This window comes from Coturnix japonica, chromosome Z (genome assembly GCF_054131305.1).
Source record: "Coturnix japonica strain WE chromosome Z, WE-NBRP24, whole genome shotgun sequence".
NCBI classification, from domain to species: Eukaryota; Metazoa; Chordata; class Aves; order Galliformes; family Phasianidae; genus Coturnix; species Coturnix japonica.
The window spans coordinates 10,316,247-10,871,606 of NC_140702.1; the positions used below are offsets into that span (position 1 = coordinate 10,316,247).

The 555,360-nt window shown below is 38.6% G+C and overlaps 3 protein-coding genes and 2 long non-coding RNA genes across 12 annotated transcripts; 2 read left to right on the plus strand and 3 right to left on the minus strand.

The window, feature by feature from the left end:
- Window positions 1–1,490: 1,490 nt before the first annotated feature.
- Window positions 1,491–4,072, minus strand: LOC146753718 (uncharacterized). Its single transcript, XR_014939362.1, has 2 exons — window positions 4,003–4,072; window positions 1,491–2,479 (listed from the first exon to the last, which is right to left on the minus strand). It is a non-coding gene; the product is annotated as an uncharacterized LOC146753718 (long non-coding RNA).
- A 2,934-nt stretch (window positions 4,073–7,006) lies between these two features.
- LINGO2 (leucine rich repeat and Ig domain containing 2) lies at window positions 7,007–461,445 on the plus strand. 8 transcript variants are annotated; one of them, XM_015849935.3, is made up of 7 exons: window positions 7,101–7,536; window positions 175,770–175,851; window positions 228,696–228,782; window positions 251,937–252,019; window positions 313,400–313,442; window positions 318,544–318,699; window positions 455,028–461,445. In XM_015849935.3, the coding sequence occupies exons 6-7, from the start codon at window positions 318,658–318,660 to the stop codon at window positions 456,882–456,884; spliced, it is 1,899 nt and encodes a 632-aa protein (XP_015705421.1). In that variant the 5' UTR covers window positions 7,101–7,536; window positions 175,770–175,851; window positions 228,696–228,782; window positions 251,937–252,019; window positions 313,400–313,442; window positions 318,544–318,657; the 3' UTR covers window positions 456,885–461,445. The 8 variants fall into 8 exon arrangements, with proteins under 8 accessions (XP_085384915.1, XP_085384917.1, XP_015705421.1 ...); XM_015849936.3 differs by lacking the exon at window positions 7,101–7,536 and adding an exon at window positions 170,066–170,218; XM_085528791.1 differs by lacking the exon at window positions 318,544–318,699 and having other exon boundaries at window positions 7,088–7,536.
- On the minus strand, window positions 155,710–161,282 carry LOC146753719 (uncharacterized). Its single transcript, XM_085528786.1, has 2 exons — window positions 159,470–161,282; window positions 155,710–158,671 (listed from the first exon to the last, which is right to left on the minus strand). Exons 1-2 carry the CDS (start codon window positions 161,226–161,228, stop codon window positions 156,273–156,275), a joined length of 4,158 nt encoding a protein of 1,385 aa, XP_085384912.1. The 5' UTR covers window positions 161,229–161,282; the 3' UTR covers window positions 155,710–156,272.
- Window positions 296,395–330,896, minus strand: LOC146753720 (uncharacterized). The gene is made up of 3 exons (XR_014939363.1): window positions 330,781–330,896; window positions 297,251–297,351; window positions 296,395–296,672 (listed from the first exon to the last, which is right to left on the minus strand). It is a non-coding gene; the product is annotated as an uncharacterized LOC146753720 (long non-coding RNA).
- Window positions 461,446–479,854: 18,409 nt separating the features above from the next.
- LOC146753721 (maestro heat-like repeat-containing protein family member 7) lies at window positions 479,855–482,855 on the plus strand. Its single transcript, XM_085528355.1, has 6 exons — window positions 479,855–480,075; window positions 480,481–480,669; window positions 481,259–481,414; window positions 481,566–481,667; window positions 481,782–481,884; window positions 482,432–482,855. The coding sequence occupies exons 1-6, from the start codon at window positions 479,941–479,943 to the stop codon at window positions 482,563–482,565; spliced, it is 819 nt and encodes a 272-aa protein (XP_085384481.1). The 5' UTR covers window positions 479,855–479,940; the 3' UTR covers window positions 482,566–482,855.
- Window positions 482,856–555,360: the final 72,505 nt, after the last annotated feature.

Below are 555,360 nucleotides of genomic sequence, written 5' to 3' on the forward strand. Positions count from 1 at the left end.
CATGTTTTTGTTTCTTCTGCATCTCTGATTCCCTGCCAACTTCAACTTTTGTTTAATGTTTGAAACCACTGTATTACTTTGATATTCTCACAGTGATGAGCAAAACTTTCTTATGCAAAAGAAACAAAACCAGTAAACTCAGCTATTTTTTTTTTAAATAAAGATTTGACAAATTTGAAACAGCAGACTAGCCATTTTTCTAGACCTACTTACAGATAAAAGTTCAGGTTTCAATACAGCAAATGTGAAGCCGTATTCCTCCTATGGGACTAGATCCCTATCACATTAGTTCAGTTTAATCAGTTAATGCTGAAGGTTTGTTTCTCTAAGTAAAATGCACTATTAGGGTTGCAGAGTTTAACTATTCTCATTTTCTGCCAGAAATGTATTTGAAATTGCAGTTTTAATATTATTCAGATGTGCTTTGAAACTTATAAAAGTTTGCAAGTGCTTGCACCTGTTGCTTTTTCAGAAACTCGTGTCCGAATAGCTGCATGATACAGTGAGTAATATCTGAACAGATGGATTTTTGGCTCGGCAGCAATAGCTGGAAATCTGAAGCAGAGTAGGGCAGGGATATATTATTGTTTTCCCTTTATCAGCCTTAGTAACACCATCTGGCTTTCAATTACGGAACTGCAACAAAGCCTATTTTGTCTTTATCACCATCTGGTACCTTAAACTCAAGCAACTGCGTCACATGACAAATTTAACCGAGGGTTTTAAGAATTTCATCCATTGCATCTTGTAAGAGAAACAGAAGCTGAAGGACTGCATATGAAGTACTAAATTAAGTGTGAGCATACAGTAGCTGGAACATGATCATCTATACTCTCATGGAGGAAAGGCTGGGAAATGTCTTGGTATGGTCTGGCACAACCAACGATCTCCCAGATGACCTCTGGGACCACTCAACATATGGACGTAGCCACTCCTGTTTGGAAGCTCAGAGAGTTTGATAGTGAGGCCAATCCATTTTCATTGTCATCCAGGCTGCACAATAGTCCCAAGGACTATTTAATATACCAGCAGAGGAGTCCTAATGCTTGGGAAGAGCAGTGCTATTGTTCCTACCCATCCAAAACATATGGAGAAGACAGCAGATTGTGACTTTGATTAACCAGTGACATAAGCCTTCCACTTTCTGCTCTCTGCTTCTGCTGTGCATGGAATTATTTTGCAACACTTTTTATGTATTTCTGTCCTCTACGTGTCTTGATGCCAGCAGAAATGGTTCCACGTTAAAGTGTTCTGAGTGCATAACGTTCTCACAATTAGCAGCTCCAATAACAATTGGTGAAATGCAGTTTAAAATAAATAAATAAATAGAAATAGTTGGATTTAAGTTAGTTCCAGGTATCACTGAGAATAAATTGTGCTTATTCATTTTATTACAGCATGTGTAGAACCTTGTGAAAAGCCTTTGTTTCTACCGTATGTTAAATCCACGCTCAGGCACTTACCAGCTGCCATCATACTTGAGACTTGCATACAGTTCTTAATGCATGTTTTATTAGTTTATGTTCACAACATACTTTCTTACACGTAGTTTATAGTCTTCACAGTGCATATGTCCATTTTAATCAAAGGTGCAAAGGTGCTGGTAGGATAACTGAAGAGGTATCAAGATAAAAACGTCAACAGAAGGTGTCAAATGAATGTTGGAAGTAATGGTACATAGTACTGTGCTTACAGTGTCAACCTACAAACTTAGCCATCTACTTCAACACTTCAGGACTTCATAGTTTATTCCTTGTCTGCCCATAAGATTATTCTTCCTGCTTTGCAGGTATGAAACAGTATGCTGTTTGTATAAAGCATACAAAGTACATATATGAGAAGCACTGGGAGTTAAGTAAAATCAGACGTTATGAATAATCTTTTATTATTCAGAGCAGCTTTTGGACAGCAGTGATAACAAGAGCCCGTCCCTTAGAAACATGAGTGTTCTGTGGATGGCCTCTGAAATCACGGAGAGAAAATACTAATTTTGAAAATGAGTGTTGGGTTCACCTGTGAGGTACTCCTATTTCACACTGGTAAATTACATTCTCTTAATTCCTTTGGCACTGTATGTTTTATTGAAGTAAAGCAGCAGCATAGGAGATCCAGAAAACAGCATATTCAGAAAATGATAAGCTTCTTTTCAGTTAGATTTTGTATGATTTTAAGAACAGTTCTTCAGTGCTTTCCTCAGTCTTTCTAACTTCAACTTACATGTAAGCCTCAACTAAACCGGAGGTGCATTGTGCCCCTTTAAGCTCATTGTGCATCATATAAACAGCTTGACAGGGAGACACCACAGCTTTTATCTTCTGTGAGTTTGCACCTGGTACGTGCCTGCTCCTAGGCAAATAAAGAAAGTGTGAGTACTTAAAGATAGGAAGCTTTTAGGAGCTGGATATTTAGTAAATGAGCACTACTTTTAGTTCACAGGTACTGAAGAAGAACTGCTTCTCCTCTGGAATTATTTGGTCTCCTGTAAAAATAAAAATAAAATTTCCAATTCATCATTTTGAAATACATTATTCATGGTTGCTGAACATTGTTTAATAAAACTGGGACACCTCATAGCTGATTAAAACCATAGTGAAATGCTCAGCTCTGAGACAAAAATAGCCAAGCAGAGTATTTATTGGGTCTGAATTTATCGACAGAAATTATTAATATATGCAAAACCATTTTAGGAATTTTTTTCTTCACTGAGTGAAGGGTTGTGGCAAGGGGTTTGACAATACTGAAAATGGCACGGGTAGAAAGAGCCCTAGGATTTCCTTTGGGGAACTACTATGAAATGCAGAACTCATGGCCAGGGAAGGCTGCCTGGAGAAGCTGTGGGTGCCCCATCCATGAAGGCATTCAAGGCCAGGTTTGTGGGGCCCTTTTCTAAGCTGATGGCAGACCTCATGCCCATGGGGGGATTTAGAACTTGATGGGCATTAAGGTCCCTTCCAACCCAATCCATGTTCTGATTCTATAATTCTATGCAGAGCGATATTACTTGGGAAACATCATGATCTGAACCCATGGATATGTGCCAGAGCTCATTCTCATATAGTTCAACACTAAATTCTAGTTTTCATCTTACCAAAAAACACAAGTCCTTTTCATGCAGCCACTGTACCTTCTGCATGAGCCCTTTTCTCATTCTATGGACAAAGAATTGCACATCTAGTATGGACGGCAACATGCTCAGTGCCTCCCATTAACAAGAAAGTGAGCCACACTGCATCACTGCACTCACTCTTGGGTTGAGGGGATTTGACTATTGTATATTCCATGTTCCACACACACAGGATGAAGCAGGGACTCACTTAAATCCAGACTGACTTGTAATTAACACAATGTTTGTGTAATTCCAACTCCATTGGAATTGATTCTCGAATGGAGAGGGAGTACACACAAAAGCAGACAAACCAGGAAGTTATTAACTGTGGACTAGAAGTGCAAAAGGAGAATAAATAGAGAGAGTTAACCTTTGATTTCCAACACATCCTGCTGAATCCTCTTTCAATTTAGAAATATGTCATAAAAGTAAAATTAACTTTTTGAAACAGTATTGCTTTTCACAAGAGACTGTAGAATGGCCTGGGTTGAAAAGGACCACAATAGCCATCTAGTTTCAACCCACCTGCTATGTGCAGGGTAATGTGTCATGTGCAGGTAGAAGATTATATAAATTCCATTGTTTCAAATTACATTTTCCAAAGGTTTAAAACTTGAAGTTTATTTGCTTTAGTGTAAATGTACTTCTTGGAAACTTTAGACCATATGCTGACATGCGTATGTGGGTGCTAAACAGTTGTTTTCTTTTTGTTTATAGATAGAGACTCATTTAATGGTGGGCTCCAAATTGTGATTCAGCCCATGATTTCATTCAACCTTTATGCCAGATCCTTGCTAGCAAATGGGGCAAAGGAACATGAGAATAACATGCTCAGCCCGACTCATCAGAGATTTATATAGAGAAGTGTTTCTATATGCAAATATGAAAATGCTTACTGTAGATGTCCAAAACAAAAGGAAATACATCTGAAAGTCTGAATTCTTCCCACAGGAAACATCAAGAGTGCTAGAACAGAAGACATGTTAACAAGCCAGTTACATATAGCAAATGTATTTTGGATACGACTAATCTCTCTTGCTAATGAATGGTGATTTTAAGATTATTTCTTAATTTCCTTTGTTTTGAAGAGGCACTATAATCTTCACTTATGATACAGCTGAAGGTGAATGCACAATTATTTTTGTTTCTATAGGAACGTTTTCAGAGTTAATTTCAAAGTAAACAGAGTTGTGATCTACCTTTACAAGGGATTTTTTTCCTTTTCCAGAACTTGGAGCGAAAAGGAAGTACAATGCCCTTTCTGAAGCCCTTTTCAATTAAAGAGCTAATGGAATCTTTTAAAAATGCTTTTAGTGTGCGTTATGTACATAATCCCCCTGAGCAAAAGGAGAGTCTCATCGGCTTCGATTTTTATATGGATCCCTGACTGAATGGCCAGCAGCACTGAAACATTTGGCTTCTCTTTGTGAACTGCTGTTCCAGCTCAAAAAGCCTAACACCTACAGCTGAAAGGAAATGGCAAGCTTTGCAGGCTGCAGTGTGGCTCGGTATCTCACTGCAGAAGCTTCCTTTGTGATTCACAGAGTATGTATAATGCATTGAACTGGTCATCACAGCTGGGATTTGGCTGATGAGATGCAGGAGAATTCTTAAGGTTTTCTTCTACTTTATATTTTGATAAAGTTTCCTTTGGTGAGCCACTCTCCTTGAGTTTTGGTCTCTAACGCAAAGTTTAAGAGACATTTATTTTTCAGATTTCACTTGAAGGATTCTTCTTATTTCACAAGCCACCCCGACCAGTGAAGCAACAACAGCCTTCGTTATTTTATTGTTTCTATTTTTAGTCTGTAGTAACTCAGCACCTATACAGCCATGCTGCTTTATCTCCCACTTAGAGGAACGCTCATGAGGTGGCAGTATCTGGGAGAGACTCCCATTTATCTTGTTGTCACTACACTTCTTGGAGTAGATGGAGTACTTTATCCTGCTTTTTATAAACCTTCAGAAAAATTACACTTATCTGGCAAGTTTTACTTATACCTCTACATGCAGCACAGCATTTCTACCACGCACGAAAACACCGCTGTTCCTCTTAACATTGATCTTTTTGTATTACTTGATGGAAACCACAGAAATATCTGCTTAAAATTACTTTTGTTTAATTAACTCAACAGCTGTGTCCACAAGGACATGGTAACTAGTAGCTCTGGATACTTGTGTGCCAAAGCTTATAAGAACTTTCTGCTATTTGGGTGCATAGTGCTTAATAAAAACGGATTCTGCTCAAAGAAGCCAATGAGCCCTTTTGAAATCTAAGGCTCACAACTGGGTGTTATTATATGAAAACAGTTTTAACAGATATTTGAAGAATCACGGAATGGATTGGGTTGGAAGGAATCATCTAGTTCCATTCCCCTGCCATTGGCTGGTTGCCACCCACTAGATTAGACTGCCCAAGGCCCCAGTCAGTCTGGCCTTGAATGTCTTAAATGTGTATTGCTCACTGATAGCTATTCTCCAGGCTCTGCAAGAATCTTCGGTCATCTTGTGTTTTGTCCTTCATTTTGTTGCTCTCATGTTCAAAAATATTGCAGAGAACACACTGCCACTCACCATGGATAACCTTATGGCACGGGATACTAGAGAACTGTGCTTCCTTTCATTGATACATGCATTACACGCTACAGCATCACAAGGCATGGAGCAAAGCTCATGATCCTGCTTGTGGCTCCTTTTTTTATTAGCACCCAAAGGTGGAGCTGCTTCTTTTGGTACTACTGGCATTGCTTTTGGGGCAGCTTATGCCAGAGGTGGAAAAACAGGAAGTAGCTAAACCTTGGTAACAGTGAATTTAATCATGGAATTATTATGATTGAGTTCAACCATCAACCCATCAGCACCATGACCACTAACCATGCCCCACATCTACACATTTTAGAGAAGATGAAGGTAAAAGCTTGTGCTGAAAGAAAAATATTTCTGGTCTCTGAGTCTTGACCACTGGACCTACTGCTCAGGGCCCTCTATAAAAGGTCTTCCTTTGGCCTCCCTGGAAAACGTGGTGGGTTTGGAAGAGCACAGGTCTATTCTCATTTGCCTCCTAATCTGCTGTTTGAGGAAGCCACGCACTGTGCTCACACGCACGCCCATGCACGTGCAAGAGGCAGAGTGGCAGAAACAGCCAGCTCACCGTTATCCATCAGTTACTGTATCTTTCCTATCAGTGCTGCTGCTGCTGCTGCTGAGAGGAACTCTGTGCATGTGCCCATTTTTCATCACTTCTATAACCTGTGCGCTTCGAAGGACTGCAGCCCCTGGGCCAGGTTGGTACATACAGAGATGTGATTTATCAGCGGTTAAAAACGAAATCATTTGGGAATTGGCACTGCTGCTCCCGAATTACCCGGCAGGAAGCTGCCTCTCCACGTACTCCCGCTAAAGGCAACCACCGCCACACGTGCAGAGAAGGGCAGAAAGCGGCGATGCGCGCTCCACCAACCCCGCATCTTTCCTTCCCCCAGAGCAGGCAGGCACCCCAGCGGCACCAGCGGAGTGCGAGCAGAGCCAAGAGCACCGCGGCCCCTCCCAGCACCGACGGTGCCTCCGCACTCTGCACGGCGCGATGCCGGCGACCCGGGGCACAGCCGCCTGCGGGGCACACGGCGGAGGGCGTCGAGGCACCCGCCCCCAAACCCGCCCTGCCAGTGGCCGCTCCAGCGGGATGCGCTCCCTTAAATCTGCCTCACCCCACCGTGGGGAAGAGTGTGGGGGGGTCCGACCTCCGCGGAGCTGAGAGTTGAGGGGGGGGGGCGGGAATGGGCCACGCGCAGGAGGGCGAGCATCCTTCCAGGCGCACCGCTCCGGGTCCGCCCGTCCATCCGCACCCGCCGCCGGCCGCGGAGGGGGCGCGGACACCGCCCCGAGGCGCCACCGCCGCCGTCTCGGCGGGTGCAGCCGCGCGGATGGAGCCGCTCCGCCTCTGACAGCGCCGCCCCCCCCCTCCGCCCGCCCTCACCTCGAGCTGGCGCTGCCTCCCCGCGCTGCCGGCGCTGCCGCCTCGCCTCGCCCGCCGCTCGCCCGCCCGTCCCCGTGGTGCCGGGCCCCGCCGAGTGGCAGGCGGACAGCCCTCGCCCTCATCCCCCGACGCGGAGAAGCGGACAGCGGGAGGAGAGCATCGCTCCGCGCGCCGCGGCTGGAGGTCTCCGGGGATGGACCGCGCTTCGCCCCCCGCCTCCGCCTGCCCGCCGAGAGGAGGGCGGTGACCGAGCGGCGAGGAGGAGAAGCACCCGCCCGCGCCGCGGGCTCGGCGCGACCCTTCAGCCGCCCGGTTAAATGTCACGGCTCTCCCCGGCTGCTCCCCGCCGCCGCCGCCCCGCGTGTCGCTCACCTCGGGAGGGAGCAGAAGAGGGGGCGGCAGAACCCGCCCCGGCTGCGGCGCGCCGAGAGGGAGCGCCCTGCTCCGCCGCCAGGTAAGCGGCGGGGGCAGCCTCGCTGCCGTCGGGGGTGGTCCCCGTTTGGGATGGGGAACTTTGCGGGGGGGGGTGAGGGGGGGGAGAGGCGGGAGAGAGGAGAGGAGGCGGCAGCGGGACGGGGGCGGCCCCACCGCCCTGCCGGGTCCCCCCCTCCCCCCAAGCTGCGGGACGGGGCTGCGGGGGTCGGGGCTGAGGACGCAGTGATGACCGCGGTGTTCTCCCCCCCCCCCCCACCACCACTGTGGGGTGGGAGCCCTGCGGGGTGTCGCGAACACCGCCGTCCTTTGTCGCGGGGATGCTCCTGCACCTGTGTCCGCGGTGGATGTGCGCTGGATGGAGGACGTGCGTCCCCGGAGCGGAGGTTCGGGGGACAGTGGAGAAGATGCTCCGCGTTCTGCAGAGCGGATTTTGAGCGCCTGCTGTTGTAAGGGGCAGCTCCGAGTGCGGTACTTCCAAACACACACCTGGGGGAATAGCAGGTACGGCCAAGGCAGCAGAGCCGCCCGCCTCTACGCTGCCTCCCCGTATGGGGTTCTGCACGCCCTGTCCCACAGCTGCTGCGATGAACACCCAATGCTTGTGAGCGTTTCCCCCGTAGGTTTCCCTCACAAGCAGAGAGGAACTGCAGTGCTCTCTCTTTATGTGCTGTTATTTCAGAATGCTGTTCTTTCAGAAGTAAGTCCTTTTCATCTAGAAAGGAAAACGTCAGAATGGTTCAAAATAAATCAGATTTAACTTGGATGGCTTGCTAAGTGTTTGTGTGTGTGGGGGGGGACACAACTGCTTTTTTTTAGTGGCTTTGTCACAAAATGAGCCATGCAGCCTTTATTTCAGTCAAAACTACAGCAGTGAGGGAAGGAAGTGAAAATGAGTTCTTGTGATGCTGAGAGAGGGAGGTAAAAGGCGACCCGTGAAACCTGTGCCCAGGGGTGCTCACACCTGGTCTTGCATCCTTTATCCAGCACTGAGGGGTTTGCGTTGCAAAGAAGACTGCACCTGGAACTGCTGTGTGCACCTTGGGAGAATATTAGAGTGTTTTATCCATCATTCAGCAGCAGTGCTCTTATGCAAAAAAAAAAAAAAAAAAAAAAAAAAAAAAAAAAAAAAGTGAAAATTCAGTGGGAGGAGGAAGAGAAGGGTCTGTTTTGCAGTGAAAGCCGTGTGGGTGGGAGCCGTCTCCCCACTGCACATCAGCAGTGCTGCACCCTGTGCAAGAGGTGCTGTCCTGTGCATGCACAGCTGCGGTGCAGTCGGTGTGCAGTGGGCCGTGGGTTGCAGTGCTCCTTTGCATGGCTGTAGAAACCCCCTCCAAAGATGATTTGGGGTTTTTCCCCCATATCGGCACTTTTATTTATTCCCCTGCTACTGTGCCACCTTCTCACCTTTCTGTCCTGAAAAGTAGTGATTTTGACAGTGTGCTGCAGAACAGCAGTATCTTCTCCTTTTGGTAAACAGAAGATCTCTGAGAACTGTTTTAAGTGCTCTGAATTCCCCCTTGAGGAAGTAGGAATAACACCTCCATAGGATGGAGAGAACACGGTGCGCTCAGCTCGGTGTGAGCAGTGTGGCTCGGTGGTGCAGCCCACAGCCGGGATTTTCTCTTCTAGGATGGAGGCATTCTGTGGAAGGGCTCTAGGTGGAAATGTTTTCCTGCACAGCAGCAAGAGGTGAAGGAATATGAAGTGTTAGAGAAGCTTGTCATACAGACAGCTGTCCACCCGTACTGCCATCAGTGCTGCGTGGGCTGGTACTGTGGGTTGCAGTACCTCGCAGTTAGGGAGAAAGACCAAAGTAACTTGCCATTCGTGGTCTGAAGCCATGTCGTTTCCTTCCATATAGAAAGGTAAGGAGGTCCGGAGGATGGATTGTGACTGTGCCAAGTTTAAAATGCCCCTTCATCTCAGGGGGTTTTAGGTCTTATGTCAGACTTTCTGAATAACATCAGCCTTGTGTGGGTGTGGTTATTGGTGAGGGTATCGATGAGGATTCCGGTGCTTTAAATCATTCATGCTGCTGTGGCTGTTGCCTTTGTTTCCCTGGGTTTGGGTTTTTTTTTGTTCTTTTTGTTGCTGGGGAGGGGATTTTATTTCTTTTTATTTTTTTAATGCCTTTTGGCTGACAAAAGGTCAGGGAATGTAGTGAGAAAGCAGTGCAGGAGCTCAGAGTGCTGGGTGGGTGTGCAGCCTGTTGGCTCATTGGCTCACCCTTTGTGTGAAGGTACATTTCCTCCTCGCTGTTGCTGATAATTAAAAACACAGCTGAGGGACCATTAAGTGGATCAGTTTCACTGGATTTATACAAAACCAAGCACCGTGCTCCTTGTACTCAGAGTTTGTGCAGCCACAAGTTTTTTTGTTTTGGTTTTTTTAACACATTATGTTAAATACAGTCTTACTCTGCGTAATTTCTCCTTGTATTCTCTATGGATATTCAGGACATTGAAGAAAATTCTGTTTCTTACTACTCATTGATTGGCATTCCTTGGTCATTATAAGCCTGATTAGTCAAAGCTGTGTCTAATTATGAATTCTTCCAAACTACTGCTCATTTCTGATCGGTACAGTGACTAGTTTTGCTGTTTGTTTTCTGAAATATTTTTAGCTCATGCTTTTTTTCAGCCAGTCTCAGGGAGCTTTCTTCCCTGATTTGAAAGCATAGGGAGAAGCTTTTACTTCTTTTTCTGGAAAGAATAACTTCTTTCTTATCTTGAAAAAAAATATAAAAATGATTGAGGTAACTCTGTTAAGAATGAAATGGAAGTATTTGAAATTTATAAGCATTGCCACTCGAGACTGATGTTCATGCGGCATAGCAATCGATGATTTCTGTGCTGTCAGTATTATTCTCATGAGATCCTCTGAGTAGAACTCTTGTTTGGGTTCCTTGCCATCTCATAAGCCTTTGGATTCCCAGGGAACAACTCCATTCCTTAATGATGAGAATCTTTAGAGAGTGGAAACACAGAAGATAAACTGTCATCAGTGTTGTATAATGGCATTTCAGTGACCCATTTTCTGTTGATAAAATGCAAATCTTCTGTGCTGTTTTGTTTTTTTTTTTCCCTCTTCCTTTCAGCAACTATCCTGTGAAGCAGTAGTTGATGAGCTTATTTATAATCATACTGATCAGAGCTGTTATTTGATTAAAGTCTGATCTCTCATTCCCTTTGAAACTTGAAGTAGATATCTATATCAATAGGTTGTAGGCGAGTGTTTTTGTATATTGGTACACTGTGTTTTCAGCCTGATGGTTATGATGGCACCCCTATTAGGCCAATGTGGATACTTGGTGAACAGTATTCTATGAGGTGGACATAGTGAGCACTTGAACTCATCTTCCAAAAATACTGCTAATTACACTGGAATAGGAAGAAAGTTGCATTGAAACAAATATTCTTTCTTAAGTGTAAATATTTTAAGCTGCTTTTTACTGCAAGTAACACTTCAGCTAATCTTTGTGTCATTGTAACAGACAGGAAAGTCCCATTTGGTTTTTGGTTGCAATTACAATCCAAATACCACCATTTAAATGACTCAGTGAAAGTAGGATGATCTTCATTTTTTTAGAAAACCAGTTGTGTCTGAAGGAAATGAGTGCATGCATTTTCACCTGATGGAGCAATTACACAGACTGTTTAGAAGATTGTTTATTAGTTACACAGATAAAGCAACATAACTTATTAGCTGTCAATGCCAAAATTAAAGTTACGGTGCAAGAGAAAAAGGCAAAGTGCTTTCAAAATTATATCATCCTTGTTAGTAAAACTATAATTTATTTTGGTAGAACAGGATTAAATTTAGCAGAATGATTTGTCTGTGCAAAATCTTACTTTATTATGGAGCTTGTTTGATTAACTGCAAAATGTCAGTCGTTTGGTCACGATGAGTAGGAGTAATTACCCAAAGTCTTGTTGCTTTTTGTTTAGCAAGGATTTATACAACAGTAACTTGTGATTAATATTTTATTACCTGTAATAAATTTATGTTCTATTTTATGTTTTTTTTTGTTTTTTTTAAGTCATATATCTTCTCAAAAAAATTAATCAACTGAAGACAACTTCATTTGAATACGAGCAAAATCACATAAATAAAATTGAAAAAAAAAAACAAACTGTAGGTACAGTGTCTTAATGGATATGGAATGGCAATATTCATTTTATGTTTGAAATTGCAGCTTTTGAAGTTATGTTTCTTCTTACAACCAACTCTGATGACAGAGCAACCAGTGGGAGCAGGAGATCAGATTACAGGGATTTAATGGGGAGACAAATATCAGTCGTTCTAACCGTGTCTGCCTTCTGTGTTGAAAACATATTGCAGCTACAGGGGTAACAGGCATTGAGGTGAGGCAGAGGCCTTCCAGGGTGAATGAAAAGCTAACTCCCTAACCCCTGACTGCACAGAAAATAGGATTTCATGGAAGATCCTTCTGTGTATGTTCCTTTCTCCAGTAGATTTGTTTCAACTGAGTGAAATAGGGTGAATCATGCAACTGGAGAAATTAAATGGGCTGATCTGAGAACTGGACTTGTCCTCAGTCCTCTTCCCAACATCTAATTGGTCTTTCCTCCTGTTATGTTCTTCAGTTTGTATATGAGGAAACAGCATTAATTTCTTAGCTCCAGTTTTTGTCTCTTGGTCACCGTGCTCATAAGCTGCACAAGAACTCAGGGTTTGGTGAAGGCCTTATGGATCAGCAGGCAGGCCATGAGTGAGAGCTTCTGCAAGAGATGATCTTCTGAGGAGAAGCTCCATTTTGCTGCTGCAGAGTTCTTTTCTGCAAAGCAAAAAAAATTCTGTTTCCTTTAATTAGTTGCCAGGCATGGTGCATGTGAGCCTTGGAGGTGCAGACCTCCTGTGCTGGCTTGGCCCTAGCAGCCTACAAGTTTAGTGCTGTTCCTGCCATCTCTGCTGCAGCAGCAGGCTGCCAAGGAGTTTGATCGTGCTGTCATGGAGGGTCTTCCTGAGATTTAAGTTCTGGAACGTCTAGCCAGAATGACCTAGTTATAAAGCACAAATCGTTGTGATTATAGAATAATGATGTTTCATCTTATTGTATCATTTTTATTGGCGGTTCTTGGTTGGACTTTGTGAGCTGGGCCTGCTTTGGGTTCTGATGAAGGCTCCCCTTTAGTTTGGACTTAGATATGGTTAATGGGTTATGTTAGTGGCTCTCCCTGAATGTAGTAAAAAAGTGAAATTTCTTTAGCTGAATCATTTAGTGAAGCTCTTTAAAGTCAATTACATTGAATACAGTAATTTATTAGAGCAGTGGATAAGAAAGTTTCAAATGTCGTTGGTGGGCCATGCATTTAAAGCAGTTTCTTCAGGAAGGCTGCTTATTTTTTTTTTGTGGATGTTTGCTGTTACAGCTGTCTGATGTGAAATACTAGTGAATGCCTTTTAATTCCAGTAACTCTAGTTTCAGTTTATTAGAGCAGTAGTTCACTCTGTTGATAGACCAAGGGAAATATGAATGTCTGCAAACCTATAATTATGTCAGGAACTAATTTATAGCCTGATTTATTTATTTATTTATTTATTTTGTGCTGAAATCATACAGTACAGAGATGAAGAGAAATTATATGGGTACGGCTCAGATCTTTGAAAGAGATAAGAACACTGAGATTTTAAAAATCATTTCTAAGAAGAAGCTCTCAAGAATTATCTGAGTGTTTAGGTAATTCTCAGCCTAACGTGGGTTGAATGAACACCCCTGTCTCACAGATGTGTAAATATTTGTTTGTATCACTGAGACTTCTAGCTAAGTTGTCAGAGGCATCAGACATGAAGCTGTTGGAAGGATTTGCAGCCACCGTGGGAAGCAGTGGTTGGGAACTCTGGTTTCCTAGGTGGGCTGACTCTTAACTTCAGGAGAGAGATGCAAGAGAGAAGCTCTTTGGGAAGAAAAACTTCTGCTGCTTCTTAGGTTCTGGAGGAGAGTGGAGATTTCAAGTTGGTGAAGGCTTTACTGCTCAGCCATCTGCTGATCTTACCTGGTACATAGTACATCTGACAACCCCATTGGAGGAGAGTTTGTTTAGTGCTTGTGACAAAATCCCACATTTCTGAAAGGGAAATAAGGGAAATTGAAGCAGGAATTGGAATGTCAGACAGTGTGTCTGTGAATGAGAGAGGCATCTGATCTATGATTGCCCATCATCTCCATGGCTGGCCATCACCAGAAGAAATGAACTGCATTTAACTTTCAAAATGGTGATGCTGTTTTCTAGGACTGACAGTAATTGTCCTGATGGGAGAGAGTGTGACCCTATTCTGCCAAGGGTTTGCAGAAGAGTAAACATTCATCTTTAAGGACCATGTCATGTTACAAAACCTGCACGAGAGGTTCTTCTGTATGCTTCCACTGCTAGATGTAGCTGTCCAGCCTAGGGCTATCGTATAGAAGAAAAGACAGCAGTTATGATTTTGAGTAGAAATTATAGCATTCACATTTAGGAACTTGAATAGTTGTTGTTTTTTATTTGCAGTATGAACAAATAAATAAATGCTAATACAATATGTATGGAGGAACTGATGAGAAATCAGTTGTGTTCAGATAAATATATGAGATAATCTAGAAGAATAAGCATGATTCCATGTTTGGTTATTGTTGTGCGTATGGCTGTAGAGTCCTTTTAATTGACGTCTCATGTTTGGAATGCTGAGTGTGATCAAGGAAAGGAGAAAATACCTGTCCCATGCCAGCTTTTGACTGCTTCTCCACATGAACTGGCACACTTTGCTTTGTGAATGAAACGCTCAGGCTAGAGACAAGTTTGAATGCTGAAGATGTTAATAAAATCCAGTTTGGAATACAGAATCACAGAATCACAGAATTGTAGGGGTTGGAAAAGACCTCTAGAGATCATCGAGTCCAACCCCCCTGCCAAAGCAGGCTCCCTACACCACGTCACACAGGTAGGCGTCCAGGCGGGTCTTAAATATCTCCAGAGAAGGAGACTCCACCACCTCCCTGGGCAGCCTGTTCCAGTGCTCCGTCACCCTCACTGTAAAGAAGTTCTTCCGCACATTTGTACGGAACTTCCTATGCTGGAGTTTCATCCCATTACTCCTAGTCCTATCCCCATGCACTACTGAAAAGAGACGAGCCTCACCACTATGGCTCCCACACCTCAGGTATTTATAAACCTGGATCAAGTCCCCTCTCAGCCTTCTTTTCTCAAGGCTAAACAGACCCAGTTCCCTAAGTCTCTCCTCATAGGGGAGATGCTCCAGGCCCTTCACCATCTTAGTGGCCCTCCGCTGGACTCTTTGGACTCTTTCCAAGAGATCCCTGTCTTTTTTGTACTGGGGAGCCCAGAACTGGACACAGTAAGCCCAGAACTGGACACAGTAAACCCAGAACTGGACACAGTAGCCCAGAACTGGACACAGAAGCCCTCAAAGAGCAAGCCGGCCAGTTTTACTTGCAAAAAAAAAGTTTTTCCACGCTCCTGGTGTATGTATACCCTAGTACGAATAACAACTGATTCCTATTGAGAATTGTGTTTGCTAAACTAGATAGAAGGTATATAAATAATTTCAGAAAAGTTTAAATAGCTGGAAGTCTTGCTTTAGTTGCCCCCACAGCTGTGAGAAGGAAGCAGTCACTTTGGAGTTCCAGTGAGGCAGTAGGAGGGGACATTCCAAGTTATATAGCAGTCAAGCATTTGGAAAAATAAACTGCAAGGGTATGCCTTGTTTCCAGGGATTCTGAAGGAAATATGTAACTTAAGTGACTTCTAAATTGGTCATTTATTTTTGAACACTATGTATGACCTGGAGGATAACCAACTATGAGGAAAAAGAATGATGAGGAATTAATAGGAAGTTGAAACTCCTCTAGATATTTGAGGGAAATAAGTTGTCAGCAACATCTAGGAGAGTGTATCAAGAAGTTGTAATACACTTCTGATCACTTTAAGGAGGCACGTGGTTCTGTGGTTGAAATAGTTCTGTACAACCTCCTCCTCACACTTATGGCTTAACGTGAGTGTATAGTTTCAGTCTGACTATTGAACATTTCTCCTATTGAGAACATATTCCTTCAAAATGTTCTCGATGAAGCTGTTCGTGTGTTGTTTTCATCAACATTCCATTGGTGGATGTGAAAAGGGTCAAAGTTATAAGTGTGTTAGGGATTTTGGAAGATCTAGCTCTTGTGAAGAAACAGACATAATTTCTACTTTGATTTTGAGGTAATTAAGTACTAAGCAATGTAATGCACTGGGGACTGCAAAACAAGTCATCAGATATCTCCTGTAAAGCAATTGCAAATACTGTGAAAAGACAAGCAAAAGTAGTTTGTCGTTTTTATAGCTGAGGATAAAAAGAATTGACCTAGATCTCTTTGGTAATTGTTTTGGACTTCCGCTAATGTAAACCATTTTTATGTTGAGATACACTTGCAAAAGCTTTGGAATGGAAAGGTGGGTACATGGTGAGGCTATTTAATATTACATATTCCAGTTTTATTTTTACCATTAGATAAACAGAAAGTTATCTGATGGGAAAAGAAATCTGAATTACAAAATACTTGAAAATTAATAATACATTAACCAAACATTATTGAAGAAAGAGTTTCAGTCTTATAAAACTTGTGAGCTAGTTCATCTAGAAGTGCCTTTTTTTTCCCCCTACAAAAAAAAGGCAAAACAAACCAAAAAAATGGTATTCAGTGTATCCTCTGAATACCAACCAAAGTCTTCTGCATTATGCCACATTACACAATTGCTTGTATGCACAGTGGTTTATTTGTCTTTCTTGGGCTTCAGCTGGCCTTCTGAAGAAATGTATATTGCTCACTGGGAGGAGTATCAAGCTATAAGGGCCGCCAGCAAGAGTTCACTACTTGTTCATTTTAGGATAGCATTGCTAAGTATTTCATGCATATGAAGATATGAAGATAAAGTTTTGTGTTTGTTTTTTTGTTTCCCCCACTGTTACTTCTTAGTAAATGAAACTATTGCCATAGGTTGCAGTTGAGAGACACTTCTGTTGATGTGAGAGATGTTCCGTATAGAATATTCAAGCTTCTTCATCACTGTGGAGGTTCTCTAACAGAATAAGAAATCTGCATCACGTCCAACTGGATTTTACACTTAAATGTTTAATCTGTATTACGGATTTTTTTGTGTGCTAACTAGGTATTAACGACACATGTAGGGGCACTCTGTAAGTGTGTGTAACATATCAAGATCTTACATGGGTATATCTTCTTCAGCAGAAAAAAAAAAAAGCGTGCATTTTTGTACAATTTTGCAATCTGACATAGAACATTATGTCAGCAAATAGCAGCTGTTACGTAGATACTCTGAAAGATCAGAGTAAAAGTATGTTAAAAGCAGGCACAGATCATAACGTATGTGATAAATAAAAAAATACTAAGATGTCTGCTTTATGAACTGTGTTTGGAAAATAATGTTTATGCAAGGAAACAGAAATTTAATCGTATTTACAGCTGGGGTTCTTAGCTTAAAGTACCACCAGGGCCATTTTCTGCAACTGTCAAGAAAACAATTCAGACCTGTGTCTGAGCTGTGTAGCTTCTCTTTCTCCTGTAGTTTCATTACAGTTCAGAATTCATCAATATATCCTGCCTAGGTACCTACAGCGATATTGCTGGGTGTTTTAATTTCTGTGCTGTTCTTTAGAGTACTGAAATATTTAGCTCTTATCCCAATGCTTTGTAGTTAGGGTTTGCTGAGTAGGTTTTTCTTGTGGGCCTGCTACCTACAGCATTTTTTTTTTACCTTGAAATACAAGTGCTGAGTGACAAATGGCTGAACTCTGATATGACTGATTATTCTCTTACGGTTTGTTACACAGAAGTTTTGCCTTAGAATGTAAGACAGAAATGAATCTCGATTATCAATAATATTAATTCTGTTTGCAGCTTGAATTAGTGCAAACTTTTATATTTATGGTCACAATCACTAGATGGCAGTGCTCTATGGTCTTTGTAAATTGTTGTATTTTGCTTTTCTTTGTGAAGAAAGCACTGCTGTGCATTAAACATATTTCCATGAGTGGACGGCTCTGACAGCTCCATCCTTGTTCAGAAGGTGTTCTGAGGTGTCATCACTGCAGTGACACTGCTAGGGAACAAGGTGAAAAAAAGTTGGGGAGACTTAAAACCAATAGCATTGATAAGCTGCCAGAATAAGGAAGCAGAAGCTGATTTTGTTTGCATTGATTTCACATGGTGTCTTGTCAAAGCGTGAGATGCTGAGTCCAGCACTGGGGTTAAATATGCTATGGTAAGGAAAGGAAGTTTTGAAGGAGTTATGTAAAGCCCGGTGCCTTAAAGGTCCCTAAAATGTTGGTCCCTTCCTGATGTTGTTTGGTTGGTATCACACACTGGCACAGTGGAGCTCCAGGCCTGCTTCCTGGCTCATTTGAACAAGGATGTGAGACAGTACACTTGTCCAGTGGCTGCACATAAATGGGAATGCCATTTTTCCCCAGTAAAGCTTTGTTCATAGTTTCATCAGCTCTTCTAGCTGGAACTGCTGTCAGACCTGCTCTCACTAGAAGCTCTCCTGATGCCAGGCCTGTTTTGGAGTTCTCTCAAGGGCAGGTGGTTACACAGTCAGCAATGGCAGCCAGTGAGCATTTGCTGTTCTCAGATTTTGAGCAGAGCAAGAGCTGGACACTGGTTTGTAAGCTTGACTTCTGAAAGTATTTTTAATGATAACTGTGCCAGATTCTGTGTGACAGATCTACCTGTTGACATTAAAACTGTGGCTGAAATTGTGTATGTTATATCAACTTTGTTGCAGAATAGGGATGTGTCAGTCTAGCTTTGGAGAAAATTAAGTTTCACTTCCATACATTCATGCTGTGTAGTATAAAGACTGAGAAGCATTAAATGAAAGCCTTTATTCCAGCATGTCAATTAAAATGGCACTTAAAAGTGTTTATTGTAGCACCAGATTTAGTGGCTGTGCTCTCAGTTTGCTAAAGCTTGTTGTTATCTATTCATTTTTCTTTCCAGCTTCTAAGATGCAATTACAAAAAGCCTACAGTGTTCAGTTTAAGTCATTCAGAAAATAATTTTGGAAGATGAAACAAGAAATGCATTGAAAACAGTATCAAAGATTTTGCATTAATTAATTTTCGACACAGGCTTTGTATTTTATAATGAAAATACTTTTGAGCATGAAACAATGCATTTCATTATGTTTTTACCTAATTTGTTGATTGTTATTTGAAATAATCTCTAAATCTGATTCTGGTGATAATGACATGCTTTATAGAGAGCTAGGTGAAAATTCTTAATGCAGAAGACAATAATTTTGGAAGCTCTCAAGGGGTTGTTAAATAAATCCATAAAATCTAGTTTGTCTCATAATCCATCGTTTCTGAAGTCAGAGTTCTGGAGGCTGGAGGGTGGTGTTGCCTGTTAATGACCTGTTGAAAAGGATGTCAATTTACCTAGGCTTTTAATAAGCAGCTTGAAAGTAAAGTTGAATGCAAGATGAGACAGCAGCTGTGGTAGCTTCACATTGAAACAATCTGGATTGGAACAGTTTTTTACCTGGATTTTGAGACTGTTGCTCAGGTCTTCATTCAGAACCACATAAGTGACAGAGGCACATCGGGATAGGAATTCCTGTTTTTTATCACTTGGCTCTCTGTAAGGTTGTGTTGCATCTGAGAATTGTGCATATGTTGTAGTGAGGAAGCCATTCATTCACCAGCACCTGAGCTAGCAGCCTTGTTACTAGTGTCTCACCACCACTTTGAATCGGAGCCTCATTCTGTATTCATTTCTGGGTATAGTTCATTGAATTGGTGAGTATCTTAAGAGAGACTGCATGAACAGCAACCAAATACCAGAAACTGTCACACAGGCTGCACTGTAATAACAAAAAAGGTCTTAAAATGACTCATTTTCTTTTAGTGCTAGGAAAGTGATTTTACTAACACAAGAAAACATTGTTATGCCTAAGGCTGTTCTGCATTTGCTTGACTTGAGTCAGACTAAGACTCCTTCCCAGACTTCCCTTGTTGCCCTGCTATCAGTTGTAGCTGTAAAAGAGAGCAAGCACATATTTCATACTGTGCTTTGGCAGGAGAATGGGGCTGCAGCATTTCTGATTTCAGTTCCTTACAGAAAACTTCATCAACTGAGGAGCCTCTTTTTGAGTAAAAAACAAAAACAAAAACAAAACCAGCAATCTGAAAGGATAAGTCAGTTGTTTTGCAAACTATCCTCTGGTTTGCTCTTTCATGAAGTAGTAATCTGATTATTCTACTAAAGCATTTCTTACTGTTTTACTTGAAAACTTCAAAGGTCTTAGTGGATTGTTTGTGTTTTGAGGTATTAACTAGTTTCTACTTCAGAATGAAAGCTGGCCTTTTTTGTTCTTAGTATTAGAATTGATGAATGGAGAGTGACGGAGTGCAATTCTGAACATACACGTGACAGAGCACTGAAACAAGTTGCCCAGAGAGATTGTGGAGTCTCTTTTTATGGTGATATTCAAGAACTGTCTGGACACCCACCTGTGTGACCTCTTGTAGGGAATTTGGTTTAGTGGGAGCTGGACTCAGTGGTCTCCTGAGGTCCCTTCCAATCCCTACCATTCTGTGGTTCTGTGTGATAGACGTGCAACACTCAAGTGTTACAGTCATCACAACAGTAATCTGAGGCCATCTTTGTATGATGGTAGATTAGTACATAAAATACCAATTTTATTCATGAGTATCATAAGCTCTTCTGTAGGCACTCAAATGGGAAGTATTTTTACAGTTTTGTAGGCATGGTGACAGTGGCTAAATATCTTTCCAAAACCATTTTGCAAATCTTTAAAGCTGCTATGGTTGCTACAGTCTTATGGACTGTATAATATATGTATTACACAGCACATGTATAGTATTCATGGGCTGTAGAAAATCCTGTAAAAAAGCCTTGTTAACTAAGCTAAGCAGAAATATTTTTAATTATGAGCTATATAAGGATGGAAAATAGCTTGACAGAACTACAGAAGAATGCTTTCAGTTATCCTAGAAATATCTAATCACCTGCTCATCCTCTATATTTAACGGAGATTGCACAATAATCTAGAATTTCAAACTTGATGAATGTATACTTATTGTAAAACTGGTCCATTTATGAAGTTGTGCTTCATGTACGTCTCAAAGGCTTAAATGCACTGTCTGAGGTGAGTATGCTGAATTGCAGAGAACAAGCATAATTCTGTTGCGTTGCACTGCTTTTCTTTATTGGTAGTAGTGTACTAATAATGTGCTGAACTTGTCTCTGTAAGGATGCATTGTTACAGCTGAATCTCTGATATCTGCTAAAAGCCTTGACAGCGAACGTCATATAAGGGTTTACTTCTTGTACATGTTTCTGGAAAGGCCTGTGCCAGAGTATGTGCAGCCTTGTGTTGATTTTCGGAGTATTTTTGAAATCGTAGGAGGAAGCCACTCGTTGCATTGGCAGATCCTAACATGTGGGTCTCAAAAATGCTGAATGGTGTACAGCTAAGAATCAAGATGATCTTTTTACAGATACTTTAGGAAAAACAGACTCACCCAGAGGGACAGCTAGGTTTCCACAGAACTTGTCTATTGACCTCTTATGTCCAAACCGACCGCAGAATAGCAGGTCTGTAAACTCTGCACTTGCAGATCATCCAACAAGAAAGGTGTTTCTTGTTTCTGAAATAAGGCCACTCCATCCTAACCAATAGGGAATAACCTATCCCTTCTTTAAGCACCATTTTCTTGAATCCCATACAGCAGAAGCTGGATTTCAGCTGGCAACGCTATGCATATTCATACAGAACATTCTCTTACTTTTGTCAAGAAATGCAGCATTTCTTGGAGAGGTTCGTTTTTATTTTAGGAACGCGGGGAATTTTTTGGACTTACTGCTGCCATAACATGTTCTTCACAGCTTCTGCCACCAGGAAGAAAAAAAATGGAAACACAAGGTTTGATCGAAAAATATCTATAGCTGTGGGTTTCTTTTACTTCCAAATGCTTCTTAACTGTTGCAGTGTTTCCCAAATTGTATTGTGATTACAGGCTTTTCTTGAGTTGATTTTGATACGTTGTTTTCAACTTACAAGAAGAAATACATAAGTGTATCTTTTCGCCAGTATGAAGTGTGCCTGTCCAGCAATCTGTTTCAATGGATTTTCACCAAGATGTTGTTTGAAATGCTTCTATTTTTATTTTCCAACACAGTTACTCCACAGCAGGATTAAATCCTGCTGTTACCTTAAAAATGCAGATTTTGAAAGACATGTCTTTCCATTCCATAGATTCCTGCAAGGAAAACTGGTTTTGAAGCTGTCATGACAGTAGAATTACATTCTTTCTTCAGCACAGTATCTGATTCACTGAAGCATGCTATCTGGTGAAAATGACTGAACCACTGAGATTTCTGCCCAGGGAAGCAAAATTGTGTTAGAGGTAAAATGAATAAATAAATAGATTAAATAGGACTGGGTCTTATTTGATGCGGAACGGTTTGTCGTTGTTTAGATCCAGTGCAGTCAGTGATGCTGGTGTGATTTCTATGAGCCAAAAACTGACATTTAACTTTGAAACTTCACGTGGTACTGTGAATGTTTGATCAATTTTTGGTCTATCGGGATTGCTTAACAACTAATGGACAAAACCAAACAAGACACAGTAATGCTGTATTTTATGGCTGAAAGTAGATTTCTGTGTTGCAGCTGAGGAAAGCCACAAAGATGTGAAGGATCCTGGAGCATCTCCCACATGAGGAAATGCTGAGTTACCTGGGTCTGTTCTGACTAGGGAATAGAGGACTGAGAGGGGATCTGATAAATGTTTATAGGTATTTAAAGGAAGATGGGAGGCAAATGGATGAGGTCAGGCTCTGCTTGGTGCTGTGTAGCAATAATACTAGGAGTACTCTGTGAATCTTCGGAAGAGTCATATGGAATCATTACCTTTTGAAGTCTGGAAAAAAAGAAAAAATAAAATAAAAATAAAAAACCACCATGAAAAATGCAGTAAAGTTCTGAATTTTCTTTTAAAAGTTGTCAAGAGCTGAGGTTTGCATTGAAGTCAAGCTTTTGGTTGTGTCAGAATAGGAGCGATCAGAAATTTATATTGGAAATGAAAAGGGGAAAAAAAAGAAAGGATCAAGGTGTGGTTTCAGCAGAACATCCAGTTGAAGTATTTACCTGTCATCTTTGCCACTGAAGCACTGTCTGTGTGAAACCTGCTGATTACTGATACATTTTAAGAGGTACTCTGTAATGGTGTTGCCGTATTCAGGGTACTGAGGAAGATGTGAGGCTGCCAGTTGACTGCAGCTGAAATCAATGATGAATGTATGAAAAGCCAAGAGTGGAAATATTTATTGAAACTAGTCTACTCAAGATGCATATCAGTTATTGGTATTACTGTGTGCTGACTGTTTTCCTCTTAAGATGACAAAAACTAATTGCATGATGCAACAATCTCATGTCATGATGATGTATGTTTGAGGGTACGTTTCTGTTTTTTTCCGCTGGTATGGCCTAAACCATCTTTCTGTCATCTTCCTTGCTTCTGTTTGTCTCTCTTCAGGGAGGTTGTTCTCTCATTAGCATTGTTTTCTCTGCTTCTGATTGTTGTTGTGTAATTAGGTAAAAGTACTCAGCCACACAAGACTGTGAGCAGTTGCTTGAAAAGGTTTCTGAGTCACAAGTCAGCAACCTGAATTATATGAGACACAGATAAACACCTTGTTGATAGGAACTTGGAGCTTAAAGACTTCTGCAAGGCATCCCAGGAATGGACTATGTAAATCCTGTTCTCAGAGATTGAACACAGAAGTTAAGAACAGTGTATTATTTTGATACAGTGTTACTATAACAGATACTGCAGAGTTCTGACCGGTAATTTGTCTTCTGTTGGGAAAAAAAAACCCACAAAAACAAACAAACACACACACGCACACGAATGTTTGCCTCTTCTTAGGATGAAGCTTTTAAAGTACTGTTCTTTGTCTGACTCTTGATTCTTGAAACTTCCTGCCTGTCGCTCAACACTGCACCTGCCTGCCTGTCTTTGTTTTGTCGTTTGTGTGCTGTGCAGTTGCAGTGATCAAACTCTCTGTTTCAGAGGCTGCAAAAGAAGTCAACACTGAGACTCTTAACAAGTTTCGTTATAAGGAGATATCCTTGGGGACTTAGTACCAGTCCCACAGCATTTCTAAGGTTTCACTTGGCATTCACATATGTAACAAGCATCTGTTTCCCAAGGGATACCTTGCATTACATACAACTAAGGGAAAGATTTATTTAAAAAAAAAAATAAAAAAAATTATAGGAAGAAGTTGAAAAGTGAGATATAAATGCATTCTGATCTATTTCACCCTGGGTGATTGAGCTAGTATGAGCTAAACATTATTCTCATTCACTTGCCCTGCAAATAGTCCTCAGGGAGTAGTTTTCTGTCAGTCCAGGCTGACTGAATTTATCAGAAGTAAGGTCTCATATTCAGTGACAACCCCTTTCTCAGTTTTCTAGCAGTCTTTAGTTACATAGGTAGTAACAAGGATCTCATCCAGATGAAGAAGACAGTTGCATTGTTTTTTAGAATGGACTTGGTGTTGGGTCGTCATTTTGAGCATTTTTGTAGGTAGAAAAATGTCATTTGGGTAATATTACAAAATTAATCCAGTGACAGAACTGGGACTGAAGCCACATCTTGAAGCCAGGCAGGGATTTAGCTGATGTGGTGGCCTGTGTGCCTAGAGCTACATGCTAGTCCTTTGTAAAGCTTCCATGATGGCAGTTGCTTTTTTTTCCTACATAGGCTATTTTTACTGCCCAGAATTTGAGCCCTCTGAGGCTTTCTTTACAACAACCTTATTGAAAAGGCTTAAGTGCTTGGAGAGGCTGATAGAGATGAAGGTAGTGCTATATTTCCAACATGAGAACACCTCTGAGCTGACTCAGTCTTGCCCTAACTGTTTGTCCTGTGATAACAATGCTCCTCCAGCTTCTAGTGATGCCAATTTAATCTGCTGGAGCAGGACACTGAAGGTGTAATACAGGTCTCTGTGTTAGATAAATCAAGTAGTTCTCCTTTATAAGGTCACTTCCTAAAGAGCATTGTTTTAATAAGTGGATGTTCTTTTAATATATTGAAGAGTAGATCAAAACAATTGCTCTAATATGGACATATTTAGTAATTCTTTAAAAGCAGGCATAAAGCAGATTTTTGCTTTATGGCTGCTTTTCCAGGTGTTTTTGCTTCAGCTAAGTGGGGAAAAAATGGGGAAAAAACAAACACAGTAGTTTTTTAAAATATTTACAGTGTTCTTTACTGTAGAGCTTTGATAACTTCTGGATAGTATTGCAAAATCTAGAGGGTCAGCAGTAGTTTGGTCTGTGGACATAGGAGGTGTCTTTGGAGATTACAGGCTGATGAGTACGAATGCTTTGTTGTTTATATACATATGAACTGAAGGTGTAAACTGTGCTTCGTTGTCACTTGAAATAAAGTGATAACCGTTTATTTAGAGTAATTACGAGTGGTACCATGGAAAAATAGACAGTCATTCACTATTGCAATTAATGTGTAACTCATATTGAGGACGTGATGTTGAAAGTGGTACTCTGCTGTGTAATCTCCAGTAAGGTGTATGCTGTGGAAGAGGGAGGTCTTTCTATTTGTTTTTAAGGCTTGAAGCAGAAATGCTTCATGGCTTCTTAATAAATGGGCATCTAAATAAAAATTCTAATCTTCAAATCTTTGCTTTCATGGAGACTCAACAAGGAAGTTCTTTTGCTTCTTTTTGCTAGACTGGGTTTCTTTAATCAAAGATGAGGAACATGGTCCACTGTGACATTATCCACTGCTTTGATTTTTGGGTTCAGTTTTGCTGTCCAGTAAGGCTGTAAAGTGGTGCGTTCATGTCATGGCATACTTAGAGATTTGGTTTAATTTGAGATAATACCAAATTTTCTTGAATTGTTTTTCAGGGGAAAGCTAAAAATGAATTAATAGCGGTTGGACCAAAACATTTTGAGTGGTGTTTGGTTTCCATTTCATCTTCATGTTTTCATGTGTGCCATCATAACATAATATAAACAGAATTTGAAAGGGGAAGTCATTTGGAAGCAGAACATTTTTGACATTGTCAGAACATATTTTCCTTTTTGTCTCCAAAGTAAACCTCCATTTGAAAACAACTGGATTTTGTGCGTAGTTACTGTCTAACATGTATCTTGTGATGGGGTGTAACTCAAGCACACCAGCTTGCTCTACTTTCTGTTTCAGGTCTGTTACCATTGACTTCAGGGATATTAAAAGATGACCAGAGATTAGGGCAATTAAAAACAAGATTGATGAAATAGAATTAGAGGGTGGTGCAGGGAGGGGTGTATTGAAAACGATCTGATAGCAAATAGGTGAAAAGACAAAAAATCACTGAACATCATTATGTACCAGATTGCCAGCTGCACAGACGAGACTTCAGTGATCCTTTATCTTTTATTTGAATTGAAAGTTCAGTGCTTGAGTACAGAAATTCACGCAAAGAGATTTTGGACTGCATTAGAAATGTGCCTCTGAAATAATACCACATAGGAATGATGCTTCCTGAGCACATTTTCTTTATATAGCGTTTATTTATTTAGTCAAGGAATATCTGTGCATGTATATCCTTCCTTTAAGGATACTAGCTTTCTGTCTTCCTCTTGAAGATTTTCAGATTGCTGTAATTGTGCTCCATTGGTTAGGTGGGAAATAAAATTGCTACTTTCAAACTGTTTCTTTAGCTAGTTGTGAATTGTTTATGTAAGCAGGTTCAGGCTTCAAGTCTTACATGTAAGAAAAGCTGCAGTGAATTCTTTGGGGAGTTAAAGATTTCAACAACTTGAAAATTTCACTATCCATTCCTCTTCTAGTCTCTCCCTCCTCTGTCAAGAAGTGAAAGCCCAGAAACTGCTTACTGATGCTGATGTTAAGTTTAATATATGCCATTTGCTGCATTTGAGTGACAGGCTGTGCTAACTGTGCCGACAAGCCTTATCAATAGTGAACACAGTGTTTACTTAGCACCTGGGCAGCTGTCCAGAATAAGTTTGTAGTGAAAATCATTGGCCTATCCCTTTTCCTAGTGAAGAGTCAGAACTTACTAAGAATAAGCTGTTACTTCTTTAATGACGCTAAATTTATGTGGTCACGTAGTCTCTTGGATGCCTGTTTAAGGACTATTCCTTTGTTACTGAATCTCATGTGGGTAATCTGAGCCACTCAAAAATAGGTAAGTCGAGCAAGTGCTGTGTGACTGCGCATGGGCTGATTTTGCAGGATAAATCTTAAGTGGAGATGTGGTGATGTTTTTCATGAAAAGATTAGTGTTCCTTATGTTTCTGCAGATAAATACGGTTTGTGATATGTGTGGAAAGTACATATCTCAGGCAGCTGATAAAGGGCATCTTAAAATGAATATTTCCTCTTCTTTCATATTACATCCACACCTGTGAACATGATTCTTATAGTGGGTGGAGGATATTACTTCAGCTGCTGTAATAAGTTCTGAGCTGAGTTTAAAAGATCAAGTTCTCCTGTTGGTGTGGGCATGCATTTGAGAAGACGTAAGAACTTAATATGATAATCAAACCAATAGAGTGAAAAAGCTGGGATAAAAATGAAACAGTTCTGAGGGAATGTTTTGTGTTAGCTGCTATGTTATTTCATTTGGGCTTTAAATATAAATGAGATTAGGGTGTGCGTGCAGACTATGCAGCCCTGATTTTCAGTTGATATGTGGTTTTCTGTAAGGTATGTTGTTACGGGTTTAATCACATTGTTTTGTGATTATTATTAGTTCTAATAGAGTTGTGAAATTACATGTATGTGTATTTTAGGAACTTTGTAGTCACTGTTCTGAGTTACACCACTTTTTTATCATTAAAATAAAATATTTTGGATTCTTAATTAGGACTAGTTGCCTTAGAGCTATCATGAAGAAAAAATTCTGAAGCTGACTGTACTTCCTCCTGACGTTCATCCAGGACTTGATAGCAGACCAACAAAACCTTGTCCTTTCCCACTGTTGAAACTATCCACTCATTTTCAGGCAGAGCCTTTTCAAAAGTGTACTGAGGCACTTATTCCTCTACCTGACTCAGCCAACTTCTCTGGTAAGAATACAGAAGGTGACATTTTGAAATAGTGTTCTTTCATTGTTTGGGGTGGCATTGTAGCTGCTGATGTTAGTTAACACAGTTCCATGAATGTACCATCAGAGTCTAGCTACTATAGATGATTTTTTTTGTATAGGTCTAGTTTCATTGCCATTTCTGAATAATAATACCAATTTAATACTGGGAATATATTGCATTACCTCTATTTAAACATTTACTTTGCTTTCTATATTGGCTTTGACTGGTGGTGTACTTGATCATAAAATCTTTGTGAGAAGGTCAGTTTTAAATGTAGATTACTAGTCTTAATATACAACCAGTCCAGGCCAACTCTCATCCATGGATCTACAATCCAGTACCATTTCTCCCTCAGAGATTTATGCATCCATTAGTTTGCCCTAGGTATCATACTGAACTGGTACTCAATACTGAAGATATGGATGGTTGGTCCTATCATAAATCATAAAATAATTCAGTTTGGAAGAAGCCTTTGTTTGTCCGGTCTCTTTCTTGGCCTGTCTCCATCTCCAGGTTTCCTTATGAAAGAGTTACATTTACTTGGAAGCTTGTGATGAAGCTTCCATGTGTGCTTCAGTCTCTGTAGCATCCTTAAACTGTTCTCACTGTTCATTAAAGGTGGTAGACTACAGAATACACTGTGGTGCAGATTTGTATATCCTGTCTATCAGTAGCATCGTAGAATCACAGAATTACAGATTTGTAGATGTTGGAAGGGACCTCTGGAGATCACTGAGTCTCTCCTAAAGCAGGCTGCTACAGCATGTCTCACAAATAGGCATCCAGATAGGTCTCGAATACCTCCATAGATGGAGACTTCAAAACCTCTCAGAACAGCCTGTTCCAGTGCTCTGTCATTCAGACAGTGAAGTTCTTCCTTGCATTAGCATGGAGATTCCTCTGTCCCAGCTTCTGTCCATTGTCCTTTGTTCTACTGTTGCTTGCCATCAAAAAGAATCCATCCCCATTGACTTGACTCCTGCACTGTAGGTGTTTATTGATAACGGTAAGATGCAACAACTCAGTTTCAAATAGAATTAGAATAGCATAGCGTAGCATAGCGTAGCATAGCATAGCATAGCATAGCATAGCATAGAATAGAATAGCTCTGTTGGAAGGGGCCTTCAAAGATATCTGGCCAATTGCCTGCCCACTTAAGGGCTAACCAAAAATTACATCATGAGGATATTATCCAAAAGATTATCGAACACTGATGGCATGTAACATGGCTGCTTTGAAGTTCACTTTGTCTTCTTTTGCTTCTTCAGCCTATAATTCTTCACTAAAGCAGTTAGAGTTTTTCCTTTGTTGTTAGGACACTTCGCCGTGAATGAAGTGAACAAGCACTTAGTTATCTTCTCTTCCTTCTGAGGAAAAGGTAAATTAGATAACTAAAAGTAACCTTTTGGAGGAAAGAATAAGTAAATCTTATATCATAAAATGCATCAGATGAAAAAAAGCAAACCAAAACAACAACAACAAAAAAAAAAAAAAAATCAAATTGTTTCAATAAAGCCCAAATTTCAAACATGTTAGCTATAAACAGTGGATCAAAATATAAAAAGTGGTGAAGTGAAAGTGTCAGCACTTGTTGTCCCTTGTTGTATTTGGGTCATTGCTTGGCTAAGCTCAAAGGTGTTTGCTGCATTTACTGATTGAAACAACAAGTACCTGCTTTCCTGAGAGCAATGCTACTACCAGTAGGAAAGTGTAGAAGTAATTTATCAACATGTATGGGCTTGACTGAAATGATACTTGGTAGCAGTCTTAGAATTGCTGCCCTGTGCAGTAGAGCAGCTGTCCCTTAGATAATAGAGTACTTACAGTTGTCATATGAAATGAATGCCCAATAATGAGTAGCCTGCTGGTTAAGCACGTACCAAGGCTTTCATCAGGTGCTCAGTCTGGTAGGTCTCTTTATTTCAAAGTGCTTTATCTAATAATAAGGAAAAGAATCACAGATACATACAAGAGTATTCATTTGGTACTTCTGAAAGAGATAGTCCGAGATAAAAGGCAATAATTAATAATTAAATTAGCATTCAAAGTGAAATGTCATGAGCCATGGGATAGTGTTATAGGTAACATGTGATTTCCAAGGTGTGTAATCTCAGACATTTAGGGAAACTTAATTAATGCTTCGCTTGAATGAAACCAAAATTCACAGCTTTCAAATCATCTAATCATAAACAAAGTAATTAAAAAAAAAAAGTAGAATATGCCCATTTATGATGAAATTCTCTATGAGTTTTCTGTTAAAAAGTAATTGTAATTTTTAACTTAGTTTAAATTCATAAGTCATGTAACAAAGCATAATATTGGAAAAATATTCCTCTATTGCTGAGCTAGATATGAACATCTGATATTCTCAGCTAAAAATCAAGCCAATTCATGAATCTTAGAATCATAGAATGGCTTGGGTTTGAAGGGACTGCAAGTTCCAATCCCCCTGCCACAGATAGGGCTGCCAACCTTCCAGTCTGCTACTAGGTTTAGACTGCAATGTGAAATCTGAATTCATATACTGTAAGTTGGGGCTCTAAAACCGAATAGTGAGCAACTGGCCATAACATTTAAAAGGTTATGAAGTGTAACCGTAAACCATGAAGACCATGATTTCCTTCCAGATTCTCTATATATTAATAATTCATATATTCTCAGTCTTGCACAATTGTAAGCTATTTTTCACTTCAATAACTGACCGAGAATTTTTAAAATATATATATTTTAAGATATTTAGTAGACATAAAATACTGCATGCAAGACAAGAATACAGTCGACAGTTATCTTACTAAAAATATGAGGAATGTCCATGTGTGGACCTGAATATTCAGGAATTTTTGCATTCTAAATTGAGTGAAGATGAAGATTGTTGACTTTAATTTCAGTAAGTCCACCAAAGTAAATCAAAAGGAGGGTTACAGTATTAGGACACATCCCCCTTACTTTGCTAGTGGTAAATTAGCCTTCTTTATAACTTTAAGAGGGAATAACTAACGATCTGTACAATACATCACAGAGAAAATAAATCCAGAATTGCCTTTGATTTTTAAATCCTCATTTCTATTCTGCCAGGCTTCTATGGAATTAGTTCAATTATATTTCTTCATCTTCGTGTACATCTCTTTCCCAGAAGAGCAAACCTCCCCCTGTATGTGGCAGTGAGGAATTACATTTCGCAGAGAGAAGACTGGTTTTAATGAAATTATACAAATAAATAACAACCTGGGAGACACTAGGATCTTACATAGCCATTTTCAGACTGTCTCCAGGGGTTTTCAAAATATGTAAGAACCCTGGAGACATTACCACAATCAAAAGATTGATGATGTCTGGGTTGCCTACTCTAGTGCTCATTCCATTTTCCTCCCCTCTAGGAAGCTGAACTTCCAGGGAAATCTTCAAAAATGGAAACCAACTAGAAACAAGTAAGGATACCAGTGGCTAACGTGCTGCAGTTACGTTTTGGCAGCTAGATAGAAGGAAATAACTTCCAGATCACTCACCTCACAGCTTCAGTAAGTTTAGCAAATAATAAGAAAATAAATAATGAAAGCACTTGTTGCAAAATGGAGAAAGACAGTAAATAGCTTTTGTTTCTTAATAAGAACAAATTCTTCTGTCACAAATGACCCCTTTTTTACCTTTCAGGAAGGTGAAATCCACTGGGGAATACAAAAAGCTAAAACCGCAGCACTTTGCTTGTGGAAATTAATTTCTGTGCCTCCTGTGCTGAGATGTATTCCCATAAAACATTCATAAGCCCAGTCAGATGGTGAATATGCAGGCTTCATACAAACGAATACAAAATATGCATTTGAAAATATAAATGTATAGCCAGGCAGAAAATTGCCAGTCTAGAATGTGTACACCCGACCAACGCTTAAAAAAATAAATAAAACCACTAATGGTTTCTGTATACTGAAAAATACTGTAGTGTGAGATGATAATACATTGTCCATTCTGCAGTGTTTGAACTGAGAAATGCTTCTTAATTTGTTATGTGGATATACAAAGTATAAGGATAAACATTCCCCATGCGGAGGACATCAGTTAAAAAAGAGCCTGTGTAGGGATGTGAATTCCACTTTTTTTTCCATTCCCTACACATAATTAGGGAAAAAAAGGATATTGACTGATTTGTTTGTAGGTTTGCAAGTTCTTTAGCAACAAGAAATTCAAGGTGGAGTAGTGATGGTTACACAACTGCCTATATGTTTGCGCATCTATGTTTTTATGGTTAGAGAGTGTGGTTCAGCATTGTCATTCAGTATTTTCACTTTTCACTGCTGGAGAAAAATCCAAGAGAAATAAATATGCTACTGACCTATGAGGCTCCTTTAAAAGGAGTTAACCATGATGATGGTTTTAAAAGTGTGAGTCATTAAAATGTGGGTGTTGAAGAAAGGTGATGAACATTTAGGTGTGATTGTTGTGTCCTGGTTTCACCTTTCTCTAGAACATGCCTCTTCAGGGCGCAAATTACACACTGCTTTGTGTGGTCTCAGGGATTCCTCTGCCTCACGCATGGTCTTTGAATGTGTGATTGACAAGAGATGCTTGTTTTCTCTGTGATGACCTGAAATTTTCCACATTAAATTGAGACTATGCAGCAAAGTAGGGTGTTAACTCTTAGTATGCCCTTGTTTCAATATTTGTTCAGTGTTTGTTTCTTTCTTCCCTCAGTAAAAATAATGGGTTTGCTAACTGCCCTAATGTTCTCTGTTTAAAGTAATAGTACTTTCAAATGTCTGAAGGACATTTTAAATGCAATAGCAGAACTTCAAAGGTATTACAGAGGTGAGGCCAAACCTTGCTGAGCAGTTTCTTCCTTGATGTAATACTCCATCTCTGACTGACAGTTTTGGACACAGCATGTAAAAGTAGAAACTTTTCCCTTTATTGTTGGAATAATATATTGTTGAAAGAGTTTTGCAACAAAATATTTACAGTTAGTACAATTGTATAAATATGAATTAGAGTGAGATGTTTTACTTCCATGTTACATACGTCAAAGGGAAAGCATACTTAACCAAATTAGTAAATATTTTTCAGGGATTGATAATGTGTGATCTTTAAGAAAAGCTCGGTATGAATTTTATTTGATCTATATTTTAATTTTCTCCTAGGGAAAGATAATGTGTTGGGATGATACAAGCATAACTTAGTGTTAAAAGATGATTTTAGTAGTTTTGGCCTAAAAGTAACTTAGAGAACTACTTCAATTTATGCAGTTACCTGCTGTGTTTTAGGTCATTAGTCAGTATCATTGTATTTTGAGCTGAATTGGAAATGAGAGATAAATCAGAGAACAAAGTAAAGTACATGATTTCTGGAAGTCTTGCTATGATAATTCATTGTTTTTCCTTTTTCTTTTCTTTTCTTTTTTTTTTACAGTGAGACAATAGTCATTTTACTGCATATTTTATACAAGGTGATTATTTATTTATTTATTTTCCTCAGTCACGTAAGATGGACTAATCTAGTGATTTTTTGTCTGTAAGCTTGATTTGCAGGAGATGAGATTTGGCTCTAGCCTGTCTTTTTGCCTTAGTCAGGCCCTTCTGTGCCGATTTTCAGTGCTAATATTAATATACTGCTCTTAATTGCCCGTGCTTGGCAGCTTGAAGCCAGAATATTGTCAGTGCACTTAGTTTTCTTCGTTTCTTTGTCATTAACATAGAGAGATAGCCTCATTTTAACTTTCTGGTAAAATACTTGCTTAGCTTCGATTTGGCATGAAATTATGTTCTATTTGGTTGCTCCCAATTTATGTAAGTTTTTCTGTTTTCATTAGATCAAAATTGCAGATAATGGAAGCAATCTTTTCTAAACCAATTTTTCAAAAAAAAAAAAAAAAAGAAAAAAAAAAAGATAATGCAGATGCCTTGAAAACTATCAATGCTATTTAACTTCCTATTATATGTAATCACAGGGCCTGTTAGCAGGATCAAGATCAAGTGTTCCACGTGCTGCTCAGGCATACATGTGCATGTTTAATCGAAACAAAATTTAAAGCCAGAGTAATTTTTTCCTGCTATCAAGTTGAGAGCCCTTACACAATGCAGATTCCCTGTAAACTTCAAGAAGGTTAATCGGATCTGTTTTTGCTATTCTGAACTTTCAGCATGGTATAAAAATAAAAATATGTAGAAACGGAGTAGAGAAATATAATTAAGTAGAATTGAAATGTGCTGTTTCATAATTAAGTGCATATTGATTTAAGCTGCCTCTAATCAGTCTTTTGTAAAAAAAAAAAACATTTATTATAGAATTCATGTTGAAATGGTCTATTGAAAAAGAATGTCAATGCTTCTGTTATAAATGATGCTCTGTTTCGCGTAGACCTTGATAGTAATGTATATATGGGAAAACAGTAAATCCTCTTTTCACGCTGAATGACAGAAGCCATATGAGCACACGCTGCTTGTAGTTTATATGGAAGCATAGTGCTCGTCCTTTCTTAGGGTGTGAGCAATGTTTCTTCTACAAATCATTAAAAAGTTCTAGAAAGGGAGTCTATGTTTCATGAGCGTGAAGTGGAGCACCCTCATTGTTGTAGATGATATGGAGACTGTATGGGGTTCTTGGCAGGCTTCCTCTTATCTATAAGCCAGTTCACTGTTTGGGAGAAGTTTTACCAGGTACTTAAGATTGTGCTTCCATTTTTCATATGCTCTGCATAAATTTGGCTATGTAATAGCATGTCATGAAGAGCAGAGCAGTGTATTTTTCAATAACATGTTTGTTGCCTATTTTTAAAAATCATTTGACCCTTCATAAATCTGTGTATTTAAGATACGAGTCTGTAGATCGTACATCCTCATTATAGCAAAATGTTTGACAGTGAAATAAATTGACTTACAGTGAAGTTTTTATTTGGACTAGAGTCACTAATTAGTTCTGCCTTCTGCCATCCTCAGGTGTGTACGCACATGTCCTTGTCATGAAGAGAGGTGTGATTTTTGTTCTGTTTTTTCGAACCAGATTTCACAGCTGTCTCCATCTGATGTTGCTTGCTTCAGCCCAGCTGTTCACAGCAGTGTCGAGGTGGATGACCTTGTTGAAATGAGTTACATCCACCTCTGGACATTTGGGTGGTTGGGCCAGATAAGGCCTAGGCTGAGGTGTTATTTATTTCCCTGAGTTATGAAGGTCTGAATTCATTGCTGTACTGGTTAAAGTAGCATAGCTAATATATATCTAGCTTATACTTCATGGTGCTGAAGTCAGTAGAACCTTATTAGTTCCTAGGATTTCTGTGATTTCAGAAGATTTACATCACCACCACTGTTTCATTCAGAAGGTACATGGTACATTTACCACGACCAGAACTACCAAGTTTCATTGTGTTTTGGGCATGTGTGTCTAACCTGCAAAACTCCTTTGCTCTGCCTCCAAATAGTTAATTGTTCTTTAACTACCTAATTTTTAAAAATTTTCTTGGTCTTTTGTTGGTTTGGTAAACTTCTTTAATATCTTTAATGTAATCTTTAAAGGCTATTTTTGTTGAAACAGTAGCATGTTAAATTTTTAGTGCTGATGCTAACAGAAGTCTTGATGAACAGGAAGATGCTGGCATTATTTTTCTGCCTTCTTCTCTCTCCTGTTCCTTTCTCTTTGTGTATAATACTAAAGAGTTCGAAATGTTTGTAGTATGGAAACAAGAACACTGCGTGGCTGAAGTAACACTACCTTTATTAAGGCTGTTTTGCTGGGCTTTGCCTACCTTCAGCTGGGAGTTGTGATTCATCTTACAGCAGCAAAGATCATCCTACGCAGAAGTGCATAAATATAAAAAGTAATTATTTAGGACTACATGATTCAGCATTCTGTTATCTGAGAAATAGTTATCAACAGTAATAAGCTCATGGAAGTGAATGATAATGTGTTCATAATAGAAGGCAAAACAAAATCTGTAAATTCATTAATACTGTCCAGGAATTTTGTTACTTGCTTGGCCCTTGACACAAGGCATACATTTTAAACTCCTTTCACGTGGCTAAACTGACTTGGCTAATCATGCAAGTAAAATAAAGGATGTGTGAAAATACTTTGAGGATTTATACTCACCCTAGGGCCTTGGACTATGTAACTAATGACTGGTGAAACAGAAAACAGTACTACTAAAACAGCCATTTGGTTTATATGCCCTTATAATCCAACAGCTGTTGCATTTTCCCTTTTAAAATTATTATTGATAACTTGCCAACAAACTGAAGAATTAGGATGGTTCTTAATCAACTGCCAGATTGCTATGGATGTGTTTCTTGACCAGGGATATAAATAAGTATACAGAGGCCTAGAGTTGAGTGTTAACAAGGAGATACTCAGTGAAATTAAATGGCATGTTGGTCTGCTGTCTTATTTAGGGCTTCCTAATGTGCATGCACAAAAGAGATGTTATCTCAGTCCTAGCAACATTTTACGTCTTGCTTCAGACTGAGAAAGCTGCAAGCTTAAGTGAAAGCCATTTGTTTTATCTCCTTTTTGCCTAAAGCTTCTTACGATTGACAGTTGTATAATGAAAGAAATTTTTAAAAGTATCAAACATTTACTGTGTGCTATGGAGTGCCTCTTGTCACTTACAAATATCTGTGTAAAAAGTTCTTTCTCTCTTACCAGTTCAAGAGGGGCAACTGGCTAATTCTTAAATCTCTTGGGATGCTTTCATAATTAGCTTGTCATGGTAAGAACAAGCATTGTATTTTGAGATAGGCCCATGACATAATGTCATTACAGAGTGTGTTTACAAAAGCAGTGTGCAGAGACATTATACTGGTGGAATGGCACTTAAATAAAAGGCTGTTGAATACTGTGATTTCTAAGTGGTGACATCTGTTTTTGAGAAGATTCTAAGATAGGTAACAGATAAACTAATTTTTAATATTATATCTTATACCTCACTGTTTGCTTAGTGTATTTATTAACTAGGCATTGGCTATGTATTTTGAAAGAATTAACTGCAATAAATGATACAAAACTTGTGCTACTTTTTGTCTTTAAGATGGCAGTACAGGCAACATGGGATTCCTTTCTAAGTAGAGGTTCATACTTGCATTTTCTCCTTTTCCGGGGGGAGAACTGTAAGGAGACATTTAACTAGGAATATTCCAGAGCATACATGCTGAGAGTTCTGTCTCCATTAGACAAGGGCTTTTAAGAATGACCTGTGACTTGCTAATAGTTTTTCCCAGTTACATAATCAATGCATTTACTGGCAAGTATAAAATGCTTCTGAAAGTTGTGCTGCTGATGCATTCTTCTCTATTATGAAAAATGTTAGATTTTTCAGTTTTCCAGGGGTCAGATTGAACAGGGGAAGCCAGCATATTTTATTATTATTATTATTATTACTTTTAAAACTTTAACAGCATTGCCTCTCATGGCATTCTCCTGACCAAAATGTCCAGTGCAAGTATATAGTATGATGGCTGAACAACTGGCATCTGGATTAGGCTTGAAATATTATAGTACATGGACTTTCATCAGAGTGACCACATGTCATTACTGGGGTTCCAGAGGGCTCCATTTTAGGGTCAGTTCTTTTTATAAAAGATCTGGATGCAGAAATTGAGTGTACTGTATGTAAGTTTACAAATGATACTAAATTAGGCAGAGCTGTTGACTTCCACAAGGATGGAGAGGCCTTTCAAAGAGATCTTGATTAATGAGAGGGCTGGGCAGCCACCAACCACATGATGTTTAACAAGAGCAAGTGATTGATTGTAAATGTGGGACATGGCAGCCCAGGATGAGGGAAAAGTTCTTCACCAGAGAGCTGTAGGCATGGAATGGCTCCCTAGGGCAATGGGCATGGCCCTGAGTTGTCAGAGCTCAAGGAGTGTTTGGACACCGCTCCCATGAATAACGTTTGGATTTTGGGTGCTTCTGTGTGGAGCCAAGGGTTAGGACTCAGTGATCCCTATGGGTCCCTTGCAATTTGGTATGTTCTGTGCTTTTATGCTACTGTGGTTCTTGGTATACATTTATGCTACATTTATGTCCTGTTCAAGGAAGCAGTGTAAATAATTGTCTCATTTGCTGCTCTTTGGGAGAATCTTGTTGTTGGCTTAAGAGTGTTAACAGCCTCTTAAAAATGGGATTTAAGAAGAAAACAAATATTTTTCATTTTATTATGCAATACGTAAGATTATTTTTGTTTCGATGTCACTGTTTAGTGGCACAGATGGAAACAGAAAACATAAATGAGAATTATATTAGGCTAGGAATTAAGGCGTAATTTTTGTTCTGCTCTTTTATTACCATAATGATGGAGTCTAGAAACAAAACATTGGAGAAGGACATTTGTTTTCAGCCAAATATGTGGTCTGTACATGAAACATGGGAGTGAAGTTTCCATTGTTATGAACATTTCAGCATTTTCTTAGGAATACTGCATTCATTATCTTGTCTTTCTGTAATGTAAGAACAGAATAAAAGCATTCCAAAATGGCTGAGACTGGAGTAAGGCTCTGGGTCCATCTGGTCCAACCACAGTGTTTGATGAAGGGAAGTTACCCAGGACTTTGTCACAGCCCTAAGGTGGGAAACTCCAAAGAACTTGCTGTCATCTCAAGATGAACAGTAGAGGAAGTAAAATTCATGATGTGGTTTTTAGCTATAGTCAGTTTAGCTATAGTGGGGAACTGTTGAACTATAGATATATGAGCGAAGTGTAACAGTGCTGAAAAAGCATTTGGGGCTTTGAAAGTTGCAGGAAACTGGTACTTTTTGGTCGTTTCTTGTGGTAGTTGTGGAGATATTTGAAATCAGTAATTGAAAGGGAAGCCATTTTTCCTTTTGTCTTTTTTCTTTCATTAACCGATACTGAAAATAAAAAGATGTAATTTCAGTCAAACCTATAAATGTGGTTTTCCATTTGAATCTGCTTTTTGTTACTGATTATTCTTTGTCATTCTTTCTTCTAAGTTTGGGAGATGTTTTTTATATTCTTGAAGCATTTTACTGTAGAACTACAAGACTAGTCTATATACTTTTTATAACCCCATTAATGCAAACCACTGATGAGAAAAATGCCAATTTAGAAATATGAACAAATCCTTAAAGTAATGTGTTACACTGATTTGTGTTGTAAAATTATAGTGCTGTCAGATAGCTTAGATTTGCTTTGAAACATTTCTGATACAAGTCAAGAGTGGAAAGAAGCATGTTCATTAAGAACATAAATTGGCGAAATGGACCATCTGGTTTTATACCGGGGACACTGCCATATAGGACTTGAATAGTTGCAGTACAAGAATGAGAGATGGGTAATGGTGGGCCAAATTGGAGCTAAAATTACACGTAGGTGCTTCATGGAATTACTTATTGAATTGAGCTGCAGCTGCTAGAAATTCAGTTTTTCTTCTTGTATACTGTATGAAAGCATAATTGAAATTAGAAAACATGTACAGATGAACCAGTTTCACAAGGGAGAAGCACAGTAATGCAATACCAGATGATTTTGTTTTGTTTTTCCTCTCTGCTTTTCTTTTTCTTTTTTATTTTTCCTCTGCCCACAGCTTGCTACTAGTGATCCACACAGTAAAAATCTGATAAGCTGAAACTGCATTAAATAGTGTTTCATTCTGTGGGATTAATCATAACTACATGGACTGTTTCCCCAGATTTTTGTGTATGCTTAAATTATTTGACGTTATGTATCTCTTTTGCTCATCACCATCTTCTGAAGGTCTCTGAAAATTGATGGAATTGAAGAGGCACAAATAAAATCCAAATGCTTACAGTGGTTAACCTATGTGATGAGGGAGGATAAGGGAGAGTGTGGAGGACTCAATGCAGGCGTTCAGAGTAAGCACAAGATTAAGTGTTTCCTGATTTAAATCTTCCATGGACAAGTATCTGAATTAAATTTAGAAATAATGCTGAAAAAGTGAAATAAATTACGTGAAGAAGTTTGAAGCCATAGAGTTGGATTCACTTTATATCCCCACTAGCGGAATGAAGGATTGAGGTGGTTTAATGCCAAAACCAAACCAGGAGAGTTAAAATAAATACATAAATCTCAAAGCCTTGCCTTCAGTTCAAGGTCTGTCTCATAAAATCATTACTTGGCAGGGCAGTGGATCTTTAAACATCCTTTCTAACCCAAGGTGTCCTATGGTTTTCTGGTTCTGTGATTTTGTACTCCGTTTCAATGTCTTCCTACTTGCTAGAGGGATAAGTTACTGTTGTTTACTTTTGTAGAGATATTAGAATCATTCCTCTAATATTTATTCACAGGGAAGTAAAGCAGATTTTTTTAAATTTTTTTATTTTTTGGCTTTCTATGCAGGAATAATGAGGGACTGTACACTTATAGTTAGAAAGTTTATGTCCTGTTGACTAACTGGAAGGAAATGCTATCTGTAGTTTTCTGTTTGAAAAAGTGAGTATGGCAGGTATACATATTGAACATAAGTTAATGATGAAGGCAAATATGCCTTTTTAGAAATTTATTCAGAGGCTGTGAACAGAATTACCTAATTCCTAGTAAAAGATTTCTAGCTGCTTTAAATTTTGCTTTATTTTAGTCCTGGAGTCATAGCTAAGTGTATGTATGATATGATGTCTGTACCTTGAGAGGGTAAGATGGTCTCAGTCTTAAAGAACTTTTATCCTTCAGGTCTACAAGGTGATTAGCTCTGATTTTGTACATCACCAGAGGCAGTTCTTTTTTGGTCTGCTGTCTCAGGTAGTATATATGCTGCATAATCAACTCTTGTAGGTTGAGATGGCACCTAGAGAGATGTTAAAGCAGAATAGAAGCATGTAATTAGCAGAATTAAAAAAGAAAAATGAAAAAAAATAAATTTTGTGTATTACAATAATATAGATACAGTACAACACAAATGAGTCTTCAGTGTTTCAGTTTGAGGAGCTAGTTAGCTGTGAAGAAATCTTTAAAAACATTTTACTTTTTACCCCTGAAATGCTTAAAAACTAATTCTCCAACACTACAGCCTTTCTGTGTTCAGGCAAAAAAAAAAAAAAAAGTTCTGTGTTGAAAGGAAATTCTCCTGTTTTTTTTATGAGGCAATGTCATTAAGTTCAGAGTGACTGAAGAGGTCTGGGAGATGGCCCTTTTGAGTTGTTGAAGTTTACAGCTCCCAACAGTTGTAGTTCTTACTGAAAAACTCTTTGTCTCAAAACAATTTTGCAAAAAATGCAGCTCCACACAAAAATTGTCTTTCCCTTAATGCACATACAAAAGTTTGAGCTTTCTCCAATATACAATTCAATTTTCCATAGCCTAAGCATTCTGTATTTCATTTTATGGCAAGTGATATCCAGGAGGTATTTTATTATGCAGTGTAGCAAGTGATCAGTTTTTTGGCATATTTTTAGTATTTCTGTTTTCTGATACATCTTAACCAAATATTACGAGCAATTTATTAAAACTTCAGGGTGTATCACTGAGCACACTATAAAAGTAACCATCTTTGATTTTACCCTGGATTTTGTGCCCCACCTCCCTCACCCCCCTCCCCCTTCTTTTTTTTTTTTTTTTTTTTTTTAACCTTTTTAAATTTTGGATACTTATGCTGAATCCCATAGAATTCTAAAAGATTTAAAAGTTTTCCTTCATTTTTATTTGTTCTGTCTCTTACATGTTCCTGGGCTAGGATAAGGTAAGCAGAGAATCTTTGTTTGAAAGGACAGCTTATTGCCACTGCAGAATATCCAGCCATTTGTGAAACCTTGCAGTCTTTTCAGCCTTTTGTGATATTTCTTCTTTTTCTCCAAGAGGTGTAACATTTGAAGTATTGATTCAAACCATGAGTTGAGACGAGTATTATAGTTTCATTCTTACTTATAATATCAAGTAGATGTCAACGTTAATACATATTGGCTTGTCAAAACCAACAGCATAAAGTTCAAGAAAAGTTATTTGTTCTTTTCTGCTTCAAGTCACTATTGAGTAGAAATATCAGGAGACAGTGCTGTTGAAAATACCAAGATTTATTAAAAATAGGTATGGATTTGAAGAAAATAAGCTTGTGGTTTGTTATAACAGCAATCAACTCCTTTAAATAAAACATCTAAGAAACCAGTGGGGCTCAGAGGAAAAAAAAAAAAAAAAAGTTTGTGTTGTCTTGAAATATGGTTTTTGTCAGTAAATATTTCAAACATTATTTATCAGTGTGGTTTTTTATGAGATCTGCTTTCTAGATTTGCTGTTGACTCATATCTTTGTTTCTTAATGATACAGTATTGACAGAAGTGATTAACTTGTGAAGCTGTCAGACATTAGTAATGTTATGTGATAAATCCTTGGAGTTCTGTTCAGTGTTAGTTTTATTGGAACAACGATGCTTAATTATTTTCAGGTTGTACGTATTACATGAACTTTTCAGAATTCAAGGAAACGAGTAATGGGAAGTATGGGCATTTTGAGGTCAAAATGTAGTGCTGGTACTAGGTTCCTTTTGAGGTACTCAAGGATCTCTGCCCTTGATCTGAATGTATTTCACCTAAGAGAAGCTTTCTACAGACATGTAAAAGAAGTGGGTAATTGGATCTCTGTATGATTTAGTCTCGGAATGGTATTAAAGTGACTGAAACAGACTGGCAGTTCAATTGTGTGTCTTGTCAGGACCAAGACTCAAAATTTATATGGCCATGTGAGTTCTATTTATATTGTACAAATTAGAGCCCAACTCCAGCAATGAAGGAAATACATGTGATGGAGAAAAGAGCCGCATCTGCAATGGAAAGAGTAAGTAGGAAAGCTTTTCGTTGTTTGCTTTGCTGGGTTTGTTTCTTTTTTCACAGTAGATACATTTTCTCAAGAAAACTGAAAAATCATAAAGGGATTAACATGGCAGTCTAGGTCTTTGAACTCTAGGATAGATGATACTGAGTTGATCTAGGATAAGTGACAATGAGTGAACACCGAATGTTGATTATATTTAACTTATTTAACTCTCATTTAAAATTAAGACAGCAGTATCACAGCCTTGATCAACTAGTTTGTGAGCTCATAGTGTGAATTCTGACTTTGATGCCCATTGCAGGGACTGTGGAGCAAATCTATCAAAGGAGAAGAGGTCATAGCTTATGAAAAGTGCATATTGGTAACCTAAACATGTGTTTAGGAAACAGCAGGAATCAGTAGCCATACATGGTGATAAATTGCAACCGTGTAAAGCAAGAGGCTGACAGGTAATAGTGGGGAGTCAGGGGTAACTCAAAGAGCCTGAGTGCAGACCTCTGGAAATGGATTTTTGCATCTGACCAAGGTGGTGTCAAGGTGTGACATGCTGACCCACAAGTAAGTGAGGAGAGAGAGATTGCTTGGGCTCTGATCTCGTTCCTTTTATTTTTAGTGCTTTGAATAATACCATGAATCATGGAACAGAAAGTATATTTTCCAAATCTGTAGGTGACAAGGAGTTGGGAAATATTTCAGGTATTCTGGGACTAGATTTCCAACTGTTCTAAAATAAAAGAAATTTCTTGAAAGAAATCCAGGGCAATTCAACAGAGACAATTGCAAGGTACTGCACTTAGTCATGAACAGTCAACTATACAAACATAAATAGCTGTCAGTTCTTCAGAAAAAGAGCCATTATGGATCATAAGCTCAAACACAATTCATGAATGAAATACTGTTTTTTTGATAAATAAGCAAGAGTATAAGCAGCTAGGTGTGTTAGAGAAAGCAGGGTTATTTGCATACTTAATGCTTTGGGTGGGATGTGATGTGCTGCTTTCAGAAATCAATGAACAGAGCGTTAAGGAAGCACTTCGGCAGTTCACCAGAGGAGGTGGTAGTGTTTTTACCTTTGGGTGTGAGCCTAACTGACCTTGCTTTGAGGAAGAGCTGTCCTGGCTCTCATTGTCTGAATGTGTCCGTATCAATTGTCTTACTCTATGTGTATTCCTAAATACACTTTTGATAGCATGGCTTCTTCATGGCTAAGTAATGATAAAACTAAATGCTGTATTGCTTTACCTTCTTGGAGTAACCTGTATTTTGACAGTAAGAAAATACTGGATTGGTTTTTTTTTTTCAAAGTCTTAGTGGATATCTTTGGATTCATATTTCATTTTCAAGTCTGGCAATATTAAGCTCTTCCGAGCCCCTTTCATACCTGGATTTACGGGCCATGCCTCAGCATTGTGCTATTGTTTCCATAATAATGTTGCTTTACACACAAGGGCTGGCTCTGCTTTACCTCATGGACTGTGATTTAGTTTATCCTAACGTTTCTGTTACTTTGTTTCCTTTTTTTTCCCCATTCCTCTTTGAGTTACTGCCTCTTCTGTTTTTGCCGCCTACTCTATTGCATCTGGAAACTATAATAAAATAATTACCAGGAGGCTCTCTGTATATTGCTGTTGTACAAGGGAGTTCCTTGTTTACATTTATTAAGCAAACAAAACAAAAATATATTTTTAAATAAAATGCAGATCCACTTAGTGTGTCAGAGTGTATTCAGTTCTGACTTAAAACGTTGTAGAGGAAATCTGTAAATAGGACATAACTGCCATAAACAAATTGCTCATCAGAGAAGTGTTATACCAGATGTAGTTTGACAAAACGAGTTTCATTTGGGAATTAGATCCGCTTTTATTGAGACATCAAGAATACCTTGTTACTATATTGTTTTAATAATGAAGTTAAAAGTGCTATCATTTTCCAGTTTAATTGTCAGATGTCAGCTTAGTATTCCAAAACAAAAAGCAACATGAGAAAACAACAATATTCTTACTAAGAAAGGAAAAAAACTGTTTTCAACAAAATATATTAATTCACTTACTGGAAATTGGCTTTAATGTTCTGTGTGAGATGGACTCAGATTCTGTCCCTATTTAAGCCTGCTAAGCATTGTCCTTCATAAATGTAACTAGTACATGCATTCTAGAGAAACCTAATTCATCGTAAAACAGTTTGTATTCTGTAATTAGTTTTTTGAAAGGCCTAAATCCAGTTCTCATTCTTAATAAATGGTGTAAATCAAACTTTGGATTTCATCTGTTCCCATTACATGTGCTAAGAATCTCCACACTTAGAGCTTGGGTGTAAGAAAACTTTTGAGAAAGATCTGTTCACCAAAGTGCTGTATTTGTATTTATTTTTATTTTATTTTATTACAGCATCATTAGAAATTTAGTTTCCAGCTATGGTTATAAATCTTCCCTCCTGAAGTTTATGATTAGAATCAGTTGGATGCCCTTTGGTATAAGCTGAGAGTGAGCTAAAGTACAGCCAGCAGAATACTGGTATTGATAAACAGTTTTGGGAGCAAAAACCCCCAAAATATTGTATGTAATCGAACCCTCAGCTAGCTGTTACACTTGACAAAAGTGATTAATTTGAAATAAAGAAATAAACATAAATTCATTAATTAACAGTATTGACTGAGATCTTAACAGAATAATTCACAAACACAAAGAACAAAGAAAGAAAAGCCCAACAAAACACATAAGAGACTTAAACGGTGTACAAAAGAGACTTAAACAATGTACATCTCTCTTAAACATACATGCTGGAAAATAAGCATTACGTATACTAAATCCCACCATGTTTGTCTTTATTTCCATCAGACTAAACCACCTCTTTATTCTGGTAATTGCCCTGAACACTGGGTCCATTTCATAAGACTTTTCTCCTTGATCAGTCGTTCTTCAGGACTCACTGCATCCAAAGGAAATTTTTTCTTTTCTTTTTTTTTTGGTAACAGCAGAGCTAAGCATGTTTGTGACCTGTACTCCTGCTCAGGAGTCACAGCGTGGATTTTCTTTCTTGGGCAAAAGCTCAATGCTACTGAATCTTTGTGGTCAGCCCAGTTACTCGGATCTGTGCCCTATACTGAGTTTGTTTTCCATGTGCATACTTGATTGTTTATCCTTGTTTGTACAGTTGAGTGTCCCTTCTAAATCTGGGTGTTTGTTTTTATTTATTTGTTTTTGAGGGGCCTTCAGGATAGATCCAAAGGAAAATTAACTGTAGGGAAGTGCTGAAGTTCTGCATTGGCTATGATCAGTGCAACATTATTCTGAAAAGAACTTTAAGATACGAAGGACGCAGGAAGAGGAAAAAATACTACTTTAACTTTCACATGCTTAATTCTGACTGTTGCCCAGATCTAAGAAGTTGTACATACAGTGCAGCATCTGAACAGTATAGATGCCTATTTAATCATAAGTGCCTCTACTGTTCTAAGTGGGAGAAAAGGCTGGCAGAAATTGATGAAACTTATTTACAAGACCTTTTAAAGTTTAAACTTGATAACCTTTATTTGCCTCTGGAAGAGATGTGGATGAGGACGTGTGAAGACATGAACATTTAGTTTAGCTGAGAGTGTTTTTCTAGAACTCTGAAAACAAATTGCCTGTTAAGATAGCTGAGCATAATATGGAAAACAGCTGCATAGTGGATCACTAAGACCAGGCATACCAGCAGAAAACTATAATGAATTATAAGTGTTGGTAATTGACTGATAGGTGCAGTGCAAGCTCTTTTAAAGGCACTGGAATTCACAGTGCAACTCTCACATGGACTTGAAGTAATGCATCTTTCATGGCAATAGTGTTAAGTATAAACCTTGAATTCCAGCTGTCCTCTTTGTATTCAGGGACAAATTATCACCATCCTCATGAGAAACTGCACCGAGAAATAGTTCCCTTTTTGTTTCTTGTGATTACTTGCCCTCCTGCTGCAATAATAGCATGGGACATAACACGTAATCATCGGGGAAAGGTAGATGGTTTCATGAGAAATAGTTATGGCACCCCAGTCAATCAGTCTGTGACAGTATCTGGAAGAGGAAGAGCTGCTTCCTGCAGCACTGAATTTCTGCCACCTCCTGGGAGAAGGAAATCTAGTTTTAGTGAAAAGCTGTCCTTATAAGCCTGGATATGGAAGTCCTTTACTTTTCTCAGAATAGGCAGCATATTTCTTGGAAAGGGCTTGGAACACTGTCACCAGTAAGCTTAGTCATCAGCTGCGGTGATTCTGTCAAGTACAGATTTTTATTTTTTTTTTGTCTTCTAGTTTATTTTATTAGCCTTTTTAAACCCTGATACATATTTCATTATCATGACACTTTTTAACTTCCTGTTTCAGGAATAAATAAAATTTGGAAGCTGCCTTATATAGGTCATGTTACTTCATCTCCTGACTGAACGTGTGTGAGCCCATCTTTTAATCTAATTCAGCTTTTAACATTCTCTGTTATCGTCATTTCCCCTTTTGCTTTCATTTTTAGTGTGCATTGAATCCTGTTAGGATATCTTCAGCGTTTTTATTTGGGTATATTTTTTAATATGGGTAGAAGTATTCTTCTTCAACATCTTCATCAGTGACCTTGATTGAGGGGATAGCGGCCTCCCTCAGCAAGTTTGCTGATGACACAAAGTTGGAAGGATTGGCTGACACATCTGAAGGCTGTGCTGCCATTCAGAGAGACCTGGACAGGCTGGAGAGCTGGGCAGTAAAAAACTGGATGAGGTTTAACAAAAGCAAGTGTAGAGTCTTGCACCTAGGGAGGAGTAATTGCATGCACCAGTACAGGCTGGGGGATGACCTGCTGGAGAGGAGCTCTGCTGAGAGGGACCTGGGCATCCTGGTGGATGACAGATTGACCATGAGCCAGCAGTGTGCCCTTGTAGCCAAAAAAGCCAATGGCATACTGGGGTGCATTAAAAAGATCGTGTCCAGCAGGTTGAAGGAGGTGATCCTCCCCCTCTACTCTGCCCTGGTGAGGCTTCATTTGGAATATTGTGTCCAGTTCTGGGCTCCCTAGTACAAAAAAGACAGAGATCTCTTGGAAAGAGTCCAGCGGAGGGCCACAAAAATGGTGAAGGGCCTGGAGCATCTCCCCTATGAAGAAAAGCTGAGTGAACTGGGTCTGTTTAGCCTTGAGAAAAGAAGCCTGAGAGGGTATTTGATCCAGGTCTATAAATATCCAAGATGTGGGGGGCAAAGTGGCGAGGCTGGTCTCTTTTCAGCAGTGTGTGGAGACAGGACAAGGGATAGTGGCCACAAACTGGAGCATAGTTAGTTCCACATGAATGTGCGCAAGAACTTTTTTATGGTGAAAGTGACGGAGCACTGGAACAGGCTGCCCAGGGAGGTGGTAGAGTCTCCTTGTCTGGAGATATTCAAGACCTGACTGGACGCCTACCTGTGCGACGTGGTGTAGGGAACCTGCTTTGGCAGGGGGGTTGGACTTGATGATCTCTGGAGGTCCCTTCCAACCCCTATGATTCTGTGATTCTAGTAGGACAGGACTTCCCCTACACTTACCAGTCTGATCATTATGGTTGTACAGCAAAGTCATGTGTTTTATTTCCTGTATTTTTCTTAAATTTACTGTTCAAATCATCCTAGAAAGATGAAGACACTTATCAACAAATTCCTTCTCCAGTTTATATCAGAAGGTATTAATGAAATAATAAATAGATTAAATTGCTGGAATTAGCTACAACTGTGTTATCAAACAGGTATATCCAGTCATCTATTTAAAAGTCTCTAAGCCACGTTTCAGTTGTAGAGGCCTTTATATTGAGAATCCATCTCATGTAGTCTGGTGGCCATCTGAATTTGGTTGTGTGCCTCCTTTTAGCTTTCAGATACTGGAAATTCTCTTTCTTCTAGACCTTGGAAGACACTTTATCCTGCTCTGACTCTCCTGATACTAGTTATTGAGCTTCCTGTGGATCTGCTGGTGCCCAGGTGTGTTCTGTTGTCATGTTGATAAAATCCTAGGAGTAAGAGAACTACCCAGAATGTCCCACAGGGCTGAAGATACCTTGTTGTTATCTGATTCCACAAGCATTTTATTTCATTTCATCCATTGTGAGTAACATGTAGTGCTTACTGAAAGCTTTTGAAATAGAATATCTGGAAAGATTTCTAAATTACATATATATAATTTATATATTATATATATATTAAAAAAAAAAAAATATATATATATTTTCTTAAACTGAGCAACCAAAAGAAAAGCTGCAGCTGCACTCACTTGAGCATTGAATTTTAGCTGGAAAATCTCTCTTTTTGCATCACTCCCCCTTACTTGTGATGGTCTCACAGTTCAAGAGTCTTAACCTTGATGCAATTGTAGGCTCCCTGGTGTCAGAGAAGACTCATACTGTGTGGTATATTCGTAGTTATATTTTACAATACTACCTTTGAGGTGTTTAAGAAGTTCTGGATGGTATCTTCTTTGAAGCTAATTTATTTTTCTGATCTTGCTGACAGTCTGACCAATCACCATAATAAGCGTTACTGCACCTCCCTGGAAGTGTGAAATTCACTTTATTCGACCAGATCTCATGTCTTGTGCTTATCAGTTGACTCATTCATTCTTTTCCAGGAAATCGTCCTCCCACATTCAGAGCAATTCAGAGGATAGCTACCCCCCAGAGCTTTACCTCTGTCTATGAGCAGATTCAAAGCAAGTGAGCTGGGAAGAGATTGACTGCCCCATAGTTTCTGAAAATTGCTTTTTGTGAGTACAGGTGTTAGTGGTGGTGAAGCAGGATGCTGCCAGGATAGAATGAGCAGAAATGGCAAAGGCAGAAAACTCAGATCCCATAGCAGCAGGTACAATCTATGTCAATTTCTCTCTTCTTATTTAAAGCATATGCTCAGTATGTTTATTTCATTGTGTTTCTTAAGACCAAATCTCATACTTAGTATTAGTAGTCATACAAAAAAATGGAATGAGACAAGCATATTCAGTGCATTACCTGTTCTCAAGCAGAAAATCAGAATGGTGTCTTTTTAGAGACGACTGTGGGGAAAATTGTTTTCTTTCAAAGAAACAGTACTTCAAATTATCGATGAAAAGTATTGATGAAACTTTACAAGTTTGTAAAACTTTACTGTTGTTCTTTCACTGTTTAGGCAACATTCTACCCAGTATTTTACACCAATCTTAACTTTCTGTTGCTGAAAGAATGGTAAAATATTTGTAGTTATGAGACATCTTCTGCAGTGGAATACAATGTTACAGTAGTAATTTACATCCTCTCTAGAATAGTAATCAGTGCCATTATCTGAGTGTAAAAAGCCAACATTTGTGTGACTATAGTGCACATCATGGATTTCAGAGTTTAAATGATGCCTGTCCTGGGCTATCTAAGCAGTCATTTCAACTTGAGACAAATTAATTTTGATGTACTCATTTCAAAACATCCCTGCATCAATGTATTGAGTGGGAAGATTATTATCCAAAAGACTCATACTTTTATTTACAATGGTTTATCATTTCTCTCACTAATCAATACATTCTACAGGCAAATTATGTGCTTAATGGGCTATTGATGATTGAATTAACAAAAAAAAAAGAATTAAGAAAAAGGTGGTGTAAATGCTGAGGCAGTATCAAAACAAGCCCAACTGGTTGTTGCCTGTTTAAAAGCTTGCTTTCTCAATCATTGCACCTCTTCTATTATATTTCATTGCTTGAAGGAATATTTGGAAAAGCTGGGCATCCTTCTTTCCCTCTTTAGCAAAACTTCAAATAGAGGGAAACTCTCTTTTTGAATTTGTTTGGATCCCCCTACATTTTTGACGCCACCCATAATGGTTGAGGGAGCTGGGTCCTTTGAGATGAGTCTGTAGTCTGTCCAAGTTGCACATGTAGCAGATGACCAACCTCTTCCTGTCATGGCAGATTTATTGTACCCAAAGAATATACAAAATCAGTTCATGATTTTGGAAAAATGTCTCAAAAGGAATTTTTTCTTCAGAAACTGGCTTAACTTTCTTCATAGTTTGTGCTAAGGATCTTTTTTTTTTTTTTTTTTGCCAGTGCAAAATTAATTTAAATCATTATGGTTCTAGTATGACTGCACATGGTTTTGTACAGGCATAGACTGCTACACAAGGGAATGGCAATTGTGACTGGAAGTGTTCTATTTCCTTTCATACAAACTCAGCAAAATGCTGGTTTCTTCTTGAGCTTTGAATACATTTGTTGAATTTACTTACAGATGCAAGACTTTCCACTGGATTCCACAGCAACTCCAGCCCCAGGCATTGGGCACCTCTGTGGGGATGGAGACAGGCTGCCCTCATCCCCAGCAGCCAAATCCCACTGCCCAGAGTCCGTGTATTAGTTTCCTTCTCACACCTGGAAGGAAAGAAGGATTTATATTTAAAGTGCACAGGAGATTTTGATTATCACTGAAATACTGTAGACCATAATAACAAAGGTAGTGCCTCCTCTGAACTCTCATATTTTTGTTTTGACAGATGACAAAGGACTTGAATAAGAAGAGAGTCATGAATCCCTATTATCTCTAAATTTAGTTATTCAGTTTTACATGCTGGCATGTCACGGAACCAGTGATTGCTGAATCACATTTCTAAACGTGAGACTTGATGGCAGAGAACAGTACTAACAAGATCCCAAGGTAGAGGAGAAAGCTTTTAATGTAGTATGATCTTTACAATACATGTTTGTGAGCAAGAGTGAAAAACACACATATTTTGTTCCTTAAGAAGCTGTGATGTTGAAGTGACTTTTTATAGGTAAGCAAAAGTGTCTGAGAACTCATCAGTTCTTTTTTATTTATAACCAAGTTAGCCTATTAGCTTTCAGCCAAGCTAGGTCTTTTCCAGCATTTTCTGTCCAGTCACTAGTGTTTCGAAGGGAGAAAATTAGGTCTCCAGCTCCTCCTTTAGTGAGACCTTAGAATAATTCAGTCCACCAGACCTAGTGGCTGTGTATTTTCACAAGGCCTTTGGGAACTGTAGGTTTGAAATCTCATGCTTCTATCCACAGACTGAGGAGATACTGATAGTATGGAGTGGCATACATACCTGTGCCAAACATGGCAGCAAATGCTTTATTTGTGCTGGAATCCCAACTAATAACAAGAGTATGAAGGTGTAATTTAATAGCATCTTTTTTCGTGGTTATCAGAAGATGATCCAGTATTAATTGCCATATGATTTTGATGCACATGTGCATACACAGACCAGAGTAGAAATATAGATAAAGTGGAATTACAGAATCAGAGAATGGCTTGGGCTTCTAGGGACCTAAATGATCATCATGGTGGTGAAATGTATTTCCTTCTAAGGGTACTAGTACTGAGATAACATTCATAATGGCAAAGTTTATATGCCTATCAGGAAATAATCTGTATCATGCAGCACTGTGAAACTAACAGACACACCGAGCTCTACAATCCCTAGCATATTGTCCAGGTGGGCCCACATGGAGGTCTCTTAAAGGAAAACACCAAGGAATACAGCTTCAAGAATAAAAGGTCTCCTGAAAGACTTTGAGTTGTGTGAAACCGTCATCTCACAAGGATGAAGCTGTGAAAAGTCTGCCGACATGTGAATGTCACTTGTTGCCTAATTTGTCCTAATTATAAGTTTGATTAAATATTGATATTACAACTTCATAGTGAGATTAGTAATTCAGAAACATTATGAAATGACTTTTCTTACCATGAGAGCCCTTTTTTGAAGTATTTCTAAAGCCTGCATATGAAAAATGAAAGTATGATCTTCTAATGAAACTTTCATTCATTACCCAGTGCTTCATCTTGCACCTCCATTTGTCAGAGATTTCTTGTAATGCGATTTCTGTCTGCAGGAAACTCTTTGTAGATATTTGCCTCGATTTCTAATTAGCATAGTTAGTTAGTTATTTGCACCTTGGCACAATCATGTGCTTAAAAGCAGTGGTGTATTTTAGTTGTCTGTATTTTACTGAGTTAAATTGACACTAATTTCTAATAAATCCATGTAAAAATATGTAATTACTGTTTTTTATCCTGAGCTGAGAAAATGAAGGCTCTGAAGCATTTCTTTCTTTTTTTTTTTTTTTTTTTTCTTCCTTTTTTTCCTGCCAGCCTTAGTAGAAAATACATATGTGTACTTCTTAGCTAAAATATATGTCATCTTTTCCTCCAAGTGGCTGCCATGTCAGGATATTTTTACATTTTAGTTAAGTGTTAAATTTGTTTTCAAGTGTGCTGTGTTTCTTACTCCCTCCACTGAAATTTACCGCTTGAAAACAGATCTTGAGGAGCAATAAGACTTCAAGTGTTGGAAATAATTTGAGTAACATGATCTTTCCTATTTTGACTTTCAGTTGTGATTTGTGTATACATAAAACTTCTCAGTAATCACATCTTCCTGTTTTGCAGTATGTACAGCCTGATGCAAAAAAGAGTATTAACAAGTCAGTCATGTACTATAGCCCTAGTTCTTGAACACAAAAGTGTTGACCTTAAGATCTGTGATTCAGTCCTCGGAACAATTGACTGTGTCTGTCTGTGTTACTACTCATGAATTTGTTCGCACTGTACATATTAACTTCATAGTGTTTCTCTTTGGTTTAGCTTTCATTAGCAATGATACTAAGTAGTCATTTTTCCTGTCATCTGTTGCCTCTTTCATTTGGAAAATGCTTAACCTTTTGCCAGGCAGATTAATTCAAATAAGAAGTCTTGGTGCCCGCTCTGCAAAGGCCAAATATATACAGAGGTGTAAGAATGAATCTCCAATTCAGTGGATGAACCTCTTGTAATGTCAGTGATACTCACTGAAATGGTTTCCTTTCTTAAGTGTGTATTTTACTTAGAATACCTGACAATTTGCTTTACCAAATGGTATTATTGTGCTCTTGGAAATTTATATGGACATAAATAGGAGGCATTACTTCTAGGGCAATGTATGGCTTTGCAGAGAGTATCTGAGTTGTTTATGTTCAAATGAAAAAGAAGGCTCTGCAAAACTGAATGGATATAACAAAGTACTTTTAAATGAAAATTTTGATTCTTGCTCACCTAATTAACAGAATTGGAGACAGTAAACAAATGACCATATCATAAAACTTAATAGGAAATCAAAGTTTGAAAAGTTATGCTTGTAGACTTAGTGCATGCACAGCTGAGCCAGTAAAGTCAGAAATAAGGAAAAAAAAAAAACCTCTTTGTAAGTTTGTTATTACATATGGGCACTGAAAAGAGTAGAACTTAAAGTGAAAAATGAAGAAAGTAGATATATTTAGCATTGGATACTATGCATTTGGAAGCATTGTGTTTTATGTTGTATTGAGAAGCATAAGCTGCAGTTACTCACTGGCAGTATTTGACATTCAAAGAAGGTGTTAGATCAGTGTGAGAAAGGGATCATTGATTTTGATGACAAAGCTTGCATCACTTCTGATAGTGCTAGTCATGGACCGAGTGTAGAGGCTGAAGTATATTTATTTTTTTTCCTCTTGTTAAAGCAGGTATGCAGAATAAAGGCACTGTACCCGTGTAGTAGCTAAGAGAATTTTGGGGATGTTTCCCAAGACCACACTTCCAAAACAGCCAAATCCTGAACTGCAGCATCTCCCATGGTTACACCTGCCCTGCCTCTTGCATTTACCCAGTACATGAACCCGTTGCTACTTGAAATATGGATGCTGTCTAACCCAAAATCAAATTTTCAGTGGCAGTCAGAACTGTTGTAGGGGGACTGCATTTTTTTTTCTTTCTTTCCCTTCGAGATACTGCCATTTCTGTCATGGCTTATTTATGAAATAAGAAAGGTGGCAGATGAAAGCATAATGGCTTCCATTCATGTATTTGTAGACGTTAAAAGATTATGGTGCTCACTTCTGCAAAATTTATAAATACAGTTCTGCTCTCTGAAAAGGGATGATTGTTTTGACCTTTGCTTTGGTTTGCTTTGCTTGTGCACATGTCTTTTGCTTTATCTACTGGACTGTCTTTATCTCAACCCAAGAGTTCCTGCAATTCACCTTGCTTATTCTCTCCCCATCCTGCTGGGAGAGAGGCAGGCAGGGAGTGACTGCATCAGGCTGAGTTGCCTGCTGGGATTAACATACAACCGTGGGTCCTATTTTGCCCTTTCTTAACTATATTCTCCCAGCAGCATCACTGGCTTGACTGATGTGCTCAGCTGTAGCTGGTGGATCTGTCTTGGAGTCCTCCCACTGATGACATCTTGTCATTTACACCAGCACTATTGGAAAGAGCAGTACTACAGAGATTTGTTTGAAGTTAAGTCAGAGCTCAGAACTTGGCAAAACTTTTCCATCTCTCTGCACTTAAACACATTTCTTTGAAATAACGGAGTGTTCACCTTTAATTGTTCTTGGTACTGGCATTGCACTGGTGGATAATCTAGAGGATATCAATATTTAGATGTGCTTTAATGAACTTTTTGACCTTTTTTAAGTAACTGGAGAAATGGATGTTAACTAAAAATACCTTTGCTGGTCCAGATAGCTGTTTCAAATATGTAGTGCAGTGCTGACCAGATAAGAAAATAACCATGAAATATTGTGAAATGTTGAGCTGTAATTATGGAATCACATTCTCAGATGGGATAAGTTCACATTTCTGAGCTGACAAGATTGCTTGTATAGTTAATATCTGTTCTTTAGCTGATGTTTTTACATACAGAGTGATGCTGTGGAATTAACTGGAGCTGCAAGAGTGAAAATGAAAAAATGTTTTTCTGAAGACTGACAGAGTAAATCCCCTGCCTCTCTGCTACTGTTAGATGAAAAATGTGACATCTCCTATGATTTCTCAGCACTCTAGTTCTCCTCTGTGGCAATTTACTGCTCTCCATTCTGTTTTGAGAGGCCTGAACATTCCTGCTTGTCCCTCTTAAAGAACATGTTGAATCATGATCGTATTTAACTCTATAGTGGTAAAAAATGCAGTTTTTCTTCAGCTTAAAAAGGCAATGATGTATGCTACTCCAGGCCTTTTTACTTGATTATCCTTGACACTTGCGCAGTTGAGAAAAACAGTTACAGAAGAAACAGATGGAAAAGGCAGTCAGATCTACATTTTAATCCGCTTTCACTGGTACTTCTTCATACTTTGTTTTTTTTTTTTGTTTTTTTTTTTTTTTTTATCCTGTCCAAAAAGCAGATAAGTTGCACTAATCTGGGAGATGAATCAGTTATGATTCTTTGCCAGTATTATAGAGAGAATTCCCCCAGGGCATGCGAAATTTTCTCTAATCATCATCATCTGTAATAATCATAACTTTAGTTCTAAGCGTATGCTATCTGGCAGAATATCCTTATATATACATATGCATTATATACATATCCTTTATCTATATAATATCCCTTATATAATAGAGAGCTATTATATTTCAAAATGTTTTGAAGAAATATTACCTTTTAGTTTCTGTATGAGGTTATAAGTCAGTATTTATTTTGAGCTGCCTCTTAACAGCTGTTAGTGACCAGACTTTAAAAGGGAAAGGATGTACACTCTTTGTGTAGAGCTTGTTTTATCCTTTTAGAATTTTAGAGACCTGTCTCCTGATACACCATTTGAATCCAATATGCATGCCTTAGTAGTAGTAAATAGAGATGGTGAAAATTTTTGTTCATAATGGCAACCTGAAATTTTCATTTAATGCTAAAGCCATCCTAAAATGACCCTGAACAGCATCGTATGGATCACAGCATTGACTTTAGATGAAAATGTAGCATCTCAAAACTGTGAAGTCGAAACATTATGGCATAATAAGAAAAAAACTAAATAAAAATTGAAAATTCCCGTGTGTTGAAATTCTGATGTTCACTTTCTTAAGTGAATGAGCTTTGGCCAGTGAGTCAGTTGGAGAGGGTCCAATGCATGTGCAGCAGACCTAAGGTACTGACACTGCTGAGTGAAATATTCCAAGTGCAAGATTTATCTTGCATTGAAAAAGGAAGACTTAGCTTTTTCTTTTTCTTCTTCTTCTTTATTCAAGTGAAAAAGTAGCTTAGAATTTGCAGTGTCCACTTGCATTGGAATACATTTAACTGTTGGGAGCTTTAGGATTAGAATTTCTGGCTAAGGATGACTGAACATTGCTTACAGAGGTTGTGATTGGTCCTTCTTTGTGGTTTTCAAAAACAGCCTGAACAAATAACTTTCTGAAATCGTATTACATATTGCTGATTTTGCTTTGAGCTAGAGGGAAGGGCACAATATCTTCCTGAAATCCTTTCTAAGCTGCTCTGATTAAAGAATGTTCATAAGGTACTTCAGCATTTCAACAATAAGTTGGGATGGAGAGGGGAAGATCTGGGGGAATGGGGTACCTGAACTATAATACAGGCAAAACAGAAGATGGGGCGTGTCTTCTGATGGCATTGATTTTTGTCAGCATTCCCTTTTCCCCTCCAAAGAAAAGCAAACAGAACCTGCACGTTTAAAATATTTTGCTTCTATGAGGGCATAATGTGTTGTGCATTTTCTAATTCACTGTAGCAACTGGGGGGGGGAGGGGGGGGAGGGAAATGAAAAGAACATTTCCGTGAATTCAGACTGTTGATTCCCAAGTTGAAAAATGCTGGTTAAGCTGTTACTAAAAATCAAAGCTCTAACTGGAAGAAGAAGCCAAAATACTCACTTACGGGTATCACTCAGTATCGTCCAAATGCTAAGAGCATTTGTGTGCACAAAAAAAGGGCAGACTGGGGGCAGGCAGAGCATTGCAGTATTGCACTGTCCTTATCTCCACACTTAGCAGCTGACATTTCAGATCAGATGGAACATGAACACTATCATCATCAATTAGAGTGAAATTACTAACACTCAGGCACAAATGATGGCAAATATATTCAGAAGGAAATACATTACTACCAAAGTTATTTTATATTTTTTTTATTTTATTTTGTATTTAACGACAATACAATCCATAAAATCTTTGTTTCCTCCTGGCATTCAAACTTACTGGTATGATTTGAGTGACACTGTGTGTAACTCATGATCAATCTTAGAAAAGTCATTGACTATAAAAGATCAGAGATAGTTTTATGCATAATGAATAACTTTTTCTTATTAAGCAAGGACAGAATGTGTTTTGCATCCAGTACAGAGTCCCGTCTTTGCCAGGTAGAACTGCACCAGGAGGAATGCAGCATGAGAGTCCATGAAACTGAAGCTATGTATGTTACAGCAGTTTGGGACAGTTGTACCGCTTTCGACATACAAGTGTTTTTCTGCAGGTATGCTCAAGAAATTGTGGACATCTCAAGAGGTTACACAGAGTTGTGTTTTTTTTTTTTTTCCTATGGCTATTAATTTTTGCAGTGTACTGATATCTACAGCCCTAAAAGAGTAAAGCATACTCTGAAGTTTGAACTTGTGAGTAAGCCTTTCATTTTGTAATCAGTCTGTGTGTGGGATGGAAGCGTAGAGGTAAAATGTGTTTGCAGATCACGTTACTGATACTCATAGTTTTGAGAACAAGGTGTCATAAGTGCTGCACTGAATTGGAATAAGATGCATAAGAAAGGGAAATACTAGCAATTTCTCTGTGCTAACCCTCGATGAAATACAGCATACACTCCATACACATTTACACAGATACTGTGTAGGCGTGATGCTGTCCTATTATTCAGTAAACCTTTTTTTTTCCTGTTCTTTGTGGAAAATGTTCTTCGTTGGGTAATGTTTTTCCTTACTCAAGTTTAGTAGAATTCTCTCCACTAACGTAGGTGTCCTAGTAAGAAATCATACAGAAGAGTTTTCAACCTCAAAGGCTTAGCTAAATGAGGGAAGTATAAATAATTTCTCAGTGTTTAGCCTTAGTTTGTGATGAAATCTTTATAGTTTTTTGGTATGGTTTCTAACAGCTGCATACTTGTGGCAACTTGTACAACTCTAACTTGCATTCTGCTTGTGGTTATGCATGAGAGAAACTGTTAATTAATTGGCCTTCTATTTTTTTTGACAGCAATTACATTCTGTTTTCTGGATAGCTGTACCCATGATTTTATCATATTGACTAGGTGTCTTCTAAGGTGATTGACTACAGCAGCTGAAAGAAAACATCAGAAATACTTATTTGTTGAACATATGGGCAGAAGATAGTGTTTTTCTTCTTTGGAGAGTTTCTACGGAAGAATTTCAAGAACTCTGATGTTCTTCAAGTGCTGTTTTCTGCAAATTATATAGATTCAGTACACAGCACTTATTTTTAAAGGAGGTAATGGAAATGTTTTTTTCGAGCTATGATACTGCCAACATAATATGCCTATAGTGACTAATGTTTCTTGGTGTAGGATGTCTATCTGTGAAAGGCAAAAACAATCTTTCTCCTATCCCTAGAGGTTTATCCATTCTCCCGGGAAGCAGAGTGAGCTTAGTAACAAACAGAACAAACACGCACTTTTCTGACAAATGTCTTCAAGTGTTTTCAAATTATGATGTCTGAACAAACTTTATTAACTTCTTTATTGTAGTCTCCTATTATCTGGTAGGTCAAGGACTGCTGTTTGAGATTCTGGTATTCTAGATATGAAGAAAGCTGTTCAGCACATCTTGAACACAATTACAACTTCCTTAGCAAGTGAAAGCAGTGGATCTCTTGCTACAGTTTTCAAGCAAATAAATTATTGACATAGAGATGCCTTTCATTCCACTGTGTTTCATGCAAGATACTCTGACTATTCGTGTTTGATAAAATGCCTTTTGGTGATCAGTAAGACTTTAGTGAAGACCAGTTAACATAGGTGGGGGCTAATCATCTAATTATATGAATGACTCCTTTAATGTTTCCAGAAATACTTCACATATAATTCTTAAAGTTCAAGAAATGTTTTAATGAAAGTGAGTTGGTTGTGTTAATGGTAGAGATGACATTTGTTTTAACAATTTAATAGGAGTGAAGAATTAGTTATAGAAGCTTATTCATATAGCTCATAGAATCACAGCATCATACAGTAGCTTGGGTTGGAAGAGACCTTAAATGCCACATAGTTCCAATCCCCCCTCCTCTGGGCAGGGATGCCTTTCAGTAGACAGTAGATGAGGCTATCTATGGCCCCATCTCATCTGGCCTTCAACACCTCCAGACAGGGGTTCAACCACCTTTTAGTCATCAGTAAACTTGCACTCTGCCTTGTCATCCAGCATGCGCTCGTGGGGTTCTCCATTAGTCTACCTCCAGGTAGACTTCCTGCCACTGGTTACTTTTGGCATTTTTTGTCACTTCGGGAATTACTGTGAGATAAGTTACAGGTTGTTTTATTTACATCTTGGTTTCACTGAACATACACAACTGTACTTAGGATATTAACAAAATGGCTCATACTTCCAACTATGCTTCACATCGAGAAAAAAGGAATCCAATAGAAAATTGGTAGTGGCAAAAATAGGTAAAATGGGATAAGATTACCATATGCAAGGAGATAGTGCTTGGCTTTAGATTAGGCCACTTCACGGTAGCAAGACTGATTTCTTTTGCTTGTTTGAGTCATATCAGCTTTGACACGTAGTTCAGAGAAGGTTAAAACACTTTTTTCATTCCATTAAATTTTTGTACAGCAGCTGTTCTAGGTGAGCTTTTCAAACTGTGCTGTTACTTTCTCTGAGACAGTTGATCTGGCCACACAAAACAGAAGTTTTAAGGGACTATAATTACTGACTGTTTAGAGTTCAAAAGGTTTATTGATATATCTGCCCCAAATTATAAGCACTACATCTCTTTATGATGGAATCCCTTTGATGAATAAGCCTACTTCAAATCTGCTTTGCTTCCTAAAATACAAGGATACTGAAAACTATTACTGTTAACAGTGTATTAGAATATCATTTCATTCTGTTCTAAAATTGAAATTGTTGTATAAGGCAACTAAAACAAACAAAAATCACTACATTTCTGCACACTGGTCAAGTCTTCAACATTCAAGCTTAATAAACAGATGTGGAACATTCCTCATTTTCTATAAAGAAGAACTCTACTGGCTATTTTCATAAGTAAATTTAGGCTTTTCTGATGTCCTTAATATGTAAGCTATAAATGAAAAGTGGAACTTGCTTCCCTGCAGCTCCGTTTCTGACCATGGATTATTGAAATCTACACTGTAAAAAGATTACTTTATACTACTTCTTTCTACAGAAAGAGAATAATTTATTTTCTCCTTCTATAATTAAAAAAAGATTATGATCTTTATGATAAATGGTATTTATTATAATAAAGTCAAGATTAACAGTGTGCACAGGCCATGCATAGGATTTGTTTTTAATGCAATATTTTAAACATCACAACAAAGCCTTATTCTTTTTTGTGATCTCTGAGCAGAACACCTTTAGGCTTACAGGCAGAAATGAAGGTGATCTCTTACAGTACAAACAGGCTGAAACAGCATTTTTGGGGATCAGTGCCAAAGTACTGTTGGAATCTTCAAACATTAAGTACTATTTAATTAACTTCTGTGACCTTATATTTTTTTCTTTTACTAACCTATTTTGGTATTCATGTGCCTGTTTCTTTCTGACAGATGCTTTGTATTCTACCAACAGATAGATGGTGGCAGACAAAGGAAGGAAAATGGTAAAATCTTTTTCGTCACATAATCTTGAAAATAATTCATTATGCTTTTAGAAATTTCTTTCAATACTGCTTGTATTAGCAAAATTCTCTAATACTGGCAGTTTTTTTCATTCAGCTAAAGCTTAAGTTCACCCAGGAAAGAAGTATTAAAATTTTTATTGGCATTAAAGCCTTCTTCCTAATCTGTGTGTAAAAGACACCAAATCTGATTCCAGTTCTTCACTGGAACGTGATTTTCTTGCTGGATTTTCTTTGTTTATTTTTGCAAAGAAGGAAGTTTGCCTTTAATCATGAAACAAAAAGCATTGAAAAAAGGTTTAAGGGTAAGCTTGGGTGTATTTTTCTTAACTTACACATTTCAATATTGGTGATTTTGTGCATTATTTTTTTCCTATGAACGTGTAAATGTAAGCCTTAAAATATGCACAAATATTTAATTTTTTTATTTATGTATTTTAATTCAGTATTGCTTCTGCTGTATTCTTCAGTACTCAAATTTTCTATTATTTGTTTATCACAGAGGCTCTATCAGAATGAATTTCCCTCCCATGATGCTATTATGAACTTGTAATTATGATATCACAGATTAGACTTTCCAGTTCCTTCCAGAAAAGGAATCTGCCAGGAACCAGTGCTAATTGAAAGCTGAAATTCTGTAATGCATTAAATTTGTGCAGAATTCTCATTCAGGAATAGTTACATACAGCTCCACTCACTCCTTTCACCATCTCCAGACTACAGTAAAAACGAAACTGCAATGACATCCACTCAGTGAGTGTTCTTGGTCTGGTTGATGCTGAAGAGTCTTAAGGTCTTAAGGATAAGAACACAACTAGAAGCAATGGACTGCTGCTTCTGTACAGTCAGAAGTGCTGTGCAGTCGAGTCCACTGGCCAGAACACTGCCAGAAGGAACACTGAGATGATGAAAGAAACTTGCTGGTAACACAAGCTTCCAATTTCTGTGCCAGTTTTATTGTTCCATGAAGACTGCCTTCTACAACTGAGAAAATTCTGTTAGCATAAAAGATCAGGCTCCTGTTATACTGCTTTTTCAAATAAATGTAACTAGTGCTTTGAAGAACAAAAATTAGACAGTGAAGTTGGGTTTTGAAGACAGATATGTGGGTAGATTGTTTCAGATAAGCTGTTATTCACAGAGATTGGAACAGTGTATTCTTGGGTATATGTGTATGCAAAAATAGCTGTAAACTTGTGGGGCAGTTTCCCATTCTGTCAGTTCCACTAGATGTAATAGAAGAGGATAAAAATTTGATTGATTAAATAACTGGAAACAGAGAGGGTGACTCAGCACTTCCAACAATTGAGCACTAAGCTTGAGATGCCAGCTACAAGTCATGGGCCAGCTCTGTTCAGAGGTTCTACATTCAGCCAAAAACTGGCAACAGGAGTGTATTTAGAGTGAGCACATAAGTTTCTGGTAGGTCATCTTGAAGCAGAATGTCCCAGTCTAGTATAGACTGGGTTGGTGTCTCTGTGTTGTGACTGGGTAATTAATAGATTTATCAATATTCAGGGCCAAGGTTGTTAGATAAAAGTCCTGAAATTCTGGAAAAAGTAATTTTTTCCTGTTTTTGTGTAAATGCAGAATTGACAACTGTCTTGCAAGTATCCTCTGGTATTCACTGTGGGTTGGATCCAGGCTGCCATCTGGCTGTGCTCTGGTACTCATTTACCTTTTATTATTATTATATTTATTTATTTATTTATTTTTATGTCAAACTATTTGAAAAATTGTATGCAGTGAATCACTCATGTGCTGAGTTGGGAGAGTTTTTTAGGAGTAATTTAGGAATTGTGTGGAAGTTCAGCTTAATTTCAGATTCTTGTTTTCAGTGTGAAGGCCAAAATAGCTGCGTAGGATCCATATAAGTATAGTTAAATCCATTGAGTCTGCTGACATAGACCCCTTTATGTAGGAAACAGATGTGATGTCATGTATTGAGTGATGACTCACACTTCAGTTCTGACTAAAACAAGGGTACTATAGGCTGAGAAGGGTCTGTACATTACACCTGCTACACACTCTGAAATTCATTTTCATTGAAGTAGAGAGAAGGGCTAGTGGTTGGTGGAATCTAAAAATATAAAAAAAAAAAATAATATTTTTTCAGTGCTGTCTTTCCCTCAGAATTCTTTCAGTGTATTTTTTCTTTTCCTGTATCTGTAACCCTTATTATATTAAGCCTATGAAGTGTAATAATTGTTTTGATCATGTTACAAGGCACATTTTAAAATAAGAACAGAATCTAATGTATTTTTTATTCAAAAATGAAGTAGGTAAATGGAAGATCCTAATCAAGACACGCAAAGGTTTTTTTCAGTTTAGATGTTAACACAGCGTAGGCCACTAGCAGTAGAAGTTTACTACCCTCCCCCCCACACACACCTTGTTCCTTGGTTTTAATTACAAAATAAACAAAACAGGGCATACAAACCCTCATTCAAACCTTGTGTTCCTCTAGAGCACCTTCACACCAAAAAGCATGTCACCATGCACCATGCACCTTCACACGAAAGAGCATAGGGGATCGCCTGCAACCTCTGACTAATTTGTTTCAGTTTTTTATCTTTATATATACATATATATTTATTTTTATCTTTATATATATATATGCATATATATATATATATATATGTTTATATTCCTGTTTAATAGTACATAACTTTATGTTTTTCAGTCTTTCTTATCAAGTAATGTTTTGTGAATGCATGTCAGTGTTACCAAATCTTGTCTACTGAATACCCATAAAATTTATAAAGCTTTTAAATCTGTATCATTGCTTAGGTTCTGATCTGGTTACATATTTAGGTTATCACAAGGTTTTGTTGAGGAAAGAAGGATTTCTAATGTGGATCAGAAGTATGCTAGCTATATAGAAGTGAATCATTTGTGTACTGAGTTAGGTATGCGATGGAACAGCCATGCCTTCAGGTTTAATTTATCACTTCTTTTTGGTTTCATTTATATTCTGTTAGTTTTAGTTTCCATTGTTTTGTAGAAGAGCTTAGAGCATTTACAATTAATGTGAAGACTTGTTTTATAATTGGTGGATTTGATGCAACTTCTTGATTATAACCTTCTGTGAAAAGCTTTCTCTTCTGAATTCCAATTTCAACAAACAAATGGTCTAATGAAATAAAAGGAAATGGCTAATTTTTTATTTTTATTTTTTTATACATTTGATTTTCTAATTGTTTTCCTCTAGCAACTATCTAGTTGTTTCATTTTCAATTATACTTTTCATTAAGTAGTAACTGTGGTGAGGCATGTTGCTTTCATTACATCATGGCGAGATTGTATTTCCTAGTCATAGTATGAAGTTCATCCTCCTTGATGAAACCCAGGCTGTTTTTAAAGTACTTCTGAAATAAACAAGAAAACTGGTTACTGATTTGTCACAACACTGAATAGTTACAAATGTTTTAAGAATAATGGCATGGACCACAATTTTTTTTAATTTTTTTTTTATTATTATGCTTTTTTTCTCTTAAACGGAGTCCAACTCCTACCTCCACACCAGCAACTCAAATACTGTGTCTCAGAGCATTGTTCATTGAATTTTGGCTGCATTTTCCTCTTGCCACCAGAGATTTAAAAGTGGTCTGCTTTCTGGTCACTGCGGCCAAGACAGGCTCAATTTGTCTCTTCACCCAGAAGATCCTCTTTGTTTGCAAGTAGGCAATCTAGGGGATTATTTTCCTTTTCAGTTCCATTGGTACATGTACCAAGAAGTTATCATCAAGATGTTATAGGAATCTCCTGAGGCTGTTTGTATCAGCTGTGTGAGCTCCAGTGTATGGCTACAATCAGCCACTAGGTTCTTATTTTTCTGATAGTAAAGATACATAATACAGATGTGAGTAAAAATGAAAGGATACTACAAAAATGTACTGTAATTTCTTTCCCTTCTTTTTGAAGATTTACCTTTTTCATCATGGTGACAACAATATTATCACTGTTGTCAAGAAGCTATTTTCCTTTCTAACTTTGTTAAACAACATCCAAAGAAGGAATCTAAATGGATATTAATTATTGGTCAATATATATAATGTCTAAGATGGATACAGTAAGAAAAATGTTGATCAGTAACTATTGACAACACATTTACAGAGTTTTGCCTTTCGTATAAAGACCTACAAAGTTCTTCGCAGAAAACATTTGTCATAGAGGTGCAGTCTGTGTCTTTCCTTTTACGTTCCTGTATGAAAGAAGGAATGTGTTATCCAATTTTTGTTTGATTTTGGTATTTCTAGAAGTCTTAGTGCATAGTTGGCATAAACTGAATGTTGTAGGTTATGACTGATGTGAATATCTCTGTCTGTTTTACCCATTTAGGTCGGAGTTACAGGCATTATACACTTCAGGGAAGCTTTCAAAACATTGTGGCATTAGAGTGTAGAATATCTTGCTATTTTACACTTGAATGAAATTCCTGCCTCGTTCTTGGCTTGGTTCTAAGAAATCCTTGCTTTGACAGACAGTTAAAAATGTAATTTTTTTGAAAGGTGGGGTTTACACTTTCTTTAGCATCTGTTAAATGCGGTGTATGTACTGTCAGGTGCATCATCAAGTACATAATGCATTAGCTTTTTAATTGTCTAATGGTACTCGTTAATTTGTGCCACTTTTGTTTTTACAATTACAGGTATGATGATTTTTCTTGAATGGCAGTCCAAGACTACTGAGTAGCAGGAGGAACAAGTTAATATAAAATCCTGTGAGAGGGACTGGTCTGCAGAACTCAGATTTGTATTCCAGTTCAGTATGCTGGTAGCAGAACTGTTTGCATCTGCAGAACAAGAACTGTTTAAGGTTCATTTAGCAAAATCTCCTTTGCTCTGTATGTGTATGTGAAAAGGGTTAATAAAATTAAAGCCCTGTGCATTTATATGCTCTGCTAGATTTGAGAGTCTAACCAGAGGTGATTAAACAACCTTTTCATAAGCATCGTTAACCGAACAAATGGAAGGCATCAAATTAAATGAGATCCAAGGCCTTGCACTACCTTTTTTGTTGTGTGACTAACAACAAAATGCACTGAGCTCTGAGTGTTGCTTTTTAACTTATATATTCTTACATTGATTTGTTTCGCTGTATATGTTTTGTTTCAGTGAGTTTTTTCTAAAGTAGTTAACCAGGAAAAGAGTAATCACCATCAGCTCTGATTATCAGCTGAAAACACATTCTCACTTCAAGGCAAAAAAGTAATCTCATGGGGAAGCTTTTGCTTGTAAAAGGCCCAGTACTGACTTCCTTGGTAATCAGTAAAAGATTGTGATGGTATGTGTTTTGAAGGGAGTAATAAACATTTTAAGTAAGCAAGTAACATTTCTTCTTTCATCTACACTTACATGCTTCTGTACTTGAAGGGTTTAGGTATGTTATTTACAGCATGTGCAATATGCGAGTATTGTTCTGTCTCGGTCTGAATAGGTTTGAAGCCTGTCTGCCTTTATGGTCTTTCAAAGACAGAGAGAGGAAGAGGCAGAGGCAAAGGTGCTGTGGGTTGTAACATACTGTTAAAGCTGTCCCGGAGAATACATTCAATACAGTTCTCTGAAGCTGCAACAGCTAATGATCTTCCTTCCTGTATTTCCTTCTTCCTCTGATTAGCAGGAGAAATGGCATAGCCTTTGTGGTGGAAGGAAAAAGAACAGCAGATGTTTATTAAAAGTTGCACCTCTGAAAATGCAGCTGTGATCTTCTGAAAGAGACTTCAAATCCTTTATTGAATCGTCTGCAGAACAAAGATCTAAAATTCAAATGAGAATTTGAAATGAGAGGACTAATTTTCTTCACTGCAGTGGTTACAAGCTGAACGTTCTGCCTGGGGTCTGACTGCATAACCATAAGATGTTTTGAGCTGCATAAGCAAAAGGTGCCCTAGTACAAGCAAGTTGCTTTAGCTGCTGCTACAAGCTGTTGAGTTCAGCTTTCTGCTTTACTGCTGTGAAGTTGGAGTGTGCTATCACTGAGTGCTAATCAGCATGCAGGTGATCTCTTAACCTGACCTTGCAGTAATCAAGCTGGGAAAGTATTTGTTCCCCAGCCCAACTCGCTATCTGAGTGCAAAACTCTGAAGCTTAATTGGGGCAGTTTAAATGCAAGAACGTTTAAAGGTGTCAGTAAGGTCATATATTGTAGGGTTTTTTTTTTCCCTTTGCCTTTTAAAGAGAGAGAAAAGTGTTTACTCTGGGGAAGCGGGCTAATATATGATTAGACATCTAAATGAACGGACTTAAAGGAATTTAAATTAGCACTTCAATGAAAATGAAATCTGAGAAAATGAAAAACTTTGCATTAAAGTTAAAAAGACTGCAAAAAAATAGTGATGGAAAGACAACAATGAGAAGAAATACATGTTATTAATTTATAGCTCTAAAATCAGACCTTTTTCCAGATCTGAATTCAAATGGTAATTAGAACATTTATTCCAATAAGGAAAACACATAAAATGAAGTTAAGAAAAATGTATCACAAAATATATGCTCATAAATTGGTAATATTATAGGCAAGTTTATTAAAATATATTGAATGTGCTTCATGTCTGGAAAATGATCAGTTTGTTATGTTTTCGTATGGGGCATACATCTCTTACCCATACTTTTGTGTGTGTGTTCTTGTGAATAATCCTGCCAAGGATGTATTTTGTGGTGGTCCTGAAAGCAGTGCTTCTCAAATTGCCAGTTTTATAACTTAATCTGTAGGTGTTAATTTCTGGTCTTCTGAGGAAATTAACAGACCTTATTGGTGCTGCGTGTCAAAATGCAGGTCAGCTCACGCAATTCTCAGCAGTCTTGGAGCATTAGCGGCTTAATTTTAGATCAACTGTTAATCCTTCACTCTTCAGTGGAAGAGGATCTTCCTCAACAGAGTGCGACTCCAGTGCAGAACTTGCTGAAGGATCTTGATCCTACAAATTTCATTTTTCATTTTAAATTGCTTAAAAAACCCCACTTTGCTACTGAATTACATTTGAGTATTTCTGGAATTTGGTAGCAGTACGCAACTCAAAAACAGCTGTGCTTTAGTTATACTGATGACTAAAATGCATTTCCCTTTTCTTTGGCAAAAAATTCCCCCTTATCTTACATGACAGGACCCTTTCAGTGGTTCTCATGTGTGGCTGTCCTTATATCTAACACTGACACTGCAGGAAACAGTTCATAAGGATAATGATTATATTTGATTGCAAAAAAAAGAAGTACCTGGCAGCAACATATGTGGGAATATTACCAGAATTTTTGCATTATTTTACAGAAAAAAGAAATCAATGTAAAAACTTCTCAGTTCAAATGGTCATTGGAGTGGCTCTGCCACTGGCTGAATAGATGACATGGCATGGCATGAATGAATGATGTCTTTGTCAAGCTTTAATGTCACTGTCAGTGAATTTAGAGTGAAGTAAACGTTCAGTACATTTAGTGCAAACATATGGTAAACTGACATAGAGTGCTGACTTTGGTTGGGGAAAGCAGAGTAATATTTATGACAGCAGTTTGGGTGGTCCATATCTTTAAATTATTATTATTTTTTTACATTGCAAAACTGAATTGTTTATTACAAAGTGCACGTTCTCTGGCATATTCAGTGTACCTGGAAACAGGTGGGGTTTCAAAGAACTTGCTGTCAGTGCTACTCAATTTGCAGAAAATTAGTGGATGTTAAACCTAAGTCAATGCTGATGCAGTATGCAGTGGATACAGATTAGGACAATTCAGAAAATGTGTGAGAAGCATGGGGGGTGTAAAGCATCAGCTTTTAAAAATGGCAATGAATGCAGGCATGTTTGAGGTTTTATTTAGGGTCTAGTCTGATTTGGGGGCATCAAGACAGCATAACAAAAATTGAACTTGATTAAAATAAAACAGAGTGATCTCTTTTCTTCACTTTGACCTGTACTCTTCTGCCGTGTTTTACTAAGGTTCATGAGAGAACTGAACTTTATCAATCTGTTACGAGGGATCTAGCTTTTCAGGCCAATTCCTGTGACGGTTACAGTGATAAATTGGCAGCTCTGTTGTCCGGAGACAATGCTCTGAAATTTTTTGTGTGTTTTCTTTCCCCAGCAGTGACATCTGGGTTCTCATCTGGCTTTCTGGCAGATCTCACTTTGGTTGTGCTGGTGTAACTGCACTGTTGGCTGATCAGCTCACTGTAAAGCTGTCTTGGAAGCTGGAGCATATTCAGCCTGTTTCTAGCAATGCTTGCATGCTCGGATGCCATTTTTCTTTGGCTTCCCTGCAATAGAGGGAAAGTCTGCCAAACTGCAGTGCATCATCTGATGCTAGGAGAGCATTTCAGCTACAGCAGTTTGAACAAAGACAATACAAACTCCTAAAGATGTTCCATTTTGTTGGCTCTAGTATGGGAAACGATGTCAGCTGCTAGTAGCAGAATGGCAGCGCTGGGCTGAGAGGCAGAAGCTTCCAGTAGATTAAGAGCAGAAAAATTCCAGAGTGAAAGAAACAAAGTCAGAGCATCTAAAAATCATTAAGTAAATATGGGCAGTAATGCTGGGGCACAGTTGACCCTTGGAATGGACTGAATCTGAAGCTGTTAGCCTACACTTGTCCATTAAAGGGACTTTGAAATAAAAGGTGGTTTTGTTAAGCCCAGAGATGAGAGAAAAAAGCTCAGAGGTCCTAATGATGTGTTAAACAAAACAGATTTGGTTTTAAGGTTTTGTTGTTTTTTTATCATTATTATTATAGGAAAAAGTACTATATTAGAATATCAGCTAATGGGCTTGCTCAGATCAGTTCTCAGCCTTCCCTTTCTCTTGCAATGAGATGTACATCTGCTCCACTAGAGTCCTGTAATAAAATGAGCTGTCACTAGCATGCATTCTGCCAAGAAACAATTCATTTTTATGGATCATGGAAATGTTATGCCTTTGTACTTTTCTCAGGTAAAAAGCAATTTGGTTATAAATAAATCTTAGCAAAAATGTTTTTCATTTTCTTCTGCTGGTAGCTTCCCACACAACTTGTGAAATATCTTTTCTGCTCACCATATGAGAATTTCACAGAATTTACAAGTATACCTTATTATACTAATTTTTTTTCAGTTACTAGAGATAAAGTGTTGGAATAAGTAATTCGCCCATTTACAATACAAGTGCCAACAAATTCCCCAAAGTAACTCAAATCTTAATGCAATAAATTATGTGCTAACAAGATCCTCTAGCTGCTGATGATAATGCCGGAAAATCAAATTTAGTTCTAGTAATATTTGATTTCAGGTGATGCTTTGTCCTCCCTGCAAGTAGTCTTCAGAATAAATCTTGTCTGTTGGAGATGTACAGTATTCTGTGAGATAATACAAGAATGCATTTTCCCCTTTCTTGGTGAGCTCAATTTCAGAATCATTCTAAGTCTTGCAAGGCCAGTCAGTTCTGAGATAGTTCCTGATAGTGATATCTTCCTATAGTGCCATCTTCCTATTTGAATCATAGAATCATAGAATCACAAGGTTGGAAGGGACCTACGAGATCATCTAGTCCAACCGTCCTCCCTTTACCATACTTACAGAAAACCAATAAACCATATTTCCTAGATCCTTTTCCAGATGCTTCTTGAAGGAGCTAGGAGATATAGTTTAGTGGTTTTCTGTAGGTATGGTAATGGCAGGATGGTTGAACTAGATGATCTTGTATTTGTCAAAAGGGAAGGCCAAATCTAACACAATGCCACACTTGTCTACACACCAGGTGTTAGTGGGCATTATGGATGGGGGAAAAAAATGTACTTTTTCCTTTTATAACAATATTGCAATATGTAATATAACTTATTATTTCTGGCTACGTAACTAAATGTTGACAGTTAACTGAAGTACTAACTTGTGAAGTTAGCAAGTTAGAATTCCTCTTCAGGATGTTCTTGTTTTACTTTTTTTCAACTAGTACTGGCTAATACATTGTTTGTGCCAGTAAGTCTAGTTCTCAGAGAGACTGACTGTGAGCAGGAGTGAGTTCACGCAGACTTTTCATTTCTTGGCTATTGTCACTTCTTACAAAGAATGTGGTTTGTTGCTCTTACTGACTAAGAGCACGCGGTATTGCTCAGGTAATGAAAACAGCCTCTTCTGCTTCTTTCAACCAGGTTTCTGTAAAAAACTGTGATACAATTTCCAGATATGATCTCTTCAAGAAAGTTTTGGCAAAACAAAAAGGACAAGAGAAGAAAAGAACAATCATAGACTTGAACTGAATGGCTGGGGCAAAAGAAAGGTGTTTAAATTGAATATGAGCAAAAGATGCTTCAGACTAATATAAAGCACCTTTCCTTCCCGGAAAATTTGAGAATTAATGATGAAACAGCTTTCACAGTCAAGCAAAAAACGTGGTGCACCATGTACCATCATGTAGCATGGCCAAGACATACAGATGGGACTGCATTTCCAGACCTACTGGAAAATGTCTGGTGCACAAAGAAACAGAATATTGCCTGAATATGTCCAAGCCCTTAAATTGTATGAATCATCAAAGTAAGAAAAAAGTGGAAAGTATTCCCCTTCTTCTTACTCAGGTGCATGAATTTCTCAATGCATTTCTAAGAGCCTGGGCACACAAAGTCAAATGAGGCACAGTTCATTGACTGGAGATGATATACTTGTGACATTTCAGATTACTTTTCTATGTGGAAGTAGGGCTCAAAGTACGGGTCATTTACTACTTTTACAAATATGGTTGAGTTTACATAATGATGCATTATGTCAATAACTGAGAATTGAGAGCTTGCTTTTTTAAGAAAGGATTGACCTGTGCTAGCAGTGCAAGGTCATGCAACACGTGTCTGAATGGTTTTCTTGGAATGATAAGCAACAAGAGCTGTGTTTTACTCTGTCTGGGGAATGTGTCTTGCCTTAAACTCAGGACTGTGTTTGTGGGTAAGACAGTTAACCTTGCCAAGTAGACATAAATGTTTGGAGGGGCAAGTTGAGAGCGAATAGTAGTACAGCCATGCAGAATGATTTAATGATGAGTGTTCATTCCTGGCAAAATGGGCTAAATTCTGATCTATGTAGTGACAAAATACGTAAATCATTCCTGTCAAAATAATGCTTCTGGATTACTGCCTCAGTAGTGACGGTGGTGCCATTCTCTTCCAATTACACAGATTTTTTTTCTTGTGGCACCAGGAAAATGTGTGGTGCTCACTGTAAGTTCAACTGCACTGAAATCCATGGGCTGGAAAGAAAGGCCTCTGAGAAGAAAGAAAAGCTAATACTGAAAGTCATTGTTCAGTTTGGAAGGAACTTTTTTTACATATCAAGAGCCCATGGAAGACTTTTTGGGGTTCATTGAAGAGACAGAGACGCAGAAAAGCAATATCACCTGTTGTCTCCATGCTGTTTTGTTATAACAGCCAAGTTGGCAGAAGGACAAGTTAAAAGTAAATATTCTGCTGAAAACAGTGTTCAGATTCCTGTGCTTTCAGACCTGCTTTTTGAGCATCATTTCTAAGCACAGGAGTGGTGGGGAAGGCATTGCTGATTTTTTGTGCTTGATTTTTTTCCCTTTAGTGGCACAAACACTTGTTAATTTTATTAATAAGCTTAACATTAACACTTAATATCTCAATAAATTAATAATTTGATATTAATAATAAAATTGTTAGCATCAGTGTAATAGAGACATACCTAAGTGATAGTGTAAAATTCAAGTAAAAATGGACAAAAAGCAGCCATCAGGCATTTCTGAAGAAGTTAGCAGGGATAAGCACCACACCGCTGTCTTGTACTTGCCAAAAGCATGACAATGTGGTACTTGCCTCCCAGCTAAAATACTGTCATGTTACAGCATTACTTTCTGTTGTTGTGCTTTTTTCCTTTAAGACATAGCAAAGTAAATTTTAAATCTTGAGATAATCCAGACATTTATGAGGAAGGGAGGGACTTAAGAATTTTCAAAGTTTCCTGTATATTTTTGGAACTTAAAATACCAGGTTTTTATTTCTTTTTCTGTGACCGATGAATTCAGTCTCTGATTCGCCAATTGGAATATATTCTGGGCATTCATTATACAGCAATAAATCGTCACCAGATTGCTGCTATCACACCTAGCATGAGCTGTTGCGTTATTTAGCTTTTTTTCCCCCTATCTTTGGAGCCCCTCTTCCTCAGTTTTCACAGTGGACAGCTGGTGCAGTTGCACAGCTTGCACGCTGGCATTCTGTTCAGAGGGATTGCTTTCTTTTCTTGAGGGGGAAGTTTCGTCTTAAATTAAACAGCTTTCAGATGTTGACGCTGCACAGACCAGCATCTTGAGTTCTGTGTCAGAAATGCAGTGGTGCCCCAACTCCAGCACTGAGGACTCTACAAGCTTCTTGTGTCAAGTGAACTGGCTAACCTGTGCAAAAATGTGTATAAAGTTCAGCTCTTCTGAGGGTGAGTGGATCTCTTCTAAGCACTCCACATTTCTTAAAGGTGTATACACACAGCTGTATCTCAGAGGCTGGCAGCATCCTTTCCATAACTGTTTTCATTTTTTCTTATCTCTTCCCATTCTTTGCTTATGTTTGGTAATGTTTCCTGTTCTTTTGTTTGCTTTGTTCTGTTTAGCATATTTGTGTTGTCTCATCTTGGATTTTGATTTTGATTGTAATTTTTTTCGTGTAAAGAATTTCTCTTTGGTCTGTTGGGACTACCATGTGCATCTCAGGCCCAGGTTCACAGTGTGAGGATGAAGTCAAAGGGGGAACGTGGGACATTCTGCCCTGATCAATATAAACACGTTTACAGAGTTTCCCCAAAAAGTGAAACAGGTACATAGACACATTGATTGCATCCAGGGATGGAGATCCCAACTTGTCTAATTCTCTGAGCTCAAACTGGGCCCACCTTTGTGGGAGCTGGACTAATTGAATAGTGCATTTCCAGCCTGTGTGATTGTGTATCACTGTGATGGAAACCTCTGCTGCTTGGTTATCCACCTCTAGTAATGCAGTCCAGAAATAAAAGGAAGGATCCATCACTTCAGTGAAATATCAAAGGGCAGAAAAGTTTCTGAAGGAAAACTGGTGGAGAGAGTAAGTAGATAAAGCAGATAAATGTGTACGTAGGTTGCTCTGAAAGTAATGCCTCCTATTTATTTCCAGGGAAACTACAACGGCTAGAAAGTGCACAGTAACACTGTTTGACAGAGCAAATTCTCAGCTACAAAACAGTGTTTTTCAACATAGTCACCGCTGTTATCTTTGCCCTATTGCCAAAAGAATGCATGCTACATTCATCAAAATCTGTACCAGCAGGAGAGACCACTGTTGCTCTTCCCACTTCTGAAGCACACTGTCTCACTGTGCTCACATCCACTGTTTGGTCTTCATAAATGTTCAGCAAGTGTCAATGAATGTCAGTGGGTGCTGCTTTTTCCTTTGCTTCATCTGTGCTTCTGTGCCAGACGCTGTTCTGCCAGGGTGCCCTTCTGCTGCTGTCTGTCACATGGCAACAGAATTGAATGGAATATTGGTGGGAAGGTTCAACCCCTACTGCTGTACCACCAGCATCTGCCTCTGATGTCATGGGCCAACATCATAAAATAGGAAGCAGTGCTTTCAGAACATCCCTTGAAGACAGAAAGATAACATATGAAAGAAAATTATGAAAGAAAGGAAGAAAAAGCTGAATGAAAGGAAGAAAGCTAGTAGATAAAGATGTGTAGTCCAGAAATATGAGAGACAGAGAAAAAGTAGTTCTGAAAAGGTTGATAGTGACCTACTTCTTTGTAATAAAATGAATGGCATGAGTTTAGGGGCTTTAGATGAAATGATCAGTATTAAGTTTTAAGCAGACATAAAGCACTGCTTGTTTAAATTACATCTTAAAATGAAATTGTCAAACTGATGCCATGGGATGTTTCAGAGACAATAACTAGATGTGTTTGCAGTATTTCATATGTGTGCCTGTGTGTATCCTTGTCATAAGTGGCATTTTCTATTCCCTCTTCTCATCTGACTACCAGCTCCCCTGTGGACTGCTCAGCAAGAGCACAGTGTTTGCCCTGATGATTACACAGTTACTGTTTGAACAGCTTATTGCACTATCATACAACGCGTTCCCTCTTATATGACAGCACAAATCAATTAAAGGTTTAAAATGACTTCACCTTTTGGTTTATTTTGCATGAATTGTTGTCTGTCGCCGTTATCTTCATTTTTGCACATGAAATAAATAGGAAGTCTAAAGCTACTTACTCATCCACGATCTAAACCTGATAGAAAGTTTTCAAACTTCTATCTAGTGTAGTTGTTCTGGTAGATGTAGTATTTTATCTCCTTTATAAAAAGAACAGCAACCATGCATACTGTATCAGAGAATTTCCAAACTATGAATGGAAGAAAGATGAAAAGAGGACAGGCAGCACTGGCATGTGACATGCAATGAAGTTATGAATAATTGGAAGCATTGGGACATACTTACATGAGAAATGCTTTCTGCCCTTGCAGGAAGAGAAGCAGATGACTGAAGAATGCTTACTTTGTCCATCTGTAGTTTCATTTAGCCCTGTAATATCACACATTCCAATTTTATTTCTAGTATTTAACACAGTCACTCTTCCTTTGCAGTGCCAGTTTAAATCACTGTTTTCTGGTTCATTCTAGTGTAATTTTTATAGTGTTTAAGGAATCATGAACAATTGCCTTGGACCTTCGGTGTTAAACTCCCTTTGTCTGCTTAGGATCTGTTCACCACCAGGTATTGGAACGCATCCCAAAGTTTCCAGGTAATTGTCATTGTGTGGCCACTGTCATCATTAAGGGAGCATTTTCCATAAATTGTTTCTTGTAAGCCTGGAATTCTTTGACAGTTCATACCCCCACCCCCTTGTTTTCCTGCACAAAGGAAGTGAGTGTAGAGACCCACAAAGAAGAGAGAGAAAAAAGTGTCTCCTCACATTGTGGTCATTGTATGTAACCAGGGTATGTTCTCAAAGTGTACAGATGTTCTGTTTGTGCACTTGTGTTCTAATAGCTGTGTACTGCTTTTTAGTGAGGAGACAGTGGTATCATTTTTACTTAGTGAAAAACTATTTCCTGCATGCATTGATTAGGCTATGCTTAAGTCTCTTGCATGATTCTGGGGGTGAGGCTGATGATGTGAAAAGGCTGATCTCTCTTAAAACATCATAACTATATAACTAATATATATATGTATATTATATATTATAAAATTTATATACATCTATGTGTATACTTCCTTTCCCCCCTCTTGTTGGACAAAACATGTAAAAATTGGAAGTTGAAAAGTCATACTTCTCTGCTGTGTACTTTTCAGCCCAGAGAACTCTGTGATCTGTCTTGTCAGATGCACTGAGTTCCCTGTCTTCAGTATCTCTAACAAGAATCTATTCCAGTACATAAGATAATACTCTTATGATTATACAGGCTGCTGCCTTGTATACATCATTAAAATTTCTACTTGAAGAAAAGGTATGTGAAGGAGATTGATCTGTTCAGATCTGTCCACAATTGAAAATAATTGTGACTTCTTTTTTTCCAGTAGAATTACATGACTTACATCTTGCAGTTGTTTTATCATCTAGTTTAAAAACTGGGGGAAGAGGAGGACTGAGCTATAACACGCAGGGCACTTCATTAATGGAGTGCTTATGTTATCATATGGAATCTGTAGAGGGGCACAGTTTGGAGGTCATTCCAGACTAGACTGACACCAGTTAAACAGTACAACTTCTGTTGCGTATTTACACAAAAAAAGAAGAAATGTTAAGAGAATCTTCTGGGAAATTCAGAAGCACTGACATTTGTGGATGGAAGATGATTGCTTGAATATATATGTATTGCAGCTTTTTTTAATGTGACAATTGCCATGGAGAGCTCATTTGTGCCATATATCACATCATTATGCGAAAGCAGAGTAACCTGCTTTGTATTTCCTTGCTGGTCATGAAACCAAGATGTGTATATACACTTGAGTATCAGTGCAGTGACACTGCTTTCTGCACTTCTTTGAGGCATGAGCTGCAGAATAATGAAAGAAACAGTAAAATAAAGTATAAGTGGTTAGTACATTTTGGGCTTTTTTTTTTCTTCTTTTTTGTGTGTGCGCATGTTATAGTGTTTGAACCAATAATGTGTAAGGCATAGACCTTTAAGCTGCTTAGCATATGTAGCAGGGCTGAAAGTGAGATATTTATTGGACTGTTAAATTTAGCTTGCCCTAAGATTTTGAGGACTTTTAAATATATGTACAGTGGAAAAAGAAGTTCTGTTGCTTTGCCTTTTCAGGAAAGCTACAATCATTGAGCTGTTACAGTATGTTCTATTACAATTTGTAGAACTCAAGAATAGTGATCTCTGAGAACTACAGCATACATAGGGATGATGTTATGTTTTTCCAGTTAGGCAGTGTGTTTTGTAAATAAGGCCAGCTGATGCAGATAAACTGGTGAATGCAATGGCTTCATACATTCGTGGAAAGTTCGTTGCTTTGGTAATATCGTTAAATATCTTGGAATGACGGGAATAGCTCCATCAGTGGTAATTTAACTTAATTCCTTGTAGTTTAAAATGCAGTGATTGATCTTTTTTGTACTAGAAAGGTATAGATTTTCAGTGTTTCTCAGGGAGTTCTTCTATCACTTGGTTTAGCAGTAACTTTAAAATAAGCCTTTGGTCTTTCTGAATATTTATGAAGTTAAATTGTGCTGATTTTGATTTACCAGCTATTTAGTCAGTAGGTCATTGATTTCAGTCAATCAATTTCAGTCAATATGTTAATGACTGCATAAAGATTCAAGATGTCTTGTTTAACTAGATGTCTCCATTGTGCTGCCAGGGGTACTGAAGAATAAGGCTGACCTCTAGCCCTGCTGAAGTTTACAGAAAGATTGGTTATTGTGGGTTAAATCTTGGATTGAGTTTAGTCAGTAAACCTCTGTTATAAAAAAATGCATTAATTTATTTATTTGCACAGGATTTCATTTATATGTGCTTGTAAAAATCACCAGCAGCATAAAAGGAAAAAAAGAAAAGTAGAACTGAATCTGGGTAAAAATACAGATTTTTCCCATGATAGCAACATAGACAGACAACTACTGTGTTAGTTTATACCTAAAAATATATAAACTACTTTTTAATTACTTACATCATGCATAATGGAACAAATGCAAGTCTCGTTTCTATAGCAGTTGTTTGAAGAAGTATCCTGGGGAACTCAAGTCTTTATTAAGTGGAAAAGAAGGTAAGTTCTGAAATGAAAATCTAGGTAAGTTTATCAAATATAAATAACTGAAAAAAACATCAAACATTATAATATAACATAAAGACAGTTGCTATAATTGAAGTTTTTTTTCCCAGAGTACCATTAATAAAAGGAATACACAGACACATATAGACCCACATATATAACCTATATATACATAAATGTATATATATACATTTGAACCGCTATTCACATCCCGCCATACTGAGATAGAAGAAGCATTAACAGTGATATCAACAAGCATTAGCAATCCTACCAAAAAGTTTACTCTGTCAGAAGACTGGCTTCTCATAGGAATGAAATCATTTGAGTAAAACAAACGCAGAATGACCTTTTTTTGATGCTACCTGCTGTAAAGACTTTTTCAAAGTTCTGTAACATGTTTATTTAATATAATGAGCAAACATTTTTCCATACATCTGTCATTTTTGTCACTTTCTTCTCGAGCCATGTGAATTTGTCTTCTGTCTGCCTTGTGAACAGGAAAACAAAATGCTTATATTCATAAGTCACTGTGCGTCTGTAGTTTTGAAGGCATCACATGCGCTAACATATTGCAGGTCCTGCAGATTTTTGACTCTTTTAGTACTGTTTGTGATATGGATAGATGCCATGTGGGAACTTAGGGTGGCTGCAAGTATAGAACCACACCATTTAGTGACATTAAAATCTGAATATCTTCTAAGCAGGAAGGGCGTTTGGTTAGATAGCAGTTCCTGTTGTTAAAGTTGCTGAAGTTTTTGTATTACAGTGCTCCCATAGGATGCACCCACACAAAGCAGACCCCCAGCACCAGCAGGAGATGTTCAGTGTGACCATTCAGGGTGCCTGTTCCCTTGCCTTGGCCATTGCTGTAGCCCCTACATCTGTCAGAAGGCTCAGTATGGAGGTTCTCTATGGGGCTACCATTTTCCATCCTGTTGTTTTTCAAGATTAGATAGACATTATCAACTTCCAGAGAATTGTACATCATATTGCAGCAGGCCACTGTGTTTTCCATCATATATAAATCCATTCACTACCTTTACATTGTGTGGCAGTCTAAATTCTTCGCCCAAGTGTGCTGTAAGGATGTAGAGCTGACCACAGTTAGCAAACTCCATGTGTGTTGTATTGTTTTTTTCCAGTGCACACCTGAGCAATTATGGAAGGGCAGATGTACTCAAGGTCTCACGTAGATAAGTGGAGCTTTCAGATAAACCTCACTCTGTAACAGCAGCCCTCAACAGTTTTTCTGTTGTATCACTCCAACAGGCGATAATACAACTTGGAGAGCAAATCACACAGTTGTGTTTGTTGTAGTGCTAAAGGCAGTCAGGAAATTTTTCAGTCTGTATTTGAAAACATGGAGTGGTTAAAGGAGTAGTCAACACCTGACACTTCTACATGCACTCTTGTTTGCTGCACTGTTCTTAATGCACAGTGACTGCATTAAGAGTCTTTTAATTTCATAACCTAGTAAGGTATCCCATATATATGCATTTGTGTACTAACTTGAGAAGGGTGACCATGGACTGTTTTTGAGAGGTAAGATGCAATCCTTGAAAGCTTTCCTTGAAAACTACAATATGTTTTGATGAACAAGTAGTCCATACCAACCAGTTCTACAAGGTGGTGAATGCTGTTGTGTAAAAGCAAGCTGAAAGTGCACTTTTTTACCTTCCTGTTCTACCAGACTGAGTCCTGTAGTCACATCATTCCTCTCAACTGTTGATCTTCCCAACAATGAAGCATCATTGTTCAGCATCAATGAAACCAGCATGTTCTGAAGGAGAGAAAAGGGATAGGAAACAGAGCAGATACATTGCATAAGACATATTGCACAAGATCCCAGGCCATTCTATGATTCTGTGATTATATGAAAAGTAGGAAGATTATCTTATTTTCATTCTTAGGTTAAGCATTACTTTATTAATAAAACACAGATTTTTGCATTTATTCTTTACCACATGGGACAAGTTCTGGGTTCTGGCTTTTTAGACTGGAACTGTGAATGTTTCATTTCCTTTGCATGTGCACTGATCTTCAGCAACTGACAGAGCAGCAGGTGTTGTGGTTTAACCCAGCAGGCAGCTCAGCACAAGTAGTGTTGTCATATCTGTGTTTCCTTATTGCAGTCATTTATGGAAAACTGGAAATGAGTGACCTGTGCAAAATATCTCAGTCTTTATGTATGTGGTATTAAATGCTTACTCTCCCGGTAAACTTTTTTTTTAGTTCACAGCATTGCTTCTTACTATCTTTACACTATGCTGTGGTTGCTTTCAAGGCAAAACAACAGGCAGGGTAAACACCAATGTCATCTATTGAAGGTGCTCTTGAAATAGCTATATTCAGTTTCACAGTGCTACTTAAATATGACATAATTCCATACTTAGAATCAACAACGTGTTGCATCAGGAGTAAATAAAATCTTGTCCTTATTTATATCATGTTCTGAGCTTAATTTCAAACATACTTTCTGGTTAATCTTTCTCTAAGGTGTTTTGCAGCTGTGGAGGTCTTTTTTTGTAGATGTGTAGTTAGCCAGTGTCAGAGCTGAGATTGCCTGTGAACTCTTTAAATGTGGTCTGACACGTGCCTACTTTGTCATCAGTGGCATGACATTTCAAATGCAGGCCAGTAGAACTTGCTAAATACTGAGATGTTTTGACAAGGCAGCCCTTGCTCTCAGGGAGGACACATAGTAATGTCGTCTTTATGCCACTTTAGGAAAGGTGATGGAGTGGCATGCATATGTATCACTCGTAGTCATGGGAACTGTAATGTCAAGTTCTGCATGCCAGTCAGTTCAGTGGTCCGAGATGAATTTGGAAGTGTAATGTCAGCTATTTGTAGAACATGTGGCTGTATCACTGTCACCTTTTAGGAAAGAGTTTGTCATGCGCTGAAGTAAGGATTCAAGAGTTTTAGGGGATTTTGCATTGTGTTGGAGTATGTAAATGCAGGAAAGGTGTTTGGGGCAATTCCGTATTTGCATCATCTTTGCCATATAACAGGTGAAGTGATAAGTTCCTCTTACAGGCAGAAAAACACAGACAGGAAGAAAACCCTAAACTCTTAACGGAATACAGAATACTGCATTTCTGTGTTGAGTAAATAAGTGGAGCTAATTGCAGAAAGAAACCTGTGCTTGAAACAGGACTTACAGAAACAGAATAGGAAGCAGAAATACCTAGGTTCTTAAAGTATTATTCCTGCATTTTCCTTGACAGTACTGTATTAGACTTACTCATATTAGCAGACATAGCTCATGCGAATAGCATATTTCACGATGAGAGAACCATGGTAAGTTAATACCATGTTAAAGGTAGATAATACAAAGGACATTTTTACACTGAATGTTTGTGCATATCAAAATTGTGACTTCAGTTAATTGCTGCGTGATGTAGAGTATGAAGTTTCATGGGAACATACTTAAATGCAATTCATCAGAACCACTGATTATTAATTATTGCTTAGCAAACATAAATACTAATTTTATAAAATATTCAAGTTAAACACAAAAAATTACATATAATGCATTAGAATTTTGTAAAGCATTAGAATATGCAGGTACTGTTAATAAAGCTAACAGCTCCTTGGATAACAGCAGTGTTTGAAGTCAGTTCTACTTTGCATTTCTGGTGATACTGTCCCAGAATCTGGGTATGCAAAACCTGGAAAGAAGATTCTCTAACTACATTGTGGTGTTAGGAAGAAATATTAATTTATTCTTCATATTATGTACCAGGTGACTCGATAAATCAAGCACATGCTCTCAGAGTTCAGGTTTGACCTTTAAACAGTTAAGATATACATTTGCAATATGTTGGTACACATACTCATTCTTTTCTCATGAATGAAGTCCTTTTGGGCATGCATGTTTGCATCTAATGCAGTCATACAACCACTTGTTTCCTCCCCTTTATTTCTCCTTCCTCACAATGACTTCTTGGCTGACCTTTTATAGATAAAAGTAGTCTGTTGTGACTTCAGTGCTCTTGTGAAGCTGGATCATTGAGAAAAACAAGGCTGTTCACATACCAAGCAAAATTAAACTGGAAAGTTTTAGAAGTAGCACACATTGATTCCTTTTACTAAATTGATGCATTGGTCTTTAAGCTAATATATTGATTCCTATTGCTGAACCAGCCTATAACACACAGAGAGATGAGATAAATACTTGGCTTATTTCATTTCTGCATAGAAATGGGTGCTAGGTGGTAACTATCCACCTTCATGATACAGGGCTTATTTTGTAGATGAACAATGCAGAATCACCCTGTCTCTAAGTGTAGTGGTAACATTTTAACTTCATCAGTGGTTAACTAATTTTCTTTTCCATTTGAAGTCATAGTGTTTTCTGCTCTCAGTCCTGCTCCTTGTGATTGATACTCGAGTTTAGTGCCATTTGAAGCTAGTACATCCTATTCAACTCTTTTTCATACCAAGACAAGCTCAATACACATCTTTCAGTGGTCTGTCTGACTTGTTTCCATTAACAATGACAAATGATAGAGATGGGATATTATTGTAAGCAGCAGTGCTTGAACTTGAACTTTCATCTTTTGTGATGAAAAGGACAAGAATGGTTAGAGATGGCCTTTTAAAAATTCCATTCTGGTAGTCAACAAGCCTGATTATTGCTTCTATTAATGCAGGCAAACCTTCTGTCCATATTGCTGCATACTTTCTCTGAACCATCACTGAATCTCGAGGAGGCAGAATTTTGTGACCATGAACAGGATGTTTTCTCTTTTCATAGGGTATGTGCATCTGCTGTCTGCGTTTTTGCACCTTTAGCCAGAACTGTGCTGCAGAAATAAGACCCTAGAACCATTCAGGTTGGAAAACATCTTTAGATTAACAAGTGCAACTGTCAGCCCATCCCCACAGTGCTCATTGACCGTGTGCCACATCCCCACATTCCTTGAGCACCTCCAGGGACTCCACTTGCTCTCTGTCAGTTTGTGCCAATACCTCACAACCCTCTCTGAGAAGAAATTTTTCCTAATGTCCAACCTGAACCTCCTTTGGTGCAGTTTGAGGCTGTTACTTGAGGCTTTGTGCTGAGTGACCCAGAATTGCCTTCCTCCATCAAAATGAGCCTGTTGGCCTCACTTCCTCAAGAGTGGTATTACTCTCATGAAGAGGCATCTGTATATTTCATGTCAGACAGGAAGAATCATGTTGTATTCAAAAAGTCTGGTATCTGACATTTAATTTCTTCCTGCCCTTCAATGCAGTGAAATTCAGGAGTCCTGAGAAGCAGCTTTTGCATTAATCTTCTGTAGAGGAGCAGTTCTTTTGTAACCATGTAGGACTAGTGTATTGCTTTAAGAGTCCAGCTGGAGAAGCCTGAGGTTGTACTGCTGTTCTAACAATGAAATTCAGGTTTGCAAAAAAAAACCCACAAAAGCACAAACAGAAAAACATAGCACCCTAAGTGCTGTGGTTTATATGTAGAGAAGGTGAGTGGCAGCAAATAAGCAGACTTGCTGGGTTTGAGTTGATTAGAAACAAGTATAAAATTACATTGAAAAAGTGTTGTGCAGAACATTAGAAGTAAAAGAATCATGCATTTTAGATGTTCTCTTTCAATTTACAGATCCACTCCTTGTAAGCTGTAAACACCTATTCTTATTTACTTATCTGTCTGGTTAGCAATGGATCCTGTGTGTCAATGCGTTTGTAGATGAAAGGCTACAATAATATATCATAATGGTGCTCATTTGCCTTAGGAGTGCAGAATGATAAAAAGGGTCTGAAACACAAAAGAAGGACCTCTCATTCGCAGCAGGTAGCTGAGGAGCAGGCAGCAGCTGCTTTTGTGTGAGGACTGTGGATGCGGGGAAAAGCTGCCAAAGCAACAGATTCAGTACCCGCTTTTACTACATACAGGATATTCTTTTCTAATTGCCCAGCATAAGAGTGATATGTCTTGAGATAAGTGTTTTGTCTCCTTCTCACAACCATGTTCTTCTTCCTCACTGTCGCTGTTTATAGGGAGATGATCCCAGTACCTGGATGGTGCAATTAGCTCTGGGCTTCTGTTCTCTTTAACAAATGGCAGCAGAAAGAATGCACTCAGAAGTAAATTCAAAAAGAGTTCTGAATTTCTTCTTGAATTGTAATAGCTAGAAAGCAAAGAAGCTTTGCTTGGTTGTAAATTAATCTCAGGAGGAGAAGCAGCTGAACTGCGATTTTTAATTATTAGCAACTTACGATGCTAGCAGCAGGAGGAAGACAGGGAAAAGCCGCTGTATATCTGTTGTTTTGGTAGGTTTAGTGTTTTTTCTGTCATTTGTTTGGTTAAGATTTTGGCTTGGTTAGATTTGGTTTTGGTTTCCATTAAAATTAAGTTAAATTTTCATTTTAGATTAAAAATAGAACAAAAAATAACAGTATCTATGTGGAAGGCAGCAAGTATAAGGAATGTAAGAAACAGCGAGGTAATGCTTTCAGCATTGTGATGGAGATTAAGGAAGAAAATGGAACTTTTCTTGCTAGTCTGCATTAGGAAGTGTCTGGAATAATCAGCAATTCCACGTGTTATTTTCACAGTCAGTAAGAAATTGGAGGAGAGGCAGAAGAGTAGATGGAAACAGTGAATTGGAAGGAAAATCAATCTGCGGGCATTGTGGAAAATATCTAGCAATTACATTCAAGTTTCTGCCTTTCATGCCATTGATTTTTGGAGCTCTTTTAATTGTGATGGTTCTTGTTCTTTAAGTTTGTCTCTCCTTTTTTGACACGTGCCCTCAATGAGTTTCTAGTCCAGTGTTGTTCCGGCTGTCCTATCGTCACACAATCCTGAATGTTTCTCTTGTAAGAAAGTCTTCTCATTCTAGTAGTCGTCTCATGATGAGGATGGGAAAAATAGAAACATCCTTTCAATAAGGAAGTGCACAAAGGCACACAGCAAGTAGTTTTGTAGGCATATGGTGTCTCAAAGTAACATCAGAAGTTTCTGCTTAGTTGTGTAGATAACTGCAAGTAGGGCAGCACAAGTTCTAAGCTATGGAGCCATGTGCAGATTTCCTGATGCTGGGTAAGCTACAATAGCCATGAGTTACTCATTTCTGGTGAAGGAAATTTTCTAAGGCAACCTAGCATAAATAGGACCCTAAATCCAGTCTGTATTGTTTAAAAACTTTTGCACTGTCACCCTTTGGTTTTTAAGTTAGATGAGTTGCCATCCTTGATTTCATTTTGTAGTTCATTCTGTAAAGTGGTCACATGGTGAGATTTGCAATTATCTGCTGTATCTTTCAGCTCTATCTCCTCATAGACAATCCTTTGAAGTTATCCCTGCTGAATATTGTTATTTCCTTATGCTCTGTGATTAAATGTACTTTCGTCTGTCCCAGAATTAGCTTAGCTTTTGATACTCCTTATAAAATAGGTAAACTTTGTCTAGCAGCTTGACAGCAGGGAACTGAAATCTGATGTCATATTCCTCCTAAATACGTGGTCCAACAGAGGAAAAACACAAGGCTGCAAAAGTTGTCTGTGAAGAAGACATGTTGTAGCAGAGTGCACAAGAGGTGAGCTTCGTGACAGGGCTGGCGTGCAGCACCTGGATTGTGCATTGCTGTCCTTGTCATTCTAATAGCATTCTGCTGCTGAGAAGATCTGACTGCCTTCAGGAAGGAAATCAGTCCTCATGAATAGAAGTGTTTTGTAGGTAAGTGTGCTGCAGCAGACACTGGGTCAGGCGATACCCCTGAGTCCAGTTTCTTAATGTGAAGTGAAGCTGGATTGAGCCACCTTTCTGCTGCGGCTATAACAGGAACTCTGAACCCTTTGCACAGGTGATGCCAGAGGCGTTGCCTTGGCTGAACTTTAGACAACTGCACAGGACTTACGTTCTTTTATTTTTGGTCTGCTGCATCCTCCAGTCCAATCCTGCGTGTTTCTGACGTTTTTACTGAGGCATATATTTTTCTCTAGGCTTTATGGAGTCTTTGGAATGCCAGAGAAAAAAGAGTAATTAATTACAGCAATGGCCTTAAATGCAGTTCACAGTTCTTTGGTGATAAATTTTAAAGAATTCTTTCTGTAGTGCAGAATCACTTAGGAAAATTAATGTGCCCCCAAGGGATATTACTTACACTTTTTTTTCTTTTGGAAGATAATAAAATGAGGGACTTCTTTTTTTTTGGTCATACACTCAAAACAGTTAGGCTGAAAGAGGTATAACTGTTGTCTTTGCTATCTCTTTCATGGTAATATTTTCTTAAAGAGCTAACAGATTTAGTGCAGGTATTAAAATATTTATTTCTGAAGACTTGTGTGCTGTCCAATCACCTTGTTCTAAAACTGCCATCCCCATGCCTTTGGTCCCATGCCTACCTAATTCTCAAAATGTCTGAGGTCTCAGGATGCCTGCATTTGTTAGGGTGTAGTTTCCATAGGGACTCAGCTTTTGTGGATGTCTGTAGGTGTTTGAGGCTCACTGCAGAGTGAAAAAAAAAGAAAAAAGGAAAAAAAGAATACAAACCAGAATGTGCCAATTTTCTATGGAACTACAGCTGCAACCATTCTTCTTTCTCCTTTCATTCAGAGTGTAGGCAAGGATATACAGCCTACTTCTGCATATGCCTATTTCCCAGGCAAGTTCCTTACCCATTACTATTTCTGTCTGTGAAAGTGAGGGGCTGAAAAACTGAAAAAAGATTTGGAGCAATGGGAGAAGTGTCAGGGATGTGAAGCTTATTTGTATGCTTTGCAGAGATGATAACCCAATCTTTGAAGCACAGATAGATAGGAAAGTAAGATTCCCTCTTCACTTTCCATCTTGGCCTGCACTGTTTCTTTTTCCATTTTGTTTTATTTTCCTGTGGGTGACTAAAATGCACACAGTGTTTCCCTTTTCTGCTGAATGAAAGAGGTCTTAATGAAAGCCTGTGAAAATACAGGTTTTATTTTTGAGATTATACAGCCTTGATGTAGAACAAATTAACAGACATCTGCATGTAAACATGATGATAGATTGTTTTATGCTTTTTTTTTTTTTTTTTTTTTTTTGCAATTCCATGAATCCTATATCCTAATGAATGTCTCTTTTTAATTGCGGTCCTTGTGAGAAGGAATTCATACGTGGACGTCTCCTATATAAAATAAACAAACATTTTCTTCTTTTAAACATTCACAAAATATGCAGTTACTATAGATCCTCCTTTTCTCTCTTCATTATGAGACGATATAGGATAAGGTTCTTCCTCTTCTGTGTGAACAGGAAGACAATTCTTGTGAAGAAAACAATTCCTCCCCAGCTAAAACTATGACAATCTTGTTTATTTTCAGATGTCCTTAAGACACACATTAATCTATTAATTGCCTATTTACTTTAATTTCATTTAAATCACAGTATAGCATTTCAGCCTTTAAGTATTTAGTTACGTATGTTTCTAAAGCTTTGCAGCCTCTTTGTCCTGTTCTGGGCTCAGATGCTGAAGGCAAAGTAATCCAGTCCCTTTCACCCATCATTCCATGCATGGTGACAATTCAGACATAACTTGAGAAGCCCGTGTTTTAAAATACCTCTCTTGGTTCCTGATTCATTACATGAAGATTGCTACAGGATTTTGTGGGCCACTGTAGCCTTAAAGTGTTGTATGACTCAGAACATTCTGCACAAAGGCCTTCTGCTGTCTAGAGAAAAAGTCCACGCTGTGCTGTTCATCCCATCAAGTTTCTGTAAGCATTAAATTGAAATGCCAGTTAGCCTAATCATAGAATCACTAAGGTTGGAAAAGACTTCTAAGATCAGCAGGTTCAACCAGTAACCCATTGCCACTGTGCTCAGTAAAACATGTCCCTTAGTGCCACATTTACACATTTCTTGAACACCTCCATGGATGATGACTACACCACTTTCCTGGGCAGAGTGCTCTGAGCCCATCCAGCCTGACCCTGAATGTTTTCAATGACAGGTTATCAATCGGCCTGCTCTCACTGATAGCCTGTTCCAGTGCTTCACCTCTGTTACTGTAAAAAAGTTCTTCATTGTGTCCAACCTAAATCTCCCCTCTTTTAGTCTGAAATTGTTTCCTCTTGTCTTAGCACAAAAGATCCTGCTAAAAAGTCTTCTCACTTTAGATACTGAATTGCTGCCATCAGCCTTCTCCATTCAGAACTGCTCATGCTAGCTCTCTCAGCCTGTTCTCACAGGGAAAGTGCCATCCCTTGGATCATTTTGTGGCCCTCCTCTGGATACACCTCAACAGGTTCATGTCTCTCCTGCACTGAGAACTCCACATCTGGATACTGCTTCAGGTGAGATCTCACCTACATAGAGGGACAGGATCTCCTCCCTCACCCTGCTGGCCATGCTCCTTTTGATGCAGCCCAGGATTGGCTTTCTGGGCTGCAGGGGCTCGTGTCCTGTTTCCCATCTACCAGTACCCCCAAGTCCTTTTCAGCAGATCATCAATGAAGTTAATAAACAGGACTGAGAAATGAAGAAAACAAAGACACTTATTTTTCTTCTCCGATACCTGTGAATCCATACTCAGAACAGGCTGTGATAATGGTTTTTGGTATGTCAGTTTCATTCATATTCAGGGGAAAATAAAATCTTAGGAGTATCTTGATACTGACTTGAAAATATTTTCAAGGGAAAACATACACCAAAGCCATCAGGCTTGTAATGTAATAAGCTGAATATAATATAAAAACAATGAGAAAATGAAGTGTAATTTGGCTTACTGTAGCCAAATATTTTTCTCTGTTCTCCTACCTTCAATGCTTTTCTTGGCCCATATATTAAACAAACATGTTCATTTATTGTTTAATAAGAAAAGCATGGCACAGTTCACTAGACACAGATACCTGATTTCACTTAATAATTGAACAGCTTGTGTTTTCTTCATTATATGAATTATTCCTAACCCTGTATAGCAAGTAACTAGTAACCAATTAACTCATTTCCAAAAAATATTGTGCCATGCACATGAGCATTGAGATCACAGAGTATTCAAGAGGTGAGATGTACATGTAGCAAGTATTTGACTTTAGAGGACATCATCAGAAAGCAAAATGAGGATATGAGATCCTCATTTCAACCTTGGTAGATTTGCTGTCAAAAGCAAGATGGACTAGAGTGGATGTGGGCAGACAGCAGTGCTGAACAGAAGGAGATGAGACAGGGGTGTGAAAACAAACTATCCTCCACAACAGAATTATTTCTTTATTTGTGCAGTTTGTGTCTGTATTCATGCTTCCTCATTACTACTTTGATTTGTTTTTATAATGTGGAGGTTGTTGGGTTTATTTGTTTTTTTGTGGTTAAAGCTGGCCCTGCAGCCTTTCCTCCACATAAGAAGCTTAAAAAAGTGTACTTTGGGGATTTAGATTAATCCATTTTCACATCTCAGATTGTTGCCTCTTAGCTATGGTTGAAAGATGTACATTTACTTCAATCTTTTACTTATACAAGCCTGCTGAGTCTATCAAGTACATACCTTTGGAGTTAAAGTAGAATTTGCTCCCTGGAGTTTGATAGTACTGCTGCAAACCTCAACTTCCCCACCTTCCCCCCCGCCCCACCTCAGAATATGCTTTTAATGGTTAATTGGTTGTAATGGAAAATCAAGCATCTCATTTTGAGGAGACTTATGCTGTGGTTTCTGCTCTCTTCTTTCAATTTTCCTTATTGATATGGCATAGGAAACAAGAGGAATTCAGGAAAATATTTTGGGAGAGAATTACACGTTTTGCTTTTTTTCTTCTTTTTTTTTAAAAAAGCAGGTTACACGCAAGAGTTGTAAGGATAAAATGTTTGAATGTATGCCATTGTTTTGTTCAGGTTTCCCTGCACTTGAAAATTTCTCTAATTTCAGCAGACACTTAGAAACATTATAAGATTGTCCAATCTGGACACGTTTTGCTGCTCACTGATTACTGTAAAACAGACACGTAGGAGAATTAGTTCAGACTTTGAAGAAACTATGGTGGAGGAGAGATGACCATGGGCTGCAGGGAGCCTTGGATCTGATGTCTATAGCAGAGCTGACTGAAGCCCAGTATACAAATATATTCCTTAAGTACTGATGGGTGGAAATGTAATCATGTGAGAATACCAACTCTTCGTGATTAGATGTGCTGTTCGACCAGGGTGTTTGGCAGAAGTGGGTAGAGATTGTGCTGAATCTGCTTAATGCCTCCTTGTCACTCATTGGGTGTAATTATGAACAAACTGGGAAAAAAATTTAGATTTTTTCTTGTAAAAGTACGAGTTGATGTGGATGTCTGGCAAAAAAATAAAGGTTTATTGAAATGCACTGGCTGTTAGGAATGCCCTTACTTTGAAGAAGCATTATATATGCTCTTTTTCTGAAGGGAGATTGCAAAAAGATGTGTTTAATAGAATGTGGAGAAATTCCATCCCAAAAGACAATTGATCCAGGAATTTAGAGGAGTAAATGGAAATGCAGAATTAGAATAGCAGGTCCTTTACAATCTTATCTGTGGAAGTCTGTATGTTGTGACTGCTAGAAAGGATAGTGAGATCTAATTAATTGTTTTTTCATTTCTGTAAGTTGGTTTGCATCTTTTTTAATGATTACTTAACAATTACAGTTTTGTCCCATGCTGTATATTGTCTTGTGAGTGAATTTTTGGCATCGTTCCTTCATCCAGTGTATAACTGCATGATGTTTCTCATAGTAGGATACTCTGTTTCAGCAACTGTCATGTCTTTACAGTATGGAGAAAGGTAAACATTCTGCATTTCATTAAAAACAACAACTACAGCAGCAACAACAAAACCTTTTACTTTTGTATATCAGAAGTCCAATAAAAGATAACTGTAATTTAAGTTAGATTGTATATAATTGTCATGCTTTTAACTAACAGCATGTCTATTTATGTAGAAATGCTATATGAAATAAAGTATATGAATTTGATATTTTTAAGTAGATTCTGCATGCAAACAACATCTAGGAAAACTGTCTTTAAAATTCTTTCATATTGTGTTAGATCTTCTCACTTAAGAAATGCTAACAAAGAAGTAATTACTTTCTTTGTAGTCTCAAGGAAAATATTTTGTGGATATAGTGAGGGTTTCTATAGAGCTGTGTGAAATTCAAAAGGAAGTACTGTGTGCATCGCATCATTTAAAGCACATATTTTTTTTAGTGTTTTTTTTTTTTTTAGCATCACTTGTGTGTGTGTGTTGCAATGAAAAATGTCCATTCCTTTTTCTACAGGCGTTTAATCTTGCAATTAAAACAATAATTATTTCCCTAGATGCTTAACTGCGACCTTTTGTTCATGTGGTTACATTACCTGTGTTGTAATCCTTTGTTTGCACTACCTGATTTTTGGAGTGAAAAGCTGGCTAGTTACAGAAGCAATATCTCAATGTGTGTTTCCAGCTAGCTACACAACTTTATGGGATATGTATCATATTCTTAACCATCCTATTTTGAGTGGAATTTGCCCTCTGTCTCTTTCTAGTGTGGAGGAAAGATATGATTTTTCTAGAGTGTTACTGATTAATGATCCATTGATTTCACTGGGCAATGGAGGACTCCTCAAACCTTCTAGAGACAATTGGCTTTACACTGGCTATAATTTCTCTCTCCAGAGCATTGATTATATTTACAAACCTTCTTCGTGACTGTGCACACAGTAGATAAGTAGCACTGCTTTAGCAAACCATAACTAAAAATTAACTTTACAAGCATGTGGCTTTCAGTTTTAGGGTCTTTTTGCTTGATTAACATGTCCTTCCTTCTCAGCCCTCAACCCAGTTGCCTATTTCTGTACTTCTACTGTTCTTGTTTGATGAGCGTCTTTGTACCCAGATCATGTTTCTATCTTCAGTTCTCAAACCTTCTTGAAGTCCAAGCATGCTGTTACCCATGTGCTATTCTCATGTAAGAATCTTATGACTTGTTATGAGCATTATTATGAATGCCTAGAATCTTTTCCATTGCTTTCCTGGTCTGTTTGGTGGTTATACTTCTGTTATTGTTTTACTTGTGTGTTTGTTGCTTTTGAGCCCCACTGTCAGCCATCCCTCTTTCACCTCCATGCAAATGTTTCGCAGTCTGACTCCTGTCACTCAGTTTAGCAAAGTCCCACTTTCAGTTTTCTAATATTCTGAGTGATCCTTTCAGTTATATTGTCTTACCTTGTTCCCTTTTCACCATTTTCCCACTTATCTCTCCAGTCTTTTCTGTGAATCATCAACCCCAACACTTCTGCTGCTTCCTTCCATTGATTTAGTCGTGTTTTTGTGATTCATGGCACATGTGTTTATCTCAGGGCTTACTGCTCTCACCTCCTTCAGCTTTATCCTTAGTTCCTTTGAGCAGCCTTGAGCAGTAAGTTTGTTAACATTTCAGCACTAATGACTCACTCCCTGAACATTACTATTATCCTACCTCTTTTAGAAGCATAGGCCAGCAGCTGCTGCTTAGAACATGGTTATCCATTCTCTCACCAATGTGCATGTGCAATGCCTGCTCTCACACAAGAACTTATGAACTTCATGAGCATGGTCTGCGTTGAAATAATGTGACAGCAGTTGGCATTTTCATATCAACTGTAGTGCTTTAATTGCTTTTTGGGCCATGTTTTCTCTCTGTTCTCCTTCCTGCAGTGATCTTCCTCTTTTACTCCTTGATTCACAGTCTTTAGCATTGTCTCTACCTCATATTTTGCTTATTTTTTTTCCAATTTCCCTTTACTCTTTTCAGCTTCAAATTCTGCCCTGTGCCACCAATGAATATTACCACTGTCCTGTGTATCAGATAACCACTTCATAGTAAGTTTGCAGGATGTATTTTTTATCTCTCTTCTCCTTGACTTCTTTTTTCCTTCTCAAAGACATCTTTAAAAATTCAGTGGTCTTGTTCTCAGTAGTTCCAGTTATGGTACACTTGGTATGTTCTTTCGTTTCCCTCCGTTTGTGGTGTGTTCTCATTGCCACATCCATTTTTGGAAATGAAAACTGGACACAGAAAAATAAAACATCTGCGTAAAGGTAGCTGTGCTTATGTTTTAGGTGCCAATCTGCAGATCTTTTGGAAATAAAATGGAAAATAAAGACCAAAATCTAACTCAGTGTTTTCATCTTTTGTCAGGTGATTTGAGAGTCAGAAGTACAAGGTTGTAACTCATGGACATTCCTGTTTGACTGAAAGTAATTACCAAAATATTTAATCCTTGGTTGCCCTGCTGTCTAAGCCATCTGCCAAAGAATCTAGCAGGTGCATTCATTTTGCACTAATTAGGATTTACTTCTTTTTAATCCCCTTTTGCTAATAAATATGTTTAGAAATAAGCATGCTGGAGATAGAGAACTTGTAAAAATGTGTCATTTCTGCACTGAGATATACAGAACTGAACTTTTTTTGTTTCATCAGATTTTTAATATTTTTAAATACTCAAAGCTTGTAGTGAATGCTGATTAGAAAGCCTTATGTAAGTGTGAAACATGATATGGATAGATCAGAATACACTTTTGCTGCTAGGTGCGCTTCAAGTCTGGCTTTGATTTTGATTTTTTATCTATCAAAAAAAGTTTAGTGGCGATTATCAAGGAAAAAGTTTATCTTTTTATTACCAAAACGTATTTTGATAAATCGATAGCTGATTGAAGGGATCAATCAATCCTACTTGTGTCCTTCTCATCTGTGTAAAAATTCCAACTTCATTTCATACTCAGAGACGAATCATTTCATCTGCATCAAAAGTCAGTCAGCAGTTGTCCATAAGTTCACACCAGAAGCTGGAAGCAAAGGGAATTTCTACCTTATTGAAGAACAGGTATCTTAAACAAAAGGGTGCTGAAATATAGTAAAAAGCATGTTAGATTTTTAATTCATTTTTTTTAAGTCAACACAAGTGCTTATGAAGATTGAAATCACTTGTCCCCAGGATGGGAGTATAATTCTGACCTTCTATAATAACTTAGTATTCCTGTTACTAAAGCAAAGACCTCCAACTCTCCTTAAAGGTATAATTTTTCTTACCAGTCAGGCTACTGGAAATTGCACATAGAAGGGTATAAAGAACTCATAGATGTGCTTATTATTGTTGTTCCAGGAATTATCTGCAGAGCTGAAAAGACAAAACAATTTCAAGATTGACTTTCAGCCACAGCATCTCTCATTCACGTTGTTATTTCACAATGGAAAACTGTTGATGTGCTACTACCAGCCTTGTTTCACCCATGAGCTGTTTGTATTCAGACATGTTCTGTATGCATGAACTACATTTCTTCATAGCATGATACCCCTTAGCTATACATCTGCTTTCCTTAATAGGACTTTCCTTAATAGGAGAGTTACCTCATCATTCCTAAAAGCTATTTTCCTTAATGATTTTTTGGAAATTGATAAGTATAGAAAATACCTATGATTTACATTAAAAACAAAGCTTCCTTTCACGCGCGGAAGTGTGAGGCATTCCTTTTTCCATCCTTTTATCTAATGATTGGGTTGACTGCCTTACACAGTGTCTATTAATGTTGCACTGTGACCAAGACAGTCAGCCATGAGTGATTTATTAACAGATGCATGTCTGAGGAGGAGCTGGTTCTACTGTCTGCGGCGTGATCCTGTCCTTTATGTCATTATCATTTACAATATCAGGGCTGTGTAACTGCTGCAGACATGGGGCTCGATTAGATTTTTCCTGCTGTTGAATTGAGCACTGCAAAAACTTCTTAGCTCAGCTTACTCTAGTGTTAATTGTTCTTTGCAGGGTGCTGCCAGACTCCAAAACACGCACACGCTTCTCGGTCTGATAGGAATGTCTCAAGCACTTGAGGTGGCAGAGCTTTCTAATGAGCCTTATTCAGGCTGATTCATGTTGTGTAATGACCTGCATCTCAGGTGTTCTCGCTGTTAATTCTGTCCAGTCCCTTATCACTATATTATGGGGAGTGGATTAAATCCTCTAAGGAGGTCCATAGCAACCAATGTCATGATTATTTGTTGGTGCAGTAACTTCTTAACAGAGAACATAGGGGTTGATGCAGTAGAAGGTAGGGTCTGCCCTCATCTGATGTTTCAGCCTTTCATATGTATGAATGTACATGTGTGTAACTGAGACTGCTAAGGGCCAGATCCCAGAACTCTTTATTAGGTAGAAAAAAAACACATCCAAAATGCTGGAGCCAATCCTCTGTATTCAGATCTTCTGCTCTCTTTATGACATTGTGTTAGTTATTTGTTTTTTTTTTCCCCTCTATTTCCTGCTAAACTTCCTTCCTTTCTTCCAGAAAGAACATTTAACTGGACAGCATACTCCTCTTTACTGCCAGCTTAATTTGATTTACAAGATGAGGGATACCGCTGTCAGAGTAAGAACGCTTTGCCTTGCTGAGTACTTCAAATACAAGTAAATACGAGAAACAATTGCACAGTTCAGTCCCAGAAATGTTAGAACATCATTTAGTTGCTCTGACTAGAAATGTGGAATATTTTTGTGCCAAATTTCAACAGACACTGTATTTCAGCATTCCATCAATTTCATGTCAACCCATGGAAGTATGGGTGATCCTTGAAAAAGGTGATCATTTTTTAACTGTTATCTTATTTCAGGGGGAAAAAAAAGACTGTTAGACCAAGTGGTAGTTTTTGTAATGATTTCTGCTTTCATTAAGGCTTTTTTATCTTTTATTCTTTTTTTAAATATAATGTGTATCTTGTTAAAATATTGATATCTACCATGCTTCTTAGGAGCGTGCAGTGCACTCTTGAAACAGTGATAAATAAAATCACAGATTTACTGGTACTCTGGCTTAGACGTTCTGTGTTTTATCTTTAATAATGAACAGTTTTATGTCACATTTTTAGTCAATCTATTTGCTAATCTGTACTCGTGTCCAGCCTAAGTAACTCATAGGTTTTAAAAAGACACCTTACACTCTAGAAAGTCCCACATAGTTGTCATAGATAAAGGAGACTTTTAACAAATTTTGGGCCATTTATGGTGGGAGTATTTTTTAGCCTGCATGGTAATTTCACCAGGGTATCAAGGACAACTTGGTCTTACTGTCAACGTTATCTCCTAGGAGGATTTTGAGAAATTGAAAGTAGATGCAGTAGGTGTGTAGAATACAGAATCCTGGGTGTAATAGCTTGACTGGTCCCAGTGATATTTCTTCTTTAGGTGAAAGTAAAACTGAAAGGAAATGCAGAAGAACATTCTGTCAGAAAGCGTTTGGTTTCATTGTTTTCATGGCTACTCCAGGCAATGAAATGAGGTTTCTTTCTCTCTTGCTGCAATTTTCTCAATCCCGTTAGACTCAGTTGTGCTGAGTCCTAGTCTGATGGAATAATAACTACTAATCTTGCTCTCCTCCATGAATCTGTCTTTATAGATCTATACTTGTGGAGTTGCAGGCTGACCTACAGCAATAAAGAGCCCAGACCAGCTTCTCTGCCACTGCAGAGTTTTTGTTATAACAGGCAGTTGCAAAGAAAATACATAACCTGAGCAAAGGCACGCAGTCCCAGTTTATGCTATTTATTTCCCTGTGAGTTCTCTATTCTCTGATCATTGACTCAGAAGAGGGTAATGTGCAGACCAACATATCTGGAAGAGTGCAGTTCTCTTTAGAAGGTATGCATTATTTATCTTTGCTTATCCTCCTGTGGGCTAACCCAGAAGGTTAAACTCACATTTTGAACCACAAGTTCTTTATTTCTGTTCTAGTCTTAATGCTGTTGCTTTTGTTTTTTTATTACCTCAGAATTCCCACTGTCTTCAGCTCGAAGTTGTGGTAAAATATCATTTCATGGACTAGAGGACTGAATATCCTCTAGTGTATGAATGAGGTTTTAACCGTACACTTCTAAATATTGATTTTATTTATTCATAATGTAAGGTAACAGGTAAAGTACTTTAAAAACTATATATTAATTTAAATAAGGAGAATTTACAATCACTTTCTCATTCATCCATAGGCTGCTTCAATGCTTTTGTATCAGACATCAGACAAGAGCCCTTCCTTGATTCTGTTGATCTGTACCTTATAAGTGAGGTATACACTTCTCCCAGTAGTTACAACTTTTCTTTATCCTAGATGAAAAATTTGCCATTTCTAATCACAGAAGTCATTCTTTTTCTTCTTAATTACTGCTCATAGCAAATATATATATATAAATATATATATTTATATTCATATATATCTCGTATTTATATAATATAAATATATTTAATATATTTATATATATATGTATATTTGCTATGAGCAGTAATTAAGAAGAATATATATATATAATTGGCAGTAGAGAAGAAGTAGGATTTTAAATATGTGGCTTGCTAATATTCAAACTGATTATATAGAATATCCATCTTTGTGATTACACTGTGAGGTAATGACTGACTTTCAGACCTGTATTTTTAGCCTTGTTCGTATTTTACGCTGAAACTTTTTTATTATTAATGATTAAATTGTATTCAACAATTATCAAAAAGCGTATCTGAAAAATAAATAAATAAATAAATAAATAAATAAATAATCAGATCTTGCTTTCTTTCTAGTCAGAATGAAAGCCTCCAAATACCAATAATATTTCATGGGTTAACTAATTTAAAATAATCAGCTTAGAATTATTCTTTTTTCCTTTGGTTTTATTTGAAACAGAATAGTGTTAATCCTTGGGTTTGGCTTTGCTACTCTTTCTTTACTGGGTAAGGGTTCTTGGTTTCATTACTGGAGTGTTACACGTCTTAGAAACCCTGACTGTTCAACTGCAATTTAATTAAGATGTTCAATTTTTGGAAGTATGTTGTTCAAGGGTAAAGAAGATGAGAGGAGCAAAAGCATCTGAACCAAAGCACCTTTAAGCCCCTGTGGTAGATCTGGTAGACAGAAGTTAGGTCTGAAATGAATTAATGTCCAGTTACATATTACCAGTACTCCAATTAGGATGATTTCTAAAACCTGAATATGAGACAGCAGAGTGAATCTTTCTAATGTATTTGAATAAATTACTCCATGAAAAGGATGCATGTCTACGCGTGCCAGCATCTTCCATATCTACAGTGGCTGTTTAGTCTGGTAAAAGAATTTGATGAAGTCTCAGCGTCAGGAATGAGAAGTGCTTAGTTTAGGTGTTATTTGCAGACATTCATTTGAGATGGGGTTTGGAAAGGAAGTAATGGGATCGCAGGGTAACTTCTGCTTCACAAATTGTGCTCACTCAGCAGCAGCAATACAGTTTAGTGGACTACCTAATTAGCTGTAATCAACTGATGAGCATATTACTCAGTTTGCATTTATTGAGGACTGGTAAGTAATCCTTCTCATGCCTACACTGACCATAAGCTCATGGTAATTATAGGTTACTTCATATGTCACTTTTATTGCATTTATAAGGCTCCCGTGTGCCGTTTTAAATACACACATTCTCTATATGAGATGGAGAATACCTACCTTGGGCTTTGGTAGTGCCCTCAGCACTTAATGCCAGTGCAAAAACCAAGTACACAGATGCCACTAATGCTAATGATGATGATTATTATTTAATTTAGTGAGATCCTTCAAAAAGTCTACTATCCAAATTCACAGTTTAAAGAAAATAGTGTTTAACTGAGTATTAACTTGAGCAGGACCAGTCTGCTGCAGCAATTTAGTTATGGCTCTGACCTTTCTTTATAACTGCAACTCCCTAAAAATGTGTTATAACTGAGCTATTGAGAGAGTGTTTTTATGCTGGCAGAATATGTGTTATAAGGAAAAGTGATAAAAAAAACATTCTTTTTCCTGTCCAATGGAGGGGCTAGAATTAGGTCATCTTTAAGGTCCCTTCCAACCTAAGCCATTCTGTAATTCTATGATTCGTAATTCAGTCAGCTGTCACAATGTGGTAAATTATCAAAGGTAAACAAGATGGATTTGGAGGGGTGGGACACAGAAGGTTCTTACCAAAAGCAGCAGTGAACAGCTTGGAATTGTGTGACAGGTACTGTCTTTGGCTTGCGGGTTCTAGTTTTTGTTGGCAGTACTCCTTGGCATTGCTAGCATCATTTAGCATCATTTATCTCAGTGGGAGATGTGTCTGAGGTAAGCCAAAGCTGTACTCAGTTATTATGTCAGAACTGGCAGCTGTGTACTGAGTCAATCTTTGCAGCTCAGCACTCTTAAAAACATTTTAATATCCCTGCAGGTTCCAGTCTTCCCATTTCTGTTCGGTGTAGGCATTCTGCTTGGTAGAGTGATGCAAATCTTGGGACTTTATCTCTGATGCTGTTGCCTTTCTGGACAGATTCCATTGCATATTTCTGCAGCATCAGCATAATTCACACTGGAGTACAACAGGAAAAAAAACTCATTATATTTTGTATTTTGAGCAACACTCTGAAACACCATTAGAACCCTCAGACTTACTGATATGAATAAAAGAATTTATTAAAAGAATGTTTTAGATGGGCAGAGAATGGTTTTATGACATCTTCCAGTTGTCATACACCTTTAAAGTCAAGTTCATTTGGCAGTTCTATTTCCCTAGATCATATTTAGACAAACATACTGCATAACTGCATTCCAGGAGTGTCTTCGATGAAGAGGAACATACACTAGGCTGAGTTCAGACCTTTTAGTAATAGAGGCACTCTGAACATATTAGGAAGAAGCATCACTGGTTTAATGGTCTGAATAACAGTGGAGCGTCTTTAGAGTCTCTAGGGAATAGATAATCCTAGTCCTTTTTGGGAAGAAAAATAAATAAATAAATAAAACATAAATGTACTTTCCCAGCACTTCCAAGCCGTTACAGAGAAAGTGGGCTTGGATACAGGAGAGAATATGTATTAAAAGTGGCAGATCAGATCAGAGCTGCCCCTGTGACATAAAACAGCCTCAGTGTCTTTCCTGAATGTAGCTAGTGCTGCTTTCCTGTGAAATAATTCAGAGTAAAGTGACACAAATAGTTTGTGTCTGGGCTACCATAATGTGAATTTGCCATTGTATGTTGGGAATAAGCTCCATGAAAATTCTTAGTCTTTCATAGTCTGGAGTTGTATGTTCTGTAAGTCTTAATTCTTTCAGTAGAGACTTAAACTCCAAGCATGAGTCTGTCCTGTCTTACTTCCAGTTGTACCTGATGCCCAGCACTTCTCAGCAGTCACAAGTGGTTGTATGACCACTAGCAAGACAGCTTCATCAGTAGGGAGTGCAGGGTAACACCCTGTCACTGTAACATCTTTTAGTGGTTTTGATCTTAAAAATTAATGGGTGGTCTTGTCCTTCTTCTTTTTATTGTCACAAGCCAATTAGTTGAAAGAGAAAAGAAACTTTGATTTGCCTGGACACCAAGAAACAAGTCTGTTGTAAAACTCTTCAAAATAAAAGTTTAAGCAATGTATTTTCCCCAAATATGGTTTTTAAAGTCTCTCTACTTTCTAGAAAGCAAATCAGCATGAAGTTCCATGTTTCTGTTTAAATAGGTTGCTTTCCTTAGTGGCTTCTCTGTTTTTGATTTCTTTCTTTCTTTATTTTTTCACAGACACAACCTGGTACAATGATTAATCCCTAGAGCAGTACAAGAAAATTGAAATTGATTTTCATCACAGCAGTCAACAGCAGTCAGTATTCCTTGTAGGATGTGTTTGTAAGATGACTCCTAAGATTGTAAGCGATCAGCAAAACCATCATGGAGTGGACTCTTGAGCCCTTGATGTTCTTAATTATGGGAGTTCTGTTTTATTTATATAGCAGTGTGACTAAATGATTTTGTAGGCAAGTACAACTCAGCTGAACTACGTTGTCCTACGTAGGCACTGAGCAGCTACAATCTCCTGGCTGAGTGATGGTGTTTCTGAAGACCTGCCAGAAATGTTCAATGTAGTTTCTTATGGAAGTATCAGTGGGATCACAAGTCTACTTGCATTTTAAAGAGAAAATCAGGGAGCACTATTGCTAGAAAGGATTAAACATTAGTAATTCCTTTGAGAAACCATCATTTGAATATGCATGCTATAGAGAATAATTCAGCTTTGACATTTGATTTCTGGCTTCGTATACATTGTTGTGCTGAGGGCATAAAGTATTTCCAACCTTGCCAATGATTACTTTGGCTTCTTGGAAAAGGAAAGTATATTGTGATTATCATAAACAAATGTTAAATGTAATTTGATTTCTTTTAAAGAAATGTCAGTTGCATTACTAGCTAATTAGCTCAATGGAAAATTTAATTACAGAAGCCAACCAGAGCTACGTCCAGCTTCAGTATTTTGTTCTTGATCAGACCATAGGATATTTTATAAAACTATGTGTTCAATCACCATTAGCAAATGGAATTATTACTCCATTTTACTTGTAGTTCTTTAGTCAGCTGTACACATTCTTGAGAAAAACATTCTCACAGAGTGTTGTTTAGGAAAAACAGTTAACTATTCCGACTTTATGCTGCTTTTTACTTCTTTTTGCCATACATTAGGTACAAGCAGATACAGAAGATGGAGTATGGAAGGAGTGATGTTATATGTCGTTTCATGTTACATTACATTCTATCTGATCTTGGACTGAGATGTGTGAACAATATGGGGACTCAGTGTGCCCAGTCAGCAGTCTCAGCCAACCCAGGGACTTGTGCTGCTCTGGCTCTGTAACAGCCCCAGATGGAATCCCAAAAAGGTTTTGTTGGAGCAAAACTTGACTTGTGGCATCACAGTTTTCAGGCAGTGCTGCATGTGTCATCTCATCAACCAGATGCCAAAGATAGCTCTCGGGGCCTGAGCACTATGAGGTGGCATGTGGTTTCCTGCACTCCAGGGGCCTTGCTCAGTGACAGCTACTGGATTTTTCATTGCTTGACAAGAACATGATTAATTCAGGCAGTGCATTTATTGCTGGCAAATTGAGGAGGAGTAAAATCCTGCTGTATTCATCAACATATTTTGTTGGAATTCTGAAGATGGTCACGTGTAACTTGTGGGGTGAGAGGCAGTGATGGTTCATATGTGCTGCTCTGTCACATAATTCTTTACTCATAAATAGTAAATTCAGCTTTAGGATCTGGGACATGAGGCTTCAGGGGAAGATTTCTACTACATAACAGCCTCTGCAACTGTTGAGTAATACAGGGCATTTTTTGCTTATTGCTTTGAGTGCTACCTCAATAATTGCCTGTGATAATCGTTTGATATCTGGGGTGTGCTGGGGTCTTTCTGTGTTTCTCATTTTCCATTTGATGTGGTTTGTTTCCATTGTCCTTATTATACACATCAGAGACTGTGTGCCTACTGGAGATCAAGCTGTGTGGGTGTTCCTGCTCTAATCTCTTTGCCATAATGTACCCACATTTGCTGATATTACAGGGTATGATGAAAAAGTCTGGAAAGAGCTGACCAGGAGAATAGCTCTTGATATTCTCTGCCATCATAGAAACCTTTTCAGAATCATGACCTTGAAGTACAGGAAAGTAGATAAGGTGCTTGCAGATGAAATTTTCTACTCAGTTTTATATTTGGAGCATGAAGTGAATAAAAAGAACGCATATGGTGCATAAGTTCTTAATGAGGACTTTTCTCTCTCTGTGAGAGCAGTTAACAACAGCATGTCTTTTCCTCTGCTGCCACTGAAGCTGCTGTCCTCAATCTCTCACCCTTTATTAGAGCATCAGCATCTTGGCTGCGGTGCTGCTGGGGAAACATGTGGCCATCAGAGCAGGAGGGTGGCGGGCAGACTGCAGGGCTGAGCCCTGTCCTGGCCATGAACACGACAGCATGCTGGGCTGGTGTGAGGGTTTGCTGCTGTTTTTCCAGATAAGCTGGCTTCAGTGAGCTGGAAGGGGATACTGTACAAGGGTTTCTCCCTTATAAATAATGCTTTAAAAAAGCATTACTGCACCTTAGTGTCTTTTCTACTCTGAGAGGGACCGTGACAACAAAAATGCCTGAGTAAAAAGAAGTGACAGTCCAGTTTTCTTTTTCAAGTCTATCAAATGCATTATTTCTCCCTCAAAATTCATTTTGAAACTTTTTGATTCATCCTTTCCCCTTTTCTTGCCTCACCTCTCTTTGCCTTGCCTCCAGCAAAGGGAGCAATGAATGTTCCCTCCATTTTCAGTTCAGTTTCTTGTGTTTTTCATGAAAACTACCAGCTACTGGTAAAGAAAGAAAATGTTTCCCAATACAAGAAGGACTGCTCCATCAGGAGGAAGCAAGGTTTTTCATAAGGTCATCACGAGGAAGAAGATACAGCATATAACCACCATCCTGATTCTTACAATACTCTTTTTGCCACTTCTCTGTCCGGAAACAAGCTGCCAAAATAATAGCAGCAAAAAGCACAAAAAAATAAAATAGATGAACAACCATCTTAAGTCATGCCTGCAGTGTCTCTTTAAGGACATACACGGGGTAAAATTTCTCACTGTGCATGTTGCATAGACCTAGCAAATGGCCAGGTTGCTTGGCCAGGTTGCATGGCACTGGCAGAATCAGGGAGTAACTGCATGGGCACATGCATTCATGCTTCAGAGTGGTGTAACAAATACTAGATCAGTGCTAGATTTAGGTCATTAGGACTGTTTTGGTGGTGATTGAGTGTGCATGCATGCAATATATATGTATGTAAAACCAACACGTGGTTTTATTGACGGATTGAATGGGATAAGTTTTATATGACCCTTAAGCTAGACTTGATAAGAAGCTGTACTACCATGCAGAAGCAGGAAATCTTGATGTGCTGAAGTACCTGATGGTAACTTAGAGCAGTAGCAAGTATGATGTGTGTACTTACTAGGTTAAAAAAAAAAAAAAAAAAAAAAAAAAAAAGCTGAAAAATTAGAAACCCTTTACATAAAGAGAAATGCTGAATTCTGTGAAGAAGTCTGTGGGTGTTGGGTCCCATCAGTGGGACAAGATAGAGAGGAAATGCAAAAGAACGACTGAAAATTGGTAATGAGATAAACAATTGCTGTCTGTGGAGATGCATAAAGTAGTCCACGCTGCCATAACTGTATACAAGCAATCTTCTTCACTGTGAAAGGGTTGTCTTTAAAAAGCAATTTGTATAAATTGGATTTCCACACAGCTACATCTGTGGTTTGCTAGTTATTTACAAAAGCAGTTTGGCTTCTTCCTTCTTTATAAGTTTGATACGTGTTTTGTAGAATTGAAAAAAAAAAAAAATAAAAAAAAATTGAAAAATCATCCTTAAAAAGTAATGTTCTCCCTTTTTTTTTGGCCTTAATGTAAGTGTATATTGATTCAGTAACGTGCATTGCAGCAGGGAGACTCCTGTAAGTATGTTCAAAATAATCAGCTAATTAATATTGCTATTTGTTTTATTATGGTCTTCCTGTGCGTTGGCATGCTTCAGGCACTTTCTTTGTAATGAACAGGGTTGCTGTAAGTACTCAGCAGCATAAATTCTGGAAAACTGACAAGGAAGAAGTTTTGTGTACAAAACTACTGGAGGTGCAGCTGCAGCAGTACTGTTGTGTTTGGGTGGTGGACAGTCTGCAAGGCGCTGTGCAGTGTGCTCAGGTAACGTAGCTGCTCTTCTCAGCCTTAGCTTCTTAAGACATAACACATATTTTGAGGACTTCCTCTGAAACAGTGGGGAAATGCCTAAGAGGAAAGGAGATCTATGCAGTTGCAATCCTAATGCAGATCTGCAGAGACAAAGACTGTGCGCATGCATTCACACGTGTGATCAGCAAATTCGTTTTGCTCCACTCGTCAACATGAGACCTTGACCAAGGGTTTGTGTGACAGGCTGATAAGTGCAAGTTGTAAGTAGCTGATAACAAGATATTGCCCTGGAAATATTTATGCATCTTCAACTGAGGTGTCATGCCTGCTATTGTATACACTATATATTGAATTATGCATCAAATATAAATCTGCCAAAGCTAATATAAATGAAAGTGCAAAGGCTAGTGAGTTGTCAGGAGCTATCAGTGCATATCCCTAACTTGGAGGAGAGACAGAGGAGATCCAGGTTAGCAATGATGTGTCAGAAGTTAGGCGGATATTAATTACTGTCAGTTCTCAAAGCAATACTAATAATTGTTCCTTAATTTATTATTATTATTATTGTTATTGAGATGATTTTGAGAGATTAAATTCTTTACTTGGACAGTACGCACGCATCTAATTGAATGAGGATAATGACAACAAAATTCACTTTGTTGTATTATAAGATTAAGAAGATTTTCTTCAGTTTTACATCAATGGTGTCAATCAAACACGTGAAAATATTTGTATTAAGACTCTGCACATAGCATTTCTGTTGTACAAGGTTTATTTAGTCAAGCAGCAATGGAATTTAGAGCAGCTTGATCTCCTCCAGCCAGTTCTGATGGCAGTCATTTGTTTGCACATGCAGTAATTTCTATCCATCTGAATAATGAAACACCTCTGAAAATAATTAAAGTTCTTCATACAAGTTCTGAGAAGCTGTATGTATTTCTCCCTAGATGGCTCTGGAAGACAGTACATAAGCTGTTTTTGTGGCAACATGCATCTTGTCAGTCCTTTACTGTAGGTCCCATTTTTACCTGTCTAAATGAAGGCTATCTGGCTTTACTGCTAAACAGAGGAAAAACAATAAATTCATACAGCAATGGGTTGAAGTTTATGAATAGGTGTTTTTGTGCTGTAAATCAGCCAACTAGAAAATTTCCATATTGTACTCAGATTATCTTCTGCTTCCAGTGCCACAAGAAACAGGGAGAGTGATTCTATGTATGTTACTCTGAAAGTAATGCCTCCTATTTATTTACAGGGAAACTATAACTGATACAAAGAACACAATGACATGATTTGAGAGTGCAAGTTCTCAGTGGCAAAACAGTATTTTTCAATGCGGTCACCATTAGCTTTGCATTTTTCCCTCAGTGGAAGTGGAGCATGTTTGTAATAATCTACATGGCCATCCAGAATGTGGCTTATCTTTTATGTTGCTGCTGTCACAGCTGAAACGCACCACTCAGTGCTCTTACTGTGAGCACATCTTACTGTGCTCACATCCTCCAGGTTACATTTTCCCTTCTTTCTCGTCTTTCCCTTGTGACCCTCAAAAACATTAAAACTATGTAAATAAATAAGATTTCAGAAAAACTAGGTAGCCAGGAGATTTGTGGCATCCTGTAAAAAATATGGGCACTATGCCTGTGTCTTTAGGGTGCATTTTTCTGTAACTTAATGATGATTAGGGTATCTCTAAACCTAATGTGAAATATTACTGAAGAATAATTAAATTTTCTTGCTCAAATGCACAGCCATTTATAACAGTTATTATGGTTTCTGAATGTGTTTATTACAGAGAAATTGCCAAGGAAAAAAGAAAAAGTAATTACTTGGCTCCATGGTGTTTCTGATTCAAGAAAAGCAGCAACAACCTACTGTTGGGTTTATTGTACTTTTCATTAAAGCAGCTGGCATTGGCCATTCTCAAAGTAACGATATAAACCATTGTTCAGATAGAATGCAATAATTTCTGCTTTCCTGTGAAGCCATCTGGTTCTACCTCTCTGTTCTCGGTATTTTTAGCATTGATGTGAAACAATGTTAATACTTAGGAATATTCACAAAACTCTGAATATTGCTGTTAGTTTAGAGTAATTAAGTGCATTTATTTTAGTTAAATGAATTTACTGCAGGAGACCAACTTAACTTTTAGCTTCATCTCCACAAAAAAAAAAAAAAAAAAAAAAAAAAAAAGATGGAAATCTTTTAATGCCTGGCCCTGAAGAGGATGGGATAGTCTAGCAGAAAGTTATTCAAATTGCTTTTAGCTCTGTTTAGTTTTACTTTTAACAGAAGCATTATGTAAACATTTGACCTTGGAAGGACACTTCATGGTTTCTCCAGTGCTTTGCATTAGGTAATCATGAATTGCTTTTTTGCAGCTGCACAAGGAAGAAGTATGGAGTATAAGCAGGTGAATGGGTATCCTCTTTAAGCTGGACTCATGCATGTTTTATAATGAAACCAAAAGAGATTGAAATGTAACCCATCTCCTCACAGCTTGACAGAGTGGTAACAAACTGTTGATTACAAGATACCTGTAATAATTAAATTCCTTGCTCAGAATGCAAATGCAGCCCAGAATCTCAGAGACTCAGAGGAGTGTGTCAAGGCTTTTCATGATTTCAATTACTGGTCACAAATCTCTGGAATCGCTGTAGTTAAAATTCTGCTAATGACTGGCTATATTACTTTCAAAATAGTTTTGCTTTTTCACGGTTTAAGACGGCCCAAATGAGTTCCTCTTTCTTACTTGTACTCTTAATGATTTTCCATCTGCACAGATACAGTAAGGAACATGTTTCAAGGGCATTCCTTTTGCAAAGTATGTAATAATATTAATTGGAAATCTCTCCAGGTACTTGTCAGAGTCTTGAAGAGATCAGCCTGTGCTGGCACGGTGTATTCTGATAAAGCTCTGCAAGCAGCGGGATCCTTGGATTTACTGCTGCAGCCAATAAAACAGGGACAGTCTGTTGTTAAAGGTAGCTGCTGGTCACTTCATGTTACATCTTACATAGGGTTCTAGGGCCTGTCCTCATGCCTTCTGACTTAATACATGGTAGTGGAAAGGAAGGACATAAACAGCCCGCTGACCGTTAAGATGACTAAAACTGTTAGGACCTTAAAATAGCATTGGTAGGACCGTATGTGCTGAGGATTTTATACAGTAAGATATTTTGGGGTGAGATTTTAAGTGTTGCACACATGAAAAATACACTGGTCTGTTATGCAAGTTACTGAATACTCCTCTTTAAATGGTAATTTAGATACAGGCTATCACTGAAGCTGAGGAGGGTTTTATACTGCATTAATTGACCCACAGTTTCTGTTTTGAAGAAGGAAAACTGAGACCTGTCTGGATGTTGACTGTTCTAAAAATGCTCACCCTACAAGCTCATTTGTCACCTCCTTTTGATGTGTGAAAGAATGCAGTTAAAGAAATGGGACAGAGGGCTTTTACAGGTTTCTTGTCCCAGAATGGTCCCTCAAGGCACTCTATAAGGTTACGGTGCTATTTTTACCTGTTCCTGCAGCTGACTAGGACAAATTTTGTGTTAGAATTCAATATTTAATTTCAACTGAGCTTCATCTCTTGGAGCATTTCCATGAGTCAGGACAGATGTTGTCAGACAAAAGGAGCTGAATGATACCAATGGTACCAGTGGTGTTCAGCTGCCAACTCTTGGAAATTTCATTCTCTCATAATGGGTTGTAATGAAGAACATGAAACTCAGAATTATCTTCTGTATTTGAGAATCTCATCAGAAGTTGTTTGGTGTAATAACAGATTCCTCTGATTAATTTCGGATTAAAATGTTAAGTCTGGTATGCCTTGGTATATCTTTGAGAATAAAAGAACCAGAATAAGGATACTTCTATGTATTTTACAGCATCTACCATAAACTCTAGAGTAATACTGATGATTTCCAACACCTGTATCATTTATTATGTCAAATACCTGCTTTCTGGTCTTTTTCTAGTTGGTTTCAGATTACTGGAAATCGCTGTTCTCATTCTAATTTTCTTCTTATTTCCCCACACTTATTCAAAAATAAATACGAGTCTCCTAAAACTGCTGTCTAAATGTGTTCAGCCCTCTGAACTGACACTTGTCATTTCATTTGCATGTTTCTTACATAAGATTTAGCTGCTGAAAAAAATCCTGTGGCAGACATAATGTATGGCTTTCTATATTGAACATACAATAACTTCTCAAATTCTTTCAGATTGACTTAACATTTACCATACATATTTTACTTTATTCTAAGAAGAGCTCCCCAGTTTCAAACAAGATCCTTGTAAGTACTAAAATCAAGACTGTACAAAAAGGCAAACTTTTCCCGTGGATAAATTGTCATTTAGGAAAGTGCTTGTTTTGAAAACAGGAACTTACAAGAAGTTTGTTTAAGACAAACAGAATACTGAAGTGGAGGTTATTGAAGGTTCTGTTCAAATCAGTCTTGCTCTTGTTTTGATCAACATTCATTGCACAAAATACAAATGCAGTTATTAAAACAAACAAACAAGTACTTGCACTGAATTTTAAAAATACACAATGCAAATCGTGTACATTCTTCAATGCAGTTATTCTCCTTTCTTATGTGATGGTGGTATTGCATGGACATCTTAGGCCAGTTATTTGGGTGATAGTTAGCAAGGAAAAACACCTTATCATTTACTGCATTAATGTTGCAACTAATTGCCAATGCCTCTTTTATCTTAGGATATAGCCAGTGCTGCACTGCTCTCTTAGAAAATGGAAGTAATATTGCAATTGATGTCAAAATTATTGCTTATGGAGTGCACAGAGATTTAATGGGTTTACTGAATTGCTCTGTGACAAAGAAGCCTAAGACGCCATTAGGGACCTTTCAGTTTTGTTTTGTGCAAGTACTAAGAGGCAGTCCATCCAAATCCAAACTAAATCATCAATAAACATTAAATGTCACCGAAAATTAATTGTTTAGCCCACAGCTTTTTCATAGGTTGGAGACACAAAGAGGAGTGAGGTGCTTTGGTCCAAATATTGTTGCCTTTTGCTCTGCACATTTGGTTCTTTCCCTAAAACAATTGTTGCATAATGGCTTGAAGAATGGTTCATGTTTTAGAATGTTCTTTACAGAGACTCTGTATAAACATTTCTGTCTGCTCATTAGGGTGAAATTGCAACATGTTGCAGTAGCAAAAGCAAATCCAGTATAATTTCTCAATCACTTATATATAATACTGTGATTTATTACTTTTTTTAAAATGAAAGTGGTCTATAAAAGGAAACTTTACCACACCAAAAATGTATTACTAATAATGTCTATATTTATATTGAATCCTTCTTTGTCTGAACACTCCAGGAACCAGAACAGCTCTGGATTACAAATTAATAAATACGTAAAAAAATAAAGAATATAGTAAAATTTCAACCTTAAATAAGCCGGACACTTTTACTATTATTGGCTATCTCAGTCTTTCCATATGGTATAGTATATTAATTTGAGATCATGGTGTAGAGAATAATGTCTTTTCAGTCAAGACTATCATTTTGGTATCATTTGGAAAGGAGAATTAAAGGCTCTTTAGAAATGAAAAAAGTACATGTCTTAGTTTTATTTAAGCAGACTACTTAGACAAATTAATGAATATTATGCATGTCATATTCATTTTTCCATGAGGAAAAAAACAAAACAAAACAAAACAAAAAAACTTGTGGCTAGCAATAGTAGAAATAGTAGAAATACTGCTTCCTGTGCAGTACATGAATATACTGGTCACAAAAGAGATATAAAATAATGAGTTGTCCATCAGGGCATTTTTAGGATTGTGTAAATAGACAGCTGCAGATTATTCTAATTTACATGGGTTTGCTTGTAGATGGAGCAATAGCCATTTTTCATATGGAATGCAAGTGTTTAAATATACCTGCTTTATGTATTTACTACTTATTCCTTGTATGTCCAATAAATGTATTAACACATGCTGTGAAGATAATGAGGAGAAGGTGGGACTTCTGGTCAAGCCAGAAATGACACTCTTGATAAGACAAGAGCCTTGAGAGTGCTTAAACTCATCTACAACACAGTCATTTTTCATGTTAGTGGCAGAGGTTGGCGTTTAGTGAACATTTCTTGTTCTTTGGAGTACACGATATTGGAATTGTATGGAAAAATGTTTCACAGTAGATCTGTAGGACCTAAATCCAGTACAGCTGTTGGTAAGACTTCATTTGTGCTGCAGAAACACCTGCAGTCTGTAGTTCCAGATGGACTCTCTGATGTAGTTACTGTAGTATGTATCCTTCTCTGAGAAAAATAAATGCTGCTTGGCACTGGGAAGAAGCATCAGTTTGATTCAGCAACTCTTTGTGCAGATACTTGATTTTGGTTACAAGGCTCTGAAGTATAGTCAGTCTTAGGTCTTCTTATACCTGATACTGAGATGTCAGTATTTTCCCTCCCAGGTCTCATAAATGTAAGTTGTTGCAGCAGTGACACTTCTGCCATTTATGCCTAAGTGTTCCAGCCTTCTTAGTTGCTATCCAGGTTAAAGGATTGTGATCTGTCAATTAAATGAATTACATATACAACCAGTGCTACAAAGCTTCCTAATGGGCCAGGTCTTGTAAAACATGTCATCATTATCTTTGCATATTCATGATGTCTGGATAGTAATGCTTTTTGTATACTACCGGCATTTCTTTTAACTGACATCTTCAGTTAATACAGAGTCAGGGCGCTGCGGTCCTCTGTTTGCATAAGAAACAGATCACAATTTCCAGGCAGAATCCTATACTCTGTCAGTAGGGGGTAAATTGCATTTCATTGTCATGTGAAGCTGAAAATGGTGCGTATCCTTTCTGTAGGAAAAATGCATAATAACATGCACTGATATATATATATTTTTATTTCTGTAAGTAGGCATCTTGAGACATTTTTGCATTTCCAGTAGAATTCATGGATGTGTATACAAAACAAACAGATCCATGTAGATGAAATCAGTAGTCAAGAGTGAACAGTCCTCAACATTATTTATGGGAATACTGGATAACTTAAGTAAATTATTTTACAAGATATTAATGAGTTTCAACACAGACTTGATGTACTGGATAACTGTTAACAGTACTACAAACCAGAAACAATTGTTTCCTTTCAGGTACAACACTTGAAAGCTTTCTTGGAACTTCTCAGATAATTCTAATCTGCGGCATGATTTGTTATTTGATGTCACTGCAGTAGACTGCCATCATGAAAAGATCTGTCAAAGTGACATTCATGCAGGTGCGAAAGTACTCAGTGATGAATGTGGAATCATTGTAACTTCTAGACTTCACCATACTTAACTCATATGAGGAAAGCGTAGTAACTGGGATTGGTAGATGATACTGAAATCATTCTCCAATGCAGTAGAATTTATTTCATTTACCGCTGTTTTTTTAAATTAAGACATTAAATGTGCATATAGATGTCCGTTGTTCTTTTGAAATCTGAGGATGTGATGGTGAAGGTACAGTGCTGAGGTACAAGACAGAGCTCTACACACGAATGGAGTTCTTATCAACTTTGCAAAGAGTGAGTTATTTATTTTCATGGCTGAAGAGGAAGTTGTTCTTTCAGCATGACGGTGCTAAAAGAGGAAATACTGAGGAAAAGAATATAATCTTTGGTCCTTACAAGATGGACACTGAAATAGCAGTATGGCCTTGGAAGCACCTATGCAAAAAAAACCACAACAAGAGTATATCAGGTGTAATACTCTCTTCCCTACTCTGTGTAATTCTGTGGTTGTTCAGATCTCTGATTAAAGCTTTTTGATTGCCAGTACACTTCACAAAGGCAGAATTGCAACCATTCTAGTTAGAATAAAGTAGTGTTTTTAGAACTTTTTAGATTTTCAGGAGACCTGGGTATGTATCACTGAAGGAAAACTTAATTATTAAAGACATTTATCTGGAAGGTTTATTTTCTATTAATGAGTGGAGACAGTGAAGTAAGCCCAACAGCCTGTGGTGTCGTACACTGTTTTTTTTTTCATTTGGACAGCATTAAGCTTCTTCCATTTCTTCTCTATATTGTATTTTTGGAAAGAGAGCTGATTGTATTGTCTTGTGGTTAAAGGATGTTCCTAATTATTGGAACTAAATTGAATTTCCAGTTTTAACTTTCTCTATAATTTTTTTTTTATTATTATTGTTTTTATTTTTTTCTTATGAAGGCAAGAAAATGCCCTGATCTGTCTTGTTTATTTACATGAGCTTTCCCACGTAACATTTAACACCATTGTTTTTTTCAGGCACCAAGTAGATTGAATAATGTTACTAGAGTGAGAAACAAAAATGATGTTAAGCTTCAAACAAAAGAAAATTTATTTTTAAAAGGCTTAAATGAAGGAAAAAATATTTGTACAGGTGCTTTATAAGATACTTCAGTAAAACAACAATATAAAGTAGAATTGAAAATTTATGTTATAATTAACAGAGGAAGAAGGTTTAAGAAGGTGGTGGGGATTGTTTTGCTAATAGTTTGTTCAGGTAGCATGACAAGATGGATAGCTAAATACACCATTTTCCATCATATTCAAAATGCCAGCAGCTGGGCAAAATTTATTGACCTCTGGATCTGTGACTCTTGTATGTACTGTGAAAATAGCACAGACATGAAACACAGAGACAAGCAGTGTTGTTTTTCTTTTTTAACTCTGAGAGTTAAAGAAACAAATAAATGATGTGCCTCTTTTTATTTAAGTGACTGAGAAACAGTTTTGTGTAATGAATTCACACCAATTTTATAAAATAATTTGAATTTAGAAAAAACAAAAACAAAAACCCAACATATACTTGTGTTCCAGAAATATCCATGGGACTTAATACATTTTTTTCATAGTTTTTAGTAATTTAAGACGAATAAAATATTGCTTTCTTTCTTCTTCTTCTTTCTTTAAAAGTTATGATTTTCTGTGTGTGTTTTGCATTGATATTTTATTGTGGTTTTTTTGTTGTTTTCATGCATACAATGATTAAGAAATACAGATTATAGGACTTCAATAGATAGAACTTTACGTCTTTAGCTATCAGTAGATATCTAATACTCCATCTGTGTAATTTTCTTGCTCAGGATAAATTCTTTGGTTGGCATGTGTAAGAATTCAGCTTAGTCACTTCTGCTGTGTTTCTTCTGTCATTTGCTCATGTGTTATAGGAAGAAAACACCAAACACTGAGTGTTGAGCAGTTAGTTCACTTGCACTGAAACGAGACCCAAGAGATGTCAGTAACCTTTGCAGTAAAGATAGGAAAGGGCAAGATGTTGACATTAACTCTCAGGTTAGCAGGCCTCTTATCAGGAGCTGCAGTAATGCCTTGGTTTAAACACTCCATTTGCTCTCATTGAAAATGCAGACTCCAGGCATATCACATACTTAACATTCAGCAACAGTGGAATCACCGCGTCTTACACAAAGTTACTCTGTCTTACAAGGAAATGCCTGTTAACAGTGTGTTAAGCAGAATTCAGGAGGAGAAAAGGACATCTGAATTATGAAAATCTAGTCTTTCCATAATATTATAACAATAATACTCATAAGCGAGTCAGACTTATAACTAAACAGGGCTTACTTCTTGTTTGTACATAAACCAAATACATCCTTACCTGGCTTATGGTGATAACTATATGAAGTTTTTCTTTATAGTTAAACACTCCATCTTTACCTTTTCCTCTTAAAATATTACAGTACTTGTAGAAGTTGAGCAAGGAGAGCAGCAGCCCCCCCATCTCTCTGCACTACTATATTCATAACTTTAAATTCCTTCAGGACCTAATATCAAAGAAAGCAAACTCATTAGTAACACCAATCTGACCGTAATGAGGGAAATCTTTGGTTAATAATTAATTACGTATTTTAGGCAGTGTTGTGGCCTAACCTTGTTGTGGCTTGTTTTCTTAATGCAGAGTACCGTGGTGAAGAGCTGATAGTATTGTGCTGCTTGGGAAGTATAATTATGTGAGCTGCTTAATTCACAGACTGAACTTTGTCATTAGCCTCATCTTCCTCCGTAGAGTGGTCAGTGATTGAAGTGGGATGAGTTTCTGCATTACTGAAATGCACTGTATAGTTTAATGATTTTTTAAAATTTTTTCCATCTCTGCTTCCTGAAGCATCTGTGACTGCATTAAGTATTGCAGCTATTATGTTCCTGTAAGTTCTACTGCATTTATGGGAAGCCAGGATGTTTCATCCTGCCTCCTTTTGTTTCCTTATTGCCTGCAAGTGTGAGATTGCAGTAGTCATTTCTGTTATCCAGAGGTAAATTTTAATTTTAGTTTTCCAAACGTCTGTTTTTCTCCCTTTGTACAATCATAGACACCTTCTTTCAATAGAATAAGCTCGGTCCCAGTGGTGCCTTGCAAATACTTTTTACAGGCGGGTGATGTTGAGATGAGTGTACAGAGAGAGCTGCAGATCGTATCTCCTGGACTTTCCATTTCTGTTACATCAGCATTCCCACAGATAAGCTAATTTGGTGTGAAAAATGATGACTCTGCGTGCTTTGAACGTAGTAAAGTTGGATTAATAGAGTCTAAGAAACATGTTTCTTTTCCATTGATGATGTAGTCAGTAAAATGCAGATAACGGTGTTGTATTTTGTGGACTTAATATAAATGCAATTATGAAACAGCTGGGAATTTTTTTTTTCATCTGAATGGAAAAGGTTTTAGAGTTAATCTTCTACTGCATAATACCAATAAGAAAGTCGGAATAGGAAGGTTGTCCCCGCTAGATAAACCTGAGTCTTTTCAGGACACCAACTTCAAAATCTGTGGAATTGGTATTCTTCTCATGCCAGTTCATTTTAAGAAATCCTGAATTATCAAATGCAGAAGTCATATATACGGTTTATTCTACCTCATAATCACTTATCTACTGAAAAGTTTTCACATTTGCATAAAATGTTGAAAGATTTTGTAGTTCAACGTCTTCATATTTTTTCTTAAGCAAGGAAATGGCAATCATTTTAGTAAGTATTTGTGTCAATTGTATGACAACATTTAAGGTCATGCTATAATGTGTTCTGGCTTTTCACTAATTTAAATGGGGTTGAATGTCATGTTCTCCATTTACTACAGGGTGCAAATCCTATTGGTGATTTAAGTAGAGTAGGAGACACTGTGATAGACAACACTAGGAACTGGAACCACTGCAGGTGAGCTCTTTTCATTAGTCTTCACTAGTCTGGACGGTTCCTACCATAGTGAATGTCTGTACTGAATAATGTTTCCCAAAGTGAAATTAAATTAAATAGCAATCATATATGATGAAATGAATGCACTTGGGAAAGAAAAGGCAATCCTGCTCGTTAATACTTACACAAAAAGAATAAAATGTAGCAAATACAGGAGAAGATATGTGCATTTTAATTGAACTTTAGAAATCCACAAAGATGTGGTTAATGCTGCTTGATGGATGTATCGGGAATGTAGTAAAGCACTGGGAATTGTTTCCCAGAGTGGATGGGTGGATGCTCCATCCCTGGAGACTCTCAATGTCAGGCTGGACCCAGCTCTAAGCACCCTGATGTCCCTGTACGTCCCCTGATGACCCTGATGTCCCCTGTTCGTTGCAGGGGAGCTGAATTAGATGGCCGTTAGGGGTGCCTTCCAACCCAACCAAGTCTATGATTGTACGATTCTATGATATTTGTGGGAATATTTAAGTGTGTATGCTGTATTTTTATTTGCCATTTGTATTTTATGAAATGCAATTAGATGGCACAAACATAAAATGTATTTTATTTAAAATTATTTTGCACTATTCTCTGCTTACAGGAAAAAAAAAAACAAACAAAAAAAAACCAAAAAAACAACAAACAAACATAGAAACAAACCAAACAATTTTCTTTCAAATTTTCAAGAGAAAGACTTCTCCTTAGGAGACAATATCTCAAGGATTTCCAGTGCTGAAAATTGAGACATGAATGATTTCTTTAAACTAATACATGTTTTTGTAGTAAATTTTCATTCATAAATGGCTCAGTGTGGGATCCATACTGCATTATGTGGATTGATTCCCTAATAATGAACAGCTGCACTTGTTTAGACTATTCTAGAGGTGCAGCTACAGAAGGCAAGGAAAGAGTGCTGTTAGGAACACTTAGTACATATGATCTATGTGTAAATGATCTACCTCAGTACGTTACCATTGCTAAAAGTAAGTCTCTCTCTGTACTCATACAGGGTATGGATTCTCCTGACTTAAGGCTGTATTCCAGATTTATTAATTAATTGTCTCATTATATATTGTTCATTCTTGGCTCAAGACTTGATTCTTGTTTCAAATGTAGAATTTTATTTCAGTCTCAAAAGTTTGAAGATAGTTGATAATCTATAGTCAAGACTATTCTAATAGCGTAAATATATTTAACATCACCAGTTGCCTGTATGTGGAAAAACTGGAGCACTTTCTATGAAGTTGAAACATTTATTACTTGAATAGGATACTCACCTGTCTGAAAAATCCTGGTCAGGTGCTCAAGTCACTGTTGTGCTGCTGTGTCTGTTAAAGAATGTGAAGAGAGCCATGGTGTATCTCTAAAGAAATGCATAACTATGTGAAAAATCATTTAGGTAATCATGATGGAGATGTTTCTCCCCTTTTTGCTTTGTTTTCTTCCACCTTCCCTCCCCCCCCGCCCCCCCAGTATATGTTCTATCTCACTTTCTTTCAGGTGCTACATAATTTTGTTGAAATTGCTGTTTTAACATCATACTTTCCATAGTGTGTGTTCTCACATCTTTATTTTTCTTTTTCCATTCATCAGTCTTATCATAAAGTTGTCTTTCCAACAGTGATAACAACTTCTCTCTTCAGGGCAAAAAGGAGTTAGAGCCAGTGGGAAAAGGTAGATCCAGTGAGACTTACAGGTACACTTTCTGTGGAGGACAGACATTGTGACTGTTAATGGTATTAAACTGGTAATACTGTGCTGTAACCTCTTTAAGATGAGCCGAACGCTTTCCTGATCTCTAACAGGACACATGGTGTCCATTTCTACTTTCTTAGTGTCAAATCAGTATATCTGAATAGGCTTATTGTTACGGTGGAGTGAAACATTAAACTGTATGATTTCACAATAAAGTAATGATGGTTGCAGGAAAAGATATGAGAGACCAGTGGCTCATTTATCATTATAAGCTTTTCCATTTTTCTCTGAGGTACAAGTTGGACAATCTGCAGTCCTATAAAAACTACTGCCAAAAATCCAGAGTTCTTCATCTGGAAAGTAGAATGCCTGAATCTGGATCCCCAGAAGGCTGTGAAATGTGATTTTTTGAATACAGCTTTAAGCACAAGCAAATGCATATATTGAATTAACAAAATAAAGAGGATAGCAAATGACTCAGGGAGCATAATGAGGAGCTGTGGTGGGCACTAAAACCATGATTGTCTGCCACAGATCAAAATATGATCTTGGAAAAATTGCTTAGTTTTGTGGGCGTTTAACTGCAGAAATTAAGCCCACTCTGGTATAGTTCAGGGGTTATGTCATCCAGAATGGGTGTCTTTTCTGTACACTACCAGAAACTTCTAAAGTGTACCGTGATTCTGTGTAAGCTTCTGGTCTTCTATAATATTAACTTCAAAAATTGTATATAGTATAATTTGGAAAATGTCAGTGTTTTGCATAGGAGTTGCAATTCCATTTGAGTAAGAAAGCAAATGACTACGTGCGTATCAGCCTACATTTTCTTATTTGCTTTCATAAGCAAAATGGAAAATAAAGCAACTTTTCACTCTGATTTATTCCCATTTAGCTATTTTATAAGAGTACTAGACAAATGTGTTTCATATTAGATAGTGGTTGTATGGAATTGACTTAATAAAACGCTTGCTATGCTTAGATATTAAATGTGGGAAAATTGAAAAATACCACTTGATATTTGCTTTATAATAGAAGGGAGTATGAATTTTACTGCTGCATTCATCCTCTTTGCACCAAACTGTAGATAAATTAATAACATACCTTTAACAATTTTCTTTTTATGATAAATCACAGTTTTCGATGTTGACCTGTGCACTTCCTAGGCTAATTCTTTGCCTTGTAAAATTAATAATAAAAACAGTTTTCAACTCCTTATAGCTTAAAAAAAACCAAAAAACAAAACAAACAAAAAAAAAAAAACCCAACAACTTATAAGTTTGCTTCCTGTAGCTTCTTACCAATCAAAAACCAAGATCATTTTGCACAAGATACCTGGTGAGCATAATTAAATCTATATTGTGCTTTGAGGTGTTAAATTCTTGAATTTATGGGAGCTCAGTGATCATATGCAGTCTCTGCAGACACAACATTTCCCTGTGCTGACAAGGCACACTGGGCAATGATCAGATTGTCCCGTATATTTTTATAAGTACCTTTTCCTGATTTGTAAGTCTTACCTGTTCTGATTATAAAACACGGTTATGTTTTACAGATGGTTTTGCGGTGAGATCACAATGATTGTAAGTTAAGCTTCTTACACCGTTCTTTTCATTTCCACAAGCCTTGCAATTTTCTACTCTCTGTTCATGTCACCTGCAGTTTTTCAAGCAGGCTGTTCTCTAGCAAATCAGCCATATTCAAAACACCTGCAGTATATATGGTGGTAAGACAGACTCCTCACTGAAAGATGAAAGTCTATCAATACCAGAAGATTAGGATAAGATTGTAGAATCTCCTGCATACACAGCAATTAACTGATTGACTTGATTTACTTGAGGAGTACTTGCATTATTTGCTATGCATTCTAAACTTGGTATCAACAGCACTTTGCTGAACATGATGAAAATAATCTCGACTCTTTAATTTAATAAGATTGTGTTGAGGTTATTAAACTTTTCTCTTGACTTTACTGCTGTCTCAGGTGTATTGCCTAGGTTTATTTACCTCAGCGCAGGAAGGGAAATACAGTCTGCAATTGCTAGCACCCAGTTTTTCTCTGTGTAGTCATACTAAGTCTTTTTATTTCTAGACCATATTTATGTGGCAGGGGGAACTGTTCCAAGACAGAATATATCAACCTTCAATTTTAGAAGAAGTTGATAATATTCTGTCATTTTAGGTTTTCTTCTCTTAGCTTTGAAGTGTGTCTTATATGCACTCCTTGTCTATTCTCTGACGTCAACCGATCTGTCTTGACACTTAGCAGCATATATTGTGTAACAAAGGACCATCCTGTAGCTAAGAATAATTCTGAACCCACATTGTGAAAAGGGAATTTGATTGTTCCAGACCTCTGTTATGAAAGAAATGTCTGGGGAAAAACAAAACAAAGCAAAAAGACCCACCATCAATAAAAATCTATTAAAAGAAAAAGAAAAGAAAAAAGAAAAAGGTGAGTTTTGCACAAAAAAACACTGTATGCAAAATCTAAGTGTATGCTTAGTCTGATCAAGTCTGCTTTAAAAAAACAGAGTATTTACCAAGGCACTATGGAATACTCTTCCATTGCTGCAGTTAGCTTATTTAGGTTCAGATCTCCTGAATTCTCCAATTACATTTGGAATATTGAAAAAAACATGAGCATGGAGATAAGGATCCATAGTGAGCTGGGGTTTATGACTTCCCTGCCCATTCAGAGCCAGACTTTTATAGCCCAGAATGGATTTTGCCTAAGTCTGAAACTTTAAAAGGCAAGCTCAGGCTCTTTTCATCTACATACTTTTTGCATTATAGCTAAGAGCAGGGTGACTATGTTTTGCGTATCTTTCTAGTAAACAGAAGACAGTGTAGACTTTTCCCCATCCAGAAGTTTAACCAAGTTTCCATTGATTTAGCCTGTTTTTTGTGTTAAGCTTAGTCTCCTGTATGTTCCTAATAACTGTAAGGGGGAACTTGATATATTATTAATATTTTCACACTACTGTAGAGTCAGTTATTTTGTTCTCAAAGGAATGAATGTTAGAAAACATACTGAGATACTCAGTGCTAATAGTTTGATCCCTGTTACTCAAGATCACTGTTACTCAAAAGCATCTACACTTGATCCTGATTGTTCTTCTTTAGATTGCTGGTTGACTGTACTGTCCACTAGCAAAGAAGGATGTTTTCTCAGATATCTATCTTGAGAGCACTATGATAACTGATTCTGTACCATGATTTAAATCTGATAATCATTTGTAAACTTGAACTCTGCCTTACAATTTCATCTTTGTCTTACCATTACATTCAACTGTAGGCATGAAATTCATTATTAGTAAAATGCAAGTGTATTGATGTAATAAAGTGTAGTATGAATGGTTTGATTTTTATTCAGACTTGTTTCTGATGTGTTGCTAACAGATCTGATCAGCAGGTGAAAAAATCTTGGAAGAAAGCTGATGTGAAATTAGAAGAGATACAGTAGACCATGGAGGATATACCAAATGCACCAAATGCATGTACCAAATAATCTTATAGAGTAGATAAATCTACGTGGAGTGGGCTTAAACATATAACATACGGATTTAAGAGAAACTTTAAAAAGCATGCAAACAAAAAGAAACACTTACTGTTGAGCTCAGAAGCACTTTTATGTCACAAGATTCACCATTTTTGTACAAGAAGTGCCAGAGGCATTATCTCATTGTGGGAGCATTGACTCATACTTTGCGGTAGCTGTTCCACAGTGATAGACATCACATTTTCGCAGTCTGTTTAGAGTGGAAAGGTGTTATGTGTCAGTTTGGGAATCTAATCAGGAGTCTTAGTATCCATCAATTGCAGTAAATAGTATTATGGCATATCCTGTCATTTACGTAAAGTTTGAGAGTTGGTAGCTTCAAAAAGCTGACATTCAGAAGCAAAGAACATTGTGTTTTAAGTTTCTTTCCCAAATGACTGTTCTAGTAATGTCATCTGAAATTTGTAATTTGCTTAGCATGGTTTCATTTGCTACTGAACTGCTGGAAGACATGTGTAGAAGTGTACACATAGATTTCTTGGAAGTGCGACAGATGAATGATCTGGAAGCTGAGGGAAATATATGAAAATAATTCCTCAAATTTATCCTTAAATTGTAAGTACATATAGGAGCTGGCAGGTTCTACAAATGCCGCAATCAGACAGGCAAAGTTCTAGCATAAATTTATAAAGTAAACTGGTTTTTTGTTTGTTTGTTTGGTTGGTTTTTTTGGTTTTTTTTTTTTTGTTTTTTGTTTTTGTTTTTGTTAGACATTAGAATTAATCATGAGTTGCATGAAATGAATGTTTTTGTTGGAGCAAAGGGAGAGTTTGCCATGGTTGTATTAGGATTTTTTAATTCTAGTGCTACAGAGATATTTTTTGTTTTATGAAACAGCTGTACTAAAACACAAATGAATATATAGTTTGGGACTCTATGTTGAACTTGAAAAGCAGTGCAGATTTGAACTGTGATTTGGTGTCCAGGCCCAGATGTTGGGGAGATTATTAAAGTGAGATCTGCTCAGAGTTGAAAAACACTGCTGTATCTCCCTAGGGAAAGAGACAGTATTTCAACCCTTTCATTCTAGGCACGAGGCCTAGAAAAGCATCAAAATTAATAGAATCTGTGGAAAGCCACAGTCATTTGTAGTGAGGAAATGATATTTAAATTGTATTTTTCTGATGATGATGTAGAATTCCACATACAAAGTACCTTAAAACACCATTGTCTAACTTCAGAAGAGCTCTAATGTACCAACAGTGATTTAACCCTTATGTATTAACCTAAAAAGGCCTCTTTCTCATACTTTTTTTCTCCTGCAGGAAGTAAATCCACATGTGAATAAACACTTAATTTATCGTGATCATATGAAAATATTTCCTTATTTCTGGTCTCTAAAACTTCTTGTGATTTAATTCCTCTTAGTTTCAAATCCTATTGAATTTACATATATTCAGACTATTGTCAGCTTCCTTAATCCTTTTAGTTTACAAACTAAAGTGAGATAAATGTACATACAGTTCATTCAAGTGGAAAAGAATGGGTAAAAAAAGTTCATAGTTTTTAGGAAACAAGGCTTTTAGATGAACATTTGGAGTATATATTTTTGACACAGCAGAAGTCTTTGCAATGTAAAGCTGTATCTTGTAAAGCTGTAATTACATAGCAGTCAACCAGGAATTATTTAATTGTATGTGTTAATATTCTGACATTTTCAAGAATATTAAATTGACCTGCATTAACACTAGTATGCAACTCTCCAAGTCCTGACAGTAATTTGAAATGGTAAGACTAATACGTTGTTGCTTAAAATGTGACCAATGTCATAAAATCAGTTTTTTACAAAAAAAAAAAGGGGGGGGGGGGGGGGTGAGGGGGGGGAATAATTTGGATTTTTATGTAACCATAAAATGAAAATTCTTCCCATATATAACTGGAACAAAATCCTCAAAATTTATTTTCTTACTAATTCTTGTGATTTATCAAATATGTCAAGTTAATGTATACACTGTATATATACATTCAAATATGTGCTCATAGCTGCTCTACATCTATTTTTCAGCAATGCACTGGAGTGCATGGCAAAACATAGCAGAAAATATCTCCACACAATCAAACAGACGGTTAGATATGTTCTGGCTAGGTTGCAAATTCTTGATATAATTCATGATATGTGAACTTTTATCCCCAGATACACTCGAGTTTCTGCTCAAAGAGGTGATGATGGATTGACGGTTGGACTAGATGATCTTAGAGGTCTTTTCAGTCTTAATGATTCTGTAAGTCTAACTAAGACCCTAGTAAGTAAACAATTGGTATAGCGTATAATCATAGAATCATAGAATCACTGAGGTTGGAAAAGACCACTAAGATCATCTAGTCCAGCAATGAGAAGCTGCATGTATGGTGCTTGGCAAAACTTCTGCTTCAGTGTTTGTGTTCAAGAAAATGTTCAGAATGTTTAATAAAGACTGGATGAAAAACAACATTTAGACAAGTTATGTTACACTTTTTAGTAAAAATTATAGATTGTTTGATAGATGTCAACTAGGAAATTGATACAGAAATGACTGTCCCCTTCATATCTGATATTTTTCATCTTACATATACGTATATATGTATATTTATGTGTGTGTGGATATGTGTGTAAATGGATGTCTATGTTTTAAATAATCCAACATATCGTATAATAGCTTCTGAAAAATATCTCTTACGTGTGTCATTTTTGGTAGTGTGTGTTATACAGGCAGTGTTCAAAGCTGCAGTTCATGCAGTACACTTAATACATATATATAATGAAATGTTTTTAAGGGAAGATGACTTCTGGGGCCACAGTTTTCTTCCTGGGAAATAAGGATATTCTCTTATTCATGGCCTTCACTTATACAGTGTTAGATTTCAGTTCAGGTAAATTCAAGCAAAGGAAAAAGGCAAATGTCATTGAAGTTAAGATGACCAGTACAACAATGTCTGTAGTCACTGTCAATATATTTACTGCGAATAACTGTAAATTTACAATAAATACAAGATGCAGGTTGTTTTCTGCAGCCTTTAACTTTTGGTGTTCTAAAAATAGATTCTAAGCAATTGGAGAAATTTCAACCATGCTGGCATTTAAAATTAACCCAAAATTCTGCTTCCTTTTTCTTTGCCTGGACCAAACATTTAACTTGTCATGAGAGAAAAAAATGTGAAAGTGTTTATGTTTAAAATGTACAAAATCTTAATCTCTTTTCATAGCTTGAATATATTGGCTTCACAACCATTTTTAAAAATATTTAATTAGGCTCAAAGAATAGGATAGTGAATCTTTAAATGCTCCAGTTAACTAGAAAATGGCATCGTCTTCCTTTCACTCCTCCACACTGCCTTTAATTATTCCCCTTGAATTAAAACTGTTGGCTGTAATTAATTTTTCCCTTGCAGAGGTGCTGCTGCATAAAGTAGGGGAAAAGGCATGACTGTTACACATAAAGTCAGTTCATCTGATAACTAATTTCTGAAGACATATGACTGAATAAAAGATTTTGCTTAAAATAGAACAGTTTTAACTCGAAATGTGGAGAGGATTACTGAAGTTCATGGCACGTTAATTTTGAGAGGTAAAAAAGGCCTTAAACCTTCATTTTCCTCATCACTCCCACGTCTCCAAAACCCACAATTTTCTGTAGTAGCCTTAAAAAAATGTAGCTCATAAAGTATACATAAGCTGCTACGCTTATCTCCACACAAGTTAGTATAGTTCTTAGTTTGCTGTTTGAATTAATTATTGTTTGTTATGTTTATTCAGTGCTTATGGTTTAGCCTCTACCCTTGGAGTGCAGATTCCCAGGCAAAGTGGGTAATCAAAAATAAACTGAAGATACTACACTGAGGTTGTTGAATAAATTCAATGCTTAAATTTGCAGGAAAAACTTTTGTGCTTCTGATACTGTTTTAAAGTTCGTAAGAAAAAAGTATGGGATGGGTAGCATCATATACCAAATGTGCATCAACCAAAGACTTGTCAGTTATTGAATAGCATTGCATAGCATAGCATTTACTTATGCCTCAATAACTGCAGTCACTAAAGTGTATTTATGGAAGGAGTTACGAACCTAAACTCACGGAATTTGCACTTGCAACTCTTCAGGTCCTTCTTTTCCCAAAGCAGTCGTGTTCAGTGTAATGAACCTTAAGGTCATTATGACATTATCAAACCCGACAACATCTGTAGGTTGTAACATTTCTGTTAAAGAAAGGACTTAATAAAGAATTAATAGATCTCGGGAAGAATCCATCATTTCCATTCACATTTTTGCTGAGGCTCTGAAATGTTCCAGCATTTTGGAGGAGAAAAAGTTGGACAAATTTCATTTTTAATCCCAAAATCCTACCGTACTAACATTTTCAAAACTTGGAAAAACAAAGTTGTAGCTTGAAATATTGTGCTTTCAAAAATACTACTGATTACTGGTAAAAGTTGAGCGTTATGTTGCTGCCGTGTCTGCCCATTAAATATTCCCCTGTTAACATCAGAAATCTAATCCAAGTATTTTTGCCAGCTCAGCTTTTTAGCTTTCTACTTATAAAAAAACCAACAACCCAGATGTTACCTAAAACTTTGATGATCACAGTCTGATGTGCTTTCGTTCAAACCATAGAAGCTAATGGCCGCAATCTAATAATACATGAAAATATAATTTATAATGTTGTGCTGATTAACCATATTTTTTGTGCTAATTGCCATGTTCTTTTTTTTTTTTTTTTTTTCCTCTGAGAAAGCAAGTGATAGCCCCAGGTGTAAGGGTAATGAATATTTCTTGTAAGAATAGATTATGAATCTCTTCAGTGTTGGTAGATGACTTACTGGAAAGCCAATACTAAGAATTTCAGGGGGGAAAAAAAAAGTTCCCTTTTTGTTCAATATCCTATTTTGAACTCAGATTAAAGTTTTTCTTTTCCACTCTCCATTTATTACACATACTTTCCAGTACAATTTGGTGTTTTTCTTAAGTTGTATGCACACTGTTTTTTTCTTAAGCAATTTAGACTCCACCATGCAGTCAGACTACAGACTAAACTGTATTATTTGTTGCTTTTAGTATCAAACAGCCTAAAAAAAACCCTACCTCATTTAATTATTTATTTTTATTGTGAAATCTGTATCACATTAATTCTGTGTACCTGCTGTGACTCACTGTATGATTGCATAAGCTCTTTTTTATCCCATGTTCACCTAACATGCCCGTAGAGTAATAAATGATCTTAATCTCCTTATCTGGAAATAAGGAGTGAAGTAGTATCAAGATTTAAATTATAGAATTGCTCAGGTTTGAAAAGGCCTTAAAGATCATTGAGTGCAACCACAACCCAACCATACTACCCTAACCCTAATAACTCTCTGCTAAATCATGTCCCTGAGCACCACATCCAAATGGTTTTTAAGCACATCCAGGATAGTTGACTCAACCACCTCCCTGGGGAGCCTATTCCAGTGCTTATCTACCTTTTCTGTAAAGAAGTGTTTCCTGATATCCAACTAAACTTACCCAGGCCCACCTTGAGGCCATTACCCCTTGTCCTGTCACCTGTCACCAGCCCCACTCTCTCTGTAAGCACCTTTCAGGTGTTGGAAGAGGGCAGTAAGGTGTCCCCTCAGCCTCCTTTTCCCCAGACTAAAAGGCCCCCGTTCCTTCAGTAGCTAATATATGGCATCTGATTACTACAAATGTCTGGCATTCCAAGAGGAAGTGTAGAAATGGTAAAAACTGAATACTTATTTTCTGAAAGACAAATCTGTTCTCTAGAGTAAAAAAGATTAATTTAAAGGGCAATACAAGCCTAACTGAACTACTCAATAAATGAAAGTCTTGTAATTACTATTAATAATGATGGATTTGTCCCCAGAAGCAAAATGAAATTAAAATAAAGATTTAGTAATGAATGGACATCAATGAAAAATGATGGCCCCATGAGATCTCTGAAATATTTCACTACTGGTGGTAGCTGTGATGATCTCAAAATTGCTTTTTGATTTTGTGTGCACGTTGGATTCTAGAGACCAATGTTGCGAGCTCTTTAAATACTCCTATGTATAAGCAGTATAACTAATAAGTGCAATTGTACAAGCATTAGAAGCATAAGCTATGCCTTATATAAGTTGCATTTTCTGTTATTTTTTGAAATGTTTTTGCAGTGATGTTAAAATGAAATATGTCAGATAGTTCTAGGTCATCAATACTTACCATGCATGGTTGACTGTAAGGGGAGATTTTCTCCCTTGGAGGTATATGACCAGAAGGAATGGTTTCAAGCTACAGCAGGGGAGTTTTAAGCTGGACATTAGGAAGTATTACTTCTCAGAAAGGGTGGTGAGGCACTGGAATGGACTGGTCAGGGAGGTGGTGGAGTCACTGACCCTGGGGGTGTTCAAGGAACCATTGGATGTTGTGTTGAGGGACATGGTTTAGTGGGAGCTATTGGTAATAGGTGAACGGTTGGACTGGATGATCTTTCAGGTTTTTTCCAACCTTGGTGATTCTATGATTCTGTGATGTAGAATAGTATTTTGGCTGTGGTAATATAAAATAATTCAGTTAAATTTGTAAGATAAAGGTCAGTTTGGCTTTGAAACAGTAACTGCTGACACAAACACACACAGACACACACACACACACACAGGCACCTTAATGATTTAGTAAATGGAGAATTAAAAATTAAGGAATTTTTTTAGATAGATCTTGTGGCTTTTTTATTTTATTTTATAACAGTACTTGGGTGATGTTACTGTGGAGAAGGGGCAGAGACGTGGTTGTACTTCAAGCAATGATTATAATTGAAGCTGTGCGGGGACTTAGCTTTTGGCTATACAGATCTACTGGGAGGTGACACAGAAGTACAAGATTCTTGCTGATAACTTAATTAATCTTAACTTTTGGATGCTAGAAGATAATGCTGCTACTGAGTTCAAGATGGCTTTACATGTTGTAATTGCTCATCTTTACTTTCTCTTTTGAAGTGGTATCGATCACGTGTCCGTATTTTGGAAGGGCATAATAATGAGTAATGTTCTAATGTGAAATTTTAGATTGTGATTTTTTTAATGTTGCATCTGTGTTTTCCCTGTATTTTAATTATCGTATGTATCATCTCGTAGGTATCAAAACAACATAGATAATGATTTCTTAGAGAAAGGCTTCATCACGGATTCACAGAATTGCAGGGGCTGGAAGGCAGAAAAAAAGCCCTGCTAAGTGTGTTCCCTACAATAGGTCACACAAGTAGGTGTCCATCCAGGTCTTGAGTTATCTCCAGAGAGGGAATCTCCACAGACTCTCCATTTAACCTTTTCCAGTGCTATGTCACCCTTACTGTAAATTAGTTCTTCTACATGTTAATTCAGAATCTTCTGTGTTCAAGTTTTAGGCCATTACTCTTTGTTCCATCACAACACACCACTGAGAAGAGCCTGGCCTCATCCATTTGCCTTCCACCTCCCTTCAGTTACTCATAAACATTAATCAGATTCCCTCTCAGTCTTCTTTCCCCCAGGCTGAACAGACCCAGGTTACTCAGCCTTTCCTCATTTAGGAGATGCCCCAGGACCTCTATTATCTTTGTAGCCCTCCTCTGGAATCTTTATCCATTCATTACTTCATTTTTAACAAATCTCATTGATTGTTACTGTTGTTTGCTTTCTTCATCATTGGCCAGGGTATCACCTCTTTCAGGATTTTTCTTACTTTTGATCATTTCAGAAGAATTACAAGAATGGGAAAGTGAGAGAAGAAAAAAAAAATAGAAGTTGCTGCAGGAAAATGTCTAAGTAGTGTTATTTAACTACCTGAGGAACAGAAGAATGGCAAACAGTCTATGTATCAAAAGGTCTTTTTTGCTTTCACTGCTCCAAATCCTATAGTGATGACAGATTTCAGAATAGAGTGGAAGTGCTTATTTCAGCAGTAAAAGAGTTATTATTGGTATTTTGTTCCCTGTGGAAGTACAATAAAAATAATAGGTAGTGACATAAAAAATGTGCCAAGACAAAAAATGTGCATAAGGGAAAGTAATTTCTGCCCATCTCATGTTTTTGTCTATGGCATTTGAAATATTTTGATAATTGTAATGAAAAAGAAAAAGAGCTTCAAGCTGTTAGAATTTGTTCTTCATAGTTTTGGATCCTTTAAAAAAACAACAATAACAACAGTGAGACAATATCTTATAGTGAATTTTCTGGCATGCTTTATTGTCTTTTGCATCGACGTACCACAAATAGAGGCCTCCGGATAATATTTTTCTATTATTTTCTTATCTGTTCTGCTTCAAACAGAGGTTCTACAGTCTTTCCATAAATGACAACAGTCTCTCTGTGTTTTATAGTCATTTTCCTCAGATTACTGTTGAGTTCATTTCATTGTCATTGTTATCACAGCGCAGCAGAGTAAAGTAGCACACAGAGGTCTGGACTGGAAACAGAATGGTTCTTCTTCCAGTTGGCTGTATCAATTTTAGATATTTTGCTGCCTGTGTTCAGATTTTTTGTCTAATTTACATCAAGAAATCCTTAACAATTAGGAAGGTTATTTCACCTTCTAAAAAGTCACTGTCAGAATTTTCACAAAGTTTGCTATGCGTCTGAGATAATTAGTAGGTTTCCACTTGTCTATACTTAGACCACTATATCACCATTGTGAGATTGTGGCAAGGTGATATAATCAACCTGCTACACCTCCCCATGTTTTTACTTTTGTCATTGCATTATACCTAGGAATTGAATCTCCTGGGCAGGTCCATTCAGTTTGCTTTGCTTAACAGAGAAACCAGCTCGCAGAAGGATCTTGCTGTATTGCCCCACACAATAATGTCATCAGTGTACTGTAAGTGCTCAGGAACACCACCCTGTTCCAGTGCAGCTTGGACCAACCCGTGGCAAATGGTTGGGTTGTGTTTCCTCCCCTGAGGCAAATGGTTCCAGGTATACTGAATGCCTTCTGGGTGAAAGCAAGTGTTGGCCTATGTTCTGTGGCCAAAGGAATGGTGGAAAAGAAAGTGTTAGCAGTGTTAGTGGTAGCATACCATTTGGCTGCTTTTGACTCCAGTTTAGGACTTTCTCTTCTCTCTTGAATTTTCTTTCTTTCTTTTTTTTTTTTTTTTTAAAACAATCTCTTAGATTTCTGCATTCCCCAGAGTCAGCTATTTCAGCTGCAGTTGTTGGCAGTGCAAGTGAGAAGATAGAAGTATTAGGATGCAGCAATAGAAGTTGTTCTGTTTTTGGGTTTGTACTTAGGTTCATCGTTCTGTACACCAACTTTCTGCTTCTGATTTGTATCTCACAATTAGCTCTGGTAATGCTCTCTCTGTCTTCTTTTATGGGCAGCTGTGGTTCAGTTGCATATTGTTCTGTGCCTGGGATTTATACAAGTCTCTATACCAAAAGAGAATTGCAATTATCAAGTGAGTTAATAGTAGAACTAGAACAATGGTATATATATATTTTTTTCCTTTGGCTCTAATCTTCAAGGTAAGTGCTAGAGAAGCTTCTTTTAAACCTTTTCTAATCACTTTTAATCTAGTCTGGGTTGAATTCATTGAGATTCACCATGACATAAAATAGTTTAAATAAATCCAGAGGAGAGTATTTCAAAGTTGCTCCAATATCAGTTATTTTGAACCCTTTAATTGCTTGCATGTTCTCTGTTATGTAATTATATTGCATTAGATAATTTGTGATTTCCTTATTTTGCCTAAATACATCAAAAGATGAATTGCTGGAGAATGCTGTCTGTGAGTATAATGAATTCATGAGCACTGTGAGTGGTTAATAGCTTTACAAATCACAATGAGAAAACCCAGAATTTATTTCAACACCTCATTGGTTATCCTTGCTAAGCCAGCAGTTCCCATCGTTCTGAGGCTATTTTTTTTTTCTTCTGTCAGCTAAACCAGTACCAGAACTACTTTATTAATAAATACAACTTTGCATGAGTGTATTTATTATCTAGACAAAAATAGATGCTTGGTGCATATGTGTTTCAGGATTGCATCCTGTGTGCTTATGTATTATATCATCCTTTCTTGTTTGCAAAACTACTCGAAATGTTAGAGAAACTTGTAAGTGCTTCTTCAGCAAAATGACATGCAGAAAGATGCAGGTACTCTCACTTCTTGAGAAGAAAATATTATGATGGATGACACAGTGACTTAACAGATTTAATGAACAAAAAGAAAGCAAGCTAATGGACTTTTTGACAAGCATCTGCACATACGATTAATTTATCTGGAGCCCTTCATTTGGCTGCTGATGAGGAGAAATCCACTTCCACTGAGAGATAAAATGCGTAAATAGAGAAGCTGCCATGTTTCTGGTGTGCAACAAGAGTGGAGTTGTAAAATGCTTTTTTAACTCAGGATGCTTACATGCAGAATTCGTGTCACTCACCCTGAGCAGTAGTTATCTCATGACATCCAAGGGTGGGGAATTTCACTAAGGAGGTCTTCCACCCAGTATGGGGTGTTTCCCCTATGCTACTCTCAAGTGGACTTCCCAGACAGTTGCAGCTGGGATCAAAGAGGAGTTAATCTGTGTTACTGTAAATCCCCTGGCTTTCTCCCATGCCAGATTCTGTGCAAAAGTGCAGGCAGGCAGTGCTGCTCCATTTTATTCTCATTTATGCATAGCATGAGGCATGATGTTTGTAGCACACAGAAATCTAGTGGGGAGAGCTGATCAAACAGAAAGTGGTGCTGCAATGAGGAGAAGGAGAATTTAAATGTATTCTTCTGAAACATCTTTGCATATGGCTGCATCAAGATTCATTTGAGAGTTCAGTAGTCTCTAAGGCACCGTGATCTGTGATTGTTGATCATTTCAGACTTATATTCTGGGTGTCAAGAAGCAAATTTGAGTACTAGTTTTAGTAATTTTTTAGTTTTAGTAATTTTATTTAAAAAAGGAAAAAAAAAAAGAAACAAAACCAAAAAGAAAACCTGATTTTGTATGTTAATTCTGTATCTTCAATGGGCAGAAGTGGAGTTGTGGGGAAATAACAGTGTTTTTGTTAGCTGCAGTGCTGAAGGACAGAAACATGAAGAAATGCAGTCCATCATTAAGAAGCTGGTAAATCTCCATGATGATGTGTTTTCATCCCGATTTCCTAATAGACGGGGAAACTCTTCTTGCCTCTTCACTGATATGGATTTTTTTTTTTATGACTTTGGCAGGAAAAGTTAACTTTCTCACATGCAAGTACTAAATTAGATTCTGTATTCATAGAACACATGAGAAAATGCTTAATATTTTTTAGTCATATAATTTAAATGCAAATGACTCCTGGGCTTTGAATGAATCATGTGCTTTACTAAATAAGTACCAAAGCAGAGAGCAGGGCATGAGAACTGGGGGGAAGCTCTTCTGCTAGAATCATATGTTAGTACTGTCTTCTTGTCATGGTCTTAGCACTGGCTAATATGGAGTACTACATTGTGAAATAATAAATTTTAATTGCCTTCTTCACAGTATGGCAAAATTGTGAATTAAGCATAATTCATGTAAAACATTTCTATGAGGCAAGAGGCTGTGGACAGTAGGTAGACTAGGTGGACTGTGTTACTAAACGTAGAAAACAGCATTCAAATAGGTGAAAATTAAATTTTCAAGAAATACGATGATTGTTTATGAAAATGTGATTAACTCTTTCATTTTAATACCTTGTACTGGGGGAAAAAAAAAGAAACAACACAACATAATTATTGCAAATGAAACTAAATTATTTTGTACTTAAGGGTTTTTTTAATGCATTGTGAGACCTCATTAATGGACAGGTTTGTGGTTATTTTTAAATTATGCTCACATCTAACCTGTTTTAAAAGGATAAAAATTAAAACACATTTTTACACTGAAAATACTTGTTCTTAACATATATTTTAAAATATATATATTAGGAAAATGGTACGACAGTTTTTGTGTGTGTAAGGAAAAGTATTTCTCAAAAGCTAAATGATTATTAGATCCTTTAATACATATTTTGATGTATATTTTCATATTGAAACCAGTGGTTGGCTCAGATGAAGAGTGGAAATTCAGCAACCTCAAATCACAGGGTTTAAATGATCATAAAAATTGTATTTATTTGTTCACTGTCTACCACTTTACCATAGGACTATGTTGCACATTACTGGTCTCAGTCTAAATTCACAATGCAGGCCTGTATTCAAGTGCCACAGTGAACCATTCCATCTGATGTTTATAACAAGGGCTACTTCTAAAATTCCCCATTGGTAGCCACTGAAACAATTTCATACTCAGATAGTCCAATAAATAGCCCTGCCTAGATTTCTAATGGAGAAGTGTTGTTCTGATTTCCCCTGAAAGGTAGGAAGTCATGGTGGCCATTAGCAACTTAGTGCTGCAATCCAGTAATAATGGGGAAGATAGACCTGTGCAAGTCTTTATGAGGGATGCTGAGTCTTGGGGATGAGCCAGAAAATAATTGAGGTGTTTAAGAGATTCTGCCACGTAAAAGTGGTGGTTTAAGGTCTGCCATGCCACTAATTCGGGGAATGAAATGGAGGCTTTGAGACATGAAGGATATATGAGACTGTTGAGAGCTGGACGTCATACATAAAAAGGATTTGGAGAACAGAAAGTGCCCCAGAATGTATATGTGGGGAGAGGGCCCCAGGTGGGAAGCGTTGGTGAGAAAGAATGAGACAGGATAGGTAATTTCAGGATTATCTTTCACTAGTAGGAAAGTAAGAGAGGAACTAGAAAAGGGTGCCTTTCGTAGTGAAAAGGATACCTTTCAGGATGCAGAAGTAACCTTTCCAGCATTTTAGGAAACTCAGTTTTTGCACAGCTTCCTCTGAGAATTAAAAGAAAATCTCTAACAGATGGTTTGGCGTTAGTTAAGGCATACAGCTTTACCACCAACTAAGAAAGAGTAACTCCATCCTAGTGTTGGTGAAGGCATCAGAGCCAGCTGCTAATTAGTATTTTCATTTCAACTGAAGCTTCTCTGGACATGGCTGATTTCCGAACTGGTGGACTAAAACCCTTCCTCACCTTCCTTGCTCCTGACTGTATTGTATCCTTCTTTTGGCTGCAACTTCTATTCTCATCTGATAGCACTGTTGTACAAATGTTATGCAGTAACCAAATAAATAGTTTCTTAATTATTTATTTATATTCATCCCTTAACGTGTTAATTTTCTTCTGTCACACTGAGATGAACTGGCTTTTTGCTTGATAGAAATCCTCCAGATCTCTCTTTCAGAAGCTGGAGACTGAGAGAAAGTAAGAGATCAGTTGGATTTTTTTCCCTTTCACTGGCCGGGAGCCATTTGTTCTGATTCCATCTTACGGGCCTGTATCCATAGGCAAATGGAACAGGTTCTGTATGTATCAGGGATCTATCTGAATGCCAGATAAACCCCTTTGTGCTTGTTACTAGCTGCAAAGAAGGGAGTGTGTTAGCTGTTTGCTGCATGGATCATTTACTCTTGACCTTGGCAGCAGAATTTTTTTACCAGTTTTCAGCTATAGCCATTGAACAAATGTATCTGCTTCATTGCTTCTCCCTCCTTAATAATACACAAATCTCAAGGGTATGATGGATGTCTTTAGTTTTTCCAGCAGTTGTCTACTTCTTTCTATTCCAATATGACAGACTCTTTTATTTTGCAAATTTACCTCCACTTGAGTTCCGCAGGTGTTTTTGCTGTGTGCCCTATTATGTATGTGGATCAGAGATAATACAATTGCTCTCGATGGTCAAAAAGATAGCTTAGTGCATGTGATGTGGTCAATTTGCTACTGCTGTAGGCACTCAATCACAGCTGTGTGATGGCTGTGCTTTTATGTCTGAATAGATGGGATGGTATATATCATTTTACTGCTTATTATTTTCTGTGACAAATAGCATGAAGGTTTACTTAATTTAATTTCCATTAAAGAGGGACACTGTCAAGGTTGCATAGTCTTGAAATGATCCCATTTTGAATGTTGTCTTGCACTGTACACATTTGCTTTTTTCCACAGGTGATCTCAAAAAGAACTCTGCCTTAAGAATCTCATTTCTACCTTTATTACAGGTTCTCCTGAAAGCCTCCAAGATTACTGTTATCCTAAATGCATCTTTTTTATTGCAGTGGCAGCACTTATAAGTGCACAAAACATCTTACATGCACCCGTAGTGGCATGGCAGTGCAACTCTTTATCGTTTCTATTTCTTTTTCTCTTTTTGTATGATTGGTTTACGCTACCATCCAATCCTTTTTATAGCTAAAGGGAGTGTTTTGCTATTCAAGTCTTTTTTGTTTTTGTACGTTTTTGGTTGTTTTGTTGTGGTTTTTTTTTCCCCTCTCTCTATTTAAAATTGCCTAAAAGAGAAACTTTGCAACTACGTGTTTATGGTTGGAGACAGATAATGGGTCAAGAGCTGTAGGAAAATCATAACTTCGCTGCAACACAGAGATCTCAATGATAGTTTAACTTCTGGGAATGATGTGGGTGTATAAAATACTGTCATCAGGACAGGTACTTCTGAATGCTACCTTCAGCTTATGGCTGAGGGTACAAGCTTAAAACCAAGCGCTTCCCACAGAAAGCTCTAAAGATTGACCCTCAGGTGTGTGTGAGTGGAGAATGGCAGCCAGGCTGGGGCTTTCTGGGGTGTGTGACTGGGAGGGATTGAACTGCTCTGAAAAGTGTCTCTAGATGACTGCAACACCAGGGCAGGTGAGGAGGAGTCATTTAACACTGTAAGGAATAAAGGAGGTAAAAGAGGAGCTTCTGGGCTGTGAGTCTATGTAAGAAAACTCATGCACTGTGTAGGATTCAGAGCAAGGGGTGCTTTTCACATGTGGCCTTATGCATATAATGACTGTGTAACATGGTACAAAAAAGCACTCTTAGGCTTTCCAGAAGGTCGAGAAATTAGATGTACAGTGTCTGTGTCAGAAAGATGGAGGATCCTCACGCTAGAAGCAAAGTGCACTGCATTATGTAAAATCCTGCTGTTATGGTTGGCTTCTGTCCTGAAATGTCCTGCAGGCTGGACATAAAGAGGAACTTGCTTTTTATTCTCATAGCTATGAGGGTTTTGTTGTTGTTGTCTTTTTTTTTTTTGTTTGTTTGCTCGTTTTTGTTTTGGCTGTTATGTCTTAAGAGGTTTGGACTTTGAAGAAGCAGTAGAAAGGAACAGAAGTTAAAGGAAAAAGTAAGCAGGATATCAGTGCTTTTGTTGTCCTGTGTTCCAGATTCTATCGTAACATTGACTTAAGCCTTTTGTTTTTACATCTGGAATAAAAGATCTGGTTTTAGAACTGTATGCATTCGTCTTGCAGAAGTACAATACTTCTTACTTCAGGATGTGTAAAATTGTGAGGTGACCAATGGAAAAATGAAAAGATACACCCCTCTCTTTCTGTTTTTCCTGTCCTAATTAATGGTGAAGCTTCACAAAGTGACAGAGCCGATTAAGAAATCATGCTGTCAAAGGTCTCCACTTTCTCTTTCATGTCCACTACCAAGTGCCTTTTAACACCACGCTCCATACTGTTGTTTTTCCCCTTGCTGTGATTTTGGTGCTCATTTGACTGCACAGTTGATTGATTTATCTTGCTAAACTGTTGGGCAGTTAGCCTGACAAAGAGGCAAAAGGCTTCACATGAGGCTCAGAACTCCATTTGGCTCATCCAAGTGATAAGAGCTGGTTCTTGTGGCATCACTAGGCTGTAATGCCCTTGTGAGCATTAGGAAGCTCTGCAATACATGGAATGCAATTATCTCAGGAAAACATCTGCATATGTATTTTTTTTCCCTTGGTTTCTTTTATCCTGCTGAAAGTCTCAGAGAATTCCAGCTTTTTTTTTTTTTTTTTTTTTTTTTTTTCTTTTCTGCAAAAAAAGAAAAAATAAAAAGTTTTCTATCCAGTAAATCACACACTGTGTGCCTAACTACCTGTTTCGAATGGTTTCTATTTAGCAAAGCAGGCAAGAATGTACTATGAAAATAGCAACATGCATTTAATGCTTGGCAAGACAGCAATTGAATTAGTAAAGCAGGCAAATAGTCTGTTTGGTGAGACATCAAGTAAGAAAGAATAAATAGGCATTAGCTTACAGATAAATAGAAAACCTGCATTTTTTTTATTCACCTGTTAATACAGTAAGTCAGTGCTAGGTCCCTTTAATCATACTGCTGTATTAATTGCTTAATAGCATTTTGCATGGCATAGCTTTATAAAGCGATTTGGCTGCAGTGACCATTTTCTGTTTGGTACCTGTTTAACTCTGTACTGTACTGTGCTGTTGTACCGTCAGATTTTCAAGGTAAAGAATTCTTGTTTGAACACCTTTTTCCCACTACTCAGTGCTGTGCAAGCTAAGATTATTCTGGATGTATAAGATGCAGTTGGCTCTGTATGTACTTGTTCACGAGACAGAAAGAAGGGGAGAAGGAGAGTGGGAAGAAGAGAGAAGAAATGTTGCCCTCAGACAGTAGGTGAAAAACAGCAGGGTTCCCAAAAATAGTGTGCTGAAAGTTCTGCTACCTGGATTGGCAATATGGAAATTGGGTACATTATTTGTCATAGTCTGCTGGTGGTTAAGTTTTCATTTGGAAAAGAGACTGCAGGTTTGGAGCTGCATAAAAGCTGAATGTTTTATAACACTGTGTGCAGAAAAGGAATAGGGAGAAATTTAAATATAAAAAATTCATAAACAACACGGCTGTGCCTACCAAACTGGACAATTTTTTAGTCCAATGGAGAAAGAATATTTAAACCTACATGCTGCCTTTAGTTAGTCCTGAAGTCTTTGCCCCCAAACCTGTGAATCAGATTAAGTGCCAACTAAATGAATGCCATCACACAACTGCTGATTAAAGGCTACTCTCATTTTGCACTGCGCATTTTGCAGACGTTTTGAGAGTCCTTTTCTCTAGGGGCAGAATATGAAGCGTTAGTTGTTCATTGCAGGTTTGTGTTGTGGTTTAACCCAGCAGGTGGCTGAGCACCACACACACATTTTTCTCACCCCCCTCCCTTTTCCCAGTGGGATGGGGTGGGAATTAAAAAACAAAACAAAACAAACCCTCAAAGTAGAATGTGTGTGTTGAGATAAAACTGTTTACTAAGATAAATAAAAGAGTAATAGTTACATTAAACATATGTATATTTTATTTACATAGAGAGCACCTTGTACACTGGCATGAATGAAGTGCTTGTTAGTGATGTAACTGTTTACTTGAATACGTCACAGATGGTATAAGGGAAATAGTGTTACATTGACTGAAAAGCACATGAGTTCTCTGGCATTCTAGTATTGACATATCTGAGGGACAGGCTTAAGAAAGCACTAACAGGGAAGGGCAGAATGAAAATTCACATAACATTATCGTACATGGAAGTAGCTGCCATTAATCAAGATCTTCCCTGTATGTAGGACTTTCACTGCAGCTTTCAGTTTTGCAGTTTTATATCTCCTTGTGAATACCACCCACCAAGAGGTCAGTACTGCATTTTTCTACAGCCCTGTTGTTACAATGGAGTCACGCAGGGTCTTTCACAAGCACAACCACTTCTCAGAGCAGTCTGTAGGCAGGTCAAGGTGGATGAGCTGTTTGTTACGTCTCACTGCTCTTCCACCTGCAGAGGACACAATAATTAAGTCCGTTTAAGTGAAAAAGAAGTGAGGTGAGTGAAGCACATGGGAACATGTAGAGACTGCCAGCCCTCCTTCATATCCTAACCTGCGGGCTCAGAGATGAAGTTAACAAGAGGTCCAGGGTGTGCAAGCTGCCCATTCTGCAGCTGACAGAGCCAATGTTCTTGTCCTTGAAATAAATATCACAAAGCACTGGCAGCTGTTTTTCTACTGCCAGTCAGCTCCCAAAGCCCTCCCTGACTTGCCACCCCCAGGGGAATTTACATTGTCTTTCCAAATATCTTTTCTGCTGGCTTCCCCTTCTGTATTCCTTCTTGGATTTTTGCCATTGCCTCAACCGTACCCTGTGGAACGCACTGAGGATACTTTAATGTGATGGTGAGTCATCACATTAGAATACTTGTCATGTTTTTCTGTTGCTGTGAATGAAAAAATAAATAAATAAAATGATTTAGAAAGTATTTTCTTGTTGTTCATTTCTGTCAAGGTGATCCTGAGCTAAGAGTGCATTTAGCAGCAATTCAGTAGAGTTACCAGGATCTTTTAACGGACAGATAGTTTCACTGGTCATAACAACATGATTGTTTTGTTTCTATAATATTTCAGCTAGAACTGGGTTATAATAAAGGAAGCAGAACTGATCTACATGGCTAGAACAGATATCAAAAAGATATTATTAAAATGTAAATGAGAAAACTATTAGGTGTATTTTCTTTTAGTCTGTGTCTCTAGAAGAACGATGACACTGCAAACACAGAAGGACTCAACTCTATAAATGTCAGACATAAGTACAACAGTAATCCAAGTTCTCCTTTCCCTCCCTTTCTTTTCTGCCTTTATGAGTCCTAGCATGGAACAGAAGTTGAATTATTTTGCTGTGATAATAAATGTCTAACAAGGAACCTCCTGACCCGTGTGTTTTTCTAACCTGTAAGTGGATGAGTAATCTCTTCCAGCGGCCACCTCCTCCTCAGGAGAACTTCAGCCCCAGCTTATGGAGGAAGAACTGAAATGTGTTAATGTCAGTTCTGACTCTCCCAGAGCAAGTGAAGTTGACAGGAGACATTCTCATTTGATGGCCTTCCCCACAAATGCTTTGCAAACTGCTTGTTTTCTCATATATATATAGTTACATAGATTTTTAGGAAGCTAACTGCTAGGTCAACTTTGCTATGTGGAGAAGTGCTTCTTTGCCATCTGCAGTTATTTCACTTCTCATCGTGCTGTATGTGGTACTTCTTTGTGTATAATAAACTCAACAGGAAATATTTCAGTACAGAAATGAATAAAATGCCTTCACTTTTCCATTAATTATGGGCATGTAACTTTAACACACTTCTCTAAGAACAGATGGGTGTCACATTACTCACAATTTGCTGTCATTTACAAATAGAGAAGTCATGCCACTCAACTGTAGCTTTGATACTTCAAAACATGTATTTCCACTAATTGATTTTCTGTTTATATGGCAATAGCTTCTGAAAAAGGAATGAAGTATGTGACAGTGTGTTGATCTTAGTGGACCGGCTGAAGTTGTTTGCATGCTTAAATCAATTTTATGACCACTCCTTCTGATGCAGACTGTTACCAGTGAGTCACACAGGCTCTTGCTCATTGCTGGTAAAAAATACATAACTAATAGTGGTGGTTGTGCTGGAAAAAGTGTTTGGAGTGTTTGGTAGCTTAGAATTTACTCTTATCAAATACTGTTGTTCTGGTCTTTGTATCTCGTACTGTTCAGAAATGGATAGTGTGCATTACTGTTGGAGAGACCAGCATAAATACTGTTCTTCAGTGGAGCTGCAGCAATGGAAGTGCTGGAGCCTACAGTTTTAGCAGGGTTAAAGGTCCTGGTTTATTGATTTCTTGAGGAGAAGTTCATTTTAGCACATTCATCAAGGTGTCTGTGCAACTGTGCATCATGGAAGTCCTCAGAACATCCTAGGAAGATGCAGGTTGACATCCACCTTGCACAGCCTGACATCAGGCAGATTTAGAATCCTCCTCTTGCCTCACGGCGCTCGTTCCTGCTTCACCTCCATGTAAGTTCCATCCATCTCTGCACGCAAAGCACCTGCTGGCTGCTTGCACAGAGCTAACACGGGAGCTGCTCACTTGCCTTAGGGTCCATCCCCACCAGAACTTGATAAAAATTGCTAAAAATCATCATTTGTCCTTACTTCTCACTGGTGATCAGTAAGACAATTCTGTGAAGGCTTGAGAGTACAGGACCATACAAAAACAAGAATAATAGAGACTTTTTTTGCTTTTTTTTTGGGGGGGGGGGGAGGGGGAGGGGGAAAGAAAAAGAAAAGGAAAAGGAAGAAGAAAAAAGAAACAGATAAAATGTAGCTTTTTCCTTTAGCATAAACGGAGAAAGTCTTTGCCTTATGTCTTTCTCTCCTGCACTCCATTTTGTTCTCTCTAATGCCTGTATCTGTGAGCTCAGCTGTAGTCAGTAAGATCTCCACTGAGCAAATATATGATGATGTAAGAACTTTACAGTGTGCTGAAGTGTAAATGAAAATGTATGTAACTGTGGCAACTTGTTAAGACAATGTACAAGAGCTTGTTACAAGATGGGAAGTAAGAGATACCCCTTTAGGCAATAGCCCACATTTGGATTGGCTTGGGTATTGGATCACACTGTACCCAAAGCAGCACCATTTTGGTGCATTTCTTTTTTCTGTATAATTGTGTTTGTCTAGTAAGGGAAGATCTTTGTTTCAGTCCTGTACAACAGAATAACTTAGGATTTCTTGCCTGATTTCATTTTTCTCTGTCAAATTAGATTGCCCGAGGGCCATAAAAGCTGCAGGGTTATGGATGTGGGGCCTGCCTGTTACTAGGAGATAATGGAGTTATGTCAATTAATGCACCCCACAACTCGTATTCCCATGTGACTCCCCTTTTATAACTTCCTTCCAGTGATGAAATCACAAAAAATGAGACTTCAATGCAGTGAACACTGAACCATATTCCTCTCTTTCAGCATATACTAAATGGGAACAACATGTGCATTCTCTAACCCTGGATTTTTTACTTTTTTAAACTTTAAGTCATCTCCCCTGTTTAGGTAGTGAGTTGGCTCAAGTTTTATTATGGCCAGCGTTGCAGATGGATTCTGTGGAAATATGCGGCCATAAAATTAGAGTAACCACTGGAGTAGCTACAGCACACCATGAAGTTTGCAGGATTTAATCAGGTTCTGCAGTCAAGGTCCATTTAGGTTCACTTCCTCCTAATTACCTCTCAGGGTTTCTTTTTTTTTTTTTTTTTTTTTTTTTTTTAATCCCATATTAAAAACAATTGCTTATACACAATAGTGTCTGTGAATCTGGTTACTAACATACTCTGTGAGCTTCAATAGATCTGTAATACCCCTTTTCTTTGGTAAACCTTTGCCTGTGTTGATTGCTAACCTTTTTATAGCCTAAGTTGTATATTGAATATTATATGCTAAAAAATCCATATTGCAACGTTTGGGCTTATTTTGCCGAATGAGGTAATCCTTTACTTGACAATGAGATAAGGACTGAACTTTGCTGTCTTCAGTAGAGATTCAGATTTACTGCTTCTTTTGTGAGAGTACTGAAGGGTCGGTATTATCAGCACGGCCTGTTCTGATAAAGCACAGTTTGCAACCTTTCAGTGAGATTTATTAGCTTTCCATCTGCTTGTTTATGTAATAGTTGTTTATCCAGGCTTTTTGAGGTCATCTGTATTACAGTACATTTAATATCCTACCAATAGCTTGGATGTGACTTTTGTCAGTCCTCTGTTGTTATTTACAGCTGATTAGGATGGACTTATCAAACTGTTCATGCAAAATTTAAGAAGAGATTGTCACAGTGTTGGCTTATTCTCCTCCTTCATTTGATAAATGTTACTGTCATGGCTCAATAAGGTATGAACGGCAGTCTGTTAGTTTTGTCAGTTTGTATTTGTTGAGAATGCTTGGCTTACCCTCCCAAATGTCCGCCTAACTTCACTTAGTTTATTTATGTCCATTAATCTTTTGCATGATTCTTTGATCAGCTGTGAGGCCATTACTAGCACTGATTGGACACTTAGTTGAATGCAATATCTTTTATTGTGTTGAGGAGGGAAAAATATCTAAGTTGTGTTTCATCTTTCTATTAACTTGTCAGATTCAAAGATTGCTATAGATGGGTAGATTCAGTGGGAATAAGTGAATGTTGGCATGATCATACTGTCATTATTTTATGACATTTACTCCTGATGAATGTTTTATATATACAAAGATCTAAATGCTCTCAATTTGATGAAGAGATATTTACATGCTAATTTTCACTTTAAAAACTACATGAATTAAACTGAGATGAAAAATGCAGTGACTTTTCAATACATTTCAATTAACTCCATTGTTAATAGTAATTCATATAAAAATGTTGGTTTTGGGACTGCCTAAGCTGCATATGTAAATATCAATATTTGTATAATACTCTCACAAAATATGTTAATTTGAAGAGCTTTGCAGCTCATATGGAGAAAATATTTTCATTTTCAAAAATTAGTGACACAGTTGTTTTCTATCAGATGAAAAAATAATGTTTCCTTATATTTTCCCCAGACCACTTAGGATTTCTTTTCGATAAAAGAAGTTTCAATCCTCTTCATCTTTTCTCTAATGAGAGGTCCCGTCTCTTTGCTTAGAGTCCTTTTCATTCATCACGTATTTTTGTGAGATAGGAAAATGTCTTATCAGTACCACTGTCTCTTCAGTCTTGTACATTCAGTTTTCTCCTGCACCTCGTTATGTTTGCTGCAGAGCCCACAGAAGCTTGTGCTTTCCATAGTCTCTTAACTGTAACCATTAACTTTTAAGTCTTTTTTTTTTTTTTGTCAAATAATCATTTCATTTTTCATATCATTCTTAAACTGTCTTTTTGTTCTCATGCTATTTCAGAAATCCAAGACCAAATATTGATTATGGAAGTATAAATTTGTGGTTGGTAGCAATAGTTTGTTTTCTGAAATGGCATTCCACACTGCTTAATCTGTTGAGAAACCAGATGCAGTGCATTCCAGGGTAGACATATAGAAAATGGGGCAGAATACAATGGTAGGCATGAAGCAAAGGGAAATAAGGACTCGAATCCAATAAAAAACACTTTGGCATGTTAATAATGTTCCTTATAATCTTTTGTGTGTGTGTGTGTGTGTGTGTGTGTGTAGTTGTATGGGGAAAATAACAGAATTTGACTGACTCACTGATGTCTCACCTTCAGTGGCCATATTAAATTTTTTGACCCATCCACTAGTGGGTTTGGAACTCAATAACAGGAGCTGTTTACCAAATTTCTGCAACTAAAACTGAGCATATTCAGTGAAAGGAATGGACTGCTTAAAAAAGGTAACATCCTCTATTCCTAAGATGATGATAAGCTTATTCCATTCAGAAAATAAAGGTTTCATCTTTAAGGTCAATGTCTTTAAAGTGCTGGGTAAAACTAGAAGTATAGCAGCCAAACAATTGCAGAGTTCTGTTTAGGCAGACTTCTCAAAATTATTCTGAAGATTACCAATTTCAGTGTACTGAAACATAATAGTCGAATTGAAGCTATGCTTGCCTGACAAACTTCCAGTGATCATGAACTAGATACAAAACAAAGCACAAGAAGAGAGAACTGCTTAGTCTGATGGGGATCAAATATTCTACTCTCTAGGCTGCCCTCATCAAAAACACAAGGGAAAGTTTCTTCGGGCCTCAGAAGTGACTGTGTTGATATAGGAATAATATAAAAATTATTATTATTACTTTTTTTTTTTTTTTTTTTTTTTTTTAAGTCTTGAAATTCTGTCTAGAAGAAATTTGTAGAGTAGCCTTTGAGAACAAGAAAAAATTCTTGTACTGAAGTAGAGAATAACATATATCCATAGTCAATCACAGAATATGTAATGAAATTTGACCATAGTACAATTCAAGGAAGTATTCTGAAAAATCAAATGTAGGGTTAAAGAAGTTCTTGAATTGATTTTCTTGGTGAGTAGTTTAATGAGGTAAATAAGCTGTTAGTAAAACTGATTTGCATTAAAGTGGTGGGGTTGACTGGATGACTCGGAGGTCACTTACAACTGAAGTTTTCTATTGAGTTATGCTCAAGTTAAAAGTTTTTATCCCTGTCAAGAGGAAGTTCTCAACTACAGTAATCCTGGAAAAAGCTATGAAATTGAGTAACCTTTTTTAATTGGAGAAGTTTATTTGCTTTACTTTTCTTATAAAGATGAAGGTGAAAATTACAATATTTTTAAGAGTTAAACATACAGAAGTTGATTCTGCTTATGTGTATGTGGAAATAATTATGGAAAGGTAGATAAAGAAACATTTCAGATGTAGCCAGCAGACTTCGGATCATCTGTTTTTGTCTGCTGAAGTTCACAAATACAGCATCCAGTTTGAAACCCCCTGTGGTGTTAAGTTCATAAAGCTCATGGACATAATTACTGAAAGCATAATATAAAGAAAGACTATATAATTATTCTCTGAAACAGAATTGATGGTAGTAAGAGAATAAGTTACTTACTTCTTTGTTTTAGCTCTAATCTGTCTTTGTTTCAGAACATTATCTCTAGAGAAGATTATGTTATGATAATGTTGAGGCTGCTTGAGAGGTTTTAGTAGAGTTCTTTGTTGTTGTATTTTCTGAAATTCACTGTAGATTGAATTTTCTTATGATTTGTCTGCTCTATCTAGTATACGCCAATCTAAATCAAGACAAGATAGCATCTGCCCTTGTAACAGGCACACCAGTGTTTTCACTGACTTAATGAGATTAGTGTGAACAGGAAAAAAAATTGGTTTTCTGGGTTTCCTGGTGACTTCCAAGCTACATGCGCTTATAATACCTTCCCTCTCAAAACTACTCCATCAATATCAAAATAAGCTTCATAATTCACTGGTGAAATAAGCTGCAAGTATTTTATGTGTTTTGTAGTTGGAAAATAGAGAAATTGTGTACTTGGAGATATATAAATTAGATTTTCTGAGTTATTCTTTTTTGTTTTGTCATTAGAGATTTCCTTCTGCATTCAAACTGCTTATTCAATATAGTGTTTATTGGCCAAAAGAAAAAAAAAAGAAGAAAAGGAAAGGAAGGGAAAGGAAAGGAAAGGAAAGGAAAGGAAAGGAAAGGAAAGGAAAGGAAAGGAAAGGAAAGGAAAGGAAAGGAAAGGAAAGGAAAGGAAAGGAAAGGAAAGGAAAGGAAAGGAAAGGAAAGGAAAGGAAAGGAAAGGAAAGGAAAGGAAAGGAAAGGAAAGGAAAGGAAAGAAAAGAAAAGAAAAGAAAAGAAAAGAAAAGAAAAGAAAAGAAAAGAAAAGAAAAGAAAAGAAAAGAAAAGAAAAGAAAAGAAAAAAAGAAACCAGTTTCATGCTGTTCCTTTCAGAACTGGGAAGTTAGTGAATAGTAGTTGTGTATGAGTTCATTCAGAGCCAGCTGTCCATGTTAGATCTGTCCTTCTTCCCACACTGGTTTATTCTGGAGCTATCAACTTCAAAAGTATCACAAGTTTCAGTATCTTATTATGCAAGCCAGCAAAAAAAAGAATGCCAGTGATTTGATATTTCCACAGTTTGTTACCGTATTATACACAAATATTCTACCAATGTACAGTAAACATTACAGTTATCAAGTAAATGAAGCAGTTGCTGAAAACCACTGAGGAGATAGCTTCACCAAGGAATTCCCACTCTTGTTACTGTATTGTAGTGTGAACCCCTTAAAGGGAAGGCTTGCTCTCCTTTGAAAATGCTTGCTCATCTATATGCGTCATGCATACCCTCACTGGCAAAGGAGAGCTAAAGTAATTTTAGAACAGAGGAGTACTAGATTGTATAATTAGCAATGTCTGCTTTCTTAAAATTTGTTCACATTAGACCTAAATACATTGGCAACAGTTGTGTTTATCCACAAATAGAATATGCATACAACTGAGTCAGCATTAGGAAGTAAAGCATGATTATATTTTAACTCATGTACGTGAGCTGGTAGCATCTGATGGCCTTTGTTTGCACATGAACATCCTCAGTCTGAACAGTACTACTCTTTTCTTCCTTTCCCTTACCAGTAACAAGTGTAGTCCTGTCATATTTCATCTTGGCTTCCTGTTTTCACTCCCTTTGGACAGGCACGAGAAGTTTGCTTTGACTCTTTCAGAAAGAAAATCCAAAGGACAAAGAGCACCACAGAGCTTTGTGCATTAATGCATCCTTGCAGCCAGCCTGGATGTTAGCAATGTGTGTCCTGTGTCGTGCAGGCACGGAAGCAATTAATCTTTGCACAGAGGGTGCCTGTGTGCCAGCACCAGTCACATCAGACCAGGCCTGCTCACCTGCAGCCTGAGAGCACAACCTGGCACCACAGCCAACCCAGCGGTGGTGGTGGTGGGGTTGGGGGAGGGAAGGCAAGGGAGAGATTCAGGGTTGTGTTTCGTGCTGAGTTTTAAAGGCTGGCCTATCTTGTCTTCAAGGACTGGTCAAGGTTAGATAACAGGGAAGTAATCATGCCGAAGGGATAAACCCGTTTTTTGTTTGCTTTTCCAGTGCTCTAAACATAGGGCGTGGAGTGTATGTTTTTAGGGGAAATTGTTTCTGGTTAATGAAAAAGAGCAACTCTGTAAGGCTAAGAATACTGGGAAATAAAGCCCATACTGAAAACTTTTATTTGTAGTTTTACAACTGGTGCTGAACTGCTGTGGTGCTACTGTTTGCTATGGGAACCGCTCCGTCAGACTGTGTATTCTGATAGGTAAGAATTGGTCTGGATTTTATTAGACTAATTTAGACAATCATTGTGGTCTATATGAATCAGTTTTGTGACTCACATGGTGCCAGAACCTCAATGGAGTAGCCAGACATTTTGGGATTTGCACCCGGAATTAACACTTTCTTCAGCCATGAATCTGCCATCAGTCTGCATCTGTCCCTTTGAATAGATTCCAGTTTCCAGGGTGATCCATCCCTCAAATGCTGCTGACTGAACAGTTTATACAAAGCCATCAGCTGCCATAAAAAGTGTTATGAAGTCTATAAGTATAGTTTATTTTTTAGTACATTGCAGCTGTGTTTTGTATCTTTCATCTACACTTGGGACTATTAGGAGTAAAGGGCAAATTCAGTAATAGGTAAAATTTATGTTTAGAAGAAAATTATATATATACTTTACCTTCCTACTGTGAGAAAGTAAGAGTGCCAGCTGAGTATAATCAAGAATTAGGCTCAATTTGCTTTTTTATTGGCCTTGTTTGGGAATTCCATGTAATTTTCAGATATTGACCTGTCTTCACATAGAACAAGTACATTATTAGTATCTGATTTAGCAGGCTAGAGTGGAAAACATGAAGTTATATGTATATTATAATTTATTGATCTTTTTCCTCTAATGATCCACATTCTTGGTCAGAAATAGAAGTTTTGACTCAGTTTGCATGAGGTATTATATCTTCTTATAGTATTTCGGTGTTTTCAGGCTGCAGTTTGATTTTTATTGTTGTTTGTTTGCTTTTGCGACACAACTGCAAGAACAGCAAGTGTATGAAATGCTTTGCCAAGACGCATGCTTATTCCTGGAAAGTGTTTATGGTCTGTTACACACTAATAGTACTTTGTTGTTAAGCAGTCTGGTGTTGGCTGGCCCTCTGCAGAATGTAGCCCTGTAGATATGAAAATCATGTGTACTTCTGCTATTCATTCACCGCTATGCGGGTACCCTCTGAAGCATACTTCAAACTGCCACTCTGTGCCCAGTGTCAGCTCAAACTAACTTGCTTTAACTGCTTAGAGACTGTTAGAGAGTCTGGGTGTTTATTCCTCGATAGGCAAATAAATGCAGGCAAAGCTTCATTGTTGCTTCTTAGTTATACAGTTAAGCACCTTCCCTGCATTGTTTTGCTGAAGCTTAGGTATTCAGTATGTTAATGCATTTCCATAGCATGTCAAAGAATATATAGATTTTACTCATTATTTTCAGTATAATTCATTGCAGAAGACCCAGATGGAAGAAGTAATGTATCAGCATTGAATTAAAGAAGGTTGGAGGGAACTCGGAGCCTGACTGCTGTGTTGTTACTGACGAGTGTCCTTAATTCAGTGTGAAAATATTTCTGGAAGATTATCCTTGAGGTTTTTGTCAGAATTTGGGATTCAGCTTAGTGTTCTCCTTATCATGGGCTTCATCTTCTGCTAGCTACCATTTCTGCTTAAAGATCTTCATGTACTCAGATGACTTGAGCCTTCATGTAATCTACTGTTTAGTTTTTTCCCCATTTATTTAGTCATCAGAAGTTCCTGGCAAAAAAAAAAAAAAAAAAAAAGCATTAATACTTGCTCTGCTATAGCAACACAGGTTTTTACACTCACCTACTGCCAATGCAGTATTTCTTAGACTTCAGGTACAACCTTTATCTTTTTTCAGTCTATTTGTCCTTTCATCTTACATGTGAATGATTTTCCCAACCTTTTCTGTGTATATTCATTTGTAAAGTTTCTGTCATACGGAATTACAGGTTGCCTTCTCTTTGTTTTCACCTTGACTTGGTATATGGATGCCCAAGTAGCAGGATTGGCTCATTCAAATTCATCTTTTCCATGCTCAGATTATAATGTTTTTGCTCTTCCATGGTCCCCTCCAAGATCCCACATGTCTTGTTTTAGAGAACCGTGGTCTCAGGTCTCAATTTCACGCAGTGGTGCAGCAAAGCATGTGCAGAAAAATGAAGGCTCTGCTCCTAAAAACTGCATGGCGCATAGCCTGTCTTTCACATATCTGTTGCCACTGCTGTAATGCATCACCCACCACCTCTCTGTGCCCCCATCACTGGCTGGACTCCATAGACATTTACCAAGTGGAGATGAATGTCAGTGGGTGCCATTGTTTCTGCATGGAGGAATTCAGTGACACACCTCTCTGTTCCATATACACTTCCATGCCAGACGTCATTCTGTCAAACTCTGCCTCTGCTGCCAACTGCCACGTGGAAACAACATGGAATGGAATATCATCAGGAAGGTTCACACTCTGCTACCATACCACCAACATTTGCCACTGATGTCATGAGCCAACATTATAAAATGAGATACATTATTTTTGTACAGCGCTCATAACAATAACTTGGTTTATTGTAAAACTTGAACAGTAAAAATGTAAGTGTGCTTACATTTTTTATGAGAATTAGTGGAGCTATGAATTGCAAGAGGATACACCCTGTTAACTGAATGCATGAAGAAAACCCTGTTACCAATCTTAGTCTTGTTTTCTAATCTACCATTAAATACTGTATTACATCAAGTGTTAGAAATTAATACACAAGTTCATGAGGTTAATATTAAAACTAAACTTTTTCATTCATACAGAAAGTGGTTGTTTTTTTTTTTTCCCAATGCTTTTATGTTGAATAAATATATATATATATATTTAATCTCTTACTGTTTAAATAATAATAATATAATTGCCACTTACAACTTGTTGGAACACTTAGCCAGGATTCAGTTATCACTATGTGCAGTAGACATTAACTAGTTCAATATCAGTTACAGGATAGAGAATAAAAGAAACACGTTATAAATCACAACTGAGAAAGAAAAATATGTTCCAACTTCGTACTAGAAAATATATGTAAAAACAGTCAAAATCGACAAGCCCTTATGTACTTTGATGTGGAGATCTCACTTTGGAGAAGAATAATCAGTGATAAACAAGTACCTCCCATATGGAGGTACTGTATTGCAAATTACAACAGGTCAGACTGAGAATGGGTGAATGTCACTGATCCCTCTGTAAATTCATTTCGGTAGTACTAGACATTTTTTGGCTTTGTCACATGCATGAAGTGTTGAAACAATTTGAGGTTTGCCTTTAGTTGTGATCTATATTACTGCTGCTCCTGCCAGAAAGATGCTAAATCTGCTCCTGTCAGACAATCCTGCTGTTGGAGGCATAACAGTACTGAAGCAGAATTGAAGTTCAGCTCATCACCTCCCTCTCAAAATCCTCTTATATTGCAGGTAGCATGTTTATTCTTCCTCATTTGACTCATTGTCTTTTAAAAAACAAGTGATTCAGTACTGCCATCTTTATTTTCTATTTTAATAACAGATAAGCTGCAATATAGAAAGTTAATTTTAGTTAATTCTTTTGGAGCAAAAATGTGAAGTTCTTGAATTTTAGAGAAGAAATACATAAGGTGAGAAAATGAAAACAACTTACTTTCCTTTCTCTTACATCTTTATGGTATGATTTTCTGGAATAGTAAAGGCAACAACAAGTAGCAGCTTATGTTCTGGTTACTGTGTTCTAGAGGGGAACCTGAGTTAATTTAGTGCCAAATCAGGGCTGGCAACTTCTACTGCCCTCCTTCCAGGTCTGTCTGGAACAGCTGTTTTTCACACTCCAGTATTTCTCCTTTGATTTCAATCAGTGCAGCCTCACAAGTGGATCAGCCAACACTCAGTACAATTGCATTCAGCATGTGGGCTTGTGGGGAGCACAAAAGTGCTTTAAAAAAAAAGTGCCTTACTCAGTCTCTGTTGGCCATTCTCCTTGTTCCTGAACCCAGTCCTTAAGCAGAACCCTAAGACCTTGTTGGTGAAGAGAGGGGTAGAAGGCATCCCCTTTTTTAGCCTTCTCAGCCTGTGTATGGATATAGCTCTTTCTTGCCCTAATCGTAGAACCACAGAATCATAGAATCATTTGAGTTGGAATAACCCATTTGAAGGTCATCTGTTTCTAAACCTCTGCTGTGGTCAGGCATACCTCCCCCTACACCAGGTTCTCTTGAATGCCTGCAGGGATTGGGCATCTACAGTTTCTCTGGGCAACCTGTTCCAGTGTCTCACCACTCTCTCAATAAGGAATCTCTACCTAACATCTGCTCTAAATCTTCCCTCTTTTAGTTTAAAACTATTCCCCCTTGTCCAATCACTACACTCCCAGATTTAAAGAGTCCCTTTCCAGCTTTCCTGTTGGCCCTCTTTAGGTACTGTAAAGTTGCAGTGAGGTCTGCTTTGAGCCTTCACCAGGCTATACACCCTCAGTCTTTCTGGAGAGGTGCTCCATTCTTCTGATTAACTTTGTTGACCTCCACTGGATTTTCCTCAGATAGGTCGATGTCATTCTTCTGCTGGGATTCTCAGAGCTGAATGTAGTACTCCAAAAGGAGTCTCATCAGAACTGAGTAGAGGAAGAGTCACCTCTTTCAACATACATTTCTTCTGACACAGCCTGGGGAATGATTGGCTGTATGGACTGCAACAGTACCCTGCCACCTCAAATTCAGCTTTTTGTCCACCCATGCCCCTGAGGGTTATGCTTTTAAAGCTCAGTCAGCTCCTCCATGCTCCTTGGTCTTTGAGAGTTGCTACCCCTGGGATTCCATCTCTCCACTCCCCGAGTAAGACAAAATCTGCTCGTTATGAAGCAGCAGACCTGCAATCTGCTACTCACCTCCCTCACTCTCTGTGAGATACAGCACTCTTCATTTCAGGACCACTGCAGCATTGCTTATGGCTCCTGAAGTCATGATGCCACCGTCATACTGAGAAACTGATTGTGTATAGCAGCATTACTTAACTTTTAGAGGAGATGTAAACTCTGCAGCAGATATAAAAATATGAATAGTTGTTCATAGCTTATAAAACCTGGCAGTTATTTGCAGTTAACCTTCAGATTCTGTCATTTTTGTGTGGCAACAATCTTGAAGCACTCAACCTATCATTGCGCTGTGAATTTCTAGTAGGTTCTGCAGTAGTTTGTATTTATAATCTCCTGTCTGGTTGGTTGTTTTTATAGTTAAAAGTTGTTTGTTTGTTCGTTTTAAATAGAACATTTATATGTGTATTTATATGTGTAAGTTCTTATGCAGAAATTATATGAGTTTAAGCTCATATGCACTGTCATAAAGGTTCTACAATTCAAACAGTGGTAATTGTAATGACATTCTCTTCTTCTTGCCATATATAAAGTCATGCACAGAGCTTCCCTATATAAAGCCACTCATGAACAGAGTTAATTCTCACTATACAGCCAAGCAGGGGACTAAAGTATTATTGCTAAATCTTTAATCCTGGAGACTTACAGAAGTATGAGTTTGGAGGTTTTAATTTTGAAATGACATTTACAGAAGTCCAGTGTTTGTTCTGTCACTAAAAAAAATTCCAGTTTCTTGAGATGTCAGACAATTTGTTAGCTAAATCCCCTGCCGTATTCAGAGAATGTCAGTAGAAAACAATCTACTCTCCTAGCTGTCCCTGCGAAATTGGCAGCTTCTGTGTTCTTTTGTTTTAGATGAGCCATTTCAGAAAATCATGAACAGTTCAGACTTCAGTCAGGTGGATATTCTCACTAGGTTGTTAGATACAGCTATATCAAAATGACAGTATCAAAATCTGTCCAGTCTTAAGCTTTTGAGGGACAGTAATGGAGTGTGAAATGTCTTCTGATTTGAGAAGAAATTTTAGTTGTTTTGCAGACAGTCCCAAACTTCCACTTACATCTGAATTTGATGTTACAGTTGCAGTTAAGGACTGGGAGGTAAGATTTCTTTCTTCCATTTTAGATCTTACTGGTAATTTCTTTAGTGAATTCAGGAGGGTTCTTCAGTGTTGGATCACAGCACTGCAGACTATAATCAAAAAGATGCTGAAAACAACTTCACAAAGCTGAACAGCTGACACCAATAGTTCTTAAGAAAATAATTCACTTTTATGAGATCACATTTTCCAACTCTGTTTCCATGCAGTCTAAGTGGTTCACAGGAACTTTCACCGATGTTCATGTCCACCCTCTATTCCATTTTTCTGTTTATAACATGTTCATTTTTGACAGTAATATTAAATAAGGGAACTGTGTGTTTCTTGCCCATGTGAACATGGTGAAGACTCAACATTGGAAGAGCAAGATGTTAATGTCTGAACATTCTGCAGAGTCGTATACCCTTTCACTCTGTAAGCAAATTAAGACGTACAAAGTATTTCAAATATACGTATGTCACTCCAAAAGTAATGCCTTTTATTTATTTCCATGGATACTACAAGAGACACTAGGAGAATGCTTCCCATGCAGTCCATCTTTATCAGTCCAAATATGTGAAAGTCATAAGGCGCCAAATCCAGACTATTCAGTGTGATAGGGCAGTCCAGCCCAGATTGGCATTGTGATCTGTGGTCCTCAAACTGGTATGGTGCCTGATATTATTCTGGCAACAGAATGGAATGGAGTATTGATGGAAAGGTTCACCCTCTACTGCCATACCACCAACATTCACCTCTGATGTCGTGGGCCAAAATCATAAAACAGGAGGTATTACTTTCAGAGCAGCACTTGTGTTTGGTTGCTTCACAGATGCAGTAGGTTCTTTTAAGCAGTAAAGTGCTCCCACATTTATTTATTTATTTATTTATGTTATTTTTTTTGCTCTAAGTATTCCACCAGGTATCCTGCATTTGAACATGTTTTTATGGCCCCATAGACAGTATGATATATTTCTGTTTCTTGGCTGCATGAATACGGCAGCTCCTTGAATCATGCTCCCCATGTGAATTATGAATTGAGAAGTTACCTTCTGCAGTATTTGCTGAAAAGGGCAGCCATTCTTTTTGTTAATGATTTCTGTGTGCCGGTAGAAATCTGCAGAAAGTGAACACGGATAGTATGGAAACAATTCAGGATTTTTAAAAAGAACTGACTAATAATTGAATATCTTTAGACTTTGCTTGCAGTTTTCCCCTGTGGAATTAGAGGTTATTTATTTATTTAATCTCAGAAGAATCATAAGAATTTGTGTAATGTCTGCTGGTTCTGTAACTGCTAATGCTATCATTTGTCATTATCATTTTAGATGGGTTAGCCAAGCTCTTGACAATAAATTCTGTTCTTTTCTAACAGCTGTTGTAAACGGTGTTGCAGTCATCTTCATTTTATCCTTTTGCCACAGGCATATCTAGGTGCTCTAGAGCACTTATATGAAAAATTAAGCCCATGTAAAGCATAAAACTTGATGATGTTATCTCCTGTTGGTGCAGTTCCATGAAATGGTGTAAAGAAGGTTTAAAACCTGCAGTTGCATCAAAGGGCAGTCCCCTGGCTTCCCCTACTTCACTCTTATCTATCCTGAGCTACCTACTCAGGTGCTTGCTGTGTGCACCTTCCTGATGTCTGCTTATTTTCTGGCTCTGCTGATGTACAGGCTTCTCTATAAGCTGACTCAATATTGTGACCTGACAGAAAACAAATGTAGCTAGACCAGTGAGCTTTGTCTAAGAGGACTGTCCAGCTGGAATAAGGTCTGTGGTAGGATCACGCAGCCAGGAGCACTGAGGAGCAAGAGAGGAGGAAAGAGGTGGAAGTGGAAACAGAACCTGCCTCATGCAAGTAGCCATGGGCTGGGGACCAGCCACTGGTCAGCTCTGCAAGTTAACAGCTATGTGCCAGGTAACAACCTGCTGCACCAAGGTGGTCACTGCTCCTGCTGAGAGGTCATTGGAAAGCAAATGTAAGCTTTCATAGAAACAGGCAGATCATTATTGTTGTGCCAGGGTCTGAGTGCTTAATGCTTTAACCAAGTAGTATGTCACCCGGACTTCAATGCACAATATCTTCTTAGACACTACTTGTCAAACATCAGGCAGAATTTCCAGTGTTCATTTCATGTGGGAGTGAATTGAAATTATGTATGTTCCTTCAAAATCATGCAGGAAGGACTGAAGCAAAATAATTAAGCTTTGTTGTGGTTTATATCTCAGTCAAGCCATGTTCACTAGAGTGTTGGTGAATTAGCTGGTATGGTGATCAGAAACGGCATGTTTTTCAGGTGCTTATTTAGGGCTGAAAGCATGGTGCCTTTGCTTGTGTCACGGGTTACTTAGATTTACCTATGCCCGTGACAGGGGAAGCCACCCCACGCCCCCCCCCCCGGGGCCCGGAAAGGAGGGGGAAAAGGGGAGTGGGATAAAACAGCGACAATCTAAGGAGGAAAAACTTATTTTACTAAATATGATATCGAAATACAAGATAACACAATATAATATAATTAAGGCTAACAAAATCGAACGAAACAGAGAGAGAGAGTCTCCGAAAACCGAGAGGCCTACTGTGAACTCTAGGCGACACGGCTGGAACGCTTCCCACTCTCCGAGAAGTTCGAGAGAAGAAGGAGGGCACTCCAGCCTGGGAACGAGATTATATAGAGTCCTGGTCCCGTGACTTATTGTTACTCCTGTTGTTCTCTGGGATATGTAGTCTTCTTCTGTGGACTGCACATTCAACAGAAGTATCCATACTTGACATGATGTTATGATGTGGAATACTGATAGCAAAATTACAAAATTACAAAACCATGACATTCCACCCCTTATTCTACATTATTACATCATGGTTAATATATACATATATATACATATATATACACGTATGTAAAATTGTGATAGCTAAATAGTAGAATTGCATGTAACATAACTAAATGTACAACTATAATAACTAAAATACACTACACATGCAAACATATATATATATATATAGATACATAAAATTATTGACTGCATTCCCCCAGCATCAAATTCCCTTGTGGCACACATTGAACATCCCCATCCTTCTGCATTACCCACCAAGTGCACCCAGGTCCCTGGGCAAAGACAGTTCCACGGATAGGTTTGCCCTTTCCAGAAGCTGGAAGGACCCAAACAGCTTTTCCCAACATGTTCTTTACATGTACAACAGGGACCTTATCTCCTTCTACAGTGTGTAGGGGGCTAGATTGACTAGGACCATCACGATTGACAGATCCTCTAGTATTGACCAACCAAGTGGCTTCTGCCAGATTCTTCTCCCAGTGCTTAAATGTTCCACCACCCATTGCTTTCAACATAGTTTTCAACAACCCATTATATCGTTCAATTTTTCCAGAAGCTGGTGCATGGTAGGGAATATGATAAATCCACTCAATGCCATGATCTTTGGCCCAAGTATTTATAAGAGAATTTTTGAAATGTGTCCCATTATCAGATTCAATTCTTTCTGGAGTGCCATGTCGCCACAGGACTTGTTTCTCAAGACCTAATATGGTGTTTCGAGCAGTAGCATGGGGTACTGCGTATGTTTCAAGCCACCCAGTGGTTGCCTCTACCATGGTGAGTACATAACACTTACCACTGCGAGATCGTGGCAAGGTGATATAATCAACCTGCCACGCCTCCCCATATTTATACTTTTGCCATCGCCCTTCCTCCCAGAGAGGTTTCATCCTTCTGGCTTGTTTAATTATGGCACATGTTTCACAATCATGAATAATCTGCGCAATAGCGTCCATGGTTAAGTCCACCCCTCGGTCTCTGGCCCACTTATATGTCGCGTCTCTTCCTTGATGACCTGAGGTCTCATGAGCCCATCGAGCTAGAAATAATTCACCCTTATTCTGCCAGTCCAAGTCAATTTGAGCCACCTCAATTTTGGCAGCTTTATCTACCTGATGGTTGTTTTGTTGTTCTTCAGAAGCCCGACTTTTGGGCACATGTGCATCCACATGACGCACCTTTACAACCATATTCTTTGTTCGGGAAGCAATGTCCTTCCATAGTTCAGCGGCCCAAACAGATTTTCCCCTCCGTTGCCAGTTATTTTGTTCCCACCGCTGTAACCACCCCCATAAGGCATTTGCCACCATCCATGAGTCAGTATAAAGATACAGCATTGGCCACCTCTCCCGTTCAGCAACATCTAAGGCCAGCTGGACAGCTTTTACCTCTGCAAACTGACTTGATTCTCCCTTACCTTCAGTGGCCTCTGCAACCTGTCGTGTGGGGCTCCACACAGCAGCTTTCCATTTGCGATGCTTCCCTACAATGCGACATGATCCGTCAGTGAATAGGGCATATTTCTTTTCATTTTCTGGTAATTCGTTGTATGGTGGGGCCTCTTTAGCACGTGATACCTCTTCTGCTGGTGATGTTCCAAACTTTTTATCTTCAGGCCAGTCCATGATTACCTCTAGGATTCCTGGACGATTGAGGTTTCCCATTCGCGCTCGCTGTGTAATCAGCGTAATCCACTTGCTCCAGGTGACATCGGTAGCATGATGGGTGGAGGGAACCTGTCCTTTGAACATCCAGTTCAGCACTGGCAGTCGAGGTGCCAAAAGGAGCTGTGTTTCAGTCCCGACTACTTCGGAAGCAGCCCGAACCCCCTCATACGCGGCTAAGATCTCCTTCTCAGTTGGAGTGTAGCACTCTTCAGACCCCTTATATGATCGACTCCAGAATCCCAGGGGTCGGCCTCGGGTCTCTCCTGAGGCTCTTTGCCACAAACTCCAAGTGGGGCCTTTCTCTCCAGCAGCAGTATAGAGGATGTTCTTTACATCCTGTCCAGTCCGTACTGGCCCCAGGGCTACAGCACGGGCTATCTCTTGTTTAATCTGTTCGAAAGCCTGCTGCTGCTCAGGGCCCCATGCAAAATCATTCTTCTTCCGCGTTACCTGATAAAGGGGGCTTACAATGAGGCTGTAGTTTGGAATGTGCATCCTCCAAAAGCCCACTGCACCCAGGAAAGATTGTGTCTCTTTCTTGCTAGTTGGTGGAGACATGGCAGTGATTTTGTCGATCACATCTGCTGGGATGTGACGACGTCCATCCTGCCACTTTATACCTAAGAACTGAATTTCCTGGGCAGGTCCTTTTACTTTGCTTCGCTTAATAGCAAAGCCAGCTTGTAGAAGAATCCGGATTATCTGCTCTCCTTTTGTAAAAACTTCTTCTGCTGTATCGCCCCACACAACAATGTCATCAATGTACTGCAGGTGTTCAGGAGCACCACCCTGTTCCAGTACAGTTTGGACCAACCCATGGCAAATGGTTGGGCTGTGTTTCCACCCCTGGGGCAAACGGTTCCACGTATACTGAATGCCCCTCCAGGTGAAGGCAAACTGTGGCTTGCATTCTGCGGCCAAAGGAATAGAGAAGAAGGCATTGGCAATGTCAATGGTGGCATACCATTTGGCTGCTTTTGACTCCAGCTCGTACTGGAGTTCCAACATGTCCGGCACAGCAGCGCTCAATGGGGGTGTGACCTCATTCAGGCCACGGTAGTCTACTGTCAGCCTCCATTCTCCACTGGCTTTACGCACTGGCCATATGGGACTGTTAAAAGGTGAGTGAGTTTTACTGATCACTCCCTGATTCTCCAACTGGCGAATCAAATCATGAATGGGAAGCAAGGAATCCCTGTTGGTGCGATACTGCCGTCTGTGCACTGTCTTTGTAGCAATCGGTACCTGCTGCTCTTTTACTCGTAGCAGCCCCACAACAGACGGGTCCTCTGACAGGCCAGGCAAAACAGACAGCTGCTTAATGTTGTCCATGTCTACAGCAGCTATCCCAAAGGCCCATCGATACCCCTTAGGATCCTTGAAATGCCCCCTCCTGAGGTAATCAATACCCAGTATACATGGAGCCCCTGGGCCAGTCACAATAGGATGTTTTTGCCAGTCTTTGCCAGTGAGGCTTATTTCAGCCTCCAGCACAGTCAATTCTTGAGAGCCCCCAGTCACTCCAGAAATATGGATTGATTCTGTCCCTTCATGACTGGAGGGCATTAGGGTGCACTGTGCACCGGTATCCACCAGTGCCTTATATTTCTGTGGTTCTGATGTGCCAGGCCATCGAATCCACACAGTCCAATAAACTCTATTATCCCTTTCCCTCCCCTGACTGAGGGCAGGGCCCCTCTATTGGTTACCTGTGATGACTGGAGCAACTCCACTGGTGGTTGGTATGTCTAGTAGTTCTTTCACCCGTGCTCGTAGTGCAGACGTGGGCTGATCATGCCACTTCCTCATGTCTTCTCCACGGTCACGTAGGTAGCGCCACATGGAAACACGCGGTGCAATCGTACTGTTGTTCTTTGCTCGAGCTGGGAAGCGTGTGCGTTTAACAGCTGAGACTTTTGATGATGCAGGTGGGGAGTAGGACTGGACTAGTTTGATCAGATCCTTCATTAGACCTGGTGGCCCGTACGAGGATTGACCTTCATCAGTTGTTTCTGATACTGTTACGGGATCATTACAATTAGTTGATGGAAACAATTTCTTGCACATTTCATCTACTCGGTTTTCTAGCCGTGAGATGGCAGAAACTGCGGCATGCAGTTGGGGGAGCTGCTGATCGGTGGTTTGAAGCATTATAATCAGCTCAACAACTCGGGGCCATCTGTCCACGAATCCTTTAGAACCTGTTACCAATGACTGTGCCATTCTCTCTGGTGCTGTACTTGTGATTTTCTGCCACATGTCAGGATCGGCCCTCACTCTCTCTGGGTCAAGTTCGCTTGGATCAGGGCTGTACAACATTTTCGCCATGGCCAATTCCCTCAGGCGCTGAATACCTTTTTGGACGGTATTCCAACTATCAAATTTAGGCTTCAAAGCATCCTTATAGGGGTACCTTTCTCTCACGGCTTCTAACAGCCGCAACCAGAGAGTAGCAGCTCCATCCGAACATCTGCTAATCCCTCTGTCGATACCTGCATCTTGGGCAATGCTTCCTAGTTGGCGAGCTTCATTACCATCTAGAGACAAGCTGTTGGCCCCGTTGTCCCAGCAGCGAAGCAACCAAGCAAGGATACCTTCATCTTGACGCCGTGTGAACTCCTTTCTTGAGCCTTGGATTTCAGTCAGCTTCAGAGGTCGACAATAGGTGATTTCCTCCTCATCATCAGTCTCTTCTTCATGCCTCTTGGTTTTTGCCTTTGCTTTTTTCGGTACTGCTCCATGCCCGGCACCTGGGTCTTCTGCTGGCCCCCCCTGTGCTTCTCCTTCTTTTCGTTCTAGACGCATGGACACCCGTTTCCATTTCTTGCCTTCCACAGGGGCAACTGATATTGCTACTGATGCCTCCTGTGACTGATCAGAATTAACTTGGGCTTGAATCTCAGATCGGAAACTCTCTCTCTCCAGAATAGTATGATACAAAGCACGGTATGCATAAGCCAAACCCCACATAAGGTTTACCTCCTTAGATCTCTGACCCAAATACTCACTTAATTTCTTAGGGTCCCTTAGGTGTTCAAGAGTGAAATCCCATGACACTGCGGGTCCCCATGCTTCTAAGACTTTTCCTAAACCTTTCCATATTCCCTGCCAGTCATCATTCTCTGGTTCTGGAGGAGACTTCCGCATAGAACGAATGCATAGGAACATATATGCATGCATTGATAGTGATAACATGAATGCAAGTATGAACCCTATCTCAGTTATTGAAAAGCGTGTGGAAATCTGAGAGTACAACCTAAATAAAAAGGGTTTATTTAGCCTGTACAATGAATTAAACATGGTGGTGTTTGTAAAATTGCCTGTTCCATCTGGGATGCAAGTATTTGTAAAATTGCCTGTTTCATCTGGGATGCAAGTGTTTGTAAGATTCACAATTCCATCTGGGGTGTAGATGCCAAAATTCTGACCATACCACATCTCGTAAAAGTACCAGGCAGGTGTCTCCATCAGTATCTACCTTACTAGGCTATATATCTGCACAATTCCACAACACCAAATTATGGTGTTAATAGTTGACCAATACTTTAAGAAGATCATAATTGCTTTCAATCCCTTAAACAGAGCAACTGGGATGAAGAGTGGATTCATAGCTGGCAGGCTCTGTAAAAGTCAGAACTAGCTAGCTTTGCTCTAAGGGAGAAAGAAATCCCTTTGTTTTCTACACAAAAGTTAGATAGCAGTGCTGAGAATGTACAGCAGCCCTTAATGTTGACAATTTGTCTGGTATTTCAAGGTCACGTTCTCCGTGAGCAGCTACGGAAAGATAACACTCCCAACACTCCCGTAACGAAGCTCTTTAAGAGCAAAGAGAGAGTTGTTCTAAAAGCTAAAAAGCTCTATGCCCGCATTCTCCACCAAAAAATCTGTCACGGGTTACTTAGATTTACCTATGCCCGTGACAGGGGAAGCCACCCCACGCCCCCCCCCCCGGGGCCCGGAAAGGAGGGGGAAAAGGGGAGTGGGATAAAACAGCGACAATCTAAGGAGGAAAAACTTATTTTACTAAATATGATATCGAAATACAAGATAACACAATATAATATAATTAAGGCTAACAAAATCGAACGAAACAGAGAGAGAGAGTCTCCGAAAACCGAGAGGCCTACTGTGAACTCTAGGCGACACGGCTGGAACGCTTCCCACTCTCCGAGAAGTTCGAGAGAAGAAGGAGGGCACTCCAGCCTGGGAACGAGATTATATAGAGTCCTGGTCCCGTGACTTATTGTTACTCCTGTTGTTCTCTGGGATATGTAGTCTTCTTCTGTGGACTGCACATTCAACAGAAGTATCCATACTTGACATGATGTTATGATGTGGAATACTGATAGCAAAATTACAAAATTACAAAACCATGACAGCTTGTCTTGTAGATAATTTGTTCTGAGGGGAGAACTGAAATTTGAGTTGTCTCAGATTTCATCTTTTTTGCTGGTGATTCTCCTGTGTATTGTTCCCCCTTTCTCTCTGTGACCTTTTTGTTCATGTTGTTCTGAAAAGTGAGGAGACACCATGGTTCTGCTTTGTATTCTGCAGAGAATATAAAGGAACACTATATTTTCTTTCTCTTGTAAACACTCTTTCTTACTTGAAATAACCACTTTTCATTCTCATTATTTATAGTCCATGGGAAATGCGTAAAGCACTTTACAAAACACATAAGGCAAAGTCACTGTATTTGAAAGAGTGCTATTCATTCTCCAGTGAGTTATAGAAAAGAAATGAAAGCATTGTTAGGAGTCCAAGACCCTAATCCTATAGTACTAAAGTTACAGTGAACTTTGTCATTAATTTAAAAAAGCCAAAAATTAGCTTTTAAAATCTCCTCAGGACAGAACTCAGAGGAGAAGTAGTAAAGTAAGTTTTGCTGCTTGTGGTTATCTTAGGAATTGTGTAACAGCATTGCTTGACAGCTAAAATAAATTATGGATGTTAGGGTTTTGACAGACTAGCCTGGACATCACAAATCATATTTCAGGTCCCAACTTGATAAAAGTAATCTGAATGTCTTCAGATGGATTAAAGACTGCTGCCAGACCTTTAAAATGAACCCAATGCCCAGATTCTACTAGGCACAAGTTCTTGATACTTCTCTGCATCTATCCTGAGTGCTGATTTTTATTCACATTTTGCCACCTTTATCATGCTAAAACACCTACCTTGTAAAGTTGCTATGCTTAAAATTAGGTGGAGATTCTAAGAATTCCAAGAGAATAGGGAAGACTTTCAGTGCCACTGCAAATAATGTGGGATATATGGGTATGTGTATATTAAATACAATAAATCTTATTGAACAGATTTTGTACCAGTGTATCTGTACCAAATATAACAGCATGGGAGGTGGTGAAGAGGCCTTGAAGGGTTTCAAGCCCTAACTGGGTGGGGGTGGGAGAGTAGGGGGTAGGGGGTTCATGGAATAAACTGAAACACTGAAGGTAAACAAATAGAGTTCACAAAGAGTGAATCTGCAAGAATAGTTTTACAAATAGCAGTTTCATGATGCTCTCCTATAGAGACATAAAAAATGCTATTCCAGCTAATTTCTTTCCCCTCTTGAGTAATCATTACTCACAGTCTGAGATGATTAAACCTGGCTGGACTTCAAGACCTGGTTTGGGTGCAGCATACCTGACAGTATGAGCACTGCCTGTCAGCTGCTCTCTTCACTAACTAACAAGTTTTTCCCTTGCTCCTCCTTTTAACCATGGTTTGATTTTCTCTGGTGCCACAACTAATCACTAGAGTATTTTTGCCACTCTGTTCTGCACTTCTCATGTCTTCTCACTTCTCACAATTGACAGCCACTCAGGGTATCGTTAGAGCACTGCTTGCAGTTGGTTTTGTTTTGTTTTGTTTTTTTTACCATATTTCTTGTAATAATATATATGATGGTAAAAACAAGACATGGTTTCTGAACTCACATCCAGCTGTTAAGTAAGTTTTCTGATTTTACGCCTTGCAGAAGTCCTTAATGCATGTTCTTTCTCTGCCATTCAAAGGCTTATACCCTGGTGCTGAAGGGTTTTGGGTTATTGTTAATGCCTATCTCAGCCTCACCAAAACAGCTAGCTGGGTTAATTCTGCATATGCAGTTTCATTCTTTTTTCCATTTATTATTTGTTATAAAATCTCTGTTAAACATAGATACCTCTCAAACAGAATAGCACAGCCATGCATCAGGACTAGCAATTGTTCATTTTTCTCTCTTTGCTCTGCTGGAAGTCAGGAGGCTTCCCATCCTTATTTGAGCTTTGATGTCCTTGGGGCAGATGACAAAGGAAGGAAACTGAGAAGGAAAGTATGGGTTGCTTTTTCTTTTGGCATCTGCAACTGCTCTAATCTTAAATCTTCATCAGTGAAACAGCCTCTGGAATGTGTGAACGACACTGATTCCTGGAAAGGAGTTGTGAGTAGAAACTTCATCACTGTGAATCTCATTCTTCATAGGTGAAGAAACATTTTACATTCTTCTTACATTTTTAGATCTCTAAAATCATAGAATCATATGATTAAGTTGTTAGGGACCCTTAAAGGTTATCTGATCCAACTCCACTGCAATGAACAGGGACAGCTACAGGGACATGAACTCCTCAGAGCTTGGTCTTTGAATGTCTCCAGGGACGGGTATCCACCACCTCACTGGGCAAACTGTTCTTCACAATACTTACCATAACATACGTTTTCATATATCCAGTCTACATCTCTTACAGTTTAAGAACATTTCCCCTTGTTCTATCTATCTATCTAGACCTTGCTAAAGAATCCATCCTATTTCTTATAGCCTCCCATTAGATGCTGAAAGGAGGTATAAACAAAGACAACTGAATTCTCTGTGTAAGTAAACTCCAGGATATCTTAAAAATATGTACTTTTTCCATTTATTTACAAATAGTGCAGTTCTGATCCAGAATCTGAGAAGTGCATAGTAATCATTTTCCATAGATCTATATTTCATTGAAAATTACATTTTGATTGTTTCAATCTCTAAAAAGATAATTGAGTCTCTAAGTTCTTTTTGGAAACATGCATTATTTTAACTGTATTTTTCAGGCTTTTTTTTTTTTTTTTTTTTTTTTCCCCTCCATATTAGAATGTTTTCAGTGAGGATTCTTTGTATTGGCATTTTGAGGGTTTTCAAGCATGACTGGAATTCTGCACAGCATCATAATTCTGATTTGCATGTCCTGTTAGAGACACTATTCAACTGTAAATTAATTATGGAAAATAATGGATCTCTATAATTTGGCAAAAGTCAGTAAGTCTCTGTTCCATTGTATTTACTGTATGAATGTGTCTAAAAGGGGTTTTGTGTTTTTTGTGCGAGTGAAAACCCGAGTCATTTTTATGTTACTAAATAAGCTGCTGAAACGCCTGCTTATGTTGTGGTTCCAAAAAGTATAACCTTGAAAGTTAAGTCATTCCTTACAACTGAGAGGAATGAGCAATAGAACAGCAAAAGCATTGCGTGTTAGAGTTTATTAGCGATGGAGAGATATCCTTAACTGCAAAATTGTGTCAGTCAGTGAATCTCAGTTCATTTCTGACTCTCTTGAGCAGGTGGGGAAGACGATTTCAGTTTGCAGACTTGAATTGAAAACAAACCACAAAGGGGATGATTGTGGTTAACCTAAATCATTTGAATTTGATAAAATCACATTTATATGTCGGAGATAAGACAACTTGTTGTGATATTTTGAAAAAGTAATGCTCATTGTGTTTTAAACACACGAAGGCGTCTCATACTAATGGTAATATTAGCTTCTCAGATAGAGTGATGTAAACAACTAGCAGCAATGTGTTTTTACTTACACGAACAAAGCAGAATTTTTGCCTTCTCTGTGATGGATGGTTGCTTCCAGCTCTTGCCACGGTGTGATAATAAAGCGTACTGCCTATATAAGTGTACCATACATTTTCACACTCTACAAGAAGTGAAACTAGTGCATATATTACATTAATAAAATAGTATTCTTATTATAGTACACCTTCTGGATATGCGTTGATCTTTTTTTTCAGAAATAAAAGCTCATTATAGAAAGCCTGCTGTACCTGAGGATGTTTTTGGATGTAAAGCAAACAATAATTCTGGCTATTTAATTCATATACTTTTAAATGAATTACTACTTTTTTTGTATTCGAACATAAATGACTTAATACTTCTTCCCTCCCTCTTCTCCCCCGCAAACACACACACACACACACACACACATTTTAACCTGTTTTTATAATATTTAGTCTCTTTTAAAATGAAAGGCCTGTTTACATAGCCATCCTTGCCCACAGTGGTTTCACCTGTTTTACACACTTCTTTTTATAGGGAAGTATTCAAATGGCTAAATTCAAAGCTAATATTAACTTACTGAAACTATCTGCTGTATCTTACATTGAACTGACTTATTTTGTGCCTAACTATCCATACTCTTATTTTAGATTTTTAGATCAGGAGGGGGTGGGAGGTGGGGATTGGAAATAACAATACTAAGCGTTAAAGTTAGCAGAAGCAAATATTCACATTATTTAAAAACAATCTCAGCGAAGCTGAGTAGCATGAAGAAATTGGTATGTGCAGATCATGGAAATAAAGTCACTTAAAGTGGTAGAGTTCTTAATGTAAGCTTACACAGTAGTTTATAGCCACTACCAAAGGCAGTTATGAAGTCTGAATTCAGACTGTAAATGCTGACAGTTATGGACCTCCATGTAATTTCTTAATGACACCGAGTGATTAATATTCATTTTTTGTATACTTAGTAAAGTTTATTCAATATGTCAGACTGGTTTCTTTCTGCAGTTGTATTTACTTACAGTTTGCTGTTGGCCATAAAATCTGCTATGATGCACGTACAGACATATTTTGAGCTTATAACACTTCTGACTCAATGTACCAGATTGTAAAAGAAATAATTTACACTTTCAGCTGAACACTTACCTTTGCCAATAAACACAGACAAAAATAAAAATAAAACCAAAAAACAAGAAGAATCAAAAAAACCCACAAACATGGTATATAGATATATTTCTTCAAAAGTAACTCAGTAACTGCTGCATTCTTAATCCATCACAATAACGCCATGCGTATCTCTGGGGAAAGGGCGAATGGATCCTGACTTTTTTAGTTTAGAAAGTTTCTTTCAAGATTTCTGTATTAATTACTTTCTGACTGAGAGAAAGGAAGCAGTTTGGAGCTGTACAGCATAGAGTGGCAGAAGACAAGTATTTCAGAGTTTACTTATCCTGGTTGTCAAGCCTGAACTTCACAGTAACTGACTTAAATTCTCCCAGGATCTTATTAACTTCTAGTTCTCAATAAACACAGATATTTACACGTTTGGTTTTTTTCCCCCTTCTTAAGAAAAAAATGTGAAGTTTGTTATATTTCTTAAGTAATAATTGTAATTTATAAACAAAACAAAACCAAAAACAGTGTCAGATGCCACAAAAGTATTCTGAAAAATGTTGCTTCCTTTGCATAGAAAAAAAGAGAGAGAAAAAGTCAAATATTTTCCTGTGTATGTACTGACCAATCATTTTTAGTTATATGGCTCAGAATTTTATCTTTGTTTCACTAGATCAAATACTGCAGTAGGTAGAAAGGCCTTGTTCAGTATAAGATGCAAATAGAAGGGCCATTCGAAGTAATGTTTTCTTTCTTGCTAGCATTACAACAATGCTTTCTAGTAGAGTCAGTATTTTCTATAATATTTATAGATTATTAATAATTAAATATCAGTCACTGTAGTAGAATCACAACATGTTCATTCACTGAGCTGGAATGAAAGGGTTGGGTTGTTTTTATTTGTCGAAGTAGTACTTTATTATTTATCATATTTATTATTTATTATTTATTTGTATTTTCCACTATGAATGCAGTGTCACTGCACTCCAGTTTCAGGATGAAGGAACAGTCAGTGTTTTGGTGTTTGGGAGGAGGGCTTGCCTCTGTTTTGGACATTTTCACTGTAGGAGTTTAATGTCTATGAGAACTAAATGGAAGATGCTTTGCCCATTGTCAAACCTTTGGCCCATTTAAAAGTGTATTGGACAGATCAGTACAACTCTTAAAAGACATTGCTTAAAGGAAAAAAAGTTTTAGTTTTTTATTCAAGATGACCATTCTGATTTCCTGCATTGCCATTTTTCATATTTGGTTAGAAGGAGGAAGAAATCAGACAATTTTGCTAAGTTGAAGTGCATCAAACTTTACATCACAAAAGCCAACTCAGAAACTATAGTAGATCTTTAACTTGCAAACCTTTTCCTGTGTCATGAAAGTCCGACAGATCAGTCTCAACTGGTGAGCTGAACTTTAGAGCCGTTAATGTATTCTTTCCAAGGTCATGGAGAAAAATTGGATTTGGTGTAGTAAATCTGTTTCCTCATTCCCGAAAATGATAGGCTTTTCCAGATCTGTTCCATGATTCTGTTTCATTGTTAAGTTCAAGAGACTGTAATTGTTGAGTCGTTTCTGAAAACAGGATGAAAATATTCTCAGATAGATAATCCCTAATACATCTGGTGTTAGTGTTAAAAGTCACGAGAGGAAGAGTTCTCAGATTACCATGGGGTGGAAAGCTCAGTATCTGGCTATGTTGTCTGCATAAAGAAGAATTAGGGCCGTGCGCATGTTTAAGCATCTTGTGGAATTAGACTGTATCCCTAAATCAAACACTAGAGAAGTTTAAGCTTTCTTCCCAATCTCAATCACATATCAAGATTGTAGAAACTCCTAGGAGTTCATTTGGATTGCTTATGGAGGGTCATTAACAGATAAACTTTGTACCCATGTGGGAAAACAGCAATACGGTTGGTTTTTTCATTCTCTCTTCTCATTTTTTTAATTGTTTTGCAGTATGTCTTTTTCTTCAATCTGAAGACTTCTTAGATCAATACTGTCCTAGATGTGTGAAAGTACTACTGATGATCGTGCTTGCCTTTATGACATGGCACATCTTGCTGTGTGTTGCCTAAAAACACCATTAAAGCACCATTAGAAAAAAAAGAAAGAAACAACTTCCACTAAAAGATTATGACAACTTACACAACTGAAAGAATGCAGCTTCCTTTAATATTAGGAACTAATGTTACTAATGTACTAACTAATATACTCTAGGACTAGATGCCAGTTGAAATATTTTGCCCCTAATTTTCCAATACAGATAGCTGGGATATTTACTGGGATTATAAATTGCAGCAATGTGAGGGTTGATTACATAATAAGCACCAGGGAATTTGCAGGAGCTGTGTTATTGTAAATGCAGTACAGATAGGAATGGGATCTGCGTATTTCCCAGATGGAAGGTGCTTCTCCCAGTACAGAGCCTTAAGCATTTGTAGGTGGCAAGGATTCAAGAGCATTTAGCTCAAGCCCAGTTTACCTGCACCAAATCCGTAATCTCCTAAGCCCGAAACGTTTCTCCCTCCTGCATCACTATTCCAATGACTTGTTTATCTGGCAAGACAGTGGAGAAACACATGCACAGAGAATGCCTTTGCTGGGAGTTTCTCTGTCCACAAAGGACTGGCTATCTCATCTCTGAAATTCAGATCCTTCATTGCTCAGTGTTTTGCTGATGCATTTGTTCTGTGATGCAGACTTCCCTGGGCCAGATTTCAGGCCACACTGCTTTACAAACTTTAGCCTACAATGAAATTTGTTCCTGTGGCAAAAAACATGAAGAGTGAGGTATAAGCCCAGCTAGACTAGATGGAAGATTGTCAGTGGGTCCAAGATTCCATATAGGTATTCAAAGCAGGAAATCTTCAGGATTTTACAAGGGGTGAAGTACATTTGTGTAGAAATTATGGGGGAAGAGTTTATGATCTGTTTTGTATGTATTTACAGTGTGAACCTTTAACCCATACGTAGATAAGAAAAAGATTTTGTAAAGGCCTCCTGGGGAAATGAGTTCAACTTTGGGGGTCAGTTAAGTTCATTCTCAGAAGCAATATGTTTTAAATAGGCTCAGTACATTTTCTGAATATATAAAATGAAGTACAGCGATTGGAAAAATAAATCACTAGACCGGATATTATCAATAGTGTTGGGACAAAGTTCTGTATCTTCTTGGAGTGTTAAACAGTTGAGTTAAAATACGTAAGATTTCATCCAAAACCTCCAATCAAAATCTAATATCTGAGATACCATTCAGGCAGAAAGCACTTGAAATTCATAGTATTTTATCTCTTAAAATAATATTATTCCTATATGTACTAAAACTACAAGCACTGTATTCACAATCACAAACTAATTTAAGTGTGTATTTTATCTTTCTGTTTCATATGCCCAGATGGTAATCTGTTTGCTTTGGGGTGAATTCATGAAATGAAGCATCTGGAGTTCTGAGTGTTTCGATTTGCTTGACTAGCTGCACCAAGCCCTTGACTACTGAACAAAATATTTGCTGCTGGAGCTCTTATCCTGAAACTAATGTTGCCAAAGGGTAAGGAAAGCATAAATGTATTGGTATGCTTTTCCAGACTACAATTCCACTAAGATTACTTGAAACCTTGGGGGCAAGAGCTCAGTTCCCCAATCTGAAGACAAATGTCATGTATTTTATAAACATAGTCTACTAAAATGAATCCGATCTGCACTTGAATCATCCATCATCTTACAAGTGCAAGGTCAAATAACATTTTGCTTTTGTATAAGAACATTCATATAAAGTTGATTTAGTTATAGTGACAGTTCTATATTCTGTTTTATACTACTAAAAGATATCAATTACATTACAGGTAGATTACAGCTATAAAATGCATTACATCTTATGTATGTGTACTGAAGAACTACTGTATTTTATAGGTGTAACTTTTTTAATTCAGGAACTTGCAAATATGACTGTGAATAAGGAGTGTGAATCACGAGTGTGGAAGACAAAGACTAAGTCTCAAGGCAACTCAAATTTGTGTCAGGGTATGCTGGAGAAGTGGTGATCAAAGTAAGCCCTTGATTAGTTCTTCTGTCACTGAAAGTTTCCATGGATTTTAGGAACAGTTCAATTTTGTTAAGCCATACCAATGGTTCTGAAATTGCTCTATGTATTCTTGTCTAAAATAAATAGCATCCATGTATTTTGTACTTTTCTCTGACCTAAAAGAGACGTAGGTCCTCTCTGAGTAAAAAATAAAAGATTAACCATGCTGACCTGGGCTAGCCAACAATCAGCAGCTTAACTGAAGGATTTTTCCTGACTTGACTGTTGCAGTGATGTACAAGGCCTGATTTTAGGTCTCACTGAAACTACACATATTGGTTTTTGTCATGATCTTGTCCTTGAGATCTGAAACTAACTTAGGACCACTTTGGTATAGCAAAAACTAAATATGCATTCTTACATGAGAAACTCACATTAAATCTTTGTGATCAGTGTTGCTATTGGAGATACTAGAGGTGGGCAAATGAAAACATCTGGTGAGCAAAGACTACAGCAGACAACTGCTGTACATTTCAGCACCAAACTATGCTTAGAAGTAGAAACATTTTTCCCCAGAGAAACTTTAATCTCTTTCTGTTATTTAAGCTCAGTAGTTCCAGTTGCAGCCACTGTAATGTCTGTTCTTAATGTTTTGTTTTGGTTTTAATTTTCAGAATTTTCTTGTGCAGGCCCTGAAATTCTAAAACACAATTGCAAGTCTACAGAGCATAGTGTGTCCTGTAACTTTGAATAGGAAACAGCGGGCATTTGAGTGTCATGCCTCCTCTAATGAAGCTACACTTCCATTTCATTAGTGAAACTCCCCTTTGCTAGAAGAAGTATATTACTGGAGAATTAAATACTTGTGGGTTACAGGGATCTGGCACAACTTGTCAACTCTGCTAAGGGCAGAAAAATGGATTCTTGCCACATATTCATAAATCTGATGGTGAAGAGTCCTGTTAATAGTCATGTTTACAGACCAGATTTTTTTAGAAGACTTTCTTCAATACCAAGTCTTTGGGATATGGTTTAATTCTACAGTTGATTGCTCATTTAGTTGTTTGTTGTTGTTTTTTTAAGAGTTTCTAAGCTTAATGTACATTGCAAACAATCTAATACATCTGCTTAAAGAACAATAAACCCACACCAATTGCCCTAGGCTTCTATGGGAGTTTTTATTTGTTCAATTCTGTAATGCCTGACGAGAACTATCCATTTTATGTTTTGAACTATGACAGACTTCCAGAACAAGCAGATGATCTTAATGTATTGTCTGTAAGTGCCCATTGGAAGTCTTCTGAAAAAGTCTGTGATTTTGTTTGAGGGAAAACATCACCACTAGCCTTACAGTATTGTATTGCCAAAAGAATTCATCATTTTATGCCTGAAACCTTTCCCCTAAGTTATACATAAAACTAATTAACTATGCTGTCAAGATACAGCATTCAGCTGTATTGATAGGATTATTAATAGGATGAATAGGATTTTTATTCCTTTTCAACATACAAGATATATAACAGATTAACTCTTAAAGCAGTAAGCTTTTTCAGCTGTGTTGCACCTCCACATTTTAACTCTGTGGCCTTTAATGTTTGCTATATTTTAGATTGTATAGGCCATGTAACTTACTTTCCTGATGCTCATGCTTATTTTGAGCTTTTAGAACAAAACAATCTTCATTCATTTTATATGGCTCTGGTGTATTGCTCTGAAATCTCTGTATTATCTCCAAGCTGTCCCTGCTAGTGTTCTCTGGTGAATCCCTGTTTGATATTGTGATGCTTCCAAAATCATCTCTGTGACAGTTGTCATTTTCCTTCAAGCATCAGCTTGATTGAGATTGCAGTTAAGGCACTGAAATACACAGATTTAGGTAAAATGTTCTAGAGATAACAAAGGGTAATTCCTGTGGATATATATATATATTTTTTTTTTTTTGCCATAAATCTTGTGATTGGTAAAAATGTTCTGAGTTTTCTCTGCACAGTCCAAGAATCAAAGGCATCTTTTTGTTTGTTTTGTACTTTCCTTCTGGCCTCTCCTTTCTCATCTGTGTCTCATAATTGTTTTCCATTTGGGTTTCCTTCTTGGATATTAAGCTGATGGTTTCACAAACATGCTTTCTATATATAATAGAGACAGATATTTTTGCCATTTGGATTTTGATTTTTGAGCTTCTCCCTTTGGTAGATTTTGGTATCAATACTCCACTGTACTACTGCATGTTACATAGGACAGAAATTAGGCTGCTTAAGGTGTCCTTTGAAGCACATTTCAGAGTTAATTTCTCCCTGGCCTCCTAAGTCTAAGATTGATTTTTATTTTAAATCTGTGATTTCTGCAGCAAAAAATGAAGGGAAGTGCCTGCAATATTTAAAATAGTTCCCATTTGCTTTAGCATAAAATAAACGAAACAAACTTCAGGAGATATGGTGGGTTTGCTTATTTGTATGGCTTTGTTTGGTTGTTCTAATTTTGTTCCATATTTAGTCTGAGAAGAATCCAAAGTAACAGAAGGCAGAATTCAAAAATAGTTACAATATCCCCTAGGAAGTGAAGACTTGAAAAAAGTAAAGGCTATGAGTTCAAATACTGCTCCTCCCCTTCTCCATTAAAACCACCAGGTGAGTTAGCTCTGAATCTTTGAAACTTGCTCTTTATTTAGCTTAATAGTACATAATACATTCAGGAATTCAATACATTATAGAACGGTACAGTGGAATATGTATTTAGACTGCAAGACACGCTTCCAGCACAGTGTGAAAGCTCTCCTGCTTCTGTGGGAAAGCTGCATGGAAAGATTGCTATTCTTAACATAGCTGTGTTTTCTTTTGAAGGAAAATACCTTTCATTGAAACAAATAAAGTGGTCCAAAAATAATGAACTCAGACATTGCAGTGGTGGCACAGTTTCTATACTCTTTGCTCCCTAGCTGTGTTTCCAATCAATAATAGAGCGCGTGCACTGAATAGTCAAATATTTGCTCTCACCAAAGCAGTATTGTCCTGTAGTAGCCTTTACCACAGAACAACACTGAAACAGAATATTTTTTTTTACATATCCTCGAAATGATGGCTTAAACTTAGTGGCAGCATCACTCCATAGGAGTGGACACCTCTGTCTGTCTTTCATAATAAAAACATATGGTTTTATGTTTGTGTGGTCCCAGGGGTTTGACTTGATGGTCCTTGTGTGCCCCTTTCAATGCAGGATAGTCTGTCACTCTGTGATTCTGTGAATTGCTAGGAGTGCGTAAGAGAAGCTGTGGTGAATGCGCTGGCAGAGTACCACGGGCCACTGTTTTACTCCTCAGCAGGACATGTATAGAAAGTAAGACAGAAAAAGAGCTAGTGTGTTGAGGTAAGAACAGGGAGATCACTTATCAGTTACAGACTCAGCTTAGCAAAGATTCTCCAAATTTATTGCTAGTTAAAAATGGAGTGGGATGGTGAGGAAAAAAAGTCCACAAACACCTTTCTCCACCCTCTACTTTACAATTTTAGCTTCACCCCTTCATTCCCAGTTCCTCCTCTTCCTACCCCCATGCTGAGCTGCACTGGATGACGCAGAATTTGGCATGCTCACACATTTTGCTCCTTCTTTGCTCTTTTCATCTGCACTGCTGTGGGCCTCTCTTGGGCTGCATGGGCTGCTGTTCCATGCCTGGAGCACCTCCTGCCCTCCCCCTGCAATGACCTTGAATCTTACTTCTCTCACACAGCTCACCAAGCTGCTCTCCAAGCTGCTGTTGTGCAGCAGTTTTCCTCAGTCTGCTATCCCAGAGAACACCCAGCATCACTCATGGCCAGGCTCTGGCAGCAGTGGGTGTTAGGGTGTAGGGATAGACCTCCACTGCCTGCAGCATCCCTGCACCTAAACCTTTCCATGTAAATCCTAGAGGTGGATTTCTATGTTATTTGCTGAGTTATTTCATTTCTTCAAAATAACGATGTCTAGCGTATAATATTTTCAGCTAAATCCCATTGTAGATCAGCATTAAAAGAGACAATGTATGAAGTTTTCATTTTCACACGATTTGACATGCCTTTGTGGAGTAAGATGGCTGAAAATGAGATGCTAAGGAGCTAATGGGGAACTGGAGCAAATCTTGTGCTGAATTTATCTCTGAGGAGGTGCTGGTGAGGTGAATGAGGAACTCAAGTTTTTCTGTCAGGGAAGCAGGTTTGTGCAGTCGAGTTTAAAATGTTAAGAACATTTGTTTTCTTATTTTTTCTTGCTGTTATTTCACTTTTCAAATTAATCTTTGTCAGGCCACGATATGTTTTATGAAGAGGTGCATAGTATTCTTTTTCCGGTATTTGAAAGACATTTTCTTTATGGCAAGATCCAAAGTATTTTGCTATCTTCATTTGCTTTCTGGAAGGCTTACAGGGCCATGTTGATTGAAAGAGCCCATGGCATCTATTTCAGATTAATCTTCAGAAATAACAGTCACTCATAGTCTTTGGTATCAGTGTGGTTTGGATTTTTGTATAGGCTGTGGTTTGTTTTCTTTACAAGGAATCATTCTGGTCCTGACAAACAAAAAGTGAGCATTTTTCTTAACTCCTATATCCTTGCTTTTGAGTAGATTTTTTACTATGTGTTCCATAAAGGCAGATGGGAAATTGTGATTTCAATTCAGTGTGCCATGGCTGAAGAGTTGGAGACATGGATGGAAAAGGCTGTGGAGGAGCCAGCTTCCATCACCAGTGGGAAAAAAGTTAATCCTTCTGGAAAGACTTCTATTTTCTCTGTCTTTTAAGTGTAATATTTGTGTCAGTTTCACCTTCAGATCCCTTAGTCAGCTGCTTTGTAAGCTACTGTGGTTAACAGTTACCTGCTCCCCATGAGCACCAGTGAATACACAGTATTATTTGGTATTATTTGGCTTTCACTTGCCTCTGCTTTTTACTTGAGCAGAGACATTTATGGCTCCAACATCTTTTTTGTTCCTTCTTGGAAAGAATATGACCCCAGACCGTCTCAAGGAATTTCGCTAAGAACATTGCCATTTCTAAAACCTTGGTACAACTTAGAAATCTAAGTGGATTTTCCTCTTCTTGTTTTCTAGTAAGCGAGCAGCAGAGCTGGAAACCGTGGCAGTAAATTATTTGTCTTTCTTGCTTGTATCCATGGATCCTGGATTTTGCAAGGTAAATCTTCTATTTTAATTGATTTTAAATTTATACTGTTATGCAATTTATAATATTATAAGTATGTGACCTTATAATGCCTCTAGTTGTTGAAGAAAGTACCCTTGCTTATTGTCTCACTGGCATTTTCAGCAATGAATTGTATTGAAATACTCCTATGCCTTAAAATGAATACAGTATGATGCTTTAGATTCATTAGCAAGCTTGCTTTTCTCTCAGGAAAAAAGACAATGATGCTGTGATCTGAGTTATTTGTGAGTTCCAAGCTACTGTTCCTATATTTCCATCAGTCTGAATAGATGAAGAGTTCAGCAGAGCCTGAAGATGTAAGGCTGAGTGTAAATGCATGTTTTTTTTCTGTCAGGAGAAACGGTCTGCATTCTGTGTTTCTTGGTGATTTTGTGTTTATGGAAGATTTTATTAGCTGAGAGACAAGAAGTGACTGTTAGATGTACAAGGCTATGCCTGACAGCCCTTATTGCTGTACACTTTTTAAAATGAAAGGGTCTTATTCCTGCTCTTAAGTGTATTTCTTTATAATACTTTAAGATACGATTCTCAATTATACTTCATTTATCTTTCAAAAGTAGTCACATAAAATATGTGGAAAATTTAGTTTTGTAAGTTTGAAAATATTTCCTGGAAAACAGCTTATTTCAGTATAGCTAATTTTGCTACCATGGAAGACAGAGCTGCTTCTGCCAAGATAATTATGTCCCTAAATACCTTCTTAGTTTACGATCTAGACTTAATATTATTCTCTCTCCTTTAAGACTTGATTCACCTGTGACTTTAATCTTTGAAGTTGTTTTAGTTGTGTGTAGGAAAGAACATTCCTCCCTGAATCTTTCTGCTATTGAAACTACCTCTTTTGCACATGGTGAAAAAAGGTTTTCAAAAGTTTTTTATTATTATTATTGTATAGTAAAAAGAGTCAAACCAGAAGCTATGCAAAAGCTGCTGCAAATTTGTGGTTTTAAATGAACTGCTGAGCAGAAGAGTTATTCCTCCTGATAGAAGTGCCACTATGAGCTATATATTCAAGGTGGAAAATATGCCCTTTTGAAAAAGAAAATCAGCAGCCTTCCTAGCACTTAAGAGGGGGAGTGAATATTCTGCTCTTCAGCGTTTATTTAACAAGCTGAACCCCAAGGCTGTGCATTTTAATGTATTGTATTTCTATAGCGGCGGGGGGGGAATGGGTGAATCAGCCTTTGCTGTGAGTGAAATCTGGCTATGAGATGTGGGTGGTGGTTGTAAAAGGAAAAGTAACTGCATTTCCTTCTAGGCACCTTCTCAGGATGGAAGCCATTTGTAAATACTGAAAAAGGCTGCACATTTTTGCTAGTCTCACTTCACCTTCTAGTAGAAGAAATCTTTTAAGGAAGACCCAAAGCTCAATGATTTTCCATGTAGGTTGTTCAGCTGTGAACAACAGGACTTGTTAGAAAACTGTGCGACAGTGCGTTTCAAAGGGGAGCAGGTGCAACATCCAAGACTTTGTGTTATGTCACACAGGTTGTATCTATCTTGAGACTTCAGAAATGGCAAACGTGGGAAGGCATTTTCAATCAAGCAGTTTGATGACCAAAGCCATAATTTTACAAAACCTTGAACACATTTTCTGTGTTCAAGTTGTATCACATTTCATGAAGGCTTAAGGGTATGCATAAACAATTGTTGAACTGGGGTATATTTGGCTCATTGTGAGCTGAAGAGACAACAGTGTAGACAGTGAGTAAGATTTTGAAGCATCTATGCATGACACAGCAGCTTACAAGTACTGGTCTTTCTACATCACGTGCAAGATAAGAGTTGTTGCTTCCCTGTTCCACACACACAAACGTTTTTAAACATAACTCACAAGGAGTGTTTAGTTGTGATCTAAAAACTTTTTTAATCTGAATTGGCCAGTTCTGACTTACTGAGCTTCCTTTGGTCATAGGCATAGTTAAATCTCAAGGTGCCATTGACTCTAGAGAGCCATGTATAATTTTTGCATTGACATTTCAATAGCAAAACATCAATATTCAATTTGGAGTTGGCAATAAGTCACTGTCAGTGAGAATAGACTAATACGTCTTATGATGATGATCCTGTGTGGGCTAATGAGATGGTTTTAATCAGCCAAAAGGCGAGGTTCAGAGTTGCAGTTTGATCATTCTGCTTTTAAAAAGGTTTGGGGAATTATTGTGAACCAAATTGTCTTTCATTCTACGTTTTGTCTTCCTCCTTCTGAGAAGATTCAATACCACCTACTTAACTTGTTTTCCTGGCATTCTTGCTATGAATTTCCAATGGCATAGTACATCACGTTTGTAGATTTGCATAATCTGATGTTGTCAGAGTTTTCTCTGTACTTTTGATTTAGCATTAGAATACTACAAAAACTGTCCTAAGCTCTTGCACAGTTGTTAGGCATCTCAAGTCCTCATTTAGTAATTTAAAAATCATTACTAAGGTAAGGCATAAAAGCGATACTTTCTCTTATGGAAGTTAAGAAAGTAAAGTAATGCTTTTTTTCATTGTCACCATGTAAGTCTAATGCTTTGTAAGATGAAATTGTCTACCCCCAGAAATTATAAATTTGTTATTTAGAGATTCTTAATGAAAAACAAGAAAATTCTGATGAAAAGATACGAATCAGGAAGCTGTCCTTGTGATTGTGTCTTCTAATGTAAGGTCCCAGCAGCTCTTTATTCCAGAAGCTTGATTAAAGATCAGTTTTCTTCCTGGACAAATATGAACTCACATCTGGCTTCTTTGTGTGGGAATTCTCTTTCTCAGTGATTCATATAGTCCATTAACTAATCAGTAAATGCTAATTGGACCAGAAATCCTCCTAAGTATGCTTTGTAAGAGTCTGGCTGATGAGTTGTTTTTCCTTTTTTCTTCAATGAACAGCCATCCCAAAGAGAATGCTTTGATGGTGCCGTAGTGCTATGCTTTAATTCTGGGCATGAGGGAATGGCAGTGAGCTGTATCAGGGAAGGGTCGGGCTGGGTGTAGGAAAAAGTTTTGCCCCCCAGAGTGGTGGTCATGGCTCAGCTTTGCAGGGCAGTGGGCATGGCTCCGAGCTGCCAATGTTCAGGGTGTGTTTGGACACAACTCTCAGACATAGGGTTTGGGTGGTCCTGTGTGAAGCCAGGCTTAATGTTCTTTGTGGGTTCCTTCCAACATTTATGTGATTCTGTGATTCTGTAAACTGAATGAACACCAGCCAAATGAAGGCCATTTGACAGTGGCTGTTGCTGATACTGCGTTCCTGTAGCCAGGCTGACATAGTTTATCTCCCAGATGTTCAACACTGTTGTGTGATCTGATTTTTACCATTTTGATTAGCTCCAGTTTAAGCAATCCAGGGAGAATGGCATTTTTTATATCATCAGATATAGACAAGTTTCATGTCCATGCAGTGCACATCAAGAAGTAATTAACTGGTCTTGCCACTGTCTTACATACTCAAATTTCTTAAGACGACAGTATTTAATATGTAACCTTACAGAATTTGATGGAGTAGCACCTGTATATTGACCAAAAAATAAATAAATAATAAAAAATAAAAACTCTTGAACAATGATAGAGGAGAAAAATCAATTCTGAATGACAGAGTACTTTTCCCTTCTGCTGTTGGTGGTACTCCTTACTCTTTAAAAAACCTCATCCAGGGGTTTGGTAGTATAATTAATTGAGATTTCTCAAATCTCTTACTGTTACCAGATGTACTTGCCTGAATATGAGTAAAAGCTATTGTAATCACTGTTCTTCAGTCTAAAAAGGAAAACTGGAATAGTTGTGATGGAGTGACTAGAATCATATGCAACGTGGTACATAAATACAAAAAGTGGATCCTTCAGAATTTAAAGATTTCTTTGTGTGTGCAAACTTTATGTAGAGCTACTCTGCAGTCATTTCCTACGTTACAGAAGACAAAGACACCTTGAACAAACCTGCATGAGCTGTTGTCTCCTTTTGGTATCAGTGCCAAAAAACTTCCATTTTCTGTCACAAGCAATGTACCATTTTGGATTGTGCATCTTCTTTGCAATAACAGAATCAGCCCTTGACTTTCCTTCATGCTTTACTCACAGCCTCACTTTGCATCCTTAAATCTCTCTCTCTTTTTTTTTTTTTTTTTTTTTTTTTCCCACCCTAATCTTTGGTATGGAATTTTGCAGTGAGAGCTCATCATAGTAAAATACTGTGCTGCATTTCATTAATCAGAAAGTATATGAGCAGGAAACAAAAGGAATAACTTTGTATATTATTACTGTCAATACAAGGGTGACACTTGAGCTACAGTAGTTATAAAAGTTAAAAGGAGGTTTTATCAAGGTAGTGCATGTTACTGTTGAAACTGAATATAGTAGGTTGGTTTATTTTGATATTGGTAGAAGAATTTTCATGTCTGAAAGTATTTTTCAGTTCCTGACTAGCAAAAAATGAACACAGAAAAATCTGTTATGTAGCAGCAAACTGATAGTATGCAGTTTTTTAATAAATACACAGGTGATCACAGCTTAACGCCTTGAATTCTTTGACATAATTTGTATTTTTAATATAGCACTTATTTCTGGAGTAAAATATGTCAGTATCACTAGAAATGATACAGAAGTTTTTGACATGAATGTCGTATTTCATTCCTGAATAACAAGTTTCTGAGCTTGATTACAAGCGTGTTTATTGCCTCACTGTGAATTAAGTCATGTTTAGACAAGAAGATCATTTTCAGGCTTGCTATTCGCTGAGATTTAATCATGCTGACCACTGTGGTCTGTCTCATCCGTGCTGATGGACAGAAGGACCTTCTGCCAGGCAGGGGGGTTTGAAGCAGGTGATAGGTAGACAGGATATTGGGGAGCTATGGTCAAGTGCATCTCCCTGGGAGAGAAAGCCCTGTGTCAGATCCATTAGAAAGCCTTTGAATTTGTGAGGAAGAACAGGTCACCCTTTCGTGTGAAGGAGGACACTTATAGGTCAATTGAACTTTAATGTAATTTGACATGTTTTGAAAAAGCACTCACTTAGGGAGGCACAGAGCTCATCTGCTGCCTGGAATCCTGAATGGGAGCTGTGGGTATTCCAAAGGCAGGAAGGGATTTTTTCCAACAAATGCTTCTTTCAAAGTGGTTTCTGTAAAGGCAAATACTATTAACGGTATCAGAAGAGGAAACACTACTGTTATCACGTTCTTAAAAGCAAAAGCACAAAGGCTGAGGGGTGAATAGAATAATTAGAATATCTCACCTCAATAGAATATGAATATTTCAATGATAAATCTGAAGGTAGAAGAGCAACATGCTCCTCACTTTGCATTCAGATAGCAGGCTGAGACAAAGAATAGTCTTCCAGATTTCCCAGAGAGTCATTGTGACTGCTTTCCTTTTTTGAGGAGAGACCTGTGCTGCTCCTGGTGATCTGTCTCTGAAGAGTACGGCTGCAGCTTCGAAGGCTGTTCTTCAGAATCTCTCAGTAAAGGCAGTAGACAGAATAAATCTGTGCAAAATCCATCATTTTCCACAGATGGCTGTTTTGTCTGTGCCACTCTGAACATATATTTGGACTCTTTCTGGAATCATTCCTCCCCCCCCAACCCACCCCCAACATTTGGCCTTGTAGTGGGGGGAGGCAATTTAGCAACAATTACACAAAAGCAGAGCAGTTTTAATTGGAAGGTTTAAAATAACTTCTAGTCACCTTCATCTGCTAAAATAAATAAATAAATACATAAATAAATAAAAAGCTCTCTAGTACCATCTATTCAAATGTATTCACTCTAAAAATATTCCTATAAATTAAGCAGAAAGCAGACACCATTTCAGTTTCATGATGTCTTGTCAGACAGAAAGATCAGTGCCTCAGTCAGACATAAAGGTTGATTCAGATGAGGGAGGGGATGGAGAGAATGGAATGAACTAAGAATTGTGTGATTTCAGCTTTAGTTTGGACATGAGAAGAACAGCGATGCCTTTCAAAATTAAAACCCCAGCATTCTTGGAGACAGTAGGCTATTTCTGTGGTATTCATGCCATGTGAAACCCTGCCATTCCTAATGCATTTCCCTATGCACAATTTCACCAGTATCTAATTGATGCCATTCGGCACAAAAATTAAAGGCTACATCCTATTCTAATGTAAATCATGGTAACTCTGGAGTTATAGTAGCACACAGGTAGTTACAGTAGCCCTCAGGTCTCTTTTAGAACTTCTAATTCCACGACAGTGAAGCTCATTGGATAAACATTTCAAAATATTTTTGAATAAGAAGTTGATGGAAATTGTTCATTCACTTGAACATTTTCAAGGTAAAAATGTTTATGATTTATTTTCTGTAACAGATGTTCTTGACTTCTGTTCTGTCTAAAAAAATACCAGATACTGAAATTTGGCAGAACTTTGTTGTATGCAGTAAGAGCAAGTAAAGCAGTATGCCTTCAGATGGTATCCAGGAGCCAAAAATCCATCTATTTTAATTTCAATTGTGAAATATTAGGATTGCCTACACTGCCGTAGAAGATCAGTACTTATTTAACAAACATTAGGAAGAGAGAGAAAAAATTAAATGCAAAAGCTGTGTTGTTCCTTCTTAAGGATGGATATTTGCAATATTATTAGACTGCCAAACAGCTACTTAAGCGAAAACAAGCAACAACACACAAAGTGCAAACTGATATTGTTTGTCTTCGTGGAGGAACTTGGCTTGTGTTTACTATTGAATGTAGTAAAGGAAAGCCAGGAAGTGTGCTTTGAAAGTCTGTAAGCACCTCCTGCCTGAATGTTTCCTTAACATCATTCGTCAGTATTGAATGGTATGCGACCAAGTAGTTGCTGATGAAATAAGGTGGGTTAGATGACTTAGATTCCGACAGCACCAGAGTGCCTTGTTTATTCTTAAAATACCAAAATTGATCATGACCAGAGTTAGCTGCCTAATGATTTGTATCTTTTGTTTGCAGAACATTGTTTTCTTTCCCTTTTTTCATGACCTGCCCTTATCACACCTTGTCTTTTCGTAGTTAGATGGCAGCACTTCTGAGAAGCAGGGCTGTTTGTTATAAAAACAGAGTGACAGCATTTGTAGGTTTGATAGGGATTTTTCAAGAAACTTGTGTTGTCTAGAAAAGGGTGTGAACTTACAGCATACATTATAATACACAAAGAAATATAATGCATGCATGCAAAGCAACAGTGGCAGGATGCAGACAAGCAAAAAAGAAAAAAAGTTGTTGAGTGTGAAATTTGCACTTGGAGAACCTACAGAAACAAATGTATGAAGGCTGCTCCAAAAGTAATGCCTCCTGTTTTATGATGTTCACCTGCAACATCAGGATGGATGTTTGTGCAGTGGCAGTATAGGATGAATTTTCCTGCTAATATTCCCCTACATTTTGATGTGATGCGACTGATGTTAGCAGGTGCAGCAATGCAGCAATCTGACATGGTGGCTTCTGACGTGGAAGTGTGGATGAAGCAAAGGTGTGTCACTGAATTCCTTCATGTGAATAAAATGGCACCCACTGACTTTCAATGACTCTTGTGAACACTGATGGAAACAAATTTGTGGATGTGAGCACAGTGTGGAGTCAGTGGTGTGTTACAGAAGTGGCAACAGGGACAGCAGTCAGCTCCACTGGTGCAGGTATCTATGAACATGACATGCAGGCTCTTGTTCATTGCTGGTGAAAATGCAGAGATAATGGTTGTGACTATACAGAAAAAATTGTGTTTTTTAGCTGACACGTTGCCCTACCAAATAGAGTTATTGTGCTCTTTGTATCTGTTGTAGTTTCCATAGAAATAAACAGGAGGCATTACTTTCAGAATGACCTATGTACACATCAGAAAGGCTGAACAGCAGCAGTTGTAGTGCATGACGTCCCAAAATGCAGGGGTCTTGCCAGCAAAGATGAAATTAGTCATCAAAAGCAATGCAGGGAAGATAAGATGCAGAGATTATTATTTTAATACTAATTGTGCCACAGCACAAAAGTATGAATAGGGTTCCAAAGAGTGTTAATTTTGGTAAAGCTGATCATGGTGACAGGTGGATAAACCAGGCACAAAAAATGAGACTGAAAAGGAGTAACTCTCTAAGGAGAAATAAGACTCTAACTTTGAGTAGAAACCATTGTAGTTAATGTGATCAACTAATTCTAGTCAAGATTCTGATCCTGGCAGTTCAACATTTCATGCAGATTTTTGGACTGCAGATGTAATGTCTACTCCGTACTAAAGTATAAGCTTATACTTTTTAAGCTGTAAATGACATAATGTGATAATATTCCAGCATCATTTAACCATATTATGGAGCTCCTCAGCTCTGCTAAGCATTTTAATTACAGGAATTCATTTTACCAAGATGATATTTGATGTGCAGAAATAAAACAGAATTAAGCAGTTGTAGTTGCTGTAGTCAGCAAAAGTGTGTTTCAAGAGTAACAGCAGGTAGGTGGATAATGGTTAGCAGAACTGTGTCCTGTGGAGAATGACACATTTTCTGGGTCACTAAATAGTCAGCTATCTCAGTTCAAGTGCAACAGTAATTGAATGTTGGACGATTTATAGTGATAGCTCATTGGCCTTAAGAGTTCCCCAAATAAAAACAGTGGAGCTTTTTCCTCCGTCCGCCAGTCCCAGCAGTCAGGAGAGCTTTATTCTGTTGGGCACAGGCTTTACTTCATGATGTTCCTCTTCTGCCTGAATTCCAGCTTTTCCTTCCAGTCCATGCCCCGTCTGTGGTGAGCAGAGTGATCAGTGTTTTTGCCAGGCTGACAGATACTCCCCTCCTCACCTTCATTTTGTTCCCTTCAGTTACATAAAGAACAACTCCAGCCCTGTTGCCATAGGTTTGTGTGACCCTTGAATGTAGCTGAGAGTGAGGGTGGTGCTTTGGACACTCCCAGGTGAGTTTTTCAATTGTTTGCTATCATAGGAACATCTTTTACTTTCCAAGCAGATAAGCTTTTTGCTTTCCAGACACTGCTGTACTCTGCAGGTGGCTGCATGAAGATAAAGACCTGAGTGTTTCAAAGGAATACCCAGGTATTTTTTTTCGTGATGCTGGAGTCTCTGCACGTCCTGCATTCGTTGCACTGCGCAGTGCCTCAGTTGATGCACAGTACCTGGCTCACCTGGTGCAATCTGCTACAGATATACAGCACTACAGTAAGGGTGGTGAGGTGTGGGACCAGGTTGCACAGAGAGGTGGCTGATGCGCCATCTATGGAGGTTAAGTAGGGCCAGGCTCTGAGCAACTTGATGTACCTGTTCACTGTAAAGGGGTCAAACTGGATGTCCTTTAAGGGTCCCTTCCAACCTTCCAACAGTTCTGTGATTCCATATTTCTGATGTTGAATGTTGGAGAGCTGGGATTTTTATCTTCACTCTCCTGTGAGCATTCTGATTTAAAAACAGAACATTCAGCACACTGAAGACTGAAAAGAGTAATCAGAAGGAAACTTACATGACTTCTCAAATAAAATAATCTAGCAGAGTGCTGAATTTTGAATAAATATCTGAAGGAAAGTAGCACTTAGGTAATTTTGCCTTTGAAGGTAATGTTTTACTGAGGTATTCTAAAGTAAATATATTATAATGTTTTAATATACTTTATTTTTCAAATAGTTTATGCTTTCGTATTATTATTATTATTTTAAAATAAGTCCAAGTTCTTAAGTGTATACAACAGTAATGTTCAAAATAAAGTCCAGATAGTTTTTGACCAGTGAAGTGTATCTAAGTATGTGATTTAATTCCATGCATGTGAGCTGTATTTCCAGTGGAAATTGAGAATGCTGAGAGGGGAAGGCTTTCCGCCTTCTGTTGTAGCCTTGCTTTACAACACACACAGGACTGGGCAGTACTGGGCTTTTACAGGATCTGTTGGGTAGCACTGAACTGAGGATATTGCATCCTTCAGACATGCCCTCCTCCACTTTTCTTTTAAATCCTGAATAAAGTATGCTTGTTACATTTATGAAAAGTTAATTTCATTTATGGTGTTCTGAAATACTAATCCTCAAGAAAAATGCATTTTTGATACAGTGCCTTTTTTCTGTGGTTAATATTTTACATAAGTTAATTCTCCTTAATAGTGAAACTATTTTTGTTCATTTTCTAGCAGTTTTTACTGCAGTAACATCTTTCTTCCTTCCTTCCTTTCTTTTTGTTTTTGTTTTGATTTTCTGAACGGTAAACAAAAGCATTTCAAAGAGACTTTTTCAAATTAGTGAAAGATTTCTTCTGGAGTGCCCTTAATTAAGTATCACTGATCATTTCTGGCTAATGAGGGACTCCTTGCTGGGCGGCAGAAGACAGCTCTGGAATGGATACAAAGGGAGCTCTCTGTACAGTACTTCTGCATCCCTTTTCTAAGCAGATAATAATAGACAGAATAGATGGTGTTTCTTCTTTGGTTTTCATCCTTTGATAATATGTAATCTAGTTTAGATCTTCAGGAACACTTCTTGGACTTTTTGCTGCCCGGCATCTGAGTGTCTGTAATATAGTGGCAATATATTGTAAGAGTGAAGAGTTAGAATGCCACATGGGGGCCAAAATAAAAGGTCTCTGTTGATGCCAAATTGGCAAAGGTTTAGCCTTTTACCATCCTTTCTGGAAAGCCAGCTGCTGATGCTTATCATCTAGATTGGCTGGCAATTGTTAGCAGCAGAGGCAGTCTGTGCTGCTGCACGCTTCCTTCATACCCTGCCAGCAGTTTCTATTGGAAAGAGTTGTTACAGTGGCATTGACTTTTACCTTAAAATAATAGAGAATTGCATCTGCAAGGACACTTGTTTCCTTTAATCTCTTAATGTATTAACAGTATTGGTAGCTGGTAAACCTTCTGTGGTCCATTTTGTGCTGCCATAGACAACCTTTTCCTGTGCTCACTTCTCTTTTCTGCAATACTGGGATAGTTGTAAGTTAATCACAGAGCATCAGACGTAGTTGCCTTGCTAGTATTTTTTGTTTGAGTTCGCAAGCTAATTTCACTGGCTTCCATTGTAAGGACACAAAAAAAGTATGTTTCCAGATGCTTTCTTGTTCGTTAACTCATAAAATAGAATCATTAATATACCTGGACTTGAAAGCAGGGGAGGATGAAGAGCTTAAGATGGACCATTTTGAAGAGAAACAGAATCTCCTCTAGCAACAGCCACTCATTCTTTTGTTACTGGAAGTCTCTAAGTGGAGGAATAACTGTCTCCACGGAGGTGGTACATTGATAGGTTTTAAAATGGCATAAAGATAAAACTAGGTCAGCAAAAACACTGTGCAAATAGTTGCTTTTTAATTATTTCTGACATTGCCAGAGAAGAATGTTCCAATGGGAAGTTGGAGTAACCTGAAATAAGTAGATAGTAGTTAAATTGTGAATCACTAGAAAAAATGCTTCAGTGGCAAGCATTTTTTTCCTTTCTGTGAATAGAATTCTGGTACACTTTAAGCACAAATCAAAATGTGTAGTTAAAAATAACATTCAATTCTTGTTACAATTCTTTTCCCATTATTTACTATATAGCTAGAAGCATTGGGTGGGGGGGGTGGGGGGGTAGGGGGGTGGGTAGGGGGGGTGGAGTGGAAGGGGGGGAGATTTCTCAGAAGATCAAAATTAAAGAAAAAAGTTGAAAAATACAACCAAAAAGTCAAGTTCTGTTCCTTCTCATGATCCAACTTTGCTGAATTTACGTCACAGTCAAAATAAATCAGCTTCCTCATGTTGGTTTTGTGCTGGGTAATTAACATGTATTAGTTAGCCTAAGGTAAAAATATGTCTTGCCTGCACTCAGAATTTAGCAGAGGGAAAAATTATTATAAGTAATCTTTCTCTGGTTTTCATTACTTCTTTGAATATTTATGAAAAATTAGCAAGAAAATAGAATAATTGTGATGCTTTAAAAATTCATATATACATGAAATTCTGGCTACTTATCTTAAAAGTTTTATAGTTGCTGTAGGTTGCTTTTACACAGAGGCCTCCTGTGTGAAGATTACATTTCCTTCACTTGTAAAAGAGTGTGAAAAAACTCAATACATTATACAGAGAGCATCAATAGGAATAAATGATTATTTGCTCTCCGAAGATGAGAAATGAACAAAGATATATTCGGGAATCAAGTTGAAAGCTCAAAAATGGTTTAGGTGTTGTTTTTTTTTTTGTAAAATGGGAAGTTTATGGAGCCAATTATTCCTGGAATTGCCAGACAATTTATAATTATAGTGAAGAATGTATCGGGAATGTGTAATGGAGCAGAAAATCTTTAATGTCTGTCAAAGTTATGTAACATCAGACCTGGAAAACCCATGAACCTTTGATTGCTGAAAGCGTTTGTAAGGGAATACAGCATGTATCCTGTGCTCACCTGTGGGCTTTTGCTACTGCTCCTCAGCAGTAAAAGAGCATCTCAGTGGTTGGCTGGTTTCACTAGACTGTAAATGTGTTGTGACAACAGGAGGGAGTGTTTTGATTTATGGATTTGGTTTGTTTTTGAGGTTTACACATAGGAATGTCTGCTGTAAAGTATAGACTCAGCCATATTTCAACAACAAATTCCATCAAAAGCCATGTTTGTGGGGAAAAAATATAGTATTGGTGCTAGGAAAATATGCATGTTAAAGTAAACAAAAAACTGCTTTTGCTTTTCTAATTTAGAAGTTCAAAAAACAAGCATGTTTGTCACATAGACAATTATGGTTTTAACTGCACTACAATGCTGGCAAGGTTGTGCTTACAGTAAGATTTTAAAATTAGGAACAAATTAATAAGTTGTTACTTGAGGGTCACTGCCAAAATGGGATTATAAAGTAATTTTAGACAGACTTCCTTCATCCACCTTTTCTCTAATGGGATCAAATTAAGTCAACTGCTGCTTCGGCTTTTAGAATGTCCTGTATTTCTTCTAGGACATAATTTCACAAGTTTCTAAAGCTTTATGAATGCTTTTTACCAACTAGTCCTGTTAGCCTCCCTGGGTTTACATAGCCATTTTTCAAACTTGTGCTTCTACTTATATTTTTGTTTAAAACTCCTATAAATTTAGGAAAAAAAAATAAAAAATTGCTAACTTGATAATAACATCTTGTTACGGAAACAGCAGCGATAGCCTTTTCAACCACAAAGAGGTAAATAATCACTATTTGACCTTGCCCAGTCAAAAACAAGGTGTAGAACTGAATTTTGTAGTTAGGCTTAACTGAATTTGCAATAAAGACAGTGAAGTAACAACACTTGGTGTCCTGGTTTCAGCTATGTCGTTTCTCCTCATGGTATTTGGTGTGATAATAGATACTATGAAGAAGTTCTGGTTTTAGGAGATAAATGATGTTGATAACACGACCAGTGTTTCCTGTTGCTGAGCAGCAGCATAGAATCCAGGATGTTTCAGCTTTCCAGCTTCTACTACCATATTCTTACATTTACTACTATTTATCCCTTCCTTAGTAAATAGTTTTAGTATACTGAGTATTCAGTTCTCCACTGCGGGGAGTGGGGAGTTGTTGGGAGTGAGCAAAAGGTTCTATGGTACTTAGCTGCTTTCCAGGCTAAACTCCTCTTGGTATGGAAATGTACAAAGTTTGGCTTCCTCTGATCTCCCAGTACAAGAGCAGTAAGCTAACAAAGGCTTAAAAACTGTTAGGTTTCACACCTTCTTACTGAAGATTTATTCCAGCACAATGCCACATGGAATTCGAGGTCAGATCTGTGCTTGTTTGCTGCGTCATAACGTTTGCAGGGCTAAATCTCAGCTTTAAAGCAGTAGGAGATGAGCACTCTGAAAGCTGAAGTCCTCCTCTGGCCTGACCTGGAGCTGCCCGGGGCACCTGTTGAGAGGGAAATGGCAGAGTGCATGTGCTGCATTCTGTATTGCACATATGGAACAAAAAATGGACTGGGACATTATCTCACAATCTTAAGCGTGTAAATCACATTACAGGATCTATCTGCAAACAGTACATTTTCTCCAAAATTGAGAATGTCCAGTTGGGAAATCAACATACTTTATTTTTTCAAGTAACCTATTTATTCATTGCTGATTTACTAGTGTGAGTTCAGAGCAGGGAGAGCTGAATAGGTGGCTTGGCTTGGAGTTAGCCAAGGTGGCTGTTCTCTAAGGACACTGAGGTGGAGGGATCTGGGATGTTTCTCATCACCTCAGAAAGCATCACTTCGGACAGTGTTGCTAGCAAGTAAAGTGGGTCAGGTGTAGCTTAAGGCAGTGGGGCTTAGCGTTCAGGAATAATTCACTCTGAAAACCTCAGGGGATCCCAGACCTGATTTTATTCATGTATTCGGGTTTCTGACATGCTTATCTGTATTCAGGGATGGCAGGCCATGAAACAGTTATGGTTGTTACTAAAAATAAACAAAATACATTGATGAGGAGTTTGTAGAACTGACTTTTCCATTCAGGTGCTGTTTTCTTCTTTTTTTCCCCATCAAGAATTCCTTTTAGACAATAGTGATTAAGATACACAGATATATATGTGACGTGAGAGGAAATGAGACAAAGTTTCTATGGTTACTTATCAGGGTGCTAAAAAAAGCACTAAGGACCCCAAAATAATAATCCAGCTCTCTGTTTAAATAGTCTACCAACATAATTGGCTTCTGGGAAAATACCTTCTGCACAGAAAGCTGACTCTTCAGAACTGATTTCCGCTTTTGTTTAATGAGGTTTTGTAGGCTTTGTTTTGTAGTGTTTTGTTTTCCTTTATTTGCTCAGACATTTAAGAAGTCAGTTTCAGAGATGTAATTGCGGTTTCAATAGCCAGGGCAGCAGGTCTGAGTCTGAAGTAATAACTTGTTTCCCATAACCTCATGCAACTAAATGTGAGAAAAGTTAAGGGGAACCTGTGGCGGAGGTCAGAATTTCTAAAGCAATATTCCAGTTACAGATCAAACATCCAGTGAACTTATATAAACTTATATAAATGCATAACATGGCAGTTAATAGTCAGTAATACAAGGTGTTACTGGTGCTAATGGGATCATTTCTGAAGATGCTCCTTCACAGATCCTAACTTCACCGTCCAGATTGGCCCTGTTCTGCTCCTCAGCTGCAGCAGTGAAGACCTGTGGCTGTAGCTTCAAGTTGGAGTCAAGCAGCTGAAGCAGATGGTGTGGCACACGGCAGCAGTTGTGTTGGGCAGTTGGGTACTGCCATGCAAAATGTGTTGCTGAGGGCACAAAACGTTTATTGCTGCTGACTAGTGTCAACAGTGATTTCAGGGTGACTGGTTACTGCTTTAATAACAAGCTAGTGCAAAACCTCTAATTAAAGGAAGGCTTTTACTACTGTTGGTCTGCATGGTAATAATCATTACTAGTAGAAAAAAAATGTTTCAGTCTTTTGAGCATTTCAAGCTTTTTTGATGTTCTTTTTTTTTTTTTTTTTCTTTAAGAGCAAATTTCTGTATAGATTGTGCTTTAAGTTTGTGCCCTGTGCTGTTCTTAATGTAAATTGCAGAGAGAAGGAGATTCCTGTCAGGACTTGCTCATTTTCAACACCTGTATCCACCTCCATAATTTCTTGCAGACAAGGATAGGAGGAATACTTATATTACTCAAATAAATTGAAAATAAAAGCTATTTTATGCATGTTTTGGAACAGTTATTACTAATGTGTTTTATTCTAACAGAACCTGATTATTTTAACAGATAACAACCAATTAGAATGGAGTTGAGGTTAATCAACTTTTTCTTGCTCTTCTTATGATCTCTGGGGCTGATGCTTAACACTGAAGCTGATTATGTCTGTAACTATCCTTTCAAGGATAGGTCCTATGCCTATGACTTCACAGAATCACACAGAATTGTAGGGGTTGGAAGGGACCACTAGAGATCATCAAGTCCAACCCTTCCATGGTGCAAGGAAGACCTGAGGATGTTTGGTCATCTTTCAGTGCTGTTTTTGCTATGAGCTTTGTTCTTGGACTGGTGATTTAATAGGTTTAAAGCACAAAATGCTCATTCCAGGCTTTGTGTGGGAAACGATTTCAATTTTTTCTTTTATTAATACAAGATGTGTGCGTATGATGAAGACATTCCTTCATAGCTGGAACCCTCATCCTATTAGTGGAGGATTTTTTTAGGGCTTTAGGGCTCTTCTGCATATGTTTGTTGGTTTTTTAGTTCGTGTAATTTACCTAACACTGCAGAGCTTCCACATATGCTTCAGTATATTGTGGCAGTGAGTATGATTCTGGAGCAATAAATAATAAAGATGGACTATTTTATGTTCTCAAGACTATTGAATTGGGATTTGGGTACAAAAATGCATGTCATTCAAAGTTGTGTCATTAAATCAATTATTAAATATATCTGTTAATTGGGGTTGTTTTCATTAATGGGAGATCATCACTGAGCATTTTAGCCTTATCTTTCATAGGAGAAACATTTGAACTATTGGAATCTCTTCCCCCTTTAAAAATATCCAGTCAAAGTTAGAAATGGACAAGAAAGAACATACTGCCTTTTTAAGAATCTTTCTCTTTTTTTAAACTTTTTTTGTGGTGATCACCTCACCGAAATCATGATGTTCAAATCAGAAAACTGCAACCATTGCAGAGGTGAAGAACACATTAGCTTTAAAATAAAGAGATCTGAAAATATATATATATAAAACAAACAGTATATATATATCAAAATCATGTCTTAAGTTTCATGGGAAGCACTCTTCTTAGCATTTCCTCCGAAGAAATCAAGGTATTTGAGAAAACAGATTTTTCCTTGCATCTTTTAGTTTATAGATATTTTCTCCTGAAAACATCTGATTATGGGACGGAATCCTGACTTGTATTAGTCCAGACTCACAATATTCTGTTAGACCTATGGGTCATGTAAAACATACGTGCCCTTTGTAATGAGAAAATATAAAATACACCAAAATAAAAAATACACAGACACAGACAAAGTAAAAATAAGTAAAATAAAGTAAAAATAATTGCTATTTATTATAGCAATTTGAATTGGGTTCCCCTTCTTTTCTTTTGCAATTGCCCCAGGATGCATCAATAACTTCAGATTGTGCACTCCAGAAATAAATACTCATAGAAAACAAAGTGAAATCTGCTGCCTCTCAGTAGGCTTCCAGCGGGAAGTAGAGGGAAGGATAACATAATCTGTCATAAGCAGCAATTTCATGTATGAAACATATTATTACTTACAGAAAGGGCATGCTGCTGGCTTAGGAAGGACACATAATGTTAACAGGTGGTGTGCTGCTCATGTGGTCTGGGTTCATCAGTTACCATAAGGTGAAGGAAAACAAATATACCTCTAAGAAAACTCTAAAGTAGTAAATAAAAGATAAATAATAATGATTTCACTAAAAAAAAAAAAAAAAAAAGAATCAAACAAACAAATGCAAAGAAAAATTCAATGTTGGACCTTACAGTTATAAGTTAATGGCTATACACTAGGAAAACAGGTGCTGTATTGGCATACATAAGCCTTGTTGTAGCATTTCTTAAAACAGCTCAGTGCCAAATTAGGCTACCTCAGCAATATTATACATTTTGTTTCTAACCCATTTAAGCCTTTCCCCTAAGAACTTATTCAGGACAAATTAAGGAAAATCTCTGCAGATAAACTGAAATTTCTTATAGCAGTATTTTATATCTATTGTTGGTTAGTAATTTATTTACTTTATTTCTATAAAACAAAAAGGAAGGGTTTATATCATTTTCCTAGTGGGTCATACCCATAAATGAAAGAAGCAGACTTTCACTTGCAACAGAGATTCAGAGAAGCTTTAGGAGATTGAAGACCGACTTATTTTATCTATTTATTTTCTATTTATTGCTGCTCTGTTTCACATTTACAGTAGACAGCTCCTCCCTAACTCACAGTCCAGCTGTGACATCTGCATGATTTTCCACAAGTAGAAAGCACAATTTTATATCAATTGTTTGTATCTGAATAGCCTGTTCCTCCTTTGGAGCAGAATCATCAGTCTAAATTTACCATTTAGGGAAACTATAAACTACTACAATGTGATGAAAGAAAACAGCAATGACAGCTAGACTTTCAGAAGTTAAGTATCTTTAATCATCGTCTCCTTATCTGTTCCATGGTTGTCCTACTTGCCTCTCAGTGTATGAGAAACAAATAACTTTCTCATTCTGCTGTGGGTAAACAAAATCATCTCTTCAAGCCAGCATGAGTACTTTATGAGTAAATACTGAGTCTTCTGCTCTGTCAATGAGAATGCAGTCTATGAAGTTTTTAATGGGCTTTGATGGTATGAAATGTAATATATCCCCCCCCCCCCCCCCCCCCCCCAATACTAATTATTCGTCATTTGAGAACATGTGATGCTTTTGCTTCTCTAAAAGCACGCTTTTTTACTTCTTATATGGTGATTCTGAACATAGAAGTGATGTAGCAAGAATAATAGAATGGCCTGAATTGAAAAGGACCAGAATGGTTCTAGATAGTTTCAACCCCTCTGCCATTGGGAACAGACTAAGCTGTATTATAGTTTTATGCCAAGAAGAATAACTGTATCTGAGCTGATACATTTTAAGTAGTGATGTTTTAACATTATTGTTAACTACAAGTGAACTGTGATGGTTTTTTCTTGTTTCTGTGTGTCTCTGTGCGTGTTTTTTTTTTAACCAAACATGGCCTAGAAATTAATAATTTTCTATTTCTGTTTTTGTTTGTTTGTTTGCTTGTTTTGTTTCCATCTTCATGAAGCCTGAGCTAATATATTGATTCAAGGCAAATGAAAAGGAAAAGCATACTGATGAACTTAAGTAGAAGTCTGAGTAGCAGATGTGCAAACTGGTGTCATACCTCTGGGAAACAAGCTCAGTGGACTTCAGTGTTGTGTCTGGTTGGGAGCCACAGAGTTTCTGAGGAGTTCATCAATAAGCTGTTTGTTTCAGCATTGTCTGAAGGAAGTCAAATGTTACTAATTGGGGAGGGAAACTTACTATTTCTAATTTTGTTTCACAATTTTTAGGCCATATACAATTTAGTCAGAGGGAAAAAAAATAAACTTTCACCTCCACATAAGTAAAGCTGTCCTTCAGTGTTGTAAAGATATCCTTCAGAGTGGCACTTCTGCCAAATCTATTATTGTCTATTACTTCAAATATTGACTGTTTATGTTACAAGTTTAGATCTCCAAGGCAGAAAGGGTACCTCATGCCATGCCCTGAATTATGCTGTTTCACAAGCTGTTGGTACTCTCTGATAGATTTTCTGAGTTTGCACCACTCAATTTTATCCAGATCTTTCATTTTTGTTTCATTCAGGCACGCAGGCGTTTTGTTCTCTCTCAAACACCGATTGCAGATCAAGTGTGTTTACATTTCCAGTGATTTGATTTGCATCTATCTGGTTGGTAATTTCTCAAGAAATCTTTCTTGAAATATGCCAGTGTTGTCAGGCAAAAATGTGAGTCCCTGCAAGAGGTGATGTAAAAGGACAGTGTATAAAGGCTTAGTGGCATTAAAAGAAGAGCTGTGTAAAAAAAATTATAGTGTGTTTTGTTGAGCGTGTACTTTTCTTTTCATGTCTGGACTCCAGTGCTGGCAGATGCTGTGTTTACCCTGCAGTAACACCTAGACACCTGCTCATTTGTACTTCACAGAATTCCTTTGGCGTCCATTTTTTACTTGTTATCAACTGTCATTTGAGTTTTTCAGGACTGTGCAAGCAGTGCATCTGTATTTTCAGGTCTTTCTCCAGCTGATCCCATGCAAAATACTACATTTTAATCAGAAATGTGTGAAGGAAAGAATGTAAAAGCACTCAAAAGCTTCATCATTTCTACTATAAATACACAAAAAATGGTTGAAGTTATGTAGTAAAGATAAAGAAGTTTCAGTATACTTCTCTTTACAAGAAGAACAATTTTTGACATCTCAGCCCATGTATTTATTATGAGGATAACTTACCATCTGTCTTTTCTTTCCCCATTCTTTCTTCTCCTGAGCATTCCTTGGTTCAACAAAAGAAGAATGCACTGCTATTTTATTGTAAGTTACTGTCAGTCATTATCTGAGCTGCATTGTTAGGAATGCATTATGAAAACTTTCTATTTTCCTTCTTACCATATCATTTAGGAGAACAATGAAAATGTACCAGAAAGACTGGGGATACAAACGAAATGTCTGGAGGGACAGTCCTTTGGGAATTACAGTGTGGATATTATTAGAGTGCAGAAATAGCCACTCATGTCAGGACCACCACTTCTCAAAGTCATCCCTTTTGGGAAAAATAATAAAATTGTTCCAAGGTTTGCAAGCTTTTTGAGCTTAACGGGGTCTGTTTTTCTTGAGGAAGATCACAGGGCAGGTATCAGAGTCTTTTAATAAATTACTACCTGACCTGACAGTGAGAAGGGCTCTGTCTGCCACAAGTGGCGATCAGGGCTGAAACTCTTATGAATGTGAAATTGTTTTCTGCTGCGCTCATCCTCTCCATCAGTTCACACTTCTTTGTGACTTTATAAGCAGACATTGGCCAGGTGGCTTGAAAAGCAGGTACATGAGTCCCTGTGGAGCAGGCTGCTTAGTGAACTCCAGCTATTTCTTCTCAGTACAAGAGGGTCATCATCTAGCACCACCATCTCCCCCAGCAAAAACTCAGCCTCCATATCCTCTCTCCTGACTGTTCTGTCAGCCAGGGTGCTGAAAGTCCTGTGAAATCTTAGAGTACCTTTTCTGCCTAGATATAGGAAGCCCCCAGTCTACTGCTTACAGGGAGTTATGGTATTCCGGGAATTTCAGATTACACAGACAGCCTTTGATATCCATAAAGTGGTAAAATCTTTCTTTAGGATCCTGATGGAGAACAGCAGGTATATATGTCTTATATCTAAAATATATATCTTATCAGTTAATACTGCATTTTATAAGCCTGAGTTGGCTTTTTTCATCAAATTTACCACAAAGACATAGGTACAACTAAGTAATCTCATCTGTTTTCAGTAGGGGTATTTAGAGAATTTGTAAACATCATTGTCACAATTAGATATGCATATGCAGACATTTGCAGGTTCTAATGCACAGTATAGTCTTGAGTTATCTAATCTTGATGGGAGTGGGCAGTTCACATTGTTTTCTAGGCTTGGCAGTTTGGACACATCTCTTATTCATATTCTGTGTCTTTACTTGAAGAGCTGTGTGAAGTTCTGCAGCAGTTCCCAGAGGGGTTAATTAAAATATTTGGCCTATTTCGTTTTGTGTAAGTTTCAACCTCTTGAGTTTTAGATGTAAATGAACACAGAAACAGTTTCCTCATGACTTTGATCTGAGGCTATCATTGCCTCTATGAGTTTCTTAAGATTTGGCTAAGGGTCATCTCCAAGTTGACTCAGTCATGCCCAAGGTTAGGAAACACAGGTAAAGCTTTGAGACTGGTGTAGCACTGTTGGCAGATCATAACGAGAATTGCAAGGAGTGTTCATTGTTGTTACTGAATTTAAGAGCGTGATTTCATCACCCTCACACAGATTTACCCCCTTCTTGTTATGGGCTGTGTCCAGTGTCTCCCAGGTGGTGATTCATGTTTCTGCTATTGCAATTTGTACAGCCACTGGAAGCCAGTAGCAAATATCTCTGGACAGTTACTCAGCACCACCAGGATATAGGCAGTTTAATCTGCATGCAGCTGAATTATCTGTGGTATGAAACTGGAAAAGGAAGAAATAGCTACTGGGAACTTTTGTATTACTTAAGTTTGTTCTGTAAAGGTTGTTGACAATGTCAAGCTACTCAGCAATGTTACACAGACACATTAAGTGGCCACCATGCCATGCAGAGAGGCAGTGCTCTGTCACTTGTCGAGAGCTGTTGTAAACAGTTGGTATAAACACACAAGTGAAGTATAGCTAAGGGGGGGGGGGGGGGAGAAGAAAAAAATGGAAGCTACTAATGGCAAATTGCTTTAGATAAAAGGTATACTAAGCATAGGCAGTTCTTAAATTATTAAACATGAAAATGAACTTTAATTCTGACCTATTTTGTCTGAAAGATTTTTCAGTCTATTGCAAATAATTTACCACAGAATAAGACATCACAGAATAAATAAATAAATAAATAAAAATCTTCATAACCTTAGAGTCAGCTTCCTTCCTGTATGGTTTTCACTGATCCAAAAGGCAGAAGCATCTGAAACAGAAAGTTGTGACTTTCAGTTTACAAGAAACACTCCTGAGTTCAGAGTGTCTTCTTTCATATCGCACTAAGGGGATAACAGAGAGCCCTTTTCCTAGATTCCTGTAGTCACTGACAGCATAAGATGTTGTGTTCAGCTTGAGTCAAAGCCAAATTGCCACTGCTTACAAATAGAACCCTACTTGTTCAAACAAGGCTACTTGATCTCAGTAGGTATGTAAAGTCTCCTCCTTCAGTAAAACACAGAAGGTCTGGATCACATACCCAGAAGGTATGTGTGAAAAAAGACATACTGAAGATGCATGTAGGTGAAAAGGCAGATGTGTTTTTCTTCAGTTTTGCCTTTTATTTTTTTGCAAAAAAAAAAAAAAATTATTTATTTTTATGAGCCTTTCTGCTAGCAGTGAAGTCTTGCCCAGCCCCCAGTCTCCTGTTCCTATACCAGCAACAGGACGGTAGGAGTGGTACACCTGGCTCAGTTTCCTTCCCACACCCTGTGCTATAAGTTGCACCATAACACTTGCTGAAGAAATGGAAGAGAAATGGGTTCTGGAGCATCCATGTCAATCAGGTTTCCCTGTTGTTATGGTAGTGCCACAAAAGGAGCCGCTGGCACAATGCTGCTTCACCTGCTCTGCGGGTACTATTGGACTAAAAATCCCTAGAGCTACCCTCCAGAGCAGTTGTCTGCTTTGTGGCCCTACATGCTTAAAAGTATCATAAGAAACCAATTCAGGAGGAATAATGAAAGCATCGGCTCATCAAAAAACATTTCACTTTGCCATCACTACAATGCTGTGGGCAGCATCATGATACTTCCCTACATTGAAGGATGACTCCAGAAACCTAAATGTGTCATTCTTTAATACCTTGAAAAGCAAACAAAACAATTAACAACACATTATTACCAAAACAACTTCAGAAACCAAAAAGGAATCTTCATATTTGCAATATTTTCTTTCCCAATTTCTGTGTGACTCCTACCTTCAGGAGGTAGAGATTATTTGTTTTCTGATTATTACCTTCAAAGTTAAATTACTGTGAAAGGGGTCCAGAGGGTTATTTGTTCATTCTTGTCCTCCAGGCATGTGCCTGGAGTTACAGGAGGGAAGACAGCTGGAGATAAATAAACAAATGTCTGTCCTTTTAGATGGAAGGTCCCAGAGTCAACCACTGTCACTGGCAGTCAGTCCAGGAAATAATGATGTAACCTGAAAATTCTTTTGCATCATTCAAGGAGGAGCACCCTGCATTTGAGTGCACAATTGGAGGAAGGCGGGCAAAAATACATATTAGATGGTGCTGCAATAAAATGTATAAAAATGGCTTAAAGTGTTCGAAGAAGGGGCTGTTGAAATACTATCTGCTGTTATTTGACACACAAAATGATGTTATTATTAAGCCTAACAGTAATGGATCCTTTATGCCATTGACTTTGATTATCCCTTACTAATGGCTGGTTCCTTTTCCGTCTCACTTGCAGTACTTTCATTTTCCTCTCTATGCCTTTTTATTCAGTCATTCAAAAAAAAAGTTAGTCATATTCCAGAGCTGAGAATGGAAATTACTCTGTCTAAAGGACTTGTAAAAGTGTCATATCCTCAGAAGAGGTGCTTGGAAAATCAAGATCAGTTTCTCCCTATCTTTGCATTTACCAAGCAGTTCTGTTCTCACAAACCTCTGTCAGGCACTGCAGTTCCATGTCCAGCTAAATCTCCATCCAGACCAGTATGCCTACACTGACCAAGTCTGGAAACATTCACATAGGAATGACCTAAATGAAGGTAGAAGCAGAGCTATACATGTAAGATTTTCACTCTTCACCATGAGGTGATTAAACTAACCAGAGCCTGAGGTTGTGACAGTATTTAGAAGCACAGTTTGCTGCAATGAGCATGGAACTGTGAAGAAAGATATCTAGGACCTTGTCATTAATATTTGTACTTAAAAAAAAATAAAGTCATTTCTTTCCATGAAATATATATATTGTTGCATCAAATAACTGTCTGTCATTACTTTTTTGTCTCAAACAGTGACTTGTGCCAGGACATCATTTACAGTTTTTCTCTCTAGGATTCCTTCAGCTGCAGACCACTGCAGGAAAATGTACCTTAAATACATGCATCAACAAAATGCTCAGCGTTACTAACTGCAAAGGATATTGAGCCTGCAACTATTTATGGGAGAAACAACAATAACAAATTTATAGATGCTTTTATGCTAGACAAGAGGGGAAGCATTTTCTGTATTACATACTTCCTTGATATTGTGCTGCCAATCTCATAAGCTGTGTTAATAACCCTGTTAAGGGTGGCAAGCATATTCACTAAGGAGGTGAAAAATCCATTGCAGAGATTACTAACCTATGCCCTTTTTCTGCACACTTGAAAAACTATTTCCATTTTGATCCATTTGCTAGGAAATCATATAGAACATTTTGGCAAAGAAAGGGAAAATGATTTGATGGTTTAATATTGAAAGAAATCTAAGAAACATTAAGAAAATAAGTGCAATTGTCATGAGTCATAGAGCAGATCTACTTAGCCTAAAACAGTGCACAATAACAGATAACTAAGTTATGACTCTGGAACAGGTGAATTAAGCTTAGGAGAGAGGCAGCTGAACAGCCCTACCCTTCAGAAATACTTGCAGAGCTGTTCCCGTCATTTTAGGACATTCAGGGTAACAGTGTTCACATCCTCAGTTCAGGAAAGAAGTGCACTCAAACATGGGCAGTGAGAAACATTTAAAAAGTCACCACTGTGAGAGGTTCAAGGGATTCAGAATGAAAGCAACACAAGAAAAGCATGAGGACAAGAAGCAAACCTCTAGACTTTGGCTAGGATGCATACACATTTTACATTCCAAATGGGTTCCCCCAAGAAGGGCATAATATGAGCATGACTGAGTACTAAATCTTTGCAATGCTAAGAAGACTGTCTGGAGTATGGCTTTAGCAGATTTTATTACTCTCAGTGTGCACATAATGCATGGAAAAGCTGTCAGTTATACAACAGCCAAATTTGCCACTGTGTTGTTAAATCAACAACAGTTAAATCACAGTGGGATTAAGAAGGCATCTGTAATTCAGCACTGGCAGTGCTGAGGGGCAGAAGTGGACTGGAGCAATCTGACTTTGTGCTTGTTATGACAAGACCTGCTTATAGGGAAAAGCAAAAACAGTTAAAAACAACAGCAACAACAACAACAACAAAACAACCTCAAGAAACAAAAGGTGACATGACTTAGACTTTATTGCAGTTGACATACAGGTCATTTTTAGAGAGACACACATAATATGAAATGGAAGAGTCCTGACAGGAAAAATTGAAAAACAGGGTTTATCATCTGGTTATTGTAACGTTACTGCATCATGGCGTTATCCTAACCTTGGTCATGGGAGTTATTCTGGGACTATAATATTCCTTTATATTTTCATGAGGGAAAATATAGATATATAATTATATATATTTATATTATTAATAAATATATAATATATATATATGAAAAAGTGGAAAAAACAAAAGAAAAAGGAAAAAAAAAAACCCAAGTTTTATTTTAATTCAAAGAAGAAAAAAAAATAAAGTTTAGAGTTTTAAATTGACACATTCTTTGTCAACGGGCTGTTTTTTAAGAATTTGTGTTAATCCAAAGCTGAAGAGTTGCACCCATAAAAGAGGGCACTACGTTTTACTACCAGTTGAGAGCATAGTGGTTGATTTATGCAGGGAGCTGTAGTAATAGAAAGGCAACAATCATGTACATTTCATAAAAAAAGTCTGTGAAATATTCAGTAAAAAGCGTGAATGTGCAGATAAGGAGCTGCAAGCTGTGCTCTTTGGAATTAGTAATTCCACATACCTGCTTTGTACCTCAGTGAGGTTTGATGCTAAGCTTCAGAGAGCAACATGAAAAAGCCAATGCTGAAAGCATCCAGGTGACTAAAATGTCAGCTATTCAGCTTTAAGAGCCATTAGCTGAAGACGAGGCCTCGCTCACCTAATCAGCAGGACCAAAATAATTTCCTAGTTTCCTATACAGATAAGTTTTCTTATCCAAGAACATGATGTAGAGTCTCAACACAATACATATGAACTGTTCTCCTAAGAGGCTGAATGATTCAAAAAGCACTTAGATGGTATCTAAAGACAGTGCAGATGGAAGATGTATCCTGTGTGTCAGAACTGTTTCAGTATTCCTTGCGAATTGACAGTAACTGAGAACAGACAAGAAAGTTGAGATTCTACTGTATACTAGGTTTATCTGTGGAGGGAATAAGATGACATCTGGAGTAAAGGAATAATATGACTAAAGGGAGTGAAGTGGTGTAGCAACCTGGTACAACAGAGGAACAGAAGCTTTGAAACCATGATAACAGAGAAATTGCTTTCGCTTGCCATCTGAAAACCACACAATATTGCAACCAAACATTCTAAATGCGCTGAAACAGAATATATTCTACAGCCATCTGGATTAAGAACAGTGAAAGTAAGCTATTAAAGGCAACATATGATAGCACAGCCAGACAGCTTCAGCCATTCTAAAAGCCTTCAGTATCTTTTGGACTCTGTTATAAACGTTGGAAGAAACCTAAGCAGTGTAAGGGCCATTCCGGTCATGTTCAGGACATGATATAAGCAAAATAGTTCCAATCAACAGTGGTGACTTAAACAGGAATTCTGTATCTTTTGAAAATCATGCACTGGAGGCCTGTCAGGCCTCACTGACTACAGAAAAAGAATCTGCATGTCCCTAAAATGTATGTGATTTTTTTATTTTTTTTATTTTTATTTTTTTTCAAAAATTAAAAAGTAACACAAAAAAGGGGGAAAAAATATAGTCATCCCTCAGAAATATGGAAATGACATCAATCTGTCAGTTATGTGAGCCAAAAGGATGCAGAAAGCATAATCATTCAGCAGACCTTAACACTGGTTAATTTGACCTGACCTGGATCAAGAGCTCCAACATAGTGTGATATGGGAAACAATCCAGTTGCCAGCTATGCAAAGGAAGTGTTATAGGATACATATAACATTCCAGCATAACCGTGACTAGATTTTAACTTGCAACATGTGGGACAGAAATTAGTTGACCAGAATATTCCTACCATTGTGCTTTTTCCTCTATTGCAGATCTTAACATACTTTATTTTGATAAATGTATCAGAATATCAGATCTGATTGATAATATTATGCCACTCAGGTGATATTTGGAGACAGTTTCTCTGATTTTGTCCTCAAGGTGAACAAGCTTGGAAGTGAAAATGGTCCCAGTAAATGGGCTGTGGCTTTAAGAAATGCAGATGTTCTTCCCCTTGCTGTATGTCTGACTTTACCATGTCTCCTCTTATTTATAGGTAACTGATCTTGAATATAGAAGAAGATAGAAAGAAATGTGTTCTGAAGTATCTCAGGAACAGTGCTTAGTTTTGTATAGAGTAAAAAACAGCTTTGCACTGAGTCATGTTCCCTGTCAATGGAGATGATAAACCGGTTTGGTTTTGGACTTGGGAGTGACTGGACACCAGTATCCCTTCTGGGGAGCAGCAAGTGAGGTGAAGCCTTGCCAAGGCAAACAAATCAGAAAGCAAGGAGGTTGTACAGAGTACAAATATTATAGATACAATTCAGCTTTACAAGGGGATGCATGCAAGGAATTCTGCTGAATCTGTAGCTGTTTTGAGACAAGTAGTAGGAGACAGCTCACCTGCCTAGGTAGATAGAAAGGTATTTTTTGACATCGCTGTTTGTTCAGAAACTGCATCATCTCAGATTATACCACACTAATCTAAATCCTTCAGAGCATTTGTGAGTGCAGCAAGAAATAGGATAAATATATTCCATCCTTTCTCTGTGGCTACAGAAGATCTTGCTAGGAAGGCAAGTACTCATAAATCACCTGAAAAATAATATAGCCACAGGGAAATGCCTAGCAAAAAGCAACCTAAGGCAACAGCTCCTTAAAAATTCTGCTGGGAAGGAGGAAGAAGTTGGGCTACCACACAGCTGGAGAATTCCCGGTGGGTTCACTTGACAGGAGCACTTACACGTTTGATAACAGAAGAACCTATGTAGGATGAAATTCAACAGGGAGCTTAAACTGTGGAGATTCAGCTGATGTTCATTACCACACTGGAGCTTTTCTTCAAAAAGCAACTTGGAGATGTCGTGCTAAAAGCAACAAACATTTGAAAGACATTAGTTTCTGTAACAGCTTAAAATGTTTCATCCAAATGGCTCTCAGGGACAAAACTGACAAGAATATTCTTTTTGTCAATAGAAATGCTACAAATTACTGTTTCTAATTGAGATCCACTAGATTTGCTTATGATGGCTTTGGTATTCAAAAGTACAATGCCTTTTACTGAGTATATAGAAAACCATTTTACAGTAAAATGTTATTATACTTCTAAGCACATGTTAGAACAGAAATTACCTAGGCCTATTGTTTGTTCCAAAACATAGTTAACAAGAGTTAGCATGCAGACAGCTTGTAGACAATTTTTATGTAGTTATAATTATTTTGATGCAGAATTAGAAAGAATAACACAATAAAATTCTGAAAGTAGTATACCCATAGGTTGTCATGCTTTCCTTAATCATAGCTAAAACATAAAAAAGGAAGAATAAAAACAGGAATAAATGAGAAAGGTACACATGACATGTGTGCAAATGCAAATAATGGCAGTGAAATATTAACTCTGTAAAGAAAAACAGTAACCTCTATAGCTAGTTATAATGGATAGAAAATGGGAACACACCCAAATGTAAAGCGTCCTTTATTGGATTATCTGGAAATCTAATGGTTTAAATGTCAAAAATAGTTTATTTCTTCCTCTTGCAGTAAGAAGATAGCATGCATAGAATATGGATTTTTCATTAATATAATATTTGTATTTTTTCCTCAGGTCCAAATTATACCTCAATTATCTGGGAATAAATTGAGAGTAGACTAATAAAATAATTGTAAATTCTGCTGATGCCACATTTGGTGTTCTGTGTCCCATTCTGGAGTTCCTAGTATGAGAGAGACTTGCAGGTACTGAATGGAGTAAGGAGAGCTATCAATTTGATGAAGGGACTGAAGCACCTCTCCTATGAGGTTGAGTCACTGTCCCTTCCGGTGTTCAAGAAATGTTTAGATGCTGTACTGAGTGTCATGGTTCATCAAGGAAATATTGACAATAGGTAAATGACTGGACTGGATGATCTTGGAGGTCTTTTCCAGTCTTAATGGCTGGAGAACAATTCTATGATAGAGCAGATGTTGTTCAGCTGGAAAAGAGAAGGATACAAAATGGACAAAGCCAGGTCCTTTTCAGTCATACCCAGTGCCAGGACAAGAGGCAGTGGGCACAAACTGGAACACAGGAGATTCCCTCTGAACACCAAGCTGCCCTTCTGTGCTTTTTGGATAATGGAGCTCTGGCACAGGTTGCCCTATGAGGCTGTGTAGGTTCCTCTGTGGAGATCTATGTCCAGAAGCTGCCTGGACATAGTCCTGCATGTGGTGTGTGGGGTGTCGTAGCTTAGGAGGGGTCAGACCAGAGGGTTCTGCCAACATCAACGATGCTGTATTTCTCTAATTCCATGATTTTATATGAATTTGCATGCAATAGTTGTAAACATTATAAACCAGCACAGCACTGTAAATATATATACATATATATACAAATCACTATTTGAAATAAAAAAAAAACTGGAAGTTGGTGAGTAAAGTAAGGGTAAAAATAGACAGTGGACTGTAAATGTATAAATTCCAAGAGTGATGTTAATTCACTTCCTAAAAAGGACCTAGTGTTGGGGAGAATCTGAAGTTACTGTGCTTTTCTACCACAACAGATGGTTTAGAAATAATAAATTAGAATGAATAAGTCTATTCTCAAATTTTATGGGACACAACTTGTCACTGCTTATTGGATAAGCATGAATGAAAAATTAAATACAGATGTTTCTGTTCATTTGTGTGACTGACGACTGGATGGCGAGAATGAGCGTTTCCAGTGCAAATCCAGCAGAGAAAGACTAAAACTTCACAAACTGTCAGCTTAGTCTCAATACATGTCCATAAGTTTCTTATCTGTTCAAAAATTTGTAATTTTCAATTATCCAAGCAGCATCTTTGCCTTCCTAGAGAACTATAATATCCCGCCTACAACATAATATTCTTATGGAAGTAAACGTATCAAATTTTCCTTTATATCAGCGAAGTCACTAGGTATGATAGCTAAATTCCTTGAAAGCCAGTGAAATTCCAGTCCACCTTCATCTCAGAAACATTGCTTGCAGCTTTTTATCAAGTCTTTTTTTTTTCTTTTTTTTTTTTCTTCTTTTTTTATCCCCTAATGGGTTTTATTGAATTTGCCTTCCAAATCTCATTTAGTCTGAAAGGCAAATGAAATGTTTCTGTTCTCCACACAAAACAAAACTGTATTGTATTGGTAAATAATTTATCTCAAAACCAATCTGATAAAAGCTCTGCAGACTAATTGTTCACTGTCTGAAAAATTGCCATCTTTTGTTTATTTTACATCTGTCTCAGTCTTTTTATTTATTCCAAATGTCCCCTTGAGTTGTGAGTTCTCTGAGTTCTCTTACAGCATCCTCTGTGTTATTCTCAGTCCTACCTAGAAAATATTTTGGAGGTGAAGTTTAAAATTAGACTCAGACAGCCCCTGTTAACTTCTCAGCAGAACACTTCAGTTATAGATCCTGCAGTATAGCCATACATAGTGTTCACTTTTCTGTCTGATACTGTATTTTTTATTAGCTCTGTAGTTATTCTTGTTCTCCTGACTAACAAATGACCAACCAAGTCCTCACTGAAGTTTTTTATTTTCTTTATTGCTCCTCATTTGGAAATCAAAATGAGGATGAGGAATGAGTGGTGGAGTTAGCTGTGTGCTATCACTGAGCCTCAACTGTAAGACAAAGCAGAAGGACAAAAACACAGATAGCTTTTAATCCAGCTGTGACAGTAAAGCCCAACTCATGCTGAAACCTCTCAAGGTTTTACATCTGATAGCAATAGGGTAAAAAGGAGATTGCTTAAAAGATTTGTTTTTCCACCCTCCTGGAGGCTTTAAAATATTATCTCATCTTCTTAATTTAAAACATAGTAATTACAGGGGGTTTATTCATTTGCATATTCCATTTTTAACAAAGATTTGTTAAAATCTACCTACCCAAACCTATTTTGATTATTGTGTAGGAAAAATGTGCTTCATTGTCTGGTGCACAAGTCTTACAAGAAGTGCATTCGAGATTGTTCAGTCTGGAGAAGAGGTGGCTCAGGAGAGATCTTATCACTCCCTATAGTTCTCTGAAAGGAGGATGTGATGAGGTGGGGTTTCACCTCTTCTCTCAGATAACAGTGATAGAATGAGAGGGAATGGCCTCAAGTTGCACCAGGGGAGGTTGAAATTGGGTATAAGGAAAAAATTCTTCTTGAAGTGTTTTTTGTTTTTTTTTTTTATTTTTGGCTAAAGAGTAACCCAACATGGTATTGGTTCAGCTTTGAAATATACGAGTATATTGTTTGCATACACTCACAATACTTTTTAGTTAATTGGTTTGTTAATTTGATTAAAATGCATTCGGAAATTCATTATTCAAGCAACACCATCTGAAGCTGTTGTTTTTTAATTTCCTTACTGGTGGTCACTGTGAAAAAGAGTTTTCTGTTCCTTTTCAAGAGGAAATTCAAAAATTGAAAACAGTTTTCTTGTCCATTATACAAGCAGCAGTTATTGTGATTATCCAGAGCCAGAGAGTTTTTTGTTGTCTCCCACTTAAGAGAGTCTATCCAACTGTCAAGAGCAGTGCACTGTATGTTGCACTTGTGTTAGTTTTCCTTGACTGCCACCAAGGACTGATCTTTACGCTGATCTGGAATCTGAATAGTTAGTGCTGGTAGCTGGGAAATTGACCTTCTGTCCTCCTCACAGCTCTGACATTTCAAAATAATGTTCTCAAGAATGAGGATTAACCAAAATGCAGATAAAGGTTCCAACTAAACACGATTAAATGCTTTCAGTGACTCCTTCACTAATATATATTAAAAAAAAAAAAAAAAAAAGAAAAGAAAAAAGAAAGGAAAAAAGAGCAAAATGAAGTGACAAGGCTTCCACTGGATATTATGCTTTGTTTGCACTTTATCAACCCCTTCTGGGTTGTTATCAGTAAATTGCAAGCTCAATTGTAACAATGACATTTTTCCATCTTCTCTGCAGTGGTTTCTCATTCTTCCATGTTAATAGTGATTAGCACTTAGAGCAGAACCAAGCAAGTTCTGGCAAAATGGTTGATTAAGGAACTGAGTACATCCAGAGGGCAGATAAGTACTTATGGGAACACCAGAGTTGGGTTACCTGCCTTTAAGTTTAACGACCAGAACCTTTCAGGCAGCACAATTTCTCATTTACAGACAAGCTGCTTTGAATGTTTTGTGAGAAAGGTACCACTGCTTGCGAAGTGTCAGGGGGTGCAGCTGCTGATAAGAAGAATAGCAGAATATTTTGAACAAGTGAGTGAACTTTGAAAGAAAAAGACAGAAGAACATGACGAGTGTTGTATGAAATGGATTTTATATGTGCAAGCTTTGAAAATACATGGAAGGAAAGTATTTTTAAGAGTAAAGATTTAATGAGAAAGGTTAAAAATATGACAGTGGGATGTTCTCTTAGACCTAGTTTGTTTTTTTTATTATTATTATTATTATTCTATCTCCAAATATCCTGAATTTTTCCACTGACATTCTTTTTATAAGGAAATATAAATGATATTTCTGCAGAAATAGAGAAGTTTTAGGGGTACAACCTTTTACACGGTTCACTTGGGAGAGATATTTTGTGTCCAAATTACAGCATTTTCCCCACTCATATATTTTAATCACTGTCTTACCAGGTATGAATAAGCTCATAACACCTGACAAAGTGTTGATGTACCTCTTATCCTCTGCATTCTGCATTTATGCAGAATCTCTATGAAGTCCTTAGCTTCTGAATTTTCTGGCAGTAGGGGAGGCAATGGATGGAATAAATGCAGAAGATAAAAGTGGATATAGAGAATAGTTTTGAGTCTGACAGTTCATCCGGCTTTGCAGGACAAATCTGTTATTTTCCTGATATATTTGCTTTACTTGTTGTTTTTCAAAGTTGCAAGATGCCAGCCAAGGTCATTAAGCAAGAGGAAAATCTGTGGCTTTCTGTTTTCCTGTAGGGCAAATATAGATCACAGTTCAGAATAATATTGCTTCAGGCTAATGGGTTTACTGTTTTGTTTTATAGTTTTGTTTTTGTTTTCCTCTTACTCATTGATACCCCATGTTTAACTCCAGTCTCATAAAAACACTGACATTTTTCAAACTTGAGCAGACAAAGAAAAGAAAACTCTCTGTAGGATTTTCCTTTTAGTTAAGGGCAAAGGTGTGCTGCAGTCTCTTTCCTTTTTGAGTGTCCTTGGGTGCCTCGTTCAATGAGGAAGCTGCTGTTATTTGAATTCCCAGTTTCTTAGGAGTTATTCCCTTAGGCCATACAAAGACATGTCCACATAAGGACAAAACTGTTACCAAGCAAAACAAGTTTATTCAGCCCCACTTCTGCTTGATCTTAGCAACAGCACATTCTCCCCTGCATTTGGGCACTGACCAACATCACCTTTTCTCAAAGGAAATGCACTCTATCAGGGATGAGTAGGATGCTGCCTTCTTGTTGGCAACAGAATGGAAGAATATAACCACAGTAAACTCACATGCAGTTGTAAGCAGAGAAAACAAGGCTTGCTTGGTCACATATGGCCTAAGTGTCTGCAGCCTTTCACAAGGGAATTTAAACTCAAGTAGCAGATAAAACAGAATTTGATCGAATGAAAGGAGAGGATGGAAAAAAAGGAATATTTTATCTGTCCCTGAGGACATGTGGGATTTAGAAGATCCTTTCTTAGAAACCCATATATAGGTTTAAAAAACAACAACAACAAAAACCCTTAATCCCTTCCACAGTCCTGAAAGTGGAATCTTTTATTTTTCTTCAGTTTCCTGTCAATTTAAAACCAAGTAACTACAACTGTCCCAGTTTCAGTTCACCCACTGATTTTTGGAGAAGTAGGGATTTTACATATTCATATAAGCATGACAAAGGATCATTCCAGGGAAGCAATAAGTGCTCAGCAAGAGGATTGTTTGCTGCACTATTTGTGTGGACTGTCCTCTCTTTGCTATTTAAGGCATAACCTCTTTGTTTTGAGACATTAATTGTTTTGTTCATTTCAGTTTGCTGTGCAATTATAATGCATTCTTTCCATATGGATCTGTGGTACTGCTTATTGTATTTGTTGTGCTGTGAGCTTTAAAATTTTATAAAAATAGCAATTAAAATATCAAGGAGAACGACTATAGTATGAAAGATTATTAATGTCTGCCTGGAAAGATGCACCATATTTCTTTGGGGGTTATTTAAACTCCTCATAAAGTTACTATTAAGGTATAATTATTTGTGGTTTTGAGGTGGTTTCTGAACAGTAACGATTCTTTATAATGTTGATTGTCCTTTCAGGCATAAAATTGATTTTACTGTGAGGTTTGTAACTCAGCCTTCTCTATGGATGCCTAAGTAAGTGAAAGGAAAGAAGGTCTGAGACAAAGATTTCCTTTCTTGAGATGTTCACAGAGGCTTATCTGCGAGGAAAAAAAATATACCTCTTTTTCCCGAGAAATGAGAGCATCCACCTGTGCAGGAGTGATATGTAATAATGCTCAATACAAAGAAACCCATGTCTGGGTCACCATGCAGGAAAGCATGTCTTATCTGCCTCTTCCACATCTGCTTTTCAAGTCTGCTTTTCATTGTTGAGGAACTCTCAGGAAGATGATAACACCACAAAGGGGAAAGCAGATGAGAGTCCCAAACCATATCCAAATCACTGTATTTCTCCTGTAAGTCTTAATAAATAAATTCATAAATAAATCTCAAAACCAGACATCTTTTTATTCCTACCTTTGGAATCTGCAACCCAGCACCACAAAGCTAAGAGCAGAAAAGTTCTGAATGAAACAAGTTTGATTAAAATGAGGACCTAAGCCATCTCTAGCACACTGAAGTGCATTTAAGTTCAAGGATAGTATCAGTAACTTTCTTGAAGATCTATCTATCTACTTAGCAGCCTGATATCAGTGAGATGCCAGCAATGATGGGAAGTGTTTTCAAGATCTGGTTCTGTTTCCTTTACAGGTCAGAAACAGTGAATTCAAAAGTTAGTACTGAGAGTAAGGTAGCCCAGTGACTGTAAGTTCAGATAATACTGTGACTTAACAACAGTGTACATTAATTGATCATCTTTTGTAATTGTAGTAACTGCTTATGTTGTTAAAAGGAAATTAAGTACCATACCTCAGGGTTCTGTTGTGTGTATTTAAGCTGCTGTTGCAGATCAATTTAATCATAACTTGCAGCTGCTGTAGCAATAGTCTGAAATAAACAAGTAAGGATGGACAATTGAGTAGTGAAAAGGCAGATCATTCACACTTTGGGAACTCAGTGAGATAAGGTCAGTTTTATCTCATCTGGCCATTTGATCTCTTCTTCTAGTGATGAGAAGAGCAGAGTGCTTTGGAAAAAAAAACAACACACAATGCTTGAAAATTGATGTTTAAAAAACCACTGATTTGTCATTGGTAGTCTATAACTTTTTATCTGAGTTTAGACATACTAAGTCTCCTGTAGCTCTGCTTAGTAGGTAGCGGGTCTCAAAAATGAGTGTCAGACACTGTTTTACACCTGGGGCGCTGTGATGTGTTTGAAGCCTTTTCTGCACAACCCTCCAGATATTCACTGAGGTCTGAAAATACTTTTTCATGGGAGATAGTGGGAAATATAGTAGATATTGGCTCATATTTTTTTTTAACTTTCCCTGGATTTCCTTAGTATTAACTCATCCGGTACAGAGACAAATGCAGAAATTGAATTAAAAACAGAAAAAAACAACAAAAAAAAAACCCAAAAAAAAACAGTTTCCAATTTTCCATGTTGGATTTATTAAAATTGTTTGATCCAGCAGCCATTTTCATCACCTTTACTAGCAGAAATATAGTACAGCTGATGCATCCATAACATTGTCATTGTTAGTGATGATAGTGATGAGGAACTAAATTGTGTGAAAACAAGGATGTGTGTGAACTAGCTTAATATCCCAGTATAGAGCTGAAGTTATCATTTGCCTACTTTTACCTATCAAGGTAGCTGTTTCCAATCTTAAGTCACTGTTATCAAAAAGAATAGAAACAGAAGGAGTGAACAGATAGTTCAAGAATATATATATATACATTTATTATTAATTATTTTATTATTATTATTATTATTATTATTATTATTATTATTATTATTATTATTATTTGCATATTCACCACTGAATGGCTCATTTCAAATAAAATATCCTGACTGGAGACAAAATATGTCATCTACTTTTCTAATACACATTTTTTCAAGAAAAAATGAATGCAATGGAATGTCATCCCTTGGACTGCTTGGGAAAAGGAGGCTGAGGGGAGACCTTACCGCTCACTTCCAGTATCTGAAGGGCTCACTTACAGTGAGAGTGGGGCAACTCTCTTCTCACTGGTGACAGGTGACAGGATGAAGGGAAATGGCCTCAAGTTGCTCCAAGGTAAGTTTAGGTTGGATGTAAGGAAACACTTCTTTACAGAAAGGGTAGTTAAACACTGGAATAGGCTCCCCTGGGAGGTGGTTGAGTCGCTGTCATTAGATGTGTTTAAGAGCCGTTTGGATGTGGTGCTCAGTGATACGATTTAGCAGGGGGTTGTTAGGGTACTATGGTTAGTCTGCGGTTGGACTTGATGATCTTTAAGGCCTTTTCCAACCTGAGTAATTCTATGATTCTGTGATTGCTTTGCAGCTTGTAAATTCAAGGACAAAGCTGTATTGGTGAGAGCGCCCTCAGAAAGAATCAGAGATCACACGAGTGAAGTTTCCTAATCATTCCATGTGAACATTGCTCTCCCAGAGTGCAGGCCTTTTATGGATTTCTAGGTGTAAAAGATGAAGGAAACGTTAGCATCTGTCTATATAATTGTTGCCTATTTGTTTGGTAATTTATTGTCTTTTAATCAAGAAAAAGATAGGAGGTATTGCCCTAACCCTTATAGAAGGGACAAAGTCACTGACTCACCACTGTTAAAAGGATACAGACCAGAAAGTGGGTTTTTTTGTGTGTGGAAGCAATAAGAAATGCAGTCAGTCCAGATACTCCAGTTACTCTCCTTCACCTGGTGTAGAGAAGAGTGGAAAGGGGTTGCAGGGGCTTTGTAAAGCTATGAGTGGCGACTTCTGGCAACAGATGCTGGTGCAGAATGGCAGCAGGGGTACCTCTCCATATGGGCACTGTGCAGAGCTTGTTGAGCCTCAGAACAAGTCCTTGAAACTGACATTTCCAGGCTGAATCTACTGCTGGTGAAGAAACTGACGTTTCTTTCAAGTTGGGATCACAGGTCTGAAGATGATCTCTCTTGAAACTTTTGTGCGGCCACAAGTGGAACTGGGCTGTCGTGGTGTCTTGATCTCTCTTGTGTCAAAAAGGCTTGAGGGTGAACCTGCTACTGTGCCTCCACCTTCAGGTAATGATTTAAAAGACTGTAAGAAGCATCTGGACTATGGACAGCCAGAGCCTTTGTGCATGTCAGCCTGTGCATCCTAGAGATGAAGATAGACCCCTCAAAGTACAGCACTTCCTTACAATTCAGCAATTAAGATAAAGCTAGCAATCCTGGATTCGTTCTAGTATTGAAAAAAAAAAGCACCAACCAATTAAAAGAAACAGAATAATAATAGTAATTCTGCTTTCCTCCAAGGAAGAGTTAAACAGGGTGGCATTTGTTTGTCTTTACATCAATCCTTTTGCTTTCTTTGATGAAAACAAAGGCAATTTTCACAGCTGAAGAGTGATCATTTTGGCACACGAGTGAGGCTGAAGTGTAAATTTCTCACTGCTCTGTTCAATACCACTCTTTTATTATATGTTTAACATAGCATAATCAAGCTTAACAGCATATCCAGCTGTTAAATCTACATGGGTTTTCACAAGTAGCAGAAATTCTCAGAAGTCTGCAGGAGGCTTTTCTTATTCTTTCATTCATTCACATCTCTTTTACAGTTGGTATAACCTTTGAGATTCTTTCCTGTGTGTGACTGATTAGATATTGTATTAATTCAACTTTAGAAGGCATCACCGTAACATTTCTCAATTGCTTGCCATGAGGATCCAGTACGGAAGAGTGTTTCTGCCTAACTTAGTGGGTTTAAGTGCTGCAAAGCTTGAACTGGTTGGCTATATACAAATGACTATCAACCTTTTCAGGTACAAACATTCAAAAACTGTGATCTGCTGTAGCAGATATAATTATTATTGGTCCACCTTACTTGTACCATTAGTTCTTGTAAGAGCATACATTCATATACACACCTACATACTCACAGGCAGAACAACAGAATCTATTAGTTCTGTTCTATACAGAAGCCAAATTTTCAAATGAGACAAAATTACTGTGGCTGAAACTTTAAAAATACATCAGAATGAGACTGTTGGTGCAGACAACACCAGGGCTGCTTTGCAAGAGGAAGACAACATCTGATGTTCAAGAGGACTGAAACACTTCACCTGAAAGCTACTGCGAAGACATCCTACTACAAAGGCTGTCAGAGAGGCTTCCTCCAGTGAGTGGAATAAAATGATGCTCTGTGTAATGTGTCAGCTTAGATGGGAACACCTCTGCTCACAGATGTTCGATAATACACTATGTTCTTTGTCTCACTTATAAAACAGGGAGTACAATTGCCAGAGTTCTCAGTTTCCTTTCCCATATCACATTGAAACGTGTTCACATCATGTCTTTATCCACTGCACATGTTTTTGCTCCTAATCTCTGACCCCCTATTTATGATGTGGTAGCCACCTAAAAGTCTAGTTACTTGGCTCTGGCCATTCACTACACCCAGTCTTCTCTTTCACTAGTGTGCAACAGCTGCATGTCTGTGTAGTGGAAGCCAATTTTCTATTTGGTATTGTCTGAGAAGTACTATTTGAGAAGGGGGCTGGCAAAGAACTGGCCAAGAGGAGATGGCAAGTAAGTGATAACGTGTAATTTAGATGGCAGCAACCTGGTTTGGCATAGCACAGAATGGTTATTCTCTGCCTAATTCAGCTTCAGCCTGGGCAAACACGACAAAGGGGATATAAAGGATTTGCTTGCTGTTCCTATTCATGCTCTTGTCTTCTTGCCAGCAGTGGTCAGCTGTAATGTGTGGTTATGATTTGAATGCTTAACGAATGGAACTGAGCATACAGGAATAACTAAACTGAATAATCATAACAACTATCTAGGATACAACTGTGCTTTGTGAACACACTTTGATTGAAAGTCTTGGTGTTATTCCAGTGTAGAGCAAAATTGAGAGCATTTGCAGTATATCATGGTAATTATATCCAGAAAAGTGAAAGCAAGAACTTAATTTTGAGAATTGCACACTCGGGGCAGTAGAAGCCATTGTTTTTTTCTGTGGCAATGGTGAAACATTTCATTATAGCTTGAGAAAGCTCCCAAGCAGAACATACACAGGGGGTAAGTTAGAGAGAGTGAAGGGATAACCGCAGGTATACTTATCTGGCAGTTTGGTAGTTACTGACTTTTTATTGATGATCACTACCATGATATCAGAAAATGCAGTTTCTGAATTAGTGGTATCTTCTGTTATGTTCGCTGCCAGATACTGAATGTTTGGTTTGCACATCAGGTTATTGAATAGAAGGTTATTCAAGGCCTCACTCCTGCATTGGGATGAATCTCTAAATGCAGCAAAAACACACTATTTTTCTGATTCTGCTAGGGTTTTACGAAGTTGGGTGCCAAAGAGCTGAGCAAAGGAGCGTTTTTTAGTGTCATGAAAACAAGCAAACTCCCAAAAAACATAACAGACACAGAAAGATCCTAATCTGTTTCTTTCTTGCTGTCTGCACAGATGAGTTTTGGTTGGATACGCCGCTTAAAAATATGAGCCACAGTATTCTGGAGCAGAAGTTGCGTGCTCTGTAAGGGTAATTATTTCTCACACAATCTGCACTGTTACAGTCAGTGGCCCAGAGGTCTGCATGACTCCGTATGGCTCTCTTTTGTACTGTGTCTAGCCAGAACGCCTCTCAAATCCTCCGTGCCTGGAAAGCCTTAGTGAATAGTCTTTTAAATTTTTCTTTGTTGGTGCCATTCCTACAGAAAGAAGCAAAAAGTTACAAATTCACTTATCCTTTTGAGGCTAGATTGTGGAATCTGTGACCTGCTCAGCCCTCTGGCAGGTTCAAGGGGCATCCATGGCCAAGAAAGAGAGCAGCTGTACAGGAGTCTTTCTCAGTTCTTGCTGAGGCTGGAGCTACACAAGTAGGCAGCAGACTGTACACCTACCCACCTTACGGTAATTACCTTTAGTCTTAACAACTTTTATTTCCACATTCGGCTCTCATATCTTGGACATCATTGTATAAAACCAGAAAAATACTCAGATAAATTCATCCTGACAGAAGAGAGCAAAGAGCGGAGATAGGAAAGTAATCTTTTATATGTTTTCATTCTAAAAAGCAGATCCTTATTTCAGCTACGCTTTTTACATTTATTGCTGGCTCATATCATACCGGTCATCACATTCTTCAACATTTTTATCTAAGGAAAGAAAAATATTATTCATAAAAAAAGAGTCTTGGGTATGATATTCTTGATAATGGCTGTATTAAAGTGAAATAGCAGAACATAAAAATCTGTAGAATGTGTAAACTGTAGAAATCACTGGCAAAAAAACCTACATGTTGCTTGTAAATGACCACAGAATATCACTGAACTGTAGTCAATTTTGATTATAATAACAGGTATGTATATTATGCTTGCTGCACAATAACCTTAAGGTACTGTGGAAACAGAATTGATGGAAAGCAAATGGCAGCGTTTAGCAAACTGAATGTTACTTCTGGACAGCAGACACTGAAAGTGGAATATATATAAATGAGTAACTTGATTTTATAAATATATGGATGATTGTGACTACTAAAGCCATTAATCAGCAGTCATGGACAATATTCAGTTTAAGTCTTTATAAAATAATTTCTCATTATAGCAATAGGACTCTTCCTATTGCTAATGATATGATGCCTGTAGGAATGCCACTTGTTCTTTGATGAAGAGGTGGAGAGGTAGGATGTGGCAAGAAGCCCCACCTGAGTCTGTCCTCTCACCTACACTAACTATGATCACGTGGCTTGGCTATGCTGTGTACTCCTGTAGACACTGAAAAGAGTTTATTATCTTCTTATTCTGTTATATTTATATTTTATTTATTTATTTATTGAGTGAGTATCCTTCTTTTTCTCTTTGGTTATGTGTATATGATCCTCATTCTGGACAATTTTACTTCTCCTAATTTTTTATTCCTGTGTGGTAAACTGTGGGTCTAAAGGAAGGGTCCTGCAGACAAACCCATGCAGTTTGAAACATTTAAAGCTACATAAAATTTTTAAAAAGCCAAATGTGAAAGAGATGCAATTACCAAAAAATGGTTTGTTGTGAAACATTGTGTAAAACAATATATGACTGCATAGTGGTTTCTGTCCTAATTTAATCAGCTGGTGCATTTATGGTGGATGAGGTGGATCAGATGTGGAGATTTCTTAAACAGGGACAACTGAGCTAGTTTTGAAATTTGAAGCAGGCTCATGTGTATCATGGTTTACACTGAGTATTGTTTGTCAGGAGCCACTGAGAGAGGTCTTTGGGAAATGTGTATCTTGCTGTGTAGGATGATGGAAATGTGGCTAGTATCTTCTTGAAAAACAGACATAAATAAAAATTGGTCAAGTATATTATGCATAACAGTTTGTGTAACTGAAGTATGGAATACAGGTGCAACCTTTCTGTTGCCAAAATGCAAGTATTTTAGATGTGCCATGTAGAATTTCATTGTCAAGCCAGTTTTCTGCTAACTACTCTGGAACAGTGAGATGAATAGGCTAGCAACTGCCAGTAAGATTTAGAGGATCACAGAAGTGTTTTCAGATCACACAATTACAGGAAGGGACCTCCAGAGAACATCAAGTCCAACCTCCCTGCCAAAGCAGGTTTCCTACACCAGGTCACACAGCTCAGCATCCAGGTGGGTCTTGAATATCTCCAGAGAAGGAGACTCCACCATCTCCCTGGGCAGCGTGTTCCAGTGCTCCGTCACCCTCACCGTAAAGAAGTTCTTGCGCACATTCATGAGGAACGTCCTATTTCTCCAGTTTCTGGCCATTTCCCCTTGTCTTGTATCCTCACACTGCTGAAGAGAGTCTGGCCTCACCACTTTGCCCCCCACACCTTGGATATTTATAGACCTGGATCAGGTCCCCTCTCAGGCTTCTTTTCTCAAGTCTAAACAGATCCATTTCACTCAGCCTTTCTTCACAGGGAGTTGCTCCGGGCCCTTCACCATCTTAGTGGCCCTCCGCTGGACTCTTTCCAAGAGATCCCTGTCTTTTTTGTACTGCGGAGCCCAGAACTGGACACAATATTCCAAATGAGGCCTCACCAGGGCAGAGTAGAGGGGGAGGATCACCTCCTTTGACCTGCTGGACACGATCTTTTTAATACACCCCAGTATGCCATTGGCTTTTTTGGCTACAAGGGCACACTGCTGGCTCATGGTCAACCTGTCATCCACCAGGATGCCCAGGTCCCTCTCTGCAGAGCTCCTCTCCAGCAGGTCATCCCCCAACCTGTACTGGTGCATGCAATTATTCCTCCCTAGGTGCAAGACTCTACACTTGCTTTTGTTAAACCTCATCCAGTTTTTTACTGCCCAGCTCTCCAGCCTGTCCAGGTCTCTCTGAATGGCAGCACAGCCTTCAGGCATGTCAGCCAATCCTTCCAACTTCGTGTCATCAGCAAACTTGCTGAGGGTGGCCACTATCCCCTCATAAAGGTCACTGATGAAGATGTTGAACAAGACCAGACCCAGCACCAACTCCAGGGGAACACCGCTACTTACAGGCCTCCAACCAGACTCTGCACTGCCAACGACGACCCTCTGTGCTCTGCCCATCAGCCAGTTCTCAACCCACCTCACTGTCCACTCTTCTATCCCACACTTCCTCAGCTTTGTTATAAGGATGTCGTGGTTGACAGTACTAAATGCCTTGCTGGTATCAAATGTCTTGCTGAAGATGTTTCTGGCACTTCTCTGAACAGAAGCAAAGCTTGCTGAGATCCAGGTGCCTTGCTTCTTGTCTTACAACTGGCTCAGACGGAATGAGGGATAGTGCAGAAAATGACAGTAAACCCAACTACCTGATACATGCTCATGTGTGTGTCTATGAACATATATATACAAGGAGAGATAATTTAATTCAAAGGTATTTTTTTCTCTATAAAGGGATGAGATGTTGTGTGCACGTTGCTCAGTGTTTTCCTATTATGTCAATGTGTACATATATCCCTGAAAGCACGGAACAAATCTGCTGTGACAGGAATGGCAAAACCTGCCTGGGAATATTTAACTGTGTAAATACAGACTCACAGATTTGAGCCATGTATTTCAATTTAAAGATGATTTATCAAAGCAATCATAAAAAACAAGTCAGTCTTCACAAAATGAGAAACAGGCAAAAGCCAAATGATGGTTCAGTTTGAAGGCCAGATCTATTGACAGAAAGGAAGAGTAAATACTGCTCACATCTGGATAATTACGTGCTCATTGAGCAAAACATTTTCCCCATGTGTTTTGACACTGTGAGAGAAAGATGATCCCGAGTACTCAGCAGGTTTCCTGCCACTCTGCAAGGGTTCTAAGAATGGGTATCACTACAGTTTATGTCAGAGCAGTTTTCATGTCTGATTGCTACTACTAGCAAATACTGGAATATCTTCAGTAACCAGCACGACTGGACTAAAAAGAACAAAATACTTATTTTGTTTTTCTTCAGTTGATAGTTTAAGAGCATCGTCTCAAAATTTATTTTTACTAGGTTACGAAGGAGGAAAATTTTTCAAAAGAGCAATTTCTGATGGTTTTTCACTGTGGTTTGTGTTGCTGTGATTTTTTTTTTATTATTATTTTTTTATTTTTTTTACTCTGATTTTGTGATTCGTGGTAGCTGTGAGCAACCACTGCCTAAATAATTCATAAATGTTTCGTATGTGCCAGCATGCAATTAGAGTGATGTAAATAGCTTTAATTACAATCCTAGCATAACATAAAAATTAAAAAAGCTTTCCAATTAAAAAGGCAGTCAAATGCATATTTTGGAACAATGTTATTGGAGACAGAATAAGGAAAGAAAGGGAACAAATAGATCATCAGCTATCGAGCGTTTTCTTTCAGAACTTCAAAGGGTGATATTTCTACAAAGGTCTGAAAGCAGGACAGCATTAAGAATTCTTTAGCACTGTATTGTGACAAATGCATATTAGTTTAAATGAATCCCTTTTTTCTTTTCCCCTTTGTACATGGCATGCAAACTGGAATGTACATTTACAGTACCTGAAGATAATTATGTGTTACTTTACTGTGCTTCTTCTGAGCAGGGAAAGCTATGAAAATGCTGCTGTCATCTCCTTTAATGTCTGACTTGTTAACAAGAGTAAGAGTCATCTAGTCTTTTTGATAATATCACAGCTTCAGAATGACTTCCCTATTAACATCAGTTACTAGTGGAAAATTATTTTTTGTTTTGCTGTTCCAATACAAGCCAGGGGAACGTATTGTTGAGTGCTGTGAAAAAAAATGCTTCATTTCATCCCTGAAGTCTCCACATGTTGTCTTCCATAGCACTAATTAGTTCTGCTCTTTTAAAAACATCTTTCTTTTTCCCTTTCAACTGAAAATTTTGTCAAATAAAATGTGATAAAAAACTGACATTTTCACAAATCATCCCAGTGAGATGCAATGATGGGACCATATACAGAAACTATATTCTGTGCCTCTCATTCTTTTTGAAAGTACCACAGTCAGACTTGTGCAGTATTTCTGACACTTTCAAGGCGCATTAGACTGACTCACTGTGCCAGCATGTATCAGTACATTATGTCTGCAGTGAGACTGATGTCTCTGAAGCATTGGTTTTATGACATACGCCATCTGCATGCAGCTAATGTCTAAACAGTAAATTCAGTGCATTCTGCAGTTTCATCATATGTGCAATTCTGATATGTATGCTATTGATAAGCTGCACAGTAGAAATGCAGGCAACTCTGCCCGTAACTCAGAGACACTCCTTAATACAGAGCATTCATCTTTGGGACCTGCTCCTATGTTATAATCCAACTGACATGAATCTATCAAACCTGGTAAGGTCTGCAGAGCTTTGCACAGTGTAAGGATGGCAAAAATATGTCCAGACTGTGTAACCTCATCCTAACTCACTTTTGTTGTTGTTTCTTTTTCATTTGTTTTTTGATTGTTTTCTTTTGTATTGTAAGAAAGTTATGATACATGTAAAAATGAGTGTCATTAGAAACTTTGAAACATTAATATACCAAGCAAAAAATATAGGAATGGCTTAGTTAATGTGGAGGCTGAATAGATAACTTTATTAATAGGCTTTACACTATTTCTAGCTCTGATGTTCAGATCTTGAAAGCAGGCTGTATTAGAATACTATGTAACACAGTTGTAATGAGAGGCCATTGCACACTCTTTCTGTTTGTTTGTTTGGAAGCAAGACTATGTTGTCGGTTGTAAAACAGAATAGGCACAAGTGCATCTTCAGAGAGTTTTCCTTCCATACATTTAGCTCATTAACTGAAATGATCTTTGTGAAAAGCACACATAAGCAGATTTCATATATCGTTGTGCTATGAATATAAATTGCAATTTCAAATTGTTCTGGCTGCCAGCTGATTTTGTTTGAGATTTCTCTAGAACTGTTTAATGTTAATCCATCTGGATACAGGAGAAGAAGTCAATAAAGCTGGTGCAGAGATGTAGAAATTACACCTTACTGTGTTAGCAACAACTTACCTCCTAAGATGAACTTTTTTTCCATCAGTTTTTGCTTGAAACTTTGACAAGGATGGAGGAACCCAATTACAATCACCAGAGGACATCTGCTAGTTAGTTTTGCAGCCGACAGATGCAGAATTTCTACATGCTTCAGGTGCCTTCAATTGCCCTTTTATGCTTCTTACCCATTTCATAAGTAGAATTGCAGCTGTTGAATATGCGCACAATCTGGCTCCTGGCCTGGGGTGGGTGAGGAGCAGAGAATGAGAAAACTCCACCTGGCTTTCCACTGGCACGTGCTAACGTGGCCTACACAAATCTGTTACGTGCTCTTGGGGACAATTCTGAATAAAGTAGATTTTTGTACTATGAGTGCTCTAAAGGAAAAACAGAGTGGTCCACATCCTTTCCAGTAAAAAATATTATAAAATGAAACCTGCATCAAAGAAAGGAGTGTGAGCATCTCCTCTGTAACTCTGAGCAGTCTTCTCCAAAGCCAGGCTTACCTTTACCTTCCTGCTCTGTTACTGAGAAGCTCAGGTGAGCCATAGGAAATTTTGTGCTAAACTTGGCAAGCAACCGTACTCACCATCTAACCAATCCTTGTAGTTTGTTGGATCAGTAGCTGCAATCACTGGCCAAGTCTGAGCATTTTTGGAAAACAAAGTTGATTTGGACTTCCATGTGAGCTGCTGTAAAACAGAAGATGAAGAAGTATATTTTTGAAGAGAAAATAAAGAGAAAATGTTTGTTTCACAGAACTTTAGTTCACTGACTGAAGATGTTCATACAAATTTGTACTGTGTTTGAAATTTTCAAAAGACCCTAAGACAGAGACAAAGCCTCTGTGTGGCAAGAAGTTATGAGCTCTGACTTTGAATGAAGCCTCATTCTCTCTCTGAGTAACTTCTCATTTTATAGGGGTTTCAGAACACGTGTGTAGATATCCTCTTTAACTTGTCTCACACAGGGGATGGGATGTCATTCAAGTACAGCAAGAGCACTCCATCTCCTCTCCACTCCCTATAAACCACTTCTTCAGGGGACGCTGTGCTTATTAAATGTTAACAGCAACAGGAGGCCTTTTTATTTTTGCCCCACCTCCATCTTCCTTGTAGATTTTTCCAAGAATATTTGTGGGTCCTAACAGCCAAAGACAATCCGTCAAGGAAGCCCCATAAAGCTGACACCTTCCTAAAGATAGGTATGGGCAAGGCCTTGACAGGACTTGAGCCTAAATGTGGGGTCAGGATCAGACAAGAATGTGAGAAAGATGGCAATTTTAGCTCAGCATGGGTTCGTTGCAGGTGAGGTTGGTTAACCAGAAGCAAGGATGGGGTTTTGAGCCATTCAGCCTTGGTGATTCAGAACAGAGGAGGCAACGAGAAGAAAAGGAAGTCAGGCAGTGAATGCTGATATTCTTGTCTTGAGCAGTAAATGGTCAGCTCTCCCTTCCAGATATGGCTTCTTTCCTGAGCTGTTCCGAGGGCAAGATAGCACTAAAGCACTCTTCCAGTAAATCTACATATACAAGTGGAATGCAGTGTTTAATTAGTGGTAAATTAAATTTTAATACTATTTTTTTCTTGTGTATCTTTGCCTTTGGATATTGCAGTATTATTGCTAATCAATTCACTAAAAATGGTGAAATGAGGGAAAGGACAAAGAAGTCATACAAAGAAGTCATAAATGTCTCTGATATTAGTGGTTCCATTCTACCTGAACACGGACACTTAAATATTTAATTCACAATTTATTGTAAACTTAAAAGCTTTTTCTTTTCTTCTTCTCCCCCCTGCCCCTTTTCAAATGCCTGGAGGTATGTGTTGGAAATAGCACATTCCTTTCCTGTAAAGTACTGAGTATTCTCTGTCAGATTCTGAAAGTGGAAAATTTCCATTAGATAACTAACTAGTTTTAGCCTTCGCTTAGGAGCTTATGTGATCATAATCTCTTTGTTGTTATATTTTCCCCTAGGCAGAATTCCCATAAAGTGTCTCTGTGGCCTTAAATTACTCGGGAGTGATTGTTTCATTACCTTTCCTTTGTGACACGTCAAAGGCCAATTTTGCAGTGGATCTGTGATAGCTTTGTCCCCTTATACTCAGAGTGGTTTCACTTGAGACATAGACAGTTAAGTTGACTAAAACTGTCATGTCCAAAGAAGCTCAGACCTAATTTTTAACTTCTAAGCACCCACAACTACAATGGCTAAGTTTTCCTAGTTTTCTGTGGGTCTAAATAGGAACATGGAATATATTGTTCTTAGCTAACAGTCAAGTCTCTGTAGCATCAAACAAACCAGGAGAAACAAAACTGAAAGCAAGTTTTGCTGGTGGTATTTTAAACCACAAATGTGTGTCCTGGTTCTAGTATTTATTTTTTCCTCTTTTTCTACCTGTAAATCATCTTGCTCTGATAGCTTTTGTGTCCCTACCCAGTGCTGCAGTGACCTGCCTAGATGTGACTGTTACCAGCACAAACAAGCAATCACTGAGCAGAATGCTTTTTAGTAAGAGAAGTCAACAACACCTCAGTGAACCTACAGTTTGTTGTGGATGCTATGAGACACATGGCATTTAGCAGTTGCTGTAAGTGCAGAGATCTGAGTGTAATAGTTACTTCTGGTATTCTTTTCCAGGTTCAAAACAAATCTGGATTTAGTTTGAATTTAGCACTGAGTTACAGTCTTGACTTCATACTTAATTTGGCTGTTAGAATGGTATGTTAGTTGTTCATATCAAACGTAACTATTTGAGTCTTAGCCCAAAACTTAGTAGTAGCATGCAGCACCAGTTGTTCTAAGCCGGGAATAGCTCCAAGGTACATTTAGCTGATCAGTCTAGTCAAATGCATTGTTTTATTGAAAGAGAATAACTGCTTTTATGCTCTTTCATGAACATGGACTAATTTTAGAGGTAAGAGATGAATTAGCAATTCACACTGCATGCTTACCAGATGCTGTTGTCAAATGTGAATGAAACAGCAACACAGTAAAGCTGAAAACAACATTTGGAGATCACCTTGTCCCTTCAGTATTACAGACTAAGCTAGGCAAGAGAAGTGATATATTTGTTCAACCCATGCCATTATTAAGTTAACCAAGCTGAGAGCATAAATATAATATTGTACAAGAGTTTTGCTGGTATGAGTTCCCGTCACTATAATTAAGCAAAGAAATTGAGTTATTCTGACAGGTGATTCTGTCTGGCTGCTTGTGGTGATATTTTCCCTATACTGAACTCAGTCATTTGTAAATCATACAGCTTATTTCCATCCACTTCCTGAGTCCTTCAGATGAGCATTCTGCAGATGATGAAGACATATTTTTCATGTAAAATTATGTATGCCTTTTTGTAAGCCAACAGATCTGTTGTAGAACAACCCACTATCCCAATCACTCTGCAAGGGTTTATTTTCATACCTGTTCAGGGTAAAGCAAGAAATAAGTTGAGTGCAGAGGGCCTGCCTTACCTGAAAGCTCAGATCAGAATACAGTCACATTTGTTCTTTATTATTTTTGTCCTCTAGACAGAAATAAGAAGGCTTGTGTTTTTAAGCCATACATTGAAACATCTTTAACAGAAAGGGTTAGAAACTAGCCATCCAAGTTTACAAGTTTCTAACTATGTTAGCCTGTCTAATTGTTAGGACATTCCCCTCAGGAAAAAAAGAAATCTGAAAACAAAGATGAGAATCCCAGCAAGATTAAGGGACAACTAAGATTGTTTTTTCTCCTAGGACCTAAGAAAAGATAAGTAGTATGTCCAGCTTTTTAGCTTTTTGTTTGTTTGTTTGTTTGTTTTCTTAATCAGTGTCTGTGCTTGTGTATTATGCAAGGAGCATTGCTACCTGTCTTTTATAAAAATAATTGTGGTTGACAGTGAAAACTGAACTGTGTTTTAGCAGATCCGCATAGTATAGTGAGTATTTGAGCTCTCATTTTGCTGCTAGAATGACCACAGGGGCTGTAGCCATAAGTAGAGGAGATGGGTAGAATCCAGTCAGACAGCAAGAGACTTGTTGAATAAACTATTATTAAACCTGGCTACAGAAATTGTTCTAAAATACTGTCTGAGATTTCAGATACTATTACCATTTTCACTGTTGTTTCAATTAGTTGTTTCAATGATGACTCTTTCTGTCCTGCAAAGGTTTTCTCCTTTTGTGTATTTTTTTAGAGGATGATTTCCCACAGCATTAGACCATGCTGATTCCTAAAATATTTGCCGGAGAGCTCTTGCTTCTCCACTGGGAGGAGACATCAAAGAGTTATCATCTAATTGATTTTATGTTTTGTCTTTTCCTTCCTTGAAAAATGAGGTCATAACACAGAATAAGGAAGAAAAAAAAGAAAACAACAAAAAACATACTCAAGATAAATTAAGATATAGCCTTTAGCCTCTCTGAGTCCTGTTCATTCCGAATGTGAACATTTTGTTAGGATTTTTATTTTTATTTTTATTTTCTTAAAAGATGTTTGCTTAATAGGAATATCAGGGTGGATTTTTTTGTTTGTTTTTCATTCTTGTTGTTTTTTTTGTTGTTGTTTTCCTTTGGTTAGTTGATTTCATTGTACCTAAAGTATAATGAGATTGAAACATTGAAATACAGTGACATAGTTCACTAGTATATAGAGATTGAATAAATTGTCCAGCTGAAATGGGACTCTATGAAATTCTGTCTTGATTTATGATTAGGCAGATTCTATTCTCTTTGTAGTTAAGGCTGAAAAGCTAACCACTTAACTTCAAGCAACATGGATCCCCTGTGCTGCCCTTTCAAAAAAATGCCTAACTCAAATCAGTCAATTTCTGAAAACTGAGGTGGGCAGATTTTCAGTTATCTTAATTATGTTGTCGAATGTGAATCTTTACTACTCTGTGTTACTGTATGAATGAGTGACAGGTCGGAGTTGTGATACTTTCATAAATTTGTGAAGTACAGTACCCAGGAAATTCAACTGAATTTCCACATACAAACGTGAAGAGAAAGAAGGCTGATGTATGTCAGCAACATATTGCAAATCCGTATCTTCTATTGATTTTTTTTTTGTTGGTTATCAAAATGCATTTAAGTTTGCAGTAGATCTGCTGAGAGCAGAAACAGGACAATGCAGTGAAATAAAAATAAAAAATAACATTTAAAAAGCCTGATTGCAATGAATAATGGTACTTTAGATGTAAGGCAGAGTCTTCAAAACAGCATTTTGAGTAGACGAATCACTGTGAACTTTAGGAGCTTGAAGTGTTGTTCCTTTGGTAATTGTTCTAGAAGAAAAAAATGAGATCTCTAAATTTTCATAGATAAGCCTGTTTAGCTTCAGTTACAGCACTTCATATTTCCAACACAGGATGAAATTTCGTATTTTTGTGCCTCTGATACTTACATCTCCTTTTCTAGTATCTATGTTCCTGGTAATGAGCACTATCCAAGTCTCTTTGACTCAAGACTATTTAAAACAAGATTATGCTGTGTTTGATACTGTGCACTGTGTTGAAAGTTACTTTTGTTTCACAATTTTAATTCTTTATGTTCCCAATGAAAATTTATTTCATAATCTTAGTTCTCTTTTTAAAAAGTTTCTAATCCAGGTGATGTAGAAATAAGCTTAAAAATCAAACAAACCCAAATCAGTCTTTAAATAATATGAGGACTGAATAACAGCAGCAAAGAATAACTTATGAAGTTGCAGTATTTTTTAACTATTTTCATGACATTACTTCCACTGGATTCTGGTGCTTCTGAGTGCTTGGAGTTGGCTGTGTTCACTCTGTCACTTTACAGCATTTTATTCACAAAAACATACAACCAAAATAATAAAATAACATCTGAGCACAAACAAGAATGGGGCAAGAGGTGTTACTTCTGAGGCTGTGGTACTCTCTAAGGGCTTTCTCTGGATGTCATCAGGTTAAGCAGAAGATCTGCAGGCAGAAGTTGCCCATGAGAAGAGATGAATCCATGAATGGCCTACTGCTCATAATTCACACAATTGTAAAGCTGCATAAACGTGATCATACACCACTGTAAGAAATACCTGTGATACTTTATGCAGTATTGAAAGTGCATCTTATGCACTGAGTGCAGCATCTCTTTTTTTCAGTCTCACTTGCTTTTTTCAGGCATAGTTAGAATCCAAATAAACACCAAAAGGAATTCTATGGTGGTTCTACAACCTGCATGTATGTTTTCTGTGCAGTAATATGTAAGATCTCTGAATAAAATAAACTCATCATGTTTTATTCTGCTATGAAGGCTTGGGGATTTGGTAGCTGTTTTGTCAGTATGTACTGCACACATCTTATTTCTCTGTAATAGACAGAGTCAAAATCTACTGATTTTAAATGCTGGGTACTATATGACACTCCTGGAAGTAATTTCATGAAGAAAAGCTGAAGAACCTTTAGGGCTAATATTCCTCTTTTAGATGTAGGATTAGCCTGGATGTTGCCTGCAGCAACTGTCTCAGTTCCCCAAACTCTGGCCCAAGATGCACGTCCACCTCTCTGCAGATCTGAATGCATTATTCTGCTATAGGCCAAAACACGAAACTTGTCACGAGCCACCCAGCTGCAGAACAGAGGTCCAAAATAGGAAACAGTAACTGCCGTAAGAAAGCATAGAGCAACCTGGACCACAGAAATATGCCAAGTGACTAATTCTTGTTTTGTTTGTTTTCCAGCTGTGTTAGTTGCTTTAATGCAAGTACCTGTTCCGTCAGATGACCTTGCTTCACTAGTGGTCTGCAGCAAGCGACAGTGTAAAAGCTGTAAGTGTGGCTTCCCTTGTTTTCATCCTATTAAGAAAGTAGTTTACTGCTCACTTAAGATCTGGCAGTCTTGGCATGATTCAAACTGAAAGGCTTGTCATTGTTCTAAATATTTCAGGTAAACCTGGCCAAGTCTGAGTGCATGTCAGATTTACAAAGACTTGTCAAAATCATAAAGTTAATGGGCTGGAGAAGAAGAAATCTTCATAGCTGCATAATCTTGCTAAGTGGAGATCTAAGAGTAAAAAACAATACTTACATTAACGGACATTATTTTGATGACACTCTCTTTAATCATTAACTCCAGCTGATGGAAGAGGGCATACCTAGCTCAGAACCATCTTTGCTGTACTCAGGTCTGCTATTACGATTTTTCTCTGGATGTTGGATTACTGAGCAGTTAAAAAATTGGGAAGAAAAAGAAATGGTAAGGAAGCCAGACTCTTAAATCCAAAGATAGATGAAAATGTTAAGTGCCCTGATTTCTGAAATGCTGAGCCTCTGGCAACTTTCATTTACTTTAAAGGAAGCTGCCAGGGCTCAGCACCTGAAAATAAGGTCAGTTATTGAGGCACTTTGCTAAGACTTGGTGATCTGGAGACTATAATCGGAGTACCTCATACTGTTCCTATTTGGGAGGAAAGAATATTCTGAATAGAAAAAATAGAGGCATAGCCTCACTCCTATCAAGCAATGTACACAGGAGAAAACAAGGTCTCTCCATGTTACATAGTCTGATTTATTTTCTTGTATGCTAGGGTGTTTTTAGTTGTTGTTTGGTTAGGTTTTTATTTTTATTTATTTATTTATTTGGGGGAGGATTTTTTGCTTTTGTTTTGTTTTTGGAAGGGGCATGGTAATAAAATCAAACAGAAAAAGGTAAATTTTAGCAATTTTGTGATTTGAAAAGTCAGTTTTGGGGTCACTACAGGGCAAGTTTCCCTTCTACTGGCTGCTCTGCCTCTGAAGGGTGACAATAAATTGGAGGGCAATGAACTTCTACACAGGTAGATAGGAACAGGACAAGGATATTTTAAAGTAAATAAGGGCTGATTTAGATTAGATATTGTGAAGTTTTTTACTGAGAGAGTAATGAGGTGTTGGCACAGGCTGCCCAGAGAGGATGTGGATGCCCCATTCTTGGAGGTGTTTTAGTTCAGGTTGTATGGGGCTCTGTGCAGTCTGATCTAGTGCTTGATCTAGGGGTTGGCAGGCTGTACACAGAGAAGGGTTGGAACCTGATGATACTTGATGTCCCTTCTAACCCAAGCCATTCAATGGTCTCCATTCTTTTTTTTTTTTTTTTTAAATTTTTATGTATTTGTCATATTCAAGCGTAAATGTAGTAATTAGCTTTGTTCCTAAGCGGCAGCACGGATGTGAGGTTAGGAGGCTCCTCTCTTAAACATCAGTTTCCCTCACTTAGCAATCTCCTGAGGCTAAATGTAGTAGTATTATCTTGCATTCTGTTTGGGAAATTAAAGGCACTGAAAGTAAGGAAAATAAAAAAGACTTTCCAGCAGTCCTGTTAAACTGCATTTCTGCAACCTTTCATTTTCTTTTGAGCTCCAGCATGTATTTTTTATCAAATTTGTCTCTTAGTTTTTGAGCCTCCTGCCTGTCCCCTGCACAAAGCTGTCCCATGGTAAATGCTGTGCTGGCACTCACGTTAGAACACTATATTCAGGAGTTCTTTACTGAACTGTGAAAAGTTGCCCTAGGCAGACAAATGCCTCAAGGCTGAGCTGCAGAAGGAGACTTAACAGTCTCCAAGGCCGCTTTATGACATTGTTTGTGTGTCCCCAAAGTGGCAGTTAGAGGAGCTTCATTTCGTGCTTTGCTGAAACGCTCCTGAGTTATGACCAGTTGCTCCAGTGATTTCAGGTGGTTTTCTGTCAACAAGCATCAACAAGCGCAGCAGGCAGCTGGGCCTACCTCTTGCCTACCACGTACCTCCCAGGCCTGCCTCTAACACCTCCTATCAGTGTGCTCAAATGTCTATTGTGGCTTGCCACGAAGACTGTAATTTGCATAGACATACCTGCCAAGAAATATATTTTTCCCTCAGAAATTGATTTGTGAGCTTGCTGGACTACTCTATACATGTATGCTTGTATAGCTGACAGTTTCAGAAGTGAAAAATCGTCCCCAAAAGCCAGACACAGCTGGTAAACAGAAAGTAATGGAAGAAAGTGGTAGACAAATTATTGTTTTATTGTCTCCTTTGTTTACTTTGCTAGTGTCTTCAGTCTAATAGCCTAGGGCTATGTTTTAGTGCTCTTGAATTTAATACCCTTGAACATTTATCAGTAGTGAGCAGGAGCCTCTCAACAGTCACTAAGTTGTTTTACAGAAGCTGAAAAGCAGAGGGCTCCATGAACTATTCCCTTCTTTAAATTAGGCTGGTTCCATTGCTAACAGTGGTGGGAACTCTGTGAAAAGGTTATGTGGGGAAAAAGCAATGTGAAAGTAATTCTGTGGTTGTTGTGCTTCTCCCAGAGAACACTCTATAAAGCCAACTCCGATGTCATCTCAGAAATGTGGTGAAGAGGGCCAAAAACAGTCCTTTCTGTAGTTACAAATAATCAAATCCATAGAAGTTAAGAATTGACCTCATAGATTAAGATGATTAAAATTCTCTGGTTTGGTCCTTGTAATGTAATGCTATGGTGTATAGTGAAACCATGCTCACACTATTATTACTGTCTACTCTTCATCTAAAACTTTGATAGTTTTGAAAGAATGTGATTTCACAGCTTTTCTACACAATCTACCCCAGCTCTGAACCATTCTTAATATATATTTTCCATTATGCATTTTTCTTGTTCATTCACTTTTCACAGTGTAAGAGGTATACAAAACAGATTATTCCAGATCCCAATCAGTATCCCTGATCTTCCCCGTGTGTATAAAAAGAATACATTTTCTGTAAATAATATTCAGTAAAGCCACAGTGTTTTCCAGCTGTCCAGATCAAATCTGAACACAAAATTCTATTTAATATAAATTCTAGCAATCATTTTTTAAGCCTACCATGTTGTTTTTAATGTTGCTATCACAACAGAAAAGTACTGAAACAGATTTTCTGTGCGTGTATTTTTTAAAAAAGATTATGGAAAACAAAACACAGAAATACATAAAACTGTAGCAAATCAGTCTTTTGTTATTCTTATCTTAATTTTAGTGCTTTGTTTCCAATTTTCAGTATCAAAGGCTGTTTGGAAGGAATGCAAGTTGTGCTGCTATTACTATGTAATCACATTTATAGGTGACAGTCTAATAAAATATTGCAATTAGCAGTTTATTATTTTCAAGATTACTTCAAAAATATTAGTTTCGGTGTTTTCAGACCCAAAAGAATGTGATTACATAGATGTTTCTACCAAGAATAGCACTAAGCGTTTACTGACTTTGTACTCTAGGAAAATTTATTTTCATTGACTTATGATCCATAAAGGTTTTCGCAAAGGATGGTACAGTATAAAAAACTATTTCTGTTGGGATTATATGAAAAATATTGTTAGTAATCTCTCTCGGTGCTCATTTGGTGCTATTTGTAAGAATGTGAATTAAAGCACACAGAAAATAGATGCCTGTTACATATAATTTCAGCAAAATAAATACATGTTATATGCTGCCACCTTATGGTAGCATAAGCTACACAGGTCTTCATGTAACAGTGTACTCCTGTGCAGGAAGAAATTATCAGAAAAACAGGTAATATGTTTCCAGCCAAAAAGATTTTGTGAAGTCAAGCACTGTGGATAAATTTTGTGAATATTAAAAGTTCAAGTGTGAAAACTTTAAAAAGGATGACTGGGAAGAATTGCAGTTTATCCATAATCTCACTTGATGTTGGCAATGTTGCACTAAACCTCAACATTTTTTATCCTAAGAGTGAGCACGGTAGTTGTTTAATATCTGAAAGGTCATACATGTGGGACAATATAGAGATAAAGCTATTTCTGGCAGGTTTGGATAAATAGGTAGTAAAGGTCTATCTTTGATGCTACAGTTTGAACATGTTGGCATTATGTCAACCGTTATGGACTGAAGGTGACCATTTTTATTATTGCCAACAATGTCAGAATATATATATATATATATATATATATATATATATATATATATATATATATATATATATATTTTTAATAAGTGTCTCCTTATGTCATTTTATAAGCAGTAAAACTTTATTTCACAAAATGCATAGTCAAACTGTGAATATCTTGCTGTAGGATTACTATGTATGTTCATAAAACACATAGAAGGAAAACTCAACACAGATTTAACATGTGCTTTACGTGTTCATCAGCACTGGATAGGTAGAAACTGGGAGGGAATATGGGGCTACTATAGAAACACAAATATGCTTTCCCCAATCCAATATTCTTCCCTAAGCACAGGCCTTGGCCCTAGTCAGATGAATCTTTTTGTTGATCAGGTTGAGTGTTCATTGTGGAAGTGATCAGTGGTGTTCCTTAGGGGTCAGTGCTGGGACAAATGCTCTTTTGTATCTTTATCAATTACATTGACAGATTGAGTGCGTCCTCAGTAAGTTTGCAAATGACATCAAGCTGCATTATGAGGTTTACACTCTTGAAGGCTGAAATACCATCCAGAAACCTAGGCAGGCTGAGTAGTGGGCCCAGGTGAACCTCATGAGGTTCAGTAGAGCCAAGTGCAAGATCCCATGTCATGGCAACCCCCACCATCAATGCAAGCTCAGGGATGGAAGGACTGAACATCACCCTGCCAAAAAGGACTTGAGGAAACTGGTAAACAAGAAGGAGGATACAATTAGCAATGTGCCCTTTGCAGACCAGAAGGCCAACTGTATCTTTGGCTGCACCTAAAGAAGCGTGGCCAGCGGGGTGAGGGAGGTGATCCTGCCCTTGTACTCTGCACTTGGAGCAGTTTGACCAGAGAATTGGTGGATGTCCGATCCCTGCAGATATTCAAGGTCAGGCTGGATCGGGCTCTGTCCAACCTGGTCAAGCTGCAGATGTCCTCGCTTGTTGCAGAGGAGCTGGATCAGATGACCTTTAAGGTCCCTTCCAACTTAAACAATTCTGTTATTCTGTGAAAAGCAATTAATTATTATCTCTTTTCTTAAAAGGAACTAATACTGCAAATCTGATCGCAGAATACTGTAGTGAAAGAGCAGTGTACATACAACTTTTTGCTGTATATAGTCAAACTCTGTTAGTTATTGGAAAGCAGTCTTAAGTATTTATTAACAGCTTCAGGTTTATTTACAGCACAAAGACAAGCACACAAAAACTCCTGATGTAAAAACATTCCCCTGCTAAGTAATTTTCTGTTTGTTTACTTTAGTACTTCCAACAGTATAAAGTACAAAGCTCAAGTGTTTAGTTGATGAAGATGTCAGACTGAAAACATAAAAGTTTATGTTTAAATGAATCTGAATCCATGTTCTAAACTCCAGCTGGAAATGGATTTCAAATTGACAAGTATAACAGCTGAAAGTATGTGCATTGCTTTGAAATGTCCAACTTTAGATAGTCTCAATAACCTCTAGACTCTTAAAGATAATAGGGTAGATAAAAACGGAGATTCTAAATTGTGCAGAGCTTTATACTGTAGGTTATCATATAGCAATTTCAAAATCAATTCGATGTTGAACAGGAAGCCAGCATAATTCTGTCAGAACTCAGATTTCATACCTTGTGCATGTTAAATCACAGCATCTGGATTTTGTATGCATAGGAAGAAATTGCATTTATGGGAAATATTCAGAAAGTCATGCAGTAATCCAGCCCTATATGCTAAGATGTTGAGGCAACATATGGTAGCGCATGCAGTAATGGTATTTTGTGAGCTTTAGTTTCCAAGGTCATATCCTTGACTGTTATTTAAACAGTATATCCACTTGTTTAAAGCAGTATTTCCTACTTCAAGAATCCAGCTATAATTTCCGTCGCTTTCCTTGTATAGTTTCACCCTCCAATAGTAAGATAAAATTTATTATCCACAATGAAAAGCTTGAGTTTTCTTAAAATTAAATGCAAACATCCTCTCAAAGATGCTTCTATTATAGAGCTTTCATTAAAGCTGTTATAGACAAATTCAATGTTCAGCATATGACTTACTGCAGAATTTTAAAGAAGGTGAAGAAGACTTTTACAAGTTTTGACTAATGTTAACCAACTGACCAAAACAAGAATTCAACTAAGAAAAGTCCAATTGGCTGAGATAATTCCTGTGACATACTACCATTTCAGTGCAATTTATTATAACTGTCTTTTGACATTTTTCTTTAGCTCCATTCAGGATGTTATGTTTCCAGTAAGTGAAGGTGGATTATACTGTTCCACTCACAGCCATGGATGAATAAACTGACTGTAATCAGAACACATCATACTGATGAAGTTACAAGAAGTAAAATGCTCACTTCATTACTTTGTAAGCATTTGAGTGCTTTTACCTCCGTCTGTCTTGATGTTTGGAGAGAAGTTTCTGTAATAGGTTCTCTATCTAATTGTAAAGCCACTTCCAATTGCTTTTCAGGGCAGTAGTACTACTTGAAACTTTCTGTTGTTCAGAAAAGTAGGGTATTATTTTTTGATCAAATTTAATTGTGCTTGTTTCTTAATGCACTTATTCCAGCTGTGTTAAGCACTACTGAACGACACCAAAAAAGCTGAAACATCTGTCCTATAGTACTTTAGGAACATTCAGTCTATGAAGGGCTCTTTTGTGCTTTTTTTTTTTTCCCCAAGTTTTTAATAATAAGTTGGGAAGTTCTGTCTTACACTTTAGAGTGAATATAGCAATTCTGTTTTGTTTCAGAAGAAATATGCATGCTTTTAGATAGCACTTAAAGCAGCGAGACATACTGTTCTTTATTTTTTCTTTCTAACCTTATGCTATGAAATTCATATAGTAATCAAAAGTAGCAAACATGCAAGGGCGATTAAAGTCAGTACTAGTTTCTTTTTCTATCAGTTAATATCAGTGAATTATGTAGACTTCTACCTTCAGGTTTGCTCATTCTTCACAGAAAAACTGGTCACTGATATTTTTGTTCAGATCTCCTTTTAGGATTGTCAAAGGGGTAATTTATTTCTTTACTCATATTATTGTAGACCGTATATCTGTTTGACATGAAAGAAGATGGAAATATTCTAATGAAACACAAGCTTTCCTGGCGTCTGTGGAGGTGGATGGGTGAAAGTTTTTGCATGATCATCTATTTATTTTAGACATTTCCTTCCATGCTAGTTTTAAATGAAACTGGATTTGAGTTGAAGGAATTAAGATACTGACTGTCTTTAAGAGGCAGACATATATAAGCTGTATAGCTTGGGCATAGTGACATATTTATTGAAGACTTGAAAACTGAAGAAAAAGAATATTGTTTAGTGTTACTGGTTAAGCCACAGTATTCAGCGGTACTAGAAGAAAATGCTAATTACAATTGAAATGACTGTGTAGTCCTGTGTAGATCACGTTAAACATAGACGAAAGTAACAAGATCTTACTTTTTTTCTAAAACCAGGCAATATAGCTGAAAAAGCCTCAGTAACAGTGTTGGTTAGACCCATAAATATGAAAAAGTAATATATGTAAACAGCAAAATTATTTGTTGTGCTGGAACACTACCATTGTCCTGAACCACACAGAAGATAAACCAGATAATAGCAAAATATGGACTGGATTTTCCTTCCATTCCTTTTTTTCCTTCCAGGATGAGAAGTAAAAATGGTGGCTTAGTGAAAAGAGCACTGCTGTTTAGGAAAAGGTGTTTGGTTCCCAGCTCTACATATAGGTAATGCAAGCTGGAACCTTGATTTCCTGCATCCTGGGGAAGTTCTGCATGATCAACATGTATGAAGTATTGTTTGAGAAAGGATAAAGGGGTATTAGATAGACAAAAAGAGGGACAAACCTCAAAAAATTCAGGCAGTATGTCAGAAAATGTGTTAGAAAACAGAAGGCATGGCTCTAGTTTCTAACTTAAGAAAGCATAAATTGCAGTTGAGCAATTAAGTTGGCTTCCTTAAGTTAGCCTGTCCACACAAGGCAAAATTTGAGTATCTTTTATGAAAGGTAGTAACATATCCATATTAATGTTTTCTACAGATGTGTGTCCTTCTCTTGAATTGCTGACCTGAAAGTCTAGCAGTGTGCAGACCACACTGAACTAACTCACTTGAAATACAGAGATATCCCCCTGGAACAAGTCTCTCATCTCAGAGACAAATCCTTTTGCTTATATCACTATATTTTCACCAGTATTGAAATCTTGATAATTTTGAAAATAAGTTAAAAATTGCTTTGTTCTGTGCTCATTAAAATCAGTGCAAAATCTCATGTTCTTTTCTTTATGTGCTAAGTTAAGGTAAGGATCGATGCTTTAAGCTTCATACCAGAGCTTCCTATTTACTTCTGAAATTTGTGTGTTCTATCAAATTTCAGGCTCTGCTAAACATGTGTTACAAAGGACTACAAAATGTGTTTAGGCAGATAGACTTTAAATAATAGACAGAAAAGGAAGATGTTAAGGATTCTGAAGCATACTGACAGATGGTGAGGTTAACTATATGCCCTTCCATTATTTCTTTTTGTGGTGCCTTTGATGGCTGATGTTACTTGAAGACATTGTTTCCACCAGAGATAATGGCTTATGGCAAAGAGTTGTGCTGCGTTAATGGAGCTGCAGAGGCTGATGTTCATGTTGTCATTGAATGAGTAACTGTCATCCCTGTCTCTGTCACTCCTCTTAGTAACAACACTGTGTAAAATCAGAATTCTCTTTCAAGGACAAGAATATTTTTAATTCATTTCATTCTTGCTCTGTACACCTGGATGTGATAGCAGAAATGAATGGCAATATTATACTTAAGAAATCTCTCTGTTAAATAAGCCTTGAAAAAGCACATGGAATTGGTGGTATATGTCGTAGCTTCTCTGCTGGCCTGGATGAACAGGTGTAAAAATAACCTACTTAAGCAGGTTATTTCACTCTCTGCTATTTACTTAATATTAAATCCTTTTATACCTCTGCTCATAATAGATTATGCCTTTTTCCTGCTGTTCTTAAAAATAATTCCCAGGAGATCAAAGGCATTACATAAAGGCACATTAGGAATTCTTATGTTGGCCAGTGAGATAATTGCTTTGTCATTCCACTATCCCTATGTTTAATGCAGTGGTTATGCATTTGGATGTTAATCACCATGAGATCTCAGAGCTGAAAATGAAGAGAACTGAAGAAGAAATTCTACTTAAAATGAACTATTGCTGTCCTTCCAGCTTTGGTTGCAAAGACAGACAATCGTTAAAAGCCGCTTTGAAATTTGTACATATTTTATGCACACAGACCAGTCTGTGGTTGGGAACTATCTGCATAATATAAGGAGTGACATGTTGGGACAACAAAGATGCTATTTCAACACTTAGTGCAAAGACACTACAAAAGAGTGGGATGGAGTCCAAGTGAATGCCCCAGAGCTGCAAAGAGGAAACCAAATGCTGTGCACTGTTAACATTGCACTGACAGATACTAAAAGCCGAGAGAGTTTACTGGTGCAAATGCTAGAGACTTAAAAGCCAAACTTCAGTTAGCATAACGTTTACTTTAATAATTTTTGAAATCTTCTGCTGTCATTTGTTCCTGTATTTTTTATTTCCTCCCGTCACAAAATCCTCCTCTTTCCTCTTGTTAGAAATTCTTACTAATAAGAATTAAGGAGAAAAGGTTCTGTAAATATGGGATGCTCAACATTCTTGCAAGGTTTTCTGTTTCTTTTCCTTCCAACCATTTCCCTTACCACTAATAAAAGTTTCTGAGGATTTTATGATTAGAGTACATTAGTTATAGTAGCTGTAAATTCTTTGCAAATGCCTAAGAAAGAATATATTATGTCTAAAGTTGTTATTTTTTGTTGCGCCTATGCTACTTTTATCCCATGATACCTAGTTGAATGACTATACTGCTAACTAAATATTATCTAGCATTGCAAAAGAGTTTTCCAGGGAAATCAGTTACATCCCTTGGCTGTACAGATATCAGGTACTGCTGATTCATTTTTATCTCACTCTTTCTGTCTTTCTCTCTCTCTGCAGTATTAGGTCGTATCAAAGGAAGAATATTGTTGACCATTCTATTACTTTCAGATCCACAATTTTGAATAGACAAGTAGCATTATGTAAACAATAGGGAGTGAGAAGTGTAATTTTTAAATGTCTAGGATTTTATTTTATCTTATTTTATTTATTTATTTTAATAAGGGAACCATTTCCGATTAATTTCTCAGTCAGTCTTGCAGCTTGTAGAACACTGTCCTTTAGTTTCAGCTTTAGATTATGATAACTGTTAAATGTAATTCCCAAATCTTGCCTAAACTCACTCTATTAGTATTGGGTTGTGTGCTTTCATTCTATCCAAGACTACAGGTTCTCCAACATTTTGCAAGAAACAAATATGTGTTCTATAATGTGCATTCATTGGAGTGGACTACTGGAGACCTAATAGTCAACAGACTATCAAGCTTGACGTAAGCTAAAATTTGGTTTTGCTGTAGAAAAAGCTACAGTTATGAGACGCTGTATGTAAAGAATGGCTCTATTATTTGTTAACCTGTGAGCCACAGCAATCTATTAATGTCCAGCAATTATTCCTTGTGGACAAATGCTAGATCTGCTCAGTCCTTGAACTATCTACATATACAGAATTGCCTCAGCCCTAGGGCTGTATGTAGCCTCAGAATTTAGTGCATCCAAAGTTCTTACAATCTGTTTGTGGTGCCTGTTGTTCCCCTGTGCCTGGTGCCTGGGGGAGCGTTTGTTATAGAACGGTCCCTTTATTTAAGCCTCTGTCTGGTGTACTTGGTCCAACCACTGAATTCTATATGATTTGCCTTACTGTGAAGTAGTGGCTTCTCTTTGTTATTAGCACTATTCATAGAAGAGGTTCAGCACAACTAAAACATAATTTAATTTAATTATTTGCAGCATTCATTACCTACATAAGAAAATCACTAGAATGTTATATTATACATAAGCAAATAAATCTGTATTATAGCCTGGGTTTTGTGCAGTAGTAAAACTGAACTGTAAACAAGAGGTCAAACCTTATCCATATGTTTGATTTCTGGAGCGTGTACGTTCAGTAGCTGCTTTCCTTTGGGAATGATAAAAATAATGGCACTGCCGAGCAGGTTACGGGAGTGAAGCCAGTAAGTTAAAATTATTCATGTAAAGGTTTATTGAATCAGACTTGTTTTACTGCTACACAGTTTTCTAAATGTGTAGGGGAGGAGTGCAGGGAGAAGGCAGTGAAAATCAAAGCTATATCTTATTTCTCTTGAATGTTGAAAATACTTTACTATTTCAGTTAAAATATTAACATGAGTTAGAACTTGTACACAGAAGGACTAACCAGACTCTTGACTCTTGTGAGAGATTTTCAGGAGGTGAGAATGGTCCAACATGCAATTTTAGAGGAACTTTATGAAACACTTCATTTTTTCCAGCACACGTTTTTATTTTTTAATATGTTGGATCTCCCTGCTCTGTTCCTAATGCAGCTTAAAAGTTTGTTTCATTATTAATTTCAAGAAATGAATCTGATTGAGGTCATAAGGATTTGAAATATTGTGACATGGCTGTCACACAGAATTATATTTTGAAAGTTTGAAAGTTTAAACATTATTTAAAAATACATTAAAATCCATATGTTTTTCAGTTTCATTTTTCAATCCGGAGTAGCTGCAGTTGACTGTACAAAGGTAGACTGATTTTGGACATTCAATGGGAATTTTAAGTTACTGGCATGCAATTAGTGTGATCTCAAAATATGTTTATGAACCATTGATGACCAACCAAATTAGTAGACCAGCATGACTTTTAATGTGTCCAGTCTAATAGAGTAGTTGTAAACGTCCATGTTAGTTAACAATAACAACTGCTATTTGAATTAAAAATTGTATAAATTACATTATAACATGCAACTCCATTTTATCCTTATGGATGTGAGTCTGTGAAACCCAACAGCACAGCAAATACTAACATTTTGCCTTTAAGTGTTCAAAAACGTAAAATAAATGAGGCATGTCTATTGATTGTCTTTGGCCTACATTATCTGCACAGGAACTATTAAGAAGGCTTTTCTATCTTCCTTTCATGCCTCATTTTCTCATTCTATCTAATGAAGAGCTTCACTTAAACTGTAATGTGCTACTGTCTTGAAAGTACACTTTTATGACACTAAAAAGCTATAGCTGTACATTATGGGCTTTTTACTGCAGTGTTTATTGCTATGTTGCATTGTATGGAATAATAAAATTTGGTGCCGCAGGATTTATTTGTTTAATTAATTTTTACCTTTAAAAGATATTTTGTCCACTCTAAGGGCAGCTTGGAAACCTGACTTCAAAAAGCAGGTGGTCAGCAGTAGCTCTGCACATAGAAATGTCTGTAACATACAGCTGTGGAAGGCTGCATTCTTCTTCCTTTGTAGGTGTTACTAAAATTTCACTGCATAGCTCAGTGAACTACAAAAGAAAATGCTCCTCCTGCACTAACAGTGCTTGATTTAGCTTCTACTCACTTGAAGTCTGGTAAAACTGAAAATCTTGTGGAAAAGCACAGTGGGAAACATGAAGTAATTTCATAGAAAAATCACATTGAAAGTGAATTTAAAAATTAAAGTGTTTAGCACGAACTAAAATATTTCATCAAAATGTGCATGGTAGGAAATAGTTTAGCATTCTAACTGTAGGAGGTGATGGCATTTACCTTTTAGAGACTGTTATAACGTAATCTGCACATTAAGGACTGTTGCTGTGGGATCTGCAATTTTTTAGTCCTCCCTAAGTACCCATCTAAAGTGTCCTTCAGCACTGAATTCTGAAATTCTAACCTATATCTGGCAGGTTTTTGCTAGAATTTGCAGGATTTAAAGACTCTATCTTGTAATCCAGCAGTGGACCTTCATCCAACAGAAAGTTCTATAATGTAATCAGAAATGAGTGAGGAGAGGTATTCAGAATTATAAAGGAAGTTTCTTTCCTCTGCATTTTTTTTTCCCCTTCAGAGAACAGTTTTGGTGTTGCCTGGTTTTTTATTAGCAGATTTTCTGTGTTAAGATAGAATAAAAGCCTGTCTTTAGTGTTTGGTTGCACTCAGCAGATCTTGAAATCGAACATAAGCCATGTGGATTTTTCTTGTGGGCATTATAAAAGCCCCATCTCTACACCTTCCTAAGAGGATGAGGAACAAATCTTCAGTATATTTCAGCTTTATCTGGAGCAATGTGATTTGGCTGGCATTAGTCTGGTTTCCTAAGAATACAGCTTTTAGACTGCTGACATAAATTAAGGTTTCAGAAATCTGAGCTAACTACTTACCCAGGGCCCTTAATTGAGCAAGTTTCAAATGCAGGCAAGACAAAAGAGCATGAGTTGCTCATTCAGTATAGTATAGGTACACATTGGTTTTCCTATATCTTCTTTCTAATACTTTGCCTTACTTGCAAGGCCATGGACATTTATGGTAGTGGTTTATTTCATCCTGTAGAACTCAGTGCTGAATTTTCCTGTATCTACCTAATGTATGTACATATGGATGACAGACACGTTTTTGGAGAACAAATTGAGAGGTCTTACTGCCACATTAGAGCTTTAGAACACTGCCCTTGTAATGAGTAAGCTTTATGCACATTCAGGCATAATATAATCATGGAGTTCAATTCCAGTCTCACATGTTCTGTTGTAGGTGAAGTTGTATTTGTTTCTCTGGTAGATTTTTATTGCTAAGAAATGTGAAATAGTTGTTTGAGAGGCTCTAGGATCCTGAAATTTCATTATATTTAGGTCATCCCTGACAGATTTGTGTCCAAGTTGCTTAAATTAATTCAAGATGGAAGTCCTTTATATCCCCAGTGTTATCTGCAATTATCTACCCAGTTTGTTTCTGCAAGTTTCATCAGCGTTTCCTGTCTGGCTTGCAATGTTAGAAAGCTGTTAATCATTATCCTGTGAGTGTCAAGTTATGTACTACCTCAGTTGTCTCAGTTACTCAACAAACCGATGTTCTTATCACAGCCTTTTACTTTCTTGAATTCTCCTTACCCTGTGCGTATTTTTCTTGTATTTTTCTTGCATTTCTTAAATACTATCAGGTGTCAAGATATAACAGCTGTGTAACAAAAATATTGCAAATTTAAAATACTAAATGTATAATAACATTTATAATGATATTTGAATATGTATTTGAATATTTATATTTAGAAAAATATACAGATATGTTTGCAGTTGTTTATTAGACGAAATTCAGGTACATGAAGAACAGAAAAGAACAGAGCTGGAAATGAAATCTTGCCAAAAATATCTCTGTAAGAAAGACCTTTGCTATAGACCACATCTTTCATTTGGAGAATCCATGCTGATTTTCTCTGATGATTTTCTTGTTATTTGTGTGATTGGAAATTGTTTCCAGGATTAGGCTTTCCATCCTTTTGCCAGGAGTCCAAGTGAGGCTCACCAGCTTGTAGTTGCTTGGGTTCTTCTTGTTGCTCTTCTTGCAGACAGAGGTGACATTTGTTTTTTCCAGCCTTTAGGCAGCTCATTAAATTTCCAGGATTCATTAGAGAGTATCAAAAGTGACCTTGTATTAACATTAGCCACCTCCCTCAGCACTCAGAAGTGCATCCCATGAGGGGCCTAGGATCAATCCATATAAAATACTTCAGAATCTAGACTACAACTCTGTCTGAAACCATTTTTAGCTTTTTCCAGTTAGATACTTCTCTATATTTGAAATGTAGGCACAACTACTACGCTGACTGCAGCAACTGCTAAAAGCTGAAGGGTATGCTCAGAAAATCACTATTGCTAAAGCAATTGAAAGCCTGAGACATCTCTGGGAAATAACTTCTGTGAAAATGCTCTGGTATCTCTCAGAGTTGTCACTAAAGGGAAATATGGGAAGCAAACATGAAAAATACAGACGGTAAATGCAAGATAAGCTTATTTTGCTCAGTGAACGATATAGCAATATGAATTGTGAATGAGAAGAAACTTTACTGTCTCATTCTATCTGCCTTTTTCCCTTAAACAAAAGAGTATCTACTCATGACTACTTTCAGTGAGCACCCAACACTTCACTGTGGTGGGGACTCGGGCAGCATTTGTGCTTTCCCATTGCATATTCCTAAATAAAGATGCAAAAGCTATCTCCCAGGATATAAAATACAGTGATGGGCTGAAAAATATATATCTATACATAATGTGATTTATCATATATATAACTGTTCAGTAAATTAGCAGTGCAGGTGTGTTTACAGCTGCCCTAAAATGCTATGGATGTCCCACTTCTTGAGGCACTGAAGGCCAGGCTGAATAGGGCCCTGGGCAGCCTGATCTGGTGGTGGCAACCCTACCCATGGCACGAGGTTTAAAACTGGATGGGCTTTAAGGTTCTTTCCAACCCAAACCTTTCTATGATTCTGTGATTCTATAATGATTCTGTAATTCTATGCTGAGGCTGGGAAAGAGCAGAGATAAGTCCTAATGTTGTGTTTTATGAAATTTATGAAGACAAACAACGTGTGAGATACAAGTGCAATTTCTCCTCTAATGCTTATCAAAAGAGAAAGTGCAATTTTAATGTGATTGCTTGAGGTTGTGGCATTAATAAGAATTCTTGCTGCTTGTTTTTTTCTTCCCACCAATCTCCCCAACCCAGTGCCAATAATGGTAATACTCTTGAAGCTGATTTCTAACATTACCATTGCCACATCAAACAGAAATTGACTTTCTAGAACAAGAAATCTCAGATATGGAGTCACAGCACATCTGAGCTGTGAAGGAATGAAAAGACATTTCATGGTATTAAGTAAAAGCATATTTTATTACTGATAGGGTATCTACGTTTGACTGTTTTGATGCTGGATGTTGTAACCCTAAACTGTGTTCAAAAGGATCATGGCTCATGCCACCGAGCAGATACAAGTCATCTGGTTCTTCAGTTTCAGAGGGTGCCTACATGCTGTCAGTTTAAAAAAAAAATAGTTAATTTTCAAGCTCAGTTCCCTTAGGATCCATATGTTGGCTTGATTGAGTCATAGCTTGGTTCTGCATTTCAGTCAGGTAGAGTCATGCTTCCATCCTGTTATCTAAAATAGATATGTATGCCAGGCATCCCATCAAAAAGCGTATACTTATATTTAATGTAATCAAACTGATATATATATATATATTGTTAGGTGGAATTCTGCTCCATTTAATACATATATATTGAAAAATCAATTAAGACATTTATTTTCAGCTGCCAGTAAGACTCCACCAATGTCAGGCAGCAGATATATGCAGATCTGTTAACTGGATAATAACTTAATAGTAGATCTAGCGGTGATAGCTCCCATTTCTGCAGGTACCATCTTATTTTCTCTATGGCACACAATTAAAATCAAGCCTCAGCATTCTTTGATTACCCTGAGATATGAAGTTTCTCTATAAATAGTCCCTTTGAAATGAATAGGTACTGTTTAATAAGTAAGATCAGAGATTGGCTCTAAGCATTCCTGGGTGTGATAAGATGTACCTGTATAACAGCATGAAAATGAAAATGCTCCACATTACACATTTCTTTTTTTGGTTTTTAGGTGTTGGTTTTTTTCTTAATTCAAGTGCTTATCATGTCCTCAGCTCTCTTGTCATGTTTCTGATTTGTAAGATACTGCTGACTTCTCATCTGAAAAGGCACTTGAATTTCTTAACAAAATTGTAATTTTCACATCATGAGAATTTCTTTATTTGCCAGAACCAGGTGTTAATCTCAGCAGTAGTCTGTTTGCAACACTGGTAAAAGAAAGTGAGGATATATGTGAGTGATGTCATGGTAAAGCTCCTAATTTCAAGAACATATAGTTTAAACTGAATGTGAAATGAATATGTTGTTTGTGTTCGGTTCTTGCTTATAAGCCACTGTTCTAGTCCTTAACCAGTCTTCTCTGCATGTTTTTTTGTAAGAAATTGAAGATATTATCAATCACTACTGTGGATCTGTGCTGCTCTATTTGTTCTCCATGATAAAAGTGAAGGTTCTTGTAGTGGCAATTTACACTCTTATTCACTGAGGGTACCAGAAACTTCATTCACATAATGAATAAGGTCTGAGCTATACTGATACACATCTGCCTGGAATGACTGAGTACAGATTTTTTAAAGTGACTGTGGACTATACAACTGTCTCTTGACTCCACTGCCTTCTCTGAGGTTTTTTTTGTTTGTTTGTTTTTGTTTTTGTTTTTACTTTTATTTAATTACCTTCTAATCGTGGCATGGCTCTGCTCTAAATCTGCTAAATTCCAGTCATGTATTAGCATTAGATCTGGATCCTTTTCTATTTGGAAGACATGTGGTAAGTCTATTTAGGAATAAATGAACATTAATTGGCCTCAGACACATGTAAACTGGAAATTAGATATCTAATAAGAGAAACACATAGTTCTGGAGCACAGTATCCATCAGTCCAATTTGTTTGGAGACATCTAAATTAATATTTAGATAGATGACAGCATAACATGAGTGCCCAGACCAAGGGGTATCCTACCCAGTATCATGTCTGTTAGCCCTCTTGGAAGATACAATGCCAGATTATAGTTCTTATTTTTGAATAGTTGTTTACTGTGAAAGATCTGAGTAGGATTTTTTGTGTTCTTTTGAAGGAGTAGATTTTTAGAAAATGACTCAGATTTTTTGTGAAAGTGATTGTAGAAAATAAAATTTATTAAAAAAAAATAATATAGGAGAATGAATATTGACTAAGCATTATGAAGTTACTGAAAATATTTGATGAACTACACACCACAGTAAAATAGAAGAAGAATTTCAAACAAATCATTCTCCGCACTAGAATCTAGAATCTATAACATATATAATTGTAAACAATGCAGAAAAGGAAGATGTCTTTTTCACATTCTAAGTTTGATTGTACAAATAGCATTAGCTAGGTTACAGTTAGTGCTATATTTGTTGAGTATCCTGGTGTCTAAACTATATAATTCCCAAAAGCCACACATTAGTTCTGACTGTTAGCATTCAAAACTTCTCCACTTTTTTTTTTTTTTTTTTTTTTTTTTTTTTTTTTTTTTTCCAGTGGTTTCATCAGTGGCAAGATATATGAGGACAGCTGCAAAAGTCCTATTTTGTTATGTGGCACATAAGGTCAGAGGAGATGTTGGTGGTACAGCGGTAGAGGTTGAACGTTCCCGCCAATATTCCATTACGTTTTCTTGCTGTGTGACAGATGGCAGCAGAAAGGCAGTATGGCAGAATGGTGTCTGACATGGAAGCATGCATGAAGCAAAAATTACACACTAAAGGTGTGTAATTGAATTCCTCAGTGCAGAAAACAATGGTTCCCTTTGCTTGCTGAACCTTTATGGAGACCAACCAGTGGAGCACAGTGAGGCAGTAGGTTTTGCATTTCAACAGTGATGACAGTGACATGAAAGACAAGTCATTTTCTTGATGTCCATACATAGCTGTTGCACTATGGCACATAATGGCCAGTGAACTGTGTATGGAGCTGAATATCAGTTCCAGCATGTTGGAAACAGTAGTGGAATACTGTATGTTGGAATATTGCAGTTTGCACCAGCTGGTCCCACAAATGCTCACACAGAAACTGGATCATGTATTTACCTGTGACAAGATGTGGTATCACCACTATAAGTGAGAGTCAAAATGGCAGTCCATGAAGTGGCAACGTGAATTCTTCACTGAAGAAAATGTTCAAGATATGCACTGTCTTTTGGATAGGAAGGGAGAGATTCCTCTGGATTTCCTGAAACCTGGACAAACCATCTACTGTGATCACTACATCATGACACTGACTGAGCTTGAAGGCCTGACCTTCCAGAGTCAGAGAAGAAGACAACCTCTCACAACACAATAACACCAGGCCCCATGCCAGTGTGTAGGCTTTGGAGCATGTTGCTAATCTGGTCTGGACTGTCCTACTACATCCACTGTATAGTCTGGATTAAGCGCCTTCTGACTTCTGTCTGTTGGGCTAATGGAAGATGGACTGCATGGGCAACATTTTCCTAGCAATGTTACTGTCATAGCAACTGTGAAGCATTGGCTTACCTCCTCCAATGCAAGGATTTATGATCATGGCCTTTGGGCTCTTTCAGGCCTTTCTGCTTAGATCATTCACCGAGATAAGGGAATGCAGATGGACACACTGTCCTACTGTCTTGGCTAACTGTCCTCTGTGAGGAGCCATAACTCAGTATCTCTGTTACTTCTTACTGCCTAATGAGACAATAATTTATGATTGAGCCTACTCCAATGCCACCAAATGTGGAATGAAGCCTGAAATGTGTTTATTTCATGTCCCTGATTTTTCAGATTGAAAGAATGCTAACTGAGCATTTGAATAGTAATCTTCTGTCCAAACTTATGTTTTGCTTCCATGCTTTTGCTGCCATTCCTCCTGTTTTATTACACTCCTCTTGTGTATCAGTCCCAGTTTGGTGTTCAGAATTATTCCATCTTCTTTCAGAATAAATCAAGTAATGCTTATAGCAGTAGGTTATGTTTACAAATGCCAGTCTGGGAATAATGTTTAATTATACAATTGTACCTTAAATAACAGGAATGGAGATTGGAAGGAAGAGTTCATATGAGGAAACAGCTAGTCAAAGGTGTTGAATAATATGTTAGGTCAATCAAGTTCAGAGTTTATTTTTGCAGTAGCTCTGTATGAATAGTCCAGGGATGCAAATGTTTACTACTGAGACATGTAAATATTATAGGAAGGAATATCAAAGGTCTTGACTGAATCATCCTCAGATCCTTAAAAACACATACAAGAGTTAAAATGCACCCGGTTTCCATTAATTTTTATTTTTAATTCAGGGCTGTGAAATTGTTGTTTGTTTTTTTTTTTCCTATCTTCCAGATTTTAAAAATAGAATTATATAATGAATAAATAAATAGGATAACTGTATTAGCTAAAAATTCCCAATAACTTTCAGGACTAAAATACATTCAGATCATTAGTTTTTAAACAACGCCATAATAGTTTACATATGCGGTGAAATAGAAGGTAGCCATATGTTACAGGAGCAGTCAATTTAAATTCCTGTCAGAAAATGTGATTTCATTTTTTTTATATTTACTGAGATTTATGCTGGAAACTAGAATAGCTCAGAAAATAGGTTGCATATCTCAGAAGACAGTGTTTCCACTGAGAAATTTGGACATGTTTTGACTTAATCCTGAGTATACAAAGGAAGTCTGAGATGTCCTGAAGCATCCAAGTCCCGGGTGGTTCTCAGTAATTAGTACAAACAAACAAGAAAACAAAAAAGTGACATAGCATAAAAATATGTCTTTCTTCCTCTGTTGTTTTCTTTCAGCTTATCATGTAGATGAGTTATACTGCCTTAAAGACCAAGTCAACTACCACTTGCTGAGACCAGGGTATTCTTGCATCTATCCCCACTGAACCTTGTTCTTTCTATACAAATACTGCCCTTACCTTTGAGATATCTGTATTAAAAGACAAATCTTTGAAAAGGTGTTAGTGTGGTTATCACAGAACTAAGGTGATGTAATTATACTTTGTAAATTAGTAGACATAAGTTTGCCAATAATTTTTCTGTGATATTAGAAAAAAATAAGTCAATATAAGTTCATCCAACACATCTGCTGTGAGCTAAAATAAATAAGAAGCTAGGCACTGCACCCTAGAAATGCTAGGCAGCCTCTTGCATCAGTACATGTAAGTATACTTGTATATGTTGAACTTCACTTGTTCCTGAATTTTCTGACAGGGTAATTTGAAGTAATACAGTGTTTCCTATTTTAGGTGTATAAGTAATTAATATTCATCTTCTGGGCTCACTGTGACTGCCTCTTTGTCTTTGTTATAGCTGAATTCAGCCTATGTTCCCTGGCTTTCCTCAGTGGTTCTCTCAAATATTTCACAGGTCAAGTGGATTTTCTTATAGCCCTTCCCAACAATACGCTGTGTGTATATAATGCAGGTTAATATTAGAGTACTCCTAAGTATTACACGTCACACAATGTAATTCATCATAATACATTACCAGGAACATTATTTAAAACAGTGCACTCTGAAAATAAAACAGAACAGTGGGGAAATTGAATAGTATCTCTTATTTGTTCCAGTAATAGAATGTTCTTGAAAGCTAGTCATGAAACAGAAATTATTCTCTTAGCTTTGATGCATTCTAAGTAGGTATTATTAAAAATAGATTCTTTTATAACATCAGATTATCCATTGACCTAGTAAATATCAGTCATTATAGTGAGGATGAATTGGCTATTTTTCTGGCTTTAAAAATAGTTTGGCAGGAAAAGCTATTCTGTCATATAAATTTGGACTGGGGCAAAATTTAACTGAGTCATTGTATCTAGATATAGAAGTAATAATATCTAAAAATGGGTGGATATCCAAAACATACTGTGTCATAAATAACAAGATTCTGAGTGATGCCTCTTTCATCTTTCATCTTTGAATTTGCATTGCATTACATATAGCAGACGTGAGGCATGCATATTGTCTTATGACAGCTAATTCCTGAAGAGGAATTCAAAGCAAATAGGTACAGGGATGTCTTGCCCTTATTTATTTGTGTTAACTGCTTAAAGTTACTTAAATACTATCTCTCAACTTACGTTCTTTAACAAAATACATGATGGGAACACGTTTTTCAGTATTCAGTTCAACCAATCCCTGAGCAAAAGAGATCTGAATTCAACTGCTGACCCTGCAGAGAGATATTGTTCTAGAAACCTCCTCAGGTCCTTTCCAGCCAGTTATGTTGTGACTGCTTTATACTTCACGGGAAATTTTCAAAAACTCTGATACCATTGGTCCAGTTCTGATTGTCACTCACAATCCTTTGGCTTTAAAAAGCTGCTGGACAACTGAATGTAGGGAGCAGAGTCCTGTGGTATAAGCAGTTGTCTAGTCTGAAGGCTTAAGGACAGAATGTCAAGAGCTACTATTAGGATTGTTTACAGAAAGAAACTTCAGATTCTCAAGCCTCTCATTAAGTTTTTTTCAGGAAATCTAATGTCTGGGGAGTTAACAGGTAAGAGTGCACCTGGAGAAATGCTTGTGCTAATTTTATTCACTTTACTCCATATTTTTAGGGTTTATTCCCTTTGTTAGTATGTGTTTCCTATTATTATGCAAAAAGGCATTTGCAAAGAAGAAACCTTTCTCCCCAACTACTCTAGCATCTCTAAGTACTAAACTGTACCTAGTTTAAGCCTATGCTGTTGAGTGCATTATTCCAGGAAAGAATTGTATCACTCATATCATCTTAAGTGTCCTGTCAGTTGAATATATTACTTTTTGGCGACTTCTTTTAATTTTATGTACCACAAGACTTCTGTGTAAAACCAAAGTATTAATGTTTGTTTCAAGTGGAGAATCCAAACAGAGTTGTCTTATTTTCAGAGTGCCTATCTTGGTAGTAACTCATTCTTCCTGAGGCCATACCCTAGCTTAAGTGAAATTATGGAAGCTTATTTTGATATTCCAAACTGAATATCTGAAGTGTAAGTGCAACTCTAAGTATTAACTTGAAGAATGATACTACAACTGATCATATAACCAGAAGAAAGAGAATTTTTAGTGAAGAATCGCTGCATGGTGAATTTTGGCTCTTTGGTGTTGGAGGCCAAGTTTTTAATTTTATTTTATTAATCCATGTCTGGAATAATTCTTCCCCAGACAATACAAACTGGCAGGAATAGCAAATAGACTTTGGAAAATAACTGAGACATTCAAGAATCCGTGTATTCTCACAATCCCTATTGGTTCATGTCAGGGTTTACCTCTTGCTGCATATGACTACTAGAGTTATAAAGCTTCCATTATGATTTACTGAATTCCATAATTAAAAGGAAACTAAGGAGATATTTTATATAACAGATTATACTGCTTGTTTTTGTGATTTGCTGTGCTCTCAGTCTTAAACACAAATATAATGAAAAGAGAACATGAAATGTTATATTAGGCTTTTGAAAGATTTCCAACTCTGTTAATCAAGTTGTTGTATCCAAAGACTTTAATGTCACTGTTTTGTTTTTGTTCAGTTGTTGGGCTTTTTTTAATTTATTTTGTTTTTCACAGGTTGATATGAAAATAATAGTCTGGAGCAAAGAAGTGGTGGAAGATTCCCACCAAAAGAGTGAGCAATGAGCCGTTTCAGCTTGGTATGTTTCTGCTAATTTTTGTTTTAATGCACTTCTGTTTTCTGATCATTCTTGTGACAGTTTTTCCATCAGTGATATCATTTATATTTGCTGTAACGTCTCAGCTGGTATTGATTTTTATTCATGGTATTGGTGTTAAACTTATAAACTTTGTCTTTGGTGTTAACAAAGCTCGAGTACTCAGTATCTTGTGATCCATTTGAGATGCAGTGTTGTCACATACAGAGCATTTCCAGTCCTCACCTCATGCAGTTACCACGGAAAATGGTTTTCTAATCCTTCAAATATGTTCACAATACTCCCATGTTTTGCCCACTCATGTCAGGACTAGATGTTGAAATGCTGAAAATTTTATAAGCTGAAGAGCTGGCTTTTAAAATCTTACTGTCTTTTTTATTCTAATTGCTAAGTTTTTTTAATCAAAAAAGCACACTTTTGAATTTTAACAGTATTGCTGTGGAAGTTAGAAATATATTTTTAAAGCATTTACTTATCCTAGTCTTATTTTGAAGAATGTTTGTTTCCAGTGAGTTGCAATTTTATGATAGAGCAGTCAGCGATTATTTTTTTTTTTCCCCTAGAAGAAAAACAGTGCAATTTTAACAGAGGGATCTCTTTGGAGAGGAAAAGTAGTTAGAAGCATTTATGTGTAATAGTCTCTAAGACCCCCTCACGGAATAGAACTAGTCCTGATCCTGTTTATAAGCTAGCACATTAGTGAAATGCGCAACCTTTCAATAATAAAGTGTAGTACTGGGAAGTTGGGAGGTAGTTTCAGAAATTCAAGAAGAATCCAGATGAGCTGTAGCATTTAATGGTACAACATTTCAAATTTATAACTTGAAAAAATGAAGAACTGGTATTGGAACCTGGCAAAGCATAAGGTATTCCTTACAGCCAAAGAATGGGTTTACAAAGTCGTCAAACTAATCAGCAAGAAATACGTAAGGAGTTGTACTCTTCCATTTAGATATATGTGTATGTATACTCATGTATATATCTGTATACAGAGATTCTATTGATAAATTGATAATCTATACCCCTTATTTAAAAGAAATGCAATAGATCTTGGAGTTTGACTACTGTGTCAGCAATGACAAGACACCATTACTCTTGAAAATGCATCAGATAATAATGAAAAAATAAGAAGCTTCTTCAAAAATTAATAAGTTCATTTATTGTCTGTGGTCACCTGTGGGAGATGGAGACATAGGAATGTTAACTATTGAGAAGCACAAGAAATATGGCTTTATCCTTCAGGATTAAGATTTATTTTTGTACATCAGGAACTTAACTGTTAGATCACTCCAAGCTAAACCAGAAGTCTACTTATACTGACTCAAATCATATCCTGACCTGTCATCTCTTTTTGAATCATTTGGAATCTTTCCTAGATGGCTCTCTGAAAGGGTGCATCCTCTCTAGTTGGGTCTCCCAGTTGCACTGCATGCAGGTGATTTTGTTTCCTTCTTATAGATTTGAGATGCAGTTGCTATTTCTGGTAACAGTGAATAATAGGAGATAGTAGTACACTTTTATTGTACTCCTTGAGATGAAGTAGGCATATATTAGTGCATTAATACAAAGAGCAATGCATTAGGCACAGTGACTCCTGTGAGGAGCCTGCAGAGCTGTGCTGTGATCAGACTCACACACATTTACTCAGCACTGCTCCTGTTTGTCAGCACAGGGAACTTCAGCCCACATTTGGGCAATCCCAGAATGCTCACATTGCACCTTACATGCAAGACAGAGCCCTGACAGTGTCTTACTGGCAAAGGAAACCCTGTTCCCTCACACAGAGCCTTTCTGTCTCTGGGTCAGTGCTTCCTTCCAACTTACTGTCTTGCTAGGTCTAGAACTGCTTGCCCTCCATGCCTTCAGCACAAATTACCATTGCTGAGCAACTGCAGTTTGAATTTACCCCTTAGTCTACTATGGAGTACAGTGAAGCTAATTTTGGGTTGGTTGCATTAACCCGATTTTTGTTCTGTAAGCTTAGGCTTGTCTTGATGTTCAGAACAATTTTCATGCCCTAAAATCAGCACTAATTAGTCATGCTTCAGGTACCATAAAAGTCAGGTATTTTCAGCATGTCTGGATTGCCAGTTTTCCTCCAAACTTTTCACTCTCATGGAAGCATATGTCTCACATGCAATTATTAGCAGTCCTGATCTAGCTGACATTCTCCAAAGCACTCCTTAGGTTCCAAAATGTCTTTCAGGACCCTGTCACAGAGGCTGTGACATGCAGCCTTATAATGTCACAGAATGGCTTCACATGGTTACACCCCACATGCCATGCCCAACAGTACAGTGTCTTTGGACAGCATAAAATACTTACCTCTCAAGCAAACAGCCACATCATTCATAGCTTATCATTGAACAAGGATTGAAGGAACTAAGACATTGATATTTTCCCTCTGTATTACTGCAGGGCAGCAATGTTAGTAGTTTTTTTTCTGTCTCTTCTGTTGTTTCTTGTTTTTTTGTCTTTCAAACAGTTAGTTTAAGTTACTACAAATATTGGTACAGTTAATTTTCTCAGACACGTGAACCAGTTTTGCAAGGTGCAATTACTTAATTGTAAACTTTAGGTTAGATAAGAATTTTTTCCTCTCAGATGTCATAGAATCATCATCATAGAGTTGTAGAATGACCTGGGTTGAAAAGAACTGCAATAATCATCTAGTTTCAATCCCCCTGATATGTGCAGGGTCACCAGCCACCAGACCAGGCTGCCCAGCGCCATGTGGTCAAGACCATACTGTGAGCCCAGTGTTCAGGTTTGGGATCTCAGGTAATGAGGAGGCACTGACGTACTGAAGTATGTCAGAGATGGCTGAAGGTCTGGAGCACCTGGCACATAACAGAACCAGAGGAAGAGAAAGAACTGCTGTCTTCAACTACCTGATGGGGAAATAGAGACAAGACAGAGCCAGACTCCTGTTAGACAGCAGAATAGAAAGACAAGAGTTAACTGGTACAAGTGGTTTCAAGGGAAATTCCTGTTAGCTATAAGGAGATTTTGTTTGCTTAATTGTTTTGGTTTCTGTTGACCACAAAGTCTATCAGATATTGAAGAAGTTTGTGCAGAGATACTGTGATATCTCCATTCTTGATGATATTCTAGATAAAATGGAGCATAGTTCTCAGCAGCTTGATGTCATTAGATCTGTTTTAAGAAGCTGGTTGTACTAGATAAGCTCAAAAGATCCAAGTTTTACTGACTACTGCAAACTATTAGTTATGAAAATGTTGCATAAACTGACATGAAAAGGGCCTTCTTTTCCTCTTTTCTGTTATACTCATTAGAATATTAACATCTTGGAGATTCTCAACAATGTGCAGATAAGGGATAGATAAATAAATATAATCCCGGTAGACATTTTAGAAATTTACACAGGCAAACATTTCCTTTAAACAGCTGCACATGTTAATTAGTGAGAATAAATTACATAATCCCAGTTAACATCATGTGGTAGTTGGATCAATTGAGTAAAGGTTTTGAAAATAAGTAACTTTTCTGCTTTCTTTTGTGGAAAGTAGGATGAGGGTAGTACTGTTGCTGCTTTAACATGGATGACAGAGAAACAGTGATTGTAGCACAGTTGGCATTTTATGTCATTTACAAGGCTAGGTAGCCATTGCTAAAAGATCTTATTTATACGAATCTGTTATTTTTTATGTGAACATAGCATGACTTACTCTAACTACTTTTCTCTTACTCCTGGCATATCTAGTATATCCTCTGTATCTGGAAATCCTTTGGGAATAATGGTGAAGGATTGAATCGCGTCATTTCCATTTTCTAGAGCAGGGGTCTACAAACTTCTTTGATAGCCCACTCCTATCAGTTATTCTTGGTTTTTTGTCTTTTTTTTTTTTTAAGCATATATTCTCCCGAATATATGTATACTTATTTATTTATAAATTATATACATGTATTACTGAATTTATAATATTTTCTTCTTGCATTCAGTAAATTGTCTTGCTTGTGATGCTCTGTGAAGGTACTCCAGAGAGCACAGTTCAAGAGAAAGCTGGTAAATATTACCAGAGTAGACTGGAAAATATTATCAGAGTAGGCAAGTCATATTTACCACTGTCTGGGTGCCCTATGTATTTGAGTAATTGAGAATCACATATAATTTTGTGAACTTTAGGGTGCTTCAGGAAGTTACTGCTTTTAGTTGGAGACTGCGTCCTCTAAACACATCTGCTGCAGTGAACTATTCCATCAATTTTAATTTTGTAGGGGTCAAAAGTGCTGGATTAGTTCAATTAGTAGTACTATTAGTTCAATTATTGTAGTAAAAACTAGGCATGCATACAAAATATGTTATTGTTGTACATCACTGAGGGTGAGGATCCTTGTAGTTTGGCAATAATATGAAAAAGGGAAAACAACACACACTTCTTCAATTTTGTGTTATTATATTTAGATGACCTCTTACTCGGTTGGCAGTCCAGGTGAATCTGCTCAGATAGCTTTTTCTGTGATGTCAGGGCTGTCTAAAACTAGAAAGCTGGAGCAGTATAGTGATAAATCTGATGTCTGTATTTATTACTGTGTTCATTTATGGTCTCTTTCCACTGGCCTAGTTATTGTGCGTGTCCTTAATATAGACTTGAAGATAATTAGTCAGGATTAGGAAGATAATTCCACTAAGTAAGAAAGAGGTGTTTCATTGGCCCTTCAAAAGTGGCAAACACAATCCCTTACATGTTTTCATTTTATTAAAAAATAATTGGGAAATATTGAATTGTAAAAATTACCGAGGGGAAAGAAACAGAAGTTTTAATAGCTGTCATTGGTTAAGAGCTTTGTCTTCAATTTGGAACAGAGGAAGAGAGCTGTGGGGAAAAATGAGAAACATGAAAGAGAGAGAAGAGCTTTCATCCTCAGCACAAGAAACAGACTCAGGAAACTCCCGAGGCTAAGTAAAACTGAAATGAAGGTATCAGCAATCAGCCTACAAATTGTATGAAATCATGGATCAGCTAAGAAAAAAATATTCACTGAAATATAACCGTTCTGGTCATTTCTTCTTTATTATTTTATTTTATTTTATTTTATTTTATTTTATTTTATTTTATTTTATTTTACTTTATTTTATTTTTTCCATAACTGTTTTCAGATTCTTAATCAAAAAAAAAAAAAAAAAAAAAAAAAAAAAAAAAAAAAAAGGAAGTCTTTACTTCATAAGATTGAAACCTTTTCCTTAAGACAGGCTATTGTTTAAAATCACTAGTAAAATAATGGCAAGTCAGTATTAAGTGAGGTGTTCATGTAAAGGCACTAAAAACAATCTGGGTTGCATCGGGAGCTTGTGTGTGATCCCAAGTAATCTGCAAAAATGCTTTTCAGTAGTAGGTTTTCATGTGCAAGGGAAAGGAGGAGATGATTCCAAAGCTGTTTCAAGGAGAGTGGACAGGAAGGAGGTAGACTGCAATGTTGTACTTTTTCACAGTGATGTGTGTATGTCCTAAAACCTTTAAAGCAAAAACATGAAATGTAAGCAGATTTACCTTCTCTGGTAACTCTGCCAGAGAAGCTTGTGGCCTTCAGCACAGGGCAAACAGAGCCTGAGCAGGCTTTAGGGTAAAGGTAGTCGCTTTTATTTACTTTGTAATGTGCAGTTAATTTTTCTAATCCTATTGCTGCTGATGATGAAACAGATCCTGTACTGAAGTTTTTGTAACCTGCTACAGGAATGCAGCAAAAGAAGTAAGGTGACACAGATGAAATTCTGTCTGAAGTATATTTGGAGTACTAAACAACCAGTTGCATGTACTGTGTACCTAAGAACCACTTACCTTCTTCTCAGCAGAATGCAGTTTAACTACAGTACAATGTTAATAATAGGCCTGATTCATTCATTGATATTGAAAGGTGATTACTGGCCACATGCTCCTGTTATTTGATCAGTGACCTAAAAACTAGCAAAATATTTGAAATATTCACTTCCAGTTCCATTGTGAATGTAGAACAAAAAAACGTTGAGGAAGTTGTAGCAGAGACTTCACAGTAGAAAAAACATTTCTGTAAAGTTGGTTTTTGCCAGGATATGAATCTGAGTAGAGAACATAGTTTTCCCACGCTGTATACAAAAAATGCTGTACATATTTTTAAAGTTTCTCTTAGAATAGTAAGGTTACCGTCATACATACCCAGCCATTCACCCAACAAAAACCAAATACCTGAAACATTTTATGTTCATACTGAGGATAATTCTGCTATTAAAAAATAATGCATTTAAAACTGAGATAATAGTAAAATAAATAAATAAATAAATGAAATCAGTGAGAAATAAAGAGGAAGAAAGACTAAGTAGATGAAATACAATGGAAAAAAAAACTTAGTTTTTGTAAAGGATAAATAATTAATTAAGGGTTTTAGACGTGGGAGATTATCAATAGACTGTAAGTGGCTCTTAGGTACTAAGATTTTACACAGTGTAGGTGTTAAAATGAGAGCTGTTGATTAGCTACTTAAAATCTTTGATTTAGGATACAAATATCTGAAACTCTGTTTCGATATGCTGGCCAGAATCCTTTTGCAGGTCTGTAGTTGAGCTGAAAATACCACTCCCAACTTTTACAACTCCCTCTCATTTCTGCTTTCATTCAGGTTCTTACTTTCATCGTTTCCAAAGGCAGTTTTTGGAAACTTTAAAAGTTACCGCTATAATTGTTTTAGTTTACACTTATAGAAGTATGTTGTTTTACTTAAAGAAAAACAAGGATGACCTAATGGATGTAATTTCTTTTTCATTTGCCAGAGCAGTAAAATAGAGTGCTGCCTTAATGTCAGAGGTACAAGGATCAAAGCAATAATTCATCTCTGGTTTAGCTTTCTAGAAGTCAAATGAATTGCATCAGAGATAAATCTGGCCAATTACTATTTCAAGGAAACGTGGGGTAATTTGATTAAAGAGCTATCCAACACACCCAAAAGTGATTAATTACTGAAATAGTACTAATCTTAAAAGCATTGCTTCCAATAGGTCATGGAATATGTAGAAAGTATTACTAATGACCTCTTAAGCTTTTACTTTTTAGCTACTTCAAAATACCATCTAATTTCTCTCACTTATCTTTTCAGTTCCTGCCTGTATGAATAAGTGGTGATTCTTTTTCCTGACCTTGATCTTCTGTTGGCATTCATGAAACACCTATCATATAATAAGGAATTCATTTGCACTTGTAACAGTGATTTATAGTCATTAGTTTTTTGCTGTCAGTGTGTTCCTAAGCATGCTAATTGGAATGGGAGGGGGAAAAAAATGGTGATCTGGGGAGACTGTATCAGTAAACACTAAAGCTGAGTAGAATGTTTTATTTGTTTTTATAGCATAGGTATCTACTCTCAGTTTCATAACTGTTTTTTCAATTGTGCTATAATATTAAGCATTCACAGAAGAAATGACAGCATTTCATCTTGAAATATATCTGTGGTCTTTTTTTTTTCCCAACATACAAAGAAGTTGCATAGCATTACTCCAGCAAACAGTACCGCCAAGGCTTCTTCTTGTCTGTTTATTCCACACTTCTGTACTGTTAAAATAGAAGTAGTAAAGCTAGCTGTCTTCCCACAGGTACAGACGATGTTTCATAAATATCATTTGCATAGGGAAAGATTCTGTCATAGAAAGTGCTGTGGTGAGATATGTTTTATTTATACTTTGGTTTTTTAGTCTCATTCTAATGTAAGAGGCTCTGTTAGTATAAAAGTTCTTCCCAGGACCAAGTGCTGCCAGGGTTCATTTGAGTAATATGCACTTGTGTTCTGGCTTCCAGTGGGATAAAGTGTGTGACTCAACAAGTGTAAAGGTTGCCCATACCATCATGTCTGCTTTCCTCAGCTAAAAAGAGCAGATAAGTCTAATTAACTATTACTGCACTAAGTATATGAAGGTATGTCTTTAAAATCTGATTCGTGCTTATTTAAGGCTGGAATTTGATACTAACATTGTGTTCAAGAATTATATATATATTTATTTATATTTATATTCCCACATCAGTAAACCAAATGGTGTAAAGTACAAATGCATTGCTCTTCACATCCACAGATCCTGTTTTAATGTTTGGGTTTTTTTCACTATAGCAGGTACAGAACCCATTTATTAGCACACTATGCCTACATTCAGCTAGGATAAGTAATCCATTTAAATATCTTCTTATAAGCTAAGGCAATATAGATGAGTAGATCTCCCACCCTATTCTTTAATGTATAACTGTAGAACTTTTTCAGTCATATTTTCGTGTTTTGGAAGTAGGTCTGCAGAATCCCTTGATTTCTCAAATTCTTCATTATTTCTGTTTTATTCGTATCAGTTTTCTATCACTCTTTCTGAGTCACCTCTTTGACAGAGAAAGTTTTATAAGATCATTGTGGGACAGATTGCTGTCTCATTGGTTAATTTGGTAGTTAGATAAAAAGGTGTTTTTAAAAAGCTTCACAAACAATGGATGTGGGTGAGTGGAGAAGTCATGAAAGATAGGGAGAGTTCAGGAGCTCAGGAATGGTGTAGCAGGAGAAGGAAGTAGAACAGAGTAAAAGTAGAAACAAGTAGAAAGGCTAGACTGGTAAAAATAATGCAAAGGTAGTGAGTAAGGAGGAGAGGAAAATCTAAACTTAGACCGTATGTAGTATGCCTTCAGTATCTGGTTAGTCTTGCCTAGTCATATCTAATGCTGTGTTATCAGTCTTCTTAATCCAATTAAAAATAGGTCCAAAATCACAATGTCCAGCTTTTGCTGAAGCTGTAAGTTAATGAAGATGTGTCAGCATTGCCTTCCCATGATGTCATAAGTGTATGATGATCTTCCTACCAATAAATACATTCAGTTTTGGATCACCATGCAGGTGATTTGTTATTATGTGTATCCGATATTAATTATTGGCCTGGTTGTTCAACTGGTGTTCTTTCTGAAGGGAGATTTTGTGATGATGGCATGATAGGACAGTGAGGGAGGTCTCCTGGGATTTCCATCAGACTGTGGAACAATTAAGAAAAGGTAATCTCAAGCATTAACAGCTCAGAAATGCAGAGGTAACAATCTTTATGCTAAAAGCCCGCTGAGAATTGCAGTTCATGCACTGTTTTTTGTCTCTTTCACCATTCTTTTATATGCAGGGAGCAGAGCTTGCTAAATTTTCAGAGCCTTTTGCGTTGATCTCTTCCTCCAAAAGACCTTAATTAAAGCTCTATGAAAGCAGATGTAATTCCAGCAAACTTTTATTGTATCTTTAAGAATTTCTCCATATTTTGCAGGATTTGCTTTAAGCCATCTAACCACAGTTGCATGTTTCAGTATTTAGTTGAACTGCATGTAGATTTCACCTGGCTTGGAGAAGTTTTAACCATTTAATTGTATTCAGATATATATTCAGATTATATTCAGTGATGCTTGTAGAGCAGAATATCCCCTAGGATAACCAAGTGTCCAAAGTTTATTTCTCTAATGCATGTTTTCTATGTGGGAAGCTTTCTATTATGTGAAATTGCAAAACCTTTTTTGCTGCCTAATCTGGTATCATTTTTGCCAGAAGTATGCTTAGTAATAAAGGAGATAGTAATACATGGAAGAGAGCTGATCCCAACATATGAAGCAGTAGGTTAGGGTTCACAATCTCATTTCTGGATTTAATGTACATTGTGTAAAGGTACAAGTTCTGTAACCTCCAGTTTATTACATTTGAAGTTACAGTTACTGATGCAAAAAAAATATAGGTGTAGTTGTTGCATGCTTGAATGGCTTTTAAAGTACTAATACCAACAAAAAATAAGTCCACTCTGTATAGATTTTATGTAGCTTTGAGACAGTACATCATTCATTCTGGTACAAGTCATTTGAGTATATATAGAAAAACAAAGTGCTGAGAGATCTTTAAATTAAAGAAATATTTTCAAGTTTGAGACTTCAGACATATGCTGCATGAGCCAAGTTTAAGAGTGATTTACTATTCTTTCAGAACATGCTTATCAGATCATAAATTTATGGTACAACAGCTTTCCCAACAGATTTCTCCTACCTAGAGGAAATTAAAAAAAAAAAAAAAAAAAGGGAAAAAAAAAGGGGGAAAAAAGAAAAAAAAACCCAAAACACTGCTCACAATCTGTAATTATTGTTCTCTTTACGATTTCCCACATAAAATATTATTTTCTAAATATGTTTGTTGTGCCCTGCCTAAATAGCTAATTCTTTTAATGCTTAGCTGAGTTATTAATCAAAATCTACAGCAACCATTTCTACAAGAAAATAAATTTAGATGTAATGAAAGTACAAACGGAAATGAAGCTGTAATATAAAAACTGTACATAGTGTTGATCCTTCCGATTCTACCTGACAGGAAAAGGTTTTATTCCCAGCACTAATGTATAAATTAGTTCTCTGGGTAGAAATGTGGTAGCATTTAAAGCAATTGCTGACAGCAGTAAAAATTTGATATTTCATAATTTAAGATGCGTAATTTATCCTTAGGTTGAGGTTATTATTCAATTAAATATGTATATAAAGAAATATTTTAATTAACTTTCTAGTTTGCTGTCACATAGCGTAGTACTGGAGTTGTTTTCTTCTTTGTTGAAGAGAGACAAAGTACTTTTCAACTGACAGATGTATTTGCATGTAGAAGGGAAATATTTTTCCATCTTGACAATAAACGTGTCTGTCTGTCCGTTTCTGGCCAAAAATATTACTTTCACTAGTTGGTGCCTTCCATCATTTGCATGAAAAAGCAACATCACAAGGTATTTCTCTAAGCTAAATATAATCAGGAGAAAAAAAAAAGAAATGTTGTAATGTCTACTCCAGGACAGAGAAGGAAGGTGGCTTGGATTAAGCACTCTTTAAGGAGAGATTCAGTATCAATTTAATAAGTAATTTCCATGATGTTTTCTTTCAATTTGTATCATTTGCAAATAATAATATGTAATTTTTCTGTGGTGTTATTATTTTTTTTCTAACAGCCATGGAAATGCAACTAACAGCAAATATGTTTTGTCATGATCCTTTACCCTTCCTTCAAAAAAAAACAAAAACGAAAACATGAGTGTTTTATTCATATCATATTGTTCCTACAGCATAATGCTGTAAAGACTAAGAGAGAACAAGAAACTTGAGGCTGCCATCCATATGAATAAGCAGAGTGAAAGTCATTGAAGTTACATCACTACTGCATAAATGGAAACACGAGTGAGTAAAGAGAGAGGGAACCATCTCAGCAGCAGGGAGAGCTCAGATATCTGTGTGCTTAGGACAGTCCAGCAGGAAGGAGACAATGCATTTTCAGGTACCCCTCACCTGTTTGGGCTTAGGACTTACATTACAGAATCCTTTTGCTTACTTAATAGAGCACTTTGTGCTGGACAGAAAGTCTGACCGGACTCTCGGTAGATGAAAGGAATGTTTTCATCAGGTGCTGGAATCATGAAGTCCTTTTGCTGCTGTCCATCTCTGTGCTTCTCACAGGTAGTTGACATGCATTCAGCAAGTTACCTGAGCCATTGTTTCTGTATTCTCAGTATTAAAACTGCAAATATGGAGTGCTTCCCTTCTTTCTGTTATCATTTCTTGCTGTCCACTAATCTTCATTTGCTTCTTCCATGGGCCCTTCCTGAAGACATGGAGCCTTAATGACACTGCTTCTTCTAGGTAAATTCCAAGTAAAGCTTCATTTTTCTTCCATTCACATAACTTTGCTTTCAAATTTAGCTCACTTTCCTGCCAGCCACTCTTTTCTAATGGACCATATCATAATCAAAATTACAAATACTTAGTACCTAAAAGCGAAGAAATTCATTTAGTTAATGCAGGACTAGGCAGATAATGTGTAATAATTATTGCTAATGTGTCACAAGAGGCAATAAATACAGATAGTAAGATGTACAACAGACATTTCCAGTAATGTGAAATATATCCCTTCTATCCTTCTAGTTCATTTCAGTATGTAAATTTATCCTTTTAAGGCTATGCAGCTGTTGTCAGATTAAAAATTTATCTGCAGCCTAGTAAGATACAGCATAATTTTCCATCAATAAACTTCATAGAGAGGAAACAAACAGAATTAATAAAATTGGAATATTCATTGGAAATAATAAACCACTACATTATGAGTCTACAGATGTGTAAAACACATACACACATAACCCACATTCATGCATGCATACATATTTGCTTTTGTGGAGGACCAGCTGCTCTCTAGGATGACGATGTGTCTTTTAGGAAGCTGATCAGAGCCCATTTTCTTCTCTGTCCATTGACTGTGTGAAATGCATCAAGCAAAACAAAGGCGATTTGCTTCTAATTATGCATTATTATGAATTTAAAAACCAAAGTTGGAAATGTATCTGAAGTAAATGGGTGAAATCATTTGAGAGTTTTTCACCAGCATATAATTTTATTAGAATTCATTAAATTGCTGTAGAGGGGAAAGAAAGAGCAACCCCAGGGAGGGTTTTTCCTTTTAGCATTTATATTAGCTACTTCGAATTAGATACTTGAAATATTTTTGGAAGTTTTCTGCCTTGTCTTTCATGATGGTCTAGCTTATTATTTCGTAGTCAGGCAATGCCAATTGGATTCAAAATGTCAGTGAAAATATTCTCATATTCCGAGGAGATACAAGTGTAGCTTTTTATGTTAACTCTGCAGTCTACTAAAATGTGTTTTAGTTCTATTTAAGAGAATGTATTTATGTGGTAGTAAAGTAGTAAGGGATTGGAAAAAATATGTTAAATATTTGTTGCAGTTTCAAAATTAAATCCAAGTGCATGCCTTGGGAAGCTAAAGCTCCAAAAATTCAGTAGCTTCATAGGGGTATTCTGCCTTTTTTACCTCTTTGTCTTATTTCTTTGCTGTTATGATCTGACAAACCTTAATATTTGTGGAAGTTCTTTATGATCTCACTATTTTTTTTACTGTGTTTTTCCATTTGCTTCTGTACTGAATTGTAATTCCCCTGGAACCAAGTGCTGCTGCCTGATTCATAATGCTAATAAGTGATTGACATCTGGAGCGTGTGATGCACAGATAACTCAACCCTTCTGTAATTTTTCCCCTTCTAGACAGAAAAAAATATGGAAATAAGTAACCAGTGACTCTTGACAAAACAACTTTGGCTGAAGATTTAAGAAAGCTCAGCATTACTACAGAGGTGAAAAAGTTGCTTGCATCTTTGTAATCATCTGTGTACAGATATCCAGGAACTTAAGAGGAGATTAGCTTGATTTCATAAGGCTGATGCTTTGTTAACTCCCCATAGTTTCTGTTCTGCTTCCAGGAATTTCTTTAGGAAGTGTGGCAAGATGTCCAGCAGATAAAAAGAGTGTGCAAGGAAATGCAGTTTTTGTATTTGTTTCTTTGTTTTAGGGAAAGAAAGTTTGACAAATATTAAGCTCTTGTTGCAGCAGCTAAGCACATGATTTCTTTAAATGGAAGTAAGGCATATGCACTCCGGAGGGAGTTGCTTCATTTGCTAAGTCGACCAATGACATTGTGCTAATTAACGTGACGGGACCACCTGGGGACAGGCATAAATTCATCATGCTGCAGTTACTGGAGTGCTCACACTCGATACGTTTACATACTGGTAAAAGCTGGAGGTGAAAGTAGTCACATCAAATCAGCACAAATAAGGGGAAAAAAAAAAAAAAAAAAAAAAAAAAGTCTTCATTTTGGTATTACAAATGCTTAAGATATATTGATTTTGAAATACAGTGTGAGCTCCCATTGTTTCTTTGGAAATACAGAGATTTTGTTGAGCACTCAGGATGTGTGGTTTAATTATGGTTTAATCAGTGCCTTAGTATTGGTTAAAAATACATATAGTTTCTTATTAGCACTGCTTGTAACATCAGGTTAGATGAGAAGACAGCAGTTGCACAGTCTTGACTTTCTTTTCTACAGGGAAAATATCTATAAACCATTGAGTCTATACCCTTCTCTGAAACTGCAGGAGGCCTATGAAGGACTTCAAAGTCTCACATCTCTAATGTCACTGAATGGACAGTAAAACTCAGGGAATATTTCCTACACATGTAGTGATTTTCTGTGAAACTTAACATCAGTAGTTTGACAAAAACATTTACTGGCCACTCATATTTATTTCATATTCTCTAAGAGCTTCACAAATTCTCACAGTAAAATATGGAAACATTTTGTCCACTCCCTGTGGTAACTGAAGTGGTAGACCTAGGAGTATGAAAATTGTTATTAATCATAGGTTTCTAGTTCTAGTCTTTTTCAAACATCAACAGATAACTTCTTCAAATAAGGCCACGGAGAAGGATTGTAGCATCCAAAATTAAACCTTTAAGTTAAAAGATCTTCCGTCAAAACTTTAATGCTTGGATTTCCTTTGCTGGTACTAATGTTGTTAATAAACCTCAGGGAATTTAGCTCTCTTCTCATGTATTCATTCTCTTCACCTCTGTGGAAAGTATGTTGCAGATGAAACCTCTTTCCGTATTAAGGCAATACCCACTTCGTTCGTTCTTTATTATAACAGATTGCAGTCCACATTTTGGTAATTGATAGAGACAGCTGGGTAGTGGGGCATAAAACGCTATATGAGGAATCAAAACCTTCTAACAGTACCTGTGCCTTTCTTATGGGCTTTTTTGTATTGGGTGCCACATTTGCTAAGTCGTTTCTCTCCATTTTAAATGGAGAAGAAAATACGTTACAGAAGTGCAGAAGATCTTGGCAATGAAAGTGCATTGAAATATATTCACCTTAAATACAGTTGAATATGGTAGACTCACTTAAGGTAAATCTAGTCTGTGTTATCTTCAGTGTTCTGTCACAGAAGTTAAAATAATCAGAATTAGAAACACCTCTAATCTGACACCTTCTCTGTGTGAGAAAAGTTCAGTTAATAAGCTTAAAATACATCTCTTCATGGCATTTTTCTTCTATGCTTGCATGGCTTGTGCTGTAAATGTAGGGGAATAAGGGTAGACTCAGGTTATGAAAGCACTCATATTTTTCTTTATTAGTTGTAAAGCTGCAGTAGCATTAGTTTATGTGAATGAAATTATTGTGTATAAGTTCAGTCATGAAATCAATCCTGAGCTGAAAAGATTATAGGTGTTACTCTTGAGCAATGACAGGATAAGTTGCAATGCATAGGTTTCTAAACTGACAAGTTCCCTTTTCTTTATTCCAAAGAATGTGGGATTAATGTACAGTTACAGCATGTGGCAAGTATGAGATGACGCAGGTAATTCTTAATGGTTTATTATAATTAGGGTTTTGTTTGTTTGTTTGTTTTTGGGTTTTTTTTTTTTGGGGGGGGGTTGTTTGGGTTTTTTTAGTGTTTTGTTTGTTGTTGTTTTTTTACTGTTTTACTTTAAAATTATTTCTTTCAGATAATTCTGCATAAGATACTAGGGTAGTCATCAGAATTGGCACTAAATCCATTTGCATTAGCTTGAAGGATATGTGTCTCTGAATTTTCAGAGAACATTCTAGAAATACATGCTCTTCTCCACAGAAGAACTTGTACTTTCAGCAGTCAGCACCAGTGCTGGGAATGTGGGTGACTGGGGTTTATTTTGGGGAGAGCTAGCAGCACTAAAGCTGATTTAGCAAGGTCTCATTGAAAAGCTGCTGAAGTCTGAAAGTACGTCTGACTTTAGGGGGCTCTTTGTCTTTGTTTCCATGTTTCAATCAGGTGCATTTATGTGCTCCCTGTTTGTGCTCTTTCCTGATACGTTCTGAGAAGAGCTAATGCATACTGCAGCACAGTCCTTCTCAGTCTGGTAATATAACTGCTCCCCAGCTCCTCTTCAGTTTTTCTGCTTCTATGGTGAAAGCTATTCTAATTGGAAAATAGAAAGAAAAAAAAAACAAAACAAACAAACAAAACAAAAACAAAACAAAACAACAACAACAAAAAAAAAAAAAAAACACCAACAAAGAAGTCTTAGAACATACTTTATTTGGGTTATGTTTTGACCTTAGAACAAAGGAGGATATTCGTTGTGCACCTCCGCCAAATGTTAGAGGTCACTAATCCTGTTGTATTCAACTCTGATAGATAGCAAAAACCCTAATCCCAAGCCATTAAGTTGCTGTGATTAAGAATCACTGAAGTAAGAAGGATTGTCTGTATTTCCAAATCTCACTGTGTTTGTCACCAGGTATAAATACCCCAAGGTATCATTTTATCAGTGAAGAATGGACTTCAGCCTTTCTTATCAGGTCAATTTATTACTATTTCAGTACAGGAATTTATTTTCATAGATTATGTTAACACAGGCATGGTGGTGAAAGACTCAGATCTCATAACAAATAATTTCTGTTGTACAGAATACTGTATTTAACAATATTCATTATTTTTTTCTGTTGTCTGCTCACAAATGCAAAGAAGATTTCCAGTTATGATTTATACAGTGACTTGGGTCAGAAGCGACCTTTAAGATGATTTCCAATTTACCCGCCATGGACAGGGACACCTTCCACTAGATGGGGCTGCCCCATCCAGTCTGTCCTTGAACACCTGCAGGAATGGGGCATTCACACCTTCCCTGGGCAGCCTGTGCTGCTGCCTCACCACACTGAGTAAAGAATTTCTTCCTAGTATCCAATATCTCCCTATCTAATATCTCCTTGTATTTCCGTTTTTCTAGTGTAAAAATATCCCTCACTGTACTGCCACTACACTCTCTGTTCAACAGCCCGTCTCTGTCTCTCCTGTAGTCCTTTAGGTACTGGAAGGCCACAATGATGTCATCCCAGAGCCTTCTCTTCTCCTGACTGAATAAGCCCAGCTCCCTCAGTGGAAGGGATGCTCTAGCCTTCTGAGCATCTTTGTGGCCCTCCTCTGGACTCAACCTCTTTGTGCTGGGGGTCCAAGTATTGCATGCAGCACTCCAGATGGAGCCTCATGAGGAGAGTAAAGGGGAAAACTCCTTCAGCTGGTTGTTACATTTCTTTTTATGCAGACCAGGATGCAGGTAGCTTTCTGGACTTAATCTTACACTGTCAGCACATTCTGAGCTTTTCAGCAACCAACAACACCAAGTCCTTCTCCTTACGGCTGCTTTCAATCCATTCTCTGTGTGTATTTGTGCTCAGCAGTACTGTGAAACAAAAAAATGAACAAAGAATCAGCATAAAATCAGACTTTCTTTGTGCATGCTGGTTGGCAGGAAGTAGTACTTCTAAACTCATTGAGCTTCATTGTTCATTTCCCAAGTGTGGGGCCTAAAGGTGACATACAATGTGTGTGATTTGATGCACTGATGGCATTGACATTTTCCTGTAGAGTGTAAATCCAGTGTTCTGCAGAAGTGAGCCAGTGAAACTGTTTCAGATCTTCATCCCAGAGATACATGAACAAAGACTCAAAGTTACTGTGTGTTAGCACCATGTAATACTGCATGCAGTGCTTTAACAAGGACTTGCCTATTAAGACTGGGTTTTCTGGAAGTGTTGGCTTCCTGAAGTTGTACAAAGCTTGTGATTGTGGTTTATATGCAAATATAATAAATGGATTAGTTATCGTAGTGCGTCACTTTCCATTTCAGCTTTTCTCTTTCTTGAATAATTTCAGTTTAAATTGTTCAACTTAATTATTGTAGGAAATGGATGAATGGCCTTAGGAACCACGAAGCAAAATTTTAATTTAATTTAATTGCAGTTATATGATGTTACCTGCCTGAGATGGAGTTTCAAATACCACTAAGAACAAACAAATGAGACAGTGGTATAGATACACAGTGTGAGCAGAAGGAGCAGAAATGAAATCTGGATGGCCAAAATGGACACTAATTAATCTAAAGGAATAATAATTGAAGAGACCAGTGTTTTCCCACTTGCCACTGGCTGGATTTGAATGAAATTACCTTAAAGATGGAGCAAACTCCAAACAAGACAAGTGCCAAATGAAACTGCAATAAAGACTCAAAAAGATCTTGTTATGAAACAGGCAGACAATCATAGTCCAGCTCTGTTATGGCTTTGCTTTGATTAAGTTGCTTTCACCACATCTTCCCCTGCTCATTGCCTTCTTGCTATTGTCAGTCAATGAAAAACATCCTTGAATACCCTCTTCCATTTTTAGTCTTTCAGACATCCCCTGTTCATGGCAACGCACCAAGGGGAAGTCAGCCAAGTTCAGTCCACAGCCTTGTGAACAATCCAGAGACTAAATGGATTTAAGTTCTTTAGAAGACAATAAAATGAAGTATATCTAACTTGCCGCTGACCTACAGGAATTGAAATGAAACATGAAGACATAGACTGGATTGTTTTTTAACTGTGACAGGTGTACATGTTTTAGTTTCATCAGACCTAGCGTAGAAGCAGAAATCTGCCATCTTGACTTTCAATATTTCATAAATATGTTTAAAAAAAAAAAAAAAAAATTAGTGGTAGCTGTATCATTTCAAATCTCAGAGGATAAGTTCCCAGTGAGGTCAATGTTGATGAAGTGGAATAAACTAAAAATTGATTGGTCTTGCTTTTGTGATGGGATCTAAAGATAACGTTCATTTCTTTTGTTGATAATTCAGAAGATGGACAACTGAAAGCTGTCTAGTGGACTGGACAAAGTGAGTGATCCTCCCTATTCTTGTCTTGACTTTTTCATGTTATTTTCTCCTTCTTTCCTATTGAGGAGGGCTAGCAAGAGAGCAGCATGGTGGAGCTGAGCTACTAAAAGACTGAAACCACCACTCAGCCCCATGGCTCCTGAGCCATGTGGAGGTGGGTCACTAGGGTGCCACAGCTGAGCTTTGCTGCCCTTTCTGGACTTCCCTCTGTTCTTGCTCTTGGTCAGCACCTAGCCAAGAGAAATTTGTCATCTTTGAGTAGGTGAAGACCAGGCTTAGGTGAAGGTGAAGGGTTGGACTCCATTCTTTCATCCAAGGTAACCAAGAAAAGTGGAAAGCTGAGGCTGAAATGGTGAGCTTACAAAAAGTTTGAATATACTCCAGCCATACACACATCCAGGCTGTTCAAGCTGTTCTTCAAGGTCTTTGGCTAATTTTAAAGTCACTGAAAAGTCTGGTGCTGATGTCAGTGTCTTGGTCATATTCTGTAGCTCCAGAGAACACATTTGTGAGCATCCTGTCTGTATGCTCCAGAGACTGCAGGAGATTTGCATTTCCTGGAGATCAGACAGAAACAGGGACTCCCTTTATCTTCAGCAGTGGGTCACACAATCTTGTTTTCGAGTTAATTGATTTTTAATTAATTAAAAATACAATATATTAAATCTTAGATATCATTTTTAGTAACTCTGAACTTGTTACAGGTCAATTCAAAATGTAGACAGGGAAAGCAATCCACTCTAGCACAAAAGATTCTCAGTTACACTAATTTTCTTTGTAGTAAAGCTTTGTTTGCATGTTTGCATTAATCAACAGCAATTACAACTTTAAAAACCCATAAATAGTTAACTATGTGCATGAGGTTCAAGACTAATGTAATATTAATATAATACATATGTACTGTATTAGTATATGATAAAATTTTAACTATTTTTTACAATGGCTTTATGTTTCTCGGTTGGGTGCATAGAACCTAAACTGAGTACAAAAGTTTGTCTTTATTCAATATATCACTTAGTCCTTCTCTTCCCTCCTGCATACTTTCATGCAGAAGAAGGAAATAACCCAATACTACCTGACCTGTAAGTTTCCAGTAAATAAGGACTCTGGATGCACTCTACAAAAACACCTTTGAAAAAGATACCTGATGATACTGCTGCAAATATGAGAATTCAAATCAGGTGGTCAGGTGTGCTTTATTTATCAACAGTACTGCACATGAATTACTAATGAATAAAAAAGCGCACTGCTATAGTCATTGCATATTTCAGCTTTGCTCTGCTGCCTTGCTGTTAGCACTTTGTGGCTCCTGATTTGACATCACTGTTGTTTTCCTTACAGGTTTTGTTTCAGCTGCACAAATGATTGTTTCTCTTTTGATATGATTGAATAGCAGAGGTACTTTCCACCATTTACCATACTTAATAAAAATTAAAATCTCCATGAAAGATAATGTCTATAAATATATTTAATTTAAATCATATTTAATTTGTTTGTTTTTTTTTTTGGCTGCTTTAAAGATATGGTGAAACTAGCTAAAAACAGAAACATCAAGATGCTGAAGGGTAAACAATTCTTTTTGCTCATGCCATTGTATGACCAAAGCCCAAATGCGGGGACCATGAAATATCTGCCATCTAGCATACAATCATTTAAGGAATCCTTATTTGATGTCAACATACTCCTGTTGTTGAGACTGTCATCCAGCATCTGGGAAGAAAACTCTAACGCCAAAGTAATGTTGGAAGATCCAGGAAGATTTAGAATCTTTCTTTTAGCACTGTTTCTTCTATTCCTTTATGCATCCTTGGTTCTGTTTTTTCTCATTTTTCTAAATAGTGTGGTTTTGTGTTGTTTTTTGTTTTTTTTTTGTTTGGTTGGTTTGTTTTGCTTTGGTTTGTTTACCTTTTGTGTCCTTATGCATGTAGCAAGCAAGATCATAGGACATAGTTGTTTTAATTCTCATTTACCACCTACTGGTATAATAAATCTTATTTGCTAGATTTAAATAAAACCTTCAGATAGTGTTGTTGTTTATGAAGCACCCTAGAATTACAAAAGAAACAACAGAAATTTAATAGTGAAGGTATTTTGCTTTTTTCTTTTCCAAAAGTAAACCTGTTTAGATATTTTTAATTCCTAACATTTACTTTTTGCCTAGATGAAACTTCTTTTTTTTCAGTGACCTTTGCATTAATCTTCGTTTTTTCTTTCAAATACTGTAATGTTTGTAGAAGTTCAAGCATTAGTCTGGTTCCAGGAATTTCTGTACATTGAAAGCATGCCAACATTTCTGAAATAAGTTATTTCAAGATCTTTCTGAAGTGAGTAAGATATATGGTAAGTGTGTAAAGGAATCATTAAGTTACTCTTGCATGAGAAAAAATTGTAAGACTTCTGGTACTTTTCTCTCTAAATCTGTGATTTGCACCCTGGCTGCCTACTGCTGTAGAGTTTGGTTTGTTCTTGAGTGCAGACTTCTGGCTCTCTTGAACTTCTGAGCTTTCCTCTGGCACCAGAATTACAGATTTCAGAACTGCCAGTTCTAGCTTAGCAAATCTGCCCTGTCTGTATACCTTGAACCACAGAATGTCTTAAACAAAAAAAGACTGGTTTAGTTCACCACTGAGGAATCATTGCAGTAAGAACATGTGTGGTTAATCTAAAAAGTAAGAAGTGCTCCCAGCACTCTCTTGTTATTATACATTACATATATATGTAAAATGTACTTCTCTGTTATATACACAATAGCCCATAGAACCTGTATGATACAGTAGATCAGTCTTGTTTTCCATAAAAAGTATTAGTTTTCTACCTCTAAATGTTCAAGTATTCTCCTCTGACCTTTTAGGAAGGATCTAAAATGATGTATTTCTTAGGTATAAATTAATGTAATATCTCCTTCTGCATCTATGCTGAAAAATGTAATGAAGAATTACGTTCTTTTATTTGTGTATTATGTCCTTGAGGAATGCATTCTTCTCAAGGTATATCATTATTGTCCTAGTATAAAAGACTTACATTCCATGTCATATGAACTATAAGCTAAATCAGACAACTTGTTCACAGCTATTGAGCAGTAAAAACTTAGAAATATTGCAGGCTGAAGACAATTACAAGAAAGTGACGTTCTTACTCTAACCAATAATTTAGATGTGAAATGCTTCCAGAATCATATTTCCCTGCACTCTTATGACATATTCCTCTCAGTATGGATGTAGACTTTCATGGTATTTGCTATGAAGCCAAAAGCCAATTATGTTCGAAATTATGATAAATAGTAAGTAGATTGATGCAGTTGTTTTCCAAGAGCAATAAAAGAAATACCAGGCAATTTTTTTTTAGGGCAATATTATGATGAATTTGTGTCAGGTAAGTCTGAGTTAATTGAGTAATTTAGTTTGTGGGGTTTTTTTGTTTTTGTTTTTTGTATTTTTTACATGCTATTAAATAGAAGCTTTGAATTTAATAGTTGCTTGAAATTTTTTAAATCATCTCAGTACCAGTGGACACCTTGATAACCACAAGGGTGCTCTTCCAAACAGGTGAAACATCACTGGAATGCTGACTTGCGTCTGTGTTTGATTTTACCTCAAATCCTGTGATATTTAATGTATAGAACATGTAAAAAAGAGAGAGCACTGAAAATATCATCTTGAAATCTGTCTATATAAAAAAAAAAAAAAAACCCTAGATTTTAGCACTCACCATTCCTCTTCTTCTTAAAGCACTTCTTGCCTCTTTTTTTCTTTTTTTTTTTCTTTTTTTCTTTTTCTTTTTTTTTTTTCTTTTTGTATAAAAGTAATGTTAATTTCAGAAGTTCAGAATGGTCTATGAAATTATTTCTTGGGAAAATAAAGTTCATTTGATCAGTTAAAAGGAGTTTTATATTTCTACATCTGTACAGAGGAAAAAAAGCAGTTAATTTAACAACTTCTAGAAATATCATGTGAAATGAGAAAAAAAAAAAAAAGTAAATGGGGTATAGATGGGTATGGCATAAGCTTTTATCATGGAAAGACACTTCAAAGCTCTAGCTGAAACAAAAATGAAAGCAATCCTATTATACCACAGAGGCTTTCCATCTTCCCCATTCGCTTCTAACTTTCTGGATACTCCTTCTTCCCTCATCTTGCAATGCTCGGTTTCATTCCGAATGTCTGCCACAACTCTGAAGAGTATCAGTTTCCTGATTGAAGGCTGAAGCTCTCATTAAATTCATTGAAACGCTTTGTCCATATCTTGTAATTTGCCTTTGTTATTCATTATTTCATTATTAATATCTTCATATTAGTTAGTTTTCAGTGTGTTACTGGCTGAAATATTGCTGAAGAGCATCAGATACCACTGATTCCAATACAGGAATCTATCAAATGAAATTATTATTATTATTGTTATCACTGATGTTATTAATGAAGCTATGGCACACTCTATAACAAAAGTCACACCTGTAAGTAATCTTCCCCAAGTGTGACATTTCCCAGCTTTCCACATAATATGGAGACAGACTGCATCAATGTAATAAACTCTTATGGAGGCTGAGATAAGATGTGGCACCCTTTTGAAAAGATTATAAAATCTTAACTTCAATAAAATAGAATAAAAATTGGGGTTTTCATCTCACTACTTCATTTCTTCATTTCCAAAAACTGAATGGAATTTTTAAAGCACCCCAATATGCGGAGACTAACAGTAAGGTGGGCTTTTGATATGACATTTAGACTTGTTTAAAACCTTTAGGAATCTTTATCAGTGATAAGATTTTGCCTAATACAGAATAATGTAGTCCTAACACACAAAAGTTTGACAGTATTTTTCCATTTGTATTTGACTCAAATGTATTTTTCAGCAATGAGTTTGCCTCTGTGGAAATGGTTTGGTTTCCAAGCTATTGTGAGATATAAATTTGTCTTCCACGAATTGCTTTTGGTTTCTATTCTGTCGTGTTACTTATGACTATTTTCAGTGTTCACTGAAAAGAAAAGATTAAAAAAAAAAAGAAAAGAATGAAAAAAGGAATTGGACATCTGTAAATCTGTTGCAAGTTAAACTTAATTTAAAATTGAGATCAATTGTTTATGTTCTGAATGTTTGACATGCTGTTGCATATTGTACAGGAAGGGGAATGTGGTAAAAGGATGAGAAAACCTTTCTCTATGGTTGCTGGAGTTCTGAAGGCTGCACATTAACGCTGTTTAAAATTAAATTGTTGTATGTATAGAAAGATGATTAAAAACTAATAGAGGGGAACAAAAACAAACTGGAATAAAAAAAGCACAAGACATTTAGTATATAATGTGATTAATGAAAAGCAATCAGATGTTTTAACATTGGAATTAACAGTCTTCCTAAAACAGAAGTGTTTTCATACCCCCTTTTTCCATCCTAGCAACAACTTCATTTTATGATTTCACACTTGTTTGGGGATGCAAACTAATCGGCACTTGTCAGTAAATTGGTAGGTGCTGGCAACAGCTCACCAGTCTCCCACTCATATTAGCAGAAGGCAGATTTCCATGAAAAGTCTGCAAAAACAATTTCTGCCTTTTTCAGCAGGCAGTGTTGTGATCATACTCATCAGAAAAAGAAAAGATTCCTAATATACAAAGTCTTTTCATAAAGTAATGGTAAGGCTTCCCCTTCTTTTGCTATTCATTCTTACCGGGTCAGGAGAAGAAAGAACTAACATTGTTCCAAAAAAAAATAAAATCTTTCTTTGAATTTCAGAATATCTTTAAAACTAATGCTGCTAAGTCTGGTTTCCCTTGTTTCTGACTGGTTGAAGGAAACCTGAGCTCTATTTGGCTGTGTAAGGCAGATTTGCTTGAATTGCATGAATGCTACTAAGAAGGCAAACAACTGACTTATAAGGAGTAGTAATGAGATCCAGAGACATAAATAATCCAGTTGAGTTTGGATTTTATCACTGAGGAGTATAGGAAAGTTGTAAGCACTGACAGGACATGGAGTAGCCCATCTGTAAATTTTGCATCCTGGAGAAACTTGTCACAGCAGTAAACAGCATTGCTTTCATTGTTTCCTGTTGGCCATTGGTGGCATAGAAACTGAGGAATTTTACGTATGCAAAGTTTCTATCCCCTTGTTACAAGAGAAAGCTGTGGTGCAGCACTGGAAAACTGGCAAGCGCCTTGGCCATGCGATACTCAGATAATTAGATAATATGTAATAAATCGGATAATATGCAGACTTGGTTTGTAATGGTCCAAAAATAGTAAATCTTACAAGTACTCCCTGGATGGCAGTGAGCATCCCACTCTGCAGTAGATAGGGCTTTTGAAGAAAAGGCATTGTTCACAGTATCACAGTCTCATGCGGGTTGGAAGGGACCTTAGAGATCATCGAGACTGTTATATCTGTTAGATCCAAATGGAGCTCAACTCCTTGTAGCAAGTGGATAACCCAATTAGTACATGAAAAAATGAGAATCTGTTATCAGAGTAATAGAATGGTTTGGGTTGGAAGGAACCTTTAGGACCATCTAGTTCCAGACCCGCTGCTGTAGGCAGGGACACCTCCCTCTAGACAGTGTTGCCCACAACCCCATCCAACCTGGCTTTGAATGCTTCCAAGGAGGAGAACTCAGCATTGATGGGCAACCAGTTCCAGTGTCTCACCACCTTCACAGAAAGGTTATACCTAATATCCAATCTAAATTGATCCTCTTCCAGTTTAAAGCCATTTTCCCTCATCCTCTAGCTACCTGCCGTTCTGGTAAGTCCCCATACAGATTTCCTGTAGGCCCCCTTCAGGTATTGGAAGACTGTAGAGTCTACTCAGAGCTTTCACTTATCCAAGCTGAAGAGCCCCAGCTCTCAGCCTGTTCTTGCAGGGGATGTGCTTCAGCCTTCTGATCATCTTTGTGGTCCTCTTCTGCACCTGCACCAATAGCTCTATGTCCTTCTTATTTTGGGAACCCCAGAACTAAATGCAGTACTCCAGGTGAGGTCTCACAAGAGCAGAGCAGAGGAGCAGAATCACCTCCCTTGACCTGCTGGTCATGCTTCTCTTGATGCAGCCCAGGATACAGTTGGCCTTCTGAGTAGAAAGCACACATTGCCAGCACATGTTGAGTCTTCCTTCAACCAACACTCCCAAATCCTTCTCCTCTGGTTTGTTCTCAAGCCATTTTCTGCCCAACCTGCATCTGTGGTTGAGTTTACCCCGACTCAAGGGCAAGACTTTGCACTTGGGAAACGTGGAAAAAAGCACTTGGAAAATCATAGTGAACATGATGAGAAAAGAAGTGAAAGTTTGAAGAAACAGTCAGCAGTAGAAATGAGATTTCTCAGATGATGAAATGGAGAAAAAAGAATGGCTTGAAAAAGTGTCTCCAAGTTCAGTGATGCATGAATCATTATAAAGCAGCTAGACAAATTAAAAATTATATGTGCAGTCTGCCTGTACTTATTCCTCCTTAACATCAGTGATTCGACCTTTTTAATATTCACTGCTAAACTGTCACATGTACATGAATTGGAAGAAAACATACTTTTAGAGACTTCTTATCTCCAACATTTTCTGTCATTATAACTTTATCATTCAAGCAGGTTGAGGTTTCAAACAGGAAAGCCAGCTTCATTCCCTGAAGAAAGCTTATGGCAGCTGGTCTATTCTGCTTACCTTTTTAGAGACCTTTGTGCATTTACTTTGCCAAGACAATAAAGGGAAACAAATTTTAAATGTGGATTTTTCTGTATGTTGTATGGAGCTTTGTGTATTCTTTCCTGAGCGTGCATGCTGGATTGTACTAGGTTTATTGTGCAGGTTTTTGTGCAGGTGTGAGGTGTTCAGAGTACGGCAAGTTGTTGATAAATGCTCAGGGAACAGATGTTCCCCACACACCAGCTGTGCTGACATCTCAGTCACCTTGAATGCTGGTGTTTCTTGCAGTGTCAGTTACTGTACCTATCAGAAGATGCTTAATCCAGGAGTATTTCTGATTGCTTTTTTTTTAATGATTTGCATGGAGGCTGTATTCTATCAAACCTGAAAGTATGCAGTAGGGCCACATTTTGTTTGCAGGCAGTGAATCTTGGTGGAATTTCAGCACTAGATGCTGACTAGCTAATTTAGCAGCAGAATAGCTGTATGCATGCAGATGTTCCCATTGACATCTGTAGACCCAATTTCAGGTTTACATTTAAACAAATAGTGAGCACTTCTGTGCATCAGAGACTGTAGACTTTGTCTGTGTCTGAAACTTTGCAATTAGCAGTAGTTACTACTCTAGTATATTCCTGTTCCTCCATTGGTATAGCCTTTGAAATCCTCTTAAGTTACCTGAAAATTTATAAATTGCTAACAAATTCCATAAAGATTGAAATTCTGATACAGCATCCTCTTCAGAGACTGAATTTTGACAGCCTGCAGATTGTAAAGTGCAGTAAAAATATGATTCAATTGTGATGCTCTCTGATATTTTAGCTTTTTGGAGTAAGATAAAGAAAGGGGGAAAAAACAAATCATGACAATTCTTGAAGTGACAGATTTTGTGTTTATCACCTTTTTTCAGCTAGATAAGACAGTCATGGCATGTACTTCTTTGAATACAGCCTCTAGATATGTAGGATCAGTATCTGATCAGACAGACATAAATTTCCCTTGTCCTAGATTCCCTTCAGCACCTTCTGAGAGACCAAGAAACCAGGAACTGGTAAACTAGTCTGGAAGTCAGACAGCTGCTGTGGTGGTACTGCAGATATGTAAACAGTGTTCTAAGGACCTGAAATATATTTGTCAGTGTCTTTGGTTTTCCGATTTCTGGCCATGGTAATCACTGGCATCCTTTCAATCATGCAAAACAAATTTGCAATCTAGCCTGGAGTCAGGCTACCAAACTGTTTCTGTGGAAGAAGCTGTACTACATTTCTAAACCATACATATGAGCAGACATGAAGGCAAAAGCCCTTTTTTTAAGGAAAAATAAGCACATAGAAACACTGCAATGTTCTCAAATTCAAGGGGATTAAAGCAGATGGTCTAAGATCTAAAAATGTTGATTTTTTGCTAATTTCTGACTTCTCACATTCCAGTGTATTTTTAACAGTAAAAATGGTTAAAAATCAGTGGCATTTTTTGTCCATATCTGTCTTCTTAGCAGCAATATTAGAAGTATGGCCTATGGTTTCTTTTTTATTTCATCGTTTACTCCTTTTCCCAGTTTTCTGTTCTTATTAATACTTCTTAATACACTTCTGACACTCCTTCTCCTCCATTAGTTCTTGTGCCCAGTATAATCAATTTTGGAAGTCTCCTCTAACCAAAAATCCTGGCCTGAGCTGGGCTTAACCAGCATTAATAGAGAGCTGGTTTCATGTGGTCCTACAATCCTTCTCAAGTCTACCACTTTTGCCCACTTTTTTTTCAGCAGTCTTCATATCTGAGAATCTAGTAGCTGTATATTTGCCTTTAGCACAAACTGAGGTTTATTCATGAAGACTATGTTAATTACAGTATATTTGTCTTTCTATACATTTCAGAAACCATTCACTTGGTACATTCACATTCCATTATGGAAAAAGATGTTAATGCTTCCTCTCTTCAAATATTATCTGCACTTTTGAACCTTTTCTGACAGTTCTGGGATGCTTACAAAGGCATGTTCAGGGTGAGTCACTGAGTAGGTAACATCTAGCAGCAGACAGGTTGGTGTAGAAGCTATAGACAGAACAGGTTGTTTAGTATTGTTTCACATAATCTATTTGCCATTCAGTATTCTTGAGATGAGGCACAGGATTTGTGATCAGACCTTCCTTGTGCTGTGGGGTGACTCAGAGGACACCTTTTGCCAACTCTTCTGGGAGCTTTATAGAAGGTATATTTCTAGTGACAGGAAGACCTCCTAATTAGATGGGATTGCACACACCTTGGAGAGTGTTAAATAAGCATCTGGTGCCTGTGCAGATGCCATAGATCATTGTAAATGAGGAACAGGAAATCCAGAAAGTGATTTTTTTTATCTTCATTTTTCCCCCAGTAAATTTCTGGCATTTCTCGGAGTTCATTATTCCTGATTTCATTCAATATAACAGCAAAACAGGATCAATTTCCATTATACACAAGAAAGCACAAGAATTCAATCTTGATACCGAGTAGAATTCAGTAGAGAACCTTTTCTAGCATCTTTATTACATCTTTGTAATATTCCTTTCCTCTGGCATGAGACATCTAGCATGGATGGAAAGAATATGAAGTATTTTAGAAACTCAACTAAATGTGCAGTAGAACCTCAGGAGCATCAAAACCTACATCTCTACATTGTAGAGAGGTAAAACAAGGCCCGCTCTGATCAAATAGGAGACCATGCTCAATAAGCATGACCAATCTGTGTTTAGCTCGATCTTTCTCTTAAGTCCATGCTGTCATACACGTTAGAGAGGTGGCAAAATGCACTGGCAGGCTGTAGTAGGTCATTCATACTAAGAAGGACGTTTGTAGGGCATGCAGTGGCATATGATGAGGAAGTGCTTGTTTCATTTTTGAGGTTAGTATTAGCATGCAACTGATATCTTGTACAGAATTAAAACACCAGGAAGTGTGCATGTCTACACAGTAGACAGCTTGCCACATTACTGCAAACAGATTGTGTAATGGGCTGTGGTGTTTATCCCTAATTGTGATATTTAACTTCCAAAAAAAAAAAAAAAGTTAAAAGTCTCAATTTCTGTAGGGAGAGATCTATTGTTATTTAAATAGGGTCGTTGGTCTGCTGAGCTACTAAAAGAGGAGTGTTTTCTTCTTAAATTCTGTTCCTAACCTGCTGGTTACTGTAGTGTTTGCTCTACCCCATATGCAAAGGAAACGTTTCTCCTGGGAATATCTAGTAGGACACAACATACAGATGCAACTGAAAGACTTCTTGTTGTTTTTGAAGTCAAAACGCATTAATTAGCAATGGATGCAGCCTAAACAAAACAGTGGTGGAATAAAGCAAAAGTCAAATCATATTATCATCCAATGATATTACAAAGAAGATAGTTACAGTACAACTTTCCTAAATTAAGCTATGGAAGAGTTTTGGGATTTGTATGGAAAAGTAACTTGTATATCCATGCATCAGTCAGCTTGCTGATACTTTATTAATTTAAATATACACATATGCATATATCAATTAGTAAAAAATAAAAAATGTGGAGGAAATCATAGTTGTTCTCAGAAAAAAAGGTCTCCAGTCTCTCATGTCTGGCTGAAAATAATTAAGGGAATCTGGATTGCCATATTTTGTTTGATCTGCATTTCTACTAGTAAAGGTCTGTGCTCGCTATTGACTGCACCAAGTGGCTATGAAATTATCTGGCGTTTTTCCTATATCACCCCCACAAGCTACATAACTGTAGAATCCAGTTACCTGGAAATTGGTGTTCAATATAACTCTTATAAAGTGTACTTCAGCAGCGATAGTTGCAAGTCAGAATAGTGTTGCTCATAGTCTGCCTGCCACATTTTGCAATTTTAATTAATTCTGTGGTTTCGATGGTGTTTTATGACAGTAAGTTAATTAATTGTTTCCTGTATGGTGCACTTTTAATTGGTTCCAAATCTCCTGCTTTCCTGAAATTTTTGCCATTTCTTGTTTCCAGATAAAATTCATCATTAAACATACTATTTAGTGTTGGAGGTAAATTTGGTCCCCATTCCCTTCTTGCCTTTATGGGGTGTGACTTCCTTTACACCTCAGTGTCTTCAAAATCTGACCAAACAAGGCTCAGAGCAACCTGATCTGGCTTGCAGCTTTTGAGCAGGATAGTGGACTAGTCCCATACAAAAGTCTCTTCAACCTACATTTTTCTACGAAAATATCATTACCTTTCCTCCTCTTTTCTTGCTCCTCAATGTCAGACATGTACACAGCATTCTACCACACTTAGAACAAGTAAGGAATCACTGTTTTATTCTGATATACAGTACATGTCCAAGATCGGATACCACATGCTGTGATTGCAAAGATGACAGAGTGTAGTTAGAAAAAGCTTTGAAAGTAATCCAGAAGCAGTGTTAATTAGTGTCCTAATTCATCATGGGTGTAAATCAACTAAAATGTTGAAATTTAAGGTCTGGAAATATATATATGTGTGTGTGTGTGTATATATATATATGTGTGTGTATATATATATGTGTGTGTGTGTGTGTATATATTGTCTGTATATCAGTTATTATCATCTTAAAATATATAATGGAGAAATATAATCTTAGCTACCTCACTGATGTATTACACATTGCAATGTATACCTTCACAGGATCACAGAAAGGCTGAATTTGGAGACGCCTCATGGCATTATCAATCCAACCCTCCCTGCTTAAAGCAGAGTCAGTTGCCCAGTAGCATACCCTTTTCCATGTTGTGTATCTCCAAGAGCGGAGACTCCACACCATCTCTGGTAACGGTTTATGTCTTCAAGCACCCTGGCAGTAGAAAAGTACTTTCTTGTGTTTAAATGCAGTGTTTTCTCATTACCACTGAGAAGATTCTGGTTGCCTCTTCAGTGCCTCCTCTCCTCCAGGCTGAAAAGTCTTGGCTCTCAATAGCTTCTTTACATGTGAGTTCCAGTTCCATCTTCATTTCTTTGGCCTCGTGCTGGATAATCTCCAGCATGTCCACATCTGTCTTGTGTTGGGGTGCCCAGTGCTGAATCCAGCATTTCAGATGTGTCTTGTCAGAGCTGAACAGAGGGGAAGGGTAACCTCCCTCCACCTTCTGGCAACACTCTACTCATGATAGCCTTTTAGCCTTTCTTGCTGCAGGCATCTCTCTTTGTCAACTTTTCCACTAGGACTTCAGCCTGTGTGGGTGCGTGTTTTGTTGTTTTTTTTTTAAGAGCTGTGTGTTTTGCCCTCCTCTCTGTGTCACTGCATTCATGCACAGAGCTATTTTTAAAACTTTATGAGTTCCCTAGGTATAAGACTCTGCATTTGCTTTTGTTGAATTTGTTTGCCTTGTTTGAACTGAGAATTTCACAGTACTGGGTAATTTCTTCTTCCTACTTATCACTATGTAGTGTCGTCATCATCATTTGAAGAATGAAGTTGTTTAATTTTGTGAATGCATGATTTCTAAAAATATAGTGCTTAGGTATACTCTTCTGTGAAGACTCTTAGAACCGTCTTTTAGATGAGGGAAATCATGCATATACAAAATCGTGAGAATTTATAAAGCGTAAACCCTATAATTTTGAGTCTATCATTCTGTCTAAGAGTTCTTCACATCATAATTTCAGTGTTTAATGACAGGGTTGTTTATTCTCTGAGAAGCACTAAGAAGTGAGTGAATGCTTGGGAATGCCACAGAAGTTAATGAAATGGTAGAAACTTTGACTTCAATATACAGGTGATGTAAAACAGCTCTAAAGGCAATGAAACACAGTGGTTTTACCCAAGGAAAATCTGGCTATTTTTTATTTTTCCACAGCTAAGATGAACAACAACAATAAAAAACACCCTTTAGGTTACATTTGCAGGATGTTCTGAAACTGTTAGAGTCACTAGAGAAGTAAGTTTGCTGGTTGAGACTTTCTGGAGTAAGTTTTGCTTGCTTGTTTGATTTAGGCTGCGTTGAGGGTTTGGTTCTGACTTTTTAATGCAGTTTTTAACGTGATTACCTCTTCATAAAATTCAGTCCAAAAACCATTGTTGTAGACCTTGTTGCACAACCAAACATTCAAGGGGATGATGAGACTTGTATATCAAAGGAAAGAGAAAAAGAGAATGGGAGCATTATTGTGTGAACTGAGTTCCTGTAATAATTTTAAGAAAATTCCATTACATCCACTTGAATTTTTCCCAGGAATTTAGGTAGGACAACATTGTCAGTGCCTAGCATAGTAAGAAGTCGAATGCTGGGATGTGGACACATAGTAGTTACCTGCAGCAATTATGAACTCATGAAGTTCTTAAAATAGCTAGCAGTATATATGTAATGGCCAAGAGCAACAAGTTTCTCAGGCCTTACAAAATTAATTGCACTAATCCAGAAAATACAAATCGACTTAATACGACCTCTGCCTATTGAACTCTTCTTTTCTTAGGAAGGCCACACAAAGAAAGCTGGTGTATAACTGAGTTTCCTTCAGTACCTCGTAAGACTATTAAAAATGTTAATGCGAAATTTTTCAGATGTCTGAGACACTAAGCAAATAGGAAAAAAAAAAAGAAAAAAAAAAAAAAAGGAAGGTGATAACAGAGGAGGAAAGAGGGGAGGAAAAGGTTAAGCTTATTTGTGAAATGCCAAGTTGTGAGTAGTGTACTTTTGGTTAACAACTATAACGAACAATCTGGCATTTGGCTTGTATGGAATACAGAACAGAAGAACAAAGGGTTCTGGGCATGTATCTTTGCGCTAACCTGTGAGGCAGTATCCTTCCTTGTTCTACACAAAATTCTCAGTCCATGATTGTGTTTGTGTAGAAATTATGTTCTTAATATGTTAATCTGATCACCCTCCCCATTTCTCTTTCTCAGAAATATATTTGAATAATGAAGGTCTATTTCTTTAATGGTAATACAACCTAACCATGCTGAAACTTATAGAAAAAAAGTTCAGAAAATACAGGCTCAGGAAATACAAGCCAGTTACAAATACTCCATGGTGTATTCAAAACTGATGAAAACGACAATTGTGCTGAGGGATGGCTTTACTAGTGATTACTGCACTTTGCATTCTTTGACTTTTCATTCTCTAACTTTGAAGTATTTTGCTGCTTCGGAACTATCAAAATGAGCAAAGCCAGTCATATATGAGTCAAGTTTGTTAGAAAAAAGGTTCCTTGCTGCTGATTCCTTTCCTCCCTATGTCCACATTCAAATGCATACTTTGCAGAAGCACACAGGAGAACTTCTGCAGTGCTGTGCACTACTAGACACAGTCAGTGATACACCTTCTTCTGTTTTCCCTGAGATGTCTAGAGTGATAATCTGTGAAGGAGATTTGGCAATGATATTTCCCTAAATCATCTACTAAAGCAGAGCCTGCAGGCATGTCCTGTGAAAGTGACTGAGAGTCTTTATATTATCTTTGCAAACAATTAGTGTCAGCTTGGGATATAATATGCAATATCCAACCCGTTTGTTCTTTTAGAAAAGTTAGTATGAAAACCAGAATTACATTAATGCTATTGAAGTATCATGTAACACACCAAATTAGACAGCTGACAGTTTTCATTTTACTTTTAATATCTCCCCTACCCTAGATGCACCATAATTTAAGTCCATACAAACACATTTATTGGCATGCATCATACAAAGGGCAGTGACAACAGGTATACAACTAAAGAACATCAAACTAAGTGAAAGGTAAGTAGAGTAGTAAGAATATTTTCTCTTTTATTCATTCATTTGAAGAAGGAGGATATGTGATGAGTATAAAAATATTTAGGCAATATTTCAATTTGTGCTGTTAATACAAACAAAAACAGCAAAAGCTGCTGTGGTTTTTATAGATTTTCATGCATTCCCAGGTCAAAAGGAGCTACTGTCTAATTACTGATTACATATAATTCCAGAATCAGGGAGATTGGAAGATACAGCGGGAGTTCATCTGGCCTACCGTCCTGCTCCAAGTTGGTTCAGATAGGTTGCATTGCTCAGGGCCTTGCTCTATTGAATTTTTAGGATCTCCATGGATGGAGATGCCACAGCTTCCATTATCAGCCTCCTCCAGTGTCTTACAACCTTCTCAGTGGTCAAGGAATTCTCAGGTTCTCTTTTGCTTTGCAGGTGCACTGCTGCCTCTTTGCAACTTGCTGCCCCACGGGGTCCCTTCTGCAGGGGAGCTCCACACCTTATCATATCCGTACAGAGGCCAGACTTCCTTATGGCTACCATGAGTATTTAGATCACCATGTCAAGGGGCTTGCTGAAATCAAAACATGCAACTCCCACTGCAGTCCCCTCAGACACCCAGCTAGTCACCTCATCACAGAAGGTGATCAATGTTGCACTCGGTAGACTTCCAGGAGCACAAGGACATTGTGGTTAATGTCTTTAGAGTGGCAGTCTTATTGTGCTGTGTGTGAGCAAAACAATGCAAAGTTAATCATGATAATCACAATAAAAGAATCACAATAAAAGAATAATAGAGTCACAGAATGGCTTGCGTTGCAAATGACCTCAAAGACTATCACGTTCAAAGGGTTTCCAGACACTTTGGATCAAGCAGTAGATCAGGCTACCCAGAGTCCCACCCAGCGGGCCTTTGGACATCTCTGGGGACAGAGCATCCACAGTCTCTCTGGGTAATGTATTCCAGCATCTCAACACCCTTTCTGTGAAAAACTTTCTCCCACTATCTAATCTATCTCTCTTCACTTAAACCTGTTCTCCCCTCACTTAAAACCATTCCCTCTTGTCCTATCGCTATCTGCTCATGTAAAAAGTTGATTTCTCCTCTGTTAATAAGCTCTTTCAAGTATTGGAAGGCCATAATGAGGTCTTCCCCCAGCCTTCTCTTCTCCAGACTGAACAAGCCTTGCACCATCAATCTGTCATTGCAGGAATGGTGCTCCAAGTCTCTGATCATCCTCATGGCTCTTCTCTGGACCCTCTCCAAAATCTCCACATCTTTCTTGTGTTGGGGGCCCCAGGGGGCCCCTACATTTTTTAGGTACAATGTTATGAAACAAGTTAAACAAATTCTCCTCTGTCAAGTTGAGTTTCTGTTAATAGAAGTCCACACCAGAAAAATTCATCCATCTCACAAGGTGTTTCTAGGTCAGTTGAGGCTGACTAGTGTTTATTGCTTTATCCCAAAGCTTATTGAATTGTCTCCCGTTTGTGTTGTCTCTAGCAATAACGTCAATTTTAAGTCCACCTGAATGTGGCATTTTCTTTTCTTTCTGTAGATGGGGCATATATGCTGTGAAAGAAATGTGTTCATTGTGTATTGTGTTTGCCATTAAGGTACATCTTTCTTTTTTATTGCTTTGTTTATCCATTAAAAGGCAGTAAGCTTTCCCTCACTTTGTATTCGATTATTAGGATTTTCTGCCTTCCTCTTCATAACACATCAATGCACAGAGGGTCAGCAGGATAAGTTTTGGTAGCCATGATCTTATCTCTGAATTCTTTTCCTAGGATAAGTGAATACACAATAGAAGGATGGGAAAGATAGGCAATGTAGATTATAATATATTTTGTGATTGGTAGGAAATTAGTGAAAAATAAGGATTCAGTGCCTGTGTTTTGTTCAGTCCATCCTCTCTTACAACCTAATGCATTGGGCTGGAGGAAAAGATGCTGCAGCCTCTCCAAGGATGCTTATGTTCCTCTTGAAGGCAATTAAGTACTGCTGTCAGACTTGAGTTCCCAGAAGGGCCAGTGCAGCAGTATTTTATTAATGATGTTCTGCAGTAAAATGTGTAATGAATTGTGCTGTTCCATTAAACACAAAATCTTCTTTAGTGTGTGATTCTCTAGTAAGCTGTTACTGAGGGTAGCTTCCTCAGTATCTTTTCAGTTATATGTATCCAATGTGAAAATGTATAAATTAGTAAATATGTACATACTAGCATTTTTTAGTTGCCTGTGGAATTCAATCTAGTAAAACCAAATTTAGTGGTTTTTAACATACAAGGCAAAGGCAGGGGCTCTACAAAATTGAGCTTTGGTTAAATGTGGTGTGCAACTGGTATGTCCAGACTTCATACAGAGTGTTTAAATCATTTTGGATAATTTCTGTCAGTACTACGTTTGAATGTTTCTGCTTGTAAAGCATAAATTAGGTGCAGCTTTAGTTTTATAACTTCATTTTAAAACTTCTTGCACTTTAAAACTTCTTTCACTGGTCTTTTCTACTGGAACAGTTTCAAATATTTCTCTGTAAATCCACTGGAGATGGGGTAACTAACACAGTTTGCAGAAATGCTTTCTTACTTTAAAACATCAGTCTTCTTTATTTTTTTTTCTTTCTTCATTATTAACCATACTAGCCAAGACCAAAGACTATTTACATGTGTTTTACTAATAGAAGAAAATCTCCTGAATTCCTTGGAAGCAACGGGTTTTGCTGTATGGGTTAAGAGGGACCTTAGTACGGAGGGATAGTGTGATACCCTGTATTAAAGAGTACAGTCGTCAAATAAAGGAAAATGAAAAATGCACTGAGAATGCTGTCACATCTGGGAATTACCTAATTATCAAATTGAACATGCTGCAGTGCTGACTACATGCTCAGTGTGTTCTCTTTTCAGCAGGGATATTTACATCAACACTACAGTCAAGAGAAGGATAACTACCTGAGGAGCAGTTAGGTCATCAGCAAATTTCAGGCTGAATTGGTCCTATTTGGTTGTAGTTATTTTGGTTGGTATTTTTCTGCCCTTTTTGTAAACATACTAACTTAGAATTACCATGATCTCTGGAATTGAAAAAATGAAAAAATGGATGTAAAAATTGCTCATTTTCTTTGGTTGTTGCTGCTGTTTTGTGAATGCAGTAAGAGTGACATGACAGTACAACCTCTGAAATACCTAGCTGATGGGATCAGAATGGCTCACCATATGGTTCTGGATTTTATCTCCTCTATTACCAAGTGATTGTTCTAATTATTCTATCAACTGTCACAGTTGTTTTAATTTTCTTAAACCCTTTCCATTTTTAAGTATTGGCAGAAGTTGGTATGTCATCACAATTCAAAAATGTGTTATGTAGATCATAATGTGATAAGTCCATCCTTGTCAATTGTAATCTACATCTTGTCATGGTGAGTTATTCCTGGAATGAATTTGGTTCAGTTATGCTTCCATAATGTATACAAAACCTACTTAGGACTATCCAGGTAGACACTGTGATAACAAGGCTTTCCACTAGAAAAATGAATTTGGAACAGCAGAGAAGAGAAGAGAAGAGAAGAGAAGAGAAGAGAAGAGAAGAGAAGAGAAGAGAAGAGAAGAGAAGAGAAGAGAAGAGAAGAGAAGAGAAGAGAAGAGAAGAGAAGAGAAGAGAAGAGAAGAGAAGAGAAGAGAAGAGAAGAGAAGAGAAGAGAAGAGAAGAGAAGAGAAGAGAAGAGAAGAGAAGAGAGAAGAGAAGAGAAGAGAAGAGAAGAGAAGAGAAGAGAAGAGAAGAGAAGAGAAGAGAAGAGAAGAGAAGAGAAGAGAAGAGAAGAGAAGAGAAGAGAATGGAACAGAGCAGTTCAGTTAGAACGAACCTATAAAAATCAAGTCCAACTGTCTGAGTACTGCAGGGTGAACCAAAAGTTAAAGCATATTAGTGAGGGCTTTATCTAAATGGTTCTTTGCCATTGACAGGCATGTGACATTAATCATTATACTACACATGATCACTGTAGTACCCATCATCATAATTAAAATCGCCAGTTGTGTAGTTTGTCCTTGAGGACCTGGAAATATCTGCAGTATATTGCTGAGACTAGATACCACACAGATTATAAGTACCATATTACCAAAATAGATAAAACCCTACAATATATCACCTAGGAAACTGATTGTTTTATTTTCTTTCTTCAGACTCTTGAATGTGGTCTATTCTGTAAAGCCATAGCTGATGGTTTAAACATTCTGACCTTTCCTTTGGATTTGTGCTGGATTATACTGGTAGTTGACACGGTGATGAGAAATCATTACAAATCCATGTGCCATTAGGCATAAAAATATATTTCTTTTCTTTAAATATTTCTGATCTTTTCCTGTTCCTGCAAGTTTTATAAATCATCTGTGAGAGGGTCTTCACCAGCTATATAATCCCTGTGGCATGAACCAGTTTTGTTAATTTTCTAAGTAACGGCCTAAAAAGCTAGTCCTGTTGTTTTGTCTGTCTCTTCCAGCATATATTCAGCGAGTAGGTGGCCACATTCCTTGTGAAAGATGTATTGATACAAGCATTTCACTATTTGCAATTAAAAACACATAAAGAAAGGTCTGAAGGTCTTGATTCTGAAGAAGGTAAGGTTAAAGATATAAGCAATATCTAATAAATATGTCATTTGAGATGCAGTTATAGTCTGATAATCAAGAAACCTTGTCCTGAAGAAGTTTGTCTGAGCATAAAATGTACCTTGCTCAGTATTAGTAGCTTCCTTTTGCTGACAGTAAAGGATAGCTATATATATCTTTAGAAATTCTGCATGCGTTTGACAAGGTAAATTGGAATGGAATACAAAAGTCTTGAGATAAACATTTTTTCACAGTGCAGTTTCATGTAGAACCTAAGCTAATTTGCTTCTAAGTGGACACTGGCTTCTGAAACAGATTGGTAGTATGAAATTTTACCAAATATGCTCTGCTTCTAAGACAGTGCTTCCATAGATGATAGACTAGAATCTAGAGCCCACCCAGCTGCTTTGTGATACTATGTCATGTGCTGACAGTACACCTCTCTCTGGAAAAGATATTAACATGTCAAATCAGAAGAAATTTCACTCTGGAAGAAATTGTTTGGAAATTGTGTTTCCAGCAGATGCACAGGAGCACTGTGTGCACATCAGCTCATGAAGGCAGTCAGTAGCGAAGGTGACATGAGAATTACAAACTAGTCAGTCACATCTAAAATTGCCAGTCTGAAGAGATTAAGGAGGTGAGTAATAGTATATGGCAGTAGTACATGGCAAGGGATATGTTGTTGTATTCAGGCTCAGTTCAAAGTTTACAAGGGAGAGAGCTGACATCTGAGACTATCAGTTGAAAGAACAAGTTAGTGGAGGAAAAGTGTAACAGACATCCAACTACCATCCTCTAATACCAGTCTTAGAATTATTGAATCGCAGAATCCTTTGTCTTGGAAGGGGCTTTTAAAAGGGTCATGTAGTCCAACTCTCCCTTCAGGAATAAAAATGCATTTTCAGTAACAGAACAGATGAGATGTAGCTTTCTTGTTTAGCAAAAACTCAACTGGACAATAATAGTTAAGTAGCTAAAAGTAAATTCATTAATTTAAAAATCATGTAAATTATGAAAATGAAGGTTACCTGATAATTTGAATGACTTGTGCCATTCAATCCTGGGATCCCTAATCCTTGGGATTAGGAATGAAAAACAGCAGTAGAAAGTTTATTGTAGAGCCCAAAGAGAAAGGAGGTTCATATAAAGGAGGACAGATCATAAAAACAGTAAATAAAAATTCATTGGAAACCCCAACACTGAAGAATCAAAGAGCTTAAAATGTTCCTTCTGAATATTTCAAGGAGTTGAGAGAAATTCTGGTCATGAGCATCACTGTGGAATTAAATTGATGTAATTCATTTGAATGAGTCAAAATTCTGTGTTTATTCAAAAAAGGAAAGAAGGGATGAAGGGAAGGAAGAGAAGGAAGAGAGAGAGGGAGGAAGCAAGGAAGAGGGGAAGGGAGGAACGGTGGAGGGGGGAAGGGACAAAGAAGGGGAGAGAGGGAGGGAAGGGAGGAAAGGAGGAAGGAAGAAAAAGAAAATTGAAAAGAATAAGAAAATAAAAGGGCTTAAAATTTAAATCACAAAGAGACAACTCTAGCAACAGTTTATTTGGAACTGTATCCCTCTAGCAAGAGTCCTGAGTAGCTAATCTGTGCTAACCTCTTAAACTCTGAATTCTAAGAGTACTGTAAGTTGATTAATTTTCTATATTCTATTAATATATTTAGATATATCAAATATTAATGTTAAGTGCACTTCTAGGAATTAAAAATGATCTTCTAGCACTTAAGGGCTTTTGAATAAAGTTTTCAGAGGAAAGTTGGAACGTTTTTTTTCCATTTCAAGTTTATCTGCTGAGATAAAAGCATTTCATAAAATCTTTAGAGAAAAATATTAACATAATTAAAGTTTTTAAAAAAAACAACACAACAAAAAGTACTGGAAATATCAAAATAGCAAGATTTTAATTCTGATTTATTTTTTTCTTTCAAATGTTTGTTTAATATTATGGCAATAGTATGTGTTTCTTCAGTGGAAATCCATAGCTACTAATATCTATTTGTATTTTATCTAGTAAAATGCACTTTTAAACATATAGTTTATATTATTTTCTTTAAAAACCCTTCATCCCGTTTATGCAGTGAAGGAAAGGGACAGTGTAGATGTCCCTTGATTAAGGCACTGAAGCACTCTCCCATTTGGAAGGCTGAGAGATCTGGGAATTCTTATTCTAGAGCTGAGTAAGCACTGCAGAGATCTTATGGGAGTCTATAGTTACCTGATTGGAGGACTCTGAAGTTGTGCTCAGTCCTCAAACAAGAGGTGATGGACACAAATTAGGACACAGGAGGTTCTCTCTGAACATCAAGCAGCTATTCTTTACTGCATGGGTTACACTGACACATGTTGCCCTGAGATGTTGTGGAGTCTCCTCCTAGGAGATCATCAGAAGATGTCTGATGTGATTCTGGGCAACCTGCTCTGGGCTTTAAGCATATAAGCCTCCAGAGGAGAGGTCCCTTCCAACTTCACCTATTCTTTGATTGTGTAAAAGTCTTAAAGACATAAGTCATATCAGTACTCACTTTAGTGAGTGAGCACTATTCCTCATACAAGCCAGGATGCCATTGGCCTACTTGTTCACCTGGGCACACTGATGGCTCATGTTCAGCTTACTGTCAACCAACATTCCCAGGTCCTTTTCCTTTGCACAGACCTCCATCCCCCTCTGCCCTAAGCCTGTAGCGCTGTCTGGGGTTGTGGTAGCCAAAGTGCAGGACCCAGCACTTGGTCTTGCTGAACTTCATCCCTTTGGCTTCAGCCCAACAATCCAGCCTGTTCAGATCCCACTAAAGGGTCTTCCTATCCCCACACAGATCGACACTTCTCCCAATTCATTGTCATCTGCAAACTTAGTGAGGATGAATTCAGTACCCTCATCCATATTGTCAGTAAAGATGTTGAACGGGATAGGCATCAGTACCAGCCCTGCGGGAGCACCATGCATGAGCAGCTGAATTCTACTCCACTCACTACCACCATTCAGCCAGTTCTTTACCTAGCAAAGGGTGTATCTGTTCAAGCCACAGGCTGCCAGCTTCTGCAGAAGAGTACTGTGGGAGACAGTGCCAAAGGCTTTGCTGAATTCTAGGTAGGCTATGTCAATAGCTTTTCTCTCATCCACCTGGCGGGTTACTTGATCATAGAAGGAAATCAGGTTCATCAAACACAAGCTGGCTAGGCCTGATCCCTTGTTTCCCTGCACATGCTGTGGTATCTCACTTAAGATTATCTGTTCCATAACTTTCCCTGGCACCAAGGTCAAGCTGACAGTCCTGTACCTTCCCAAATCCTCTTTAAAACCCTTCCTGTAGATGAAAATCACACTGACAAGCCTCCAGTCCTCTCTAGTTGACCAGGAATACTAATAGATGATGGCTTGGCTGTCACCTCTCATGTCAGCTCTCTCAGCACACCCAGGTGGATCCCATCTGGCCCCATGGACTTGTGGTGGACCAGATGGGGTAGTAGGTCTCTGACTGGAACTGTGAGGGTTTATTCTGCTTCCCATCCATGACTTCCCAGTCAGGAATTAAAGTACTGAGTATTGTGGTCTGACTGTCAAATGTGTAAAGAAGGCTTTGAGAATCTCAGCCTTTTCCTCATCCCTGGTGGTCACATTCTCCACCGTTCCCTCCACTTAGTATTATTATATTTGTGAAAAGCTTTTTGTCATCTTTTAGTACAGTGGCCAGGTTAAGTTCAAGTCTTTCTAATTTTCTCCCTGCCTATCCTAGCAGCATCCTTGTACTCTCCCTGAGTTGCCTGCCCATTCTTCCACAGAAGTAAGACTATTTTTCTACCAGAGTCTCAGCAAGAGTTTCCTGTTCATTCACTCCTGTCTTCTTCCCCTCTGGCTCATCTTACAGCACAGCAGGACAGCCTGTTCCTGCATGTCCTTCTTGAGAAGCAGTCAGCCTTTCTGTACCCTTTACACTTCAGGACTGAATATCAGTGGACCTTCCCTAATAGCATCCTGAATAGTTCAAAGTCTGCCCTCCAGAAGTCCAAGGCAGCAGTTTCACTGCCCACCCCTTCTGGCTTCCCCAGGATTAGGGAACTCTACCATTTTGTGGTCACTCTGCCCAAGACAGCTCCTGACTTCCACATTTCCCTCCAGTCCTTCTGTTAGTGAACAGCAGGACTAGTGGGGCATCTCTGCTGGTAGGTTCTCTCAATAGCTATGTCAAGAAGTTATCTTCCATACACTCTAGAAACCTCCCAGACTGTTCTTCTGCACTGTATTGTTCACAGAAGTAAATCTGTATTCAGCATATATAGGGTAAGCTGAAGACCCCCATGAGGACAAGGACTGACAATCACACATCATCTGCCAGCTGCTAGTAGAATGCCTCCCATCTGTCCCTCCTGGTTATGACAGAGTCCCACCTGGATGTCAGCCTGGTATATACGTAATATGTGGTATATATGTATGTAAGTGTATGTATATTCCCTACGTGGGACAACTGTTTATTGTACCTACATTTGTCATGGACATATGGCTGGAATTACATGAGGCTGGAACTGACAGCTGTCTACCTTGTCATAAATAGCCCACAGAGATATGGCTGTTCTCCAAGGTGTGCAGTCTCGTGGTGATCAGAGAAACATAGGGACTTGCATTAATTATTTGTTGTTCCATTTTGAGGTGTAACAATTGCTAATCAAATTGGTAGAATTAGATGAATCTTCATCTAATTTTTTTGGCAACTAAAAGTTTCACTGTGAATTGGAAGTAAAAACAGGCTGTCCATTTTCTGGTGCTAGCATCCTGAAGACTTTCAATATATAAGCAGTTTGTGACTTGATTTTAATTGCAAGCGGCCACATTTTCTGCATATTAATCTCTTATTCTACTGGCTCCATTCATCTGTTTTAATTTATCTTTTTTAATTGGTATTATTTCACTGAATTCTTCCGTTTGTTAGCATTGCAGAGGAGAAAGTATTTTAGTTGCACTACCTGAATTCTGATGTTTTTATTAAGAAGGTTTCAGCAAAAGTAGAAACTACTAAAGTATGTATTCCAGATAAAGAAGGTCATGAAAGCACAGAAAAAAATTAGTACAGGAAATGTCAATATTTACATTGGCACTCATGGCATTGCAAGAGGGTGAAGGTAGCAACAGGGACAGCAGCCTTGAGAGACTTACAGGAAAATTTTGCTCTGGTGATAGATTATCTGCCCCCACACTAAAATACTAATATATGTGGATACACTACTCTTATTTTATTTAATCTGTTTCTAGTGCTGGAAGGAGGTAGGTGAGGTTATTCATTTTTCAGGCTGTCCTTGTAGTTTATTGGTACTTATTTTAATATAGCTCTAGAAAGTAATACACTGTAAATTCTCCCAAGAGGTTGAGAAGCCCACAAAAATGATGTATGTTAGATTTTTTTTGTTGTTTATTTTTTTCAATTTTCAGAACAATAGTAGTTTGACAGTCACCTGAATCTATTTTCACATGGTGTAGAGATCGTAGAGTGAATCTTTATGGGCTAATACACTTCTCTTCATATTTTCCAAAGCATCTGCAGACCCTTTATTAGGGACCTCATAGACTGCTGTTTAATACCGTTGTGCTTATTCTTGCATGGTCTGTGCTGTTAGATGGAATATTACCCTGCATCACTTTGCAGATATTAAACACTTCTCTAGCAGTGCCTGTCTCACCCTTTTGCAGTATGAATCTTAAAAAAGATTACCTCCAAGCTCCAGCTTCCTAATTATGATCCCATTCATCTTAGCATTGTTATAATCACAGATGGGCAGGAAAAAAATGGTATGATATGTATTAGGAGGTTATGCACCTTGCTACATCAGTTGGTTTCACTTTTGGTGGGAGGACACAATAATCAGGATGTTCATTCTTTCTTTTCTTGCTGTCATTTGTAGTTTTTCTTTCAGTGTCTTTAATCTCAGCCTTCGGCAGCCCTCAGCTGCTTGTGTCTTCCACCCACTTATCCATCACATTTTCACTCCACTTTCTTCTATTCATGTGTCAGTGTTTCTCCTTCCCTTGTAGCTCCCTTCTTCCTTTGTGTACCATATCTTTTCAGCAAGCCTGGAATGAATATTGTATTCAATCTCCAGAAGTTTCTACATTTCAGTGTCTAGCTGAGGACTTGGATTCAGTTGTACTCGGGTGAGAAAGAGTGGCTCCATAGCTTCCTCTGTAAATAAATGCAGCACCAATGCACTGTTCAGTAACTGTGAGTGGATGGAAACCTAAAGATCCTGACTCCTACAAGGTGTCTCAAAAGAGTGTCTGCTTGGAAACATACATCTTTTGCTTCAGCAGAGTCACTTTTTGGGATCGCTTCTAAGGTCTCAGAATCTGTTCTGATTCCTTGCACAAAACATCCCACGACAAATCAAATTGTCTAGTAGTTCATATGTCTTGTGTGGATTTGGAAAGGAAGGTTTTTGCTGATTAGAAGTTGAGAGAGTAAACGACCAGGTAGATTTTGTGTCGATCCAGCTTCTGTTATCAGTAATTCCCTGGCCTATTGCAGAAACAATAGCTCTCCACAAGTGCTGAAAGTGACTAAATGCCTAAACTAAAGGCTATGAATGGCATTATAATTTTCTCGGATCTTGCTCACTATTCAGACAGTAATCACTTTGTTCCTTTTTATCTCTTTCTGCCAGCTCTAATTTCCAGGGCTGCATAGATTCATTGTTACTGCTATACACCATGTACAAGCCCTTGTGTGCATTTTAATGAAAAGCAGATGATGGATTCTCTCACCCAATGCCATGCTGAGTTAGTGTGGTCTCTATGAGGGCAGGTATCCAGTCTTCAAGTAATCTCTTCCAAAACTGCTGCTTCTGCCATTCTTTGGTCTCTATCTGCATGAAAAGAAATGGGGGCACACTCTCTGTCAGCATAAATTGCAACTTTGTGATAGCTTTCTGTAGGACTTTGCTGCTACAGAACTTGAAGCAAGCAGTGGAAGGCTTTAATCTGTGCCTAAGCGGCTTTTTTTACAAGAATTGATCTGCAAAAAAGCCTTTTTCAGATCACTGAGAAGTTAATTGTGCAAGTTTGCAGCTGAAGTCATTGTGTATCTGTGATTAACTGTTCATCAAGCTGACTACAGGGCTGATGAACTAACTCAAGCAAAACCACTCAGAGCACTGCTGTCCCCTTGGTCTGTCCCAGCAAGGTGCATATTTGATTTCTAATGCTTTCATCTCTACCTGTTTTTGACAAGGAGTAGAGACATCTTCAGTAGACAGACAGACAGTGTTCTGAATCATCTTGCAGCCCAGCTGGACAACAACATACAAACTGTCATCCAGTAGTTCATAGTGTTTTGAGTGAGATTTCTATCTAATAGAACTTTTTAAGGACGCCTGTCCACTCAGTCCACTAAACCGGCAAGAGTAGTGTTGTCAATCAGAGTCTTAACAACTTTCTAAGAGAAAACTTAGCAAAAATTCAGTTTGCATAAATTTTTATCTCATTTGCATTCCCTGGTTTGGGTTCATTTTTGCAACATTTGCTTTTCTACATCTTATTTCCTTTTCGGTTCTGTATAGAGAACCCTTCCAGTTTACTATTCTTGGAAATATGTTTTCTTGCTAGTACGAAGTAAGATTTTGTTCCCTTCCTTTTTCTTCCCCCTTCTGTATTACCTAGCATAAGGAATCTTATTTAGCAATTGGAATCAGTCTTGACAAAAAACTTTGCCTTTTTTTTTTTTCTGTGTTGTTAATGAACACTAACCTGGAAACCCTTATTTTATTTATGTGTGCTGTACTCTATTTAAGTTTCTGTTATAGGGTAGTCTATGATTAATACCTCAATTTGAATTTCAGCATCTCTTCTGACCATAAAGGGGTTTTTTCCTTCAGGCAATGAAGTACAGAATACTAAATAAGAATATGGAAAATGAAAGAATGAAGTTTAGGTGTAAGTGAACAGATAATGCCCTTTTTCATTCATTTGAGGTAAACTGGAATCAAGATAAATTGTCTCCCTGGATAACTTGGTATTGTTTGTGCCTTCATGCATTTGATTTATTTTTTTTCCATTGAAGATCCTGGTTTTCTGCAGTTCTTTCCTGGTGTTGATGGAGTAAGTTCAGGAGCAACAAGGAGCTTACTTCAAAATCAAGAACTTTAAAAAAAACAAAACCAATGTATTTCAAAATACTATTCCTTGAAATTTAAAGAATTTTGCAGATGCTGCACAATTGAATGAGGACTTAAATTTATTCAAGCTTTTTGGTACTGTCTCAAGTACTGCATCCTATAATACTTGGACTATTGATAATTCTAGTATTTGGTTCTCCAGTCAAAATTAACTATGCTCCTTACTATGTTTTCAGAATTGGAAGAAAATTTCTCTTTTTTTTTTTTTTGCAGCCCTCTCTTTTTCTATGCATTCTGCAGCTAAAGTAACCTCTGAGCCAAAGATGAAGGAGATTGCTGACTACTATTTCATTAATTAAATATAATAATAAGTAATGGTGGTCGTTAATAAGAATTACTAGTCAGAAAACAGAGGTGTGGTAGAGAATTGTCTTCAGCTGTGAATTACCTTCTACTGTAGAACAAATTAACAAACACATACAGCTTTCTTCATGATTTTGCCCATCTCCTTTATCTCACTGAATAATAACTGACATCTCTTAAACTTATTTTATTCTGGTTAGACCATACTAGGTAACATTTTCCCATCGTTCTAGTTAATGTTTTTTCACTTTGTTCATTATTTCTCTGAAAATAAGCACAAAAATGTCTTATTTCCTGTATCCTTAGGCAGTAGTTCCAGATTGTACATCAAATTGATGCTGGTGTATATCAGCTACTGTTGACATCAGTTAATGTTAAAAAGTCACAGTGAGATCACATTAGTGGGAAAATCTGGTTATTTGAATGTCTTACTGGCACAATTAAATTATTTGGCCCTCCTGAAGCTACTAGGCAGCATAACAAGAATGCGGCCTGAGAAGGTAATTTTTATATTCCACAGTAAAAAGTGTGTCTGTTTACTAGATGACCTCACCTAGTAAATTATAAAATGCAACCAAGATGCTCTAATAACTGTTTATGTGGCAATACAGCCATATTTTGTATTGCTCCAAAACAAACAAAACCCAATTATAAGAAAAAATAGTAGAGAACTCCTCAATTAGGGCATTGATTGAAGTAGAAAAATACTTCTTTTACTCTTGAGTAGAAAATCACCTAAATGAAGAGGGACTCAGACTAATTCAGACTTCAGTGCATCTCTTTTGCGTACTTGCTCCTATTGAATAGTTGTCAATTCTTTTTATCATCCAGTGAAGCATCTCCCAGCTGTGTTAATGATAATGGAAATAGAACTGACTTTCCCTGAAATGGAGCAATAGCCTGCCTTTATATTGTCCAGAACTGTTAACTTCCCTGTCCTTAAAATCCTTGGCATTTCATAATCCATGTCAGCAGTGCTGTGAAGATGCTTAATGTTGTCCTTCCTGCTCCCGGTCTGATGTCAGTTAATGCACAGTTGAGCAGAGCACGAAGACAGCCAAATCATCCTTAATTGCAGCAGTCTCATAAGCCAGTGCTCTGAGGACTACTTTCTACCTATTTCTCATGCAGCTGTGCAGATAGACTGGAAAATAACCCTCTGCCTTAATGCTTGGCAAGTGGAATTGAGTCCCTGCCTCAAAATAGTCTCAGGCATGATTCTTCTTACCTCTTTTTTTTCTATATAGGACATTCAGTTTTCCAGAAAGATCAGAATGTAGGCACAGATTCTTCCTCACCAGCCTGATCTTACAAAGTGTTACATTCCCTTTAAAGAGACAGAGCTACTTAAATCCTTTGCTGTGTAGGCTGGAAGGTATAGGAAGTGCACTGATTTATCTTGTTTGCAGTACAAATCACAACACTGTTCTGAAGGCATAGTTTAGTACTCACTACATGGCATCCATCCTCACCATACATAAAGGTAGTTTCTGTTATACATAGGTGCAAATATATATATGTATATACATATATGGGCTTTACAAATGAGTGACTTTTAAAAATACATTGTTGACATGTTCCTTTTGATCTCACTAAGGAAGTAATAATCAATTCCGCAGATATGTGCATAAACTTGTTAAATTAAGGACACATGAAATCATCTGTGGAGTCAAAGTACGACTACTCCCTGTGAACAAAAAGCAAAGGTAAACTGATGTGCAAGTTTTCTGCCAACTTCTTATTCCAATAAAAAAGGAAGCTCTAGGGACCAAATTTCTAAAGGCTCTTTGTGAGAAGAGAGGAAGGTCTTCAGTACGAATGTTTTTCTGAAACGCATGGTATCCTTGAATTTGATTGTTCCAAATGCTTGGGCTGCCTTCCATTTTATTATTCAGATGTAATCAAAGACAAGATTTATGACTGTAATGCACCACTTCTAACCAACTGAGAGTGCAATCTCTATTCCTTTCCTCTTGTTCAGATATCATAACAATTTCAACTCAAGTTAATAAAACTTCTCATCTGTACGAATAAGTTTTGTAGAGTGTTTTTCCATTATATAAGACTAAATTAAAACAAGTAGGAAAATAGGCAAAACTGAATACTCACAGCACTTTAAGCCACCAGAAACCACTTACCTGAGGTGTTTTGATGTTCATATGAAGCCTGCAGTTAACTATAAATGCTGCCTTGCAGATTAATAGAATTTCAAAAGCAAACATGTGCAAAGTATTCAGGATCCAAGCCATTTTCCTCACTTTTCACTTTCTGTCTCTCCTCTCCTCTCCTCTCCTCTCCTCTCCTCTCCTCTCCTCTCCTCTCCTCTCCTCTCCTCTCCTCTCCTCTCCTCTCCTCTCCTCTCCTCTCCTCTCCTCTCCTCTCCTCTCCTCTCCTCTCCTCTCCTCTCCTCTCCTCTCCTCTCCTCTCCTCTCCTCTCCTCTCCTCTCCCTCTACTTTCTCCTTCAGTCTTTTGAAGAATAACTAACTAATATGTTTTTAAGGCAGAAGATTACTTCACTGCTATGTTTATGCTGTACTGATATTCAGTTTGTTTCCTATTCTGCATGTTTTCTGCAGGCCTTCTGTATTTCTGTTAGTTCATAGAGAAACCTTTATTATTTACCTGTCTGTCTATCCATCTAAATGAAAACAGGGTTACTGTAATTTGAATGGAAGCTTGTGTTAAAAAGCAGTTGAATTAAAGCAGTGGGTAGTGCTGAACACTATTCTTTCCTCAAGAGACTAGAGGAAGATTTTTATTCTTTCAGGAGAGATGAGTGTGGCACTTCTAGAATCAGACATATACAATAGCTATAATCCTTCATGAAACAACCTGTATCCTAAAGAGCTTACTGCTCTTCCATAGGCAATCATAACAGATAAAAAAGAGGCTGCAGAGTTTCCAATGGATATTTTTTACCCAAGTGGGCTGACTGACCCAGGCGAAGTGTCTCTTTCCTTCTTGCTTCCTTCCTGGTCTGCTCCCACATTCTCATGCTTGACACACTGTGTTGAATTTAGTGGCCATCTGGCAGAAGTGAAGAATAAGAATGGTAGACAAGAACAGGTTTGGAGTAAAAAGAAGGCTATATGGATAAAGATTGTATACCCTTATATTTTAACTTTACATTGTATGCAGCCTTATGTAAATAAGGTATTTATGGCTATATAATATATATGGCTAAAATGCCAGTGGAATTACGTATGAAGTGCCTTTGAAGTGTTTGTAGTGTGTTTGGCACTAGACTTTCTTTTTTTTTTTAAATCATTCTAAATTGTATCATATGACTGTTTTCATTTCTTTCAGCCAATATTTCTTTATTGTTTTCTTACCCTAGATAGCTGTCAGGCCTCTGTTACCATAGTATCCAAAATCCTCCTCATCTTTAATGTGTTTCTCCTCCTAACTGCTGTCATGTCATGCTATTACCTGTGTTATTTTAACCAAGACAAAGTGAGACACTTACTTCAAGGAACCTTTTCCTTTCTTTGCATTTATTATCAATGTCAGCACTGCGATTCTTGTGCACCCCAGTTTAGTGAATCTCTCCTATTTGGGGACACTTATGAGTGCACTTAAAAGCAAATCAAAATCATTTGGAGCCAAGCAAGCACTTAACTGCTTATTCAAAAATAAGACTTCCAATTATGCTTACAACTGATATCCCCTTCTCCGGGTGCTGAAGAAAGGCATGACAGCAGCTCAGTTTTGGTTTCTATGCTTATTGATGTCCCCAGATCCAGAGCCTTAGCTTTGAGAATATTTGTGAATCGAGGTACTTCAAGCAGAACATCTGATGACTAATAGTAGAGGAGAGTTAGAATATTTTAAGGGAAAAACAATATGTTCTCTTTGTTTCATCATAGTTTGCTTAACATATACTTTCATAGTCACCTAGTGTCTTGGGAGCCTTATTAACATAGAGTATTATTTGTTTCCATTTCATCTATTTTTGTGGTCTATCTAAGCCTGCACTGGCCTAGTCAGGGTGAGGAAGGATGGGGACAGGCAGAAGAAAAACAGCAGAAGGAAAAAGCTGAGGACTACAGGAGTGGAAAAGCAAGGCTAATTATCATAGGATTTAATGTATGTAGGGTTAAAGAGAACAATTTCAAATTCTGTCTGCCCCCTCTCTCTTTTCCCTAATAAATACTGACTTTTTCCTCTATTTCCATGGAGATAATATAAAAATACCTGGACATAGTGGCTGTCATTCAGCAAATTACATATTTGTAATTTTCTCCTTGTTGAAAATTGTTGTTCTTGAGACATTTCCAGTGCACGGAAGGTTGAATAGGAAACACAATCACCTTGAGTTATTTTCATGTGTTGTATAAATTGTTACAAAAAGAAATAATGATAATCTGTAGAATAACCTCTGACAGCACATTATTCCTGTGTGGAACATCTCAAATAAGCCAGTGTATACTAAACCATGTCCATGGACTTTACTTCTTTTTTTTTGTTGTTGTTTATTTTTTCTTTTTTTCTTTTTTCTTTTTAATTGCAATTTGTGGCTGTAACTGTAACTGTAATTTCCCCTTCTTCAGCATGATACATGATGGCCAATACAATAGTTGTCATTTTGTAATATGATCATTCAGTTTTCTTCATGTACTATAAACTGTACTTTCAGAGCTGTTGAAGCATGCATCAAATCAGCTAAACACATAAACCACCTAGTGTGGACTTATTAACTAGTCTACCGCGTGCTGATGCTTCTATAATTTATATGGGCTAATTCTATTCAAATAAACTATACTAATTATGAATCTGATAAGCCTCTATTTTCCATAGATGGCACTGATTTAACAGAGTTTTGATTTTTTATTGAATATCGGTGTGAGAAATCTTGTGTAATCACAGTCCATGACAAACAATAAGCAACTTTTTGATGTCTCATAAAGGAGGTAGTCTGAATGCTGGGAGATTTCAACATGGCATTTTAAAAATACATTTAAAATGAAAATCAAGCGAGATGAATAAATTAGAAATAAAATAATTAATTGCTGCTTTCCCCTTTTATCTGTTACAAAAGCAAACTGTGATTATTTATCTTCATTTGAAGAATCTAGTAGAATTTTCTCTTTACAAAGAGAGGAATGACGTGAACAAAAACTCTCTAAGCACAGCTTCTTTGGTTTATTAGCCAATGTCAATCTCTTCTGTAACAATCAAGGAAAGAAAATAGACATGCAGTCAATTTTTTGATTTTATGCTCATTTTTGTGAAGTGTCCTCCAACACTTCTCTTTCTTTTCTGTTTTCCACTTAAATACATTTATAAATCCTCCTTACTTTTATCAATTTCCTTGAGAACCATGTACAGTTGCATAAATGAGATGTCAGCTTTTCTGTACTATCTGTAAAAGAAGGACTCAGTGCTAGATAGCTTTCACTTTTGCTGATGCCACCTTCATGTTATAGCCTTTGCCTTCAGAGAGGGCTCCCAAATCATTTTATTTCAGACTTCCATGCTTGCTGATGGTTATCAGAAGGCAGACATTCCTTACTTCTTTAAAACTTCCACATTATTAATAATAACAGAGGTAACTGGCAAACAGTAGTCATTATCAACCCATTAAAAAGTATAATACATATTCAACAGCTTTCAAGTTCTTTCTTCCTCAAAATAGTTTGAATGGCTGTTTTAAGCCACTGGCTTCAAAGAAGTCTTTTAAATGAATTTCATATATCACTGAGGCAAACAGTTTTGGGTGCCCCATTCATATTCACCAACAATTGAACAAGAGGTGCCATGCATGCACACTCAGAGCATCAGTAGTTTCTGCTGCCACAAATGGGAGGCAGGATGGGAACTGAGGAAGGGAACCACTGTTCTGTTTTAGTTTTTCGTTGTTTTAGCGAAGGCCTTGCAGTAAAAGCAGATTATGCAGAAAAAATTGAAGAGGCTTCTTGCAACTTGTAAAAATATTCTCTTATCATTTCTCACAGATTTTTAAGGTATGTTTAAAGCAATAGTGGCTGCATGTAATAGGAATATGTTGACAATGAGTGTATCTGCTAGTCTCTTCTTCTAAACATTCTAACAAAATTGCAGCAATGTCAGATAGTTATGAAGTTTCTCTTAAAATATATATAAGAAACAATCAGAGATTATATTTTATATGATACCAGTATTTGAACAGCCTTGTAGTCTTGGGCTTCGGGCATAAGTGTGAACTTAATCTGTTGTTTGGCTCTATATCAGTAGAGATAGTATTTGCAAGGTAAAATTTTTATAGAGTTATAGTGTCATGTTAGAATATATTTATCTCCCTTTAAAAATGCAAAGAAATACTATTATGTGTATATATTTCTGATCCATGACTCCTGAAGAATATGTATGTTTTCTTTGGAAATCCCATGATATGCAGTTACTTTCTAAAGTAATTATGAATACCGTGACCCTTAAAAAGGGAGATGAGCATTCCAGAGAGAGAATGCTTAACAATAACTCTGTTCAGTGATTTTAATTAAGTGGATATTTTTTAATAATTATTATTATTTTCTAGTAATGCCAGATAATAATAGCAGCTGTCATTACTTCCATTAGAAAGTAAATGCTTCTCTTCTAAGTGTCTTAGAAGTCATTCATAATGCCTTTTTAGATGCAGATAGCAATGAACTGAGATTGATTATTGCTTTGAGTACATTACTGTCCACACTGTTTACTGACAGCTTTTCTTTAAAACTAAAATCTTGAGATATTTGTGATTTATGGTTGTTTCAAGACTGATTTTATTCACCTTTTTTGGATGCCTTCTTTATGTTCTTATTTTTTTTTTGTCCATTGCTTGCTATCTTCGTGAAAGCAGCAGATAATTCACTGAATTGCTTCCAAACATGACGGTAGTTTTATGTCATTTCTAGTAATCTCATACTTTTGTTGATGAGTGTGTTGAAAACTCATTTCTAATAAGCAAGCAGTTCATTTTGTCCAAGCAGGAGTGCTTTCAGGGGACTAAATGCTTTTGCATATTCAGCTTTTCATTTTGAATCTCCTGAATTTTGTGTTTATCTGTGTGAGCAAGTTTAAATGTGGTTTTCTGCTTTTTGTAGTTGTCCTAAATTGTTCATGCCAAGCTGTTATTCATCTCAAGACATATAATGACAGAAACAGACAGCTTCAGTCGGGTTATTTAGGCTTATTATCAGTGTGTTGCTATTGCAGGCAGAATTTTTATATTATAATGATGTATTTGTTTCCTGTTCAACAAGGTGAGGTGCAAAATCCTGCACCAGATGAATCTGATTCTTACATATGTTTACAATCTATTCAATTTGGAGTTGGGTCAGAGAGGACATGAATCCGAATTTAAGTTACCTGGGATTCAAATTAATGGCATGGCTACCCCTGGTGAAGGACATTTGGTCTCTCTTACAAGTCCATCTTAAGAGCTCCCTTTTGATCCCTTCTGAGGATCAAATACAAAAGGCAGTTATCTGATCAGCTCCTCTTTCTAAACTAGACAAAATATGCCCATTTAGAATGACCTCTGCTTCCCACATTCATTTTTAAATGCCCCTGCCTGCCTCAAGTCTTCCTCAACAGGAGAATAACTAAGAGTTAAGTGGGATTTCTTCCCCCCATGGGAACCTAATGCTATGTCACAGAAGAGACTCTCAGGAGCTCAGCAAGGCAATCTATGCTATTAATATGATGTTGTGTGAAGGAAAATGTGTTTTTATCTGAGTTCTGTGGGAAGAAATAGCTGAGATTCATATGCAGCAATTCTCAGATTTTGGTTCTGCACTCAGTATAATGTATTGATTGTAAAATGGCTTATTTCCTGCAAGGATGCTATAATATTAAACATTCAATGAAGGCAGTAAATAAAAATAACTTTGTGCCTGATTTTAGCTCGGTTTGCCTGCTGCAGTATTTCCAAACAACATATAATTTCATATCGTCTTTCTCCCCAAAGTAAAATGCTTGTGTGTGTGTTTCTTGCAAATTAATAGAGTGTGTGCAGATAGACATACAAAACATCAGGAAAAAGGTATGCATTTGTGAGGATGTCTCAGGACAAGAAATGATTATTCCTTTTATTTATCTGTCCTCACTGTAATTCACATTAAAAGTCTTAGCTGCAATTTCAGCTACTCTAAATTACCGTCAGCAGAGGCACCTTACTTGTACCCTCTGAGGAAAAAGGCTGTTAAAACTGCTATTCTTGTTCCTTCATCAGCTATATTAGAATTAATCCAACTGTACTGAGTAGTCCATATTCCAAACATGCCTCGTTATTGATTCGGATGGATCAGAGGTGGAAAGACTGGTCTGAATGACTCAGCTAATCTATGTGGAGTCAGACTATTTTGAACTGTGTGCACAGAGGCGATCACACCAGCTATCAGTCTACTGATTGATGGGCAGAACTCCAAGTTGCTGCTCAATACAGACTTTCAGGAAAAAATAAGAAGTAAAAAAAAAAAAAAGAAAAACATTCTGAAGTGGAATGAAGAGCAAACTACCAAACCTCATTCAATTGTTGTTGAATGTAGTCGTTATTCCCTAATAGACTTTGCTAATGACTGCTTGTAATGCCTGTTTGTCCCAGCCCTGAAGAAAGGCAGGCTGACAAGCCTTTCATCCAATAGTTGAGCCCTTTCCTGGGAGAAGAATTTGAAACTTAGGTCTTTCTAAGCTGTTTTCAGTGAATACAGCTTCCAGAAAACATGAGAACAGCAGTTATTGTTCATGTAATTGCTTTTTGTGTACTTGGGGAGGGAGGACTAGAACATTAGTCCTGCTGCACACTGATAAACACTGCCAAAACAGTTGTTCTCATAACCGACTGCTGGAGGGCATTTTCTCCTGTTTTAATAACTCTCAAGCCAGGTGCATCGTATCCATCAGGGATTTTTGTTTATTTGTTTTTGTCTTCCACTTGTGTGGGGAGAAACAGACTTACTGAACAGTTCTATCACAGGCAAACTCAATGGTGGCTGCAATCTCAAAATATGTGTTGGTGTCTGTGCAGCTCTGCGTTAGAATGTATCTAAACAGGATATGTTTCTGATAGAAGGTGTGGAGAAAAAAATTGCTAAATTCTCCCCAAATCAATCAGAAGCCTTAACTCTCAAATGATGACAATTAGTAAATAACAGGAGTATCTGCCCCAGAGAGCACCTGGATAGCTGTGGCAGTCTTTTTGCTTGCAACATTCATAGCACATTTGACTCATCCACCAGTCACTCAGGAGCTGGTCGTTGCCTATTGCAAGTAATGCAGATGGGGAGAAGCTTGTGAGGATGGGGAAGTGAGTATAGTCACTTCTTTCTGAACAGTTTAAACTGGTCTGCTGTGAGATCTTAGCAGAAGGTGTAAACTGAAGTACAGTAGGGAACTGTTGTAACTTACAACATCAAATAACACACACATACTTCTTCTCATTTTTGTTATTGTTAGGGTGTTTTTTTGTTTGTTTGTTTGTTTGTTTGAGCCAAGTAGTGTATGACAAAGGCTTAATAGCAGGTGTCGTTCACAGTGATCCTGTGTTGTCCGCAATATGGCAAGATGAAAAATCTCCAGAGACTGTCTTGCTTTTTGTTTTACTTAAAAGTCAAAACAGAATGTGACACTGAGAGCAGAATGGCAGAAAAGCTCCTTCACACATAAAGCCTTCCCCTCTCAGGCTTTGCTGGGAGCTCTGGGATTCTTTTAATGAAGAGCTAGAAGGGCAAATCGCTAGTCTGTAAGGGCACCTCCATCCTTCCTGCATGGCCCTTGTGCTCCCTGCACCCATTGCCATCAGGTTCTTGAAACACACAGCTCTGCCTACATAGACAAGCAGGAGAGCTGGCGCAACTTGCTAAAGCAGTTACACTTTGCAGAATATGGGCAGCACAAGAGACATCAGGGTATTCCCCTTTTGCTACTTTATTCTTCTGTGGTTCTGACAGGAACACAGCGTCTTTTTTCAGTAAAACCAAGTGAAATTCCAGTTTGTGTTTTAAGAACTTCCTGTAATAGTTCACAGCAATATACCTGGGTCTCATGGGCTCCATTTTATTTGCTAATATTACTGATGCTTTTTCCATATTTCTTTTTAAGGTTCATTATCTTGATTTAAATACAAAGCTGCCTTCATTAATGCAGGTCTTGGCTTTTCTATATTAATGCTGTTAATTACCATAGTAGAAATCCATCTGTAATGTACCAGAGACTTAGTCTAGTCAAGTTGCTTGGAAAAAGAGTATTTTAAGGTGATAAATGAATGCATCATTTTTCTTGTTCTCTTCCATAGTTACATGTTAGTGGCATTGTTCTCAAGCTCATGTCAGTAAACAGATATCTGCAGATAATGACAGTATCACTTCAAAGATCCTAAGAAATCTGAGATGTAGTAGTCAATGAAGAATGAGTCTAAGCCACTAAGAATGTAAAGGTGGTGGAGGCTGTTGTATGGGTAGAGAAAAATGAGAATCCAGTGCTGTTTAAAGCAGGAACACACAGAAAGCGGTGATCAGGATAGAGATGTTTTGGTTATGTTCCTGCCAGGAATGCATTCCTTTTGTGGCTGTGATGAAGGTAATTCCTGACAAAGGACTCTGGCAGTGCATACTTGAACTTCCTGCAAAATTTCCCTGTGGATGCTGAGTAAATCTTTGGGGATAAATTAATTCCTTCTTCCTATGGCTGTAAGAATGTACCTCCCTTTGCATGCTAGCAGTGAATGCCCATTATTACTCCACGAAATAAAAACACATGATTCTAGTTTTTCTTGCTTTTATAATCAGCACACTAGGCATGCTTATATATAATCTGAGGACAGAAATTCATTCAGCTGTAATTATGCGATCTTGTTTGGCATCTAAATACATGATAAGAAATCAGTGATTAAATTTCCTTTCAGAATCTTTCTTCATCAGCCACAGAACAAGCTCAGTAATTATGCCTTTGTTATTGTGAGAACTGTGCCTTCACTATTGCATTGCTAATTGTTTACAGTTAAGGAAATTTATTTTTATAAATCACCCAACTGATTCTTTCTGGCTGGGTGATTCTCCATTGTTTTCAAAGGAGAAAACAGGGTTTATAGATTATGTTGAATGAAATTCATACGATCCTTCTAGTACACAAAATAGGACTACTCCAGTATACATAATACTCTGTTCTTCTACCAGACAATTTAATCCAAAATGATTAATAAATATTCACAGAACATCCCAGCAGAGACCTGCAGGTTGCCCCAAACAAGCTAGAGCTGCATCATTAGCTTGGTTAAGCTGGATGATTTTAGTGATCTCTTCCAACCTTAATGATTCCTTCATCAAAGAAAAGATAGTACCACGTTATAACTTGGGGTGAAATAAATCCATGCCCACTGCAGGCAGGGCTTTTGAACAACCTGATCGGTGGATAGCGTGCCTGCCCATGGCAGGGGTGAATGCTGTGATCATTAAGGGTCCTTTCTGAACCAAACCACCCTATGATTCCATGATCCTTTGAAATGTCATGTTTAACTCCCTGTGAACTTTGCATACTGAATCTTAATGTTGTTAACTGTCTTCTTGAAAGTTTCTTCTGGATGTATATATATTCAAATAGTAAAAACTCATGTAACAAATTTGAATTAGGGATGTATCTTTGTGAAATGTTATGCAGTCGTCACAGAATGTTGTCAGATACCTTTGCATCTGTGATTACTGTATAACAAAGCACTAACAGTGATGTGATCGTATAACAAAGAAATCCTTTATTGTCAAAATAAGGTAATAGGAGCCTAGGAGGTATTGGTTCTTAAGCCAATTCTTAAGTCAGTGATAATCATTATATATATATTTATTTTTTTGCATGAGGTGCAATGAGATTGAGATTCTAAAACAGTTGCAAGGTTTGTTCTGAACTTTTGACAAACATTTTGTTGATAGTATACTGAACTGAGAGAAGTTATCCTGAGAGGAAAAAGAGAAGACAAAAGACTTGCTGTACACCTGTTTGGGAATATAGGCATAAATTAAGAAATCTGTAATGTGAACAGGACTGGAAGAAGCCTGACATGATATACTAAGTCTTCTTTTTACAAGGTGGCAGACAGACGTATATATTTCATTATTCCCTAACATTACTGCATTTGTTTCTGATTAACTTTTAATCTGATTCAATGAAATTATCAAATCTTGCTCTTATGTTTTTCTAAACATAATTTTCATGACATTTCAAAAACCTCATCCTACAGAAAAAGTTGTCCTATGTACTTTTTTGTCGCAGTTAACATAGTTGAGGTTGTCAGAACTTGTGTTGTCTTGAAATAGATCTTCTTGTGCTGTTGAGTACATGCAAGCATATACTTAAGGAAAAAAAGGTTTTGCCATACTGAAAATCAGAACTCATATCTTTTTCTGAGACACAGATGTATGATCTACTTTTGCATTAGAAACCTAATAGTTAGGATAAGGTAGGATATGGAATTTTAGGGAAGATAAATCTTAAATTACATATGGTACAAATTTGCAAATAACTTATGTATAACCAGATTCAGAGTGCATGGCTTTTGGGATGTCTTTTGGCCCTCCCATGAAGGAGCTAGTAGTCAAATTGGTGAAAATAAGCCAACAAAGTAACAGCTTTTAAAAGTAACAGATTACTTTTATTCTTGCATCATTGTGATATTTCCTACAGAAGTGTTCTAGTGAAGTGAACCTGACAGAAATATCTTGGATGATCCTCATAAGCTGTGCATTTTACTATGAAGGAATTAAACCTGTGAAATTAAGATGAGTATGATAGTTGTTCTATTTGTATTATAATAAAGCAAGCTCAGTAGCAGAGTTACTGTATAGTATCTGGGCTGCTGCGCTCTCATATTTCAAGGATGATAGGTAATTTCATACTAACATGAAATTGGATGCAGCAAGTCTGCAGTTTCATGAATTAAGAAGTTCTCAGAGGTCTGAAAAGTAAATAAGTATTTTCAGTTAGTATTTGAAAATAGGAGACGTGTGTGTGTGTGCATGGCATGTGACCCAGGGATGGCACAGGAGTAAGCTGCTTCTTCGCAGTCTTTCAAAAACAGGACAGAATTGCCGATTTAACAAGAGGACTTTGATGTATTGAACTCAAGGGGCAGGATCATCAGACACTGTAAATTGCTTTCCTGAAATCACTCTAGACGCAGAGAAGCAAAGGATCTACTTCAGGCATTCTTCCATGATAAAGCATGAGAGAATCACAGTGTCATTCATAGAAAATGTGCAAATGACAGAAATTAAAATGGAAGAGGCTCATCAATGTGTTCTTTTGCAAAAGAAAAAAAAGAAAGAAAGAAAGAAAGAAAGAAAGAAAGAAAGAAAGAAAGAAAGAAAGAAAGAAAGAAAGAAAGAAAGAAAGAAAGAAAGAAAGAAAGAAAGAAAGAAAGAAAGAAAGAGAGAGAGAAAGAGAGAAAGAGAGGAAGGAAGGAAGGAAGGAAGGAAGGAAGGAAGGAAGGAAGGAAGGAAGGAAGGAAGGAAGGAAGGAAGGAAGGAAGGAAGGAAGGAAGGAAGGAAGGAAGGAAGGAAGGAAGGAAGGAAGGAAGGAAGGAAGGAAGGAAGGAAGGAAGGAAGGAAGGAAGGAAGGAAGGAAGGAAGGAAGGAAGGAAGGAAGGAAGGAAGGAAGGAAGGAAGGAAGGAAGGAAGGAAGGAAGGAAGGAAGGAAGGAAGGAAGGAAGGAAGGAAGGAAGGAAGGAAGGAAGGAAGGAAGGAAGGAAGGAAGGAAGGAAGGAAGGAAGGAAGGAAGGAAGAAAGAAAGAAAGAAAGAAAGAAAGAAAGAAAGAAAGAAAGAAAGAAAGAAAGAAAGAAAGAAAGAAAGAAAGAAAGAAAGAAAGAAAGAAAGAAAGAAAGAAAGAAAGAAAGAAAGAAAGAAAGAAAGAAAGAAAGAGAGTTTTTCCAGTGCTTTGTCCAATTTGCTGACACAAGCACTGGCAAACCAGGAGAAATCCAGCTGTTATATTCCCCTTCATCCAAAAAAAAAAAAAAAAAAAAGGCTGAGTAAGAGGTTAGAGCTAGGTATGTTATTTTCTGTCATCTGTGAGATTGGTATTATTTTTGAACAGTGTTGGTTAACTGCTGCCGCAGTAACCAGTGCTGCAGAGGGAGTACGAAATACTGTTGATTCCCGCTTCATAAAAATGGTCACTTTAGAAAGATTTCTTGCCAGACTTCATAATACAAAATGAGCTGAAATCCAGGTTGGGGAGAAGAGATGGGCAGGAACATATATTACAATGGACTTCCTTCTTGGAAACTTCAAAAGAGGTACTGAGGGATTGAACAAATTGCACTCACATCATGACGGTAGCTCTAAGTCAGAAATGAGCATGATGCTTGGTACTGAAAAACCTCTCATGCCTGCAGCCTGTCTATGCAAAGTAAAGGATTTTAAATTGCAGGAGGTTTTGTGCTTAGCTAAATTAGTAGTAGAAATTTTAATAGGTGGATTTTATTTTCAAAGGTGCAGTGATCAACTCCAGGACATTAACACATTAAGTCTTAAGGTAAGTTATTTATACTTTCAGTAATAGAATTTATCTAAATGCATCTTATGTTGCTGTTTACAGTTATATTGAAAGAAGGCTAAAAACGAGTTGCCTTCATGTTGTATGTTTGCCAATTATAGATATATATATATATATTTTATTCTGCATGGAAGAGTCAAGTTGTGTATTATGTTATTTGAGTTGACCTCAGGTCAAGTTGATCTCAGGTCACATATTTCACATCTTTTAACTGGGTGGAACAGGTTGACTGATTACTTGGCTGGTATGTTTTATTCTGTTTTGTGGCTTCCACTGTTAGGCCTGAAAATTAAAGAAAGATGCAAGACAATCCTTTAAAAATGTTATTAAACCTTTCTTATTTGGACATTAAGTTCTGACAGAATGTGTTCCAGAACTCCCAGTATGGATCTCTTCTTAGAACTTCTGCTTTCATTTTTAATATAAAATGCATCTGTAGCTTCAGGACTTCTGAGAAAATAATAATAATAATAATAAAATAAAAATAAAATAAAATAAAATAAAATAAAATAAATATTTTTTTAAAAAAGTGAAGAGGTGGAATTTTAATGATGCATGAAATAGATAGTAAATAGAAATGCAGAAATTTTTGAAACCAGAAATCATGTCTATTTTTACTGCTTGGCTGATGGGGTTCTCCATATGTGTTTGTGGTTTCTTGTGCTCTGTGAGAGCTCTGAGAGGTTAGAAAGCCACAGTGATGCAGCTAGAAAACTACTCTGCAGAATTCTCAGTGTTTATTATATTTCCCTGTTACGCAGCAGTTTGTTCATGCTCTTCCTCTCTTCAGGGCCTTAAAGAAGAAGCCTTTGCTCTGCCCAGCCCACACTAGATTCATTGGCAAAGACCTCCCTCCTTCCGTGCAAATGATGCTCTTGAAGCTCTTGGTACTTGTAGCCTGTAACCTTTGCATCAGATATTAGAAAGCAGTCTGTGAAGGCACATATACTACAACCACCACTAAATCTGTATCAGTGCAGCACTGAATTTTGTTTGTCCCTACATTCTATCTTCAGAAGGTTAGCCAAACAAAGTGAGATTCAGATAGCACCATCACACTGCTTCCTATTCTGTAAGTTCTCGTGGACTGTTCCTGAGCTTCTTAACTTTATTTTGTTGCTCTCTCCAGAATCACTTGTTTCTAAACCTCACTGAAATAACTGAAAACCCAGCACCAACATTTAAAACAAGACATCAGAATGCATTCATTACATCTGTGTTCTCTCTGACATGGCTCTTTCTCCATCCTTTGCCCATCCTCTTGGTTTAAATGGCAAACCCTTGGGTCAGATAATGTCTTATGCATTTATGTAAGGTAGTATAACAAGAACTTCTTAGTGTACTGTTCTACTTTTCCATTAATACTACTGAAAAAATATAATAATATTTAAATATAATAAAAAAGAAGCAATGAATATCTCCCCATACATCACCCTAACCATCCAAAAGCCAGTACTGTATATCCCTCATTTTCTTTCTTAAGAAACCTGGCAAAATGCTCAAACAGAAATGAGCAAGTGTAATTCTCAAAACTGAACTGGATTTCAGGCCATCACACTGTCAAAGCTCCAGAGAAGCACAGACAGGGCAGACTACTGTCACCAGTAGTGCCATAAAGCCTCTCAGTGTAACCAGTTCATTAATGAATTTCACTTTCATGACGGTGGAAATCCAACAGAAGGTGTAGGCTTGTTGTGCATGCCTTGCTTGTTTGACTTTACTACTGCCCATCAGGTAGCACACTTTTAGGTATTTGGTATTTAAAAAGCACTGTGCTTTTTAAAGTATTTTCCAGACTTCAACTTTACTGCCTCTCCGGTGTTATTACCTCAGTTCACTTTAAGACTGAGCTGCAGAGATGGTAGAAATGAACAGGCAGAGAATGAAATTGATGTTAAATATTAAACTTGTCTACTTAAATAGGGTTCAGGGGGTTTTAGATGTAGTGGCATGTTCTTCTGCAGATTCTTCTTTTAAATGCCAGTTTTGCTGAATGTCTGTGACTTCAAAAGTCACAGCTAATATTATTGCACTAAAAACACTGCCTTGGCAGAGAGCAGAGGCAAAATAAGCTTTCTTCTACTGCTATAAAACAGTATGCAATTACAAAACAGATCACACTGATTTGTCTCAAGGTAATGTGAAGTAACCAAAAGTTGTTCGTATTTTTTTCATTCTTTCAGCCATTTCATACAATTTCACAGAATCACAAAATGTTTGAGAACGTCAGGTACCTCTGGGGATGGTGTAGTTGAATGCTTCTGCTGAAAGCAGGATCAGCTACAGCTAGCTGCTCAGGATTGTATACAGTCAGGTTCTGAAAAGCACCAAGGATGGAGACTCTACAGTCTTTCTGAACAACCTGATCCAGTGTACAACCACCCTAACAGTAAGAGTGTCTTCTTGTGCTCAGACAGAATTTCAGTTTGTGGGTACTGCTTGTCACTGGGCTCTTCTGAGAAGAATTTACTCCATCTTCTTTATGGCTGAACACTCATGGAAACATCCTACTGACCCCACATGTATACTAATCCACCCCACCATCTTCAAATCACAGAACCACAGAATTTCCCAACTTGGAAGGACTTATAATGATCACCAGGACAGCCCAACTGCAGGCTCCACACAGAAGCAGCCAAAAATTAGGTTTCTTATAAGACTCACCTTCTCTTTTATTCCTGTTGAAGACAGTTTTGGTTATTTTTTGCTGTCTGTTGGTTTTCATGGTGATCTGCACCATAAAACAGGGTCAGAGGAGGTTATCAAACACCTTTTTTTCACATCACTTTTTCTACTCTATCTTTGGAGCTGATTTCTTCATAAAAGAATATACAAACCCATGTTTGTTGCCATTCATTTGACTTTTCATACTTAAATTCTGTAAAGTTTTTTGTCCCAATGATTGCTTTCTACACAGTCTGCTTCATATCATTTGTCTCTTTCACTAGAAGTAGAATGCTTCTAAAGCACTGTCCCATGTATCCATCCCACCCATCCTTAATCTGATTTTGCTGTACTTTCACACTCATGGGATGAATGGAGGCTTTCAAGCATCTTGAAGGAGGAATCTTGGTATATGCTGTCCTGAGCTAACAGATGATCTTCTTTCATCACTGCAAACAACATGCTCTTAGGTTAGTGCATTTCCAGGACATTTGCCTGCTCCTCCATCACTTTTATTTAGAAACAAGTATGCTTCATTGGTTAGGTACTCTCCCTTTCTTCTTTGTCCGCTCCAAGTTTAGGCAATACTTTTCTTCTTTGTAACCCAAATGTCCCCAGTTTAAGCACAGTTTCTCTTACTCTGTGTCAGGAATGTCTTCTGCCTACGTTATTAACAATTTCTAGTTTATGGAATTCTTGACCTCTGTCCAGACAGTTTATCTTTTGATCCTATTACTTTCCATTTTTCTCAGTGGCATTAAAGATCAAAGTGTCTCATTTTAGTTATAGAAATCCTGATGTATTAAAATCTGCAAGACAGATTTCCATGCCTTAGCCGACTGCTCTCATCACACTGTAAAACTAAAATTTGGAGGAATTTGTTGAGTGTCTAACCTCAGCCATACACAATCTTAGACACTCTGTGATAATTATCAATTAATACAATTGAATAATTGCTGTATTAAGTTGTTGTAATTCTGTTGTCATTCCGGAAAGTACTTACGAAAGCTGTACTTTTTTAGCTCGGCTCCTTTGTGAATCTGTGATACCACATTTCTAGGAGGTTTTCTTGCTTAGAGATGTGATTATGGAGTGATTGATAAAGAAAAAGTACCTTTCCCATTGTATTTTGTATTTTAGTTTGATAACAGATTTGCTCTGTAGCATTTTAGTGTGTTCCTTCCTCTGTCACACTAGAATTCAGTTCTTCTCATTGTGGAGGCTTCTACATCAATCAGTGGCTGATCAGCATGCATGAACTGAATGAAGAAGCTCTATTAAAATCTCAGTGCCAAATATTCAGTTGACATTCAAAGTTTGTTCCACACACTTTTTTCACTGTGCCTAGATTCATCTGGAAGGGACTTTCCTCACATCTAGAGGCTCACAGATTTGGAAAGATGTGGGAAGCCACTGAAGACTGAGGCAAAGAATTTGTTGAGTGCCTCAGCCTTCTCTGTGTCTGAAGTTGCCAGGTTCTCACTTGTTGTTTATTAGAGGACATTCACTCTCCTTGGCCTAACTGTTCTAAGTGGTGTACCTGCAAATGTTACTTTTCACATCCCTCACCAGGTTCAGTTCAGTCTGCACTTTGTGTTTCTTCACAGAATCACAGAATTATCAAGGTTGGAAAAGATCTAGATCATCCAGTCCAACCATCACCAATACTTCCCAGTTAAATCATATCCCTCAACACAACATCCAAACATTTCTTGAACACCCCCATGGTCGGTGACTCCAACACCTCCCTGGGCAGTGCATTCCAGTGCCTCACCACCCTTTCCAAAAAGTAATACTTCCTAATGTCCAGCCTGAATCTCCCCTGCCTCAGCTTCAAACCATTCCCTCTAGTTCTATCACTGATTACACGAGAGAAGAGGCCAACCCCCAGCTCACTACAACCTCCCTTCAGGAAGTTATATAGAGCAATAAAGTCTCCCCTGAGCCTCCTCTTCTCCTTCTCTTCTTGATCCCAGTGTCTTTCCTGATGCCAGTGTCCCTGGCAATATGTCTCTGCTTCCACTTCTTATGCATTTCCTTCTTTTCATTCAGTTTGGCCAACAGGCCCTTTTTCAGCCATGCCAGTCACCTGCCTCCTCTGCTCAACTGACCAATTCATATGAGAGGGGACTTGCAGGTTTATGTAAGAAGTAGTTTTATTTTTTTTTAAGATAGAAACAATTTATTAATCCTGACAGTTTTAATGAGTCAGTAAGACGACACATTGCATATACTTAGCAAAAATTGTTTATCTGGAATATGAGTTTGCAGTATGTGGTTTTGACATTTACCAGGTAATACGGCCTTGCACACACTTGTTTATAATGTATTAACTGATTAAGTTCACATGGCTTCTTGTACTAGGACATGGTTGGTTATTTTTCAATTAAAATAAAAGAATATCTGTGTCTTACAGGTTCGTTTCAAGCATTTTGAATGTGGTGTCGTGAGAGATGCTGTTGTCCATGACAGGTTGGGATTATCATGATCAAGTACTCTATTTTGACCACCCAGTTACTAAAAACTTTTCATGGTAGAGAGTAAAGGCTGGACTTTTAAAAGCAGTAAACAGGTAAGGCTATTTAAATCTTGTTTATGTATTGTCTGCTTAGAGGCTTATTTCAATTACAGCTGTTTATAGAATCATCTATCAAGTTCTTTCAAACTGGATATCCTCCTAATTGCCATCTCAGAGTAGTAGCTGCATCTTGGAACATAAATTTGCTACTCTGAAAGAGCAGTATGTTAAAGACCAGGTTAAAATAAAAGTTTAGTCATGTTCCTCAAACAAAACAGAAACACAAAGAACACTGGTTTTATTTTAAGCACCTTATTACCTACTATTAAAGAGCATTTGCACAGTTCTAACAGCTAAAAAATATCTGTATTCCACGAGCTCAAATGCAAAGAACCTCAAACTTCAGTTCAGGGCAGCTGTTTATTTTGTGCAGCAAATTGCTTTTGGCAAAAGAAGACATTCATTTTCCCTTATTACCTGTTAATAAGAAGAATCGTTGCTACACTAACTGGAGCTGAACCAGTATGAAGAGAATGGAAGAAATGTGAAAAATTAGGCAAGCACAGAAATTTAACGCCTACTGTGCACCTTCTTATATTAAAATATTGCTACCTGTATGAAGTGTGGGCCTGATGGCATGTTTATTTCAAGGTTGTTTTAGATTTGTGTTTTGTTTTATTATTAGATCCTGAGAATTCATTTTCATTTCCGGATAAGACTCCTGTTTTGGACTCTAAATAATTTATCTCATTCCTTAGAGCAATCTGTAGCAACCGATTCGTTTAGCATAAAGCAATTTGTTATGGATACATTCAAACATTACCAAAATACACCCTTCCTGTCTGACTTCATTTGGAGTTTCAGGAAACATGGAATAGAAGGTGAACAGTTTTGTTTTTTATTTTTTTCGGAATGTTGCTGTAGCTTTTCTCTTTTTAAGTGAAAATGTTAGATATTCATTATGCAGCAATATGGCATTTTGATGAAGAACTCGCTGTCATTGGAGACTCTTTTTGTTGGTATGTAGTCTTTGTGCTTATGACTGATATGATATTCATGTTTTCCTGTTTGTGCTGGTAAAGAGCAATTTACCAAGACTATATGCAAAACTGCCTTGGGTGTGTAGATGTGAGTAGATGTGGGTGCATACGCTTGCATCAATGTGAAAACCATACAAATATGTCACTTGGGTGAAAAAGAAAAAGCTTTTTCACTTGGGTGAAAAAGCAGTGTTCAGATAGCAGTCTATCATGTGAGCTTGACAACACGACTTCCAGGCATGTCCTCATTGATGAAAGCCAAACTGTAGATCAGAAAAGTTACCTTTAAATTTCATTTCCCATGCTTCTGGTTATGCAGAACATTCAGATACAGGTCAGCTGCTATCTGCATCTATACCACAGATAAACTACAATTTTGTCTATATATGAAAAATATTTGCAACAGAATTACTGTAAAAGGTGGAACAAGTGAGTTTTTGTTGTTGTTCTTAATGGTGTAGCACTGCATCTGAATTGTCTTCTGACTTAGAAACAAGTTATTTCAGGACTAGGTTTGTTTTAAATATCCCTGCCAATGTAGTGATTCGGACTCAGAACAGAAAAAGGAAGAAGGAGTGGGCCAATGACTACAATAATTTGGCTGTTGTGAAAACACCGTGTTGCAGCTCAATTTAGAGGTACAGAATTAGGAAAATTTAATGTCGATGTTAAGTGATAGAAAAAAACATTTCTTTAAAATGACATCTTACAATGTTTTTTCTTTTTAGTCTGAAGTTTATTTCCCACGGAAACCCATAGCCTGGTAAAACATGCTTCTCATATGCCAGTGTTTCTCATGGTAGCTTTATCCTTATGTTAATCATGTAAAGTTGGAGTGAGTCACTTTTGAATTGGGATCTTTTGTGCTAAGGTCATCTTAATCTCCTCAAGCCTCTGACTTTTATCCATTTAAAAACCGATAAATTTAATCATTTAATTTAAGGGTCAGTTAGAAAAAGAAGTCAACATTAATAATACTGTCAGTTATACTTAACAAGCATTGAGGGTATGCAGTGTGTGTAACATGAGGCAAAAGAAACATGATGGCCTTATCTTGCCTTTCACAAAATAATGCATTTTTATTCAGTTGTAGAAGATTTCTGCTGTCTGTAACTCATCATCTGCAAAAATGAGATCTTCCTGTTCTCCCTCAACTACCTCTTCATGATAGCTGCATGCACTTGTTATCCTATGAAGGCCCAGTGCTTTTTTTAGGGGCAGGAGGGAGAACTGGGACAACCATAGCCACCTACTGCACAACTCTGATATTTTTATGAGAGATTTTTCTCACTGCATGAGAAACTGTTCTCAGAGGCTTACATTAACTCCTGAAAGAGTTAAAGTGAGGTATCATTTTTTTACTGATTTGTGGGGATTTCTTATTTTTTTATAGTTTAATTTTGATTTAATAGCATTACCTGCTAGTATCTGAGAGGCAGCCAGAAATTTCTGTCCAGAAGTTTCTATGTTGTTTTTAGGCTTTGGTTGTATAGATATCAAAATGACAGCTCCAATCCTAGGTCAGAAATGCTTTTCTTTCAAAATGCTGTGTATACTTTCTGAAGTTCCTGAGTAATAGAAATTTAGATAGATACAGTACTAATGTATGTGGCGGACTCTTAATATTTCATGGATTTTAAATAAAAATGAAAATCTTTCCTAAAGGCAATGAGTTCTTTCATATTGTGAAAGCTTTGCATAGACTACACATTGGATACCTAACTGTGGCATGCAAAATAGCTAAAGACACTGTGCTTTTGGGAAGGACTTGAAGATAAATATGTATTTTAGATCTGGAAGCTTTAAGTGAATGATAATAGTACCATGTTCTTCCTTTAGCATTATTACTGGCGGGGCAGCTGCTTGATAACTCCAAGTCACTCTGGAGCTGTTCAAATTAGTGTACAGGCAGTATGAAGTCAACCTTTCTGGGAGTACAGGGATAAGATGATCAAGTTTATGATCCCTTTGTGATTTTCTGAGTCTCACCTGAATATATTTTGAAACTTAGATTGCAGACCATTTTTCCTACAAAAAAAACTGGTTTCCCTTTGACTTATTCCTCCTACCACTTCTTCCTTCATTTGAAGTTTATATACTTTAATGTTTCTATTACGTAGCATTTCTTGACTTCATTTGAAGAATAGTGTCTTCTTGTAAGACAAGGTTCCAGAACCATGTAAATATGTACAAATATAAAATTCATTTATGTCTAAAATATTCTGTAATCTGCTGTGGTAAAAGAAGGTATGTAAAGGATTGAACCTCAGGAATCAGAAGACTAACAATATGAAAATAAAATATATTGCAGTTTAATTGTTTTTTATTGTAATACTAAGTTACTAAGGCCCATCTTCAGGTATCTGAAGTTAAATAAGGCTGATGGTGGTTTTTTGCAATAAAACATACTTCTGCATATCATTTTCTCTTTCCTTCTAAGGCCAAGTGATTCATTTTACTGGGCTGTTTTTAGACTCTGATAGGGAAAATCTGATTAAATCTGGGCAAGTGCCTTCACTGGACCACCAAGAAAAAGAAAGCACTGTTTTTCATAGTCACAGAATCCTTTAAATTGGAAGATGACCCTTTAAGGCCACCTTGTCCAACTTCCCTGCAATGAACAGGGACATCTAGAGTGACATCAGGTTGCTCATAGCCACCTCCAGCGTGACATTGAGGGTCTCCTGGGACGGGACCTCCACCACATCTCTGGGTAGCTTGTTTCAGTGCCATGTACATGTTTTTATGTAAATGCTGTGCAAAAGCTCTGTTGATCTTAGTGGCTCTCTGGAACACAGAAGATGATTTCTTCCTCTTTCCTTCTCTTCCACATTTCAGTTATTTGAAAGAACTTGCTACTTCTGGTAACTTATAACGTGTGCAAATGAACTGTGGCATACTTTTATTAAAGTTCCATTAAGTTTATAAGTGAAAGTGTAAGGAAGGCCTCCACAGTTGGAGGAAACAAAGCATGGATTTAAGAAATCTGCTTATATCTCTCCACTGTTTATTGTGGACCAGAAAGGCAGGAAGCACCTCTAAACTTCACCTATACAAACTGTCCCCTCCCACCAGTTGTGCCTGGCTGTAGTGTGCTGTGGACCAATTCAAGTGTCATATGGGCAGATGATGGTGCTACTCTGACACAGTCAGAAAGCTGGAAAGACAGTTCTGTCCTCCTCTACCAGACAACCCACCAAACAGATGGATAGGAAAATGCAAATATCAGAGAGCTTCATCAGCATCATCTATTCATATGCACAGAGGTGAATAAAATAGTGTTTGCCTTATAGAGAACAATGTAAAATGTAACTCACTTTTCTTTGACTTGCAGATTATCGTCCCCTTGGAACCACTCTACTCTTACTTAAACACATCCTTGCAGGGTGTGACATATCAACCCAGAGTCGGTCAATATCCAGTGCCTGTGACTCTTAAAACTCATTCCCATACGTGTTTTTTGAAATGAAATCTCATAATCCTGTTCCTCAAATTTATGTTTCAATTAAAAACGAAGTAGCTTCTTCCAAACTTTATTTCTCTTACATGGCTTTTATCTCTTGGTTTTAACCTCATTTTATACCCTTATCAATCATTAAATTTCAACTCTCTAGCAAGTTCAGCTGACCAAGAAAAGAAGCCAAAAATAAATGCATAGCTGAAAGAATGTAGCCAGACTTTACAATCTATGAATTGAATCTGAGAATCTTTTAAATTTATTTCAGGTGTTCTTGAAAATCTAAAAACTCTCCGAATGTAAACATCACTTCACAGAAGGATACACAACAGTAATGTTAGAAGAGCATGCATTTATATAAGCAGTGCCAATGATTAGGCTTATTCCTTGTAGTACCAGGTATTTTGCTATTATGCAATTTGTACAGATAAATATAAATCTACATGAAAGTCTCTTCCTATTTATTCTTTTTCTCAGGTCCTCTTGTTTGGATGAGATTTCAGTCCCACTATAGGCACATTTTAGAAGTGTCCTCTCCTTTTCAAGGACATTTATGTACATAAAAGAGATTCAGGTGGTAATCTGATTGTCTGGGGATTTTATCAAAATCAAATGGCACTTTGAACTTTCTGTCTTTACAATTTCATGGTTTTACAGTTTAACTTTTATGAGTGTTTGCTTTTCTCCTCTTACTGTCTGACCTGTTGTGACATTGTAAAAGCAACACATGCTTGCACGCTTCTCAGAACACAAGAGCTTCATTCTGTGATGAGACAGCAATGAACAACTGAGGCACTATTGTTAGTGTGATGCAATTTGATGGGGCTTCTCTAGCTAAGGATAGATTTTTACAGATTGGAAAAGAAAATTTATTTAACAGTGTACACTCAGATAAGCTTCAACTTTATATAAAGCTCCTAAACAAGATGTGCTCAATATCTCATTTTCTGTCAAATAAATAATATGTGTTTTAAGAAGTCTCTACAAAAGCATTTCAAGTCATATATTTTAGCAGCTTTGAATGAGCTGTCCAAGTCAGTTAAATAGTCTGTCCTTTCTTCCTCCCCCTAGAAAGGACAGAAAGTAGAGGAAGGAAGAAGGAAAAACTTTTAATACATAGCTATACCATGAAATGTCCTTTAAAGTATCCTTTTCAACCACTGTAGCTTGATAACTGGAATGGCATGTATATTGCAGCAAATTCTGCTGTATTCTGGAGGGTATGCATTTGAGAATAACTTTCTCCACCAGGAAAAGCAGAAATAACATTAATAGTAATTCTACTGCAGTGTAAATGCTTTAATTAAACCTACAGATTCAGAGAAAAGCACAGGTTCAGTCCTCATTTCTAGCCTTTCTAAGAACTGTACTTGAGGAGCTCTGCAGTTGTCACTGGCTATTCCTGCTCCCATGCTTTTGTTACTGTAGTGATGCAGGCTGATTAGAAGTGCTTTTAAAGATACTGGACAAATCCTGGTCTGAACAGTGAAGAAGAACTCTTCATAGAAAGTGAGTACAGCTCTCACTGAAAATGTGAAAATGTGTATGAAGACCATTAAGTGGAGCAATAGAAGACCTGGTCTTGAATCCTCTTTGCAGTTTGCAGCCTCTGTGAGCATAGTGTTGAATGTACAGGCCTGATCTGAAATCCATACAAGTAATGCCCATTCACTGAGATTCCCTGTGAATGCAAAGCATGCAGAATTACTAAGTGAATCTTCATGTATTAACTCTTCATCACTAAATGCTGCTACAGTATCTAAGGTTTTGAGCATTCTTTTGAGTTATATCTATTATTAACCAGATGGCATATTGTATTGTCCTGGTTCGTGAGCAGCTCAGAATCATTCTTGTCTCTTCTGTGACAGCTTGCTTTACACAGGAAAAGGGATTGTTATAGGTAATCAATAAGTTACAGAATTCTGGCGAATGTTGCTACGAGATGTGAAACTACATTTTGACATTTTAAGCTTTTTATAAACTGAGGTAGTTTTTTTCCTGCACCACCTCTTTATCTTTTGTTTGTTTGTTTTCCATATGGGTAGTAAACATTATTAAGCACCCTTCTTAATTGTGAATGTGGAAATTAAATCTACCGTATGTTGCATAACAAGTATGTTGAAAAATAGCACTGAATTGAACTGTTTGCATTTTGAGATATTTTATAGATGCTTCAAGCTGAAACCAGGTAGCGTCAGAATGTTTCACATCTACTTTTCTTCTTGTGTAGCTGCAGTGAAATCAGAACTACTTAGGAGCAGGCTGCTGTAGGATGGTGCTTGTTCTCAAGTCAAGTAGCCTTTCACAGTGAACAGCAAGATATTTAATTTTATTAACAGGATAAACTACTTTAGCTTCCTGTCTTCAATGTGATGTGTTCTATAAAGGAAAGAATAAAGTATTCTGACAATGCTCTATTCTACTGCTGTAAAACTAACTTCACATTAAGACATAACTGTATGTATCATTTGTATAATAAATACATAGGATATATACGACCATCTGGGTGCATAATTCCAGGATACAGGAAATTACATTCAAGTGAATGCATGTTAGAAATTCTGGCCACAAACTTTATGAGGATATATTTAGTTTGGTTTTTAGAGGAGCTGTGATGTGAACTTTCGTCGTTCACAGTCATCTCCTTGTGTTCTAATTCTATCTCAGTAATAACCACATTTCCAGTCAGAAGACAGTGTAATGATTCATCGTAACTGATTCTGTGAAATTAGAACACTGATACTGCTATTACTTCCCCGTCATAGTCTCCTTCTAGCAAAGCAAAAGAGTGCATTGGATTTTCTCTTTGCATTTTGGGATTTTTTTTCTGATTTCAGATTCCGTTGGTTCCACTGCTGTTTCATGCAATCAGGGATAAACACCTTTGAAGATTCCTACAAGTGCAATGTGCTGTTCTGTCAGATGACACCAAGAGTTAATTTCTCCTGGATTTAAAGATGGGACACAGTAGTTACATTCAGAGTACAGTGCTGTAGTGAACCTTGACTGGCTGCCAGAATGCTGCCCACCCTACTGCTCCCTCACTCCTCCTCAGCAGGATAGGGTGAGAAAATAAGATGAATAAGCTTGTGCTCTGAGATAAGAACAGTGAGATTAATTGTAGTCATGGGCAAAACACACCTAACTCTGAGAAGATTCATCGACAGTTAGAAATGGAGTAGGATAGTGAGGAAGAAATCTAAAAATCTTCCTCCCTGTCCTGCTTCTTTACAGACTCGACATCACTTCTCTGTTCCCAGTTCCACAGGCTGTAGCTCTGTCCCAGGGCTGCTCTTAACAGAGTACCTATGGTCATACCTCCTCCAGGCTGAGCCACCAGGGGCTCCTCTGTGGCTGTGCATGGAGATCTGCTCACCTCCTACCCTCTTTCTGTGCTGATGTTGAGGCCTGTGGAGCTGCTTCTCTTGCATTTTTCCTCACTCCTCCTTCCTACAGCTGATGTGCAGCCTTTCTTAAAATTTGACGCAGAGGCATCACAGGCTTTGCTGATGGTCTCATCTTTGGCCAGCAGCAGGTCCCTTCTGAAGCCTCTTGGAACCAACGTGAGGCCACCACTACAGCCCTGTTCCAGTACCAAAACTGGAGTGTAAGACATTCCATTTTTTGTCAGGTTTGTAAGCTACAAGTATCTTCTTTCATATGTAGATAACACCGCTGAAACTGTTCACGTTTAAGTGAAAAACACGAATAAAGTTGTCACCACTCTAACAAAATTTTGAAAGACTAGGTGAGCAATTGCACTGATACATTTGCATGCATGTAATATGCCTACAAACAGCCATTGTGCATATGAAAATCAGATATTTATTCATGCAGATGACTTAGTAAAAAAACTACATGGCTATTTGCTTATGCAAATACCTTGTTTTTACATCCCTCAACTGGGAATTTGCACAAAAAAAATCTGTGTGTAAATGTTTAAGCTAATTGTATGTACACTTAAATAAGTTTATGACTGAAAAATCAAAAGAGAAGCTATTTCCCTCATCGTGCCGCAGATTAAAGTGTGTGAACATCAGTAACGTTATTTCATAAGAATTTGCCTGCAAAGCATCAAATGGCATTTCTTATGAGTTCTCATTTAATAAGTTTTATTCAGGCTAAACTCTCAAATTCATATGCTTTTCAGTCAAAACTGAATTTCACATGCAAGCCTTCGCTGGTTCTTAAATACTGTCAGAACCTGATGTACTAAGAAGAAGACCATTCCAGTATTTACAGGTCACAAATATTTCACAGTCCAATCTCTGAAAACAGTGCTCTGTGAAATCCCCAAAACATGTAGCTAGAAGATCTGCTGTTCATGTCAGAACTGGAGATCTTCAGTAAAGTTACTACCAATATTCATCTAAATCAATAAATGGAGCCAAAACATATGATCTGTTGTTATTAAGAAATATGCTGCATATATCTTTTGTTTTGTTTACTTATGTACATACGGGTTTTTTTGCTAGGTACTCTTTACCCAAAGAGTGTTACCTCATGAAACATTCTTCATATATCATGATAACCTCAATCGAGATTTTCAGTCCTGTGGGACAGAGTTTATGGAGAAGTCTAGTCTGTAATGACATAAAAAATCATATTAGAATGCTATTTTGGTTTTGCAGTTTACAATGCATTTATGGAGCACTAAAATAGAATGTGTGGAGTCATTTCCTTCAATTAGAAGGACTATTTAATTGAATAAAAAGAGGATAGAAAAAGTAGCAAGAATTACATCTTGTACTGCAGTCTCCAGGTAGCCTACTAATGTTGCCTTTTGAATTAGGATTTCTTTTTCAAATTCAGGAGATAAATTCAGAACTTGTTTCCATCAGGGGGATACAGTCTGCACTGGGTTTGTGTCTGAGAACTAAATTTGGTTTTTGAAGCACGTTCTGTAAGTCTTCAGCAGTTGTATAAATTACTCGGACTTATAAAGTATATAGCCGGACACTCCTCATGTACTTATCTGTACAGTTACTCCTTTTCCAGGACTAGGAGACTGCACATGTCCTTGTGGTACCTCCTAAGGTTCCCCCTTGCTCAACTCTCCAGCCTGTTCGGTCTTGCTGAATGGAAGCACAGCCTTCTGCTGTGTCAGCCTCTCCTCCCCACTTTGTATCATTAGTGAAATCACTTAGGATGAACTCTATGCCTTCATCCAGGTCACTGATAAAGATATTGAATAAGATCAAACCTAGTAGTGATGCCTGGGGAAAAGGGCCTTCAAGGAGACTGTGCTGCTGATGACAACCCTGTGAGCTCTGTCAGCCAGTTCTCAATCCAACTCACTGTTCACTCATCTATCCCAGACTTACAAGGCTTACATACAAGGGTGTTATGAGGAACAGTATCAAAAGCCTTGCTGAAGTCAAGGTACCCAACATCCACTGCTCTCCCCTCATTTACTCAGGCAGTGACCCCATCATAGAAGGCTACTTTGATCTTTCAGTACTCATGGATGCATCCCATCACAGCCCATCAATTTGTGTTTCAAATTTGCCTATATAATCTCAGACCAGATCCATGTCAACCAAAGGGAAATCTTACTGCAGACTCACTTCCTTACCTTCAGTCCTGGAATGCCCAAGGTACAGTCTTAGCAGCAAGACTGAAGCAAAGAAGGTATTCAGTAACTGTACTCAAAGTAGAAAAGTTTTTTCTCATGTTCATATGTCCCTTCCTGTGTTCCAGTTTGTGCCCATTGCCTCTTGTTCTGTCCCTCTGTCCCATCCTCTACCTTCCAGATATTTTTAAGAGCTGATTAAATCCCCTCTCAGTCTTCTCTCAGCTAAACAGTTACAGGCCTCTCATAATTATGGGGGAAAAAAAAGTGTATGTTAAGTCTGAGATGTTTCTAATTCGGGGCTACTTTTTCACCAGATCCACAGATAACATTTCTATTTTTGGCGTTGTGTATTTATTAGACAGTTTAAATTGTTGGGGTTTTTTTTGTCTTTTTTTTCTTTTCGTTGGGGGCGGGGGGGGGGTGCTTTTCTTGTCAACATGTATTGAAAAAGCACCGTTAATCTGTTAAAGTTTGTGAATTAAGGAGATGGACTTCCGATTTCCAGTGTTTCTCTTTTTTGCATCAGTGATTAATGGCATCAGTGATTAATGATCAGATATTGAAGGTCTCTTCAATTAGCATGTAAAGTGTAGGAAGAATCACAGAAGAGGGAACCTGACCTTCATACTCTATTAAGATACTATGAGCAGTGGAAGAAGAAATCACAGCAAAATATGTTAACTCTTTCATTACAATAATGTCAAAAAGAATTATCACTGGTTACCTGTCTGGTGAGATTTCTGTAGCTCTCTTCATCTATGTTATTTTAATTACATTATAATAACTTATTAATGCCTTTTCTGAGATCATACAATACATAAAACATGTAGGAGATTTAATCTTGTTTATTATTCTTTGGAACTGAAATGGACTAACATGCTTTACCCTGTCTCAGTCAAGCAGTAACATCTTAAATTGAACCAAACAAAGTCTTTAATGACATGTATGTAACCAAGGAGAATCTGTTCTAGTTCATAAGTGATTCAACAAAGAATGGCTTGTAAAGAAAGTTCAGAAAGGACAGAAGTCGTTCCCATTTGCACATTGGGTCAACCAAACTGCTGTCTTTGTTGTTTTACCTTGTAAAGTGTAAGGCCTGAGAAAGACACTTGTCATTTTAAGAAATGACAGTCAGATTAAATAGGTTTTGGCTTGATTCTGTTCATCTGAGAATTAAGATGTTTTCCTCTGTGTTTCTTTCATCTTCCTAATAAAAAGGCAATGGCTTTTTTAAAATTTATTTATTTATTTATATAAAGCTCAGGTTATTTCAAGACTTTACTTGAAATTTTTCACCATAGTCTTACTTGAAAAGCAGCATGTTGATTTTTTCTGCTGCATACCTAGGAGTGGAACCTGTACTGCACTGTCTAAGATAAGAAGCACCTGAGCACATCCGCTATAATACGAGTCAAAGAAAGTATCGGGGAATCTGAATCCTTGGATTTTTGTTAAAGGTCAGCACAGAGTCGTGCCTCTCTGCAGACAGTAATTCACTTATTTCTCTTGGCACTGCTACCTCAGAAGATGCATATTTTAATCATGCATAGCTTAGGATCACTTTAACTATTTTTCTTCTTCATCTTCTTTTTTTGTTGTTGTTGTTTTGGTCTTCTTGTTTTAATAGCATGACATTTTCAAATGCTAATCAAAGCGTGTGTTTACCACTATGCATATATTACATAGGCAGTGCAAACTGACCTTTCTGGTGTGAAATAAACAATAGGGAACAGGAGTTTTGGGTTTTTTTCCCACGTGTGAAGTGTTTTAACCCACTTATATGGCCAAAACCCAATCGTCTGTTTCAGCTCCTTCCTCTCCCACGCAATGCCCATGCAATCTTAGGCTCACTGCACTGTGTCACCAAACCTCATGTCCTGCCTGTCAAACACTGGTAACAACACTTCTTGCTTCCCATTTGTTTTGACAGCAAGCAATTTGGAGGGGGGACTGTCTGATGCTCCGTCTGCACAGCACTTGGCACAATAGGGCTTCAGTGTTTGAAATCCTGCATACATCTGAAATGCAAGCAATAAAAGACAGTAGTATGAAATAAATCTTACCCAGGGTCTGCCAGAGGACTTGCCTTTCCAATGCTGTTCTGAGTGGTGGCAGTGAAGGCACTGTATTCAGCAGGAGAGGCAAACTTTCTGTCTACAAAGTGAGAGAGGAAAAGTGCATTTTTTCTCAGTCCTGTGTGAGCCTCACCTCTCACTGGGAGGATTGACTTTTATGGATTGAAGGGCAGTTTATTTTCAGGGCTCATTCAGCCTTGGCCTCTGAGCCTTGGCTGCAATCAAGGATGTCAATCAGCATTAGCTGTAATTGTTTTATGATAGAGAACTGGAATGAGGCCACCAAATCATTTCCTGTAGGCCACAAAGCAGCCATCTAATTGTCACAATTTTCAGGCATTGCTGACCTCAAGCAATTTCATGCAGTTATCTAGAGGTAAAAAACTCCATATGTCATTACCTGGCAATAAAGCCATCTATGCTTTCGAATTCCCACTTCTAAAAAGATCTCTGGCCTTCCTGTGCTTCCTTATGTGCTTAAGGCAGCTGTTTAATACAACAACATAGAAGTGTGACCAGGGAGGCCCAGATGCATTCAGCCCAGCTGCCGCCTGCCCCTTTGCAGAGTTTTTTTCTACTGTGTGGCGTAAGGAAACAGAGTGGCTTCAAGTCACTTGAATTTAATCCAAAGAGGGAGATAGTATTTATGAGCTGTTCAACAGGTTGCTGCAGATTGCTGTCTTGGGGGCTGGTGCTTGTATTAGCAAGCATCTTCCTGAAAACTTGGTATTTGACTGGGAGTATCTTGGTCTTAGCATGATTCTGTACTAGTGAGCACTGGCTCTTGGAGAGTGAGAGAAAGGCCACTGTTTTTGCATGGAATTTGGTTTTTTTTTTTCACTGTGAAATGTTTGTAAAGTAGTTGGTTTTGCAGTTAGGTTTCAGTTAAGCTGTAAAAGATGTTTGGAAAGCTTGAACCCATAGAGACACTTTGAAACATAACTTTGAATGATGCATCTGCTCAGTTCCTGTGTTACACTCACATGATGCAACAAACAAGGTTTCCTAAACATAATTGTTTTCAAAAGTAAGATACTGATATTGCTGGTTATGCTTATTAGTTTTTTAATTGAAAACAAAAAAAGCATTCTGATAAAATGAGGAGGAATGGTTTGAGAAGGAGGATACTGTTGCTGTGCGGTAAAACAAAGCAGAATTTGAGCTTCAATTATTTTGAGTAAACAGATTGCAATCCACCTTGTATTTTAATTTTTGTGTAACAGAGAAAAAGAAACCCAGCTTTAAAAAGCCTCAGAGCACCTGGGGCTGACTTTATGTCTACATATGTATTCCTAATTATTGATATTTTAGGTACATATTCAGTCTCTCTTATGGGTAACAGCAATAGCTGTGGAATAACACACAAGAAAATAGAACATAATAATTAAATCTGTGGGGTTTTTTTAATTAAATTGAACACAAAATCAACCATACTGCTGTGTTGTTCTTCTACCTTCTTTACTTGATTTACATAATGTACCAAATTCATGACAGTAAATATAATTATCATCAGTGTCAGAACAAAACAATACATCACCACTACCCCAAGAAAAGAGTCAAAGTCTGGTTTGCAGCACCTACTTACGTATTCTTTGAAATAATTAAGCTATATTTGTCTCTGCAAATGCTTGAATAATTGATATGGAGGAAGCAAGGATGTACAAATCCACTGCTTATGGATGCTAGGAGAACACAACCACAGATAGTATCCTTCCATGTGTGTTTTGTTTAGAACCACTTCCAGAACAAGAGCAGCGGCTTTTGATGTACTGCTGGGCTTACATAGGGGAGTATTTTCAGACTATAGGAAACAGAATCTTTTGGAAACTTCTCACCACTAGCTTCTAAATTTAAAGTGCAGATTTGCTGGATTTGTTTTAATGCATTATATTACATAAAAAAAATATTGTACTTCCATATAGTATCGCCCTTACTTTGCTCCACAGAGATGCTATCTCATTTTATTTTTATTGCCTCATTTTATTCTTTTTGTCTTGAATTTCAGATTTTCTGTGCCTTTAGGCATGGGTTACTTTTAAAAAATGCAGTAGGATAAAAACAGGAAACCAACCAACATTAATTCTTATTGGAATATAAATAGACAGAGCTTCTTGTCTGATAGCACTATACACTGAATCTGAGCTTTCAGAGTCAAGCAGATATGGCATAATATAGCATTTAGAATATTAGAAACAGTTATGGTTGCAAAACTAAGTTAAATATCAATTTTAAAAATTTTACTGCCTCATTCCTGAGTGGGAAAAAAAAAAAAAATGGCAATTGAACTGATTTCTGCTTAATCTTGTAAAATGCTGAATGGTCTTTGGTTGGCAGGGATCGATCAGGAGTGACAGGAGCAATAAACCAAATTAGCCAATATTTGTGACTCAAGCCATTCTTTGTCTATTGCTTTTCTTCTGTTTCTTTCTTATTAGTTAAACATGGAAATTCAAAGCCGGATGGTTTTTCAAACTAAAATAAGTATAAGAAGCTTTAAGCAACACTGTATTTTGAATTGCTGAAGAATTAGAAGTGGAAAGAGTGTGAATTCAGATTATTTGTCCTTAATAGAGTGAAAATTGTTCCTATTGATTTTATCGGCATGATATTCCAAAGTCTCTGACACAGTAGCACAATACAAGAACAGACTGGACCATAATATGTTCATTTTCCTCCCCCAGGCCTTATCTCCTGAAACTTATTCTTGCTTATGACTTGGGCAGTACTTCTATGAGCAAATCACTGGACTGGAACTGAACCCTGGCTCAGGAAGCTCATGCTGCTTTAGATTAAGGATACAATAATATTTTTATTAAGAATCATAAAATGTGAAAGACTAGGATAAGTGATAGGGAAGTCTTGAAGGGCTATCTTTACTATGTCACTTGTAGCTCAAGGAGGCATATGTAGTCTTGCTTGAGTAATCTCGGCAGCACGCTCTTCAGTTCTTTTCAGCCTCAGTCATGCTCACATTTTCTATCTTGTCTCGTTAGCCTGACCATTGCTTCATTAATTATTAAAGATGCTTTGGAGCTGCAAGTGCCCAAGACTTCAAGCCTAAGAATCTTAATTAACATCCCTGATTTCCAGTTGTACAGCCAAGCCCTGTTACTCCCAGGCTGAGAGGCTCTTTCCACATCTTCATTGCTAATTTACTTCACCTTGGTATTCAAACAGTATCTCTCTGCAAAAAGAACAGGTTTTATATGAGGAAAATAAACAGATGCCTTGTCCATACTGAAAGCAAAGGTGTTTGCAGCTTCCTCCAGTTTTGTTTTAGCTCTACAAACATAAAAATACCACAAGGGACTGGCAAAAATGGGATTCTTCTCCACATAATGCAGTGATGAGTTGACTTCCAGTCTGACAGCAGGAACTGAGGTTTGGAAAAAGAGATCCTTCCTCTACTCATTTAAGAAAATGGCTTCATATTCTGCTATTTATGCAGTCCTTTATATCCAGATAAAAGCAGGTATAAAATGCAATCAGTTCAGTCTTGTTCTCCTACATCCACTTTATACAGACATAAATCATGCATGAGTTGCTTAGTAGGGAAGAATCAGGTCTGAAATATCTGTGTTTTATGAACTTCAGTAGGTTTCTGTGAGTCAAAGCTGAGCTGGGAGAAAATAAACTGTTAGTCTGAACACTGGGGAAAAAACAGTACTGCAAGGAATTCCAAACATTGCAATCTGTTGTGTGAAGTGTCTCATGAGCTTTGTCAAAAGTGATTTGAAATGTCACCTGCCCAAGTTCCCAATCCACCAGCACTAATCCTTTCTGCCCTGGGACAGCATTAGCCACCTTGGCTCCCCTCCCCATCACCAAACAGAGAAAGAGGACACGAATGTGCTGCAAAAATGCTTTGCCTTCTGCTCTTTCAAATACATGACACAGTACAATGTATAGCCTTTCATTTCTTGGAGATATGTCTGACCACAATCTGCTCTGCTTCTTATACGTGCAGAAGTTAATTTTGAGGAACAGGCACTGAATCAGGGGAGAGGAGAGGGGAGGGCAGAGTCTCAGCCTTGCTTTGGTGTCTCTTTCGTGGAAGCTGCTGAGTTTCACAGCTTATAAAAAATTCATCGCATTGTTTGAAGAATAAAACAACATGTATGTGTCTGCTCCCAGCCTTTCGGAAAGAGAGAAATTCCTCCTGGATATGATTTATATTCATTCTGCAAGCTTTCTTGTGGTTGGAAAGTCAGTGAGAATAAAGATAGGGTGGAAAAAATGGTTTGAAAAAGATGTTCTGTGTTGTAGCTCACAGCTTTCATCGTGCTGCAGAAATCTGATTTATTTTCATACTTCACTAACAAGGCTCTCTGGTGAGATGGATGTTAATCTCCACAGACTATTCTTCCCCTGGAAAAAAAAAAAAAAAAAAAAAAAAACACCTAAATTCCTATAAGATATTTTTTAACAAGCTATAAGGAGTAGCATATTCTTATCTGTGCCTCGTATTAAAATGAAGGCAGCCAACTTCTTAAGACTCTTTTACAGTACGTGTTGAAGAGGGGAAAAAAAAAGCAATAAAAAGTAAGGAGTACTTGCAGAAATATTCTTATAGGCTGTTACCTCTTAATTCCAGTTTTTTCCTTCTTGTGTCCCTTCTGCTCCATCAATTTCCAGTTCTCTGTTTTTGATTGCACTTTGAGCTGCGCTAGGGCTAGGAAGAAGAAGGTTTCAGAAGGAGGGGTTGAGTGCAGCAGTGGCACCTTCCCACGGCTTCCTTGTCTGCTGCTTGATATTTGTCATACATACATGTACAAATGGATCTTTATTCTTGATTCATAAGTCCCTTAGTAGTGTGGCCTTTTTTCTTTATTTCTTCATGCTGAGCAGTTAGAATTCCCTTCTGTGAAAGAAAACCACTTCTATAGATAGACACAGGAGTTTGTAGTTCTTGGTTTTGTTAATTATATTACTCTGTGCCTCATCAGTGTTCTTTAGGAAATCTGATGACAGTGACCTTTTTTGTTGTTTTTGTTCAAACCTAGATCTTCTGCCCTGGTTAAAAAGGGCTTTCAAATGACAAAAGTGATATGTGTCTTTGGGTCACTCCATTTGTTTGGTAGCATTAAATCATATGGTGCTATGTGTCACTGTCACTCACTCCAGTGAAACATGGTGTAAGTTGATATGCTTTATGGTTAGTATGGATGTCAAGGCTTGGGAATGTGCTTTTCTGGCTACCTCAGTACCTTTCAGTGAGAATTCCTGGGTCCCAATATATCCTGGAATAGAGGAAGCATAAAATTGCTCCGTGATCATTTTTTGTGTCAGACAGCTGCAGTTCTAGTTTTATTCTTCCACTGTAATTTGAGCTTGCTTTGGGAAAACTAATTCAGTGCAGGTGTAAATATTCAGTGAAAACAGGAGATAATCTAAATGTGAAAATATGGTTCTGCATAGAAGGAAGAAAGCATATCACGCGGGTGCTGTGAAAGCATCAGTGTCTATATGGTTTGGGGCCAGTGGAAATAGCTAGAGAAAAATAATTGCTTACTTCTGAAATGTTTCCATGGTGTGTTAGTTTTTATACCTTTTTTATGTAATATAGTGATATTTGCGCTATCATGATACCTTGGCCATGGTCCAGGGCTCTCTTAAGCTAGGTGGTGTGCAAACAAAGAATAAGAACTCTCTTCCCCGTGGTGTTTACAGTGTGCATTTAAGATGAGACAACGGTTGGAAACAGACATGCTGGGGGAGTACAAGGCAGTGAGGCAGTACTGATCAATACACAAGGCAGTGATCTCAGCAGTGCCTAATTGATGCTAGGGTTTTGTGCAAGTAGTACAGCAAAGGAGAGTTTTAAGGAGGCTTTGAAAGTGTTCTCAGGCAGCTCTAAAGTTTTGAGAGAAAGCTCAGAAAGAGGTGTACGTATATTGGGTAGAGTGAAATCTGTAAGTGAGAAGAAGATAATTATATGGCATTAAAACAACTTTCTGTAGTGCTATGGCAATGCAACAGGCAGCCTGAACTGAGATGCTCTCCAGCTACAACTAACGATAAGAGAGTCTGGGCATAATAAATTTTTAAGGTTTGAGAATTTTACAGAACATCAAAGGTTACAAAAGAGGTTTACATCAAAGGTTACAAAGAAATCCCAGACACCTACAGAATATCTGAAAAGGCTCTTCAAGCTCTCCTCCCTAAAGATGGGCTGATATTACACTCTTGATTCTGGAATTTCTCTGTCCAGTTTTCTTATGCATGGTTATAAAATAGCAGAAACAGGGCCGCACTGTCAGACAGAGGGGCAGAACTCTAATTGTGAGATAACAGTTTTAATGACAGTAAGTAGTATAAACTCCTTTGCCATTTATATAAAATAAATATAGCAGAAATAACTTGGGCTTTTTTTTTTTTTTCCTTTCTTTTTTTTTTTCTTTCTTTTTTTTTTTCTTTCTTTTTTTTTTCTTTCTTTCTTTTTTTTTTTTTTTTCTTTCTTTTTTTTTTTTTTTTTCTTTAAGAAAGAAAAATGTCTTTGGGCTAAAGTATCTGAAAATGCCACCATTACTCTATGTGGTATCCTCTTTAACAAAGTCAAGAACCGTGTTTTAATTTTATGCAGACTACAAAAAGATGGTATCCTTTTTAACCTCATCAAAACACCGTATTTTTATGGAAAATGTGCTTGCTAATTTCTGTCTTACTGCTTATCTAGCGTACAGCTGTGACTGAGTGACACGTTGAAGGAAGCTTCATTTAGAATCTCCACAGACAGTAAGACTTTTCAAGCTTTTTCCATGCAAGTTGTAGAAGGCAAAATTCTATGGTGGTTGATTAACACCTTTCAGCTGTTAAGATCAACAAAATCAGACACCTTTGCCACTTACAGTCAAATTTAATATATTTCTCCAGTAATGTTTACTCTATACTGATATGTAATAACCTGCTTATTCAATATCAATGCAGCTTCTTCACTTAGAAACATATTTAAATGTGCACTGAGACTTCTGAATTTAAATGCTAAGTTCTGGAGTTGCTGACAGCATAGAAGTCACAGAAAACTTGAAACTACTTTTCAGTTGATCCTTGAAAACAATTCATTTACACTTCTGAGAGAGGTTTCTGATTTTGTTTCATTTTCTTGCTGTGGGATAAGGTCAAAATTTTTCTGCCATGCCCATTCAACTCTTTAAAAGTAATTAAAATATTATAAAGAGGACAGAAAAACATTCTTATTATTAAAACAGATATTTATTCTGCCTATTTGAAACTCAATTTAAATGTGCTGTCTTTGAATAAAAAATAAAAAGCCTGTGTAATGTTAATGATCAGGGAAGATTTTTATTCCTGAGCAAATGAATAATAGCTCATCTTTAATAGGAACAGTAAGTAAAAATAATTATTCATGCATGCTTGCCATCTCATTAGGCATTTGATGTAAAAAATCTCTCCAAAAAAATCTTTAAGTAGGCTTTTTTCCCCTCCCCTCCTCTCTCCCCCCCCCAACTTTTTTTTTTTTTTTTGCAAGGTTAGACTGAATAAGGTTTATTATTTCCATTAGGCCTTAGAATTTGATTATTCAATCAACCTACTTCAGTCCAGGAAGTCTCTTATAGTCTATTAATTTAGTGATGCTTCTTGGTTTGTGCCATGATTGTTTAAAGAAAAATAACATGTTCTAATTAAAAAAAAAAAAAAGAGAGAGAGAGAGAGAGAGGAAAAAAAAAAATTTAAAAAAAAAAAAAAAAAAAAAAAAAGATGGTGGATTCCTTCCGACTTTCCTTTCTTCTCAGGCTTGGCTTAGCTTTGCAGCAAACCTCAAATGTAGACAAGGCAGGCAGTTTTCAAGAACAGAAGCAAGAGGAGCCTGCACAGACTGGCAGTTCTTGAAGAAACACCAGTTTCCTTCCTGACTGAGGATGAATTAGAAATTCTTTTCTTTGACTTTACACACAGTTTTGATAGTTTCTTTTTGGTTTTGAAGAACTATTCTGGAATCCAGCTTGTTCCTCTTTACATTGTCTAAAGAAGAGCTCAGAAGGGTCTTTAGGCATACTAGGAATGTTCTTTACCTTCTACTTTGAGAACTCTTAATTATCAGCTAAGATGGGTCTAAAATTTGTATAAATGAAGGCATGTGCACTTTAGTTTACATAGATGACGTACAGGGTTCTGAAACTTCCATGTGTGCTTAAAATTTGGTTTTAAAAAGATCCTTGAAATGGCTGATGTGCACTTAAACAGGTAAGAGTCCAGCGCCCAATCATACAGAACTGTTCATCTGAGGCTGTGAAATGCAAAATTCTGGATTATACATCCATGCCTCAATTGGTTATTGTTATGTATCCATTTATCGGCAATATTTAGTAGGGAGCATTTATACTTACTGAATGCTGAAGATTTACTCTGTGGGAAATAGGTATCTTAGTGCTAAGGGTAACAGAAATGGTGGGAATTTCTCCCTGCAGTGCAAAAGGAAGATCAGTGAGGGAGCCCTAAGCAGCTTTTGTGTCTTGAGATAAAGCCAAGCCCTTCCACCATTTGAAGTAAACATACTGAAGCAGCTGATAGCTTTTATCGATTCTCCGAAGTCTAGGATGGAGACAAGGTGAGAAAGTGGTGTAAATGAACTCTTGTGGTCATTCTCCACCTTCCCATTGTACACTTCCAGGGGTCCTTCAATGCAATTTAATTCTGTTTGTGCTAAAGGCAAGAGCTGAATAAATTCAGTCCTTGGAAATAAAAGTGCTGAAGAGTGTATAAGCTCACATGTGGCTTGTAAGCACCAAAAGAAAAAGATTCTGGGCTTTGAAAGAGTGTAGCTATGATATTTTGCCACTTAGGACTGCTAAGTAAACCAAATAGAGAAGCAAAGCCTGAGTGTGGATGATTAACACTTTATAGTAAACCATCTAAGTAATTGGCCAAATTAACATTTTGTGCTTGATTCTGTGATTATGAATTTTGGCTTATTCAGGGACGTACTTGCTCTTGGAGGAACCAGAATGAAATGTAATATAAAGTCCTAATTTTGGAAAGGTGGGATAAATGTGTTTTCTTGGTTGGGGGGGAAACTCTTGTCCCTGGTGAATTTTTACTCTTTTGGAAGATATGTTGAAGCATGAAAAGAAATACGTTGTTTTGAAAATTGATATTTGCTTCAGTGCCTTCATAGAGCAGGACCACTGCCCCTCTTTTTCACAAGGTCTGCATCAGTCAGTAATTTTATATTGTCAGTTGCTTTGCTTTCTTGATGCACTAAGTCCCACATCCCTCTAGAGCGCTGGCTAGTTTGATGGCAGCACTGCAGCTGACACAGAAGCTGTCATAGTTTTTAGTTCAAGCTCTGATGTTCTGAGTGTAGAGAGGTGTTGACTCAAATCAAATTTCTACTTCTAATTTATCATTGAAAGGGTGCCAGATTTCATCACAAGCCTTTGAAACTGATCTTGTATAACAACAAATCTTCAAGCCTTCCTGTAACTCTGTAAAGAAATTTCTTGTTGTACTGAAGAACAGTTATGAATGATCTTGGTAGAAGAAAAAAACATTATTTTTACTGAACGGGTTTTTAATCCTTCCCTGCTTCTTTTTTCATTGGTATACCACTAAGACATTAGTTTAGTTATTATTAATTAATAATTAATCAACTAAACTGTAACACGTGGATTTTAGGTATGGATAAGCGAATACTGATTCCTTAGCAAATATCTGACTGTCCATGCGTATGTTAGGATACTATGGTTAGGCTGTGGTCAGACTTGATGATCTTTGAAGTCTTTTCCAACCTGAATAATTCTATGGTTCTATGATTCTCTGTATATATATTCCCAAATTTTAGTTGTCGTCACCTCTGAGAAAACTGAATGAATAGAATGAAACATGCCAGAGACTCTTTAGCAGCAAGACATTTTTAATCTGTTTCATCTGCATGCTGTGGTCGACAGTAAGGTCTCAGTTTTGTTCAGATTTAATGGCTTTAAAATAAAATTTAAAAGTATATATCTCCCTATTCTTGCTTTATGCTGATGGTTTTTCAGTTACAATTAAGGCTCTGTGGTTTATCAACAGTGGTGCCAGCAGGAGTCACTGCTCATACATTTGGTTTATAAGCTCAGTACAGACAATTTGGGTAGTTCATATGCTGGCCTACTACAAGAACACAGCAGAGAAATTATTGACAGAGCTACACAAGTGATAAGCTTAAACTGCATTTTGCTGTGTTTTGCTGAGCCTTCACCAAGTTCCTACCTGCACTGTCTCCTCTCTTTCTTCTGAAGAAAGCGATATAAGAAGGTTGATTTTGCACTTAGTTATGAAGTCTTCATGCAGTGCTTCGGCAGAGCAAAAGCTGGTTTACTCCTTCCGGGGAGCTCTACTGACATCTGTCTGACTTATTATCTGTAGGTCTAATCCAGCTCTTATTTTTATTTCTACCCATGTTTGTTTGGTGTTTTACATGATTTACATGTTCTGTATTTTGCCACTGACGTGTTGATGTTTACAGTATTGCCTGCTAATTTGTCAGAATCCTAGTCAATCAGGGAAGGAAGCTGATGTTTAAATTTTCTACTCCAAGCCAAGTTGGGTGCTGTTATTACGTTATCAGGGAGCAGAACCAGGTTAAATCTACTTTGATTTCAGCTTCTTTGCAAAAGTCTCCAAAAAACAGTGCGTTCTGTAAAGTCACACAGTTGAGTAACGGCAGACATACTTTCAAAAGGGCAGCTGGGAACATGATTGTATGAATCAAAGATGTGATTTAAACAGAGTGCTGAGATAGGCTCACAGCTGACCATTCCTTCTGTGGCAAGCTGTATCAGGAGGCAAAAAAGAAATTATACTTATTTTCACACACTGGTTGGATGTTTTACATAGCAAAGCTCTGAGGGTTTGGAAATGCGGGTCATCATCTTGTCTGCTGTGGAGTACTTATATATCTCTGTCACAAAGCAAGTTGTTAGTTGTCTTAACCATTTGGACACTAAGGGTTTTCTTGCTTTCACATGACCTAGTAGCTATGTGTGTAACTCCCACTGAGGTGGGTGACTGTTGTCATACTGTTGTAACAGCAATGATTATAGACAGATCTATCTGTGAAGCAGTGCACAAGGAAAGTGTAAGTCTGGTGATGATTTTGAAAATAAACCAGATGTAGTGCTGGCCTTACGTGAAAAAGGCTTATTTAAAACATCTGCACTCCCCAGAATGGTGTGAGCAATTCATCTACAGGCTAGCAATATTGTACCTGTTGTTGCTCTGTAGACAGAATGTCAATGAGAAGGAGTAACTTGAAAAGCTAACAACCTTTTGATGCCCACTGCTGAAGAGAGACAGAGAATTGACTTTGCACTGAGAGAATCACAGGAGAACATGGTATCTGTCTTTATTCATTACTGATGTCAGTGGGCGGTAACTAGGTAGACATACTTGAGAAATAATGATGCTTTATATAACCATTCCCACCTGTGGTGTCAAGGCTCTGGACTTCTTGTATCTCATTTATGTCTGATAAGGTAAAAAAGTTGTCCCAAATTGCTTCTTTGTTAGAAGTAAACAGCTAGAACACCTTTGGCGATCAATACCTTTCTTCAGCACCAGATGAGAGACAAAATAGAACTTGTTAAGGATGCATGAAAATAAATTGGTAACACATCTCTGTACTTGTAAAACTGACCTTTCTAACTGTGCATCATTCCAGGAAAGCAGGCATTTACGGCCTCATACCATAAATTAACCTACCTCTTGTGTTTTCATTTTTTATGTGAGGTTTTTATTCAGTTTCTCTTTTCCTTGGGTTTACTGTTACTGATTTCATTGGGATCTGCTACATTTTCTTTCAGCACTTTCAAAATTTACAGTCTCTAAAGGACATACTCTGGAAGGATCAGATCTGAAGTGTTTTGCTGCTGTAGAACATTCTGTTCAACTGCCTTTGTAATAAGCTGTGAAACATAATCAATATGTAACTCATTTAAAATTATTTCTCTTACACTGGCATCTGATAATCTCTAACCTGTTATAATAATAATAATAATATAATATTGATAAGGAAACATTCATATAAAATAAGGACAGTTACGATCAGAGAGCTGGAGAACCTCTCCTATGAAGAAAGGCTGATGGAACTGGGCTTGTTTAAGGGAAATCCTTGCTTTGCTGAAGTCTGTTGGATTTTTGCCACTGGCTTCTGGAAGGAAATGTGTTATTGGCTTCACCAGAAAAGCACAACTGTCAAATCTGATTAATGACATCTTATATTGACTTTTGCTAGGATATATACATCCTTGTATATATAAGGACTGTAAAAACAGAGCTTAGATTTTATATAAATATATTACCTAGCAAGAATGCATGCAGAAATAACAGTCAAGTGTGACATGTGATAAGTCAGATATGTAATCCAGAAAACATCAACAAGGGACATAAAGTAGTATTGTGTCTGCACGTAGTGTAAATGAGGCTATTATTGATGTTCATGGTTCAAAAGAGTTGTTAAAAACAAGGGAAAAAAAATCAGAGAAAGCCTACAGAAATAAATGACATAATTAAGAGCTTGCCTTATTTTTAACCTCTACATGTAGCGGAAGAAATGAAATTATATGTACCCACGTGAATACTTCTGGAAAAAAATAATTTGTAATAGGCAACTCTTGATATCAATAAGATAAAAAATAGTATCCCATACACATATAATGGAAATTGCTTTTAACAGTGGGAATAATTACCAATAATTAACATTAGTTGGATAAAATTCACAAATTCTACCACTGATTTTTAAGAACTATTCTAATATTTCCACACCCAGAAAGAGTGTTAGTTTTGATATGCCATAAACAGTCAGAACATATTTTCAAAGAACTACATCATTTTCTCAACAAAATAGTTTTGGGAGAATAGTAGTTAAGAGCAGATTGTTTGGTACTATTCGGATAGTCTTGGTTATGTTTGGATAAAATGGAGGCATTGTGTAAACTGAAATGATGTCCAGGTTTTCATTTGACAGAGAGAAAGAACACCAGCTGTTTTTAGCACAAGGAAATCTTGACATATTCAATTAAAAAGAAAAATAATAAAATACTATAGTCCTTTGGGATACGTACTTTTACGCAAAGAAAAAGGTAGTATTACATAATTAATTTATGCCTACAATCATTCTGAAATATAACAAGAAGTAAATGAAATAAGACAATTTAAAGATTTAACACGTTAGAAGTATGTGCATTTTTCTTAAAATGATCTTCTCTCTCATACAGACCTTCTAAGTGATCTTGGAAAAGCATCCTGGCTTCGTAATGAGACTGTCATTGTTAATACATAACATAAGAATATCCCACATATTCTTACAGGACACTCCTGCTTCTCTTGCTTGCTCCCCAACTGAAGGCAGCGAGCAATAACTTGCTTATAAGCCCATTCATTTTCAAGTGGGATTTGAAGTATTATCCATTACTTCCTAACAATAAGCTCGTTAAAAGGGCCTGAAATTGAGAGTTTTCTCACAAGCAAAATAGATGGCTTTTTTTCTTTTTTTCTTTTTTTCTTTTTTCCTTTTTTTTTTTTCTTTTTTTTTTTTTTCTTTTTTTTTTTTTTCTTTCTATATGTGTCAGGAAAACTTGTGAAAACTGCCTTTCTTTTTTCCTGAAAATTTTACACTATGAAGGAGAAACATGTAAATCTTTAACCTCCCTGAGAGAAGCTGTGTCTTTTTTCCTCCCCCCAGTGAGATTTTTCGTCTTTCATTTATATTTGAAAGGCAAAGTACAGTGGCAGTTGAAAGAACATCGAATGCAAGAGGGAAACACAAAATAATCAATAGGAGTGGAGATGAACCAGATAAATTTGATGCTTAGTGAAATGTTATTCCAAATAGTCTGCAGAGCTCAGCAGAACGCGGAGGGCCCAGTATCAGCCTATTCTTATTAAATGTGAAGCACTGTTTGTTGGAATCACATTCAAACAATGCACTCCAGATAAAATCTGCTGTGATCTTATTTCTTTTGCAGAGTTTGGTTTGAATACCAGTCTAGGTAGCACTAAAATTTAGAAAGCATATTTTTTCTTCTTTGTATATAAAGAAAAGAAATGCCTTTCTTGCACACAGGGGAAGAAAGCAAATAAGGCCTGTACAGAGCCTGGTGCAGCCCTATCTGGAGGGCTCCCCCAGTGATGTTGCCCTTGGTGGGCCATAAACCACCTACCCATGTGCATGGTTCATCTCAAAATGACAAGACAAAATCCATGTTATTTGTGGGGAGGATTTCTTACAATCAATACAAGGCTTAGCCTACCTGTTTCCAGATGTGTCTCAGTTTATTTACGTGTTTCTTCATTTATTTTGCTTGTCTCCTCTTCTGCCCAAGTGACTTTTGTGTTTTTCTGCCTGGAAAGTCATGTTTCTCAGTTCAATCTCTGGTGAAAGATGGCTGTCTCCAGTCTAAAAGCTTTTCAGTAGTCTTTGGAAAGCTCACTTTCAGAAACATACTGTGTAATTCCAAATGACATGTACAATGAACGTGGATATTGTCTCACAGTTATACTGAAAGGTTTGCTTCCTCAGTGCTTTTCTGCTTTGCCTATGCTGTGGTCATTCTTCTGTCTCTCAGGAGGTGCTTGTGAGAAACTATTTTAGCCTTATCAGACTGTCTTACCTTTTCACTGGTGTTGGTTTGGTTGGTGGTTTTTTGGTTTTTTTTACTTGTTTGGAGGGTTTTTTTGTTGTTTTTTTTTTGTTGTTTTTTGTTTGTTTAATATATTAACTTAATGGAATGTCATGAAAATAAAACCTTTTCAAATTAATTCCTTTGAAATCTTTGGCTTTTTCAGCTCTTTGATTCTTTCTAGTTACACTGACCAAATTAGGACTCCATTAGTTGGGACAAAAGGAAGGATGTGGCCTTGAGAGGTGAAATCCTGACTCAGGGGGAAAAAAAAAGAGATAAAAAAAAAAGTTAAAAGAAAGAAAAGGAACTGTTTTCTAGCTCTCACCTTGAAATTGATAATGGGCTGAATGGAGAAGAACTGTGGGTAAATATATCCAACATTGCTTGAAAAAAATACATATTCATTAAAAATTCATCACTTGAGTTAAATGCTTGATTTAATGAATTTTTGAAATACGGCATTAGACCTTGAATTTCCATAATGTGAATAAAGGAAAAAACAAATTTTGGACAGAATATAAATTGACATATTTGAGTTGTTTACTACAGTGTTTTATCTTTTTTTTTTTTTTTTTTTTAACTGAGAAGCATATTTTCCCACAACTTAATATAATTTTTCTTCCCTTTTGAGAGCACATACATCTTTACATCTTTACACGAAGACCTAAATAAGTAAGTTTGGTGCTTTGATTAGTCCAGTTAACTTCTAGGGTATATTTTAGACTGGGATGTAAAGAAGTGCAAAGAGAACTCCTCAAGTTTATTCTTCTATTTGTATCACTGCAATGATGAGTGTTTTGAATATGGCAGAACACTGCAGTGTCAGTGAGGCAGTAATTTCAACACAGTGAGATCACTGAAGTAAGAGTTCTAACCATGCAATAAGTTATTTTTTGTTGTTGTTGTTCTGTTTGCATTTTCAGGGGTACATACACACTAACATCAAGTAACATTTTGCAGTACTTTGTGACATACATATTTCTACAGATTTCTTTCCCTCAGCCTATAGCTACATAGCCCACAATTTATACTGAGTTTAATTCACTGTTGCTTCAGCTATAGAACATCTTTTTTATTTGCTTTTGGAAGTGATGCTGATGCTAAGGAGAAAATGTAACAGTGTATACAATTTACAGCTTTTCCACAACCGGACTTCATAACTCTTAAACTCACATTCATAAAGCAATGGTAAATCAACCTCTCTGATTCTATCTTAAATACAGTGCAAATAATTTTTTTTTCTCCACAATTAATGTATGGGAGGAAAGCAATCATTAAGTATGAGAACTAATAGATGGCATGAACCTTTCACTTTCTCAAGCTAATTTTTTTTCTGATATCTAGTGCATAAAAATCTGAAAAATTTAAATGACTACCAGCTGGAGTTATTGCAGGTTAAATTCCTCTTTATACTGAAACACTCAGTTACAATCATTTAAAATCAAACAAATAGGATAAAAAATGGTTTATTTTACTTAAAAGACAGATTGACATGTCAGCAGTTAAAAAAAAATAAAAGTTTATGTGAATATGAAATCCTTTTATCTATTTCATAAGCTGTAGGGATTGCTATACAGATAAAACAGTGAATTCATTAAAATTCCTCAGCTGACAAGAGTATGTGATTTCATGAATTCATCATTCAAATTTCACTAAACAAAACTTCTAAAAGATTGTATTACAATTCATATTTGCAAAGAGTATAAAATAAACTGTATTTACTTGGATATTTAAGTTTTGTGCTTGAGGGAAGTTTTGTCACCTAATGAAGAGCTCTATGAACTCATTTTAAGTACTCTTTATTTAAAAGCAAGCATTTTTAATTTGGATTATATTACTGTTTAAACCCATGTAGAGTTCATTTCAAAATAAATTGTCTGTGCACAGGCTTACTTATCATAGAATCATAGAATTATCTGAATTGGAAGGGACGGCCCCTCTCGGTGCAGCCCAGGCTGGCTTTCTTGGTTGTGTGAGTACATAGCTGGCTATCCAGTCCTGTTGTACAGTGTTTTCTTCTTCATATGTGAATAAGTGCTTAAAGATACTTCATTCTGTGCCATAGTCACGTTAATTTGAGCATGTGCTCATAGTTGAAATGGAAACACAGCTTTGTGACCAGTAGCACTGGAGGACAACTTGGGCCAGTATGGACGTCATCAGTCTGACCCCTGCCCAGAGCAGGCTAATCCCTGTTGTCAAACCTGGTTGCTCATGTTATAGATCATAATATCTATCAGGCGATAGAAACCCTCCAAGGAAGGTTTTATCACTTCCCTGGGCCATGGTCCCACTATGTGGTTATGGGGATTTCTGATATCCAGATGCTTGATTTCTTATCTGAAGAAAGTCACTTAGCATGTCCCATTTCTACAAAACAATTTCCTAGCCTTCTATTGTACGTATATGTTTAAGAATAAATGTTTTAAAGTATATCCAGTAATTAAATACCTTACGTTTAAGTGTAAAACATAAAGTGTTTTACTGAAATTTGGTGCACAAGTCTGAAGTGAAGACTGTAGTACAAGAAAATCTTCGTATACATCATATTTTAGCAGTTCTTCGTCTGTTCCATCTGCTTTCTGGTCTAATCATAAAAACGTCTGGCTCACTGGTAACATTATGGAGCCTAAGCAAATAGTTGTTACATATCCACTGGAAGAAAATGAATTGCTCCGTTACCATTTACAATATAGTTTACTTTTTCTGTTGAGACATCTGTAGCATTTCCACCCACACAGTGTAATGATCCAGCACCTAAGACATAAACTGGACCATTAATTTTGAAAGGATCTAAAATAGGAATGCAAGGCATGGCATCTCATTTTAGATTCAGCCCTACTGGATTTTGTAATGGTACTATCTATAGTATTTTAACAAAGGTCTCCATATAGGGTTTTCCTGTATGACTAAGAGCCACATGTACACTCAGAGAGGATGAGAAAATTAAACTGGTTTGGGGAAATTAATTCAAATGTTTCACACTCGTTTGGAATCTCTGAGGTTGAGGATAGTATGTGCATGGGCTGAGGTGTCTCACTGAAATGCACACATAGATCATGGTATTTGTAAATTCTAAAACCTCATCTGGCAGAAATGAAATACAGGATCATAAACACTGATAAAATAGGAATTCTACTATGGACAAAGAATCATATATTTGGTCACTCCTCTGTTAATTAGACAAATCTCAGTTTCATCCAACAGGGACACCCTGTCCAGGTAATTCCTCTTACAGAGGGCTTCCTCCAAATCTGCAAGGATGACTAGAGATAGTTCTTTCTGACAGTTAGGAAAAGAAAGCGCATGAGCAAGAGAGCATGCTTCACTTTCTCTTACAAGTCAAGTGAGTAGATTTATACATGACCTTCAGTTTTGTGGTAAGTGAAAGGGATGCAAGGTCCCTGCTATTAGGTTTAAATCTACTTGCTTTCCTTGGTTTCTTCTGCATTTTCCTGGATGTTGCTTTCAGCAAAATAATGTCTGTAAAATAATGCATAGGAGTGTTTGCTTGCTCAGATGTGGGTGATAGTGTATATTTTTGGTAGGGTGCACAATGATATATAATAGGTTAAAATATTTTAAGCACATCTCAGTGTAATTATGCAAATTGATGACTTCAAGGATTCTAAAGTTCAGAGTTCATAGCAGGTGTTTTTGTTTTGCACTTTTTCTTGTATGCCTGTAAGGAGTACACTGCAGCATCTTACCACAGAATATTCATTTAGAGAAACTCTAGAGTGAAGAGACATAATAATAAATAGTAAAAGGGTCTCTTCTCACAGGACATAATTAGAAGCCTCCTAACTTACTAGATTCTGAAGCTTGGAATCCCTTGTACTAAAGCTGAAGTAAAAGATTGCTTTTACAGGCCTGAAACATAATGTTGTTATTTCTTTGCATGAACACTTGTAGCATACTCAGCCTGACCTCTTTCAGTCTTTACTGCTTTACAGCTGTAGCAAAATGAAACTTCACTCATCTGCAGATTCAGTGGTATTTCTCTGTAGCTGCTCATCCAGAAAGGAGCTTGAGGAGAAGGATATGGCTGAGTCAAGATGAGGGAGGGAAATAATAATGTTCATAAATACTAGAAGAGTTAGATGGACTATGTATGACTGAATATAGGATAGGGTTGGGACCATCTCAGAAATGTTTCAGCACACACCATCATAATTCAAAACTGAGTAAAAAAGAGTTGTAGCATGAACTACATATATTCTTGTGTGTGAGCATATATGTTTCTTTATATAGATGTATATGGAAAATTTAATATTTATTATTCATTTAGAAGTCACAAAAAATGAATTATCTTTCAACAGAAATGCAAGATAAGTTATACTTCAATACAGAGATTTGCTTTACATGTATCATTGAATAGAAACACTGGCTATAAGTGAAAGTAAACAAGAAAACTTTGTTTTACTTTCTTCATCATTTTCAGAATCTAACAAACTAAGCAACTGTACTATAATTCCCTGAAATGAACTTTCGTATTTGCTCTGGGAAATTCACTGAGCATTTATTCTGTCATACGGTATCACATACAAAAAAGTTGAACTACGACAAACAAAATATTTTGTAGCCACAGAATGCTCTTTGTTCTGCATCACATAAGATATGAATATTGCACTAAATGAGTTATATGTGAAGGAGCAGCTGCAACAAAACTCACTGAAGAGTCAAATGCCACATGCTTGCAGAAACTTCAATGTCATTTAGTGCTCTGTCACACACAACTGAAAAATTCCATTTATTTAAATAGTCTTTAAACTTATTTCTGTGTTCTTCATTGGACCTCTAAGCCTCTGATGTACCACATTCACCTTGCATGCATTGAAGAACATAATGTCAGATTCATATATTCAGCCTTGAGTATTTGTGCTTCAAGTATTTAACGTTTCACCAACCTATTCCCTTTTCTTTGTTTCTTTTCACCCTGATTTTTTAAATACCCAGGACAGCTGTCCTCAGTGTTCTTTACATGTACTTTTTCTGTTCTTTTTGCTCAATGCAGCTTTTGTTTGATTTCTGAAACCATTTTCTATGCTTATTGCATCTGTATCTGACCTCCTCTTGCTATTCTCCATTATTCATGACCAAAGGGATGTCCTCAGATTGGGAAGCATGATACTAAGATAAAGGAAAGAAACTGGAGGGCATGGAGCAGTTCTCTACGGTGAGGGTGACGGAGCACTGGAACAGGCTGCCCAGGGGGGTTGTGGAGTCTCCTTCTCTGGAGAGATTCAAGACCCATTTGGATGCCAATCTGTGCAACCTGGTGTATGGAACCTGCTTTGGTGGGGGATTGGACTCAATGATCTCTGGAGGTCCCTTCCAACCCCTACGATTCTGTGGTTCTGTGATTCTGTGAAACTAGAACATAAAGTTATCCAAAGTGAAAAAGAAACAAATTTGTCACTTCATTCTTAACAAAGAACATTTATAGAAATGTGAGGTTAATGATGAATCCCTATTGTAATAATGCTGACACTTCTGTGTATTATTATAAAACAGTATACATAACCTGTGGCCTTCCAATACTTGAAGGGAGCATATAAAAAGGAGAGGAAATGTCTGTTTATGAGAGTGGGTAGTGATAGGACAAGGGGGAATGGTTTTAAATTAAAATGGGGGAAGGTTAGGAGAAAGTTTTTCACACAGAGGGTGGCGGCACACTGGAACAGATAGCCCAAGGAGGATGTGGATGCCCCATCCCTAGAGGCATTCAAGGCCAGGCTGGATGTGGCTCTGGGCAGCCTGGTCTGGTGGTTGCCGGCACCGCACATAGCAGGGGGGTTGAAACAAGATGATCTTTGAGGTCCATTTCAACGCAGGCCATTCTATGATTCTATGATTCTGTATCTGTTAGTGGAATAAAATTCCAGCTGAAAGACCTCAGGAACTTATAATGTAAAAACATTGTACCATCTAAAATAGTGATTAGAAAGAATAAGTAACTGCATTTTGTTTCTGTCCATCCAAATTTCTTGTCCTTCATAGTTTTCTTTTCTTGATTCACTTCCTTGTGGTCTATATGGCTGAATTAAAAGAAGTGATATGGTGATTTGGTAAAATGATGGTGCAAACAAATGAAGGCACTGAAATGACATTTGTATCTGAGTGCTTCTTATTGTCCATACCTTCACAACTGATGAGGTCCTAAACATTTGTTACCTCCATTTCATCCCTGGGAATCTATAAAGGAAGCAGAAGCCCAGATCTAGGTCACTGCTTAAGGTAACAATTTCCAGTGATTTTAGTGACAGTTCAAAGCATTAGTGTCATTGATAATCCAGCATGTGATTTAGCAGGGAAAATCGAGACAGAGATAGTAGAGCGAATAACTGCACACTGTTACATCTCAGCCTTCCTTCTTAATGAGTGGGACGTGCCTACGTTCTGAAAGTAAGCCAGCTATTTTTTCACAGCTGCTGTACTGAATGTGAAGAATGATTTAAAACTGAAGAGCAACCAAAAATCTTTCTGGAAAGATTTGTACCTAGAAAGTGTTTCCAAATTAGAAATACCTACACATTACATGCTTCATAATTACAGCAGTTAAACAGCTTCTCCACATTAGAGATACTTACTGTACTGTTGTTTTGAAATTTGTGTAGAGGTCAGGAGGAAATACTTATAAGCTCCTCACACCTGCATTTTAATACAAGGAAAACTGAAATCAGCAAGTTGCTACAGAATGTAACACTCCTGCTAAAGTATATTTCTTCAAATTAGATTGATTTTGTGTGCTGTGGATAATAAAAAGGCTTCTGTCTCTGTGCTGTAATTCAAATGACTACAGCATAAATTAGGTAGCTGCTTATGGCATTTTTTATTTTTTGTAGAAGAAAAATAAACAAATAGACTCTGAGCCAAGCTTTCTATCTGAAATCAATCCTCTCAATTTAACTAACATTGAAAGAAAAATTGATTTTAGTGATTTCTCCCTGAAGCACAATTGTGTCCCTTTCAGCACTTTTTAGCTGGACAGCAGCGAGTTTGCAGGCAATGAATCCTCTTTCAGACATAACACTTCTACTGAAATGGCTCTGACTGGGCTCAAATTAATGAGAAAATTCTAGTTGCAGGACTTGGCATTTAACATTCCAAGACAGACCTGCAGGTTGTTTTGCTGGATTCCTTACTCTGATACTATCTGCATTTACTAATTTTTCTTCTGAAGTCCAAATTCAGCCCTCAAACCCAAGGGTAGCTAGCGGATTGCCTATAAGCAAAGCCAGGCAGTTAGGTTCCTCCTGCTAGCTGGTACAGGGCTGCATAGCATGCAGCACTCTGAGAAAGTTCCTTGTCCCATGGGGTTAGCAACTGGATGGTTTGGGCAGCAGTTCTAGACGATAATGGCAGACCTGGGGAGAGCTGGCTTCATTGCCAAGGAGCCAAAACAATCTTTGTGCTCTCAGCTGGTGGTTCAGCAGATGCAGTGTTGCAGATGCCCTGGGTGGGTCTGAGGCACTTTTTCGGGTAGTTTGGCCCTGCAGCAGAGCCTGACTGCTTCATGCACACAGGTGAGGGACTCTTTTAGGCAGTTGGTGAAGGGTTACCAGCTAGGCTTAGCCTTTGAAGTAAGTACTACAGGATGCTAAAACACTGGTTGTGTCATGTGCTCTAGTACTTACAAGTGCACATAATGTCTATTTTATTTCTCTGCTGCTTTTGGGTAACACACAGCTGTTGGATAAAAGAGATAAGTAATCCACAGATCTTTGCATCTTTCTCACAACCCTGTGCTTTCCACTGAAGCTCATTTGGTTTCTGTAGCTCTTCTATTGATGTGGTTTTATAGTCTCCTGGCCCACCTCACTTGACACTTGACCCAAGATTCTACAAGGAAGCAGAGACGTTGTGATGACCTGCATCAAAAAATAGGAATGCTTTTGAAATGTAATATTGAATGGAAAATATTGATCCTTCCTTCTCTTATCATTCATAAACAAAAGGGCTTATCAGCATTCATCCTTCAGCTGAATCAGCATTTTTTCACTAGCGATGAAGCAACTCAGAAAGGGGAAAGAAGAGTAAAATAATTTTGAGTTTATTAGGTAATGTGAGGGATGGGCGAAAAACAGGAATGGTTTTGAGCCCATTTTTTTTAAATAACAGTTGCTAGAAGCTCTCTTGTGCTTTAGAGCTATTAACTGCTAATATTTCATATGGCAGTTCATTTATAATTTAAAAGTAATTTTGACAGTTATAGGAATAATTGATGAGTTGTGAACCTGTTCCCTGAACTTCTAGACAGTGTGTTTGATAGATTGCTTACATTCAGTTAAGTGTTTTTAACTGACTTTTGAAAGTGTTTTTCATAAACTTCATTACCTTTAAATTCACTTTTTGAGAAGTTTTCCATATGGTTAGACTGAAGAAAGTTCTGGGGCAAACTCCTGAGTTTGATTTAGATCTCATACACATCATTCCTTGCTGATTTCAGTAGTGGCTTATACTAAGTAAATTCAATGAAGTGTCTATAGTCAGTCTGGTTTTACTGACAGTGATTGGTCCTACCTGCTGAATTACATATGGATATAAGACTTTTTCAGCTCTCACTTTGCTGCTGTAGGAAAGATGATTTCATGTAGCATATATTGTGTATATCATAACTGAATTTATAACTTCCAGTCCCTCTAGTGAGCTTCTTCTGTTGCTTATTCATATTTTTTCTCTATTCTAAGAGGCAAACCATACAAGCTAGGATTTGACTCTTAGGATGAATAATACCACAAAGATATGTAGAGAATTGCAAACTGCATGCAAGAAAGAATCTGATCCAGAAAATGTGAATTACAGGATGTATCTCTAGATGAGAGATACTTACTTCTTCCTTGTACACCTCTGCTGTACTTTTAGATAGTAACAACTTACCTAGCTCTAAATTAAGGTAGAAACAGGGGAAAAAAAAAAAAAAAAAAAAAAAAAAAAAAGTAAAAGATAAAAAAAAAGCTCAGTCCCAGGAAGGACTTGTGATCCTCGGGTATTTTGCAATGAATAGTCTGTTTTTCCTCTTCAGAGGCTGAGCTGCTTCCATTGAAGAATATGAGTTTATTTCTAAACTCCTCAGTAATTTCTGCATTGCCTAGACTCAGAAATGTTTTTAAAAGTAGTAAGATTCAATTTGTTAATAATAATGATGTTGATGATGATGATGATGATGATGATGATGATAATAATAATACTAATAATAATAATAATAATAATAATAATAATAATAATAATAATAAATCTGTGCATCAAAAAAGTAATCCCACTTCAGTACAGTTTTTATTCTAACTACCAGGGAGCTAATAAATAGTTCTGTACAGCCCATGTGGCAATTTAGCATCCTACTGCATGCAGTGTCATCTGAACTGGGGATTTGCTGTTGTATGTAAAGAACTTCCTTTGACAGTTTGTGTTGTATAACCTTGTTACATTCTTGCCTTATGTTCAGTGTACCTGAAAATCCTAATCATACAGTAAAGGTGCAGATGTATGCATAGACCTTCTGACGTACATGCTCCAGACTCTCTATACCTCTAAGTGCTAATTAGAACAATTATCACCATGAAATCATTCTATGTGCTTGAATTTGTTGCTATTAGTTTACAAAATTTTGAAAGCCTCAGTAAGCTGTGAGTAATGACGTATTATTGGTCATTTACTGTGCTTGTTTATCTACAAGGAAATAATTACCTTATTTCAAAACATATTTCTGTCTGGCATTTAGGAAGCATGGCAGAAAGGAACCAAATCAGGTGAGCCGTCTTACCAAACACTGCAGAAGGGTGTAACTGAGCGCACAAGCTGCTGCCTCCATGCCAGGAAGCTATCCCTTTGTTTCATTTTCTTGTGTGCAAATGTCTCATAGCATGATAGGTACAGTGTCTTCCAGCTAGAGTGAAAGTTGTACCAAAGAGATAGTAAGATGGTAGTAACCTGCATTTCTCTCTTGCAACTGGAGATTCATACAGAGATTCATATACAGGTTTCATTTTTTCCTTAAATTCAGCTTGTCCTGCTCCTGCCGAGGCATACAGACAACTAAGCAGGCCAGCATAACCAACAGGAGGAAGTCTGGTAGAGGACTGCAGTGTTCGTGTAAAAAGCCTGTCAAAGAGATGCAATTTGATCAGTGGGAACCGCTGAGAAGTTACTCAGAAGCTTTTCTCATTTAAAAAGTGATTCAAAATTGTTTCAACTTGGAATTGAGTCACACAGGCCCAATTTAGCCTTGCTATCCAAACAGGTGCACAAGCTCCAAGTATCTGCAGAGTTCTATGTACAGAGCTCACAACAATCACAAGGTGAAACCCACATTTTATTTTATCTTTGCTAGGTCTGCAAATATGTTGATGTGCTTGCATTAGTTTGCAGTTTTGTTTGAGCTCTTTTTGGGTCAACATTGCAGAAATATACAGGATTTTAGGTAATTAAGCATAGTTTGAAAAGTTACCTGTGAAAACAATCAGAACCAGAAGGTAGAATGACACATTTGTGACAACTACACTTTCCTGTGAAAAAACTGGGTACAGCGGTAGAGATCAGTGGACAGCTAGGGTCATTTTTTAACCCTTTCACTCAAATCATTTATATTTAGAGAATATTTTCTTTAAGTAACAGGATTCCTTAAATGCCTTAATACCAGAGTGGTGTGTTGTACTCTGATCTAAAGAGCTGTAATGGAGGATTGTGATCTTTCCTAGAGCATGCTTAAGTGGATGACTGCAGTGTTATTCAGTGCTTTTATTTTAAAAATAGATTTTAATGTTTAATTAACACATAGCTTATTTACATTTCATCCATTCCCCTCCAGACTACATTTTACCTTTGACTTAATGTTTCCATGTAACTAACATTCTTTGATATCAAAGTAGAGACATGGTAAGGAAGTAGGTAATATGTGTCAGAAGCATGCACAACTGAAATACTTTTTGGAGGGCACTGTGGAGCTGTATTCCTTTCCACCCCCCTGCCTCTTATTGTAGATAGGTGTGGTCCAACACAATTTCACACTTGCCGTGAATCTAATGAACAGCTTAATGTTCCCTGCCACTCCTTTTTCTTTCCAGTAATAGTTCAACCGGCTGTATTAATTGCATTGGTTCTGTTTTTGAAAGCAATATGACCTTTATTACCCTCAAGATGCTTAATAAAGTTTACATCCAGGTCATTTGGAAATGTAAATGTGTTTCAGATTCCCTTTAGATATTAATTCCAAAGTTTATGTCTCAACTGGATTACCTTTGAAATTAAAAGGTCTCTTACCCACACTGATATTTTATTGTGTTTTCTCTCTGGTACCTTGCCTTTGTGTGCTAGTGTTTACTTTGTCTTTTTTTTTTTCTTACTGCTTATTAATTTTCTTCTGTGACCTTCAGTTCTATAGACAGAAAACTATGGTTAGAATTCAACTACTTCCTTTCTTCCAAGCCTCCAAGGTATTGCACAGGATGCCACCAACAAGTGAGCTGTCATTCTGATGTATTTGCTAACATCATCTGATTTGCACCCAAATGGATCTGAAAGCACTGCATCATAGTTTAGTTGTCTTTAAAACAATTAGATTCTTTGTGAAAGATACTAGGAAAGTGATATTGTGTGGGGGTTTTATTATTCCTTGAAGCACTATTGTTTCTGTTGCCACTTCTGGAAATTCTCTTTGGCTTGGTTGTGGAATCTCGCTAAAGCAGTCCAATGATTAGCTTTTACATAGAAGATCTGTTGATATGTGCTTCAAAGTATCTTTCAACTTTCTGTTCTCTAAACAGAGATCTTGCTGAATTTGAAGGTGGCAATGAAAATGACAAACCCACAACAACACTTGATCGTACCCACAAGAACAAGGCCAGGGAAGCAGATTTAAATGTTGAGCACCCCAGAAAACTGTTTTTGGCTCTCAGAGTGTTGTTTTTTTTCAGCAGAGATTAATGCAGAATGTTCCATGTATGAAGAAGGCCCCATCATTGCTATAATGATAGGAGGTTGTTAAAGATAGCTCTTCTTTCAGGATTTTTTTTTTTGTTTCTTTCTTTCTTTTTGTTGTTATTATTAGTTTTCTTTCTGAGGTGTGCTTAGCTATTTGATAAAAAAATAAAAAAAATAAAAAATTAGAGGACCTGTAATGTTCCATTTTCTAGACTCGCAAGAGGCACAGAAAGACACCAGCAATTCAGTTCTCAGACTATGTTAATGCAATTCTGAATAATGGAAACTGCAGCTGTTTTCAAATCAAAAGAATCTACATGGGAACCTGCAGGACAAATCCAGGTTGGGAGAATCATCACATGGATTTTTTTCCCTGTTCCAGCCAGCACACTGTGGCATTATTTAGAAGCCACGCTTTGCATCTAGTTTGGCCTTTAAGTTTCTCTTGGAGCTGAAACTTCGCATATGAGAAGTTCACATGAGAGGATGTGTTGATGGGAAGAAGATTAACATATTTCTTGCATGAATTTTCTTCAATATCAAAAAAAGTTCAATTTGTCTGAGGTGTCTACTGGCCTATGTAAAGTGTTCTTCCAGATTTTCCAGAATTATATCTGTAATTTTCTTGTTATTTCTGTGTTGCCTCACATCTGACTTTGGATAGACATCTTTGTCTTTGCACTGACAACAAAAGTTGTGAAATGAGGCATGGGCTTTAGAAGGAAAAATAAATACATCACCTAATGTGAAATGTGAAAACCAAGTTATGCCAGTTTTCCGGTGTCATTATGTAAAGATGTAACATCTGGAGCATAATAAAAAGTCAGAAGAGATACTTTAATACAAAGTGTCAGAGCAACTCAACTCTTCTTCTCTTGCTCTGTCTAGCAAATTTGTATAAAGTAGAGGTTTAAACAAGAAAAACTTTAAATTCTGGAACTCTTGAAGTGGTGCATTGTATTTCTTTTGAAAGCTTTTACATGTACAGGCAATTGGAAATGACTCCCTCAAACAAGAGGACAACTTTAATAACTGTCAAGTGTCAGTGAAGTAGATTCATAAACCGGAGAAGTGTCACAGTCCATCAGCTTTTCCTTACTTCTCCAGTTCACTTTCTGTTGTTTGGGCACCCAGATGTATATCAGACTCTGCATCAGTGCTGCATTTCATCAGCTGCAGGAAAATGTTGGTAGATGTGCTTTGCTCCCTTCCTGCCTGCACTACTCCTGCCTAGTGTTCAAATTGGATTTTTATTTTAAAACTTAAGAATAATCTGTCCATGAGGTATGATTATAGTAACAAAAAAATGATGCCTTGGTATTTCATATTTGTTCCCCCTCTGTGATTTCTATGCTGAATCTGCTCATTGCACATCCAAAACCTGTCTAGCTGGTATGAGGAAAAATTCAATTTAGTACCTGAAAATAAGGCTGGGGGCTTGATTCCTATTCTTTATCAGTTTCACCAATGAAAATCACTTTATTACTAACACTTTAACTGTGCAATGCCAACAACAATTCAGAGAGGCAGGCTTACATTTCAGACATCTGGGAAGGGTGAATTTCAGAAGCAGGGGCTCTACCCCATCGTAATTCACAAGGACAGTGTGCAAAAGTAAGGATTGCAGAATTCTACTTTTAACATAGGGAAATAGGATTCAGTAAAGATCAGAACTCAAGAAAAAAAAAAAATGCAATAGAAATGCAGCTTCATTATTTCTAGTCAATAAGTAAAATGTGAATATCCATCTCTGGATATTTGTAAGCTTCTGCTTCAGCTTTATGAATTGGTGTTCTTCGGCATTTACTCCCCTCTGTAAGGAGTAGTCAATAGTAGTCTTTCCGCTATAATCTACGATTGGGAGAGAAAAAGAATTAATCTCATGTTTTCTGAAGATTAAAGGATGCAACATATTTCTAATGTATGTTCACTGCTCATTAATATCCAAAGGAATAGAAGAGTACCTAAGTTTTCTGCCAGATAGTTTCCTAATGCTATTCTAACAGAATCTTGTCTCCTGGCTCAGCTTTTTGGACCCCTTAAGATCCTGTTTATGTAAATGCAAACTTCTGATAGCCTGTTAAGGACAGTGAGGGTGGATTTATTCTGCTTCTTCTAAAGATAAAGACAAAGGAAATATTTCAACACAAAGATTTGGGAAAAATAAGTTGGAATATCTTGAATTCTGAGTGAGCTAACTTGTTATACACCAAGCAGGTAGTAATTTCCCTTTAAGGAAAGAAAGAAAAGTGTTCAAGCCCCTCTGAGAAATACAATAGAGCTTGTTTTTAAAAATGCCAAGATCTTTTTGTGCTTCAAAGTTTCAGGAAAGCCTGAGAAAAGGCCACAAATATTTTATGCAGAACTTTGGATGCTCAATATTTTTTCCTCACCATATATATATGTTGTATGCAGTAGCCTAATCTACAGAGAGAGAAGACAGGTTTTCACAAAATTCAAAGGTTTGGTCCTTAGAGACTAAGATAATCCCATTTTAATTTTCTTGGTCTGTTCATAGATCAGATATTGTGAGATATAATAGAAATGTCTTATAACTGCTAGAATACTTCATCAAATTAAATAGCCTTACCTTTGGGCACGAGGGAGAAGAAAGATGGGATATTTTTCAATTATTCGAACCAAGTTCTGTGATCGTTATAAAGAATCAAAAGAAACATGAGGGAAGATGACATATTAAAGCTATATTATATTAAACTTCTAAATTATGAAATACAGCAGTGACATCCAAATTCTGTACAGAATTAAGAGATTTTCAATTTTTATTATAAAATAGGAATGGCATTTATGTGCTTAGAATTCTCTGTGCCCTCTCCGTTGTCTACCCATACAGGTGACCTTTAGCTCAAAAAGACTGTATTTCTTTTCTTTCTAATCAAACACTGGTGTATTTGGTAGAGATATTTTTTATTCCCTGGGGAGGAAAAAAAAAGAAATTTCAATGATCAGTGTAAGTTCTGTAGAACTTGAAGAGGTTCTGCTAAGATCTCTCAATGCCAAACTCTGTAAAGAAGAAATTTTAAAAGGTTGAGCTTGATTAGAATGAGTGAAGTATTAGGTATGTTTTGATCTGAAGTACTAGGTCAGATATGGTTTGCATTTGTGGATCCTTGCTTCTGTTTAAGCTATCATTTTCTAAATTACTGAATATTCTATCTCCAAAAACAGTTATTCCCAACATGTTGGAAAACTGCTTTAATCTCTGAACAACCTTCAGTTCCAGATCTTCAGACTGGAATTCTTCTGTTTGCCACAGCCTGAAACCTAAAGAGCTTTCCCCCAAAGCAGTTTCATTGCCTCCCACTCCTTCCAGAGGTTTGGCTTACACTAGTCAAAGTAATAGAATGGAGAGACATAAAATGCATGACAATTTGTGGCCGTTACTTCAAACAAACTAAGAAAATTTTGAATAAAACAGATAACAATTCACCTTGGTCTTGAAAGCTTGAGAAATGTTGACACTGTTGTCCAGGACAATGTGAAATCTTATGGAATAGTTGCTTTTGTGTGCAACTTAGAAAATGGTTTGAATTTATGTTAGTTCTGGTTTGCAACTTTAGTTGTCCTGGTTTCAGCTGGAACTCGGTTGATTTTTCCTTCACAGTGTCTGGTGTGATGCAGTTTTGGCTTTAGGAGAACACATTTATGTTTTCAAGCTGCTGCTGAGCAGTGCTTTGTAGAGCCAAGGACACTGCAGTTTTCCAGCTTCTCATACTGTTCTGACAGGGAGGCAGGCAGAGAGGGCATAAGGAGTCAGGAAGGGACAGAATCAGAATGCTGACCTAAACTGGCCAAATGGACATTCCATATTATGTGACATCCTGAAAAACAAAAAACAAACAAACAAAAAACAAAACAAAACAAAACAAAAAAACACCTGCAAAATATTCAGAGCTGGCTGGGTGAGCATCTACTGCTTGGGGACTGGTTGAACATCAGTCAATGGGAGATGGGCAGTTGCTCTGTGCATCACTCGTTTTGTTTGTATATATCTATATCATTACTATTATTCTTTCTTCTTTCCTTTTCTGTCTAGTAAATACTTTTTATCTCAACCCATGAGTTCTACTTCGAGTTTTCTCTGATACTCTTTACCACCTCTGTGGGTTGTAGGGTCCAGGCAAGTGAGCGAATGAGCAAACTACCTGCAAGGTTAAAACACAGCTTCAGCAGAAAGAAAACCACAGTTCCTCACAAAAGAAGATTGAAAAATGAGGAATAGAGTCAGTGTCCTTGTAAAGGCTTCAGACTGTCAACTGGAAGCACTTTTCTACTTGGTACCTTAAAATATGCTTAAGAAATCGGGAGTTGAGAAGAACGCTTAGATCCATTATTAGAATGTATATTTATTACCAATCAATTCTTTGATTATTAAAGCTTTAATTTTGTAGAAAAAGCTCCTGTGGATATGCAGGGAGACTTGGTGTCTCACATCTTATTAATTTCAGCTAGAAGAGTATGTGGGAGCTCGCAGTTATTTCTTCTCTTTGCTCCCCCAACTTGTACTTTCCTTGGAGGAATCAATTCTACAGGGTATTTTAGACCATAGGAAGACTGAAACAGAAGTAGACCCAGGAGTGTTATATAGCAGACTAACTATGATGAGACTGGAGCAAACTGTGAGCATTACAGCACTGTGCTGATATTGTGAACACAAGATGCCTTAAACAGTGCATGAACCTGTAGTTGCCCTTTTATTGCACAGTAAATAAGCGTAACAGTCTGAGAACACAAAGTCAGTTTCTAACTTTTGTTTGTTGGGATGAAATTTTCTGCATCAGTGTCATAGCATCTCAGATCAATTTTGGGAAGCAGCATAGTTCAGTAGAAAGACGTCTGCTAGAAGTCAGATGGAGCTTTCTTAGCTGCTCTTGGAAGAGTAGTTTGTCCCTCCTCACCATGCAGAAACTCCTCACCCCTGTGTCAAGAGTACTTTTCAGTGCTATGAACCACTGATGTGATTTGCTAGGGGAATTTAAGTTGTTTGTTCAGACTCAAGAGAACTAACTGCGTCATGCTGAGTTGACAGGCGTCTTCAAAGTAAATCATTACTCCAATATAGGGCTTCACAGTCCCCCAAGGAAATTGAATATATTGTGGAGATGTAGATACACGTTGTAGATACTGGAAAGCTTGGCATAGAGCCAAACATGTGCATATGATGAGTAAAAATTATTCAGTCAAAAATATGTCAAACGCAGATACTTTTGAAACAGGGTTGCAGCACAAGCAGTGATATCCTGATCTTTTGGTAACCTTTGAGGCTGTTTGAAAAGGGGCAAAGAAAGAATACAGAGCTTTTCTTCTACCGCTTTTGTAGGTAGTTTCCAAGAAACAGTGTCTTCTGTGATCTTCAGAGGTTTTTTAATTAAAATATTTATCTGATCTTACAGAGCAAGAAAAGAAAATTCAGCCCTCTCATTAAAACAGCTTTATGTTCTTGTACTCCATAAAGTACAGTCTGTTCGTGGCCTCAGAAAGCAGAAAGAATTTATAAAATGTGGCTTGAAAACTATACGTGGCAGTGCAGCTCACTGCCAAATTTAGATGGTATATTAAAAAAATTGTCATAATTATTGTGTTCTATGCTGATAAGAGAAAGAGGGGAAATAAGGTTTGATTGTAATAGACCAATCTATTCCCATTGTTGAGGAGCCTCTTACCAGATAGACACTGCGTCAGCAATAGCTCTTCCCTCGGAAGATGTTTAGTAGGTGACACAAATGATTGCATACCACAAAATCTGCTGATCTCAGATGAGAAAAAGAGGTCTATGCTGGATCTACAAAACAGGGACTTCCCTGTGCTAAGGCTAAGGCTGCAAACCAACAAGTTTGGGTATAAATTTCAACCCAGGGACCTGAAAAATCAAATTTTAATAAATATTTTAGTATATTGCCCCCAGAAAAGATGAAGCAGGAAGCATTGATGACCACCACTGAAGAAATAAAGCACCAGGTGTCAGGTTCCTTATGCACTGATCGAGGATTTGTCATAAAAAATGTCATATAGTAGAGCTTTATAGACATTTTTAAAGAAAAATACAGTCAGCATTTCCAGCCTTCACATTGATGGGCTTTTTTGTGTGTTCTACTGCAATATATATTTAAGTGTCTGAACACATTTAAGAAGATCATGCATCTGTCTTGCAACCCAAGTTGATCTATATGCCACTTGTCAGTGCCTAAAGCTGTATGTGAGCAAGGAAGATATAATATAGATATTGCTTTTCTTACTCCTTTATTCTTCCAGTAACTTGGATTTCATTAATTGGAATCTTATTTGAGAGTGCTGACATCTGGAAGCTGACAAATTTCTACAGTTCTTGTTGAAAACGGTGAAGACAGGTCTGGATCCCATAGAGGAGATGGCTGAAGTGTAAGTCCAAAGAAGGAGTGCATTGCTTGTCACAGTGTTGTGGTGAGCCACACAGCTCGAGCACTTGTCAATGGCAATATTCAGACCTACAGGAGCAAATGTAGGGCATGTAGGGCAGGGAAGGGCCATGAAAGGGAGGACAAATAAGGGAGAGGCAGTGTCCACAAGTAGGTACCAGCTGGAGGCCGTGTTTCCAGACGCTGTGCTTCTCAGAGAAGTAGGTCTTCCTCTGTTTAATCTCTGTGCACTGAATTTTCTCTTTCGTTGGAAAATTTACATTTGCAAGGATGTGAAAAGCAGTGAAAATAAAAACTGACAACCTTGAAGTTTTTTAAAGGGATTTAGAAAAATTATTTGCACAGAAGTAAGAGAAATTACTTTAGCTGCTTTTATAATGGTTTAGTATTATCTGTATGTATTCAAGTATCCCTTCATTCATCCAGCCCCAATTGCAGAAAATACTTCTCAATTTATTTTTTATTTTTTTCATCTCTGCCTTTTCACTTGCAGTCTATCTTGTGAGAACTGTGTAGCTTTAAAATGATTGCCAGGCTCTTGAAAAACAACATTTCATCTGAAAAACCCAAAACCAGTTGGAATGGACAGTGTAGCAAATAAAGAGTTCACCTCTGGGACTGGCATGACATCAAACGGAATATATTGCTTGTGTTGTGGGAAATTCTGACTCTTCAGGGAAGAGAAAACTATTTAGAGTTTCCTTTGTACCACAGTAAGACCTCACTGACGGCATGCTAGCACTGGCTGCTTTTTGAATTACCTTATGAGAAAGAAAGAAAAAAAAAAAACAAACCATGATTGTGAGCTATCTCTGAACAGACACAGAATGCTCTGTAGAGGAAGCTGAACCAATCTTTTGTGCAAAAATTTCTTATAACCTGTACATTTATCCCAAGCCTTTGAATGTTCTCAGGAATATTAGATTTACATACAGTTGTTCTTCCAAGGTTGCTTATTATCTGGCTTTGTTTTGCACACCTGGAGTTGATTCCCCACGAGCTCCCCAGATTTGTACATTCTACCCAAACGTACAGGTGACATTGTCTCAGATAGGCTATTAAATTATTTAAATACATATGTATTAATTCTTTACTGAATGACATTTTATGGCTGGTAAAGCAGTAATTCTGCCTCGTCACATAAATTGGCAGGAGCAGGATTGCTCTATACAACAACAAGATCCTGTCTTCTCTAAGATAACTTCATGCATGGTTCCCCATGGCATAATACAGACCTGAAACTGCTCTGTCTCTTAGGCTACCCTGTCTCTGAGAACTGAGAGCCCAGTGCTAATGTTGCACTCTGCAAACTGTTCCTAAGCAATGGGAGACTCTTCACTACTGAAATAGCAGTGCTGATTGCCTATCCACTTTCAAGTGAGCTATTTGTAGCTGTGCAGCATTTGCATAATCAATAAGGTCAAACCAAAATTGCCTGTTTCAAATATGGCCAAATACACTGTAAAAAGAAAATATGGGGTTGATTTAAACAAGACGAAACAACAAAAGTAGGCTGAAGCTACTGAAATCTTTTACCCATGTATGTGCAGGTATGAAGAACAAGTTTCTTGAAGAAACAAGTTTCCACTCTAACAGAAATGGGAAACTTAATACCTCCTACTGCTGTGCAACAACCCAGGCAAATACTGAGAAGCACCATTTTTGACTGAAAGTCAGGCAGAAGATCAGTAGTCAGTAAGTGGTATATCAGCCAATAATGTGACTTAATGGGACCTACAATGTAAGCCGTGGAGATCTTGAAATAGTTCTTTGGCTCCCTCTAAAACTCCTCAGTCTTCAATATCTGCTTTTAATTTTCATCTTGTTTGATGCCTACTGCAGAAAAAAAAAAAAAAAAAAAAAAAAAAAAAAGAAAGAAAGAAAACATGAATTCCCTTTAAATGTAGCCATTTTCCATGAGAACATTTATTCTGACAGCGGTTTGAATTAATGACACATCCGTACATCATTAAAAATGCTTTCTGAGTAGCTGTTCCTCAAGTAATTATTTCTTTTATCTCTCAATATACAGTTCCACTGTTTGAAAAATTGCAGGGGACAGTTATTTCCTATTCTGTCTCTCTTTTCATTAGCATGCATGCATTGTAACTTCTGCATTCTCTATCGAGTCAAGATAAGTTTGATTTTGTTTCCTTGTATTATATTTGGGAGGGAAAATAAAGCAGTGGGGAAAAAAAATAAAAAAAAAAAAACCAAAAACTTTTGATCCAAAATTTAGAGCTTATCTGCTCTACAGATGGGGATGAAAGAAAAAGAAAAGCCCTAAAATAAATGAAACTGTGACTATGATGTATAAATACTACAATTTGTTAGTCATATCTGTAAGCATATTTTGTTTGCCTTTTGTGCAGAATAAAGGAAGAATAAGATTGCATTGTAGAAAAGGTGATAATTAAAACAGACTTGAGGATGTAAGAACAGATATGCAAGGTCAGGTTGAAGATCCTCTTATCTTCCTGGAATCCATTCCCCAACAATGGCCAAAAATCAGTGCCTGAAGAACAATACAAACTCAAATCAAATATATGCAGTACTTCTGAGCATTTGCCCAGTCTCCAAACAGCTACCATTTCAAAAACCACTGAATCATAGAGTCTTAGGGATTGGAAGGGACCTCAAGAGATTAAGTGCTCCATCATCCTTATTTTCTGCATGTTAGTATGGAATATCCTATGTACAACTTTTAGGCTATTACTCCTTGTCCTACAGCTAAACATCACCAAGACAAGCCTGGCCTCATCCATTTCCTTCTTAGATATTTATGAACATTTAACAGATCCCCTCTCAGTCTCCCTTTCCCCGGGCTCAACAGGCCCATATTGGAAAGTCTTTTGTCACTCACAAGATCCTCCTTCTTGCCTTTTTTGAAGACTGGAGTGACATTGCTTATCCTCCAGTTTTCAGGCACCTGTTCCTCTTGACAAGACTTTTTGAAGATGATAAGAGTGGTTCAGCAATCACCTCTGCCAGTTTTCTCAGCACATGTAGGTGCATCCCATCAGGGCCCATGGTTTTGTGTGTGTAGATTCTGGCTACATGTTCTCTGATCAGATTCTCCTCATCCAACAGGAAGTCTTCCTTTGCACAGACTCTCTCTCTTACCTCCAGGGTATGGGATTCCTGAGAGCCTATCTTAGTGTTGAGGACTGAATCAAAGAAGGCATTCAGAATCTCTGCCTTCTCAGCATCCCCTGTTACCAAGGCACCCACCTCATTTGTAGGGGACCCTAGTGGACAGGTCATTTTTCCACATTTCATGGACCTTCTTCTGTCCTTTTAGTTTATCCACAAGCTCCTTGCTTGTCTATGTTGGCCTCTTCCCACCTTTCCCCAATTTCTTACTCAGCAGTTCACCAATCTTGAGCTCAGAAAAAATGATGTTGAAGTGGCAACCAGCTCTCATGGATCCCCTTATCTTCTAACACTCTAGCCCATGTGATACCCCCAAGCAGGTCGTTGAAGAGGTCAGTCAGCTCTCCTGAAGACCAGAGCAGCAATCCTACTTACTGCTTTGTTTTGTTTCTTCCTCTCAATATCTTGAATTCCACTGTCTCATGATTGTTCCAGTTCCAAGCTGCCACAGCCCTTCATGTGAGATCATGAGATGCGAATAGAACTCACATGTTAGTAACTCCTGACGATTTATTTTCAATATATTTCTTTAGTTATGGTTTGAAACAGTATACACTACACCTTTTATTACTCACAGCATCCAGTGGGAAGGCTACCATAGATAAATGAAATGTTCTAGAAACAGGCGCACCATTTCTTTTTTGTCTGTTAGTTAAAAAAATTAAAAATTATGCCCTTGTTATTATGTTCTAAAAAGTTAAACCAATGTTTTTGGTAGATGAGGTTACATAGCTTTCAAAAACCAGACATTTTATTTTCTCCATTGCATGCTTACAAAGCCAGGTATGAAAGTCCACCTAATCACAATAGTTCTGATCCAAAACAACTACATTCCCGGACAATTATCTTTCCTACTAAATGCACCCAGTTTAATTGGTTTATTTGCTAGCTGCTGCAGAATAAATAGGATATCTTACATCCTAAAACACAAAGTCCATGATACAAATTTGTTATCTTTCTGTGCAATGTGCTTTCTGTGTAATGTAGGACACAGAGATGAAATACATGTAGAGCTAACCTCTCAGTAAGAAGTATTATGTTATGATTCTGCAGCAAGAAACTTTAATTACTTTCTCCCTTCTAGTGTTCATTGAGGCATTTTTGATAGTTCTGTTTTCTAGACTTTGTGACAATTCTTGCTGATTTACTCTGTAATTGCTTGCCTCAGCTCTGTCTTGATCCTGCCTTGATCTTCTCGGCAAGTGCACTGGCTATGAAAGGGACATGGCCAACTTATTTTTTTACTGATCATTTGTAAATGTTAAAAATATTCCAGACATGGAGTAAGTGGCATGATGAATGACCTCCCATCAGGAAGATGAAGCACATAGTACAGTAACTAACATGAGCAATCCATAAAATGGCAAACTTGCAGGCACTGTCTCTGGGTTGTTCTTATCCTTGTAGAGACTGAAAGCCCACATCCTCACTGCTTATTTTCTGGCTAACACAGCTCTGATGTTCAGATGTTGCAAATGAAGTATGTTTTTAAATGTAAAGAGCTACCCAACTCGTTTGTATTTCCAATCACAGTGTCAAATTGATGTGAAGCAACACCGTACTGTGAAATGGTTTGTTTAGAAGACTTATGTTGATTAAATATATACATGCAGTAATAAATAATATAGTCATTTACCATGTCAAGTGCAAGGAAACTTAAAAGTAAGGAAGCATTTAAAATCAGTTGAAACATACCACACAATAAGTTATATGTCACAGTTAAAACTGAAGTCACGTTTGGATCTTTTTAAGGTTAAGCAGAGACAGCATCAGAGAGCTTGTTGTAGACAGTTTGAGTTCCCTGGCCTCTACTGAGTGTTCAATGAAATACAAAAGAGATGAAATCCATGTTCAAATCGGGAGTATATAAAATGCCTTAATAAATTTATTTGAAATTGTATTCAGGCCCTCATTGATTCAAACGTGAAATTCACAATATCATTTTTGTTCTATGAACCTTATATTCTGCTTTATTAAAAGTTCCTCATGAAACGCGGTGTGTAAAGCTCTTTGTCAGTAACATCTTTTTGATTGTTTGTTTGTCATAATTCTCATCCTGCAAGTCTACATCACTTTCTGCTAAGTAAGTGATATTCGATTTAGTGCTTTTAGTGATGTCTGTATTGAGATAACTTCCTGAGCAGATCTCCAAATTTCAAAATTAATTTCGCTTATCTCTATATAAAATAAAAGTCCAAAAGTAATTAAGATTTACTGAAGATTTCTTTCTCACTGCTCAAAGAAAAGCTCCCAGAGAAAATAACTGCTTTTGTTGATTTATGGTTCCAAGGAGAGAATAATAGAATACATGTAAGATAGTCAGCTCATTTATCAGAGAGGAAAAGTCTCAGTTTAGGTAACTCTGCTGAGATTTTTCTACATAGCAAAGCTTAACTAGCACTGACAACAATTGTGGGAAAAGCATGTAACAGAGATGATGGAAAAAATAGTTGTAATTGCAAGAATAAATAGACCAAAATGCACAAAACTCTAATTTTCCAAAGTATGTTCTTATTCACATATAGAAGATATAAATATACCATTCATATCAGGAAGGCTTTTGGAAAGATTTTACAAATATTGCATGGAATCTTACAAAGAAGTTTTCCTTATAGCTTTCTCAACCACCAATGAGGTCTAATATAGTATTACATTTTGCCTGTCAGTTTACAAAAGAGCTGGGACCAGACTTTATTTCTGCTGTTTTACTTTACAGACTCAGAGTAGAATTAGTACAGAACTGAGCTTTTCGCAGCAGTTTTCCAAAATATCTTAACAGCTCTTTCTGTAGCCATATTCACTCTTCTGCTGCACTTAGGCAATTGTAAAGCTTTTGATGGAAGAATTATATCCTATGTAACTTGTGTTTCATCCTCTTCCCAGTTTCATTTTCTGAATCTGGACAGCACTTTAGAAACTGTATGATTAATATTGTAGTATACACCTCAGTTTCACATAAAAATAAAAATGAGTTGTTTTTGTTAATTTCTCTTGCAAGATATGTATGTGCAATTGGTTTGGCTCATTTACATCCTTCACACAGACCTTTTATAAAGGAACAAAAGAGGTTTGACATATGGAAGCCTTGATTGCCAGTATGTTTTCTAAAAAAAATAGTAGTAGGCAAAGATTTGAATTCATGATAAAATAATAGTCAGACACACTGAAATCTATCTGTAAACAGGTCTGAGTCAGGTTGAAGCTTCCAGTGTTAAAGGCCATGGTTGTGATTCATGGTCTGTCATCTATGCTGCTGTCTCCAGTGGCCCAGGACCATATTGCACTGCAGGCTGCAGAAGGCATGTGCTGCTGCCTTCACCTCTGACTGTAAAGACTGTGTAGCCTGACCTCCTCCCATGTGCTGCTTCTTTATGATCTGTTGAATGGTGAAGGGACAGAGCTGAGACTTTGCTGGCATTCAGAATTAAATTACTTTAGCAAGCACTTATATTGAAATCACTATTTCCAAATGCATAATTTGCTGTATTATCCATCAATCCTGCATGTACAGTTTTCTTCTCCCCTGAAGTACTGTCTATCTTAGTGCTTGTAACCTGCTTTTGTAATGTTGGGTCACGCTCTGCCATTATTTATTTTGGAGTATCTTGGAATTACTGAATCATAGAACATCCCAAGTTGGAAGAGATCCACAGGGATCATCTAGTCCAAATCCTTCCCTCATGTGGGACCACCGTCACAGAAATCAGTTTGATAAGCCAAGATTAATGTATTATTTAGAATTCAACTGTGGTAAAATCTGATCTGGAGATTCCAAGATGCAGATTGCTCTCAGAATGCTTTTAAAAGCTTTATAATTTTCCAGTGATTCTGAGTAAACCTCTGGGTTCGTATATGTGTGGGTAAATAGCTGCTAGCTTGCTTTTCGCTTCAGCTTGTTTTCCATGCTTCCCCTGGATTCACTCAGTTTCACAGCACTGCTAATACAGCTTCAACCAGTGCCAAGGTTTCCTTTGTTATATGTATTTTTTTTAGTGGTGCAATCTTCCAAAAACAGTTTCTGTGTCTTTCTAAATGCTTGACTTGAAACAAAGAACACGTACTTCAGAAGACTGCTTCTACAGAGGTTTTCTTTCCCTCTGATGGCGTTTTGAAGTCCTTACATTTAGAACTCCTTTGAGCATCAGTAACACATGATGAAGAGAGGAAAGGAGTTACTGAGCAGGCGGGGGAAATACTTTGCTTTTTGCAGAAGGGTGAGACCATGGCAATTGGTAAGGCTAGTGCTAAGAGCTTTTTGATGTAGGAGTGATGTTGGAGGCGTGAGATGGCAGTTGGAAAGTGAGTGAACTTCAGAAGAATACAATGCAGATAACAGGCAAAAATGGCCTTTCAAGAGGGGAACTGCAGAGTGATCAGAATCTCAGCTGAGAATATAGGGAGAGCTTTCCAAATGAGGAATGTTCATTTGCCTGCTTAGCAGGGGCCCGAGGCACTCAGCTCTGGGTGCCTGATGGGAATATTTTCTCAGTGTCTACTTCAGCTTTTCACAGCATCCTTAACAAAAGTCTGCTGTGCTTTTCAATCCAAAAAAAGGATCTGGGAAAAAAAAAAAAAAAAAAAAAAAAAAAAGGTTTTTTATTTTTATTTTTGGGCAAATTTCCATTGTTTTTTACCTTTGTGTTGGTATGCATAACAGTATAATAATGTAATAATGTCTGTGTCTTGAGAGTAAAAAATGATTAAAAAATGATTAAGTGGTACTGTCCTGAATTTTCTGACCAATACTCTACACAGACAAAGAATTAATTAGCAAGTTAGAAGGGGAGGTCAATTTCAATTAATGCAGTCAGCTATCTGAAGATATCCTTTCCTCTGTTCCAATAAGTGAAGTTGTCTACCTGTCCTTCAGGAACAAATAAATAATTTCCAATAGGAAGACAGCCTCTAGAAAATAAAAATTTAAAAAAAAAAAAAAAAAAATTAAAAAAATTAAAATCAACAACAACAACAAAAAAGCTAAGATTGCTCAAAAATAAGTGGGAGTCTCAGTTTTGTTCCAAGTTGTCAGTTGAGATGAAGACTTTATTGTTTTAGTAGTTGAATTTTAAGAATTAATGTTATTGGGGTGGGAGCAAAGAAGAGAAACAAATTGGTCAAGAAATCTGACAAAAACACAGCAACTTCTTCTATTAACAATCAGTGCTTTTCTATACGTATAAATTTTTTTTATTATTATTATTATTTTAAATTCGTTGCTAAATAATGTTCAGAATGGATTAGGTTTGTCTTCTCTAATTGAGTTTAGCAGTGAATAATGAGGTGGACTAGCAGTTGCCTATTTGTAATACGTATTCAGAGCTGCTGGAGAAGGATAACAATCTGATAAGAAGAAGGGACTGCATATTCGGGTGCTTTATTTGTGGGTTTCATCTTATTTAGCAGAGACATGATAGTGTCCAATAGCCAATAAATACAGATTTCACTCTTCCCTTTCATCATACACTATACATCATTTCTTTTTAGGACAGTGTTCTTATATTTAATGCATGATGAACTGTTAAGCAAAATAGGCAAAACATCATTTTGCATGGCCTTCATTTTGGGTTAAATTCATAAACTTAATTCAAGTCCTTTTTGAAATGTTTTTTAAAATTCTTTATTTCAAGCATAACAGCCAAATGCTTCATTTATTTATTCTACTTTACCTGTAAAATGGTTACACTTTTCTTGGGCGCTCTTTACTTTCATATATTGGTCTAAGTGCCTAATGAATAGGAGATGGTATTGAGAGAAATCTTGAAGATGTAACAGCAGGTACTCAGCTCCTCACAACAAGCTTGCTGCCAGTTTGCAATTATTTTTATCCCTTGCACTGTTAAACCTACAGCTCATGCTTAATTTGTATGGTGTTTATAATTTTAATGAGGAAGAGATACAAAGTATGTATGCTGGCATTGTTGCATTTCCTGTCATGTTTCAGATAGACTCGGCATGATTAAAACCTTATAATCAAGCAATAATTTTTCACATTCAGAGGGTGCTTGTCCTGCTGCTCAGGACTTTATTTTTAATTAAAAATCTGAGCTCTGGTACGTATCATGATATCAATGATAATAGGCAGGAAAACATGAGAGACTCATCCACAGTCCCTTTAGAGCAGAAGGGGAAAACAGTGGGATATCTTACACCTTCCTCAACTTTATGAAATGAATTGCAATGGACACAGTATAACATGAGCTTTTCTCAAGGTTAGCCCTCCCTTGGCAATTTGCTGGCTCTGTATATGGAAGGGCAGAGGCAGAGAATTTCGGCAGTATGTAATACTGAAAGATACAGGTTGCTTTGTGTGTGCTTTGTGAAAATGTAGTAAGATAGCACAAAATGCAAAATCAGAGCATAACTACTCCCACCATAAACTGCATGTTACTTCATGTTGGATTAACATGAGAAAGCCATGCTTAAAGTGCAGGAGTGATGAACTTGAGCCCAAGAGACTCAGAGATATTCTCTCCAGTCTGGACTTTTCTGATGATCCGACCTTACTGCATGTATATATTGTTAGCGATTAGTGGTTAGTATCAAACCGTTCCATACAGGGAAGTATATTTGACAAGTGTGTTTGTGCTGTTACTGCATGGACTTCGTGTAGCAGATGTTGGTACTTAGTTTTGTCTTAAGTCCTTCCTCCTCCTCTTTTTGTGTGCAGAGGAAAGATCTCTTGCTCATTTTCAGTTCAAATATGCTCTTCATTTAGCAAAACAGATGTTCTCTTTAAATAGGCTTCAGGTAATATGGACATCTCAGCCCTTCCTTAATGAATCTCTTGTAACTGAATTACATATGCATAAGTGCAGCCCAAGTCCTTCAAGGACATACTCATTAGCTGTGTCATTTTGGATTCACTCTTTGGAACAAATATGTTCCTGTCACTGCTTGAAGCATGTAGATTCACTGATTCTATTTGAAAACACCCACTGGTTATATATTCACTATGTGTTGCTACATACACAAGAAGAAAAAAGAGAGAACAACATAGCAGTTCACAAAGGTACAAGTCCTCTTTTACTTCACAGAGATGTATTCTTTTCACATACATAAAATAATTACATAAGAATCTGATCAGTCATCTCTAAGAGTCCTTATTCATTCATATATACCCGTATAACACTGTTAACTGGATTTTTTTACTGTCCAGGATTTCTGTCTGTAGCATTCCACATTGTAAGTTATGAGGGGTTTTGGTTTCTGTGAGTGGAGCTAGCAGTGGAGGAATTTTGAATATATGGAATAAAGAAACATAGCTTGGAATAAAACAAATTCAAGGGAAGATGTGTTATTCAGAAAACCAAAAGCAAGATCTATCAATACCAGCAAAGATGTAAATTGCTGAAGCTTTTATGCAGAAATAGGCAAAAACAGTTTAGAGATCTTAAACCTTATTGAAAAATACATTTTGTGATAATAGGTAAAATATGTGGTATGAAGTTAGATGACTAGGTATAGTGATGTTCGGTAAAGAGATACTCGGTTATCTTTAGCCATCCACGTTTTGTGGAACAAGTCTGCCTAATTCAGCCATTGTGCCATCTGAAATTCCATTTGTGCACTTCTTTTTTTTCAGTGCACTTATTTGCACTGTTACAAATGGGGTAACTGTAGTTACAAGCAATTTCCCCAGTGCTGTTGTGAATCATGGTACTGCTGAAATCAATGGGAAGCTCTTCCTTGCTGTTGGTGCCACGCAGTGGCATACTTGCATGGGTTATCTCATAAACAAAATTAATTATTGCTGAGTCCATTTAGAACCATCATACAACCATTATTTCTTTTGTCCTTCATCTGGTGTCAACATTCATCTGTATTCAGGGCTTCGGTCCTCTTTGTTGTAATATAAGGATCTTATTTAAAAACAAACACTCAGACTTCAGCTGGGCTCTAGGGAAGATGAGCCAGCTAACTACAGCTCCAGGTAACATCTTTGCATTTCTTTTTCATAGCATAAAGCTATATTCGGCTCCACACAGAGGCCTAGCTTCAGCTGTCTTTATTCTGGCCTAGGTGAAACGTTTATTTCAGTGGGACTGCTCAGAGAATAACTGCAGTAATTTGTGCATTAGTGGTGGTATGTCACCCCAGGAAGGTGACAAAGCACCTCTTCTGCTTCCATTCAAGTGCAGTAGGTATCCATGACTTGTCACAGCTGCATAAGAGTAAATCAGAATGGGAATGAGCCCCTGGGGCTGCCCCAGGTAAGAGAGATGATACGGGCCTGGCTTTGTTTCCATGTGAAAAGAGGAAGATCTTTTTACAGGAAGATTTACTCAGTGGGCCAGTGATGGATCCACCAGAAATAAACTTGGTCATATACTGGAAGCAGTTCTTTGAGGCAATGGGGAACATAGCAATTGCAGATTCATAATGTTTGATTATAAATTATGTTTGAGTGCTCATTAGGGCACAAGTGCATGCATTTCATTACAAAAGCACAAGGATTTAATACAGGTAAAAATTCATTATGAGACTCAAAGGCATAATAAACTGGAAGCAATGCCGCATTCTCTCATAACAGTAAACCAATATATATTCAGTTTTAAGCTTTACCTTTATAAATAGGCCCCGATGCCAGAGAATGCTCTGAACAACTGAGAAACAGAGACACTGTATTTACAGAGTGGCATTTCTCTCCTCTGTTGGTTGGCCTGCACTCAATTTTTATTTAAGGCTGTTTTTCTATTGAAAGTTAGTCTGAGGAGAATTTGACAGTATTATTGCTACCCTGATTTTGTAGAAGTCACAGAAGGCATTAATAATGCGATCAAAGCACTGTTCTGTTCTGGGGGGGTGGGGGAGCAGGAACGAAAGAAAAAAGAAAGGGAGGGGGGCTTTTAGCTACAGCAAAATGTCAGTGTTAGAAAACCAATTATAGAGCCAGATTCCAGTGTGTGTAGAGGCAGATCTCTGGACTTTTGTTCATGTTATACTTTATATGCGTTAGAAGCATCTTTAAAGAACAAGTGCATCTTTCCACTTGCAGTAAAGTCTCTCCCTGCATTTTGCTTGTGTCCTCTGAAAAATTGTGATGTGTATGTGTGCACCCCCAACTCCACTGCGCAGTTTAAAACCTGCAGAGCTGTATAACTGCAGTGTTCCACAGTATTTCTTAAAAAGGCTAATTACTCTGTGTCAAGCATGTTACTAGTGGAGTGGTGCTAATTACCTTTTCTCTCTATTTGTTCAACTAATTAAGTTAATTAGATTCAACTTAGGCCCATTCTTTTTCGCCTATTCTTAGCTCGAAACTCTGCCATTTTGTCAATTCTAATGACAAACTTTCCTGTCTTTCTCCTAATATATTAATTGTGTCATCTAAACATGTTAGCTCTCTGCAAGTTGCCAGGTGTACCAAAGAGTAAGTGAACAATGTGTTTTTTGCTGTGGTCCCTAGAAAAATCATGAAACAGGTCCTCTTGGAGCGCATTTTAGGCTAATGAGGGGTATGAATCTCCCTGCTGGCCTGATGTATTGTGTGATGCATTGTTTCCCTGCATGGTTTTTCATCACTAGGTAGGAATAAAGGCTGTCTATTTGGCAAAAGCAACACTCCTCTGCTAGCCTGAGGTCTGGAGAAGTTATCTGTTAGCTGCCACCACTGTGCTGAAAACCCCTCTGAGGATAGATTTTCCTTCCAGAGGTGACCATTTTTGGAGGAGTGGCATCATTTCTTTTATTTATTCCATTTTGCATTTCTGACAGTGAGCTACCAGAAAATGCTCTGTAGCGTAGGCACTGTGTTTGCTGTTGCAGATATACGTTGTTGAGAACAAATTCATATCAGTGCACTTCATTAAACTTTCAGTTTAAGAACTTCCTCTAGGTTTGTCAAATGTAAAATAAACTGCATTGCATCCACATGGCATGCATTAAGGCTCCTAACACAAGAGAAAAAAAATGGAAACACAAACGGTTGTATTTATGCAAGATCACAAAGTCTATACCACAGCTAGAAAATGGATCTATTTCCCTTTGCTCATGGTACAGTGACCTACATTTGGGAGTGCTTTTCTTCAGCTCCTAGCCATCAACTGCATAACAAGTAAAAACTTGGAAGTGCTGAAATGAGAGCCCCTTAGTTCCAATTGACAGGGAATATCAGCAGCAACAGAAAACAGCTGCCTTCTTCTTTTCCATTTTCTACAGGTCAGGAATTTTCATGCCCTACTGATAAGATGAGAAGAAAAGGGAGAAAACAAAAACAAGAAAACCAAAACCAAAACAAAACAAAGCAGAAAGAAAATGACAGACACTTCCAACTAAATCAAAGTAGAGGTTTGTGTGATTTTTGTAGTAACGGATGCAGCATCTGATTTTGACTGCAGAATCCTAAGGAAAGCTGCACTTTCTGCTAAGTTAGATAAAGGTCACTCTGTGGGACTGGAGTTAAGGATGCTGAGTTTAGATAGGAATATGAAGTTTTTACTATTGTAACCCTTATCCACACACTGTTGAAAAGAGTCTGTACTTACCACTTTGCCCCCCACACCTTAGATATTTATAGACATGGATCAGGTCCCCTCTCAGTTCTTCATTAGCTCCACTCAGCTGCCACAGTGTGCATTATATGACTGTGAAAATGAAGGATGTTTGGAGTGAGAGTTAGTGGTGCCTTGATAACCGCATCATTCAAATTGCTCTGCAAACTTCACGCTTTGGATGAGATGTAACCTCTTCCTCTGCCACAGAGTGCCTTAACGCTGTGTTACTGTGGCTTGTTCTTTATTACTCAAAGATCAACCTAAAGCACCATGCAGCACACAGAATATGAAGATCCACCTGCATCAAAAGAAAACAGCAGGTATTAAGAGGTTAATTCAGAGTCAGTACGTACATTCCACCTATGCTTTGTGGACTTCCATTTCAGTTAGAATTGAAATGCCTCAGACAGAGTAAATGTATGCAGATACAAAATATCATATATTTTTATTATGATTGACAAAAGTCTTTTGAAGTGTAGTGCATGTTATTTTGCTGCATGTTGTTTAACCTTCACCTAACATTTTTTGGCTTTTGTCAAGTATTCTTCCAGTATCGTGGGATAACTGTTTATTCAAGTTATTTTCAATAACATCAACAAAAGCTCTCAAAGTCAAGCCTTCTACAAAGTATTATAGGCCACTCTGCAGAGAAAACATCAGTTCTTCAGTATTTCAGCTGTGAAATATGATACCTGGATGAAAATGCTACTCTTGAATGCATTGTAATGTGGGAAGCTGAGTGATCTATTATCACCAGCAAGGCAATAGTTCTAGGAATAAAATGACTGTGATTGTTTACTGCTATTAGGAAATGAACATTCCCTCCTATTGCCTCAGGAAAAGGTTACCTTCCTAAGTGAAGGGTGTTTATCCACATCAGGAACTGACAGATAATCTCCCGATGTAGATTAACTGCATAACCCAGAGTGTCCTAATGTGTCCTCGCTTTTACCTGTTACACTTGGCTTGGCTCATTGTAACGGTTCTGCATGAGTAGAGTGCTGCATGGGTTAACAGGTGTTTCCAGGGAGGGTACCCTTATAGGAAACTGGCTCCTGGCCTGTGTGTTTGGGTGTTCAGAGTTGGGCTCCCTTCAAGGTTTTTCACTTCATTTCCAGAATTTCATGCAGAAGTTCTTCCTTTGCATGATGTGCCGTTTTAGACAAGCCAGCCAAACTGTGCTGCTTTAATTCACCTGGAACAAGTCATATCTCCTTATGTTACATAGTGCATTTAGGCTGGCTGGCTGGTGTTAAAAGATCTTAAGTTGAAAACACCTGAAGTTGCAAACTGAACCTTCTATTATTACTAGCTTTACTATTATTGTAATGTGTACCGCATCTGCATTGATCAGTCTTTGTTACCTGTTCTGCATAATTTTAGGTTATTGAGATTTAGTTTTCGTTCATATATTAACTGTAACTGCAGTCTCAGTAGCATGAACCGAAAATATCTAATGATTTTGTTAAGCATTAGCTCCTTAAAATATGATACCTATTCTCTGATTCTTGAACTGAGATGCCTTGCATCCTCTCAGCTGCCAATTGCAAGAACCTTAGATACTTAAATCCAAGTACTTCATGATAACTAAATGAGCTTTGCATAACAGTTTTCTCACTATGGGAAAAATTAGTAATAGCCTAAGTGGCTAAATGTTGTTGTTGTTTTTATTATTTTCAATATAAATTACTCAGACAGTGGGCTGTAATGTAGAGAAAATCAGTGATATTATTTTTGAGAAGAAACTGAAAAATTTTCTAATAAACTGAACAGTTAAGGGCATATACTTCATTTTACATAATCCCGTAAGTTCACAAGCATACCTTTACATTATATTACATTATATTTTTCCATGGCTTTGCCTGAAAGTTTTGAGCCACATACACAGACCAGACCAGATTCTACCAGCCCATTGTGCTGTGGGCTCTTGGAGTTTGGAGGTTTGTTTGGTAGTGGTGGTTTTTATGGTTCATTTGTTGATTTACTTGAATTGGGTTGGTTGATTAATTTGATGTGGTTTATTTGTGGTTGGATTGAGTTGTGTTGATTGCTGGTTTGGTTTGTTTGGGTTTTTTTCAGTAGGTGCTGAGCAGATTGCATCACACTACAGGTTGCCCTGTAAAATAACACTCCTGCCAATTACTTCTTCCCATAGTTTTCCTTTTACCTTAAAATATTTAGTTTTAGTAGTTTTCAGAGTATCTGTTTCTATGGTTTCTTTGTCATCATAGTATCATAGTCTCGTGCAGGTTGGAAGGGACCTTAGAGATCACTGAACTAATTGTTATTGAAAGCTGTACTTCTAGCTCCTGTGACCCACTGTGTTTCTCTCTAAGCAAAACAAAGACAATGAATCAAAATAGTGTTTATTCTTCCTTTAGAAACAAATTTTCCAGCATTATTCAGTGTTTGCAGTAACTATGAATAATAGTTTTAACGAGATGCCTTGAAAAAGTACTGCAGAGCCTATGAAAAGGAGCATATTTCAGCTTTAGGTTAGAAATGTCTGATGTGAAACCTGGTTCCTAAAGCTGTCATTTGTTCACTCGTTTCCCTGTTGTCCTTCGCACTCGCATTGTTCTCTGACCCTTCCGTTATCTTGTCTTTTTTTGCTGAACAGAAATAATTTAGTTTCCTAGAACTGACCCGTAGAAGACTGTCACAACACAAATCAGCTGATCTCTGACTCAACAAGCTCTGTCATGTCAGTAAGTCTTGCCAAATCTGTTCAACAGGGCCCTGAGGAATTGACATAATGAATCATCCCTCCCTATTGAAGACTATTGTGTTGTGGGGTTGTTGTGGTTTTGGTTTTTTTTTTTCATCTAAATGCTAAACATCTGTCTGTTCTATTGCTTTCCTCCTTTTCCATGACAGTGCCATTAAAAATGAATGGGATATGCTCATCAAGCATACGTGGCACAGTTAGTTCGCATCAGGACTTCCAAGCTTACCACTTGGCCAACAGAAATGTCAGCAAGAATCAACACAGTGTCTCACAGTGATCATAGCTAGCATCTATGCACTTACTGTTCAGTGCCCATTACTTTGTTTTTTGCCTCCTTGACACAGAAGATTTTAATGATCCATCAGTAGAGAAGTTTCATATCATTTGATCAAAAAAATCATAAAAGAGCAGACCAGAGAAAACAGAAAAAGGGCATTATTCTTATGTAGCCAGTATATCATTACCACTTTACTTGATTATGTCCTCAAAGATGGAGGAGGAGTATTAATAATTTGTCATGCCATGAGTTATCATGGTGTGACACGCTATCAGTATCCTCACATGCTAACTCCTGCATACTTTTGTTTTTACTGAATGGCATTTACTTGGGAGCATCCATGTGAAGACCTAAATGCCATTGATCATTGTGCAGGATATAGAAAAAGACCAGCTGGCCAGGTAAATCTTTAAGAAAAGACTGGCAATTCTGAAGATAGAAGATGAAACAGAGAAAAGTTGTTGGTGGGTGTTTCCATTTCAATGCTCTCCTTCAGCACTTTCACCAACTAGGTAGCTACCATAGTTTTTTGGAAAAACTTTTTTATTGAATCTAACATACTCTGTTTTGATTGTTAAATGACTGCTACATTGGAATTAGTAAGGTAAGATATCTGATACATTCTGATAACTTTCTCTGTTTCTGTTGGACTTGTTACATGACAAGTGAGTACTGTACTTGAAAAGCTGTATCTGAAATCTTCTTGTCTGAAATCCCCCATATCCTGCAAGAGCTTCTTATTCCAGTAGCACGAGATGTTTTTGCCAAGAACTGTTGGGTTAAAAATATGCCTGGTCATTTCCATGCAGAAGCATCTCTGCATCCCTAAATTCTCTGTGATGGTTCTTGATAGATTTACTCTGATGTTAGGAGGCTTCAACATTAGCAGTAATGTTCTTTCACATACGCAGAAACATAATGGATGCATTTAAAAGTATGAATAATACAGTTAAATACATTTGTTACTGGAACATCTTCACTTTGCCTCTTAGTCCCATTAAATTTGAGTTCAGACTCTGAGCTCTAACAACTTACTGCTTTTTGCAGTTGGAGGGGTGGAGGGAGGCATTCATCTCTAAACTTGTAATTTTAAGGGAAATTAAGTTTTACTGGTGCTTCAACCGAAATGATGCAGCTTTAGTTACATTTTGCCATCTGCAATTGAATTAATCTTCTCCAGACTAATGAAGTGTAATTTGTAAATGAACTATTTGTTTCTCTGAAAGGATAGCTCCAGTCATCTAGCTGTCACATCTCCTCCAAATGGCTGCACTGTTAATCAGGGACGTCAAAGTCTGGCCTTTTTGAATTAGATTACTTTCTGGGGTTGACACTTGGCATGGCTCTTTGAAAAAGAGAAGGAAGGATGGCAGGGAAACCTTTTTTCCCCCTCATTTTCCTCAAAGCCTCAGTGAAGCAGAAGTCTGTGCTACTGTAGACCTTCTATCTATTGTATGGCAGTGTGAAAGGTGCTAAACGATCAAACCCCCTTATAAAGCATTTCCCAACTACTACTAGAGATGAAAGCTAAGAGCCGATGCTTTACGATTATAAAAAATATCAAATATGAAAAGAGCACAACGCACTTGGTACAGTTTTGATACCAGCCCTGGGACTCGTAAATCCAAACGAGGTTTAAATTAATTTTCCCACCCCCACCCCCACCATCATCTCTTTCTAATGTATGTCCTGTTAGTGCCTTCTGATTCCAGATGTCTCTGTTTGTCCTTGCTCCTTCAGCTTTTATGTAATGTATCCTCATTCTTATAAAGTCGCCTTCTCACCGTCTGCAAAACACTTCTCTATGTGCATGTTTTGGTTTGGCTGTTAGCAGAAGGGAAACTGCTTGACTTTTTACATGAAAAGGCAACAGCTAATTTTTTTCTGAACATGTGTATGTGCCTGATAATAAAGCTAAGCCGGTTCATACATTTCCAATAGCATTTGTCTAAAATAATTGAGCTGAGCTAACAGCTGTGCTTTATGAGACTGGAAAGGGATGTGGAATGTATAGTTCAGGGTGGCAGAACTATTATTCAGATCACATTAGTTATATTGATTATTTATTTCTTATTTCTAATCGCGCTTCTAAACTTTGACAATGAAGTGTTTCATGTTGTTTATACATTAATAACTGACAGGATGGGTGGGCTCCAGGGCATCATTGCAAAATCTTCTGGATTTGAGTGAATCTTGGTGAATCCTTCTAAGGAGATATTCAAGACCCATCTGGATGCCTACCTGTGCCACCTATTGTAGAGTACCTGCTTTTGGCAGAGGGTTGGACTCAAGGATCTCTTGAGGTCCCTTCCAGCCCCTGCGATTTTGTGATTCAGTAAATAAACAAAGTTGTCAACCAAAGTCCATTATTCGTAGTGTTTTGAGAAAGGACTTTTTTAAGGCTGAAAATTAGTTGAGGGTTGTTTACTGTGTATTTTCTGTCCTACAGCTTTAGGATTGCTTATACCTTTCATTTCAGCTCACGGGGTAGAGTGTTGCTCCTGGCAGATGCATGAGAGAGAGAGGAAAAAGAAAAAGAAAAAGAAAAAAGAAAAAAGTAAAGAGCAGCAGCTCAGATGTCAGTCTGTGAAATTCTGGCCCTAAAATCTACATATTGATGCTAATGAAAACACAGCAAGAAGACAAGAAAGTGAGATATGCCCAAACGCATAGAACTTAATGTATTATCTTTCTTATCCTTTGCTAAGTTGAAATGGCCCTTGCTTTTCCCAGTAATATATTGAAAGCAGCTAAATGAATTCATTATTTAGCATCTTTGTCTTTCTATTACCTTCTTAATTGCCCACAAATAACTTACGGAATTCTCATTTATGCTTTTCAAAATTTTACATACATTCACAGTGAAAGGTTTTATTTTCCATGTACAGAATAGTTTTAGTGTTGTTTTGTCATAGTCAGTTTCTAGAACCAAAGTAACTTGTCACTTAGGTGTTTTTTTGTTGTTTTCTTTTTTACTCTGATTAGATTATTTTAGCTATATCCAACAGGAAATGAACAGTAACTTTTCAAGTGTAATAAGCCTTTCAAATATGTGAGAAATGAAGCTTACAGTTCACTTGTGTTTGTTCATGCTAAAATGGTTTGAGAGCTCAGAAGTCTGCAGAAAGCAAACACAAAGGCACTACAAACACACTCAAGTGAAAAGTAGTTTTGCATTCAAACAGGCATTAATGAAAAATGTTCCACTGTCATGCACTTTGCTCTGCTTCCCATGGCAGTTACCTTGTATTGCTCTGCAATGGCAAATCTGGGACTTCACATTCCAGCTCAGCCAACCCAGTTTTCCTGATGGACATCCCACTTCACTGTTTGTAACTATCTTGCCAATTGTGATTCTTACATCTCTGTTTCTGCTGTTGTCAAAGTATCTTAAAATTACCTTTGTAATGATGTGTCTGCAATAACTTCTTTGACAGCAAATTGCTGCTTTGTCCCAGGATCAAATAAAGGCACTGTGTGAAACGTATTTTTTTTCTTTTCATCTCCAGTTTAGTTTGTTGTCAAAGGGGATGGAGAAAGCTCTCTCTTTTGTCCTCCCTTAAGACACCAAGGCATACTTATTTCCCTCTTGTTCTCAAAGGCAGATACTCCTAAGAAGCAAGGCTCCACCTTTTCCCGCTATGGTTTGTGCTGTCCCTGGCCATCTTAACCTGCCAAAGGGCATTACACAGGCATTCCTTCTGTACCCTGTCATGTCCAAAACTTAAGTGACATTTGTAAACAAATTTAAACAGCTATATTTATAAAAACAGCTAAGATCTATGAAGACCTCAATTCAGCACTATTCCACTAGGCTGAGAGGGGTTGGGGCATTTCCACATGGGAACGTTTACTGCAAATGAAGGAATAAGTGTGTTGGCAATTAGAGACTTAGGGGGAATGTAAAAGCTCAGCACGTGCAATTGGATTTAGATGTGACTGTTCTGTTTTCTGTGATTGATCAGGCCTGTGCAATGGTTCTGCTTTTCATTAATCACTGCCTAGATTCATGGGTCCTGCTGTTTCAGCAGAGAGAAGGCTACCTAAATGATTCTTCCATTCTCTTTTGCTTATTCCCCTGGTGTTCCAGGCTCGGCAATCAAAGTGCTTGTCAACCAGCTGGAGCTGAAACCTCTGTCTTAGTGAGTGGACTCTGAAAAAGCTCTGTTTGTATGGATCATTTGTATTGTTGTATGTCATTGCTATTTTTATTAGAAAAAGAAGAAAAATATATCACCCATGTTAGAGGGTAAGATACCATTTCTCATGCCTGTGCAGATTGGTGTCCCTATCATACGCTTACCTTATAAGCATTTACCATTTCCTTAGTGCTTGCACTTCTTTCAAGTAGATATAAATACTGTTTAGATAGAATGAAAGAGATGGTTTAGGTCAAGTGTGATTTTCAGTTATGGAAGAGACTGTGAGTCACTTATTTCCCCCTAAGCCAAAGGATTATCACGGTTACTGGACCGTTGAAGTTCCTCCAATATTTCTTGCCAGAGCTTCCCTTGGGTCTTAGGAAAACTTAAATCATGAGAGTATCTTTAACTATATATATGCATATATATATATACACATAATTCTCCCTCTCTCCCTTTTTTTTTTTTTTTTTTTTTTAATCTACTTTATGGTTTTCTTATGCTTGGTATTAGGGTGTATATTGCTAGGTAAATATTTCTTTCCTCTATGGCATTTCAGCTCTGAATTATACTGCATATATACTTCCGACTTTATATATAATCATCATTCAGGGATTTTTTCCCACAGCATTATTGTTAAGAAAAGTACAGTTTATTTAGGTACTGTGTTGTTTTTGGTGGAGTGAAACTAAGCAAAAGAAAGTGGCATACTTTGATTGCACTTCTTTCTCCCATTTTCCTTTGCACCACCTATCTCCATCAGTTGCTCCTTGGTTTGTGGTTTATCTCTGGTTGCCAACAAAAGATGACAGTTGTCCCTCTGGCTTCTTCTTTGGTTGACCAGTTGAACACCATTACTGAGAGGAGCAGATGTGAGCACAGATATATAATCTTTCACCTGCATGATGTGGCTGGGCTCTTCTAGCCCACAAGCTGGAAAAAAAAAAACAACAAACTCCCATTCAGATTAGAGTGTCTGCACGACTAAGTATCATCTGAATGTTTTATTTGTACACTTCTTTCTACACACACAAGCTATTCAGACCTTTTTTTTTTTTTTTTTTTTTTTCACTCCTACGTATAATAAATAAGCAGATAATCAAGAATGCATTCGTGTAACAGTTGTAGATGGATAGATTAAGGATGTATTAAAGTGCAGAACAAACACAACTGCCAGTGCATGAAGCAGTTTCTGGTTGCTTTTACCTCTGTGGTTGAGATTTTATTTAGGAGGTCTCCAGAGAATTGTGCCAAGAGAATTAGCTCAAGAAAACAATGCAAAACCTTACCTTAGGTGGGGTAATGAAGTCTGCAGTTCCAGTTGACTTCCATGGGTGATTTAGCAGAACAGCAATATGTTTCTCCTGGCCTTGGAAATCCTCAGGCTTTGCTGACGAACTTTCAGTTGAGCACTCAGAATATCTGCTCTCTAACTGATAAATTAAAAATGACAGAAGATCAAAAATGGAGAGTTCAGTGCTAAAGGACAGTAGATCAGATGATTCACCTTCAAGGACTGAAGACAGAAACAGTATCCCTTTAGATGATGAGAGCTGAATGCTTTCCCCGAAGGGATCTACAACACAGGGCAAATTTTAGGGATATCACATCCATGACTTGACTTCCACTGTGCCATGAGGGTCAATGCCAAGCAGTGGGAAGAGCCTCCTGCCTAAGGGTGTCCAGAGAGCACCAGGCAGAGGTGGCCAAGTGCGGGCACAAAGCACTCCTTGGGCCATCACAGATTCACAGAGGCAACCCAGTGTTTCCAGTTACACCATACATCAATGTTACACTGAGGCAAAGCAGGAATTTGCTGCATTTTTAACAGTAAAATGGCACACACATTTATTTTTTTTTCCTTTTTTCCCCAGCACATTTTATCTAAAAATATGGAAACTGAGGAAATACAACTATCCTTTGTTCATACCATGACCTCAGTTTGTCAGAATGTTTTAAACCCACAGGGAGTTCTGCCTGTTCACTCCTTTCGTTGATAAATAGAATATATCATGCTCACTATTTCTGCAGACCCTTCTGATGTTTTTTCGTTTCTTTTTTGTTTGGAGTTCTGGGCTTACCTCTTTTTTCACATGCAGAAAATTACTTTATGTCTCACTTTGAATGTGACATAATTTACCTTCTCTGTAGAGACTGAAGAGGCAAAAATGCTGAAAAATTAATGTCTCTGCCAATTTCTTGGCGGTTGGGGGGGCTTTATTTTTATTGTAAGAATGAATCAAGAAATGGTTGCACTCAAATAAATAATGCCCAGAAACAGAATCTGTTTTGCAGAGTAGAACTTTCATATTGGTCTCCATTCAGGATTTATACTACTTAGTTGTATGCAATTCGTCTCAGATAAAAATTAAATTGCAAACCAGATTTTCCAGGCCACACACTATACAATTGTCAGTGATCACATTAGTTTCGCTGTGGCCATTTCAGTTATTTTCTCATGGAAAAAGAAGAGAGGTATTTCCTCTGGGTGGAGGATTTGTGATTGCTGCCTCTCAGTGCTATCAGAGGCTTCTCATGACAAGTGATAGAGTTTGAGGAGATGGTATCAAGTTGCACCAGGGGAAGATTAGACTGACTGTCAGGAAGAATTTCTTTACAGAAGGTGTGTGCAAACGTATGAACAGGCCACCCAGGGGAATGATGGAGTCCTTGGAGGAGTGTGGACATTGCAGTGAGGTACATGGCCTAGTGATAGTGTCCAGTGGTTTTGATATACTAATGATGGGACTTGATGATCTTGAAGGTCTTTTCCAACATAAACGACTCTCTAATTCTAAACATTACAAACAGGAGGGAAATTTTTATGCTTTTCCATAATAAGTCACAGCATTGTCAATATGATAAATTGGCAAGTGTTGTATAACTAGTTAAAATGTCAACAAAGTTAAGGTTTCTAAGTATCTTCAGTGACATAGACTACACTGTAGCTATTGCAAATGCTAAGGAATATAGGGCAGAGAAATTATTGTCTGGCAGTTCGCACAACAAGAGAAGTTATCTGAGCTGTTTACCAACGCATATAAGATACTAGAGAGCGTAAATTTGGTGATAGTCTGGGCTCCAATGACCATGCCCTGGAGGAATTCCTAGTCTCAAGCGATACTGGCCGGGAAAAGAGTGAAGTACAGATCCTGAATTTTAAGAGGAATTTGTTCAAGGAATTATTGGTAGATTCTCCTGAGAAACTATTCTGTTTTCAGAGGGACCTCAACAGGGCAAAGAGGTGGGTCCAGGTGAATCTCATGAAGTTCAACAAATCCAATTGCAAAGCCAACACCTGGATCACAGAAATTCCTAAAATCAGTATAATCTGGATGATGAGTGGACTGACAGAAGAACAAGTGCTACAAGAGGATGAAAAACTAGATAAGAACCAGCAATGTGCTCTTGCAGCCTTAAATGCCAACCACATCCTGGTTTGCATCAGAAGAGAGGTGGTAACCAGGTTCTCTTCTCTGCTCTTGTGAGACCCCAACTGAAGTACTGCAGTAACCGCTGGGCCCCACAACAATATGGATATGAACCTGTTACAGTTGGTCAGAAGAGAAGAAGATTGGTCAGCTTGGAGCAGAGAAGGCTCCAGGGAGAACCTATTATTAACTTTCAGTATATAAAGGGTGGCTTGTAAGATGGAAAAACACTTTAACAGGGCCTGTACTGACAGATCAAGGTACAACAGTTGTTAATTGAAATAGAGTGGCTTTAGGCTGGGTATAAAAATGAGTTCATTTGACTCATGCCAGGCTCTGCCTTTACAATCTGTATTTCCATACCTTCTGTTTAAAGGAAGAATAATAATGATAGCATCACCTTAGATTTCTTTCAGCATGAACTTAATATTCCTTTCTAAGAGTGGTCAGTATCATCGTTCATTCAGTCAATTCAGACTGGAAACAGGCCCAGAGTAGTAAAGACACTTGGTCATGATTAATGAGCAGAGTTAAGAATTAAAAACAGTTCTGGGATATTGGCTAAATTATTCCAATAATCTTTCTTAAAGGTCTAAGTCTCTAAATGCACACAGCTTTCTCATTTGGGCAGTGTTTCTGAATTCTTGAATGTGCAAAATGAAGGACAGAGCAGTGATCTACACTTCTGGGTGGAAGCTCTCTACTTCCTTGAATTCTTGTGCAGGAAAATGTCATGCTAGAAGTTGAAGAAGATAGATAGATGGCTATTATAATTAGTAATAAATATTTATAATTATAATTAATAGTATAATGCACAACTAATTACACACGGTATAATTTTGTAATCAAATCTATTATGTATTGGAGATATATATCATGTGAATTATACAATTATAATTGTACTTAATTAGAGTAATTATGATAATAACTCCCCCTCATCCTGTGTACTCCGGCCACTAGTTTTAGAATCAGCAGCTTCGTAATTTCTGTATACTGCTCATCATTTTAGCGTATTTCATAGATAAATGATGTGATTCTGCACTTCAGAGACATTTCCAAAGCATGTCACTTTTGCACTATTCTGTAGAGCGTCTCTAATAGGAGACATCCACAGGCCATCAAGGAGCCCAGACAGCCAAAGCCTCAGTTTCCCTCACTGGCACCATAATGTCAGTCATTCCCTCATAACAGAAATGGCTATGAAGATTAGAATCCAGCTTTTGGAGCAAGAAGTTATGGCACGTCCAAATTCAGGAAGTTGTCATGAGAGAGAAGGAAGTATTTAAGTTTCCAACCATGAAGATTTCTAAGCTGATTCAACAAGTTCTAGCTAATAGTGAACTGTGCACTAAGCGCCAAGATGAGAGGTTTAGCTGTGAACAAGTTCCTTGGTTGTTTTTCTTGTTTTCCTGTAAATTCTCAGAGATGTTTTACTTCCAAACCTGTAAAGGAAAAGATATTAACAAAAAAGGGGAAAAGGAAATGAAAAATAAGAGAAGAGGATATTTGCCTTTAAACAATCCCCATACTGTGTTATTTGGCTAGAGAAGGCATCTCATGGCTGTTAGAGTCTAGTGATTATCACAGGCAGGACAAAATACTGAGCTAAAACTGCCAAGCTCAGTGGAAAAGTAAAAGAAAGAAAAGGTAAAAAAAAGGTCAGTGTTTTCCTGAATACATTATTCTGATGCTGATAGGTAGAAGGCCGGACTACATGATCTTAGAGGCCTTTTCCATCCTTAATGATTCTATGATTCTGTGATTATAAAGACTTGAATCCATTTCATGCAGTTGCATAGCCTGCCATGCCAGAAATTAATGCTGGGGAGAGACAAGGGCCTGAGTGTTCTGGCATTCATAGGCATGGTGGGATCTCTGAAAGCAGCTTCCAGCCAAGAAGTTGTATTAGATTGCTGCCTCAAGGATAGTGAATAATGCTTGAATTTTACACTCGTTATAAAGTAAAGCTTTGAAAAGACAGAACCAGGGATGCAGAAAGCTTTTTACACTTTTCACAGCATGCAGAAGTGCAAGTTATCAAAAGGTGGCATTGAGAACGATTGTGAATTAAACTGCATGACAGAAGAACTGGCAATTCTCTGTCAGATTCTCTGAAATCCACATGAGACATACTGTCACCTGGAGACAGGGGAGCATTGAAGCCAAGCCTGCCCAATGACCAGACAGTTGGAAAATTAACTTTTTTTGTGTGCAGTTTCCTAAAGTGAGACAGTGTTCCAGAAGCTTAGCTTGCTCCTCTGGGTGAACTGTGCACTGCTAGAGCACACATATATTGGTTCCTTTCTGATTTCTCTGGTCTACTGTATGTCCTGAGCTGACCTGAGAGTCAGTCTACCTTGTATTTTCTGCCTCTAGATCTATTGGATCATTACCTAACTCTCATTTTTGTAATGGTGTGCATGTTAGATTTGCCCACTCGGACAGCTTTATGTTTGTTTGCATTATGTAAGTAGGAACATCGTTCTTATGATTCAGTGCATACAGAGCAAATTACAAGAACATTCAGATGTGAATTATCTAGGTCCGTCTCAAATAGACTCTGTATGTGCCCCCGGCTCTTCCGTTGTCTCCTTGTTACCAATGACAGAGAAATCTTGTCTCCATTAATCTTGCATCAGCATGTCCTGAAGTGAGACTTAAGGGAGAGTCCATCAGAACCAAATTCGTAGTTAAGACTTTGCCTGAAATAGTAATTGGGTACCCATAATTGTTTGTTTCTTCTTATGTAAGACGAATGAAAAACAAAAGGTCATTTGTTGAGAAGGCATGTAACAGTGTAGAAACTGGAAAGAACTAATTGTCCCTTTAAAAATCAGTTAAGCCTGTGTTCCAAAGGTATAAAGTATCTGCTACATATGTGTGCACAAGTTTTAGGTTTCTATAAATACGTACATAGAAGTACATCCTCAGATTACTTTGACCTTTTGTTATTATGGTATCACTTGGAATAGAATTAATTATGAAAACTAACTAACACTATTCCAGCATTGTATCATTGCTCTGAGTTGATGAGGTTGAATTTGTGAATCGCCCTCAATTTCAGTGTAGGTGCACATTTTAATCCTGGCTCTCTTCTTCTCAAGTGTATTGTCTGGTGTACCTTCAGCTTCGCTTTTTGTAGTGGGTTCAATTAGAGATTCTCTTGTCTCAAAATGAAACACGTGAACAAAGGGGAAGGCTGGAGGAACAGAAGGCTAAAATGTCAGGAAGAAAATTGAAGCGGGGAGATGAGATGAGATGAGGTCAAAAATTTAACAGGACAGATGACTAGTGAGTTGATTTATTCTGCTAGAAAGTAATCATGTTGTACTCGTTTGTTTTGGAAGGATTATAGTGCTTTTTCTATTCTTGATGCCATGCCCGATAGGCAGTACAGAGCAATTCTCAGATGATGTTTCAGCAGTGACGGAAAATCTTCTGCAGTGTGGTGAATATCTTCAGATCTGTTTAGGCCAAAGAATTTGCAGGGTAGCTACAACACACTTTCTAAACTCATGAAGCTCTTCCAGACAAAAGAAAGAAAGGCAGGGGCTGCTGACATTTATAGGGTTGTATTTTGAGAAAAATCTAATGGGAAAATATCGCCTTAGCTATATATAAGTACTCTTAATATCTAGCTTTGATTGTAAATGCTTTACACAAGCCAAACTTGTTATGGCTATTTATTTTCAAACAAACCTAAAATATATTATCCTTCCATTGACAAGTTTGGTTTCTGTGAATTCTACTGGAAGGTGGGTGATTTCAGTGCTATTCTTTTATGAATTATTGCCATTACACTCATCAAACTGCTTTTGGGCACTTGTTAGCATCTTTTGTCAAGATTGTTTCCTCTTTCTTTAGCTACAATAACAGCTGAAGTGGAAAGGCTGTTCATAAAAATCACTATGGGTCTATAACTGTAATTTAAAATGATGGGATCTATGAGGAAAAGATTCTAATACATTTGAATGGAAGTTACAGGTGTGGTTTTTTTTTTTTCTTCTTCAAAATTTTTTGTGTTATTTTGACAGCTGCATTTAAAGAAGTTGCCAATGTGTATGCAGTTATGTGCTTCCTTATTTGCCTTCCCAGTTCACCACAACTGGGGGGAAAAAAAGAACAGAAAATAAGAGCTTCTACTATCACTCTTCATTAGGAGTGAATAAAATAAATTCCTGCCTTTCTCCTCTCTAGTTCATTTGTTTTCTTGATCCTGGTCCTATCTAAAAAACGAAATAGATTTCTGTTCATGGTGGAATGACACAGTTTTGATTCTTTCTCTTGAGTTGTGTGCTTGGAGATTTGGGTACAAAAAAAAATAGTAGTAATAATAATAATAAAATCATATAATGATTTAGGTTGGAAGGGACTTTAAAGACCAGTGAGTTCCAGCCCCCAATGTGGCAGGGTTGCCAGCCATGAGATCAGGCTGCCCCGAGCCCCATCCACCCTGGCCTTGAGCACCTCCAGGGATGGGATGTCCACACATTCTCTGGGCAGCCTGTGCAAGGGTCTCACCACATCAAGTGAAAAATTTCACCCCAGTATTTAACCTAAATCTTCCCTCTTTCAGTTTAAAGCCATTCCTCCTTGTACTATCACTATTAGACAGTGTAAAAAGTTAGCCCACCTCCTGCTTATAAACTGCCCTGAAGCACTGGAAGGCCACAGCGAGGTCTCACCTGGAGCCTTCTATTCTCCAAGCTCAACAAGCTCAGCTCCCTCAGTTTGTCTTCATAGGAGAGGTGCTCCAGCCCTCTGACCATCCTTGTGAAGGTGTGGAGTTTCTGAAGGTATGGAATAAAGGTTTCTATTTTGTATTTGTTGGCATTTGTTAATCAGTCAATACTAGATCGTCCCACAATCACTCATTTTCTTTCTGTACATCCTGTGACATAAAATCAGAGTTTGAGTCATCTGCTTCAGGGAAAACATGAGAACACGGGAAACATGGTTACTCTTGTCTCAATTACGTCAGCCTAGGTGCTGAGTTCTTCCCGAAAGACCTCTGGGTAAACAGCCAAAGCAGCTTATGTCTAAGCTTGGTAAATTAGCCAGAGAAATGTGTAACTCCCTTCCTCCTCAGCAGTTCATGCTAAAACTCCTGCTTATTATAGAACCTGTATAGTTTGTACATTTTAAAGTGGGTTCAGCAGGGTTGTTAGCGCAGCATCACACACAGACTTTGTTAGCATCGGGAGTCTGGGGCATAAGACTTCCCTCATCCCACTGTAAATAAGCAGTGTTTTTGTAATGAAGCTGTTTGAAGACTGAGGAGACGAGATCTCATCCCCTCCAGCTTTTCCTTTTTCCTGCCTTTTTTTGTCTGTTGTTTGTGTTTGACCAAGGTACAGACCACTGTGCCTGTCCCAGGGAGCAGCTGCTGTCTCCAGTAGGCAGAGTACTGAGTAACTTGCTCAGTAGGCAGAACTCCTTTTGTTCTTCTTGAAGATTATCTTTACAGTGTGTACAGTCTGTCATTCTCAGCAAGCAAGAAAAGCAATCATTTACATTTTTAATCAACCCCCCCAGGAGCCTCAACTGTGGAATTATCACAGTGATACCCTGGGCAGTATATCAGTAATGAGTCTGGCATCTCTTTAATAATAAAACTGTGACTATCTCTAGCTCTGACCTTCATTTCACACATAAAAGTTTCTCTTTTGTAGCACCAGTTACACCTATCTGTCTATCTATCTGTATCTATGCAAACTTGATTCTAATAACTCAGACCTCATTAAATAAGGATTAATTTATATTAAATACATAATTAATTGGTAGGGATAAGAACTTTTTCACCTTTAATCATGACCAAACCCTCTTCAGCATGTATCAACACAGTGTCTAAAAAGGGAGAGTTTTAACTTGAGTTCTGCACTTTTATTCCTCCTTTCTCTTATGTGAGTTTTTAAATGTCATGGCAGTGGAGAACAGACTTTTTCAAAAGCACTGAAATGTCCTTTTTTTGGAGAGTTCACTTGCTTACAAAGTAGAGTAATGTCACTACAGTAAAGACGTCTGCAGAACAGAAAGAATCTTACCTCATTTAACAGTTTGCCCTGCTTTGTAGAGAGGGCTAGTATCAATGTTTCTTTTCTGCATTGCAGTCTACAATGTGGGCTTTTCAATAAGCACTTACAAATTCAAGGAGAAAATCTCACATTCTGAGCTAGGTATGTATTTATCATGCTGGAAATTGGGACTTCAGTTCCTAAACCAGGTTAGCCTAAGGGGACACTTACATTTGCTTCTGAAACAGCTGTGAAGATTTAAGAAGGAACCTATGTGAAAACTGTTTGGGTTTTTCTTTTTTTTTTTGGTCCTTTCAGTTTTGAGACAGTAACTCAGTGAGCAGTAAAAAGGGTTGGTTTTTGTTGTTGTTTCATTTTTTTTTTTTTTGCTTTGTTCTTAACCTTCTGTAAAAATCCTTACTCAGCTTTGTCCTTGGGTACGGCAAGAGCCTTGAAAATGCTTCCTTTTGTCTGTTAAACACACCATGGTAGTCAAGTTACACTTTTGTGATTAATTTTTGGGTACTAGACTTCACTAACCTTTTCAGGCTGAATGTCTAGTTGCTTTAAGAAATGCTTCTGTATGCTTTGATGTTCTTGTGAGAGACTTCTGCTCTGACACTGGACTGAAAAAAGCTTGTTTTGAATAAGGATAATTAAAAGAAATGCTCATGCAGACCTGACTTCTAAGCTGCAGGATTTCATTTCTGATTCCTATTTGCACTCAAGTATATACATATATTTTAATTAAAATAATAGAGCTTTTACTTTTATCTTACTTGCCATTTTCTATTTTAAAGGGAAGTAAATAGTTGTCTCTTAACATGGCCTATTTTTTACCCCCTTTTTGCTACATAGATTAATTCATTGTCTCTGATCTTGATGTGATGACAAAATACAAATATATCCTAATTTGTGCCTTCCTCCTGTGATGTAGAGTCCTTGTCAATGCTTTTTCCAGAAGTAATGGCAGCAGCACTTGGAAGATCAAATGCATTTCTGCTGTGATGTGAATATTTTCTTCAGAACACCTCATTTTGGCTGGATGAAAGTGTTGTTTTCCAAATTCATATGAAACTCAGATGAAAGGTGTTTAAGTGGAAATGAATGAGCCTCAGTTCATTTTACAGATACGACACTTGTTAAAAAATTAGATATGTGTGGGAAGAAGGAGGAGGTGTCAAATGGGCTACGAAGCATCAGGCATTAGCCATGCCACCTCCATCATTCTTGTCCACTCAGCACATCTCCCATTCCACCCTCTTATATCGCTGTCTGCTCTACTGCAGTACATACATCCATAGTTCTAATATACTGGGCTCCTGCATCTTTATGTAAAGTTTTTACCTTCCTACTTTCCTTTCTCAGTGTACGGCAGTGTCCTTGCCATTCCTGTTCAAAAAATATATAAATAAACAAATAGCTCTCTAAAATCCTTCTGAAAAGTTCCTTTTTATGCAGCAACAACCCACTGTGGCTGTTAATTTACACTGCAATCCTTTAATTTACTTCCCACTAGGCAATAATAATATTTTACCATCTTGGAAAAACCTGTGACCTCTCAAACACTGATTTTGTTTGCTTCAACAACCTTCTTCCTTTACTGTGTTTTTTCTAACCCTTAACAAGACAACTGTTACATGTCTGTAAAGTGCCACTTACCCAATAGCTGTTTGTAAACAATACCAATAAAGAAATGAAATCTAGAGTTCACATAAGTGAATTAAAATTGAATCCATGCATTCCACTTGGCCTTGTTAAACTTCATGAGGTTGGCATGGACCAACCTCTCAAGACTATCAAGGACCCTCTGGATGGCACCTCAAGTATGTTTCTTTCTTTTCATCTTCAACATATCTCCTTTTCTTCCTGAGACCTTTTGCCCCATTCTGTTTCTTTCTTGTTCTTTTCTCCTTTTCTTCAACATTTTGCTTCATTTTCACTTGCTGGTTTCTGATTCTGGCACATCTACCTTTCTTATTTTTTCCTTTGTCTATTTCTCTTCTCTCAGTATTATTTCCCACGTAGTCCCTTTTCTTCTCCATCTGTCATGTCGTACCATCAGCCAATTTCCTTTCTTTCCCATGCAACTTTCCCTCCATCCCACCTAAATCATACAAAATGCATTAACATTAAATACATAGCATTTCCATTCTCTGCAGAGCTTCTTTCCAGCAGGTCAGCCCTTAACACATACTGATGCAGGCAGCGATGCAGTGAAGTCCATCTTATTTATACAGCTATATATCTGTGCTTTGTCCTTCATTTTTTTCCCCATCTCTGCTATTCCTGTGTAACACAGATGCGAGAGTGGTGAAAAACATACCAGGAAAAGAGAAGGCATATGCATACCTAAACAGTCCTTGTTAGGGCATGACATACAGCTTGCAGGTATCTTACATTAATTCCCATTGTTTCCTTTACTGGCACCTCTGCAAATATTCCTTTCCAACAGACATTGCTGGACAGGTAATCATTCAGCAGTGGAAGGCAATTTGAAGGCATGGCTGTAAGGAATGGATGCTTCCATGTGCCACAGTGATCAGGACCTTTTGGAAAGTCTTTTGTTTGTGGGCTTTCTGCTTTCTTTTCCACATATGCACCCACAGTGAACTGGAAGATGGCCTGACAAGGGAAGTTGCTGGTATGAATTCATGCCAGCCTGCAGTAACTTGCTCACCAGAGTTTGAATTGCATGTGAACAGCTCTCGGCGTCACTCATTTAGACCACGAAAATGTCAAAATATTTTATTCAATGGAAAACATAAGTGAGTTATCAGGACTGACTCTTTCTGAGTTCATGCCTTTTAGCAAACAACTTCTGAAATGAGTTCTCCATCCTCCTCTCAGCTAGCACTAAGGAATTCATATGTTTTGAGGTTGTGGCGGGCTTTTTATTTTTTTTTTTCAAGCTCTTCTTTAAAATACAACAGCTGTCACACAGAAAGACTGATCCTTTTGCAAGTACAGTGAATAATGAAACAACTGAGTTCTGCAAAGGGACAGGATATCAGTCTATCTTCTGCTGTGTGGCATGTCTGGAATCCATCCTATCTACTGGTGGGAGGTGGAAGATTTGAAAACACTGAAGCAGCAAGGAAAAATTGCAAGCAGGAATGAAGAAAAAGTACTGAGATTAGAACAAAATCATCTATTCCCATATAACTTCCCTACAGAGAAAAATATTTAGATGCTCATTATTTTGCATACAAGAGCACAGTTTATTCCAGCAAGTCTTCCACTATTTATACAATAGCTAGCTAAAATAATATACACAATTTGTCATCAGTTCTTCAGTCCCCTAATTTTAACTGCCCTGGTCAAAGACTTTCCAATATGTTAAGCAGGAACATTTGCTTTCTGATTCATTCTCAGCTACAGAAGGTGAGAAATAGTGAGGGGAAAAAGAAAGCCACCTTTCTTGTTCTTATTTATTTATTTTATTTTAATTCCCACTGAATTCTGTTTCTCTCCCTCTTTCCACTCAACAATAAGTCTCCTAGACCACTGCAGGGGAATGCTAGGGGTCATAAATGTTGAAGTTTTCATTCAGAAGCATTTCATCAAAGCATGCTGTATATTGTTTAAAGGTCAAACAGTGCGAAAAAATCGCTGCTAATGCTTTAAGGTACTTGTGCTTGTTTTGCAGTACTTTGCATAACAAAATGTAAAAGGAGCTGTAAGTTCTTGCTGTAGTTGAGTGATGGCTAAAATCGAAGCACTTCTTTAAAAAAAGGCGGGGGGGGAGGAGGAGAGGGAGAGGGAAATATATTTCACATTGGAATTATCCAAAGGCTTTGTGGCTTTGTAGCAGGAGTGCTTCTTTATCAGATTATATTCAATGTGAATGGAAAAACTGCCCAAATTTTGGTTCTGTTAGCTGATACTTAAGGCTGGCATAGTATTGAAAGTAACTTTAAGTCAATCGTTTTTATCATCCTTTTTGTTTGCTCCTTGATTCAAACTAGAATCTTCCTGCGAACACCTGCAGCACTGTCTCGTCATCCTAAAATTCCTCCATCATCCCCACAGCAGCTGTACAGAGGCAGCGCTGCTGACATGCCTGCTACAATCTTCTGATCCTCTGACCAATACTTTCCAACTGTCTATGCACTCTTGTCTCCCAAAGATATTTGCAGTCTTCTGTCTTTTCCAAATTGAGCACTGCTTGGAAGAGGGAGCTGTGATAGCATTCTAAGAAATTGAAGCTATGGTGGCCGTGGTCTCTGGCTGTGAGTTGATCTCCTACCAACAGAGTTTGAACAAGCTTCTCAGTTTCAGAATAAATCAGCATAGAGTGGAATCTCAAAAGTTAGTAATTTCCTATTAATTTTGTGCAAACAAGGCTACAAGGAGAAAAGGATCCTAATCAAGCTCTGTGTTTACTCAGAGAGTCTGCAAATTACACTTTTTTTCTTGTTATTGAAGAATGCAGATGACAGCTAAAACATGATAGATTACAGTGTTGAACTGAAGACTTCATTAATTTTGTAGCTTGAGGAATTTCGTGTTCTTTGTTTGAAGAGCATGATCCTGGTTCATCTCTGTAGTATGTGCATACTGCCAAAGTAGCAACGTTTTGTAAAGCATTTCAGTATTCTCTGTGAAACATTTAAGGGACCACATTCAAGTTCACTGAACATGAAGAGTGCATGAAGTAAATAAACTGATTTAATTTTATCACTGTTTCCTCAAACAAACCACAGGTTAAGCACAACAGCAAGCCCAATGTGCAGAGGGGCAAACTGATTGATCCAATCTGGTATTCTGTGACAGGCAAAATTGGATGAGGTAACAAAGATAACAGAAGGCACTGTTTTCTTCTTTTGTTGGTATAGAAATTTATAAGATCATTGCAGTGTGGAATTCTCACTTAGTTGTGCCTGTTCATAGCCCTGTAGTATAACCCTCTGCTTCTTTCACATGGCATCTAGGACTCTAATGCACAGTAGTGCATCTCACTGAATGACGCATGCAGAGCTTTTGCCAGCACTGACAAAATTTCACAGTGCCCTTTTCTCACTCAGATTTTACCAAAATGAAAGGGAAATTCTAATTCCTTGTCACACATTAGCCAAAATAAAATTCTGATTGTTATCAAAGGAGCTCTGAGCTGTAATCTAGGGTAAGTCTACTGGAAATAACTTGCTGCATAAGAAAATAGTACAGTTCAAAAGTGTTCACAGTCCCATTAAACCTAAGTGAGTCACGTAGACCAAGAACAAATCTCGTTTCTCTTTTTTATTTCCCTAGGATGCCTGTCAATTATGTTAAACTGAATTCATTCTCATCCTGCAACTTCAATAAGGATAGATAGTACAACCTTTCTATACCGTATTAGTTGTCTGAAAGGAAAAAAAAAAACCTCCTTATTTTTCCAGAAACAGTGATTACCCTACCAGTTGTAATTCATTGAACCTGAAAGAGCTTTTGTTATTATAATTATCTTCTGATTGAATTTTTTAGACATCTGTGATTATAGCAATGCAGCTTTTATCTTCTTTTAAATCATAAATTTCATAAAGCAAACACAAAGGCTGGCATAAAACAATAACTTTTTTTTTTTTTGCTAGAATTAAAACAAAAAGAAAACATGTTTGTTAATCAGAAAAGAAGCAAAGCTTAGTGCATCATCCTGAAATCTTGCCTCGCGCTGTGAAAACTGCAGCTTGTTCGGGAAAGTTGATTTCATAATAGAAATAGCACTGTACCTTGAATTTGGTTTTTTTGGGGGGCTCTAGGGGTTTATTCATTTGTTTGTTTGTTTTTCCTCTCTCTTCCAACCCAATGTCAAAAAAGTCACAGATAATGCATTGTGGTATAATTTATTTATGATGTCCCTTTCCAGTTCTGAGTGACTGTGCTTTGCGAGTGAACAGGTTACTCTACAAAGACATTCATATGGAAGCTAGCAGGACAAATACAGTGGAGAAGGCAGCTGCAAGAGGCAGCAGGACACCCTACTGCAGACACCACAGAGAGGCAGATCAACATCTAACGCACCTGCACATCACAGTCACCTCGATGGCCAGGTTGTCCAAAATGCAGTTGTTCCTTTTACTCTTGCTGACTCCATGACTAACAGCCTCACTATCAGCTATGCGATTCAGTCTTGGTACGGGAGCTGCACTTAATTCTGCGCCATCTGGAAAGTCCAGATTTATTTCAGTGCAAATTGTAAGTGATAAACAATCCTACCCACTATTGCTGATCTTTTGCTTTGTTTCTAAATCTGTTTCCTTTTTCACTGACAGTATCAGAGCTCACAATTTGTGGCTTTTTTAAGTCTTTGTGTGAAAGTGATAGTAGGAAGCAGCTGAAGCAAAATACTGTGGAAGTAGAAATTATGGTGTTCACAATTAATATACAGAATTGAGGACAACAGAAACTACATGTGTCATTACAAATAAGATCTTACACTTCTGTTTCAGTGCACTTTTCCTCCCTTCCTCATCATGTAGTTCTGCTTGCATTTTAACAAGAAATGGGGAAACTGTTTCAACAAGAAGCCTTACTTTTATCTTTTTTTTCTAATGACTTTTCAAGACCTGGAGATACCATTCTGTAAGAAGTCATCTCTGCTCAATTTTGCTCTGTCTGCAGGAGCAGATTTGTTTCATTTCCCTGAAACCCTACATGAGCTGACATAATAATACAGGGAGATAGGAAGAAGCATCCCATGGCTGGTTTTAATCCACATTATTCAAGCTGCTGAATAGATCACAGAAGCAGCAAGCTACTGCGTTCTGTCTGTGTATGCTTTCCTACTTTCAGAGTCTGTTTTTCATGAAAATCTGTAAAGTTCTGCCCATTTGTTATATCTTACAAGGTACCTTCTTATCATGCTTAGTATTAAGATACTGCAGATCTTTCTTTCTCATGGTAACACTGGAGGTACAGCCCGTAGGACAACCACAACAGCAGCTGCACTGTGCCAGCTTTATTATCCTTCCTAAAACCTCCTAGAGTGTCCCAGATGTCTTTCTAGGTGACAGGCTTCCAAATGAAAACTATTCCTGAGTTACAAATGACCTAGCAAACCCGAAGCACATTCTTCAGAAATTCTATGGTGTTTATGATGAAAAATTGTCCTTGCCCCTTGCAGATTTTCACAGTGGAATTACATGAAGAGCAGAGAGAGCATCAGCCCCCTGAACAAAAGGGAGCTGTGAGGGTAAAGAAGATCCAGAGGTAACGGGATTTCACCATCAAATAAGATGTCAGAGTTTGTGCAGTGTTCAACCATCCCTGAAGACATTCAGGGTCAGGCTGGGCTGGGCTCTGGGCACCCTGATAAAGGCATATGTGCCACTGTTCATTGCAAGGCAGTTGGACTAGGTGACCCTTAGTGACCCTTAGAAGTTCCTTCCAACTCAGACAATTCTGTGATTCTAACCCAAGCATGCTCCTCTGTCACACCAGCATGATGCTAGCCGGCAGGGCAAGGACAATGATGTCCTCAGATATCCCAAAGCAAACATTTCTGGTGACTTAACTGCAAGGGAGTGAAACAGATTTTCTAGTGTACTTTCAGATGTTCAATTCACCTCTGTAGCTTTAAATCCAATTCTCATGCATAAATTCAAAGCACAGGTTAAGGTTAGCATCTGCACTATTGTTTTTGTTGTAGAACAGCTGGCTTCTAAATAGAAAGCTAAAAAGTCTTCTTTGGTATCATGAAGTACAGCAAGAAGACAATGAATCCCAAGTCCATTGTTCACGTTGAGCTCATTTTATTAGAATTTTGATCAAGCACCATGTAGAGCAAAATTGGTTGATTTGATTTGAAAAGTTGTTTAAAGTATAAAATGGCCTATTGATATAAAGCAGAGGACTCTTCTGTGATTGTTAAATGCCTGGAGGATCCTAGAAGTTTCCTCAGTGAAAATAATCCCACAGAAAATCACAAGTTCTTCACAGGGTTATAAGATATAAAAGTCCAAGAATGGGTATCAACCATATCGTTCCTATTTGACAGTCTAAACAAAGGAGCTATGATGTAGCAAGCTGGGGAAGGTACACAATTTTTAACTATAAAAATCAAGCCTGCCCTTGTCCATCAGGTCATTTAATGATTTGGGAGGTGACACAGAAACACCAAATCACAGTGCTTTCCTCGATAATGAATCATGTTAAAGGACAGTAGCTGCAAATTTGACATAGAATCTGAGTACTATATGCAGTTTCTGTCTGCTGCTGTCCTGTGTGCTGCTTACAAAGAGCTGAGAAAAAATAGCATATAAATCCTTTGTATTCTTTACATGAAAGTCGTGCAAACAGAGAAAGATTGTATTAACTATGGGATGAAACAAGGGTAGTGTGGGTTTAGTCACTCATACACTCATACACATTCTTGAATTCTTTGAATGGAAATGTGAAACAAATTTATTTTTTCCCATTAGTCCAATTCATTCTGGTCTCTAAACTGGCAGATTAAAGTATGAAGAATTCATGTTTTCAGGAGAAGTGGACAGAAAAATCTGAAACATCAATGTAATGGGGGCAGATGTCTGTCAATTGCATTCCTCTAAATTCTTTATAAAATCTCGCATGAAGTCTAGGCCTAAAATTTCTCCTTGTATATTTTGATGCACATTTTTGTCAGTTGAGATGCTACCTGGCTAAAGATGGAGATTAAGGAACTTAAAGTGTCAAATCAGTTATTCTGTTCATGCCTCGTGATGTTTGATCTCATGCGTGCATGGGAGGGTGGGAGTAGGTCTATGCACTGTAACGAATAGGCAATACAGCACTGAAATCTGACAAAGGAGAGGAGTTTTCTGTGGATTATATGGGCAGCCAGCCCTAGAAATGACTTCATTATAATTCTTTAATATTTTGAATTAACTCTCAACAGGAGGTTAAATACGTAATGTAGATTATGTTGGCACAGACATTTCCCCTTTTGTCTGTGAAAAGTGAATGTGTGTCAGTATGCTGGCATTGAAAAGGTGCCTGTGATGCTAAGGATGCTAAGGACTTGACTGCCTATGCTATATGCTGTACTGATGTTGGTGGCAGGAGTATTTATTTGCACCTATGACACATGACTACAGGAGAGTCTCCACCAGGAGAAAGGCCCATGCAAGGGAGCGGAAAGCACTCCTTCAAATGGGGCATCTGAGCACTTCTACACTCCAAAGCATTATTTTAAAAAGCAGTTAAGTGAGTGCAGTTAGAATCTACTGTGCTTTAAATCCCTGGAGGGAAGGAGGTGATTAGATGTAGTTGCTATTTTTTTCCGTAATATTTTCGAATAGAATATGTTAGTTGCACACGCTGCAGAAGCTGAGCATAAATTGCCTCACTAAGCTCTATTATTCCAGGGAACAGCGAGAATAACAAGCTGAGACACTGATGAACTCAGAGAAATATGAATAACACATTAACGCTCAGGCTGTATCAATAGCACGCTGACTGACACTGGGGACACACTTCTCGAGGATGCGAGGGATTGCAAGTATGAGTCTCCAGAATCAGGCCTGGAGACAGGAGATTTTCACCACCACTTCTGATGGCTCTAGGGAAGACCGATTCAGCTGCAGGGGGTAAGAAATCTTGCCGATGAAAAACAAAAGGGGCTGTCTCTCAGATATCATTAGACTCCACGGAGAAGCTGGGGGGATGTTAAGCAGGAGGAGTGCTTTTTATTTTTACACACATCGAACACAGTATGGGGATGTTTATGATACTCAGCTGATTATATCTCAGGCTTACCGCTCTCCCAACCTAATTTCCGGCCTAAAACTCAGGAGAGTGTGATGCATGAGAGAGCTTCAGGGGAGGGAGGGTGAGATGCTGCAGAAAAATTCCCCAGCTGGCCTTATTATAAGATATCACAGAGCTATATAGCCAGTACAGTTTGCGTAGAATTCCAGGCACAATAAATAAATAAATAAATAGTAAATAAATAAATAGCAGCAACAACAAATGCATTCCTTATTGAGAAACATAAGGGTGTGCAAAGAGGATTTTTATTTTTTTTATATTAATTTTAATTTCAAGAGAATCTTTTTGTCTGCATTTGGTGCAGTGTGCCAGATTAAAAGCCCTTAGACCAAAAGTCCTCTCAGCAGGCAGAAAGCAGCCTGCTCCTTTTCTTGAGTGATGGGCCCTTGAGCCATCAATGCTTAGCTCTATCTCTCAAGTTACAGTCCTTTCTTCTGAAATTGCCCAGCAGGATTCAGCAATAGCTGGACTAAGAAGACCAGCTTAAATCACAGAGCTTATGAAATAGCTACAATAACGCCAACTTTGTCACTTTCAGCCCCACATCCGCAGCTTGCTCTTTGATTAAGGAGGAACTTGCAAAATTAAAGAGCTGAATAGGTACACTAGTGGGAATTTAAGATGCTATACGCTATAATTTGCCGTTGATTATAATCAATCAGAGAAAATTCAGATCAGTTTCTACACTTGATCATTGTTGAAAGCTACACTTTCAACATAGCAATCCAAGAAAATACAGAAGGAAAGCAGCTGGAAATTATGCTGTACTTCACTGACAAAGGGTAACAATTTAAGGAATACAGTAGGAGCCAATAAGTTCATAGCTTTGATGTAGTTCTTAACCTGGTTGTAGTTTGAGAATTTCCAGGATTATAAAAGCCTATTCAGCTGCATGTTAGTGAACCATCACTGTGGAAGAATGTGCCACTATAACTCATATCTCTATTTAATTAGAAATTAATTGCTTCTAAATCATAAATTATTATTTCCAGGACACAAAGAATTCTTCACATAGAAGCAGGCACAGCAGTTTTGTAGCTTCAGAAATAAGAAGAAAGACAGTGTGAAATGTTGGAGCACCCTGGGAATAGGGTGCTGCCTCGTCAAGCTGTACATTTATTTGCTGTTTTGGACTTGCCTCTGACGTGACAGTCAAAAGTTAAACCCAAATTCCACGTCCTCATTTCACTGTCAAAGACTGTGTGGCCAAAGGGAGACGTCTGTCAACATTTTCAGCATTACCAACTCAGAACTGTAAGAGTGAAATTGTCTATTACCTTGGAAGAAATAAAGTGCCATCTGGAAGTTCTCTATTCCTTGGCATATTGAATAGCCAGTATTTTATAGGTTATCTTCAAACCACTCCTAATGCTGCAGAAGCTGGGAAAAATATTGCAGGGGAGTATAATCAGCAAAAAAAAAAAAAATTACAAAGCAAAAATATTATTATAACAGGTGTTTGGAAACATGACAAAGGAAACAGTTGCTCCATTTACTTTAGTTTAGTTAGTGATGGTGGCAAGAGCTGTGAAGCCTAAGCTATAAATTAGAAAGACAAAAATGAAGTTTGACAAGTAGTTACAAACATGGCACAGCTCGCTTCAGGGTGGTGGCTGTGTGCACCTGAGTTCTTGATTTCAGAGCGTCCCAGTCAGCTGTTGGCAGATAAGACAATTGGTGACAACAGACCTGCTTAGAACTGGGCAACTAACTGAACCCACACAAAGATTTTTTTGACTGATGGTTAGAGGGGACTTGCAGGTGGAAATTTCATGCAGGTCTCAAGAGCTTCCTTGAGGAAGCTCCTGATGTATCTACTCTAGATTACATGCTTAAATACTCAGTGGGTGCAGTGAAGACTCCCCTAAGCTATTCCTGCTGCAGAAGTGATCAAATTACTGTAAACAGTCATATAGTCTCTTCCTTCAGAAGTGGCCAGTCTTTCAAACACAGTTGAGGTAATCTGTGATGATGGAGATCAACAGCAATGGAAAATAAACTGTGCTGATATGCTTTTTTAGAACTGTGGCAAGCTGGCTTCAAAGAACTGTGCAGAACAGAGGTTTGGGGAGGATCTCCTGATCCAGCTGACGACATCCCTATGCAGTGCAATGCAATGAAGTGCATCCCTGCTAGCATTGGAGACCCCTGTAACCCACAAGCAGTGGATGGCTGCCTTGCTCAGAAATGACTGCATGTCAGGGTCTTAATACATTAAAGTTTGGGATTTCTATCCCCTTTCTATCAAACACTCTAATCTCCTTTATTCACATCGCAGACTACAAAAGCAAGCTAGCAAAAAGGACAGGTCACACAGATATTATAGCTACGGTCCAGCTCTTGGATGAGGTATTTTCTACATACAGGGCCTTCAATGAATAGAGACACTAAGTAATTCTTTAGCTATTCTCTTAGCTATGACAGCTGAGACTGTGGCTCTTATGTCAAAAACATACTGCTTTGAAGTGGACGTTGTCCTGTGGTAAATCCCTCCCTTACTTTTCCCTGAAGTGTCAACCTATCCATAGTTATCCTCATATATCTCAGAAACTTAGGTTACCTTGTGTATTCAGATGTATAATAGTGCTTTTAAGAGGCAACATATATGTGACGGGAGAGCAAAATTGAAATTAGCAGTTAATTAACCTGACGTGAATGAACTTCTTCCCAGCAGCCCCAAGTTCTTGTGAATTGCCCCAAAGATACAACTTTGATACAAAAATAAGTAATCAGAGAACCATGTATTATACTGATTTGTAATGAGAACAACTGCACTATAGAGTCTTTTCTTGCTGAAAGGATTTCTGACTTCATCAAAATGAATAATGCTGAATCTTTCTTGACTGACTTGTGCTGGAAGATTGAATAGGCATTCCTCTAGTGTATCAGTTTGCACACTGAAAACATTTATATTTCTTAAGTAATGTTGATCTGATCATGTGTTGTCTGTGGTTGCTCCACTACATATTCTACATGGGTTATATTCTGCTGAGCATTCCATTCCACCATGGAATTAAATAGCATAAACAAAGCTAATTATTTGTTTTATATATTCAGAAATTGAGATCATAAGTCTAAGTATTGATACTGCCTTAGAAGTATTTATCCATCTGCTTGTGATGCTGAATTTCCAATTGACACTTCTTTCTTTTTAGATTCCTGTTAAGCAGAAGTTGCATGGAGTGGCTGGGTGACCTCTCCTGCAAGTTCTCTCTGTTTACAAGGAGATGTTCTGTCACTGTAGGCACTTCTGCTTCCCTGATGCTATTACCTGATGTCACTTGTGTTAATTTAGGGAATGATGTAATAGCAAAGTAGTTTAGCGTGCCACAGATACAAGCATTTCTAACACGATACTCACAGTTATGGTTAAGGAGTAGAAATCTGTATGAAGATCTGCCGTCAGTTACCAGCAAGATTTAAGTATGAGCATATGAAGAGATAGCTTGTTGAGAAAAGTAAATGCTTCCATTCATAATGGATTAATTAGAAAGGAGCCCCATGCAGGACCCAGAATTGTTTATTTGAATAGTTTTCAAGCAAATTACTGTGTTTCAACTGGGTATTAATTGTTCCTGATGGACCCATTACTTTATAACCAGAGCTGCATTGTAACTTTTTCCCCAGTGATTAATTAAGCTGATTATATGGTTCCTAAATCTCACAAGTAAGCAAGATCAGTTGAATTTTTCACCATCTCTGCCAGAGGTGTTACTAAGAGCCTGGATATTGTTCAAAGATGGTGGGTTTTTCTACCCCTTGCTTACTTGATTGTAATTCCAAGACAATCCAGGGTGGTGTGCATCCTTCTTCCCATTATGACCTGCCCATGCAGTTGCCCTCAGAGGATCTCATGATGCTCTGGAAATCTCAACTGCTTTTTGGTTAGGCTTATTTCCTACAAAGGTTTTTTTCTGAACAAGGTTAGATGTGCAGCACTTGTGAAAATGCCTGTGCCTGTTGCCAAAGGCACTTAAAAGACAGGAAAGCTGTGCTTAACCACTGTCCACCTCAGAAAGTACAAAGGGCAGCAGGAAACCAAAATGAATGGTAAAGTGATTGTATCTTGTACAATTTCTTTTCACTGCTGCTAGAGCTTCTGCCGTCTGATCTGACCTTATATGACTTTATATATACTTGATCTTTTTTTTCTCATTTTAATGCTGAATATTTCTGCAACAGGATCATCAGACAAAATTCGGTAGTGTATGTGCAGCAGATAAAGGAGAGAAAGGGATCTACTTGAAGTGCAGCTGGGGTTCACAAGTGGTCAGGACAATTGGGAATACAGTAATTATTTAAAGGTTGCTCTGTGGCTCTGATAAGTGTCTTTCAGTATACTGCTGAGACAAAATGATGAACATTTGTGCTATTTGGGTTCCTAGTGAGAAGCTAATGTACTTACAGTCTTTAACTGGATTTGTTACAATATTTGAGATGAACTGATATGTTTCCATCACCGGTTTGTATGGAATGATGTATGACATAGTCCATACTCTGCCCACACTTGCCATAGTTACAAACATCTTTACTTCCATGTGGTGTTGGGTCTGTTTTCACTGTAAGTGCATGAAGAACTGCCTGTGAGGTCCTATTGCTTAAGCACATTTTTATTGGTAAACATGGCAACCCCTCTGATCAGCAAAGCATTAAACAGTCTGCACTCATTCCATTCACAGTGAAGCTGAAGAAGACAAAAGTCTGTTTGGAAAACTGATCAGTGCTGAGTGCAACTGGATAAGCTGAGACCAGGCCCTTGGTACAATGAACAGTGAGATAAGAAATTCTCACACCCCTTTCTCTTCCTTGTGATTTTCTACCAAACCCCAGAATACCAAGTGGAATGAATCTGAGATTACACACCTGCTGTGTCCCACAGCTCTGTATAAAACTTACTTAGCACTTACAGAGCTCCGTGTTTACACATCTGCTCTACTTACACAGGACTGAAACTATATACAGGCTCATTATCACGCAGCTTCCCTCTGCTGTGGGCTGCCATGGTGCTCATTTACTTATGTTCCAGAGGGCACTTCTGGGATTAAATAAAGAGTAAAAAACAGCATCATGGGAAATGTTTTCTCTCTTGTTTGCATTGCACAATGGAGCCATAAAAAACTACAGGTGGGAAAAAGCCCTATCAATGATTAAGATTCTTGCTGTTAGCTGGAAGAAAAAAAAAAAAAAAAAGAAAAAAAAAAAAAGCTTGAAAGCATTCTGAATTACTCTGAATTTTTTTTTTCCCAGAAAGCCTTGTTTTTCTAAATAAAGATTTCACAGAAATGATTATCTCTTATGCAGAACTCTGATATCGGAGACCACTTCTGCAGTTTCATTTGCTGCTTCTTCCTTTGGGAGAAGGAGTGAGGAAGGACAAACAAGACCTCTCTGGAAGGCTGTACAGTTCTTTCTCTGATAGCATGGCCTGGGCTGGTTGGTGGTTGGAATCCAGCATCTGCCTCCTAGGTAGGTAGGGAAATGAGCCCTATGAGTTGTTCCAGCAAGCAGGACATGGCTGGTCAGCTGCCAGCTTGATGGTCCTTTCTGCAGGCACTGGCAGAGGAGCAGCAGTGTGAGTGGCATCAGGCAATCAGCCTGCTACTGTTTCCTGACTGATGAGCATGCCCTTTACTAGCCCTGCTCATAACCTCGAGAGGAAAGGCATTGCTTGCATAACTCTTCCCTGCAGTTGTAAAGAGCTCAAAAATGCTCTCTTCTTTTAGAGCTTGAAAAATCTACCTGATGGGTAGACAGAGAAACAGGCTTGCAGTGGGGGGATTCAAAGTGTGATGAGGCCCTGGTACTGCTGCCCGGAGAAGTTGTGGATGCTCCATCCGTGGAGGTGTTCAATGCCAGGTTGGATGGGGCACTGAGCAGCCTGATCCAGTGAGTGGCAACCGGCCCATATCAAGAGGTTAGAAGTAGATGATCTATGTATGGTCCCTTCCAACTTAAACCATATATGATTCTGTGATTCTGTGACTCCCATTTTCCCATTTCTCCATTTTCATGGCTGTTTGTGTCTCATGTTATGGTTCAGAAAACAAAGACATTATCTCCTCCTGTGATCTTAGTTAACCTCATATGGGGAGCCGTCAGTACTGCAGAAGGCCTAGGCAACATTCTTCCTATTTTCTGCTGGCATTGCTGCCTCTAGTCATGCCCTCCTCCCTCCGAACATTCTCTGTCATCTGCTGTTTTTGGAACCTTTTTGCCTGTCTCCATAAGAATGCTGGCTGTGGTTCTCTGAAATGATCTGAATTTTAACTGGGAAATATTCATTACATTGAAACCCATGACAGATTTTTGTGTTTCTAAACAAACAAACAAACAAACAAAAAAGTAACTGTAGAAAGATTGGGATTTTAAGAATATGGAATTTAGATCAACCCTTGTATTTGATTACAGTGGTGGGATGCCCTTTCTCCCTAGAATGATTGCCAAGTGCAAATGTAATTTTGATTCTAAACCTCTATGTTACTACTGCTTTAGCAAGTTTGGAGGACAAAAAAGTAAAAGAATGCCTAGTCATTCTAGTCTCTTCAAAATCAATTATTGCAATTCAAGGTTGTAGGGGATACATGAGGAGAAAGACAACAAAGTGCTTTAGAAATACTGCAACCAGCAGAGAAAGTCAAAGTGCAATAACCAAGCGTCCCTTAGAAATGGAAGCACTTGCCTCCTCTTTCTTTCTGAGCTCTCTCAGAAGAGCTAATGGCAGGTTGCTTTAAATTATTCATAGAAACGGACAGAGGAAATATTGCTACAGTCCTCACAAGAGGGTGTGAGGGCTGAACTTATCAGGCATTGTTTGCTGGTTTAGAAAAAATTATCATGATGGAAAACTCTGACATCCTGAAATTCTTGGGAGTGATAAATGAATCGTGTTAACTGGCTGGATCTGATAACAGTAATTCATCTTGAAAAATCTGAATTAAGTAACTCAGAGGAGTTTTACAAGGAGGCTTGAGCACTGATTTGCCATTCAGGTCTCCCAGATTTGCAGCCTCACGCTTGACACAGAACAGGGGAGCAGAAGACCTGCATTACTGTCCACAGGTGTAAGAAATATTTTTGCATTTACCCTGAATGGGTGAATAGTATCTCTTTCCCCTTCTCAAGTCTGTACCTTACACATAGTAATAGCATCTCAGCCTTTGAAATGAGTTATTTCTGAAGCAGCCTGGCATGACGGAAGCGGGAATGAGCAAAGTGTTATTAGATGAAACATGACAGTAAATTCAGAACAGGAGTGTCTTTGTTTTTGTCCTAGTGTTTTTAAGGAATAATGTACTCACTGCATAGAGAATCATTCTCAACTTTTGGCATGTGAGACTTGTGGGACTACATGTCAGAAAGTTTCAATTAAACAAAATGCTAGTGCTCAGAGATGCATGATTTTATTGCTAATATTCTTGAAATTTTAAAGGAGGTAAAATACATTTCCCTATTTCACTACAATACCTTGGAGGGAATGATGACACAAGGAATTACAGTTTAAGAAGGTGGCTGATTTTTTATGAAAGAAGTAAAGAAGCAGTAGTAAACTGCGTACAATTTTTAACAACTATGCAGCTTTCTGGAGATCACAGAATCGCAAAATGACCTGGGTTGGAAGGGACCTCAGGGATCATGAAGCTCCAACCCTCCTGCCTGGCAGGGCCACCAAACTTCCACGTATACTTCCTTCCTCTGTGTCAACCGCACCACTCAGCTTGGTGTCATCAGCAAACTTGCTGAGGGTGCACTCAAATAGTTTGGTCAGATAGTTTGGTTATTCTTCGTTATCCAGAAGACATACTTCCACTATCAACTAGGATATGACCTGCAGTCATCTCAACTTGCTAAAAGTGGGGTTGAAAAGTTTGGATTTGGGTTTGGTCTGTTCTTGTTCAGATGCATGGGCTGCTCTGCAAGTAATGCCTCCCATTTATTTCCACAGAAACTACAACAGGTATGAAGAGCATGATAACACTGTGTGATAGAGCAAATTCTCAGCTACAAAATTCAGTTTTTCAGCATAGTCAGCTGAAAAAAAAAGAAGTTCAGGCTGTCTGCACCGAGCAAGAAGAGCTGTGGTGGTGGTATATTTATGAGATATACCACAGGGCTTTTTCATTGCTCCTGTTCAACCTTAACACTCCCTGGCATCTGCTGCTTTCAGCTGTGTTCATTTCAGCCATGTAGCATTTAGTCTTGCAGTGACGTGGAATTGAGACTAGATCCACCGTTTGGTCACCAATGCTCACCGGCTTCCAAGCATTTGACATTCAAGGTAGCCATGAGCTGAATTGTCCTCAGGTTCCCGAATCATCAGTTACCCATCAGAGCTGGTATGAGCCAGATTTCACTGTTGTAGCACTAAATTTGTCTTGATTTTGATTTCCAAAGAAATGGAACACTGATGGTGAATAAAAAAGGAGGAGATCTAGCAGAGTCACTAAGCATATAGTAATAGCAATAATCCTGACAAGTATGCAATTTAGCCTTTACTAGAGGCTTGAATAACAGCCATAAAGAGAGGCCAGCTTCCAGGCTCTGCTCTGCAGTAGGAGCAGTGAGTGGATGTTGCATACAGGTTAAGCCTCTGCCCCGGAGCTGCTTATGACCATTGGAAACAGCTTCTTGAAGGAGCAGCAGCAGCAGCATACAGCATTCACAGGGATTCTGCAGGTTGCAGAGAGGGAAAGCAGACCATTTTTTATGAGATTGGATCCCATCTGCTGTAGCTGTGTTAGTTTGGTAAAGCCAATTCTTCAGTTCAGAGCTCAACCTTGGTATTATGTGCCTGCACTTTGGATTTCCAGCACTATTACTTGATCTTTGTGCAGAGCTTTCCTAATAACCAGCAAATTGTTCAGGGCTCCGTCAGTGTCTTCAAACTAGGTTTATTTCTTTCACGTTCTATAGGTAGATAGCAATAGATCAGGAGCTGAGAAAGTGTGAAAACAGAAATGTTTGTTCCCTCCATTCTTCTGTCAAGAAGTCAGTGAAAAACTAGCTCTAAAACCTGCAGTTCCTAAAGCCATACCTCACTATAAATTAAGATCTACCTGTTTTCTTGCTTAACAATGAGGTTTTAGAAAGCAGTTCTTGCTAGCCATGCAGGCCTCTGATGCTCCGCACTGGAAGATAAGTTCTAAGGGAAATGGAATAATAACCAGCACTGATTTCCCAGTGCATTTCTCTAGCATTTTTTTCCAGACGGCAGTATTGTGTGATAAGCTGAGCTTATCCGCCACATTCCCCCTGATACATTTCAGAAGCTCATTCAGATTGTAGGTGTAATGCTATGATTCTTAACAGATACTGAGCAGCTGTAGATTTTCTTCTGATCGTGCCATATTGCTGAGCTCAGTCAGTGTCCGTGTTTACATGAAAGTCCTTTATGCGTGGGCTTCTAAATTACATATTAGTGAGTACATGGTTACGGTCACTGACATTAGTAGGCGTATCTGGAATTCAGCAGTTCATTCTCCATATACCAAATGCTAAATTCCAAAAGCTCTCTGTACCCCAACAAGTGCTGTATGTCTAATATTTGTTCAGTGGAGATGTATGAGGGTGGGATATAAGAGCTGCCCTTGTGAGCTCTGAAACCTCATTGGGAAGAGACACAAAGAATGTTTTTTTGTAGAAACTTCCTGGCCAAAAACACACATAGCCCTGAAAGCTCCCACAGACACGTTTGTTTTTTTTTTCTTTCTTTTTTCTCTGCTGCTGAGCCATGTAATTAGCTAACCTGCATGCATGGAAGTGATGGACAATGATATTCCTTTAATTAAAGACATCTTCACAATTTTACTCAAAGTAGCTCACTGTGTAATTACTGATACTTGTTAGGAGAAGGGGAGAGGGCGCGAATGAGAGCTGTTGTTTCCTGCAGGTGTGGTGAATGCAGACAGCATCCTTTTGTGTCACAGCACTGTGAGAGTGGAGGCAGAGAGGAGTGGTAGGGACTGTATGAGGGGAAAATAATGTAAGCATTGTAATATTTCCTGAGAAAAACATGAATTCTAGTAACAAACACCATAATACAAGTGCATGTTAGTTAAAGCAGGTTAGTTGGAATACTTATGCAATAGAAAGTGAAAGAAGTGCCTGTACAGAATGTTATTTAGTCAAAGAAAAAAAGAAAGAGAAAAACAACAATACCTCCAATGACATTATGAAATCTTGCCTATGTTCTATTATGAAAGCTCATCTGTGTCTTCCCCAGATGTGTCCTTTGCCTTTTTCTAGCTGCTAGACAATTTCCAGGTAACCACTTCAATCTTTCAGAAGGTATCAGAGATCAAAAATTGGGCAATTACCTAAGAAATACCTTGAGAAGTTTCTTGAGAATTTTTTTTTATCTGTTGTTATCTCCTCGCTTTGCCTGCTGTCTGCATTTCCAAGCACTTCAGCAACTTGCTTGTGGAGCGTCTAGCTCTATGCTGATACCTGAGAGCAGCTGTCACTTTGCTAAGAGAAGCATGGGATGGCAACTGCATCCCTTGGTTGTTGTAGGCAAGTTGCAGCTCTGATTCCTCTTAGGTTCTGCAGGTGTTGTGTGCATGTGTATGTGCATGCATACATATGTGTTATTGCAAATATGTTAATCTTCAAACATTAGAAGGAAATTGCTTTATCTGAACCAGCAAGATAGATGGCAGAGTGCCTTTCAAAAGTCTCTGTACTTTGCAGGCTAACATGAAAAGAATGAACCGTGGTGAAATTTTGTCACATTACAGTGTTTGCTTTGCAAAGGAGAAACATTAGATTGTTTTATTTAGTGAATTAAGTACTGTTTGGGAAAAAAAAAATCTTGCTGTTAATGACTGCATTATCAATCTTGTCAGTTGGCTAAATTAATACAAATACTTTAAGCAATAAGAATGCAATTTTTATCTGGGAAGGCTTTTCTGTTTCTACTATTTGTGGTCTCCAGATACAGACCACTACCTTCCGTCATCTATAAAACATAATTAATTGTAACTACTGAATGTACAAACAATCCAGCTGGGAATTAGAGAAAGAGGAAATCATAAACAAGAAAGCTGAATAATGAAGTTTCCAGGAGGTAGCTGCTACCTTGGAATATCTGAGAAGTGCTACCATTGAATGGAAATAAAAATTACTCTTAACAACTTCTCATGATACATGTGGCATAGAACACACTATTCTCTTCTTTGCTTATTGACACACACACACACACAAATCCTCAAAGCTTTTTAGAGCAAACTCTGCTGTTACAAGCTTATTACTGATATGCAGGACATTTTTCCCTTTGGCTTTTCATAAATAGCAGATTAGTAAAAACCTAGAAGTTTCAGTGGGAAAAATAGTAGGCCCAAGGGGTATTTAAATTATGGGTATGGCATTTGAACATTACTCTATTTATAAATGACCTGGAATTATGAAAACACTTGATGCACGTTATGTGGTGAGCCTATGGTTTAAGATTCATGTTGAACATGGAATTATTTGTTCTTTCGTTCCCATTCTGGCTCATATGGACTTCAGGGAAAAGTACAAAGTGCATCTTCCTGTTCCCTGGAAGCTATTTGTTAGCATGAGTTTTTACTCTGGATTTGTTGCTAGACTTAAGAAGAGGTGGTCGGTGTGGAGCTGCAGATCTGTGGCCTGATGAGCAATAGCTGCGATGGATGTCAGAATGGTTCTCAGTTCCCCCATGGGTGATTTGTCCTTATTTGCTATGGGATGCTTTTTTAGGTGTCACTGTCATACCTGGAGAAGGTTCAGAGGAGGATCTTAATCAGACAAATGAAGCTAAAATTTTGATAAAATCTAAATCCACTCTGACCACGATCCTTCTGCACAGTGGGATGGAAACACACTGCAGACTCCTTCACTCTGCTGAGGGCATATCTGTCTTTGCTTCTGCTTCTCTGACCTCCAAGGGGCTGAGGAAAATTTTCAGGGAATTTTGCAAACAGCAAATACCATGGTATGCTTTTACCAACTGAAGTTCACAGACATTAATTCTATGGGTGTTTGGAACAAAGCTAGGACCTGGTTTTGAAGTTTAGAACTTACACTGGCTTGTTAAGTAGAAATGTGAATATACTTCAACCAGGTTGGCAAGGGCTGTGATCAGTTCCTCCGAACTATAAAAAAGCATAACCAATTGTCAGTAAACAATGTGTCAGGGGTTTTGAGCTGTATGCTACTGAAATTTGTACTGTTACACACTGAATATAAGCATACTACTGTGTGTGCTCAGAAGAGCTGACTGGAAAACATTCCTATAGTTCAGGCTGTGCAACAGAAAATAATTGTACTGTGCAATCAGTGCAAAGTGTGTGTGTGTCAGGCAGATGTCCTGTTTCTACCTGCATTGCAGGCCTTTCATGAATGAACTTTGCCATTCTCCAGACTCAACGTGAAGTGCCTTGGAAGCTTTGCAAGTACTGCCCAAATACACAAATAAATGAGTAAAAGGGAAAGTGCTTTCCATTTCCCCTGTTGGCTCACTTGGGAGCTAAGTAAACACTTGCCTTGTGACTAATTGAGTTTATGTCCTTTTGGAGTATTCATTGGATCAAATTTTAAGAAACAGTTTGATTTTTGCAATAAAATCCACCATTCAAAGTCAGTGTTCTGAAGTCCTGCCAGCTCACGTAAAGCTCCTTCAGCCCAGCTGTGTGATTCCCTCTGAAGAACTAATCAGAAGAGAAATGCAGTGTACCTGGGGACAGAACACAACTTACTAACCATGTGTTTTTGTTATTTTTAAAATTGAGGCAAAGCTAAAGAGAAGATCTGGGCTTACAAAAGCCAACATTTTTTTTAAGTTTTGGTACATTAAAGACATTTTTCTCCAGAATTCCAATGAATTAATTGTAAGAGCAGAGCAGTGCTTGACTAATGATAAAGAAAAGTTGTATCTGTATTTCAAAAATACATATTTCTCGGCTAGAAGATTTCCTTCAGGACCTTGAAAGAATCATTTATCTTACATTGGTGTTGGTTCAAAGACCTTTAAAATGAAGATGAAAGAGATCTGGTGGTTTTTTTCAGTTCTTAGAAAGGAGAGCGTGCAGTCTCATGAACATAAAAGATGAATGATGGCTGACCAACAAGAATCTTAATGGAAGAATCTATGCTCAAAGCATCTCAGCACTTGTCTCAAACTCCCAAAGTCTACACGCTACCTGATCTAATGATAACTATAAGTTTGGTTGAACCTCACTATTCCATGGTATGGCTTGATATGGTAACATTGAGCCCCGTGTTTCAAGGCTTGATTTTTTTTTACACATTTTATATAAGTCACCATATATTTACACAGGCTGTGAAACATTCAGAGATTAATAGTGTTAGTAGACTGTTTTCAGAAGTGTTCTTGGCTTTTTGTTTCTGTTTCTCATCAAAAGATACCAGTTCCTTTTAATACCTTTTCATGTTCCACCATTAGAAGAGCTACAGGCTTTTCCTTTTTTGTTGTTTTTGTTTGGTTTTGGGTTTTGTTTTGTTTTTTTTCAATGACAATGATGAAGTCAGATATAGAAGCACATGACATTGGTTTAGAAAAAGAAACCTGAGCTGTCCTTTCCTTGATGGCCTCATTCCATTCTATTGATCACTTGCCATTATTGCTCATTACATTGTGAATATAATCCAGTATTGCTAACCTCTTTTGTTATTTGTTAGCATTCTTCCTGTGCTGGCATTTGAGCTTATACAACTCTTAGACTGACATGCTGTAGAAATGGAGAAAAAGTCACTGTGCTTTATTTAGGGGAGCACAGGCTGGGACTGCTGGGCTGTTGAAGAGGCCTCCATCCAGACACATCCCAGTATCTAGGTAAAATGTGAATCTGGGTAAATGTGAAATGTGCCACCTGTGTGATTTAGCAAAAGCAAAGTCCTCATTTTCTTCAGTCTTTGCAGTACCTCTGTTTTGTCCATTTTCTCAGAAGACCTGTTGAGTTCAGCATTTACACTTATACACATATACAAGCAATACACATATACAAGCAATATCCTGCTGCTACCTGGCCCTGGGTCACCATCAGAGCTCTAGTTGCTTCTCCATTCCCTCTCCAATGATTGACTGTCTGGGTGGGAACAAGAGGCTGTTGGCACCAGGTGGATTACAGTAAGATGTGGTTTTGCCAAATACTTTATGAAAAGAACACCTGATACCATATTTCTATGGATTTTCTGTGATAGATGATTATCTTTCCTATGTGATGGTAATAGTCTACAATGCAGAAGGCTGGATTTATTTCTCTCACTCAACAAACCTAATGAGGTATGGCAAAACGAGGGGAGGAAAAGCTGTCTAGCTCTGCAGAATGACTGCACTGCCTGAAATATGAATACCATGATAGCATCATTGAATAGGTGCCATGAACACAGTCAATTCTAGAGCCAGTCTCATTGTAAGAAGTACAGTTTCATATTTCTGTAGGTCATAAAGCCACACTGTTCTTCAGTTTTAGTAGAACTTCTGGTTTTCCTCTTTGTCCCTGTCTGTAATTATGGGTTTCTCCCTCTTTTTATCATGCTTTGCCCCTAGCAAGTACTGTCTCTCACCACAGTGAAGTTCAAAATGTTGTTTGATCCATCTTGAACAGGAAATAAAATGAGAAAGATTTGAGTTGATCAGTACACCTCTGGGATTTGGAAAAAAAATCAACCAAGACCTACAGCAATAGGTTTACAAATGTTCATAGTACCTCCCATGTATAATTAAGATAGGCACAGGAACTCACAAAGGCCACAGCCATGATAGCTGTGGCACTGAAAGCTCAGTATCAGAAACAGTATGCAGCTCAGGAATCAAAAGGGTAGATAGCACCTATCTGAACACATGCAAATGGCTTTTGTATACTAAATTCCCATTCATTCACATAGCTGCCCAAAGAGATTTCTCTTTTATCCAACCTTAAAAAGAAAAATCAAAATTTCAATATGACTATGTCTTGCTACAGTTTAAGCAAATAATTTATATTGTATTGATGACACTTCATTGTAATATCCTTTTCCTATGTATTCCTTTGTAATATGCAAGTTCTGTTGATCACTGTTTTATTACCATCAGTGCAGAAAGAATCTGATTTGATGCCTGTCTCCTTGTTATTCTTCTCCTCAGCTGTTCCTGTACATTCAACCCAGCCTCAGCCTTACTCTGGTTGTTTGTTTTTTGTTTTTGTTTTTGTTTTCCTTAAATGCCATCATTCCCTTGCTCTTCTGATCCACCTTTGGCTTTTCTCTCACCAAAAAGTGACTAGCATAATGGTCATCCGCTGAGTTGGCCAGATATTATCTTCCAGTGTGTTCAAACTACTGCCACTATTGAGTAGTTCTCACATTAGACTCCTTCACCCTTTCACTGTGCAAAGCAATATGGGCTTTCAAGTCCACTTATCTACCTATACTTATGATTTAATGTCATGTTCTTTCATCTTCTCCTGTTTAGCAATAAAGTCAGTCTTGACTTACCCTATGTTTCTGTTCCTCCTTCTGTGATGTCCCTTCAGCTAGCAGTTATGGTTGCTAAATCCCTTCACCTTGCCATTCCTTGCCAAAATTTATACAGGTGATATCTCCCTTTCCCTTCTTTTCATCTGTGAGGAAGGAAGGAGATGAAATGAAAACAACAAAACCTGAGACTATACAGTACATCTGATTTCTGTGTCACATTCTTCTCAGAGCCACCTGATAATGCTTAATATTTCATCAGTTTGAATCCCTGTGACAAGTTGACTCAATGGATTTATGAAACAGATAACCCATACCCAAATTTTTCTAAATCTTCCTCATAAAAGTCCTTCTGTGTAAATTTGCATTTTTATGAAGATAATTTATGCTTAAATACTGCATTTGATCCTTATTCTCAAACCATAATTGTTTCAGTTAAGTACTTTTCAAACGCATGCATGCTTTGCTTGCTTTGGTTAAGCAAAAAAATTGCTCTTGGTATCAATTACAAGCTCATCTAGCATTATTTTTAATGCCAAATTGGACATCAGGTGCAATACTTCTGGGATGAGTTCTGCATTTATGGTCAGCTTCTATTAGCAGCTCAAAAGATGTGTGCATTGAAGAATACAGTGTTTGTTTTCCCTATTTCCTGAAAATATTGCTGGAGTATTTTCAGCTGCCAATAGTTAAAATGAGTAAAGCATGAATTATTCAAAAGGAAGTCTTCAAACCAAGTCAGTGCCCAGTGGATTTAGCTATTTCATGCACGTCCACTTTGGTTGGTCACAGTTCTTTACCTAATGCTTCATCTACATCTTCAGCTTCTGAATTCACAGAATCACAGAATTATCAAGGTTGGAAAAGACCTAGAAGGTCATCTAGTCCAACCATTACCAATACTTCCCGGCTAAATCATATTCATCAACACAACATCCAAACGTTTCTTGAACACTCCCATGGTGGGTGACTCCACCACCTCCCTGGGCAGTGCATTCCAATGCCTGACTACCCTTTCCGAGAAGTAATACTTCCTAATGTCCAGCCTGAATCTCCCCTGGCGCAGCTTAAAACCATTCCCTCTAGTTCTATCACTGATTACACGAGAGAAGAGGCCAACCCCCAGCTCACTACAACCTCCCTTCAGGAAGTTATAGAGAGCAATAAGGTCTCCCCTGAGACTCCTCTTCTCCGGGCTGAAATTGTTTCATACAGAAACTGGGAGGTGTCCTTCCATTGGGCGCTCTTAATCTTTTGGTTTTAAAACAGGAGAAAAGAAGACAGAGATCCAAGTCTATATTCTCATTCATTTAAAGTGCAAGAGGAAAACATGTCTGCTCACCCCCAGTTGCCCCAATATGGATACACATTTAAAATGCAATGACCTTAATTGTTGAGTATTATCTTACTGTGGTTTAATGTGGCAGGCAGCTCAGCACCACACAGGCATGGGTTGAGTTAAAAACTATTTATTCGGGAAGGAAAATGGAAACAAAAATGTGATGATAACAATATATGTATACCCACAATGCAATTACTCACCACCCACCAACCAATGCCCAGCCAAGTTCCAAAAAGCAGCTGCCCCTTGGCCAGCTCCACACAGATTTATGACCTTCCATATGTCACAAGGTATGAGATAATCCGCTGGTTCTGCCCACATCATGACAGTGGCCCTTTCCCCAGCAAGCAGCCTTAGGCATGTCTTCATTGCTCAGCTACAGCCACAGCATTGGTGCACCATTAACGCTGTCTCAGTTGAAACTAGAACGCATCTGTAGAGGTGCAAGTGATTTTTGCATGATGATTATTCTCATCAGCCTAAAGCACGAAAGCAATTGAGTGAAAAAAATAAAAAAATAAATCCTCATGTTATGTAAAATGATTGCTGCCTGTGAGCCATAATAAACAATGATGTTCTCACAGTGGTGATGTTAAGCAGCAGAACAAATGAGTGCAGCCCTGCTGATTGTGCAATGTCTTTATCATTACCAATTGCTGTAACCCCAGTAAGTAAATGATTTAATTACTGGGGTATCTACACAGCCCCTACCTAATGAAACAAAGAGGGATACTGAGAATGCACCGCATTTGACACTGACACCAACAGGCAGGGCCATCTACAGCCATAGGTGCTCCTCCTTGTTGTGTTTTGCTTCTGCTCTGAGGGTGTCTAAAGATGTACCCAGAAAAGAATGCAATGGCAAATTGTATTCAAAGGCTGAAAATTGCCAGCAGAAGTGTAACTTCCTAACAAACCTTTACTAGAGCAGGGGTAAGGGTGCAGGAGGGAGGGCTAGGTCTTAAGTACCTGTCAGCACCACCATATCTTCACAAGGATTGATTTTTGCAGCATAGGCTTCAACCAGAAATACGTGGTATGGCCGTGATATTCAGAAATGTAAAAGCTGATGTTTCTCTAAAATATCAGAGAGTCCATACAAAAGTGAGATTTTCCATGTATTCTGTCAGTCTTCCTTTATTCCAAGAGGGCGAGTTACCACAATTCGCAACAAGACATCACCTTGCGTCTGCGGTGATCCAGATCCTCATCTGCACTGAATAACAGGTGATGGAAATCAATGAAAATCATTATCTGACATAGGTGAATTTTCACAAGAAGCTGCAGTGTAACACTGAGATGTCTGTCCTTAGTTTAAACTGTGCTTTTGCCAGCCAGATCACGTTGAGTGCTGCAATATGACAAATAATACCAAACAATTTATGAAACATAATCCTGTTTCAAAAGGACGTTCAGCACACAGAAGCAGAAGACTTCCTGAAAGTCAGACAGATCTGTTTCACTTTTCCCCTTCTGGTCAACGTGAGATCAACAACTAAGTGATGAACCCATCCTGGCAAGCAAAAGTCATGAAACAACAAAGCTTTTGAAATACCTTTGAAAATCTTACTACTCTGCCTACTTTATGCATTTAAATAGTACAGAATTAGAGACAGTGGCATTTCTTTGCTGTACCACAGGTTCTCTGAATCATTCTTTTGTATCTGAAGGAAAGACATTGAGACGGGAGCTCTTTGCCTCCCTGTGTCTGGAAAATGCTCAGCACTGTCTGCTGCATTTTGCTCCCAAACATATATTGTTGGTTGGCTTTGTAGGATAGTAGTATGCATATACAGTGGCATTATCAGTCCAAAGTGGTACAGCTTCTCTTTCTTATTCATATTGAGTAAGATATTCTTCCATATTATTCTGTAATTGCTCTGTAATTATTCCAGGTGTGGTGGGGACAAAGGTTCTTAATAAAATAGTACATTAAAGGGAGCACTGAGTTTTCAAGAAATCATCCCTTCGGTTGGTTTTTGTTTCTTCTTACCTTCTACTGCTGCAAGCTTTGCAAAAGTGGAAAGGAGTCTTGAGTAAGGATACTCACCCTCATACTCCTCTCTCTGCTTGTCCTCATCAGAAAAGCGATATATATAAATACCACATTCTGGTGAAAAACTTATTTTACTGTGGAGGAAAAAAAGAGAAGAAAGAAAGAAAACAGGTAGACTCAGCGCTTTACATTCTTCACAGTGAAGTTCTTCCTTGAAATACATATGTGTCCATGAGCACCTGACTTAGCAAAGCAACTGAGGACCGGAAATAGAAAAGTAATTGAAAACTGCACAGGTCTTTCACAGGGGTAGCTTCAGCTTCACGTGTTAGTATTTTCTGCTTTCTTGTATACACTTCTGTATGTGTTTTCTAACTGGCTCTGGAGATCTTGTTGAAGGGGAAGAAACCCCTTTTAGCCTCACTCCTATTTATACATACTGAGCTCTGTGTTTCAGAATCTGCCCCAGTCAGATCCAGAGATGCTTTGTTATGAGAGTCTGTTCATTTGCAAAGATATTTCCTTCCTAGGACCTTGTCCAGCATCGTTGCCTTCTCCTTCTACTCTGCAGTGCTGAGACTGCTGGTGACCTGCTGCCATCTGCTTTACATTCGATAACATTTCTTTGACAGATGTCATGCAGAAAAATTTTTTTACAATTAAAAGCAGTAATTGTGTATTATTGTAATAAATGTTTTATTTTGGAAAGTTCAGATAATGAGAATGGTTGTGCTATTCCAATTTTGTCCAAACTGATCTGAAAATCAAAACCACCAGGCACTGTAATTAGCCTTTTAGCTGAGTATAGCAGTTAACAGAAGCTCACACTTGTAGCCGTTTGTTATGTTCATGAAGCCTTAATTGGCATTAGCATAATGTAGGTTTATTTTCTTTTTAAGAAGGATAAACAGGTCCTCAAATGTGAATCAAAGCGTGTGTTTCATCTCCTCCCCTGCCCTCACCTCCTGTTTTGAAATTGTGTTTGTTCAAAATTGCTGTTTAAGGGGTGCCCCAATTTCTCCCATCTCATTCATTTAATATAGCCTGATGCTAGGGAGTTCTACCTGCTATTTCACCTGATCTTGTACAGCAGCTACAGGATCCTCCAGCTTTTTGCTTACAAGACACAGCTGCATTAGACATCACAACCAACATACTTTGTGTTGGCCGTACTGCAAGTGTGATACTGGCATCTGAAGTGGTTATGCTGTAGTTTCAAATATGTATGCTGAGGGCAAATGCTTCTTTCTTTTCTCATAACATGTTAGGAACATTCTGAGCCCTTATTTTATCAAGGTTAAGTACTCATAAATACTGATAACTTATTCAAATAAAATAAATCAGCTCCCTCAGTTAAGCGCATTTTGCTTTCTCTCCTCTTCTCCTGACAACTCCATGCTCTTCATGCATTCTTTTCAGACAGTGGATGCTCACCAGGCTGTGCCATGACAGGTTCCACATGGGCAGTCTTTTTCCTTGTGTGCAGTAGCAGGAGATTGTTTCAGATTTGCCTTACTTGCTGCATTACACAGAAGATGCATACAGTTGTGCGTCTCTCTCACGAACTTGAGGGGACAGCACCAAGCTGTGTCACTGGAGAGTCAGAGGGGTTCAGAGGAAGGCTCTGCCACAAAGGGTGGTGGGTATGTAAGAGCCCCCCGGGGCAGTGGCACGGCCCCAAGTACCAGAGATCAAGGAGCATGTGGACAATGCTCTCAGATATAGAGTTTGCATTTTGAGTGTTCCTGTGTGGAGCCAGGGGTTGGACTTGATGCTCCTTGTGGGTCCCTTCCAACCCAGGATGTTCTATGATTCTGTGAAAAAGAAATTTGTTTTGCGTGAGCAAGGACAGGCTCCCAGAAAATGTCTTTTACATGCCTACTTAGCTAAAAAAAAACTGTTAATAGTACCCTGTAGTGTGTGTGAAAAAGGAGTGACTTTGAAAACTGCCACTGAGCATTTTGACTAACAGCTGCATGCAAAGATACTCATGACAGAAGGAAGGAGATTCAAAGAGTGTGTTTGTGCCTCAGGTGGCATCCGAGCCCAATCTTTGTGTCAGACCCCAGGGGAGAGAGGCCAGCCATTAGCTGTGCTGTGGTGGAGGTGGACATCATGTGGAGCTCTTTGTAATCTGGAAAGAAAGATGCCTCAAAACAACATGCAAAGCTTGAGTCAATAGTGTGGGAAAAACTTACTTGATTGCTTGCTTCTGTATTTTGCTTTCTTGTGACTGTCTGCAAAATGTACAGTCTGAGAAGCAAACAGGGAGGTTTGCTTGCAAACCAGGTCTAGCCCAGACACTGGATACAGATACAGCCACAACTGATGGGAAAGCTCTTCATGTTGGATGTGCTGTGTACACACCACATTGCAGTTGGTTCGTGAATTTGTCGTGCTGAGCTTTCATAGGGAATGGCACTGACAAAATCCAGTCCTTATGTCCCAAGCATTGCAGGACACTCTTACAAATGGACAAATGTATTTTCCTTAACAGAGGTGCTTCTAGAATGGAAGAATAAGTATCTATGGAGCCTCTTCTTCAGATGGTTTGCTGAGGATTTGCAGATATCTTGCATAACCTGTCTTCAGGAGTGTGGGATGTTAGAGGGAGTACCTGTGAGTAAGAGGGAGCAGATCAGAAATATGCACATCATTGCAGGGGAGAATTTACTGCTGGTCCTTGCTCTGCAAGTACTGGAGGACAAAAGGTGTCTGTTAACTGCAGTCAGCAGTAGGCAAGGCACTGGAGTCACAACTGATCGCTCCCTTTTAAGGGTATATGGCCATGCTACAGACACAGAATTTGGTCCACAAACCAGGATGTAAAGAGGGTTGCTATGGTCCTTAAGCCAAAGTCCATCAAAATCAATGTGAACCTCAAGTAAAATCAAAGTATTGAGTCTTGTGTACAGTTTATGACTGAAATTATGTTTTCTAATAATTCTAATAATGCCAGAGCTCTAAAATGACTGCTCTGTTTTTTTGTTTTTTAATGGCTCTCATACAGCATGAAACATGAAACAAAATTCCAGTGGGACCTCCTAGAGCTGCATTCCAAATAACCATTAAAATTCCTAATAGGTAGAAAACCCCTGGCTTTGTAGAGTAAAGAAGCAGGCTGCTTTGTGTTGATGAAATCCCTCCAGGATTCTGAAGGGCACCACCTCATCTTTTTTTTAATACATATTATGTCCTCCTACTTATTCAATTAGTGATTCATGGAAATTATACCTATTAAACGCAAATACATCCATGGATCTGACTGCTGACATGAATATTTTGGTTACAAAGATACTGAGGTATTAGATGTAAATTGCATGAGCCTTATTGCAGGAAGGTAAAACATGGTTTAGGGAGATATTTTCTTTGGACTTCTGGATCCCTGCAAGGAAATATCATTTATTTGAGAAAATGGAACATGCTGATTTAATATGTTTTGTTGTGATGGTAGATAGCAGAGGAGCTTGTTTCCTATCTAGTGTAGACAGCACGGTTCCATGGGATGCAGTGTGTCTCCGTTATTTTACATAAGCTGGGAATATTGTTCCTTGAATTTGTATCATGTGCATGCAGAAACCTCCACTCATAGAATCACTGAATCAGAGAATGGTTTGGGTTGGAAGGGACCTTTAAGATCACCTTGTTCCAACCTGCTGCTACAGGCAGGGACTCCTCCCTCTACACCAGGTTGCTCACAGCCCCATCCAGCCTGGCTTTGAATGCTTCCAGGGAGGGGGCATCCACAGCTTCTCTGGACAACCTGTTCCAGTGTCTTACCACCCTCGCAGTAAAGAATTTCTTCCTAAGATCTGGTCTAAATTTTGCACTCTTATCATCTGCAGCCTATGCTCTGAGCAGAATACCAGCAGCAGCTCTTGTTTGCAGACTGACACAAAAATCACATGAAGAGTGTGAGCAAAGGGATGGGAAGCAAGCACTGAAGTATTGCTACAGTAAGATTTTGTCAGGCATAGTAAAAATTGATGGAGGGTAAGTGAGACTATAACTTAAAGCTTGACTAGGCAGCGTCATGCATTGAATCTAAAAAACAACTGCATGACAGGGAACCATGGCTGACACCCCCTTCTTCCATCTCCTCTTTGAGTGTGTGTGTTGGTGCTAGCAGCACTACTCCTGCTTCCCATCTTGACTGGATAACTGCATCTGGGATTTCAAACACAGCATATTCCTGATTTGTCACTTCTGGGGCTTGATTTCATCACTGAAGTAGAGATTCATAGGAAGCGCTGTCTTTTTACTATCTCACTGACTGGGTAATTTCAGCTCTGTCATTTTCTCTGATCTAAAGATGGCATGGGACAGATTCTGCTAGTACCAAGAAAAACTGGTTTTGTGCTGTCCTACTGTTAGACTCAACACGCTTACCCAAGCTGAAAAAGCCCAATTTTGCAAAGCTCAAAACAAGCATTTGTGTGAGTATTGGAACAGATGAAAGCCTCCGGCCGATGAATTAGGCGTTTCTTTATATAGCACATAACACCTTCTGTGGACTTAATTTTATGATTCATGGAGTGCAAAACCCAACTGAAATAATGAAAGTGATACGGAAACAGATTTGTATTAAGTGGCACAGCAATAAATCTTAGCCTATCACGTGTGACAGCTGTGCAGAGGGTGGATGCTGTGATACCTGCTTTCCATGATCGTATGCTCCCACACGTGCCTGTGGCTGTTGAGTTCTGCTGACCTTGCATGTAAGGAAATGCTGCCTGAACTGCAGATTTTCTGGCAGTACAAATCAAGAGCAAGTGTTTAGCTAGATTGTACTAACTCATTAACTTCCATCAAAGGTATAATCATTTTTCTGAACTAAGCATGTTATTCCTTCAGGAAAGAAAGGTAGCTGGAGTGAAGTCTTGCAGTTCTTTACCATGCCTGTAAATGCAGACTGGTAGATATGGGCCCTACGTGTTTTGACTTACTCCATTCAGGAGGACACTCAGTCCATCTATAACACCTGCTAGCTACAGGTGACTGTCAGTGCCTAAATTGTGATTATATTTAATGTTTTTACTCAGGAGAGGGAGCACTACATTATTGCAGAGCAACTTTTTAGAACTTCCCTGTCTCTGAAGTGCCCTATGGGAAAACAGTTTTGAGATGCAGATTTGGGTTGTCCTCTGTTTTATTTGGGGATTAGTTTGGCTGGAGGTTTTTTGGTTTATTTTTCCCTGCTTCATTTGGTGGCAGTGACTGGCATTTGTAATTGGACGTGGGCATTTTCATGCTGAAGAGAATGAAGATTAAATGTGACCATATCTCGTGTATCTTCCATTGTGACATCTCTCTGGAAGAATTACAGAGAATTAAATACAAGAAAATGAAATATTTTAAATAGCAGAAAAGTGAATATGCACTAATATCATCACGCCGTTTTCTATTGTAATTATGCATTTAATAGAATTATAGAATCCTAGCATCACAAAAATTGGAAAAGGCCTCCAAGATCCAGTCCAACAGGCCACCTATCACCAATAGTCCTCACTAAACCATGTCCCTCAACACAATGTCTGAATGTTCCTTGAACACCTCCAGGGACAGTGTCTCCACCACTTCCCTGGGCAGCCCGTTCCAGCACCTTACCACTCCTTCAGAGAGGAATTTTTTTCTAATATCCAACCTAAACCGCCCCTGCCCTGTAGCAACAATTTCTGACTGTCTCAAATTTTACCTTGAAAATCTTTCTGAGTTGAGGACTTTCACTGTGTGACGTAGTTTTGATATAATCCAAATCTCCAGAGGCAATTCTATAAACTTCCTAGCTTACTGTTATATTTGAAGTATGAGCTGTATGTATTTTGTTGCAAATATTCTGTATGAGTACTTTTCTTCATCCACATAGATCTTTTTTTGTATCTTTTTTTTCTCTATTCATCCTTTTTATTAACCTGTTCCATGTGCTCAGAGTGTTTTTGCTCCAGCTCCATTTTAAAACCTGAAGTTTGACTCTACTTTCAGAAAGCCCAGAGGAATTTTGTTGTTAAAGCTCATGAAAATGTGAAAGCGCATTCCCTTCTTTATGGATGTGCTTTAATTTGCATTCAGGCTCCTTATTATGTTAGATAAATATGTTCAAGCAATCTAACTTCTCACGTGTTTGCTCATCAGAAATAACTACTCTGATAACACTGGGAGTGAATAGGACTATCTTTCTGTATGATAGACCAAGACCTTATCTTCTCTCTTTTCATCCCAGTGATAATTGCTTATCATCAGAAGCAGGCTACTCAGTGAGACTCTGAAGCCACCAAGCTCACATCAAGAGTTGGGTCCATTGTGTCAATTCTTGTGATTTTAGTGGTAACTGGATGATATAGGAGGCATCGTATGTGGCTGAATGTGGTGTCTATGGATGATAAGCCCCTTCCATGCATTTCTTTCTCACTGCTCATCCTTGCCCACTTTGTCTCTGCTCTGCTGATGGCCAACAAGATGAGAAACAATGAGAAATATTTTCAGCGGAAACAAACAATAAATATTGTATTGCTTACTTTTCCCATAAGAATGCTTCTGACTGCAGTGCCACTTTCACACTCTCACAAGATCAAAGCCATAAAGATAAGAAACATCTGAGTACATGCAGTTCATGCTAATAAAAAAGGCCTTATAGCATTATGTGCAGCAAAAGCAAGAGCAGCACTGGATTTTTACTTACTGCCAGAACAGAACAACAGGCTTCCAGGCTTCCCTTCACCTGAGCAGGCAGCACTATGTCATTGGCATGAGCACAGTGGTTGGTGCTGGTGAGATCCTTTCTGCACCCACACTGCACCGACAGTGCTGAGCAGAGAGAAGGGTGAGGCCAGGATATGTACCTGCACTTTCAAATCCCTTCCTGAGCTGTAAAACCTTCCTGCACAAGCCTGTGGCTTTGTCTCTTTCTTCCAAACTTGAAAGTTTAATGAAAAGGATTAACATATTATTCCTGCTGTCTAAATTATAGATTTTGCCACAAACACTCTGCCATTAAAAGATAGTTTTCTTCCTATTTTTGTTTAATTTAGCTACTATATGCATGGGCTACTACTGAGTTGTATACAATAGGAATAGTTCTCCCAACAGAGTAATAACTTAAGTGTTTAGCCTGGGAAAATACAGTATCTTGCATCTTTCATCTCTTCTGCCTGTTTTAAGATTGGAGCATCTTGTTGCTTTTTTCCCCCAGTCCTTCAGTTGCTTTTTGGTGGTTGTTTTTATTTTGTTATAGTTTCTCTTGTGTCACCATGATTTTGCTTTTATCTTTTTCCTCCTCTCCATTGCTTTCCTTTTTCTTCTCTTTGCTATTTTGTTGTCCTGTTGCTTAGCATACAGCCTGATTCTTAGATTGCCTCCTGCAGGCAGTGACCTGTCCTTTGCTGGAGCTTGATCCCTTCCCACAGCTCTGCTCCATTCAAGGCCGTGGAAATCTGCCTGATCTTTGAAACATAGAGCCTCTGAGAAGCTGTCAGTCATGCCTTGCTGTGTGCCTGTTGACTGGAGCAGCAAAGAAAAACTTTAAAAAAAAAAAAAAGAAGAAGAAGAAGAAGAAAAAATAATGCTAGGTACTATGCTTCTGAGCTAATTCCTAAACTAATTCCTCTGAATTGGTCTAACAGTTTTCTTTGCAATGTTAAAGTTGACTCGCAGAGAGACTACTTTTTGGTCTGTTGATTTCTGGATGCATGATACATTGGTAGCCTGTGAGACTATGTGCTAACCCTTGTGCTCATCGGTGCATTGAGATTTCATCCTATTCTTTATCACACTATATCATTCTTTTTAAATTCTATGACTTGAATTTTACTTGCATTTGATAGTATAGTTAAAAGGTTCTTCCTAGATGTCTCAGTATTACTGATGAGGGAATGTCAACAATGAAATGAGATGACAGCTCTGGCCAGGATGGGAGGCTGCCCAGCTTGTTTGGTAATATCATAATTTAAACAAAGGACAGTCTCACAACATCATGCTGTGTTACAAATATCCATCAGGATCAGCACATTCCAACTGGCCATAGCTCTGTTTTAACCACCATTACCTGGAGTGGCTAATGCAGTTCTGCCTAATGTTAATTCTAAGTCCATCCAAAAGAGAATAAGGAATTAATGGAGGGAAGAGTACTGTAGGAGTGAAGGAAGATTTATAGCATGTGAGCTTTTTAAGATTATTGAAAAGAATGACAGTAGTTCTGGGGTAATGGTTAAAATCATTAAAGTTATGATGACAAAAAGTTTGCTTTCATCAAGATTTATCAGTAGAATCCCTCTCTGCATTTACAGAAAGTTAACGACTCTGGGTGGGTAATGCATCCTCTCTTTGTCCTTGTTCTAGCAACTTAAAGAATTCAAGGTCAAGATGAGCTTAAAAGAATGTGTTTCCCATTGTTCCTTTCTTTTCTCTGACAATGGCTGAAAAAACTCTCAAGTAATAGTAATAGATTCCTTAAATATTTCAGTATTCCTCTTCTGCCTGAGAACTGTGTACTGCAAAAAGTCAGTACTGAAAACATTAAGGCAGTCATTAACCACTCATCTCCATTGTGTTTCACTCTTGTGCATACATTACAGAGGGCAACGAAAAGCACCGAATAAAAATCTGTTGCTTTTCACTTTTATAGCCATGGCACTAAACTGTTCTGCTTTGCTGATTTTAAGGGTGGCAGTGTATCGGGAAGCGCCTGTTGTTGAATCTTGACAAATTCAAAGTGAATTCCACAGAACTAAGAGTGAAAAGCAGGAATTTGCTAGTTGAAATTAGGAGGCTTTTCCATTGGATGAAGTAGTATATAAGTAAGAATCATCACTTGTAAGAAAAAATGAAAGAAATATCTTTTCAGGCCTGGTATCAAAGACCTGACCTTACAACCAAAGGACTATATACATGTGAAACAATGTTCTTGTCGTGTGTATTTTGAAATGCCCTGCAGGGAGAAAACTTTAAGCAAAACTTCCAATTGTTGATAACTTTTGTTTCTCTGTGGGAGATGCAGTTCTGTTGTGTCATATTGCAATGCCTTTCCTTCTCTTCATCTTTCTGGCACAGCTATTTCTATCACAATGTACTGTGATTTATTATTCTTATAAAATAAGCTGTCTCTTTTCACCAAGGTAGAGATAATGATGCATCACAGAGGGAAGCAGTCCAGCTTGTAGAAATCCCAGCTCAGAGAAGCAGGATATAGCAAGATTCTAATGCCAGTGAGGCAATGCTTAGACATTTTGGGCATCAGGCAAAATGCCATAGATTTTGGAGTTTTTATTTCTTTTTTTTCCTTTTTTTTTTTTTTTTTTTTGTTTGTTTGTTTGTTTTCTTTTGTATTTCAGAAAGGAAATAAATAGTTCTTTCCTAGGGCAAAAAACAGATCCAGTACAGTCTGAGAATAAAAATACTTGTTTTTGTGAAGCTCTGGTTTATAAAAAGCAATCTAGAGAGAAACAACTGCTATTTCAGTATCATCAGAAAATATAATCATCATTATTTTTCTTACTATACCAGAAGAACAGTAGGCCCATTGAATGGCAGGGGTGGCATTCTTCCTGTTCTGTCATAGTAGACTTGAGCACTGGCTGAGCATTGCTCCCAGTAATGCCAGTAATGAAAATATTGTTTGTCTGAAAGTGAAAACAGGGTCTTTGAAAGTTACGTGGTTCATGCTTTTAACAGCTTCTTCTCAGGTTCTTTGGTATATTCATCTTATCCAGGCAGTACTAAAAGTTCTGCATCTGTGCCCTTTTCAATAAATGTTGCATTATTCAGCTTGTTGCACCCAGTGTGATGGAAACCACAGCAAACCTCCTGGCTTTTTGATTGAGAACTGTGTGGTCTCAGAAAGCCTGCAGTCTCAAGAAGCATTTGCCAAGGACATACCTGGTTTATTTAATGAGCAGGAAGTAGCGCAGTTGACTAGTACTGACCTTGCCTGCAGGTACCGCATCCCTGAATGACTGCAGGGGAAAAGTGATGGACGGGAGGGCTGAAGTGATGCACAGCTGGGCAGGTGATACTGTGAAGCGCAGTTGTCTGATTTGGTAACACCGTATTTTCTTCGGACAGGTTTATGAAGCTTTGGGAGCGTGCGGCTGCTGCAGGTTAGCAGGGACACCTAGTGGCTCTCCTAAATTAAACAGGAATTGCTTCTGCTCTTCGTGATAAACTCTGTGTGATTCTGAGGAACCGCTCTGAATGGTTGTCTGCTTCAGTGTTACATCTCAAAGCTTTTTGCAGCATTGCCTTTTTTATCTTGGTTCTATGAAGCAGGAAAAATAGCGTGTGTTTTAAGTGCTGTGATTGACTTTCAGTAGAAGAAAGGATGCAGTTGACTGTTTTGACTGCTTGCATGACTATAATCAGGGTTTGCAGGAACAAACAAGCAGGAGGTCACTTGAGATCATGAATTCCACATATCAACTTAGTTATTTCATCAGAGTTAAAGGAAGGCAATCTGCCTATGCCTGTAGTGCTCACTGTTTAATGTTACCCACTTTAAATGCAATGCAAATGGTGGGTTTCTTTTGTCACATAGAAATTGTGCATGATCTCACTTTTCTGTCTTCTGGGACTGAAGAATTCCCACAAAATCAATGCTTATGAGACTGAGACACTTAAATGTCTCCTGAGAAATCTGTACATATAAAATGCCTTTCCTGTCAAGCCACAAATCCAGCTTCTGGGTGAAATTTAGACTGGTGCGCACCCAGTGTACAAGGTCACATTGTCCTACAGAAGATGAAAGCAGCACAGTACAGATTGGGCAAGGATCCATCCAGTCCAGTGCTATCTCATTTGGGGGTTGGTCTCAGTGATCTTCCATGGTCCCTTCTAACCCCTACAATCCTATGATTCCTGAAAACTCATTTGGTAGCAGAAGCTAAACGTGTCCTGTGGAAAAATGTCAGTAACCTGGAGCCTACGAGGCTCCTGAATGCTGCCTAAAGAAACTGGGACAAAGAAAGTTGTCAGGAGATTAGAACAGTTCTCCAGGCTGAATATCTGGCAAGTTCTGCATGGGAATGCTCCACAGTTGGTGTTACCCAGCCCCCTCAGCAAGGCTCCTCAAGAGCTGCCAGCAGAGCACCAAAAACAGAGTGAAAAACAAGAGTGGGGACATAGACTCTATGTTGGAAACTTTGGGATACAGCTGCAGGGCACCTGGTCCCTTCAGTCATCAGCTTTAAAGTGAAAGGCATTGTGCCGTAAAAGACAGACTTGTTCACTGGCTTTTAAACCAAAAAGGAAATAAAGTATCTGATCCCATATGGTTGGTTCAGGACTTGGTTAGTTCTGCCCAGATCTGCCCATACTACTTGAGAAATCTGAGTTCATTGTTTGCTTGCAGAAAGCGCCTTTTCTCAAAACAGAAGTCAAGTCTGTGGAAGTTATCTTCCCATGATTTCACAGGTTAGAAAACAGAACGATCACACAGACTGCAGTTGATAGAAAGTTGATGCCAATGATGACATCACTCGCCTTCTTATTTAACCCCATCATTTTCTGACCTTCTTGGCTGCATTCTCAGCTCCGCTGAACTGTGTGTAGAGTGATGAAGGCCTCCACATGTCATCGGTGAACTAATGGCTGAGGATGCAGAAGCACTGCTCCACACGAGCAGCCAAAGTGCTGGCATCGTACCTCTGAGAGGGTACCTGAAAGCTATCCTTGGGAAAGAAAGAGGTGGCTACAAGTTCTGTGCTCTCCTTTCTTGCTCTGGCCACCCCCAGAGCAGGGTTTTTTTCTAACTACAATAAACACATTTCTTTCCTTACACATCATGCAGCCAGCAGCATTTTGCTCCCTTCTTCATTAATATTTTAAATACAAAAAAGGTTCATTATGTTACCCCACCACTACAGTTCATGAAATTCTGGATTTTCATGTCTGAGTTTTGCTTTAGGGTATTATGTATTTATTAAAATTATGAAAAGTTACTACTGTCAAGTTTTATGAAAAAGGAATGGACTCGATTCTTGGCAGCATCTTTTTTTCTTTTGCAGCCATTACTTACATCATTTTTTGCTGAAGTTGTTATTGCCAGCCTGGTTTAATTCTGGTATTGTGACTCTGTTTTAGATACCATTTCCAAATAATGAATGGCTTCTCTGTGTTAAGAATCCCATTCACTAGACTTCAACTGGAGGAAACAGTCCAACATCATAGATGTTTTGAGATTTATTTATTCTACTCAGCCTGAAGGGCTCACCGACATGCTTGCTTTTCACTCTTTTTCTTTCATTTCCTTTAAAAGTATTCAGTCTCACCAGTGGTGTAAAGGGACTTCGAATTCACACGGGAGGTAGGCAGTGTGTTTGTATCAAAATACTTATTCATCGGTGTCTTGGTAAGTTAAAGATATTTCAAGTAGTATAGCAGCTGTTTTGAGGAACGGGATCTAAATAAGAGCTGAGAATGATGTCTTCAGCACTTCCTCAAATTGCATGTATAATTTCATGCAGAGAGAGGTATGTATTTCCAGAGGATTTGTCATGTGACTGAGTTATCTAAATATATTTAATATTTTCTCGCATCAGTTCTGGAATTTATAATCCCCATTTCCACGTAAGGTAGCAGGTATTCCTGTTGGTATATTAACAGGATGTTTTGAGCAGAATGTGACAGAAGGAAAGGTTTATAAATTATGTGCCAGCATTACCCAGCAGGGAATGAAGTGCTGAAAAAGCCAATGAAATGGAAGTGCAAAGCGCTGACCTCTAATGCTTTCTTAATTAAAAATTGTCTCTGTTTAAGTCCTTGTAGTTCCAGGAGCTGACTGACGCTTCACACTTCATACTGTGAGAGTGTAACTTCATATCTGAAACAGGAGAGTAAAGTTATGGCTTTCACTGCAAAAGCTGCTAATCACACAGAAGCAGAAGAAAATAGTATATCACCTTGTCATATTAAGGTGGTAGCATGCAAGATTGGTTCTTTGTTACAGATGCTTAATCAATTTTATTGATCATGCTTCAGAATAGCAAGTGCAGCACATCCTATACCTGTCTAAGAGCAGTTCCTGAGTACATGGCAAATGCTGTGCCTGAACAAATAGCCAGCACCAGATGGCATGGCAGGGCACTGTCTAAAACCTTTATGCACTGAAGCTACAAAGGTTTACTTTTCTGCAAAGAAGGACATATCTGACACTACTTCAGCAAGTTCAGACAAACATATGAACTGCTCCTTAGCAATGAAAATCTATTTCAGACTGTAGCATGTCTGTTTTGTCCTTTGGTGCTTAGATCATCATGCTTAGTTAAGCTTCTAACTAGCTGACTAGGTTCTGACACCCCATGCATTTGAAATGAAAATCTTATAGATTTATTTTGTATTTTAGGGGGAGTCACTGTGGGTTTTCTTTCACTTTTTTTCCCTTCCCCTTCAGTTTCTAGAGGCACTGAATAAGTATCAATTATTTGTGTTCCAGGATTTTTATAAGGTTTATTATTTATTCAGACACAATACATTTCACATTTATATTAGTAGCAATATTTTTCTATTTTATAGTGAGCTTTTTTAGCATGAAAAGGCAAGAATAAAGATGCCTTTTGTTCCTCAGGGCCTTAAGAAAGTTTCATAACTCCTTTTGGATCAACCTTTTGAGACATAACAGAGGCAATGTTTCCTGACCAGATGCTGTTGTGTACGTGCAGCTGTGCCATGCTGGGCTTGCTCCTGAAATGGCATCATCAGGTCTTCTGACTGTGTTGTGAATGTTAGAGGCCATTCAGTCAGCTCGAGTCTGAGCACTCCTGAAATGTAACAGAACAAGACAACGTTGCTGTCTAGACTCATTTGCTCAGATGGTATTGTGGTTGCTTTCCATAGCTAAATAAAACATTAGCGTTGTTATTAAGTTAATAATACAGGGAGATTCACTAAAAGGGATGGAAGTGCACTGATCTGATTGAAATGGTGACTCAGAGAAGCAGACAGATTCAGGGAAGGTGCACCAGAGGATAGAAGCTCTCAACCAGAAGGTCCTCCCACCAGCCCCACCAGACTGTGTGATGGGATGCAGAGGACACACATGCTATCCAGGCAGTGGGAAGTGGATCAGAGTCTAGTACATTTAAATTACTCTCGACTCACCTCCCCTGTACTTTTTAAGGATATGAAGCCTTTCCAAGTTGCGGTCATTAGCCAAATTGCTGTTTGGAACTGTTTGGGGGAATTTCAGGTCTGTGCTGAGATTACTGTTCTCCCCTCTGTACCTTTTTCCCCTTCATCCTACTCCGTGTGGAGTCAGTGATTCATTTTCTGTTCTTCCCTCCATATGGCAGGATGTATTAGGAAAGAGGGAAAAATGTTCAGCATATTCTTTCAGTCCCAGTGGAAAAAAACAGCATTTGCAGCTTATTTTCCCCTCTTCCTATCTGTGCATAAACCAGAAGGTTTTCTGCCTTCCGTGACAAGGGCTGGCCACTGATTCCTGACGGTACGCTTATTTGAGTGATAAGCAGAGAGTGGCACTCTTTGCAGACACCAGAAATCCTCTTCTGCGTTGTTGATACAGTGTAGAATTCAGTAAAATGTTGATCAAATTCCAAGTTGCATTCACTTAACATCTGCCTGATGCTAAGTTCATCCTATAAATTCTAGTTCACGCGATCTTCACAGTCAGTGGCTGCACATCGGTATTTGGATGTAGTTACCATCCAGAAAATGAGAGAAATTAGTTAGTCTGAGTGCTTCTTAAAGGAAAACACAACAATGGGTGTAGAATATCAATAAAAATCAGCTTAGCCAAAGTTAGAGCTGTGCTAGAAAGGAAAGGACCTTTCTTTTTATTGACTGCAAAAACATACCAAGCCATAGAACCAGTGAAAATTTACCAGCATAATTTCCTTTCACTAAAACAGCAAGGAAGATATTGACAAACTGTCTTAATTGCCTCATGGTTCAGCTTCTCAGACATTAGACTTTCTCGCTGTGAATGGAGCAGGCAGCCAAGTAACTCTTGTTTAAAACATGCTTTTGCTAAAAATAATACAGAGATATGACAGTATGCAAAAAAACTATGCTCACATATGCGTGGATAGATACAGTGCATTTTCTTCAGCAACACTTAAGTTTTAATCCAGAAGAATTTGAGTCAAAACTTCACAGTAGAAACATCACCACTGCCGGTACTCACATATCCACGATGTTTTCATAGCACTGTGGTGCCATCTAACTGAAAATCCCCACCTCATGGGAGATTAAAGACGTTCCTGCTATATCTGCACAGAATGCCTTTGAAATGAGGGCCCCAGAATCACATAGGCTCCATGTGTTTGTGTGCAGCGCTTCAAAGCCCCTGCAGGGTGAAGCAGTCTGCTACAACGGCTCGTCTGCCCAGCTGTCCTCTGATCAGTCACCAAACTCAGGTCCATTTGATACACACACACAAATCTAGGTTATTTCATGTCTGTGTGGCTTTCAGATGGAGGAACAGACTTCTGTCACACTCAGCATGGTGCTGCCTAACAGAAAGTACCTCACCTGCTCATCTGCTCTCCTGAGGTGAAACTGGAGCTGAAGGAGGTCCTGAGCATCACTGGTCAAAATCCCTGTTCATGGCTTTGATCCAGAGGAACATGTCCTAACTCATGTGTGAATTACATAAAAGATATGGAAGGAAACATAACTGGAAGACAACAGTCTGCTGCTTGCAGAGCTGTGCTACTGAAAGGCTTCATGGCTGGCACATAGTCTTTCTTGTAATTCTTAATTCTCTATAGGCCATGTAACCTGCACATTGAAATTAAATCACCCTCCATGAATAAAAGTTTTTATGTTTTTTGGTTTTTTTCTTTCATTTTATATTTTAATTAAACACTGCATGGAATGCCTAACTTCCTTCTGCTTCCACTTCTTGGTTTTATACTTGAGTTTTCTGATGTCTTTTGTGGGAGCACTCGCTTCATCAAGATCTGAAAGCAGGATGCAGAATAAGGCATTCTGAATCACTGATTCAAAAAATAGATATAATGCTCATTATTAACTCTGTGTTCTTCTCTGTCAGACATTGGCAGATAATTGAAGAGTGCATTTTTCTTTACCCAAGTGATTGTCAGAGCTCCCAAACACTGAAAATGAAGCTTGGGTAGCAAGGAGGGTTCTGAATCACAGAACTGAGATTTGGTTTGTGTCTTTCTCATTTATCAGTTGTCTAGAGAAGAGGCTTTTATGTTATACAGGAACCGATAGCACAATAATTCTTTGCTGTTTACTCTCTGCCACATAGGCCATTACTGGTTACCGACTCATCCCAGACTGCCAGCAGCAGCCATTTAAATCTCAGCTTTCAGACCCTCCCTGCAAATCACAAATTTAGCATGAAGTAATGCTACAGTTTTACAAAAATAATGCTGCAGCCTTTTCCTCCTCTTTCAGAATTTGCATGATCATTATACTAAGTGCATTTCTGCACTTAGTGAAGTTCACTGTTTTTTGTTTTGTTTTTCTTTTTCTGCCTTGCAACTGATTGCAGATGGAATGGAAAGCACTTTCAGAAAGAATTTGATTTAAATGAGCCTCTAAAATAAAGATTTTCCATCATGAAGGGAAAAATAAAAACCCCATCCAGTTCTGGGAAGGTGAGAAAGAATGACCTATTGAGCAAACAGTTGCCCTTAACCTGACTAATTTCTTGTGTCTGAGTCATCCTGTCAGATCCAGTGGCTTATCTGCTTTTAAGTACTATGTGATATTGCTGTCTTTGAAAGCACAGAAACCTGTGTGTAATGAAAGGACTTTTTATGTGAACTCAGTTTATGTAATAAAGAACAGAGGAAAATTCAGTGTTCTTATCTGAGCTACTCACTGCTGGTAATGTTAGAGGGAAAAATAAAGGTATCTCCTCGTCTTCCTTTATGACTTCAGAAAGTCCTGTCCACCTACACTGAGACCGTAGTAGGTACATCACAGCTGCAGGAAAGCTTACAAGATCAGGAAAGTTCAAGCAATGTCTAAAATCCTAGTGGATCCACCTCCTGCAGCGCTGAAGTGATCCATACCTCCATGTGTTTTAGCCCAAGATCCCTTCAGGAAAGAGAAGTCAAAAAGCACATGTGTGTTTGCACCAGGGATGAAGTGAGATGAAATGAGATCTTTGGAAGTACCAGATTGTAAGCAGCTCTTAGGTCAGGTACTTTTTCGAGTAACAAAATACCTTAATGATGCAAGTCCTTACATTTTGCCAGAGGACAACTAAGTAAATAGAAACATACTGCTACGACCTGTAGAAGTTTGGTTTGACTGTTCCTGATATCTGCTCTTAGCATTTAATGTAGTCACAGTAAAATTGTTGTGCTATAGCAAACATTAGGTCAGGTATAAAAACTTACCATTTCAGGGAACATTAAATATACAAGAAAAAGTGTAAGTGTCAGGTGTATTTTTGACATCAGTTGCTTTCCAGAAGATGATGAGCTGAGCTCAGACTGTGGTCCACTAAGAAGAAATACACAGACTCTAATGTGCTGGGACAGAATTCGTTTTGCTTTTAACACTTCTAAAGAATTGTTAAAATACAATTGGCAGCCCCTCAATAGACAGAGTTCTGTCTGTTTTGAAAGAAACTGAAAAGCAGTTTTGGGCCATTGCTGTATTATCCTTGTCCTCATTCAATTCAATACAACTGCTCATAAGCAAGAAGTTATGATAAGCCTTAGGAAAGGAGAAAAACAGCAAATCATTTTTATTTTCACTTAGCCAGCACAGACCATATTGTGGAAACACTGAACACCTTTCCCAGTTCTGTATCATCTGCTCAGGTATGGTCTCAATTTCCTTTACATTTATAACTCAGTTCTGTGTATTTACAGCTGTTTGCAGTATGGAAACAAAGAGTCATTTTTCCTTTCTCTTTCCACACAAGAACAATTAGGGAGAGAAATTGTCTTGAGAGTCCACCAGGTGTTTATTTCTGACTCTTACTCCCGCTCCAGCTGCTTCAACACAAAAATGAGGAGTGGGCACTGCTGCTTTTTTGCTTCCCTTACTTTCATCTGAGAAGTTGGTGATATCACTGAGCCACATTGCAAGTGTTTTTGATATAGTTATTATATAGTTTTGATATAGTTATGATATAGTTTTGATATAGTTGGAAGCAGACTCAGGAAATCAATAGGAAAAACATAGAGGGCTTTGGGAAGAAAAAAAAAAGAAAGAAAAAAAATGACACATGGAAGAAAGGGAGCTGGTTTTGTATTTCTGTCATACACAATAAAAAGGATTATTGCTTAACAGGGGATTTTCTGGGCTATGAATTGTGTAAAAGATGTTGAATTAAAATCTGGCCACACAACAAAAAAATGGATTTACTGGAGAAATCAGAGCAGCCTAGTTCATCTGCTTACATAATACATGACAAGAGTTAGAATTTATGGGTGTTAATGGGGTATACATCAAAGTATGAATTACTGCTTTAGATTAACGGGACAGATATACTTCAGTGGGGGGAGAGCTGAATCATCATGATTACTGGCATGGATACCCATTTTGCTGTAGTTCCTTATGAGTGAAATCACTGTCTTTCTCACTTAGTCAGTTAGTCATCTGCCTTACCAGATCCCAATCTTTGAATAGCTGCATATTGGGCAATTTCATGCCGTACAGAAAGCTAACAAGTGGTAATTCCAGTGAGAGTTATGGCAACGTGTAGCAAAGTTTTTCTGCTCTGCTGATCAGCTGAATTCAGTCTGCTTGAACAATCAAAATACCCATTTTACTGACTGTTTCAAGAATAAAATCTCATCTGAGTACCTTCTGCAACATCAGTGAGATTGATTTTCATCATCTGAAACCAGGTTCACAAAGACCATGCATCTAAACCTACCAAAAGTCACCTCTAAATACACAGGTGCATTTCAGCAGTCCAGACTTCTCAGTCAAACTAAGTATAAGAAACCAATTTGGAGTTCCCATGCCAGCTTTACTAAATTAGGTGCTAGAGCTCCTGAATGAGTGATACACATACAATAATAACTAACCCAAGTTGGGGAATTGGCAGTAGAGAAAATTTCAGTTATCATTGATACCATCCATGCACATACTCATGTAAATAAATGCTATTTCTTTGGATAATTCTTGAATTCTAGATCACTGTTTTGTCATTGAGTAGATAAGAAAGATTAAGAGCAGTGAATTTGTAAAATCAAATGAATTATAACTTACTGACAAGGAATTTGGAGAAAGTCATGTTGCATATTTCAGAGCTGCTGGAAACTGCCAGCATCCATTGCTTCATGAATGTCCTTTCCCCTCCAGATCCGGAGGGCAGAAACTTCCTCTGAAGTATACAGATAAAATAAATGCCTCCTAGTATGCCTCAGATTTTGCACATATGGTATCACCTGCTCAGAAATGACACACACACAACGTGTCTTTCACTGGGGAGGAGTAAGGAAGGTGCCCAGTGCATAGCTTCAGAAATATCCTTCCTCTTCATATACTCTCCTTTGCACCCAATGACCAATGACCAAAGATACTAATATGTAATGCTTTCCAGAGTGAACCAACTGCCCTCCCTCAGTTCTCCCCTTTTCTTCAGTTTGTCAGGAAAACTGTATGGCTTATATTGCATTTCAGATCTAGACAGTGAGAGTGAAATATTACATAAAGCTTTCAGCAAGAGGTATCGAGGTGTCTCAGAGCTTACAGCGAGCTTTCAGTAAGTGAATTTCTGTTGATAGCAAGGGTGCTGTTTTCTGTCTTAAGATCCCAAATGATATGGTCTCATCAGAGTTTCTTACAATCATCTTTGATATTAATGAGCTCTTAATTAGGAATAAAACTGAGACATCATTATAGATAGATGTATCCATGCAGATTCAAGCATTCATTTTTTATTATCTTTTTTTTTTTTTTTTAATTAGGCCATATGAAAGTGCTTTGGCAAGAGAAAGATGTTTTAGTATTAATTTTATTTAGGACAAGGTCAAGTATGTTATTCTGGGAGTGTTATTACAGATGGTATAAACAGCCTCCTCTTTTAAAGACTTTAAAGCAAATACTCGTTTTTTGTGTGCACATGAACATAAAACTGGTTAAAAATTACCCACTGAAACTGTTTCTTGCTAGAATATTATGTTTTTAATGAAGCACAACTATTGCCTGAGCAAATTTAAGGCAATTGCTGCAAATGTATTTTTAAAGGTTCATTGGAAAATAGTTTCTCACCAAAAACACTGACACTAGGTCATGGTCTGTGTCCAAGTCAAAGATTTGATTGTGACTCTGACCTACATGACAAAATGTGAGATAATTTCAGCAGGTTTTTGCCTTCCATATTCTCTTCCTGTTTCTCTCAACATAAATGGTTTTGTTCAGCTGACACCGACAACATTAGATGTAAGGGGTAACATTCTTAAAGTCATGGGTATGATTAAAGCAGGGATTTAATGGTAATATATTTTAACCTGTTAAGATCACATAATCATAGAATGATAGAATGGCTTGGGTTGCAAGGGACCTTGAAGATCACCTAGTTTCAATTCCCTGCTGTGGACAGGGTTGCCAACCACTAGATCAGGCACAAGATCAGGCAGCCCTGGGCACCATCCAGCCTGGCCTTGAATGTCTCCAGGAATGGGGAATCCACAACTTCTCTGGGCTACATCTTCAACTCCTTTACCATCTTCCCAGTGAAAAAATTCCCCCATGCATCTTATCTCTCTTATCTTGTCCTGTCACTTTCAGACCATGTAAAAAGTCAGTCTCTTGCCTGATTATGAGTACCTTCCATGTACTGGAAGGACTAAATGAAGTCTCCCCAGAGCCTTCTCTTCTCCAGACTGAACAAACCCACCCAGACGTAGAACCATTGACAACAGTCCTCTGCCTGTGACCATCTAACCAATTCCTTATCCACCAATAATCCAGCCTTTGAACCCATCTCTCTCCAACATAGAGATAAGAATGCAGTGTGGGATCATTTCAGAAGCTATGCAGAAGTCCAAGCAGATGATATCGGTTGCCCTTCCTTTCTTCACCTTTTCTTTCTTTCCACACATGTCAGGATTTATTTCTGGATGTCCTACTTCAGCATTTCTGCCAACAGGAAATCCTCAACGTGGCTCATAATTTTATTTTTCTCTGAAATTCATACATTATAACCAACACTACTTTAAGTAGTACCTTTGTATGGTGTCCCTAGGGTTTCTTCCTTTTCTGATCCTTTAAGTGTCTATAGTTAGGTCTACCACACAATTTCTTCCTGCAGAGCCTATTAGCATTGACCAATTAACTGAAATATATCTCTTCTAACTTTTGTTCCTGCTCTTGAGTGCTGGCCACAATTTTCTGCTATCATAGTCACTCTGAATTCAACAGCACTGAACCAACAGAGATCTGTCTTGCACTTCAGGGCATTCTGACAAGGACTAAGAAATGTGTTTATTCTCTTGTCTGTACTTCTAATGTACCAAACATAATGCTGTACCGGCTGCATTGTCCCTACAGACTACTACTGCAGTCTCCAAACAGCATCTGATAGCTCAGATGCTTCCTTCCATGCTGAGTACTCTGAAGGCCTTGTGTATGATGACAGTCCCCAGCGACTACGTCTCTTGTTTTGACTGATAGGGTTTCTGTGCAAGGTACAAACAGAACAGCTGCTAACACACTTATCCAGGTGGAAAAAAAGTACACAGCTGATGCATTTCTCTTCTCCTTGTATTAGCCAGAAAAATTCTGTAATTAAGCATGTGTTACAAAGTGAATCTTACCTCCCCACCAACTATAGGGGCAGTACCCATATTTGAATTTCTTGTTTTAGCACAAAAAAAGGTGCATTGGCTTCAATCTTTTCAGACTTCTTGTTTGCTACTTAGTTAGTTTCAACTAGTTGGAGCAATGAGCTTTAAGTTGCTTACCTCCAGCCAAATCCTTCAACTGATAGAGCAGTGTCTCCCATAAGCTCTATTTGCCTTCCCAGGTGTGCTTGGCTGCAAAGATAAAAATATTCAGAACCATTTGGCCAAGTACATTTTGAGTAATGTCATGAAGCAAAACCAGTACTTACAGTACTAACTGACCAACCTTTTAACTTTCCTGTGTATGCTCTGTTTTCAAATGTTTTAGCCTGTTCTCACAATGTTAGTATCTAGGTTCTGTGCAGATGTTATCAGAAAACTGCAGGGGAGCCAAGGCTGCTCACTGAAATCGCTTGAAACCTTCTTGGTGACTGCAGTCACAGCACTACTTCTGCCAGGCCCCTACCTTGTGGAAGACCATGAAGTTTTGGTCTCCCTTTTGTCATGTTAAGTATTTATCTGCAGTTGTCACCTGACATCATTATACAGATGGTACATTAATCTGTTTTCCTCTCCTAACAGCCTGTAAGTTCATTGTTACCTATTTGTCTTGCTATGTATAGATTAGATCATCAACATAACCAGGATCTTTCAGTGCACAGTCTATAATGAAATAATACTAAAATGCAGGAGGTTTTTAAATGTACTGATATAGTTATCGATCTCATTGCAAATGGCACAGTCAGTCATCACATCACCAGAATCCTTCATTCATTCTGACAGCCATAGAGGTCTTCAGGCTTTGAAGTCCAGGTATTTCAAAGAAACAACCATTTGTAACAGTTTACATCAGGATTCTTTCTTATGATGTCCTAAATCCTTCTGGAGGTGCCTGTGGCTTTCTAAATGGATTACTGAAGTAGGATTCAATTATGCCTGAATGTACTAGTCCTAGAAACATTGCACCTGGCACAGATTTAAAGCAGGTTTCTTATTAGCTTTCTAGCAGCTTTCCATTATAAAAATTTAACTGGTGGAAGCTCGGAGGCATCTGTATGTCAGCATTAAAATTTCTGAGAGAATTCCATTCTCTTTTTTCAATGCAAGAGATCCTATAGAGGTAACAGGGATGTCAGTTTTCCTGCCATGCCAGGACATTTTCACAAGAAAGCCCTTCTTTCAACAGGAAGAAAGATAGTTTTTTTAAATGTAGAACTGATGATGAAAAAATCTTTACTTCCTTCTCTTTAATCAATGCAGTTACTCTTCCTACTGATTTAGTTCTGAGTTAATTTATTCAGACTGCATTAATTAGCACAGACATGGAAAACAAGGATAGTACTTAACACTTTAGAAACACAGAATCATAGAATCACCAAGGCTGGAAAAGATCTCTAGTATCATTCAGTCTAGTCATCCACCTGGCACCAATATTTCCCACTGAACCACGTCCCTCAGTACAGCATGTAAACATGCTAACTAACATCTAACTCCTCCAGGGACAGTGACTCCACCACCTCCCTGGGCAGCTCATTGCAGCGTGTGACCACTCTCTCAGAGAAGAATTTCCTAACATCCACTCTGAATCTCTCCTGGCTCAACTTGAGGCCATTCCCTCTCATCCTGTCAGTAGTCATATGGGAGAAGAGGCTGACCCTCACCTCACGACAACCTCCCTTCAGGAAGTTTTAGTGAAGCATAAGATCACCCCTGAGCCTCCTCTTCTCCAGACTGAATAATCCCAGCTCACTCAGCTGCCCCTTACAAGGCTTGTGCTCCAGACTTCTCATCAACTTGGTTGCCATTTTGTAAACACACTCCAGGGCTTTGATGTCTTTTTTGTAGTTAGTGGCTCAAAACTGAACAAAGTACTCAAGGTATGACCTCATCAGTGCTTAGTATAGGGAGACAATCACTTCCTTTCTCCTACTGTTCCTAGCAGCATTTCTAATGCAAGCCAGGATGCCGTTGGCCACCTTGTCCACCTGGGCACACTGCTGGCTCATGTTCAGCTAAGTGTCAACCAATACCCCCAGGACCATTTCCTCTACACAGTCTTTCAGACACTCTGTCCCAAGCTTGTAGCACTGCCTGGGGTTGTTGTGGCCAAAGTGCAGGATCTGACATTTGGTTTTATTGAGCTTCATCCCACTGGCCTCAGCCCAACTATCCAGCCTGACAAGATTGCTCTGTTGGGCCTTCCTACACCCAGGCTGATCAACACTTCCTCACAGTTTGGTGTTATCCTCAAACTTACTGAGGGTGCACTCAGTGCCCTCGTTCAGGTCATCAGTAAGATACAGAAAAGGACAGGCCTCAATACCTTACCCTGGGGAGCACCACTCGTGATCGGACAGCTAGTTCACCACCACTGTCTGGGCCCAGCCAGCCAACCAGTTCTTTACCCAGCAATGAGTGTATCTGACCAAGCCATGGGCTGCCACCTTCTCTAGGAGAATATTAAAATCTTCCACCTGTTCTACACATGCTGTGTGATCTCTCTCAAGATGATATACTTTATGGTAACCTTACTTGGCACCAAGGTCAAACTGATAGACATGTAGTTTCCCAGATCCTCCTTGTAGATGAGAGTCATGCTGGCAACTCTCCAGTTCTCTGGGACCACTCCAGCTGACCAGAAATGCTGTTCTGTAATGGAAAGTGGTTTGGCTGTCACCTCTGCCAGCTTCCTCAACATCCTTGGGTGGATCCCGTTCAGGCCCCACGGACTTGTGGCAGTCCAGAAGGAGTAGTAGGTCTCTAACTATTTCTCCCTGAATCGTGGAGGAGTTATTCTGCTCCCCATCTGAGATTTCCAGGTTGGGATAGAATACCCTGAGGTTAATTAGTCTGACTTTTAAAGACCGATGTAAAGAAGGCATCAAGAACTTCAGCCTTCTCCTTATCCTCAGCAGTCACAATCTCCTCCACATCCAGTAAAGGATAGAGATTCTCTTTAGCCCTCCTCTTTCCGTTAATATGTTGGTAAAGAAGTTTTTTGTTCTATTTTACCTCAACAGCCAATCTGAGTGCAAAGCTGGGCTGTTTGTTGCCCATACTGCGTGCATTACTGTAGATGTACTTCAGTTAAGTCCCCTGCCTCACCCTCAGTCTCATCTTTGTTCCCCTAGGCTCATCTCTAGCAGTCTTAGTATTATCACCTTCCCCCTTCATATGTAGTTTACAGCCCTCCGAGCAAGCCCTGACAGCTCCTAGGCTGTGATCCATTTCCCCCTTTGAGACAGGCAGGAGCCTCAGGTGCCAAGTGAAACAGCTCCATGGTCAAAAAAAGTAAGTCAGGGTGGGAGTTGCCTGTGATGCCAAGCTGGGACCTCTTTCCACTCCTCATCTGCCCTTAAATTGCCTCTCTCTGCTTGATAATGGCAGGGCAGGGGGTCCACCACTGTTTTGGAGGGTATCACTTGAGTGTATTTCTTACAGATTCAACAGAGAGTTATTCAACTTATATTCAACAGTCTATCTCCTGCTCACACTTTCTGATTCTCCTTAATCTCTCCACTTCCTCCTTGAGCAGATCATCCCCCTGCTCACAACTCATATGGGTGGAAACCCTGGCTCCCTTCACTGGCAGGCACGGGCTTCAAGCAGTCCCTGCAGCTAGAGACTTGAACTGCCTCTTTTTTAGGAGGGCACTCTGTCTGAGTTGCCACATTTTATATTATCAGAGCTTTCTGCCTAATGGAAGAACGCATTCTCTTGCTCAGTTTCCTGCTTATAGCAGCTGGGTTAAAGTTGACTTGCTTGGACACACTGTGAAACCCATTAAGGTATTCTCTGAAATGAGGTTATTACTCTTGCAACTGCCGCATTCCCAAAGAGCAAAAGTTGTAGTTCTTTATTTGTTGTCATTTGATTTTCCCTCCCATACTACATTAGACTTGCTTTTCTTCCTGTGATGCCATTCTCTGAAAATGGAACATTACAATCTTCCAAGAATCATCAGTGAAACAGAGCTTGCTGGATTTTTGTTTGGTATCACTTGGGTTTAAAATGATTTAGCAAGGAAAGATATGAACTCTCCTAGTACGTTATTGTAGACGTCATCTTGAAGCCCTACATCACTCAGCAGACCCCTGCAGGTTACTTTACACCAAGGCCATTCATTGCGTATAGTTGCATTGGTTTGGTGCTCTTCCAGCATGAAGTGCCCCTTCAAAAATATAATGTAGCATAAACTGCCGAGGAGTTGCACTGTTTTCAAAGATTTGTATCTCTGAGAAAGATAAAATCTGTATCTTTCCCCATTATTGCATTATCCCATTTAGGTGTATCAACACATCTGTAGTCATGGTAACCGCTATTCTTGTCTTTCCTACTGAATGTTTACCTCTTATTGACATCGCTTTTCACCAGTAAATAGGGATATTACCTACTAAAGATCAGTGGACAACTTGGTAGAAGTAATTTTAAAGAACTTCACCTTTCAAAATGTCATTTTTTGAGTGAGAAAGAAACAGAATGCAGAAAATATCTGATTTGTTACTTTTTTAACCAAGATTCTTTTTTTTTTCCTGAGAACTTCTTAATGCAAATATTTGCAATTTTTACAAGCTACTTAATTGTGAAAGTGAGACAGTGTTCTTACCTTTCCCTGAACAGTTGACGTTCATAATTAGCTTATGCCAAAAAAAAAAAGGCTGAATTTTATTCTTTTACAGGTCTTCACGTAATTGTTCACACAATACTCTCTCTAACCCTTATCACCTTCAGCCTACCAGTGGTGCCAGTGGGAATGTCATTCTCTCTTCTTGCAAATATCGCTACGTTCTTTTCCTGTTATTTATGCATGAAATGTCTCCTGTGAGATAATCTTTAAGGTTTATTATCTTTTCCTTCAAATTTCTTCTCAAGATTCATCTCTCTGTGACAAATGCAAGCACCTGCTAAATTGAGCTAATGAACACTGAAGGTATAGTGGTAGTTTCTTTTCTCTGCTTAATTTCAGTAATCAGTAATTCTGCTGGATAACCACATCAGAATGTTCCTCTCATTTTGTTGTTTGTTCTATACTGTCTTCTATAATGGGATACTGGCCTGAGTCTTAGAAGTATAACCAGAGTACAGTTGGAAACAAGTACCAGTTCTCCTGAAAAAATGCAGTGTGACAGGGGCCTTTGAGTCGGTGTTAGTGCATGAAGCTTTTCCCGACAAGTCAGTGCAGAATGATCCCAGGACAGAAGAACAATTGAATCAAATCTTTGTTTCAAGTCCAAGTGCATTGGCAGCATGATTTTGTTTTGTTGTTGTTCAGTTTCTTTCAATCTATTAATTTCTGGAATGCAGACAAACAGCTACTTAATGTCTGCAGTTTATTTAAAAGCTGAGATGCTTCAGAGATCAATTAAGAAAGGGAGAGCAGAATCTCTGTGGAAGCAAAAAAGGCTTAATTGAAGAGGCAAAGAAATTTATGTACAATACTTACATCATTTCTGAGATGCTCCAATGTAAGGAAAACAACTCTCCCTTGGAGAATGTTTAAGCAGGCTTGGCATGGCCTGTGGTAGAGCTTAAGATCACAAAGCTTAAGCATTTTGCTAACATAAGACCTGGTGAGACACAGCCTTCTCAACACATTTACAATGAAAGACACTATGATGAGAATGTCAAGATTGCAGAAAACACCACCACCAGAATTTCAGTCCCCCAGCAGCATTGTGTCTCTAAGACCATTCCTAAATATCTACTGTTTTCGTGTTTCTCTTTTGCTGTCCTTCAAGCCTTTTTGGCTTATCTCTGCCATCCACACAGCCTGCTCTCTTCAATCCCCAGCACAACCTCCATTGCTTCTTGCTGCAGTCCAGCAGCAAGGACTCCCTTCTCTCCTCTCCTACCTGAAGAGCTTGGTGTCAGAGTCACAGGAGAGATCAGGAAGCCAGATTAGATGGATGCTCTCAAAAAAAACTGTGTATGATGGGTAGCTGAGAGCTGAGGCTGCAAGAGAAAAACCATCCCAAACCACTCTGAGGTGGATAACAGTTTTCACCCCATAGGTGAAATCTTTGCTGCCAGCTGTAGCTGCTCACACACAAAACTGTCCACTGAACACACATGAGCAAAGTTGTTGTGTTGCAAAGAACTGAGCACAGGTGTTGTTAGCGTATTGCTTACTGAAGTGTGACAGATGGTGACATGAATGGCAAAGACCCTTCATTCCCTGCAGTATGTGTCCCATGCTCAACGTACAGGAATGCTAAAACTCATCAAACGAGGCAGGAAGAAATGATCTCATACAGGAAGAAAAATTTACTGCCTCTGAGCAGAGGCTTGTAAAAATTGATCTGGATGCCTTACTATTTGAGCAATGGGCAGGATATGATTTAAAATCCCTTAAAAGTAGGACTGTTTCTGAGGATCAGCTGGTAGAGTTTAGTAGAATGAGTATGAGTCAGACATCTGCAATGCAAAACATCACCCTAGCAGGCTTATTTAATGCAGTTGTGTTTTTGAAAAGAGAATCTTAGAAGATAAAGTATTAAGTTACATTAACATCAGGCAGAGGTGTCATCTCTGATATGATACACTGGGTGTTTTAACTGCTTGAAAGGCTGGAAGGTGGGGAGAGTGGCTAATGACATAAAATCAGGTCTGTCTCTCATCTCTTCTGGCTAAAACTGGTCAGGTATGCTCTAGCTTTTACCTATAGAGGCTTCAAAATGAGACAGAGGAAAGATACAAATATAGCACATTCGCATGGCTTATGTATGATGTTCAGAATTGCGTGCTCTGATGGAGAATCAGTTTGCTTTTTCTTATTTGTTACAACTCTTCAGTTCAGTAGCTATGGAGTACTGATACAGACATGTCTTTGTAAAGTATTTACATATTCAAAGCTGCAGAATTTTGTTCAAAATTATTTGCATTTCAAAGCAGCAGGGATGACTGCCTGGCTGAGTTCATACAGAGCTATTAGTTAATAACTTTTATAAGGTTTCTTAATTGCATGGCTGAACTTTGATTGAGGTCCTGTGTTGAAAAAGAGTACTAGCCATCAGTAACTTGACTCTTGACATGGCACTTAAGAAATAGAACCAATAATAGGCAAAAAAGAAGGGAGTTGATTTTTATTTTTAATGAATAATTCCATGTTATTTTCCAAAGTGTATTGATGTGTGTTAAGTACCTTTAGAAAGATGGAGAAAGCAATTTTGCATGTTCCCATTTTCATTCATATAATTTGGAGCATATAAGCATATAAGGTGGAGTTGAACTAAACATAGACTGGACTGGACATATCAGGTTGGACTAGATGACCCTTAAAAGTCTCTTCCAACTCTAAGGATTCTGTATTTCTATACAGAAACTACTGGATCATAATTATTTATTATTTTACTTATATGTCTGTGCAAGGAGGCTATAATCTTGGAGCAGCACTCCACAGTGCAAGGCACAATAGAATTTCAGAGCACAAATATGATAGCTTCAACTTACATGCATGTATGTGTGCACCTTTATATGTTTTTACTTTCTTATATATATCACAGAGAAGAAAGATTTTACTGAAGGATGCAGAGAAAATATGTTGCTAATCTTCAGAGCGAATACCTACACTGGCAAAGTATGCAGAAATAGAACATGACATGTTGATCCATGACACCACTAATTCAGCACAGTGTCAGTGAAACTGCCAATTAATTAGTATCCCATGAATCTAAGGAAATGTGTATTATCATTAGAAATATTGTGAGGTGCAAAATAAATAAATATATATATATGTATATAAATAATCTTGCAGTGAAAAATATCATATGAATGTCTCATTCCATAAAGTGTTTGAATGGCAGCATTGTTATTTAATGGATGTATAATAACCATCAAGGGTAATCACACTGACACAAAGTATACTCTCGGGACAAAGATGTACACTCTCAAAATGATCTCACAGTGAAGGAGCAGGGAAGGCTCTGCTAGTGATATTAGGAGACTTGTCCTGAAAGTGCCGTGTCGCATTAATTAAATTCAAACTGGATGATGCACAGTCACTGGTAAATTCACTGTTAGCTTCTCCCAGTATTCACCTAAATGCTGAATGTTTTTACCTTTCCTGTTATCTGCATAAGTATCTGAGGTACTGTACACTTTTTTCCTACAATGAAGTCATTTCTGCACAAATCAATTCAAAGATAAGGATGTAGCCACAGTTGTGAGTAGCAGGACATATGATAATACCTGTGTCAAAATAAGTTGAAATAATCCATTACATTTATGCTTTCTTCTAACCGATACTTCCTGACTCCATACAGATGTGTAATTTACTCCAGACTAAAATTCTGCTCTGAATCTGGCTTGCCTGTGTATGCATGCACACACACACACACGCACGCACACATGTGCATGACTTTATAGATAAACACATACCCATCTTCATCTCTGGGCACATGTTCTTGCAGGAGGTTACTGTGAATGTTTAAAATGTGATATTAACACTAACTTCCTTTGTTTCAGCCACCTGTCAAAAAATGCTTTTATCACCTTTCTTACTGTCTACCTCCTACTTTACACTCCCCAGAAGTTTTACATACCAGGTGGTTTGGATAGCTGCAAAAAGCATTTCATATTTTTTGCCATCCAGAATGAACACTCCAGAGGTGGTTGTCTTCCACTGAACCTGTTTACTTTGCGCTTCATGCATTAGGTGAATAAGATGGGAAATGAATTCCTGGCGTGCAGAAGTATCATTATGAAAGTGCGAAGCTCACAGACTGAGCTCTGGAAGTACTGATCAGAGCACCCAAAAACCTCTTTGATCTGAATTCACTGCAAACACCTAACTCACAGACCCCTATAGATTTCCAGTTTTAACTTTGTGCCTAATGAAGTGAAGTTTATCTCTGAAAAGCTTTATCACAGCTGGACATAACTAGAAATACTTACTTCCAAGACTACAGCATAAGGGGGAAACTAAATGAATCTCAGCAGTTTGTCCTTCCAGGACAAAGCTGAAATGTGCTTTCATAAGTAGTATAATAAAGAACAGTCTTTATCCAGGTCCCCAGACTACACCACAAACGCAGCATGCATTTTGCCTCATATCTCTGCATTGAAGTGTCAGGGTAGAAGGAAGTTGTCACGTCAGTCAAGAGTGAGATTCTTTCACAGAGTCAGGAAAGGAGTGTTCCATGAACCATTTAATTATGGTTTGTAGAACATAACTTATGTGCAGCTAAGAAAGAATTTATTGTTCACACAATTAAGCTTTTAACAGCCAAAGCACAACAGCTGTTCATTACTCAGTTACAAAAATGCTAATGCTATAATGCTTACAACACAGACCGTGCCATTTCTGTTGTGGACTGTTAAGGACAGAAAAGATAACTAGATCCAAATATCCACACTTTGCATGTTAAATCACCATCCTTTTGATTGCGCACAATCTGAAAGGGGCAGCCCCTCCTCCTTCAGACAGGGATGATATGATGAGTTGTTACACCCAAGGTGTGTTTGCCAGGGGAGCATGGTATGGTTGCAGCAGTTACTGGTGGCAGATTCATTCTGCCTGAGGTTTCAAGCACCATGTTGTTTGCTAACATAGTTTGGTTGGATCATACATTTAGATATGCTGTATATGCATAAATCTGTGAATCCTACACTGGACTAACCAATCCAGTAAAGGCTTCAGAAGGCCTGGGGTACTCTGCAATGTTGTTTGATATTATGAAGCCCAAATTTTAGCATTCCACTTGTCTTCATCAAGTGGCCTGGGCCTCAAGACTGAGGTATTTTCTTTCAAGTGCCTTATTCTGCATGTCTATGATACATGCCTTCCTCAGATGAGTAACTGTATTATGTTTTATTCTCTTGGTTTGAAATGGGCAATTGAGTGTCTCTGTTTAGTAGCTAACCTTAAAAATCCTGTGAAGTATGGCATTTCATGAAGGCTGGTTAATTTAACAGGGGCTGTCTTGTCCTATCCTCAGTTTTAGCCTAAGGGCAGGAATTAAATACATTTCTCGCTCAGTGTGATTTCCTAACAACCTGCTGTGTTTCTTTGGACTGTGTGCTGCTTAAGCAGAACCAGCTCATCTTACCTTGCTTTCGTCTCCAAAGCTAATTTACATGCCTTGAAAGTACAAGGGTATATCCTATAAAACTATCTCAGATCTCTGGTACTCAAAATCACATAAAATCACACTGCAGTAAAAGCAAAGAATCAGTTTGTTCTTAATACAAATTCTAATAAGAGATGCAACAATTAGATCTTTTTCTTATCTGATCCACTGTGTATGTGTGAACAAGCTCCATCTACTTACAACTGCAGTTCATGCGATAAATATTAAAAGGAATCTTTTTATTGTCAAGGAACTCTTTTTTTTTTTTTAAAGATAATATATACATTGTTAAGTTCTGCCTTAAAACACTGAACAGAGCAAGAAAGGCAAAAGCCTAGACTTATATCACCTCATGGTGGCCCAGTGCTGTAAACACACCACAAATATGGTTAGCTTTATTTGCAGGGTATGTGATGCTTGTCACTATGTTAGTTATAGCAGTCTTGTGGAGGCCCATTGAGAGTTAGAAGGGAAAAAAAAAAAATAATGGGTTTCATTTCATTCAGTGGGAAAAGCTGTTTTGTCTCCTCTGATGTCAGAGGGGAAACACTGGATAAAGAGATCCTGTGACAAGCCCAACGTTTGTGAAAGAAAATCTACTTTTTTGTTGCTCTTTCTGTCCACAATTGTTTTGTTTTAAATGAAAATACATGCGCCTGCTTTGAAATAGCACCTAAAATAGAAGTCTCCTTTTTCTGCATACTTAACCTGTCTCCTTTCTCATCCTCATCCCTACAGGCCCGTGACGGAGGGTTAGACCAGACTGGTGGAGTCATGCTTCACACAGCTGTATCTTGCTGGCAGCCATTCCTAGGTCTGGCTGTGCTGCTAGTCTTCATGGGCCCCACCTTTGGCTGCCCAGCCCGCTGCGAATGCTCAGCGCAGAACAAGTCCGTCAGCTGCCACCGGAGGCGCCTGCTGTCCATCCCAGAGGGCATTCCTATTGAAACCAAAATCTTGGACCTCAGCAAGAACCGACTGAAGAGTGTCAACCCTGAGGAATTCATGTCGTACCCCTTGCTAGAGGAGATTGACCTCAGTGACAATATAATCGCCAATGTGGAGCCTGGAGCCTTTAACAATCTCTTCAACTTGCGCTCCCTGAGGCTGAAAGGAAACCGTCTGAAGCTGGTCCCCCTTGGGGTGTTCACTGGGTTGTCAAACTTAACAAAGCTTGATATAAGTGAAAACAAGATTGTCATTTTGCTGGACTACATGTTCCAAGATTTGCATAACCTAAAATCCCTGGAGGTTGGGGACAATGATTTGGTTTATATATCACACAGGGCCTTTAGTGGACTTCTTAGCCTGGAGCAGCTCACCCTGGAGAGATGCAACCTCACAGCTGTACCAACAGAAGCTCTTTCCCACCTCCACAACCTCATCAGTCTTCATTTGAAACAGCTCAACATCAACGCTTTGCCTGCCTATGCCTTTAAAAGATTGTTTCGCCTGAAAGACCTGGAGATAGACTCCTGGCCACTCCTGGACATGCTGCCTGCTAACAGCCTGTACGGTCTCAACCTGACTTCTCTCTCCATCACCAATACCAACCTGTCCGCAGTACCTTACACTGCTTTTAAACATCTGGTTTACCTGACACATCTAAACTTGTCCTACAACCCTATCAGCACCATTGAGGCAGGCATGCTTTCGGATTTGGTACGCCTGCAGGAACTCCACATGGTGGGGGCCCAGTTACGTACCATCGAACCACATGCTTTCCAAGGGCTCCGATTCTTACGTGTGCTTAATGTGTCCCAAAACCTGCTAGAAACCCTAGAAGAGAATGTATTTCATTCCCCCAAAGCCCTTGAGATCCTCTGCATTAACAACAATCCTCTGGCTTGTGACTGTCGCCTCCTTTGGATTTTACAGAGGCAGCCCACTTTGCAGTTTGGAGGCCAGCCCCCAATGTGTGCTGGCCCAGACAGTGTCAAGGAGAGGTCATTCAAAGATTTTCACAGCACAGCCCTCTCCTTTTACTTCACTTGCAAGAAGCCCAGGATACAAGACAAGAAGCTGCAATACCTGGTCGTGGAGGAAGGGCAGACAGTGCAGCTGATGTGCAATGCTGACGGGGATCCACAGCCCACCATATCCTGGGTTACCCCACGTCGGAGGCTGATCACAACTAAGTCAAATGGAAGAGCCACTGTGCTGGGAGATGGCACGCTGGAGATCCGATTTGCTCAAGACCAGGACACTGGGATCTATGTTTGTATTGCAAGTAATGCAGCTGGGAATGACACCTATTCGGCCTCCCTTACAGTAAAGGGGTTTACTTCAGACCGCTTCCTTTATGCCAACAGGACCCCTATGTATATGACAGACTCCAACGACACCAGTTCCAATGGAACTAACGCAAACACTTTCTCTCTGGACCTTAAGACAATATTGGTGTCCACAGCTATGGGCTGCTTCACATTCCTTGGAGTGGTTTTATTTTGTTTCTTACTTCTTTTTGTGTGGAGCCGGGGGAAAGGCAAACACAAAACCAGCATTGACCTTGAATATGTCCCTCGCAAAAACAATGGTGCTGTAGTTGAAGGGGAGGTTGCTGGACCGCGAAGGTTCAATATGAAAATGATTTGATGGTGTTCTGCTAGCAGTACTTTTTCTGTGGCATTATAACCAATTAAACCAGCCTGGCATGTGGAATTGCTGGGTAAACGCAGCTTAATGCAGCTGTCACTGTATCAAAAGGTTACGTGGAAATCAAAAGACTATTTGTGGTTGTACAGCAGAGCCTCCAGACCTTGAGGCAGATATGTCAGGGCCTTTCATAGAACTGGTAAATTGTACTAACTGTTTGCATTGCAAATATTGGCATTCTGGGGATATCAGCAATGAACCGTTGGCTCATGCTCATGGACAATTGTTCAACATTTTCTACCACTACAAAAAGAAAAAGAAAAAGGAAAAAAAAAAAAAAAAAAAAAAGCCTACAGTGTAGGATTTACATACTTAAAGAAAAAGACACATTTGTCTAAAGCATACTCTACAGTGAAATTTGTATCTATAGATCTCATTTGGTAAAGAGCCTTGCATCATACCTTCTAGTTGGTTCAACACCACAAAAATCAGTAGTCTTTTTTCTTTTCTTTTCTTTTTTTTTTAAATATACATCTATACTGTGTACATTTTAAAGCAATACAAATGAGAGGTTGTGCTTTTAGATATCCACCAATACTGACCCAAGTGTGATGTCACCTCCCTTTTAACTACCGTCCAACCCAAATTAGATTCCTGTAGTTACTGATTAGAAACAACATGAAATACTTTTTTCCTCATGTAGAAGGCCAGAGATGAATAGTTGAGAGCAAAAATGCTCAACTCTATTGATCTTCTCTTCATATAAATATAAGGCATGTGCCTAGTTTTGATACAAAATGGAATATTTTTTATATCTGTGATATCACACTGGACCAGTTTACTGTAACATAGCCCTGGACTGCATCCAGGGAAGGCAACCCACCAGATACTGCTGGCGTAGAGGAGCTGAGTTCTTGATGAGTGAGACTTGTTTTTTGTTAGCCCTGACTTAATTTCTAAGCTACTGTTTAACTGTTAAAATGTTGATGTGTGTGGGAAAAACTGCAAACTCCTGGGGAAATATGGTCATCTTGCTATTTGGAGGACTGCATTAAAATATACAAAAACGTTTCCACTAAGAATGAACTCTTCTCCAATGCCAGTGAACTAGGGTTGTCCATGCATAATACGGGGATTATACTACGAAAATGATGTTTTGAACATGATAGCCTCAAAAAGGCTAACATACTGCCAGATATTACGAACCTCTAGCCACTGTCATCTTCATCTTGTATATTTGTAGATAACACATAAACACAAACCTGATTTCCAAGAACAGATTACTTAGCTATTCTTGATGCCATTTTAATAACTATGTGGTTATGTTTCTTTCAGGGGCAGTATCTTAGAGCAAGAGAGGCAAGTTTCTCCAGGTTCTAGAAAGTATTTTTAGTGGAGAGAAGACAGAAGTGGAACGTTAGTTCAGTACAGTTAAATGCTTTTTGTTTTATTCCTCTAAACAAATCCTCAAAAGGCTCAGAACTAAAATTTTATTCTTTGTTGTTGGTTGATGCCACTGTTCTTGTTTTGAAACTCTCAGAAATGAGAAGTAATGGAATTGTTCAGTGACCTCACAGTTTTCTAGCAGTTACAAGCCATGGGTTTGCTGCTAAGTGACTGATAACAAATACAATTTATAAGTGATCAGAATAAACTGGAATAAAGGTAATATTGACTGTATATGTGTTTAGCCAAAAAGAATATGAAAATGATGTAAAGCAAACTTTCAGATTAACATGATTTAAGAGCCTATGACTAATCTTAGAATTAGATTTCAGTGCTCTGAAACTGAAGTCAGGCTGACCTGCAATGGGATGCTTGTTTTTCTAAAGTACTATCCACATTCTTGGCAGAGATTTTCTAAGCAGGACAAAAATCTTCCACTGCTATCAAAGGAAATGTGCCAAAAGTTGTACATCCAGCTCTGCTCCCCAGGTATATCCTTAATATAGCTGTAGGACCCAAGACCAAGGCAGTTTTGAGAATCTCTATTTGTAGCAGCTGATATTTGGTTGCCTTGTTGATCCATTTTAGGTCACCCAGCTGAGGAAGATGCAAGGGTTGTTAGAATTTTTTTCACCTTAGTTGCTTTGAGTTGGATTTTGTAGCTTTCTTTTGTGTGTGTGTGTGTGCATTCTGAACTAGACAGCTGGAGATTTATGGAGATGCTTGGGAGTAATCCTCTTTGTTCTATGAAAGTTTGTAAAACATTATTATTAGACAGAATAACCCCTGACTAAACGTTAGCACAGGGAAATTGTTTTTACTGATACAATAACCACTGCACTGAAGCCCAAAACTCTACTGTACCTTAATGTGGGCAGTTATAGAAACAAATGGGGATAAAACAAAGCGTTTCTGAACTGCCCATTAAAAACATTTGCATGTGCCTTTCCCTTGTAATTGTTATTTTTCAATTAGCAACCTATTACCCCTGCAGTCAGTTCATGTTAAATGTTAAAATCAATGTTAGAAGCAAAAATTCTCATCGATTCTAGGCAGTTGCAGCAGATTATTTCATATTATATGTCACAATAAAACAAACAAACAAACAGAAAAACCCAAAAAAAACCCCACATCTAGCAAAAATGTGCTTTTAGGATTAAATATGAATGGCTGATTTCCCCTCTACCCTCTAGAATGATTCTAAAAAGTGAATGCATTATTAGTGTACCACGAGGATTTCTGAGCATTAACATGCTTAGTTACCTAAGTGAAATATGTCTTGGCGATGGAAATTACTGCTTGCTCTTGCAGAGCACCACCTTGCAGAGCTGTCAGCATTGTGTGTATTGCCCCAAGTTCAGTCGGTATACAGTTTTAACAACCATTGTTTGCTCCCTGCTTTTAGCATTGTTCTACTTTTTGCAGCCTACTGATCTCACCGTGGACTTGGCATAGCGTATGGCCCCTCCCAAGGAAAATGAGAAGAGCAGGATTGTAAGACAGGCTTGTATCTTGCTCCGTGTAGTTGTGCATATATTTCTGGGACACAGACTCACTGTGCGGGAATGCAGTGCCAGGGTCAGACCTAGACAATCACCCTTTTGACAATTTCATTATTATTATTATTATTATTTAAATACAGAATAAAAGGACAGTAGCTGACTGCACACCTATTCTGCCTCTTACTTGCTCCCAGTCACTTCTCTGTCTGCTTGAGACATAAAGGAAAACTGCATTTTACCTTACTGTAAGGGAGTATCATATTGGAGGAAAAGAATCAGGCTGTGAAGAGACAGCTATCACACATGGCTCCCCTGTCATTTATTTGGAGGCAGGCAGACAGTGCTTACCTGTCACTACAACAGGGAACAAAGGTGTCTTCCCTCCTTCTGTTTTGTGTGGTAGCTTTTTAGGGCCATACCTGGTCTTCCCTGGCAGTCAGCGCAACAAGACTGAGCAGCAGTAGTTCTGTAGAGAGACAACAGAAATACTGAAACCAGCAGAGCCGCTTGAAGAAGCAGGTACACCATTATCTTTGTCAACACACTTTGTAAGATCTGGGCTGAAGTGGGCTCAATTGTCTACTAATATGTTGGGAATTCCACTTCCACAGACCAATGCTTCATTCTTCTCTTTCATAATGGATGGGTATTTCTCCTTTCCAAGAATAAGTTAAAGAGGACATTACAGGCAGTGTCTTAGGAAAGGAGTTTACAGTGATAAAGGGGGAATGAGGAATAACCAGTGCCCTAGCTTAGCCATATAGAGATTTGGGGCTGGTTCTCAGTTTTGTTTTTTTCCTTCCTACTTTCACATTAACTTACAAACATTTTTCTTAGAAAGGATTAGCTTGAGACACCACCTCAGTTAGATACAGACAGGGGAGACTGCTTTTACTGTCTGGTCCACCCTCCCTCACTATTCACACATACTCTCAGGGTCAACACAGTCAGCAGCTACGGACACAACTGGAATAAGCCAGAAGATTCTTAGACCACACAGAACTGTTTTCCTTTATTTTTTCTTTCCCTTATTTCTTGCAGCATGGTTTTGCATCACCCATTGTGGTAGCAATGATATTGTCATTAAGGAAAGTACAAAAGCCAAGCTGCACACCCAGTTCACCAAATTTAGTCAAGGTATACAAGACACAATAGGAAGTCAGCATTAATACAGAATTTCACTTTCTTCCAGAGCAGTAGTACACAGCAAGAAATGAGGAAGGGGAAGCCTGTTTTGTCTGCATTACTTAATCTTTTTCCTTTGAGTGATCCCAATTTGCACTGGGCTAGCATGATGACTGCTCTGCCTATTCCCATCCTCTTGGTTCAATACTTGTCTTGACATGGAGTTACAAGAAAAGGAATACCGTCAAGCTGTCCCTCCTCTGCCAGCTGTATCTCTGGTCCTCTAAAGCACATGAACCTGCACAGAAGTATTACTTTAAGATAATCTCTAGACTTACCCTATGAACGACGAAGTATGGGCTAGCACTGGATACACACAATCTGATTTGGTTTCAGTGGCCCAAATGGTTGCCCTTCATGCTGAAAAGATGTAGAAGAGAGCTAAAGAAGGAAGAAGTAAAAAAAAAAAAAAAAAAAAGGAAAAAAAATCATACAATAATTTAAATTTTAATTATAGAGGAATTAAAGAGGCATCTTCGGAAGAATGAAAGGTCCTGAATACTGCAGATTCACTGAAACAATGAATGAGATTTTTCAAGTTAGCCAAGCAGTTTGGATACCCTGCTCCTATCACCTGTAATGAGAATTACAAACTCAGTTTCCCTTGGCAGCTTAGAAAAATCCCAGCTAGTTGGTTTGATGATACATGCTTCTTTTGTTTTCTAGCTCTGCCCTCTCCTCGGTTGCAAATGACAACAATCCCAAATGAAGATCTTTGGATTCAGTTAAGTTTCACTGTATGCTCACGTGCTTTTTGGAATCTAGATCTCAAAGCACAATCTTAAATGCTCTTCAAACCAAAAACAATTCTAAAAAAGGATGAAGCTTGGATAAGCCTCCTCCTGCAAATGAAATAAACAAGTGTCTGTGAGGTTCTTGCTACTGCTACTGAGATAGCTACATGCCAAAAGCAATCTGCAGGTTGAATGACTCTGAGTCTTTTTTTTCTCTTTCTTTTTCTTTCTTTTTTTTCTCTCTCTCTCTTTTCCTTTTTTTTTAACTGGAAGCAGGTGGTTGAAGATAAGGCCAGCTGGAAATAGAAATCTTTATTTATAGCCTCAGCAGAATAAGGAAAGAGCTGGCATAAGCAAGAAAAATCTGGTTTCAACTTAAGGACACTTTATCCTTCATATTCAAACAGCTTGTAGAAGAGTACAAAAGAGCAGACTTTTACCTCGTAACTTCATTATTTGTATTTGTTTGGACTGGCACCAAGATTGTAATGAAACAGAAGTGCTGGAGCAAGAGATTAAAACTAGTTTCTCTACTCTAGTGAGGCAGTGTGTATCAGGAGAAATCCCCTCAATATCCATTATGTTACTCTGTGGTTACACTGGAAATTTGATAAAGTAATATAGATTTCTTGCCATTATGAAGAGGTACAGTGGGAAATAAGCAGAATTTATGTTTTAATTAATTCTCACCTTGTGGCATAGCTTTTGTTCTGGATTGCTTTAATATTTGTCACTGTTAATTGAGCTGGAGAATTAGAAAATATGGATTCTGGGAAGAAAAAAAAGTAAAAAAAAAATAAATGTCTGCCTACTTCTATGTGTGGTATCTGCAAGTCAGCAACACTACCTGCTTTCATATAGGCCAAGAGCAATGAGTTGAGATTTCAAGGCAGTTGTGTGGTTGTCAACTTGTACACGTTAATAATTTTCACTTTCCAGAAAGCAAAATGTTATGGCTTCTTAAGTCATTCATTTATGTCATTTTGAATCTTAAGAACAACACTTGGTCCTCATGACACTGGGCACTGTATAAATAGGTAGTAAATGACAATAGTGATCTGGTGAGCTTACAGCCTTATATGGTAGGAAGATGGCTTACAGGCAAGTACATACGATAGCAAGTCAAGTCTCTCATTCGTTGGGGAGGGAATGCCATAGTGCATAAATATTAGAATATCATCACAGTTACTGAAATCTATTTGCAAGCACATGTAGTTCATATGTATATGTTTGTGTGTGAAAAAAAAAAAAAGAAAAAAAAGAAAAAAAAATTATATTTGTTTTGTTCTTTTTCTTACTTCAAGTATTAAATGTAATATTGTTTTTAAAAGGTGAAAAGAATAACCAGGAAAAAAAAATGTGTTGTAATTTATTTTAATATATATGATCATGATTATGGATGGGAAATGAACTAGCGCTGCTGTTATGATTCATGAAGCACATGACAAGTCAGGTTTGTCTGTAAGTTTGCTTCATGTTTCAGCAAAATATGGTAATGAAAAAAAAAAGAAAAAAAATGGAAAAAAAATGGAAAAAAAGAAAAAAAAAGCTTTGTTTGTCAAGACAGTTGTTCTGAATGTCATTTTAAAATTTACTTTAGGGCTTATGTCATGATGTGTATCATACTGATCCAAAATGAAACCCAAATAAATACTTCCGTGGAGTGGCAAAATTTACTGGGGAAAGTGGAGAAAATTTGCACTGCTTCCCTTATTGTAGCTGGTCACCTTTTTTCAAAGGGCTGTGAAGGAAACTAAGCTGAGGGGGAAAAAAGGAAACAACAGTATTCTCAGCACCAATCCCAACACCCTCATTGCCAAGTCTTCACAACAGGTTATCCACTCAGACCAACCCACTCCTGAACTGAAAATATAAGCCATTACAGCCAGGAAGAGAAGATTCCAGCAGGCATTTTGCATCTACTTACTCTCACTCCTCCCTTGTGGCATGGAGCCCACAGACACACAGAAAAATCTGGGTCATATTCTGATGTGGCATTTACTCTCCATGCAAAGTGTCAGACAGCCTTTTCCTTCACTATCATTTGCACAGTATGTGCAGATAATTGGTGGGGATACTGGTCAGCCTAATCTCGCCAAATTCCAGTATAATGGAAATAGATTTCACCAGGTGCACATCACTGTTATTACAAAGGCATCTGATACCGAATATCTGCTTCTGAAACATGTTTTCTAAGGAAAACACTAGTATTCAAACTCCTCTGTAACTGCACCACAGCAATTAAGTGGAGAAAGGCAAACTGCTGAGTTTGAAAGCTACTCTCAGCTCCCGAGGCTTGCGTGAACTCACCAAATCTGTGTCAGAGATCAACTTTCTAGGACACAGGCCATAACCTAATATTGCTACTCTCATTCTCCCACAGCCAAGTGCTTTCACAAGTGCTTATGCATCCTGGGATGACCTGAAATAAGATTCATAAGTCATGAACTCATTATCCTATAAACCAGGATCTTGTTCACTAGGAAGGGAAAATAATGTTGGTTTTGCTACCTCAAAAAAAGGAAGAAACAGGATGAAATCCTGCTGGATTGCTGGGAGCAGAAATGGATGGGCTGAATGTCAGTTCTCCCAAGCTTCTTGAAATCTGTTGTGTCTTCTGCACTTGCATTTGATATCCTCAGAAGGTTTTGACCGACTTGCACCACTGTACCTTCCTCTGCAGTAGACTATCAAATGCAGTAAATCTGTGGGAGAAGCTTAATGGTAGATTGTGTTAAAAATCCACTTAATTTTCTTTCAATCTGATCATCTGATTTATGAACTGCAGCATGCTGCAGTACTGACTTCAGCATGACATGAAAACGCAAGCATCACATCTACCACTGCACTGAGAATACTGCATTTGCCAGGGACAGAAATGTTCCCTGGAAAGGCTCTTCTCCGCTAAGCTTCAGACTTCTTTTATGCAATGCATGGTACTTCACTGGACTACTTGACATTGTCTCAGTGGGTGGGAACACAGGGTGCAATACACAGTTTGCAGTTATACTGAAGGAAACCACTAGTCTGCGCCATGATTAACAGGTAAAGAAAAACACTGTCACATTGGCCAGTCACTGACAAATTCATTAAAATCAGGCCCCATTAGGTCACAGTCTCAACAGAAAGATTTGTGCTCTCCAGAACTACACTTCTCTGGACCAATAATACTACTAATTATAATTTTTTTTAGAAGTAATACCTATAGTTTATTCTTAACAGAATAATAGCTTATTCTTTAGCTATTCAGAAGCACCCAAAATTCTCTGGAGTATGGTTGTTTTCATAAATTTCTGGGAATGTTATACTTTTATAAACTCACTATAGAAGACCCATATTGTAACTAGTATAGCACCCACCAATATTGGATGGCAAAGTAAATTAATGAGTAGTAATCCAAAATATATACTTTTAATAATGCTTACCTCTAGAATTTATGTACTCTAAAAGGGCATCACACTATCTTCAATTATAAACTCAATACACAAAGATTACATTGTTGTCACACTGGGGAAGGTGTACAGTGCATTATCTGCATCACAAAACCTTCTCACATGCAGACATAGATGGCTGGCTACAAAAAAAGAAAGGGCTTTATTTATCTCCTGTACTATCTGGACTGGGTGAGGGGAGGCTGGTAACTCATGGTGGGAAAGCACAGGTTGGTCTGGTAAATACTGAGAAATACTGAGTCACTGCAAAGGACTTGGCCTTACTGCTCAACAGATCTGGCAGTAAGGGAGATTTGGTCTAAGCTCCTTTTCCCCTAGATATAAGAAATTCCTGAGGTAAAGCCTTATTCTGCCTCTGTTCTTAGAAGGGTACATTTTCAACTTTAGAAATCAAGGGGAAAAGTAATAGAGTAATAAGGTGACAAAATACTGGAACGGGTTGTAAAAAGAAAAAGAAATTAAAACTAGTGTAAAAAAAATTAGATGACTTAGCACCTACTATAAGTACCTGTGGAATTACATGAGTCTGCAGGAGCTGGTTTGTTAATTAATCCCTAGGGGATAAATTCAGCTAGTTAAAGCTATAATCACCAGCTAGAAGATCTTACTTACCTCATCAGTCCCTAAAGTGGAAGTTATATTTTTCTGAGCTATTTTCCAATTACTTTGCTATTTATATAACTCAAGAAGCACAAGTAATGGAGAGCACACCTTCTTATTTTATTAGAGGAAGACTATTATCATACATGTAGTCTGTTACTTCTGATATGAGAGCTATTCACTGTATGTACAAAAACTAATAGATTACCTCCATTATGTAAAGTATTGCTACCACTAAAACCAAATGACATTTCCTCTTTAAAAGATACCAACCTGTGGTGCATCTATGCAGTGCATCAGTTCTTATGCACTGCAGATAATGCTTTTGATTATTATATTTTTCCACAGATATACCATGCAATTGGGTTGGTGACACAATACAGACCCCTACAAAAGAGCCTGCACTCTAATGGACCTTCTAGAGTCTCACTGTCTTGGCTTTAGTGAGTTTGGCAGGCCATCACATTTTGCTAAAGAATATCAGATCAGTGTTGCCTAATGTGGAGAAGTCACAGCTGCGAGCTAGTAACACAAGCATAAGGCTGGAACTCAACATTTCTAAAATGTAAGCAAAACCTCTGGGCCTCTAACTCCCTGGGAAATATGATAACAATATTCACCTTTTGAAAGGAATGTTCTACCATTTCTCTTCAGGATCATAAAGCCAAGGAGCTGTGGCTCTGTCACCCCTACATGACAAATGATAGTTTTGTATACAGATTGGTATGTAGTAATAGGCATTGTTATTACAAGAAACAACATTTTTATTTTATTTTAAAGAAAGGCAACCTTTGCTGCCCAAAATGTTCCAGAAGATGACAGCAATGTGGTGACAGAAACAGTCTGCCCTGAGGTCAACATATCCAACAACGGTAGAATAGATGCTCTTGCAGAAGAGTGAAGTTATATGAAAGAAAACTGTCATGAAAGGTGCACAGCAACCAGACTCCTGTCTTTTTTGCAATTCAATAGTGTTTTGCATAAAAGGACCTCTTAATGTTTCATTTAATTAGCGTTTTTGCAATGCCTGATAAACGATTCATCTCCTAATGAATCTATGAAGATTTTTCTCTTTGCCTTTGATTATAAATGAGAGATGCTGAAATGAATGCAAACTACACATCGTCAGGCTGTCAAGTGTGTCAACTCAAGTGCTGAGCACTCAGACTACTAGTACAAAAACATTTCCCTTTGGTCCTTATACAAGACTGCCAAAGTAGGTTCCATAGTTTCTCTAATCCCTAATCAAACTTTACTGAAAGAAACTTAGAATTCCCATAGAGTCTCCAGATCTTTAACAGATAAAGTAACGAGTATCTACTTTTAAAATTTCCAATGCTATCAAAGGAAATTTGATCTGACATTGTTTGCTTTATTTGCCACAGTGCTGAATTGTGTCAGCTTCACGTTTTAATCAAAATTTGTTTGCTCATACATGATCCAAATGCTTGGGAGTGCCATATTCCCAGCTTCAGCTTTGGGACAGAAGCCAGAAGGATTTGCTATGAATGTCACTGAAGCAAATGTGATAGTTATTGGCCAGATAGTGTTTCATATTCAGCAGTCACTGGGAACTATTTCTGAAGTATGGGCTTATCTGGGAAAATTTAAAACACCAAACTTGCCCTAGGGAATGTGATTAACCAGCATACATCCATTTTGTCATTCAATACTACCATCAACTTAAGACACCAGAAGGTGCATGTTCAAGACAATGTCTTGAAAAAAAGGAGTGCTTACTGAAAGAGCATGGCATCTTGAGAACCACACACAAAAAGGTATATATGAGAGATTATTTTGTCCTTCAAGTCTTAATATACTGAAGCAGGAACTCAAACCAGTGCAAACAGAAAGAGAGCATGACAAAAAAGCATTTTGTTCTGATGGGCATAACAGAATAATGAAAAGTGTGAAAAGTGGATGACATGTGCTTGTTGATGGGTAAATTATTTTCTCTGTGGGAGTGTTCCCTCCAGATCCTGTCTTATCATAAGGATTTTCCTCTCTCCTTGTTCAAAAATGAAAACTACAAACCACATAATTTCATTGCAACTACTTTCTTAAAATGCAGCCTGTTCTGAACAAAAGGTTGACCCTTCCTAGATTTTCAACAACGATTATAATTGCTTTTCATAGGAATTTGTTTTAATTGTAATGCTGTTCTGCTACAGCTCTATTGTCTGTGTCCTTCTGAATTGTCAGTTAATTAAATGAAGTAATAAAAGCTGGAAAGCACATTGTTGTAATTGATTTCTATGTTGCAACTGTCTTATCAGAAAAAGGGTTATGAATTTCATCAGATTCATGTTGAGGCACAGAAATAAATTGCTAAACAAAAAAGAAAAAAAGAAAAAATCCACCGCTGTTTCACTTCTGTTACTTAAGGCAAAAGCTTGAGGCTGCCATTTGACTCCCATCTACTTCAGAAATATCCTTAGCATTCTAGTGAGTGTATTGATTAGAAGGAAAAAAGGCTTCATTTATATTCTAACAAGGCTGAGTATACTGTGTATATAGATCTAAAGTCCTTTAATTAGGCTACTTCTTGCTATATGAATGTCTTCTCCCATCATTTCCCTCCACTTTCCAGCGAGTCTTTGACCAATGAATCCAGCACATAGTTTGACTGTTTCGGTAGAAAGCAGAGGATGACTTGCCAGCTGGAAAATCTCAAAATGGATAAGACAATTGTCTGACAGCCTTTCCTTCAATAGATGGAGAAAGAAGAAAGAAGAACTGAACTTCCTTCTATCCAGTGGACAGTCTCCACTAAACTTTCTGGCATGCAAGGGAGGTCAAGTAGAACAAGAAAGGCTTCATTAAGTATATCAATAGCAAAACAGAGGGAATATGGGCCTGCTGCAAAATAAAGTGGGTGCCCTGGTAACTAAAGGACACAGAGAAGGCGGAGTTACAGGACACCTTTTTTGTTTCAGTCCTTACTGCTAAGGCTGCTTCTCTGGAATCCCAGGCCCTGGAGAACAAGTCTGGGGAAAGGAAAACTTACCCTTTGTCAAGGAAGATCTGGTCAGAATTCACCATCTGTCTGCCAACCAGGAGTCTGTCTGGTTGGTTTGTCTAACACCTGGGCCAGGAATCACTCCAAGTGTCTTCAGGATTGCTGAAAGAATTTGGTCTGGCTTTTGTAGTTTCAGCCTTAAAATCTTCAACAGTAAAACACATATCTCTTCCAAGATTCTTGAATTTCTTCACAGAGGTGTTCAAAATTCTCATCCTTTTCTTCTCTCACTATAGAATGTGCAGTATCAAGAATACAAGCTTCAAATCTAGTGAGACACACTGCATTCTTACATCCAGGACCACAGAAAATCCCCCAGAAATATGTCCCTGTTTTCACACTAGGTCCTGGAAGCTTATCTCAGTGAATGACTTTGGCATTATCACAGAGATGTTAATTCCTAAGGCAGAAGCACTGGTTACTGATTTACATTCCAATCACAGTTTCACATCTAAGCAGTTTAATGCTACAGCATTTGTAGTTGGGGAAAATGCGCCCCTTGTGGATACGCAGTCTGATTCAAGCCAAAGGCTGCTGTCCACAGAGAACCTTTGTGGATCTTCACATTTGTACTGTTGTGGGCTGCGATGTAGCTTGTATTCATCCAAGATTCTGGTGCAGTGCTGCATTTTGGATTTGTGATGACAATGATGAGACGGTGCCAAGGGCTTCTCTAATTCCCCCACTGCCCTGCCAGCCAGGGGCCTAAAGTGGGAAGGAGTGTCTGAATGCCCTGTTTTCCTTTGCCTGTGTGTTGTTCTGCCCTTACCCATTACACTGTCTTTGTCTCAGCCCACAAGGTCTCTCACTTCCTCTTTCTACTTCTCTCTTCCATCTTGCTGGAGGGCCTTGAGCAAGTGGCTACGTGGTGCTGAGCAGCCTAAAAGCAGACCATCACAACATGTCCTAAGTTTTCTAGATGAGTCATGAAGGCCCATACTTCCAGGGAACTGGTGCTGCATTCTTATCCCTACCTGTTTACCTGCACCAAATTGTAATGGCTTAAGTAAACTTTCTCACTTTTGGCCAGTGGATTCTCTTACGGTTACAAGTTCATCACTTACTGGAGTTAGAGAAGTATTTAACACCCAATTGCATCTCAGATCACTTAGTCATAACAGCATGCTGCAAGCCAAGAGAAAATTAGTGGAGGAAATAACATAAAATTGTTGCTTTACTGATTTTCTGTGATAAACAACTTATCATAAGTATTTAAAATCCATTATAACTTTTTATTTATTCTTAAACACAGTATACTAATTTTTTAATGCTAAAAACATTCAGTCGGCTTATTTGCATAATTGCTGCAGTGCATTTTGGTAGAGATTTTGATTCAAGATACTTATAACTGGTGGCATGAACATATGCTTAGTTGAATTAAGAAGGAAAAGAACATTTAAAAAAAAAAAACACAAACTTTTCAATGCAAAATGAAATATAATGATTAACACAGAGGAAAGGAAAATGACAATTTGGGCAGAAAAAAAAAGCTTTCCATAAGTTAGAAGTGGATGCTAAGACATCATAGCAGTTGGAGCAAATGTTGAGTAAGATGCTCTGGGTAAAACAAATAGTGTTGCAGTGGCACAGTGATTAAAATATTGTCTGTATTTAGCTGTAATTGGCAGCAGAAGTGATTTTTCCTAGAGACGGGAATAATGGCAGAAGTTTGGGGGGAAAAAAAATGATGCAGTCTGGGAAAATGAATGAGTCTTGCAGCTTTTCTGTCACTTATTTATCTGTTAAGTGTATCCTCCTACATAGTGGTGCTCTGTTCCACGTGTGTGTTTGTGGCAGCTACAGACTTTTGGGCTCTTAGTGATGAACTGAATGCACAAACACTGCCTGCCAGTTGAGTGGAATTAGATAAAACAATGGCTACATAATAGGCTTTATTACAGCTTTGTCATTCCCTCTTCTCACACATACAAATGAATTTTAACCCAAGGGGGAGAAATGAGTCCACAAGTTGGTCTAACGTAGGCCATAAATTCCTTACTCCATCTTCCCAAGGTTGGAGGCAGCTCACTATGGAGACCACAGGCACCAAAGCATCTCTTTTGGCTTCACAGACTTACCAATGGAAACAAATAGTGTCCAAGACTGCTCAAGGACAATATTTCAGCGAGCCCATTGCGGTTCATCATAGAACTTTTAACTAAAATCCAGCAGTTCTGAACAGCACCAAATATGGATGAGGAAGAACAGAACAAACTTTTAAATACAGAAACATATATTTTAAAAATCTCTATGTACACCTTGCCACCAGTATCACATGTCAGATAACAGCAACTCAAGGAGAAGCAAAAGTATTTTTGCAAAAAAGTTGGAAAAAATTATCATTCTTAAGCGTATTATCACAAAATTTGCCAGAATAAGAGAGCTTTGATTTTTCCTTGTGCTTAAGATAAGCACAGATGGGAATGAAAAGCAAAAAAGGAAAACCACAGAATCATAGTAAGGCTTGGATTGGAACAGACTTTAAGTATCAAAAAGTTCCAACTCATTTGTTTTAGTCAGGGTTGCAAGGTTGCCAGCCACTGACCTGGGGTACTGGTGGACAAGTCTGCTCATGAGCTAGCAGTGTGAGCTAGCTGCCCAGGAGACCAACAGTATATTACACTGCATCAAATAAATAAATAAAGAAATAGTAACTGACATGCTGCATTAATGGCTGAGTTAAAACTTTTAACTCGTTGATGTTAGAAAACGGACAGAAAGGTAACACCTCCCCAACCCAAGATGCTGGTGTGCAGGTCTCTGGCTGTACTGAGTGCCAGAGCATGGCCCTTGCAGTGCTGGGTGAGGGAGGCAGTGATTGTGTTCACTGCGACCAGGTGAACTACTTGCTCAGCCTCGTAGTTGACCTGAAGGAGGAAGTGGAGAGGCTGAGGACTATAAAAGAGTATGAGAGGGAGATTGACTGGTGGTGTCAGTCCCTCTCAGCCTCAAGTTCTCAGCACACAGTCGAGGCTCCTAATGGAGCATGTCAGCCCCTGCCACCTCACAAACAGGTGGTAAAGGGGAACCAGCCAGCTGGCAACACTGCAGCCAGCTCCCTGTCCTCTCTTCCCCCCAGCAGTAATTTGAGAAGGGAGGAGGAGTGGAAACGGGTACCTGCTCGGCGGAAGGGGCATCCTCCATCACGACCATCCCCGGCTCCCCAGGTGCCTCTGCGAAACCGGTTTGAGGCCCTGGAACTTGAGGGGGAGACTAGTGAGAGTGTGGAAACAGGTGCATCCATGAGGTTGCCTCAGGTGAAGCGGTCACCCCGAAGCCTCAAGACTGCTTCTACACGTAAGGACAGAAGGGTGATTGTTGTAGGTGACTCCCTTCTGCAAGGAACAGAAGGCCCTATATGCCGGCCCGACCCTACCCGCAGAGAAGTGTGCTGCCTTCCTGGGGCACGGGTCAGGGACATTTCAAAGAAAATTTCTAGATTGATTCAGCCTTCAGACTACTACCCACTTTTAATAATTCAGGCTGGCAGTGAGGAAGTTGGCAAGGAAAGCCTGAGGTCCATCAAGAAAGATTTCAGGGGAATGGGGCGAATACTTGAAGGAGCTGGGGTGCAGGTGATCTTTTCTTCTATGCCCGTGGTGTCAGGAAAAGGTACAGGGAGGATCCAAAAAACCCAGCTCTTAAACAGATGGCTTAAGAGCTGGTGCAGACACAAGAATTTCGGCTATTTTGACCATGGGGCAATCTACACTGCACCTGGAATGATGGCTGCTGATGCAAGCAGCCTGTCCCTGAGGGGTAAGAGGGTATTAGCTGAAGAATTAGCGGGACTCATTGATAGGTCTTTAAACTAGGAACGAAGGGGGAAGGGGGCAAAATAAGGGCTACTGGGGTTGAACGGTGCATTCAAGAGATTGTACCAAACTCCGTGGGCAAAGATTGCAGAGTGCAAAGGGATGGAGTAGGGCAGGGGGATGCTGGGGATGCCGCTGTTCTAGCGGATCCTGGATCGCTTATGAAGGTGGTGAGACGGACAGCCTGGCTGAAGTGCCTTTATACTAATGCACGTAGCCTGAGTAACAAGCAGGAGGAACTGGAAACTGTGATGCACTCTGAAAATTATGACATTGTTGCTATCACAGAAACATGGTGGGATGACTCCCACAATTGGGATACTACCATCGATGGCTATAGGCTCTTTAGGAGAGATAGGCGAGGTAGGAAGGATGGGGGAGTTGCTCTTTATGTCAGAGATTGGATAAACTGTGAGGAGCTCCCCATGAGAAACAGTCAAGAACAGGTTGAGAGCCTGTAGGTTAGGATTAGAGATGGGACTAATAAAGGTCAGCTGGTATTAGGGGTATACTACAGACCACCTGATCAAGGGGAGGCTGCTGATGAGGCTTTCTTGCTCCAGATGCGTGAGGCGTCTGGCTCACGGGCTCTTGTCCTGGTGGGGGACTTCAACCATCCGGACATCTGTTGGGAAAACCACACGGCGAGCTGCAAGAGCTCCAGAAGGCTCCTGGAATCCATTGATGATAGCTTTCTGGTTCAGGTATTGGACAGACCGACCAGAGGTCAAGCGTTGCTGGACCTGCTGCTCACCAACACTGAGGAGATCATCAAAGGCGTCAAGGTTGGAGGATGCCTGGGCTCCAGCGATCATGCCCTGGTTGAGTTTGTGATCTCAAGCAATGTGGGCCTGGCAAAGAGCAGGACCAGGATGCTGAACTTTAGAAGAGAAGACTTCAAGCTACTCAATGGAATGCTGGCCAAGATCCCCTGGCGCGCTGCCCTCAAAGACAAGGACGTTGAGGAGAGCTGGCTACTGTTCAAGGATGCCCTCCTGGCAGCACAAGAGGTCTCCATTTTCCTGATTAAGAAAGTGGGCAGGAGAGGTAGAATACCGGCATGGCTCAGCAAGGACCTGCTAAGAGAACTGAGGGTGAAGAAAGGGGTGTACAAGCTCTGGAAACAAGGCTGTGTCACCCGGGAAGAATACAGGGATGCCGTCCGGACTTGCAGACGTGGGATCAGGGAAGCCAAGGCGCAGGCAGAACTGAACTTGGTGAGGGACGTGAAAAACAATAAGAAAACCTTCTACAGGTACATTGGCCAGAAGAGACAGGCCAAAATGGGCGTACCTACTCTGGTAAATTTAAAAGGAGAAATGGCTTCAACAGATGAAGAGAAAGCTGAGGTGCTGAATGAGTTCTTCACCTCGGTCTTCACTGGTGGCCAGGATTCTAGTCTTTTTCACGTCCCTAAGCCCTGCATCCCCAAACCTCTATGTGGGGACCAAGGAGGTAAATCCCTCCCCACTGTAAGGGTAGAGCAAGTCCGAGAGTGCCTCCTTAGACTGAGTACAAGTCTATGGGGCCAGATGGCGTGCATCCCAGGGTCCTGAAGGAGCTGGCTGAGGTGGTTGCTGAGCCGCTCTCCATCATATTTGAGAAGTTGTGGCTGTCAGGTGAGGTCCCGGATGATTGGAGGAAGGGTCACGTCACTCCCATTTACAAGAAGGGGAGCAGGGAGGACCCGGGTAACTACAGGCCGGTGAGTCTCACCTCTGTGCCTGGGAAGATTATGGAACAGATCCTCCTGGACAACATGCTTGATCACATAAAGAACGAGCATGTGATCCGAGACAGCCAGTATGGCTTCACCAGGGGAAGGTCATGCTTAACTAATCTTGTGGCCTTCTATGATGGAGTGACGGCGTTGGTGGACGAAGGGAAGGTGACCGATGTCATTTACCTGGACCTGAGCAAGTCCTTTGACATGGTCCCCCATCACATCCTCATCTCCAAATTGGAGGGAGGTGGATTTGATGGGTGGACAACTAGATGGATAAGCAATTGGTTGAAAGGCCGCAGACAGAGGGTGGTGGTCAATGGCTCTATGTCCAGGTGGAGGCCGGTAACGAGCGGCGTCCCTCAAGGGTGTGTCTTGGGACCGGTGCTCTTTAACATCTTTATTAATGACATCGATGAGGGAATGGAGTGCACCCTCAGCAAGTTTGCTGATGACACCAAGCTGAGTGGTGCAGTTGATACGGTGGAGGGAACGGATGCCATTCAGAGGGACCTTGACAGGCTGGAAAGCTGGGCTCGGGTGAACCTAATGAGGTTCAACACAGCAAAGTGCAAGGTTTTGCACTTGGGCCGGAAGAACCCCAGGCACCTGTACAGGCTGGCAGGAGTTGTCCTTGAGAGCAGCTTGGCAGAAAAAGACCTAGGGGTCCTGATAGATGAGAAACTTAACATGAGCCAGCAGTGCGCTCTGGCAGCCCGGAAAGCAAATGGGATCCTGGGCTCCATCAGGAGAGGGGTGGTCAGCAGGGATAGGGAGGTGATCATCCCTCTCTACTCTGCTCTTGTGAGGCCCCATCTGGAGTACTGTGTCCAGGTGTGGAGCCCTCAGTACAAAAAAGATATGGAGATTTTGGAAAGGGTCCAGAGGAGGGCCACGAAGATGATCAGGGGGCTGGAGCACCTCCCCTATGAGGACAGGCTGAGGGAGTTGGGTTTGTTCAGCCTGGAGAAGAGAAGGTTGCAGGGTGACCTCATTGCAGCCTTTCAGTACCTGAAGGGAACTTACTCCCAGGAGGGGAGTAAACTCTTCGAAAGGGCTGATAATAGCAGGACTAGGGGAAATGGTTTTAAGTTGAAGGAGGGAAGATTTAGGTTGGATGTTAGGGGAAAGTTCTAGTTACTAGAAGAGTGGTTCGGTCCTGGAACAGGCTGCCCAGTGAGGTTGTGGATGCCCCGTCCTTGGAGGTGTTCAAGACCAGGTTGGACGGGGCCCTGGGCAACCTGATCTAGTAAAGGCGTATGTTTGGTGGCCCTGCTAGGCAGGGGGGTTGGAGCTACATGATCCTTGAGGTCCCTTCCAACCCGGGTAATTCTGTGATTCTGTGATTCTGTGATTCGTTAATTTCAGCAGCTTCTGACCAAGTGTAGGGAGAAATGCCTTATTGGACTGCAGAGTTCCCAGTTACTTGACAGCGTATTGTCAGCAAATCAGAAATAAGGGCACAGAACTGTATCTTCTGTGTGAATGTTACCATTTATTTACATCTTTACAATTCAGAAATAAAAGCCTTGGAGCTCACAAGCCTGTGACCAAATCAGTCTTCATCTGCCTCCTCTGTCCTGCTGCGACCATCCCTGGCCTCACAGCAGAAGCACGGGAGCCTGAGCAGTCCAGCTGCTCTCAGGCCCACTTCCAAAGCTATCTGGGTAAGCAGGCACACGCATCCCTCCTGCTGAGGAGTTTGCTCTGCGCCATTCCAACCCGGCTCAGGAACCAGCCCCGCCCAGGCGGGGCAGCATGTCACAGTGGAGCCCTTTGTGACCCATCTCTGTGACACCCAGGCATAGCTGGCACTGACAGCAGGTGACCTCAGTGTCCGTCAGGACAGCGAGGAGACAGGGCAGGAGTGTGCGGGTCTGGCGAAGAGCCCCCGAGCGCAGCCCAAGTCATTTCGCTCTACCTTTGGCAGTCCTGTGGCTGCCCCATCCCCACCTTCAGTCTTCATCCCACGGGATGGAGAAGAGACCCCCTAGCCGTTCCATCATGGCCTGTGAGGAGAGTGGGGCCTACGAAGTGACTGAGGTCACCCCACTGCATGCTGGTGAGTGAGCGTCCCCAGCGAGTGTCCCCTGCTCAACACCAGGCCCCCTTGTCCTGACAGGCATGGGCAGACTGTGCCAGGGGAGCGAGCCCAGGGCTGGAGAGGCCAGAGCTCCTTCCTCTGCTTGCGCCTGCCTTTGGCCCCTCTATAGCATTGCTCTCTCTCCTTGGTCAGATGCTGACTTGCTGCCTCTGTCCGATGAGGAAAAGGAGGCCATAGATTGCATCAAAGCCGGCAGCATCAGCAATGAAATGGTAAGAGCAGCCATCTCCATCTTGGCTGTTCCTGCATCTCCAGATGATCCCTCTGGCTCTGCCTTCAGGCTGCATGAGGGCTGCTGGCCGGGCAGAGCTGCTGCTGTCCTGCAGCTGTCCTGCGCTGCTCCAAACCCCACAACATCTGGTCCCCCTGGCCACGGCTCTCCCCACTCACACTCCTCGGTCTCTGTGTTCTTGCCAGGATCTGGAGCAGAAGATGCAGTTCCTGAACTGCATTTGTTCACTGTGCAGCACCACTGGAAAGAAGGGCTTGACAGTGAGCCTGAATACCTTCTGCTTCCTCAAAGATCTGTCCAAGAAGATTGAGGTGAGGGGACATAGCATTCAGTTACCTGCCCCCTGTAAGAAGGACAGGACAGGGGGAGAGGGAGGCAGGGAAACATGCACAGACAGCAAAGTGCCCCAGATGGGACTCCAGGTGCTGCTGAGACCTCAGCAGTGGAGGCAGACAGCAGCACCAGTGTGACAGGGTTTGCTGAGGGCCACTGGGGTGACACAGGCCCTACCGGTCAGTGGCAGGTTTTCTGTTGGTGGGTGCTGGCAGCTGCCAGGTGCCATCCTGATTTGATTGTGCTTTGCAGGTTCTGTTGTGTGAGGAGCCCAGCGAGCAGCTGAGCACAGCACTCAGATACCGCTGCATGAACGCTATTGCTGCCCTGAGGTACCTGCCCAGTCCCTGGTTTTGCCAGCACATCCCCCGGGCACAATCCTGGTGGCCCTGACGCAGCTCCCCGCTAAATCTTGGCCCTTGTCCTAAAGCTGTTGGCATCAGGACTGTCCTCTGACCCAGAGCAGCCCTGTGGGGTAGGAGGCGCCTCCTGGCAGGTCTCCCCATCCCTCTCAGGGAGCCCTGCCCTGGGGAGGACCTGATCCACCCCTACCTCAGCAATAAGGCACTGCTCCTAGCATCTGTGTCTCTCTATTTGCAGTGCAGTGAATGCAATTACGGAGGAAGAGATATTACATCTCTTCAACGTGTGCTGCAGTGCCATCTTCTACGTGTCTCCAACCAGCGACCTGAACATTTGCCTCTACAACCAGGTATGTACTGGGCAATCTACTGATTGACCCCATGCCTCTGGGCTGCCGCTTGGATTACTTGTGTCCAGAGTTCTATAAAGATGTTTGTGGGACAAGGGAGAAGCCCTGCTTGCCCTCACCCCTCTCACTCCTGCCTTGGGCTTGGCAAACACCCTGTGCTTGTAGCCTGGTCTGCGCGCAGCAGCTTTGCAGGGTGTCCCTGTGCACAGATCTGTGGGTATCCTTCCTTGACAGCCAGAGGGGTTCACAGCAGTCTCCTGGGTATGAATGGGAACCCTGAAAGGCTTCCACAACCCACTCTTCTCTTTACAGACGCTGGATGCTATGGATGACATGCTGCAGACTGTGCTAAACAGCTGTCCCACCGCCAGTTTCAATAGGCTGCTGCAGAGAATCTTTGAGGTCTGTCTATTGTGAAGTTCTGCCCCCAGAGCTCCCTTGTAGGAGAATCTTATCCTGCTCCATGGTAACGGCACTGGCAGCAGTTGCTTCTCCTGCAGTGGCATCAGCCCAGGGCTAACCAGCAGCTCCTCTCCTCACAGGTGCTGCTGCCTTTCAGCATCTCCAAGATAAAAACTGTGTGTGAGAGGGCTTTAGGGCGCATCTGGAAGCTCAGTGATTTCGTGACCAGCAGTTTCTGGAAGCGGGTAAGGAGACATGAAAATTCCAGCCAGGCACTCTCATTCTTTGCATCCCAGAGCTGCCTCTACGGCTCAGGAGTATCTGTGAGACAAGCTGGGGCTCAGGCGGGAACCCTCAGAATGCTTTTGACCTGAAGGGAGGGTCATTATCCTTCCTTTTGCCTGTGGTCATCCCACTCCAGACGCTATTCTCTCACTCCATTTAACATACCTTCCCTCCTTTTTTCCTTCTTACTGCAGCCACTTGGAAAAAACCTTCCCCCTTCTCAGAGGACAGACATTGTCCTTGTGACCCTGGAGAAGATCATTGGGGACTACAGTTTTGATGAGAAGAAGTGGGCTGAGACAATCCTGGATGTAGTGTGGAGAGACCCTGGAACCTGGCTGATGGATGTAAGCAGTTTGAGGCTGGATTGTCATGCCCTCCCCTTCCCGCCACAGCTCTTGGGGATCTGAAGCCATCTGAAGGCAGCAAAGAGCTGTGGGAAGGGCAGTAGTAACACAGCCTGGGAGGCAAATGGCTGCAGTCCAGTGGCAGCAGCAGTCTCCCTGTGTTCTCACAACAGGTGCCAGAGATCCTGGGATGCATCCACACAAACCTGAAAATCCAGAGCACATCAGTTCAGCAGATCCTGCACTCAGTGCTGGATGTGCTGACCATCAAGTTTCCCGTGGATGTGCTGAGGAGTGTGTTGACCGACCTCCCACAGACTGACAGGTATCAGCCCAAACAGCCCCACACGTTTGTTCCATGTGAAGAGCAGAGCTCAGAATCGGTCTGGTTGCCAGAGCCAAGGAAAGCTGCAGGACATCCCGAGGAGCAGGCCCTCCATCCCACTGTGCTTTCCAGTGCTGGTGCTCAGGGCTGCAGCAGCCACTACCAACCATGGCAGCCCAGAGCCCCCGATCAGGCTCCTGCCTGAGCCATGGTGCTGTGGCTAAGGCAGCCCTGCTGACACAGCATTGCTCTCTGTTTATAGCACTACCCTGGACATACTAAAGAGTGTGCTTCCCCTGCTGGAAACTTCCAAGGGGATCCTGGACAAACTGAGCAACGTTCTCCAGGACCAACAGCTGTGTGAGAGATTTAACATCACCACAGCGGAGCTGGGCCTCCTTCGCTTGACTGTGAGTTACTGGACAAGGCACCGTGCTCTCCTTCAGGGCACTCTCTCCCCAGCTCCCTGCCTCCCCCTGCCTTGCTCCCCAGACCAGAAACCTGAGGCAGGGCTGTTGCAGAGTCAGAGCCATGGCTGGGGCCTGGGAGAGCCTCCATGCAGGCGAAGCAGGCTTTATTGCCCGTGGCCAGCCATGGCTGGTGTCTCTTTTGTGCCAGCTCCTGCTGGTCAAGCACTCCTCAGAGGATTCAGAAGCTCAGAGGGCAGGAGGAGCAGGCCAGAAAGCCATCCTGCATAGTGCCTGGCCTGGGCGCTGTTACCTCAGGCCAGGCTATGTCTCCCCAGTGCCCTGCCCTGAGATCCAGAGCAGCCAGGAGCTGCAGGGTGCAGGAAGTCCTGCTGCCTCTGCCTCCCTCTCACTGCTGTGTTCATTTCAGGTGATGCCTCCCACTGAAAAGATGGCGAAAGAGCTGTGTAAGCCAGCACTGGTCCAGAGGCTTCTGAAGGTCGAAAGCCTGCCAATACTCTGGCTGGTGCTCAGATGCCTTGTACGGCTGTCAAATCGACCTGAGACGGTGAGCAGGACCTTGTCAAAGCCCTCCTGTTGGCAGCCTGGCACTGGGGCGGTGGGCAACACTGTGCCTTGGCCTTGCCTGGCACTCGGGAGTTGGGGTGATGGTTGTGGTGGGGCCTGGTGGCTGAGATTTCCAGAAGCTTTTCAGATGGGTTACCTGGGAGCATGCTGGAGAAGGGCGTGGCTGAGCATGGATCATGGTGTCCTTGTTCTCCTGTCCTCCTTCTCCTGCCTTCCCCATCGCTATAAGTGCACCCTTGGCCACCACCTGCCTGGAATCTACAGCTTCCGTTCCTGTGGCAGCTGTGGGCAAGCGAGGCGTGTGGCTGCTGCTCTGTAATCAGAGCTTTTAGGCCAGGGTGGCCACTGACTTCCTGATGGAAAGGAAATTGTGTGTTTTGTACAGGCAAGAGAAATGCGGGCCCTGTTTCCAGGCATCATGGAGACCTTGCGGTTTGCCAATAGCCCCATTACCGTACCCATTACTGTGAAGGTGCTGAATATCTTCAGAAATGCAGTGCGCCATCTGGGGAAGATGCACACCAGTCTCTTTGCTCTGGAGCTGGCTGAGAAGATCCTGCCTCTTTTTAATCATGTAAGTCTGTTGTGGGAGGCTGAGCTCTGCGGATGGGTGCTTGACAGGAGTGCCTTCTCCTTTCTTTCCTTCTCTGGGCTCTCAGGAATGAGATGTCTTGTGGGCTCTGCAGCCCAGCAGGCTGTGTCCCTGGCAGTGCAGCTTGGTTGTTCTTGGTGATGTCAGGCCCCTGTGCTGGGTCTCAGCCTGGCACCTCAGCAAAACACATTCTGCCAAGGGTTACTTTCAGAACCTCCATCGCTCCCTTTTCTACCAGTGCCAAGCATTCTCTCCAGGGACCACATCGTTGAGCAGGCAGTATGTGCCCCAGAGGCACTGCCAAAGGCCAGCTCTGTCTCCTCCTTGTCCAACACTCCCAAGGTGCCAGAGCAGCTCCGCTTTGACCTGGTGGGCTGGCTGGGGGAGCACTCTGATGCACAGACAAACCATGCTGGAAACCTTTTGCATTGCTTTGCATGACTGCAATGCACTTTTGTGCAGAATGTGACTCCAGAGCACCTCCTTTCACATCAGCCATGCCTACACTCATGTTCACCATGGGCAGTGAGAGTGTGTTGCTGAGGTCTGAGGTCCTCCTGTTCTCCCTCAGGCGTCATGTGAAGTGCGAGAAGGTTCCATCCGCCTCTTCATGGATGTGATGGACGCTGTGGTGTGCTATAAGATGGGAAACATGAAGAAGACCGTGCACAGGGGCCTGCTCCCTCTGCTCTTTCAGATGAGTGATGAGACCCCGAGCGTAGCACAGGTATGAACTTCAGACCTAACCAGTGTGCAGGCAGTGGTGTGCTGACAGCTCAGCAGTGATTTGCAATTGAGAGCAAGTTCAGCAAGCATTCAGACACTGGGATGTGTGTCTGTGTGTGTGGTGCCATGTCCCTGCATCTGTTGTTCTGTAGGCATCTGGGGAAGCCCTTGTGTCTTGTGCAAAGTTCCTGAAGTGGAAGGAGCTACAGCACCAGGCCCAGCAGAAAAACACAGTGGGGATCATGAAGTGTTTGGTGAGGACAATCACACAGCCCCTGCCTTTTTGCTGGGGGAAAGGGGATGCTGGAGGAGGGGTTGCAACAGCAGCTGTGGACACTCTGCAAGCTCCATGCTCTTCTCTTCTTCAGCTGCAGCAGGACAGAAAGAGAGTGGAAGAATACCTGCAGCAGAGCCTGCCATACCTGGAGGATTCTCAGGCCTCCTTGAGACGTGTGGCTGTCAGATTCATTGGTGAGCCCAACCCCTGTGTCCCTCTTTGGGCCCTGCCCTGGCAGGAAGGCACAGCCCTGAACCCCCAGGTACACCCTGCCCATGCTGCTAGCCCCAGTGGGTGCCTTGCTCATGTCCCCCTTCGGGCGCCATCCCTGCCTGCAGCACAGAAGGGGAAGCAGCTGGGCTGGCAGGGCCGGGCTCTGCGCTCCTGGAAGTGCGTTGGGGAGTGGGCGTCTGACGGAGCTCTTTCCCTAGGGCTGACTGGGAAGCACTCTAGGGAACAGAGTGAGGAGATGATGAATAAACTTTGCTGTGGTGTGTGAGGGCAGTGCTGTGCATGTTGGGGCTGGGGGCAGAGCTGTGCTTTGCCCTGCTGCACGGAAATGCTGCAGGGCAGAGGAGCATTCCTGGCAATCCTGAGCAGTGTCTTCCTGCTGACCCCTCAGGCTCACATTCCTCCTGGCCAGGAAAAGCAACGAGTGGGGCTGGCATGGTCCAGAGAGGAAGCTGGTGGCTCTCTGCAGACTGGGGAGTTCAATCTCTTCTCTGTTTCCTTCTGTTGCAGCCCTTCAGCCTTCGAAAGATGACACCCGTCTGGCAGTCCGTTCTGTGGCATCTAAGACAAGCCAAAGGCAGAATGCAGCATCAGCACAGAGCAGGCTCGCAGCACTTTGTTTCTGGTTATGCGAAGTCTTCTGAAGGATAATTCTTGTAACGTAACGTTACTAGGACACTTGTACAGTAACGTTGCAAGGACATGCATTCCTGTCATACAATACAGACCCCTTGAACAACGGAAGGAGCCTTGGAGCACAGACATCTTAAACAGAGAACAGGAACCAAGCTGGTTGGAACTGGGTCTGTAGTTAGTGACTGATTAAGGTGCAAAACACACCAGAAAGCCTTTACAAGGAAGACCTGGAGAAGACGTCTGCCCGTGACCATTAGAGAGCAGCTCACATGCACGCAGATTCAGAACGTATCACAGTTTTCCTGACTTAATTGGAACTTGCCGTACGAGTTCTTGGAACTATTTAAGCAAGCAGAAAAGTTATGGTTTTCCTAGCTTTTGCAAAGCTGAAATGCTGGACAGCAAAGCTCCTGCTTGCTTATAGTGCTGTGTGCCTGAGCATAAGTGTCACGTGGAAGAAGACAAAAAAAACATATTTTCTTCACCTATGTGTTGGAGACCCAGGAATCCAGACTTCAAGATCTTTGCTTTTGAGTTTGCATTTCAAAACCGGATTAGAAATGATTCTGCAAAATTTCTTTGATGACATTTGACACAATAACAACAATTCTGCTGTTTCCACTACTACTACTAATAGCAACGCAACAACAAAATAGTGGAAGATGAAGGAAGGCACAGGGAGAAGAGTCACTTGAGGAAATTTCTACTATGAACTGAATTGGTATTAGGGTCCCTGTGCACAAGAGCCAAGGACGGAGCAAGCATGTTTTGTCCTCTTCAGAATGCAATATGGTTCTTCTTATTGTCATCAGAATGAGACCGGGATTTCACTGGATTGTTGGAAATGGGAAACAGTACCAAAGTTGCATTTTTTTGAAACAGAGAAAATAGTAAATTTAAAAACCCACAGCAATAGAGTGGAGAAGATACCAGCAAAGCCAGTATCATTTGCCCTTGGAGTAGAAGCAACAGCAACAGCCAAAAACAGATGCTCATCCATTTCACGTACTTTTCTAACGACATGAAAGCAAGCAGACTTTACCTGTAGCTGGTGTAATGTTAGTGGTGGACCTTTTGTCTCTGCATGTCTATTACCATCTCCCTTCCCAAAGATCTTGCGAAGGAAGGTTTTTCCTGTAAGGATGAAGCACTGATAGGAAATGTTAGAGCTAGTTTTGCTGTGGGGAGTTTATGTGTGACACATGCATTCTTCTGACAACTGCTATCACTCAGTTTATTAATAAAAATCATACTTTTATTACCCTTAATACTTTGTGCCTCGCAGATTTATCTGATTTTAAGAAAATCGGGCTTTGCTTGCTTTTGTCATGGTTTTGTAATTTTTGCTATTGGTATTCCACATCATAACATCATGTGGAGCACATAGAAGAAATACACATTGCAGAGGACCTCATGGTCGGAGAGGGAAACACATCACAGAAGTGAAGCTGGCTCTCTCTCTCACTGCCTGGCAGTGGGTGTGGGTGTGCATCCAAGCTGTGGCACCTTCAGTTTCAAAGTAGGCTTCTTGGTCTTCAGAAGCCTCCCTCTTTCTCTTTTACTTTACTTGATTTATTATCCTCAATTTCAATTAGATTGTAATTAGTAAAATATGTTTTCCTCCTTAGATCGTTGCCACTTCTCTGTTTGTTTCCTTGAGCCCAGCTCCCATCTCCCTACCCCTTTCCCTTTTTCCCTTCCCATTTGTCAGGGGCCGGGGGGGCCATAGGCTTATTGCCCCCCTGTCACAGACATAGATTGATCTAGATAACTCTGTGACAATATTTAAACATACAAAAATTACAGCTGTGAAAGAAAGTAGACGATGACAGCTGTGTAATCTGAACGTGCTCTTCCTCATGGATAACTGCAACAGCACTGATCTGCTCTGAGGAGAAAGGAAAATGCTGCTTTTCAGGAATTCTAGTTACTGTTTGCATGACCCAGTTCTAGAGCTGAAAATTGTATACTTTCTGATGTGTTTATTTTTGAACCACAGCTGTGTTTCAGTGCTGAACAGAGGCACTAAAATCACATCTAGAACATCATGGATCAAAACTGCCATCCCAGCACAGAAGTATAGTCGCATAATCTCACTCCAGTTCTATTGTCTTTCACACTACGGGAAAAGGAAAACTTTAAAATACAGGTGTGGGGGGGAGGGAGGCTGTCAGTGACATTCCTGGACCAGCTGGATCCTCCTGGCTTTGTAGAGGACTTTGTATTATGTCTGATTTGTTTGGCTCCTATGAGCCCAGCAGCCTTCAATGCTCCCCTTGCTCATGACAGGATCAAGAAAGCGTTACACATCCAAGTGTATCAACTTGGTGCTTTTCCTCAACCTTTCCTCAACCTTGAGTTACTCTCTCCCATTTTTTTAAAGTATACTCTGAAAAGCAAAAAAACAAAACAAAACAAACAAACAAACAAACAAACAAAAAACAAAATAAAAAACCCACAAGTGTTTATGAAGAAACTGACAGCAGCCTGGGGGTAAGCAAGCAAGCCAGATATTCTCAGGCTTTCTCTGTCATTGTTTTCTTGTGTGCCCGAACTACCAATTCTAATTTCAATGCTGTACTTCTATGGGCAGACACACTGCCTCTGACAGAGGACTTGCAGTGCTCTCTTGCAGGAGATTGTATCAGTTGCCTGGTATTGTCATTGGAAACTGCTGTCACCTTAATTTGTTCAGTGGCACCTGACAGATGTCTCCATTTCTCAGTGAAAGCAAAACTTTTCACAGTCTTCTTACTGAACTTACTCAATTATCCTTATTTCTTTTAAATATGGGTGTCAGCACTCATTGTCAAAGTGCAGGCTCCTGAATTTCAGCCTTGAATGCCTTTTGAGTGGTAAAGTGCTGTATCACACACATCGGTAGAGTCTATGATAGGCAATTCCTGTTAGAAGAGGATAAAAACAACTTATATTTATTTCAGCTGGGAAAAAAATTATAATTCTTTATCAAGAAAAAAGATATTTTAGATACAAGCAGTAGCGCTTTACAAGTGTCACACACTCGTGATGTAGAGTCTCAAAACTGAGACTACCTCCTGGAGCAATAATGGGACTCTAGAAGTACTATCCGTTTCACTTGTTAACGATTCAGTTTAACAGTGATGTGAATGTGATGGTGAGTCAAAGAACACCATAACGTGGTTAATGTAAAAGTCAACTCGAACATCAAAAACACAGTGACTCCAGGATTCTTATTTACCTCCAGTGAATTCTGTTTTACAGAGGGAGTTGTTAAGAAAACAGTATTTTTGAATGCTCGCAATAAATAAATAATTAAATAAATAAATAAATAAATAGATAGATAGAAGTAAATATAGCTACTTCAAATTCCCCTTTTCCTGCCAAACAAGAAAGTACACTGCTAAAAATTTGCTACCTTCAGAAACAGTCTTGGACAAGAAGTTAAATGGTAGAAGGAAAGTTGGTTTCCTTTTTCTCATCTGAAGAGAGGGAGCTGGAGAAACAGTGGAACTGTGTCTGGTTTTAAAAGCAACAGTTAAATACACAAAGTCACATCTGAATTTTGAGCTTGGAAGATACCTCAAGGATCATTAAGCTCCAACTCCCCACACACAGGCAGGGCTGCAGGGTTGCCAGCCACTAAATCAGACTGCCCAGTACCCCATCCAACCTGGCCTTAAACACTTTCAATGGACAGGGCATCCACAACCTCTCTGGGTAGCGTGTGCCAGAACTCCCTCACCAGGCTCTCAGTAAAACACTCCCCCTGACATGTAATCAAATCTCCCTTCCTTTAGTTTCAAACCACTTTTCCTTGTCCTATCACTATCCACCCACATTAAAAAGTTGATTTCCCTTGTCTTTATAAACTGCCTTTAGATACTTCAATTAAAGGCTTCAATGAGGTATTTCCCCGGCCTTCTCTTTTCCAGGCTGAACAAGCCCAGCTCCTTCAGCTTATCTTCACAGGAGAGGTGCTCCAGAGCTCTGAACGTATTCATGGCCCTCCTCTGGACCTGCTCCAACAGCTCCATATCTTTCTCATGTTGGGGGCCCCAGACTTAGGCACAGTTCTCTGGATGGGGCTTCCCGAGGGCAAAGTAGAGAGGGAACTCACCTCTCTGACCCTGCTGGCCAGCCCTCTTCTGTTGGATACCAGGATACCATTGGCCTTCCAGGCACGCTGCTGGCTTATGTTAAGGTTTTCACCTAAAAGGACCCCTAATTCCTTCTCCCAGTTTGTATACATATCTGGAATTAGCTTGACGCAAATGCAAAACCTTGCACTTTGCCTTGCTGAACCTCGTTTGGCTTACAAGAGCCCACCTTTCAATTTTATCAAGGTCCCTGTGGATGGCATCCATTCCTTCTGCTGTATCAACTGCATTGCTCAGCTTGATGTCATCAGCAAACTTGCTGAGGGTGCATTCAATCTCATCATCTATGTCACTGATAAAAGTCTTAAAGACTACCATTCCTAAGATGGACCCCTGGGGGATACCACTCATTACTGACCTCCACCTGGACATGGAGCCATTAACCACAACCCTCTGGCTGCCACCTCCCAGGCTTTATTTATCCATAAATAGTCTTCTCTTCAAATCCATATCTCTCCAATTTAGAGAGATCTGCTAGACTTACCTTGAGGAGCTGAGAATCCTATTTTACATTCTAAAAATGCCACCTTCATCTGATAGTTTTTTGGTTTTTTTTTCCATTTAAAATTCTTCTGGTCTTCATACAGCTGGTCCATACAAGAGGAAGCTTTGGCTTAGATGACAGAAAGTCCCAGCAGACTTGAAGTGCTGTCACAGAAGGGCAGATGAATGGAAAGGGTTGGACATAAATGGCAGAGTCCATGTGAGGGCATCTGTCATGTGGAAAATAGACCACAGTTGCAGGAAGAGTTAAAACAGCCTGAATAGGTGCTGACCTCCTGTCAGTAGGTTGGAGTCCTGCATGACTCCACGGTGACAGCCTGTCTCAGGAGCTCAGCCTAGTCTCATAAGATGTTTTCATAACTGTTTTTGTAAGCAACAATGAAATCTGGTAGAGCTTGGGGTGTGGTAGATGGGAACCTCAAGTGGGAAATAAAAACTGTGCTTTAGAAATCTACTTCTTAACCTTCATAACAAAAATTTTAAAACTTTTTGTTTCAGTAATACAAAATACTCTTTAAACCACATTGGCAAATACTCATATAGCTTCTGTGAGATTCTATTTCTTTGTGGGTAAAATCTTTTGATCCTGTGCAGATCAAGAATTTGTGATGCTCTTACTAGCCTTCATTTATGGAGAATCTTGGAATGCTAGTCTTTGTGGTTACTAGAGACTGTACTTCAGTGGCCAAAGGAATTGCTAAACCTAGCCTCCTTGTGTTCAGTGAGGTCAGCTGTAAGTAAGTAACGTGAATGCCTTTGGAAACTCTGGCACTAAAGAAAGAAACTATTATTGAATTTGTCATTGACCAGACTTCAGTTGCCCTGCAAAGCTGACCCTCAGCTAATAATTTTTAGGTACATGCTTGTAAATTTCCTACTGTTATAAAGCATCTCAACAAGGGCTTTTAGTTTGTTATCTCACAGAGACCATGTGTAGGTCGCTCCAAAAGTAATGCCACCTATTTATTTCCCTGCAAATACTAGAAAGTGCACAATAACACAATTTGATATAGCAAATTCTCAGCTCAAAAACAGTTTTTCAAAATAGCCACTCATCTGTGTTCCCAATAAGGTATTCAACACACTATTATTTACAGATCTTCTCCTCTAATGCCTTATTCACATATTAAGCATATGTATTATACTTCTAACCCCAGCACTTACGGTTAGATCATCATCTGGTAGAAGTTAGTACTATGATTTCTTTATGTAGTAACTGATATGGTTTCACTGACCTTCTGAGTTCCTAACCATTTCACTTAAAAATTATATATTATATTATATTTTATATAATAAATAAATAAAATTTTACCAGATTTACTGTTTCTATCAATACAGTGATTAACAGTCTGCTCTATTTCTTTACTATGACATGTCCAAGTCGAAGGTTGCTGCTTATATGTTTAAAATCATCTGCAAACCTTTTTACTTATGGTCCAAACAAAATTAAAACAAAAATGTTTTAATATCATGACACTGCATTTCCACAAACCAGACTATGTTCTTCTCCAGAAATACCATTCCTCCCTTCAGTGTGGGAACAAATCAGTCTGTCACAGAGAAGATAAAGTTGATCATTGATTAAGTATTTATCCTTGTAGGGATATTCCTCTGAGGTATGTGCAACTCAGGTGTGCTTACTCAAGAGGCTAAAAATTAAAATTTGAAAAGGCCTGCCTATGATATGCTTTTCTTCCAGTGAATTCTGATTTACAGATAAGTCAATGAACTGATATTAATGTAATAGGGATATCAGATTTATGGTCCCATTCCGCATTTTTGAGATACTGTTTCCTTTTCTGACATGAATGCAACTGGGAACATGTCAGGATGGATTCTGGATGTACTAGGAGCGCTGACAGCTGTATGAGTGTTAAGCCCATCAAATATAATTTACTATTGACAAAGGCAAAATGATGGTTTAGCAGCCCCTGAGAGTATTCAGTTTTGAAGAAGTACTTGCAAGATACAATAAACAGTATTAATCAGACTTTCTCAGAAAGTAACTTGATAAGTAGTGTTTAATGCTCATCAAAGTCACGTATTTTGAATTATACTGTTTAAAGCAAGTTGCACTACACATAAAAAGCAATGTTTGAGTATTGCATAAAATTTTATTCTACAGTAATCGAAGTTGTATACTCTAGTGGAGAGAAGAGTAACTGTGAAGAGAACGTAAGGCTTGGGATGTATCTGTGTGTGGGAGGAAGCCATATAGATTTATTCAGGTTCCTAATGTAGTTCAGTGCATCAATGTGAGTTAAAACAGAAAGCAAAATTCAGACTGGGTAGAGAATCTTAGCAGCTGTCTAAAGAAATAATAGAGAGGAATTCAAAGCATTTTGAAATAGTGCTTCTGGAAGACAGCAGTACAGAGGTCACTTCCATGTTTGTTTGTTTGTCTGCTTCAGGCACATCTATTTATTTCCTCCTTTTTGTCAGCACAAGTGTGTTTTTATTACTACAATCCCTTTCAGATGCACACTCGGAAAAACTGGAACACAATGGCACACCTTGGCCAAATCCTCTGCTTTTGCCTTTTGCTCCTCCCCTTGTGCTTGAATATTTCCTCCACATTTCACTTGGTCCCAGGGAAAGAGAAGAGTCTTATTGCAGAGAATTTAGAATGCTGACTTTGAAAAGACTGAAAAAAAGTGAGTTTCAGGGCAGAACTAGGACCTCTTTGAGATGAGGTAGGCAAGGTAGTCAGTGTCATTACATGAATGGGTTTTATTTTGAATTTCTGATCATAGGTGTTCTTTTGCTGATAATGATCATTCATTTTAGAAGAGACCTTTTCCAAATGTTTGTGCTCTTTTAATTAGTCATGAGGCTTTTCAGGCTCTGAAATAACTACTGTACAAAAAAATCTCTTTTTAATTGTGTAATTATTTCTTTTTTCCTACCACAACTTTTCTTACAGCTTTTGTCACAAACACAGTATTTTTAAGACAATTCTTTAATGCTTTGTCTTTTTTAATCATTCAAATTTCTAATCTTAACTCATTTAAATGAAATATATATATATATATATATATATATATATACTTCAAAGGTGCATGATTTTACTTAAATAAGCTAGGCAGTCCCAACTCTAGAACTTGTGTTGCTTGCAAGTTCAAAAGAATTTTATGTTGAACATTTCATCTGTGGATCTAATGATAGCAAATTGCTGATCTAAATGACAGCAGGTGAGCCTACAGAAGCAGTGCTTGTGAAGACTGGAGTGAGTATATGTCATGCACATCACAATGGGCTATTTGTTCTATGAACAACTATTGTCCATAGCTTTATCCATATAAGAGTAATAAGTGTTAGCAATATTAAATACCATATTTGTTAAGGGATTACATTTTTAAATGTGGTCAGGCAGTGGAATGGGCTGCCTGGAGATATGGTCAGAAGTTCAAGAAGCCTCTGGACAGTGCTCTCAGTCTTATTTTGGGTGATCTGATGTGGAGCCCGCATTTGGACTTTATGGATGCCTTCCAACATAGGGCATACTATAATTCCATGCTTTGGCCCAATTTACTGCTTGTCTGTGGTGGTTTCCATTAGATTAAAATCCCAAGCAGAAGCCATGGCCATAACACCTTGCAGATGATTATTTGATTCTGTAATGGAAAATACAATCAATGTGCTGCTAGATGTGCCCTTATCTGTGCTGATTTCCTTTCTGATATAAGTGCCAGCAGTCTGCATCGAGGATAAAAATAATTCAGTTTGTACTGAAGATCTTCCTGGTGCTACAAGTGTTAGATCTACAACTTAATGCAAATCCTGAAGAAAGCACTATAGCCATGTTTAAGAAACTTCCTCTTTTTACAGAACTAAAATAAATCATGGAGAAGGTGTAAAATGTAGTAGACAGTCCAGTAGTAGACAAAGGTTGTATAAAAATACTAGTCAGTGCAGTAACTGTATGAGTAGGTATTTATAAAAATTCATACCCATTTCCAGGTTAAATTTAGCTGCTTATTGTCATGCATTTTGTTTTTCCGCCAGATTAAAAAGCTGCTATGATGAGTAATATAGCATCACACATTTAAAACAGATTGAAGCATTGGCCACCAAAAAATCAGGTAGCTTGTACACTAGCAATAGCTGTGATTGCTGCTTGCAAAGGATCCTGGTTTTGGTCACTCTCAAAAGTTATTAGCCTAGGAAAAATGATGCGAGCAAAGTTATAAGAAAATTCAACAGGATTAATACTGAGTAAAACAAGAGTAACTCAACATACAGGGTTGAAAATTAGAGGTAGATTTAAGAATTAGGCATGAGAGAGTCAATGCAATGAGTGATGAGATTTTTCAGTTTTAATCATTCTATAATTTGTCAAGTATTTCAGATAATGGTCAAGGCTAGTCTATGAGTGATTGAGTGTTAACTATAAAGCACTTAACAGGCTGTCCAGGGACAACTGCCTGACAGAGATGAAGGTCTTCCTTTTTCATAGTTGGACTGATTAATAATATTCTGAGGCTGCATGGGCACAGATTATCCAAGATCAAGTGCTGGTAATATCCTCTCTCCTATTTATACCATTTACAATTTGATTAGTCGCTTTTCTCTTTTTCTATATCTAACATCATGCTTTGGAATGAATACTCAGGGGTAGCTCTGAACCAGTGAATTGCCATTGTCTTCTTCTCTGATATGATGAAGTATGAAAACCCGTAACAGTAAAAATAAATTCAGATTCTGGTCTGCCCCATCAGGCCTGTAGAATGTCTTTTCCAAGAAATTCAGGGAACTGGTACCTCAAATTTTTGTACCTCTCAAGAAAGTAAACAGCAGAGATTCCCAGTGCAGAGATGAAGTATATCTTAAAACCCCAGGTTTTCACTGACATAATAAAACTGAATACCCTGCACATTAAAATTAGAAGTCTCCTCATGATCTTTCTAGAAAAGAAAGGAGTTGTCATACATCCTTCATTAACAACATGAATTCAGGATTTCTATATTTTCTTTTAAAACAGACTGGAAAATTTCATCAGAAATCAGAAAGGTGTGTTGTTTCAGCAGTGCTACCTGTCAGTAACCATTCTTCCCCCTCCCCATGCTCTTTGTAAGCTAAAAGAAGTTCTACTTACTCTCTTCTACCTATGATAGTTGTGTTTTTCTTTTCCTTCCTTCCTTTCTGAGCACAAACACCACAGCACAGTTAAACTAACTCATGTATTATGCATTTATCTTGCATCATGAACACCATATATTGATCACGTATCATGCTTTTTCGTGACAAGAGCCACATGCACTCAGAGCAGGTGCAAAATCAAACTGATTTGGAGAATTCAGACTGATTTGGAGAAATTAATTTAAGTGATGCCTCGGTATTTGGAGTTACTACGGTTAAGGTTAGCAAGTGCATGGTCTTAGGTCCAGAGTCCCAGTGAGCACACACACACATACAGCTAAAAGTGTTAATAAATTCAGAGTCTATTCTGACAGAAGATGAAATAAAAGAACATAAAGATACAAACATTCATGTTTTGTTGAGCGGTTCCTTAAAGCTACCTGTTGGTAAAATAAAATCCCCAGTATAAACATGGAATTATGTCTTCAGCCAGTCCTTTGTCCATTTTGCAACTCTGTTTCAACATGCAGTGAGACTCTACTGCCCTACCACCAACCTACTGCCCTACCCCTTATGCTGTGGGCCAACACCATAAAATAGGAGGCATTACTTTTGGAACGACCCTTCTACCTATGCCTAAGATTTGGGGTGAGTGGAAGCAAAGTCCCTGGTGTCAGATCTGAACCTGTTTGCTATCCTTTCTTTCCTCATTTCTTTTGTTTTTCTCTCTCTCTGTGTGCTGTTGTTACCTGCAGACGCAGTATTTACATCTTAAAACTTGCACTGATTCTTATGAAGGCTTTTTCAATTTACACATGTTAATAAAATAGAGCAGAGAACAATGCATCTTTTCAGCCACAGAATTTTACAGAAAACCTCTTGTTCACACTTAAAAAAACACTGTTTCAACTATTAAACAGCACTATGGGGAAAATATATGTATATATTTCAGAAAAGTGGCTTCCTTCTACTCTGGATTGTTCCCACACAAATTGCAGTACCAGACTGAAGGAAGATGATGGGCGTAGTGAGAAAAAGGTGTATAGCAAAAGTTAACACAATCATACTGTGATCATCAGATGCAGAAACAGCTCTAGCTGTGGGACCCTGTGTTAGCAGCTGCTTTCTGGTAGGCCTGCTCTGTAGTCTTTGTTTAACCCATCCCTGTCTCCCAATAAAAGTAATGGCTGCTACATAGGCTGTATTTCTGAGCAGCAAAACACACTGGCAAATTAATGTTGCCTTGAGTTCAGCAGTTGCGGCCTTGACAGATCTTTCTTATTATTTCTTCAGTCCCTAGCACTATGATTAACAGTACAGTCAGAATTTACTAGACAAGTCATCAGTGATTCTCAAGGAAATTCTGACTCGGTCCTGGCTAGCAGTAAGCAGGACAAGCCAAATGTATTTTAAACTGCACTCTCCTATCATATACTTTAATATGAGTTTGATCTAGTGGCTTTGTAAGTCTCTAACAAATTTAGGCATCTATCTTTAATATTTTATGCTAAAACTATTCATCTATCTTGGTGTGGTACTTCACCTTTTCTTCTTTTTTCCCCTTCTTTTTCACAAGTGAAATCTGTCTCTTCTGAATAAAATGGGTACCAGTAAATCATTGTTTGTCTGCCCTCTAGAAAAGTACAACAGGATCAGACAATTCTGCATGGAAGAGAACTGAGAACTTGAAAGTGAATTATACACAAAAGATATTTTCTTTTCAAAAGCACTCATGGAAATGTTAATTAAGATGCACTCACTGTTGGTTCTCTGTGAATATAGAACTGCCTGGAACGGGGCAGCTCCCTTTCGCAGAAGGGTTTGATGCCAGAGGGCAAGTCAATGTTTTTATGACTCCTTACCCAAAAATGAGATGGAGACTTTTTCCTACACTTACATACAGCAGGTACATTGTAAGCTACCAGATGCTTTTGCAACACATTTAAATATGTGGTTTTGGTGACGTTTGATATATTGTGTGAGATTACCACTGTCACTGTCTTTGCCTAACCTGAGCAGAGGCTGGATTGTGCCACGTACATGGAACAATCTTGACCTCAGTGCCCCGCAGGGCTGTACCAGTGATGGCTCTCTTATCAAGACAAGGGATCACTGCATTATAAAGCTCACAGCCTTTTAATCTTTTCCTGCAATCTAGTTCGCAGCCAGTGGTGAATGTGCTTTTAAGAAGTAATGAAAGAAGAGAGGTAATTCCAGCAGATGGAGTGCAATACTCAAGCCATTATACCAAAATCACACTGAACATGGTATCCAATTCAGACTATTTGCATTCGAAAAAGACCTGTTAAAATCAGAAAAGCTGCAGAAAATGATGATTAGGCTAATCAGAAATCTGAGAATAAAATCATGTAAAGTTAAGGAAATAATTATTTAATAAATTAAATGAAGTTATTTAGACTCAGGATTCCCCAGAATTCTTTCTGATTAAACCCCAGTAATTTCTGATTCCTTTAACTTCTACTTCCATATTCCAGCCTAGTTTTCTGTATATGTACAAATTTGATACGGTTAGAATGGTCTGCCAGTTCCCTGAAAACTTAAAAACTGCTGTTATATAAATTGTAATGGATTGAGGTCTGAAAAGACACCAGAGAAAGAGCTCCAAGAGATCTTGAAAAAAAAGAGTGGCTATGTGGAGAAGAAAACATGGATGTTACTGACAGCAAAAGCTGCAGGGTAAGGTCAGGACACTGCTCGCACAGCCCAAGTATGGATTGAAACTAACATTGACATATTTTTTCTTCACAGCTGGCACCTTAAGGGCCGTGGGAGGAAAAGTAGCTGAGGATATTACTTGGCAGTGGAAAGCAGCCAAGCTGTACTGGGACTTAAAGGCACTGGTTTGTCAGCGTGGATCCCAGGGAATATGGAATGGGAAGAACATAGTGACAGTGGACCCAAACCCAAGTCAAAAAGAGAACTCTACTGAGATCTAGAGGGATTGCCTTTTTTGTTGACAGTGCTGGATAAGAAGACTGCATCTCCACCAGATCCTTCAAATTTCTACTTCTCAAACATTTGGGGGAGAAACTGCATTTCAATTACAATTGGCCTTCAGGATTGCTCTGTTCCCAGCCCCCTTTGCCACCCCCCAAGCTTTAATCAGTTCTGCCAGGGAATCTTCCTATACATCTGCTACTCTCTATCCAGCACCCTTACAATGAATCTGCCTCAGAATGTAGGAAAATTTTGTCTGCTCAGAATGGTGAACTATTTAAATACATTATCTCTGGAAAATAATGATAATAATAATAACAACAACAACAACAATAATAATGCTGTGTAAATGGCAGACAGCACTGTATATTTAAGACACACAAAATACCCAGAAGTTTTTCCAATTCTGAAGTATGTTTTCTTGGACGAGTTAAGGTTAATTCCAGCCTGCTGCAAAGAAATAATTCTGTCTTCAGACATTCATTAGGATGTTAGAAGATAGAACAAAATTGGGTACCAGATGCTCATTTGAAGGCCTTATTACTGGTCCTTATAAGGCAAATCTAGTGAAAGGCTAAGGTGTAAAAAGGGAGTATTATGTGAGATTTACTAGGCTGAAAGTTAATGTCTTGGAATTTGTTAATCTTGGTATACTTAGATCTATAATAAATATTTGGGCAGGGTGTTCCACAGTCTGATGACACAGTAAAAGAAAAAGGACTCCCTTTATATGATTCTGCAGTTTGCTACAATTAAATGACATTAAATGGTATCTTGTGTTGCAAGGAGAGCAACTCAAAACTAAACCTTCATTTCCCTCACTGTTCATTATTTCCTATACTTCATTTTCCTCAAGTGCTCTCCTTCCTTCCATTGTTCTTAAAGCAAACATCCATTTTTTATCCTGGAAAACAGGTTGCAGCCTCTGGTAATTGGAGATAAGATCCAAATGCCAATAAGGGAAAGTGTTAAAGCTGTAAGTGGCCTCCATAGAATGGGCTGATGCAAGCCAATTTCTCTCTGCTTTGTTTAGGTAATGAGGCAGCAGTGAAGAGAATGCTCAATTTTTCCAAAACAAAAGAAAAATGGAGAAAAAAAAATGCATAATGAGAATAAGAAACAGATAATTTCTGAGAAAGGAGAGCCTGAATCAGCCTCTGTGGCAGTCTTGATGGTGTTTGTTAGTTTGGTCCTTTGTCTGTGTAGGAGTAGCATGCAGTCTAAGTTAAAATATTCAGATACTGTTTGGTAACCACCTTTCAGGACTGATATAAGGCTGACTCAGAAACACACAGCCCCTGGGTCTTGGTTTGTTTCAGCCATGATGGCTGTTGACAATACTGCTCCCACGGATACATTCTGAAAACAATCTTTTGAGCCAATACAGCTTTTTTTTTTTTTTTCCCCACTATGTCTGGTATTTTTTTCACACACAAAACTTAGTAATTTTACTTAATAGGTAAGTTGTATTCATCCTTTCTAGTGCTAATTCGCTGTGAAGGAAAGGGAATGCATAGTTTAGTTTAGTATCTTTGTCTTTCTAAAATTCATTTAGTATAAAATGCCTGTCAAGCATTTGTCTTATCATATATCAATGACTACATTTAATAATTTAAATGATAACTTTTCTTCCTCTGAGATAATAATCAATTACTATGAAATTAGGACTAAATCTTCTAAAAACCTGTTGATGATTTGAAAACTTCCAAACCTCAATCTGTGAAGAAGAATGAGAAAGAAGTACAGTAGGCACACATCCAATGTTACAAGTGATGATTCCATACTGTGTGCCACTATGATGATCTATGATCCACAGAAACATTTAGGTCTTAGCAAGGGCAAATGAGGAGCTGAATATTTATAGAAGTATGCTGTAGTAAAAGGAATGGAGAATGGATTTCAGAAGAAACAAAACCAAAGAGGCGTAATTCTATGATGATGGCATGTATGTATCATCATCAGAAGGCAGTACTGCATACAAACATGCTGTGGCTTTCTGCACCATTCTCTGAGATAAGACACTGCAAAGTCCCACCTAATTTTCTTTGTTAGAGTGATTGACTTGACCTGCAGCTGCAGTTTCAGATTTGTACCGAATTCACCTCTAGGAATACTGCCTTAGTATTGCTAACTACCATACAACAAAACTCTGCCGTAATGTGTTTTCAAATTTCCAAGCAGGGAAATGCTTCCTGTTCATTTAGAACAGTTATTTGGGATAAAATTCCTCATGCCAGTGTTTCATTTCTCCCACCAAACTGAACTGATTCCAAAATCTTGGACTGGTGAAGAGGTTCAGTTTCCTTCATTTGACCTTACAGAGGTAACAGAAATATCTTCAGATGTTTCTAAGTACAAAAAGCAACAACAGAAATTAACCTTAATTAATCTTAATTATATGTTTGCATAGAGAAGCACAAAACAAAGCAGTGTAGGATCTTCATAGACATAGAATTTTCTAGTCCAACTGCCTGACCACTTCAAGGTTAATCAAAATGTAAAGTATATTAATGATTGCATTAACCAAATGCCTCTTGTACTCTGACAGTCCTCCAGTGTATTTAGATCCCCTTGCAAGGTGTCTTGTTCCTTGAGAGAGTAAAAAACACCTCCTACTATAGTATAAGCAAACTTACATTCAATACCTGCATCCTTAAATCCTGGTCCTTAAATTGAGCCTTGGAGAACCCTGCTAGTGACCAGTCACCTGCCAGATGTTGCTCAGTTCACTACAGCACTTTGAGCTGTGCCATTGAGACTGTTCAACACGCAGTGCTGCAGGAAGTTGTTCATCTTGAAATTTGGCAGTTTGTCCAGGATGCTGTGAGTTACAGTATCAAAGGCCCTATGAAAATATAGCAGCTTCTCTCCATCCACTGAGTGACATTAAAGTCTTTGATATATTCTCTCCTTGCAATTCAGCTTGATCATTTCAACATTTCATAGTTTGATTTCTCCACTATTTGATTTCTCATTTGCTTTGCCTTCATCACATTTTTTTGTTCAGATGCTTTTTTTGTCTGCTTCTTCAAGCAGATTAGAAGACAAATAAAATCTCACGATGACTGAAAGGGAATATAGCTTTGGTTTTGAGCCTTATTGCTCTTTTGTGCCCATCTTCCCTCATTTTGTTGTCACTGCTATAGAAATGAGAATGTCTACTAGCAACCATATTTCTAAAGGTCACTCAGGGCTAAGGTTGCTTGGATTACACCAGCTCATCTCTTGAAAGCAACTTCAGCTTTATTTCTGTTATAGATTTCAGGTCATTATTTTGCTAGTCTGTGTAGGAGCATGAGCCATACCCAGGGCACATGGTGACTTTCAGAAAATCCACAAGGCTTGGAGTTTCTTTTTACCTTTTCGGTACAAAGTTCTTCTGTCTATAGCAATGGAGAGTAACTGTCATGGTGAGCTGCCACATCCATTAGCATTCTGTGCAAGGTGTTCTGGAGCTCTTAATTTAGATGCAATATTTGCACTGCAATGTGCCTTGCAGATTATCTTATCAGGTAAGCATAGTTTCCATGATCTCTCTGATCACAAAAGCAAGTACTTTGAAGGTAACCACCTTCAACCTTGGTTGAAAGCATTACCTTACATTACATTAAACCTTAGTTTGCATTTCTTCTCAGTTTTGAGTAAAAGCAGGCACAATAAAAAAGGAAACTACAACTGGATTCCTATAAACCACTGAGAGTATATTTTGTATCAATAAACAAACAAACAAGAAAACATTAAAGAAAACCAAAACACCAGGATCTGTAAACAGCAGATGAAAATTTACAACGCTACACTTAAACCCAAGTGCTAAAGGCATTGTGTATGCAGATGTAGTCCATGCACCCATCAGAATGTTTTCATTTTATTTTGTAGTAATTCTGCTTATTTGTCTGTGACATGGAAAAACTGGTAGCAAATGAGAAATCCACTGAGAATTTACAACATCAGTATGAAACTCACAGTGAATCATTTGGAAAAATATCTATTAAGAACCTTCTCTCCTGCACTTTTTTTGCTGCTTAAATATTCTTCTTCTCTTTAATTCCATTATGGATGCTTTCCAGATTCAAAAGAGTAGCTATGGGACTTTTATGACAATCTTCCTAACCTGAACACTAAGTAGTCCACATCATTTTGCTGCAGTAAAGGTGGAAAGGCTAAGTGGCGATAATATGTAATATATTGTAATAAGTGTAAGCATAATCACAAGTGAGGACTTTAGACAAAAGAGGAGCCTTGGCTAGTCCTACTCCCTATGTCTAAGCATCATAGAATCATAGAATTACTCAGGTGGGAAAAGACCTCAAAGATCATCAAGTCCAACCTCAGCCTAACCATAGTACCCTAAGTCTAACAACCCTCTGCTAAATCATGGCTAACAAGCTTTTCCTTTGGGAATCTATCACCTCATATATACCTTTTGTATTCCCTAGTCCTTTTCTGGTTAGCTGTCATCACAGTTCTGCAGTTGGAGGAGATCTGAGATGCAAGATTAAATGTCTTCACACCATGACCATGACCATGACCATGACCATGACAACAATTTCCTAAATACAGCTGTGGCATAAGGGTACTTCTCTGGCTCCCGCTTTCCAGTCAGTGCTCATAGGCTCTTTCCTTCACCAAAAAGACTGTTAAGGCTTTTCCCAAAACTGCCTTCATTGGGTTTACAGTCCCTATGCTGCTCTCTGAAATGCTACAAAAGCACTTGAACACCTCTTGCACTGCACCTGCAGGAAATTATCTCTCTGCCACCATCAAAGCACATAGCATCTGATCAGTGATGCCATAAGAGAAACTGCAAATGCTCATTCACCTATGATTTTTCAGCTTTCTTGTTCACAATGTGCTGAATTGACCCTAGGAAATCAGAATAATCACGGTAGAAAGGCAGCCTATCAGAAATGCACTTTCCTTCTTGTAGTACTGACCTTCACTTGAAGTCAGTCTAGAATTTCCTAACTTGTTTGGTTCCCATTCAAAGGAAAGGATAATCCAGACATACTGCAGATCCTTACAGAGCTTCATTTTGCACTCCTCATGAACAGACTTTTCCAGTAGGGTTGTATGGGCACATGGGACACTGCACAGTTCTGTTACACCTCTGTGCCAAACATAGACTTTCTTCTTTTCTATTACTACTCTGTCTTGCCTTTGGTGGAAGGGAAACTACTTTTTTTTTTTTAATCTTTATTTTCCCCCTTTTGTTTTTATTGGAGCCATCTTACTCCTGATTATTTCTATTTCAATACATGCACCTTTCACAACGGAACAATAAACCCAGTAGTTTGGATGCATTCCAACAAACCTCAGTTCTCAACAGCTTCAAATGAATGCCACAGCCTTCTAAGATTTTTTGCCCCCCTGAATGTTTTGACAGCTATCTATTACTCACACATACCCATAGCAGCTGCAGTTTACATGAAGCCAATCCATTGCTGACTAATGAAAAAGAGAATCAAGAGGAGAAACTGTATTCAGACTTCTGGTATTCATGTCATCACTGATGCTTCGGTAAAGTGTTGTTAGCAGCTATATAGATTTGCTTTCACAAAAGCAGATGCTTTGGTTTCTTTCCTCCTTGCATGAGTATGGAGGGCTCTTTATTCTCTTTCTGGTGTTATCAAGGGCTCTGAATGGGTCTGTGTAGAGCTGTTATAAGGCACTGAGAGAGTTATTAGGCTGATAGCCGAGACTAGCTGGCAGACACAGAACAAAAACCCCTCTCTATATACGGTAGTCAGCTGCCAGTCTTCAAGGGGCTTTCATGGTGTTCTTTCAACTACATGGAAATTATCTGTTCTGCAAAATGGACTGTTCTCCTGAAGGATTAGGCAGCTTATCATTACCACATAATTTCCTCAAAGAAGAGCTGGCTCGCAGCTCCTTTTTGCACCATTAATGAGTTACTTGAGCCAAAAAGCACAGCTTGTAATTATGATTACACTAAAAACTCTTTGTGAATATTCCTCTGATCTCTGCTAATAACAAAATAGGCAGACTTTGACCTGTGAGGATGTCTTGAACCCTTCTCTTGTAAACCTACCACAGCCACGCTTCAGACAGATTTCTGTGGCATGCTGTTCAGTGAGGCCTCAGGTGGGCCATCATGTCTTCTTAATTTCCACACAAAGTGCACCAAGATGCTGACCAGTGCCGAAGGCTGAGCTGCTCCAATTGCTCATACCATTTACTGTGGTAAGGTGAGAACTGGGTCTGCTTCAGCTGTCAGAATTTCTCTTAGAAATACACACATCTGCACGAGCCATTTGAGGACAATCCCTGGCAAATACTGTTGAAATCATATAGCAGAACTTGTTACACTTGTGAATTAATTATAATTGATTTATCCTATTTTTTCCAAGAATACATTTGTGCAGACAAATTTGGCTGTCAAGAAGACTTGCACCAAGAGCTTTCTCAGCCTGCAGGTCTGATGTCTCCTGAAACCTGGCATTCTGAAATCTCCATATCTTTTAATGTTGTGTCATTCATCACCATAAATGCCATACAGACCATTTACGTCATTCCTTCTGAGAGGTCTATTTGGATTGTGTTGCAAATTCCTCTTTTTTTTTTTTTATTATTTTATTTTTATTTTATTTTATTTTTATGAAGGCCTAGTTGTATCCTAAAATGTATTATGAAAGAAAAACCTGAAAGGCAGTTTTAGATAATCAATTTCACAGGAACCCTTCAGTGAAAACTGAAGTATAGATGTACGAAAGTGAGAACCATAAATTACCTTAAAAGCAAACCGCAGCAGTATTTAAACCACAGAATTACAGAAACAAGGCTTCTGAGCAACTTGAAACATCACTTGAAACAAATGAATCTTCTGGAGCTGATGAAATTCAGTCCCAGCTGAATTACAAATTTCAGGCTCTGCTGGTCGAACCTGTACAGAATCCCTAAATCCTTGTGAGAGTCTTGATCATAACAACCTAAAACAACTTTGATGTCATGGTTGTAACTCTGTCCCATTCACACCTGTAACCAGTTGCTGCAGCTTTGATCTGATAGCCATTCCTGTGACTGGCGGGCTATTTTAAGCCTCCACCATCTATTTAACCAGAGATGGAGTGCATAATAATTCTGTTCTTTCCTTCATCAAAGCACAAGAATCCAAACAGGTGCAGTTTTGCTGGCATCAGGCTGCAATAAGCTCTTTATTTTATTTTTTTTTCTTTCTTTCTTTTTTTTTTTTAAACTAAGCTTCTGATTTTGAAAAGACAGATCATGGAAAATTAGTACAAATGAATGAGTATTCCACTGCATGCAGTGAGAAAAATCCTTCCATATTTAGGTACTCTTCAACTGCTGAAAGATCAAAATAGAGTGGCGATGAGAAGTGGTCATGGCAATCAATTGAATCAAAGCTACATGAACAAGCATTTGGGAAATCAGATGCATCCAAAGGAGACAACCAGAGATCCTTTGCTGTTTCAAACAAGAACAAAATCCTTGAAGTACATCCTGCCTGATTGCGCTGATGTATCTGTTACTACTGAAAAGTTCTGTTTCTAAACCATGTTGCTGTGTCAGGGAATCAAAGAGTCTTAAGGGGTTGAAAGGGATCTCTGGAGAAGCCATTTCCTCCTGCTAAAGCAGGTTCCCTGGAATAAGTTGCCCAGGAAAGTGTCCAGGCTGGTTTTGAATGACTCCAGAGAAGGAGACACCTCAGTCTCTCTGGACTGCCTGTTCCAGTGCTCTGTCACTCTCACAATAAAGAAGCTTTTTCTCATGTTCAGATGGAAACTTCTGTCTTCCAGTTTGTGCACACTGACCCTTGTCCTACTGCCTGGTCCTATCCACTTGACACCCACCCTTCAGATATTTGCAAGTGCTGAAATGATCCCCTCTCAGCCTTCTCTCCTCCAGGCTAAATATTCCCAAGACTGTTAGCCTTTCCTTGTAACAGAGATGCACCAGGCACCTGGTCTGATGATTCCTCTCCAGATGTAGGAGAGGCAGTGCCAAAAGCCTTGCTGAAGTCAAGGTACACAACATCCACTATTCCCCCCACATCTACCCAGGCGATTGTGACATCCCAGAAGGCTATCAAGTTGGTCTCCTGTCACCTTTGCCTAATTTCACGCTCAGAAGGATGCGCCAATCTTGAGCTTACAGAGACAGTGCTTTAATGTCAACCAACTCTCCTGTGCTTGAACACATGGGATACATCCAAGCACATCATTAAAAAGGACAGAGTTGGCTCTTCTGAAGTCCAACACTTCTACTTATTGCCCTGTTTCTCACACACAGAAGTCTGAACTGTGCTATCTCACAGTTGCTGTGGCCACGGCTGACATCAACCCTCGCTTCCACAGCCAGTCTTTATATTTATTTATTTATTCATTTTGTACAAACAAGGTCCAGCAGCACACATCTCACTAGCTCCTTCAGCACCAGCAACAGGAAGTTATCATCAGTGGTCCTCAGGAACTGCCTATTCTCCCTGAAGAATATTCACAGGACAGTGAGGTATGGTGTTAGCATTTCTGTTGCTTTCTTTCTGAATGCATTTCATTTTTGACCCAGAAACTTGTCTGCTCCTATCACTAGACGCAATTCCTCCATCACAAGTGGATGAGTTATCCCTCAAAACCCTTTTCAAGACCCAAACACTTGAAGATGATGCAGTCCATTGTAGCACACTGTTATGCATGCAATGGTTAGATAAATATTGGTCTACATGGCTCAGTGTTACTAAGCTCTTCCCACAGCAGGATAATACTCTCATAACTATGAAAAGCTTTGGGTACCAGAAGAGGTGTCCTCTCTGCCATAGTGGTAGAAGATACCCAAAGAATATCTTGCACATCAGGAACACAGGAAGAAAGTGTTCACAGAAACAACTTAGCTATACTTGGAAATGGTTTACCAACCAAAGGCTGATCTTGAGGCAGGAAACTGAAAGGAGTAGCAGAGATGATGACTTCTGTTACTCACTTGTATGCTGTGTTTAGTCATGCAGGTGACACTACTTTTATCCTTTTCATATTGAACAATTCTCCATAATTTCCTCTTCTTTCTCCCTCCCCCTCGAGCGCCAGGCAGTAAGAGAAGCATGACACCTCTCAGTGAGATTTAAGCCCCCTCTGGCTGAGAAATGTTCTCATCCTGGTTTAGTTCAGTTTTATAGAAATCAACATATTAATCCTTAGCTTTGGCATTTGGACAGAATCTGACATTTCTGTCTTTGGTATGGAGCTGCCTATGGAGTTAATATATTCTTTCATATTATTTTTATTTAAGCTTCTGTCATAGCATGCTGTCATGCTTTGCAGTAAATCTAAAAGAACATAAAGAGTATTTTAACACTACCTCTCATTTTTTCTTCAAAGGGTGAGGTTTTTTTTGCAGCACTCCAATGAAATGGCAGTGACTTGCACATTATTGATTTAAATGCATGACCACTGCATGAGTGATGCTCTTTCTGCTGTGCTGTGCATCTTTGCTGTATCTATTAATTTTGCCTTCTGTTCCTGTGCATTATGTATAGTCATTTACACCTGCACAGCAAAGACGTACTACAAAGTGTCTAGTTTGATATTCGGTGTAGTTAGGTGGCTACAAAAGATGCTATGCTAAGCAAAAGTGTGACTTAATATGGTGCATCAGTACCAAAGTCCAGAATCAGATAGATACACAGAGTGACAGAAAGAGCTGGCTAGTGTGGATGCAGCGAAAAGCATATTCTTAATGCTCTTGCCAGCAATTCACAATCATACTGTACCTAAGGGAAATAATAAAGCCTGATGCTTGTCATATTACCCCAAATTGTTCTATTCTCTGTACTCATCAGTTTTGACTGAAATCGGATACTAGGTTAAAAGCCTTTGGGACACAGAGGAGAGGATGCTTAATCATAAGCAAACACACTGAGAATACATAAGTAGTTGTCTGCTCAGGAACGTTGGCTGGGAACATCGTGGTATGGCAGCGTGGGCTGCTCAAGCACAAAAACAATTTTAAAACTCAGGGCCTCACCAAGAACTTCTTGATTGACTGATTTGCTTGGCATTGAAATCGCTCACTGTTCACTGAACCACAAAACAGAATATCTCCCAATCTCTTCATACACACAAGCTTCTGGAGGCAGATCTGTCTTAGTACAAATTTACTTGCAGAAATACTTTCTATTCCCTGTTTTTTTCATTTTCTTTCCCTCCCTTCCATCCCACCCAAGATAAACCTGTTGATACATTATTTTTTTTAATGTTGCCTGTCTGTTTGTTCTTGCTTCTTTTCCAGATAGACAGCAAAGAAAGCAGGCATTTTCATTATTTGCACAACTTCTGCAATAATGCTCCTGCTCTTTTTGTACAGTGGTACTTACAGGGAATCAAGGCTTGCAGAAGTGCAGGATAAAAATCGCAGTCACTAAAATTCAACTCTATAATTCTGCATTCAACCATCAAAACTCTCATTTGAATCTTTAAGATATCCAGAGATTGTGAGTTATGCGTTCTAGAAGAAGAAATAAGAGGATAATAGGTAGACATGCTTGAATGGTCTTATAATGCTTTCCTTGCTGATATAAAAAATGTAGTTGTTGCTCCCACAAATGGAGGAAGGACGCTGAAATGCTCTGAGAGATGAAGCTGCCAGATGAGTGATTTTCATACATTGATAAAACACACTGCGTGACACAGGAGAAAGGGGAGGGGGGTGGAGGGGAAGGAAAAAAAAAAAACAAAAAAAAAAAAACGAGGAAAAAAAGCTATTTTCATTTAGCTCTGTGAAATCATATTCTATGGAGACCTTCTCCAAACTTACTACATGTATTTCTGTCCAGAAAAGCTGTAATACCAGCCTGCTGTCACTTTCCGTATCTGGTTTGAACAGATGCTGTGGGTACTTCCAGCCCCACCGCTGTCTCCCAGGGAGGTGATGGTGCTGTTATCTTGTAGAAGCACATCCCAGCTTGACTCTGAGCTAAGCAAAGGTCTCCATTTCAGTGTTTGCAAGGTTCCACTGAATCACTCGAAGAGAAGTTGTTCCTCAACTTTGTGCTTCCATCTCATGCTCTGTGTGATATAAGGGTGTGTTTTCAAAGCTACACAAATACCTCTAATTGAGTTGCAAGTACACATTCCGTTCCTTAGCTCAACTGGGATACATTCCTCCAAATCTTTATTCACTGATTCTGTAAGATACTGCTTTTCTCTGTGCTAAGACGATAGATCGGCATGTGAGCAATTGCCTGCTGATGTAAGAGAGCAGCAGGAAAGAAAACTCTGCTGTAAATCATACTAATGAACACACACAAATATTACAGATAGAGAAGACATGTTTTGATCAGGAAAACGACGTCTACTAAATAAGGCCATTTGCTTATGTTTACTTTGCAGCCAGGGTCCCACATAAATCATTTCATCCTACACTCACCTTCTTCAGGCAATCTTCTTCTGTCTATCCTCCAAAATGACATCAGTTTCATTCTCAGATTTCAGCTCTTTTTTTTGTGTCTGGACATCTGTATGGCCAGATGATGAACTGACATATACAAAATATATCCTTCTATAGCACATCAATGCACGTATCTACACATTAAGATACTGCTGTGTTTTAACAGTATGGAAGGAATGTCCACACATTGGAAAAGGTGCTTCTATGATAAACTGATCAAAATAATAGTAAAAATAGTAAAAATAAATGAAGAAGAAACCATAAAAAGTCTAAGATGCTGTTCCCAATGTAATATCTTTTAGTGTCATTTAAAACAATATTGTGACTTTTTTTTTTTTAACCAGCATTTTAGTATGAGCCAAGGCAGACAACTTTTCAGCAGGGTTTGCTGGCCTGAATAGAGCCATGCAGCAGAACAGTGAGCATGAAAGAAAATCGTTAGCCATTAGGTCATCCTCCTTCCTTCCTGTATGTCTAATCAGATGTTCTGCCTTCATTTATTTGCCAATCAATGGATTTCAAATGATATATTTCTGGATGGAGAGGGAAACAGAGGGTGTCTCAGAAAGTAGTTAGAGATATCCAGCCTTCTGCCAGGCAGCCTGTTTGCTATACAGAGGTGTGCTCATCTACTGAAGACTGAAAGAAAATGGAAAATTACTAATTTCATTAATAAAATTTCACCATTACAAATAAAGTGATATTGGTTTCATATAAGCCTAAGAGATGCTACACATGATGAGCCATTCCATTTGTCCCTTTGGTACCTTCGGTGAATGTGCCTCAGGGAGTCCATCATGAAATCTTCATAACACCTGATGAGGCAAACAAATTTAACTGGAGACTGTGCTGTGCTGGTCTCACCAGCAAGAGGCTGCTGAACGTTGAACAGATCGAATATTTGAGGAGATACAGTGAAGAAACCAATTGCGTGCAGTGAATGATAGCACAGGACTAAGAACTTAAATGCAAGCATGTGGATTTTTATGACTGGCAAAGTTCCTATCCTCTTTGTTTCAGAAAGATAGACTTGGCTTTGGCATAATACGGATACAAGTATTCATTATGATTTTTTATGGATTTCGAAAGCATCAGCTGAAGGTCCTCCATTCTCACACAGCAACATTAATTGGATTCAACTGAAGGCTTCAGAATAGATAATATTAAACAATTTGACATGTGTTCCTTCTAGGGGATTTACTACTGCATTTGTCTTAATTATTAATGTAAAAACCCTACAGAAGTAGAATACATCTTTTATTAAGACTAACTATAAGGAATATGGGAGTTCTTCAGTAGTTTCACATTAACTTCAGAAATGAAATAATGAACTGAAAAAAAAAAAAAAAAAAAAAGAACAATCTGCATTTCCTCTGTCACTAGAGCTGATAATACATTTTCTGAATAATGCGAAGAGGTCTGTGATAAGAGACAAATGTGCATGAGTTGTGGATGATAAAGAAGCTGTACACAACCCGGCACTAATGAAAAGCATAGGCGTTAATGTCTGTAATAGCTCAGTGTATGTTGAAAACAGTCAACAGGCAACTGCACTTTCTTCTAACATACCTGGGGAGATCACTTTAAGGGCAGCTTCGAGATGAGGAGGAACAGGGCTCATCCTGACTGCTTCCACGTTCTGACCTGAAACATTGGCTTGGTTGGGATCAGCTCTGCACAGCTCCATAAAAAGCTCAAGGGCAGAGCCGTAGGAACAGACATACCCGATTTCTCTCTCTTACCTTTTCAGCAGTAATCTCCAGACAGAGGAAAAGAAGCCAAAACAGCATAAGAATCCACTCAAGAAAACATGATACCATGGATTACGCCTTGCAAAAGTCATGTTAACAAAGCTGTCACAAATGCAAGATGCAAAAGCACTTTCTCAGGTGGTAAACAAAAGCCTCACACTAATAACTTCAAGAAATAACACAGCAATGGTTGGCTTTTCTTAAAACCATCTGTGAGCAGCTATTTGGGCCAGTGCCTGTTCCACTCCTTAGTGAAAGGGGTGCGTGCTTTTCAAATGAATGCCTCTGGTGGTTTGTAGTTCTGCAGAAAAAAATTCTGATCGGTGTCTTTTGCATTCTTGGATAAGATTAATTTCTTGCTATATTGATACCAGTGAATGACTGCCATATGGCAATTTGGGTACCTGTTACCATAACAATGAGCAAAGTCAGTGCAAACCTACTGGATTTTCTAATCATATACTTTCAGCTTTCCAAGGAGAAACTGCTCATCATGTGCTGCTGTAACCTAAGGCCAACGCTCTCAAAACCAGATACATAAGGTTAAGTCATTAAATTTGTATTTATTTTCATGAAAAAAAAGGAGTTGCACTCTCACTCTCTCCATCCAGCTTTGAGAGGTCACTTAAAGCCTTTCTCTTCTGCTTAAACTGGACACACAGCTCGTAGTAATTAGCATATCTCCATTAATGTAAGTTAGGCTGTGCTAAAATATACAGTGCTTAGAATAGAATATTAAATCAACTTTTACTGCAACACTCAGCAAATCAAAGCATACTAAAATCTTAAGAAAAAATGATATATTCTTTTTCCAGGTTCTTTATATGCCTGTTTGAGCTACTGGAGTGCATCTTCAAGTCAGGTGCACCTCCTCTTCCTGCTAATAGATTTTTATGGTCAAACACAGGTGATTATGTGTACCTATAGGTGTACACATATAGGTGTACCTATAGAAGTGATTCCCCTGGTTATCTGCTGTATCTCCACTGTTATTCCGAGATCTGATGTAAAAGTATTCTGGTTTGGTCTGGTATTGTGTAATTCACACCTGAACTTAACATGAGTCATGTAAAATGTAGACAAATCCAATAGTTTTATGTGTCAAAGGGCAGCCCTCATTGCTGCTGATTTAATACTGCTACACCACTCTGAGCTCTCCCCTCCTGGTGCACAGTATGGTGTTAACCCAGGATGCCTGAGCTGCTTCCATGACTACAGAAACATGGCACTACAGAAATGGCCATTCTCAGACTGGCAAGCTGTAAGGCATAAAGAGACATTCTGCAATATGACCAAGCAAAACCTCTTTCATTGCCCTGACCTTGCTGAATTCAGTCCACCTGAAGTAGCAGAGCCTGTGAGGACCAGCACACAGAGCTCAGCCTGTGGCTGAGCTGCTCATTTCCTGGAGTCTCTGGGAGGAGGGAAAGAGCTTATGTGTTTGGATGATACCTTGATTGCTTCAGAGTCATAGGAGTACCCAAAGCTGCCCATTTCTGCCATGATCTGTTCATTTAGGACAGTAAGGACTCTACTAGGTATCAAAAAGTCTGTTCAGCTCTTTTTCTAACTCTGGTTTTCTGGGACCCACACAATTCACCTCTCTGATACACAGTCCCTTAGCAGCAGCACCTGTTGTTCTGCTGCTCCTCTTCCCCATTGTTTCTGTCTTAAGGGCAGCCCTTCGATGCTTCTATCAGGAGCTGAAAGGCAAGAGAAGAGCAGGGAGAAAGCAGCTGTTCCTCCTTGTCACTGCATCTTTAGCAGAAGAGTGGGAAATCCTTTACCTCTGTGCCCAAGAGATTCTAAGCGAAAGGCTCAGGTGGCAAAACGTGTGTTTGAGGAAACTGCTGCAGGGCTGTGCCTAAGACCAGATGTAGTCTAATGCACAAACAAGTTAATGGGAAGCATACCCTTTGTAATCACATTTTCCTTATTCCTGAGTCCAGCTGGAGGAAAGTGTGTATTAGCTTTTAAACACCAAAAGCTAAGCATGTGCAAGAAGTAATGAAATTGTAAATCTAACATAATGGAGGAATGCAACATTGTGTCTAAGTAATACAGATAATGTTCATTTATGACTGTAATAATTGCAGTGTTGAATCTAAATGGAATCCTTATCTGAAATCCTTAAAGAAAACAAAACAATATACTTTAATCTCTGTTTTGCACTTTTATCAAAGGCAGAAGTTGCTGTAAGGTCAGACACACTGCAAAGGATACAAAGTAAGATCCCCGTGAACATAACCAGAGGAATTCAAGTTGCTGGAAGCACAGTATGCCTCTGTGGCTCTGAGAGGTTTATTCCCAGGCTGAAAATGAGAGCATGTAGGTGCAGTGTCACAGGACAGCAACCCCCTGTGCTGGGTCACTGGAGGGTTTGCTCACCAGCTCCTCTCTTCCCAAAGTGCAACCTCCTGTGTTCCTGGCCCTGCTGACCAAGCTGACACAAGCTCTTCTGAGGTCCAGATTCTTCAACAGCTGTATATGGGTGTTGCACTGGATAGTTGCTTTGTTTAGTTCTACCAGAGAATTACAGAAGTTTTCTGCAAGTCTTAATGCCTTAAGCGAGACTTTCTGATGCCCAGCTGAACTGGGAGAAGAACTGGACTTCCGCTAAAAACAATTTCATAAGCCAGTCACAATACAAACACCCCAGTTCTTTTAAAGGATATGAGCACCAGCGAATACTTTGTCCTTTCCTGTCTGTGTTCCAATTTAAAGAGAACACATTGACAATTAAAAGCCAGAGCATCAAGGTGACTTAAATCAGTTTACCACACATGCAAAGCCTCCAGGACTAGGTTGCAGATTGTTTGCATCTGGTGATTACCCAGCTGTCTGTCAGTGCATATTTGCAGTAAAAGGACTTGGATTATGCTAACAAATCTTGAAAAATATATATTCTTGGCTAGAAGGGTGGTCATACAGTAATTTAAGTGAAGGATGAGGCACTATTTTCCTGTATTGAATGGTTTACTAAGTAAACCGTTTTCAGATACGTGTATCCTTTATTTTAAGCTGAAACCAATGTTGTAGATAGCAAAAAGGTCTCCCCTGAGTCTCCTTCAGACGGAACAATCCCAGTTCCCTCAGCCACTCCCTGTGAGACATTCTCTAGACCATTCACAGCTTTGTTTCCCCTCTTTGGATATGCTCTGATTTCTCAATCCCATTCCTATGGGGGGTCAAAAACTGAACACACTAGTCAGGCTTTGGTCTCACCAGAGCTGAGTACAGGGGAATTATTACCTTCCTGCTCCTGCTGGCAAAACTATTTCTGATACGATACATGTACAGAGAGCCCATTTATCAACACCTCACCAACGTGGATTCAGCTCTTCAGTACTGGGCTTTCACTGGCATGGAAATCAATAACAGCTGCAGCTCCAATCCGCAGTCTTTGCCTGAACCTTTTCTTGGGATTTGACTTGTTAGATGTCTTCACATTGTGCTGCCAAGAAATCAGGTAACACCAGCATGGAATCTGGCTTCTCTCCAGCTACAGAATCCTAATTCATCTTGCTGTTGGGGCTTCAGGATTAGGAGGAATCCACAGCACATGGGACATGAGCCTCATGGCTGTATGAAGTCCTGCTGGGGCTCCTGCACTGTTGATCACTCCACCATTGCAGGGCTAGATGTGTGGGTAACAGAGGAAGAGGATTTAATAGGTCTTTGCAGACATTTCTTTTATCATGAAGCTTACTTTTAGCACATGAAACATACATCCTAGACTCATTAAAAGCTATTCATGTACTCTTAATCCAATAACTGCATAGGATCATTAAGCCAAGACATTTCAAATCTTTATGATCTTTTAATTCTGAAAAAGCTACTCAACATAGGCTCAGTGCATGAAAGTTTTCAAGCATTAGTTTCTCCATGATTTTTAGCAATATGAATGCATATGAGTTATATTTATGTCTTTCTGAGGCTTTTATTAAGACAGACCCAAAAAGCTTCCAAAAATAACTGAGAGGAGTCCATGAAGAGTAGTGATCTTTAGTTCACAGGGCAGGACCCTGTAGGTCAGATTGCCATGAATTTTTATGACCGCGTCAGACTCAAATGCCCTACTAAAACAGAAGTTTATTATAGATATGCTGACACCACCTTCACTCTAATGGCAGGCATATGATGCTATAATTTTCTTTGCTAGTTAATCTGCTGGTACAGTAACCTGCACTGCCCTGGAAAATTCTAAATCTCTTGGATAAAGGGGAGTGACTGGGGCAAGGGAGGGAGTGTTTTCTCTTGTGAATATAAAAAGAGCACTGTAAACTGAATTAATGTTGGGAGTGATTTCATGTGCTCTTTAGACCATGTTAAACCAATTGCTTTCATGAGCTGAGATATGTGGCTGTAGAATGCCTGATTCTGTGCCTCTAACTCCTGCATTTCATCATGTTGTTTCACTGCACACAGGCATGCGAAGATACAGCTCATTCACCTTCCCCCTGCTAGTTTTTGTTCTTGTCATGTATTTCTAGGATGCCAAGGTCACCCAAGTGGCTTTCCTCTCTTGGCAAGCAGTGTGAGTTTCTGAGCTACACAGTGCCTTGTTCTTTCCTGCGCATCTTCACCATGCACTCACAGTGCTTGTGTTTGGAATGCAGCTTCCTTACCTCTCTGCGGCAGAGCTGCACCTCCATCTGCCAAGGGGCACCAGGGCTGTGCCTCCACATCTGCTGTGCTTCACTCTGCCTGGGAGCAGCACCACTCTCTCCTATAAAATAAGCTCTACTGCATACCTTGTCCACCATGGCTATTGTGCACCAGGCTGAGATTTGGAGGGCTCAAAGAACCACTGAGAATTTGGGATCTGTGAGGGATCAGATATGCATCTCATTCCAAGTTTCCTTATTTTGGTTCCCTTGCTTCACTGGGTTGTGTGCTGCTCTGTACCAAATCAGAATGGGGACAGAAAAGCTGGATTTGGGGACCTCAGCACCTCTGGGCTCCTGTCTAAGGGAAAGTGGTATGGAAGCAGGGCTGCACTTGGTGAAGAACCATACAATCAGTGAGGTTGGAAAAGACCTCTGCAATCACAAACCATCAACCCATCCCCACCATGCCCACTATTTCCCTAAATTCCACATCCCCATGCTTCTTGAACACCTTCAGGGACAGTGACCCCACCACTTCCCAGGGCAGCCTATGCAAGTGCCTGACTGCTCTTTCTGAGAAACAGTTCATCCTAAAATCCAGCACTGGCAGGGCACTTTCACATTGTGTCTTTGTAGTTTACTCCGATGTGTGATTTGCTGGCTGGAAGTGGCCTTATTTGCATTCTGGGGAATCGTCCTTGGGCACAAAGCTGTATGGCTGGTTACTCTTTGCACCGTGTTGCATACAAAATTAATTGAACACGTGAGGAGTTTCCCTTCATGCAGAAGAGTGATTCATTGCTGCAGCACACCAGGGGAAACCGGTATAATGGACACCTGCTCATCCGTAAAGAGGTCACAAAGCTGAAAGATGCAGAAGGGCTTCAGCTGGCCTACAACCAGCCCTTATTAATGAGGGATCTCAGAGGAAATCAGCTAAACCTCATAGAGAGTCCTTTCTGAATGCTAAATGTGCAGTAGCTAGAAGTCAGTCAGAGCAGTACTGTCAACATGCTTCAGCAGAGAAGTTCAGGGTCTGAGTGTGTTTTTTGTAGTGTTTCTTTCCTGTGTTGTTCCACAAATCATGAATCTGTTCAGCTTCCTTCTTAGTACTTCACGGCAAAGCCCCAGGCTTTGCTGAGCAATAGGTCAGTGAGGATGAGAGCAGCTTCTCATGTAAGCAGGAAGGATCTCCAGGCTCTCATGTACCTCCGTAAGGTAAATGTCTCCACACTGATGTCAAGTGAGGGAGTTAGTCGTGGTTGTTGTTGAGCATCGCACTCTTTGAGTCAATTTTTCTCCATCTTCTTCCCAGCAATGATTCACTTTACAATTGGAAATGTTCGTGTTGCAGAGGGAGATCTGCACTGCACTCATGCAAAGAAAAGTCTTGTTCCTCCCAACAGAAACTGCTGCAATCTGGTGCTTACTGGCAGAATCACAGGAACGGAATGTGCTTCCACACTATAAAGACAAAGATAGAGACCACCACTTAATTATCCTTTCCAGTGAATTCCAGGGTTAATTGCTCGTTTAACAAGAACAGCCCAAGACTGCAAACATTTTCAGCCCTCGTGAAACTGTTGCGTAAGAGCCTTGCTCCCGAAGACTCAGGTGGCAACTTACAGCTGAAGAATTTTACTGCTGATGAGAGCAATCCATTCTCATCAAAATGCATTAACCATGCAACAACAGAGGTCACTGTATAACTGGCCTTTGCTTTTTCCTAACAAGCGGGCAAGTCAGCTCTGAGCTCTGGTCAGTGCTTGTAAAGTTCTGGATGCGAGAGAATGCACTACCATTTGTCATCATGAACACTAGGTCACTGGTCTGTCTCCTGCCTGTCTTTCCCTTGGGTTGAGGCAATACCATTCTATGATTCTATGATTCCCATGAGTATGGCAAATAGGTATGTGGCAGAAAGCACCTGGCAAGAGCACACTATACCTTGCAAAGCTTTGCTTGGCACCAGCACTCTCAGAAGAAACGCTTTTTCTCTACCACTGATGGAACAAGACAAGTCTATCCTTGGCGTCTTCCCTTTCTGCAGTATTTTTTGGCTGTGAAACAGAGGATTTCCTTCAGAACAATAAGAAAGGTACTCCATTTTTCATCTCCTGTGACCTAAGCATTTATTATGCACTGGATTATTGCTTATTTGTGGTGTGGTGAGGGATGAGGGTCTGAATTTTTAATTTCTTCATCTATTTTTGTTCCATTAGAGGCTAAAAGGGGTCTGACTTAGACATGTTTCCATTATCTTCAATCTCACCCTGCCTCCCATGAGGGTTTCCTACAGCGCTGAGGGGGCAAAGAACATACATCTCCATCGTGCTGTGTAATGGTCATAAATCTCTATCCATAAAAGCCACTATTTTCCTGGAAAAAAAAAAAAAAGAAAAATAAAAAGCTGTTTTGCTTCCACACAGACATTCTATTCATAAATACTTTTTGCAGTATTGGGTGGGAATGTGGATTATAAACACATCCTTTCAAAGTTTTCCTTTGACTGGACCGAAATACAAGCTTCAGCATGGTTATGCAGTCATATATGGGATTCAGAAGGAAAACCAAGGAGTAAACACCTCACAGGTCTGGCAAGGACTGTAGGTGCACGAGGCTGGTTAGTGACAGCAGCCTCTAGTGGATGTCATGGAAAAGTTAATTGTGAAATACACTGCTGTACATCCACAGCAGCTGATGAAGCAGTTGTAAGTACCTACTAGGAGTATTATTATTCATTGCAGTCTGAACGTACATCCCTCCAAAAACAGCTTTTGGGGCAAAAGAAGATGCCTGCAAGGAAATGTATGATATAAGAGAGCTTCACTCAAAGGAAAAAGTTCCAGCAGGTGAGGTAGCACTGGAAGGGAAAGAGAAGAAGGAAACCTGGTGTATTCAAGTTGTGTCATGAACAAGATTGGGGATGGCTGAAATATAAGCAGGAAGAAATGTTGCTTCCTTGCTTCCAGTATGAGATGTGCTATGCTGCACACACGCATCCAAGAGTAGCTGCTGGTGTGCCAAATTTGGCAAACTCTTCCACTGCATCTAAAAGCCAGAAAGTGGTGATTTTTATTTATTTGCCCCAAATGAATATCTGGTTTGAAATTATTATTATGCATTTGATGTTTTAAATGTATTATCTGATTAAAAGCCAGTAACATCTGCTACCCTGCACTAAACTTCCTGTAACTAAAGATGCACAGGCCCTGGAGATTCAGCATTACGTGAAATAGAATCATTTAATATAATTGAACATAATTGTGCATGTAATGTTTTAACGTAATATTATTCAGCAGATGTGCAAATAATAGCTAGGTTATTTGCCACCAGCCAAACGCAGGCGATACAATGACACCAGCATCATAACTCTCGGCAATGCAAGTTCATTAGCCTGAGTGCCAGGTCCAATGCACTGAAACTGGGACATGGTGGTGGCCTCGGGACACTGGTATGTGATGGAGGAAACACAAATGCCTGAGGCTGACAGGGAGCATGTGACAAGCTTCCTCTCTATCTGCTGGTAAGAGACCCTGCGCATCACTTTCCAGTAGGCAGCAAATACTTCCACTGTTCTAGAAGAGGAACCCAGAAGGAGTTTGCTGCCTAAAACAGAAACTATATAGTCAGAACTTGTTTGTCTGATGACTGTGAGTTGTTGGATGAAACCTACTTAAAAAGATACACAGAATTCAATTTTCATCCATTAGCATTCTGATCTGAGGCGTTTTTCAAAAAATCGAGGAAAAAGAAAAAAAAAAGGAAAAAAAAAAGAAAGAAAATGTTAACACCAGCATTTGACCTATCTTCTTGTAATCCTCTTCTGCCAAACACAAAGGAGTCCCAGTCAGGCCCTATGGTCAGGTACCCACGGGCTGCTAAGCCTCCCTTTTGTGGGAGCATTAAAGAGTGGTATCTGGATATGATATAAAAGAACAGTAAGGGATAAAAGGTATAACTGATTGCTGGTTGGGGTGACCAGTGTTTTTCATAGAGACTTCACTGAAGTTGTTCTGTCTGGTTCCTTGTGGATTCCTACAGCTATGGAGAGCGAGCCAGAAGGTGAGGACTGCTGGGCGTTCATAGCTGCAAGAGAATACCCTCTACAATGACACGTTATCCTCAGCAGTATTCATTTGTATGGAAGGTACTTGTGAGCTGAAGCCACACTCACTATGGCTTAAAACAAATCAAAGTCTGGGAAATGTCATTTCAGGCAGAGGTGCTGCAGAAGAGTATTTCTTCTCTTCATCTAGTTAAAGATGATAACTTTGACGCTTACGTGAGCTTATGATGGTGCTGCTTTTTCTGAGCTGTGATGTGTTCAGAAAGGTCTACCAAGTCAACATCAGTGAGTGCAATATGGGAATGTAGCAGCTGCATTACCAAATGCCTTCATTTCCCTTCTTTCATGTGATTATTCCACTAAGAACAATTTAAGTTTGAATTTGAAACCACACAACCTTGTAAAGCAGAGAGTGATTTGAACTTAACTGTGGGTTGGATGCAGCAGAGAACTTGTGTGTCTGCATCAGATGCTACAGCAGTCAGTGGGTTTGCATTTGTTTTTCATATCAAATAATGCAGCTCAAGACCAGAAGGATTTGAAGTGTTACCTACTTTAATCTCTGCTTCTTTGATCCCGGAGTCTTCTGCTCCCAGAGACAGGCTGGATTAAGTCTCCCATACACATCCACTGTGCTTCTGACTATCCATTCAGGTAAATGAGTATTTCTCATTTAAATTTCAAGCAATGAATTTCACTTACCCATAAGATGGTAATTGTTGGCAATACAGGTCTTGTTAAGCACATAAACCGTAATGCATCACATCCTATATAATTTTTTTTTCACATTAGCATAAATTAAGAGGCACTCATGATTAGGAATTGATCATATGCAATCTTGTTCTTGGTGCATATTTATGTGTAATCATGGAGGAATAGGCATGCAGATAAATGCACTTGGCTTCTTGCTGATGAGGAAGTGTTAAGCGTGACTCCTTCCCCATGAAGCATCTCTGTTGTTCATTCAGAGTCCCTGTTCTGTTTTAACCCAAAAAGCACCAGTGCTGAGAGAATGGTAAAGTTAGGTACTTTCTGTGCATCCACTGGGGATAAACATGGTGGAAAGGCACAATATAAATGCAAGATATTATAATTATTACTTCTGCTAATAATAATAATTCAACCCCAGAATAATGTTTACAGCTCAGTTACTATAATCCCCTAAACAAATGGGTCTGTGCAGCAGTAGAACTGCTGACACAAGCTTCCTGTAACTAGACCGTGCCAGCAAGCATTACTATAATTCAAGCCAGGGCCAGTCAAAACGATGCAGCCATTGTGCTGATGTGTTGTATATGGTTGTGAGCATTGGTGCCAGCTGTGTCATAAACCACTCCCTGGAAATAATAACCCTGACAGATAATGGAAATGAATCAGCATTTTCTTCTTAATCAGAATGTTCCGTAAGCCTGACCAGGCAGTCTCAATATTCAGTAAGTAGTGTTTTCAACTCCTTCCCCAACAAATAAAAAAATTTCAGAGAGGTTATGTCCTCTACATAATAAAGCTGACAAGCTTTATTTTCTCCCACTTTCTGAAGTTTTGCATGCGCCATCTCTTAGCTGGGACTTGCAGTTATGAAGAGAACAGCAGTTTCCAATTCGTAGCCCTGAATGCTGCATGGCAGCACTGCTGGAGTGCTGCTCTGCAGCCCAAGTAAGGCTGTAAGGGCAGCGGGGACTCAAAGCAGACTCACCATGACTATGTATCAGCTCATTTCGGGGGGCTCATAGGAGCAGGTGGTGTTTCTATGATCATACATGTTACACACACCTGCTGGCTCACAGAAGAGAAGATACGGGTTTGATTTGGCAATACCATAAGAGCTTTTAATCTCTCTCAAAAAATGCAACACATCCAAAGAACAGATAATAGACATTCTCAGTTACAGTTCAGTGAGTAGAAAGTGGAGCGTGTTATTATCTGACAATTAAACTCAGTTGCTGGAAGTTTTGAGAATGGATGTCTCAAGTGAAAATGTATCCCGTTTTCTCCCCAGGTCAAAGTTGGCCTTGTGCACATAGAGAGAGCTGGAAGCCTTACGCTGCTTGGCCTCCTCTCAGTCAGGGTCACTCTATATTTTTTGGCTTACAAAAATCGGGCTATTCTGGAAAATTATTCTGCAGCTGGTTTTTGTAGCATTGTCTCTCAGTAAGCTTTAGATTTTTTGCTTTGTCTAGAGTTGTTAAATTATCTCTATTCAAAACTGACAATTCCTCACAAAGGTACATATCGGTATATTTAACAAAAGACTGGAAGTAAACAGAAGTTGTGGATGCCCCATGCCTGGAGGCATTCAAGGCCAGGCTGGATGTGACTCTGGGCAGACTGGTCTGGTGGTTGGTGACCCTGTACATAGCAGGGGGAAGTCTGTAGTTAGAAAAGTCTTACAAAGTGGATGGCTTACAATAAATACTTCAGAATTACACATGTAGGAGGGAGATATATCTGCTTTCAGGCCATTTCATACCATCCCCAGAAATTAGAAACTAAGATGGTGGGAAAAGCCAAATTGAATTGTGTGTATTTTTATTCTTGTGCATGTGAGCAAGAGGCAACTGGGGTACTACTCCATAGAACAGACACAGAGGGAAGAGCATGTTCAAGAAACAAGTAAATGTGCTATTAATGGACCTGGTTCAGTGGGGACGTATTGGTGGTAGATGAATAGTTGGACTGGATGGTCTTGGAGGTCTTTTCCAGCCTTGGTGATTCTGTGATTCCATGGCTAGAACCCAGTGGGACACAGGACATAGGAAAGACTGGCAGATGAGGTTTTTTGAGCCCTACAGACCCTGGCTATGCACACATGCAGATGTACATCACGGCACGTTCTGGCTTCAAGGTGGAAATTACAATAAGATTAAAAGTCTAAATGAGAAAGTGATGTCATGGTAAGTTCTCTCATCCTTGAATTTTATGCAAAGCTTTATTTTGCTAGTGTAGCACAGTAAAGAGGCCACTTGTTAGAACAAGCACATTTTTTTCCTTCTTACAAATCTTACATACACAGAGAGAGAGAGAGATAAGAAAAACAACAGAAACAAAACTTATCTGCTTTCACTTTCCAAACAGAATATGGATTGCTTATTTGTGCCTACACTTCAAATTTCTCCTCCCACAATCTCTTTTTTTTAATGGAAGTGAAGGTAGAAAAACTGCCAAGTAAGCTATGTTGTCCTCCCCTTAGTTTGCTGTAAGTGCAAAGTCATTACAGTTTTCATGTTATCTCAGCAATATGTTGCCTTTCTGTTCCTTGTAAAAGCTGTGTATTTTACTTACACTGTGGGAGAGAAGGAAGTAAAAGAGGTGCTTTTACAGGGTATATTTTCTGTATAGGCAAGCCAAACTGCTGCGACAGTGGATGAACTATTCAAGCACTTCCTTGGTCTATGCCCACTGAAAAGTGAAAATCTAAATTGCAGTTCTCTTCTGATTCCCTGTGGAAGGTGATAGCCTTCTTGGCTTTAGATAACAGCAGGAAGGTTCATGATGTTCATAGCAAATAGACATCTGCCTATCTATTAAATTGGCATGATCTGTTCCATTTTCAGCTTGAGATTTTGCTTCAAAGATTGCTAATTACTTTCAGAGTATTTTTTTTAACAGCATCTAATACTGTTAAGGGTGGCTGCTTAAGGTTTGCTCATCCTCTAAGTGCCATGCCATTTTTATCTGGAAACTAGTGGCTAAGGATCCACTTGGACCACTGAAAGCAGCATAGAGAGAATTTGGGTTGTTTAACAACTCCTTTTCCAAAATGAGTGAAAGCACAGCTCCAGCAGCCATCCTGATAGTCCAGTGATAAATTTTCACAGTTATCCCTGTAGAACCAGCGGTGCCTATGGTCCACAGCATGGCAGTGAAACCACAGTATCTGTATTGCTTTTGATAATTAATGTATCTCTTCCAACATGGATAGCAGTGACATGTAGAGTGGAGAAACTGAGGCACAAAGATAAAGATCAAGAGCCATACTGAAAGCTATAAACAGGGAAATTTCTCAGCCACTGAGCAGTTTTATAAGGACAGCGTTATTGACAAAGGACCTCGTGTCTTTCTTTCTCTTACTCCCCAAACAGAGAACCAGCTCTCCCTTGCCATTATGTTTAGGAGCTGCCACTGGCATTGCTCTTCCTGATCCAGGATCACACTGTACTCCGGGGCAGGTGCCCACACTGTGACATTGAAAATTCAGCCCTTCTTGCAGCCATGCACATGGATCAGCTGGAAAATCCTGACTTAATGTGTTTCCATCATTCACAAAGTCTGGCATAGTAGTGCTTGGAAACCGCTGTATAAAGGCTTCCAAGAGTCAGGAGATCATGTTCTGCCATATCAGCAGGGTGGACTTACTGATCTGATCTTTTTCTCTCTAACTTGTCTGATCCAGAGCTAAGGACTATATAGCTGATGTTCTCTGATGTCCCGTGTTTTCATGATGGATTTATAAGTCCCTTCCCTTTACGTCTCTTCTGTACAACAGATGCAAGAACAAATTTCAAGATACACCATCTTAGAGGAGGAAAGACAGGAAAATGTGAGCTGGAAGTGAATGCAGATGACTGTTATCTGTTAAGCTGTTAGGACAGGCAATCTTCTTCTGCACTTTCTATACATTTTGGGGGTGTTTATTCTTTGATTGCAACAGGATAGACACAGGTCAATAGCTTTTAGGAAGCCCTGCCTTTATAAATGATCATCCCTATAAGCAATATCCCGTGCTTAAATAGAACAACTCATAGCCAGTGGGAGAACTATAAGATACTCTAAACCAAACAGTGACCCATGAAGGATGCTCTGTATTGCTTCAATTTGGCATCCAACCAAGCTGTGTCTGCACTGTTAAAGAGAAATCTGCAACCCAGTCTTTGTGTGTGTGTTGGAATTTGTGCGAGCACACGCTGAGCTAATTGCTAGGGCTAAGCATCTTGAGACTGAAATATCCACATCTCTGTGATGATACATGAGTGTCTGAAAGATGTCAGATCCCTAATCAAATGCCTTTTGCCTTGGGGGCTGCCAGTAACTGCTCTGCAGCATTACTCATTCTGTCAGGTAGCTTTGCAGAAACTCACAGATGCAGGAGACTGAAAAATTAGGAGATAAAAACCACCTATTTTCTCCGAAGGTGCAGTACGAAGATCCCCATGGTTCTGACATACTTTGGATGGGCTATATCGATGAATGGGCTGAACCTCCAGCAGTTGGAAGACAGCTAATTTTGACTAGTTCACAAATGCAGATGTGGTGGCTTACATTAAGAGATTGTCAGGCCTTTGACAGTATAGGGTTTGCCTTTCCACCAGGGTACAATGCTGAGCTTGTACAGTGAAAGACAATACTTCTTCATGTGAAGAGAGTTCTCTGAATGTTCTGAGTAAGTTCTGAGAAGTAAAATACACCTTAACACTGCAAGTAGCTTTTTAGAAAAAAAAAAAAGAGATAGAACTAAAACCACAGGTTTTATGTATGTGCCCTTGAAGAGCGCTCTTAGCCTGTGTTATACACCACATTTTCATACTGCAGCTTAATATACACATGAGAAATTTCAGGGCTGTTGAGCATGCAGATTTTCCTAGGGGATGAGCACAAGGTTATTTAGCACAGGTGTCTCTGTAATTGTACAACACTCCCTATTCATATGCCCACGAGCTCTTATTCCCTCGTGAATGATGCTGTTGCACAGCATTAGAGCACCAGGTTCTCATAAGAAACACAAATAATATTGCTTTACAGTGACCCCTTCCATGAGTCATCCTTCATTTCATGAATCCGTGCATTTCAGACAGTAGGTGCTCTTCTGGTAACTACTTTGCATTTGAGCATGAGTGTATGCACTCAGTTTTGCTTCAGATATGGTTTTAGACAATAACACTGTTCACAAGCCAGGTCTGACGTGTAAAGAACAGGACAAAAGGCTGAAGAAAAATAAATAAATAAAAAAACCCCACATTGATTCAAATGCTGCAGATTATTGCCAAAATTGCATGATTGCACTTTAGTTGTTACCGTACTGATTCTGTTTTGGTAAAGTTGTGGTCCCCACTGCAGCCAGCACATATACAAGTACCACACAAGTCTGACACTCTCGTGTGTAAATGAGCAAGAAGGGGGTAGTCTGTCTAATATCTCCCAATGAAACTCTTGTCTACTTTTCTATATTTTCACTTGCACATCTGCTAAATCTCTTTACAATTTAGCCCAGACTCCATTGCAAAAGAAACACAAAAATTACTGGTTTATGTTAATACAGCTTTTATTTTATTATACAAAATTGCATGTTTGTAGCAATCATTTTAGAGACTGTGACAAGACAATATGAATTATTCTGGTTCGTTTTTTGTGTGTTTTTTTTTCCTCTTTAACTTAAGCCAAGCACATGCAAATTCATGAGGCATCAACAGGAGCTGTTCTCAGCATTTCTGATCATCAGCCCAAGAAGCTGGAGATCCAGTTACTGAGCCAGTCAGTGTTCTGGTACTCACTGCTGCTTGGTACATGTATTTATAGAATGGTAGCATCTATTATTCATTTCAAATAAAAAAAAATAAATAAATACAAAAATGCAGGATAGATCAGCTTCCATTGTTCTTCTATTCTTAGGTATTGTTCTTAGATTCAGTTTCCTGAGTATACATCAGGTTCTGTAATGAAACCATTAGTTCTCCCCTGCTCTGCTGCTGAGTGTCCCTCCCGATTTTGGATCCCAGCAGTCCTCTGTAATTGTTAATTAGTGTTCCTTTCTGTTTCTTCCCATGTCAGTTATGTCTGATGCTGAAGGCTGCTTAGCAGTTTAGGTTGGCACCTTTGCTAATTGCCCAACAGTGCTGTGCTTTGATTTATTGTTCTTCCAGGGCTTTTGAAACATGCTAACTTCAATAACCCTTTCAGAGGCGTTGCTTATATTGTTGATAATATTACTGGTTGCAAGAGAAAGAAGTTAGCACACTTTATTCTGTGGCATATATTTTTACTGTGTACGCAAGGAGGGGTGATACTGACTGTGATTACAAGCTGTAAAGGCAGAGATGAAGGGACAGAAGTACACAAGATGGCAGGGGCTGCCAGCAGAGGGTAGGAAACAGCTGGGAGTGTGATTTGAGAAAAGAGTCAAAGATGACCTACCTTTCAGAAATAATTTGCAATTTGGCTCCCTAGTGGTATTGGGAATTTCCTACTTTAACCACAGTTCTTCTAAGGCAACAGAATTGTAAAAGCATGCTGTGTGAGTCACAGTGCCCCAAGGCCCTTCCAGTGTATGCCTCAGATCTTGCACATAGAGGGATAAGCCTGGCTTCATGCAGACTGGCTTGCTAGTCTTGATATCTGCCCAAAAGAATTCTTCTTCCTATCCCATCCAGTATGAAGCACCAGAGGAAAAAAAAAAAAAGCCATGTAAGTGCTAGTAAATATTGGAAAGGATAAAAATCTGAGAGCAAACATAAAGATATAAAATACCATACAACAGGATAGGAAGGCGTGATTGGACCAAACAAATTGTTCTTCTTGCTAGCTTGCCACTGCTATTACTGCATTACCTCTCATGCACATATCCTTCGTGATGCTCTTTGTGACTTTCCTGATCCACAGATTGAATCTGTTGCTGCAGTTTGGTCTCATCATTTGTATTCTGTACTGTTTATTTTGACTCAGCATGAGGAGCTTGGAGGAGAAGGAAGTCTGCAACCAAAAATGGAGATAAGTCAGGAGCAATGGTGGAAGAAGGTAAATTTCACACCATTTTTCACAACAAAATATTCTGGTTTCCAGTTCTCCACGCACAGGGAGGACCGGGGATGAAGGAAGAAAAGTGTGCTTATAATGGACTGAAATATAGTGAAACAGTTTGCAAGGAGAGGCAAAGTGGGAGAAAAAAAAGTGGGGAGTGAAGTTGAAAACTGGAACATGGGGAAAAGAAATCCGTGTTCAGAAACAAAATGAATAGTGTGGAAAATGGAAGAAGTTTTTACAGAAGACTTTGAAATGTCAGAGGAAGTTGGGTTTGACAGCAATTTTTCTGAACTGATCAGAACTCTGAATTTGCAGAACTATCACCTTCAGAAGAGCTCAATTCGCTGCAATTAAATGGCCTGAAGTACTGAGTAGTATTTAAGTCAGTTGTATTTCTGAAGAGCAGTGCTGAAATGAAAACCCAAGAGTCTGTCAGCAAGTCCAGAATTAAATGAATGGGACCTGAAGATGCTGTATGGTAAGAAGGTGAGTTTGTGAAATTAACATTGTAGTTAATGCTACTACTAATCCTCTGCTGAAAAGGCCTGTGGAAGACAATGCTCTCCCTACTCAGTGTAAGAAGAATCATAGATGTGCTTATTCATTTCCGAGTTCTTCTTCACTATTACCTTCCAACACCAGCTTCCAATATCTGCTTCAGGAAGACACTACCTACCTAAATGACTGTTTCATCTCTTTAATCATTAGACTCCTCTATGACAAGTTATTAGCCTTATTACAGCTCTGACTTTTAAAGGTGATCATCTGAGCCTTGTTCACCTTTCAACAAGCATAAAAACACTTTCAGCAATCTCTGGATGCAAAGCATTGAGTAACATTAAGTTTCATGTTCTTTTTTCTTTTAGTGATTACAGAATTGTGCCTATTTATGCTGGAAAGCTTTTATAATGCTTTAGTTTTCAGTGGAATACAAGCTAAGTAGAGAAAAAGCTAAAAAAAAAAATGGCTTTATGGGACATTTCTACCCCATCTCCTCCTTGCCCTCAAATCTATTTAACACCTGGTCTCAGTCTACCTGAGAAATCAGAGACAATTTCTCACAATCTGCTGTATAATGACAAGATTTTCTGTACTTATACACTTAATCCATTTTCTCCATCTTAGAGGTGAAAATCAAAATTTATCTTAAGGTGTAGATAGCTATTTTTCTGTATGATGCTAAGGAAGCAGTATTACAGTCCTGACCACAGTCATGTAAATATCTCATTCTGCTTTATATCTTTCTTTTTCACCATCACTTTGAATTAATTATTTTATTTTATTTTATTTCTGCATTTTTGAATGACTAAGATGAAATTAAGAAAGATAACCAAGAGATTTGACCGTATCTAATTAATTACAGAATCACATAATTGTAGGTGTTGGAAGGGATGTCTAGAGATCATGAAGTCCAGTAATCCTGCTAAAGCAGGTTACGCAGATAGGAATCCAAACAGGTCTTGAATATCTCCAGAGAAGGAGACTGAAGCCTTTCTGGCTAGCTTGCTCCAGTGCTTTTATCTTATAGTAGAAAGGTCTTTTCTCGTGTTCGAATGGGAATTCCTGTGCCCCTGTCTGTGCCCATTGCCCCTTGACTTGTTGCAGCACATGACTGACAAATGCTTGTCCCCATTCACTTGACACTCACCCTTCAGATATTCAAAGGTAAAGCACCAGACCCCTAATAATCATCTCTGTGGCCCTCTGCTGGACCCTCTCCAGCTGTTCCCCATCTTTAATGAACTATAGAGCCCAGAAATCAAAACAGACACATTGCCTCACCAGGGCATACTAGAGGGGCAGGATCACCTCCCCCAACCTGCTGTCCTCACTCCTTTAATGCACTCCAGGATAATAATTAGTCTTCTAGGCCACAGTGGCACACTGCTGGCTCATAGTCAACCTGTTGTCCAACCAGCCCCTTCTCTGCAGAGCTTGTCTCTCGCAGACCAGCCCCCAGTCTTTACTGATACACGCAGGTATTCCTCCCCAGATGCAAGACTCTAACACTTACTATTGTTGACCTTGTCTGGTGCCTCTGTGCCCAACTCTGCAGCCTGTCCAGTCTTGTTGAATGATAGCACAGCCTTCTGGTGTGTCAGCTGCTCCTCTCAGCTTCATGTCATCAGCAAACTTGCTGAGAGTTTCTATCCCTTGACCCAGGTCATTGATTAAGATGCTGAACAAAATCCCTGGGGAACACCACTAGCTGCAGGCCTCCACCTACACTTTGTTCTGCTGATCACAACGCTCTGAGCTCTGTCAGCCAGCTTTCAATCCACCTCACTGCCCACTCATCTATCCCACACTTTCTAAGCCTCATTACAATCCACCTCACTGCCCACTCATCTATCCCTCACTTTCTAAGCCTCCCATACAATGGGAGACAGTGTAAAACACCTTGCTGAAGTCAAGATACATAACATCTACCTCCATCTACCCTGGCCATGACATTACAGAAGGCTGCCAAGATGCTTGAGCACAATTTCCTCTCAGTAAAACCATGCTTTCTTCTCCTGATAAATTCTTCTCCAATTGCTTGGAGATGGCGACTGTAACAAATTGTTCCATGGTCTTATCAGGAGCAGGGGTGAGGCTGACTGCCCTGTACTTGCCTGGCTCCTCTTTCTGCCCCTTTTTCATTGAGATATTTCATATTAAGTTCCTTATACACTTGGTCATTATTTTCCTATTTATATTCATCCAATCTTATATTTCACATGTCCTTAATTATCTCTGCTAATTCTCTCTGAGATTATCCAAAGTTTGAGCACACTGGCAATTCCAGGACATCCCCATCTAAACCCTACACAATGGTACAACATTAATTCAAACTGAAATTACATTAAATTGCACCCTAAATGATAGAGATAGCAAAATACAAACATCATAGAATCATTAAGGTTGGAAAAGACCTCTAAGATCACCTAGTTTGTCAGTCCTTCCCCACCATGCCCACTAACCATATCCTTCACTGCCACATCTCCATGTTCTTGAACATCTCCTAGGATTATGAATCAATTACTTCCCTGGACAACCATCCCAATGTTTGAGCACTCTTTCGGGGAATAAACTTTTCCTAAAACCCAACCTGAACCTCCCATTGAGGCCTTTACATCTCTAACTCATCACCATTTACCCAAGAGAAGAAATCGATCCGTATGTTACTACAACTTCATTTCAGGTAATGGTAGAGAGCTCCCAGGACTCAGGAAGTCATTCGGCATAGTGGCAGGCAAGAGAGAAGACTGTTTTTCATCCGCAGGTGCTGATGAAGACAGAAGCTCTTTGACGGGTTCCACCTGCACAAGCTCGTACCTTGCCTATCCCCAAAGAAAGGTCCAGATTTGTGGGATATAACAGGACAGTTGTCTTTTCCTCTGAGTTGATACTGATACCCTGCTCTGCTGTCAAGGAACATAAATCAGACACCCTGTCAGCATTTCTGGTGCCCTCCTGAGCACTTGGATCCAGTCATGCTCCATCTGCAGGGCCACTGCCAGACTTCAGGGCCAGCACCTGGACTGGTCTTGCAAGTGTTCCCATAGTGCTGGTGGGTGAGCATCACCTCGGACCTGATGGATTCTGGCAAAGTCTGTTCACACAGCTACTGAAAAGCTCTTGTAAGCCAAGCTGAGTCATTTGGTTGTGGCAGGCATAAGCTTGAGACGGAGTGCAGGGACTTGCAAGGCTTGTCCCCACCTCTCAAACCCAGCTGCCATAATATGGTGCTAAGCATTGCTTTGAGGAAAAGGGAGAAGCTCTGGCATTAAACTGATATTAATTTGCTTCTGTGTACTCTCTTCAGGATTGGTAAATGCTACACAGATGGCAAGGGTTTCCTTTGTTTTAATAAATACAGAAACAGCCCTAGGTTCTGAGAAGCTGAGCAGTGGCAATAGAGTGCCTATTGGCTAACTTAGCAGAGTTTAACGAAACAGAACAACGACACGCCGTCTGTTGTTTTGGTTCTCGAATCAAATTTCTCCTTCTGTTATCTGAAGTGATAATAATTATGATATATATTGAGGTGTATCATAATTTTTGAAGAGGCAAGGGGGAGAACAAAAGAAACAGGCTCCCAGGATGGAATGTATCTCTTCAAAGATGGCCAGAAATCAGATATAGCAAGGACAGTCAGACTGAATTTCATCCAGTTTTTTACTGCTGTAAGGAGGACACAGTAAGCCGGGCTGCAGTGTACACTGGAGAATTTTTCCAGGGCACTCCCCTTGCAGTGTTTTGGCAGGTGGTGAGTAGCTGTTCCATATTCAATAGAGAAACACTGCAATTTTATGTATTGTAATCAGTGGTGGTCAGTGTATACTCTGGAAGATCAAGGAAAAATCTTGTCAGAGCTCTCTTGCCTGGCCTTGGCCCATTGATCAGTCCATCCAGATCCTTCTGTAGAGCTTTCCTGTGCTCAAGAACACCAGCACATCCTTCCAACTTGGTGTCATCTGTACATTTACTGAAAGTGCAATCAATCCCTTCATCTGGATTATTAATAAAGATTACACAGGGCCAGCCTACATTTTAAGCTATCTTTGCTTTGAGTGATGTGCTGGACTAGAGATTTACCTGAGCCCCTTCCAAACCAATTATTGTACTGCAGTATGGGCAGTCAGTGGAGAGGACCTCTGTGTGATCAGATCATGTGTCTACAGCATAAAAATAGCTTTGGGCAGCACAAGTAATGTTTTCACACATTACTTTCAGAGCTCCTTGGTGGCAGGGGAGGGAAATTGCATGTAAGATGGGAAGTTACATAGCACTCCTTGTAGCACACGTATAGCTCATTTAATGAATAAATGAATAAACAGTCATCATACTTTTTTCACTTTTGAACCACTGCTGTGACTATGAGATAGATGAAATACAATGTTGATAACTCCTGAAACCAATTATGGTAGATGATTGTAACATTGCATCTTCAGATATGCCTAATTTGCTCTTATTGCTGTGGCTAATGAGGTAGATGAGAAAATGATGTCCATATGTGCATGTGAACATATGTTTTTATTTAGTAGCAATAGCAGAAATCATGAGACAGACTAAAAAAATAAAGGCATATCTGTTAGGAAAAAAAAAATGATGTGATGAAGAACATGAAAGTGATACACCTCCTTCCTTTGTAGTCAGAACAGACCAGGAAAAGGTAGCACACAACTCTAAGCAACAAGATCATTCATGCAAGATCAGAATAATGCTGGTAAATGCTGGTGGTCCCCTGTGTCCAATTAGCTGTGGCAGCTCGTTACTGGCCTATTTTTGGTTTTATTTTTAAACACAGGCCAGAATAACTGTAAGTAGTGCAGTTCAAATCCTCCAACCATACGTTTTCTCTCCCATCCTTTTACTGTGTCTCCTCACCACACAATTGCACAGTGTGCTGCTTCAGTGAAGTGACCCATCCCTGGAGACTTTTAGAGCCAACCTGATCTAACTGTGGTGTCTCTGTTCACTGCAGGGGATTTGTACTAGATGGACTTTTGGGTCCTGTACACCTCTAAGGATTCTATGATTCTGTCAGGTGAGGTCCTGGATGACTGGAGGAAGGGTCACATCACTCCCATTTACAAGAAAGGGAGCAAAGAGGACCTTGGGAACAACAGGCTGATTAGTCTCATCTCTGTGCCTGCGAAGATCATGGAACAGATCCTCCTGGTTGACATGCTCAATCACATGAGGAATGAGTGTGTGATCCAACACTGCCAACACGGCTTCACCAGGGGAAGGTCATGCATAACCAATCTGGTGGCATTCTGTGATGGAGTGACAGCATTGGTGGACAAAGAGAAGGCAACCAGTGTCATTTACCTGGACTTGAGCAAGGCCTTTGACATGGTCCCCCACCACATCCTCATCTCCAAATTGGAGGGATGTGGATTTGATAGGTGGACAACTTGATGGATAAGAAATTGCTGGAAAGGCTGCAGGCAGAGGGTGGTGGTCAATGGCTTTTTAACATCTTTATCAATGGCATTGATGATGGAATCGAGCACACCGTAAGCAAGTTTGCTGATGGCACCAAGCTGAGTGGTGCAGTTGACATGGTGTAAGGCAAGGATACCATTCAGAGGGACCCCCACAGATTTGAAAGGCTGGCCTGGGTGAACCTAATGAGGTTCAACACAGCAAAGTGAAAGGTTTTGCACTTGGGCTGGAGGAATCCCAGAAATCTGTACAGTCTGGAAGGAGCAGTCCTTGAGAGCAGCCTGGTCTAGTAAATGTCCCCAGATGCAGGTGAGGAAGGTCAACACCACTGTTACGGAGTATGAGAATGGTACCTCCATTCATCTTCACCAACTTGATGCTTTATCTTTGGTGGGAGGAAAACATGGGGAATTTATTTCCATTCTCACAGGCTTGCAAGACCACTAAGCACCACACACAGACATCAGCTGAGAGAACTGCGTTGTCACTGAACATAACACATCAGGTTTTATGGGCTGCACTCCATTTCACGCTGGTAGAGAACATGGAAAACTGGGGTTATTTATACTTCCTTGTTCTCTGCCAAGAGACTTGCCTGACAAACATTTGAGCTTGCTGGGAGGAATAAAATAGCTTTTGGTAGCTCTTTCCACTATGAACTCTTGTCTACTGCAGCCTTCATCCTCTTTGTATTCATGGTTTGGGTCATGAGTGCAGGTGGTCACTTAAGCGCCTCATAAACTTGCCTAAAATTTTTCGACTTGAGTTTTATATATGGGATGGATTTAGAAGAGCTTTGCATGAGTGAGGTTCATTTTTACAAGTCCTCTATGCTTTGTTAAAGTTCTTCTTTGTTGAAATAATAGAGCACTATGGAAGAAAGAAAACAGCAAAAATTACAGCCTTGATTTAACCAGAAAGACCACAGATACAAGACTGCCTAAAACTCCCCATGCACACCTGATGGCTTAAGTAGATAATTATAGATAATTATAGTGTATTCTGGCAGGACAAGTACTAATTCTTTACCTTGGAATTCCTCAGCTAGGAATTGCCTAGAACAGAAACGAATTACCTGTGTACTTCTGGTGAGCAGATGTTAGAATGCTCTTTGACAAGATGTTCCTGATAGTTCTAAGCATAGGGCTGGCTGAAAATTAGCTCTTCAGTAACATCTGAAGTATGCATGAGCCCATCTGAATTTTAGATATACAGCATTACATAAAGCACAGAAATGGCAGAACGCTTATCAAACAGGTTTGTCTTTTGTTTGTTTTGGCAACTTCTTCCATTATCATCTTTGTTACAAGCTTGAAAAGCCGGGTAGAAACACCCTGATTGGGAGGAGAGACGTTTTTAGACCTCTAGTTGTTGAAATAATGGTTGAAATAACTCCTCTCTGTGGCTGTCCCAGAAAGCTGAGAAGCAGCATTATGTTGGCAGAGACAGATGCATCAATACCACGTTGCCGTTGGAAAAGGTAATTCCAGAAACTTGCTTATTAAGTAAGATGCCTAGAAAATGAATTAAACTTGTTAAAGCAGTGACTCACTTTTGAGAATGGAAAAAAAAAAAATCATAAACATGGTAGAAGAGTGATTTCAGAGAGCAGAACTGTATGTTTCCTCTGAAGATATTATTTTCAGTGGTGAAGGAAGAATTTACTGTTTGCCTTTGCTAACTTAAAGTCTTCAGTGAAAATGGAAACTTAATCTTTTTCTGCCTCCAGGCAGGAATAGCTACCCTGTGCGTGGAAGTTCCTTTCATGGGTGCTGAGTATTTTTTGATAGGAAAAATAAGAAAGAAAGATCAAAGCATCATCTAAAATATAGGTTAAATTCTGTCTGCGAGAAAAGATACCAGCTGTACAAATGCTCTGGGTTCTTAACGCATATGAATCACATGCAAGCATATATGGTGCTGTATTTGCAGCTGTGCCTAAGAGTGACCTGTGTCACTGACCACAGAAAAGCTGATAAACTGGCAGCTCAGGAGCAAGGTTGTCTGAAGATCTCCATTTTTAGGTTCTACAGATTTGCTGGCTGATCTGTGCTGGCTCATTTAACATCTCTGCATGCACTCATGTATTTACATAAGCATGCAATGAATAAAAAATATACAGTTACTTACAGGTGAACACTGACAAAGGATACCTAATGCATCGTAATGAAAGTGTATTTCCTGTAATCTTGACATTTTGTTTTACTTAATGTTATTCTGTGCATCGACAGCACACACGGACACTGAGAGAAGCCTGAAATGCATAGGCAAGGTCAGTTTGCAGAACTGGCCAGCTTTGCAGAAGACAGTATTGCAAGCACAAATCAAGGCAAAAATATAAAGAAAAAAAGCCTCTTAACCAGTCACAGCTATTACTGCGCAGCATATGTTGAAATAAGTAGCGTCTTTTTCTTTTCTTTAGCAAGGAATATCAAGTGACAAGCTTATTTCCTGAACTCATTTGGGAATATTTAGTTGTGCTTGTAATGTATCATCATTTTCAAAGTACCACCTTGGCTTCAGGCTGCAGTTAGGACATGGTGGTCTGTAGAAGGGAGGTGGTTTGTAGTCCACAGCTGCAGCAGCTTAGAGGGCTACAAGGGAATCACAGATCTACTGCTGGAAAGATGGTTTGCTACCAGTTGTTCTCTAACAATTCAGCCTTTTTTTCCTACTACACTTTTAGGGCCTATTGGAGATAATTTAGAATTAGGTTTTAAGGTAAGGGCTCACATTGTGTACTTTTATGCCTAACATAGATCTCAGCCCTTCACCTAATAATTTCCGTACCAGACTGACAACCCTTGTTTGTGCTGCAGTATCTCTCTCAGCAAGACAACACTGACTTCAAAAACGTCAAAAGATACGCAATTATTTGCTGAGCACCACCATGAGCGTGATATGAATCACAAAATGAACCCTGCTCTTTTAAGAAGGGAACTCAGCGTATCTTAGCCTCAGCTGAACATATTGCAGCAGTCTATTTCCGCATCTGAAAAGTCCAAGGAAAACAACTGGATTGATCAGGCTAGCACACAAGAATGGGAGAAACAGACTGTGCTCAAGATGCTATTTTTTGCTGCCAGTTCCAAGGTCCTAGAAGTGGCTGCGTGTATAAACACGGCTGCTTGTCGTAGATCACTCCTGTGTAATGAGGCAAGCAGCACATGGTGCTGTACAAATTTAAAATGTGCCAAGATGAGGGAACCATCACCAACACATAAGCACAAAGCTAGTCATGCAGAAGATTACCCAACAATACTAACTGGAAGCTTAAATATGAACCCTTTTTATTTAATAACAGTTTGTGGTTTCTGTTTACTTCAGCGTTGCTATTTGCTTATTAATCTTAACCATGGTTAAAAAAAAAAAATCAGGAAAAAAATCTGAAGGGGAAGCTGTTTATGCAAGGATCACTCTAAAGCCGTAACACAAGCAAAACAAGGCAACTCCCCTCAAATGTAGAATTAACAAGGCTGCTAATCAAAATGCAACTGAGATGGGCAAATTGTGAACAAACTCCAGATGAAGAAGAGGATGCAAGTAGCATTTTTCATATTCCTCAAACAATCCACAAGGGTGCTGAATTAACAAGCTATGGGGCTGAAGGGTTGTGGGTGTTTTTCTTACTTTGAGGCATAAGCAGTTTGCATTGCAGGACCTGAGTCTGTCTTCTCAGAAAGAGAAGAGGAAAACCTCATACCACCCTCACTCCATAAAAGCACTCGTCTCTTTCTCTCAAATTCACTTGCTCTAAAACCTCTCTTTTCTCTTTTCTACTGGTCTATTATTTCAAATGGAAACTCATTCCAAACACCCCATTCCCCTGCTGCTTGTAAGGGAAGAGCCCCTAGTGAACACATTCCTCCTTCAGCCAGAGCCTACACACATTTTCCTCAACATGTCTCACACTTTTGCTCAGTTTGGGCAGGAAGAGCCTAAAGCAAAGGTTTCAAAGAGCTCTGGTCCACCAGTTCATACAGCTTCTCATTCCCTAAGTCTGAAATGCCATAAAACTGCCCATATTTCCCTCAGTGCTCACAGAAGAATGACCCATGTGGCTGCAATGGACTTTCAATCACCAGAATTTTGGAAGTTTTAAAGACTTTTCTCCTTCCAGGTATGCTCTGTTTGATGGGAAAAATAATCCAGAAATTAGAGCACATAATCCCTGATCGTATAATCACAGAATCACAGAATCAATCATAGAATGGCCTGGGTTGGAAAGGACCACAACGATCACCTCATTTCAACCCCCCTGCTGTGTGCAGGGTCGCCAACCACCAGGTCAGGCTGCCCAGAGCCACATCCAGCCTGGCCTTGAATGCCTGCAGGGATGGGGCATCCACAACCTCCTTGGGCAACCTGTTCCAGTGTGTCACCACCCTCTGTGTGAAAAACTTCCCCCTAATATCCAACCTAAACCTCCCTTGTCTCAATTTAAAACCATTCCCCACTTGTCCTATCACTATCCACCCTCACAAACAGCTGTTCCTGATGATAGTCCTGAATTTTTCTTTGGCATTTTATTTGACCGCTGCTATTTCTTTGAAAAGCTGGTGATTCTCAGTAGGTTGATGACAAAGCCAGTGATTTCAGATAGTGATGGTAACCTACAAGAAACTAAAACACAGAAAGCACAATATCTTCCAAGAAAACACATTTAATATGGTACATCTCTTGAAGGATCTTCATTTTCACTTAGAAACTCTTGGAGAAACATTAGTAGTATAGATTCAAAAGGTGTTTCCAGAGGTGAAAGTTCCACGTTTGGCTCTGTTCTTAATGAGGTAGGTGAATTATCTCTTTAAACTATCCAACTAATTTGTAACCTAGGATCATACACATGTGCTGCAAGACTGCTGCAGGTTTCACAACCTTAGTGCTGAGTATTTCTGTAGTTTTATCATTTGTAAGATCCGTACAAGTATTTTCTAGCTATTAAACATTTACTCCAGATCTGGGCAGGGCTGTTTGGTTCTTTTCATCTTGAATCTTCTATCAGTAAATCAGTACAATCAGCAGCCTAAGTTTCAGTTAAGACTGGACCTGTTAGAGTTATTTTATGACTGGGCATTATGCATTAGCAAGATGGAGAAAAGCAGTTATGTGCATTTTTATTATTCCGCACGTTCAGGCTCAAGATGTTCTTACTGACTTGAAGATTTCGTGAAAACCGATTTAGCTTTCAACAGTGACCCCTTCTGGTGTCCGTGGGTAGGTTGCCCGTGCTGAACACGGTACTGAAACTGTCGTTTCTAATACGAAGCACTTTGCTTATAAAAAATTATCACTCTCCAGCTGTGATCTGTGGGAAAAGGATTCTGCCATAAAGGCCCCCCGGCTTCCTTCCTGACCTTGCTTTTTTAAGACATCTCTGAGAACTCTTGAGCTTTTAAACACTGAATGTCATTTAACCCAGATCAATGCCTCTTAGCAGAGCTGTACGACTTAGAGAATATGAGTCAATGCTCAGTCCTGCACTAAATATAGAAAACTCTATAAGTAGGGGTCTTTAGCAATAATACCTGCCAAACAGCTCATTATTTTCTTTCTAAAGGTGAAATGCTGAAATTCCCATTCTCACCAGTTCATTCTCACTTTTGCTTCTTTCTTTCTGAATTAAGAACCCTGATGTCATTTAGAAGTATATTGGGTCCTTTCTTGACATTTGTTTGTAATGATTTGGGATAAAGAGCATTCAGTTTCCACTCCTGCTCTACAATATTCTTCATTAATTTCACAGGCAAGAGCCTGTGCTTTTAAAGCGGGGTGGTTGTACTCCCAGTATTGCAATGGATTTTCAAACAAACATTATATGCAATGAGCTAGAAATTAAAATCCCAAGTAGATTAATTGTTGCTATAGTTTTCATTTTTGCAGACTGCTGGCTTCTCTTCCAGGGCTGCCACCATTTTATTTCACTTAATAAGCCTTTAAAATTTGTGCCTTATTAGATGAAAAATGCGTTGTTTCTTCTGCAGTGGCATGAGACATTCTGTCACACTCCTCTGAAAAGTGACAACGTTCTTTCATTAGTACAGCTGTGCTTCCTTGGTGCTCTTTTAGCATTTCATTCCAGTATTTGCTGGGTGTTTTGCTGGCAGGGGTGGAGGGCCTGATCTAATTATACGTGGTTCCAGTGGGAACACTTTATAGTTTGTAATATTGCAGGGCCTCTTTTCCTTCTCCACACTGGAATACACTTGTAAAATCATCTGACTCAGCAGGAGCTGGGATCTATTTAGCCCCTTCCTTTGCTCCAGTGGTGAAGAAACATCACTCCATTTGTTCCTGCAGACCCCAGGGGCAGACTGCGCAGCCTCCCTCAGTGGTTCATTCTAGGGCTTGGAAGACACTAGAAGTCACTCCTTATATCCAAGCACCACTAACTTACTACTGCTTAATGCTACCACTCTCTTGCCCTGCTCTTTGTGGATGCAGAGAGCTGCTTCCATGGTAATACCTACACTGACTTTGGCCCACTCACCTCAGCTAACAGCAGTCTACTTATAGCCAGCACTGTGTCTCAGACTCTTATCTCTGTGTATGACCACTTCCTGCACAACCTGCCTTAGCAGACTTCATGAAGTGACTATTAGAGCCACCTGGCTGTGAGAGCAGAGAACCAGCCAACTGTGTGTACCATGGACACACCAAACACCCTTTTGGTGCAGACAAGGTGAGATGGACATTACAGAAGGAGCTGAGATGATACTTCTCGAAGATATCTTCAAGTTGCTGACAAAGGCTATTACATAGCTTGCTTATGCATGAGACACCTTTGTGGACCTCCACTTACAAAAGACATATGGAATGGTACATATGTAAAATACCAGCCAGACCTCCTGATGCATATTCATTCATACTTGGCCATCTGCCTCTGCCACAGCTTTCTCAAATGGAAAAGTGTGCTGACAATTGAAATAGGAAATAGATGCCAGCGCTTCTTGGAGCATTAATGACAATGCTTAGAGTCTATCGTTCCTTAAGTGTGAAACAGTTAAAAGTCAGAGCTGAACAGAACCGGATATGATTTTTTGCTATATTTTTTTTCAGGGTTTTATTGCTAAATATATGAAGATTCCTTGTTCTGTTTGCTTCTTATAGTAATTGCATTAGACTCCAGAGCATGAAAGACTTTAAAGAAAAATCTCAAGGGAACAACCACCGCCAGAGAATTTCTTTACTGCTGTATTCTCACAAGTGAGAAGGTAAAAAGGGCAAACCCAGTCACAGGAATTTGGCTCCAGAGTTCGCTTTCAAAATCTTTTTCACTGTCTTTGATGATGAATGTTTTGTTACGTAAAAAAATAAATAAAATAAAATAATATAAAATAAAATAAAATAAGCTATGTGAAGGAAAAGCAAGTGGCATTAATTCTGTACAGAATTTTTCTGTCGTTGTGCTGCAGTTTCGCAGTCCAGCAGTATGAGGTACCCAGATGTCTACAGCAATATTTGTCAGCTTAAGGTGAACTGTAGCTTGAAAAGATGTTTCTTAACAGTACTGACCCGGAAACTGCTAATTCCCAGTACCATGAACACAGCCAAATGGGAGCTGAAAAGTGGATGACATGATAAAATTGCAGTTCACCAACACTGTCTCTCTTCCTCATGCAAAAAGAATATTTAAATTATTATGTAGTTAAGAGGTTTATAGGCATTTCTGCTTAAAAAGTCTGCAAGTTATGATCTTTTCTCCTTTCTCCTCAGTTTTTCCTCTGCCTGTTTACAGATGTGTTGTACTTACTTGTTCTTTGTTTCCTTTTCTGCATCAGCCTGTGGTGGAACACAGTGAGCCCGTAAAGAACACTTCTATCTGACTGACTGGTCAACGACAGCCAATAATTTCACTAATGAATCTGTTTAATCAAGTTACCTGAGGTGAACAAGATACCTGGGGAGATTTGTAGGAAAGGGAGAGAGATTTGTCATAGCTACTCATGCTATTCTTAAGTTCGTAAGAGCACAGTAATTCAGGTCAATGAGGGAAATCAGTGAACAAGAAGTAAGTCACTGAAGTGCACTGCTGAATCAGTTTTAAGTGTGTACTCAGATGCAATGGGAATTGTGGATGGCCTAAGTCATGGCAGCATGGAAATCTTTTTTAAAGCTTTTCACATTCTGAACAGACAAACAAACATATGTCATCTGCTGATTTAATGTTTAAGGACCCTGTTTGCAGGCCAGCCTCTTCCCAGATACATATCCTTTATGGACACTGAAAGAGTCTGTTGTGGCAAAGTCACTCATTTCTTTCCCCTCTCTTAATATTACAGATATCAGTGTTGCTGTGTGTTTCCTTCTTACGCCCCTCCTGCAGAAAGCCTTCTGAGTGTTCTCCAGATAGAAAAGCCCTCCCTGCCTGCACTTTCCCAACACTGGCGCTCCAAGGTACACAAGGTAAGGTCCCTGTGGCTCTGCATCTGCACCCTGACACTCATCCTCATCAGCTCCACTCCCATCTCCTTCTGCAAATGGGCAGGGGCTGCAGTTTGAGCTGACAGAATAATTCCTTGAGGATGACTTTGGATTTCTTTTTGATAGATAAATAAGACTGAGCACAGCTGCCTGGCTGTATAAAAACAAAAACAATTGGAAAGAACTGTGCCAGAACTTGTGAGGGGAGACCATGCTGCTCTTTGACATACACTAGATGTCACATGGAGTCCTTCAGGGCAGAAATCTGTTCTTCCCCCCAAGTCTGAAAGGCTGCGATCAAACCCAGAACTTCAGAAGCCACAGCTTTCTTGTACACAACACTGGCCTTGCAGCTTCATCTTCATAGCTCTGTTAACCTTTTCTGAGCTAAGTGATGGAGAAGTGTATGCAGGACAACCAAAGGAGCTCAGCATGTTTCGATCAACCGAAAAGAGCTTCAAGCAAAGATGCGATCTTCTGTAAATACATTAGGGTAAGCCCTGAGGGAGGATAAGGACTATTGAAGTTAATGGATGATGCTGTGAACTATAATGGCAGTCTGTTTGCAGACTTCTGGAAAAACATCCCTATAGATCTTCATATTCCCTTCACTTTTAGAAAGATTTCTCTGTTAGCACGAGGTTAGAAATCATCCCCCCTCCTTTCTTTTCTCCCTCACATGAAAGATTTCAGTCTTCTATGCATTTCTGCAGCAGGTGGTCAATGCAGAAAATGGAACGACTGAGGAATTAAGGGAATAATTAAAGCAAGTATCCTGCTATTAAGTCAGTCTGGTGAAACATACCTACTGTATAGTAAAATAAAGTACAGCAAGGATTGTTTTAACCCATGAAATTTCATACCACATTCCAGTGTGTCTCCAGTGCATACATTCCTACTGCTGTGGTGATTCTGGGATGGTCAGCCCTGCTGACATTAAGTTTCATACCAAAATGTTTGTGTGACTGAGAGCTACCAGCCACACATCTGAAAGGCAAATGATCTCCAGAATAACCCTCAGCAAACAGCTGTTTGCTGCGGGTCCTATTGATACATTGTATTACAGGACTAAGCTGGGTGTGAAGGGAGTCTCTGAAGGAGCTGATGATAACCTCCTGCTTCAGTAATGATGGTGAACATATCCTTTTTTCCCATATGATTGAACACCCAGCTATCAGTGTCTTCAGTGGTGCCTCTGAATATGAAATAACTACTAGAGATGGAAAAATAACCAACAGTGATGGAAATGAATAGTCTTCCTTTTTTCCTTAGTCTCCTACAATTATTATTAAACTTTTCCAAATTAATTTACTTCAAATCCTCTACCATGCATTAAGCTTCATTATTAGAAAATTTAACAGCTCTTTTATCATCTCTGACTGCTTGTTTTCAGTTTAACAAGCATAATAAAGGGACCGATTGCTGAGAATGAGACAGGCATACACAGAGCTCTTAAGCTCACTAATTTTCTTTGTATACTAAGTATTACTCAGATTTCACAATCAGCTGACACATCTTTGCCGTTTTTTTCTCATGTCCTTTCTTTAGGAAAGGATGAAGCTTACCTTCCCTTTCTGGAGAACCGTGCAAAGCAGAGCATTAGTTTGGCCTATGTCTGTATATTCCAGGCACTCAAAGGCTGCCAGGCAGCAGGTCTAGCTCACAGTGGCTTGGGAGTGAAAGAAAGACACCCGTACTTCATAGAACTCTCAAACTGCAGAGAGTCCTGTCAGACTGCCTAGCCTTCTGATCCTACCTGAGCACCCACAGCTTAACACTTTCTGCACAGCAAGACTGAGTGTCAGGCACTGGGTAAAAAAATCAGACTGCTGAGCTGAGTGTTCAGTGTTGTGTTAAAAAGGAGATCCAACCTATGATGTCAGGAAAAAGCAGCCTTAAAGTTGGTTGTCCTTGGCAGCAGTGCCTGTTCAAGAAGGGTTCTTCAGTGTATGTAACAAGGTTGGCTTAGGACATGGCACTGACTGGAAGCTGGAAGCACTTGTGCTGATTCTTGTTTGGGGAAGACCACCTACAGCTGCACAATCTGAAGCCATAGGACTAAATCAAATAAGGAGAAAAAGGATGTGAAAAAGGTACATCACTACCATTAGAGGACTCTTTAGAGGTATCTCCAAGCTCCCAAGTGGCTGCACTTAGAGCTCACTTCCTGTTAATGGGCAGCCTGAAGTGGGATCTCTTCACTGGGAAACAGAAGCAGCAGAAGCAACAGCAGCACAGCCTGTCTCCTCCTTGCTCTGAAGGCTCTGCCCACCCCTGAGCCAGCTTTGAGCACTGGTCACTTGGCTGGGAGAACAAATGATGCTTCTTGACCAGGGTGCCACCATAGCACCCCGGGAGGGTGAGAGGGACCAAATGGCTCCCATTTAAAGAAATGGCCGCTGGTGGTGGTTAGAGTTTCCAAAGATACTGGGGGGAAAAAGACTCTAAAAAGGCTCATAACACAAAAGACAAAGTGTACAAAAGGGCAAGATCAGGTATGCCCTGTATGTTTTTCTTTCTTTTCTGTAAAATGGATGGTTGTGCTGAAAGTAATGCCTCCTGTTTATTTATTTCCATGGAAACTACAACAGGTATGAAGAAACCAATAACACTATTTGATTGAGCAAATTCTCAGCTACAAAACACTATTTTCCAACATGGTGACACTATTAGCTATGTATTTTTGCCAGTGATGAACAAGAGCCCACATGCTGTGCTTGTAATAATCTGCACCAGTGGAGGTGACCCACTGTCACCACTGCTGAAACACAGCACCCACTGCCACTCTTGCTTGTATCCACTGTTCAGAAAGCACCGATGAATGTCAGTGGATGCCATTTTTCAGTGATGCACCTTTACTACAGACACACTTCCATGTCAGACACCATTGTGTCAGACTGCCCCTCTGCTCCCAACTGCCAGATGGCAGCAAACTGTAACAGAATATTGGCAGAAGAGCTCAACCTTTACTGCCACATCACCAGCTTCTGCCTCTGACATTGTGAGCCAACATCACAAAACAGGAGACATTACTTTTGGAGTACCCGTCGTAGAAAAATTGCACCTTACCCCCTCAATACAATACCAGAACCTTAAGTTGTGTTACAAAGACACCCCACCAAGTAGCCTTCTTTTAAACGACTATAAAGTATTCACCACTCCTGTGTTCACTGCAAAATACATAATTTAATTTTTAAGGCCCTTGGCAATGGATAAGTTGCGAGACAGGCAGTGGATAAATTCCCTGTAGAAATCACCATTTTTTGCTGCAGTCATTTTTCTTAGTTCTCTGATCTCTTAGATTTTGAAAGCAAGGTCACAAACTTTAATTTTTTTCTAAGCTTCTCTCTCCGCGATTGCAGTTTCATTACATCCTCTTACTTTATCTTGCAGAATTTGATGGATGTTACATGTACAGGAAGGCAATGTATGAGTAAGGAAACCAAAAGGAAAAATGCACAAATTTGGATAGATCCTGGGCTAGACTTTTTTGTTCAAGTAACAAATAAATGTTTAAGCTGCAACATGATTCTTCACATTTCTTCCAAAGTCCTTCCTTTTCTTAGCTATCTGTATTCTCCTACATCCACATGATAGCTGGGTATTGCTTTTTTTTTTCATGTCTTGATAATCTCAATGTAATTTTGAATTTGGTTTCATCCACCTATGGAAAACCTCTCCTTTACATTTCACAGTGTAAGCAATGGTTATTCCCAAGCAATATGACTGTGGCCATAGCAGTCTTACAGGAGTTCACCTGGAATTGAGTTGTCTTTTGGCCAAACTTAGTTGGCCACAAACAATGATCTTAACCAGAAAGAAGTCTGATGGCTAAAAGGCTTTCAGAAAAACAAACTAACATATGGGCCACTGATAGAAGTTAAGAGGATATTTTGTACCTCATAGGATGAAAAACATAGAGATTAATACTGGGATAATTTTTAATTCGTACTTTATGACTGAGTGCCTTCAGTGTATGGCTACACAAACACCACATTCAAGATAAAGGCTTTTCAAAAACTGATTTAGCTTTGTTTTATTCCAGTCCCATCTGCTTCGCTGTGTGATTACTGAGGGGTCTGTCCTACAGAACCTTTGCTCCCCTTTGAATAAGAGGAGGAAAAGAGTTACTACAGCAGCTGTGAAGGCCTTCAGAAGGGAGATTTTTGGTGTTACTTGAGCAATGAACTACCGCTGTCTTTGAAAAAGTCTCCCTTAATGACGTGCTTTGGCATCTGCTTTAATTTTGCTTGCTTATGTGCCAGTGAATACTTCGCTTTCCTTCATTATTGTTTTCTCTAGGGCCTTTCCACAAAATACATAAAACACTCATATCTTTCCTTACAATACCTGAGAGACGGTTAATGCTGGCACAGCTAGTCTATTCCTTCTATACTCCCAGTCAGCTCTATTAATACCTTTGTTTAGTCTCTGGAAAAACAAAATACATATATTTTTACTGCCATCCTGAGGAACTGCTTTTTTCCCTGCATCATGCTGTTATACTACCTTCAGTCACATCATGCTGCAGAACATCTCTATGTTTTTTTCTGTATTATATTAAGATGTAAGGAATTTAAAATCATATACTTTATTTAATGTGATGTTTAGTTTTGGATGTTTCTAATCCAGACTACTTATGCTACTTAGATACTCAGGAAGGTTCACTGTTTAAAGTGCATTCAACTGGCATCAGAGAAGCAATGTTCAGTTTTTCAGAACCACTTAAAACAAGCCCAAGTCATTGTGAGTCATTTGAACTCTGAATCACAGGCTTTGTGACCACCACTTTCCAGATGTACAGACACTGAGTAGTCCTTCGGAGGTTCCTGAGAGAATGTGTGTTTCATCACTGGATGCAAGTCTGCATCAAAAACGTATCACCAGTATATAAGTGGTGCCAAATGGTAATTCCTGAATCATCTCAGTCATACCAAGCATACAGGTGTTGAGGACAGTTTTCATAGAATCATGGAATCACCAAGGTTGGAAAAGATCTCTGACAAGCTTCCAGTTTCTCCAGGAGAACACTGTGGGAGACAGTTTCAAAGGTTTTGCTGAAATCTAGATAGGCTCCATCAGCAGAACTTCCCTCATCCACCAGAGAGGTGTCTGGATCACAAAAGGAGATCAGGTTGGTCAAGCAGGCCCTGCCTGTCATGAACCAATACTGGTTAGACCTGATCCCCGAGTTGTCCTGTACATGCCATGTGAATTCCTTCAAGATGATCTGCTCCATTACCTTACCTGGCAGCAAGGTCAGGCTGACAGTCCTGTAGTTCCCCAGATGATCCTTGTGACATTTCTTGTACATGGTAGTCACACTGGCAGGCCTCCAATCCTCTGGGACCTCTTCAGTTGATCAGAAATGCTGATAGATGATGGAAAGTGGCTTGCCTATTATGCCAGCCTCTTCAGCATCCTTGAGTGGATCCCATCCAACCCCATGGACTTGTGACAGTCTACTGCAGATAAGGAGCAGGTAACTTTTCAGTCTAATCTGACTGCTTGTTTGCAGAATGCATCCTGCTCTGGTGTAAGGTGGCCAAGCTTTACAGCAGTGCATCTGACTATCTGAGATACCTGTTCCACCCATGAAATCCAATGCTTTGCAATTTGACCTCTCAGATTCTTTTTAGAAAAAGATGCTTATATGCTGCAAGGTGGAACAACTAATCTCTCTCTGTGGTGCTATTTTTAAGGTGCTTCTCCTTGTGTATTTGGTATGGAATCTTCTGTTGCTGTCTAAAGTGATCAACAGCACTTTTAATCACATGTAATTTTGCAAAAGCATGCACTTTAGCAGCCCTGTAGTTCCACTGCAAACTTGTGCATCTTGCCCTTAGCTTTACAAAGATGCAACCAGGACTTCATCTCTTCTTCCTGTTCCACTGTGATTTATCTTCTTTTTTTTTCTTTTAACTTCTGTTCATAATGAATTTCAAACAGGAACAGTAGGGACTGAATTATAGCAGGCCTGAAGACTTTATTCTGCATACCTTTCTTCAAGTATCACATCTCTACCTTAATAAGAATATAACCTTGCTACTCTGTCAGATGCCATTGCCATTGCAGCTCTGCAGCTCATGTTGTAACTCAAAGTCCAAACTCCATGCTCACTGTCTTTTTGTTTGTCTGAAGAACTGATCATGCTCAAGTGTAACTGGAACACTGCTTACAAGTTATGCTGTCATTTCCATTTAAAAGATTTATAAAGATTAAAATGCTATTCCCTTAGGAATTCCTAAGAAACGGGTAGCATAATAACATATGTAATAGCATCATGACATATGTAATAATATGTTCAAAGTTCAGTTAAAAGTACCTCTGTGACTTCGCAAATTGCAATAGAAAACTGACATAAAGAACTCAGATAACATCTCTATAGAGACTAGAAGCAGTTCTGCAGCACCTGACAAAGAAGCACTCTTGTGATTGTCAGCAGATGACATGGTTCCATTGCTCTGTCTTAAGGGTCTTTCTGCCCCACCACCACCACTGGTACTTTTCTATTGCTAAACAGAATTCTATAATTCTATTATTATGTTTAATCCATTGAGGGCATACCTAGATTCTCTGAGCATGTATTAATCATTCTGGGCTTTATAGACCCATCCAACCCAAGACAGTCCAGGATTCTTTGATTCTTTTCTACAGTCCTGTGTAACGTGACATGAAAGAGAAAACTACATACACCAGGGATCCTAGCACAGTGTTCTGCATAAGAAATGCTTCATTTGATACATAACTAATTTAAGATCACCCTTAAAACAAGCCAGCTTGAAGTAAAAAACAAGCAAACAAACAACATTAGAGCTGTAACTCCTAATACAGCATTATTACAAATGTTTTTAATAAAGTAAACAAGTGGAGATGGGACAGGAGGGATTTGAAGTGGATACTGCATGAGGCTGCACCACAGTCATACTCAGGTTCTTTGTTTCAGGCTGCATTCATCACAGAAAACTTTTGGATAAATCGCAGAATCATAGAATGGCCTAGGTTGAAATGGACCCTCTCCACAGCACTGCTTTCAATTATTTCTTCTCCCACCCTGCAGACATACCTGGGATTGATCAGACCCAAGTGCAGCACATCGAACTTGGCCTTGTTGAACATCTTTATGTATGTTCACAAGGGCCAACTTTTCAAGCCTGTCCAAATCTCTCTGGATGGCATCTTTTCCTTCCATCATACAGACTGCAGCATTCAGTTTAGTGCAAGTTTGCACTCAGTTCCACTATGATGGACCAGCTTCCTCTTCACACTCTGATGGCTTCCCTGGGTGTAGGAGCATCCCATAGCCAGGCCCACATGGCCTCTGCTCTCCTACTTTACCTTCTTGACTCCCTGATGCAGCATAATACTTCCTCCCACCTGGCTGACTCAGGACACTGCTTTTGCATAGTGAAGTGCCTTCATCTGTTGAGTATAATATTTAGCTTAATTTGCACACTGACAGAAAGCTCAACAGAAATATTTGAATGGGAAAGTGCAAGTGGCTCATTACCGGCTCTTGACTGAGATTAGACGTAACCAAAATTAATCACTGCAGGATGACATTAAGCTTAATGTGACTGACCTCCTCTGCAATCCTGGAGAGAGCACAGCGATTACAAAATGTGGATAACAACATGCTACTGCCTCCTGTCTTAGCCACATGTGTTCTGCATCTTTAGCAATCTTACTGTTTCTATTGTTTCTTCTATAAACAAAATGACTGACTCATACATGTGGCCTCATTCGCACAAGGTAGTTATCTCACATACAAACATTTCAAGACTAGTTTACATGAAATTACCTAGCCAGCTTCTCATAATACAGCTGTACAGTACTTATGGATCAGAGTCAGGATGGCCAAGGATGCTAGTCAAAGGATGCACTGCTGTCAGAGACCAAATACAGCTGCCATACCAGCAGTACATGAAGCTGCTATGGTTGTGGTAGGCAGCCAGTCCATCAGCTGCTGAGTTCTCCTTGTCTGGAGACATTCAAAATATACCCGGATGCTTTCCTGAGCAATCTATTGTAGGGAACCAGGAAGTTGGACTTGATGATCTGCAGTGATCTTTTCCAACCCCTAATATTCTGTGAAATGGCATCCTACAGTGAAAGCATGTGACCTCAACACTGTCAGTATGCACCTTGTTCAGTGGCAGTAGATGCTGCTGTTTGGATACAAGCAATTGCAAAAGGGCACTGCAGCAGGGAAGTAGATGGATCACTGCAGCAGGTAGATCACACTTGCAGTCTTTGCTAAGCATCCAAAGTTCAGACTCTACTTACACCTTTAGAGGTGGGAAATAACATCACATCATAGTATTTCTTGTTCTGAGTGGCTGGCACCTGTCTTCTGCACATTAAAGGGAGTATGAGATGAATCCACCAGATTTCTTTAAAATGACCCTTCTACTATACATATTTCCAGTGTGTAGGAGCTGTTAAAATGCAAGTGCACTTCACATTAGGACATCAGAGTGGGCCAAGCATTTAATACACATTAGATGCTGTGGCAGAGGTGCTGGTTCTTTGCCATATGTTGTTGTGCAGCACATAAACTCCCATGGCACCTGTGTTCTAACTATTAATACAGTTTCAAACAACTGATACTAGCAATGTTGCTGAACACAGCTTTGGCCAGACAAGTATCTTGATTTCTGCATACTCAAAAAAAAAAAAAAAAGCATTGCAATTCAGAACTGTCTGCATATTACATGGGTTTCCAGACAGGCAGAAAAGGTGTGAGCTCCCAGAAGTGCTCTGTGTGGGTTTGTTGTTCTTTCCAGGTGAAAAGCATGCCATACCCAACAGGTCAAAAAGCCTGCTCCCTGGTTCTTTGGCTACACGGAAGTCTAAGCTGCAGTGAGCTCATCTCTCCAGCCCTGAAACCAGCCCCATATGCCAGGTATGAGCTGCCATGAGAAATCACTTACTCACCTACCTGGTGCATCTCTTAGCAGCTGAGCTGCATTGCACTCGCTAGCAAGAGGCATATTGTTTGCTAAGGCTGTTAACTCCTGCTACAGATTCTGATCTCAAATATTTATTTTAATAAGAGATGGGCTTCTTCCTTGTTACTTTTGTTACATTTACTGATAGAACAAAGCAAACATATGCAAAGGTGTCTTTCTCAAGTATTTAGCTAGTGTAAGAATTGCAGATTTAGCCCTGCACCATGTTAAGCCTCTTGTAAAGTGCATTATCAGAACAGGGCTAAATCCAGAGCAATCCTCCTGCCTTGCTTCAACAGCCAGGATACCTGATGGATGGTACATACCTACTGTTTGTGAACAGCTAGGTAGCTTCCAAGCTAAAGAACTACTTATTTCTAAAAGCAGAATTTCTGATCTTACAAGCTGGCTAACAGATGGAAATGGCAGCCATTTAATCTTTGTTTCAAATATCAGCTTGCTGCCTCTGCCATTAATAAATCTTTTAAAATAAATGGAACAGGGATAGTTAAATAATGTTGGCTGCTCCTGATCAACACTCCTTCAAGGGCATGTGAGAAATAGAGGTGTTCAGAGCCCACAGTATACCTGATGCTTGCAGGACTGGTGGTTTCAGCTTCTTGGAAGGGATGTGTTTTGTCAAAATGCTTCTCACTAGAATATTATGGGGGAGCAAAGTGAATGTGATTGTGGATCAGGCTGTCCAAGGAAGTAGTGGAGTCACCATCCCTAGAGGTGTTCAAGAACCATGGCGATGTGGCACAGAGGGACATGGTTAGGGGGCACACTGGGGATATGCTGATGGTTGGACTTGATCATAGAGGTCTTAATGATTCTATGATTCTATAAAGCAAGGGGAAGAAAACACAGTGAAGGTGTGAAGAATCTATAGTCTGATTGAAAATTTTCAGAGACTTATTAGACAACTTTCTGTGATGTTAAGATTCAATGAAATCATAAATTCTTATCACAAAGAAAAGCACTGTCAGGTCTGTGTTTCTACAGTGTTATTGTTCCCTGTCTGCACTGCTGTCTTCAGATATTACCCATGCTACTCAGTCAGGCAAAGCTCCTCCTGAAGTTTTAGAGCTCTGCCAAAGCAGAAAACATGACAAGAGGCCTGATTTTTCAGTTGCACTTCTCCTCACTTGTGAACAGGAAAGTGACCACTATGTGCTCTCCCTTCCCTCTGTCTGAATGTTTTCTTTTATTTCCTGACTACAAGCATTCTCGTGTTGGATGTGTTTTTTTTTGCTGACATAACCAGTCCTCAGATATTCAGAGCCTTCTCTATAAATGCTGATTATTTTCATAATCACCTAAAAGTTCAATTGCTTTTTTTTTGTAATGAGGTGATGACACAAGGCAATCAGTGGTGCATTTTTATGCTGCCCCTTTGAATACATTAAACACACTTCAGTGCTTTAATACAAAGAGGTTTCATGAGCAATGCGTTAGGCAGAGTCCTGTGAGGAGCCTGCAGAGCTGTGCTGTGATCAGACTCACACACATTTCCTCAGCACTGCTCCTGTGTGTGTGTCAGCACAGGGCACTTCAAATCATAGTTGGGCAATCCCAGAATGCTCACATTGCACCTTACATGCAAGTCAGAGCAACACCTTTTTTCAGTATGACTCAAAAAGACCTGCTCTCTAATATCCAAACATACCAAACAAGATAATCAAGCCTGAAAGATAAAGACAGAGAAAATAAACATTGAAGTCAAGACAGACGGCCAGAGACATGAAGTGTGATTCTATTCCCAATCTGTGTATGCAGCACTGCAGAGCCTGATCAAATGAAGGAGGCATGGAAAGCTACCAAATCTTTTTTTACCAATGAAAATAATAACACACATTATGAGGCAGTGTTGAACTGTGACCACGCTGTTGTTCTAAGATAAAGCTGTCATTGACTGCTGAAGTAAATAATGTCTTGCTCTGCCTCAAGGCTTAGTTTTCCTCTCCTGGAAATCAAAAGGAGACTTTTGCCACTGATTCCAATGGGAGTAAACTTAAATGCAAAGAAAGCAAAAAAAAAGACAGAGAAAAATGAGAAGGATTATCTTCAACAGAGATTCATTCCTGCAGCTCCTACAGATACTACAGACTGTACAAGATTTTCCTGTGTGACACGTTAGTGTTTGGCTTAGCTGTAAGAGATGAACATGTGTATCTGTAATCATTTCAAGTACAATGAGATCCTCCTTACACTGACATATACTGATCAGAATTCCTTACACGTAGTTTAGAGACCTTGTTAATTGTGTTTGGCATGGCTGCTAGCCAGCCGTATGGTTGCTTGAAGAAACCTGGTCATCTTTCAACAGTCTTGAAATCTGTGCAGCCAGCAGCTCTTTCTTCATGTGATTACACAATTGGCTTGGACTCACCCATGCTGAAAGACACTCCAGCATGTGGCCCCTTCTAGCGAATGGTAAAGTGCTGAGCTGCATCTGCATTTTAAGTACTTTCCCATATGGAAAGGATATGGGACTTGGCAGCTCCTGTGATCCTGAGAAATCATTTATCTTGGCTGCCCTGTCCAGCTCTTTGCAAGACTGGCTCTTGAGTAACATACAGCTCTTAAAAGTTTAGGTACAGTATTTCTGCACCTGGAGCTTCAGCCAAAGGAATATGAGGACAAGGCTACTGGATAATTAAATGTCTCAACATGATATCAAGGAAGCCAAAGCTGCCAGTTCACTGCCTTGCTCAATAACAATCCATCCTCTATGAAGAACTACTGTCATTTTCTTTTTGATAATTACACCACAGGGGATAGGTGCAATGTGTCTAGGGATACCTGAATATGTACCACTAGTCTGTCCTGGCTATGTGGAGTGGAATATATTGCTTTAAACTTGGGTCTGTAGGAAAATAGCTGTAGAAATTTTGTTTGGATCAAATAGAGAAGTAAAGAAATATACACACCTATGAGCTCATAAGAAACTATTTAAAGCTCTCCATAAAGTCCAACTGAGGTACCTTCTGTCCCACACAGGTGGATAAACAAGAAAGAGATGAGTATGGTGCTCTAGCAACCCATGAGTTTTAGGTTCTACAATATATTTTGTCAGTAGAAAGAAAGATTCTTCAATACCAACACCTATAAATACCTTAATAAAAGCAACAGAATTCTCATGTGAAGATTACAACAAGCTGGCAGTGAAACAAGCCAAGTTAAACTTGGCCGTAGACTAGCTCAACATTCATAGCTCCATAAATGTGTGATCACACTTCAGCCAGTGCTATTTCAGGCACACAAATGAATGTAGTGAAAATAAACTCAGATTCTTTTCATGCATCTGAACAGATGACGGATTACATGTTCTAAGCACAACCAAAAAAGACATTATCTAGTTTGTGGAAATAGCCCACTAATCCTTTTGGGATGTGTCTTGAATGGGGCTTCCTCAGTACCGGGTGGGTCAGTGGGCTTGAGGAACAACTGGAACACCAAATCACTCTTAGCAGAATACAGTAAAGGGGACGTGAGTTTGTGATCCACTTCCCCAGTCACACATTTAACTGGAGGGGAGGGGGAGATGGGGGGGGAAGGCAGCATCTGTGAATGTCATCTAACCTTGTGGAATCACAGAACTGCACATAAACATCTCTAAGTATATACTAACATTTTGCAAAACTTTAGTAATGGTTTACATGTTATACTATGGCATTGATCATGAATGCATAATTCATTGACTGCCAATTAATTTCATATCACTAATGAATCTATGAACTTGGATCATGTTTTGATCATGATGATTTCAACAGTTCTACAGCTCTAGAGCAGGAAATGATTGTGAAAGAAGTCCAGCAACTTACAATTAAAGCATGGTGAAATAATGTATTCAAACCTGAAACTTGATAGTTACTCTTGTAGTGAGGATTCCACACATCTGCCTTAGGTCTCCACAACATTTTATACGGACATTTGCCTTCTGACAGATTTCCTACTCCAGATCCTGTAGTTTCTCATTGTAATCCTTTGCAATGATGGACCTACGCCACATTTTCAAGGCTGATCAGGTTAGGCAGAAATCTGTCAAGAGCAGTTTTGATATAGCTGATATTACCTCTGGCCTCCAGCATAATTTTCTCTGTTTCAGGTAAAGCTGCTATCTATAATTCACTAACTGATGGGTCATCTAGTGTGATGTACATACTGTGTTACCAAAGGTATCACACTGGCTTTGTGTACTACTTAAATAAGTAGTGGCACTAAGAATAGTGTAGTCAAAGTGGCAAGTGAAAAGCAAATAGTTTATTACACATTAACACATTAATAATCAGATGTATGACAGTCAGTGATTCAGTCAAACTAACTACATAAAACTGCATGTGCAGAAAATTAATCAGGAAGATTTATGATGTCAGCAGCTGAGACGTTGACTGACCTCTTAGAAACTTCTAGGTTCAGACTGGACAACAATAGGAGGAACCTTCTGTCTGCTCTGGAGTTTGAGTCTCACCTTAGATAACTTTGAAGGGAATTTCCTTGTCCCTTGTCACCTTTGGTTTACACCAAGTCTTACATAAACTGCTTCTGCTTTTGGAGCACTATTCTTTGATGACACTACAGCAGACTTGGTAAGACTGGGCCAACAGACAGTGACAGCAGAATGACCCCACTGCTTTCCCTTGATACAGCCCTTGACAATGCAATCCTTCCACCTTTTACCCTGGAAAAGCTTGCACCAAACCTGTAAGCACTGACCTTAGATACCACGTAAGAGAACAGCAAGTCTCTTACCCATTCCAAAGCAATACTTGAAATTCAATGTTGCCATTGTTTTCAAGAGCGTACATCAATGTATCTTGAGACAACATGATATCCTATATGTTGCATTTTTCCCTCAGGAACAGTAAGTACTCCTCATATGTATGAGGGATGCTCAGGAAGCAATGCCTCCTATCTTATAATGTAGGCCCATTACATCAGAGGTGTATGTTGGTGGTATGGCAGTAGAGGATGTTTATAGCTGAGAATGAACCCCATGAATCAGAATTGATGTGCTCTGTTGTAGTTTCTGTGGAAATAAATAGGGGCATCACTTTCAGAGCAGGCAAACAGAGCAGATGAATGAATAGAATGGAACAGAAACAATTCCACCAGTAGTGGAGCAGATACCTTTAAAATTTGTGACCGCTTTTCACATGGAAGTGGGACAAGGAGTGTGAAATCTATTTTTAAAATCATAATTTTCTGCTACAACTGTAATGAGAAAGTCCTTGAAGTACAGGAATATCGTATGTCTCACAGGCTTGTATGTCAAGGCTTAGGAAAATGTGTATCCAGAAAGACAGTATAAAATTTGAACAAAGTAGTCTCCAGTATAGCTTTAGTACAAAAATCTTCCAACTGCAAAAAGCAAAATAATTTTTTATTTCCTTTGTCAGCTTCCTGATGTCTGTTTCCTGACTAAACCTGTTAAACTGTTCTATATTGTAAATAGAATGCAGTTCTTCATCATGGATTCTGCCCAGTTTTGCTACCTAATGTTTAAGACAATCCTTCAGGGCAGGGGTAAGGTCCATGACAGACAGGACTTTGCACTCTTCTGCTCTTTAGTAGATATAAAGCTAATGCACTCATACAGAAGATTTGAAATGTTTTTCCAAATCTGCCTAGTAGCACTGGGTCATTTACATAAGTGATGGAGGAATGGATGAGTGTTCAGAATTCCTTTAATCTATCTTGACTGCTAACAGCAAGCATGGCCATGGCAAACTACAGGACCTACCTACAGCTTTTAAAAACAGCACACTGCCACACATTTTCATCAATACATGTCTCAGTTTTCCATGAGGAGAGAAGTAAAACTCAAGGGAAGAAGTGAACCTGAGGAAGAAGTGGCTTATGCAAAGCTAATAAGAACTGCTGTTATAGCTCATCCTGTCTTTTTCTTCCTGACATACACAGAAGTAACTTTCTGTTACTTCAAATTTGACAGTTTCCCAAAGTACTCATCTGTTATTTTAAAATGTCCAATTGTATCATTCTTAAGTTTAATATGATATAACAATATATGCTTGCTTCTGTACATCATTTTCAAAATTAGTTTTGTCTGTCTGTCTATTCAGAAGAAAAGACATTGGTTTTCAAATAGATGAGCTTGATCTGTTGTACAGATAAAGCTGCATCGTCACACAAATGTTAATAGAAGCAGAAAGAGGAAAGTGGACAAGTCAAATAATAAAGCTACTCTGGTGCTTACTGTGACAGATTCTGTCTTGCTGCATTTGGAAAACAGCTTCAAATCAACAAAAAACATCTCAAATCCCACATGGTCACTATTCACTCATAAAAGAAACTGTATCACCTCTGGAATTTGGTATTTTAATTATTTCTAGTCAATATAAAGACACTAAATTTGTTTTCCTGTTTCTTAAATCCATGATAGCTTAAAAGGAATTGCAGTGTGGTTTGAGGAACCAAGCAGTTTTCTTTGCTGCCTAAATACAGTTTATCTATTCATCCCATGCAAAGCTGAACTTTCTTGTGTAAAAATTCAGGTCATCTCTCCAGAAACGAGACATCCAGTGCTTCATGTGAAGGCCTTTCAGCCATGCATGTTCCACCAGGCATCAGTTGTTTGCATAGGTTTTCTGTGGATTCAGTCCCATTTGCTCATGGGATTGAATACACACACTTCTCATTCAGAGATCAAATCATCCTTTGCAGGTGATTTAAAAGGACTGTGATAAGAAGTCTTAGGAGTCCCCTTAGGACAAAACACTTGCCCTCTCCACAATTCTGGGCCCTGAAGTTCCACCTGAATATTAACTTACACTGAATAGCTCTAGAATTGCAGACTGCTTTCTGTCACTTGAATTAATGGATCTTTACACTGCCAACTCTGTACATTCAGTGAACTGTTAAGAATTAACATGATAATGAAAGCACCACTCAAACAGCTAGTAAGATGCAGCTAGAATCAATATGAGGATTTGTGTGGAATTAATTCATATTCCCAGGTCAAACTCAAATTTGCATGGGCTCCTGCTCTTAATAAATCGGGTTTCTCTAAGAAGTTAGAAGTAGTAAGACAAGAGACTCCATGAACTCAACAGAGAATGCAAATTATACTTCACTGTTTAAACAGAGATGTGAAACTACAGCTTTAAACCACTGAGACAGTGTGGAAATTCCCCACTTCCCTCTTCTGTAGGAATGATTAGATGGGGATAGGGGACTTTGCAGCAGTCTGATCTGGCTGGAAAGCA

What these genes read in the sequence shown, in the direction of transcription:
- LOC146753721 (XM_085528355.1), top strand. Translation starts at nt 479,941, where the DNA reads ATGCCTCCCACTGAAAAGATGGCGAAAGAGCTGTGTAAGCCAGCACTG. An exon ending in TCCTGCCTCTTTTTAATCAT is followed by an intron (nt 480,670 to 481,258) that starts GTAAGTCTGTTG and finishes GTTCTCCCTCAG; the next exon opens with GCGTCATGTGAAGTGCGAGA. An exon ending in AGACCCCGAGCGTAGCACAG is followed by an intron (nt 481,415 to 481,565) that starts GTATGAACTTCA and finishes GTTGTTCTGTAG; the next exon opens with GCATCTGGGGAAGCCCTTGT.
- LOC146753719 (XM_085528786.1), bottom strand. Translation starts at nt 161,228, where the DNA reads ATGGAGACACCTGCCTGGTACTTTTACGAGATGTGGTATGGTCAGAAT. An exon ending in AGTTGCTCCAGTCATCACAG is followed by an intron (nt 158,672 to 159,469) that starts GTAACCAATAGA and finishes CTTTGGCCGCAG; the next exon opens with AATGCAAGCCACAGTTTGCC.
- LINGO2 (XM_015849934.3), top strand. Translation starts at nt 313,173, where the DNA reads ATGGACTTCCTTCTTGGAAACTTCAAAAGAGGTACTGAGGGATTGAAC. An exon ending in TTAACACATTAAGTCTTAAG is followed by an intron (nt 313,443 to 455,027) that starts GTAAGTTATTTA and finishes TCATCCCTACAG; the next exon opens with GCCCGTGACGGAGGGTTAGA.